The following is a 556,445-nucleotide window of genomic DNA, read 5'->3' as shown; positions in this document are numbered from 1 at the left end:
ACCAGTGGTCTTTTTACATTCTGTAGTTTAGCCTCTTCCAGAATGTCCTATAGTTGGACTCATGCAGTATATAACCTTTCGGACTGGCTTCTTTTACTTGGCAATATGCATTTAAGCTTCCTCAATGTTTTGGGGTGTGCGTGTCTGTGTGTGTATGTATGTGTGTATACTGAGAACTCGTTTCCTTTTATTGCTGAATAACATTCCATTGTATGGATGTACCACAGTTTGCTTATACATTCACCAGTTGAAGGACATCTTGGTTGCTTTTCTGTTTTTGGTAATTATGAATAAAGCAGCTGTAAACATCTGTGTGCAGATTTTTATGTGAACATAAGTTTTCAGGTCTGTTGGATAAACACCCAGAAGTGCAGTTGTGGGATTGTATGGTAAGACTGTGTTTAGCTATGTAAAAAATAGCCATGCTATTTTTAATGTTTCCTGTAGGTGAAGGTGCCAGATATTTCAGCTTCTGGTAGTTTTCTTGATTTTTTCCTCCTCTGTTGTCTTTGGGTTTCCCTAAGAATTCCTTCTTAAGTAGAGACTTGTCTTGCAGCTCTCTCAGTTATAAGTCACTGTTATTTTTATACTGAAGCCCTGTTGATTTGCTGGTAAGGCACTGGGGAGGGGAAACATTCTATAATCTCACTTTTTTAGTGGGTCCAAAGTCCATGGGCTATGACCTTCAGAATTTCTTAGCCTTTTTCCCCCTCTTTTTTTTTTTTTTTTTTTTCTTTGCCGGTACGCGGGCCTCTCACTGTTGTGGCCTCTCCCGTTGCGGAGCACAGGCTCCGGCCGCGCAGGCTCAGTGGCCATGGCTCACGGGCCCAGCCGCTCCACAGCATGTGGGATCTTCCTGGACCAGGGCGTGAACCCGTGTCCCCTGCATCGGCAGGCGGACTCTCAACCACTGCGCCACCAGGGAAGCCCTTTCCCCCTCTTCTTAATGTTAAGACAGGAAGGTGAGAGGGACTGGAGTTGACTAATTGCCTTTGCTCTGGCAAAGTAGTTGCCCTTAGAGAATAGGCCGTGGTTATGGAGAATGAGCTGAGCTATTTCAAAATGGTTATTCTCCCCTCCCCCTGCCCAAACTACTAGGGGATTTTTCTCTGATCTTCATGTGAGAACCTGGTGGGTGTCCCTGAATCTGGACCTCCAGGAGTTTTTTAACTCTCAAGCTAGTGCTTACTCAGAGTTTGGAAATTTGTCAAAATTACCATTTAAGCGTTCCTACCAGTTAACTGGCTCTTGTAGCTTTGCTTCAGGTCAGCTGATGTTGGCTGTGTGGCTTTCAGTATTTTCCGTCTCTCCAGATTTTCGAGGTGGTGTGATTTTAGTTCTCTGATGGATCTAGGAAAAGTAATTGATTTCAGTTTTTTAGCTTTTTTCTTGTCGTGAAGATGGGAGTAGTGATTTCCAAGCTCTTTTTATAAGAGTCAGGGCTGAAATTGGAAGTCTGTTGTCCACGGGTCTTTGCTTAAACAAATACCTCTAGGTGATTCTGATGAATGCTAATGGTTGAGAACCACTGATTTAGCCCAATTTCCTCATTTTACCGATGAGAACACTGAAGTCCAAAGAGGGGAAATGACTTTTCTAAGGTTATGCAGAGTCCAAAACCTAGACTAGAATCTGGGTCTGTTGGCCAGATCATCTTCATACTGTTTCTTTCTATTTACACATAGTTCCCTTCAAAGGGATTAATCATATTTCATATTGAAGGTTGTGGGAAATACCTTCATTTTGATGGTTCACTGATTTAAATCCTTGATATTTACCTCAGATTCATTCTGGGATCTGGTTTATAATTATACTCATTGTTGTAGCTATTGCGAAGCTCACTTGAAATGTTCCCTTTGATATCAGTCTCAGACCACCTCAGAAGTGAGCCCTTAATGCAGCCCGGCTATGAGTAAAATAGTGTCTAAAGGAAAACCCTGGAGTTCTTCATTCAGTCTTTCGGAAAGCCTAATGTGAACCATTTATGTGGCATGACTCAGCTGCATCTGTCACTTCTTCCTTACCATACATTCCCATAATTTTATTTCCTTAATTTTTGGTATGGAGTGGATAGCAGCTGTAAGCCTGTTTTCTCCAAACCAGCCCCTCTCCTGTGCTTGCTCATCTGACATGCTTCTTAATCTCTGTCTGGGGAAGCCTCGGAATATTTGTTCTAGAGCAGGACCTGGCAGACTTTTTCTGTAAAGGGCCAGATAGGTAATATTTTAGCCTTTGCAAGTCATGTGATCTTTGTTGCAGCTACTCAACTCTGTTCTTGTAGTGAGAAAGCAGCCAACCTCATGTAGTATATAAGCGAATGGACGTGTCTGTGTTCCAGTAAAACCCTATTTACAAAAACAAGCTGCTGGCCCATGTTCTAGAACTTCTAGAAATCCTATTTTTTTTTTTTTTTTTTTTTTGCGGTATGCGGGCCTCTCACTGTTGTGGCCTCTCCCGTTGCGGAGCACAGACTCCGGGCACTCAGGCTCAGAGGCCATGGCTCACGGGCCCAGCCACTCCGCGGCATGTGGGATCTTCCCGGACCGGGGCACGAAGCCGTGTCCCGTGCATTGGCAGGCGGACTCTCAACCACGGCGCCACCAGGGAAGCCCTTTTAAATTTTTATTTATTTATGTTTTTGGCTGCGTTGGGTTTTAAACAAGTTTTGAGCAGGGTTGAGACCTTATGGACTTGTGTGAATGTAGATTAAAACAAGGGGGAAAAAAACCCCACAAACCTGGTTATTTACTGTAACAGCGAAGACAGTCTATACTGCCAGTGGTGCGTGGTAAAACATGTCTTTTAATAAGTTCTTAAAGATAAAAAATAGGGGCTTCCCTGGTGGCGCATTGGTTGAGAGTCCGAATAATAGAAAATCTCAAGTTATGGTGTGTTATAGGTGCCTATGGAGTTATTAGCTTAGAGAGATGGTTTTAATTTACTTGGAGGCCTTGGTAGGTTGCTTCTCATATGCTTAGAAAATATGGGTATTGGTGTTTGTGCTCTGCAGCTCACACAGGTCTTGGTTGCCATGGCTTCTCATTAGCTCCTTAAGATCCCTTTAGGGCTCTGGTTGCCAGGCTAGTGAAAGGGCAGGAGTTGCTAGGAGCTGAAAGGACAGATGCAAGCTGAGAAGTAGCCCCAGGGAGCACCGGCTATTTGGGGCCAAGGTTTGTATGTTATGTCAAAGGTATGAACTTGAAGTTTTGTTAGAGAGAACTCATCGCTAACTGGGTTAATTTATATATGCTACAAGTCATCTTTGTTTCAGAGATCTCTGCAATTTGAATTAATTAAAAAAATTTAAAATGCAGATTATAAAATTCTGTTTTGGGTGATTTGCCGTCCTTTGGGAAGTACTTCTGACCTTTAATAATGGTGGGTAATTGAAATAAGCTTTAGTAATGACTGCTACCAATCCACTTAAAAAAGGTCAGTCTACGGTATTAGAATACTGGAAGCTTGCTTATTAATTAGAAGGATCTTATGATTAGAATTTAATTATTATGGGCTAAAAAGAATATCACAGGGAGACTCTAGAGGGCAGTGTAACTCAGCATGTTCGTGCTTCTGGTTTTAAGTTTAGCTTTGGAAAAATAACCTATGTGTTCTGAACTCTTTCCCCACTACACCGTGTTCCAATTTGGTAGAATGTGAGTTTTGGAAAGAAGTGCTCTGGTTTGGCTTGGAGAGGTTACTTAGATAATATATCATAATTATTGGCCCTAGAGAATATCTATGCTTGGTTTAAGACATATTGGCTTAGAAAACCCGGAATTCTCTTATTGATTCAACTAAATTGAATTGAGTTTGCTTTTCAGGCATTTGTGGAACATTAAGCAAAAGGAATGGTATATCTTGTGTTTTCAAATATTTTTTGAGTAGGAAGTAATGTACCCTCTATTAGAGTTCAGACAAGTGAGAAGAGTTTGACTTATTCTGACACATTTAAAACATCTCTTGAAAGTAGAAGGTTGCAGCCGGATGCTTGATTGGCAGATGTCTGAATCAGTGTTTAACTTTTCAAATGTATGCATTTAGCAAGATCCAAAGGCCAATCATTTTTTTCCTTTTAATTTTTTTTTTTTTTTTTTTTTTTTTGCGGTACGCGGGCCTCTCACCGCTGTGGCCTCTCCCATTGCGGAGCACAGGCTCTGGACGCGCAGGCCCAGCGGCCACGGCTCATGGGCCCAGCCGCTCCGCGGTGTGTGGGACCCTCCCGGACCGGGGCACGAACCTGCGTCCCCTGCATCGGCAGGCGGACTCCCAACCACTGCACCACCAGGGAAGCCCACCTTCTAATTTTTAAACTTCCATATATTTGGGGGAAATCTATTTTTTTGACTCATTTACGCATAAGTCATCAAATGTGGTTTCAAAAAAAACTGTTTTGAAGTCTAAGGAGCTTTTGGGTCATTAAAATTTTTTCTCCCTTAAAAGCAAAAACTGGGAATCACAAAGGACAAAGTAATGAATCTCCTAGAATTTTAGATTTGAGATTTAAACTATTAATTGTAAACGTAGGAAACTGATTTTGTGATTGCGTTTCCTGGTGTTATTATGCTGTGGAAATTAGTATGTCCAGTCGTTAAGTGCGACACATGTACATCTGGGATTTTGAGCTTTTCATTTAAATTTTGACCTATTAGAATGACCTTAAAAATCTACTTTTAAGGTTTTCATTATCTGATCTAGTATAAGTAAAGTTTTCCATTCATGGTTAAAATGAATGCGTTTGGTAGAGCACTTTGAAATTCTTGGATGAAAGGCCATATGTAAGTGCAAATACTGCAAATTTAAGAAACATATTATGGGGATTCTTTTCCTAGTATTTGTTCACATTGGTTTGTTCACATTGGTTTATAGGTATCAACCAAAGGATCTTCTTTTTGTTAATTGTCTTGTCTAGTTATTTATCTTTCCATTGCGTTCTACTTCAGGTTGGGTAAAATCGTTATTTTGACCTAGTTCTTTGGAAAGAAATAGATCAGAAATTATTTAAACGATAGTGTTCCTCACATTTTGAATAATGTTAAGACTGAAATACTTTTGGGAAACAGGTGTAAGTATTGTGTATTAGCTTTGATTACTGGCATTGGGTGTTAGCTTCACCTCTTGTATCACCTGAATACGCGTTTTTAAATTTTAATCACGTAAAATAATATATAATACTATTCATGTGTATAAAATGTATAACACCTCAGCTTTCACCTGAAATTGTGTATTTTAAAAAATTTATAAGAATTGGTATGGTATGTAGGTAAACAAAAGAGCTTTTTTTTTTTTTTTAAATGAAGTTAGTAACAGTGTTCTTTGGAGAAGGTTTGAGGTTATTAGTTTACACTGTATCTAGAAATAGAAGGTAACTTTTTCTTTTTAAATAAATTTATCTATTTATTTATTTTTGGCTGCATTGGGTCTTCTTTGCTGCGTGCGGGCTTTCTCTAGTTGTGGTGAGCGGGGGCTACTCTTCGTTGCGGTGTGCGGGCTTCTCATCGCGGTGGCTTCTCTTGTTGTGGAGCACAGACTCTAGGCACGCGGGCTTCAGTAGTTGTGGCACATGGGCTCAGTAGTTGTGTCTCACGGACTCTAGAGCGCAGGCTCAGTAGTTGCGGTGCACGGGCTTAGTTGCTCTGCGGCATGCGGGATCTTCCTGGACCAGGGCTCGAAGCCGTGTCCTCTGCATTGGTAGGCGGATTCTTAACCACTGTGGCAGCAGGGAAGTCCCTTTTTTTGGTTTGTTTTAGTCTAGCAAATTCACAGACCATTTACTTTGGTGTAGATAGTATTACTCAGTTTTTTTTTTTTTTTAATTTTAATTTGTTAAAGTCTCCTGGTAGTTTGAAATATGTATGAGAAATTTTCCTTAACCTAAGATTTAAATACTGTGTAAGTTTATTCTATTCAGTTTATGTATTCTATTCAATATATACACTCAATTTATTACTCACACTTTTGAAAACTTCCCTATGTACAGTACCTTATCCCCATCCTTTGGAATAAATTTTTAGTTACTGTTTTCCCCCAACTTCCCCCAACCCACTGTTTCGGTTTCCCCAATCTACCCGTTTCTCCAGTTTACCTGTTTCATTCTCCATTTTGTTGATTTTGTTTTTTTTCCCTTTGATGGCAGTGGCTCCTTTTGCTCAAGAGAAAAAATTTCTCAAGTCTGATTATAAAATGTCTTGAATTGTCTGTCTAAATGTTTTGTTTTATATGGATACACGTCTTTGGTTATTATGTAAGAGAATCACAAGTTACGGTTATATGGCAATTTCAGATCTGGGATATTTCATGAAATAGAGATGTCAGCTGGTCAGTGCCAGCAGGAATTTACTTTCCAGCTCCAGATCTGCCCGTCACAGCATATTTTCTTTGAGAAACCACACCCCTTCTGGCCATGTTGCTGTCCATTGCTCCTTAAAACATGTCTGTGAGTCTCTGGCAGGAGCTTGAACAGGGGTGGGCAAGCTTTTTATGAAGGGGGCCAGATTATAAATATTTTGTGCTTTGTGGGCCATATAGTCCTGTTGCAACTATTCAGCCTTGCCTTTGTAGCCTAAAAGCAGCGAAAGACAATATGTAACTGAATGGATGTGACTGTTTCCAATAAAACTTTATTTATGGACACTAAAATTGGATTTTAAATAACTTTCATGTGTTATGGAATATTATTATTCTTTTGATTTGTTTTCCCCCAAAGCCATTTATTAATATGGAAACCATTCTTTCATTTATGGGCCATAGAGAAGCAGGCATTGTGCTGTTTGACCCTTGGCCCATATTTTGCTGACTCCCTGAGAAGCAAAGAACCCAAAGAAGGAGGCACATAGAACTGGTTCCTTATTGACAACTTCAATTCATGCAAATATCCAGGGTTGCATTTGTTACTATCAAAAATAAAATAAATGTATTTCTTAATATGAGAGATGATATAAATGATGTCATTTTTAATGATAACTTCAAAGTTTGGGTTTAGTCGTATAGAAGATTAAAGTTGGTTTTCTCCTTCACGTGTTAAATGTGGAAAATTGTTAAGGCCTCTGGAACAAAATCTTTGATTTACACATTGTCAAAAGACTAGAATACATAGGAACTGTATAGATTTGTTTGATATGAAGGCTTCATTTAAGGCAAAGAACTGCCTTCAAGGCTGTTTTAGCTTGTGATTTCGATTTTGGTGTATTCTGTCCCTACCTGATGATTTGTGCAATCTAATGATGGTAATTCAGAGCTGGAAAGTAGGTTGTCTCTAATTTTTATCCTTTCTTAGCTTCACAGTTTTGTTTTGTTTTTTAAAATTAAATCTGAAGTAAGAGCCACACTGTCTTTACAGGTAGGGGTTGCCTTCCTCCTCCTGCTTCAACTTAAGGATGCAGCCTGTTGGTTAGCGTTCGTGGGCACTGAATAGTGCTTGGGCACTGCGTATTTCACAGCAGGCATTTCTGCTGCCTAACGTTGTGAGCAGTTGGTCAATGTGAAGAACTGGGACTGTTGATCCTTGCGCTGACAAAAATCAGTGTACACAGCACAGTCTGAATTAATAGGGCTCAAGCTCATTAGGCCATGAAAATGGTTTAATCAACAGTGAACCCTTTAAAGACCTTGTCAGATAGTATTCTAAAAGAGATTCAAGGGAAAAAATGGTTAGCACCTAAAAATACTCTTTGTTTCAAAGTTTATATTTTTCCTTTCTAAAACCCTCTTGAATAATTTCTGCGGTTGCCCCTATGTTCTATTTAGAGGAAAAAACCCTATATTTGTATTTTTTATATTGGACCATAGCCATTCAATCTAATTACTAATCTCTTTTTAGTAAAAGCCCTTTCAGACACTGAAAGACACTTTGTTTATTCATCCTTATATTCTGGATGAGTTACTTTGTTTATTCATCCTTATTTCTAACCTGAGGGTATATTCTGGATGAGTATGTAGATTTTCTCCTCTTCCTTTAGTTTGGTAATAGTTGGCTGATATGATGTTCGTGGGGTATTCAGGATTTGATAGCTGTGTAAGTGTGGATCAGCATTTCCTTCTAAGCATCCTTTTTCCTCTAATGAAAGTTCTAATTGGATTGTACTGTGGGTAGTTTGTGAGAGGTAGCTAAAGGTCAAAAGGGGAAACCTATATTGACTAATAAATTGAATTTCCCTGTCGGATAGCTTTTCATTTTGTGGTGCAGAGCCTGAGTTTAAATCCTGGTTCTGAAACGTACTAACCTCATGGCTTTATTGAACAGATGTCATTTAATACCTTTCTTGCTATGTTTGTTCATTTATAAAATAGAGAGAATAATAGTACCTATCCTTTAGGAATACTGTCATGTATGTAAAGTACTTAGAACAATACTGGGCACGTAGTTAGTACTCAGTAAATATTTATATTATCGTCATCATCATCATTATTCACAGTTCGGATGAAAACAGCTTTTTGGATGAAAAATGTGAGTTTTAAGCAGGAAAAGGACATTATCAGAATTGAATTTTGGAAAGATTCCTTTCATAGTTGAGGGGAAGTGGAGAGCCAGGTGAGCAAAGGTCGAGGCAGGAAGACCAATGTTATGGGTTGAGTTGTGTCCTTTCCAAATTCGTATGTTGGAGTCCTAACCCCGTTCCTCAGACTGTGATCTTATTTGGAAATAGGGTCATTGCAGTGTAATTAGTTGAGAAGAGGTCATTAGGGTGGGCCCTAATGCAACATGCCTGGCGCCCTTATTAAAAGGGGAAATTTAGACAGAGATAGACACACACAAGAAAAATGATGGGAAGAGACACAGGCCATCCACAAACTAGGGGACCGGGACAGATCCTTCCTTCACAGTTCTCAGAAGGAACCAACCCTGTGGACACCTTGGTGTCTGACTTAGAGTCTTCAGGACTATGAGACCGTAACTTTCTATTGTTTCAGCTCCTCAGCTTGTGGTACTTTGTTAGTGGAGCCCTAGGCAACTAATACAGCCAGCCAGGGAGATGGTGAGATTCTGAACTGAGGCAGTGGTGGTGGTGCTGGGGAGAAGGAGATGAGGCGTTTGAAGTGCAGAACCGATAATCCTGGTTAGTAATCCTGATAGGCTATGATGAGGCGGGAGAAGTAAGAGATTGTTTTACTTGAGTGGATGATGGTGCCATTAACTGACACTGAAAACACCTGAGGAAGAGAAGGTATGAAGAACAGGTTGAGTTAGAGGTGCACGTAGGACATTCAGGGAGGGGCCAAAGGTAGGCAGTTAGATGATTCTGTATCTGAAGCTCAGGAGGGAGGTTGGATCTAGAGATTTGGTAATTATCATTTATGTAAGCAGATGTTGAGAACATTGGGGGGCACATTGCTTAGGGTGTATAGTAAGTCTGTGAAGACAAGCCTGTAGAGAGGTCCTCTGAGGAACACTCAGATTTAAAAGTGGCAGGCAAAAGAGGGGCAGTTGTGGAACAGAAAAAGGAGCTGACCGGAGACATGCAACAGGATGGGGCTAAAACGGGAGGAAGTACGTCAGTAGCATTTCCAGTCTGCGGGTTTAGGTGGGTTTGTCACAGTGCTCAGTAGCCCACATATAGGAGCTAATATTTTTAGTCCTTATTAAGTGTTAATCCTTGCGCCAAGATTTTATATGCATTAGCTTATTTAACCCTCATTTTATCTCTAAGTCAGGTATTATTGTTCTTATAGATGTGGAAACCGAGACTTGGAAAAATTAAGTTGCTTGCCCCAGATTACACAGCGAGTAGGCGGTAGAGCCAGAATTTAAATCGAGGTGGGCTGACTCCTCCTGAGCCTGAATTCTTAATTACTGCCCAAGGGTGCCTCCTAACCAAATGCAGGGTTGCAGATTTTCTGGGTAGATATGAGGCAGGAACAAAGGAAGCTGAAGGATGAGGTTGCTAGAAAGAGCAGTGGGATAAGAATGGAATGTTCAGTTCTGTGTCAGAAGCAGTCATTCGGGACAGAAGGAACAGATCAGTGGACTGGAGTTCTCATGGAAAGCCAAGATGATGGCAGGAAAGATGGGCATGCGGGGAAAGTGCTGTCAAAAAGTTACGTGGACCTCTCTTACTGGGCATAACTAATGCTTGAAGCCAAAGGCTGAACCAAGAACTTAAAACCATTTTTTCAGTTTTCTACGCCAGCCCCCTCAACTTCCAAAAATGAACCAATGAAATAAAAATGTATTGGGATTTTGATGGAAGTAGTTTTAATTAATTTGAGGAGTAAGGCAGAAAACTTTTTCTTGTAGAAACATTGTATTTCTCTATTTATTCAAGCCCTCAATGAATTGTGTATGTGTGTATACACACACATAAAATTTTTATAAGGCAAATATAGTAGTTTCGTTTATAACATCCTATGTGTTTCCTGTTAAATTTATTCCCAGGAATACTGTTTGTATTGTGAACCCCTCTCCCCAATTTCTAATACATGTGCTGATTGTTATTTATTGCATAATAACATTACTAAACTCTTATTAGTTCTGATACTTTTCTAGTTTATTATCTTAGATTGTTGCCAGATAGGCAGTCATATTGTCTACAAATAATAATTGTCTCTTGTTTTTTTTTTTTTTAACCTCTTTATTTCTTTTTCTTAACTTCAGTTAACTGGAACTTCCAAAAATAATGTTAAATAAAGATGGTAATAGTATATACATCCTTGCTTTATTCAGAATTCCTCTAATATTTCACATTCATAATGATGTTGAATATTGGCTTGAAATGTAGTTTTTAAATCATGTTAAGGGAGTATTGTTTTAATGGAGAATTTGATCAGTTGCCTTTTTTGGCAAGGTCTCCTTTAACAGAAATACCTTCATCTCTGCCGTTGTGTGGCACTCTTGGCTGAATTAAGGATGGGCTTTGAAGATTTCCTGAGGGAAAAGTTTCCCAATTAGCCAGTTCTCTGACTGCTGCATCTGTGTCATTTAGCGAGGCAAGCTCATGCTAACATCTTGTCATGATCTGGATGTTAATGGAGTTTCCCAGGCAGGATAGGATGACTCTAGAAGTAGTTCATTTGGATGAAGTTGGCTAAATCCATTCAAATTTGATACATCAGTGCCTTTGTACCCAAAGCTAGCCAAATTCCCAGACCAGGGACTACGGCTGTGACCTGTAATCAGGAGTTCCCAGTACTAGACCAGTAGTAGCTGCTAGTCTCCTGGACCCACCGATTGATGGGCCAGAGCCTAGGTCTTCAGTGTCTTGCCTGATGGCAGTCTAGTCATTACCTAGAAGGCACAGAGAAGGTGGGGCGGGGGACTCTACTTGTCTTGGGGCTATGCTGAGCATAGTGGCTTCTTAGTCAAGGCAAAGACTGGCTCAGACTATCCCTTGCCCCAAGGTTTTATTTCATTCTGGAGTATCTAAGGGGGTGTTTAGGAAGTACGCAGTGGTTGAGGGACAAGCCAGGTGGTTAAGTTCTGTGGCCCACCTTTTTAAGAAGGAGGGAAAAAAGAGTAAATTTTAGTGTTTTCCGTTTGCTAAACTTTCTTATTTAGTAGAGTACTCCCTACATTTATAAATAGCTCAATTGTAAGAAAGACTACAGTGTACCAAATGATGGGCAAATGTATGCAGGTGCTTGCCATTTGCATTTTTGGCAGTACCAAGTCCCTGAAGATGGGAAGTATGAAATACCCCTTTTGAGAGAGTTGATGATTTCCATACTGAATTGTGGAATCCGTTTCCTTTCAGTCACTTTCAAGAAGAGTGGATGAGAAAGTAGAAATTTTTTGATTTGTATTTGAACTGTGAGATTGTCTATTATCATACAGTTCATTTAGTCAATTAAGTTAAAACACACAAAAGCGCTTTGGAACGGACTTATTTCGATATGAATGTCCAGAGGGCTGGATCTGCTGTGTATAATTCGAGTCCCTTTCTCACTTTAGAATTCTTCTCTTTTTCTGTAGGCATTTGCACCAAATATTATGATAGCCTTAAGATCATAACATGTAGGTGGATTTTAGTCAGGCAGAAACCTGACTAAAATACCACAGAAGGATAAGAAGGTGAGACAACCGAATGTGCTGGATATGGAATTATCTGAGGCCATTAGAGAGCATTTGACGGCAGTAGTTGAACGACGCCTATCAAGTTGGCTCTCCCTTAGATAAGTGGGAAATTGTGCTGAGGATGGGGTGGACCTCAGAAAATAAAGATCGTTGAGACTTAAGTAAGGGGCTTAGAATTTGTCGGCCCCTTCTTCTTTCCCTCTTAGATGCACACAGTTGAGTAGTGATGTCTTTCAGCGTGGTCCTTCTGTCATTTCTGTCCTCTAGCTGTGTCCCAGGGAGAGCTCTCTTCCCCTGCTCCTTTTCTTTGACCCGTACTGGGCTTGGCACACATTGTCTTACCAACTCCCTTTTCCTCAGTCTTTTCTTACCCATTTTATTCCACCTCAGGCGGTATTTAATGTCCATCCTTTCTGCTGTCTCTTTTAATTTTTCCTTGGTTATCCCAGGAAAATATTTCTTTCCAAAAACTGACCCTGATTATGGCAGGTTAAGTATAGAAAGTGGAACTAGTAATATCTCCGCTAAGGAAGAGAAAAGCTGTACATTTAAAAAGTAAAAGGCAGGGCTTCCCTCGTGGCGCAGTGGTTAAGAATCCGCCTGCCAGTGCAGGCGACGCGGGTTCCAGCCCTGGTCCGGGAAGATCCCACATGCCGCGGAGCAACTAAGCCCGTGAGCCATGACTACTGAGCCCACGTGCCTAGAGCCCGTGCTCCGCAGCAAGAGAAGCCACCGCAATGAGAAGCCCATGTACCGGAACGAAGAGTAACCCCGCTCGCCACAACTACAGAAAACCCGCGCGCAGCAACGAAGACCCAACCCAGCCTTAAATAAATAAGTAAGTAAGTAAAAGCCAATGTCAGAAAGAACTTCTTCACAACCCTTGAAAATACCCAGAAGACTCATTTAAACTCTCTGCAGGTATCTCCTCCTTTGGCAATTAAATATGTTTTTGCCTCAAATGCCAACATTCAAAATAAATAGAAAATGATTCTTAATTCACCTCAAGACTTTTATAGGTATTCAGAAGCATTGTTTTCTAAAACTTTTTATTGGAAAAATATATGTCAACTTCTTAAGGGATTTAGTAGTTTAGTGAGCTAGCCTAGAAATATAACTATAATTTATAAAATTGTTTTTTCAGAAACGTGAAATTTAATTTATGAACCCACAGGTGAACTCGTGGATCATACTGAGGCTATAAATTGGAAACAGCCTGTGTTTTATGCCACATATGAAACGTAGTCATGTTTTTACTTCTTTCTCTGATCCCCGCCTAATCCCCCCCCCATTTAATCATCATCTAGTCCTGTTGATCCTGAAATCTTACCATATCTGATAGTATCAAATCTAATTTTCACTCCCTTGCTTAAAGCCTTTTGATGGCTTTCACAGCACCCAGTGGGGATGGGGTAGAATGCAAGATGGCAACAACCTTAGCATGCCATGCCCTAGGAATCCTGCTTTATAAAAATAGTATGTGCCAAAGAGAATGAGCCCCTCTCAATATGTAATGATCATCCCACCCATTAGTAAATGCGGTGTCATCAGGGTCCCAGAATCTGACTGATCATATTAGCAGTTCTTTTTTCCCTGGTCAGAGTAGAATGGTGGGATGACCAGTTTGTCCCTGGGGCTTTTCTGGTTTTAAAATGGGAAATCTGGGCCTTCCCTGGTGGCACAGTGGTTAAGAATCCGCCTGCCAATGCAAGGGACACAGGTTCGAGCCCTGGTCCTGGAAATTCCCACATGCTGCAGAGCAACTAAGCCGTGTGCCACAACTACTGAGCCTGCGCTCTAGAGCCCGCGAGACACAACTACTGAGCCCATGTGCCACAACTACTGAGCCCGTGCTCCTAGAGCCTGTGCTCCGCAACAAGAGAAGTCACCGCAGTGAGAAGCCCGCGCACGGCAACAAAGAGTAGCCCCTGCTTTCCGCAACTAGAAAGCTAGAGAAAGCCCATGCACAGCAACGAAGACCCAGCCATAAATGAATGAATGAATGAATAAATAAATAAATAAATAAATAAATAAAATAAAATGGGAAGTCCTATGTCCTGAGACCCTCTCAGTCCTGGGACAGTCCTTGGACAGTTGGTCGCCCTAGGTGGGAGAGAAAGGAAGAATGTGAATTTTTAAAAAAGTGTATATACTATGTCATGTTAGTTTCTGCTGTACAGCAAAGTGATTCAGTTATACATACACATATATATTCTTTTTCATAAAGAATGTGAATTTTAAAGTTTGTCATGTATTTTCTTAATTCCGGGTCTTTGCACCTGCTACCCTCTGACTAGAATGTACACTTTGGCTAATTTCTTCTCATTCTTTCAAGTGTCAGTTAATTGTTCCAAGGGCTTTCAGAATAGGTTAAGTTGCCTGGCTCTAGGTACTGTACTTGCCCCAGAATAACACTGATCACTCGGGACTGTGATTGGTTGTTTAATTAAGAAGGCAGTGCTGTATGGGACAGTGGTATGGCACCCATTGGTGCACATTAGAATCACCTGAGGAGTTTTCTAAAATTTTAAAAACACTCCACAGCTCCTGGCAGCCAAGATTGAGACTGATTGGTAGTGAAAAGGGTAGGAAGTGAACTTGAGAGCCAGTGAGATACAGGTTCAAATTCTGGCTTCACCACTTTCGTTTATTCAGCAACTATTTACAGAGTACTGTGCCAGGCACCATGCTGGGAACGTAGACGGAGAATGAGGTGGGCACAGCTTTGGTCTCGTGATGCCCACACTTCAGTGCTTTGTGCCGCAGCGTTTCCCTCAGTGTCTGTCGTTCACTCTGTACCCTTAGTTCTTTACACACCACTGGCTCTGTCATTTAATATTTTAAAAGTTCTAACTTGTGCGCTTAAAACACATTTGCTTTATTTATTTTTCCGAATTTTGAATTTTATTTATTTTATACAGCAGGTTCTTATTAGTTATCTATTTTATACATATTAGTTTGCATATGTCAGTCCCAATCTCCCAATTCATCCCCCCGCCCTCCGCCGCTTTACCCCCTTGGTGTCCATACGTTTGTTCTCTATATCTGTGTCTCTTTTTCTGTCTTGCAAGCCAGTTCATCTGTACCATTTTTCTAGATTCCACATATATGCGTTAATATACGATACTTGTTTTTCTCTTTCTGACTTACTTCACTCTGTATGATGATCTCTACAAGTGACCCAATTTCTTTCCTTTTTATGGCTGAATAATATTCCATTGTGTATATGTACCACAGCCTTTTTATCGATTTGTCTGTCGATGGGCATTTAGGTTGCTTCCATGACCTGACTATTGTAAATAGTGCTGCAATGACAATTAGGGTGCATGTGTCTTTTTGAATTATGGTTTTCTCTGGGTATATGCCCAGTAGTGGGATTGCTGGGTCATATGGTAATTCTAATTTTAGTTTTTTAAGGAACCTCCATACTGTTCTCCATAGTGGCTGTATCAATTTACATTCCCACCAACAGTGCAAGAGGGTTCCCTTTTCTCCACACCCTCTCCAGCATTTGTTGTTTGTAGATTTTCTGATGATGCCCATTCTAACTGGTGTGAGGTGATACCTCATTGTAGTTTTGATTTGCATTTCTCTAATAATTAGTGATGTTGAGCAGCTTTTCATGTACCTCTCGGCCATCTGTATGTCTTTGGAGAAATGTCTATTTAGGTCTTCTGCCCATATTTGGATTTGGTTGTTTGTTTTTTTTAATATTGAGCTGCATGAGCTGTTTATATATTTTGGCGATTAATCCTTTGTCCATTGATTTGTTTGCAAATATTTTCTCCCATTTTGAGGGTTGTCTTTAAGTCTTGTTTATAGTTTCCTTTGCTGTGCGAAAGCATTTAAGTTTCATTAGGTCCCATTTATTTTTGTTTTTATTTCCATTCTAGGAGGTGGATCAAAAAAGATCTTGCTGTGATTTATGTCAAAGAGTGTTCTTCCTATGTTTTCCTCTAAGAGTTTTATAGTGTCTGGTCGTACATTTAGGTCTTTAATGCATTTTGAGTTTAGTTTTGAAAATGCATTTGCTTTAAAATGAAGTTTTATGTCACTACTAAAATTAAAAAGCCTAATTTGCTTGCCATAAGGAGAAGGTGACTATAAAAATAAATACAACATAAACAAAACAAACTTTAAAAATGCATTTATAAGAATGTATTTATAAAAGTAAACTCCTCAATGTGAGATACAGAGCTGTTTATGATCATTTAGTAGTAGGTGACTCTCCAGCTCCATGTCATGGCTATTGAGACAGAGAGGAGGATTTTGCATTAATAAGATGGTTTAGTTTTGAGTTTTGATATTAACTAGCACTGAGAGACCCATTTCACATGTTTAAATAACAGTCAGAAAGGACAGCATATTTGCCAGAATGTGATTAAAGTTTCTAATAGAGACCAGCAACTCTTCCAGCAGAAGGAAAGCAGGTGTTGGAGCAAGTTGCCAAATCTCACTGGCCCAGGTCCGTTGCCTCTTTCCTACCCAGGGAGAAGAGTTAAGCAACTCTTAGATAGGGAAACGAAAACAAAAAACTGCAAAACCGTTCCAGTTCAACCCTCTGACAACCTGGGATTTTCTGTAAGGCCTGCAGAGAAGTTGCAGACTGTGTTGAGGGGCTTAGGAAAGCACTGCTCCCAGTTATGAGAATATACTTTTAACTGTCTGAGCTGCGATAGCTTAGGGTAGTGGTCTTCAGAGTGGGGGGACTGCTTCTCCAAGGAGCAAGATATGCGGGATGGTCCACCGGGGTGAGGAGAAACGCCACAAGTCTTGTTTGAAAATTTTAGTGGTGCCTAGATACATTTCATGTACAAATATACATATTTTGGGATGTGCGAATAACACAGGGACTTCCCCGGCGGTCCAGTGGTTAGGACTCCGCGCTTGTACTGCAGGGGACACGGGTGTGATCCCTGGTCAACCCGACCCCACAGGCTCTGCAGTGCGGCCAAAACAAACAAACCCCCCCACTCCTATAATGGCCTATGAGGTCCTCTCTGACCTCGTTACTAGTCGTCCCCCCCACCTCCCCCAGGTAGGGCTGGTGCCCTACCCCTTGTACGCTGTCGATCCTCCTTGTCTTGCTCTGCTCTTTCTTTTTCCTTAGCACTTTGGATATACTGTATTATATCTGTTGGTTCTTGTGTTTCCCCCTGCAGAATGTGAGATCTATGAGGCCAGTACTCTCTTACTGCTTTGTTCACAGATGTGTTCCAGATGCTTATTAGAGCAGCACCAGTTCAATACATTTTTGAATGACTAAAGCATCTGACACATAGTAGGCTCAGTAGTTTTCTTTTAATGAATGAGTAAATTATTTAGGGAAATTGGAAATACAAAAGTGAATAAAACGTGCTATGCGCCTTGAAGTAGTTCCAGGTAGCAGTGGAGACCAATATATAAGAAAATAATTTTAAAACTGTGAGAACTGTAGCAGTAGCATTATGTGGTGGGTAGAGAGGTGGCATTAAGTTGTGATTAACTCTCTGGCGGTGGAGGCACTTCAAAATCAATGCCTCTGAAAGGGATGAGTCTAAATGTAAAAGCCTTAACATGTAGGAACTGTCATAAACCTGGAACTTGTTTATCAAACATGTATGTAGGATGGGCTTTGAAATGAGGAGGAACATTTATAAAATCAAGATTACTGTTTTATTTTTTATTTGTTTTTTTCTTAACTTCTCTTTTGGAGTATAATTGCTTTACAATAATGTGTTAGTTTCTGCTGTATAACAAAGTGAATCAGCTATACGTATACGTATATCCCCATATCCCCTCCCTCTTGCATCTCCCTCCCACCCTCCCTAACCCACCCCTCTAGGTGGTCACAAAGCACCGAGCTGATCTCCCTGTGCTATGTGGCTGCTTCCCACTAGCTATCTATTTTACATTTGGTAGTGTATATATGTCCATGCCACTCTCTCACTTCGTCCCAGCTTACCCTTCCCCTCCCAGTGCCCTCAAGTGCATTCTCTGTCTGCGTCTTTATTCCTGTCCTGCCCCTGGGTTCTTCAGAACCTTTTTTGTTTTTTAATCCCATATATATGTGTTAGCATACGGTATTTGTTTGTTTTTAAAGAATGAGATTAATAATAGGCTGCTCTTGGAGGAAGATCTGATAGAAAATTTTCAAATGCATTTTTTTTTCTTGGGCAGTCTACTAACCACAAAGGAAAGTGCATTTCAACACACATTCGCCAACCCTTAGTTCCTTTCCCCCTACCTCACCCTGTACTTTCCATGCCTTGGGCAAATCGTAGTCTGGGTTTACCTTCAAGCAACTGATCAGTCCGTAAGTATTTATTTGTTAAAAACTCACTGTGTACTTAGCACTGTAAATAGAAAAAGAGCAACATCTTTTTATGAGAATATATAGGGGTAGAAATTGCTTACTGGAAATACATTGATCTCATTTTTTAAAAAATGTTTTTTAAAATAAATTTATTTATTTTATTTTTGGCTGCATTGGGTCTTCGTTGCTGTGTTCGGGCTTTCTCTAGTTGTGGCGAGCAGGGGTTGCTCAGCAGTTGTGGCACATGGGCTTAGCTGCTCCGCAGCATGTGGAATCTTCCCGGGCCAGGGCTCGAACCCGCGTCCCCCACATTGGCAGGCGGATTCTTAACAACTGCGCCACCAGGGAAGTCCCATCTCATTTTTTTTTAAAAAACAAAACTTAGTCTATGGCTAGTTAAATGTGCCCCCCCAAAGGGTAAACATTTATTTTTGTCTTTTTTATTTATTTTCATTATTATATATTTTTAGGGTAAACATTTAAATAAGTTATTTTAAGTGTTTAAAAAAATCTTGAGTTTTTAATCCACTAATTGTAGACAGGCCTGCTTTTATTAGTCCAGAGGAAATACAGAATTATTTGAATACAGGGCTTGTGATTCTATAGAAACCCTTTCTTTGTTAGACACATGTCTTTTCTCTAGCTTAAAGCAAATGGCACATCTCCGTAGTTTGTTCCTCTGTGTTTATGTTATGTAAATTGCTGTTATTTTAATAATTTCATTAGTTCTGCTTTGGTAAATATGTAGAAGAGTGCCTATTGGAAATATATCTATCCTCCCCCCTTCCCCGCCTTTGTCTGTAATACACCTTGGGCTTCTTTGGATATTTAATAATACCTTAAGGACATAAATTGGGAACAAAAAGAGTCAGATCACTTAATTTCATCAAAACCTATGGCCAGATGCTTAGACAGTAGCATTTTGACATTGTACTGCCACTGCCCTTGGTCTGTGGGGACGAGTGGTGAAGGGAGGGAGGAGGCAGGGAATGGGCTTGCCCTGAGATAGGCCCTGCTTGTCGTCATAGATACTTTGCTTGCAGGACCCAGCTGAGCGCCTGTCCAGACACTCCTCCTCTGCTCAAATAAATAACGTAGCAGTAGCAGTGGCGGTAACAAGAATGAAAAGAAATGCTGATTTTCTTGCCTCCCACTCCTGGCTTTTACGGAGTAGTGTTCTTTGTAAACAAATAGTGAATTGCTGACCTCACTGATGGGGCGATTTAGGCCCAGGCTGATTGTTTTAATCGGTTTCTTAAGGTGAGTCCATGATCACAATGCTAATAGTACCTAGTGTTCATTAGACCATTTCTTGTGGGCCCAGCACTCTGCTCAGGGCTTTACTTGCTTGAATCATTTCATTCATTGTCGTGATAACCTTATGCAGTAGGTACTGTTACTAATCACATTTTATAAATGAGCATATGGATACTTGCCCAAGAATACCCTGTGAGTAAATTGTAGAGCCGGGATGCTGCTGGTCATCTGGCTCCAGAGCTGGCGCCTTTCACCATTAGACTAAATTTCCCAAAGACTGGGAAGCTCCGTCAAGAGCTGGGGATGAAACATTGTCGCCTGCTTTCAGAGGAGCAGATGAGAGCATCACTTACCACTAAAATCATCTGGAAAAATACACAGAATTACACCTCACCGTTGGTGAAATGAAACGGTTTTAGTCCCAGAACTGAAAAAATTTCAACTGACTTAGTGCCTTGCCGGAGGTCAGAGATCATTAGCTTCCACCATTGCTTTTTTCTCATGAACTATAATACATTTCTGCTTTTGCCTGTCTCGTTTGCTTGATTTTCGGAGTTTTGCCACTCTTCAGTGTGGAAACAGGCACACTGCCTCAGCTGGTGGGGACTAAAAAGCAGCAGAGGGAGAAACTGCATTCTCATCTGACTTTATTTCTTAAGAAAATCAGTCAAGTTGTAGAAATCTAATAGCTTTAGAATTTATTATTTTAGGAATTTATGTGAAAGGCCCAGTATTCCCTAAAGTAAACTCACTTCTTTTTCTTTCATGTGTCACACCTGCTCTTGTTCTTATTCTCACGTTCTCTTTCTCCGAGCAAAGAAATGGAGGATATAGCAAGGATAGTATTAGTAAAACAGATGTTTCATACTTGAAATTGGATGTGCTTATGGTCTCGTGTGTTAACTACTCTTAACAACTGTATTGAAACTGGAAATACAGATTTGATTATAGTTTAACCAGCTTTATTTTTGTACTGCTCTCCTGTAAATGGTTTATTTTTAGTTTAAGATTTTGCTGCAAGCCCTTTCCCACTACTTAATTGACTCTTCAATCACACACTTGCAGTGCACATGTCAGCATTACCAGGGACGCTAAACACACACAGTGTAGTCGGCACAGTGGCAGGTTCTCTGTGAATTACTGGCCTCCCTTGCTTTTAATGCTGAAAGTGGAATCCATTCTTGTTTCCCTCCAGTTCTCTAATGGAAATCTAGGGAGTGTATGTCAGTCTCCTTTTAAAGTTTATCCTAATAGCTCTTGGTGGTCATTGTAAAATTATTTGTCTGAAACTTAACAGATTGCAAATGAAATAGGTATCCTAGTATTTGTTTTGCTGCTGCCTAATGATACCTCTGTTTGGGTCATTGAATACTTCCAAAGCATAACTTTTTAAAAGAGTGTTCCCACATCTTAATTTGCCTCTTGGCACACTCAGTTCCAAGAAACCAGAAGCAAATTTTGTTTCATGAGAAACTGCTTGCCAAGCTTTAATTCAGGTCTTCTTAGAGGTTTATTAATGAACTTGTGAAGTGTATGTGAACACTTTTTATTGACAAAACAGTGGTATTAAAATTCAGCACTATCCTCAATAAAAGATAAAGCATGGCGTTTGGGAGATACTGATAAGCTTGCGATTTTACCGCTAACTAGTGTTTGAAAACATCCTCTGTTTTCCTTTATTTTATCAATCTTATTCTCTTCTTAAAAAACTTTTAACTGATTTTGGAACATATCTTTGAATAAACAAATGGGTAAAATGCTAAGACATTGTTTAGAAAATTATGTTAAATTTTTTGAGGCTAGATAATGTATTTGTACTTTGGCTTTTATAACATTTATCTTTTAAAAGCTGATACTATATAGTTAGTGATATGTTTCTCATTTATGTATACTAAAATTATAATGATTGAATTTGGTTGCTATATCATTTCTTTTTCCATTTCTTGGGATTGTTTGTGTTTTTTCTTTTTTTGAAAAAAAAAAAAAAGACAAAACTGTGAGTTGTTTTTTAAATGGAGTGGCTAAATTTCAAGAATCTTGCCAGCAGGTGGCAAAAATGTAGTACAGCTTTCTGTATGAAGAAAAATAAATTTCAGTTCTGGTCCCTGTGTCTTAAAACCTAGCTTTTAGCTTCTTTGGCTAGATTTCTTTCCCTCCCTCCCTCTGTTCACCAGGTGACCAGAGCACACTGTAAAATGCTAATGGTATGTGTCAGCGAATTTCTTAAACAAGTAGCTAAGGTCTTTTCAGCAACATCTTTGTTAATATTTACTTTAAATTTAGGTAACATATGTACGTGGACTTAATGAATCAAATGTGTTACAAGGTTGATTTATTTATTTTTTAATAGTTTCCTCTTCCATCCTTGGGTCTCACTCCCCAGAGAACCCATTTTAACTTTTCGAACCATTTCTTTTGTTACCTCAGTGTTGATAAAGAGCATGCTTATGTTTTTATTTTATATTGTAGACATTATTTGCCGACTTTTCCCAATGAGAGATGAGGATTTATCCTTTTTATATCACCTACTTTCTCCTCCTCCATCTTCCTAATGTAGTTATATCACAGTTTGTGATTAAATCAATATAGAATATTTCTGTTACTGTGACAACGTATATATTGTTATAGCTGAAGCACATATTGTATTATGATTTAATTTCCCTTCTTGTACAACTTCTTCATTTTCTTTCCTAGAGTTAATAATTCATTTCTAACCCAGCTCCCCGCCCCTCCCGCCCCTTTGTCTGTTCCTTTGCTTAGTTTTGTATATTCTTATCTTGAAATCAGCCTCATAGTTTCCAGCAGAACTGTATAAAACTCCTCTCAATATAGTGGAAAACATTAGGAAATCTATAAATCACTCTTGGTGGTATCCCTTCTGGAACGCCTCCTCTTGATTTAATGTCTAGACCTGCCACCTAGCTGGTGGAAGGGGTCTTCCCTTTTGTGTCGCTCTGGACATCGTCTTAGAGGTCAGTTTTTGCAGGGTTTTCTTTGGTTCCTTTTCATTTGTGGGATAACTTCCTAAGAAACAGCGCATGGGAAGTAAATGTTTTGAGGCTGTGTATGTCTGAAAATGTCTTTATTTTATACTCATACTTGATTCATAGTTTGGCTGGATGTAGAATTTTAGGTTGGATACTATTTTTCCTCAAAACTTTGAAGGCATTGCTTTATTGTCTTCTAATTTTCAGGAAAAAAGCCTAATCATTATACAGTGTACATTAAACTGAAAACCAGCAGGACTCTTTTAGGGTTAGTTGTTATTAAAGCAATGTCTTTGGAAAGATAAGTTGGTTGAAGGAATGTCATTTTAGTCCCATATGTTAAATGAAGGTAGTTCAATCCCCTGTAGGAATATTGTGGAGGTAAACATGAAAAATGTTAAGGTAGCTATAACTGTCAAGTAGAAAATCACTTTGGTTTATTTCCCTTCTTGACACACCTCAGGGTAAATGACAAACTTTTGTGTTAATAGCCCTTTATGTTCATATTTTAAAGCACTTTATCTTGATATTATGATTTTCCAAGCAGTGCCTTATAGAAGCCAAATGGATTTTAAATTGACAAGATACATATAATAATACTTGGATTTTTGCCTTAAAGTTTTCATAATATAACATTTAATTCCAGGGTGGGGGGAGAGAGATAAATTGGAAGGTTGGGATTGACGCATGCACATTACTATATATAAAACAGATAACTGATAAGGACTTACTGTATTTCACAGGGAACTCTTCTCAGTACTCTGTAATGACCTATATGGGAAAATAATTTAAAAAATACTGGATATATGTATATGTGTAACTGACTTACCTTACTGTACAGCAGAAACTGGCAACAGTTTGAATCAACTATAATCCAATAAAAAAAGCTTAATTCCATTATGAGAGTCCACAAATGATAAAGCCGTTCTTTTTTCTTCCAGTTTAATATGTGTAGCTTATCGTGTTTATAAAGCCGTTCTTTTTTATTGTCTGTATACACAAAGGCTAAATAAAGAACAGAATCGTGAAATTGGATTTTTTTGAAATAAAATATCTTTGGTGTTGGATATGTTAGGAATTTCTTTTGCAATCTAGTAGAATTAAAAAAAAAAACCAGTGTCTTTAAAAGCAGACACCAACCATTTTGTTGGGGGATAAAAAGTTTTTTTAGTTAATCTGCACTGATTTGGTTTTTTAGCAAGAATTTGCATTTAAGAAAGATTGTCGTTCTTATATTTGATTACAGTAGTTAATTTAGTATGTTAAAAAAATGAGGTAGTCAAGAGAAAACACCTATAAAATGGCAAGTATCAATTCTTAACCCAACTGCTAATTGTTGCTTGGTGGCTGTCTTAGCATTGGTTACTATGGTTTTCCTCTAGCCTTTATAAATACAAAGAAATGTCTCTGCTACTAAAGTTGCAGGAAATGTTGTTAACGGGAGGCTAGAAGCTTGTATGTTCAGTTTCAATCAGGTGTTATGGAGGACTAAGATTTTAGTTCTTTGCCAGCCAAGGATTAACATCCCTGGGGAAAAAGCCAAAAAGGCTTTTTCCCCAGGGATGTTAATCCTTGGCTGGAAAGAATAAACTCTAGTCCTCCATAACACCTGACTGCAAACTGCAACCATAAAGCCTTAGACTGTTAAAACAAACATTTCTCAACCTTATAGCAAGACTTCCTGTTTTTAAAGCTTTTCTGACCTTCCTGAGAAAAAGACCAATACTGCTATGGTTACATCCTGTGGTTATTACCATTAAAAAAAAAAATCTATTGAATTTTTCTAAAGCCCTAGAGTATAAAAGTGATTAATGCACCAAAAAAATGTAAATAGCACTGGACTCATGTCTGATCTTTGCTAGGCCTTCAATAAAAGATAATAGAACCAGGCCAGCTTTTAATGCGCCTCTGTTTGTTCAAGGTCTGCTACAATTGGAGTGTCAGGAAAACCTCACATTAAAGGGATCTGCCCTATTCTGGAGAGTTTGTAAAGGAAGCCTTTGGCAGTCGTTTCCTTTCACTGGTGAGAATGAACATGCTTTACATTATAATCGTTTAAACATACCAGAGTCTGCTGATAGGGCGCTCATATTTTTCACTGTAGAGTTAACTTGCTCTGAAGATTAGAGGGGATGATCATTGTTTAGGTTTTATTGTTAGAATTAATCAAATGAAGTAAATGTTAGAAGTTAGCCCATGTCTTCCTTTGTACTAAGTTGTGTTTCCTGCAGCCCAAATATTTGCTTTTTCTAGTCAGTTAAAATTAAACTCAAATGGATATTCCAAGTTTGTCTCCTTCCTCCAAAGAAAAGAAAAGAAATCATCCTGTATTGTTTCGGGCAAACATTCTTGAGACTCTGGCTTTTTATTTTTGTTTTAGTTGATGTATTGCACATTTGAGTGGATTTATTGAACTAGAGTCTTCTGACATTTTTTTAGAGAGAAGTGATTGGTTTTTAAGCAGAAAACTACTGGATCTTTGATGCTACCTGCAGTGTTGAATCTGGCAAATGGTACTTATTTAATGTTTTGAAACATTTATATTTTTCCTAAAATAGATGTTGGTGATTTTATTTTAAAAGAGTTTAGTCTATTGGAGGCATATTACAAGAGAAAACATATGGCAGAAATTTTTTTAGAAAAAGGGCAAAGTTATGTTTTGGATTTGTAAGCATTATCTGGTTGATATTTTAAATTCTTGGTAAAGTGATTCCAATTAGGGTTTTTAGATGTCTTAAGATTACTTCCAATAAACTTGGCTGGATCTCCACACTGATTTTATCACGTATTGTCAGGCCCCATTCTAAACATCCTGTCAGGGTCCTGAGATTCTGAACTGTTTCTTTCACAAAACTCTTTTTTTTATTGGTAACACTTTTCCAAACGAGAGATTTCTCTTCTTAACTGTATTTTTGCCTTCTCAAAGTATCACTCTAAGGGAACACTTGTAATTTCATCTGTACAATCTGAGATCTCTAGTGAGTTTTTAAAATAGAGGTGAAATGGGCTTTCCTGGTGGCGCAGTGTTTAAGAATCCGCCTGCCAATGCAGGGGACATGGGTTCGAGCCCTGGTCCGGGAAGATCCCACATGCCGCGGAGCAACCAAGCCCGTGCGCCACAACTACTGAGCCTGTGCTCTAAAGCTCGAGAGCCACAACTGCTAAGCCCGCGCGCCTAGAGCCTGTGCTCCGCAACAAGAGAAGCCCGCGCACCGCAATGAAGAGTAGCCCCCTCTTGCGGCAACTAGAGAAATCCCGTGCATGGCAAGGAAGGCCCAATGCAGCCAAAAGTAAAAAATAAAGTAAAAAAAAAAAAAAAAAAATAGGGATGAAAAGGTCCTTAAAAATGTTTAAAGCATATGCTCTCTTAGAGTTCCGTTTTCTCTCAGGTTGCTCGAAGGCTTGTTTCATATCCTACATCCATGAGAGGGCCACACACTTGCAAAAATTAGAATCTCCAGGTCTGACCTTTGACTGACTTACTGCGTCAAAGAGTTTGTGCTGAGTGCACACCGGAGCCAGCGCTTCTGCTCTTGGTTCTTAGAAAAGCGGGATTTGGTGTGCTGCAAGCTGGGTTGTCTTTTTTTTTTCCCTTTCTTTCTAGGAATATATTTTAATAATGTCAGTAATTTTGTACTTCATGAAATAACACCTTAAATACTTATTAGCAGTTTATCACTCAAATATATACTTGGGTCTGTGTTGGCAAGTATAAAACAAAAGTTGTAATTAATGTGTAATCTTAATGTCGTATCTCTGTATTTAATTTGGAGTATGTGCTGTTCATAGTTTTACTAAAGGTTAGCCTCCTTGATTTTTAGAATCTGATTTATTTCTGGTTATTTTGAAAGAGTATATTAAGTAGATTCCAACAGTATCTAGGTTGAAATTAACTCAATTTTTTCCTTAAATATAAAAGTAAATATTAAGATTCTGGCATTAGAGGACATAAAAACTCACTTATCCTCAGTAATTTGTAATATTTGCCTAATTATTGCATCATATATGTCAGTGGTTTTCTGTGTGAGTCTTTTTTTTTTTTTTTGCGGTACGTGGGCCTCTCACTGTTGTGGCCTCTCGCGTTGCGGAGCACAGGCTCCGGACGCGCAGGCTCAGCGGCCATGGCTCACAGGCCCAGCCGCCCCGCGGCATGTGGGATCCTCCCGGACTGGGGCACGAACCCGTGTCCCCTGCATCAGCAGGCAGACTCTCAACCACTGCGCCACCAGGGAAGCCCGTGAGTCTTTTTCTGTAGGTATAATTATCATCACTGTCCTGGTTGATTTAAGTTTTCATATTTCTGTTCTTCAGCACCTTTACCTACAAAGAAACTATGGCTGAATGGAAAGTGATGTGATAAATGAATGGATAGGTAATTAGGTAGGAAAGGTATTTTAAAAATTCATATTAGTAAACCTTGATTTGCACTTAAGACTTGCAGAGTATGGATTAGATGGTTGTTAGCCATTATTAAACAATATGTCATTCAGTAGTGCTAAAGGCTGAGAAGTATATTATGTTTAATGTGCTAATTCTGATTTCACATACATTTTAGGGTGTAAGTCACGATTCCTCTTCAAAAGGAAGGGCATGCTGTTAATTCTTATACCAGGGTAACAGGAGTTTCTGAGACTGGGTTGGGGAAGCCAGGACATGTGGGGGAGAATATTTTGATTTTGTTTAGGATGATTTGAGAGTGTCTGTGGAATACCATTGTGGCGGAACTCAGAGGGCATTTGAAAACATGAATCTGTCGCTAAGAAGCTAGCTGAGGGTTAGAAAAATAAAATCTTTAGATCGATCAGTAGTAACACAGAGGCAGCTTGAGAATTAAATCTTCTCACTCATGACAGATACCAGAGTGTGATAAGAAGAGGCCAGACGTTGACTACCTGTATGTTTCAGAGCAGTCACGGAAAGAAATAGAGGATGTGGCCGGGGCAGTAGGGGGTCCAGGAGAGGAGTGTGTGATGCAAAACTCAGACCGCCAGAATGCAAGTATGGGAACAGGGCCTACTGTTGGGAAGAGTGCTATACATTGGTCCACTTTTTTTGGAGAGCAGTTTGACTCAATCTTTTTGACTGAAAAGTGCATATTCATTGACCTAGAGATTCCAGTATAGAGATGCTCACAGGTATGCACAGTGATGCACAAAGAAGTGGGTTGTAGCAGTTGAGGACTTGTTAATTATGGTACTCCCGCACAATAGAATTTTGTTCAGCTCTAAAGAGGAATTGGATGTTAATGGTCTGCTGTAAAGTGAGGGAAGCAAGTTGCCATATAGCATGAATAGTAGAATTTTATTATCATGAAATAAAAATCAGTAGAATGAGCCCCTAGACGAATGAATATATATGTTCTTAAATATTTGTGTAAGTTTGTGTACATATGTTCTAGAAGACAGTCCGTAGAGATACACTTCAGCATGTTGAATGGGATTGTTTGGATTTTCTGTAGGAACATATAATAACTAAAAAAATCCAAAAGGGCTTCAGAAAGAACTATATATTTTTCTTTTTTTCTTTTGAAAACTATAGAAGTTTTGTTGTGTGGTGCCATTTTGTGAACTGGAAAAGGGAAAGAAGTAGATGGTTAGCTTAAAATTATGTATCCGTATTCCGCATATTCATACAAAACAAAACCTCCCTATCCTAGGACAGTGTGCAAACATTGCTAGCTAGTACTAACACAACCCTTGGTTTGGTCATTGCTTTGATTGACTTTGCTAATCTTTTGACACATTGACACTCAGGTGAGCTAAGTTTCTTGATTTGAGTGATTTTACTCGATAATGCGATAGGAAGGAATGTTGTTGTCTCAACTTGATAGTTACAGTTTTGGCAGACCTCACTAGTTATTGTTATATGAATGTTATTTTTAAACTTTCATTTAAATTGCAGTCTCCTTCCCCTTTGATGGTCTTGGAGAGTGGTCCAAAGCTGCTGTCTTTAGAAAATGTGGCCAAGAGTCTTATGGCTGTGATAGAAGCCGGGTGGCAGAGAGAGGAAACGCAGGGTAGTTGTTCAAGGTTAAGGTTCTGGAATAACCTGAGCCCTATTCAACTAGTGCTAAGTTTATACTTCACATTTCCCCTGTGTACTGTTCCCCGTCATAGCTTTAATGTTAGCTTAACCAGACTTTGTATTGAATTATAAATGTTAGGGTAAAGTCACATGTCAGCTCACTTAGCTGCATGCTGAGGCCTGTAGAATATGGAGTGCTTTGTCTCCCCTCATTATCTGTTAATGGTACTCAACTTGACAGGGTTGTTTTGATAAATGAAGAGTGTTATAAAACCTGGAGCTGGAATTTATGTGGAGTGGAACTTAGGACAAAAGGAGGCAGGACATATGACATAGACAAGGCCAGGGTGAACTCATGTGGGAACCAAGCAGTGCCATGTGAAAATGCTGAAAATAACAGTGAGGAATCATTTGGGAGTGAAGCTGGGGAATATCTAATATTTTTCCATTCATCTCACGCTTTCTCTTTCGCTTTTTCTTGTGCTCTTTTGCAGGGCATCTGAGAAATTGTTGTTCTTGTTGTAAGAACTCCCCTTTCTTATCTACAGATTCCTTAATTTACAGGCTCGCATTAATGGTGTTTAAAATGAATTCTTCACTTTGAGGAGTCAGGGAGGGCAGTTTTGGAATGTCTGTCACCAATGACTAGGAGTCCTCAGGTCAAAAGAATTCTTACAAAGGCTTCCGTGTCAGGGAAGTAGAAGTCTTTTAGAGAGGAAATAACTGAAAATAAAGAAAAAGTTCAGTGTAAAAGAGAGGTGAGGATTATACCCCTTCCCCCACTTACAGGAGAATTTGGTAGTATTTTCGCATTCAGAGAAATGTTGAAGACAAACTAGTGTATAATAATGTGCTTTCAAAATTTTGTATTCTGTTTATATTGCTCTCTGTGCGCATACAGGATTTAGTAGTCTGTCCAGTTTACCTGCTGCTGTTTGCTTCTTAAATGCCTCATCACTAGGAAGAACTTATCTTGATGTATTAATGATGGCATCTGTACTTCATTGGCTCTTAAAAAAAAAAAAAAAGTATAGCTTGCAGATAGGACCCTGGTTTGGGTCTCAGTGTTTTTGTAAGTTACCCCAGGCACAATTATTTACATCTCTATATAGTGGGGATAAAAATGTTCATTTTCCTAGACTTTTAATTTTTTAATTTATTTGTATAGGTGCTACTTTTTTGAGAGGGGCTTCTTTTGTGCCAACAACTGTGTGGAGAATATACAAATGAGTAGAACAGTATGAGTAGTATTATTAATGAATAATTCAGTTATTCATTTCAAAGATATGTGTGCTTGGTAACCGGGTATTTGATGATGAGCAGACATACAGAACTTTCTCTGATGGAACTTGCACGTTAATCAGAAAGCTGTGAACGTTAATCAGAAAGTCACACCAATGAATTACAAACTGAGATAAATGCTCCCAAGGAAAGGAACACAGTTCCCTGAGAACTTATTATAACAAAGGAACTTGACCTAGAGCGGGGCCGCAGGGGAAGCTTCTCTGACAAAGTGGTATTTTACCTGAGGTCTGAAGGAGTAGGCTTTAAACTGTGTGCTGGGGAGGTTGGGGGTTCGGGGTGGCAGGGAGAGAATTCTGTTCTAGTGGGAAGAAGCGGCCATGGCCTTTGGTAGGAATCCTGATACCTTGGAGAGATTGAAAGTGGGGGGCTGGGTGTGGATGGATTAGCAGAGGGTGCAAGATAAGGACAAAAGAATATAAGTGTCATAAAGTGCTGTCAAAGCATTTGGAATCCCAGGAGACTAGGTACAGTATGAATTTAGAATGAAGCAGTTTGGTTGTCCTCACCAGCCCTTTCCAACTTGTGATAAACCAGCACTTTTTAAAGTGCTGCAGACAACACCCCCCCCCCCCCCGTTGCTTCTTGCCCTGCCATGTATCTAGATAAGAGCTGGTGGGTAAGTGGAAGTGTGCCCCAGTACAGAAGTGACTTTTGTAGCTAGGCTTTAGGGTCAGTTTCATCTCCGACATGGATGGGAGTGATCTCAGAACCACTTGGTCCTGAGTAGACTTTCAAGGCTTCGGTCCCCTCAGGATGGTTTTATTGAGGAATGGTGGTACGGGGAGCTTATGGCAGAGCTGCACTTGCGTGGGGACCGCCTCTGATTTGTGTTGGTCACAGCCACCTTTCAGGGTGGCAAAGGCATTATGCTTCATCAGCTCTTGCTCTCAGTACAAGTGCTGTGTTAGTAGTTTTAGAGAGAGATTTCTGTCTCCTGTAGACTGTTTTCTTTGAAAGAACTCAGCAGAGTGATGTTTAAATAGCAAATGTGCATGTCAGTTAGGTTATCTGTGCCAGAGAGGCAGGATCCCTGGGTGCACTGTGCTTCTCCTTCATACCCAGCCCCCCACTCTGTTGTTGAGAAACTTTGGGCAAATCACTTAATCTAAATGTTTGCCTGTTGGTAAGGGTACCTAATAATTCAGCAAAGTTATTGAACCTTGGAAGGTCCAGTAACGTGTATAAAGCTATTTGAGCGTTCCATGAAACTTGCCTGGAGGCTAAAAAGTGTAATATTAAAGGTACCAAAAGTGATCATTTAAATTTTGAGCTTGTAACTTTCAAATTTGGGTTGATACTGAGTGAATTTAGTAATTTGAATTTGTATTCCATAGGAACGTGTTTTTTAAAATTTGCTATAGAGTGTCTTATTTAATAGGACACAATGATTGTGGCTGTTACTACTAGGGAGTACATGGTATAAATGTAGTTTAATTTTGGTAAATTTGAGCAAGTTGATAGATATTTACCAGTTTGGGGGTGGGGAAGAAACTAATTTGAAATTTACTTTTGGTAATTCTGTTTCCATGCACATAACAATGGAATTAATGACAGGTCTGGAATCTGGTAGCTGGTGGGTTTTATGTTTATTTAAGGCTGCATGGCAAGGAATGTGTATTTATTTTGCTTCCTTATTAGATGGATTTCAATCAAGCCCAATTTAAGCCATGCCTTGTCTAGCAGATGGATCTTTGTTTTCTTGGGGAAAAAAGATCAGAGAGAAGACTTTTTAAACAAATGACTTACAGAGAATTCTTAAACTGTAAGGAAAATTGGGGTCAGAAATGTTGTTTGACACCAAACAATGCTGCTTTCTCCTGTGCATCTTTGAAACAAACGTTCATCGTGTCTGTGATTGTTGGTTATTTCATCTGCATTTGTTAGACGTCAGAGGTGGTTGGCATTAATATTCCTGGCAGAAGCAGAGGCAGCTCTAGGATGTGTGAACTGCTGATCACTCACGGGGATGCGCTGCCTCTTTAATATCTTGCTTGCAGATGCATTTTCTAGCTGACCACGCTATTAAGAGCTGCCATCAATCACACAGCCTCCCAGTTCCGGCTGTCGGGAGGGGAGGAGGACTGGGGAAGAGGGGAGGCTGGCCGAGCTGGGCAGGAGGTACAGTTGCAGCGGCACAGGCTTTGTGTGCGCGCGTCCCCGCGGGCAGAGGTGCGCGCGGAGCGGGCCAGGCTCCAGACCGGGTTTTGTCGGCCGCCGCCGCCGCCGCCGCCGCCGCCGCCGCCGCAGCAGCGGGGAGGCTGCTCTTTCTCTCCCAGCGTCTGGGTCACTGGCATGTGGCAGTGTTGGCCCGGACGCCTGGGCTGAAGGAGAGTGAGCCGCGGCGGCCGCTTCCCCTAGCTGCGGGCGGGGCCCGGCGCGGCCACCACCTCCCGGAGCCGCTGAGCCGCGGGGACATGCGCCCGCGCCTTGCTGCCCTGCGGCCGCCCGGGCCTCCTTTTGTTTAGCAAGTGCATTTCACGCCCCGAGCCCCAGCCTGTCCCTCCGGTGCCCACGGGCCTGAGTTTGCAAGGGGGCCCTGCACCGGAGGACGAGGAGGAGGAGAGGAGGCCCCAGGGCTCACCTCCTGCTGCGACCGGCCGCAGGCAAGTGGCTGGCCCCTCATGCTGCGAGGGGGACGCGGGTCTCGGGCCAGGAAGTTGGATAACTGTGGGCGCAGGGGCTCTCGGAGGTGGGTGTACGGGAGTGAGAGGTCGATGACCCCAGAGAGATGAACAACTCGGGCATTAAGAATGATGGTGGCTTTCCAGGAATCAGGAATAGGTGTTTGCTGTGTCCCATTGCATTTCTGTTGGGCTTACTAGTTTTTGGGTTTTTGTTTGTTTGTTTTAAATTGTCAAAACTCTAGAGATCCCAATTAAATAAACTAAGTAAGAAACATGTTTAGGGCAGAGAAAACACTATTTTTTTTTAATGGTGTGTGTGTGTGTTCTTTAAAAGGAAAGCTGAAGATGAGGAATGTATAATCCAGAAGCCGCTGTTTGATCTGGAGCTTTATTGCTTACTGTGGAGTAGATTTAAGTTTTAAAATAAAGTGAATTGGATGGACTTGGTTATAAAGTAATTTGGGGCTGCTTAAGTGACAAATATAATTTGTTTCTTGGATCACAACACTGTTATTTTACCCGGTTAGCTGAAACGCAGGGATAGTTTTGAAGAAGATTGCTCTAAGTTTAAATTGTTATTTTTTATATTTTTATTTTTTGTTTGAGGTGATGGCTTCCCTGCCCCCTCCACCTGTTTACTCAAATCTTGTACTCTGGTTGAAGCTGTATGGAGACCTGCTTGACCACTTTCTGTTTGCTGAAAAAGAAACTCTTGTCATAGGTTACTTTGTTTTACTTCCCAGCCATTTGCCTTCCTGGCCCACATGTGCCACTGTTCTCCTTGGGGCATTGTTTGGCTGGAGGCCTCCTCTCAGCCATATGGAAATTCAAAAAAAATGGTATGTGAATGAACACTGAGGTCAGTAGAGAGATTAATTTTTCTCTTTGATATGTGTGTCTGTGTGCTTTACGATTGAGACACTGAGTGAAAGTTGAGAACAGAGTTGACAAAGTCCTTTAAATTACACGCCAAAATTACTATATTTTGGTCATTCTTACTTTCTTCTTTTTCTTCCTAGGAACTCCAAATTTAAAGTAGACATCATTTGAAACCCTACAGACGGGAACAATATCCCATGTAAGCCTGTTGATCTGTGGGCAATTATTTCCAGATGCACAACCAAACTCTACATTTTTATGTGTGTGTTAGATTTGGGCTCTGAGAGACAATTGCCTTTCTGAAAATCTACATTGCCTAGTTAATAACACAAGGCAGACATTTTAGAGGCTTAACATTTAACAGCAACTTCACAATAGTATGGGAGCAGCAGTTAGAAGCCTGTGTTTGTTTTTTTCAACTCTGTAATTTAGTAGTGTTTAAAGTATTTTATAAAGATCTCTGGGACCAGTGAAAGGTGGTTTTCAGTGCAAAGCACTTGAGTGCTCGTTGTACTCTGGCAGGCCCTGGTGCTTGGCAGGCTGTGCTTGAAATGTTATGTGATCTGGTTGCATGAGAGAATGGCCTAAGGTGACACTTCTTCCTTCCCCTTGGCTGTTGGAAGTGATGCATCAAGGAGTGCTGTTCAGTAACATATTTGAAGACTTAACCCACATTCATTCACTCTGAGAAGGTTTCCAGCAAAAGGCCATGTAGGTTTTTGTCTTGTTTTGTGGTTTTGCATTTATGAATTGAGGCGAGAGCTGACGTAATGTAGCTGTACCACTTCCTTTGTGTGTGAATGGGTTTTTATAGCCTGTAGGATATGTTCCAGTCTACATGGTTGTGATTACTTCTGAAATGCTTGAATGTGTATGTATCTTCAAATGTGGGTACCCTGAGCCATGTGCCGGTTTATTTTTTAGCTTGTAGGTCTGGTGGTGGGGTGGGGTGCGGGTGTGGAGTGTCATGGGGAACCCCGTCAACTCCTCAGGAAGGTTCAGCGAATGGCCTGTGTGTCATGCAGACTAGCTCTTCATTTTAATTAGTGCAACTGTGTACAGCTGTTAGGTCAGACTGCATTGGCTGCTCCTGCAGGGTCGTTTTATTTTACACTGGAGGTTTTATGGACTTGTCTGGCTCTGTTTCTTAATCCCTCTCCCACCGCCCTTGTGCTTGCTTTTAAGCAAATGATAGAACAAGACAAGCTTTTGTTTACTCATGTAATAGTTTACTCCTGGGAGATTTATTTTTGGTTTTGAGGAAAGTGATAAACCACGTAATTTAGCAGTAGGTATTAACATTTACCATGCTTTTCCAAGGTCAAAGGTTTTGCTTGCTATTATGTTAGTCTGAGTAGCCAATGGAACCATCCATTTTATAATGACATAGGAAGCCCCTTTTTTTTTTTTTAAACTGGGTCTTTGTTTGCTATTCTAGGATTTGTTTGTAAAACTCAAATAAATGTTAGCCCAATGGAGATAACATGGCTAAAATGTTTCCTTCTGTCTCTTCCCTCTTGTTACACTGTACCAAAGGGACTGAGAGAACCTTTGATTTAGAGCAGTCTGGCCACGGGCTAGATGATTAATAAAAGGATTTAGAAATGTCTCTGTTCAAGGGTATGTGTGGCTACCTTTAAATTTTAAAATGTGCTTTTGGCTCCAAGTTATTGGAAAGTATTTACTGTAAGATTGAGTAGCTTTGAGTCTTTGAATATAGGTCCACGACAAAGTCAGACTTTTCAGGCTGTAAAATAGATTGTGGTGTGAATGACACATTTTCTTAATGGTTTGGTCTCCTTACCGTATGCCTTTGTCTTGAGGAGCTGCCTACCACCATGGTTTCTAAGACTGTCCACTACATTTTTAAAAAAAGGAGCAAAAGTCAAAAGACAAAATTGACAAATCTGTTTATATATAAAGCTAATGTGAAGCCCGTTCACGGGCCCGGTTTACTGTTGGAAGAACGTGGGTGTGTGTTGTTGGAGGGACTTGTGGGGCTGGTGCTAGGGACGGGGTTGGGGGGTGTTTAGAGGGACAAGGGAAGCGGTCGCAGGTTGAGATACTTTTTAACTCACTGGAGAAATGGGTCCTTCTTAAGATAACCTGGAATGAGGAAAGAGAGTGCAACATCTTCTAGAAAATGTAATAATTTCAGTGTGACATATATAAAATGTTTTCTTTAATTAAAAGAAATCAGGACGTTTAGATTGGCAGCAGAGAATGCTGAATCTACAGAAAAATAGAAAGAAGTATATAGTAAGTATCCTAGATCCAAACAGGTTATTTCAAAAGTTCATTAGTATGTATTTCTTTTTTATTCATAGGACCATATTTTTTAATTCCATATATTGATGGTGATTAGGGTCGTAGCCTTGCCCTCCACAATCTTTTTAATTCTCGATTTAGTTGACATATCTGTTTGTAATGAAAAATAGTAAAACAAAATGTTAAAATTTAATTAGCGGGAAAATAAAGCATGTTCAATTTTTAATGCTATCACGTGGAGGCTCTGCTGGTATAAGTAATCAATTTATTCATTATAAGTTGGTGGTAAATAGCTAGACTGCGTTCTATCCTTAGTTCTACCACTCACACACTGTGAGACCTGGGGTAAGTTATTTATTAGCCTCTTTGTGGGAAAAATGATGAATCTACCTCAGAGGGTGTGCAAAATGCTTAGGAAAGTGCCTGGCAGATAATGGCAGCTAGTACTTAATATAGCGAGCAGTAGTTATGCTCTAGATACTGTTTTAGTTGCTGAAGGTACAAAAAAGATGAAGTCCCTGTCCTCACAGCACTTACATCCCAATAAAGGAACACCAAGCAAATTTAAAAGAACATGATGGTGCTTCCCTGGTGGCGCAGTGGTTGAGAGTCCGCCTGCCGATGCAGGGGACGCAGGTTCGTGCCCTGGTCCGGGAGGATCCCACATGCTGCGGAGCGGCTGGGCTCGTGAGCTATGGCTGCTGAGCCTGCGCGTCCGGAGCCTGTGCTCCGCAACGGGAGAGGCCACGCCACGGTGGTGAGAGGCCCGCGTACCGCAAAAAAAAAAAAAAAAAAAAAAAAAAAGAACATGATGATTCACAAAATTTCCAAAGATAACTTCAGGGCATGCCAGTGATTTTTAGTTTAATATGGGATGTTTGCTCTCTAAGTCATTATTTTCTTCTTCCTTGATGAAAATGTGTTTCTCACACTATTTAATGATTTATTAGCCATTGTTAACAATTTTTGGCTCACAGGTGGAAAAGAGAGGGAGGAAGAGAGTTTTTTCTGGGAAAGGAAAAAAAAAAATGGAACAAAAAAGAAATTAAACAGTGATTTGTCAGCTTAAGCACCCAGTAGTAGAAGGGAAATGTTAAATCATGATCCATCCATAAAAGGAAATTTTATGCAACCACTAAAAATCATCATGATATAAAAATATAATGTAAAGCTCAGTGGGAAAAAAAACTGTAGATGCCGAACTGTTTATGCAGTATGATTCCAATTATGTGCACACCCACATTTACTCACAGAGGCTAAGGAAAAAGATTAGAAAGAAATATACCAAACGTTAATAGTGCTGATCTCTGGATGATGGGATTATGGATGACTTCATTTCCTTAATATTGTTCTGTCTTTGCGTGAATTATTTAATCCTTGCAGGTCTAAATGCCTGTGAGGTACCAGTGAGGACTGGTACCAAGACTTAGAGGAGTTAAGCAACTTGACCAAGGCCCACGGGTGGTGAGTGGGGAGGCCCGGATTCCAAGCCAGAGCCTGACCTCTGTTGTTTCCTTGACCTCCCCCCCCCGCCCCCCCCATCCTATTAGAGGTGACCTTTGTGAAAGGGCTTCCCCTGGCCTTCCTCCACACACTGGTGGCCCAGCCAGCTTTGAGATTTGTTTATGCCACCAAAGGGCCCTCACTGAATCTCACATAGGAGGAGGAGCCAGTGCTGAGGTAATGCTGAGCATCAAGTCATTGGGAAAGAACAGCCAGTGTTATGGCAGGAGGAGGAAATGGAAGAATGATTTGAGAGAAAGCGGTCTGAAAGGTAAAGCAATATAAAGAGAGTACAGGGTAGAGGGTGCTTCAAAGTAGGGGGATGACAGTAGAATCACATGTTCTAGGTTTTGGACTAGAGGATGAGAACTGAGAAAACACAGTGCAAAAGTGCTATTGACTTAATCAGGAGTCAGTGGAACCCCTGAGAATTTGTTGAGCAGACCAGCCCAGGAGGTGGAGGATGGCCAGTGATGGTGGAAGCTGGATGGCAGTTGGTAAGGAAATGGTGAGGAGTTTGGTAGCGAGAGAAGGAATGCTAGAAGCCGGGAGAGGCTGCAGGTTAATGGCGCCAGCTGGTGGACACATTAAGAGGCTAATGGCAGTTGTGTTCTGTACGCAGGGTTTTATGATGATTCACGTGACAGCTGTACTCAGGTTTTTGTGATAAAATGAGGTGGTAATGGATGGGAATCACTTTAGAAAGAAGAAAACATTTTCATTTTAGAGGATTAATCAGAAGTTACTTGTGGAGTTTTAAGAATATGGTAGGTAAGTATGGGGGATCCTTTATAAAGCTAAAGTATTTTTGCAGGTAAAGAGTAGAAATAATCACTTGGTTCTAAAGATGAACAATTAGATCTGTTTCTCATGTCTTGTTTCTACAAAGTGAATGAGCTTTTGCAGTTGCAGTGTAAAAAAAGGGTCGGTTTGTATGTGACTGTTCAGCTTCAAAGGAACAATGTAGAGTTGAATATACTATTATGCATTTGAAAAATTGCTTATGTCAGATGCCTCCAGATGGTGCGTGCTGCTGAGTTCCCAGCTGTATTTACCTCAAGCTCACGAGATTATCTTCTAATAATTTAAAGATAGCTGGTTAGAAACAGTGGCATAGTCAGGTTTCTACTGGTTTTGCACGTCAGCTGCAGTAGTGACTTGACTTGTATGCATGTAGTAAAACGCCAGTTGATATTCCTTCCTTTTGCATTGTTTTCAGGATTTCTTATTGGGCCAATTTATGCTTTGCAGAAACAACTGTAGTGCTTATGTACAGGTGCAGATGACCAGGTTCTTTTTATGTGGTCTCAGGAGTGAGATTGGAGAATGGCTCTTGATTATCTTTATAAGAAGTTTTTGTTGTTTTACTGATCACCTTTTATTTTTTTAAACATTTTTAATATAGGCAGTTGATATTTTACACATATGGTGAGCTTTCTGTATTTTTTGATATTACCACCCAACAAAAAACAAGAGAAAGACTCTTTAATACTTGCATCTGCCTCCCAATATAAATGCCTTTTCTCTTACAAGGATTTAATAAAAGTCATTTTGGAAGAACTCAAGTTACTAAATCTTAATTTTTTTGGACACACATACTACTGTTTGTTTGCTTAGCAAAAGAAGGTTTTCATAAATTAGATAGGAAAATAGTTTGAAACATTACCTAGGAATTTTAAATACGTGAGGGGGGATGGTAAGAAAGACATGCACATTCTTTATTAATCGACCAAAATTATATACAAAAACATTATCAAGACCGAAGTGTTTGAACAGTTATTTTCTCCTTTTGGTTTTAGGTATTTAGCTCTTACTGTTGTCTTTTTTTTGTGTGTGGATATTTTATAATGAGAAAAATTATGTAGAAAACTTTTTACCTATTTGTATATTCTTTCACTACCTATCTAGGCAGTCTCTCTTTCATAGGCTCTGCTCTTTCCACAGGACGTAATTCTCACATTGAATAGGTAAGGGGAAATGTTCAGTAACGGAATGTTCACCTTTTTGAAAACATGTTAGATGTGAAGGGAAGGAAGTAGAACAATTAGTATTCATTCTGAAGTGTGCTGGCGGCAGATGTGGGGTACGTTTTGATCTGTGAATGGAAAGGAAGAACAAAACATGCTGGCAAAAAGTAATGTCTGAAGCAGTCTGGCTTTTGGGGGGAAAGTTTTCTTCAGTTTTGTGAACAGGCTTAAATTGATTGCATAAACATTTATTATTGGATAAGTAATATTTATGTGATACACAAAAACATTAAAAAATTAAACCACTATTTAATAAATTAATTAATAGGCTATTCTACGGAGCAGTTTTATTTTATTATTATTACTATTATTATTATTTTTAGCGGTACATGGGCCTCTCACTGTTGTGGCCTCTCCCATTGCGGAGCACAGGCTCCGCACGCGCAGGCTCAGCGGCCATGGCTCACGGGCCCAGCCGCTCCACGCATGTGGGATCTTCCTGGACCGGGGCACGAACCCGTGTCCCCTGCATCGGCAGGCGGACTCTCAACCACTGTGCCACCAGAGAAGCCCTATTTTATTATTTTTAAAAATATTTATTCATTTATTTATTTGGCTGCATCAGGTCTTAGTTGCAGCACATGAGATCTTAGTTGCGGCATGCGGGATCTTTTGTTGCGGCACGCAGGCTTCTCTCTCTCTAGTTGTGGTGCACAGGCTCCAGAGTGCATGGGCTCAGTAGTTGTGGCGCACGGGCTCTAGAGTGTGTGGGCTTAGTTGCCCTGCGGCATGTGGGATCTTAGTTCCCCCACCAGGGATTGAACCCGCGTCCGCTGCATTGGAAGGCGGATTCTTAACCATTGGACCACCAGGGAAGTTCCGGGAGCAGTTTTAGTTTTATAGAAAAATTGAGTGGAAAGTACAGAGGATCCCCACATGTCTCCTCCCACCCAGTTGTCCCTGTTATTAACATCTTGCGTTCGTGTGGTACACTGTTAGAGTTGATGAATCAGTATTGATACCTTGCTATTAACCAAAGTCTGTGGTTCAGTGTTTGTGTTGTACATTCTATGGGTTTTGACAAATGTTTAATAGCATGCATGCACCATTACAGTACACACTGAATAGGTTCACTGTTCTGAATAGGCCCAGTGCTCCACCTGTTCGTCCCTCCTTCCCTTAGCCCCTTGCAACCACTGATCTTTTTACTGTCTTCATAATTTTGCCTTTTCTAGATGTCATGGAGATGGAATCACAGAGTTTGGAGCCTTTTCAAATTGGTTTCTTTCACTTAGCAGTATGCATTTAAGCAGTCTGCATGTCGTTTTGTGGCTTGCTGGCTTCCTTTTTATCACTAATAATATCTCATTGTTTAGATGTACTACAGTTTATTTATCCAGTTACCTGTTGAAGTACATCTTCCTTCTTCCACGTTTTGGTTACAAATAAAGCCACTGTAAACATTTGTGTGCAAGTTTTGTGTGGAGATAAGTTTTCAACTCATGTGGATGAATACAAAGGAGCATGATTTCTAATCTATGGTAAGAGCATGTTGGGCTTTGTAAGAAACTGCTATACTGTCTTCCAAAGTTTCTGTACCATTTTGCATTCCCAACAGCAGTGAATGAGAGTTCCTTTTGTTCCACATCATTGCTAGCATTTGGTGTTGTCATTATTTTGGATTTTAGCCCTTTTTATTTATTTGAAAAAATTAAAAGTACTTATTTTCTGGTGTCAGCTATGTTGCAGTTTTGATTTTCTCTGCTATTTACCGTAGAGAGGGAGAAATGAGGACCATAAATGTATTGCATATGCCTCATTCTCCATCCTGTAGGGGAACGGCATAAAGGTATAAATTTGGGAATACAGTCTGTTACACTTTAAAAAGAATGGGCATGATGCTGATATAATGATGTTAGGTTATGGTTCATGTAAAATGCAGTAGTACTGATTTCTTAGTGGTTCCATGTAAGCTTTATTTCCTCTTGGTTACCTGTGTTCCTCATTTGGCAAAGGATTTCATTTTATGAAGGGAAAGGGATACTTTGAATTTTTTTGAAATAAGCTAATTCTGGCCAAAGGTCTTTATCTGCTAGATACTTATAAATGTAAATAAAGATTTATATTAATTTCTTTATTGTAAGACCATTTATCGCATGGTCAGGGCACTCAGAGATGAGGACCATTTGATCCTGCCCTTGGAGGTTATAAATTGCAGCAGTGAATGTTGGAGGGTTTACTGTAGGGTAGATACCATGCAGTTCTGAAACGAGGTTAGAATTACTTGCCAGCTATGCTTATTTAGAATGTTTTTGACTTTGCATTTATCCAGTTACTTATTGGAATTTAACATCAACCTAATTGTGTTCTACACCTACCCACAGCCTTGGTTGTGAAGATGATTTGGATGGGTTCTCCTGGGGGTTATGCAGTTCCTTAATTCCTTTGTCAAGGGTTCTTACCTTTTTTTTTTATCAGAGACTCCATTGAGTATTGGTGTAAGCTGTGGTATTTCCCCCAGAGAAGAGTTGTGAACATTTGCCTACATGTCCACAATACACAGTTGCAGGTAGTTTATGGAACTCTTGCAGCCCATCCATGGACGTCTCGTTTAAGAACTCCTGTTCTGGTGAGCCTTAAATCTCTGTTTGAATTACTAGGAATCCTTTGTATTTCTACTTTCGGCAGATTTGCTTACTCGAATAGTGTGGTGTGAGACCATTGACCGGTGTGGAGCCTGTGGAGCTTGCTGTTTGTGCTCCCTGAATGGCTTATCCAGGGGTACCTGAGGCTACTGGCCATGGCAGATTGCTGTCTCTGGGCGGACCCACAGGAGAGACTTTTCTCAGCTCTTAGTTCCAGAAGGGACTGACCTCCTGAGCATGTGATTTGCTTCTACCTTACGGATTTAGAATCCTGTGACTGATCAAATTTCTTCTGAGGTATTTGCATAAGATGTTGGCTGCATCTAACAAAAGGTATACAATGAACCTGAACACCTATTTCATGGTTCCATTTTCTCAATCCCCTCGCTTCCCCTACAATTTTCCTTTTTCCCAAGAAAAAGAGAAGCAGTATAGTAGTATATAGTTAGAGCACAGGCTCTGTAGCCTGTACAACCTGTGAGACCTGCCATGTGGCCTGAGGGAGCCTTTTCCACCCCTGTGCGCTCAAGGTCCTCTTCTATAAATCGTTCCTACTTTGTGTGGCTACTGTGCGGGGAAGATGGAGAGCTCTTAGAGCAGTGACTGGCACAGGCAGATGCTGAATGAGTCTTAGCTATTGTTGTCAGTCCAGTTCCCTCATCTGTTTAAAATTTTATTTTATATGGTATGAGTATCAGTAAGCTGCCTTAAGTAAGCTCTTTTAAAAGTAAGCCATTCTTTAAATCTCCCCTGCCCCCTGTTTATTTTTTTATGCAGAGGTTTAATCTCTGCCTGAAGACGGTCATTAAGTATGTTGAGCTGGCCAAAAAGTTGGTTCGGGTTTTGTTTCGGAAAAACCTGAATGAACTTTTGGCCAACCCAGTATTATGTAGGGGAGTGCTAAGGGGCTGAATTGTGTTCCCCCAAATTTCATATGCTCATCTTAACCCCGAGTATTTTGGTATTTGGAGGTGAGGTCTTTGGGAGGTAATTAGGTTTAGATGAGGTCGTGAGGGTGGAGCCCCATGATGAGAATGGTGTCCTTATATGAAGAGAAAGAGACCCGAGTGTGGCCTCTCGCTCTGCCGTTCTGCTGTGTGAGGACACAAGCAAAGAGCAGGCGGGGAACTGAATGAACCGGATTGGCCAGGACCTTGATTTTGGACTTCCCAGCCTCCGGAACTGTGGGAAATAGATTTCTTTTCTTTAAGCTGCCCAGTCTGTGGTATTCTGATATAGCCCCTGAGCAGACTAGTGCAGAGTACATCTCATGCATGCAGAGCAGAAGGCGATCAGTAGCTTATCACAGACAGCTTTTCAAGAGTGAAATGGGGATGATGCTTCTCTTTGCAGAAGGCTTCACCCCTACTGGATAGCCTTCCCTGACCTCTGCTTGGTCCTCACAGCTACCTTCTGAAGGAGGCAGCACAGATGCTGGCTGCTTGGGCTACGGAGTGAGAGAGCCAGCTCAGGAGAAGTCAGTGGAGTTGTCCACGTCCACAGTTCCCATTTTGGAACTGGCTGAGCCTCTTCAGTAGCTGTGTTTTCTGACTTCTGTATCGATTGATCCTTCCATGAACACCTTAATATAGTCAGTTCAGTCTTATAATTCTTTTGCTTAGAAGAATATAATCTTCACTTGTAGTCTCTATAGGAATATTATTTTCATGGTTGAAACATCAATGGTGAAATTGTTGAATTTATCTTTACTGTCTCAGGGAGAAAAATAGAATTTATGAGTTCTTTGGCCTGTTGGTTAGATTTGAAGTATAAAATTTCTGTGAAGTGACATAAGCCTGAGAAATGTGATACAACCTGAATTGGTACTTATGACATTTTTTTCTTTTATTTTGGTCCACATATTGGTTTGCCATTCAGTCTTGCTGATGAGTTTCTAAGATGTAGGAGTTTTTTGGAGCTATCCACGGTCAAAAGATTGCTATTCATTTTGGTCAAGGTGCTGCTGTGAGTATGTCTTGATCAAAGGGATGAAACAGGAGGGCTAGAACCTACAAATTAAAAAAACCCCAACTTCAAACCTGCAGCCAAACCCTGCCCTTCATTCTGAATGAGTTCTGGATCCCTACAAGGTTAATATTTATGAGCCATCAGAACATACTGTATTTGCTCCATTTCCCATTAAATTTTAACAAACTAAAAAAAAAAAAAAATCAAAATTTTACTTCCTGAAGATAAAATGATTCATTTGCGACCAAAAACTTGGAATAGATGTAAAAAAAAACTTTATTGAGGTAAAACTCCCTTAAGAGATAATTCATCTATTAAAGAAGTGTACAAATCGATGGCTTTTAGTATATTCACAGAGTTCTGCCATCATCACCACAATATAATTAGGAATAGATTTTACATGGCAGTTTCTGGTGATTAATTGAATGCTCCTAGATAATCTTTTATGTGTAAATTTGTACTTCTGTGAATAAGAATATAACTTATCTGTATGCTTTAGTGTTACAGTACATAATTGGTTGAAGGCATTCAAACCCATCTTTTGTTTACAGTGGTCTGACAGAAGGGAGTTAACTTCAGACCAAGGTTATTAAATCCTTCACTGACTGATGACTCCCTTCAAGGGATGATAAAGCAGTTATGAATATGGTATGACAAGGGTTGTAGTCTCTTTCAGGATATTATCTGGAGAAATTGCAACTTTCCCAGGGCATTGTTTGTATATTTGATGTGCTCAAACTACGTTTAGACATTGGCCATTTCCAGCAGTTTGTGTTAAAGAATGTTTCACTTGTTAGTAGAAAGGCTGAGAGCTGGGTATGTCTTATACTAGGGGAATTTCCTAGTGTTGGTTCCCAGTTAGTTCATAAGATTCGAGTGGGCCCTTAAGGCTGCTGAGCAATCATACCTTTTCCTCCTCCTGGTCCATTCACTTGCCCAGTTTCCTAGATGACTGTTTCATACTTCCTCCCTGTCTTCATGCTGGGTTTCCTGCTTCAGTGAGAAAAACCAAAGCAGTCCGCAGAGAACTTCCGCCCATACTCACCTCCCTGTGGGCCCAGCTTGCAGCACAGACTCCGCCTTCCCACTGCCTGGAGGTAGAGCAGCAGAGCTCTCACCCTGCAAGGCCGGTCCAGCCAGTCCTGCCCTCTCAGTAGTCATTTCCTGTCTCTCGTATCATTGTTTTGGGCTCTACTGGATCATTCTCAACAGCATACAGTTTTTCTGCTTTTCTTCCATCCTAAGACAAACACAAAAACAAAATCTCCCTCTTTTGACCCTGCTTCCCCTGTCCACTGTTGCTTATTTCTCTGCTCTGCTTTGCAGCAAAACATCTCAGCAAGAGTTTTCTGTACTTAAGGTCTCCAGCTGTCCTCTCCTCTCTTAAATCCATCACCCATCATTCCAGGGAAACCGCTGTGGTGAAGATTACCACGTCCTCTGCACTGCCGGTTCCCTCTCCTGGAATCTATCTCCCCATATACCTGTGTGTCCTCACTTTCAAGTCTCAGTGAGGCCGGCCTTGACCCTTGGTCTTTGCTCCTGGTTTCCCTTTCCCTGCTCTGTCTTTTTCCCTAGAGTATCCTCTTTTCACAAACTATATGTGTATTTATTTTCATTACTTATTGCCTTGCTCCTCCCACTAGAACGTAGAGTCCTGAAGGGCAGGGATTTTTAACTGTACAGTTCACTGGTATACCCAGCATGTGGGACAGTAACTGACACACAGAAGATGTCTGGTCAATTACACCGTGCCCTGGGACTCACGGCTGTAAAAGTTATCTAAATGAATATAACTAAAATTTTATGTCTCGTCCAGGTCTTAACTCAGCTACCTTCTTCACATGTCCAACTCGATGTCTGATAAGCATCTAAAACTTAACACACCCAAATGGAACTTCTGATGTTTCCCCTACACCACACATAGCTGTGGGGTCTTTATATTTTAACTTCTCCAGTTGGTGGGATTTCCTTGTCACCTCTTTTCTCTGGTGTATAAATCGTACCACCTGGAATGCCAGAGGTGGACTGCAGCAATCTTAGGTTGTTTAGTTTCATCAGGCACTTTTAAAGCAGTTACACTTTTTTGAACGTCGAAAAAAAATTTAAACAGTGATGTACAAATGAAAAGAAGTCAATGTCCATCATTTAATCTACTTTAATAACTTTTTTACTGTAGATTCCATAGAACCATTAGTTAGTTTTTTGATGTTTGACGCTTGGAAATATGGTTTTAGCTTTCAAAGTAGAGTAAGAATATTTTTTATCAAAACTTTGATTTATAATTGCCATCTACTTAGCAAATATAAAATACTTTTTAGAAAGCTTTCCTAAGTGTAGTGGGTAAACTATTGAATCAGGAAATATGTACTTAGAAGTTCCTCTCTGGGAGAATCAAATCAGTCCTCTTAAGATCCAAACTTGAAACGTGTTTTAGCGAGACATGGAGTTAATGGCATCTCTTCTTTAAATGCTGATCCCGTCTCACAGCATCAAATACTGAGGTAGCTTTCTTCCAGTTGGACTTAAGTTGGCAATTACACTTACTGTCTACCAGCAAATCATTAGATTTCTTGCCCATGAAACTCTTTCAAAGACTCTTATCCTTGTAGATTAATGTGTGTTGATAGCTTATAGGACAGTGCTCGGGCACTGTAAGCAGACTTGTTAGGTGGAAGAATTATTAGTGATTTATTTAATATATATACATATTTGCTTTAGTATTACATTTCCCTAGATGATAGAGATCAAAGGAACTTGCAACAGTGTTTTTTCTTTTTTTGGAACCAGTAAGCCAGCAGAACAATCCTGTTTAGCCTACTTCAGTGCAGTGGTGTCACAAAGAGAATCGCACTGTGATCAGACGATACCAAGACAGCCCAGCTGATCAGTGAAAAATTTGGTTGGTATTTGATAGATGGGAAAAGGGGGAGGAAATTGCCTGAAGTTTTTACTTTTAAACGAATGGAGTTTCCTTTCCGGGTGCAGTGCCTTGATGCGGGATCTGTTTTTAATAGTCATTTGCAAAAAGTTCAGTGTGTGGTAGGTCTGTGATGAGCTATAAAGATAGAGAAAGAATCCTTGGTTTACAAGTCAGATCATACTACCTTTCCTTTCTGTGTGACACTGAAATACTCTGAACTTAATCCTCAGTGTAATTCAGGTAGGACCATAATTCCCATTTAACAGAGGAGAAGATAGCTGAGAGGTCAAGTCACCTTACTCACTGCCCCTCAGTACTTGGTTTGATTTCCATGTCTGATGTTATTTCCACTACATCACAGCCTCCAGAGTTGCTGGAATAGATGAGCAAGACACAGCAAAGGTGGACCACTGGGAGGAAGATTTCTATAGACTGAATGTGCTTGAATGTGTAGAGGCGGAGAGGGAGAGAAAGGAAGCTTATACATACTTTGGATGTGGTTGATTTAGGTAGATGACTTGACCCTAGAGAGAATCCTTAAGAGACGGGTTTTGGTCATATATAAATATGTCTACTTCTACCTTGTGTATGGTCGTATTAGAGAATTGTCTAGAGAGGCAAGGTGATTTCACTGGACTTTTTCCAATAATTTATCTTTAGAATGAAAACATTAATCTGATTTCAGTTTTTCATTTTCCCAGGAGATCCCCAATATGGTTTACCAGGGATTGAGTCTTAAAATAAAGTGGCCAGGGATAGTGTTTGTGTTCAGTGTCTGCTTTTTAAAAGTCCGTTCTAGCATTTAACGCTAAAACACAGGAAGCAAAGCTTAGTCCAGTGACAATGCTAGGATTAATTTTACTTGTTGAAATTAATGTTTCCTTGATAAATACACCATTTTCAGGTTCTTGGTAGATGAATTTAACTGAGGACAGATTACAGATTATTACATTAATTCATAAGAATTGTGTGAAATCTGAAAACAGAGAAAAAGAAGCAAACTTGTTTTCACTGTTAGATGTCCTGGCTTGATCGTATAGGTCCCCCACCTTTATCTTCAATGCCTTCTCTTCTGAGATTAAAATCAAATCTTAATATGTTGACGTGGAGTATTCAGGTACTCTTTAATTAAGTTAAATTTCCTTTAACTTCTGTAATGCTCATTTGGAAAAAAATTGATGGAAAAGTTTTTCTGGTTTTCATAGCAATATAAACAGCAGGTAAAAACGTACTCAGAAGTTAAAAGCTGAATTTGTTAGATTTATCAGTTGGGATCTGAAGAGGATTAGTTAAAAAACGGGCTTTAATCAAAAACTGATAGCTTGAATTGAACACTGTGAATGCTGTACTGCAGCTCAGGAGGTTAGCTCTTAAATATCTGGACTAGGAAAGAGGTTTCTAATCCAACTTTGCTATTTATCCAGTTTGTCTTCTGTGTTCACTGGCGTTGCAGGAGGGAAAGTGGGATGCACAGACCTTGTCATAATGGTGGGGTGGGGGGGAGGTGGGGTGGGGGGCACAGATTGTGCTTGATCTTGATTGTCTTCTGTAGGAGCCACAGTGATTATTTAACCAAGTACTGTTGAACTCGATTATTGCTTAATTCATCATTCTTGGTTCTTTTAAATCCCTTGTGGAAATAGTGTTTTGTTGTTGTTATAAGTCTGACGCTTAGTGCTAATATAACAATTAAAAAATTTTTTTTCATTGGAGTATAGTTGATTTACAATGCTGTAAATGTATGTGTTTTTTTTTTTTGGCTGCATGGCATGCGGGATCTTAGTTCCCTGACCAGGGATCGAACCCTCGCCACCTGCGATGGCAGTGTGGAGTCTTAACCACTGGACCACCAGGGAGGTCCCTAATATAACAATTTGACGGAATGATTTCATAAGCTTGTGCGTTTCAGCATTAATTCTGCCATGTGAAAGGAAGGAAAGGTTTTTTGTTTATGTCCAGGACATTTAAAAAAAAAAGTTTATTTATTTATTTTGACCGCGCCGCGTCTTAGTTGTGGCACGCGGGATCTTTTAGTTGCAGCATGTGGGATCTTTTTAGTTATGGCATGTGGGCTTCTTAGTTGTGGCATGCATGTGGGATCTAGTTCCCCAACCAGGGATCGAATCCAGGCCCCCTGCATTGGGAGTGGAGTCTTACCCACTGGACCACCAGGGAAGTTCCTGCCTAGGACGTTTTAAAAGTGAGAAATGATTTCTTGTTTAATGACACTGCCTTGCTGCTACTGGCTTTTCTAGGAAACTTGTCTATAATTAAAGAGAATCAAGATTTAATATGCCTAATGTATTATTTGGTGGACTGATTCATTGAAAATGCACTTGGTCACTGACGTATGCTTTTAAATTTATTTATTTAATTATTGGCTGCGTTGGGTCTTTGTGGCTGCGCGTGGGCTTTTGTCTAGCTGCGGCGAGCGGGGGCTGCTCTTCGTTGTGGTGCGCGGGCTTCTCATTGCAGTGGCTTCTCTTGTGGTGGAGCACGGGCTGTAGGCACGCGGGCTTCAGTAGTTGTGGCTCGTGGGCTCCAGAGCACAGGCCCGGTAGTTGTGGCGCACGGGCTTAGTTGCTCCACGGCATGAGGGATCTTCCCAGACCAGGGCTCGAACTCATGTCCCCTGCATTGGCAGGCGGATTCTTAAGCACTGCACCACCGGGGAAGTCCCTGAAGCATGCTTTTAAAATAAAGGCTTTTGGCACACTTGAACCGTGAAAAAATTTAAGTTGCTCTTTAGCATGTCTCTAAATGGACATTTTAGTTAGTATCTGTCTTTTATTACTAAGATCCTCTAAGGACAATCGTAAAAAACTAAAAAACTAGTACTTTAAACCTGTTAAATAGTATTGTTAACCTGGCTTTGAAGGAGGGCCTATGGAGTAATCTTGTTTGTTTTTTGCTTAAGATTAAGTTGAATAACCCCATAGAGTTATAGTTGCGATGAAAAAAAATCAGATAGGTAGATATATTTTGTTTTTATTTTCTGCCATAAATGAATATTTTCTGTTTTATACCTTTTTTTTGTTTTGTTTGTTTTGTTTTATACCTTTATAAATACCTTTATTGGTATTCTGTCAAAAGCAGCTCCAGTAACTCCGGGGAACGGTTTTCCCTGAGGCAGTCAACAGCACACAATTTGTAGAGTTTCTGTGAGTTACTGAAGAGGTTTGTGGCAAGGTATTCCCACCCGCCCCTTTTCTTCTTTTCAGCAGGGTCCAGCAGATTAATTTCTCTAGCCCTTACGTAGACTCATTAGGTCTAAGTAGTGCCCTTTGGTGCCACTCTCAAGGAGAGAATTAGGGAAAAAGTGAAGAACAAGCCAGGCGAGAGACATGGGATAAAAAGGGGCAACAAGGGGGCAGAGGTGCATATGTGGGGTGTTGAGTTGTAAAATACCTGGGAAATGGGTGCGGTGGCGGATTGCCACTCGGCCTCATTGGGCCCCCATGTCTCCGTCTGTTCGAATGTTGAAGCTTAGACGTTCTTACTCCTACAGGTATTTGGTACCTAAAATATTAATAATTTGTAACAACTCTTACATTTGGTTTACCAGGTCATTCAGTTGAAGTTTGTTGAATCTTTCTAATAGAATTTTAGAGTCCTATTCATTTTTTGCTTTTTAAGATGAAGAATTTTAAGGTGAAAGGAATGAGGTACAGAGTTGGTACATAATACAGCCTAACTTCTGATCGGCGTCTTTGGACTTCACCAGTGCTCATTCTACCACATCATATTATTGGGTAGTTTTATTTCCCACTTTTGAATCTGTCATCTTCCCGAGACTCAGAGTCTTGATTGCTCTTTGGATTGAGTTAAGGCATGTGAAAGAATCCCTTGTCATTCTAATAAAGGTTTGGTGAACAAAACCTGACTGAGGCTGGTGTACCTGTGAAACATACATCACTACTTGCCTCTATAATTTTTATTCTAGGTTATATTATTAGAGCCAGCATTTTTCTTAAATGATTACTTGCATGCTTCACATTCCTGGATATAGAGACATTAGTGAGTTAGTATACTGTTTTCTTTGTTTTGTAGATAACATTAATTTTCATCATCTGTACATTGGAAGGCTTATTGTCAATAAATAGTCAACATTTTGACCTCAAAGAAACCAGGAATTATATTCATAAAATGAGACATGGCCACAATCATTTTGGGAGAGTTTATGACGGGCTGTACTCAGTTGGACAGATTATTAAAGTCAGTACCACGACAAAAATGTACATCCCCCCGCCCCCAAGAAACCACATAAAATTTTCTTTCTTTAAAAAAAATAATTATTATTTATTGGGCTGTGTCGGGTCTTAGTTGCGGCACGTGGGATCTTCTTTGTGGCATGAGGGATCTTCTGTTGCAGCATGCAGGCTCTTTAGTTGTGGCGTGCAGGCTCAGTAGTTGCAGTGCATGGGCTTAGTTGCCCTGCGGCATGTGGGATCTTAGTTCCCCAAACAGGGATCGAACCTGCGTCCCCTGCGTTGGAAGGCAGATTCTTAACCACTGGGCCACCAGGGAGGTCCCCACATAAAATTTTCATAGTGCCTCAACAGAAACTGGTTGTATAGCTTAAGGAGCGAGGTCAAAGGCTGTGCTTTTGATAGCAAAATTTGTATTGAAATGTGAAGAATTTATTGTATCATATTCCATAAATGATATAAAGGAAGTGAGATGTAATTTACTTGCGATTATTTGTTGTGAAATAACGAAGAATATAGAGCCTCACTCTTATAGACAGCCTGTAGTGTAAGGAAAGGAACAAGTCCCCATTTCACACATGAATAAACAGACTTAATCTCCTGATATGAACGAGCCACAGTACAGGGGACAGCCTGGGGGTGAGGAAGACAGAAGTCTTTGTCACTTAGCCGAAATAGGCCAGGATTCAGAGTAAATGAGATTTGTGATCAAAGTAGGCCTTAAGTCTCATTAGGGCTCTGCATGGTTGTGCTGAAATGAGAGTGTAGTATACAGAAATGTTTCTGGTGTGAAGTTTATTGTACTTAAGTGCCTACATTTCAAACCTAGGACCAAGTTGCGTACTGTATTTGCCCACATCTCTCAGTATGAATATCGGGATGTGAAATAATCAGTCTCAGTTTCTCCTTCCATTCCTGTCTTACTTCCTTAATGCTACCCTGAAAATTTCAACTGTGACTGTATGTCTTTATTTTTCCTGGGGTCTGTGAAGATCTATTTGAGGTAATTTCTGTCTGTGCTGGTCTTAGAGTATAGGTAAGTTCCATTTTATTTTCTTGATTTAATAGAAGGTCTGTGATACAGAACCTTAAGTGTTACCCAATCTCAAATTTTGTTTAGTAGCACATTTTAATCTGTGGCTGAATTTAGGTATTAATGATTTTAGGTTTCAGCTCACATTTTATATTTACAGGGGAAGTAGAATAATGTATAGAGAATGATTAAGCTATGTAAATATTTGTACTTTGCCACAGTGTTAGACGTCCAAAAGTCAAATATTTGCTATAGAAATTAAAGCTTAGCTAAAGAACCAGTGAGTTTACCTTTTAAGATAGATAAGATGTGGTTTCCAAAACTTCATTTTCAAAGCACCTGACAAAAATATTAAGAAAAAGACTCCCTGGTTACCATAAATAATTTAGTATATGAACAGCGAATCTGAGATTCTTGTGATTTATTCCTTGTATGTAAAATCCGTATCTGGTCTGGTTTGGAATTGCTCTCGCCGGCTGAGAGGGGCGTAGCTCTTGGCACCTAGCTCTCTCCCTCCTCCGCCTCCTCCCCCCTCTGGTTTTCTTCGCGCATGGTTTCTGTTTGCTCTTTTGTAGGTTAGAAATGACAGTTTTAAAAGCCCAGGAAATTTGTTTCTAGAGACCTCCCCTCCCCGTTTTTAGCATTTCTATCTCTCTGTACTTATAATTATTTTATGGTAAATTTTCAAATTTCCATTTTCTCTTTTGTTCTACGTGCTTTCCTATTTCCTTTCTCTGACCCTCCACTCAGGTGGTTGAGCTATTGGACATTTTGTCCTATATTTACCATTTGTAGAAAACACACGGTAATGTTTTCTTGACTGTATTCCTGCAAAGTTGACCCATATTAGTAGGAAGCAGTTTTGTTCTTTTATCTACCTGTGTCCTTTTCCTGTGTTAAAGTGTTTACAGTTCCTGAACAAGAAAGGGTATTCTCTCACTTCTAAATTGCTAAGGTTTTTCACACCCAAGTGGGGAACTGAGGGTGGTATAATTCTTTTCCTTTTATCCTGGCTGAGGGCTTTTTCTCCCAAGGATCCATTTAAGCATGGATGTTATATTTCACAGTCTTTCTTTGCTTTTTACCTTGAAGTCTACAATGCTGATTCTCACGTCTCAGGATCTAAGATTTCCAGGTTCGTCCCCCACCCTTCTTGCCCCCACTCCCCTCCTGTCCCTGTGACTTCAGGTCCTTCTTCCGGAGTTGCTCCTTCATGCTGTCAGCGTCCTTCTGGAAGCATTTCCTACGGGATCCTTTGCGTTCAAGCCAAAATTCCCTGGGGAGAAGTTGCTTCCACAACTCTGCTTTTGTTTGCTCTCTCAGATTCCGAAACTCTTTCAGCGGAAAGGAATAGTTGCTCGCAGTTTGGCCTCCTCTCAAGGCAGATAGCTGACCTTTCCCCTCAGAGATCATTGGTACCTGGGACTTGCAGGATGGAAGGAAGTGCCCTATAGAGAAATGCAGCTCATACATACACTCAAGGTTTCTTTTTTTCTTCTTTGTTTTTGTAATGAAGTGGTAACCAAAAGCTAGAATGGTCATCACTGAACAAGTTTATCTGGCTTTCCCTACTTCCCCCCCACCCCCACCCCCCAAGTCTCTAGGAAAAGGGTGTTTCCAACATTAAATCCATTGCCACACCCTTGTTATAACACCCCCGTCAACCTACCTCACTCAGCAAACAGGTCTCCCCTGATTATTGCTTTAAAGTTAGTACTGTAGTATTGCATTATGGAAAGACATTTATGCTTCTAATTTTAGAGAAGAACTTTATTAAAATATCCCTGCCCAAGGTCGTGAGTTTTTCTCCGCTTTGCCTCTTTTCCTATGTAAAAGCAGCCTGTGGTAATCCACGCAGGTGGCAGATAAAACTAGCGAAGCACTCAGCGAATGCTTTGAGATATTTCAGTCATTATTGAGAAATAAGTGGTTAAAAACATATGCTCCTAAGAGCTCTAGTTTTGTAGAAAAACAGAACTCTGCCTGTCATCTTGTGTTATAAATACAGAGGTAACTTACCAGCTTTGCAGAAATTGGGGCTTTGTTTTTATTATGGAGAAAAATGTGCAGCCTCCCACACACCCTCACAGCAGTTGCATAGCATTGGAAAAATCCTCCAAGAGCAGACAGACTGATCGTTTTATCCAGACTGTCATTATGTATGGCCTGTCTGCCAGAGACTCTAGGCCCTGAACTGGGAGTGAAGGCAGAATGTGTGGAGCAAATCAGAGGAGATCAGTTTGGAAAGGGAGTTTACAAAGGAGGAATGCTGACAGTGTAAGGTAATGGAACCTGTGGTTCTCAAACTTGGCAGATGTGACCGTGTTGGAGAATAGCTGCAACACAGTGAAGAAAAATGCTTTCTTGCTCTTTTTCCCCTCAGGTCAGGTTGTGTAAATTGCTGAAGGATGGAAGACCAAGGCCTTAGATTGTTATGAGGTTCTCGCCCTCTCTCTTTTCTAAGAATCATAATCTGTTGTTAAGGGTAAAAGCCACTGGGTTCATGTTTATGCATGTTCTTGTACTTAAATCAGTTAGAATTGATTAGAAGGGAGTGGTTTGTTGATGAAATGGGAGTCTTAATATTTTTATTTATGCACATTTAGATCTAGATCAGCGCTGATAGATTTCTCTATGAGGTTGGTAATGTTCTGTATCTGTGCTGTCCACCATGGTACCGTCGATACTAGCCACACACGACTGGTGAGCCCTTGAAATGCCACTAGTGTGACTGAGGAACTGAATTTTTAATTTTATTTAATTTTAATATATCAAAATAGCCACATGTGGCTAGTGGCTACCATATTGGACAGCACAGCCCCAGATGAAAGCTCTTAAGTGATTCACATGGCTGTCAGTGAATAACATTGAAGGGCATTCTCTCATGTACAGACATGTTATAGTTCTGAGGACGTATGCTTTTATTTATTTATTTTTTAGAGAAAGTTGGAATGAAAGGAGGAGCATAAAGGTACTATTGGTGTGTGACATGGAGAATTACAAGTTAATTTTTAAAACAAACCCCCCAAAGGTAGCCTGTTTTAATCTATTTAAGAAAAACATTAACGAGAACTATATTACTCTGCTTTAAGAATCTGTGCCCTTTGATTATAAGAGGAAAGCTTGTTAGTGGGTAACGAAAGATGAAGTCTGATTAATAAATGGATTTTGTTCATTCATCAAATGTTTGATTGCTTTCAAAGTTAACATGGCACAAATTCCTGCTCTCAGGAATCTGAGCAGAAACCAGGATAACGTGCTTGTATAGCCAGAGTAAGGTTGGAGTGGGGAAAAGTTCCCGGGGGGGCTGTGAGAGCCCTTTAGAGAGGCTCGAGGAGGATTCGGAGCAAGCTTCTTTGAGAACTGATAACTCTTTCTGTTGAACAATACAAACTAAAACAGTGTTCCTCGGACCAGCTGGATGTATTCTGACACAGCGTCTTCGGCAAAATGTTATTGAGTTCCTCTGTGTTGTGGGGTTCTTAGATGTGTAGGACGTGGGCTGTCTGTTAACTGATACCTTTGATCTGCTAGGTATTGTGCAGGTTAGTGCCTTACATGGGTTATCTTATTTATTCTGCACGACCCCTCTATGGGGTATGCTGTTATTATTTTCTTTATAGACGAAGAAACCAAAGTTTAGACAGAGAGATCAACTGCTCATGGTTATAAAGCTAGCAAGGACCAGGGTGTGTTTCTCTCAGCAGGGCCTTATAGAGAAGATGAGAGGAGACAATATATGAAACATATGAGCTGGTAAATAATAAGGTATTTTGCATTTGTAATATGTTCAAATGCTAAGTGTAAAATACAGACTATGCTTGCAGAAGGAATTAATTAAAGAGGGGCAAGAAAGGCATGGCACGGTTTGGAGGCATCATGGATTCCTTCTCAGACAGTGTAGGGCTTGGAGTGGACTTGAATAATACACAGTGATTCAACAAATGGTTATTGAGCTGGCAGTAAAGACAGTGTGAGCAAAGGTGAGAGAGTGAGAGGACCAAGTAGGGGTACATGTAGAAGGCTTTTTATTGGAGAGTCGTCGGGGAGCAGGGTTATGAACTGAGGACCAGAGAGGTGGTTTCCTGAAGGAGGAAATTGAACCTCATGTCTTTCCTGGAAAGTTTTTTTTTTTTTTTTAAATTAGTATACAGTTGACATAAAACATTATATTAGTTTCAGATGTACAACATTATGATTTGATATTTGTATATAATGCAAAATGATCACCACACTAAGTCTAATTAACAGTTCCCTCACTACATATAGTTACAAATGTTTTTTTTTTTCTTGTGATGAGCACTTTTAAGATCTACTCTATTAACAACTTTCAAATACAGTCAGCCGTCTGTGTCCGTGGGTTTTCCATCCACCGTTGATTGAATCTGAGGACGCAAAACCTGGGGATATGGTGGGCCAACTCTATTCATTGTTTTAGCCATTTTATGGAAAGGACTTGAACATCCGTAGAATTCGGTATTGGTGGGGGCTCCTGGAACCAGGCCCTCTTGGATACCAAGGGATGACTGTGTACCATACGGTATTGGTAATATAGTCACCATGCTGTACGTTACATCCCATAACTTATTTATTTTGTAACTGGAGGGTTGTACCTTTGTCCCACTTAGCACATTCTTGAATGAGGACATTAAAAATTGAGTTAAAAGGTAGGTGTCATTTGTGTTTATAGAGAGAGTTGAGGTCCAAGGTAAATGAGGGCACTGGGAATGGAGAAAAAGATTGACGGTATTTTCCCAGATGTTTTCCTCCAGATACATGTGATTCAAGGTAGTGGCCACTTTCTTGCCATTATCTCCAGCCTATTACGTGGTGCTCATCGGTTTGATTTGTGGGTCATCTCTGGTGACTACGGGGAGGTCCACCTTTCGCCTTAGCTTGGAGCCTGGGTTGTGGTTAGGGCACACCGAGGCCAGAGATACTGTCACTGCCTTGGCACCATAAAGTGGTTTTAGGCATCTAGTCTCTTTTTTTCTTGAGTTCTTGCGATCCCCCTTCTGTTTTAATTTAATGTTCCACTTACGGGAGTTGATTCCTTTCCCTTGCTGTTGAGTGGCAGATTCTTTTCTTTCCTCTTTTGGTAAAAAAATACCTGATTTGCTTTATTTAGTTCTTTTAGCTTGCCATCTAAGAAGGTTTTGTGGAGTGAATCATTCTTCATGTGGTTCTGTAGTCCGAGTTGATGTTGGTCTCTAACATGTGAATAGAACGACCAGTGAATAGTTTGGATTATTTTCTAAAACCTGATCAGTGGTTAAGGCTCATGCTGATGTGGCAGATATTTGGGGAGTCAGATTCCTATCAAGAACTCCTGATATTAAGTGCAGTTAAGTTGTCGAATTTCTATTACTCTTGTTCACAACTCATACTGTTCTAAGGAAGAAGGAGAGTTTGCATTGATCTTTATATGTTTTGTAACGTGGAGATGAATTACACTGGGCAGCGCGCTCTGGATATTTGATTCTGTTGGTAGGCAGCTTACTGAACAGTTCTCTTACGCACAGACTTCGTAGACTCTTTAGTATGACAAATACACTGTAAACTGTAAGAGGATTTGTAAGCGATGCATCCCACACTTCACACAGAAGGTTTTACTGTTGCGCCCGTTGCTTTGGGGCTGTCTGTCATAGGGTCTCCAGATTCTTTTTGGGGGGGATTTATTTTGGCAAATGCTTATGGTGTCTGTGTTTAGCCCTATACTCTCCATCTAATGCTCTTCCCAGGTCATCTCATTCAGTATTCACAGATACTATATGACTTTGTCTCCCAAGGCCTTGCCTTGGTGTCCTCTCTCCGGAGCATCAGGTTGTCTTTTTAGCTGCCTAGTAGATACCTTAGTCTGGATGGCTCTGTATTAGCGGCCGAAACCCAACACTTTGCAAAATTGAAATCTCTTCTCCATTTAGTCACATGCATTATTCCCCCCCGCCCCCGTCCCCATCCCCTTGTTGTCCAAACTAAGGATGGAAGCCCTTACGTCATCTTCACTTCTCTGTCTTTGATTGCCAACTGGTTGATTACCAAGCCTAAAATCCATTGGAATCACTAATAGTATCGTCCTCCTGTTTTGATCCTGGTGGAGAGTAAGAATGGTTTAATTGTGGATGTGGTGATGGGGCTCTCAGGATGCTTAAAAATCTCTTCTGGGCTACCCTGGTGGAGCAGTGGTTGAGAGTCCGCCTGCCGATGCAGGGGACACGGGTTCGTGCCCGGGTCCGGGAATATCCCACATGCCGCGGAGCGGCTGGGCCCGTGAGCCATGGCTGCTGAGCCTGCGTGTCCGGAGCCTGTGCTCCGCAACGGGAGAGGCCACAGCAGTGAGAGGCCCACGTACCACAAAAAAAAAAAAAAAAAAAAAAATCTTCTGTATTATTGGGAATCTCTGTGGATTTTTCATTGGTATGAAGAGCTGCCTTTTATATCACTGCTTTTTCTACATATTCTGAAATTCTGTAATATTCTAAAAAATGCTTCTTACCTATTCGTATCATATAATTTGTTTAAAAAATATCAAAAGTGACAGACCTTTAGGGAAGAAGCAACACATCATATCCAGCTGCTTAAAAAAAAGAAATCCAAAACAAAGTGGTAAATTACCAATTGCTGAAAATGGCACATATGTCTCTAGGTGGTTAGACATACTGTTAAGTCAATTTGCAAGTTGCAGGATAAAGCAGGCAGGAGAATAAAGAAAGGGACCTGTGCATTTCCCCAAGGTCCCATAGATTTGATAAAATTAACTTTAATCAGAAGTGTCAGTTTTTCCACTGAAAGCATTTGAGAATAAATTTCTCTGTTTTCTGATGTGAGAAAGAAGATTTCTTTTGAGAATGCTGTTGTGAGCCTGTGCTCCATTTACATTGCAGCCTTCCAGGTTGTGTTCGTCAGTTGCTTTTGAAATTTATGTTCTCTCATGTTGAATATTGCCTTGCTTGCATTTTCCGGGTGTTCTTAAAGGTCACTAGAGACTAGAGCTCTTCAGTATACGTTTACATTGGGCAGTAAACTGAGCTTCTGATGTTTTTGTGGTTGTGGAGTATGGAATGAATATTTTGCTTGTAGGTTTAATTTTTCCTTGACTACAAAATTGAGGAAATCTGTCAGGGGAACTTGACTTTGAGCAGTTAGGATACAGACCTTATTTAATCAGGCAATTCAGTTGCTCTACTGTCTTTATCTTACACTATATAAGATGAAAGCTTAGAAAAAAATACCTGTGTAGTATTGATTAATCCTGCCAACGCGTGGCCAATACAAGTCTTGTTAGCAGATGGACTTGCCTTGGGAAGAAATGCAGTTTCTGCCTCCTTCAGTCTTGCTCAGTGTTACCACAGTTATTGTCCTTAGGTATGACCTAGTCAGTTGCTTTCACACTTTTAAAAACTTAGTTTGAAGAGCTCTGAAGACATAGCTTTTCTTTTTTCCCCCCTCCCTGTATTACTCTCCTACTGATGATAATGCTCAGGCCTGTAAATCAAAAGGTTCTCTTTTAGTCTAGTGATGGTTATAGAGCAGTGTTAATAATTTATAAATGGCAAGATGAGCCCTCTCTTAGGCCATTGGTCTATAGGAAAAGCTGCAACTTTTGTACATATTATTTAATAACAGTTTGTGTTTTAAATGATAATGCAATAGATTTAATTTGGGTATGTTTTAATATGAACTGTAGCATTAAGCTCTTGTGCCCCATTCTTTAAAGAAACATGATTTTCAAATTTTCTTATTTTGACACTTATCTTTGGAGCCTTTTATTTGTTTCACAAATCAGTGGGTTTCTCAGTAATGACCTTCTTTCCAAGATCTTGGCAGACACTTGCTTTAGAGAGGTGTCTGTCTTTATTGGAAACCCGATGTAGACTTGATGGCATTCTCTTCTCATTCCCAGGAGGGCCTGGTCCTAGAGGTAAATGAGTTTTTATTAGAGAATCTGTTACATACTTAGCTGGACTGGGGTGTATTATCTGTGATGTAGGGCCATTATATCATCCTCTAAAGCTCGTTGTAGTAAACAAATTAAGCTATACATAATAATAGGGACTATTTTATTCTTGAGTGTATGGCTGTTCCTCTTATCAAGAGGGTGAAAATGAAAAAAACATACCCTCCATATGAATTTATTCGATTTATTGCTGATTATGTATATTCAAGGTTTTTTTTTTTTTTGGTAGATAAACTTGATATTTTTCCCAGGGCAACAGATAGAAGAATATGCTGGCATATTCTTACGAGTTATTTTTATTTTGTGAGGGTACTCTTTGGAAACTGTGAATTTACAATGGGGTTAACTTACTGGGGCCAGAAGCCAGGTGTATCTCAAGCTGAATATCCAGAGAGGTTATTGCTGATGCCTGCAGTGGGAACTTTAGGTGACATTCTATAGGTCTGTACTGTTCTATACTTCCTTTCATAGTTTCCTTCTTTCTACTTGTAGTTTCCTCACTTTCAAGTTCCAGAATGGAAAGTGTCCGTTCAGCTTATTAGCGCCCACAGATTTGACTGTTGTGCTTTTTGCTGTATGTGTCATATGTCACTTGACTGCTCTTGGCAGTCTTGGGTACCATTCCTGGTCATGGAGAGACATTAGTGCTGAGAAAAAGCTGGCAGTGCTGCCTTCATTGCTCATGAATGATAGAAGCTAGATAATTATATGTAAGAATCCTTATTTAGAAATCTAGACTCTCTAACTAGGCAATGACACCTCCCCTCCTTTTCTGGCTCTTCCTACTCTGAATGTTAGTGTTATCAGTCATTCGGTGCCCAAAAGTATGGGGAATCTAAAACGGTCAACTATAGAATAACATGCTTGCACTGTCAAGATTACCTGGAGTTCATGCTTCCTACTGTTCCACGTACATAAAAGATGATATTTGTAGAGAGTACTGGGTAAACTGGAGATATTTTGGGAGTGTCCGTACAGGACTTTGTGAAAAATTCATTACGTATTTTCCCCCATTCTTTCATTGACAAATATAGTCATAATTTTCTTGATAATGCACATGTATTTTGAGTCCAGTTAAACCTTTTCGTATCAAGTATTTAAAAACAATACGCAGGCTTCCCTGGTGGCGCAGTGGTTAAGAATTCGCCTGCCAGTGCAAGGGACACAGGTTCGAGCCCTGGTCTGCGAAGATCCTACATGCCGCGGAGCATCTAAGCCCGTGCGCCACAACTAGTGAGCCCTCATGCCACAACTACTGAAGCCAACACGCCTAGAGCCCGTGCTCCGCAGCAAGAGAAGCCACCACAATGAGAAGCCCGCGCACAGCAATGAAGAGTAGCCCCCGCTCGCGGCAACTAGAGAAAGCCCATGTGCAGCTACGAAGACCCAGTGCAGCCAAAAATAATAAATAAAATAAAATAAAATTTATATATATATATATAAAAAAACCCAATATGCTTTTTTCCTCCTACTTGACTCACCAGTTCTTTAGGATTCAAATTATGACACTAAGTAAGCATCACTAATGAGCCTATTAAATCTCATTTTTTTTCTGAAATTGAGCTTTTGTTTTGAATTCATATACTTAGTTACTACGTTTTCTTTTTTCTTTTTTTTTTCTTTGTGTGGACTGTACAGTATTCAATTTAGGGCCTCAAAAATGTTACTTAAGAAAACTTTTTAAAATCTAGTAACTCTCCTTTATTAATTTGCAAGGTAAAAACAGTCTCTCCTCCACACACACCCCCGCCACCCCCCCCCCACCCCCCCCCGCCACCCCCCCCCCCCGAGTCTTCATTTGAATAGCTGCTGTATTTCCCTTTGAAACAGGGGCGGGGAGTGGAGTGGATGTACCTATCCTGTGTGACTTCGTAAAGTAGAAGCCAACCAAGACTGTAGCAGCCTGGGTTTTATTAAACACAGCATTTGGTAACATCATTAATATGTAATTTGTCTTTAGGCAACTGTTACATATGTAGAGGGCTTCTTTGTGAATAAAACAGGGTATTGTTTTCACCTCAGCATTTTCAGAACATGGTCCGAGACAGTCTTTCCATCATCCCATCACTGAAACTTCACCTGCAGTTTTCAAATTTATTTGGCATGTGTCCGTAATACCTTTTATTTGCTTCAGAGTATTCTCTTGCTACTTTGAATGTTTCATCTCCTGTAGTTTGCTTCCACGCCACCCAGTCATCCAGTCTCATGGTTATTGGTGTAGGGTTTGTATGGTGAGGACTCCCAGATTTAAATCTCCAGCCCAGAACTTTCTGACCTCTCAACCTGCACCCATATTTCTGCTTAGATATTTACTAGGCGTCTCAAACTTAACATGTTCCAAAAGAATTCCAGTTTTCCATCTCTTCCCCATCAGTAAATGAAGCTCTGCTCTTCCAGTTGCTCAGGCCCAAACTGCGGCCCCTTCTTTGACTCTCCTCTTTGTCTCAGATCACATCCAGTCTGACAACAGATTCCGAGGGCTCTACTAGCAGAACCTGCCCGCAGTCTGACCTCTCTTTGCACCTGCACTACTGACACCTGGCCTGAATCTACAGTCTCGTAACCCTGCAGCAGCTGGAGGGAGTCTGTTAAAACGTAACTCAGATCATTACTTCTTTATGCCAAAACCCTACAAAAGCTTTTCTCTTATTTCAGTAGATGCAGCATGCACACCGCCCCCGCCTGCCCCCCTTCCCTCTTCACCTCTGACTTTCTTCTTTGCTGTCACTGCTTCAGCCACCTGGTGGCCTTTTGCTGCTGTTTGGATGTGCCCAAACTGCCCCTGTCTCAGGCCTCTGTACTTGCTTTTCTCTCTGCCTGGAATACTTTCCTCCAGATAACCGCACAACTTGCTGCCTTACTTCCTTTAGGTCAAACGACCCCTTATCAGCGATTACCTTAAATAAATTACCCCGCCCCGCCCCATTCCCTTTTGACCACCTTAATTTTTTCTCCATAGCACTTATCACCAGGTAATATACTAACATATTTTCTTGTTTGTTTGTTGTCTGCTCCCTCCCCTACTATACTGTAAGCTCTCTGAGGTTAGAGATTGTGTGTATTCTGATCGCGCATATATCTGTAGCTCCTAGGGCAGTGCTTGGCACCTAGTAGGTGCTAAATAAATATTTGCTGAATTAATGGAGGAATTGACAGCGACTTTGCTCAGGACATTGGTGTTTATTTGATGATCAGTGTCACAACTACAGCATTTCAGTGTTGTGGTCCAGGCTGCGGGACTCCCTGTACTCCCACCCTCCCTGGTCACTTGCTAGTTCTTGGCATCTTGAATTGAATAATTCTAGTGGCTCTTTTGCTTTTCTCTTTCAATGACGTCAGGTTAACAAAGATGGCAGTGTAATACATCTGGTCAACCTAGAGAGCGTCATACCCAGTTGGAACAGCTCAAAGAAAATGGCAAATTGAGTTCTGGCTTAGATTTATGCTTTTCGTCAGAGCTACTTTTCCTTTTCATCTAGGACTCAGATTCTGAGTGTTTTTAGAAGGACTGTTCCGGTGAGTTTTGCGGGTTTTTTCCCTTGATATCATTTGTGCGCATGGATTAGAAGTGTATTATGAATGCTTTTGGTTTTTCATATATGTGTGAAGTGTAACTGTGTTAAGTATAAAATCCACCCTGTCATTTCCTTTCATCAGCTGTTGAGACCTTACGTGCCATGGTTGCAAATTAACTTTGAATCTCGGATCTCTGCAGACTGAAAGAAACCCTGCCCAACTTATCTGCTTTGGAACATGTTGTGCAGAGGCAGTAAGCCTGACCAAGTATTCCTGCATATTAAAGATTACTGTGGTCCAAGGAAGGTTCTCTTTCATTCTTAATGTTACATGAAATACAACTTCTCCTATGTGTTTAATTAACCATGCTTTTACAACTTTAAGAAGTGGTTTTTCAGAATTGTGGAGGTAGAGCTTGTCCTTGTGAATTTTATAGCCAGATGCATTTTTTTTAAAAATTTTAACGAAGCTCGAGCTTTTTCTTATTAGTTTGTAATGTTGCTGTTTGTGTGTGTTTGTGCTGTAACAGCTTTATTGAAATATAATTTGCATATCACATAATTTACCCATTTAAAGTGTACAATTTAGTGACTTTTAATATTTTCACAGATAAATGCAAGCATCACCATAATCAATTCTAGAACATTTATATCATCCCCAAATGAAACGCATAACTATAGCACCCCAGCACCCCCCACCCCCAGGCAACCACCAATCTGCTTTCTGTCTCTATGGATTTGTCTTTTCTGGGCGTGTAATATAAATGGGATCATACCGTATGTGGTCTTTTGTGACTGGCATTTTTCACGTAAGATAATGCTTCCCAGGCTTATCCATGTTGTAACATGTATCAGTATTTCATTTCTTGTTATTGTTGAATAATGTTCTATTTTATGGGTATACCATATTTTACTTATCTGTCTGCTTGAGTTGTTTTCTTTTCACACACCCCCCCCCCCCCCCGCCCCTTTCCCCCCCTTGGTGTCCCTACGTGCTTGAGTTTTATATTTATCTTTTCTACATTTGGTTTTCTATCTGTGGCCATGCTCTGGGAGAGTGAGTTCAGGAATTCTTTCCCCTTTCACACCAGGGTTTTGGTCTTGTAGGCATTTGGTTTCCCTTGTTCTTGACATTGTGGACACCAGGTTTTCTCAGTTAGTCGTGTGATAACAGAAGCATCCACTTGTCTCCAGGTCCAGAGCAGGTCACCACTGAGTAACATTACCCCTGATCACCTTCAGAGCTTGCCAGGAAACATCAAGATTTTCAGAATATTTACTTCTGTTTTCCTAATTCAGCTTCACACATCTGTGTAATTACTATTTCAGGTAGTGTTTTGAGTTAATCCAATATATTTCAGAGAATGAAGAACATGCCACATTATACAGTTTTCGTAATGGTGTTAGCTTTATGGATTCCATACTGGTCAAGGATAATTTTGAATAAAGCAACACAGATGCTTAATCCTTTGAAATCTCTGTGATAGACAAGCAGTTTTATTCGTTTAAAGCAGTGGTTCTCAACTGTGAACAACTTTGCTCCCCAGGGGCTATGTGGCAGTATTTGGAGATTTTTTTTTTTAATGTTTTATTTATTTAATTTAATTTAATTATTTTTGGCTGTGTTGGGTCTTTGTTGCTGCGCGCTGCGGTGAGTACTCTTCGTTGTGGTGCGCAGGCTTCTCATTGCGGTGGCTTCTCTTGTTGCGGAGCACGGGCTCTAGGTGTGTGGGCTTCAGTAGTTGTGGCGCGAGGGCTCAGTAGTTGTGGCTTGTGGGCTCTAGAGCGCAGGCTCAGTAGTTGTGGCACACGGGCTTAGTTGCTCCGTGGCATGTGGGATCTTCCTGGATCAGGACTCAAACCTGTGTCCCCTGCATTGGCAGGCGGATTCTTAAGTTACCTTGCATCTCTGTCAGTGATTCTCCAGCCTGTTTTGAGGTGTTCTGTGCAGCAGGTTGCTGTTTACGAGTTCTTATCCGGGAGTAACAAGTGTTAGAGTGACATTTCCCTTTCCAGAGCACAAGTCAGTACATTTTCATTCCCAGGCTGTTGGTATGAAAGGGAACAGGAAAAGAACATTGATTTTACTGAGAAAGCAAGTCGCTCAGCTGTCACATGCTTCCTGGGTGTTCTGTTGCCTGCCTGGCTGCAGCTGCTTGTCTTGCAGGTGGGGCCCAGCGCAGTGGGTAGCTCACTTAGGTCTTCCACTCTTGGACCATCCCATTTTGTTCCGAAGGGAGAAAGCTAAAGCATTTATTGAGACATAATAAATGTAGAAATGGCAAAGGCAGAAGTTCTTGAGGACCTTGGTTCCTGATTTAGGCTTTCAGAGATAGTAGATTTGAGAGCAAGCTAGTTGGGAATGGCACTAACAACCGTTGTTGGAAAATACCTCGTGCCAGAAGGGATGAATGTTTCCCCGAATCCTACTTTCATCTTAAGAGCCTGCAGTAACACCGTTTGCTTAGCAAACTCTCTTAAGGCTGTGTGATTGAAGGCAGTATAGCCTTGTGGTTAAGAGTATAGGCTCTGAGTCTAACACAGAGCTGTGTGATTTGGGTCTACCGAAGTACAGTGTGTGAGTTTTGGTCTGCTTGCTCAGCCTCTCAGTGCTTGCTTTTGCAGGGAAACTGTACATAGCAACAGCATCTGCTGGACAGCGTCACAGTTACGATGGTCATGTGACCTGGTTTCATGTTTTTCCTGAACAATTCTTAATGTTTTTGCTCTCAGATGTGTCCTGGTTTGGACGATAAGTTATATTCTCTCTCATTATAGTGAAGTTTAAGTGAATTAACGTGTAAAATGCTTAGTGCATGTTAAGTGCTCCGTGAGGATTAGCTGCTTCATTATTTTAGGAGCTCCCATTATCCGTTCCCCCCTCTACTTAAGCTTAACTTCCTACTAGTTTTACTCTGTGCCTGCCATCCAGGACAAGGATTTCATCAATCGCTGTTTTACTGCACTTGCACCTGAATGCTCTCTCCTCCTTTTTGCTCCTCCCACCCTGTTCATGGTGTGCAGGCCAGCTCAAGCACCCCCTCAGTTATTTACGCATGAAATATTTTCTTTCCCAAATAAAAGTCTCATCATAATACCGTCTTGATGGATCCAGCTTATGTGTGAGAGGGAGGGCAGGGAAGAGTAATTTATTGCTCGTCTGTATGTGCCAGGCAGTGAGTTAGGATTTGAGAATACAACACAGAGCAAAGAGAGTCAGGGTCAGCCTTTCACGGAGCTTCTAGCTTAGAGGTGGAGACAGCTGTTAATCAAATCACACAAATAAATGTGAAGGTACGGTTGTAGAGAGCATTACAAAGGGATTTAACCTAGTCCTTTTGGACAAGAAAGGACATCTTGAGGAAGTTCCTGTTGAGCTGTGACCTGAAGGAAGAATAGGAGATACCTAGGCCAGGAGAGGAGATGAGCATCACGACGGAAGGGAGAACATGAGCTAAGTCTTACTCCAGGTAGGAGGGCGTGTGTTCAAGGGGCAGAGGGAAGGGCAGTGTGGTTGGGCACAGAGTGTGGGAGGGAGGCGGGGGATGAGGCCAGATAGAAAGATAAGGGCGTTGTAGATCATGGTTAGGATTTGGGTTTTTAGTTAACAGAAGTGACAAGTCACTGAGTATTTTAAGGTAAGGATTGACATAATCACATTAGCCTTTTGAAAGGAGAGCCCTGGCTGCAGTCTATAAAGAGAATTATGAGGATTCAGAGGAGTGGATTTGGAGAGAAGCCAATTGAAGTGGTCCAGGAAAGCCACACTAGTAGCTTTTAACTAAGGTTGTGGTGTTGGGCGTGTTCTCAAGTAGGTGTGTTTGAGCGAAATTTATCAGGTAACGGTGACATGGTTTGTTGATGATGGGATGAAAGAGAGGAGGCGCTAAACATGTGGCTTAGATGTCCAGCTTGCATGACAGGATGGGCAGCGGCACCAGTCACGAGAGAGGCCATTTGGGGCCAGAGTGTGCCCTTGTTCTGATATGTTGAGGTACCTTTGAGACATCCAAGAGGAGACTTCAGGTGGGGGCAGTTTTCAGAGGCATCTGGCTCTGCAGGAGAAGTTTGGTAAACACGTGCATTTGTGGATCACCTGTGTGGATGTGGTACCTGGGGCCTGACGGACACGTAGGAGATCGACAAGGATGAGGAAGGATGGCTCCGGATAGCTCCTGAAGAGCTCCCCCATTAGCTGGTCCAGTACTAGAGGTGGAGGAACAGTTAAATAGACCCAGGAGATGACAGTGCCAGGAAGGCCAGAGGAAAAGAGCCTTTCCAGAGGGAGGGTGTGTGGTCAGCCCTGTCAGAGGGTGCTGAATGGTCAAATGATAATGAGAACAAAACCTCTAGTGGATTTGATACAGAGAGGAAATTGCGTCAGTAGGAGTTGTTCTAGTGAATATTATATTATAGTCATGGTCCTTGTTGGTTAGTGGAGAAGTTACACAAGTTAACAACAGATACCAGTAGTGGGATCAATGAGGGCCACTTTACAGGCAGGATGGGGAACAGTGAGGGGCTGGACTTTGGGGGGGTCTGGGAGCCTTCCTGGAGTTGGGCAGCAGAAATACCTGAGGGCCCTAAGGGTGAGGAGAGGTTAGCCCGACAAAGGGGAGGGGACTGCTGGACACACAGGAGGGGTGGAGGTGGGGCTGGAGTGGTGAAGGGGCAGTCAGGACAGGAAGGTCTCTGTAATCTTTGAAAAGGAATGGTGCACAGTGAATTGTACTGTACGTGGTGAATTGTATGGTGTGTGAATTATATCTCACTGTAAAAAAAAAAAAAGTGGTGGAGGGTCAGATGCTTGGCTGGCTGTGTTGGAGGACGAATTGGAAGGAAAGCAAAACCAAAATTTTATAGTCACAGAGACCAGTTAGAAGGCAGTTGTGTTAATCTGTGTGAAAGATGATGATGGCTTGAAATAGGCACTCTCTGCTTGAGTTGGAGCAGTGGACAAATTATAGAGTTATTCAGGAGGTGACTGGTAGACCCTGAGAGCTGAGGAAAATGCCTGGTGTGTGATTGGTATTTGACAAACGTAAGCATTTCTTGCTGTGGTTGAATGAGGAAGAATTCATTGGACTTCACTGACTGCCTCTGGTGTGAGAGTCAAGCGTCCTCCAGAATCTGGCTTGAGCAACTGAAATGAACAGAACTCAGGGATCGGGAACTCGGGAGGAAGGAGCGAGTTTTCATTAATAAGTGGGTTTTACGCAATCCAAGAGGAGATATTTTAAAATTTTTACTTCATTTGTAGTCAGTTTTCCATGATTTATTTCTTACTCGTGTAATAGGATTCCCCCTCCTCCCTAGTAGGTAATAAATTCTTGAGGGTAAGGATGACGTTTGGCTACGTTTATATCTTGCATAGCACAGTACACTGTTGGGCATTATCTGCTGTAGTAGATAATGTAGTCATGACTGATCTAAGTATATACGATTGATAGTTTATATTTATAAAGCACTTTGCAATCTATAAGTGCATTTACCTGCATACGTATACTTAATTCTCACAGCAGCTCTGTGAAGTAGCTAGTTATTATCCCTGTTTTACAGCATTGAAACTGACTCAGAGGTAGAGTGATCTGCCTAAGGCACTAGCCCTGGCAGTGCCAAGAACTTGGATCTTGGCTTCTGAGCCCAGTCTTCTTGCAGTCCTATCAAGGGCCCAAACCTCCTGGGACTGCTTAAATAGTGACAAGAAGTGGTGTCCTTAAATGAGGTGTGGACCCTGAGCATGACCGAAATTTTAGTACTTTATCCAGATCAGTTCTGTTAAGTAGTGTAAGGTGTTTGTAGGTAGTTGTTGGCTTCACTTTGAAGAGGCAGACAGTGTTTGTGTAGAGGGTTAAGTAACCTGAAGTAATAAAGAACAGTTCTGTATCCTCGACTCTGTTAAATGCCTTTGACCCTGGTTAGATCACAACGAAACGAAGCTAGCCTACCAAATTTTATCAAGATAAAACAATGAAGGGCAATCTGATGACTCTGGAAACTAGTGTGAGGACTATACGTTCGTTTTTTAAAAAATCAGTCCTCTTCCTCACGTCACTCCAGCCCCTCTGGCCTCCCGTGTCTTGAATGTAACTGAATCACTGATGCCTCTGGACATTTGCACCTACTTTCCGCTCTGCTGGAATGGTCTCCGTGTGTCCTCTGTACTCACTCTTAACTTGGGACAAAGCCACCTCAGTGAGGCCTTACCTGACCATTTAAAATTGCAATCCTCTTATACTCCCTTGTCCCCATTGGACTCCCCATGTAAGATCTTTTAATATAGTGTATGTGTGTGTGTATGTGTGTGTGTGTGTGTGTGTGTGTGTGTGTGTGTGTATGTGTATGTATATATCTTTTTCCACTTCCTGGAACATCAGTTCCACAAGGGCAGGGATGTTTGTATGTGGTTCTCTGCTGTTTTCCCCATACCTAGGGCAGTAACTAGCACACCGCACATTGTGGGCATTCAGTAGACGTTTGTTCGTTGAATAGATGAAGATTGTTTTGAATCTGAAATGTTTTAGATTCGATTATTCCTTTAATTAATTATTAAAGTATCTTTTGCCGTGTTTCCTGTTTAACTGGGTTGAGTAGTGGATCGACAAGATATTTTCAATATTCTTGTCTGTCTTACTGGAGAAAAGTACCTCTTGTTTTTGGGGGGAGAGGTTAAAGTGAGTGTTTCCTAAAGCTGTGCAAATTATCAGCAAGAATACATGTAGGAAAGGTTGGCACCTGTGAAGATACAGATTATAACCTGAGCAGCAGGTTGGAATCAGGTCAGATGGGGTTCACCTTTGGGAGACCTGCTTTAGACTCACTCACGGGCAGATGATCTCTTCTTAGTTCTCCTCCTGTAGCCTGAAAAGTGGGAGTGGTGACTTCTGTCTGGTTCACATCCCTGAGTTGTAGACAGAGAGAATCTAATGAGATCATGGCAGGGACCTGCTTTGTAAACCCCTTGCTGTTTTAAAGATGCTGTTGTATTGTCTACTGTGCAGATCATTTCTAGCGTACTGAAGCGACAGCTACCTTTCTCGGTGCCACCTGGTTCCTCTCTGGATCCCTTTCCTCAAATGTTGTATTATTGTTGCATGTTGGTCATTTTATAATGAGGCTCAAAAAATTATGATTAGTGTGATAGGTACAGTGGAAAAGAATATATCCCCACTGAGCTATATTTTATAGCCAAATGTGAATGGTAGTTAGATTAACTTTTGCTTTGGATTATCAATATTCTTGGTTATCTGAAGGTTGGATACACGCACGCACGCACACACACACACACACACACGTAGAGGATTTTATTTTGTGGATGTTTTCTCTGTGGATTGTTGAATTTTTCTTGCTAACTCTTGGCAGAAACAACTCAAATTTTTTTGTAAATAGAAATATAGTATATGATTTTGTAGGGAGTAATGTTGAATGTACAATTTGGACTTACTGTTTTTTTTTTCCTTTTTTTAAGTGCTGAAATAATATTTTTACACAATTTTCTGGAGCAGTTATCTTGTTAACCCTAGGGAGAATGAGTTTTTTTCTTGAACTCATCGGAAGTATGTCTGTCCTGAACTGCGTCTTAGAGGCTTTCAGCCTAAGCTTCTTGTTCTTTTTAGATTCCCAGGAGGCCTTGGTATGTTTTCAGTGTCAAAGAGGAATGTTTTAACAACTGTATTAGCTGATGGTTTTCTTTCTTGTACGATTGGCTTGTTCAGGCTCTAAACTTAAGCCAGATGGAGAAAGTAATATGTCTCTTGGTGTATTTTCAATTGCTAACACTAGTGGCCTACAGGGACTTGGGAGTTTATTACTGTCTGTTTAGCAGATGATTCATCGAAGCAGAACTTTTGCAGGTACTAGAATAATTTTTCATTTTATGGAAATATGTTTAGAAAATTGAAATCCTATCTGAAAGTGCATTTCCTACGTAAAAGGAAGCAATTTAGGTTTGTGCTACATGCTTTCATCCTTCTGACTTTGCTTATAGATTGTTGGCATTATTGCTCCTTCATTGTTCTCTCACCCAAAAGTTGTTGTTAACATTTTGTAAATTTTCCTGAATGCCTAAGGATATTCGAAGTGCTTATGTGGAGGTCTTTTCTGGTATCAAGTTTGACCTAAGAGCTTTGGAGAGAGTATATGATAATTTTTATGGTTTTGGCATGACCAAAGAGAATTTTCTCTGTGTCTGAGGCATGTAACTAGAAACTGACTTGTTTGTTGTTGTCTGAGTAAAGAGGACCAATTTTTCGTTTCTTTGCATGTGTTGTTTCCTATCTGGCCCTCGTAGCATGAGCAAGGGATGGTTCTCCTATTGATCAGTTGTCTCCTCTCTTTGCATTAGAGCATTGCGGGCAAGGACCACGAGGTGTTCCCTCATGGTGTCTTTAGTTCTGAACCCCTGGCACGTAGATAACGTTTGGTACAGATTGCTGAAAAAATGAGATATTGGGAAGGATGATAAAAGACTGCAAAAGATAAATTACTGGTTATTATGACTGTTCCAAAACTGACATGTAAATAAAATTAAAATTTTTTTTATAAGAATTGTGTTGGGTTGGACCTTGGGGTTTACTCTTCACATTATACATTCTTAAAACCTTCAGACTTTCCTTTTGGGGTTTAGTTCTGGGGAGAAATTTATTAGGGAAACCATTAACAGTGGAAATTTGGAAGAATGTATAAACCACCTAATATTCCCTAAAGATGGAAGGTTGTTTTTGGAAGCTGTTATATTTTCTTAAGACAGAGATAATATATCTTTCGAGAAACCATTTTTCCTGGAAAATAACTAGAATAGTAAGTAGACCTAGAAGATGTAAAAAAATTGTAATTGAAGGCAAAGGAATCTTGCTTTGAGGTTGTCACTTTTATTTGAGTCAGCTCTTATGTTTATTCTTGAGAGGAGCTCTGGAAATTTGGAGAAGTGGCTGGAAAGAGTCTTCAGAAGATAATGCGCTGTGAGACATCCTGAGACATTTTCCAAGGCTACCCAAATTACTTTTTGCAGGTGGAAATAATTTAACTACAGGTTCTTACCCTTTTAAATTAATGTTATGGGTTATGAAGCCCCTTTTGTATACTTGTACCCATTATATGTTGTTTACTAGGGTACACTTTACCTTTTCCTTTAAAAGTTAGAGAAAACAATTTGCATACAGACAGCATAGTTTACCCTTACGCATTCAGACATCTTTCATTATTGGTGTGATCGAAAATCCCAAACCATATGCTAGTTGAGGCCCAAAACTTGTTTATATTTAAATTTGATATCACTTGTCCTACCTTTTTTCCTGTTGCCAGTGAGAAGTTTTAGTTGCTAAAGCATGAGTGAGTGAGTCATTTAACAAAACGTTCTTTTAGGAAGGAAATAGGAGAAAATGTTAAAGGAAAATCAATTTCGCTCTCTCTTTCCTCTCCTAGCATTTTTGAAACGTTGGGGTTGTTGGAGTGGTCGGATTTTCCCTGGAATTGAGTGAGAAATTCAGAAGACTGAAGCCCAGGCTTACTGTCTACCTTTCACGGAGGCCCAGCCGTGAGAGGACAGAAGAAGGCACGTGGCGAATCATGACAGCTGATAAAGACAAAGACAAAGACAAAGAGAAGGACCGGGACCGAGATCGGGACCGAGAGAGAGAGAAGAGAGACAAGGCGCGAGAGAGTGAGAATTCAAGGCCACGCAGGAGCTGTACCTTGGAAGGAGGAGCCAAAAATTACGCTGAGAGTGACCACAGCGAAGATGAGGACAATGACAATGGTGCCACCACGGAGGAGTCCACGAAGAAGACCAAGAAGAAGCCCCCGAAAAAAAAGTCTCGTTACGAAAGGACGGACACTGGGGAGATAACGTCTTACATCACGGAGGATGATGTCGTCTACAGACCAGGAGGTGAGGCGCCTTTGGGTCTTTACAGTGTTTGTGGTAGAGAAACGGTGTCAGCACGTGGATGCAGGCAGGCGTGGAACCCAGAAGAGTGGTTAGTGGTTTGGGGCAGGAAAGCTCCAGGTGGGAAACAGCTGCTGGCTTTGGTCATCTGGGTGCGCCCGCCTCCACTCGCCTCCTGCCCTGGCCGGTGTGCCTGTCGTTCTTTCCGTGTCTTCTGCTGCTATTCTTGCACTTCATCGCCTGCCCAGTAGTTTTCCTCTTTCCACTTCCTCCTTGCCTTTTGTCTTCAGCACCGATTAGGCTGTGTTGAGACCCTGCAGAATGGAGTACACAGTGGGACAAGTAAACCTTCAAATTCTTGGGAACAGGACATTTTACGTTGGCTACAGCAGTGACCAGAGACTAGAAGGTGTTTTTAATGGCCTTCAGACGAAGGTTTATTCCTCCTGATGACCTCCTTTTCCAAAGTATTGATCTTCAGGGTTTCTAGTCAGTGATAATAGATGAAGCCAAGTAACCTGCTCTGTTTTCCAGGAAAGGTACTGTGTTCACTCAGTATATTGAGGTTATTTATAGCAGTTGTTCAGAGAGAGAGAGACAGAGAGAGACAGACTCAGCTTTCAGATGAGATTCAGGGAAGCAAGTGATTGAGAACCTGTTGAACACCAGCAGAACCTTCCTTTTCCATATGACGTATTGTGTGTATTAAGGTACTTTTCTTACAGAAGTCAGTAAAACTAGCTAAAATCATTTTGTTTGAATTACTTACAGTGCTCAGGAATGATGTGAATTTCATGAGATGTAATTAACAGATTAAAAGCCTCTCAGTTTGATATTTTTCCAGGAGCGGGAGATTAAGGAGATTATGTCATTAACCTGGTACAGTTGTTTTGCTGAGGAGTACTGTAACTGTGCCCAGCTTCACATAAAGTATCAGATTTTTCCCCACAAAGGAATTAGTTTTGAATGTCAAAAAATAATCAGTGTTAGAAATTACACAGACAAGCTTGTATTCGCAACTATGTTTTGGTTGATGATGAACTGAGAAGATATTTATGTGATATAAAATTATCAAAGTTGAGGTTTGGGGGAAGTTGGAGCTCTGCTATAGAGATTTGGTAATGTGTAGGTTACAGTACTATCAGGATCTTTGATTCAGACTTAGATGTTGGATAGTCACATTTTCTTAGCCACTGAAGGCTTACCGCAGATTGCTTGCTATGAACCTGTGTAGTTCTAGATCATGAGAAAGGTACAGAATGGGTTAACTCCTTTAGCTATAGATTACAGGATGATAACTTAAAAATAAGGAAGGATCTTGTTAGCCTTTTCTCTTGATACATTACAATTCAGTGTGGTACTATACTATGATCTTTTGGATCACTGTCAAAAGTCTGGCTGCCTTGTGCAGTACTAAATGCCAGCCTTTCTCAGTGGAATGTTACTGCTGTGTCAGTGGGGATGCTTCCTCAAAATATTTATAGTCAGAACATGTGGGAAATGCTGCACGTACTGTCCCTCATGTGAGAGAGTCATAATTAATGACTCTGAGAAGTCCTGCAGTTAAGGAAACCTCTTCAGCGTTGAAAAAAAAAAATCTGCCGTTTTCCCCATTTATGGGCCTGTGGCATCCTGTTTCTGCTGAGTATCTCCCTAAGAAAAACCATTTTTGAGAAAACTAGTTTTGAGAACCGTTGCACATTCATATTGCATATTCTACAGGATGAAGGGAAATCCTTCCTGCTTGGTGCTTAGAAGACTCTGTGGAGGAAGGTTGCTAATGGCTTATTTTCAAAACAGCAGGTTCTTGTTTTGGGGAAGAACTGTGTACTCAGGGAGACAGACATTGTTTCAGTATATCTGAGGACCTTTGTGAAATGTGAAAAAGATACAGCCTCTCTGGAAGCTAAATATGTTATAAAGGATGTACGACAACCAAAAATGGCTATGAAAGTTTTCTTTGGCGCTCAGAGCATAACTACTTCCTGTGAGGTGCCCCTTGTGCTTGGGTGGCTGACAGCTGTGGCCTGGGGTTTGCATCCTGCCAGGTCCTGCCAGTCTGTAGGAGTAAGTAGGAGTAAGTAAGAGTCTTACTCTTTGGTAAGGAGACTGTTTCTGACCTTCTCAGTGGTTTCATTTCTTTTGCGGTTATGCATTCAAAGCTAAATGACTTCTCCAAATAGCTTCTTTCTCAATGGAGGATTTTAAAATAGTGCCTATTCTTTAGGTTTATCTAAACTGAAGAGTCAGAAGTAGGGTACTGTGGTTAGATTCCCAGGTGGGACTTGATTCTTTTCTTTCCTTCGTCTTTCTTTTTGGTCTTTCTCTTTCTTGGTGCAAAGTACTACAGTAACGTCTTCTGTTAGTGATGAAAAACCATTATCCTCACCCAATTGCAGAGATTCTCTGTGGTTTGTTGTGTCTTAAGTGTTTCAGTAGGGACTTTATGGGGCATCATAAGGGATTTCTTCAGTGTATTATTGTTATTCTCATTTGTTTCTTTAGGATGTAGATCACAAATTAATTTTTTTCTTTTTCCTTTTCTGAATTGGTTTTAATACTCAAATCAAGTATAAATTATAAATACCCCCCAAAATGTCATTAAGAATGAGCCTAGCAGTGAGTGATACCGTGAGGATAAAAATAGACTATTATATAACTATACTTCCTTGTCCTAGGGGGACAAGCCTATGTTCAGATTATTTGGTCTGAGAAGAATGAGGTTTTATTGAGAAATCGGGTATTTAGGAATTGTCACTAGCTAAGGTTTAACCTCATGCCTGGTTACAACCAGTTCTCTTTTGTTCCTGCTCATCATCTCTGGAGTTACCTTTATTTTGCCCTTAAAGGCTCAGCATAATGGACTTTTAGTTACAGTGCCCGTGTTACCTCCTGCCTTGGGGGTCTTTGCACGTGCTGTTGCCTCAGGTCAGTGACCGACCCTCCCGCCCTCCCCGTCCCCAACACACACACAGACATACTTACTTAACTGCTTTCCTTTCTTCATTTCTCCCATTCCAGTGTCATTGCCTTTCCCCTCCCACGTTTTCCAGATTTCCTTAATAGCTACTGTCCTGGCATTATGTATCTTTTCTTCTAGCACTTGTAACAGTAATACTTTTCTATTTATTTCTGTTACTATTTTAGGATTAGTAGCTAGCTCTCTCTCTCTTCCATAAAGGCAGCAACTCTGTTTTTGCTTATTCCTGGAATCTACAATAGTGTACACATAGTGTGTATTCCATAATATTTGTTTGCGTTTGTTTGTTTGTTTTGTTCTTGGCCTCGCCGCTTGGCTTGCGGGATCTTAGTTCCCCGACCAGGGATTGAACCTGGGCCCACGGCAGTGAAAGCGCCAAGTCCTAACCCCTGGACCACCAGGGAACTCCCAGTATTTGCTGAATAAATAAGTTTCTGAAATTTTTTTTCAAAAATATATTGACTGATAAATGATGTCAAAGTTAGAATAATGCTTCTGGAAGTCCGTCTTGAATCATTTATTTCCCAATGGATGATTTAACAGACTTGTTATAAAATAAAAACCAAAACAAAAACCTTGTGGAGCTCTGTTTATATTTTGCATCTGTGTCTAATCTGACTTCTTTGTTGTCTATCAGCCGTTACTCTACTTTTGAGATGACTGTCACGGTAACAAATTGATTCATTACACAGCTGTGTGCGGCCAGATTTCCCTTATGGGCCTCTTTAGCATAGAGTATTGATTTCTAAAGTTTGCTGTGGGTGGCATATAAATTTCTTTCTGCTTTTTTTTTCTTTTCCCTAGCTTTATTGAGATATAATTGACACATGACATTAAACTTAAGATGTATAACATAGTTATTTTATATATGTATATAATGCAAAATGATTATACCACAATGAGGTTAATTAATACATCCATTACGACCCAAAATTACAGTTTTGTGTGTGTGTGTGTGGGTGGGTGTGGGTGGTGTGAACTTTTAAAATCTATTCTCTTAGCAACTTTCAAATATACATGGCAGTATTCTTAACTATAATCACCGTGCTGTACGTTACATCCCCAGAACTTATTCATCTTATAACTGGAAGTTTGTACCCTTTGACTGCCTTCACCTATTTCCCCCTACCCCTATCCCCCACCTCCACACCTGTGGCAACCACTAATCTGTTCTCAGTTTCTGAGTTTGGTTTTCTTAGATTCCACATCTAAGTGAGATCATACAGTATTTCTCTGTCTGACTTTTTCACTTAGCATGATACCCTCAGGGTTCATCCGTGTTGTTGCAAACGGCAGGATTTCCTTCTTTTATTTTCAGTGGCGGAATAATGTTCTGTTGTATACCTATGCATTTTCTTTATTCCTTCAACCATCAGTGGACCCTAAGATTGCTTCCGGGTCTTGGCTATCGTAAGTAATGCTGCAGTGAACCTAGGGGTACAGATATCTCTTCCAGATAGCGATTTCATTTCCTTCAGATATATACGCAGAGGTGGAATTGCTGGATCAAATGGTAGTCATATTTTTGATTTGTGGAGAAACTCCCATGCTGCTTTCCAATTTACATTCCCACCAATAGGATATTCACTATTTTCAGTTAGATACTGTGATTCCTTTATTCTTGATCAGGTAAAAGAGTCAAAAAATTAAATTCAAATCATTGGGAGATATTTTTTCACTTGGGCAGGTCACTTTTGCTTGCTATTTCGATAAGGAAAGTGTTTTTAAAAATGTGGTTATTAAGCTGGTTCTCTGTTTTTTGTATTCTGTCATTTCAACTGATAATTTTTGATTCTCCCATTTACCCTAGACATATTCGTAGAATAAAAGAAATCTCCGTCACATACAAGAGAAGAGGAAAAAAATCTAAGACTCAGAATTTTCAAGTTTGTTATATCTCTGGTTCTTCTGCTTTCATAAACAGAGAGTGAAATTTTTCATGAAGATAAACTTTACTTATAAAAGACGAAGAACTTTTAAGTTTGTGGTTTATGAAATCTTAGGTGAAATAAAACATTTCCCCCTTTTATTTGCAAATTTTCCTTATTGTTTGGAACTGGGGACTTGAACTGATAAAGGACCTAGAAACTAGAATTGATTTTATATTGAACATTGAGATGTTAATTCCTTTTGATGCAAATGGAATCTAAGCTGGAAAAATCTAAACAAAATGAAACCTGGGGATCTAGTTTGAATTAAAATTACACATACACACACACGGACTATTGAGGTTAAAAGGAGACTATTAATCAAAGCATAATATTGAGTGGACTCAAAAGAGTCTAATACTGTATGATTCCTTTTATATAAAGTTAAAAAACAGGTGAAACTATTCTTTGGTGTTTTGAAGTCAGGATAGCAGTTACACTGATGGGGCGCTGGTGTCTGGAACAGAGCATGAAGGGGACTTTTGGGTCTGGTCATGTTCTGTTTTGTGGTGATAGTGCTGGTTACATGGATTTGTTCACTTTGTGAGAATTTATCATGCTTTGCACTTTGCTGTATGTCTGTTATACTTCAATGAGAAATTTACTTAAAAAGAAAAAGGAAAGTTAAAACGTGAAACTTTAAAAACCGTCTAGTGTCCCTTTGGTTCAGGTTTCTATTTAAGGAGGGAAGGGAGTTACCAGCATTTTAACAAATCGTCTGTCCTAACATTTAGCTGCTGATTCTTCACTGAGGGGTTGGTCTTTGACCAGTTAAGAGGCTGAATTTGGTTTCAGAGTCTTGATTTTCTGAATAATTGAAGCTTATCTACTGCAATCACACAGATAAACATTTCCTTTCTAAAATAAAGGTGAACAAAACTCTGGCATTCGGTGTTCCAGGACATACATTTTAGGAGAAAATAAAAGCTCATTTGATCTGCAGCTTTTTATCCATGGCTTTTATATGTAGAAGAATTTTAGGTAGAAGTGACATGAAAGTGAAGGTGTCTTTTTTTTTTTTTTTTTTTTTTTTTTTTTTTTGCAGTACGTGGGCCTCTCACTGCTGTGGCCTCTCCCGTTGCGGAGCGCAGGCTCAGCGGCCATGGCTCACGGGCCCAGCCGCTCCGCGGCATGTGGGATCTTCCCAGACCGGGGCATGAACCCGTGTCCCCTGCATCGGCAGGCGGACTCTCAACCACTGCGCCAACCAGGGAAGCCCGAAGGTGTCTTCTTGAGGCATTCTTATTTGGGAGGGGGCTTGAGTTTTTCTGATGATTGTGAAAATATTTTTTGTGTAACAAGAAACATGAATTCTGGCATAAAGGAACCTTTAGGGATGATAGTGGTTTGACTTGTTTACAAGTTCGTTTGCACTTAATAAATCTAATATTAACCTCCTTAGAGCCTTTCAGTGGGTCCCATTTGCTAGTAGGACAAAGTCCAAAATCTTCACGTGGCACACCAGACTGTGATATGATTGCCTATCTCCACAGTCATCTTTAGTTTTTTTTTAATCTGGGAGGAAGCACAGTGAGGCAGTGCGTGAGTTTGCAAGGGCTGTCATAATAAAGTACCACAAACTGAGTAGCTTAAACAACAGAAATCTATTGTCTCACAGTTTTTTAGGCTACAAGCTCGAGATCAAGGCCTCAGTAGGGTCATGCTGCTGCTGCAGGTGCAAGGGAAGAATCTGTCTATTCCAGGTCTCTCCTAGCTTCTGATAGTTCCTGGACTTGTGCTAGCATAACTGCAGACTTCACATGGCATTCTCTTTGTGTGCCTGTTTTTGTGTCTCACCAAATTTCTCATTTTTAGATGATTCTTTATTTATTTATTATTTACTTTTGCAGTACGGGGGCCTCTCACTGTTGTGGCCTCTCCCGTTGCGGAGCACAGGCTCTGGACGCGCAGGCTCAGTGGCCATGGCTCACGGGCCCAGCCGCTCCGCGGCACGCGGGATCCTCCCGGACCGGGACATGAACCCACGTCCCCTGCATCAGCAGGCGGACTCTCAACCACTTGGGCCACCAGGGAAGCCCTCTCCTTTTTATATAGACATCAGTCATTGGAGTAGGGCCCTACCTCATTCTAACTAGTTAGTGATTGGTTTTCCAAGGAAGGACACATTTTGAGGCACTGAGGGTTAGGACTTGAATGTATGAATTTTGGGGAGATGCAGTTCAACCCATAACAGGCAGGAAGAGCTTTGTGGCTACGTGGACTCAAGTTTGAGTGACCCAAGGTTTAATGACCACTTCAGCTCTCTTAGTTGTGTCCTTGGAATAGTTGTGAAAATGTATTTCTTATTTTTAATCACTATAATGTGTACTTTTAGTTGTGGGTTGTGTTTTTATTTTTTCTGTTTCTTTTGAAATTTTATTTCAACTTTTCCCAAGCCTCAAGAAATGATTGCCTTTTAAGTGTTTATTAGGAAATTATTAAAATTCTAAATATATGTAAAAGAAAATATTTTAGCACATAAAAAGTTACTACTTTATGAGGGTAGAAGAAGCAAGAGGAACTTCTAAAATTATTCTAACCAAAAGAATGAAAGGTGGTAGAGTTTTGAGACTAGTTAACCATATCTTTTTCTATTTCATAAGGAAGGGGTCCTTAAGTACAGTAAGACATGTCCTCCAGACGCTTGCTAGAGTGCCTGAGGTTGGCCACAGGTGGGCGTCCCATGAGAGTTGGTTAGAAACGCACAGTCTCAGGTTCCACCCCAGACTTACTGCGTCAGAATTTTTGTTTTCAAAAGGTGATTTAAATACACATTAAAATTTGAGAATCACTAATCTAGATCAGCGCTTCCCGGTCTTTCTCAGGTTAATGCACAAATATAAAATGAGCACATTGCCTTGAGGGTTGAGAGGACCAGCATCCCAGCATACCTGTCACTTATTTACAGCAGAATGGAATTTAGGCAGATCCAAAACAGGGAGAAAAGGAAGATACTCTTTCATGGCTAGAGTTGTTGTTGTGTGTGTGTGTGTGTGTGTGTGTGTGTGTGTGTGTGTGTTTTAAATTTAATTAATTTATGGCTGTGTTGGGTCTTTGTTGCTGCGCGCGGGCTTTCTCTAGTTGCGGTAAAGCGGGGGCTACTCTCGGTTGCGGTGCGCGGGCTTCTCATTGCAGTGGCTTCTTTTGTTGCAGAGCACAGGCTCTAGAGCACAGGCTCAGTCGTGGCGCACGGGCCTAGTTGCTCCGCAGCATGTGGGATCTTCCTGGACCAGGGCTCGAACCCATGTCCCCTGTGTTGGCAGGCGGATCCTCAACCCCTGCACCACCAGGGAATCCCCCATGGCTTGAGATTTTGATGTAAAATGCAGCATATGTGGTTCAGGAGGAATAGAGGTGGCTGTAGAATTACGTTGTGACCAGTCAACTGGGAAAGATTTGGATCTTCTCAAGTGCCTGATTGCAAAAGGAACTGTGAACCTGGTTGCAAATAAACAGATGTGAGGGAGAGAGGGAGCTGTAATCATGGATGATAACTAACCGTTTTTAAAACACCTGCTCGTTTCCAGTACTGGGCTTGCTTTACACGTGTTGTTTCTAGTCCCCAAAGTCTCTACACAAATCAGTCATTGTTTCCCTGTAGTACATATGGGGACAGAGAGGCCACACAGCTAGTTTGTAAGACCGCACGGGCCTGGGAGAATTGGTTAAAGCCAAGAATGGATGGACATTTGCAAAAACTACTGAAGATAATAAAAATAATAAACACACTTATGTTGAAAGATAAAGAAGGGATAGGCCCATTTCTTAGAAAATGCAAATGAAATAATTACTTGGCTCCTTTTCTTTCTCCTACTCCTAGTTACATCTTGCCTCCTTCTGAAAATTGTTTCTCTCTCATTTGCTAGACACATATAAAGAATTGTTAAAAAGGTAAATGCATAACAGTTACGGGAAGTATGCTGAGTGGGGCGAGGTCAGTTGTTGCAGAATATTTAGGCTACTGTTGAAACCTTACCCCAGCAGCTGAAAGGGAAGATACATGGTTTATGTGATCTAATAAATGCGAGCATATTGTATTCATTCAAGTTTTTTTAATGCAAGCTGGGGAACATTGGCCACATCACACACAAAAATAATCTGTTGGTAGAATAACACACAGAATGGGTGGAAACCTGCCTGATCGAGGGAAGTTCCGATTCTGGGTCAGCAGAAACTACTGACCATTCCATCTGGGTGCTACCACTGGAATAGGTGTCCTTCAGCATTTTCCTGTCTTGCTGTCACTCAGCTCCAGTCACAGTCTCAGAAGAGTAAATTTGGTTGGTGAAGCTTGAATTGCATGTCTGTGTCTTGGATCAGAAAAGACAGATCTTGATTTATTGCTCCCCCTAAAACTACACATGGTGGAGCTACAGTAATTCCCCTCAGTGGAATTCTGGAGCTGTTTGGTGGGGGAAGTAGATGAGAGATGGCCAGGAGAACGGCATGTGTTCCCTGTGTACCACTTTATCAGGAGACTCTCACTGTGTCACCAGATTCAAGGAGAACTTCTAACGATATATGGATATTTATAAACAGTTTGTTTTGCTATGCATGTGCTAGGTAAATAGAGGCACGATGTCAGTGGAACGTGCCACTTGTGCTGGTTCATATGCAGCTTTTCTAGGCAAGAGGTGTGTGAATAGAGGAAGTGGAATTATAGTGTGCAATTATATGGTATAATATAGGCTTATAGTTTAGCAGAAAAGGAAAAAGAAGATGAGAATTTAAACCTTCAGTTTGGCTGTTGCACCAATGAGAGCCCTTTCATCTCTCTTTAAAGTGAAATGAAAAAATGAGCACCTGTCCTGGGGCTCCTTCTCCAGAGAGGTGCACCCCGCCTTATGTGCCTGCTGTTGCTCGCCTTTACAGAAGCCCCATGTTAATCTGCACTGTTTCGGTACCTTCGAGTCAGCATCTGCTGTTTTTATGAATTTTTTTTTTTTTTTTGCGGTACGCGGGCCTCTCACTGTTGTGGCCTCTCCTGTTGCGGAGCACAGGCTCCGGACGCGCAAGGCTCAGCGGCCATGGCTCACGGTCCTAACCGCTCCGCGGCATGTGGGGTCTTCCCGGTCCGGGGCACAAACCCGTGTCCCCTGCATCGGTGGGCGGACTCTCAACCACTGCGCCACCCGGGAAGCCCCTTTTTATGTATTTTAAATATTCCCTAAGGCAGCCTTCAGCACCTCTGTGTGCCTGCTTGGGCTAGGCTGTGTTATTTCTTGAGGTTATACTTACTGATAAAAAAAAAGGGGGGGGGGGAACTTTCCTGGTGGCGCAGTGGTTAAGAATCTGCCTGCCAACGCAGGGGACACGGGTTTGAGCCCTGGTCCAGGAAGATCCCGCATGCCGCAGAGCAACTAAGCCCATGCGCCACAACTACTGAGCCTGCGCTCTAGAGCCCATGAGCCACAACTACTGAAGCCCATGTGCCTAGAGCCCGTGCTCCACAATAAGAGAAGCCACCGCAATGAGAAGCCCGTGCACTGCAACCGAGAGTAGCCCCTGCTCACTGCAACTAGAGAAGGCCCACACAGCCACGAAGACCCAACGCAGCCAAATAAATAGATAAATAAATTTATATTTAAAACAAAACGGTAATCTGATTTTAGAGTTGCAGTAGTTTTGGTTAAGCTGCCCCTTACCCTGTATTTTATTTTTAATAAACATTTTTTGCAGAACATGAGGTTTTCCCAACAATATATATATTGTGTTACAGCAGAAGTGTCTACATGAGAAACAGTGAACCACAATGTATTCTTAACCTATGTATTCCAAAAGAAACAGAAATGTTCTATATGCGGCCATTTGAAAATCACCCTTGTTAATGGCAGGTATATGTTATGGATAAATAGTAATCCTTTGAAGGCATTTTTATGAACAATTAATCCTCAAACTCAGAGATCTAGCTTGCTGGTAATCTATTCACCTGTTTCCTGGATCCCACTTTTAGCCTGCATCCAGAAATCCTCTGGACACCCCGCACCCCCCAAGGACCTCTGATCTGTGGCCTCACCCCTTCTCATAGTCCCTTTACCCCTTGACGTTTCACACCAGGTTTAAATGCCGCCATTCCCATTTCTTTTGTGTCTTTTCCTTGCTGTTCCACTCCAGAAGGACAGGGATCTTTTTCCTTTTAGCTCACTCACGTACCCCAGTTACCTAGAAAAGTGTCTAGGACATTCTAGGCACTTTGTTATTTTTTCCCCAGATGTTTATCAGCATAGGCAGGGGTGGTGACTCCACACTTGAGTGTTCACCCTGTGTTTCTTGGGCGGCCTCTCTTGAATAGCATTGTCTCAGCTGTGCTGCCTTTAGGAGTTGGGCAGTAAACACATGTACAGAGTGGCTGATGTAAGGACTTCCTTGAGAAGGGTCTTCAGGCTGAAATTTTATGTAGAAAAGACTATCCAGAAAGTTTACTTTGGTTTAAAAAATTGGTATTCAGTTTGTTAAAGTTATAAATTAGAATACATGGCACTACTTCTTAGAAGTTCAGCTTACAAGTCTTATATCCTTTATAAATTAATTTTAACAGTCACTTTTAAGGGATTTTTGAATTGTGATTGGTCTTGTTTTTAAAGTAATATCTTCAACAGTTAGGCTTGCTTATTACATAAGTAAAATAAATTTAATATGTGGTTTCTATTGTTAAGGGATCTTTTAACACAAACCTTCTCAGAGCACTTAATGCTTCTCATAAATGAAGTAAATCATACCTATGAATGAAGTGAACCTATGAATGAAGTGCCTTAAATGTTTCAGTGCTGTGTGTAAGCTCCCTTAGGTTTCAGTCTTGACCGCCCCTCTGAATCAGTGTCACACACGGTGAGGTGGGTGGTTGCGAGGGACAACCTCTGTGCCTTTGTTTCTTCACTGGTGAAATGGGCATCAGAGTATCCGCTCCAGGGGCTTTACACAGGTACACACACGTACACACAGGGCTTCTTCAGAGAGGCCAGGCATATAATATGGCTCTAGGTAGTGTTACTTAGAAAAATTGGAATTACAGGATATTGTTGTAAGCCACATTCTTTTAACTATAAAAAGAATAAAAATATCAAATCCTGATATCTTATTAACCCCAAAAATGTTAATATACTTTTGATTCTCTCAAGTCTTTCTTTAATTCTGAATGCTCTCAGGGATAGAAGATGTGTCAATTTAAGGAGGTAATTACCACCAAATTGGGGTTACTTAATTTTTAATCCTCCTAGATTGAAAAGCTATGTATCTGCTGATGGGAGATATTTATAGTCACTAAGCCTCCATCTTCAGAACTCTAAAGGGAGATGGCTTCTGACCTCACATTATCTAATTCTTTGACTATTCATAAAAGTCTGCAACTCTTTTATGGTTGGCTGCCTGTTTTTTTTTTTAAAATTAAAAGTTTCACTTTTGGCTGGAAAGGCTGTTGAACACAATGGAACCCTAAGATACACGTGCTTCCTCTCCAAAGATGAAGGGCTTTGACCCTCTTAGGATCTCGTGTTCTATTTTCTTAGGACTGTGTAATCCTTATGAGTATTTGAAATGTTCAGTGGAATGTTTGCCTGCCTAGTGATGACAGCAGCTCATGAACTTATCCTGTGACACAGGAGTGGGCTCAGGCAAAAACTTTTCCTAGGAAGCTGCTTTGCTTGTTCAGATGCTCAAAAAAATATCTCAGTGAAGCGTGGAAACCTCACGGAATTCCTGGCGAAGGTTATTTTGAGAGGGGACATTACTCTGCTCTCAACCACCTGTGCTCTGACGTTAATGTGGCTACTGCTGAACATGAGCTCTGGCCGTTCAGGACTCCGTTTGGGTGGGTCAGTCACGATGCGGTCCCAGTTCTGTATATTTGTGTGTCTGAGTCTGAATTGGACTTGCCTCTTGCTGTTGGTTGGTTTCAGTTTGCCATAGTTGATAGAGAGCTTTTCTTTTGGTGGAATTGGTTACCAAGTTTAGTTATTGCTCCTTAAGACCCTCTCTGAGTATCATGGTAAACACAACGTGCACCCTTCTTCCCCCGCCTGCCCCGTTTTTTTGGTCTCAGTAGAACCTGCATCTTTCTAGTTCATTAAAAGCATTATATGAAGTTGAAAAAGGGAGCAGGATTTGTCAAGAACCCCTTATCAGTATTTTGATAAAGAGACTTTTTTAAAAGCCTAGTTTTCTTTTTCTTTTAATTGATGGTATGTCACTTGGCCTGTTAATGCCCTGTTCACAGGTTGCAGAGTGCAAGCATACCTGTTCCACTTTGATTTCACTGTTGTCCTCTATGTCGAGTTCCCAGCATGGTTTTCACACAAGAAGAGGTACAAGAAAAATGATAAAAAATGAATGGTAAAGAAGTCCAAACTAGGTGAGAAGAGTAGAAGAGATCACCTCGACATTAGATGGCAGATGGATTTCATCTCCTCTTCCAGGTGAACGAGGCTGAATGTAGTCCGTTTGGAAGGAGTGCTCTGATCAGCTGACAGTGTTGTTCTTGGGTGCAGGTGTGGGAATATTTCCATCCTTGATCTAGATTCATAAGATGAGCTGAGTTTTCAGCCCAAATGGAGAATGTGACAAGGAACTTGGAGATGCAGTATTAGAGGCACTTCGTTATCCTCGTAGGCATTAGCTGAAAGGTATATTTTGTAATCCTCAGCTCAGTGTGCTTGATATTAACCACTGGAAAAATGCTTGAGCATTTTATAGCAGAAGGTTTCTGAGCATATGTGTCACTAATGAATACAAACCCTTTCACGAGGTAGTCTTCTGTGGTGTAATTTCACATTTTCAGCTGAGCTACTTGACTTAGCATTTCTAGAGCAGTGGTCAGCAAACTCTCTCTGTAAAGGGCCAGAGAGTAAATACTTTCAGCTTCGCTGTAGGCCATACAGTCTCTGTTGAAACTCACAGCTCTGCCCTTGTGGCATGAAAGCAGTGACAGATAAGATAGAAATGAGTGAGGTGGCTGTGTTCCAATAAAACTTTGTTTATGGGCAATGAAATTTGAATTTCATGTAATTTTCACATGTCAAAAAATATTCTTTTTTTCCCTCCAACCATTAAAAAAGTGTAAAAACCATTCTGTACTTTGTGGGCCTTACAAAAACAGGTCATGGGTCAGATTTGACCTATAGGCCATAGTGCCGATCTTTTTGCTCTGTGGGTTTCCTGCCTCAACTTCTAGTTCTGCCTGTTTCTATAATCCTTAAAATTCTTTCATCACCTACTATTTTATGCTGCATTAAAAATTTTTTTTTACTTTGATTTATCCAGTTAAATTAAAACATATTTTTTACTTGTCTATATTGTTGAAACCATTTAGGTATTAAATTTTAACTTTTTCTGCTTCCTATCAAGCTCTACGAGGCATAGAATGATACCTTATCAATAAGGTATTTGCTGGGATGGTGACACTTTGAAACTCTGTTTTCTTTTTGAAAGAGTGTATGTACATATCCTCTGTAAAGAATCTGAATAGAAACAATGAGAAAAGAATGTGAATTAGTTAAGATGTCATCATTATAAACTAGCACAAATCATGACTGTCTTCAGGGGTGTTATTACCTAACAGCTGTGTGATACGTCTTGGGGAGTCTTGGTCATTGGTCGGTTGTAAAGCAAGCTAACAGCCTTCCGGAGACTTCTGTTCCTATGGGACTAGAGCAACTGGATAACACAGCAGCGTGGGGAGAGATCAGGGGGAGGCAGGGGTTCTTTGGTTTGAGTCTCCAAGCTGGATACTAAAATCAGCCCAGTGGACTGAGATGAAGAGAGTCCCAATCACAGTGGAAGAAGATTTATGTTTACCTGGAGTCTAACTGGACTGATACTTCCTGCAGTTATGTTAAAATCCTCTGCCCTTTTGCTTAGTGAGCAAGTGTTTGAACTCTTAAGCTCTGGAGGTTTAGCTTTTGCTGGCTCCATTAATTGTTAAATGTTCCCTTTATTGTAATTATATATTGATGCCTTGCTTTGTAGTAGCTGAGGAAATTGCTGAAAGAGTTGTTTAATCTGTTATACTCTATCAGTTTTGTAAAACGCTCTTTTTAAAAGGAAACAATTTTGATTTGAAGTGGCATGGTGGTATTTGGGTTGGCTAACATCGTTTAAATTGAAATGCAGGAATTTGGCTCTGTTCTTGACAGAGATTGGCTTGTGTTTGACTTTGACCCATGTGTTTGTCATCTTTCCAGATATTGCCTTCTATTTATTCTGACAGCTTCACCAGCTGAGAAAACCAGACTTTCCACAATTAAAAATAATGTCTGTGGATTTAAAGATGGGGCAATATATTGTTTGGTGAATTACTTTAAAATGTATGTGCATAAGAGCGATTTCTTCTCCTTTTTCAAAGCGTTTAAATACCGCAGAATAGATAACTGTGTGCCTCAGTTTTGATTTGGGGATAACTGAATACCCTAAATACTAGAAAACGTAAAAAGACAGGCTTTTCTTTTCTACTCCTTCATACACTTGTGTTAGTATACACTTCATAATGGATTTTAAGTACCATAAAATAGATGGGGAAAGATCAGGAAGTTACCTGGTTCATTCATTCATTCATCCATTCATTTATTGGCTGCGTTGGGTCTTCGTTGCGGTGCGCAGGCTTCTCATCGCAGTGGCTTCTCTTCTTGCGGGCGGGCTCTGGGGCGCACGGGCTTCAGTAGTTGTGTCTCGCAGGCCCCAGAGCACAGGCTCAGTAGTTGTGGTGCACGGGCTTAGTTGCTCGGCGGCATGTGGGATCTTCCTGGACCAGGGATTGAACCCGTGTCCCCTGCGTTGGCAGGTGGGTTCTTAACCCCTGTGCCACCAGGGAAGTCCCACCTGGTTCTTTTAGGTTAATGCTTAAAATGCGTGGAAATGGATAAACTTTCACTTTACTGGTCTGTTAAGTTCATACACAGTGACTCTTTATCATTATGTTTGCATTAAATATCCAGTACCTTTAAATCTTTTTCATTATTTCACTATTAAATACATGCTCAAGCCAATTAGGCAGCATACTGTATGTTACATGTGAAAGATATTACACATTTGTACACTCATTTAACCTCTAAATTTATTTTCTCACATATCTCTAAATTTCCTTATTCATCTGCCTTTGCAAGGGATGCCTTTTCAATGATGTCCAGTGTGATAATCAGTGTAATGTGTAAAATGTGTAAACTGAACTGTAAAAGGCAAAGATAGGGTTGTTTTATGTTCTCTCTGTAGACATTGTTCTGGCTTTCTTTGTGTGCTGGGTAGATGTTGATGCTTGACAGATGGTGTGCTAGTCTCACTTTAGACTGATCGGTAGAGATGTAATAAAAATACAGTTTTGGAGGGCATTTGGTTGCGACTGTAAGTTCCTTTTAAAAAGGAGAAATGGATTGAGTTTATAATATATTTTTTAATATTATTTCAGTGTGTTGCTTTTCATTATTCTCATTGTTAACATCTTAATTTGTAAAGCTATGCATAACTGTTCGCTCTGAAGCCGGGCATTATTGTTATTAGCTGGTGTTTAGTTCTTAGACTTTACTTGTCCTGAACGTCCCATTGGTGCTGGTATTATAGAACATAGGTACTGTACAATTACCAAATTGATTGAGGGAATGTTAATTCTTTGTATAATTATAATTTTTTCTCTTTAGTAGAGGGAAAGAAAAGGTCACAAAAAAGTCTCACCTGATATCTTGTATTTTTATATTGTCAAGAATAGTTTAACTGAAAAGCAGTGTTTAATTACCACTATTCACACCTAAAGTTTTCAAGTTTGTGTTTGAGAATTAACTCTAGCAGCACTTAGACTTGGGGAAATTATGCTTCTTCCTTACAAGGGATTTTATACCTCACATTTCCGATTAGACAATGGAGACGTGGTTTCCAGTTTGCTCTCTGTACTGGCTAGAAGGCATTTTTTTTTTTTTTTTTTTCCTTCTGGTACGCGGGCCTCTCACTGCCGTGGCCTCTCCCGTTGCGGAGCACAGGCTCCGGACGCGCAGGCTCAGTGGCCATGGCTCACAGGCCCAGCCGCTCCGCGGCATGTGGGATCTTCCCGGACCGGGACACGAACCCGTGTCACCTGCATCGGCAGGCGGACTCTCAACCACTGCGCTACCAGGGAAGCCCTAGAAGGCATTTTGAGGGAGAAAAACCCTGGGCTGTCTTTCAGGCTCATAAATGAGAATGATTTCGAAGTCTGCAGCAACTATCCAAAAAATAGATATTTGGCATTATGGAGAGCAGTCTTTCTTTCTTCCTTCCTTCCTTCCTTCCTTCCTTCCTTCCTTCCTTCCTTCCTTCCTTCCTTCCTTCCTTCCTTCCTTCCTTCCTTCCTCCCTCCCTCCCTCCCTCCCTCCCTCCCTCCCTTCGCTGTTAACAATTTTTGCTTTAATATATGAATTACATTAATACCTCACGTTACATATATGAAGCCAAATTACACTAACTTAGTTGTTTACAACCTCAAACCTTACTCCCAGTATACATTCCAATAAATTTATTCTGTAAAAACAATACATTTTTTTGTTTTTGATTTTTTTTTTTTTTTTTTTTTTTTTTTTTTTTTTTGCAGTACGCGGGCCTCTCACTGTTGCGGCCTCTCCCGTTGCGGAGCACAGGCTCCGGACGCGCAGGCTCAGCGGCCATGGCTCACAGGCCCAGCCGCTCCGCGGCATGTGGGATCCTCCCGGACCGGGGCACGAACCCGCGTCCCCTGCATCGGCAGGCGGACTCTCAACCACTGCGCCACCAGGGAAGCCCCTGATTTTTTTTTTTACAGTAAACTTTTCAACTAGAAACCTCAGATACATGAAGGGTGTTCCAAGGACAAGGATAACAGGACTGATGAAACCCAAACTGACTAAATGTGTTCTCACAATATAAGCTGGCATACAAATAAATAAAATTTTCTGTGACCACAATTGCAACAATAATGTACACATAATAATGGTTTGTGGATGAGTATTAACTATTCTAATTCTACTTCCAAAAGAAAACAACAGATCATTTTAAGTGCCTATATTTAAAAGTCAGTGCTTTGTCTAACTTCCCATAGGGCTACTGCTGATTCCAGCTTTAAAACGTAAGGTATCCAGCTTGAGTGATTAGCTCAAATTGTATTGAGATTGGGAAAAAATAAATCATTGCCTTTATTTTGGAGTAACACAAAAGACTCACTAACTTCACATATAGAAACTGAGTTTGTGTATGTTAACAACCTGAGTTTTGAGAAGTATAAGCTGTTTCTAGCTATTTCTAATGCGGAATAGATATTTTACAGTATGATTAAACTTTACACATGGCCTCAAAACGGAAGAACCATTTTAAGTTCATCTTCAATATGCCAACATTATGTATCTAAGAATTGGTTCCTGGGTTCTGTCACAGAGAGGAAATCCCTTAAGCATTATGTTGAATGGTCATTTTAAAAACTGTTAATTTATATTTAACTGAGTGGTGATGGTGGAGTAAAGGCAGGAGAGTGATGAACATAACTGCCTCGATAAAGGATCCTAGACTTGTATAAGCTTGTGTAAAAATCTGGATAATCCTTAGTGGTTAAGGGCAGCTTCATGCTACCAAATAACATGAAATTAAATCAGTAACCTTAAAAAAGGCTAAAAAGTCTTTTCTTTCCCCCCAAACACAACAGAGGGGAATGTGAATAATGTAGATACAAACTGGGGTTCTGTCAATGACAGGAAGGACTATGTATGTGTTGGTTCATATCAAATCCAAGAATGTTAGACAACCAAACGTATAACCTTCTTGTGGTTTTCTTACTATGCAGCATTCATTATGGTAGTTAGGTCCCTTCACTGTTTGTTTTGCAAGTCTGAAGTTGTGTTTGAGAGCAGTCTTTTTTAAAAATTGCACCTGGCATTCAGATCGTGATTGGTGGAGGCTAGTTGTTGTAGAGACCATCAGTTTTGTCATATGTTTTACTTCTATTATCTCCCAGCTGCTAGGATTCTCAGTGCTGTGGCATCTTATACACAGACATATGGATTTCCAACTCCCTTTTCAGCATTATTTCTGTTACCCAACTTCTGTAATGATTAGAGGTGCTCCATTTTGTTCTCTCCCCAGAATTTACCTGCTGCTTTTTGCCTTTGTCCTATGAGCACATTTATAATATTTGGTTATAGGCCTTTCTTTTTATTTCTCCCCCATATTTTCCTTCCTGCATTTTTTTTCTTTTTGTTTTTGATGAACAAATAATACATTTTCAAGGAAGAAAATTGAAATATTCAGTTAAGCAAAAGTTAAAAATTAAAGTCACTAAATTACTGTTAATATTGTGTTGTATGGTCACTTGCCTTAGTAAACAGGTGTAGGATTCTGCTATTCGCTGTTTTGTGATAATGCTTTTTAACTTAACATGTCTTGAATTTATTGTCATGCCAGGAATTAATCAGAGTCATTACTGCTGCTTAGTATGCCATTAAAACTGGAATTCTTAACCTTGGGTCCATCGTCAACCTAGGTGACTGTGAATAGAATTCAGGAAACTGTGAACTTGGGTGGGTAAAAAATGGCATCTTTATTTTCACTAATTTGTTACATTTTAAGTGACATTTAGCATTCATTTCAATTCTGAAGGTAGGTAATAAACCATAGTAATATTGGCAGTACCTGTGACACCAAAATAAATCACAGGTATTCTTATATGACATCATGTAGAGAAAACCATCTGAAAATAATGTTTATCACATAGGAGGTTACTGGGGGAGTAGCCTAGTGGATCTTATTTAACGAATCTATAAAGAAGCACATATATTACATTGCAGTTTTTTCTCATACTATGACAAGTATTTCAATACATGTTTTTGTGAATTTAAAACCTTTTTTTTTTTTTTTTTTTTTTTTTTTTGGTGGAGATTGGGTGTAGAGATTACTAAAGGCATCCATGACACAAAAAATTAGACATGCCCACGTTAGTCAATAGACACCATAATGTAAGTAGCTATATATAGTTGGATTTTAGGTTCTTCCCAAATATTCTCCACTATAAACAACAGTGGTGAATAGTTATCTATTCAATTCTGCTCACTTTCCTTAGAAGTGGAATTGCTGAGTTAAAGGGTATGTCTGGACTGCTAAAGATTTTTAATGAATTGCCATTACAATTCTTTCTAGCTAACCCTGGTGTACTGTAGGACTTTGGCCTCTGCAAGTGACTCAGTTTGTGCGTTTGAAACTGGAGAAATGTTCTCTAGGCAGAGCAGGAGACTTTACGTCATCTTTAGGTAGTAAATCTTCACCTCAGAGAATGCGCTGTTTTTTATCCACAGTTAATGGTGTGGAAAGGAGGAGGTAAAGCTGTGACATTGTATCATCTTTCTGGTATGAAGTAAAATATGGAGTATGTTTTGAGAACTTAGTATAGTATGAATTCTGGTCAGCTTTAACTTTTATAAATTATATAGTGTTCCAGAAAATTTGATTATCAGTGGCCCCTGTATTTTTGTTGAGGAGCAGCCACATAGCCTTGCTAAAGAAGTCCTAAAATCAAACCCACGCAGAAGTGGAAAAGAAAGGGGGGAGCCTGAGTGGTGCCATTAGACACCATCAATCTGCCCTCCACACAAAATGCCAGTCAATTTGCAGAAGTTATGATCTTTTCTTTCTATTTGTGACACCTTGGGGTAGCGTCATGCTAGGAACTTGCCTTGGCTGTGAAGTCTCTTCAGAGCGGCAGCTGTGGACGTTGTTCTGACATACGTCATCTGCCTCTAGGACTTGATTCTTAATCCCACTGGAAGGTAATGGTTTATGCTGTCCAATCAAACTATTTTAGTCATTCTGCCAAGAGCTCTATGTGCTGATTTTATACACTTGCTAGGGTCATCTGTTCCTTCCTAGCGTTCCCTATTAAAAGAATTAGAATACTTTCCCTAAATCATTGTTTTGGGTGTCACTCTGCTCATGAATGTATTTTATTTATTTATTTGGACAGTCCTTTATTTTATTTATTTATTTTTTGTTTTGTTTTGGTTTTGGCCACGTCACGCGGCTTGTGGGCTCTTAGTTCCCCGACCAGGGATTGAGCCCAGGCCACCGCAGTGAAAGCGCGGAGTCCTAACCACTGGCCCGCCAGGGAATTTCCCATGAATGTATTTTAAATATTTTGCCCCATTTCAAACTAATTTAGAGATATTTGTGTACAATGGCTTTTGGTGCTGAATTGTGAACCAGTAAATTCTTGGTCTGGTTCTTTAGCCACAGTCAGAGATTTGGTTACTCCATTCTGTGTGGCCGCTGTTCCCATGTCATCTTGTGATCCATCTTATGCTCCGCCTTCAGACGATACATTTGTCTTCAGGCTAACAGGAAGGCTAAGGGGAGAAGGGGCTCCTCTTTTCAGGATTCAGTTTCCAGAAGTTGAAATACTGTATGCCATGACCAGAGCCTAGTCATGTGACCAAACCAGCTATGAGGGAGGCTGACAAATGTCTTTTTTCTGAGAGGCCAGACACCTTCTAAACTTCAGCTGTTCTTTTCTTAAGGAAGAAGGCAAGAATGAAATTATGCTCAGCTAGCAGTCTCTGTTACAGGGGGTAGAAAACAAGTTCAATTAAAATTATTGAAGACATATAGTTATTTGTTTTCATGTCTGTCTCTAATATTAGATGGTGAACATGTCAAGGGAAGGACAGTATTTTTATTCACTTCATTATTTCTAGTGCTTAGCTGGTGGTGCCCGTAAGTCTGTGTGTGAATGTTTTATGAGTTTATGATTCTGTTCCTTTAGAATATATTTATCTTCTTTCCTTAGCTCTAATGTAATCTTGACAAGATTTGCCTGTTACCGCTTTGGTTGAAATGGAGAGGTCTCATCCCCCCTCTTCCGGTCAATGTTCCGATTTATTTTGTCTCAGCAGATGTTCAGAACATGATTTTTTTCAAGGTACAAATTACAAAAAGTAAAACTCTCATTAAGTGTTACATTGGCCCAGAGCAGCTGCACTCACCTGTTGAAGTGTGTTGAGTAGTTTCATACAGAGCATCCAGAGCTTCTTACGGCCTGAACAATAAATGAAGTCTTCTCATCTCATTTCAGGATTCAAGAGGAATTTGGATATTTTAAATCCTGCTGCCTTGCTCAGATCTTTGCTAATTTTGATTATAAAAGTGACAGGTGGATGGCAGATTACCAGACAAGATCCTGCCACCGCCCTCCCCCCAATACTTTTTAGCCTGAGAATGATGTATATTGTTAGAAAGCAAAATTATTACATGTAGAATCCTAAGGAGATAGATAATTGCAAATTGTCGTATAGGTGGAACTATTTTTCCCCAGATACCTGTTGAATACTTGTAAAATGATATTTGTAATTCACAGTGGGCTAAAGATCTTTAATGAAAATCTGAGGTCTCAACATTTCAGTCACAGGAAAGTGATGTGATGTTTTAAATTATTCTTAAAATATCTTTAATCTTTGACTTTATTTTAAAAGAAACACATGACCAAACAATAGTAACTACAACAAAACCCCAAATGAAAACAATAATGATTTAAGGGAGAAAAGGAAGAGGTATGGGTAGAGTAAAGAGAGTTAGGGAACAGGCTTCATTTGCCCTTAGGAGTTTATATAAATTAAAGCAAATGATTAAATTTGAGGCCCACTGAAGCTGTAATAGGCTTTGGGTAAGCTAGTCGAATTTCCTGGGGTTTGTTAGATGTAGTATTAGGAGTGTTTTATTAATCAGCTGCTAACAGGAGAGCACACTCTTCTTTGTCTATAACTTTGTGCATGGTGTTGTGGAGGTGAGATAAGGCAAGACACAAAAGTAGACAGGATTCTAGTCTCTGATCCTTCATTTTATGGGGAGAAATTACACTCATTCAAGTAACGTTATTTGTCAGTAACAGGCAGTGGGTGGGCAATACCAACTGAATTGAACAGACTGTAAGTTGGTGGCGTTGGAGAAGACATGAAGGACCGTGGGAATCTTGATTTGGGTCCTAGAGGTTGGATAGAATTGCAGTAGGACCAAGTGGAGGTAGAGCATCTTTAATAGGGGCAACGGCATGAGAATGGGTCATTATTGGAATGTGGTTATAGGAGAATCAGTAACCAGCTGAGCAGATGTAAACCACCAAGCTGAAAGAAGGACTGGAAAGGATAGCTTGTGGTTTTCCTTTGCTTCTCTTGTTTTTGTGTGAATTGCAGTCTGACAGTCTGTGACCCTGGTGGTTATAGTTTTGGGGCAGCAAATTCTGGATGCTTGCTGTATCTGTGTGGGTATTGATTTGATAAGTTACTCTGAAGGTGCTTTTTTTTTTTTTTTTTTTTTTTTTTTTGCGGTACGCAGGCCTCTCACTGTTGTGGCCTCTCCCGTTGCGGAGCGCAGGCTCAGCGGCCATGGCCCACGGGCCCAGCCGTTCCGCGGCATGTGGGATCCTCCCGGACCGGGGCACGAACCCGCATCCCCTGCATCGACAGTCGGACTCTCAGCCACTGCGCCACCAGGGAAGCCTTGAAGGTGTTTTTTCTGCACACTTTTTTTCTCCTTTAAGCATCTCTTACACAGCTGTGTGGATGATTAGGTGAAAGACCAATCACTCAATAAGAAAAATCACTCATGGGATTGTTGTCTGGTAAATAAAACTCAGAAGTAAATTTCTATTAAACAGAGTATCAAACTCAAAAGTAATTCAGTACAGTATTTATTAATATGTGCTGTGTGCCCTGTTTGTATGTCTAAATCCATATGGTAAGTTTAGCCCACTTTTTTTTTTTTTAAAGATTTTTTGTGATGTGGACCATTTTTAAAGTCTTTATTGAATTTGTTACAATATTGCTTCTGTTTTATGTTTTTCGATTTTCTGGCCCCGAGGCATGTGGGATCTTAGCTCCCTGACCAGGGATGGAACCCGTACCCCCTGTATTGGAAGGCGAAGTCTTAACCACTGGACTGCCAGGGAAGTCCCTAGCCCACTTTTAATAAATTTCACTTAATGTTGACATTGTGACTGATTCGAAATGTATAAGAAAACCGTCCAATAGTATGCAGAGAAATATATAAGGTAGAAAATTTTAATCTTCAGTTTTGCTAGCTTAAAAAATCTGAAATAATTGAGCACCTCTCTGACAAACTTTCATTTTCCCAGCCTTTAGTTATAATTTAAGTCCTAACTCTTTCTGGAAAGTTGGTAGTAAATATTTGAGTGGGAAGAAATATTAAAAGAATACGTACATACATTAATCTTACAAGGAAGGCTTATACGATGTAGATGCCTATAAAGTACAAAAATATAATTGGTTTGGCAAATTTTGTAGCTTGATGCTTGAACTGTGGAACAGTTGCTTTTACAAAATTGAGAACTGCAGATTACAATTAACTGTCGTTAATTTCGTTGAGTAGAAATATGTTTCATTTACTGTATAATCAGGAGCCAGGCTTGAATGAGTTTAAATAGATGAAATCTAAATTATACTGACAGTCCATTAAACATTAGCAGAAAACCCGTAGAGAAAATGGATTCACTATGATACCAGTTTATAATAAAATCATTTGCCAAATAAGAATTATAGCCAGGCATTGTGAATTCTCCTGTGTATTTCCAGTGAGCACTGCAAATTGGTTGAACCATTTATTATAAAGCCGAGGCCCCTAGTGTATTGTTTTCTGAAAAGGAGCAGGCAGTGTTGCTTGAAATCTGCTCTGCAGGATGTGACACCAGAAGATCAGACTAGCATTTTGTTTGTCGGCCATGTGGGAAGAGAAGAATCTTCACTGCAGCCTACCTGTCACTGGTTATTTTTTCCTGTGAATACTGGGCATAGTATTCCTGGAAGTGTTTGAACTCTCTCTGGGTTGGTTTCCTGAATGTACATATTTCAGCTACATTTTAGTTGTAATCTTTGTGTTAAAGACATTTCCACTAGCAGTCATCCTCTACTTAATATGGATTTTATAGCCGAATTTATTTTTGATAGGATTCACAGATTGGAATGAATAGAGTTGTTACCTGCCTTCCCAGGCATTAGAAAGGTGGGTACAGTAGGGCAGCAAGAGTGAGAGTGATCTCGAAATTCCCTTCCCTCGCGTCTCTAATGCCCTGAGACACTTTGCTTCACAGGGCAGATGACCATCACTGATTTTGAAAATAGACACCCCCCTTCCTCCCTGCCCCCACCCCAGGCGCCCTTTCCCTTCTCCTAGATTCCTTGTGTCCTCATATGGCACATAGCTACTGCATCTACAGACGCAGTAGAGAGATTGACATCACTTTACTGGAGTTTTGATGTTAAGCTGGCTAGAATCTTTTTCATAGTAGGGATTCAATATGAGTCACAAGGAGGGCTTTTTAAGGAACATTTTCAGAATAAAATGTGGTGATGAGAGTGCTCAGAATGTTCTCTGCTTGAGTAATACAAGTGTCAAACCATAGCTAATATTTAGCGTATCAGTGTAACTAGTAAGATTGCTGCTGCTGGCAGGATGATCTTTCTTTTTTCTTGTTTTACAGAGTTTTCAAGTCCATGTAGCATAGTATTGATTTGGGAATGGGGGGAGGTCTTGCAGCAGTAGTTATTCCAAAACAGTCAGCACCACTTCTTAATGTTAGCAAGATAATTGTCTTGAATCTGTCTTCAGGCTTTTGATGCATTAGAAAATTTTCTAACTCCTAGAGGAGAAGAGAGAAAAATGGGAAATTTAAACAGATTTTCTTTTAGTTTGTTATGACCTGCTTCTCTACCCCCTCCCACCAGCCAACTTGATTTTTCTCATAATTTAATTCCCTGTTGGCATAATAATTCCCTGTTAGCAATGAGGTTGAAGAAAGGTAAATGTTTGCTAAATGTATATAGTGTTGTTTTTAAACAAAAACCCGTGTAAAATTTGTAGTACTACTTGGGAATCTGTAGACATGAATACATGGAGTTTAATTTTCATGAAGGTCGAAAAGGAAGGAACCAAGGATATATGTCACCTGAGATATTAGAATCTTTAAGAAGATGTTATCAAGCCAATTTTGGTGACAGTTTTCAGGGTCACAACACAGGAAAAGGGTAAGGACTAACAAGATTTCACTTACAGAGGTGCTGTTTTCCCAATTTTTGTTTGCTTTTCCCTTTTAAGTTCTCCCACTATTCCCAGACAATGCAAATATCCCTTCCCCACAAAAGAATCTGGCAGAAAACTAAAAGTAGGTCATCCTGCAATTGAGTTCTTTCTTTCTTTCTTTCTTTCTTTCTTTTTTTTTTTTTTTTGGCTGCACTGCATGGCACACAGAACTTCCCTGACCAGGGATCGAACCCGTGCCCCCTGCAGTGGAAGCGCAGAGTCTTAACCACTGGATGGACCACCAGGGGAGTCATATTTCTTAAAGAAGTATTTATTAGAAAACCGCATCTTTTATGTTGATATTGCTAGAGCATAGCCTTCTTGCTAGGATCTTGTGTAACTTCTTTTCTGTTTTAATATTTTCATTCAATTCATTTGTTCCTCGTGTAGTTTTTGAGTGTCTACCGTGCGGAAGGTAGTAGTACATCGTTTAGAGAGGTGAGGCGTGGTGACAGGTGTGGCTCTTGTAGAGAGCAGGAAGCAAGATGAGAGGCTCTGATAGAGGCCAGGTGGCGCACGGGGGATTGGGATTCGGGTTTCGGGATTCCAGAGTAGTTGCTAGCGTGGGCATGCGTGCTCATGCACACACACCCTTTTGTGTGTTGGAAATTTGGAAGCATCCATGTTTTAACTAGCAAGATGCTTGTGGACTTTATTCTGCAGTGTTAGACCAGCTGCTGTTAGCTGATGGAGTAGTCAGAGTGTCGACGGTGCAGGAATCCTGTGTAAGAGGAAGGGAAAGCCAGATAGCAGGGCAGTCCCGAGGGCCAACCTCCATGGCCACTGCTGTGCCACCCAGCTGGGTCTCTGGGGAATTTGTTTGTGAGAAAGGCTTTGTTCACGTGTGCTCTTCACACAGAAAGGTTTTCTGTTGGAAATTATGTTAGAGTGGCACTGTCATGCTTTGCAGAGGGGCAAGAGGGTATTGGGTTGGCCAAAAAGTGCAAGTAAGATGTTATGAAAAATGCGAACAAACTTTCTGGCCAACCCAATATTTCTAAGATTAATAGGCAGAAATACGTTCACGGAGAAATTCTTTCCCGGGACAGAGCCCGTGGCTGAGCATCGTCCGCCGCTTGCTTGGTGAGTGGGCAGAGTCAGTGTCCACGGTGCTTGTGCAGAGGCTGTCAGGAAGGATGCTCACAGGCTCTTGGTATTTCAGGATGACAAACTGCCTGATGCTTCAGGCTGTGGTTTTTACCCTTGAGAAGACCCTGCTCTTGTTCTATTTACATAAGGCTGCTGATTTGCTGAGGGTTGAAAAAGCAGAGGGGGCTTTCTTTGCCTGCAGAATCTGCCTTTGCGTTTTGGCTGACTTCCTTCTCTAGCATAGCAAATGCTCTGTTGTTTGCAGATGGCACAAGAGATTCTTGGACACAAAGCTATGTTGAGGTTGTGAGAGACAGCCAGAATCGCCCTGTTCAATATCATTGCCCACATCGTGCACACAGGATTTGAGGCCACTTAATCGTGTGATCCGTTTCCAGGCAGAGGCTACATGTTAGGAAATAAATCTTAACCTAGACCCATGGTTTCATTTGCCGACACCCCTGATAAAGAAAAAAATTTGTTACCCTGTGTTGTTTGGAATAATTGATATTGATGGTAGTAGCCTCACTCATTTTTTCTGGCCCATTTCGGGCTTGCTGATTTTAAGATTAAAAATATATACGTTTGCCCTGCAGCAGCCGTTAGCTCAATCTGGTAAATATGCATTTTCATATGGGTAATTTTGAAAACGCGCATTACGCACTTAATGGGTCGCATCAGAACTGCTAGCTTGCTTTCTTTTTTAAAGGCTCTTTTTCTTTTTCTCAGAAAAAGGTATCTGCAGTACTTGTGTTGGCCATGGGGAATTTTCAGGTTGAGGATCAATATCCAACGGACTGAAACCAATTTTATAGCCGACTTCAGACAATCCATGCTCCCATAGATTGCATGAGAAACTGTTGGCAAATCATTTTGGCTTTAAAAGATTGCTGGGCATACCCCAAGTGAGTTTTTTTTTAATGATTTTTTTAAAAATTGGGGTATAGTTGCTTTATAGTGTTGTATTTGTTTCTGCTGTACAACAAAGTGAATCAGCTGTATATATACATATGTCCTCTCCCTCTTGGACCTCCCTCCCCTCCCCCCCCCCCCCCCCCCCGCCCCCGTCTCCCCCAGCTAGGTCACCACAGAGCACCGAGCTGAGCTCCCAGGTTCGGACCAGCTCTCTGTTTGACACATGGTAGCGTAGGTATGTTAACCCTAATCTCCCATTCGCCCCTGCGTCCTGACCACACGTCCGTCCTCTACGTCTGTGTCTCTATTCCTGCCCTGCAGATAGGTTCACCTGTACCATTTTTCTGGATTCCACACATATGCATTAATATACGTTATTTGTTTTTTTGCTTCTGACTTACTCTGTATGACAGACTCTAGGTCCATCCACTTCTCCACAAATGACCCAGTTTTGTTCCTTTTTATATTGACTTATGTTTTCATCATTCCCTTTCCAGATAAAACACTGTATTTTTGTGCTAACTGTAAACATCTATGTAAAGTTATTTTCTTAAATAGCTGCTTAATTAATAAGACAAGAGGGAAATATTTCTGAGTTATATGGCCTTATTTAACCTTGTGTTGAAAATCATTAAGAGCAATAATAAGTAGACTTTTGTGTGTGTTTGAGACTTAAATTCCAAATTGTTTTTAGGATGTATTCTCTTTTAGTTAGATCCTCCTATTCTTTATGGGAGGGTTAAAAAGAAAAGTTTGACTCTACAATAAGTTTTCATGCTTTCATTTTTAAAAATGATTTAGAAAAATCAAATCAAAACAATGTATTTTTCCCTATTCCTATGGCAAGTTTGACATGTGAAAAAATTTAATTCATGTCAAGAATTTTAATAACTTCTGATCTTGGTCATTGTGTGTTTTATGACCATTTATGTAAAATAAACTCTAAGTGTTGTCACTTAATTTTGAAGATAAGTTCAGTCAGACCTTTTCACATAAAAGTTTCAAAATACTGGTAGAGATCACTTGATGCAGTGACCTGCTTTACATATTACTAGCCTTGTGCATTGGAATCTCATATCTGGGTTTATAGCTGTGGATCAGTTTGGGTTGCCACGATAACGTTTTAAACAGAAAGAGGTGACTTTTTATCTAGTAATAAGGCATTGATAAGTAAACGTGGTAATTCCATATGTTAGGTTTGTGGATCTACTCTCTTCCACTACCTTATCCCTCATGTCAGCGTTCCTCAGGCCCGGGCTGCAGGGCAGCCTCCAGTAAGACCACGGAGAAGTGTTTAGGCAAAGGGATATCAGTAGTTGTCCTTGACATCCCAGCATATTCCTTTCCTTTCTTCTCTAACAGATATATGTTCAGAGATAATCATTTAGATAATCATTAGAGAGAATCATTTTCCTGAATGTAAATTTGTTGTTGAGAAATGAAAGAATATAGATTCTCTCTCCTATTCTGGAAAGCTTTTTAATATACAAGTTAATACCTACTTTATATAAGAGGGTTTATAGTAATAATGATTCTGTTGATTATGAAAAAAGAATATTAAGCTTTTCATTGTGTAAAAAGAATAAAGTTATTCATAATCCTCACTATCTAACCATCTGTCATTGATTTCAGTTCTGTCTACTGTTACCAACACCAGTGTCAGACATTAGTCCCTGGGGCGGGGGGTGAATGCAGAAATTAATAAGTTTGGTTTCTTTGAGCTCAAAATTGATAGTGAAGTAGACAGTGCAGACCATCTGACTGCCAAATAACTGACCACACAGGGGGATGTAAGTTGTCAACTTTGTATAAAGGAAAGGAAATCTTACATCAAGGAGAGGAGATGTTGTTTCTTTACAGAGGAGTCATGAGAGTTTACTGCCCCTGGAGGTAACTCATTGTGAGGTTGCAGGTGCTTGTAAGAATAAAGGAATAAAGAAGGTTTGGTATGGATGGGGTACGGGAGTTGGTGTTTCTTTAAGGCAGTGCAGCCTAGGGGAGGGCGAGATGTGATGTGGGATCAGACCATCGAATACAGCAAGCTTTTTTTTGTCACATGAGCTTTAAGAAAGTGGAGATCATTAGTTAGGAAGGGACCTGTTAGTTTTGAAGTCAGTGAACAGTAGCTAGGTATGACAGTGTTACGTTATGAGATACAGAAAATACTTCTGTAGGAGGTGATAGGAAGAAGAGGGCATATGGGCTGTGATTTGTGTTCAGGTGAGATGAGTAAACAGTGGATGTCTAGAGATGTGAAGTGCTGGTAGTGGGTACAACAAGGATTGGAACACAGAAATTAAGAACCTTGAGTTGTCCCCACACTGTGCAAGTCGGAGCTACAGTTTTTATTTAGGGAATGGGTTTCTTCAGTTTTTCCTTGAACAGCAAGTTAGGGCTTAGGTAGAGAACTCTCTGCCACAATGGGAAGAGATCTCTTCTTTGTCCCTTAAGGTGATCAGCGTGTTAAGTGCATGTTGCCTGAATGTTGAACAGTTTTTTCCCAGCATCCTGGACTTTGGAACAAGATAGAAAGCTCAGTCAGCAGTTCATTCCTGAGCTGCTGTTTTATATGGATTCAGAGATCTGATTGCTGTTGTTGAGCCTACATCTGAGTAGAGAAATCTATTGGGAAATTCTGGATGCCTAAATGATTGACTTTCAGAAGTCTTCTTTTTCTGTAATGACTTCGGGCTACAAGAATCCTGATATCTTTCAGAAAGTTTCTTGGAAGGCAGTGGCCTTTAGTCTTCTTTGTGTCTTTCTTCCTGTTCTGCCTCTTAGTGGGTCTGCTAGCGCCTGTGGTGGGACTAGAATTTCCACTGGATCGAGGGCTCCAAACCTCTGCTCCTTTGCTTTTTGCTGGGGAGGGTGTTGTTAGCATGCATGAAATGAAGAAGTAGAGGAACCTGCCCCTGTTCTCAAGCATCTAGAGTTATTCTAAGACACATTTGTTGTGAAGGGTCATGAGGAAGGATGAAACATATGGCATTTTAAACGTGGGCATTACGGTCACTCTCCCTAGAAAATTAGATTGACTGCAGGTGCCTTTACTTCTGAGTCTTCGCTTGTAGTGTGGAGAGTTTTTACATTCCTTTATAGTCACTGCTTCCCTTAAAATCATTGCTTCTTAAAAAAAAATGTGTCTTAACTGATCATTTTAAAAAATAACCTTTAGACTCCAGCTGTTGAGAGCATCAAAAATAATTACCCAGCCACTGCCATGTCAGATGTAATTTACGAAAGTGCCCTTCTTCCCTGAGGAAAATCTAATTTGGTTTACTTCATTCCATCTCTGATTGGCTGCCTTGGTTTTCTTTACTATTAGAAAATATGTTCAGGTTAAAATTTAATAGAAAGTTATCCATAAGATACTAGATTGGTTTTCTTTTTCTTCATGTGTGTGAAAAGGTCGTTGTAATAGCATGTTCAAGCTAGTCTTTACGTATTTCACTTATTTCCTCACAAAATATTTATTAAAAATAAAGCAGCACTTGGCAAAGCTGTTTCTCTTTGTGAAGACAGGGAGCATCTATCTGAGTAATATATTCAAGATTTTGTCTTGGTGTGTAACCTTGAGCAAGTAATTCCCTTTATTGAAGTTTCTCCATCTGACTATGGATAATCTCATGGGATTCCCACTCCCCCTTCTTCAGGGATGCTGGAAACAATAATTGAGGCTTTATCAAGTTATTTAAATTATCAGAAAGTGGTCAAAAAGAACCCAAGAGCTGTTTTCCTTTAGCTTAAAATTATTTGTCATTTAATATCACCTTTAAAAATTTATTTTCTGTAAAAGGCATGTGCTTTGTCATTTATTTATTTATGCAGTGGCTTTATGGGCCCTGTCTTTGATCCATTAAAGGTAAATGCCATTGTTTTAAATTTTCTTTTTCTTTTAAAGACTGTGTGTATATCGAGAGTCGGAGGCCAAACACACCGTATTTCATCTGTAGCATCCAAGACTTCAAACTGGTAAGCATCTTTTCATGTGCTGTTGATCCTACTCTGTACCTTCTCTTTTCCCAGTTCCACTGGCTGTCTCTTTTGATTGCTTCTCTATCATATTGACTTGGTAACCAGTTCACCTCTGAGTGCTGACTGCCTGGTGACTGCAGCACTCAAATAAGGCAGTAATCAGCTTTATAACACTAAGTGTAAACAAATGTTTCTGAAGTTTTTATTCATTTAGTAGCTGTTCTGACAACAATTTCAGAGATTCCCTTGAGCTCCTATACTGGCTCATTTTTTCTCAGCCATTGTGAAGAACCTGATGTAAAATAGACTTTGGATTTAATGATGAATTGGGGGAACAAAGAGAATATAAATGGGCCAGAGATGATTATTTTCTGTGGCAATTGTAATTTACGTAGGTATTTTAAGCAAATATGGAGTGTATCTTGAACCTTTTCTGGGTGTCTCCCGTGGTGGAGGTCGGGGAAGGAAGTTTGGCTTGGGAATGATATAGCTACAGTACTTTCTCATTAAAAAGTACTTAGGTACTTTTACTTTCACAGGTACCTAAGTGCCAATATTGCCCAGTATGAAATCTCTTGTTTTTAGACTACTGGTTCTCACACTTGGGGCTTTGGATCCCCTGATACCCGTAGAGATTTTGCAGAGGTCTGTAAATAAGCATTCTCAGTCTCAAATAAATTAAATAAATATACTTCACACGTGTTTGTACAACTGCTTTTCAAATGTATTAATATGCTGCTGTGATTTTAAAAATTAACTTATTTAATGAAAGTACAGAGTTAAGAATCACTTTATTATGTATTTTCCTCAAGCAGTTGTTATGTGAAGTGCTATCGGAGTAGTGTCATTTGGGGAGTCTTTTGAAACATTTAGATGTTAAGAAAGGATCCTGTACAGTAAGTCGCCTACATACGAACGAGTTCCGTTCAGAGAGTGCGTTCCTAAGTCCAACAAAGTTAGCCTAGGTATACCCAACTAACACAATTGGCGATATACCACTGCTTTTACGCTTGCTTGCAGACATCCTGGGCTTGAAATAATGATACTGTACTACTGTATACTGTACTGTACAGTAAAGTACTCAAAAGCACAACCACTTGTAGAGGATGCACGCACATGACAATGTACGCCAGACACATGCACTAACTTACGTGATTGCACATGTGAACGCACGTTTGCATCTTTGAAAGGTCGCAACTTGAAGGTTCGTACGTAGGGGACTTACTGTACTTGAAGGTTGTGAACCACTGTGTACATTCTTAGGTCTGGAGAAATCCTAATTCTTCAGCTTTGTAGAGATATGTGTCAGTATCTGTGAAAGCCAGCCATTATTTCCAAAACGCTTTGTAACTTTTGATAATACTTGTGCTCTGACATACATTGTATGTGACATTTCAGCCTAAAGAAAAGTAGTGTAGTCTGAACTCTGCCTCTCCTTTTTTTTTTTTTTTTTTTTTGTGGTACGCGGGCCTGTCACTGTTGTGGCCTCTCCCGCTGCGGAGCACAGGCTCCGGATGCGCAGGCTCAGCGGCCATGGCCCACAGGCCCAGCCGCTCCGCGGCATGTGGGATCTTCCCGGACCGGGGCATGAACCCGTGTGCCCTGCATCGGCAGGCGGACTCTCAACCGCTGCGCCACCAGTGAAGCCCTCCTTAGTTTTTTTTTTTTTTTTTTTAATGCATTTTAAATGACTCCAAATGTCCAGTTAGTATATGCGATTGAGTTAGTTAAAAAGTTGCATGCCATTTATTTTTCTTTGTTCAAAAATTATCACGTAAGTAATAACATGCTTTTTGCTACTTTAAAAGAAAGTAAAATGGGCCATTTACTGCTAAGATTTCTTTATTCTTGGTAGGCTGCTTTTACCTTCTAGTTTTACAAGGTGGCCTTGCGGTTTAATCTTGTAAATCACATGCTTTCTGCTCAGATTTTATGTCAACATGAGGTTTTACCATTTTTTAGAGGTCTTTGCTATTTATTATATGTTGCCTTCCAAAGACTGTGTTTTACAGACGCTGCACTGACATCTGCAAATCTGGGCGGTGGCCTTGTTTCCGGAAGAGTTTTCTTTTGCTAGTGGTGCTGCTACTGCTCTTTCCCTGCTCGTTGTCTTTGTGTGTGATCTTTACCAGATGTAATACCACCACACCATGGAAAAGACAGCCGTGAAATAAAACGGCAGAGATTTTCCTTCTACCTATTAGAGTCTGAGCCCCTTTTGTACAATGTTTCCACGTCAGCAGGTGCCTTCGTGTTTGAATGGTGTCTCTTATGAAATGCTGATTACAATGTGATAGTTGCTGTTCAGGGCAGAGGTTCCTGCTGAGCTACAGTAATTGCTCAGGGTATTAACAGCAATAAAAGCAGAAACTTCTGTCATCAGGATTGGTCTAGTACAGCACATTAAAGCTGTCTGCAGAAACAGCGTGGGAAGTGGGGTGCTATAGGTTTAGATACCTTTTTCTAAGTCACTTACTGCTATGAGAGATGTTTTTGTTTGAGTTCTGTATTCAGCACGTATTCACAGTTTCTGTGTAAGAATAACAGGGATGTTGAAGACATATTTGCTCCTGGAAGGGATGTGTTTGTTGTCTGGATAGCCACTTCCTTTCCTTGTTTCTCAGTACTACTTCCAAAAAGATAACCTAATAGATAAGAATAATCATAGACGTCTTTTCCTTCTGCTTAACCTATAAGGGGAAAAGATGAACAGAAGGAAATGTTCTTTGTTTCTTTGCAAGATTTCAAGAAGAAGAAATTGGAGTTGGTTTTGCCCACAGCAGATACCATGCATGGCAAGTGGAACAGTGGAAAACAAAAACCCAGTAGCTTTGACACGTTGTTGATTAGTTATGTATTTTATCTTTTTATGGTTTGAGGTTTAACTGAGAGATGTATTTCTTTGTTTATACCATAAATTAGAATCAGTCCTTTTAGCATGGTGAGTTTTGAGAACAAGATGTGTTTTGGGACTGTCAGAGGCACTGGGTGAACAGGAAGGGCAGGAAGGGGAGAAGGGCAGGAAGCTGGGAGAAGCAGAGGATTTCGGAGCAGCTGTGCATAGAGAGAGAGAGAGAGAGAGAGAGAGAGAGAGAGAGAGAGAGCGCGAGAGCACGAGTGCTCTCCCTGAGTCCTGCTGTATTGGTGCTTCTTCCCGTTGGATTCTTAGATTATCCTATTGTCTCTCCTGAGTAGAGGGCTCTTGGGCCAGCTTGAGCAGATCTCTAGTAAGCATGCATAACTGAAAGAGCCTGCTATCACATCTGCATATGCTGTGCTCCCATAGCTTTTCTAGGTCACTGTGTTTGCTTTGAGGGTTTTGTTCCCGAATGAGTCACTGTCACCACGGAGCAGTATAACCCAGAGTGCAGTTAGGAGCGTTTTGGGTTATCACCAGTGCCTTCGACAGGCATTTGTCGAAAGCCTACTTTGTGTTCTTTGTTGAGCGCAGCACCATAAGGGGGACTGAAGAATCTAAGATATAGTTCCTTCCCTCAGTGATCTTAGCTTGTGATTGGACAGACAGTGGCTGTGGTGTTACTGGATGTCAGCCCTCTTTGGGGAACCCTGAACAGGACTGATGTGGAGGAAGCCATTCACGTAATGTCCTAAGAACAGGATTCCTAACTTATACTAAAAAACAGTAAGATTCCATTTTTATAGAAGTCCAGGCCTTAGCATAATAGAATTAATTTGCTATCTAGAAATAATCATGGATTCTGAGAATGCTTAACAAGGAGATTATTGAGATTAGTGGTTTCCATTCAGCATAACACCAAGGATCCTTGTTCCTTGTCTGGCTCTAATAGTGCTGCTTCGTACCTAATTCTTCATTCACAGTTAAGTAGTTGAAGCCATTCCTCTAATACTCTGCATGGGAATTCTGTGTGGATTCCTAATGAGTTTCTGTCGTTTGTTAAATAGAAAAAATATGATGTTTGTTTCCTTGAGTTATATAATTATCAGTTCTTTAGCTGTTACATGAGATGAATTTTCAGGTCGGATAGGTAATTATTACAAATACTATTTTGAGCAGATACCATTGATTCATTTTTGCTCCTATTTGGCCTAGTAAAATGTAATTGGCTTTAAAATTAAACCTGACATTCCTTAGAGTTGGGGATACGTCTTTTGTGATGTTAGGCTATTTCCAGTTGGCTTTTTAGGGCTCAGTGTGTTGTCACTGCCCTGCACGGGTGCATGTGCTCTTGTGTCGTTTCTGTCCCTAACAGCATACATTCTCAGTGCTGACTTTGAACATGGAGTAGTGGAGGGCGCCTGCCACTTGTTACCTTGGGGAAGGCACATCTCCATTGCTGCTGTGAGTGGGGGGCCGAGCTCGTTAAGGTGCAGCACCATGTACACCTCTTCGTTTCACAGTCAAATGTGAGCAGCTGGGGGAGGAACATTTGGAGTTTGCTTCCAGTTCCTGGTCTGTACCTGTAACCCTACGCAAAGGCTGGTCACCCCAGTGCAGCAATCAGGGTCTTCAGCTTAGGTTCCACTTACCGTTGAAATTGCCTTCTCTCCACCAAATTGAGTTTCTCAGAAGTGTATTAAAAGCAAGAAGCTGCTTTTCCTTCTTTAAAATGAAAACTTACTGAGAATAAGTAATCATATCTTCTCGTTTTTTTTGTTAGAGGCCTTTACATAGATAATGCTGGGAGATAAGGGAGGTTTCGTTAACATGCACTCTTGTGTACATACGTGTGTACACACAATGAGTTAATTATCATTTATGTATTATACACCACAGTTATTTAATCCCACCTTGGTTGATGTGACCACTCAGCACAGAATGTGTGGTGTATGGGCATTCAGGAAATGGGCATCATTTTAATATTAGGTCAGCCTTGTATTGAAAACTTTTTGGGGTGGGGGACAGGAAATCTGCATTAATTTGAACATGGCTAATTCAGAATTTTAGATGTGATTCTGGGACTGAGTTGGGGGATGGTAGAGTGCATGGGTTGGGAGCTGGACTTTGACATCAGCTGGTCTGTTTCATCAGTTGCTATCTTCCATGACCTTGGGCAAGACACTAACCTTGCTGTACTTACCTATGAAGTTGGGATATAAAGCACCTACCTTGCAGATGGGTTGATTTTAGATTAAAAGATCAAGCCTACAAAGTGGATAGTGCAGTGCCTGGGCCATGGGATGATCGTGACATTGACATTGAGTTGGTGCTCTAGGTTTAAGCTTTGTAAGGGCAGATACCACCACGTCTGTTTTACTCATTGATGTATATATACATTGCCCATATAAGATCCATACTAAATATTTACTGAATATTGAATGAAGTTACATTTCAGTGGAAAAAAATTGACTGGATAAAGTTTTCAAAAATCTTTAGTAGTTGTTTGATACAGTCCATGCATTAACTACAAATTAACCTTCCATTTATTAAACAGGCCAAAGAGATCTGCTTCGTTACCTTTAGTTAGCCTGCAATGTGTAGTATTTTATATATTTAAATAATAAAATTCTAAAAATATGTTAAACCTCAGTTTTAATTTTCTTCAGGAAGTTTATGTGAGTGTAGCCAAAGTCATAACATTTTTTAGGCATTCTGTTTCGAATTTTCTATGTCACTGACTTCTAGCAAAGATAAACGAGGACTTAGTCTATATGTAAACATCCCAGAGAAGGCCAGCAGATATGAAAAATGCCATAGGATGTGATGACTTGTTTCCGTGTGAAACAGTAGCTGTTTTCTCTTTTGGTTTTTTATAGTCCCTCAAGTTAGGCCTGCAGAATTGAGTCTATTTGTAGTTTCTTTTTCTCTTTACCCTCTTTGTTCATTCCCTGTAAAAAGGTCAGTACCACTTGGTTACAGCTTTGTGACTTGAGTGTAGTGTTGGATAATGAAGTGAAGACTTTGAAGTTTGTTATCAAGTGTTCTCAGTTTATGGAGTGAGGAGTTACATCTTAGTGGAAAGTACAGCAGAGACAGTTCTTTAGAAAGAGTTGTTCCTTTGTTAGTTTAATTGTTCTCACCTGTCAGGAGTGGGTGCATCGGTGGGACAGTGCTCTTATACAGTGATTTCTAGGTCAAGAAAAAGTTGGAAAAAAGAAGGAAATTTTGCCATTTGCAACAACATGAATGGACTTGGAGGGTACTTTGCTAAGTGAAGTAAGTCAGACAGAGAAAGACAAGCACTGTATGATATCACTTTAGTGTGGAATCTAAAAAATACAACAAGCTAGTGACTATAATTTAAAAAAAAACAGACTTACAGATATAGAGAACAAATTAGCGTATCAGTGCGGAGAGGGAAGAGGGGAGGGGCAAGATAGGGGTAGGGGATAAAGAGGTACAAACGATTATGTGTAAAATAAGGTACAAGGATATATTGTACAACGGGGAATATACCGAATATTCTATAATAACTGGAAATGGACTATAATCTTTAAAAACTGTGAATCACTATATTGTATACCCGTATCTTATATAATATTGTACGTTGTATATACTTCAATTAAAAAAATAAAAGTAAAAAAGGGAAAAGGTTTGAATTACTGATTTGGTGCTAGAGTATTCCTCTAAAGGCCACACCTTCCCCTACCCCCACCTTCTTTGTTTAAAATAAAGGTCATGGTTGCTTAGTTGCTATCGATAAGCATTGTGATAAACTATAATGGGGTATTGAGCTTCCTCCATGCTGTGTTTGGAGTAACCCACCAATAATACATATATGTGCAAGGATTAAATGTCCTTTTCATGTTGGAATTTGAAGTTTATAACTTTGAGAGTGGGATGCTATCGCTTAGCCCTGAGTTTGATGGGCATAGTCAGATGCTACGTTGTTGGGTATCTGCTGTGCCTGACCCCTACCTCCACCCCAGTTATAGGACAATCATGTTGAAAGTTATTCTGAATCACCACGGCCTCTTCGCATGATACGAGTGTCAATTAAGTGGAAGGAAGTGGTGACACAAGTGAAAATCAAAGCGAGGCTTTGGGAATAAGTAATCTCAGAACATCTCATTGGTTCCATTTACTTAGCTTCTCAGTGGTCTGTTTTCACTCATGGCTGACAGTCATCGTAGGCCACGTGGTATTTAAAGTTTTAATGGTTCACGATTACTGTGAAGTTGGGTAGTTCATTTTCTCCTAATGTATTTGGATTTTAGGACTCGAAGAAATCACTTAAAAAGTTTAATTATATTTACTTCATAAACGATCTAAAAATGTTATTTTAATGGTAAACCTGTTCTCTATATGTAAAATTTTTTCAGTGCAGAAAACTCTAGGTATTCTGATGTTTTAAAAAAGGAACTTAAGAACGTTTGAGACGATCTGATATTTGCAGAGCGCTGCTGTGCAAGAATACTGGTAAAATCTTGTCATTCCAACTCTTATTTCTTAGAACTGGAAATTTGTAATTTGTGTATATGTGGTTGTTTGTGTTAAGGACCAACTCAAAATTATAGAAGAAAAAATCCATTAGAAGAAACGAAAGAAAATTAGGGCAACTGAGATCCTGTCAGCGTTTTCTGATTCATAAGTAAGAATAATGAAATGCTTTGAAATGATGCCTTTTTTCATGTTTAAAATGTTTTAATAATTACTTGAACTTTTGCACATTAAGTAATGCCAACATGCTTAGAAATGCTTCGCCAAGTGTCTTTCTGTTTGAAACCCTTGATTTGAATGAATAAGGATTTGAGTGGTCTGATTAACTCCTAGTGCAAGAGATTAACCACAGGTTCATTTTTATTTGATGCTTATATTAAAAGATCTTGAGTATACTGTACATTCTAGTGCACAGTTGAATCTTTGATTAGAAATTCGCAGTGCTGGTATGGGGAGGTGGGAGGTGTGTGGTGGAGAAGGCGATGGCTGCTAACGCTTGCTGTCCGTGCAGGTCATGTATATTTACTGTCCGTGGGGGCAGTGGGAGTCAGAGACTGGCCGCACAGGAAGCATATATGGTGTGGGAGCCCGGGATGCTCTAGAGGGTCGTCTGTAGAGAAAGAAAAGAACAGAAAAGAAAAGCATGATGATAAAGACATGCCCAAGATTAGCTCTTTTTCTTGGGATTTATCTATTTTGTTTGTTTTCAGAGAGACATGAAAAGAAAATAAGTAGTTGATGGAGCATATTAAAATCTTGGACCACAGGAAGCTGTTAGAGAGTGACTCTTAGCTTTTTGAAATGAATTCTATGTATCAGGACTCCCTAAAAATGATTTAATATGAAAAGTTTGCTTACCTGTAATTTAAAAACCATCTTAAGAACAGAAATTCACATAAGTATTTGGATTTTATGGGGTTTTTAGTTCATTAAAAACAACATGAAATTGGATTGGTTAGGTTTTGGGAAAATGTTACGTACTCCCTAGAGTTTTTGAAAAGGGACATACTCAGACTGTCATCTGAACTATCTTTTTTTGGTACTTATCAGGACTGTGCTGGCTTTCAGAAGTTGCTCTTTAATATTTTGCTGGTTTTAAATGTTTTAAAAGTTTCTTTAAAAAAAAAAAAAAGACATATGGTACATACCAAACTGGTTTTGCCCCTAAAAGAAATAATATCTTTCTTGAACTTTATGCTCCAGTCTTGTTCATTACATTTACCTTGTGAGTAAATTAAAGCTTGTTTGAATGGTGTCTTCTTTTTCCACTGGTGTTAAGCCTTTGTATGTTACCTTATCTTTAGCTTTACAAAATTAAACTAGGACTTTGAGAAAATGGTAGGATCTTTCTTTGAAGCCCCTGCCCCCAGTACCTTGAGCATTTCCTTCTGAAGTACCTGTCCTATGCCTCTGGCATCTCTCCTTAGAAACTCTTCTGAAAGCTCAGTTTGTCCACTGGTGGTTTATTTTATAGTCATGTTTATCTGACACCATTGCATTTTTGTTTTTGTTATAAGCAAAGCATGCCACTGTCACGGTGCTTTGACACTGTGTCACATCTTAACTTGGTTATTTTGAGGGGCACACACCATACCGCTTTATGACAGGCCCATACTGAGAGTGTGGAGCCAGAGGGTCGTATGTTCACGCTGGAGAAAGGAAGCAGCTCTGACTGATGTGTGGAGTTTAACTTTAGTGGCAGAACAGGCTCGCTGAGACTTCAGAGGCCACCTGCTAAAGGATTTGTTCAGCTGCCTGCTTGTGTGCTGAGTGCCCCTAGTAACCAGGGTATGAGAGGACATTGGGCCTGTTAACTTAAAACTTTTTTCTCTTTTAGGTCCACAACTCCCAGGCCTGTTGCAGATCTCCACCTCCTGCTTTGTGCGACCCCCCAGCATGCTCTCTGCCGGTGGCAGCACAGCCGCCACAGCATCTTTCTGAAGCCGGGAGAGGGCCTGTAGGGGTAAGGAGAATCCCGTTTTTAAAAGCTCTCAATATTTTATATCCCACAGGGTATAAAATAGGAATATCACCTCCCTCCCCAGAGCCCCTTTAAAAGTGTGCTGTATCGTATGTGTTCTTAAAGGAGTAACAAGTACACGCACAGAGGAAGCAAAATACGGGACTTGCCTTACCCCTCTAGGACAGTTCCAGAAGTCGGGGGGCTTGGTGGTGGAGGGGTGTTGGCACCAGCAGAGAGCATGCTGGGCCGCTGCAAGGAGCAGGAGCTGGCAATCAGCAGCGAGTATGGACGTTGGCGACTGAAATAGGGGAAAAGGGGGTAAGTCTGAGTCCGCGTACGGACTGCACCTTTCCCCAGGATCACCGGGGCTTGTGGCCCATGAGTCTAAACTGTTCGGGCTGCTGCCCTCTCCGGTGACCTTCGGTAGAGTATTGCTCAGAGGTAGCTGGGCTTTTCTGCAGGGCCGGATACAGAATAAACGTTTGAAAGGCTTGGGCTGGGGAGTAGATGGAGTGCTCTCAGCTGTACCCCGGCAAATCCTCTGTTACCTGGTGATGATGTGGGGCGTTACGTGAGGTGAAGCAGGATGCAGTGTCTTCAGCTCTTTGTCCCCTGGAGCACAGGGCCTGGTGTTAGTGATCCATGAGGGTTACTTTTGTGCCGTGTGCCTCACCTTTTCTGGAAGCTCGGTGTACACACCTGTCTTCATTTTCCTTCCTTCATGAGGATTTAATGCTCAAGTTCTCTGAAGGACAGGTGTTTATTGTTCTGATTGACCGCTGCTAGTCACTAAAGAAGGTTAAGACTGTCTTTCCCTTGTTTTACCTAATCTGACCCTGGGGCTCAAACTCATGCTTGATTAGGAAATAACACAAGAGAATAGCCCTCGTACATGCATGCACAGATCCAGATACTGGCAATATGCAACGACTTGTTCACTTGCCGTGTAGCATATTAGTATCTTGAGACTAGGAAAAGAGAGCGCTCCCGATGGCCTGTAGCAGCGCTTGGGAAAGTTTTGGGAAGGTAGCTAGGTACTGAGGAGCCGGGTGTGTTTTTGGTACACCAGTAACACGTGGGCAGGCAGAGTGGAGGAGCTCGCCAGGTGTACGTGTCAGCCTGTCCTTATAAGCAACGTAGGCAGTGAGCCTGGTGAAGCTGGGAGTTGTGAGAAGATGCCGCAGGACGTCAAAGAAGAGCACAGGTTAGTGGGTCCTGGGAGGCAGAGGTGGGGATCCCAATGGGGCCGGATCATTGAGGGTCTGAAAGGTTAGACAAGGTGACATTTTATGTTCTAGGCCGAAGAGAGCCTTTGCAGGCTTTTGTATTGCGGGCAGGCCGATCTGCAGATCACTGCTTAAGAAGATTCATTGGGTAGAGTGTGGAGTGGGGAAAGACTGTAAAAGTTCCAATTAGGTGGCTAGGACTGTCATCCATGCATAAAATGAAGAGGACCAAGACAACGGAGATGGGACATTAATAATTGTAATAAAATCAGGAATAATTGTCACAACATTTTCATGTTTAGATAGTTGCCACTGTAATTTATCAAGAATTAGACCAGAGAAAAAGGTTCACATTATGGAAGCCTTGGAAGTCTTGATATAATAGCCATTCACAATGGAAGATAAAACCCAACGTAGTGGATAAAAATCTAATTTTAATCCCTGGAGAGATACAGCTTAAGGGACAAATTAGCAGAGTCCCAACTTGACTGCATACTTCAAAAGCTTCAGCCTTTACCAGTTACCATCGTGTGTGTGTGTGTGTGTGTGTGTGTGTGTGTGTGTGTGTGTGTGTGTGTGTGAGAGAGAGAGAGAGAGAGAGAGAGAGAGAGAAATGGTTATCTTTCAGGCCAATATTATCTTTATTCTCTAATCAGTGTCAGTGTCATTGTTATTGTTTCATTTACTGCAATACCCACTAACCAGGATTTGCTGAATGGTTTTAAAGTTTTGCCCATAATTGATATGTAGTAAACTTTTTATATTAGCATTAGTGATGACGAGTATTTATTTTTTTAGCGGTAAAAATATTGTGTCCACTAGGGATTTAAATAAGTTCATGGTGGGTGGTATTCTCAGATACCGTCATATGTAGGTTGGAGAAGATTCTGTAGTATGATGATAAATCTTCTTTCAGTCAGGATGATGCTGCATAAAGCTCACGTATTGATTGTTCTTTAACAACGCTTCGTGCTGCCAAAGTCATTTGAGCTGGATCTGAATTGGATCCAGTTGGCCAAGCTCCCCTCCATGTGTGGAGTTCTCATAAATCCTGCAGGCACACACATCTAATACAGTGTAATGAGAGAGCTACTGGGAGAAAAAATTGATTACAGGGTTGCAGACAATATCATTAACGTTTCCTGCCGTGATACACCAGATGTCTTCCCTAATAGACTGTTTTTGTTAATTTAGTTTTTATAGGATAGCATTGATTGCATCATAATTTAACTTCCTTTGCATATTCAGATATAGGTGATCTCTGTATACAAATGATGGCATCAACTCATAAGATTTAATTTTATTAATTTTTTATCTGTTCATTTAAAAAGTATTTGTGCTAGAAGGGCAACATTTTTACTTGTTCCCGAGAATCTGTTAGCTTCGATGTCTTCTAGCAAGAATTACTGATTTACTGGTAGTTGGTGGGAGGGAGGTGAGAAGGCAAAGAAAACATTGCCCAGATCCTCCCCAGACAGGACAGAGATCATCCCGCACCCCCAGCTGTTCCCAGTATCAGGGGGTTTAATTGGCGTGACAGAGGCTCTGTCCAAAGCAGAGAAGGTGCAGCCATTTAAAGGGGATTTAAAATGCACATTCATTTCCACTGTCATGAATGTGGCTCTGCGGGCTGGAATGCTCGTTGGGTGCACCCATCCTCTCCTCACTAAAAAATCAGTACTCCTCACTTTGGTATTTAGTTCTTTAGCATTTTTATTTTTCAGTCGTATCTTTTTGTGTGTTTAAGACCTCCGTGGAGTGGCTAACATATATAAATAAGACAACATTGCAGTAGTGGGTCGAGCTATTTTATTTAAGTTATTTAAAAAAATGTTCATAGCTGCTTTATTCACAATAGAAAAATACTGGAAAGAGTCCAGATGTTCTTTGGTGAGTGATTGAACCAAGTCATTATTTTTTTAACGACTGGTTTTGTTTTGGGGGCATTATCCTTTAGAGAACAATTTTTTCTCTTGATGAGTTCCTGTGTAACATGGGGTGCGTCCATCAGCCTTCCTAAGCCTTGGTCTTCTCACCTCTAAGATGGGCGCACCGCGGCTGTTTACCTCAAGGGTTGTTACAGAGGTGCTGAGGTAGTCCATGAGGCTGCTTAGCGTCGCGCAGGCGGGTAATAAGCATTACCTCTTCCCACAGTGGGTTTTGTTGTACAGACTCAGGGCTAAATAATTTACTAGTTTTCTGGACATTCTTAATCTGAAGCCCATAGGCCCCTAGGTGGTCTCCTTGAGTTTAAGAGCGTCTGTGAACTTTCTGGAATCGCTTGCAAAGTCTTATACGTACGTGCATTTCCCTGGAGAGAATATATACTTTTCAACCATGGAGGATAATCAGTAGATTCCTAAAATGTTGAAAAAAATTTAAAAATTAAGTTTAAAAACTGCTATTCTCTAAAGCCTCTTGAGGTGGGTCACTCAAAACCTCAAATCGGGAAAGTAACCGTTAAAATTATATAAATATTTTAAAAATTTCTTTAATTGAGGCTCTCTTCCAAGTAAAGGCTATAATTAAAACCCTGAAAAAACAAACACACACCCCTGAAATCAGCTAGCTGTTACGGAAGTCAGCTGACGTGGAACATTTGCTTTGTGCCCAGGCACACTGCTACTCTTTTCACGTAGCTTAACCCGTTTGATCTCCACAGCAATCTGTGATATTTATTTCATTTTGTACGTGAGAAAACTTGAGGTTTGCGCTCATATAAAATCTTGCCTTTGTATAAAAATCTGGCAGGACTGAGGTTTAACTCAGGAACTCACCTGGCCATGGGTAATCTCGGTTGTGCCCCTGGCTGACTTTGTACTGCATGGGTGACCCCTGCCTCGATGCCCCTTTGCCTTCACTTTATTAGTGAGTTTCTCAGCTGACGTGCTTGCTGCTCATTCACTTTGGAGAGTAGAAGGCTTCTGCCACTGAGAGTTTTACAGGCTGGCCTTTCCCCTGAATAGATGGACGGTGGTGTTAACAGCATGGTGTGGGAACCCTGTTTAGTATTGGTGAGTTTTCTTTTCCTGTTAGCACTTGTGGTGGTCCTATCTTACTGTCCTTTTGTTAAAAAAAAATGCCTGACCGGCAGACCCCAACGATGAGCTCCCTTCTCACTTAACAGCATCTGTGTACATTTGAAAAATGACCCTTGCAGTCTGCGTGTGTGTTAGTCTGCATTTGTTTCAGATAAAACTTTGTGCGTGTGAGAAATTGGGCTTTGCATGTCCCTTGGAATAAATCCAGTACCCTGATCTAGACAGACCTACTTCACGAACACAGAGCAGGAAGCCGGGGTCCAGTGGCTCACCCCAAACCCCTGCTTCATGCGGCACTGCTTAGGCCCAAGTCTCTTGGGTCTCTGGTTGGTGTTCTTCCCATTGCTCCTTGCTACCGTCCTTGACCATTGGGTGTTCTTAGAGCCAGCCCATGTGATAACACCATTTATTTCTTCAGAAGCTAAGAATACTTTGCCTAATAATCTAGTTTAGACTTTTTGACTGAGTCTCAAGCCACTGTTAAAACAGTATTATCTTTTGCTTACGTAAGGCATTTATCATTTTAAAGTATCATTTCTAACACTGGTACTTCTCATACTTGGGACTTTTGGTACCATTTAATAATTAAAAGTGAACATTTATTATAAAATGCTGTCTTAAAAGTAAAGTTAATTATATTTCTTACCTGCTTGGTGCTTATAAAGAACTGTCATCTTGTTGCTTCTTTAGCTGTACAGGAGGTTTTAAGGATATCCTGCTTTTTTCAGAGTTTACTGTAGCTTCCCCAACTGCCACTAAGTATGCCAAAAATAACCATTGTCTTTTATATTTGATTGTAGTGAAAGGTTTAGTTAAAACCACTGATTTTCAGAAAAATTGCCAAGACAGGTGCTATATATTAATTTAGAGATTAATCCATCTACCCTAAATGAAAGATAATTTATAGCTGTTGAATTTTTTTTTTTTTTTTGCGGTACGCGGGCCTCTCGCTGTTGTGGCCTCTCCCGTTGCGGAGCACAGGCTCCGGACGCGCAGGCTCAGCGGCCATGGCTCACGGGCCTAACTGCTCCGCGGCACGTGGGATCCTCCCGGACAGGGACACGAACCCATGTCCCCTGCGTCGGCAGGCGGACTCTCAACCACTGCGCTACCAGGGAAGCCCTAGCTGTTGAATTTTAATGTAGCAAGTTTAAAAAATTCTTAAAACACCCAATTGACCAGTATTAGTATTAGCAAGCGTATAACCTGCTTCCGGGTGAATTCCTTTCCTTTGGAGAAGTTGTTTTCACAGTCTGCTCTCCCTTAGAAGCTGGACGTCAGCTAATTTGTTCTTAAGGCTATCTTCCATTATATTCCTCTGCTCTTTTTTCTTACAGAAGGGACATCATGATAGCCGCATTTTTCAGAACACAGATTTGAAGAACCTTATGATTTTAAAAAACTGCCTGCTGTTTTAAGCAGTCTTTTTGTTGCCATAGATCTGTATGAAACATAGTGATCACGTTTAGGTTTTATTGAGCTTTCCCTTCTTTCAGGGATAATGCATCACCCTTCATTACCTAAAGGCACTGTTAGGCCCTTCAACTTTGCCTTTTTAGGGCTGTTTCATACTGTTTGAAAAATACCTAAGCAAATATATGGGGTTCCCAGGCTTTACAAGTTCTCCAGAATCAGTTTTATTAATATAAATTGCCAAAGAAATTTCAGCACATGGAGGTGTAGAGCTTGCAGTTTTGTTTAGCTTAAACTTTGTGTGTTACGCCTCCTTTTAGGACCTCATAGTATTTTTAGTGACAATATCTCTTACAACTATCAAGGCCTTCAGTTTTTCTAAGGGCCTGGGGTCAAGGTTAAGTAATATACCTAAGGTTAATTGATCCTTTCCAGAGTCTAGACATTGTTACGCCTAATGCCTGGAAGTTGGCATTTTCTGGTTTTATCTTTGATCTCCTGTTGTACAGTTAGATCGAATGTCAGGTACTTGTCATTTTTTTCCTTTCTTTTCTTTGTAAATAGACTTTATTTTTTAGAGCAGTTTTAGGATCACAGCAAAAATTGAGTGGAAGGCACAGAGATTTCCCATATACCTCCTACCCTATACATGAGTGGCCTCTCCCATTAGCAAAACCAGAGTGATACATATATTACAGTTGATGAATCCACAGGTCATTATCACATCCTTATCATCCAAAGTGCATAGTTTACATTAGGGTTCACTTTCAGTGTGTTGTACATTCTTTGGGTTTGGACAAGTTTCTAATGCCATGTATCCACCATTAGAGCTCCATACCGAGTAGTTTCACTGCCCTAAACATCCTCTGTGCTTTGCCTATTCATCCCTCCTTTCCTTCTGACCCCTGGCAACCACTGATCTCTTTGCTCTCTCCATAGTTTTGACTTTTGCAGAATGTCATATAGTTTGAATCATACAATATGTAACCTTCTCAGATTGGCTTCTCTCACTTAGTAGTATGCACTTAAGATTCCTCCGTGTCTTTTCATGGTGTAACAGTTGAATAGTATTTCACGCTGAATAATATTCCACAGTTTGTTTATCCTTTCGCCCACTGAAAGCTACCTTTGTTCCTCCAGGGTTTAGCAATTATGAATAAAGCTGCTGTAACGTCCATTATAGCAGGTTATTGCGTGGATGTAAGTTTTTAACTCCTTCGGGAGCCTCGTTGCAGGATTTTCCGGTAAGAGTGTGTTTAATTTTCTAAGAAACAACCGAAGTGTTTCCCAAAGTTAGCCGTAGCAGTCTGCGTTCCCAGCAGCAGTGAATGAAAAGTTCCTGTTGCTCCACATCCTCACCAACATTTGGTGTTGTCGGTGTTCTGGATTTTGGCTGTCCTGTTAGGCCTGTTAGTGGTGTTTCACTGTTGTCTGAATTTGCATTTTCCTGATGACATACGATGTGGAGTATCTTTTGTTAGGGGCTCTGGCCCATTTTCAAATCAGGCTGTTTATTTTTTTAACGTTGAGCGTTAAGAGCTCTTTGTGTATTTTGCATGACAGTTCTTTATCAGACGTGTCTTTTGCAAATATTTTCTCCTAGTCTGTGGTTTGTCCTTTGCTTTTCTTGACAGTGTCTTTTACAGAGCAGAGGTTTTTCATTTTAACGAATCCAGCTTATCAGTTCGTTCCTTTGTGGATTGTGCCTTTAGTATTGAATCTGAAAAGTGATCTCCATACCCAAGGCCATTCAGATTTCATTCTGTGTTATCTTCTTACAGGGTTTTATAGTTTTGCATTTTACATTTAGGTCTGTGATCCATTTTGAGTTGATTTTTGTGTCTAGGTTCTTTTATTTTGTGGGCGGGTGGGGGAGGGCATGTAGGTATCCAGTTGTTCAGCACCATTTGTTGTAAAGATTATCTTTTCTCTATTGCATTGCCTTTCCTCCTTTGTCAGTTGACTCTATTTATGTGAGTCTGTTTCTGGGCTCGCTAATCTATTCCATTGCTCTGAACTGAGTGTAAAATGCAGACATCTTGACTGACTGTTTACTCCTAAATACTTAGGTGTGTATTTTGTAAGAACAAGGACATTCGTTTATATAGCCACTATACAGTTATCAAAATCAGGAGGTCTAACAGCGCCACAATACTAATCGAATCTACAGACATCCACATTTTGTCACAGATCCCAGTAATGCCCTCTGTAGCAATTTGTTTTTCTGGCCTAGTATCCAAACCAGCATCACACATCTGTCTACCATGTCCCTTTGGTCTCCTTTAACCTGGAACAGTTCCTTGGCCTTTCTTTGTCTTTCACGACATTGACGTGTTTTGGAAGAGTGCGGTTCAGTTTTCTGTAGTTTGCTGCTTCCTAGTTATGAGCTGAAGGTTATGCATTCTAGGCAGGGCTGTTACGTTAGTGGTGTTGTGTCCTAGGTGCCTTACATTAGAGGACACGGGATACCAGTTTGTCACATTGTTGGTGACAGCACCTTGGATCACTTGGATAAGTTACTAACTTTCCCTTCGTAATTAATAGGTAATTGGTAGGGGGAAACTTTGAGAACATGTGAATGTCCTGTTTGTCATCAGATTTTCACCCACCAATATTAGCACCTATTTTATTTTTTGCCTGAATCACTGTGGTGATTGTGGAATGCACTTCTTTTTCTTTCTCCCCTCAAACTCTGTCTTTGAGAAATAGATCAGAATTCACCTACCATTAACTCAAAGGTGGGATTTTTGAGTCAAGTGGAAGAAAGAAAGGGGGAGAGGGAGGGAGGGAGGAAGAGAAGGAAGGGAAGGGGGAGGGAGGGAGGGGAGAGGGAGAGAGAGAGAGAGAGAGAGAGAGAGAGAGAGAGAGAGAGAGAGAGAGAGGGAGAGGGAGGCAGGCGGGTGAGGAGGAAGCCCTCAGAACATTTGAGCCCTCAGGGTGTTTTTCATTTTTAGCAACACAAGGACTTAATGAAATTTCATTATTTTTGTAGAAAGAGGAAAAACCTGTAATGGTGTTTTTTTCCATTTTTACGCTCCAGAGGAGAGAAGAGCTGCTTAGAAGTAATAGATCATGGAAGTGGTTTAAAAAAAATACACATTTTTACTGCTGAAATAATGGTGTTGGTTTGATTCATGTTGGCAACATTTACTAGTGATCAAGTTACTTCATCTCGTTGCACCTCAGTTTCCTCACTTTTAAAGCCAGAGTATTACTTCAGTAGTTCTGGAGTGAAGCCCAGGAATCCACAGTTTTTCCAAGCACTCCCCGGGATATCTTATGGGCAGCCAGCTTTAGCACATGGAAGTCTGCCACCAGTGACTGTTATAGTTGCAGATCCGATCCTGTCCTTTGCAGGATGTAGATAGAGTTCTTTTAGTGCAGTTCCAGGACCTCTTATGTTTCTTAAACCTCAGTATTTTATGCCCTTAAAAAATTTGTTTTTGTGGTTCTCCCATTTTAACTTAATTTCCTACCTTCCCCAGCACACAAATTAGGTATAATCTGCATGTTTAAATCCCTAATATAGCGTTCAGAGACAATTTATAGATAAATTCAAACCAAACTACAAAACCAATAAAACTCTAACTACTAGTATTAATTTGATAGAATGGGTGATGATGTTTTGATGAAATGACATAGTCACTTGTGACATAAATTTGTTAGTGATTGCTTATGGCCCAGATTATTGGGGGCCGGGGGCTGGTGTATAATGTGTTTAGATTACTGGGTTCCTTGTGGTGACTCATTTCTTCTCTTGATTTCATTTTTGTTATTATCACTGAGAAACCTCTCTAAGTGTAGCTACCATGTTGTGACTTTGCCCTTACCTGGCACCACCGTGGCATATTGGGTTTATCTTGTTTACATACTAGCTTGTGATAATTATCGTAGTGCTGCTTAGTTTTTGATTGTATGTAAACATTCAGAGTCAAAATCATGTAGCTTGAAACTCTTAATGAAATTATAAAATAGGTAATCCAGAAAATGAGTCTGTTAAAAAATTTAAGATATACATTGAAATGAAAATAAAAGCTAGCCCTCTCCTGCTTCCACCTCCCCATCTCTTGCTCCTCTCTGAGGGAGACAGTTAGCCAGCATCCCTGACATCATGCATGGCTACTTTGTACATACATTGCCCCTTGGTGTCTGCGGGGGACTGGTTCCAGGACCTGCCTCAGACGCCAACATCCATGGATGCTCACGTCCCATAGCCAGCCCTCCGTATCCACGGATTCCACATCTTCGGACACAGAGGGCTGACTGTGTATCTAGTGAAAAAGCCCCACATATAAGTGGATCCACACAGTTCAATGCAGTTCACACCCGTGTTGTTGCATAATCTGTCGTTTTGGCAATGTTAAATCGAGGGGCTGTTGGGACTTCCCTGGCGGTCCAGTTGGTAGAACTCAGCGCTTTCACTGCCGAGAGCACGGTTCATTCCCTGGTCGGGGAACTAAGATCCCACAAGTCAAGCGGTGCGGCACCCCCCTGCCGCCCCCCCCGCCCCCACACACACACGAAAAAGAAAATCAAGGGCTGTGTTTCACTCACCTTTTTGTTTGCAGTGCTCAGAGCAGTTCTTGGCTCCAAGAAGTTGCTTCTTAACCACTGAATTAATAGTTTGCTTCATTTACAAAATAGGAAAAAAGCACATTATTATTGTTTTTTAATCAGATAAAGAGGGACGTTTTAAAAAGGAATACAATAAATGTGACTGAATGGACCATTAACACGGTATTGGGTCTTCGTTGCTGCACGTGGGCTTTCTCTAGTTGCGGCGAGCGGGGGCTACTCTTCGTTGCGGTGGCTTCTCTTGTTGTGGAGCACAGGCTCTAGGCATGTTGGCTTCAGTAGTTGCGGCACACGGGCTCAGTAGTTGTGGCTCGTGGGCTCTAGAGCGCAGGGTCAGTAGTTGTGGCGCACGGGCTTAGTTGCTCCGCGGCACATGGGATCTTCCCGGACCAGGGCTGGAACCCGTGTCCCCTGCATCGGCAGGTGGATTCTTAACCACTGCGCCACCAGAGAGGGTCCCTGTATTTTTGTTTTAATTTGATGGTTTTTGGCTCTTTAAGTCTTCGTTAGAGGGGAACTTGCTGTGATCTTACAACAGGAGAGTGGCTCATTGGCCACAGAGAGGGAGGTGTTGTCATTGGTGAGGCCGCTGCCCTTGGCTGCAGCCTCCTGACAGCGCTGACGCTCCTTGAGGCCTGAATGGAATGGAGCCGCTGCTGCACTGCCCCAGGGCCTTGTAACAATTTACAGTCTGGGTGGAAAAGCAGAAGGACCTAGAAAGGCAGCTGTACAATCCCTTTGGTGTCCTATAATAGAAGATGTGTGTGGTGACCTTGGAGTGCTGAAGTCCTCAGGATTACAGCACCTTGATCTACAGGATCATGGAGGGACGCTTTGGAATCACATCCAAAGACAAATGAGCAGCAGAAAGGGCTGCCTCCACCTCCCAGTCTCAACACACTCAGTGGAAGGTGGTGCTAGTTGTCCACGACAACAGAATAGAAGTTGAGTGACGTTAGTGGAGCAGTAGGATAGTGTAACTGGAGTGCAGAACGTTCTGTCAGGGATGAGAGCAGTTTGATTTATACTTGAATCAGAAATCGCTGGCTTGTTTACAGTCTAAAAAATTTTTTTTGGTTTTGAATATTTTTCCAATATATAAAGATGCAGGAATACCCTTAAATTTAGTATTACCACTAAATTTATTGTTTTGGTTAATTTTTCCTCAAGTTTAGGGACTTTATATCCTTCCATGTTGGAATGGGGAAAGAGTGGTTGATACCTATACTGCTTCCGCCTGGTTTTTCCTTCTCTTAGTAGCGTCTTCTTGGTTGTATTAAAATGTTTGCACACGTCCATAGATCGATCGGCACACTTACCATTATGATGGAATATCAATCTGATCTTAAGATATTTAGTAGGTTTGTTAACAAACAAGATGGAAGTTCACAAAGATATCTGATGCATTGTTAAAATTATTGAGAAGAAGAACAGTTGGCGAATGATAATAGACAGACAGGCTTAATATGTAAAACTTGAAATGCTGCTACGGCTTCTGTGGCTTAAGTAGGGAAGACACATCTTGGATACCAGGGGTTCTCTAGAAATGGATGAAGAATGATAAAGAATGCACAGTGACAGCTGAAGGATTGCATGGCAGGAAAGGGACTGTGATTTAATCCCCTGAGGCTGTCCCTGAGCTGTAAGCTGAAGATAACACTCTCCTTCTGCTGAAAACAAGAATCAATACTCATTCCTTGATGGGCTGAATTATTAAAAAGGGCCCTTCTTACAATGTTTCATTATCTGGATTTGCCTCTGCTGGTGATCTGCTGGCGGCATACAGGGAGATTTGCTGGGCATCCTGGATTAAAATTATTCAGTGAGCGGTGCAGCCCTTTGGATAATCCCCGTGCATTTTACAATGCTCTTGAATGGGTTTGTGGCTTACTTTTGCCTAAGTGGTTTTGTATCTTTTGGAGTTACTAAACAAAGTGTTGGGCATATATACACATTTTTGAAAAAACCTTGTTTGTTTTGTTCTGTTTTTCTCTTTTGTAGCTGTAGGTGGTGGCTAACAGATTGTTTTAGTGATACCCTTAGCAAACATCAAATGCATCTGGCTTATTACGTCAGCCTGACACATTGATTAATGTACGCTGAGTTTTGTCTTCTTTCCTTATGAATAAAATTATATAAGAGATCGACTTGCTTTTTAGGGGTAGCTTTTAACGAGAAGGGGGGTATTAATTAGGTGGCTGACACCCACCAACCAGCTGAAAAAGAAAGCAACCCCATCTTGTGAGCTTCAGGGAGGGAAAAAAGAAACTAGCACTTGTTCTCTTTTTAGTGCTGGTGGTGTCACTGGTCCCAGTATAATACAAAGGATGGGGAATGAAGAGAAGGAAGAGCTTTTGTGAGTAGTCCTTTGCCGCTGTCCGGCAGGCTGGGCGGACTTCCGCAGGGGCATCGTTGTGTGGAAGCACAAGGGGACTTGTCCATGGGACTCGTAGAGTTGGAATCTTCTGGATGAAGCTTGAAGCCTTCTGCCCTTCTACATTCTGTCTGAAGGGGGATAAGACTCTGCTTCAGTATTCCAGAATTGGTGGTGTGATGTATTTGTATTATTTTGGTGGAAGCACAAGGGGACTTGTCCATGGGACTCATAGAGTTGGAATCTTCTGGATGAAGCTTGAAGCCTTCTGCCCTTCTACATTCTGTCTGAAGGGGGATAAGACTCTGCTTCAGTATTCCAGAATTGGTGGTGTGATGTATTTGTATTATTTTGGTGGAGACAGAACTGTTTCTAAAGTTTTTTTTATTCAGCTGCAGAAAGAGCCTGGTCAGCTGGACAAAGCCATGTTGAGAGATGTTAGTCCCTGTTGCGGAATCGTGAGGTGAGGCTAAAGAACCGTGTACAGTCACATTTCTGCTTCCCTGGAAAACTGATCCGATTAAAAAAATCCCTTTATCTTGTGTGGAGGGGAGAGGGTTGGGAGGGAAGGGGGAAGCTAATGAAGAAAGGCGGGAAAGAGAGAGAGGTCTTTGAAAGCATGGCTGACCTCAGTGACAGGGCGTGGGAAGTGGCTTCTGTGCGTGGCACCCCGCCCCAGTGGGCGCACAGCTGCCCTGGAGAGGCTCTGCCTTGGGAAAGCTCCCCAGGGCCCAGCAGACTCTGGCCGGCTCCTGGGTGCAAGACTCCCTGGGGAGAGAGATGCTGCTTCTGAACAATTGCAGCCCACCCCCTCCCAGCTCCACAGTGCATGTGCTGCAGGGCTGGGGTGCCCTCCAGGTGTCACCTGCCACTCGCTGTAGGCAGCCACTCTCCTACAGATAGTTAATTATTTTCTCTTCTGTTCCATCTTTCCTCCTGGCCTCATCTTTTGTTGTGCTGCTTTTTTGAATTGTTTGTTTCCTGTTTCCCGACCAGATTCGCAGCTCCTGCTTCTGTCCAGTTCATTCTGGTTGAATGAGTAAGTTCAGGACATGGGTGGTAGCCTGTCCAAGAGCGCAAGAGAGGTGACGTAGCTGATTCACCATACACTGTATGACCCCAGTGAGGAAGCCTTCAGAATACACCCTTGTGTCCTGTCACGGTGATCTTGAGAACACAGTCTTAACTTTTTTTTTGTTTTTTGTTTTTTGTTTTTTGCGTTGCGCGGGCCTCTCACTGTTGTGGCCTCTCCCGTTGCGGAGCACAGGCTCTGGACGCGCAGGCTCAGCGGCCATGGCTCACGGGCCCAGCCGCTCTGCGGCATGTGGGATCTTCCTGGGCCGGGGCACGAACCCACGTCCCCTGCATCGGCGGGCGGACTCTCAACCACTGCGCCACCAGGGAAGCCCTCAGCTTGTTTTATTAAGCTATCTTGAGTGCAGTTGGAATTGTTCTGAGCATATCGCTTTCTCTGGAAGAAAGAGACACATTGCCCTTTTATATTTTGGGGAGAAAGGCAGAAGGGCTGAGACCTAGACAGCCTCTGGTCTTATTTCTTGCTTGTATGAAATGATGCCTTTCTGCTGTTTCTTGAGGAAATGTAATTATCCTAACAGTGATGGCTGAATATCAGGCAGTGAGTTGAGCCAGAGGAATGGGTTCTTTCAGAAGATGGACTAGAAAACTGTCAACAGGATTGATCATTAAAAACAAAACAAAACAGGATTGATCATTAAAAAAAAAAAATCCACTGAAGTGTTTATTTACAAAATTACAGTGAAACTCCCTTGCTTTACAGACCTGATTTTTGTCCTGATCAGGTCTCCTGACTGTGTACTTTGATATATAGCTCTGCTGTGAATCTGACTGAGAAACTCTGTGCTGCAGGCCTTACTCCTTTCCTCTGACAGTAACCTTGTAACAGTGAGATTGCAGGGAAGAATGCCTTTGTATCTAAATCTTTTAGTCATGGAATTCAACACACTGGTTATTATTCTACCCAGTTTTCTAGTTCTGTGTATTTTTTCCTGCTCATTGGCTTATTGTTTGGGTTATCATTTTAGAGATCTGGTTTAACAAGAAGCAACATGAACTTCTTTGAAAATTCATGAACTTGCTTTGAAAAATTAGCGTCAGTACAAATTAAATGATTAGCGCTTGCTATTTAGACTTGCCATGGAAGCAGTGAGAGGTGAAACTTGGTTAACTTTCTCTTTCTGCTGGTGCATGCCCTGGGCATCTGTGGAGTTTAATAATGCTTTTGACCTCTGGGGGTACTGAACTTGAAATTTCTCCAGGTCTTTGGTGGGGGAGGTACTTAAGCACTGTCACATACTCTGTGTCATCATCGTTTCCAAAGATACATCACACCAAATCATAAGTCTCGGAAGGTTAATTCCTTAGAGAAATTTGTTTTCTTGTCCGTATTGGGTTTTCTCTATAAGGGAGATGAAATACAGTGCAGTTCACTAGATTTCTAAGTTACAGGCTATTTTGTGTCTGGGATACTGGTTGGAGACATTCTGTGCTTGGGTCAGCTCTTTTGTAGGCAAATTTTACGTCTCATGAACTAAAGCTACGTATATATACACAAAGGTGTTTATGAAAAAGAGGCTCGTTCCTATCAGTTCCCAGAGAAGCGCATCTTATTTTGTGTTATCGCTCAGGTAGCTGATAGGGTGCAAGCTTTTTCTGTAAAACGCTAGATAGGAAATGTTTTCAGTTTTGTCTTCTCTGTGGCTGCTACCCATGTTGGTCACAGACAGTATGTGACAGCGTTGCTGTGTTCTGGTAAAACTTTGTTTACAGAAATAGGTGGGCTGGGAAATAGCCTGTGGGCCGGGAGTTTGCTGACCCCTGAGCTAGTAGAAACTCTTGAGGATTATTCCCCTGAAGGAGTCACTCCAACGCTTTCTCTCCTACTTCACTGTGGCTTCGTGATTCTGCAAGGGGCGTGTGGTTTGCAGAGTTAGTGGGCAGTTCCTGTTTCCTTTCCTGTGTTATTTTGAGGGGGTGAATATTTTATTAATCTCTCTCCATAACTCCCTCCCCCGCCCCCATCCTGACCTTAATAGTTTTTGTATAGTGCACTGATAGATAGGTATTCCTTGAAAGAACTCATTCTCGCTAATGATCCTGGAGGATTTTTATAATATGTTTACATACCAAGAGCAATTAAATGTGTTTTTCTCAGCTTGTTTTTTTCTTTGGTAATTAGCTTATATCTGTAGAGAAATTTTGAAAGGGTAAATGTGCATAATAAAATACATTGAAATTCATGTCCTAATTTTTCTTGTGGGTCTTCTTTTTTAAATTAAAAATATTGCAACAAAATATTTAAGACAGCAGAAGAACCTTTTTATCTCTGTGTACTGAAAAGTATAGCTTCTGTTTGATTTAGTATTTAACAGATAAATATTGATATGGGCAAATACTTTAGTGTTTGTTGCTGATGAAATAAAACGTTTGATAGCCACGTAGGCAAAGAAAACTTACCCAGATAAAAGTTAGTCCACAGTCACAGATGGCATGTCTGATCCTAACCATCAGCTTTTATTTATTTTTTTATTTAGAATTTTTTAAAAAAGTTAATTAAATTAATTATTTTTGGCTGCGTTGGGTCTTCATTGTGGTGCACGGGCTTCTCACTGTGGTGGCCTCTCCCGTCGCGGAGCACGGGCTCTAGGCGTGTGGTCCTCAGCAATTGTGGCTCATGTGCTCTAGAGCGCAGGCTCAGTAGTTGTGGCTCACGGGCCGATCTGCTCCGCAGTACATGGGATCCTCGTGGACCAGGGCCCAAACCCGTGTCCCCTGCGTTGGCAGTTGGATTCTTAACCACTGTGTCACCAGGGAAGCCCTTCAGGTTTTAAATATGCTTTTTAATACGCCTTTGCTCACAAGGCATCCTGGGAAGTGAGGGGGATGGCTCTGTGCCAGCCTTTCTTCACCTTGGAAGGAAGAGTACGGAAACTCATTTGATTGACAGTGGATCTCAGAAGTCTGGTTTATATTAAAGTTCAGTATTGTTATTACTGTCCTTCAATAATTATGCAAACTGTTTTTAAGAAACATTATTACTTATTGACAGATTCTGTTCATATCCAGATAGAATATTAGGGTTTCAAATTTTATTTGAGACCAAGGTTTGAAGGTTTATGTCATAACCTAAACTAGTGTGCTATGTATTATTTGCTCTTAGTTCAGTTGCTACATTTCTGGCTAAATTATTATAAAATTGTGATTTCTGCCCCTCCAGCTCCTTTTCACACATGCTTTGTTACAAATGAAGTAGGACACCACAGCCGTTAAATCTGGTTTTTGTCTTCACTAGTTGACCATGGTGGTTTTTGTTGTATCTTACTACCCAGCGGCATACACACTTTATGTAATTTGTTGCAGGTACACACCCCTGCTCATTTATTTTATTTTGCTTGTGATCATGATTAAGTAATTTCACTTCACTGAGAGGTAGATTGCTCTTATGGAAAGAGCAGGCAGCTGGCTTCTGTTTTCAGTTCGGCTATCAGTGCTTCCTAGGTGTTACTTCAGGCAAGCTATTTAATGATTTAGAATGTTAGTTTCCATCTGTCTGTCAAATCCAGATAATACTTTGTCTTGCTTACTTCACAGTGGGGTTATTCTCATGTGAGAATAAAAAGAGGTAATATAGCGCTTTGGAAATTTTGCAGTGGTCTGCACATGTAGGAGTGTCTGTTATGTCGATTGACTGTATATAATAAAAACCCAAATCACAGTAGTAAAAAGTCTGTATTCTCTTATAAAACAAGGTGTTTTCCAAGGTGTGCCATCCAGAGTTGAGAGAGTGACCATGATCGTCAGGTATCTAGTTTCCTACAGTCTGCACCATTGTCGTTAGTGCATGGTTTCCATTCTCAGGGGTTCCTCATGGTCACAGATGGCCATTGCAGCTACAGTGGTCAGATTCAGTGGCCAGTGTTATCTGAATCGTAGTCCATGGACTGAACTGTCTGTTACTAGGCCACCACATATTGAGTACAGAAAGTAACCGTTTAGAAACTTTTATAACCGTTTGACATTGCCACACCATTTTATTTGTGTTTTTTATAAAAGTATTACTCTGCAGTGGATTGGGGGAAACTGGTTCTCCACTCTAGCCAGGCAGCTGAAAGAGGAGGGCCCATTCCAGAGCTTTCCTAGTACCCCTGCCTAACAACTTCAGTTTATGTAGATCTTCAGGGGAGGTGGGAGTTGGTTTTGGCTGTCCAGTAATATAGGCGTTCTATTATTGAGGAAAGTGGGGAGAGTGGAGGTTGAGTTAGGCAGCCAGCAATCTCGGCCACAGTTGGACGTGTCTGAAACTGCAGTACAGTCCAGCACAGAATCAGATCCACAAATGCACCCAGTTCCTGAGTAGTAATGACCCAAGGCATTGCAGCCATTTCTGGCATTAGGAGACTTACTGCATATCTCAGATGGAAAAACATATTGAGAATGCTAAAAGCAGAGTATAATGATGTAAGAGATTATATGGTTGTCATTTGTAGAAAAGAACATTTTCAACAGATTTTAAATTTCCTTATATTTTCATAACTTAGAACTAAATTTGTGAATTCAGTTATGTTTAGTTACAGTTCGTCTTAAACCAACATGAATTATCTTCTTGCAAATATCATTGTTTGATTCTCGTAGGTAAGATGTAGAAGTAGGACTCTTTACAAAGACGACTTTTTTTTTTTGTGGTACGCGGGCCTCTCATTGCTGTGGCCTCCCCTGCTGCGGAGCACAGGCTCCGGATGCGCAGGCTCAGCGGTCATGGCTCACGGGTCTAGCCGCTGTGCGGCATGTGGGATCTTCCCGGACCGGGGCATAAACCCGTGTCCCCTGCATCGGCAGGTGGACTCTCAACCACTGCGCCACCAGGGAAGCCCTACAAAGATGACTTTTAAAAGGTACCTTTTTATTGGTTTGGAATTGGCATGATCCCCTTTTGTATGTTATAGTGTATACCAGTATGTGTGTTTGTAAATGCAAATGCATACAGGGTGGAAGCTGTAGGGAGGGTTTTAAAAGACAAGTTTATTAGAATGAAGTGGCTTGTTTTTTAGCTGAATTTTGTTTGTTTTCCAGTTTTAATTTCATTGTCCTCTTTCATTGAGAAGAGGAAGTATGGTAAAATGTCTTCACTATGAGTGTAATACTTTACATTGGCATTGCAGTATTTTTTCCTATTATAAAAGTCTGTGTTTCCTTCCAGTGAATTAAGCCCTTGTGTATTAAACCCTCTTATTTTGTAGCATTTGATACTAAGCATGAGGAAGAGATTTTAAAAAGAATGATAGCTGCATCTTTAAGAGAAAATCAGAGTTCTTACCTGCAAATGTGAGAGGTACAGGGCATAAGTAAATGTCTTTAAAGTAGCTAAAAAGCAGTGTATCTGCCATGGTATGTGTGCATTGCTGAGAAGGCTCAAAATGATGGAACCTGTCCATCGGTAAGGTTAAAGAGGAGGTGTCCTAACGAACTGATGAATTTGGGGTTGGCTTTTACAGATAGGTGTGGTGGAAGGGAGAAGAAAGTGGGTTCTAGGTGGGGAAACTCTTACCACTAATTGTTGGTTTAGAGTAGTTCTCATCATATGGATACTTTTTAGTTACAGTGGCTGGATTTGGATGTGGGATGATGATAGGCAAGGTCCGTTAATTGACTTGTATAGACAGTTTTGCATTGAAAATAGATGATTGTGCTTGGCTTTTCATCCAAAGGTACTAGTTGGCATTTTTGTTTTTCCTTTAATCAGTGAAGATAGTGCTGATGGTGGTTTGCTGTTCATTGTCAGTGGGAAAACTTACTTGGTCGCAGATGGTCAGTGGCTGCCGGGAGGGTCGGGGCTTTTCTTGCTTTTAAGACCATCTGTTTTTTTTGCGGGGACCATTCCGTTTGAAGCATATGTACCTTTTCCTCTTGTTTTATCCCAGAAAAGCCTCTTCACACCACCAAGCTATTCACAGAGAAAAACTTGCCTTAACTGCCTGCTGGCGCAGGTGGCTTGATCTTTACTTCCTTGTGGCCTGTGGAAGTTGGGACAAGACGTAGTGGATCTGATGGCAGCACCACGGGACTCTTGCAGCCCTCTCTTCAGAGTGTCGGTTGGAAGAGGCCCAACTGGTTTTCTCCTTTATAGTGAACAAACATTTGGGAAACTCTGCTCAGTTCCTGACATCTGAAATAGCTGCGTAACTTTCAGTTGCTCCGGACACTGACAGAACAATACGGTCGAGTCGGGATGGTTTGGAGAGTAATTGGTTGGCAACTCTTTCTACTCAGCAGTTCTTCAACTGTTCCAGAAAAAGAAACTGCTGGAGGATTCTGGGTGAGCATGTGGTCAGTGGGAGGGAAGCAGCAACTGTGAATTAGCATGGCTGAGGAGACTGCAGGTGCGGGAAGTCAAGGAACCTTAGTTAAGTGGGGGAAGTGCGATTTGAGGACTAGGTTTTCCAGACTAGCAAATTAACCGTATGTTTACCCTGCTGCCTGGAAGCATTGCCTTCATATTTCCTTCTGAGTGTGAACTAATTAAGATGAGAAAGTTTTCAGCTTTTACTTTGGAAAGCTTAAAGGCATGGCTTATGTACTTTTTGCATCAGCAGCGGAATCAGAATTCCAAATCCACTAGCTTGGCCTTACAGTGACTGACCTGCAGGCTTCAAAGCAGTTCACCTTTCCCGCTGTCTTCAGGGCTCCTCTGGCTTTTTGCTTCATTCTGTACAGTTTCATGAAACTTGTTTCGTGAGTTACTTTACCTCCCTGAATGGATATGAAACTTGAGCGAATGAACTGTGTTTTAAACATTCCTGATGTTCTCTGTGGTCCCTAGTACTGTTTGTGGTGGATCGTAGGCTGTTTATTGATTTGATGGATTTGTTCTCTGTCTTTGAGTTACTGGCTCTTCATCTTTCAGGTCTCAGCTCAAGTGTTGCCTACTCCAGACGATTTTTCTGACTACCTTATCCATGGCTTCAACCTCTTTCCTACTTAGTCATTCTCTAAGATGTTGCCCAGTCTTAATATCTTTCTTGTTTTTATGACACTGATCATCACGCTAGATTACCTTGTTGGTTTACAGGCAGACCTTGGTGATGCTGTGGGTTTGTTTCCAGATCACTGCAATAAAGCAATATCACAATAGAGTCACACCAATTATTTGGTTTCCCAGTGCATATAAAAGTTATGTTTACAATATACTGTAGTCTAATGAGTGTGCAATAGCATTATGTCCAAAAATTACATACTTTAATTAAAAAATACTTTATTGTTAAAAAATGCTAACCATCATTCGAGCCTTCAGGGAGTCATAATCTTTTTGCAGTAGTAATAGAAAAGATCACAGATCACCATAACAAATATAATAATAATGAAAAGGTCTGAAATATTGCAAGAATTACCAAAATGTGACGCTGAGACATGAAGTGAGCAGATGCTGTTGGAAAAATGACACGATAGACCTGCTTGATGCGGGATTATCACAGCCTTAACTGGTAAAAACAAAATGCAATTATCTGCGAAGTACAGCAGAGAGAAGTGCAGGGAAACAAGGTATGACTGTATTTTTTTTCCTTTCCCCAGTAGAACGCTAGAATTTCCTCAATAGTTGGCTTGTTTTCCCTTCCCCAGTGGAACAAAAGCTCTTTGAGGACAAAAACCTCACTTGTCTTATTCTGTGACTGTTACAGGATCTAGCACTCAGGCATTCAGTACATAGTCACTGAATGAATGAGTGAACGAATGAAAATGTTAATAAATATTTTGCAATTTAGCCAACTCGATTTGGTTTTTACCTGGGCTGTGGTTTCTTAAGCTGTGTTCTGAGGTGGTGCGTTTGGTGGTTACCAGGGAAGATGGTCAAAGGGAGGCTCCATGAGAGAAGCTCTGGGCCCCTGTTTCTTCTTGAAGGATGATTTGGATTTCAATGTATAGAGGTTTTGTTTGGAAAAGAGAAATAAATGGTCCATCTCTACCTTACAGCATCTGTGCATCTTGAGCTCTACTTTAACTGATGTTGCTTAGTTGCCATTTCATGTTGCTGAGGGAACCTGGCACAGATTATCTTTTTACCCTGGACCACATGTGCTGGTTGCTCAGGGATGGGAATTTTTCTGGGTCAGGTGTCACACCTCATGCAGTCAGTTGTAGGCTCTAGGCCAGAGTCACGTAAAACAAAGCATGGCCACCTAAAGGGACTGGAAAGGGCAGCTGCCCTTAGAGGAGGGCATAGGAAGGATGGGTCTGGGGACTTCTCTAGCTCAGGTACCTTACAAGGACTTCTGGTGAAATTTTAAAGAGGCAGACGTTTCTGAAAAGGAGAAGTACTGGAATATGTCAGATTTGGAGGTTGGATGATCTTCTTTTTCCTCAAGTGAAATGAGGATTTTTAATGACTTACTTTAAATTACCCCAGTATGTTACTTTCTTCTCTTAAATGTTTCTGTACAGTTCAGCCAACATTCATTAAATGATTACTGTGTATATAATAGGAAGTCTGTTGTGTAGGAGGAAAAAGATATGAGTTAGTCTCCCCCTCAAGAATGGTCAGCTCCAAGTGGTTGGGGGAGGGAGGGAGAAGCTTGCCTATTTGTTTATTGCTATAGACCCAGGGCCATACAGTTTCTGGCACATAGTAGGAGCTTAATAAATATTTGTTGAATGTAAAAATATGAATAAAGTATGGCCTCTGCGCTCAAGTGGTTCAAGAGAAATAGAGAGGGATCACCACACACTTGCAGAGAGTGGGGCTCGGAGAAGTGCGAGAGTGCTTTCCATGGGTAGGACTTGGCAAGGGTACCCCAGCTTTTGAGCTGAGCTTCGAAGGGTTGGAAGGATTTTTTTTTTTCTTTTTTATAAATTTATGCATTTATTTTTGGCTGCATTGGTTCTTCGTTGCTGTGCGCAGGCTTTCTCTAGTTGCAGCGAGCAGGGGCTACTCTTTGTTGTGGTGCATGGGCTTCTCATCGTGGTGGCTTCTCTTGTTGCGGAGCACGGGCTCTAGGCGCGCGGTCTTCAGTAGTTGTGGCACGCAGGCTCGGTACTTGTGGCTCTCGGGCTCTAGAGCGCAGGCTCAGTAGTTGTGGCACGCGGGCTTAGTTGCTCCGTGGCATGTGAGATCTTCCCGGACCAGGGCTCGAGCCCATGTCCCCTGCATTGGCAGGCGGGTTCTTAACCACTGCGCCACCAGGGTTGGAAGGATTTTGACTGGAAAACAGAAAAGCTTTTTAAGGACACAAGATAGAGGCAAAATATTTTTGTTGAATGTCGGGGTCTAGCTTGGTTTGGTCAAGAGAGCGGTCAGAGATAGAGCAGTTATAGATATGCCTGGCTTTGAAAGTCACGCTGAGAAACTGGATTAGTTGTTGGGGAACCATGGATGTTTTTTTACCAGTTGAGTACGCGATCAGAATTACGCTTTAAGAAAATTAGGGTTAGAGATAGAAGAACTTGTTAGGAAGACACGGGTGACAGGATGGCCAGGATTTCCTGCTCATTAACTAGCTGTTGGGTGTCTGAGAGAAGGTGGTAAGGAATCCTTAGGTTTATGAGACCCAAACACTGGAAAAGGGATTTGTTCCATCAGAAGCTGTGGCATTTGTTATGAGTATGAGAAAGTAATTTAATGCTGAGTTTTGTTTTACTCGTTTATATTTCAAAATTGTTCTTAAATTTTAGTTTCCCGGCCTGTATTCTTACTCCAGGGATGTGATTCTGATCAAGCTGTTGTCTGTTAACGCGCTCAGCAGCTTCATTCCTTTGGTAGATTCTTGTGACAAGTCCAGCTGCTTTCTTATATCTTGTCTCTGTTTCCTTACATACATTTTCTAATTTAGTTCTTTTGGTTTGGTTGCTATTTTGTATTTTAACTAGAAACCACATAATTAAGAAATGTATAAATTTGTGAACACTGGTAGAATACATCTTTTATCTGTTGCCCATAGTGCATCTGCAGCATCTGGTCTCCAGCTGAAATCTGCCTGAGAAGTGAAGTTCATTTACTTTATCACGATGAGGCTTGTCCTTTCAGGTGTGCTCCCCTTTTCCTGAGTTTCCTCATTTGGTTACCAGAGCTTTTAGCTGATGCCTTTTCTTAGGCAGAAGGCAGGTGAGGTCTGTTAGTGGTTTCTTTAAAAAAAAAAAAAAAAATCTCCTTACTGTAAATCACAAATACAAACAACCACACAAAGCATATGTACAGTTTAATGAATTGTAATGTGTAACTACCTCCCAGGTGAAGAAATAGGACTTTGCCAGCCATCTCCCAGTTCCTCTGCAATGACAGTCCCCTCCTTCCTTACAAAATTAACCACTGCCCTGACTTTTAAAGTAGTGATTTCTTCATGTTCCTTTATAGTTTTATCTCCCAAGCGTGGATCTCTGGACACTACAGTTTAGTTTTGCCTAGATCTTATAATCTGTAGTTCTCCCTCGCCGCGCCCTTCATTCATCCCTTTATTTATTTTGAAAAAGCCAAGCCATTTGACCTGAAGTATCTCCCACAATCTAGATGTTGTTGATTGCTAGTGCAGTAAACATGTGCCTCTGTCTACTGCATTTCCTGCACATTAATAGCTGGATCCAGAGGCTTGTTCAGACTTGAGTCTGACCCATTTGGGCAAGATTACAAATGGTGTAGTAAATTTTTACCGGAGGCATGTCATGTCTGGTTTTTTTTGCTGTTGTTTGCTTTTTCTCCTTTCTCTTTCGGATTTTACTACCTGTATCCATTAATTCCTTGAGTGTTGCAAAATTATGAGATTCTAATTCTACCATTTCATTTTCATTTATTAGCTAGAATAATTTCATATGGCAGTGCTTCCTGTCATCTATGATTTGCCTATCCAGTTGTACCGTTTATTTAGGAAAGACAGGATAAAAGCTTGATTCTTTCTTTTTACCCACTTTTCAAATAATGCGTTGGGTACCCTTAAAGATATTGATGGGTTTCAAATAATTGCAATTCTTAATCCTTATTAAGCCCAGATTATTCCATCGTTGGCTACTGGGAGCCTCTCCAAGTTGGCTTCTAAGTCGTTGATATGACCCTAGTGGTCTAATGTCCTTGCTATCTGTATGTCTAGCTGCTCCATCCGTATCTTGTGCATTTCCACACCAGACCTGGAATCACCATCTGGAATCACCATTTCTTCTAGACTCCATGGTTTCTTTTAGTGAGAAATGATATTTCAAGAGCACATTCTGGGCTGTTTGGGACTCATTTCTACTGGGTTGGTCATTATGTCTAGATCTTTGGATTTTTATAAATTACATGAAAATTTCTAAAATTTCAGTGGACAGAGCTGGGAAACATTATCTATTATAGTGACACTTTATCAATCATACTGATATTTCTCTTTTTTTAAATGCATAGACTTTAAATTTTTTATTTATTTAATTTTGGCTGCATTGGGTCTTCATTGCTGCATACTGATATTTCTAATTCAAATTCAGAATTGCAGAGTTTTTACCTCATCTGTATTCCATCTGTATCTTCCACACAGAGATTCCTGATTCTCAGGCACACAGGAGTGACAAAATTAGAATATCCTGTCATTATTTTCTTTGTCTCACCTTACCCAAACAGCTGTCTCAGAGTAACGATATTAATCCCACGCTCACCAGTTATGATTACTGAAGAGTATTTAAAAAAAGTTTAGTTTGTGCTCTCCCTGTGCTTCCCCCATGTTTTAAATGATAGTATTGATACTATGTCTACATTTTCAGATGTCATAACTAGTACATACTATAGTCTCTTCTCTTTAACCCTTATTTAGTCTTAGTTCTCCAAGTAATTCTATATTTTATCTTTATCGCTAGTGCTTATATAGATGTCTCTCTAGTCATCTTAGTTGTCTGGAGGAACTATAGTCCCCGACTTCTTGAATGCTTATAACAGGTTGTTTGTGCCCTTACACTTGGCAGGTCAGATTTGCTGGCTAATGTTTTCTTTTCTTTCTTTCTTACTTGTAAAAATTGAGGTATAATTGACATACAACATATTACTCTCGGCATAATGATTCGGTATTTGAATATATCGTGAAGGGATCGCCACGGCAAGTCTTGTTAACAGCTATCACCGCACAGAGCTACAAATTCTTTTTCCTTTGTGATGAGAACTTCTAAGGTCTCTCTCAGCAGCTTTCAAATGCGCAGTACAGTATTACTAACTGTGGTCACCATAACATGTCTTCTTTCCTTGAGTGCCTTAAGTATGCAACAGCATTTTCTTCAGGCATAAAGCACTGCTGTCAAAGTCTGTTGAAACTCTAATTATCTTTGTTTTATAATTCACATATTGTTTTTTCCTAGATGCCTGAAGAAATTTTTTTTCCTTTAAAGTCTAGTAATTGTAGTAGAAAGAGTGTGTCTTCATCAGGATCTTCTGGATTAGTGTGCTGAAGTGTATGGTGTGCTCTTGAAGTGTGAAGTCTCAAAGCTTTTCATTTCAGGAAAATATTCTTGAAGTACAGTGTTTGTTCTTACCCTTAGATTTTAGTGTTTGTTCTTATCCTTAGATTTGGTTTTCTTTTCCAGGAGCTTCTGCTGTCTGTATGTTAGTTGTTCCTTGTCTGTCTTTAATATTTGTCACTTTCTCCTGAATCCTTTTTGTTTTTTATTTCTTTTTTGACTTTAAAATTTTCTTCTTTTCACCTTCTCTTTCTCATAAGGCATCGCTAGCTGTGTTTATTCACTCTTGTATTCCTTCTGGTTTAGTCTTCATTTCTAAAATAATTTTTGTCTGACATTTCACGTCTGAGTTTTCCTGTGTCTGATATGTATTGCTTTCTAACGTCTTGTATCATTTATTTAATAATATCTTTTAGCTTGTTTTGAAACAGTGCATTACAGTTTTGGTTTGTGTGTGTGTGTGCACACAGGTGTTTGTTTTTTTTTTTTTGCTGTGCTTTCCTTGTAGAGGTACTATCCTGCTCCTTTTTCCTTTCCCCCCCCCATTAGTAGCATTGTATGAGGTTTAACCTCAGTACTTTTGCTTATTTTTATGCACATTTGATTTTCTTGAACCTTTAGAAGGAGGTGTGTGTGGTTCAGAGTAGTTTCTTGTAACTTCACGGAGCCCCCTCTTCCGTTGTTATGTGATGTTAAAAATATGGTGCTTGCATTTTGTGAGTTCCTGACTCTGTTTCCCTTCGTTCACTTTCATTTGAACCTTCTTTTTCCTTTACTCTCTTGTTCCTGTTCTGCTCGGTCTGTGCTCCATTCCCTGTAGTTTCTCCTTTGTTATGGGGCGTTCTCCTGGAAGGGAGCTGTGGTGAGTTTTTAGAGTTCACTGTGGATAGGCTACTTAGCCTTTTCTGGTCTCCCTGTACTAACTTGCATCCCCATGGACAAAACCCCCCACAGTGGCAAGCTGCTGTTAGCACATTGGCCCACCTCCATGCTCAGTAACGACTTTGAGATCCTCCTGATCTTCCGTGTGAGAGGTACAGCGTTCCTTCAGTTTTCTCCCCTACAAATGCTGACAAGCACAGGCCTTTCGGTTGCTGGTGGTCTGTGCCCCCCACCTGCTTACATTCGCGGATTTGTGAAGATACCTTGTTTCTGCATTCTGTTTTGTTGTCAGCGGGAGTTTGGTTTGACTCTCTAGTTGATCTGTTTTTATGGTGGTGAGTCAGGAAGATCTGTAAACCATGCTGCCATCCTCCTAGAATTCCTAGTATCTTAGTTTGTATTGAAATGGTTTTCTACTAAGCCTAGGATCACAAACACGTGAGTTTTTAGTGTGACCTGCTGTTTGTCGTGGCTGCCACCGTTTCTGTATAAGCCCTGAGGGGAGGGACAGGTACAGAAGACAAGAAAGAAGGAACAGTTTATCAATTACCAGCTGAGTTTGGTCCCCTAACCCCATGGAGTTTCCCCCTAGTGGTCTACGCCATGTCAGAGGCATAGATGCTCAGTTTTCTTTTAAAATTTTTTCTAGTCCAGGAGAAGCTTGAAGTCCTGTCTTCGTAAATAGATGCTCAGATCGACCTGTGAAATCTCACCAATGATGGTGAGAGGATGCTGTTCCCCTCCCGCTTCCATCCCCCCACCCCAAATGTATGTGTTAGAGCTTTGCGTTTTTCCTTACTGGTTTATCCCTTACAAGGTGACTTAAAACATATTAACTTTCCAGAAGAATTTTATTTTGAGCAAAAGGAGCAACTGGTTTAGTGACTGGAGTTGCAGATTTGAGGAGATGTTTTGTATGATTATTTCTGGATTATACATTTATCTGAGGTAATATATCAGCACACAATTATAGCTGAGATTTTTTACATTTCACAAACATAAACATTAGACATTACAAGCGTCACAACAATGCAGTCTGTATGCATACATATTAAATAAGTATACATTTATAAAATATAGTTGCATAATTCAAACAGGAAAACCTCAAAAAGTATAACCATCAGTCAACATTACTATTGATTTTATGTAAATATAAAGTATGTTAATAAGAGGAAATGATGCTTTCCAATATTGGTGATAGCATACAAAGTGAGATTAAGATGCCAGTGATCTCAAGGGCTAAGGTGTAACTTTTATTTCTTGAATGCAGATTTAAATTAATCTACACATATACTATCAAGCTATTTTCAATGGGAAGAGGAAAGTCTTTTCAACAAATAGGCTGGGACAGTTGAATATCCATAGGGCAAAAATAAAAGACAAAACCCTAACTCATACCATACGTAAGAGTTAATTTGAGATGGATCATTGACTTAAATATAAGGTAAAAATTATGTATCTTGACAGCCTTGATGGAGGCAAAGATTTCTTAAAGAGGAGATGCAAGGTATTAACCATAAAAGAAAAAAAAAAAAAGGGAATTCATCAAGAGACGTTGTTAATATTCATAGGGGAAGCCTCAGACACTGAGAAAATGTTTACAACACAAATCTGAGAAAGGAATTGAATCCAGAATACATGAAAAATGTCAAACAAAACTGCTACAACTTAATAATAAGGCAACTCAGTTTTTAAAAATGACTTGAATATAGAGACACTTTAAGAAAGAGGATATATGACTGGAGGATAAGCCCATGAAAAAGTGCTCAATATCATTAGTCATCAGGAAAATGTAAGTTAAAACTACAGTAAATACCACTATACAGCCACTAGAATGGCTAAATGGAAAAGGCTGATAACTGATTATCAAGGTTGCCTCTCTGGCAAGGAACTCTCCAACTTTGTTGGTGGGAATGAAAACAGTACAACCACTTAAACAGCTTTGACAGTTTCTTAAAATTTAAATATACAGATCTATCCTGGTCTCTATAATAGAAATCAGATTAGTGGTTGCTTCTACAGGTAGGGTAGAGATTGAGTGGGAATGTGCTTGAGAGAACCTTCTGGAAGAGTAGAACTATTTTGGACTCGGGTTATAAGGGGACCTATGTACATCTTCATAAAAACTAATTGAGGGACTTCCTTGGTGGCACAGTGGTTAATATGCCTGTCAGTGCCGGGGACATGGGTTCGATCCCTACTCGGGGAAGATCCCACATGCCTCGGAGCAACTAAGCCCGTGTGCCACCACTACTGAGCCTGCACTCTAGGGCCTGTGAGCCACAACTACTGAGCCTGCGAGCCACAACTACTGAAGCCCGTGCGCTCTGGGGGCCCGCATGCTGCAACTGCTGAGTCCGCGTGCTGCAACTACTGAAGCCTGTGTGCCTAGAGCCCGTGCTTCACAACAAGAGAAGCCACTGCAATGAGAAGCCCGTGCACTGCAATGAAGACCCAATGCAGCCCCCCCAAAAGAAAAAATTTATTTAAAAAAAAACTAATTGAACAGTGTACCTAAGGTCTCTGCATTTTGCTGTATGGAAATTATATTTCACTTTTTAAAATTGAGTGCAGATTATAAAACATTTTATACAGTTTGGTAAGTGTAAAATGTTACAAATGCTGTTTCATAAAACTGCAGTTTTTGGATTTAATCCAAATTTTATTGGCATTGCATTTTAATTTTATTATGCAATACATGAGAGTAAAACTTAAATCAGAGGTTTCACATTTGGCTTTGTTCACCAGTATCAAGCTGGTTTCACTGTATTGCATGAGGTGAATTCCAAAGCAAATGGCCCAAGTTACGTGGTCAATATAACTAAAGGCTGTCTGGTTATGCTGTGAACTTTTTGTCACCTTGGTTATTATTCATGAATTTTTTTTCTAGATGTTTAAGATACCGAACACCTGCTCCTAGTAGTTTGCCTACCGTTATCCTCTGTAAGGGGCTGTTTATAGAGCATCCCGTGCTAGGATGATGAATTTCAAAGAGAAGATCTTGCCGAATTACTTCACATCATCTTGTTAATTTTTGAAGTGTCCTTCCATTTTGCTATTTATATTTGGTTAGTTTTTAGCCTCTTCTATCTTGTTTTGTTACAGTCAGCCTCTGGAAGATGCTGGCTCCTGCAGGTACCACCTAGTTTGAATTCCTCTATGCCTTATTTTTCATATACTAGCTACTTTATTGATTTTTTTATATAAAAATTCAGTTGTGCATGAAGAGCAGTTTATTCTTAAATTTTTATGTGTTTATCACGTAGCCCACTTTATGAATATGTCCTTTTTCTAAGAAGGGGAATACTATACCTAGATAATATTATGTTTTTCCCAGAGTTAATTGGGAAGACTTTATTTTTATGGCAAGCTCTGAGTTCATGCTTTATGTAGCATACATTTTTGTGGACTGCTTTGTGGAAAAAATCACGGAAAGATTTTTCTTAAGAGTTCATTCAGATATATTTACAAGAAAATGTCACGGCAGTGTTTATTTTTTTCGAAATGCTGTGAGTTAGGAACTGTTCTGTATCTTGCCTTCCTCAGGAAAAATGCAGGATAAATGTGGCCAGATTTTTAAGAGACAGTGGATTTCTGCTATGTAAGAAGCTTCAGTTTTGATGAGCTTTGAATGTAATTTTTATGAACATTCATAAAGATATGATTCTTTGGTACATTCTTCTTCTTTAAATGTGTTTCACCTTTCTTACCTAATTCTAGCTATTTCATATCTGTGTGATATAAAGAGATGTCGAAGTATAAACTACATGTTGTAATATCATGGCTTTATCAACTAAAAATATACTAGACTCCGTTTATGACACTTTAGGGAGAGGGGACAAGGAAGACATTCATGGTGTTTTCTGCTTTAATACAAGACAGTAATCCTTATTTCTCTGCCTCTGTTACATAATAGCTAAATCTCAGTTTGTGATATCATAGACTGAGAAATTTACACATAATGCACAAAATTGGAAAACCTAACAGCACTGCTGTTTAGAAACTATCATTTATTTTTAGTTACTGTTTTATTTAAAACTAGCTTTGTTAGAGCCAGCGTTTGTTAGTGGACTACCTAGGGGTAATCTACCCTTAGGATGATTTGCTTAGAGGGTTAGGACCTCATGTTGATAGGATAACATCAGAAGGCTTTTCCTCCCTATTCAGGTATTATAACAAATGGGTGGAAGGGTGAGGAGCTGGCTTTAGTTGGTACATAGGAGTGTCCTGTTATTCACTGCGTGAGGGCCAGGTGAAGGTTTTCACGTTTTGTATTGTAAGTTATCTCTTTAGGGCAACTTGATGTGTTGTTGCTTGGGGTAGTCACGTCATATATATGTATTTGCAGGGTGGGGATACAGACAGTACAAAAACAAATGTTACAGCGTGGTGCTAAGTGTAGTGGTTCTTAAACTGGGAGCCTGTGAACGTTCAGATATTTTCTGCAGTTGTTTGCACGGCATGCGCATCTTCTTGAGAGACAAAAGGCCTAGCAAAGGTTAAGATCCATCGTTCTAGAGCCTGATTTGAGGTGTGGTTACCAGGTACTGATTTCTCCATAAATGCAAAGGGGCAGTAGCCTCTGTAAATTCCCCAGGCAGTTGATTCCACTGTCTCCTCTTTTGTATGATCATGTTAAATTTTCTTGGGCATTGTTTCATTTTATGTCTCAGTAATTACTTACTGCCAATTAGAACTCTGACACTTTCTCTTGTTAGCCTTACCTGACATAACATTGGTAGAGCTGGAAAATGATTTCCTGCATTTCCCTCTATAGCGATTGCCTCCCTCAAATTATAGAATACGGTAATATTGTTAATAGGTAAAGTGGTGACTGTATTATGTGGTAATTGCTAAGAGTCAGCTATTAATGTTTTCTTTTGACAATAAAAGCTTTTCTGGACTTAACAGAATTAGGGGAGTAATCGTGATCCTTGTTTTAAAGGTCATCATTGGTGATCGGTGGAGAGCTCTGATGTGTCTTTCTGTGAATCTGTGAAATTTGGTTTGCACTAATCCTGGTGACTGTGCACGAATAACGGACAGCAGCACAGATGAGCACAGCCTTGAGCTTGGTAACTGCTTTAGATTTGGGCTCCAAGTAAGGACTTCAGGGAAGGCTTCTCTGTTCTGAAAAGCTAGGAGATTAATAGATCTTCCGTCCGGGACGGCTCCCTAATTTCAGTTGGACACTGCCAAAAACGAGGACTCCGTAGGTATTAATATGACTCTGCTTCTTTGTTAGTAGCCTTGACAAAAGCTTCCTTCTTATGTGTATTTACTTTTCCAATAAAGGATCTTTTACTATTTTGTATTTTAATACAAGGGGCAGATGTCTCCAGCTCTGAGCTGGGCTTTGCAACATGTCCTGCCTTTTGAATGTTTCTTTCAACTTGGGTAGCTCTCTTTGTTAAAAGGCCAAACCCCTTAGTGAGATGTTCTGGGAAAGAGGACCCCTTGATATTTGAAAGGTGAGAAATCCATTTAAGCCACGTGATGGCTACCGACAACCCTACTGCCTGGTTCTGCTTGTTTTAATGTTAAGTGATAGATGCTCTGGCTGGTTGTGTTCAGTAATTGGATGTGAACTATATAAGTGACATTTCATGGCAAATGTGAGGGCGTTGTGGATGGCACTCGATTTCTGTGTTGCTGCCTTAGGCTTAAAGGTAAAAACCGTAATGGAATTTAATTATTAGAGCACGTATTCAAATATTAGTTCAGTGCGTTTGTAATACCCTTAGTTGTTAGGTAACTGTTCGATTATTGTGCATGACAGTGAGTGTGTGTGATTTATAACGCCCGTGTGTGCAGTGCAGCAGTAGAAACGCTAATAAGGCTGTGTGTGGGGGGGCTGCCACCAGTACGTTGTCAGCAGCTTGCTGCCAAGTAGTCTAGGAAACACGTAATCTGCAATCAAAGAGGAGTTTGTGGAAATAGCAAACATAGACAAAAAGTGTTACAGAAAATGGTGTTCATTGCTTTCTTTCAGGAGAGGTTTCAGTTATATCTTATTAATAACACCTTCTTCCCTTTTTAAGTGTGTATACAGCCTTGATGGTCTATCGCCAGGTGAAGAGGAGTCGATCGTACTCTTTGTTCATTTCAGGGCTGGTTTTACAAGGTAGCATTGAGTGGAACATCTTGTATTCAATTAGAGACTCTCTAGATTTCATATTTAAAGTCTCTATTCCTTTTCATATCAGTAACACTATGAGCATTTTTGAGGTGAGGTGGTCTCTGAATAAGGATGGTATGGCGTGTATGGAGGGCAAGGGAGTAGATGGCTTTCTTCTACAAGCAGTTGAGGACGTGTATGACTGTTTATACAGTGGTCCCTCAGTGTCCTCAGGGGATTGGTCCAGGACCCCTCCGTGGATACCCAAATCCTCAGATGCTCAAGTCCCTGTGTGCTGGGAAACAGAAAATTCATGTGACTTGCTTGATTGCCGCTAGGCACTTCATTGCGGTGGTCTGGAAGTGAGCCCATAATATCATTGAGGTATACATACTATGTATGTAGTATACCACTATACGTAGTAATAGGTATGTGTAATATATGTGTAAGTTCTATGTAACGTTTACTCATATCATGCAGTAAAATGCTGTAAGCACTCCAGAAGCCACCCTCATGCCCTCTCCTAGCCGCTAGCCCCATGATAACTAACTACTTAGTTAGCCCCACGATAACTTAAGCTGTGACATCATAGATCAGTTCTGCTGCCTTTGAACTTTGTATGTAAAGGGTATCCTGTGGTATATATTTATCTGTGTCTGGTTTCTTTGGCTTACCATATTGTTTGTGAGATGCATCCATGTTTTTGTGTGTTACAGTAATTCATTTTAATTGCTATGTAATAATGCATTGTATGGATATACTGCAATTGATCCTAAACTGTCAGTGACTATTTGGAAAATCAGAAGGATTTTAAAACATCCCCTTCAGTAATTGAGCAAACAAGTAGATTATAAATCAGTAAGAAGACTGAACAGCACAGTTTAAAAATTGGAGTTAAATGTCATACATACAGAATACTATGCCCGGCAACCAAAGAATATATATTCTTTTCAGGTACATATGGAACATTTACCAGAAATGGCAATGTTGGATCTTAACTCAGGTCTTAACATATTTTAGAGGATTGAAATCATACAGAACATCTTCTCTGACCAGAGTGGAATTAAGCTAGAAGTAAAAAAGCAAAATGATTACCTGGAATATCCAGAAATGTTTGGAGTAAAGCGATGCACTTCTAAATAGTCTGTGAGCCAAATAAGGAATCACATTGGAAATTAGAAAATATTTTGCAGTGAATGATTAATGAAACTATGACATATCAGAATTATTGGATATAGCTAAACATATGCTCAGAGGTAGATTTTTAGCCTTATATATGAAAATAAGAAAGGCAGAGTAAAATCAATGGTTTTAGTGTCTGTACTGAGAAATTGAAAAATAACTTAAACCAAGGAAAGGAAGGGAATAATGAACATGAGAGCTCAAATTAATAAGGAAGTGTATATTAAAGATAATTAATAATATCAGAAGTTGCTCATTTGAAATGACCCATGAAACTTGAATTCCTGTACAGATGATGAAGAAGAGAAAGAAAAAAAGGCAGCAAGTTACTCATACGGAGACTAAGACAGGGACAGCACTACAGATCCTACAGGCTTTGATATCAGAGGACATTATGAACGATGTTACCTATTAATTTTGAATATTAGCTATGGCACCAAACATTCAAAGACAAACCTAAGACAGATTTGCACATACATAAATAAGAATGCTTATAGTAGCAGCCTTGGTTGTAGTAGTGAAAAACTGGAAATGACCCAAGTATCGATCAGCAGGAAATGTTTGAACAAATTGTGGCATATTGTACATAGATGTAATATGTATCATTTAAAATGAATGGACTAGGGCATGGATGAATCATGCAAGCATAATGCTGAATAAACAAAGCAGATTGCAGAGGCAGAGTACGGTATCATGTATGTAAAGGGTAAAAACTGCAAAACGATACCTTATATAGTTTTAGCTGTATGTACGTATGAAGTAAAAGTATAAAGCACTGCGTGGGAATGAGCAACAGTAAATTCAAGATAGTGTTTACCTCGGGGGGGAAGTAAGAGAGACCTGTCTAGAAGGAGTGTATAGGCAGTTTCTTCAGGTTGGGTTATGTTTTATTTCTTAAAATATGTTTGGCCCCTAGTTATGTTATTTTTATACCTTTATGCCTGTGAAATTTTTCATAATACATTTTATAAAAGAAAAGTAAAGGAGGTCCAAAAAACCACAAAACCTTCTGGAGTTTTCATGAACAAAACTCAGCCTTAGTGAGAGACAGAGGCTTGGATTTCTGTGTTGTCCCTGTGGATGGGGAAATTGGTGTATAGATTTTATTACGGTGATCTAACCCCCCTTCTCTGTCTGTATGAAGCGCAGTACACTTTTCCCTGCCAAATTCAGGTGCTTTTGAAAAGACAGCTAGTTTTAAGGAAGACAGTACCTGAAGAGATTAAACACAGTATACAAAATGTTACTTGCCTGGGATTGTGTGGTTACTAAGTGGCGGGTTTCATTGCCAGTGGCTTTATTAAAGCACTTAACCATTCTCTGACCGTTTTTGGGAAGGGTGGAGAGATTGCTAAAGGGTCTGTCCCTCTGTTGGAATGTTAGCTCTGTCAAGACTGGGACTATCTGTGTTTTTTCTCTCCAGAGTCCTCAGTATGTAGCTCCAGAACAATGGTCTGATACCTGGTAGAAGATCATTAAATATGGATTACATGATTTGAGGAAATTATACTGTAAAACTAATTTGAAAACATTTTTTTCACTCTCATAACTATTGTCTCTGTAACTGTTATCATATTCTGGGGTTTTTAGGAGATCATTGAAGTCTCAGCTCAGAAGTTTTATCTAGCAAATTATTTGATTTTGAAGAACGTGGGGGTTGTTGTCTGTAGTGGTCTTCTCCAGCATCAGCTGGTAGAAAGAAGCATCACAGCTGACTCAAGAGTTGTTTCTCTCATAGTAACGTCTCTTTGTGTTAAAATGGGGGAAGGAATTTAGATTAGAATGTTTTTCTAGCATTCTCTGGCACAAAAGCTTTTTCAGCAGAGCAGATTCATCAATTCTAAAGGAAGTTAGTCTTTTTGTGGTAATGGAAATATTTCCTATCTTGATTGTGGTGGTGGTTATAAAACACATTTATCAAACACAATTTTATTGTGTATAAAATATACCTCAGTAAAGCTGATTTAGGAAAAAAATAGATGAACCAAAACCAAAACAGTAAAACAAAACCCCCAAATTGAAACATTTCTGAAAAAGGATAGAGGATGAAGGATTTTAAAGAAAATGGTCCTCCTTCAGAATTTACTAACATTTATGTAAGTTGTATTAGTGCTTGAACATGATGGGGAATCTTCTTGGCAAAAATTAACCTATTTTAAAATGAACCGTGGCTCTGGTCATATGCTCTTTGATTTTCTTCCTTTTTTGTAAGCAGCATTTCCTCAGCTTGGCTCATACTTGACTGAACACCCTGATCGATTATCTGGGATTAACTCAGCCTTCTCATTTCCTGCTTTCCGTTTCTTCTCCAGCAGGCCAGCGGGCCTTTGTTGTCTGGCATGTGGACTGAGATAAGCTGTCAGGGCATATGTTTGTATTAGAAAAATGGTTGTAGATAGAGCAGGTATAAATAGACTAGCAGGTATTAGAGGTTACAGTCTTCATTTTGGTGTAAGTCAAAAGGAGAGAAGAATAAATAAGATACTTAAAACTGACTATATAAAGTGAAATAGGAAAACCTGAATTTTTAGGGTTCCTACTGACTTTTCCCCTTTTCAACCAAACTACTTGAATTTATTTATTGGCAAGTTCAAAATGTTTGTTAGCTGTAATTGGATTCTTACTATGTAGGCTGACTTTATTTAAATTTAAATAATTTCTGAACCTATATTAGTGTTCCTTAAATGTACAGAAACTCAATTCTAAAAATCTTTGTGCTTCTAAAAGGTATTTTATGGTGTTACTCTAGCTGTATGTTTTGCAGTTTAATTCAGAAAACTGATACAAAAAGGTTATCACCTACAAAGAGAGGAAATGCTGGATTCACATAAAATAGGTATGTTCATCTTTATAAAAGATGATAATTCAGTATAGTATGGTAAGCTAAAAGTTTGGTTTTTTTTGTTGGGTTTTTTTGGTTTGTTTGTTTTATTCTTAAAAGTTGATGTTTCATGTTGTCAAGTTTTCTTAGGTAGGAGGCAGCACCATTGTTGAAATGGCCACAAAGTTGCCTGGAATTGCAAATTGCTTGAATAAAAGTTACCCAGGTTACTACCTGTTTTCTCCTTGCATGCTTTCGGCTTAATAGGTTCACCATTGTTTTAAACTGTACCTTTTTAGTATAGCCCTATTTATATTCTTGTTTGAATCAAGATATTTCTCAATATCACGAGCTCAAATTTTAGAAAGAAAAATATCTTAAGTTGAAACAAGAGGCTCCTTACCTAGATTTTCTTTAGGAGTTTAACTTGCTGCTCACCATTACAATGTCCAATTGTATAAATAAAAACTTCTATTTTTTAATAGTTTCTGACTTCTAACTACACGTGTGCTCTAACATTCTAGCCATGGTTCCATTTGGGGAGCCTGCTAAAATTGTTTCAACTACCAGAGTCTGAGAGGGAGGCGTCCGGGACTGTTGTGCAGTTTGTTCACTTCATCGCATAGAGCAGCTCTTCTCACCTATGGTCCGTGGGTCTGCAGGGCCAGACTGCTTTCATGATTATACCAAGACATCATTTGCCTTTTGCACTCTTCATTCTCTCATGAGTGTACCGTGGGGCTTTACAAAGGCCAAATGGTGTGATACATCTTAACGGATTGAAGCAGAATCAGATATGAGAATCTGTTTCCTTAAGCCAAGTATCAGAGAGATTTGTAAAAACATAATTATTACTGGTTTCCTAAATTTAGTTTGTTTTAAAAGGATAGTTGCTTGTTGTAATTATTTACATTAGCATGTAATGGGGTTATTAAGTGAGTTACTAAAAATGTCTAAAATTTTTCTTTATTTTCATTTTCTAATATAGTAAACATTGATAAGATATGACCCACATAAACAAAAGCTCTTGGAATTCCTCAGTAATTTTGATGAGAGTCTGAGTCTAAGAAGTCTGAGAACCACTTCTGTAAAGCACACGTTGACTCAGTGAAATCTTTTCAAGATATTTCAGCATCAATTTTTAATAGTAAAATCTGTGTTATGTATCTTCAATCATAAGTTAGTAATTTTTATTTCTAAAATAATGTCATAGTTAATTTGTGAAATTTCTAGAGAATTTTGGAAGACTACAGCCCAGGTTCTGCCCACCCCTTTCTTTAACTTGCTTTTCACTCCTGCCCCATCATTAATTTGTGATAGAGTTCTGTAACTTCTCTGACTATGTCATGTACAAGAAGTAATTAACTCCCCCAGAATGAGTAAAGTCGCTGCTGCCATCACCACGATCACCAAACAACAACCAGCGTATTGCAAACATGTTAAACTTTGTAGTATTTGGGCTTGATTTTTTAAGACAGAAATTCAGTGGAGTGTTTAATGACATTTAGTAGGGATTACGAGGAATGTGGCAATTTCTTATGGTGATGCCTATAAACAGCTATTTTCTGTTACGGGGGAAATCTTTTGGGCCAAATAGAAAATTTGTGGTTATAGATTTATCCGGTGTAATCATGATTGCTGGAAAGAATACTGTCTTTTAGGAAGGGGTTTATTTTGGGTTTGGGCTGCAGATTTTTGGGATCCAAGTATAGGGACTTAATCTGTCTGTGAAATTCCATCTTTCTAGCTTACCCTTCAACCTGAATTTTGGGACCCTTTAAATCCTGAATCTGACATTTAGTATTTTTGTCAGGTGTACATCAACACGATTCATGTGGGAAATCACAGGAATGTGTTTTAGTTTGCTATATATGTCCCCATATGCTGAGTCTCCCTTTAACTGTGGCTTATCTATGTGTGTGTGACATAAACTTGTTATTCAGTTTAAGAAGACAAGGACAGCAGAGGTTACCTAGTGACCCTGTCTCCCTATCTTACGAGGCCAAGAAGTAAGAATTTTCCCAGGGCTACCCCTGTACTCAGTTTTGGCCTCGCCACTGCAAATACAGGAATCCATTGTCTGAAAATTTCATTGTTCATCCATAATGTAATCCCCGATAGAAATTGCCTTATTGAGTTTTGACTCCCTGGTTAGCAGTTGAGAGAGAATTTTGTTTTCATGCACCTTTTTGGTCCTACCATTAATAGACAAGACATCATTAAGAAACAGTGATTTTGAAAATTATTTCTGATCGTTGGAGCCTGTGTGTCAGCACGTTTTTAGTAGCATCATCTTTCTGGGGATTTGGATATAACCAGTTATTTGCACATCTTGGTTGTAAACATTGTAAAAAGTCATCTGCCCTCCCAGAGTTCCACCTTTTTGCTTCACCATCGGATTCCAGATGATTTAAATCCTCTTGCACAGACCCAGATGCTGATGCAATCTCTTGAAAACAGTCTTTTGGATTGAGTGCCACCGGTTTGGAAAATGAGCTTGTAACAACCTTGATTCTAGGGCCTAACAGCAGTAAGCACCTTAATCAAATGGATATGGTTTGCTTGTTTCTTTTATCTATTTAATTCATTATGCTAGTTCTGAGTAGACCCCTGTGTAGTTCCAGGTGATGTCCATTGGTGAAGGCCAATCAGTACATGATAAGTAGCCACTTGTATTAGTCAGAGTTCTCCAGAGAAACAGACCCAATAGGAGAGATAGATATATGTATATATACTATAGGAGTTGTCTCATGAGGTTTTGGAGGTCGAAAGTCCCTTAGTATATGTATAACTTGCTGTCTGCAAGCTGGAGAAGCAGGAAGCATGTGGTATAATTAAATTCAAGTTGAAGGCCTGAGAACCAGGGGGGCTGCTGGTGTTAAGTCCCAGAGTCTGAAGGCACAAGAAGAGGAGCTCTGATGGCTGATGGCAGGGAAAAATGGATGTCGAGCTCCAGAAGAGAGAAGGAATTTGCTCTTCCTTCTTCATTTTGTTCCTTTTGGGCCCCCAAGAGATTGGGTCATGCTCGCCCACATTGGGGAGGGCAGATCTCTTTACTCAGTCTACTGAGTCAAAGTGTGACCTCTCCCAGAAACACCCACGTGGGCACACACAGAAATAACGTTTTACCAGCTAGCCGTCTGGGCATCCCTTAGCACAGTCAAGTTGACACATAAAGTTAACCATCGCACCACTAAACAAGTTTCTGTACTGGAAGCTCAAGTGTTGTGGCTCCCATAAGGGAGATGTGCTACAGTCATAGTTCTTTTCACAGATCAGTTCAGTCACCATTGGGCAGTGCACATACCTGAGAAAGGTGGAAGAAAAGGGCATTTTAGGACAAAACAAATGTGGATACTTTGTTTAGTCGATGTCAGTAAGAAGTATACTTGCCCTTACTATACCCTCTCAAATAAAAGGAAATAAAATGTTTGGTTAATGTCTCAGTATATTAGGGAGATTTGTACATGATAGTGGGATTATTTGTAGGAGATACTCGGAGCCCTTTCTTCTTGGAGAACGAGACTCTGCAGTCAGTGTTGCGGCCTTTCGCCTAACCTCCCGGTACCCGTGTGAGAGCAGAACTCTGAGATGGGTGGACCTTGATGGCCTGAGCCCTGATGGCACTTATGTATTCCTATAACTCTTTGATGGCCTTTTGAGCTGTAATGACTACAAAGCTATTTAGATATAAATATATAGATACAGAAAATGTTACACGGTTAGTGTCTTATGTTAGGAGTAGCGTAGTGGTTTGAAATAATATTACAAGATATTTCCTGCCTGATTTCATCTTAGTCCTCATGTTCATCCACATAGTTGAGTAATGACGATCTTCTGACGGGTGCAGAAAGCTTATCTTTATTTTTATTTTTTAAATTTATCTATGTATCTGTCTATCTATGTATTTATGTCTGCGTTGGGTCTTCATTGCTGCGCGCGGGCTTTCTTTAGTTGCGGTGAGCAGGGTCTACTCTTCGTTGTGGTGTGCGAGCTTCTTACTGCAGTGGCTTCTCTTGTTGTGGAGCACGGACTCTAGGCACGCGGGATCAGTAGTTGTGGCTCGCGGGCTTAGTTGCTCGGTGGCATGTGGGATCTTCCCAGACCAGGGCTTGAGCCCGTGTCCCCTGCATTGGCGGGCGGATTCTTAACCACTGTGCCACCAGGGAAGTGCCGAAAGCTTATCTTTAGATTGATTCCCCTGTGCATATGCCTGGAGTTATACTTGGCCTCTGAAGACTGGTAATCTTAGACCCTACTGTCTGTCCCTAATCCCCTCCCCCAGAGTCAGGAATGGTTGAAGCCACTAAGACTGTGTCCCCAAGGTCTTTTTGAGGGTGATCTTCCCAACAGGCATCACCCTGTTGGTGGAGGTAGACTCAGCAGGGTTGAAATACAACTTCAAAACAGCCGTGCAGCACCCTGGAAGGGTAACTCTTCACCTTATTTTCACCATTTTGTTTCTCCAAAGGGAATCTTCTTAAGCCATACAGTATACAAATGTTAGCTATTTCTATTTCCCAAATTTCTGGAAAAACCTGACTGGCCATTTTGGCTTTATACAACAAGAATTTTGGTCTGATTTCACCTGACTCTGTATCTAGATCTTCCATTATTTGAAATGTGTGCTCCCAAGAACTAAGCAGTTACGAATTTGAAGGAAGTTCTGTGTTATCTCTAGCAGATTATTTTGACTTTGCAGAATTGTTCATGTGATGATATCCACCTTCATATCCTAGTTGGGTTGTCTTTGGCCCCGATCCTTCTGTCACGTTTGATAACAGTGGGGGGACTGTTTGGAGGGCTTTGGGAGCCCTGGTAGCCTGGCAAGGCCTGGTGGATGATTGGTAGAGCAGAGAAGGTCCTTCTTCTGTGATGCAGGTTGAGTATACAATTACTGTTGTCCCCATTCTGGTTGGGAATAAAGACCATTGAAAAGGTGATCTCCGCACTTGTCTGCTTGGCCATTAATGAACTCCTGTCCTCACCACCACCACCTCCGCACCCCTGCACTTCTTCTATTTTTTTTATATTGTGTAAAAATGTTTCCCCAGAGGAAGATAATTAAGACTGGTCCTAGGAAGGACACAGATTGGCTATTTAAAATCAATGAAAGTACCATATTAATAATCATGAAAGATCTCTGGGAAGGGAAGTTGACTTCTCAGCCTTGGATCTTGTGTATTTGTACTTGGGGTAGTTGGGGTGTGCGCTCTTGGCGGAGTGAACCGGTGTCCCTCAGCAGCAGCCTCCTGTTTTCCTTTCTGGTCTCTGTTGCCTCCCTTTCCCTCTAGTCTGCCTTTCTCAGTTATCTTATTCTCGATGTTTAATTTCAGTTTCGACTTTTTAATTCATTATTTCTCAACCTATTGCCTGACGTGCAAATATCTGGAGACCCCCCTGTCCTGCTGCTGAGTACCTACCACTAAGCTGTCTTCTCTCAACCCAGGTGGTGATGGGATTCGTCCTCTGTTAGACTCTTCCCTTCCCTAAATTTACGTTCATCCCTTATGTCAAGACATCTGGGCCAGGGGTACGGACAAATCCATAATTCAACCCAGAATCAGCGCCTCTCCTTTTTTGCACAGGGCCTGTGAAACCTTACTGTAAGCAGATTGGTTTGGTGGTTTTCTCTTAATGCTGGTGCGTCTTACCACCTGGACGCAGTCAAATCAATCTCTCTCTCCTTAAAGAAAAAATGGTGGGAAATATTTACTTCCCACTGGGCTGTTCTCTGTGTTCAGAAATATACCCCAGGATGCCTTCACATGGGAAGCTTTTTCACCGCTTCCTTCTTCATTCAACATTGTGTTTAAAATGTGTCATGTATAACCACTTTGACCATTATGCAGTTGTCCAATTATATCACTAGTCAATAATGAGGCATATTTGTTAGAAATACTTGACACGCTTCTTGAATTGTTGCGAAAGTGAAGAAACTTTCCCTCTAATTTGCTACTGGATTTACTTTTGTATTGCTTTTATGAGCATAATTTTGGATCTGAGAAAATCAGGATTTATAACCAGCCTCTTGATATAGCTTAACTCCTCTCTTCATCTGTAAAACAGCGATAGTACTATCCAGCATTTATTGAGAGCCAGTCCACTCTACTTAATATTCATTTATTTAATCCTCATGACCTAACGAAGTATATATAGACTATTATTTTTCCTCATTTTATACATGAGAAAATTGAGGCTTGGAGAGGTAATTGGCCCCAAACCCAGATGGTTTGGGTTGAATGAGATGATCTCTAAGTTCATGTCTGCCTTTAATTTTCTGTGATTTTGAGCAGAATTCTTAGCCTAGTGAAAAGTGTAAAGAAGATGAAGATTTCCCATGATTGATGGCTGAGGGAGCGAGTACCGGGAGAGGGGGTGCCCTCTGCTCCCTTTTGCTGTTCCTTAGCGCGTAGTAGGCGGCTTCCATGGAAGATGACGTTTTAGTTCCTGAAACTCCTTAGGATGGTAATGTGAGCTAATGCCATTGTGTGATACAGAGAAAACATAAGGGTGCTCTCCCAATCCTATTTTATCTACTTGGTTAAGTCTGGGGAAGAAATCTAAACATAGGCATGTAAGATGGAACCAAACCATAGAAATCATCTTGTTCTGTCCCTCACTTTGTCAGACGGCTGGGTGACTTCACTAAGGTCACCACCCCCAGCTAACTAGTGATTGTGGACAGCACCAAAATCCTAGATTACCTGATTTTAGGCTAGTGCCTCTGAAACAACACGGTGCCTCCCTTTATAGACGTTTAATCTTTAACTAAATTCCTGGCCTATTTGGGAAGATTGTGTCCATTAGAGCTACTTACATTCGTTCAGAACTTTTGTTTACATTGAGCCTGCCTGCCTTTGCCATGTGTGGGATTCAGAATCTGGAGGCTTTTTTTTTTTTTTTTTTTTTTAAGCACAATGCCGCCACCCCCTGGTTGTTGGGTAGTATTGCATTAGGAAATCCAGTAGGCTTTCAACTCCCTTTGTAAAGGCTTAGGAGTGGTAAATCTAGGTACAAACAAACTAGAGTGGTAATTTTGTGTGGGTGGAATCATTAAATGTGCCTGGGTCAGAAGATAACATAGGTATTATACCTCAAACTGTCACCTGAATCACTGGCTTGGTTCTGAAAAATAGACATTGTGTGATTATAGTACCTTTAAAGGTTATTTCTGTTGCCCTTCACATTTTCATACATCTTACGCTTTTTCTGCATCTGTTGAGATGATCACGTGGTTTTGCTCTTTTCTTTTGTTAATGTGGTGTATCACATTGATTGATTTGCGTATGTTGAGCCATCTTTGTGAACTTGGGATGAATCCAGCTCGGTCCTGGTGTATGATCTTTTTTATGTGTTGTTGGATTTGGTTGGCTAATATTTTGTTGAGAATTTCTGCATCTCTATGAATCAAAGATATTGGCCTGTAATTTTCTTTTTTCATAGTATCTTTGGTCATTTGGTATTCATACATCTTAGATGTGTTACAGAAGTACATAAAAGTATAAATTTTAGAACACTGTTGCTAGGACTGCTAGTAGATCTGAATTCCTTTGTGCTGTGAGTGTTGAAGCATCCATTAATAGCTCAGTGACTAGACATCACTATCATCTCCTGAAAGAAACCATATTCTGGAGAAGATAGCACTCCTACAATTCTTAGCAAAGTTCTTGAAGTTTTCTGTGAAACACTGGTTAGAGTCACCTACTAACAGAAAGCAATAGTCTTTTGAGTTCCTGCTCAGTTACAGATGCTTTTCCATCTTTTCAGTTTTTTCATGAGTCCTTTTAGGTAGGCTTTGATAATCCTGTTTTACAGAAAAGGGTAGACTCAGAGAATCTTAGTAATGTGCTCGGAGTCATGTAACAGGGAGGTGATGGAGTTGGGATTTGGACCATGACCGACTTTCCTGTACTTACCAGCCCAGCCCAGTAGTGCTTGAATTAGAGTTTAGTCTTACCATTCTGGTTTAGCTTTCCTTAAAAAGGAAACTGTTAGACCATTGGGCTTCACCTGGGAGCGTTTCGCACCCGAAGGGGACATTTGGCAGTATTCAAAGACGTTTCTGGTTGTCACAATGAGGGAGGAGTGTTGCTGGCATTAGTGGTTGAAGGCCAGGGATGGTGCTGTGCATCTAACAGTGCGCTGGGTAGGCCCCCGCAACAGACTCATCTGGACCAAATGTCAGTAGTTTTTAGGTTGAGAAGCCCTGTATTGGACAGTGTATTTACTTAACCGGGTTTATCCCTGAGTACTGCCAAACAGGCCCTGCCCCTCCCCTGGGGTGTCGCCTTCTTTCCCTGATGAGTGCGCTCAACCTGGTCTGCTCTTTATCATCCTGCCTCAGGAAGATACTGTAGCCCTTTAGCTGCTCTCCCTCGGCCTGGGGTTTTGCACCTCAGTGCCTGTGGCTTTGGTCAGCAGTGCAGATAGAAGACCCCATTTGTCCCAGAGAGTTAAAAAGCCACTAAAGGCCAAACTCCAGCTAGGATTCAGGTTCCCCTCACCATCACGCAGAATGTTTTCCTGCGCTGCATGCAGATGGACCACTTGCATGTGTCTTATATATGTCTTGAACTTTCTCTATCTTTGTGTATTTCTCAGGTCTCCTCCTTTGCCTAGAAAAAATTTCATTGTAATATTTCCCATTTTTTCCCAGGTCAGATGTTCCTTCCTCTATAATCCCTTGCCGGAAGTAATTGCTCTGTCTGTAAACTCCTACACTATATATAAAGTGTATTCTTTTTATGCAGCGTACTGATTTGTCCTCTTTTTCCCACCCTCAGCATAAGCAGTGTAGAATATAAAAGTGAAAAATTGATAAAAACTAAAGAGTACCTATTTTGTAGGATTATTCTTTGTATGCAGTCTCTTTTATTCAAACCAGTAATGATGCCCTATATTTGACAGTTAATTGCAAAAGTAAGAATCTCAGTGTGTATGGAATTCACTTTGGAATAGCGCTTCTTCACGTTTGAGTTCAGTCAAGACCTTTGGCAGTTGCTTTCTTTCTGGTTCTTTGAATGGCTTACATATTTTAGCAAAAATATTTTTGAGCCTTCCTGGTCTTTTAGTGAAGGCTTTGTGCAGCCTCTCATGTAAGCATCAAGCATCTTACTTCATTAGAGAAGGCTCCTTTGACATACTTTAGGATTTGGCCATCTCCCGTATGAACATGAGGTGTTTCTGGAATTTTAGCTCTCGTGCATTTCTGACCCACTGACTTGTGATGAGAAGGTAGAAGCTGCTGCTAAGAGGAGTGGTATTTCACTCACCTTGGGGGAAGTCCCTTACGGCCCTCAGCTGGGTCGGAAAGTATTTTCTGAGGCCCCGGGAAGCCTTAGTGCACTGCCACATTGAGATGCTTCATGACCAGGTACACAGAGATGGTCCCCTCAAGCCCTAGCCCCACAGCCTTCAAATGGAAAGGCAGTATTTGATTCTTTATTCTTTGAATGAACTAGGAACAAAATTAACTTTTAGGGATAAGATGGTTAAGTGTCTCACAAACATTTATGGGACCCTGACCATCATAGAACACTATTATTCATATCCATGTCCAAGGTGTTCCCTTCTTGGGAAATTCAGAGATAAATGAGACAGGATCCCTGCTCCATGGACTCATAGTACCTTCCTCACCACCCATAGTTTGCCGTGTTAGTTTGCCATAGAGCATAAGTGGCAGTAAAGTAGCAGGAAAAACTCATTGCCCTTAATGGCCTTGACAGTGTGCTGAAACAGTTTCTAAACATCTGCCAACACCACTGAAGCTTCAGATGGAAGGATGTATTCATGTAGTGTACTGAGTAATTAATGCTAAATAAAAAATATATCGAATGAATTAGTTAATCAAACTGGGGAGATTTATAGATTCAGGTTTGGTTTCCTTTGTTTCCTGAAATAAGCAAGTTTGAGGGATAGAGTCAGAGAGGTGTTGTGGCTGGGATTTTTCAAAAAATGAAAATTGACCTCATAATTGACTAATGTATTTTTGTGGTCCTGGTAGTAATTGTGTGTCTCCTTCTCTGCCTGTCCACCTGTTTCCGGGGCTTTTGATCATGGGTATGGTATGCACCTGTGGGCACCCGAAATCCTGTTCCTAATGCTGTTAGATTTTCCTTTTCAGAGTAAGAGGGACCACCTACTCATGAACGTCAAATGGTACTACCGTCAGTCTGAAGTTCCAGATTCTGTGTATCAGCATTTGGTTCAGGATCGACATAATGAAAATGGTAAATATGTCCTTCTGGTTTGATTCTTACACTTTCTTAGCTTTGGGCAAAGTTCTTTGTAAAAACATTCATTAAATGGAGATAACCACTATGAAAAGTTTTCACTGAAAAAGATTTTTATCAATAGACATTACTGGAATGTTCTTTTTTTTTTTGCTGAGTTCTTTCATTATTTCTGCCTTAAAAGAGAAACAACCTGATCATGTGCTAGTAGCATCTTTCCCTTAAACCAGGAGTAGTGATCTTCTTCGGAAATAAAAGTAGCTTCATCTTTTTACTCCTTTTTCTCACCTAATGCTGAACTAATGACACTGAAAGCCCTATAGAATTGTATTTTGTTTCTTTTTAATGATCTGTATTGTTGAACTTCAGGGTTGTGAACTTCAGTTTTCAAAGCAAAGCTTTCCTGAATATTTTGAAATTTAGCTTGAGTATTGACTTTTAGAACAATAGGAAGGTAGTTCAGAGCATCTTTTAATTTTTTCTTCCTCTGGCATTGTAGTTTCTACCCAATAACTTTATTGACACGTGAGATATGTACATAAAGTGTATATTACGTTTGTTCAGATGTCTAATAGCTTCTTTTTATTGATTTTTTTTTTTTTTGAGGTGCTAGGCCTCATTCTAGCTGATTCACATTTGTTACCCATTAATTATATGAGTTCGGGGTTGTCACTCCCCACTTCCAGAACAGGAAATCGAGGCTTAGAGATGCTAAAGGAGTTGCCAAGGCTATTTGTCTTCTGAGTGGAGACCCCGGGGCAGTGATCCAGCTCTCTCTGGCCCGGATGACTGTGCTTGTCTCACTCCTTCACACTGCCTTTGGTGACAGGTTTTGAGTCAACAAACCAGTAGTCATAAACAGTTTTCTTTCTTTCTTTCTTTTTCTTTTAATTAATAAAGTTCACAGTAGAAGTCAGGCCTATGAATGCAGTAATGTGAAAACAGTTTTGAAGAATAATGTTTTTTTATATTTTACCAGTATTTTCTTTTTTTGAAACTATTAAATTTCTGTTAAAACAGGTAAATGATGGTTCTTTATTAAAAATAACTTGGTTATTCTTTTCAACTTGAAACAGTGTGATTTCACTCCATCCTGGAATATTTAGCAATAAAATACCAGATGCACAGGATCACTGAAAATTTTAGTAGTTTACAAGTTGCTAAAATGTGATACTTGTTTTCTTTTTCCTTCTTTTTTCATTTTCTGCTTAATACATTTCAGCAAACTGTGGGGACTTAATAAAGGGCAGAAACACATCCCACAGGACACTTGCTCCTGTTATTCCTGCTGTATGTTATTCCTCTTCTCTGTTTTGCTGACAGGCCTGGTTATTTATTGTGCCTTTTATAGTGGGAAGTGATCCTGAAAGAAAAATTTTGTGAAATTTTCCTAATCCTTTCTGGAAACTCAATTATAATATCCTCCTAATTAACTTTTTTTTTGTGTGTGTGTGTGACAGACTCTGGAAGAGAACTTGTCATAACAGACCCAGTTATCAAGAACCGAGAGCTCTTCATTTCTGATTACGTTGACACTTACCACGCTGCTGCCCTTAGGTAAGCGCCAGAGATGTGTGGTCCTTCTGTGAAGGAGAAGTCATAGGCCACTGTAGGTAGAGAGTCTAAGCTGCCTAGATCTCATCTGATAATCGTAATATCAATCACACTACCCCTGTGGTCTCAGCAAACTGACACTCTGGTGTTAATTTTGTGGATTGTTGGGGTGTCAGAGGTTGCCTCTGTCTTCACTAACCTGTGTGAGAGGGAAAAACCACTTTTTTCTTTTTCTTTCTTCTTTCTTTTAAAACCTCTCTAGAGTTTTGTATTTTAATTTTAATTTTCCTTGAAAATTCTTTGCTACAGTATTTAGGGTGGGGTGTTATACAGATTATTTCCTGAAGATTCAGTCACTGCCAGGATAGATTTTAAAAAATGGATGAAACAAATATGGCAGCATGTAATTGTAGGAGAATCTAGGCAAAGTTTATAGGAATTTTCATTGCCCTCTATACTTTTAAATTTCTGTGTGTATGAAGAGTTTACTACTAAAAAGCCTGGGAGTAGGGAAAACATACAGAAGATTTTATTCTTAGGTAACATTGCTGCTAGCCTTAATGTCTTAGGTAATAATGCCAAAAAGTGACCGTGAGCCTCTGCTTCACACCCTCTGGTAGTTTCTGTCCCTTTCAAGAAAAAGATACCTATTTACTGTGGTATATTGTGTTCATGAGGGGAAGAATTGGGGCTTCTTAGGTGGTAAAGGAAGTAAGGACAAGTGATTTTATTATACCTTTTTCCCCACTGAAGATAACAAAATGGTGAAAGAACCACTTTCTCTGTTAAAGAACATGGTTTAAAAAAAAGTCATAGGGGGACTTCCCTGGTGGCGCAGTGGTTAAGAATCCGCCTGCCAATGCAGGGGACACTGGTTCGATACCTGGTCCCGGAGGATCCCACATGCCATGCAGCAACTGAGCCCGTGCACGCACCACAACTACTGAGCCTGCTCTCTAGAACCCGCGAGCCACAGCTACTGAGCCCCTGTGCCACAACTTCTGAAGCCTGCATGCCTTAGAACCCTGCTTCGCAACAAGAGAAGCCACCACAGTGAGAAGCCCGTGCACTGCAAGGAAGAGTAGCCCCCGCTCGCCGCAACTAGAGGAAGTCTATGTGCAGCAACGTAGACCCAACGCAGCGGGGGTGGGGGGGGGAGTCATAGGGATTTACTGGCTTTTAGCTTAACTACAATGAGATACAATAATTTCTCTATTACACTGCTCAGATGGTATTCAGTAAAACCATCTGGAGTCTCTTGTGCAAAGCTACATTGCTAAAGCCAGTTATTTGAAGGCAAATTAGTGGCAACTTTTAATATAGGGCAGGTTTTGGCAAACTTTTTAGGCCAGATAATTTTTCATGGTCTCTGTTGCAACTATTCAGCTCAGCCATTGTAGTACAAAAGCCACGAGCAACATGTAAATAAATGAGGTGGCAGTGTGCCAATGGAACTTTACTTGAGGACACTGAAATTTGAATTTCATGTAATTTCCACACGTCAGGAGATATGACTCTTCTTTTGATTTATTTTTTAGCCATTTAAAAATGGAAAGACCATTCTTAGTTGTCAGGCTGTGCAAGAGCAGGTGGCGGGCCAGATTTGGCTTGTTGCAGACTGCAGTCCGCCAGGCCCCGCTGTGAGGGAGGGCGCGTATGTGGTTAGATTTGGCTTCCTACCGGACTTCAGATACATTTAGAGAATTCCTGTAGTGTTCTATAAACTTCTAACAAAATTCCCCCAAGCTTTTCATGTCTTCTTGGCGGTGGCTTTCCAGTCTTAAACTTGCATGCTCAACAAAGCAAGTTAATGGCAGGTTGGATAGATTGATGGAACCATTAAGTTGTTAGCTAAGACAATTGACTTGGTCCTGGGATTATTTCTTATCCGCTTTGCGTGCTCCCCCGCCCCCCATCTTATTTGATTGATTGAGGCGAATGATTTTTAAGCAACTTAGAGTTGAAGTTAAGTAAATATGTGAGACACGTAACTCTGGTCATCAACAGATTTTGATATATTTGCTTAGAGTGAAGGTATTTGAATATTGATCAGAGACTGTTTCATCAGTTTGTAGAGTCATTTTATACTATAGCATTTTTAGAATGGGTTGTCCCAGGTAATTCTAGCTGGACCCGGATGAATTTACTTTCGCTAGGTTTACAGTCAGGTGTCTTCTGTAACTGTACAGGTCACTGTCTCTTCACTGACCACCAAAGCGCTGGAGTGCTAAAGTGGTGATCTTCCTTTCCTGTGTATGTGACCAGAACCCTTATTGATTAGTTTTTTTCTCCTGTGGTATTTTCTTTAAAGTGGTCATACAGTGATTTTATAAAGCTGTCTTCTTAAATTTGACTTTGTCAGCTTCAAATAGAGCATCTCTTGTCTGACTTGACAGTTGGGTTTTTTTCAAAGACACCAGATGAATGTGACCACATGGTTACTGGTGGTCTGGCCTAGTAGCTGCTCAGTAATCCTTATGGGTGTGTTGACGTTTGCTTGCATCTGGGGCTCATCTGGGGGGTTCTTGCTGTTGCTTAGTAATCTCGCCTGGTTCTCAGAGTGCTCACTGTAAGATCATCTCTGATAAAAGCAGAATTGAGTAGCCGTGCCCCCCGGAATCTCTATTTATTCCTTTCCTCTTCACTAAAGCAAGATTACTGTAATTTTAAAGTATGGGGGTGGGGGTTAGGCTTTCATTTTTCTTCCCACTTTTTCCTTCACCATTTATCCAAGAAAGGATTTTTTTCTTTCTCCACAGATATAAAGTCGTACTGCCAAAAATAAGTTCAGGTTTGAAAGAGGACAAATAAAATAGGCCGTAGGCACATGAAAGAGGATCAAATGAATGTACTGAAAAAAACATGGAGGACAAAAAAGAAAGAAGAAGACAGTGTTAGTGCTTAGCACCATTCTTCTCAGAGATCAAAGTGCGCAGTGGTGTGGATTCTTTCGGCTCACAGCACTCCGAGGGGCTCTTGCCATTCCATTCACTCAGGAGGAGACCCGTGTATAACTTTCTCTTTCAAGCCGGTTGGGCTAGGGTTGGGCTATAAAGGAAGAGAGAGCTTTGTCCTTTAGCCATCATGAATCAAAAGGAAAACAGAACTCCTCGGCAGCCTCTCTGTGTAAATTGAGATTGTAGCATTTCCCTACCCAAACCAAAGTTATTCCGAGAAGAGGTGGTGGGATCTTCACGGTTGTGGATGTCTGTGTTGAGGGTCCAGCATTACTGCTCTGCTGCTGTTTTTGAATTCTTGCTTTGGCTGCCCCTCATTCCTGCCTTTCAAGCTAAGCTTCTACAACTGTTTATTTTCTTTTCTTCGTTACGTTTATCAGTAACCATATAGTAATACTGTGTTAGTATCTTGAGTGGAGTATTTTTGAGTTGTCCTTGTTCCCAGGTTAAGTATTTTTGGCTGATGCTGGTATAAAAGAAAAGGCTCCAGATTGAAATTGGAAGACTTCAGTTTGAATCCTGGCTTTGCCACATAGTTTTGTGACCAAGGTCAAGTTTGTTAACCTTTGTGCCACCTTTTTAACAAATTTATTTAAAGTCACATGATTAAGTGACAGAACCCAGAACTGGTTTTATATCCAGTAAGGTACAGAGCATGAAAAAGCCTCTTGCAGAGAGAGTATCGCACACCCAGTAGTATGAGTAGTGCTCATGAGTCTGAATTGGTTTCTTAAAAGCATAAAAGGAAAAAAAGGAAAAGTGAAATTAAATATAATTCTGTATTAAGTTATTGGTGGTACAGTGACTTAGCATCCATTTATTTTACTTCTCTGTGGCCTCTAGGATGGATTGTCTGGATACTCAGAGCACTTTAGGCATGGGGAGGGGGTGTTCAGCTCAGGGAGCCATTTGTAGATGCTCTGAGAATGGGCACATTAGTTTGTAGCTTGCCGTTTGTTTGCTGTGATAGTACTTTTACCCTAGGGATAATACTTCATTGATGATCGAAGGGTCAAGAGCGATTGCTTTGTGATTGGACTCTGAACATGTGGCCTGGACAACACTTTTGGGCTTATGGTGCAGCTGTAACAGTGAGTTCTCAAGCATTGACTGTGCAGGGCAGACAGGAGATCCTAACGCTTCCGTCGGCCTGAGGGCTACTTTCCAGCCTTCTGATTATCTGCTTCCTATTGGGAAAAAAAATATGCAAGGTAGGTTACAAGGTATCATTTCACCTAGGAATTCATATTAATAGGAGTACGTTCTAGAGTGAATTTACCAGAAGCCCAGGGCCAAGAAATCCTAAACTAGGTCTTTAGGGCTTCTAATTGCCCTTTTCCCATCCCAAATCAATTTATCTCCTTCCTTTGCTACGGGCAGCTAGCGTCACATATGTGTAGTGATTGAAACAGGTTAATTACGTCTTGGTACAATTCCCCAACCATTCCTCAGAACTTAACAAAGTTCCTTTAGTTTCTGCAAGTTCCCTAAGGGGTTTCGTGAAGTCTCAGAGCTCTTAGTTTTGCAACTTAAGATTCATTTCCTGGCTTTAGTCTACAGTTCTTTTTATATGTGAAATAACTCTGGCCTACGGCATTTTTATTGTTTTGTCTATACATGCTTAGTACTTCATTAGACACCATAACTTGTCAGTCCCTTATTTCTTCATTCATTCATCATTTAACACATTATTGAGCTGCTCATCCTAGGGGAAGGGCCGTGTAGGTGCTGGGAACACCTAACTGAGGAACACGCTCTCTCTGCCCTTGAATACGTCATAGTCTTTTAAAAATTCTTTTGTTCGGAGCTACTTTTGGGCACATAGAAAAGTTGTAGGTACTGAGTTTCCATGTATCCATCTCCCAGTCTTCGTTTGTGTGAGCATCTTATGTAACTTCGGTACAGTTGTCAGGAACAAGAAATAGCATTAGAACAGTACCATTGAACTGAAGACCCTATTTGACTTTCATGGATACCTTACTTGGTTACCGCTGCTGGAAGCAAAAGACCATAGCCTGGGTGACTTATAAACAACAGAAGTTTCTTTCTCAGAGTTCTGGAGGCTAGAAGTCCGAGATCAGGGTGCCAGAGTTCTGGTGAGGGCCCCCTTCTGGTGTGCAGACCAGTGGCTTCTCCCTGTGTCCTCACGTGGCCCAGAGCAGAACCACGAGATTCATTGTACCCCTCCCCTTTTCTTTACTGGTAACTTCTTTCTTCAACAGTGAAAAACTCAGTTCTTATTGTTTAAAATATATATATATATATATATATATATATATTTTTTTTTTTTTTTTTTTTTTTTTTTTTTTTGCGGTACGCGGGCCTCTCGCTGTTGTGGCCTCTCCCGTTGCAGAGCGCAGGCTCAGTGGCCGTGGCTCGCGGGCCCAGCCGCTCTGCGGCATGTGGGATCCTCCCGGACCGGGGCACGAACCCGTGTCCCCTGCATCGGCAGGCGGACTCTCAACCACTGCGCTACCAGGGACACCCTAAAATATATTTTCATTTGCTTATTTTTATCCAATTCTACGGTACACATGACTTAGTTTCAGAATTTGTAACCCATGTGCCTGTGAGAAGCACGTTTACTGACTACATTTTTGGCTTATGTATAGTATATAGGCAAGAGCCTGTTTCCTAAAGTTGCTCAGGTCAGTTCTGTTTTTCGTAGCTCCTTAGGTGTGGTTGTGTTATTCATTTGTAATATAGCTGGGTTCATTTTTTAGACTTTGCATTCTATTTTTGGTTCCTCTTGGTTGATTTGGACTGTGTTTATTTTCTGGGTAAGGAAGGGTTTGTGAACTATTGCTGTGGTTCACAGGGTCAGAGCTATAAGAAGATACAGTCTTCAGCCCCCCTACCTGCTATAGATGACTGATGCTTTCACTTCTTAATTTATCCTTCTTGCATTTTCTTTTCACAAATGCGCAAATACATGTCTATTTTCTTATAACTTCTTCTTTCTTATGTGAGGGGTAGCATACTATAGATAGTCTTTTGTGCTTTGCTTTTTTTCACTTAGCGGTATGTTCTGGAAATTGCTCCTCAGAGCTCATTCTCCTTCATAGCTGTGTAGTACTCTGTTTTGTGGGTGTACTGTGGTTTCTTCATCTGCTGTCTTGTGTATATGCATGTAGGTTGTCAGTGAGTTAGAGCATATTTTTGTCTATATTTTTGTGAATTGTCTGTTCATGTCTTTTCTGTTGGGTTGTTGTCTTTTTGTCTCTCACTTTTTAAAAGTTCTTAATATGCCTGTTGCAAGTATTCCCTCAGGACTTTGAGTCATAGTTAGAAAGCCTTGCCCAACACCACTTTATAAAGATAAATTCTACCCAGCTGCCCCAGTACCATTTACTGTCTTTACCTCAGTGGTTTGAGATGCCACCTTTGTCATGTATTATTTTCCATATGTATTCTGGACTTGATATTCTATTTCCTATTGTCTAGATATGTGCTAGCACTACACTCTTAATTATAGAGGCTTTATAGTATGTTTTAATGTCTGATAGGGCTAGCTCCCCCCCTTTTGAGTTGCTTGATTTTTTCACATGAATATTAGTAGAACTTGTTTTATTCCATAAAATAGCTAGCTGGTGTTTGTATTAGGATTGCCTTGAATTTATAGATCAAGTTTGGAGAAATGCTATGTTGAGTTTTCCTATCCAAGAATAGGGGGTGTTTTCCCATTTCTTTGTATGTACTTTTATGTCTTTGAGGAGTGTTTAAGAATTTTCCTCAAACATTTAAGAAAATTAAATTTAAAAAGTGGAGAGGCAGAGAGGCTTCAGTGGAAGTAATGTTGTATATTGTTATACTTAGAGCAGTCGCTAGAAAACTATGGAGTGATAACACTCGGAACACTATAAATAAATCAAGATGAAATCCTAAAAAAATGTTCAGATAACCCACAGGAGGGCGAGAGAAACAAGAACTAGAAATAGAAAAGAAACTTAAAAAAGAAAAGATACTATGCCTGTCATTAATCAAATGGCTTACAATAGACACGATGCTGACCTGTCTCAAAATCTTTTTTCCCCTTATTTCCGGGTAAAAGTGACAGTAATAGCTGTAAACAAACAAGCTACTGTAAGCAGTCTTTGTGAGCTTGTGTTCCTCTTCACGAGTTTCTTTGAGGTTCGCATATGTCTCGGGGTGTATGAAGACTCGCTCAATTATGGGTACAATTTAAGGGAATGAATTTCTGGGCCACAGTTTTCCATTTGTATTTCTCTGCTTGCCTGAGGAGGTTCTCTCCTCTTTTTCATCCCCTTCAGATGGCCTTCTCGCACCAGGCACAGGACTCTCTAGATGGTGCGGTGTCCAGGGCGTAACTGGGGGCGTCACAACAAAGCACTACTTGAACAAGTCTTTTCCAGGAAGCCCTTGTTACTGCTGAATAAAAGGACCCTAAGACATGGTGCTTCCCTGTCTTTAGTCTTATTTCTGGTAACAGTGAAGATATGGGGAATGCAGAACCGGAGGAAGCTGGGAAAGCAGCTTGTTTCAGCAAGGTGGACATGATGGCAGTTTTCTCTTAACAGTCTCTCTGCCTCCATTTCACAAACACTGTCAAATAATATACTGTTTTGAGCAAGAGCATGGTGAAAAGAGAGCCTTGGAGAAAGACGCTGAGTGCTTAAAATGGTACACATGTACACACTTCTACTTCAGCAAGAGGTGATATGAAAAATATTTCAGAACAGATGGCAGCCAGTCAGAACCAGCCACGGTCAGCCTCCCGGCCCCTGTCAACCCCTGTCTTCCACTCTGCTTTGCTACTGCGGGCTCCTTACCCGGCAGGGACAGACACTTCCAAGAACCACAGCTACATGCTAGTGACTGGTGTTTTATTTTCTCCCAATGCTTTTTTTTTTTTTTTTTTTTTAATATACAGAAAAATTCAGATTTTAAGTTTACATTTCCATAAATTTTGGCAAATTTGTTTGACACTAAACAAGGCATGGGATATTCTCATCATCCCAGAAAGTTCCCTTCAGCTCCTGTTCTCTCTAAACTTCCCACCCAGAAACAACCACTATTCTGATTTCTCCTACCATAAATTCCTTTTTGCTGTTCTAGAACTTCATGTAAATGGAATCATACAGTATGTAGTTTTTTTGTGTCTGGCTTCTTTTACTCAACATTTAATTTTTGAGATTTTTCTTGATGGGTTATGTATCAGTAGCTCTTTTCTATATGTTGTTGTGTAGTAATCTCATTGTAAATTATACAATACTTTGTTTACCCGTTTCTTTGTTGATGGACATTTGGTTTGTATTTAGGCTAGTATGAATAAAGCAGTCATGAACAACAATAGAAGCACAGTGAAGGAAATAATAATGATAAAAGCAGAAATTAATGAGGAAAAACATTAGATCTAATTAATCAAATGCTTTAAGAAATTCTAGTATTTTATTCAAAAATACCTTATGGCCAACTGGGATTTATTCCAGGCATGCAAGGTAGGTTTACTATTCAAGACTCTGTTAACATCTAATAGCATGTTAATAAGTCTAAGGAAGAAACCTGTCTCCAAAGCGATGATTATGATACGGTTATTCTAAAGCCATTTAATGGGAACACCTGGGAGGCTTTTCCACTAAGGTCAGGAACAAGGTGAGGATGTCCTTTATTTCCACTACTTTCCACATTTTCATTGTATTAGAGGTGCAACTTAGAGGCTTAAGAAAGGGTAAAGAAAAAGTGAAACTAGGTGTATTTGCAAATAAAGTTAGCATATTGGGAAGACCTCGGAGAATCAGTGATTAAGCTCTATCAAATGCTAAAAAATTTTGTTGAGTAGCAGGATATAAAATTAACATACAAAGATCAATACCCTTCATATAATCAAGTAGAGGACACAGTGGTAGATAAAACCCCGTTTATTACAGCTTCATAGTAGTTTATCATATGGTAGCCTTCTCTTCCTACTGTTTGGATTTTCCCTAAGCCAGTTGTGTTGCCCTTCCCTGGGAACATTTTGGCAGTGCTTTTGATGGTCACAATGATGTGTGTGGGTGCTATGCGGTAGAGGCCAGGGATGCTGCTAACTACAGGATAGCTGCCAACAGCAAAGGATTGATGTCTAAAATGCCAGTAGTGCTGCGACTGGGAAACCTTGTCTTAAACATAACTGATTTCCAATGCTTGTGTTTAGAATTGTGGGTTAGAGGAGTTTCTATATGTTTAATTAATTAATTATTCAAGTTTAAGGATAAACTTAAATTTGAGTAATAACCAAGAATAATAAAGGAAGAATTGCTTTCCTTTAGTAATGGACAATGATGAAGTAATTGATTTTGCACAGCGTGGAGCAGTATACAACGTTTCATAGACTTTTCATTTGATCTTCGTAATATTTTTATGAGATAGGTATAAGAGATGTACTTATCTCTGGTTAACTGATAAAGGGACTTACTTATTTCTTCTAGGCTTCAGGGATGAATCATTTCTGATAGATGGGTGATTAGTTGCAGAGCGAGTGCATTGTTCATCTAAAAAGTTGTCTTACCTGCCTATCCTTTTCCAGGAGCTCATTTTAGTTCCAGTTAAATACTAGAAGGATAGGTCCTGGGCCTAGAGAGTTGATACCTAGTCCATTTTTTCCTTTAATTGTATCGTGTCACCTACAAATCAGTGCTTCCGATAGAACTTGCCACGATGATGGAACTGTTATATAAATCTGTGCTGTTTGAGATGGTAGCCACTGGCTACATGTGGCTATTTAAATATACATTAATTGAGATTAAATAAAATTTAAAATTCATTTCACTTATACCAGCCATATTTTAAGTGCTCAATAACCCTACATTATCTTCTAATCAGTAGTATCCAAAGGAACTTTAAGAAATCAGTAGTATTTTTGTTTAATTTTTAAAATGGAGATTGTCTCGGCTCATCTTATCTTCTGCCCAGTACTGAGGCTTTGGTCACAGATTACTTAAGCCCTGTGGGAAAGGAGGATTTTTAATTGCTTTTTAATTTGTTAGGAAGTGAATGAATGTCCATCCCCATGTTGATATCCCTCAGTTTCTTTCACTAACACCTTGGCGATTAGCACATGTGTGTGTTGTTGACGTGCCAACTCATGGAGTCCTTCTGGGAATGGAATGCCTGCTCACGCAGTGGGAGGTCACATCCCTGGAAGCATCTTGCAGGTTCTGTTGATGTGCCTTCGATCCTCCAATTCCATCTACTCTAATCATAGCCTTTGGCTTCCAGTTGATGTTAAAGTTGCTTCCTGTAACTGCTGAGGGAGTTGAAATTCTGAAAACCTCCCTGCCTCCTTTGGAACCCTGGAATTTCTCTCAGCACTCCTGTATGTATGTAGGTGTGTGTAGTGGGATGGTGGGTCCTACTGCATGGTATAATGTAAATGACATTTATATTTGGTGCGTGGAAATGCTGCTTAAGGAGCTGTGTAGTATTGTAGAGTTTTCAGCTATATTGTGGTTTAACTTTTGTTAGTAGATGAACCTGGAAACCTTAACTGCTCTAGTATTTCCATGGGAAAGCGTTTTCCAACTTAGTCAGTTAATGTTACCTGAAAATTTGGGAAGTGTGTGTTAGAACCCATCTATATATTTAAAATTAAAATTTCTCGGGCTTCCCTGGTGGCGCAGTGGTTGAGAGTCCGCCTGCCAATGTAGGGGACACGGGTTCGTGTCCCGGTCTGGGAAGATCCCACATGCCGCGGAGCGGCTGGGCCCGTGATCCATGGCCGCTGAGCCCGCGCGTCCGGAGCCTGTGCCTGTGCTCCGCAACGGGAGAGGCCACAACAGTGAGAGGCCCGCATACCGCAAAAAAAAAAAAAATAAAAAAAAATAAAATTTCTCTAGGTTTTAATTTCCAAGACAGTTTATTTCTTCCACACTCAGAAGAAAAATATTTAACAGTTACACATTCTCCTTTTCGTAAGGTAGCAGGAAGAAAAGGCCCATTTTGCTTTGATGATTTACAGAGACTTTAGATGTATTTTTTTTTTTGTAAAGTAATGTAACTGTGGTTTAAATTTTTGCCCATCATTTCTAGTTTAATATCCTTTCATCACAATCCTGCCCTCAATTTGTCTTTGTGGTTTAGTTAATTTTATTCTAAGACTAAAAGGCTGAGACAAAAGCAGTTAAGTTGTAGGTTAAAGCAGTCATGAAACAAAAAAAATATAATATTGGACATTTTCTTATTTTGGCGGGGGGGAACTCCTGTTTTTCTGAACAGATAATTAAACAGTTTGTAGCCATATTCTACATGTTCTTAGAATACCATGGATTTAGTTACATCTTCCCCCACCTCTGCTTTTCTAGTAGTATTATGGTTTGCAAAGCTGTTGAGGACATTACTAACATTTTTTGTTCATTTATTTTCAGAGGGAAGTGCAACATCTCCCATTTTTCTGACATATTTGCTGCTAGAGAGTTTAAAGCCCGAGTGGATTCATTTTTCTACATATTAGGCTACAACCCTGAGACGAGGTAAGTGAGTCACTGGGTCCCACTCCGTGAGAACTTTGGCTTTTTTCACGTGCGTGGGTATGTCTGTGTATATTTCTGGGCATATACTGATAAGATGAAAAAAAAGACACAAAGTCCTGTAAGTAAACCTCTTTGGGAGGAGTTGTACTTAATGTCTTTGGTGTCTTTAGCAGCTTATTGTTTGCTTTTTTGTTGTTGTTGTTAAGAAAAGGAGAAGTAAGACAATTTGGGTTTGGAGAGGGCAAGATAAAGACAGATGTTTAGTTGGTGTGTGTTTTGAACTTATTATGAATTGTACCCTCATGCCCATTCAGTCAAGCCTTCCATACCTTATTGAAAACACCTAGGACATTATGGAAAGTTTGTTGATTAGTAATTTGTTCACTTAATAAAACCCCAGGAACACTCACTGAAATATCTCTAGTAAGACTGCTGGTATGAGATGGACACATCCAGTTCTCAACTGTCTTGGTAAGATCTATATCACAGGTAGAATTATTTTGTAAATGAAAAGCAATAGAGTCAAAATAATTTAACAGAAAGAATTCTTTGTTTATGTCTCTGATAGGCTGTAGTTTTAACTCAGCCCATGGAAGAACTTCTGTAAGAGTATATGTGTTCATATTTATCTTGTATCAATCATGTGACTGTGTTTTATTAAGGATTTGAAAAAACAGAGAAGGTTATTAGGCGATCAGGTAGTCTGTGCACAGGACACTCAGGACATAATCTAAAACTATAAGGACTGAGAAAGAAATAAAAGATGCTTGGCTCAGGGAGGTTAGTAGAAAGAAGTACATTAAGTATAATTGCCAGATGGGTACCGCTTGAGTGAAAACCTCTACATGGAGGATGCTGAGAAATTATTTCTAAAATTTAGAATGTTGCTGTTCAGACCGTCAAACTAGGGTCAATAAAAGGCAACGTATTCTTTGTTGTGGTTGTAAGAGGCTGCATAAAGCTCTATTGGGACATATACATGTGTCTCTCTCCATATATATACTAGACAACAACTATGCTCACCTTTTTTGCTTACCTTTCTTTTCTTTAAAGAACAGTGACTTTGAGTTTTTGTTTTCATTTTCAAAAGTATGCCCTATTCCAATGGCAAAGAAGCTGATCAATGGTAATATTTCAAAAGCATCTTATATTGTGAAATGTTTATATTACATATGCATTTATTAACTGCCTGGACATGTCTTCCTGTTGCCCAAGTGAAGTGTTGGACACTCAGAGTTGGATTTCTGTCTGGATACACAGTAGTCTGTTATTTCAGTGATGCCATATTTATTTAACTATTTGATAGATGGCTGTCATATTGCACAAGTTAGATTGTTTCAGGGAATTGACCAAATAGCTTTTGAGTTTTAAGTGTTTAGCTCTTGGGTTCATAATAGCCAAGCAGGTTTACTTTTCACTAGTTTTGGTTATACACCTGTTTTTGCTGAATGTTCATTTAAAGTGATATGTAGCTTACCTGTGTAAGCTGGAGACTCACACAGGTTCTTGTCTCATTTTTTATTGTATGTTACTGGTAGTCATTCAGAGTGATACTTCCCATCAGTTTTGTTTTAAACTGTTGGTTAGGCATGCGATAGAGGAATATATTATTATTTATCTCACCCGAAAAAGCAACACAGAGACATGCCTGTAGCAGCGTGTTTACAGGGTCTGCATCCTGAAGCACTTCTTTAGTGCTTTGACCTTAGTCCCGTTGTTCATTTCTGTGACTCTGTTCCCCGTGTCCAGCTTGTGCTTGGGGGTTGTTGGATGAATTGAAGTGAACAGATATTTGAATGTCTACTTATTAGTGGTAAGTTTGTGGCAGGTCTCAAACTTCTCACAGAGTGAGTGTGAAAATTTGCAGTGATAAAGCCAGTGTGGCCCAAGCTCACTGGCTTCACCATGAGCACTACTTTCTACCTCTGAAGGTTGGGGTTTGGTGCACACTTCCCATAGCTGCCCAAATTATCAAAACTGTGTGCGTGATTTAACAGAGTATAGAAAACTGTGTTTTCTCCACCTGGCTTATGCACAGCCCAGCCCTTCGAATGCTTGGGTGCATGCCCTTGCAGAACTTACCTCTGTGTCTGTCTTTGTTTCAGGTCTGTGAGGGATGGGGCAGTGTGATGAGCTGGTCTCCCTCATTTTAGATGCGTGAGACTAGCATGTAACTGTGGCTGTGTGGTGCTGTGTGCTGACTCTTTTTGCCCTGAGTCACCTGGGGAGGAATGTCAGACCGTTCTAATAGTCCCGTGAGATGGTGCGTTGATCAGTAAGACCACTGGAAGTTAAAGAATGGTGATTCTGTGACTCCAGACTTTGATGACTGTTCCCTTCCCCTTAAATAACGTGTGAACTCTAACTGAGCAATTAAAACTGAAGTTTAAGGTGGAGTTATTTCTCATCGCAAATTTTCTGATAGTAGTTAAAAGTTGACTTATGTAATTTTCCATAATTTTTTTAGCATCTTAGCTGGCACTGAATGATTGGGTTTTTTTGTCCTCTCACATTTATCACAGATCCTTTTAAAACCCCAATATCTGGCTACCTACCCCCCCCCCCCGCCACCACCTACTTATTTATTATATTTCTGAATATCGTGCCTTATCAGGGACCTGGTTGTCCAGAACTTTTTGGTTTTGATGGTGTTACCTTGCGTGCTAGTGGGGAACAGACTTTTATGAATTCTTTGGTCCATTGCCTTTAAAATTTGGAGAGGGTGGATTTCTTATAGTTGGCATAGAATACTTCGGTGTTATTAGGTATAAATTTGTATTTCATTAATTATTTTTTTCTACTCAGAGCACTGATCATTACTATAAGTAAAGCATCCACAATAATACAGGTTCATAATCTCTTATTTTCAATTCTGAAATCTGAAAGCTCTGAGGATCAAAACATTTTTATGCTAAGTTGGGTGCTGAAATTCATTTGACCCTGAGGTCAAACTTGACCTGAACTGATGTAAGACTTTTTATATTCTTTATTCAGTTCACTTTGTGTGGATTTGCACAGCTTTTACTACAAAGGTACCGATGTGATAGAATAGGGATTATTGCTCAGACACTGCTGTGGCATTACCCTGGTATATTCCCTGTAGTACCTTCTAAATCCAAAAATTTCTCAATTCTGAAAATCTTCTGGTCCTAAGGATCTTAGCTTAGGGGTTGTAACGCTGTGTTCCTGCCACCCACGACATTTAAGGAACAAAACTTGGGCAAAAAATGTGGGGGCAGATGTTTCTAGCTTCAGGTAGAATTCAGGCTACAGGGACTGGCAGGTGAGAGAGGGCTTGAACCTTTGGTAATTGGGCTTTGCTTTTGGAATTTGTTTTGACGTTTCTGCGCTCAGGGAGTGTTCGCTGTTGCTCAATAAATAAGATTCACTCCAAATTTACTTCTGCAGTCAGCATACTCTGAACATAATGTCATCATGTTCTCATTTTCTTTGAAGGGTATGATCCAAAATCTAGTGAGAAGCTTTAAATAAAGTCAGCAAATTTCAGCTCAGAAGTCTTAGTACATAAAGCCAGTAATCCTTATACATGAACTTATACATGAACAAAACACCAGCATCCTTGGTTGAACTAAAGTAGGTTGGTTCAAAACAATAAATAGGGCTTCCCTGGTGGCGCAGTGGTTGAGAGTCCGCCTGCCGATGCAGGGGACGCGGGTTCGTGCCCCGGTCTGGGAGGATCCCACATGCCGCGGAGCGGCTGGGCCCGTGAGCCATGGCCGCTGAGCCTGCGCGTACGGAGCCTGTGCTCCGCAGGGGGAGAGGCCACAACATTGAGAGGCCCGCGTACCACAAAAATAAATAAATAAATAAATAAATAAATAAAGTAGGTTGGTTCTAGCTTATAAAAAGAGCAGGGCATAGAGACCGGTTACATCTATCCTTTTATTCTCCTTGTTGCTTTTTTGTTTGTCTAGTATCTCATGGCCGTTTAATCTGACTGCTTGATCCTTTTGTTAAGACCAACAGCGTGGAAAGATCTCCCCTTTTGGACTCAGGCAGCCTGGGTTCTGATTCTTTGCTCCCACTTCATTTTTGTGTCCATGGGTAAAGGTTGTACTTCCTGGACTGTGTTTTCCTCTTTAATAAAAATGGGGAAAACAAAAACAGGGTAGCTTTTGTAAACTGTCATGTTTTTTTGTTCCTTTTTGGGAATTGCAAAAATAATTATAAATTTTCTTTTGAAGAAGAGATTGAGAAGTATCTTTTTTTTTTTTAAAACTCCGTAAAATGTTAAATCTAAAAGCAAAGTATGAACTACTTCCCAAGATGTCTTGATTCTACCAGGTAGATCATTAACCATCTGGTTGTTTCTGCTGACATGTGGAAGTCTGAGCACTGGGGATTCTTGCCTCTGCTTGGAATATTAATTATAAAGTTCCTTGAATATATACGGTTGCTAAAAATGTAGGGTAAATTTCTTCATTGACCATGATGAAACTGACTCAACAATTAAAATAAATACGTGAGTAGTGTTGATGGGAAATAATACATTTCTACAGTCAGGATATTTTATTGAAAATTTCAGAACCAAAATTGAAAAAAAAATTTTATTGAGAAAGAGGTTTGGGCTTTTTATAGCAAACGAGCCTGTCCTCTTTGTAGCGTGGAGGGTTTACTGAGTTTTTGGTTGTCCTTTCCCCCATCTTCCCATCCCTCCACCTCTGCAGGTTCGGCCTATTAGCCAGTGCCTTTTTTATTGTGCTTTGACCTTTTCTGAGTCTATACCTTTCATTTCTTAGAAAAGTTCTCCTTACCTTTCTGCCTCAGGCCAGCGAGTTAGGAGGAGAAGGAAGTAATAGTGAATGGAGTCCCAGTAAGAACAAGTTTGCAGAGTGGCTACTTGAGAGGAGGTGCCTTTATTTTTAAATTAATTAAGAGTGAATTTTACCAGGAACCAGTCCCTTTGTTTCCCTTTGCTAAATAAGAGTTCCTTGGGTCCCTAATGGGCGCAGTGGTTAAGAATCTGCCTGCCAAGGCAGGGGGACATGGGCTCGAGCCCTGGTCCAGGAAGATCCCACATGCTGCAGATGCATGCGGATCCCACATGCCACAACTACTGAGCCCACGAGCCACAACTACTGAAGCCCGCGTGCCTAGAGCCCATGCTCCACAACAAGAGAAGCCACTGCAATGAGAAGCCCACACACCGCAATGAAGAGTAGCTTCCGCTCGCCGCAACTAGAGAAAGCCCGCGCGCAGCAGCGAAGACCTGATGGTCTTCGGAGCAATCCCGCACTCTAATACTAGTTTTATATAAGCGTCAGTGGCCTCATCAGAGGCTTGGTCTGCAGCATGAAAAATCTGATTATATTCTTGGTTCTTTGCTTCTTGAACATGAGCCTTCTCTTGTTTAATCAGGTGGAAAACAAGTTGAGGGCTCAGATCTCATCTTCTGTCTTACCCAGGAGAGAATGTCCCTGGTCACCTGTGATCACCTGAATTCACCTGTGCGCTCTCCGCTTTTCTTCTTCCAGGAAGCAGGTTTTTTTTTTTTTTTAAAGCGATATTGAGGCTTATGTATTATTATCCTTATATTTAGAAGTAATCATGAACCGAGGCACTTGCAAGAATTTATATATATAATCTCCCCCATGACAGTGGCAATAATGTTACTAATGATAGCTATAGTTAGTGAGCACTGTGCACCTGGCACTGCGCTGAGTGTTTTACTTGTATGATTCATCTTTCCTTACTTTGTTTTGAAACAGTCTTGACCATACAGAACGGTTGCCAGTACACTAGAAGATCTTTGCTTAACTGAACCATTTGAAAATAAGTTGTCACCATGAGGCTATATCACACTCTAATACTTCATGTATTTCCTGTGAACAGGGGCATTTTTCTTTTATAACCACAATATAGCCTTCAAAATCAGGAAATTACCAAGTAAGTATTATTGCCCTGGAATTCTCAGACCCCACTCAAGTTTTATCGCAAAAGGAATCCAGTTCAGCATTATGTATTTGGCTGTCATATGTGTGTTTAGTCTCCTTCAATCTGTAAAAGTTTCTCAGTCTTTCCTTCACTTCATGACATTGGTACTTTGGAAGATTATATAGGCTAATTATTTTGTAGACTGTCCCTCAGTTTGCATTTATGATGTTTTCTTATCATTGCATTTATATCGTCTATCTTCGACAGGGACAGTACAAAAGTCATGTGTTCTTTTTCCTGCATCCGTTAGGTGCTACACAATTCTAGTTTGTTCCACTGCTGGTAATGTTCTCGGTGATGCATTGAATAGGGTGGTGTCTGCCAGGCTTTGCGATTGTACAATTTCTCTTTTTCCTTTTATAATTTTTTTTTAAAATCGGGTTATAGTTGCTTTACAATGCTGTGTTAGTCTCTGCTGTACAACAGAGTGAATCAGCTATATATATATACATGTAGGTATATATACCCCATCTAGGTCACCACAGAGCACCGAGCTGAGCTCCCTGTGCTGTACGGCAGGTTCCCACCAGCTGTCCGTTTTACACCTGGTCGTGCACATATGCCACTCCCAGTCTCCCAGTGCACCGCCCCACCCCCACCCGTGTCCACACGTCCCTTAATGACCATTCTGTAGGTGGTTGTTTTGAGACCCTGTAGATGCTTTCTTCCTCATCAAACTTCGAATTATTCATGTATCTATGGCAGGGTGGACTAATGGCTGCTAATTTTATCCAGTTGTTTATAATCTGTTACTACCATTTTGAGGTCAGATTGTGCCAAATTTTGGAGAATGATACTTAGGAACCCAGATCTGGTGCTCGGTATGCTCATTACTTTGTATCACTGTTCTCAGGCCTTCTGCATGAACAGAGCTTGGGGGCTGAGGGGAAGGGAGGTAATGCACACTTTTACATCTACTTCCATATCTGTGTGTATGTGTATCCATGAGTTCACACCAAATTTTCCAACTCTAATCCAATAATACAAGGTTCCTGCAAGTATTTTTCCCTTTTTCCTTATTTGTAATTCTCACCTTTAACAGTAGAAAACCTCATCTCATTGTCCTTAATATCTTTACTTCCAATTTCCTATCCCAGACTCTGCTCTCTCCCACACATGGATGGGTTTTGACATCTTAAGCTGTATTTTTAGTAGGTTTATCTGTTGATATTTCTTAGTGCCACCTCAAGGAATCAAATTTATAACATCATCTGTTCAAGACGTATGCGATAACAACTACTACTACCATGAAGTGAATGCTTACTCTGTCCTGGATTGTTTAGTTTTTTTAATTCCCGTTAAAGCTCATTGAAGCTCTTTATTTTATAAATGAGGAAAAGGAAAATCGATATTATATTAAATAGCTGCCTAAGGTTAGTAAACAGGAAATCCCAACCCTGTTTGACTCAAAACCTTGTGCTCTTAACTTCTATGATTTCATCGTAGATCGATTCATATACAACATATTTTCTTCTGGCTGTGTTAGAAAATAACTTTTAGTCTTTCTAATGAAGAGAAAAACACGTGCTTACCAGAAAATAACTTGACAAATTCAAAAATTAAAGAAGCAAACTGTTATAATAATATTCTATAACCTATATTTGTGTTTTTCCTTGAATATACATCTTTGTGCACCTGTATAGGTATATGTGTATGTGTTAAGATTATAATTAAAATATTGTTTATACATAATGTACAAATAATCACGCATTCCTCTATTCGTTCATCTTCTTCTGTTTTGAACATAGTACCGTGTCATTAAACGTTTTACAAACATTTGTAATGAGCACCCTGTATACACCATTATATGGATGTCTCATAATTTATCTGTCCTCATATTATTGAACATCTGTGGGTTTTCCATTATTTAAATAACATGGTCAAATAACATTGTGACCATCTTTTTTCAACATAGATATTTATACTTCGGCTGTAAAGTGACAATCTAGATCTCCCTTATCTCAGTTAATTTGGATTTGAGACATTTCAAAATTCACTTCTGTTTTAGTGAAGTCAACTTTTCTACTCATCACAACTCATTGTCTTTGTATATATAGCTTTTGGGGGTGAGAAGCTAGAGCTGGATACGAACATTTTCTTGTTCACTTTTCCTCTGTCATCACATTTGCACTCTCAGAACATTTACCTGTGATGGCAAGTACTGGAGACAGTTGAGAGTACGTGTATATTTGGAAACACAGCTGACTGAAGATGAAAGAACTTTAGTAAGATAGGACCAAAACCCAGATTTGATAATTCCAAAAACCGTTTGCCAGTAAACATGTACAAATACTGAATAAAATACAACAAATCTTTGAAATGCAGAGCTGAGCTCGCAAGAATTAAGAGAAACTGAAAAGTTCAGCAGCCTGCGGTGAGAGGGGTCAGGCCATTTGCTCATCTTCTTCACATGGTGTCTTTGGTTTTAACACGCACCAGGTACAGGAGATGGGGTCCTGATCTCAAGGATTTAGGGAGCTGGAGTTGAGAGCCTGTATAAAGTTAGGATCATCGAAGGCCTATTCTTTTGGTGGAAGGGTGAACTAGGTAACATATCTGGAACTAGAAGAAAATGACAGGGAGACCTGTCTGTGTTTGGTACTCCAGACCAAAAAAGGAAGAGGAGGAATAGAAGGAGAACTCCCCTTATAACTCATAACTTTGGGCCTTGCCCCCAAGACAATTGGGGATTGAATTGGCACTCTTGAAAAATACGAGAGGGACTTCCCTGGTGGCGCAGTGGTTAAGAATCCGCCCGCCAATGCAGGGGACACGGGTTCAAGCCCTGGTCCGGGAAGATCCCACATGCCGCGGAGCAACTAAGCGCATGCGCCACAACTACTGAGCCTGCGACCCACAAGTACTGAGCCTGCGCGCCACAACTACTGAAGCCCGTGTGCCTAGAGCCCGTGCTCCGCAACAGGAGAAACCACCGCAGTGAGAAGCCCGAACACCGCAATGAAGAGTAGCCCCCGCTCGCCGCAACTAGAGAAAGCCCGCGCGCAGCAGCGAAGACCTGATGCTGTCAAAAACAAGCAAACAAACAAATAAATAAATTTATTATACATAAAAGAAGAAAAATACAAGAACTCCAGGACGAGACTATAATATAAAAAGTGGTTTCGGGCTTCCCTGGTGGCGCAGCGGTTGAGAGTCCGCCTGCTGATGCAGGGGACACGGGTTCGTGCCCCGGTCCAGGAAGATCCCACATGCCGCGGAGCGGCTGGGCCCATTGAGCCATGGCCACTGAGCCTGCACGTCCGGAGCCTGTGCTCCGCAACGGGAGAGGCCACAACAGTGAGAGGCCCGCGTACCGCAGAAAAGGAAAAAAAAAAAAAGAATGTCTTGTGCCAGTGAGCTGCCCTGGATACCTGACAGAAACATGTACAATCTTGGAGGAAGGACACACCCTCATTCAAGAACCTGTAGGGTATATACAGGTAAAATATCTTTGAATGCTGAGCTCACTGTCAAAAATTACAAAATGTTGGAGGAAACTATGTGTCTTCAACTTGAATCAGGTAAAATAAATGGTAAGATACACATTTAAGAACTTCAGGGCTAGAACTGTCAGGAAGAGACGATATAATAGGCTTGAACGAAATAGAACTTTCATTTCTCTCTCATATAAGCAAAGTTTCAAAGGAAGCAGTCCTAGGCTGGTATTGGGCTCTGCAGATACCAGGGGCCACCTCTGTACCCTTAACTTCAGCCGTGACCTTGTGCTCAAGCAGGTGATGGAATGGTAGCCGTAACATCCATATTGAAGGCTGGAAGAAAGAGGAGGTGGGTAAAAAGAGCATGCCTTCTCCCTTTAAAGGCAGTTTTCGTAATTTGTACAGGACATTTCCTTTTCTTCTCATTAGGACAAAAAGAAAAAAACCAGACTCACGCTTTACAGGTGAATTCTACCACCGTTCTAGAAAACAGAGAAAGAAGGTATAGGTTCCCCAAGTTATTTTATGAGGCAAGTAAAACCTTTATTCCAAAACCAGATTGAAAAGTAAGATTTATAGGTCAGTTTTACTTAGGAACATGCATTTAAAATGTTTAAATAAAACATTGGGAAATGGAATCTGGCAAAGCATTAAAAATATACTTGTTCAAGTTGGGTTTATAGAATACATGAATGGTTTAATAGTAATTTATCTGTTAACATTTTACCATTTTTTAACATTGAAGAAGAAAGTATATACAGTCATCTTGATGTAGAAAAAGCACTTGATAAAATTCAACACCCATTCAGTACTTGCAGGGTGGGGGGTTCTTAGCAAGTTAACTGTAGAGTGCAGCTTCCTTATTCTGACGAATACTTACTGAAAACCTGCAGCAAACACCGTATTTAAAGGCAGAGTGTTGGAAATACTCTCTGTAAAATCAGAGACAGTAGAAAGGTTCCCATGACCATTAAGACATGAAAATATATGAGGATCGGGAATGAAGAAATGAACCTTTATTAAAGGTGGTGCAATAATTTTTACCATAGAAAATCTGAGAAAATATGTGAACAAATGGTTAGAACTGGTAAGATAAATCAGCATGCTTACTGGATGTAAGATCATTATAAATATAAAGCTCAGTTCCATTTGCACACACCAGGGACAATTTCGAAGTAACATTTAAACAAGCTGTTTCTGAAACCTTTTCTCTCGAAGGGAAGTTAGTACTAATTAAAAGTCAAATAGAATATCTTTTTTCCAGTGAGTGTTTTTCTCTAGAGTTTCCTGAATGTTAACATTTCATTGCTAATTTTGTTTTATAACTTCTTTTTTAAAAAATTATTTTATTTATTTATTTTTGGCTGCGTTGGGTCTTCATTGCTGCGCGCGGGCTTCCTCTAGTTGCAGCGAGCAGGGGCTACTCTTCATCGCGGTGCGCGGGCTTCTTATCGCAGTGGCTTCTCTTGTTGTGGAGCATGGGCTCTAGGCATGCATGCTTCAGTAGTTGTGGCTCATGGGCTCTAGAGCGCAGGCTCAGTAGTTGTGGTGCATGAGCTTAGTTGCTCCACGGCATGTGGGATCTTCCCGGACCAGGGCTCGAACCTGTGTCCCCTGCATCGGCAGACGGATTCTTAACCACTGCGCCACCAGGGAAGCCCCGTTATAACTTCTTGTTAGTAAATAAAACATTTTTCTATTTCTGGAGAGTAGGAAACACTTCAAAATTAAATCCAGGAAATTTCCATGTTGCAGCTCTTACTTTACCTTTGATAAACATAAATTTTCTGCTCACTAAACATTAAGTATTATAGTGGCAGAGTGATTATTCAGTTGGCTTTTATGTAATAAACCTTTATAATTTTAGAAAGAATCTATTAGTATAATATATGCATTTCACCTGCTCAGCTCCCCTTTAATGTATTTGGAAGTTTTAATCCTTCACTTGTTGTTCACTAAGGAGTAATTGGAGGAGAGAGGGAGGTCTAGGATCCAGAGGCAATGTAGATGTACCAGGATCACCGGCCTTCTGGGGAGACCTAGCAGTAGGCCTCAGAAGGAAGCACTAGGGCAACCCACGTGCAAGTTGCATGCAAATCCCTGCCGGCAGCCAAATGACAAGTTAGGGCAACATGGTGGCAGGAATGAGGTCCAGGCAGGTTGTTCAGTAAGGAAGCATCTAGTGTTCAAGACAACCAGTGGAAAAAATAAGTCCTGGGTCTTGGAGGCCTGTAAGTACTGAGTAAAGTTCCAAGGTGTCCTCAGCTCAAGACAAGGACTGGTCTGGGGAAACAGAGCCCGTTTCTAGAATTGAAATGTATGGTTAAAAGTGGCACACTGGCTCACTTAATTTTCAGGTTTTAGAGCTCCTTGATTTTCTCTGATGAGGAGGAGGGCTGATCGCATACTCTGAGGTTGGGTTGAATTTAGAGCTAGCTGGGTCTTAAGTGGATTCAGTTTGGGGATTTGAGCCCTATGGAAGCAGGTGGGCAGGCAGGTCACTCATTGCCACTGGTGTGTCTGGTCTCCAGATTCCATGAAGATTGATGATTGAAGGCTAGTATAAATATTTTTTGTTTCATATATTGAAAATTTTTTAGTTTGGAATTTCATGTACATAACTTAAAAAAGAGTTACAAGGTTAGTGCATAGAACTCTCGTGTATCTTCCATCCATTTCACCAGTTGTTCACATTTTGCCATATTTGCTTTATTATTTTATTTGCATTGATTTTAGTTTATGTAGTATTATTTAATTATCTTTTAAACCTTATTACAGATTTGCTTTTTTATCTGTGTTTTTGCCCCTTATTTTCTGTGTTTGCCATCTTTGCTTAAATTCTCTATAGTATTTTCCTTTCCTGAACCATTTAGGAATGGATTGCAGATATCAAGCTTCTTTTCTCCTAAATATTTAAATGTCCAAGAACAAGGACATTCTCTTACATAACCATAGCATGGTTATCAAAATCAGGAGAGTTAACATCGAGGTAATACCATGTAGTCTAACACAGTCCACACTCAGGTTTTGCCAGTTTTTCTAATACTGACCTTCATAGTAATTCCCCCCCTATGATCATGCATTGGTGTTTAGTTGTTGTATTGCTTTAATATCCTTTGCCTCTCTTTGTTTTCATAATATGTTTCCTAACCTTTTATTTGTTTTTTTCCCCCATGATATTGACATTTTTGAAGAGTATATTTTCAAATATTATTCAATTTGGTTTGTTTGATGTTTCCTCATGATTAGATTTAGCTTATGTAATTCTTTTACGTATAAATTATGTGTAAGTGACATTAGCTCTTGGTGCATCAGATTTTTTTTTGGAAGTACAAAACAGGAGAGTTGGGGGGGTTCCAATAAAGGTGATTTTGATACTCTCCTTGACCCTAAGGAGCTTAACATCTCTTAAGAGAGTTGCGGCACCCCAGAGAAGGGTGCGGCGAGCCGAGGTGCAGCAGGAGGACAGCAGGGCTGTCTGAGGTTTCCAAGCTGCTCCTAGGAAAGAGGCGTCTCCAGAGAGGGGCTGGCTGGAGCTGTGCTAGAGAGGATGCGTTCTCCACGTGGAAGAGAAGAGGCCTTGGGAGTGAGCTCCGGGGTGTGCTGCCACTGAGGGGTCACGGGAGAAGGGGTGTCTGTCCAAGTGGTATGTAAAGGACAGCTGTGAGGAGACAGTGTCAGCAAAGACAATGAAGAGAGTGTTGCAGTAGGCCGGGGTCACAACTGGGATCCAGTATCACAGAGAACAGGCCATAGGCTGTTGGTAACTTGCCCTTAGTGTCACTCAGGGCATTTTGTGGGACTGAGATTATAGTCCCCATTTGTTGACTTGCTATCCCAATAACCAGTTTTATGCTGTACTCCATGGAACAGTTACTGTGGTTTTTCAGAGTAAAGATGAATTTATTAAATTATTATTTTATGCTGAGTACGCCAAGTAAGCTATTTACGTGTGAAAGGGCTTGGTGGTTTTGGTTTGTTTTGTTTTGTTTTTTTAAACCAGAACATTTTTTGCGTGACTAATTGTTGAAATCCTTAAGAGGAGCTGGATGTTGCAACAGCTGCCCTCTTGGGTTTAGGTGTTGTTCCTTCACGGAATGCATGCCTGAATCTGCGGTATACAGTTTTTAGGTGCCTCATTCGACCAGTCCCGGTGGTGTTTCGTCTTTCAGCTTTAGCACTCCCGCTACGCTTTCTCTTTCACGTGGCAGGGGAGCCACATTTGCCACAGGTGGACTTCTTAAGGTGGCAGGCCTTAGAGCCACAGCGGCGGCACACATGTGCGTCTCATTCCAGCTCTTTCCAAACGATGACCCTCCCTTCGTCATCTCGCTTCTGGTGGTTTGTTTTGTTTTTTTTTTTTTTTTTTTAATGCACTTTTGAAGGAAACGGTTTGGTGGTCATATTCGTGCTATTTGCTGCTATGTTCTAGTTCAGTTGCTCTTGTTTTTAGAAAGTCTTTTTCTCTGGGCTGTTTCTAGTCACACACGTCTGGGGACGTGTTGTCTTACGTACCAGCCGGGAAGATGGTATTCCAACCACACGATGCTTGCTTCATGTGCTGGGTCAAAGGTGAAACCTGTTTAAGTGCATTTGGCGTTTCTTGTGTAAATTACATTTTTTAGCATGATGAGAGTTTTTTATTTAATCATAGTCTCAATTTAGTTGATCTGAAAGCATAACCGGGCTCCAAGGAAGTGGAATAGGTCCTGCGTTTACTTTAGGAATCTTGAGGACGCTGAGTATCCTTCTAAGCAGGTTTTAATTTCTTCTCATTCCGTTACACTTGTGGGAAACAGAATTGGCACTGCTCTTTCCTACCCTCTCTTGTCCTTTGTAAATTTGGGGGAGTTTCATGGTCTTCCTTTTCTTTTTGAATTATAACTATACAGAATCATTTCTTGGTTTGCAAATGGAAACTAAGCCCACATACACATCCAGAACTAGGATTTCTTATATGGCTGACAGACCAGCTTGCCTTTTGTTGGAGGTGGAGGTTGGGGGAGAGAGCATAAAATGTGTTTTTAAGGATTTTGACAGAAGATGTGTTGGCTGGTGCTTGGCCAGTATGAACAGTTTGTAGTGCTCAGTATGACTAGGATGGTGTGGTCTTGCTCATGTGGCTTTAGAAACTGCTTCCGATCAAATCTTTAAATGAATTGAGCTTCATGGACAGTGTTACAGAGAATTGCCTCGAGTTCTAAACCGAGATTTTTTTTTAGGTGCTTGGGTATTTGTTGGCAGGGTGCTTGCTCTTTGGCCTCTTGATTTGAACTTTCATGCCCTTTTTATTGTTAGGAGGACATTCCTTATGCTATACACCTCTGATTGGCTTAGTATCTCTTTAGGAGATGTTTTTATTTATTATTTAAGTGATTTTAGAGCTTCTTATCGAAGGGAGATTAAGCTCTTTGCCTAAAATCCAGTATTCTTTAGACACTCCGCTTGCTACATCGTCCACACTGTGTTTGTGGCTGCAGTGATACCCAGTACTCCATAACTTTGCCAGGATTGTTCGTGTGACCTTTTTCCAAACGTTTAAAGTTTTCAAAAAGAAATTTGCGGGCTTGCTTCCCTTAGGTAGCTACTGCTGTGTTTTTAAATAGACTGCAGTATTCCTGTTCGCTAATCCTATGTATAGTCATTCATATCTGTGTTTTTTCATTCTGTTCCTTCTTGATGATCTCTCTGTTTAAAACATTATTTATTTATTTTTTAAAAAGACAAAACAGAACTTGCTGTTGTCTTGACAGAGCAGGGCATCTGTCTGCAGCCTCTCAGTGGCTCGGCCTGCGAGTTCCCTGCTGTTGGCCGTCTGGGATCCCCTTTCTGCAGCCCCACTTCCCTGCACACTAGCTTGGTATGCGGGGAGAAGCTGCCTCGTCTGTTGGCTGGGCTTTATTTACGGAAACAGCAGGGTTGAGATTGATTGCGTTGAGAGACAGTGTATGGATGAGGGAGGGTCACAGCACATGCTCAGTCCTGTCAGTGTGAGGGGGAGTTTCTGCGTCCTGCGTGAAGGCTTAGGTCACAGCACAAGCTCAGTGCGAGCTCTGCGAGGTCTCTCAGACGGCATGTGCCTCCATTTTGAGTTGCTAGAGTAGAAAGGGCAGAGTTTGCACAGTAAGCGGAGGCGCAGGGCGCAGCTACACTCACCAGGGCCTCTGTTAGGCATGGACCATGCATTCAGCCCCTGCAGGTAGGCTGTCTTCCTCCGGCCTCACTGAAAGAGTGTGGTGGTTTTGCTGTGCTCTCTCACTTCTGAGGATGTTCATGAACCATTTCATCATTCATAGTGCATGTTCCTGCGAGCCTTGAATTCAGCCCTGGCTGGCCGTGTAGGTGGTGGTGCAAAGCGTGAGATCAGAGCTGAGAATGGAACGGGGTATACTCAGAGATGCATTAAGCAAACGCAGAGCGTCGTGGTCCCTCTGGTCCCTGTCCTCTTCCCCTTTCCCTCACCTCTTCCTCTCCGGGTGCAGTTTCAACCCGAGTCTTTCTGGGTGCCGGTGCCGAGCCTGTTTGCCTTCAGACACCTGCAGAGCAAACCTGTAGGCTGCCGGGCTGCGTGGGGCTGGTCGGGATGCCTGGGCCCCCGAGCGGCTCTGTTTGGACGATTTAGGAAGGGTGGTAGGTGGGCAGCTATTGGTTGCTTTGAAGGTGGGTGGAACTTGTTTTGATTGAGAGCCTGTTTGCCAGAGCAAATTATAATTCTTGTGATCTTTCTCTGAAGCCTGAAATAGTGCATACGTCTTGACCTATGCAGGGAACAGTTATGGATTATGGTTGCAACAATATCACCTTAAAATGGATTTTTTAAGAAATGAAAGGTTATGTCACATCATTTTCTATTGCTTCCAAGTCCATCCTGTCTTTTGGAGCTTATGGAAAATTTCTTGGCAATTAAAAACGAAAAATTGTTTGCCGTGACATTTGTGTTAGAAGTTGAGGTTTCAGGTTTTTTCCTTCGTTCTGTTTGTTTTAGCAAAAGGTGCCATTTGTTGTGTACGTGTATTTTGTTGTGTGACTTGCGAGTTCTGCAGGAGAGGAGTGACAGGAGGAGTTGATGCCTGAGAGGGTGGAGGCGTCTGCAAGGCCAGGTTTTGTGCCCACTGCTTGATGGGACCGGACACCAGTCTTTTCTGTGAGGGGCAGTTATGCTTTTTGTGTGTCCTGTTTGCAGACTGGGCTCAGACAGATGGCTCTCAACATAGTTAACTTAGGGAGCCAATCATAATATGCAGATTTAGGACAAGTTGAATTCTTCCCCAAGTAGATATTAAGAGAAGTTTTTGAATTATATTGATTGCCCCTTTTTGTTTCCTCTCCCCTTTTTCCTTCTGATAGAAGTTGGAAAAAATTTTGAAGTGACGCTTAAGTTTTGTGTCTTTGTGAGGATGAAAGGAAGCATACAATATGGAAGAATGTGCAAGTGAGAAACTCTCAGAGGATAGGGAAGAAATTTACTGTACGCTGATGATAGAGGGAGAAGTTCTTCACGTGAGCCCTTCGTTGTATATGACTACGGAGCTGGGCATGGTTAACTCCTGTTCGAGGAGGCCCCTGATTCTGGCGCAAAGTTTAGGAAGGCTAACGATGAATTATAGCCACCGAAAATGTTACTGAAGTATAATCTGGCTTCTGGAAGGTTCGATTTGGGGATTGTGATTAAGGAGGTGAATTATATGGGGATAATTTAGGGTTATTGCACTTATTACCTACGATTTTTAATTCTCTTTTCCATTTCTGTGAGGGCTGTCCTCCCCTTTTGGTCACATTTATTTGAACATTGCCTTTGGGAGTTGGGGGCAGATAACCACTTTTACTTTTCCCCACGCCACGTAACACTGCTGCTGGAACTTGCCATCTTTCACCTCACTTAGAAGCACCTTTACTCTTCCTTCTGGCTCGTCTCCTGTGAGTGTGAGGTCACCCTTTCTCTAGACTGCAGGAGCTGGACGCCGCAGCCCTTGATGGGAGCCCTGCAGGACTCAAGTTTCTGCCTCGTTTCAGAAGCCCACCGTTTGAGTCGGGAATACTTGTTAGGAAAACAGTTGTGGAACTGCCTTTCTGTTGTAGAATCTTTAATTCTTCTTAAACTTTTTTTACATTTGGCAAATCAGATGTGAACAGGAGGCAGTACCGGTGGCTGAATCAACAACTCTGGCCGAGTCCTCTCGCTTGGCTGGCTGGTGGTCTGTGGAGCTCGCCTGCAGCCACCTGATTGGACGGCGAGGACTTGTAGCTGCCACCGGGATCTGTGGGGACCCTTTGTTGTTAAGAGCCGAGTTCCTATGTTTCAGATCCACTAAAGTGAGTCACTAGAGCTTTATCTTACGTGCCATGCATTTGTACTACATTTTCCCGTTTTAGGAAAATATTTTTGGAAGGTTATTTGCTGACCAGCCGCCTTCCGCTCTGGGGCTTCCAGGCTTGTCTGGCGGTGGTAGAGGTAAAGGTGCCACACACAGGAAGTCGTTCCCTTGTTTGGGGATGTTGTCTAGGGCCCGGGTGGCGTGGACGTCGGAAAGAGGATGATTAGCTTCATTGTGGCTTCTTGTTCCCCTCCTGCTGGGCTTCAAGAGTGTCAGGAAATGCTGGTGAAGAGAGACAGTGTGTGTTTCCAAAAGAATGTAAAAGTAAAAGCTCCCCCAAATATTATCCTGTTATTAGCTTTTCTTGTCGTTACACCAGCATCTTGAGTCAGAATCTGAGGTTGACCCTTACATTTAAAGTGTTCCTCTGTCAACGTAAATTTTGCAGAGTCTGGGAATCCACTCATAACGTACCCCTGCCGTTGACCACTTCCTAGACTCTTGTCTGGTGTGTTAGCTTAAGAATTAACTGAAACACACTGATACACCTACAACCTGATATTCACCATGTCTGTGATTCTTCGGTTGTTCATTGGTCCTGATCCTTCTTCCTTCTGAATTCGTTTTCCGCTTTTGTTTTAATTTTTGGTCGTTACTGGACTAAGTCGTCCTTCCACCAGAAAGACGTTCATTCTAAAGCTGTGAAACAACAATCTGACAAAACGAGAGAGAAAATAGAAAATACGGGGTAAGGGGAGATTTGAAATTATTTGTGCATTTGTGCACCTCCTCCCAAGCTGACGGCCATCTGTATTGAGCAGTTTCTGACAGGGTGGGCGACAGGTCGTTGAACATTTCTTTAAAGCAAATCTGAAAGAAAACGAATCTAGTCTCTTACATGTATGGTCTGTGATACTTTGGATCTAAGCTGAAACAGTTCGTTTTAATTTAGTTGGGATAATTAGACCTTCTATCAGAGTTCTTTGAGCAGTGCATTTATTTGTGACGATTTGATTGATTGTCCTCCTTATTGGACTTTAAGCCTCTGGAGCACAGACCATGCGCTCAGTTCCCAGGAGAGTGTCTGACCAATGGGCCTCTGGCATAAATAGGTTGAATTAAATGAGTGGCATCTGTGGTAAGAGAGAAAACTAGATTTGGAGCTAGATGATATGGTTCAAATTCTACTTAATAAGTGACATTGGACAAGCTGTGATGTTGGATAAGTTCCTTCCTTTCTCTGAACCTCTGTTTTCTCATGGGTCATATGGGGGTGAATATTTCTCACAGTTGTTAGAAAGATTGGAAGAGAATGATATGAAAGTGCCTGGCACATAGTTTATCAGTGTATTACTGTTATGAATTCAAAGTCCAAGTCTACAGTCTTTTTTTTTTTTTTTTTTTTATGCGTTACGCGGGCCTCTCACTGTCGTGGCCTCTCCCGTTGCGGAGGACAGGCTCCGGACGCGCAGGCTCAGCGGCCATGGCTCACGGGCCCAGCCGCTCCGCGGCATGTGGGATCTTCCCAGACCGGGGCACGAACCCGTGTCCCCTGCATCGGCAGGCGGACTCTCAACCACTGCGCCACCAGGGAAGCCCCAAGTCTACAGTCTTATGTAGGTGTAGTTATCTTAACAACATCTCTATTTTTTGGTCAACCTGTTCATCTAAGACAGTCTTAGGAATTATGGTAATTAAATTAGTGGCCAATATGTTTGGCCAGCATTCTTCTTATGCTTTTTGGGTGTTTATATTTTTCTTTACAGTTCTTAAAGTTTTTTAAAAAGCTTTACTTCCATGTCGTGTAACATTTGGTGTATGCATTAAATGTTGTTCTTTTCTTGCCAGTCTCTCTAATACAGTGGGATGAGTATGTGTCTGATACAGTGGGATGAGTATGTGTACGTTAATGCTTGTGTTGCTACCACAGCTGCCACCACCTTTGCTGCCTCCTCCCCCTCCCGCTCCTGACCGCTCCCCATAGTCACACCACCACTGTGAATAGGAATAAGGTGATGGCCCTTTTTTAAAAAAATTTAATTTTATTTACTTATTTATACAGCAGGTTCTTATTAGTTATCCGTTTTATACATATTAGTGTATACATGTCAATCCCAATCTCCCAATTCATCACACCCCCGCCACTTTCCTCCCTTGGTGTCTATACGTTTGTTCTCTACATCTGTGTCTCAATTTCTGCCCTGCAAACCGGTTCATCTGTACCATTTTTCTAGGTTCCACATATATGTGTTAATATACGATATTTGTTTTTCTCTTTCTGACTTACTTCACTCTGTATGACAGTCTCTAGATCCATCCACGGCTCTACAAATGACCCAATTTTGTTCCTTTTTATGGCTGAGTAATAATCCATTGTATATATGTGCCACATCTTCTTTATCCCTTCGTCTGTCGATGGGCATTTAGGTTGCTTCCATGACCTGGCTATTGTAAATAGTGCTGCAATGAACATTGGGGTGCATGTGTCTTTTTGAATTATGGTTTTCTCTGGGTATATGCCCAGTAGTGGCATTGCTGGGTCATATGGTAATTCTATTTTTAGTTTTTAAAGGAACCTCCATACTGTTCTCCATAGTGGCTGTATCAGTTTACATTCCCACCAACAGTGCAAGAGGGTTCCCTTTTCTCCACACCCTCTCCAGCATTTATTGTTTGTAGACTTTTTGATGCTGGCCATTATGACCGGTGTGAGGTGACACCGCATTGTAGTTTTGATGTGCATTTCTCTAATGATTAGTGATGTTGAGCATCCTTTCACGGGTTTGTTGGCAATCTGTATGTCTTCTTTGGAGAAATGTCTGTTTAGGTCTTCTGCCCATTTTTGGATTGGGTTTGTTTGTTTTTTTGATATTGAGCTGCAAGAGCTGCTTGTATATTTTGGAGATTAATCCTTTGTCTGTTGATTCGTTTGCAAATATTTTCTCCCACTCTGAGGGTTGTGTTTTTGTCTTGTTTATAGTCTCCTTTGCTGTGCAAAAGCCTTTAAGTTTCATTAGGTCCCATTTGTTTATTTTTGTTTTTATTTCCATTACTCTAGGAGGTGGGTCAAAAAAGATCTTGCATTTTTGTCATAGAGTGTTCTTCCTATGTTTTCCTCTAAGAGTTTTATAGTGTCGGGTCTTACATTTAGGTCTCTAATCCACTTTGAGTTTATTTTTGTGTATGGTGGTAGGGAGTGTTCTAATTTCATTCTTTTACATGTAGCTGTCCAGCTTTCCCAGCACCACTTATTGAAGAGACTGTCTTTTCTCCGTTGTATATCCTTGCCTCCTTTGTCCTAGATTAGTTGACCATAGGTGCTAATGGTCCTATAGGTGCTAATAAACCCATAGGTAGGTTTATCTCTGGGCTTTCTATCCTGTTGTGATGGTCCTTTTTTTAAAAAAAGCATTTCCCAGAGACTTCCCACTGGGAACAAAGAGACGTTTAGATGTGCATCATAGACATACTTGCTTGGTCCAAAGCCCCTGTTTTTCTGGGGACACTCCATTCCTGTGTATTATGAAGTTTGATATCCATGTATGGAAAGCCAGCAACATTTTTGGTCGGGAAATTGGCTTAACCTGTGAATACTGCTGCTTTATAAACTGAGGTGGGATTTTAAAAATAAATTTGTTTCCTAAACTGTCGTGTGTGTGTGTGTGTGTGTGTGTGTGTGTGTGTGTTGGGTATGGTCCTTACAACTGTTTTCTTCTTTGCAGCAGGTGATGACAGTAAAACCCATGAGGAGCCTGAGGTGGGATGGAGTTATGTGCCCTGGGCAGATGTGCTGCATGTTACTACATGATGGGGGTGGGGGAGATCAGGCAAAGAAGAACTTCAGGCAGTGGAACGAGGTCATCGTAGTGCTTTGAAACTAGATCCTTTCCCATGTATTATTTTAAAAAATTTTTTTACCAGTTATTTTCTGATGCTGCATATTATTTTATAGAGGCCATATTTACTGACTCCTAGTGTCAGCCTGGAAATTTTTCTTATTCCTTAGCTAGTGCCTAAATTCTTGGTTCTGGACTCTGCATTATATTCAGGGGGACTCTACTGAAAGGAGAGAGGCTTGAGATCCTTTATAATTAACTCACTGTGACCCCTTGAAAGAGCACCTTTATCTCCTCGGCCTTGGTTTCTTCTATTAAGCTAGAAGGCTGGGATCAGATGGCCTCTGAGGAACCTTCCGTCAGAGAAAATTTAGAATATTATGATTCTGGAATTTAATGAATTCCTGTCCTGACCTTTGCATTTGTGTATGAATTTGGAACGTTAACTCTTCCACATGTTGACTGATTAACTTTTTCTTTTACTTTGAATGAATCCTGAGTTTTGTTCCTTCTGGGCAGTTTATCAAGCTTGTTTCAGATGAATTTGCTTTGCGGGGGTGGGGGGTGGGGGCGGGTAGCCTTCTGTCACAGGTGACTTGACTTTTCAATAAAGCACTTAGTTGTTATTTATGGCAAAATGGTAGATGAGTTAAAATCTTGGAGTCGTTTATTCATTTAAAATATCTTTAGTGAGTGCCAGGGGGCTCTGGGAAGTAGTGGTGAGCTAATATCAGACTTGGTTCCTGCCCACAGGGTGCTTTTGGTCAGGATAGCCATGGACAGAAATAATTACACAAATTAAATATAAAATCATGCCTGTGACAAGAGGCTGAAGGAGAGGTAGGTGGTGTTTTGGGAACTCATAACAGAGGACTTACTTCCTGTTCTCGCTCCTGGCAGTGCTTGGAGCTATTAATAGTGATGACTACTGTGTGACAGGCACTGTGCCTTGCTTTCCATAGATCATCTTTTATTTTTATAGCTGTCTTGCAGAGTAGCCATTATGAACTTGATTTCATAGATGGGCTCAGAGAGGTTGAATTGAGTCCTCAAGATCACACTTAGAGCTGACAGAACCTTGGTACTGACATTTTAATCCAGGTTCCTTTGACTCTGAAGTCTGTGCTCTCCCCCAGGCAACTGAGCATCTAGACTCAGGTGTGTATATCAAGTTCTCGCTCCTGGCCGCGGCGGGGTGCCCAAATCATGGGGCATCCCGAGGATAGGCAGAGCACAGTGGTTTTACTCAGATCTAGGGAAATTTTTTTCTACCTTAAAATGAATGGGAATATGTTATGGAGTAGAATACAAAATTTACTTGGATTTTTAAGAAGCTATGTCAGACTTCAAGGAAATTTCACACTTACTGAAAAGACTGTTTTAGAAATACCTGTCCATGCTGGAGAAATCTGAGAAACCCAGCCTGCCATTCTGGGTTTCCTTGTTATCAGTCTGACTTTCACTCCTGCCCACCACCCTTGTAAAAAGAAGTGATTCTGGTATATTGCCTTTTGATTTTCCTAAAATTTGGTGTATCTCATTCTGGACCCCCAGTCTGTTATTTCTGTGGTCACTTCTGAATGAGCTAGTAAACAGAGTTTCTAGAATCTTCTTTCTGTTGATCTCTGTCCACCTTCCTGCTTAACTTGCCACCCTATGGAAAAGATAAGAACGATCTGCCATCGAGCCTTGCGATCTGAAGGACAGGTAAAGGGAGATTGCATGTGATTTCATTCACCCATGGCAGCAGCCACAGGGGCAGGGTCTGACTCGAGAGTTACTGGTCCCAGCCTTTGGGGAATGGGCCAGAGGCCACCCTGCCATTACGTTCTGGGTGTGGATTGTGATGGGAAGTAGCCACGCCGGCTCCCTGTACAAGACCTCTGTTCTACCCCCTTGTGTCTTCTCCCCAGGACCGCATGTCCTTGTCCCTTTTCTTTCTCTGTAGATGCAGGTTCTTGTCATAAGCAGTCACCGTGATCACATAAAGATACTTGGGGGGTCTTAAGCGAACATTCACAGACCCGTGCCTTCCTCACACCGTCCCCTCTCTTGGGGGGAAGGAGTGGTTCTGCCGGGCGGCCCCTGTCTCCAGCTGACTCGCTCTTCTCCAGAAGCTTCCTCGTCTGGCCAGCTGCCGCCTCATCGTCTTTGCATAGATGCTGCTCCCTTTCTGATATTCACTTGCAGGCTCCCTGCTCCTTTCTGTCCATTCCCTGTTTACTTCTTAGACTAAAACGTTTCCATGGTAACGGGTTACTTTTCAAAGGGAACATCTTGTCATTTTATTTAATCCACTGCAGCTGAAGAGGACTGAAATATTAAGTTGTAGTTGCCATGGATACTGCTTTGTTACATTGGTTTCTTTTGTATTAGATTTCATATACAATGAATTTCTTTCTATTTTTTTTTAACTCAAGGAATAAACACAGTGGCTTACCATCATTGTTGTAATTTGGCTTCTGGGACTATTTTTTCATATTCCAAAGCAAAGATTTGTAGAATAATGGGGATTAAACTCAGCTGTTTCGAAATATGTATATTATTTACGTTAGGGGCACAGAGAAATTCTTCCTTCTTGGTTGTGAGGATGGTGAGGATGGTGAGTTTTTCGTTTGTTTGTTTTTGGTAGTATGCATCACAGCTAAGGATGTCTCGAAAAGGATGATCCCACTCCAGAGATCCCTAGTAAATACAGAGAAAAAAAGGAATGTGTGACTTGAGTTAATTCATTGAATCTCGTGGCATTTTTTCTTCAGCTACTTATTCACCTGTCTACAGTGTATTTTGAGGAAATCTGTTATTTATTCAACTTTTCTCGTGTCTGGTTTTCTTTCTTACCCCTAGTCTATCTGTAATACACCACTCAGTTAACCTCTTCTTTTGACTTTAAACAACTTATAATTTTTTAGATTCATAGGAATTTGCAAGATCCTACAGAGTGTTCCCATGTACCTTTCACTCACTCACCTACTCCTAGGAGGTATGGTATAGAACTCCAGTGTAACATCAGAATCCAGACTTGGGGGACATTAGTATAGTGTGTGAATAGCTCTGTGACGTTCTATTGCATATGTAGCTTTGCAGATCTATTCCATCATCGCAAAGATTCTACTCCCTCCCTTCTCCCCCCACCATTCCTAATACCTGGCAACCATCTTTATAATTTTGCCATTTTGACAATGTTATATAAGTTGACCTTTAACTTTGATGGGTTTTCTCTTTTAACATGATTTTCAAACTTTAAAAAAAACACTTTGATTATTTTGTCTTACTTTTGATGCTTGAAACAAACAAAGAAGTGAATTAAGGAAAAGGATATGGCTTCTCATAGTGGTTCTGTTTATAATTAGTTGTGTAATTTTGGTTCAGTAAAATCACTCTGCCATATGGAGTGTGGCTGGGAGCTCTGACTTTGGAGTTAACTAAACTTGAGTTTGAATCCTGCTTTTTCCAACCTGTTAGCTGTGTAATCTTGGGTAATTTCATAAACTCTCTTAGCTTCAGTTTCCTTATCTGTACAGGTAATAATAGCACCTACTTTCCAGGGTCATCCTTAAGGTTAGGTAAGACAGTGTATGGAGTTGGATTCGCTCGAAATGCCTGCTACATAGTTAATGTTCAGCGTACATGTGAGCTTCTTTATTGATGTTGCAGTTACTCCTGTTATTATTATCTGTTAAGTGGAGCCGTTGCCTCATAGAGTTGTCATGGAAGAATGAAATAATGTATAGAGAGCGCTTCATAAGTGATAACTAGTATTATTTTGCTTCTGTTTGTCATACAAATATGTGATACCTAAATTTAAGGTAATATAGGTAAAAACCCTGAGGCAAGGACAGAGGTGTGCATAGATGTGTCTTGCATTATCCTGGGATATGACTTCCGTCTTTGGTTTCTTATTGCATATGTAGTATCCTTTATCTGACCTTGCTGGGATTTACACTGTCCTTGGTCTTGATTTTCCTTCTTTAATTGAAGGCTACCCTGGTTTTGCCCAGACCTGCTGTGTTAATTAGGCAATGCTATACATCAGGCAGAAACCTTCTTAGTAACTATGTTTTAAACACAAGAGAGAATAAGATCTGAATTTCTGTGGATAACACTACTAGTGCTCTGATAAATATCAAAATATGAATTAAATGAATTAATACATAGAAATGAGATAATACTGTAAGAGCACCCAGAACAGATAGAAAGTACTTAACATGTTAGCTCTTGTTACTAACTGATGGATTAACCTGGCGTTTTCTAGATTAGGGACCTTTTGAATTTGAGCCTCCAGTATATTTTTTAGAATTTATTCCAGTGACTGTTTATTGGACAGTGACCCCCAAGTTAATCCCAGTCTCCGTGACTTCAGAAAGTGGCTCCAGACTTTACTTTGTTTTCCATTAATATGGATGCAATCAGCGTCCATTCTCTTCTTGTGAACTTCTCTGTGTAACAGCGTCGTAGTTCTTAAGCAGGTTACATGCGTAAATGTCTCGTTTCTTCAACACAAATATAATATTTCACATTGATGGGCTGGAGTGAGGAAGAAGTGTATGTAAACGAACAGGGGAGCAAGTATTACAAAACAGGAAACAAGTCAATCTTCCTAGTTAGTTAGCCTCCAGTATTTTCTGAAGTTCATAATGTATAATAATCAGTGCTTCTCACAGCTGGTTTGTGGGCCCCATTATTAATTTCATCAGATCCCGACCCTTGAGTTCCTGTCTTTGCAGTGTTCGTTATGATGAAACGGGAAGCATCATGAAAGACTTCTGGTGCACACCAAAGGACACACATTGTTTGTTGAAGTTAGAAGCTTAACTAGCTGCTTCTTTCATGGAACACCATTTTTATTTGGGAGAATAACTGATAAACTGTGTTCACTCACTTGGGTAATCGGTGGACATTTTCTTGAAAATGAACAAATGCAGTGAGCCTGCCATTTCAAGGCAAACCAGCTGATAGTATTTTGCCAATGCAAGATTGGAGCTTTCAAGTAAATAATTAGAATTTTGAAAAACTTGTACCCACCACTCTGAGTTTGACAGCTTCTGTACGTACACAGGCTCTTGTTGTGAGATGTGTGGTGATATTAATGAATGTGATTATTTTTTTTAATTGTATAGTTAACTGTGTTAATATTTGGAAGATCTGCAAAACTTAGTGAGTGAATATTTTCCATCTAACCAATGCATGACAAAATCATGGGTGGAAGATCCATTCAAAGGCCAAGACAGACCAACAGATTTTAATGTACAAGAGTCCAAAAGATCATTGATAAGATTTTAGGTTAACATTGTGCAAACGACCTTTAAGAAACAGTCACATGTTGGGTTTTGGTGTAGGATCAAAAAGCATATCCACAGTTATCAGAAAGACTATTCACATAATCTTTCCTTTCCCAGTTATATATCTGTGTGAGGTTCAATTTTTTTTCATATACTGTAACCAAAAGAATGTACTGTAACATATTGAGTGTAGAGAAGCAGATGTGAGAATCCAGCTGTCTTCTACGGAGTCTCATCCTAAGGAGATTTGCAAAAATGTAAAACGTTGCCTCTGTTTTCACTGCTTTTTGTGGAAATACAATCATTTTTCGTAAGAGTATATTTAATTGTTAAATATTGTTATTTAAGCCTATTGTTATTTTAAAATAAATAAATAAGTAAACATTTTGAAATCTCTCAAAAATACAGTTTCCTCGAGATACTCAATAGAGTGTAAAGGTGTTAGACCAAAAAGTTTGAGATTTGCTGTGTTAAGTAAAAGGAAAAATGTAGTAGTCAGCGTATCATCATTAAGAGTGTTTTCTATAAGCTGTTGATACTGCATTTAAAGAATAATTCTTGGTGATTTTTATCAAGTTTTGCATCCTAGCAGTCTAGAAATATTCATGTAACCAAGGAATTTTCAATTTGTCCTGAATGAGTAATAATGCCAGACAGGTACTGTATTAGATTCTGGGGGATATAAAAAGTGAATTAAGTCTCTCTTTCTGTACTCTCCAGTCCCAGAGTGGGTGGAGGTAGATGTCCAAATTAGTCATAGCACAGTGCCACCCGCTAACATGAGGTGGGAACCACGGAAGGGGCACTCGGGCTGGGAAGCAGCAGGTGAGGACCCTTGAATGTAGAGTTTGGCTGCTGTCAGAAGAAGGGAGGACTGAGATTGTTCCTTGGATTCCAGATATAGCTGGATACTGGCACTTTCCCAGGAGGAAGGCTACTTCTTCTTTTCATCTTTAGTTCATATACTGACAGCTTTTCTGTCAGATGCATCCAGTTTTCTCTAATAGGGTGTATATTGCTATCTACCTCTTTTCTCTTAGACCTAAAAAATATTTCTGCCATTTATTCTATATTTGGGAGTACCTGGATATGGTCGGCTAATGCCATTGTCTGCTTACCTTGCATCTTAATCCTGCTCAAGACTAACTTCGTTGTATCTCTTGCTAGGAGACCCTAATATTTAAAAACTGCGTACGATGAATACTTTCGTTGTAAAAATTGATTTTTAATTTTAAAAGGTTCTTTGTTTTATTTTGTGCTTTTCAGTCTACTCATTAATAAGTACCCTTCATTGACATAAAAGAGAGAAACAGATTTCTAATTTTGGCTGTTAAGATACTCCAGCACGTTTTTTAGTCTCACTTGTATCATTATTAGCAGTATTAATAATTACTAGTATCCTGTTTTTATACAAATAAGTGGTATATAAGCAGTTCTATTCAATAAGGTGTTTGGGGGGGTTATTGTGGTACGGTTTTGACCTAAATATGATAATACTGGTTTATTAAAATATTAAAAGAAAAAAAACCAAAAACGCATGCAAAAAATAAAATAAAATAAAAATGAACCAGGAATGTTTGTCCTGGAATCAGCAAGGACTTTGCAGTGTGTGTAGCAGTGATGGGGAGATGCTTCCATAACCAACCGCTTGAAGAACCTGAAAGGTGAGCTGTGGGCACACGTTGCTGGACGGGCTGTGGCTGAAGCTTTCTGAGATGATGCATTTTGGCCAGACCTCCTTGTAGGCAGGCAAGCATTTGGAGAGTGTTTAGAAATGAAGGAGAGAGCTAGGCTTGGCAGCTATGTTTTGCTCATAGCTGGTTACGAAACAGAAAGGCATGAGCTGGAAGGGAAATAGTGGGTAACACTGACTGCTTGTTTTTTTTTAAAGAAGTGCTCAGATTAAAATAGCCTCCTGGCCTGTGTGACTCCTCTGCATACCTCCTAAAACAGCTTCTCCTAATCCCTGCATAAACTCACGGGAATGTCAGCTCTGCCTTTCAACACCCATTTCCCTACGCACGAGACCAGGGTGGCTTGTGAGTTAAAGGTCGCTCGTCACAGGAGCTTTTCTCCCACCACAGCCCCTCTTTTTCAGTTTCCCGCCTTGGTGGGGTTCTGGTCCCACTTGGGAAGCCCTCTCTTGCCTGCTGTTGGGCCCCTCACGTCCTTCAGGGGTCTCTCTGGGACTTAACCTCTTCATGGACTGTCTCCTCTTGAAGCCCGCCTAATTTTGATCACTTCCCTTAGCATTTTTACTCTGTTTCTCCTGAAATGTATTGGGCTTATGAGTGGAGCGATTGGACCAGATCTGGTGTTTGGGACATGGCTGCTACCTTCCCAGGTAGATGGACTGTAAGCTCCTTAAGGCTTAGACCGTTTTCTTTTTGTTAGTCTTCTCTCTTCCTTTGTCATATCTGCTGCCCACTTTGCCAAAATAAGACTTTTCGCGAGAAAAACTGTCAGATTAAAAGAAGAAAGTGCTGGACCTGAAGGAAATAATAGTTTTCCAGAATTCATTTTAACAGCTTCAAAGCTAATGGTGGGGGTGTCAGATCCATGGGAGAAAAATAAGTCTGTGCTTCCTCTTTGGTCTTGGCTGCCTTATTATGCTCTTCAGCTCGGTCCGGGTCGACAGATAATCATAGAGCAGCTCTCACCATGGAAAAGCCTACTCTTCAGCGCTAGTGAAAATTCACAGGTGACTGTACAGCGCAGTAAGGCCTTGTCACTGGGCACGGAAAGCGTTTTCCTAAGAGGGTCAACAGATGGTCATGATGGTCATCGAGGGTAACAGGGAGCTCTGGGAGGCCGAGGTCTGCGTTTCTTTGTCCACAACTGTGTACCCGCTGCATGCCCTGTGCAAGGCCTAGGATGCAAAGACGTTCAATGAATGTTTCCTGAAGGAGTGAAAGGGAGAAGATACTCCACACTCTTGGGGGTGTGTGAGGTGACATGGGGAGGAAATCAAGAAAGGTTTCAGTGAAATGGTGGTTTTTAGAAGGACCCTGGATGGTTTGGATTTGGAGCGAGGGAGAGTGAGCATAGCAAGTGCAGTAAGAATGACACAGAAATGAGATGGGTCTTTCACCTCCTAGACCTGCTGGGCTCATGCCCCCACACGCTTTACATCTCTGCTCAATTTCACTTTATTAATAAGGCCTTTTCTGACTATCCTGTATAAAGAACTGTAAAAGTTCATCATTTACCACCCCTTTAATTCCTTGACCCTTTTCATCATCTGACCTATTGTTTCTTTTTTTTTTTTTTTTTTTACACAAATTAGAATAAAAGTTCCAGTAAGGCAGGAATATTGGTTTTTTTTTTTTTTTTTTTTTTCATTGCTTTATCCCCAACACGTAGGGCAGTTCCTGGCTTGCAGTTGGTACTTAATAAATATTTGTTGAATGAATGAATGCATGACCCAGTGTGTGTGCTAGGAATCATAAGCTATCTTGTCTATATTTTAATAAGGTTTATCGTAGGGCACCCTGAAATATTCTGAAAAGAAGAAACATGTATTGGGATTGTACTGTAGGAATGTTCATCTCTCTGCAGGGTGAAAGAATGATGGTATAGGTACTCAAGACAGGGAGTTACAGTAGAGGGGTTTCTAGAAGACACGGTTTTAGAGATGCGTGTGGGGTTAGGGGAGCGCACATGTACAGGGCGGCATTAGAAACGGTGGGGAAGCTAATTCTTCCTGAGTTATCCGTCACTTACTTCAAGTGAGTTGTTTTCCTTGAAGAACGTGTGCATGTTCATGTCAGAACTATATTATGCTAACCTGATCTGCTCTTTTCATGACAGGAGGCTGAACAGTACCCAGGGAGAAATTCGTGTTGGTCCTAGCCATCAGGTAAAGCAAACTTTAGTAGCTTCTTTAATAGGTTTTTATTTCTTATTATTCAACTGGCCCTTTATGCTGTTGAGCAGCAGCTTAGAACTGTTATGCTGTTTGGAATTTTATATAAATGCAGAGATTTATTTTTTTAAGATCACCACATACATTTAAAAAATTGTGGTAAAATATATGTAATATAGGGGCTTCCCTGGTGGCGCAGTGGTTGAGAGTCCGCCTGCCGATGCAGGGGACACGGGTTCGTGCCCCGGTCCGGGAAGATCCCACATGCCACGGAGCGGCTGGGCCCGTGAGCCATGGCCACTGAGCCTGCGCGTCCGGAGCCTGTGCTCCGCAACGGGAGAAGCCACAGCAGTGAGAGGCCCGCGTACCGCAAAAAAAAAAAAAAAAAAAAGTGTATATATATATATATATATGTAATATAAAATGACCCATTCTGACCACTTTTAAGTGAATAGTTCAGCCCTTAAGTGCATTCATATTGTTGTGCAACCATCACTAGCATCCACCTGCAGAGCCTTTTCATCTTCCCAGTCTGAAACGCGGTGTCCATTAAACAGTCACTACTCACTATCCTCTCCCCTCATTCCCTGGCAGCCTCCCTTCTACTTTCTGTATCCATGAATTTGACAACTCAGTGGAATGACCCAGTATTTGCCCTTTTGTGTATGGCTTATTTTCTTACCATAATGTCTTCAAGGTGCTCCCATATTGTAGCATGTATCAGAATTTAATTTCCTTTCAAGGCTGAATTATTCATTGTATATATGTCTGTTCATCTCTCGATGAACTGGTCACTGCCTACTTTCATTGTAACTTTTTTTTTTTTTGCGGTACGTGGGCCTCTCACTGTTGTGGCCTCTCCCGTTGCGGAGCACAGGCTCCGGACGCACAGGCTCACCGGCCATGGTTCACGGGCCCAGCCGCTCCGCGGCATGTGGGATCTTCCTGGACCGGGGCACGAACCCGCGTCCCCTGCATCGGCAGGCAGACTCTCAACCACTGCGCCACCAGGGAAGCCCAGCAGTTTCTTAATATTCAGGCGTCTGCTATATCCAGATTTCCCTAAGTGTCTCCCTCCCTCCCTCCCTCCCTCCATCCGTCCCCCCAACCCAGGATTAAGTCTAGAGATTTAATCACATTCTAGTTCGGTACCCTGCCCCTGGCAAGAATACTTCTGGGTGGTGCTATATAGTCTATCAGGGACATGTGTGTCTCTTAATGATGGTTTGCAGCCATTGCTTGTTACTTAGATTCACTGTCTAATTGGACCTGTTACTTAGATCTACCCTTTAAAATGCTGATACTCTAATCCTATCATTCCTTCTTTTATCAGCTGACCAACTGTCCCCGTGTCAACTTTTGTTTCCCTGAAACGCATAGGAAAGGCAGGATAAATGCTTGACTCTTTCCCTATTTTTACTGGTTGGTTCCCCAACATCTTCCAGTAGTCATCAGTGGATTTAAAATTATTTATCTGGGCTTCCCTGGTGGCACGGTGGTTAAGAATCTGCCTGCCAGTGCAGGGGACATGGGTTTGAACCCTGGTCTGGGAAGATCCCACATGCCGCAGAGCAAGTAAGCCAGTGCGCCACAACTGTTGAGCCTGCGCTCTAGAGCCCACGAGCCACAACTACTGAGCCTGCGTGCCACAACTACTGAAGCCCGTGCGCCTAGAGCCCGTGCTCCACAACAAGAGAAACGATGAGAAGCCTGCACACCGCAATGAAGAGTAGCCCCCACTCGCCGCAACTAGAGAAAAGCCTGCACGCAGCAACAAAGACCCAGCGCAGCCATAAATAAATTTATTAAATAAAAAACTCCCTTTAAAAAAAAAATACTTATCTGCTAACCAATTGCTGTTACTCTTACTGATGATTAAATTATCCATTCGTGGGCTAGTAGGCGCCTCTTCCTGCTGTCTTTTGTGTCCTTTTAACTCGACCCCTGTGGTCTTTGGTAGAGTATTTTATCTAGTATAACATGAATTTTTTTGTTTTGTTTTGTTTGTTTTTTTACTGGAGTATAATTGCTTTACAATGGTGTGTTAGTTTCTGCTTTATAACAAAGTGAATCAGTTATACATATACATATGTTCCCATATCTCTTCCCTCTTGCGTCTCCCTCCCTTCCACCCTCCCTATCCCACCCCTCCAGGCAGTCACAAAGCACCGAGCTGATCTCCCTGTGCTATGCGGCTGCTTCCCACTAGCTATCTACCTTATGTTTGGTAGTGTATATATGTAATATGACATGATTTTAATGTCTCATTATGTACGTTCCCTGCCCTAGGTCTAGAACTAAACTTTTCTAATGAGTCCTCATTGTTTTAGAGGAAAGTGACATTTTTTGAGTGGCTGCTGCCCAGTCATTATTACTGGGTTAGTTACTGTTTCCAGGCCTCTTCAGGGAACAGATTAGGAAATAACGCTTTTTTCCCCCCTTTTCTTTTTTTAATGATAAAACATATCGTGGTTTCTTTCTGATGCTTCTAATTCAAATTCAGAACAGGCCTTATAGTTAATCCTATAGATGAAATTTTCTTTCATCCGTATCTGTATCTTTTCCCCATGTCTCAAAACCAATTTTTAAATGACACCAAAATAATTATTCATTTGCTTCAATCCCATAATACATATATAGCAGCTCAGAATAACAGTACTTGCACTGCTACAAACAATATGATTATTGGAAACAGCTTTATAGATTTTTTTTTTTTTTGGCCTTAGAATATATCCCACTAAGTCTATATAGGCAAATTAGTATGTTTTAAAGTTACCTGAAATGATTCCCAGAGAAGAACAAACACAAAACATGGCTAGGTGGATTTATTTGATTTTGCTTTAGAGTTTTTAAGGGATTGTTGTTCTTTCAACTTAATTTTGTTTTTATAATTATGTGAAATACAAGGCTCCAAATCAAACATGCAAATGAAGTATGTTCAGAAAGTTCACCTTCTTGCCCTGTCCCCTCCACGTGTTCCCTCCCTCCCTGATGGATAATTGTTTAGTGTTTTTAATTGAAGGTTTTGATCTATCATTCTTATTTTTATTCCCCCAGCCCCATGTTCTTAGATAGTGGTAGCATAATAAAAACACCTTCACCACCTTTCTTTGACCTTCTGACGATATCTCCTGTGTTCCCTCCATAGCAATAGGTAGAGCTCCTTCTCGTTTTCTTCTGCCACTTCCTGGGACCCCACTGCATAGGTGGAGCAGTTTATTCTTCCAGCCCCCATTGTTGGGCGTTTGCACTGTTTCCAGTCATTTGCTGTTACAAGTAATAATGCGATGAATAGCTTATGCATAAAGATTTTTATTTTGCCAACTTATCTTTGGGATATTATATTATCCCCAGAAGGGCGATGACTGGCTTAGAGGGCACATGTAATTCTTAGGATATTACAGAGTTCCCCTCCGTAGAGATTGTACCATTTTGCTTTCTTGTACTAGCGACTTATATGAGTGCAAACATTCAGCCTTGTGTATTGTCACACTTTGGCATTTATGTCAATCTGATAGATCGGAAATGGTCTCTCGCTGTCATTAATTGGCATGTCTCTTATCAGCAAAGTCGACCATCTTTTCCTATGAGTAAGAGCCATTCTCATTTCCTTTTCTGTAAGCTAATTGTATTTCTAGTCCATTTTTTCTCTAGGGGATTGGTCCTTCCCCACAGCAATAGTATTTTAAATAAATAAATAAATAAACAAACAATTTATTTATTTATTGCTGGCTGGCTGGCAGGCTGGTTGGCTGTGTTGGGTTTTTGTTGCTGCGTGCGGGCTTTCTCTAGTTGCGGCGAGCGGGGGCTATTCTTCGTTGCAGTGCGCAGGCTTCCTATTGCGGTGGCTTCTCGTTGTGGAGCATGGGCTCTAGGCGCGCAGGCTTCAGTAGTTGTGGAGCATGGGCTCAGTAGTTGTGGCTCGCGGGCTCTAGAGCGCAGACTCAGAAGTTGTGGTGCATGGGATTAGTTGCTCTGCGGCATGTGGGATCTTCCCTGACCAGGTCTCGAACCCCTCTCCCCTGCATTGGCAGGCAGATTCTTAACCCCACTGCACCACCAGGGAAGACCCAGCAATAGTATTTTTTAATTAACTTAACAAACAACTATTGGAGAGCTGCTACACCACCTACTGTACTTGGTGCAGGGGAAACAGCTCAGTACAAATGTCAAAGACCTTTTGATATGAGTAGCTATTGTGTTTTAATTTTATTCCCATGCCATCACTGTTTATTAAGCAGAACTAATTGTGACCCCCACTTAAATGTTAAACATGTCAGTACTGAATTAGGGAAGAGCATCGTTATTTGGGGGAGGTCAGCACTTGATACACAGCAAGAGGCCTCAGAGGTAGCCTGTGAAGCAGAAATTGCGAAGCCGTAGCCTGCCAGCCGCGTGGCCTACTAATACTGTGTTTTGCCACACAGTTGGATTTAAAACTTGAATAGCCAACATTTAAAACCATGAGCTTTCACATTGAAGTCAAGATTTCTGGACTTCGGAAAAAAATTGGAGGATGGGGCTTCCCTGGTGGCGCAGTGGTTGAGAGTCCGCCTGCCGATTCAGGGGACACGGGTTCGTGCCCCGGTCCAGGAAGATCCCACATGCATGGCTGCTGAGCCTGCGCGTCTGGAGCCTGTGCTCCGCAAGGGGAGAGGCCACAACAGTGAGAGGCCTGCGTACCGTTAAAAAAAAAAAAAAAAAAAAAAAAAATTGGAGGATGTACAAACAGAGGTTCTCATTCCTGCACAGCAGCATTCCCCAGATGGGGACGCTCTCTCTTCTTTTCACCCTGATTCCCTTCACTTCTTGGTACCTAATGCCTGCATGCCCAGTTCGGGAGCCGCTGTCACATGTGGCTTTGAGCACTTGAAATGTGGCTAGTCGGAATTGGGATGTAGTGTTCTGTTTACTGTGGACAGTAGAACATTTAAAGTGGAACATGAGGCCCTCGTTTTATTTCCATTGCCTGCACACTCTGCCTGCTTCATTCATTTACAGTTTCTGCCTAGGTTCTGTGGACGCTGGAGCTTTTAATTTAAACTATTAGACTAAAGCGACCTTGTTCGTAATTTGAGAAAATAAGAACATGTGTGTTTTGCAGATGGTTGACTTTTCTTAGGCCTCTGAGTAGTCACAGCACCCATTTACACTTGCTCTGCCCCAGCAGTGGAGGATGAGAAAATGCTGGAGGTGTTTGAATCTCTAGCAGAATTGACTTAGAATCTTGGTTGTTGAGCACTGTTGTTCAAATCTTTCAAAAAAATTGTTAATTGAGGTGTACCTTATGTACAGTGACCTGTTGATATCCTGTGTATACTCTTCAGTCTGCTGTGACAGTTCATAGCAAGGCACAGAACATGTGTCGTCCCAGAAAGTTCCTTCCTGCCCTTCTCAAGAAGTCCTCTCCTCCTGAAAGCACTGCTCATCTAATTTCCATCACCATCATTTTAGTTCAGCTATGTTTTTTAATAAATTAATTAATAATTTATGGCTGTGTTGGGTCTTCATTGCTGTGCGCGGGCTTTCTCTAGTTGTGGGGACTGCACGAGTGGGGACTACTCTTCATAGCGGTGTGCAGGCCTCTCATGTTGCAGAGCACGGGCTCTAGGGCACGTGGGCTCAGTAGTTGTGGCACATGGGCTTAGTTGCTCCGCGGCATGTGGGATCTTCCCGGACCAGGGCTCGAACCCATGTCCCCTGCACTGGCAGGCAGATTGTTAACCACTGCGCCACCAGGGAAGTCCCTTCAGCTGTGTTTTTAATGTTACCATGATGGCTCTTTTGGATGTTCACCCTGACTCATCGATACTGACTCTCTGGAAAGCAGCATTAGTTTAGTAGGGTAGTTCAGTTCTTTTTTAGCACCTGTCCTTAGGTGAGGTTCCACTATTTGTATATATCTCTTTGTAAACATATTATCATATTGGAAATGCGTGTGGCTCTGCCTTCTTTATCAAGCAGCTCTTATTTCCCGAAACATTTTTTTGTTTTATCATTTCTTTTATTCACACGTGCCCATTTCTTTCTCCCTCTGAGGACCATACTGGCACTGGTTTAATTTGACACTGCTTCTCCTTAGGTAGAGATCGAGCCGTCCATTGTGAAATCTTCTGTGGCGAAATGATCCTGAAATGTGTGATAGGCCAGCTTCAGTGACTCATGATTTTCCTGTTATTTCAGTGCTGCCAAAAGAAAGAGGCTTAGTAAGCTACTGCATCTGTCCCCAAGGCCTGCCTGCACAGGCAGCTCTCAAGTGTGCCTTGATTGTGACTTGTTCGTCCCTGTCTTACAGGCCAAACTTCCCGATTTGCAACCATTCCCTTCTCCCGATGGTGACACTGTGACCCAACATGAGGAACTGGTCTGGATGCCTGGAGTTAATGACTGTGACCTCCTTATGTACTTGAGGGCAGCAAGGTAAAAGGAATCCACACCATTCTGCTTTGGGAATTGATTAGTGGGCAACAAACGTTCTCCTTTCCCCTGAAATTCTATTTATATCTTGGGCATTCTGACTTCATGTTTTGTTATACTGTCTGTAATCAGAGCCCTGATCCTTGTTACCAGAGAAACATAGCTTACCATGGTAAAATCACTTTTTTCTCCTCGGTGTTTGCCCCACATTAGATTTTAGAAGTCTTCAGAAGGAAAACGTCTTAAGCCATGCATGCAATTATCAACACCTCTTAATACAGCTGAGTAATTGGCTCATTCAGCTTATCTTAAAATCACTTTACAGGTTTCTTTACTCTGTGGCTGTTCATTGGTACCTAACCTAAACTTTATGTTTTAGGGGCTTACCTATATGAGTCCTTGCTAGCCTAAAAATGCCGAGACTGCAAAATGAGAAGTTGAAGTGTGTCCCAGACACATCCTAGTGCAGGCAGAGCCTTCCTTTGTCTGCAGGGGTTTCTGGGACTCACTCACTGTAGTATCAACAACATGCAACAGAAATGCTGAAACAGGGTGGTGATGGGATATTAGCTCTGGCTGTTCTGTGGTCAGCAGTGCAGCTTGGAGGCTGCCGTGGGGATGGAGGCTTCAGGGGAGGGGTGACTACTAAGAGTTCTTTTCACCTCTTTTCCACTTTCACTTTGCTTAGAAGTAGTTGATGTAGAGTATGAAAGGAATGAAGTAAAGTTGCAGCGGATTTAATTTTAGATATTTTCTGGAGAATACATCTGGGTGAACTGCAGTGGAACTTCAAGTTTTTTTTTTTTAAACAAGAGCAGAAGCAAGGCTGAGGACTCATGCATGTAGTAGTGGAATTTGGTGTGGGCTGAAGATGTGCTCTGGAAACTGAGGGTTGAAGTGTCTGTACTGCCGTTTTCCCTTCCCGTCTTCCCAGGAGCATGGCGGCCTTTGCAGGGATGTGTGACGGAGGCTCCACGGAAGATGGCTGCGTTGCAGCCTCGCGGGATGACACCACCCTCAACGCACTGAACACGGTGAGTCCTTTGAAGTTGCCCTGGGTGGGAAGAAAGTTCGTTTTTCTCCTGTGCTGGCATAGGGAATATGTGATGATCATGGAACATGAAGGGGCCTGGCATCTGAGGAGTAAGTACTGTGGTCTGCTGCTGGGATTGAAAGATTGGAGTCGTGGTCCTGGTGGTAGGGCTCCATGACCTTGGCCAGCGATCCGGCACCTCCAGATTCACCTCCTGATCTGCGTCTTTGCTTCAGGATTGTGGCGAGCCTCTGCTGAGAGCCTCATGCTAGTGGTTAATCTTCACTGAGACCTCACCAAAGCCGAGGACTAGGCAGAGTGGTCTTAGTGAATCCTCCCAGCACTGCTCTGAAGGAGGCTCCATTATTACCACCATGTGGACACAGGAAAGAACCTGAGAGCAGTTAAGTCACGATCCAAGGTCGTACACTCAAGATGTGAATCCAGAGGTCACGCTTTTCCCCTCAGTGTATTCGGAAGGGCTGGAGGGAATAGAGAGAAAGCTTGACTTCTTTGAACATATTTGGTTTTTATACATTTGGCTTTGGAACCATGTAAGTATTTCACATGATTATAAAACAAAATTAAGTTTAAAAAAAAAGCAATCCTTAAAAAAATCTAAAGTAAAACAAAGCACACGAGCGTAATGGTGCTGAGTTGGTTGCGTGACGTCCTGCACGGGCACTCATCTGCTTTAATCCTGTGACCCCATAGCAGCTTCAGAATAACAAAACTCGAACGGCTACAAACAGTAGGATTCCTGAAACCTGGTCACTTTTTTTTGGGGGGGGGGGGCACTCCTTATTGACCTTGGAGTATATCCTACAGGGCTGTATAGGAAAATTAATGTATCTTAAAGTTCCTTGAAATAATTCCTCTTCTGGGTGCTTACTAATGTGAAATCATCAGATCTGAAGTAATAATGAATTTGTATGGATTTCTGATCTGTTAATAGTCTGCAGGGTTATGTACACTTACATAGGATGTTGAGCATGAGGCCGAGCAACTCTTCTGACGATTCACTAAGTATAATGTGAGTGCCCTTTTTGTCTGTCTTTTTCTTGAGAGGTCACTGTAGTCGGAAGGGACTTTCAAAATCATCTGTTCCCATCTCTAAATAGATAAGAATCCGAGGCGTAGAAAGACCACATGACTTGTTTGAATGCCAGCAATGCAAAAAATTGATAACAGATCCCAATTTAGGGATCTTTCATGCTTTCGGGGAAACACGTAGATATCTGAACAGCATAGTTGACTTTTATCCCTGGTCTAGTTGTGTTTCTTGAGTATCACGTAACGTTATAATAGTCTCATGTTGGAGGCTGATTCATCTTGCTGCCATGTTCTAAATAAGTGAATGATTTTGCATATTCCCATTTACTTTCTCACCTATTTGATGCTTTGAATTGTTGTTGTTATAAGGAATCCTTATTCTGAACATATAGTGATAGAGCCAGAAGGGGCCTTTGGATTATTTTTACAGATGAGAAAACTGAGACCCAGAGATTGATGATACTGCAAACAGTGGCTATGGCAGATGTATGTCTGTGAATTCAGAATACCCTAAAAAATGTGTGTATATTTAAAGTAACTCTTTGGTGTGAGTTTGTTTTCTGTTGGGTTTTTGTATAAAATCTTTATGAAAAAAATTCTCCTTTCATGACTCTGCTGATCAGTTGAATTTTGAATAACAAAGATGTTGCCATATTTAATTAAATGTCTGTTTTTGGCACTTTCCTGAATTTATCTAATTTATTCTTATTCCAGCCCCTCTAAGGATTCTGTACAACATACTTCTGTACAGAAATAATTCGGGTTATTTTTGCCTGTGATCCTTTGTAGCAAGTTCCTTCTGAAGTTTTCTTCAGCATTGCCAGAGGGTTTTGGCTTTATGGGTTTTTGTTTCTGAGAAGGTACCTTCTCATCACTTGAAAATCTTCCTGCCTAGGTGAGCCCAAGATGGCTCAGGTGTCGGGTTATGCAGTACAAGCGCATTTAGCCATCAAAAGACTGCGTTGTGTGCTCATTTTGTGATGAAAAGAAACTTCTAGTGGCTGTTTTAATTTTTAAACTTCATTGTTGTACTGGCTCACAGAAACTGTAGGCACTTTCTTTAATGAGAAGTGGAGTGATTGGAAAAATCTTGAGAGAAGTTAATGTTTATTTTGACTTCCTTGGAGTAAGGGGGTTTTGAATTACGTTAAGGAATAAAAAGAAATGCATTGTCACGTGAGAAGTATTTGTTGTTTCTTAGAGTGTAGCATAGAGTCAAAACAAGGTTAGGCATTTATCAGCTTAGGAAATAGACACAGGTTTATTCTATTTCCCAGTACAATGTAGACATTTAAAGTATACGGAATCTGCAGTACGGCTACATTAGAGTATGTTTAATATCCCAGTAGGACTATTCGAATTAAAATGCATTTAAGTAAATAGTTTAATGTTTAAAACTGTAGTCATTAATAAAACATTTTTAAACTGTTAGTTCTTTTAGACAACTATATGTACCTGTTTTAAAATACAGGGTCTTCAGGATTACTTGTTTTGACTTTTTTCTTCATTATTCGCAAATGAGAGTTTTAGTGTGTATTTAAAAAAACTTATTGGGGTGTAATTTCTGTATAATAAATTGCTCTGGTTTAAAGTACACAATTTGATGAGCTTTTGTAGATGTGTGTGCCAATGAAACTACTACAGTGTTCAAGATAGAAATCATTTCCAGCATCTGCAGAAGTTGCCTCATGCCCTTTGCTGCTTCCAGTCTCAGATAACCACTGATATGTTTTCTCTCTTTATAGATTAGTTGCATTTTCTAGAATGTCGCATGAATAGAATACTTTTGTATGTAATACTTGGGGTCTGGGTTCTTTCAGCATAGTAATATTACAGTAGATTTATACTGTTGCATTATCAATAGCGCATTCCTTTTTATTGCTGAGTGGTATTCCAGTGTATGGATATTCATAACATTTTATCCATTCACCTGGTGATGGACATTTTTTTTTTCCCCAAGCTTTTGGCCATTATGAACCTTGTTATGCAAGCCTTTCTGTGGAACATATACTTTCATTTCTCTTGAGTGAATACCTGGCAGTGAAGTTGCAGGAATGTATATATGCAGGTAGCTTTTTAAGAAACTGTCGAACAGGTTTCCACAGTGGCTGTAGCATTTTACATTCCCATCAGTAGTGTGTTAGAATTTCAGTTCTTCAGCATGCTCCATGAGACTTGATGTTTTCAGTCTTTAAAATTTTTAGCCATTCTAATGGATGTGGAGTGATATGTCATTGAGGTTTTCATTTAAATTTCCTGACTGTTGGTAATGTTGAGCATCTTTTCATATCTTAAAGCCCATTTGTATATCTTCTTTTGTGAAGTAACTTTCGCCTAATTTAAAAAATTGAATTATTTGGCCTTTAGTATGATTTATTTGTAAGAATTTATATTGCAAATACAAGTGCCTTGATACATGTATTTTGTAAATATTTTCTCCCATACTATGACTTTTTTTTTTGTTTATAATGGTGTGTTTCTAAGAGTAAAATAACTTAATTTTGCTGAAGTCTGATGTATCTTTTTCCTTTTATGAAAGTTTCTTTGATCATCCCATGATTACAAAGATTGTTTCTATGCTTTCTTCTTGAAGTTTTAGTTCTTACATTTAGACCTGTTGTTCATTTCAAATTAATTTTGCATGTGATTGCAAGGTAGAGGTGAAAGTTCATTCTCTCCTACACAGATGCCAGTTGTTGGAGCCGCATTTGTTGAAAATAGTCTTTTCTCATTGAATTGCCTTGATGCCTTTATTGAACAAGCACTGATTGTATATGTTTGGGTTTTTTTTTTAATATTCTATTATGTTTAACTGATCTAATATTATATCAATTTTTTCTTTTTACCAGTACTTCAGTATTTTGAATACTATAGCTTTATAGGAACTCAGGTGGTATAAGTCTTTCTATTTTGTACTTGTTTTCAAGGTTGCTTTGGCTCTTTTAGGTCATTTGCATTTCCATATAAATTTCAAAATCAGCTTGTCAGTTTCTATTTTTAAAAAGGCTTTGATGGAATTTTGGTTGAGATTGCATTGAATCTGTGGATCTATTTAGGAAGACTTGACATCTTAACAATTTGAATCTTCGAATCCATGAACATGATATAGTATCTCTCCCTTTTTAAAAAAGATTTCTTTAATTTTTTTGAGTAAGACTTTGCAGTTTTCACTGTACAAGTTTTGTACATATTTTTTCAAATTTATCCCTTAAGTAATTATTGTTTGAAGATTCTATTGTTAATAAAATTGTATTTTAAAATTTCATTGTCTACGTGTTCATTGTTAGGATAGACGTACAATCAGTTTTTATGACTTTACCTTGTATTATTTTATACAAAGAATACACGGTCAACACTAGTAGCTTTCTGGTTGGTTCCTTAGGATTTTCTGTGTGCACGGTCATGTCATCTGCAAATAAAGATAGCTTTACCTCTTTCTGATTTATGTGTTTTATTACTCTTCTGTGCTTTCTTGCACTTGCTTGAACCTCCAGTACAGTACTGAATAGAAATGATGAGAATGGACATCTTTGCTTTCTTTCTCATTTTAAGGAAAAAACATTCAGTCGTTTAGTGTTAAGTACAATGTAGGATTTTTGTTGTTGTTTAGTCAAGCCGAGGATGTTCCCTTTTATTTCTAAGTTTGTTGAGGTTTTTACCATGAATGGCCATTGAATTTTGTCAGATGCTGGTTTTTTTTCTTTTGTATCTAATGAAATGATCATATGGTTGTTATATACTTTATTTGTTAGTATGGTGAATTATATTTATTCATTTCAGATGTTAAACCAACTGTGCATTCCTAGATTAAATCCTGCTTGGGCATTCTGTACTATTGGATTCAGTTTGCTATTATTTTGTTAAAAACTTTTACATTTGTGTTCATGAGGGATAGTGAGCTGTAGTCTTCTTTCCTTGTAATTTCTTTTTCTGGTTTTGATATCAGAGTAATACTGACTTCAGAAATTAGTTGGGAAATATTTCCTCCTACTCTGTTTTTCTCTTATAAAGGATTGATCTTTTTTCTTTGTTAAATGTTTGATAGAATTGACAGTGAAGCCGTCTGGGACTAAATTTTTTTTAAATGGAAACTTAACGAGTGTTACTGAAACCAGGTTCGTACTGCTCACCACACAACAGGCCAATAAATCGAGAGAGGAATAGTGACTTTATTCCGGAAGCTGGCAGACCAAGAAGATGTGGACTGTGTCCCAGAGAACCGCCTCACCTGAGTTAGAATTCAGGCTTCTTTTATACCAAAAGGGAGGGGAGTGCCAGCATGACTCAGCGCAGGTAACAGAGCCCAAGTGTTAAGAGCTAAAGGTATAGGTCTGATATGGAGTCAGGTTTGTTCTTCTCTGTTACAAAAGTACAGATAGACATAGGCCTATTCAGATTTTATATTTTGTTATGTGTCACTAGTAATCTGTTGATCTCTAAATGTTTTATTTCATCTGGGATATCAAATTTGTTGGTATAAATTACGAATTATTTCTGTAGTATCTTTTTTTTTTTTTTTTCTTGCGGTACATGGACCTCTCACTGCTGTGGCCTCTCCCGTTGCGGAGCACAGGCTCCGGACGCGCAGGCTCAGCGGCCATGGCTCACGGGCCCAGACGCTCCGCGGCATGTGGGATCTTCCCGGACCGGGGCACGAACCTGTGTCCCCTGCATTGGCAGGCGGACTCTCAACCACTGCACCACCAGGGAAGCCCTGTAGTATCTTTTTAATGTCTATAGGAATCTGTAATTTTGACTTTGAATTCTTAATATTGCTAATTTGTTTCCTCTTAATCATGCTAAAATAGAAGGTTATCAATATTATTGATCTTTTCAGATAGGTAGCGTTTGGTTTCATTGATTTTTCTCTGTCTGATCTCCCAATCTTATTTTTTATTATTTCTTTTCTACTTATTTTGGGTTGATTTGATTACTCTTCCCCCTAGCTTCCTAAAATGGGATCTTAGATAACTGATTTTATCACAAATTCTAATTTGTAATTAGAATGGAACATTCTGTTACCATTTTGTTAAAAATTTTATGTGTGATTTCTTCTTTTACCCATGGATTGTTTGGAATTAAATTGTTTAATCACCAGGGCCTTGGGATTTCTCTCTCCCTGCCCTCCCTCTCTCCCCGCCCTCCCTCTCTCCCCATCCTCTCTCTCCCCGCCACCTCCTCCCCCCCCCCTTTTGGAATGTTATTGATTTCTAATTTAGTTCTGCTGTGGTCAGAGTACCCAGTAAGATTTCAGTCTTTTGAAATCTGAGACTTGTTTCTTGGCTCAGCATGTGATTTACCTTGGTGAATGTTCCGTGTACACTTGTAATGAACTTATGTTCTGCAGTTGTTAGGTGTACTGTTTTATTATTGTCAGTTTCTTTGAGGTGGTTTGTATTATCCTTCAGATCTTCTGTGTCCTATCTAGTTGTATTGTCAGTTACTCAGAAAGGTGTGTTAAAGTCTTGTGAATTTGGTTATTTCTCCTTTTAATTCTGTTAGTTTTTGCCTCATATGTATGGAAATTGTGTCTTTATCTTTCTCCCTGTAGTGACCCTTTAACATTTTTGGTGTAACCCTTTTGTCATGAACTCAGTTTTGTCTAAAATTAGTACAGCTACTCTGGCTTTCTTATGCCTGTTGTCTGCATGTGGTATATCTTCTTCCAGCTTCTTACTTTGAATCCTGATTTTTACTTTTATTTAAAGCACCTCTCTTGTGTACTTTCAGCTTTTCAGTTGTTTCTTGCTTTTTTATCCAGTCTGGCTCTACCTTTTGTTTGGAGTGTTTAGTCCATTTTAATGTAGTGCATGTGATTCTCAGGTTGTATAAAACTTGAGCCACATACAGTTTTAATAGCAGAGCTGTCATTGGAGAATCACAGAAGTAGTTAATATATAAATATCTTACTTTCATGGCCACATGATGAGACTTTTGATTCAGCAGTGGACTTGCAGACTAGTTAGGTCAACAGTTCTTTGTGTACTCATTCATGTTAAATGTATTTCTTATCTTTTTACTTCTTACATAAAAAACAGTTTTATACTGATAGAGAGGAAGAAGATGTAATAAATGTGTTGGCCTCTCTTATTGCAAGAGGAGGGTATGCACAGGCTCCAGACACGCAGGCTCAGCGGCCATGGCTCACGGGCCCAGCCGCTCCGCGGCATGTGGGATCTTCCCGGACTGGGGCACGAACCCGTGTCCCCTGCATTGGCAGGTGGATTCTCGACCACTGTGCCACCAGGGAAGCCCCAAGAGGGGGGGGTGTTCTTAGTAACCACAGGCCTACTCCTTAATGTGCGTCAGCAAACGTAGTTTTATTATATTTTACTATTTTAAACTGTGAATACCTGTGAACGCAAAATTGTTTTATTCATACATTTATGGTATACATATATTAAATAACATATTAAAACATGACAAAGCAATGGTGCCACCTCTGGACTATCTTACATAGAAACATTTCTGTGTGCTGTACCACGCATATGTTTCTCCAAATGAAATTTTAATTAGGCTTATTGTACACGTTTAGCATATATGTAAATTTTAAGCATAATTGCTATAGGTAACATAGAAATGGCCCGTATTATTCTAATGGAATTTACTCAGCCATCTTTAAAGGCGTACATTTATTTGGCCTTTTATAAAATAGACCTTTATATTTATGCTTGGAAACTGCCCCAGAGCCCTTTAGTTTGAGACTAGGGTTTTCTGGAAAATATCATGCTGACTTATTTTTCCTAAATTGGTCTGGATTTTATTATTTGAGCTCAGGTCTCTTTCCCATTTTCTAAATACAGTTCAAATTCTTTGACTTCTCTTTCTCGGAAACGTATTTGCGTTCTTACGTTTACCTGCTCTCGCTAACACTGAACATATACATTTTCACTGTGTGTAAAGTAAAATTTATAATCATGCAGCAAAGATTTCACCTTTGCCTGGACAGTTTTAGTCCCTGAAATATGGATGGCTGTTAGACATTCGGATTAAGCTTTGTACATATTCAAGAGAGTGTATATGTGTTTGCTTACTTATTTATGCACACCCACATCTCCTTCAACAAAGGATGAAAGGCCTCCAGTAGCTTAATCGTTAGTTTTTATCTCTGATCTATAAATATCACTATTTGTTAACCACTGAGTATTAATCATCTTTGTTTTCTGCGCTCTAGCCGATGCCTGGTACAGGGTAGAGAGGACTAAATATTTGTCGAATTGATGGAATACATAAATCGGGTCCAAGTCCCCGTCACATTTGATCACGCAGAACCTGTTGTTGTAGAGTTGGCATAGCAGAGTATGCAGATAAGCCTGCTCTAAGGATCATTTTCATCTTCCTCTCTTTCATTCTAAAAAATTAAGTCTATAGAATTTCTGTCAGAGATCTTCTATTTGTTCCTTGTAAATGGACCTCACTAAAGCATCTGGCCCTGGATTAGCTTTGCAGTGCTTCGGACTTTAATGAATGTTGAGTCTGTCCCAGCTCCCAGATAAGACATTGCCAGGAGGCCCTTTTTTTTTACTTTGCCTAAGGTATATGATCAGGATTCTTCTGAAATTCATTCCACACTCACACCCTTCGCTTAAATTCTTCTCTTTTTACTATTTCTCCATTGGATTAGTCCCCATTAATTGGTTGTAGGGTGGTGGTTTTTTTGTCTCAGGATTTTGGTTGGAAAGAGTAATAGTTGATAGTGCTATATGATTTCTTTTGATGGAAATCCAGTAATTACAAGAACACCTTATTTAAATCAGTCTTGACAAGCACCTTTGCTAGGGTTTTATTTATGTTGTAACAGGATATTGGACTCTACCTCATATTGCATTCTTAATGATAGTAGAAGTGAAATTGCTGAAAGAGACCACGTAGTGAAGTTTTCTGGTGTAACCATGACCTTTTCAACTGATTATCAGCATAATAATAGACAAATTTGAGTTTTTATTTATTGTGCTTTGACCAATTAGAAATATTTTGAACTTTTGTTCTGAAAATTTTTTGTGTTAGAAATTTACCCATGTGGTTCCCTTTGGGCTGAGAACTTCAGACATTCACTTTTGTTCAAAAGTTACACGAAACAGCACTTCTCACACAAATTATATGACTTAATTCATTTTATCTTGTTTGAAGATGACTTTTTTTTTTTTTTTTTTGCGGTACGCAGGCCTCTCACTGTTGTGGCCTCTCCCGTTGCGGAGCACAGGCTCCGGACGCGCAGGCTCAGCGGCCATGGCTCACGGGCCCAGCCGCTCCGCGGCATGTGGGATCTTCCCAGACCGGGGCACGAACCCATGTCCCCTGCATCGGCAGGCGGACTCTCAACCACTGCGCCACCAGGGAAGCCCTGAAGATGACTTTTTAAATTTAACACTTTCATATTTTATTCCTTTTTAGAGAATCTGTAGCTTTTACTTCAAGTTGACTTTATGCCTCTGTTCTTTCCCCTAAATATAACAGAGAGCATTATCAAAGGTTCTCAGGGGTGGGTGAGGAGATAAAGGCCACTTACATTATCAACCTCTGGGAATGGCATCTTCATTACTTATTGTAGTAGTGATTTTATTTTTGATAATTTTTTTAACACAGAAGTCTGGCTGTAAGTTCTTCTGGTCTGTTGTGTTCCCGATTCAGCTCATCACAGTTGTGGCCCCACTTTGCTTTTCAGTGTGAACCACTCACAAGTTTCTTTAGCCATTTCTTTCTTTTATCTCTTTTTAATATAGTTTTATTGAAATATAATTCATGTACTATATAGTTCACATATTTAACGTGTACAATTTAATGGCTTTCAGTATATTCAGATTTGTGTTAACTACCACCACGATCAGTTTTTGAACATTTCACCCCCCAAGGAAACCTGTGCTCATTAGTCACTCCCCATCTCCCATCTCTCCTCACCCCACCCAGGCAGCCATTATTATATTATTATTATATTCTGCCTTCCATGTCTTATGGATTCCCCTGTTGTGAACATTTCATTTAAGTGGAATTGTGCAATATGTGGTCTTTTGTAACTGGTTTCTTTCACTGAGGGTAATGTTTCCAGTTTTCATCCATGGTGTAGTTTTTATGTGTGTGTGTGTGTGTGTAACCATTTTTATGTATAACCATTTTATTTCTCTTCCTGGTCAGCTTTGTCTATCTGACTGTCTTAAAATGCGACCCCTGCACTAAAGCAACGCTTGTCAGATTTGGTCAGCATATGGTGTCAAGGAGTTAACTTCAGCTGTCCCAAAAGCTCCCCTCAGTGCAGTCCAAGCCTTCATGAATGTGCACGTCACATTCATTTTTTTCTTGTGTTTTGTCTTTGTCCTGTTTTGTTTCATTTTTCTTCGCATTTTTGCCTTTCCTAAGCCATTTATCTCCCGCTCTCAGCTTTTTGACTGAATTTTCAGCCAGGCAGGGGACTTTAAATTTATCACTGTTATTTTCATTTTATTAGGTATCAACTATTGGTCGGTTGCCTGATGTCATTAATAACAGCAACAATATTAATAATCGTAACAAAATTTGAATGTATTTGTTGGTTGAGTGCTTCTATGTTAGGCAAAAGTTTAAGTGCTTTTTATGAATGAATTTATTTCATCTTTATAACAATTCTGTGAGAAAAGTAGTACGGTTATCACCTGCAGATTAATAGCCGCACTCTGTCATATTTATATACACATAATAATTTAAACTTGAGGGGAGTCTAGAATTGAGGCCAGTGCCTTACAACCGTCCCCTTGAAATGTCCATTGAATCTGCAGTTTGGGGGATTTGCCATTCAGCAAGTTAAAAACCCTTCCTGCTGCAGCCTGGCTGTGTGTCTCCATCCTTCCTCCTAGGCTCTCAGCAGGTTCGGATCAGTGTGATTCAGCTTTTACTTTTGTTTGGCAAAAGTTAGAAAGTTCCTTTGCTAATTTAAGAAATTTCTTTCTCATAAGATTTTTTTCCAAGCTAAATACTGGTAAAATATTTTGAGGTTTACATTGTGTTTTGAAAACTGTCTACTTAACATCAGTCAGTTGGAATTGTAACATCTGTGAATCTATATTAAGCATTAATGCTAACATAATAAGTATTTAGCAAGTCAGGATAAAAGCCCTTAGCCTCTTTACATCGAAGAAGAGGCTTCAGTAAAATCATTCATTCATTTATTTGTTCAGTAATAAACGTGATGGAGTCCCTGCTCTTTGCAAAACCCTAATGGGAGAGCATTTGCTGAAAGTGTTGAAATCTAAGTAAGTGTTTAAATCTTAGAACAACGTGGGCCCATGAGTTTTGAAAAGGCTCACATGTGAACAAAACTTCTTAAATGTACTGTAGAATATTAAAATTTATATTTGTCCTAGTATGTGTGTTTCTTATACTAGTTTGAAGTATACTTCAGAATACTTTTTTTTTTTTATAGCTCTCCTAGATAAATTTTTTTACCCCCAAAGTTTGAAGGTTGGTGTATTAGTTTCCTGTGGCTGCTGTAACAAATTACCACAAACTTGGCGACTTAAAACAACAGGTTTTATTCTTTCCTAGTTCTGGAGGCCAGACGTTAGAAACCAACGTGTCAGTGGGGCCATGTTCTCTCCATCTCCACAGGGGGAGAATCATTCTTTGCCTCTTTCAGCACTGAGTAGCTCTCCTAGCTCTCCTCCTTTATGGCCACATCTTTCTCTGCTTGTCTTCCCATTGCCATCTTCTCTTTGTGTCTGTGTCTTCTCTGTTCCGTGTTTCCCACTGCCTCTCTTTCATAAGGATGCTGGTCACTGGGTATAGGTCCCGCCTGGGTCATCTAGAATTGTCTCCTCATCTTAAAATCCTTAACTTAATCACCATCACGTCTGTAAAGACCCTTTTTTCAAATACGGTCACAATCACATGTTCCAGGGATTTGATGTGGATATCTTCTGGTGGTCATTTTTTAGCCTGCCACAGTTGGATTTTACTGTTACACAAAATGTTACTAAAATAAATTATAGTACTTATTTTTAATTTTTTGTAATAGTTTACTTTTACTTCCTTTCCTTTTCTATCACAGTTTGTTTAGATTGTGGACTTTATAATATTGAGAGTATAAAAAATATTCTAGTAGTGACTGTGATATTTCTGTAACATTTGAGGACATTTGATTTATAAAATACTGTCATATTTGTATTGGCATAAAGTATAGTGTATTTGGCTTTCTTGGTACAAAGAACATTTATTTAAATAACAGAATTGTCATGTATAACCACCATATTGACTGATTTATTCTGACCTGTCAGGTTGCTGAGTATTTCTTCCTTGGCTCCACCCCTAGATGGACCCAGCCTGCCCCAGTCGAGTCAGAGGGCACCTGCCCCTCAGGGCCCCTCGGGGGCAAGGTCTCCTGCTGCTTGTAGGTCCGATCTCTGAGGTGGCCTGGGGTCAGCCCTGGCTACCTTTGAAGCTATTGCTCTTTTAAGTCTCTGCCGTCTGTTCCATTTCCTGTCCTGCAGTGCTGCCCCGACCAGCTCTCTTCTCCAGGAGACGGATTATTCCCCCAGAGCCGGTCACTCTCTGGGCTTCTCATTAAATCACTACACCGACTGCCCACCCTTGCCCTTCTTGCTGCCCTGTCTGTTGCTTGGCCTGCCTTCTCCCTGCCCATAGTATTGGTTGGGTGGTGTATTCCAGCTTACTCAAGTACTTTGAAGTACTGCTTATTCAGGGATTTTGGGGAAAGTTGGCTCTTAACTATCCTCCATTCTGCACCCCACCCCCCATGTCACGAATGAGGTGTAAGTTTTCATGTGTCTCAAATCAAGTCTGCCTTTACTTGATGCCTCCGAGTCATCATTACTGGTGGCCATCACACAGAATCGTGTGCGACTGTGGGGAGTTTCAGATCTTTGGTTTGCATAATGTTGGGTTGGCCAAAAGGTTCATTTGTTTTTTTCCATAAGATGACTCTAGTAGCACTTAGTTGTCTTTAACTTCATTCAAAACAATTTTGCTAGATCGTATGTGATAGCTGTCATATTAGTGTGCATTTAAAGAAAGACATCAAAATTGGTGAATTTTTGTGTAGCCATTTTAATATTGAAGATGGAAGAAAAAACATTTTTGGCATATTATTCTTTATTATTTCAAGAAAGGTAAAAAACGCAAACCAAACGCGAAAAATGATTTGTGCAGTGTACGGAGAAGGTGCTGTGACTGATCGAACACGTCAAAAGTAGTTTGCAAAGTTTCGTGCTGGAGATTTCTTGCTGGACGATACCCAGTGGTCAGGTAGACCAGTTGAAGTTGATAGCGATCAAATCAAGACGTTAATTGAGAGTAATCAATGTTATACAACGTGGGAGGTAGCCGACATACTCAAAATCAAGCGTTGAACGTCCTTTGCACCAGCTTGATTATGTTAATCACTTTGATGTTTGGGTTCCACGTAAGTTAAGCGAGAAAAACCTTCTTGACCGTATTTCCGCATGCCATTCTCTACCTAAATGTAATGAAAATGTTCCGTTTTTAAAACAAATTGTGATGGGCAATGAAAAGTGGATACTGTGCAGTACTGTGGCATGGAAGAGATTGTGGGGCAAGCGAAATGAACCACCACCACCAACCACACCAAAGGCTGGTCTTCATGCAAAGAAGGTGATGTGTATATGGTGGGATTGGAAGGGAGTCCTCTATTATGAGCTCCTTCCAGAAAACCAAACGATTAATTCCAACAAGTCTTACTCCCAGTTAGACCAACTGAAAGCACTTGACGAAAGCTTCCAGAATTAGTCAATGGAAAACGCATACGCTTCCATCAGGATAGCACAAGACCTTGTGTTTCTTTGATGACCAGGCAAAAACTATTACATCTTGGCTGGGAAGTTCTGATTCATCCGCCGTATTCACCGGACATTGCACCTTCGGATTTCCACTTATTCTGGTCTTTACAAAAAATTTCAGTTCCCTGGAAGAGTGTAAAAGGCACCCGGAACAGTTCTTTGCTCAAAAAGATAAAACGTCTTGGGAAGATGGAATTATGACGTTGCCTGAAAAATGGCAGAAGGTAGTGGATCAGAAGGGTGAAGACGTTGTTCAATAAAGTTCTTGGTGAAAATGAAAAATGTGTCTTTTATGTGTACTTAAAAACCGAAGGCACTTTTTGGCCAACCCAATAGTTTGCCAAGTTTTGGAGTCTTCTACAGTGAGGCTCTCTTGCGCCACTGCTCTGTGTTAAAATCACTCAGTCTCTCTCATTTTGTTCTTTCAGACCTGTTTGACTGGGAAATCCAGAACTGTGAGGAAGCCAGACAGCTAAGGTTCAGGGTGAGGGCTTCGAGGTTCTCCAGGGACATTGCTGGAGGGGCACTACTGTGGTTGCCCAGAGCCTTTTTGCTTATGTTTTAGTCACTAGCTTTGTTCTTTTTTTTTTTTTTTGCGATACGCAGGCCTCTCACTGTTGTGGCCTCTCCCGCTGCGGAGCACAGGCTCCGGACACGCAGGCTTAGCAGCCATGGCTCACGGGCCCAGCCGCTCTGCGGCATGTGGGATCCTCCCAGACCGGGGCACGAACCCGTGTCCCCCGCATCGGCAGGCGGACTCTCAACCACTGCGCCACCAGGGAAGCCCTAGCTTTGTTCTTTGAGGTTTCTACATAAAAGAGCAGTCACTCAGAAATTTTCCCAACTCAGTAATCTCACATGCTTTGGTGTATGCCTCTTTGATTTTCTTTGTTCCATTACTTTATCGTTGCAACCAAAAAAAGCATATGTGTACTATTGTTTACACAGCCTTAAAATTACTCTTCAAAAATCACCAAGGTTAAGGTTATTGAGCCCCATGGATTGGAAGCAGTCATTTCTGCACCTAAATTCTACTGAGTAGGTATTAAAGCACTTTCTGTAAATGTTTTTCCCTTAATACTGATGCAACTGATCTTGAGGTTGTTTTTGTTTATTTATTTTTTTAAAAAATGAACTGTTTGTAGGAATCTGGTTAAAATTGACCCATAGCTGACCTTTCACATGTACTTTCTAGTTCAGTTTAGCATTTATGAATGGGTTCGCTAATACCTACGTGAGAGGGATAGAACAGTGTTTTTTCTGTCACCCTCTAGGTTAGAGCCTTACTTATTGTTTTTTTTTTTTCAAGGCTGTGAAGATTCTAGAAGTAAGTGAAAAAAAGTTTTAATTTCCACTGTGGCCCTGAACAGTTTCTACTTGTGAGCTGAAACAGGTCTTTCTAAACTGACAAATAATTATGATTCCTGAATCTGCCAGTAGTTTTCTCGTTGTGGCCAGAGTTACACTCATTCTGTATCATTGAGCTGAATCTTGTCATCAGTGGATTTGTCTGCTGAGTCCTAAGGAGTCAACCTCCCTTTAGATACACTGGACTGGCAGCTTAGACCCACGGCAGCCTAGGGTTCTTTATGTACGGTGCCTGGACTCACACACAAAAAGCAGGAGGAAAGATTTTGTTTCTGAGAAGCGAGGTTATATACATGTTAACTGTGTAGATGATTAACTATGCATAATGTCATTTAAAGACCTGTGGCATAAACTATTGCAGCTTTCACGGAGGCCTGAAAATTAACACTAACCTTAATCCCTAAGGTGTAAGTGAAGCCTCTGTAGCAGCTAGTCAGTGTTTGGCCTGGGCAGTTTGGCTATATTGTTCAGTGGCTATATTGTTTGTTTATTTTTCTAAAGGACTGTATAATATTCTTTCCATTTATTTGTTTTTTAAGACTATTTAGAATCTCACCTTTAAGAAACGTCTGTAAAGAGAAAGAATGTTAAAAACTGGGAAGTTCCAAAAAAGACCTTCTTCAGCCCCTCTGTTACAGATGAAGAATCCAGGGGCCACAGTGCTACACAGAGCAGGGGCCTCCAGGTCCTTTGCCCAGGCTGCTGCTCCTCCAGTGCAGCCTGGTAACTTGCTCCTGAGATTCTCAACAGTCACCAGGTTCTCTGTTATTTCCCTTCTGAATCCTGTCTGTCATCCTGTGTTGTAAGTACTGTAGAGCAAAGTTCATTCCTGTGGCGCTCTAAAGCTGATTCACTTTCCTTACCACCAGTGCTATTTCCCGTGACGGTCATCCCGTCCCATCTCTTTTTACTTTATTTTATTTTATTTATTTATTTTTTGCGGTACGCGGGCCTCTCACTGCTGTGGCCTCTCCCGTCGCGGAGCACAGGCTCCGGACGCGCAGGCTCGGCGGCCATGGCTCACGGGCCCAGCCGCTCCGCGGCATGTGGGATCTTCCCGGACCGGGGCACGAACCCGTGTCCCCTGCATCGGTAGGCAGACTCTCAACCACTGCACCACCAGGGAAACCCCCACCCCTTTTTAGTCGGCTCTCCTTAATGGAATATTTCCTTCTCCAGGAGTCATGCTCAGTGATTGCCACGTACCTTATTTCATCCTAAACAATCCTTCAAAATAGGTTCTGTATTCTTCCTTTCTGCAGCCAAGAATACTGAGATTTAGAAAAATATTTAACTTGTTTTCTGTCACACAGCTGGTGGCAGAACAAGTGTTTGAATCAAAGCCAGGAACCCTGTCCTGTTGAGATTTCACCTCTGCGAAACTCCCAAACTTGTGTCTTTGGCCCAGGAACTCTTCAGCTTCTCCTTTCCAGGTGTTTGTGTTCGTAAAGACAGTAGGCAGATGGTCAGAAATGGCCAAGACGTTGAGTTTGGTTTGTTCTGTATTTTAAAAACATACTGCCCTCAGCTGAAGTGCCAGCATTTGGTGTTTACTTTCTAATCACCTTGTGGTTGAGGCTCCTGTTCTGTGTGTTTAAAATACCTTCAAAAACACTGTAGCCAGGAGATGGTGACCTGTTAATTTCTGGTTACAATATTGTGCGAGAATTAGCTGTGAATGAGAAGTGATACAATGCTGTATCAGCCATGGGAAACTTGGTTAAAAGTGCAGTGTTACCTAGACATAGTACTGCCTACTTTTACTTGCTCCTAGAGTGGTGTTTTTAATTTGGTTGCTGCCCTTCCTTAAGTGTAGGCACGGTTAATCATATTACTCTGTTGATTTTTCACGTCGGCTCTGTGGAGTCATCTTGGTTTTTCAGCAGAGCGGATGTCACCGCAGTCACTGACACTTTTGTGTTTTTATCATACATTTATTTCATTATTTTGTTTATGTGTGTGTGTGTTTCCTCTTCTCTGAGCTGCTCGTTTCCTCCTCCTGCCTACCCACCCCGCCCCAGGTTAAGAAAAGACCTTGAGCTTGCTGTCTCCCTGTGGCTGGAGGAGCCCCCGAGCCCATTGCTCCCACCAGATCGCCGGTTCTCAGCTGCTCCAGTGTAGATGTTTGGGGCAGGGGCCGAGTCTCAGACTTCCTAGAAATTGGGCTTATGTTAGAATCCTCGCTATGCTGCTTTCTAGAGAAGTGGCCCCGAGCAAGACACTGAACCTCTCAGTTTTGTTTCCTCATTTTTAGTACTCTTGCCACTAAAGAGTGGTGTGAGGGATGATGAAATCATAATGACCTAGTGAGTTCCTAGTACATGCAATACTCAAGAAATGTTGGTTCCCTCCTCCCTTCTCCTTTGTGACCCCAGGGTCTGGCATAATTCCTGGAACATTGTACTTATTCAGAGAGTGTTGGAGGGGGAGGGTTGGTCCAGCGACAGTTTATTTCCTTCTGAAAATTAACTGAATCTTTCCCTCAGCCCTTACTCTCAGCGGTTAAATTCTGTCTTAACCATGATCTCTAAAATGTATGCCCATAGGAGTATTTAGAGAAATTTATCCTCTCCAGTGCTTAAATAGCATTATTTGGAGTGACAGTAGCCAAACAAAAATAAACATTGTGCTTTTAGTCTTAACTCTGGTTTTTAAATGAATACATGTATCATATTTTGAGCTTGGTACTAGGTCATTGGTGATGGAGGAATGATTGAAAATATATAGGCATTTGTGAATTACAGATTATGATAAAAAACTTTTTAAGTTGTATCTTAGATTTCAGCAAGATTTCTCTCATGTTAGTGAGAAATAATTGAAGTAATTAAAACTACATGAAGGATTTTAAGAACTTTTCCAAAGTCCGCTTTTTTTCCCCTAAGTTATTTTGGCAGTTTATTGTAAATAATGTATTTTGCAGAGCAAAAGACTTTGAAATCTAATATTATCTTTAATGGACTGCAATTATTTAATATTTAGCATGAATGCAATCTAACTCAGGTAGGCTTTTTCTCCAGTTATTGTAAGGGCTGTAATTGCAAAAGGATGCTTTAGTGTAGTAGAAGCTGCCAGATGCAATGCCATTTGATCTAAAAAGGTCACAGTAAAAGGGACATTTAAATTAAGTTATAAATTACAATTGAAGAACAATATTTTGATGTGTGAGACCAGGGATGACAGAGCAGGAGATGTAATTCATGGGTCCATTATAGAACAGAGGTGCCTGACAGCTGAGCCGTGCCAAGAGGAAAATTGATTTGCAACATCACGCAGCCAGAAAATGGCAGCTCAGATGAAAAGCCTGAGTAGAAACCTGAAACCTTGCGGTAATACGCGGAGTTTATGCTAATAAGACTGCCCCAGATCCAGCGACGTTTAATGATTGCCGTAATATAAACGAGGTGTTCGGACATGTGCACATTTTCAATCTTATTTAAATTAAGACCTCGTCCTTGCTCTGTAAAATAACACACTTTATAACCAGGCATTAAGGTTGATTCTCTCACCTCCCTGTCCAATATACAGATTTGCTGAAATTTCAGAATTGTTTAGGCAGGAGAGTTAAAGCTTGAAACAAGAATTCCATCCATGGCAGCTTTGAGGAAGGATATAATTTAATGTTTATAGCAGTCCATGAGAAGTTCAATCATGAGTTAATTAAACTGTAGGCAGTCATTAAGTATTATTTATTCTTTCGAGAAGCTTGCCAATAAAGCACTTACATATATTAAATTACAGAAAGTAATAAGCAGGGGATGATTTTTCAGGCTGAGTAAGAGTAGCAGGTTTAACTTGGGCAGTTTTGCAGAAATGTGTTTTTCTTCTTGTGGCCTGACCCTTTCTTCCTGCTAATCACAGAGAGGTGAGGGGCTGTCACAGGACACTTGAGGCTACGTAGTCCCCAGCACAGTGGGCACCTTGAACGTCCGGGTGTTTGAAGAGTCTCGGGTAAGAGCCGTGTCCCTAAAACATTACTCCCCGTGATGATACCGCTGGGCAGTCTGTGGTTGTTTGGCATTTCGGGGTATCTTGTCACAGTGTCTCATTTCTGGCTTTTCATGGTCCTTTGACACAGCTGAGGGCTGGTGTTGTCAGGCCCATTTGACAGACGAAAACCTCAGCTCGGCTGGTTTGTGACGAAGCTGCTTAATAGGAGTCTGTCCCCCGGCGCAGGCTCTGAGCTGTGCTCTCGAGGCTCCAGAAGGCCTTGACTGTGGAGCGGCTTGTGCAGAGCGGGCTGCTGAGAACCTGGAATCTCTGGGTCATTGAGATTTTTATGCAACAGCCAGCTGTGTCCAGTTACAGAGGGCGCTGGCATCCTTGGCTCTGTGTGATTCAGTGTTGCAGTTCCTTTGTCGAGCAGAACCAAACTAGGAGTTTGTTACACAGAAGCTGCCATTGTTTTCAGAACCATCCCCCTCGGCCCCCCCCCCCCCCCCCCAACCAGGTCCACCCTGCTGGTATACTTGGGCCATCTTAGGCGGAACCGTGTGTAGCATTCGGAGTTGCTCAGGAACTCTTTGTGGAATGAATGGAAGGAAGGCAGAGAATATGATGGGAGCTGCCTGCCTCCAGGGCTGGGACGTCCCACTGGGTCTCAGGGCACCAGAAGACGTGGCTGAGGAGGGTGGACACCTAAGGGGGATGAGCCACCCTGGACTCCTTCACAATGAACAAACCAAAATCGAAGGGAAGAGCGCAACCTGAGGATTCTGTGGAGTAAGTGTGGGGAACCAGATGCCGGGCTGCTGGAAGACAGCAAAGCAGGGGTAGTTCCACGATGGAGTCACTTTTAAAGGGCTAGTGGATTGGTGAAAAATCGCCATTTTGTTATCAGATCCCCCAGATACTGACCCGTGGTTTAGGGGAAGGTGGCTTTTACTTGTGCGTAAGTGCAGACTTGCAGTTCGGTAATGTGGAAGCGGCAGATTTACAAGTGCATGCTTCCCTGATCATCGGATTAAACACACACACGTGCACGCACGCATGTACATGCACACACAGGCCCCGTGATGATGAATTTGAAAACGGTGGTTTCTGCGGAATGACTTCCTGCTTTAAGTGGTGATAGTGTAAGATCTAAGTTCTCTTACCAGTAGCTTGTGAAGATTGGAAGCTGATTGAGTAAAGATGCTATATCTTGGTCCCTGCTTTTTGCAGTGATCTTTACCCAGTAGCTCCAAAATGGTTCATTCCTCTATACATTAAAATTGCATTTAATCCCAGATTTTCCCAGCCGGGCTTGGCTGCAAAATGGACAGAAAGGTTTACTTATCTTGTTTTTTTTTTTTTTTTTTTTTTACTTACTTATCTTGTTTTAATTGCTCTCCTAAGACTACAAAGTGAAGCTGTAAGACATTTGGGGGTCTCCATTGCAATTCCTTTGAAAAATCTTCTCTAGGGTAATGGTAGAAAAGCTTATTCACAATGAAGAACCTTTTACCGTAGCAATATTGGGAAGCCTGCACTGAATTTCCTATATTGATGTATCTGTGTGATTGTAATCAGGTGTTTAAAATTTGAAACGCACATGTTTTTCGCTGGTTGAGATCATCCCAATTCTTCAGAGCTTGACATGGTATTAGAGGGGAATATTTTCAGTGACAATTTTTAGAGATTTGAGATAGCCAGTATTTTGGTAAACTTACCAACTCTAATTTACATGAGGAATACAGTTGAAACAATCAGTTAAGCTCTAGCTCAAAACATTATTTTGGCCCCAGTCTGAAGAAAGAAAATCTTCATAATCATCTAGAAAACAAACCCTTTCTAAGAAGTGCTTTCTTGTGCATGATACGGTATGTTAAGGAAGGAGGTGGAACCCAACAACTCAACCCGTTAGGACCCTAGAGTTTGGATGCGACATTTAGATGGATGTGTCACACTAGAACAGTACTTTAAACTGATTCTCAGGCCAGCATTTCTGAGGTACGTCACTTGTGTTACTCCCAGCTCTGTTCATCCCTAGCACCCCGAGTAGTGTCTGGCACAGTTTAGCTCTCAATAAATATTTGTGGAAGGAATGAAGGATATCCTGAACTCCCAGGAGTTTTCCCAAACTGCTCGAATGATAATCAACAAAAGAAGCAATATGGGCTGTAACAACTATTAATATGTTAGAAATATATCTTCAGTAAATATAATTGAAGTATTTCTTTAAAGATGTAAAGCTCTCAGAATTTCTCAGACAAGATTCCTGGAAAGTGGGAGTAAGTGTTTGTACCATTAAGAAGGCACCTGTTTAGAAAGGTTCCTTTGGGTTTCCTGGGAAGGGGGTGTGCCAGAGCAGAACTTTGTACTGGCGTTTATGAATTATCGATAACAGCACAGTAACACCCTAACTTCGTTTGTTCAGTCAGTATTTGTCACTGTTGGCAAATAATCCCACACCTTTTACTTTTCAACTGTGTTTTTGTATAGGGGTGAGAGAGGTAGGCACTCTGGGTATTTATGGAGTTCGGAGCACGGAAAGGTCAGGAAGAGGAATATTTTAAGAGGACAGGCTGACAGTGGAGCAAATGAGAGGAGGGGATTACCCCTTATTTAGGTTGCCCCATACATCGCAACAGCTTTTTCAGGGGAAAGTATGATCTGAAATAAAGGTTTGTAAAGGAAGTGTGAATGCTGGGATATGTTTTGGGGAAACGTCTTTCTCTACTAAGCACCTCACTAGAAATTTGACTGGGGGCATCGTGCAAGCAGGAGCTGGCCCTCTCCAGTAAACCAAACGACCACAAGTTCAGCAAGTCACTCAAAACATTTCTTCCAGCGCATTTAAAGCTCTCCTTCGTTCACCAAAAGGCAGGAATGTCATAGGGATTAATGACTTAACTTCATTCACTTGTTCACTTTTGGAATGAGCCTTATGTTCTTGTGAGTAATTTCCTGTTATCAGCCATATAAGATTTACATTTTTTTTCTGTGTCCTGTACCAGAGTTTTAATCAAATTTCATTAATTATTAACGTGAGTAATTATGTGAAACATAAGTGGTTTTGTTTATAGTTTCACAATTTTTTTTCTGTCTCTGAAAAGGCTACTCTCTAATCTAGAAAATTAATGAAAATTGAGTAGAGACTGCTTCCTTCATTTTTTTTCTCTTTCCTTTTAAAAATAAAGAGCTAACACTCATTTAGCATACTATGTGCCAGGTACCGTTCTAAGCAATTTTACATGTATTTTCTAATGTTGTCCTCACAATAGCCCTAAGAGGTAGATGTTGTTATTATACTCATTTTAAAAGATGACAAAATTGAGGACCAAAGAGGATAAGTAATTTGCCCAAGGTCACACACCTAGTAAGTAGTAGAGCTAGAATTCAAATCCAGATGATCTGGCTCCAAGGTCCATAGTTTTTCATCGCTCTCCTTATAATTACCCCATTTACTATAATGACCTCTTATAAAATGTCGTTAATTTGCCATGAGCTTTTTATTAAGAATTTATGATTTGATCAACTTGAATTGATTTCAAAGTGTCACTAACGTGTGCTTTTTTAAAAAATTAAATAGCCGTATAATTTTTCCTTTTATTCAGTTCTGACCCATGCTGTTAAGCTCTCATTACAGATCCTCATTATATTATAGAACTTGGCAAATACCTGCTTGTTCTGGGTATCACACGAAGTATGAAATGCTGGCTTTATTTTTATTTTATATACTTCTGTAAGGAGGCCAAACTGGACGGTTTTCAAACATTTGCACATTCTAGTATAGTATTTTGTTTATTTAGTGTAATATATGTATAAAATAGTCTAATGATGAATGTCATAAAAATACGTAAGTTCGTATCTAGCATTCATATGCATTACATACACCCCACACAAATAACACTCGCCCACACCCACACTCTACCACCCCCAAAAGCAGGATTCAGCATTGATCATTGTTACAGGTGTTTCGTTTTGTTTTAAGGTAGTTGACTTAATAATTAACTTGTAGCCTGTACTTCCTTGGATAGTCTGGACTTAAACTGGGGTCCTGTAAAGTGGGAGACTAACTCGGGAAGTTTTAATTTTTAATAACTTATTTTTTGCTGAACGAGCAGTGAAAATGGGTATTTGTGATAATCCCTTCCAATAGCAGTTAAATGGTTAGAAGAGAGACTCGATGTGTATGTCTCAGACTTTTATTTATTTGTTTATTCATCCATCCATCCACACAAACAAACAAATATTTATCACAGGCTTACTATAGGCCCAGCCCTGGGGCTACAGCAGTTGCCAGGAGGGCAATCTGTAGGTTCTCCTTGAAAGTCTTCTGTTAAGGAGGGGAACACAGGGCTCTCTCCTTCAGTTGAGTCTGTAGCTCCTGGCCTGCACCTAGGTGATAGTAATTGCTATAACCTGCTAGAACTTTTTACCTTGTATGTGTTGTATCCCCACAGCACATCCCCCCTAGTTTGTGAGTTTCTGGAAATAAAAACTGTGACTTACCAGTTAATAAGGTTTGTACTGTATTTGTACTGGGGATTAAGCAAAAGCTGGTGAATTGTTCAAATAAGGGATTGAAGCACTGGTGAAAAGATCAGAATGTCCATTGCATGAGGGCATTTTTGTTCACTGCTGTATATCCCCAGGGTCTGCTGTGTGGCCTGGAACATAATAGGTACTCAGCCAACATCAGGCTTAATGAATTTGAAGACACTGAGATTTAGATTTGGGCTGAGACTACCTAAGGACAATAGTTGAAGGCCTTTATTAACTTAAGAAGTATTTCTGTGTATCACCTTATGCTACAGACTGTGTTAGGTACTGGAGATACAGGTCTTAGCCAAAACAGATGCTTGTGTCAGAGAAATAGATATGTGAAGGAACGGCAGATTTCCAGTGAGAAATTTGGAGGGACAGCCATAGTTTGGGGAGGTCGACTGAGCAAGTGGATTTTTCTGCCTGCTATTTCTCTTCATTGTCTGCTGGTTGAGACTTAGGAACCAGAAGTGGAGAGGCTCACAGGAGCCAAGGCAGGCATATCTTTGCAAGATAGAGAGGGTTCAGGGGTGCCAGGCACTGCCCAGGGTTGAAAAGGATATAGAGTGAAAAAAAAGTTCAATAGCTTTGACCAGAGAGAAGTCTGTTCCTAAAAGGACCATGTAGATAAACCAGCATCTTCATGTATATGTACTGAAAAGTTAGTATACTGTTACATAATTAGGTACTTGAAATTTTTCTTAGTGAAATTACTACAGTTGAAAGACAAGAAATGCTAATGAACATGATCTAGCTTGTCTTTAGGTCTCTTTGGGGAAAATGGGACAAGAGTAGAGGTCATGCTGGCTGGGTTTGAGTCTTGCCCCACCACCTACTGGCACCTTTACTTGACCTTTCCATGCCTCAGTCTCCTCATACGTAAAATGGGTGACGATAGTTCCTACCCTGTAAGATTGAGAGAAGACCTTCTTCATAGGGTTAAGAATGGTAATGAGTTAATGGAATGTACTTAGCAATAGCCCAGGCCAGATGTTCAATAAATGTCATTGTCACTCTTAATCCTGTTTCTGTTACTGCCAGAATGTTCTCTGCCTTACCTGTTTCCCTTTCGCAGAACAGCTGAATTTGGTGGGGGGCGGGCGGTTGGATAAGAATGAATTATCGTGCTGGCTAAAATGGCTCTGAGTCTTGTATGCTCGTCTCGTGACTCTTCTGTTAGAGTAAATGCAGGGTCCCCGCCTTTATTGATTTGCTCTCAGTTCTGTTATTTGGTGCAGGTAGCAAACTAAAGTTGTTGTTATTGTTTTAGCTCCATGAAAGCGGTTATGATGCTGGCAAAGCCCTGCAGCGCCTGGTGAAGAAGCCTGTGCCCAAGCTGATTGAGAAGAGCTGGACCGAGGACGAAGTGGTGAGCTTGCGGGGGTGGTGGGTGAGGGATGCTTTGCCTCGGGTCTTGGCGGGGCCGTGGGTGGGGGGCAAGGGGCGGGGTCTGCCTCGGGTCCGGGGCGTCGGGGGCTTGCCTCTCGCTGTTCTCCCAAGGTCCAGTCGTGGCTGCAGGCTGTCCATGGCATCTGTCAGTCAAGGGAGGGAGCCTTGAAGCCTCATAACTGTATGGAAAGACTTGATTTTAGTAAGCACTGGTTCTGTAGATAATGGGAAAGATTTTCCCAGGTGTCATGGAAAGAGGGAAAAAAGTTAATGGTTGCTCTTTAAAAAAACTAATTTGGGTTGGTTGGTTTGTTTTGGGTGCAAGCTAGCTTTTGATACCTCCCGGTATTAAGACACAATCATTTGAAAACCAGTTGGTACCCAACCTAGAGTAGGGCTGCTACCCCGTTTTTATTGTGTAGGCTGGCAGGGCCCCTAACCTGCTGAAGGACAGTAGTCAAGAGCAGGAAGCGGGGACTCGATTAGATAAATACAGTGGATCTTTCATGTTCATTCTGTTAGTGTGGCCCATTAAAGAAGGTGGGGAGATAGAAATGTATCCACAAATACAGATTTTTCAAACCCATGGATTTTATCCCAGCAGAAAGAGTTCTCATGAAGCTACATCCCCCATCTTGTAACTTTGGAAAGGAATTGCTGTAAAAGACTGAGAGATTTCTGGTGCTTTTGCAATAAGAGTCTTCAATAGGAATGTCACCGCTTGACATTTGCCATTTAGGTTGAACGAGATTAAGATGAGCGCTGGCACTGATACACGTATCGATTGATTGTAAATTCCTTGCCTGTATTTAAAACTACGCTAAGGAAGACTGTTTAGAAACTGTATGGCTTTCCTGATCCTGCTCTTTCATTTTTCAGCAGTATCTGTCAAAGGCTTATTATGTGCCAGGTGCTGTGTTAGGAGCCATCAAGGGGAACACAAAGCCCCACCTCACGAGGGGAGACCGTCTGTAAATCAGTGTATGTCAAGGGGTGAGACATGGGCTGGGGAAAACAGTAGGGCAGCGAGGATGAGGATGAACTGGGTAGGGGGCTGTCTTTCGTGAGGAGGCTCGAGGAAATGCCTGGTGAGCACCATTTAGCACCGTTGGAGCAGAGACCTTAGAGAAGGGAGGAGGCGAGCCTTTTGGAGGTCGGGGGGCCCTAAAGTGAAAGCACGCCTGGAATGGCATGTTCGAGAAATAGGCAGGAATGTGTCTGAGGGGAGGGCGGTAGGAGAGGTGCGGGGCCGGTCAGGGTGGCCTGTGGACCTGTGTTCAGGGCCTTGCTGTTTGCTCTGCACGGGCAGCTTGAGCAGCTTCCGAGCAGATGGGCCCTCTGGCTGCTGAGTCAAGCGTGGGCTTTGGGGGCTGTTGTGAGAGTCCAGGCCCGAGACTGGGGATGGAGCAGCACAGCAGCAGTGGTGGTGAGAAGCGCTGAGATCCTGGGTGTCTGCTGAGTGGAGAGCCAAGGGGGCGGGTTCATGGAATGGCTAAGGTTGCCGAGGCTGGGGGTTGAGAGGAATGGAATGGGGAGAGGACTGGGAGGCGGCAGGGGGGCTGAGGTGGCCCTTGAAGGCTCAGTAGCAGAGCGCCTTTTCAGCAGTCCCTTTGCCCACCTCGGCATGAGACTGATGACGAAGCGGCTGTTGCCGTTTTGAAATTTAAAATGTTAAAACTTTACATGATTAGCAGAGAGACAGAAACACCTTAAATATTTGTTATTCAGATAGTGGCCGAAGTGAAAATGTTAAACTCAGTTGTTTTGAAAAGTCATATATTAAAAAACTAAAAATAGAGTTGCCATATGATCCAGCAGTCCCACTCCTGGACATGTATCTAGAGAAAACTCTAATTTGAAAAGATACGTGCACCCCAATGTTCATAGCTGCACTGTTTATGATAGCCAAGGCATGGAAGCAACCTAAATGTCCATTGACAGATGAACGGATAAAGAAGATGTGGTGTGTGTGTGTGTGTGTATAACATGAAATATTACTCAGCTATAAAAAAAGAATGAAATAATGCCATTTGCAGGAACGTGGATGGGCCTAGTGATTATCGTTCTAAGTGAAGTAAGTCAGAAAGAGAAAGACATACCATATGATATTGCTTATATGTGGAATCTAAAATATGACACAAATGAACTTATTTACAGAACAGAAACAGACGTAGAAAACCAACTTATGGTTACCAAAGGGGAAAGGGGGTGGGGGAGGGATTAATTAGGATTTGGGGATTAATAGATATAAATTACTATATATAAAATAGATAAACAACAAGGCCCTGCTGTGTAGCACAGGGAACTATGTTCAGTATCCTGTAATAAATCATAATGAAAAAGAATATGAAAAAAATATTTATATATGTATGACCAAATCATTTTGCTGTATAGCAGAAATTAACACAACATTGTAAATCAACTCTACTTCAACTTTTTAAAAAAGTCATATGGATGTTGTTTTCCACTGTAGACCTGTTTATGTGAGAAGGAGATAAGAGATTTGATGGATAAAAAATTTAAATTCTACAAAAAGCCTTTGTGGAGGACAGACATAAGGGGATGGGACGAATGTGGCCCGTGTGACCCATCCTAGGTCGTGGTCAGCACTGATGAGCTGTGGTGGCTGCTTCAGACTCACGCTCCTTCACTTGGTCTGCGGTTCCTTTTGGTCTCTCCTCTTCTTCCGCCCCCGTCATCCCTCCCCTTTCACTGTTGCCTCTCCAGCTCCTCACTAGCCATGACTCTCTCCCTCCATTCATTCCTCCCTTGACCTTTCATTCCCTCTGGAATTTTCAGATTCCAGCTTAAAAGAAAGCTCTTCCTGCTTGAAAGAAATCTGGCTTCCTTTTCCAGCAGCCCTTGCTTATATCAGGCACAGTGTGGGCCATGTCCCCACGGCTGCCTCTTTGGGACTTTTCACAGACAGTAGGATGAAGCGGGGCGGGATCTGACACATGGGGAAAAGCCCAGCTTAATTCTGAAGAATGAACCACGACTCCAGGGCGCTGCCCACTCAGAGTCCCGGATAATGGTATTTAACTGCATAAATCCTTGTCAGTCTGGGCTCATTTTTATCGTGTTTGCTTCTTGTTTTAGTGTAAGTTTTGAGAAATGTTTTGGCAGTCATCCAGCCCTTGCAGAGCCTAAGGATCAAACAGTTGCCTTATTCATAGGAAGTTAAGCTTCACTTTCTGAAACCTCAAAAGTGAATGAGAGAGAGTGATTGAATAATTGATAGGCTGAGGGAAGCTCCAGATGAATGTGTCCACATCACTTCTTTGAATCTTTTTTTTTTTTTTTTTTTTGCCATACGCGGGCCTCTCCCTGCTGTGGCCTCTCTCGTTGCGGAGCACAGGCTCCGGACGCGGAGGCTCAGCGGCCATGGCTCACGGGCCCAGCCGCTCCGCGGCATGTGGGACCTTCCCGGAGCGGGGCACGAACCCGTGTCCCCTGCATCGGCAGGCGGACTCTCAGCCACTGCGCCACCATCATTTTATGTGGCAACAGGGCACATAAACCAACACTACTCTTAACCTTAGCCTGGTTTTGGCTGTGAGTAAATACCTGCTCTGTGCGTGTGATCCCTTCTGCTGATTTTCCCACCCCAGGAATCACAAGAATAAGCAAAATAAATGGGCCCCAACTCAAATAAATATGTGAGCCTGCCTCTTTTTTTTTCCCTCTCAATGTTCTATATACTTGGACATTCTAGTTATTTTTAAACTTCATCGCCTCCAGTATATGAATCTGACCCAACTACCCAACATCTGACCTGATGCCAGTGTCGATGAACTTGCTTTCCTTTGCACTGGCGTGAATCAGACTCTCTGTGTGAGAGGGTTGGTGCAATGAGCGCCTACCGGTGGGAACCCCTGGCTGTGCTGGGAGCGGACATCCTGGGCACCTCCTGGGTCCTCTGCTCTGGGAACAGACTCCTCCCTTGCCCACCCAGACCCGGACCCTAACCGCCTTTGAGGCCTAGCGTGTTCTCCGGCCCGGCGCGTGGCGAGCGCTCCCTCTGCTGAACCGCGTCTCCTGTCTGCATCCTTTACTGGTGGCTCATCCTTTGCCGTCTCGTGTGGCCTTTGTGCCGCTGTCACCAGTTTTGGTCCTCACGGTCCTTATTTCTGAGTTGACTGTCCTTCTAGTCTGTAGACATAGTAAGAGTGAGGACTTTCTAACAGTGAGAATGGTGTGTCTGCCTTTGAGGCGCTTGAGAAGTACTGACAACTCTGTATTCAAGATGGTTGTTTTTCAAGATTCTTCGCTATAAGTGACACTGTCCTCAAGCCAGCATTTTAAAACTTGTAATTGTTAATAATGACGCATCAGCATCAAGGAGAAAAACTTTTATATGCATCCAGTACTAACCTTAAAAGCTTTACTTTCGGAAAAAGTTCCCAAATTATGATTAATAATATCACCCGACCTCTTCTTCCCAGGTCTTTCAGATAATCATTAATCCTCGACATCTTAGGCCTCAGAATTATACAGTAGGAGGCCTTTCATTTCACACTTTTCTCTCAGTAATTCCTTGGACACTTTGTGTGTTTACAGATATGGTATTTCTTATTGAAGTTGCCTTGGGGCTGAGATACTTTAAATTCTGTTGAACTGAAGCCAGATTTGTGCCAATTTCTGTCAAATTCTCTGCCAGATAGTGACAAATGAACTCTGTTTTAGAGGAGAGACTGTGAGAAACACCTTGGTAGCTAGCTCGTGACGGCGTTTCGGGCTAAATAAACCAGGTCAGATCAGAGAAGCATTTTTGCTTTAATTCATGACGCTCATTGAACACCACGGTATGGGCAAAGATGGAGCCAAAGCCAGTGGCTTGCTGCTCGCTGCACTGGAGAGTGACACAGGTGCTTAACCAGTTTCACTTACATTATGCTAAGAATATTGTTCCCTTTCAGGAAGCCATCCAGATCAGTAGAACTTGAGAAGAGAAAGAGAAGGAAAGTACAGATCAGAACTTTAAAAAAAAAAACAAACAAACCCCAAACCCTAGATTATTCGGTTTTTAATTAAACATGATGAGCACATTTAAATGTAACACAAAGGCCCCAGGCTGCACTGCACCTAATCGGAACGCATTAAGTCACCCTTCCCTGCTTGGGTAGTTATTAGTTCTGTTTATTTATGCATGCAAGCCGAAGGTGGCATTTGCGCTGTTGTGTTGTTGCTTATTGCGCTGGGATTCCATTGCTGCTTGGTGCTGTGCTCTTAATTAGCATTCAGCTGTTGATTATGGAAATGCTGGGGATGCTAATTGAATTCTTTTTAAAATTCAGGGCCTGCATTTTCCTTGTGGAGTTTGGCCTGACTTGCAAGGTTGTAAGATTGGGTGCTTCACTGAGCTGTGCATTTCACCCTTTGCTTCCCATCCACTTGGCCGTGTTTTTGAAATTATTTTCGTGTTGAATTAGCTTTCTGCAAAATTCCAGGTGTTACATACGGGAGAGGTTTTGTTGCTTGGGATGTCCCTACAGAGTGTTTCCATTTCATCTTGGGTAACTAACTTTTATCTTGAAATAATGCTTCTTTTTAACTGTTTCATACCAATCTTGACATAGTACATTGAGGTGAACAGCCTAGATACAAATAGCCTCTGAAATTTTTATCCAAAGATAGTTAATCTGTGGTGGCGATAAACCTTAATTGGCCATGTACATGGATTTGCAAATTCGTAAATTTTAAAACATCTGAACCATCCTTCAATTTAAAGCTCAGTTTATCATAAATATAAATGAAAATCCTTCTTTCAAAATTGACATGACACGGCAAACTAATTTTCTGAATATCTGTAATCCAATGAACCCGTGTGGCTGGTCAAGGAATTACACAGAATACACACAGCTATTTCCATGGTGTCTTTCCCCAGCAGCATCTTCAGACGCCTTTGTTATGCCCTTTTTGGAATGTTTGCTCGAGAAAACATTGTTTTCATTGTTCACTCTTTTCAAGCCAGACATCTGGATGTGCCAGAAGACAGAGCTGCTTAGTGGGGCAAATATACAATGAATTTTATTTACTGTTTGTGTAGCAGCTGTAGAAAATAGCATTCACAGGAAACCCAGAGTGAAGGTCCTATAGCAGCAGGAGGTAGTGGAGGTGAAAGCAGAGAGAGGGGGACAGTGACAAGGGGGAGAGAACTTCCCACAGCCTACAGTAAACGATCTGCACATGAGCTTTAAGATGTCCATAATCTTGGTGTTTAGTTTTAAATGTTATATATTCAATATAGAGGAAGGCTTAATTGTATTATATTTATTTGGGGAATTGTCCACTTTCCAGAGGTGTTGAACATTTTATAAAGTCATTCAAAAAATGTTGATGGGGCTTCCCTGGTGGCGCAGTGGTTGAGAGTCCGCCTGCCGATGCAGGGGACGTGGGTTCGTGCCCCGGTCCGGGAAGATCCCACGTACCGTGGAGCAGCTGGGCCCGTGAGCCATGGCCGCTGAGCCTGCGCGTCTGGAGCCTGTGCTCCGCAGTGGGAGAGGCCACAACAGTGAGAGGCCCGTGTACCGCAAAAAAAAAAAAAAAAAAAAAAGTTGATGACAGGAGGTCATTTAGTATGAATCCATTCATTTTCTTCTTCTTTTGTAAATTTTATGTGAATGTTCCCTCTGGTTAGAACGTTATTATAAAAACATTAAAGGGAAGTTGAAACCTCACCACCATCTCACAGTCTCCTGGTTTCGTACTCTTTTCAAAGCACTGTTTCACGTACATACGTCATTTTATGTAATTGTAAGCTTACATAAATTGAATCATAATATGAAAGTTTTCACTTTCTAAAGTCATCTTAATCTGAAAATTTCTACAGTTTGCTTAGAACCCAAAATATAGACATGTTGTATTTGGTGCAGTGCATAATAGGTACTTAGTAATTTTTAAATTGGATCAAAGCTTTTTCTCTCTACTGATTACGCTTCCTCTAATTTTAAACTAAATTGGTTACTGTTTCTTATGAACAGCTTAATTCTTAGATATGAGAGTAGAAAAAATAAGAAAAATTATAAATATTGACATATTTCTTACACGTAATGTATCTATTTTACTCACTCATGTTATGTATTCTTATTATGGTCCGTGGTAAAAATCAGTCCCTTAATATTAAAGAAGAAAAATGTTGGGCTTCCCTGGTGGCGCAGTGGTTGAGAGTCCGCCTGCCGATGCAGGGGACACAGGTTTGTGCCCTGGTCCGGGAAGGTCCCACATGCCGTGGAGCGGCTGGGCCCGTGAGCCATGGCCGCTGAGCCTGCGCGTCCGGAGCCTGTGCTCCGCAACGGGAGAGGCCACAACAGTGAGAGGCCCGCATACCACAAAAAAAAAAAAAAGAAAGAAAAATGTAGATTCAGGTGAAGTTTGCCTAATGTTTCAGGTATTAATGAAACAACTATTTTTTCTGTAGTTGACCCCATCAGTCTTTGAATCAAACTCTTGTTTAAAGAAGTCGATAGTGTGGATAGAGTGGAGTTTATTGTCAAGCCCTTTTAGAAATCAGACATCAAATTGAAAATCAAGGGGCTTCCCTGGTGGCACAGCGGTTAAGAATCTACCTGCCGATGCAGGGGACATGGGTTCGAGCCCTGGTCTGGGAAGATCCCACATGCCGCAGAGCACCTAAGCCTGTGCGCCACAACTACTGAGCCTGTGCTCAGGAGCCCGCGAGCCACAGCTACTGAGCCCACGTGCCACAACTACTGAAGCCCACGTGCCTAGAGCCCGTGCTCCGCAACAGGAGAAGCCACCGCAATGAGAAGCCCGCGCACCACAATGAAGAGAAGCCCCTGCTCGCTGCAACTTGAGAAAACCTGCGCGCAGCAACGAAGACCAAATACAGCCAAAAATAAAAACAAACAAATAAATAAATAAATTTATAAAAAAGGAATCCGCCTCCTAATGCAGGGGACACGGGTTCGAGCCCTGGTCCAGGAAGATCCCACATGCCCCAGAGCAACTAAGCCCTTGCTGAGCCTGTGCGCCTGGAGCCCGCTCACCACAACTAGAGAAAGCCCGCAGGCAGCAACAAAGACACAATGCCGCCAAAAATAAATAAATAAATTTATTTTTAAAAATCAGTTATATGTGCAGAAAAGTTGGCATAAGGCAGTCAATTTTGTCACTTAGTTTGCAGAAAGATTCTACTGTGTAACAAGCTGTAAAGAGAAATGCACTTTAGAATCCTTTAGTAAATGAAATAGGCCAAGCGTTAGAAGGGGAGTGATATTTCAAAAATTTATTTCAGCATTTCTTATCAGTAGAAGTTGCCTCTGGGTTCAATCTACAAATTCAGCCGTGGCCTTGCCTTTCACATATTTGGCTTTATTGCTTTCTAGGCTTCCTCTTTATACTATGCTCAAAGTTAGTATGTCTGTTTTTCTTTTTAGACAAGGTCATTGTTTTTTCATTTTCTTTAACCAATACGTTTTTAAGTTCCTTATCCCAAGCCCTAATTTTAGTTTTTTGCTTCTGTTTTTAAAGAAAGCTAACAATAAATTGTGCCATGCTTTTGGGTTCCCTGTGTGTGTGTGTATCTGTTTGTATGTTCGTGCAAGTGTATGTGTTCAGGCCTTGGGGTGATGCAGAGGGAACAGAGACCTGGGAAGTAACCTCACGTTGAATATAAGCGTAGCCTAAATTATTTCTCACCGCTCAGGATAATCTTTTAAAGTCAAAGAGTAATTTTTATGGGACAGTTTTCATTTTTGCTCGAAGCGGGGGAGTGCCGGGAGAAGCTTCAGCTTGGAAGCTTAGTAAATCCTAGAGCGGCGGGTTACTGAAGCCGTGATTTCCATCTCCTTTTCAGGGACATGTAAAAGAAATGGAGATGGCATACACTTTCAGCCACTCTCCATCATCTTTCTCTGTTCATTTTAAAAATGAGAACAGGGCACAAGGGGACTTGAGAGATTGCATTTGTTCTCCCATAGACAAAGTGGGTATTTTATAAATGAAGAGGTTGGAAAACCTTTCCTTCTGTGGTTCCTTAGCAACAGAAGTAGAGTCAGTTTTCATGTGCATGCATGGAATGCTCTGAGGATAGTGACGTTGGAGCCTTATGTTCTCACAGGTGAAACACACCGTATTAGCCTGGTAACTAGAATTCAGGGTTGGGGGAAGGAAACAGGAGGTTAAAAAAGAAAAGGGAACCCTACATTGAGAGGAGGTAACTCATTTATCGCTGTCTCCTCTCTCCTGGCCCACTTATGTCTTAAATCTAAAGTCTCTCTTAGGTAGAAGTAGTAATGGCCTCGGTAGCCCCCAGTTGCTTGGTTCACTAGAGTGCCAGCCCGTTTTTTTATATTTCCTGGTAGCGTTTCATTCTTCTTCTCCTAATACGCTGCATGCTGCTAAGTGATACTATGTTTCAGCACTTGCTTTAGGACATTTTTCCAAAGTATGTTTATATGGGTAAATTCCAGTGCATTTTCCACGCCTATACAGCATAGTACTGAGGTGCTAGGAAGCAGAATATGTTTGGTGGTCACAAAGGAGAAAGACAGTCTCTGCAGTTTGCTCACCACTTAGTGTTCAGGCCCAGGTCTGTGTCTCCAGCTTTGCATTTGTTGAGTTTGGTGTTGGGGCTTGGCAGATGGCAAGTGAGCGTGAAGATGGGATGACCCCTTCATGTTGTTTACCAGGATACTTAGTTCTGATTTTAGATTACTGGTTGAAAGGCATTCATTTATTTCATAAACGTCTGTGTAGCACCAGCACTCTGCCAGGCACCATTTTATGTGCTGGTGATACAGCAGTGAGCAGAACAAACAGAAATCCTTATCCTCGTGGAGCTGACATTCTAGTGAGGAAGACAGATTAAAACAAGATCTCTAAGTGACATACCTAGTGTGTTAGCTAAGTGCTAGGGTCCTGTATCCCCAGAGCATAGCCCAGGGCCTGGGGCAAAGCTGATCATCAGAAAATACTGTTTGACTGGGTTGAATAGAAGGGAAACCTAGCAGAGGCTGTTCTCCCTGCCCCACCTCTACTCTCAACCCCCTAGATCCTCAGATCACTTCAGTGGAGTTGGCCCATGTGGCTGAGCCCCGGCACTGATACAATCAAGGAGAGCTTCTGCTTCAACCTGCACGGGGCCAGTGCACGCCCTAACTCCGGCAGAATTAACTGGACATTTCCCTGTTCTTTTCTTCTTGGTAGCTTCCCTTGGAAGGAGCAACCAACCCCTTCCAGTTGTCTGTGGTTTTCTTTTCTAGACTCCAACTATAAAAGGCCCATTCCTTGCCAGCATCACTTGATACTTACTGATGCGTGTGGTTGCAGTGTTCCGCCGTGAGGGTGAGAAGGAAGAAGCCTCAGCAGATGGCCCAGTGTGAGACTGCCTACTCTGACTAACCCACCTTCCCTTGAAACCCATCACTCTTTCAAAAGAGAATGACCTGTTTGCTCATCTCTTTCTTACGGTTGGCCGGTTGTCTTGGGCAGTCTTTTTTGTGACTGTGAGATGTGCGTAATATACTTTTCCTGTCAGGTTTCCTCTAAACCTCTAGTGTGCTCCCACTATTTGGTCACTTTTGGAGTGTTTTCTTCCCTTGCAAAGGGCTAGATTCCATGTACTTAATCCGAGCAGGACGAAACAGAAGACCTATCAAATAAACATACCAAAGAACTAAAAAGGAGGAGGCAGGGAAAGCTACAAGTAAAAAGGAATCAGAATTGAGCAGACTGACTGAAATTATATCACGTGGCCTGAGGGCTAAAGAGTCTAATGTGTCTAGAGCCTGTTTTATTTTTTTTTTTTTAAGTGTATACTGTGTCATTCTGGATCATTTTATTAAATGATCAGAAATCACGACCCCTGACAGCACCAGGAAGGCCTCTATTCTGGAAGTAGGAGAATGTCCGGGACACGGTAGAGTCACTGTTGCTTTGTTGCCGTTGCCCCGCGTTCTCCGAGGGCACCGAGGGCACGACTGAAGTGCAGACCTGGAACTCTGGGGGAAGGCAAGGTCAGGGTGTTACGCTCCGCTCTGCTCTCTGGAAACTGGGTCCCCTCCTTGGGTCTTAGTTTTCTTGTCTGAGGAATAAGAAAAGGAGGAGGAGGGGGAAAGGACGAGCTTTGCGATGCCTGACAGGTGTGTGTCGAATCTGGACCTGATGCATCTTGGCCTGCTGCCCCCCGCCCTTTTACTTCCCAGGTAAAACATTGGCAGATGTTTTGCCTAAAGCTAATGGAATCATCTCTGGTTAAGAAATTTGAAAACATGGACACGTGCACACTCACGAGTCCTTTTAGTACGGAGGGCTGTTGGTTTTCTCTTGCAGTCAGTTTGTAAGTTTTGATGATAAGTTTATTTTTTGCCTCATCTTTCCCGTCAGCAGTAATAAAACAGAATCTTCTAGACTACAGAGATGCACGTTAACGAGTATTATGTACTATGGCAGAGTGGGAGGAAAGGATGACCCATCATCAGGGGCTCTGCTTTATGTTACTTCAATCTCTTTCCTCCTAACAGCCCTGAATCTTCTCTGGGAGCCTCTGTTGTTGAAGTCTGTGGAGGTGTCACATTTGCTAATAAGCTGCTTTTCCAAACAGGCACTGTCAGCCTAAATTAGTCATTTTCTTTTCCATCTAGGGTTTTTTTAGGGTAACAGTACGAAACAGGCTTGGTGATCCATTTTTGAAAGGAAAGTGTTAGAAAAGGAATTTAACAAGATCTTAGTAAGGGAACTAGTTGACCTGGACCCAAAACCCAGGTAACATTAATCTAAATCTAAAATAGCTTTGCTTGTGGAAAACACTGGGCTCCGGGTATCTGTGGTTCCCATTCCTGTGTCCCCAGCAGAACACAGCTTGGGACTCATGTTTCCATCAGACAAAGCTGTTCCAAGCTCCTGAAGGAGCTTAAAGAGTGGGATGGACCCTGAATACTTGGAATCTTCCCTCTCAGTCAAGTCCACAGAAATGACATTCTCCAATCTTTTAGCAATAACTAAAGTTAGAAAATTATTTTCAGATTGTCCTTTGGGATAGCCCAGCTTCTTTGTCAACTTCCCAAGTTTTTCACCCCAGAAGGGTCTGACCTTGGTAGTTTGTTTTCCTCATTAGAACTCTCTGACTTTATAATCACCTCACATTTTTCCTTCCTCCCTCCTCCTGTCCCCTCCCCACCCCCTTTCTTTAAAACCCCTGTCAAACATTCCAAGGATCCATTTAGATTATCTTGCAAACATTCCAAGGATCCGTTTAGATTAACTTGCTTTTAGGCAAACTTTCAGAGGGATCCTTCAGTTGCCCACACATTTAGAGTCAGTAAGCATCACACCATATTGTCCTCTGCTGCTTTGAAATAATTTTAGGGTGTGGAGAATTCCACTGTTTGGAGGATATGCATGTGCAGGAGAGGCCCTCTCCTTCAGATGAATATCTGGACAAAAGGGATTCTTAGAGCGCAAAACCAAATGTCATTGTCAGTTTCTGGGTAACCAACTTTAGATGTGCCTTAGATAATATTATACAGGGAATAAGAGAGAGGAGGGGCTTCTCTTTCGCCTTACGTCAAATTGAATTCCACTGAATTTTCATACCCACTCTGTGTGAGGCTCTGCTGGGTGTTGTGAGACCCCTTTATCCACTGTTCACTGTCGTCATTCTTCCTCTGGTTGAATCTTCCATTCCCATTGTTGCTCATTCTTCTGTTATTCAAGTGGTATGTTTTGTATTTAGCTTAGATTTTTAGAAACAATTTAAAGACAATATTGTATTCGAAAGGAACTTCTTGGTGACTTTAGACAAATAAACGTCATCTGTTCTTTAGCTGCTAAGATCTCTGCAGGAGCCACCATAACCTTGATAATTGCCTGGCAGTGTGGCACCCTTGACTGATTTTGCCTGTGGGTGTGAATGAGTGCTTGAGTTGGATGCTGTTGCCACAGGCCGCCTAGAGAGCAGATAGAAGCCGCACAATTGCAGACCCGCTTCGAGTGCCTCTTCTACGCCTGGCAGTGTGCTGGGGTCCACGGGAGACACAGGGGTGAACCTGTTGCTTTGTGTTCTCCAATAGGGAGATCGGGAAGGGCGCTGAGGAGGAGGTGTTATTTGAGAGGAACCTTGAAGGATAGATAGGATTTTAACCGGCAGAGTTGATAGAGGTTAACGGAAGAACAAAGGCATGAAAGAATGTGGGTAGCTGCTTAGTAGCCGAGTACCCAGTTTGAAGGAAGCTATGGGTGGAAGAGTGTTTAAGACAGCTTATTTAAAGCCAACCACTCTTTATGGGAAGACGAGTTTATCTTTAATTTAATAGGGAATAAGGACTAATTACATATGTTTGAATGTGGGGAATGATAGGACTTGGGACCGTCATCGAAGATTAGTCTGGCAGTGACAGGATGATGGATGGAAGTGGGTGGAGAAGGGGGTCACGGTCACGGTTCTGAAACTCGGCTACACATTAGAATCACCTGGAGAACTTTAAAACGTCCTAGTGCCCAGACTGCGCTCTGAATCAGAATCTCTTAGGTGGGACTCGGGCATCCATGTTCCAGGCTCTGAGAACCACAGGATGGGATAAGGACTCTGGTTCTAGTGAGAGATGTGGAGAGCCCCGAGTTTATAGCAGTGGTTCTCAACCTTGGTTGTACACTGGAACCACACAAGAAACGTTAACTAACACACACACAATGGAAGCTTGGGTCCCACCCCAGAGACTCTGAGTTAATTCACCTGGGTTATAGCCAGGGTGCTGGGGTTCTACGTACAGGCAAGGCTGAGAAGAGCTGAGGCAGAGGCTGTGAGAATCGAGAGGAGGGATTAAAATCAAGAGGCCTGTGGAGTTACAGTACGACCATTGTTACGTGCCAAGGTGCTGTGCTGAGTACTTGATGTGAGCTGACTCATTTATTGACATTCTACAGAAGAAGAAGCTGGGTCACAAACGGGAGGGAGAACTTTCCCGAGGTCACAGAGCGATTGGTAGAGGCTGCTTTCCAGCCCGGCCTCATGGTTCCAGAGCCCTGCTCTTAACCTGCTACACTGCATGGCCTCTCTGGAGAAGCCTGGCTGATTGGAGGTGGGAAACAGGGAAAAAGTGGAGAGATGCCATTCAGATTTTGTGTTTTGGTACAAGGGAGGAGGCTGTTGGTACTATTAATAAAATTGTGAAATCAGGAGTACTTGCTTTAGGGGAGGAGAGGAGAGCTTATGTTGAATTTGAGATGATTGTAGAAGATACAGGTGGGTGTAGCAGTTAGACAGGAAGGTCTAAAGATAGGAGAGCTTTCTCGTTTGCAGAGAGGGTTCACAGTTGAGGAAACTGGACTTGAAGAGGTTAATTAGCTCACTGAGGACCACAGAACTAGTCAGTGGCAGGGCAAGGATCGGATGAGGTTGCCAGGGGTAACAGTGCAGTGGTGGGAGGAGAGACTCGTAGGGAATCTTTACGTTGAGGGGCAGAAGGATGGACAAAGTGATGAAGCCACTTGGCACGAAGTCAGAAAAGGAATAGCTCAAAAGGCAGGAGAAGGATTTGTGTAATTTGTTAAATATTATGTTTAACTTAATAGGAAATGAGGGATAAGTACATATCTTTTAATGTGGGCAATGATAGGACTGGGGTTGTCCTTTATATAACTTAATTGAAAGATTGGTCCAAGGCCGGGGTGCTGAGGCATGTCTACCAGTGTTGATTGCACTGCCGAAATAACCGATAGTCCAGGCCGCATCTGCAACTTGGGGAAACAGGACGGAGATGGCAGAGGAGCTGAGAGGCTAGAGATCACAGTCAAGAAGAAGAGATTGGGGCTTCCCTGGTGGCGCAGTGGTTGAGAGTCCGCCTGCCGATGCAGGGGACGCGGGTTTGTGCCCCGGTCCGGGAGGATCCCACATGCCGCGGAGTGGCTGGGCCCGTGAGCCATGGATGCTGAACCTGCGCGACCGGAGCCTGTGCTCCGCAATGGGAGAGGCCACAGCAGTGAGAGGCCTGCGTACCGCAAAAAGAAGAAGAAGAAGAAGAGATTGTATGGGATTCATAGTGACTGTGCAGCAGTAAGTAAAAGAAAGTTTCTAGTTTTATATCTTAGATGTTTTCACCGAGTTCCAGCCATAAGTGGATGGCTAGGTTGGGATAAAGCGAGGGCACCAGGAATTGTGGTTGCAAACACAACATCAGAGGGGCTCTGGGCAAGATTTTTCCTGTTCCTGAGAGTGCTATCAGAAAGTAGGGTAGAGAAAAGGCCTTTTAGTGCGGTGTCCGATCACTGAGGCAGCGGGGAGGCTGGCTTGGCTGGTTGATGTTACGACGAGGAAAGTGTCTAGAGGTGGTAGGTGATGTGGTCAGACAGGAAGGAATGCGCCCAGAATGAGGCTGCTGGCCCTGTCATTGGAGGGCTTGAGAGGAGAGGGATGTCGTGTGGGTCTTCTGTGAGGATGCTGGCGAAGGGGGGCCTCGGCTATGAGGGCGTTTGGAGGAAAGGGGGCGGAGAGAAGACAGTAGGTCTCTAGGGTGTAAGGATCCAGTTGGGGTTGCGAGGGTGAGACGTCCCGAGTCAGAAGTAGGGATTGGGAGGAGAATAATGGGGAAGGGGCGCGAAGGAAGTTTGTGCTGTGGCTGATCGTTCCAGGGAAGCTGAGGATTGGCCCCTGGGTGCTGCCCTGCCTTATGATGTGCTTCTTGAGGGCCAGTGCATGTCTCAGAGCGCCTTCCTTCCCAGCGGGGCTCGGTCAGTGGTAAACTGAGTTGAGGTGATATGTAGCGGTTGAAGATGGAGGCAAGTGGCGACGAGGGAGGATTTTGTGAATAGAACAATGTTTAGAATTTGAGATCACAGGTTGGAGTGTTGGCTCCAGAATATGTTGTGCTATTTGTTTCCTCAGTCACTCAACAAGTACTAGGCATTTACCTGTGTAACTAGGCACCGTCTAAGCTCTAGAGATAGAAATAACGGTGGACACACAGTTCTAATGGCGCCTGCATCCTGCTGGGGAACAAAGACAAATAAATGAACACAAATAAGGTAATTCGGGTAGATTCCATGAAGAGGATGCATGAGCTGCACCCGGGCTCTAGCAGGGCGGGGCTGCCTTCTTAGGGGAGCAGCACTCCTCGTTCCAAAGCACCTTCTGCTGAGCAAGTCCGGGCAGCCCACACCTCTGCTAGTTCAAGTCATTTTAGGAGGAGCGATAGACGTCTTTCTAATAATCCAAGTTACTTGACCCCCATCTGGTGATCTATGGGGTCATGTCTTAATTGCCTGTAAGCTGTTCGTTGTCAGACCAGATAAATGCCTTCAGGACCCAGGAGCTTTTGGTGAGCTTAGGCTGAATTTGGCTGAAAGGTGAAGTGGGAACTTTGTTATGGAAGTAAAATCATGTTGCTGTCTTTCACGTGAAATCCACGCATTTGTCACGCATAGACGTGCGTTTTCCAGTATGGGGGACGCAAAACGTAATATTTTTAAATGCCGAAAAGATTCTGTGAGCCGTTTTCGTGACTTTTTGGATTGGGGGAAAGACCAGAAGATGAGGGTCTGGTTCTTGTTAAAACTTTTGCTGATAATCTTCTGGTCGCTTTGGATGAGTGTTCTCTATGGCCAGGAAGGGAGAATGGGGAGAAGTTGTGAAGTTGTGGCTGAACTCCAAAGGCGGCTCTGTCCAGCCCTGGAGTTCCCTTTAGATGTCACTGTGCTTTCATTTTCTTTGATGGCTGCTCAGTGTGATGTGTTTTATCAAACAGGCCTTAAAAAAAAAAAAAGAGGCATGAAGGAGCTTGATAAGTAAAAAATTCATTTCCTCATTATGGAGAACATTTCTTTCATCCTTTATTAGGCCACAAGAATTTTGTCCCACTGTTCACCATCCTAGACAGTGTTGAGAAGGTCCCACCAATCCTGTCTGCCTGCCTGTGGTCAGAGCAGCCGGGTCTTCTGGAGCCCGGGAGAGGTCTCAGAGCTCTCCTCAAATTAACTGGGGGACAGAAACGCACTGCTGGTGGGCGAGATTTCCTCTGCATGTTTTCGCTGCCATTGTGTCCCGTTCTTCTTTTGGTTCACGATTTGATCAAAATCAAGAAAGTCTAGTTTCTCCTCCTTATTTTTTTTCTACCCCCTCCCTTCACTTTTACTATTCTCAGATAACTCCCCATCTGTCTGTAGAAAACCACCCACTTGTAACGTCATTAAAGTTTGGTGGTAAAAAACAAAAGTGTGGGTAAACCTGTTTCTGGTTGAGACCAGTTTTCATAGCTTGGCCATTCATTGATCTTCTTTTAAAAAATCGAGTATTAACTAAGTAATTAGGCTCCTTCTGGCCCTGAAAGGCCCAGGTTCTGATAATAGGATTTGTCATTGAAGAACATTCCTTAGATGCCTGTCTTGTATGTGCAAAGGACTCTGCCAGATGGCCCCAGACAGGACCTCCCTCACTCATGGAGAGAAGTGGCAGTGATGGACTTGGGTGCCCAGAGCCTGGTACCAGGCAGATTGTGGGAAGTTCCGTGGTGGGGTCGCAGAACAATGCAGGGACAGAGGAGGGTGACGGAACATGGATACGAGATAGTGAACATACTTGTTCAGGGTCACACCAGTGGTAAGTGAGGACACCCAGGAATCCAAGCGACATAGTCCAGCCCAAGAGCGGCTCCGTGGCGATGTTGCACAGGATCCCCAGACAGGACGTCATGGCAGCGGACTTCCCCGCTGGTCCAGTGGTGAAGAATCCGCCTTCCAGCACAGGGGACGTGGGTTCGATCCCTGGTCAGGGAAATAAGATCCCCCATGCACCTCAACTAGAGAGAAGACCCAGCACTGCATCGAAGAGAACGTGTTCCTCAACGAAGATCCCTTGTGTGCCACAACTAAGACCCGACAAAGGCAAAAAAATAAAGAAAACAATAAATTAATTAAGTAGAATAAAAAAAAAAAACAAAAAACCCAGAAACATCAGGGCAGGAGATGCAGAGGTGGGAGAGTGCGGGGCATGTTCAGGCAATAGCAGGGGGCTGGCTTCCGTTGAATCTAGGGCAGTTGGGACAGACGTGCAGGCCAGGTGCTACCCCCTTCCTCCTTCTTGCATTTCTCATAGACGTTGTTTAACACGGCACCGTCTCCCGCTGAGCTGAGATGAAGCCTCAATTCATTTGAACACAACTTCTAATCCAGATGCTTGTGTCTGGTGGGAGCTGAGGCTGGAGTGATAGAACGGAGATCACTGAGCACTTTAACTGCACACTGTGGAGTCTGAACTCTTTATTCTTCTTGAGCAGAGACGTGCCATAATCAGTTTGGGAATTCAAAGAATGGCTTTTACCTCAGTGGAACAGCAGTTAACACAGTGTAGGGTCTTCAGTGGTGCCATCTGTCTGGGTTCTAGAAAGTGTTTTTAATAACCCTCGTTTGGTTCTGTTAGGTAAAACCAGAGTCTAATAAACCTAGCCGGGATGTGGAGCATGCTCGGCACCCCCAGGAGTTCCTGTCTTCCTTTTAGGTACAAAGTTAAAAGTGTTCCTCATAGAGCCCCTAAAAAAGCTTTGCTTAAAAAGCCATATACTCCCTCCCAAGTTTACATTGGCATACACTTTTTTCATCATAAGGATGTAATTTCTCATGTGTCATAAATATTGACATTTGGAAATAAAACTGTCCCATCGCTTTTTAATTTTTATTTATTTATTTTTTCCATCACTTCTTTAAATACATCCACTGCATTTTGGCTGCCATCGTCATTTATACCCATTATTGTCCATTATAAAATACATGAATGGGCAGTAATATTTTACAATTTATCTTTTCCCCCCTGCTAACGTGTAACTAGTAATTTTCCAGTCTACTTCCTCGTAGACTTTATTCCTTATATAAAGCATTTTTTGCTTGAGAGTCTATTGTCAGATCACGCTTTCATACTCCCTACGACAGACGTGTGCGTTTCAAATATGTGTGCGTGTTGTCATTTCCTTTAGCAATAAAGGTCTAAGTGTTAAAAGAAGATCTTCTCTGATTATGTTATCAGAATAATTTTAATACTTTTTTTTTTTTTTGGCTGCGTTGGGTCTTCGCTGCTGCGCAGACTTTCTCTAGTTGTGGCGAGCGGGGGCTACTCTTAGTTGCGGTGTGCGGGCTTCTCATTGTGGTGGCTTCTCGTTGCGGAGCACGGACTTTAGGTGCACGGGCTTCAGTAGTTGTGGCATGTGGGCTCAGTAGTTGTGGCTTACGGGCTCTAGAGCGCAGGCTCAGTAGTTGTGGCGCACAGGCTTAGTTGCTCCGTGGGATGTGGGATCTTCCCGGACCAGGGCTTGAGCCCGTGTACCCTGCATTGGCAGGCGGATTCTTAACCACTGTGCCACCACGGAAGCCCCTGTTATCATAATAATTATTAGTGCACAGTTGATCAAAACAACAAGATATTATAAAAGTTGATAAAATTTTACTTTTTGTTTAATATTTTTTGGAAATTAGATGATTCCGTTTTTAAACACATTAGTTCTTGGATGAATATTACTTATTTGTAAGAGTGAGGCCATATTCTGCATCAATTTTATTCTTACTCGTCACTTATCTGTAGATGTAAGTGCTCAGAAATCTTGTTTACATAAATAGATAGAAATGATAGCTTTGTCACTCAGTTATTGAATTCCTTCCATAATCAAGAAATATAATTTATCATCAGACTTGATTTTCAGTAATCTATCAGATGACACCTCCACAAGATCCTCCTTCAATTTCGTTGAAAGTAAAGAACTGGAAAGTGCCCGAGACTTGCATGAGGCTTCCGACTGTGACCTTGGAGTTGGTCCCTGCGTCAACAGGAACATTGGTGTCTTGAATTGACCCTTTGTTTGGTGGCTGGAGTTTCTGCATAGGGCAGTGCTAGTAGCATTCCAGATGGGAGAGAGGGATGCCTTTGTGTGCGAAGTGAGGGGAGGAAGATTGCTAAAGGGGAGGTGGAAGAGGAGGACTGCACCTGCCTCACAAGAGTGTGTTCTCAGACAGATGAATTTTAGGAAAGAAAATATATGAAAGTTGAAGGTTTGGAAATGAATTCCCTTAAAATTACTTGAGTCCGTGAACCCTTAAGAAAGTCTTTGGTGTCTGCACACCCTGCTTTGCAGACTGTGGACCTGCCTACAAACCTTGTTTGTCCGGCCCACTTCCGGGCGCTGGGAAAGCGCAGGGAAAGGCCCCCGTAGAATCTGGACCGGCCTTGTGGAGAGGGCTAGCCTGGGAGCCTTCAGTTGGTCAGCCTTGGGCAGGGAACGAGGCCACGCATTGCTTTGGTGATTTAGTGACGAATAAATTACTGTCCTTGCCCTCCAGGGGTTTATAATCTGAGCTCATATCATAAAACAAAACAATACCCCGCCCCCCCCCCCAAATCTGACAAAAATCAAAATCTTCTACGAGAGCTTGTTTAATGTTATTAAATAAGGTACGTTTATTTGCATTTTTTAATGTTTTGATGACTGGATTTCAGTATGACTGGTTTCCTTTGTAATCTCACTTTATTTTCGGCATTTAAAAATCATTTTTAGAAGAGGTTAGGCTTTACCAGACTGCCAAAAATTTCCATGGCATAAAAAAGATGAAGAACTGTGTTCTGAGTGCTGGCCTCTTCCAAATACCACAGTCAGTCAGTTTCCAAAGAGTCCTAGATGACAATTTCAATAAAACGGTTTCATGGAAGGACCATAGAGCTTTTGGTGGGACTGTGGTGTGATGTTATTGGCTTGGGCATGCCCCATAGATGTTTCCCATGTTACATTAGACTGTCAGACTTGGACCTGCTACAGTCAGCTTTCCACATCTTCAGGTTCTGCAACAGTGGATTCAACCAACTGTAGATAAAAAATATTGAGGGGAAGAGTTCCAAAAAGTTGCAAAAAGCGAAACTTGAATTTGCTGCACACCGGCAGCTGTTTACATAGCAGTTATTGATACATTGTGTTAGGTATTGTACATAACCTGGAGGTGCTTTAGAACACAGGGGAGGACACGCGGAGGTGATGTGCAAGTGCTGCACCACTTCACGTAAGGCACTTGAGCATCTGTGGACTTTGGTATCCTGGAGGGTCTGGGAACCAGTCCTCTTTGGAATCAGGCACTGTCTGAAGGAGCTTACAGTCGCCCATCAGGGAAACACCCCCCCCCCAAAACACACACACACACACACACACACACGGTTCTCGAGGGTCATAGGCCTTCCTTGCCCCTATTCCGCTGTAAGAAATCCATGCCGGGGAGAAAACTTTCATTATCTCCAGATTGTGTTTCACAACAATTGAGAATGTTCTTGGTTTTATTATTAAGTAATGTGAACCCGTGACTTCTTAGTTATTGTTTGCTTTGTCTCTTCAACATCTCAACATGCGTTATTTTCTTCCCTGTGCTTTCTCCAGCAGCTTATTTGCTCCACGCACCAGGTCCCCTGACTTGAAGCTACAGAGCTGCATTTAGATCAGGTTTCTCGCATGCTGCTGACTTTATCTCATTTACAGTATCACATTTCTGTTGCCATACACTGTGTGATCTGGGCCTCCCCACAGCTTTTTAACAATTAGTAATTGAGCAGGAAGTGTGTTTTTATTACAGTGGCCTTTTGATTTTGATTTTACAATCGTGTAGTGTTTAGCAGAGAGCAGAGGTGGGGAAGTGGCCCTCTGAAACACATTTTTGACAGAGAGAAGTCTGTTGTTTCAGCCACTTGGCTATCTGTCAGCAGTTCTCAGACTTCCCCCTTGTGTTGGTTGCCTGGCAACCTGGGGCTGGAGCAATCAAACCGTGGCCAGTGCTTTTCCAGGCCCAGATTGGGAGATGATTTATTGGTGGAACTGTAAGCATGGTAAACCCAAGCCTCCGAAATGGACCTTTTTTTTTTCTTTCTTTCTTTCTTCCTTTCCTTTCCTTTCCCTTTCCCTTTCCCTTTCCCTTTCCCTTTCCCTTTCCCTTTCCCTTTCCCTTTCCCTTTCCCTTTCCCTTTCCCTTTCCCTTTCCTTTCCTTTCCTTCCTTCCTTTCTTTCTTCCTTTCTTCCTTTCTTTCTTTCTTTTTCTTTCTTTCTTCCTTCCTTCCTTCCTTCCTTCCTTCCTTTCTTTTTCTTTCTTCCTTCCTTCCTTCCTTTCTTTCTTCCTTTCTTTCTTCCTTCCTTCCTTTCTTCCTTCCTTCCTTCCTTCCTTCCTTCCTTCCTTCCTTCCTTCCTTTCTTTCTTTCTCTAGGAGTTTATAGAAACCACATCAAGAAAAAATAAAAGAAAGGGTATCAGTTGGAGGGTTTTGTTGTAAAACTTTTAAAGAATAAAATTAAGGCCTAGCGTGAGCTTGTTATTCTGTGTCTATCAACATGTGTATAGAATATATTTAGTTGCGTTATTACCCTTTTCTTTTATTTTACTGCAACACTCAACATTTAAAAGTTAGTGCTTTTTTGGGTAAATTAGGATACTTGGGATGTCACCTTACCATGAGAAACTCAGCCCAGGGAATGCTCATAGCTTGCCCCAGGGATCATCTGTGAAGCTTTGATAGAATCAGGCGTAGAACCAGAGCCCAGCTTTCCTAATGCCTGTGTATATTCTGGATTTAATGCAGTAAGCATAAAATGCTGATTGCTCTTCTCCTTATTTTTCAAAATCAGCTGAAAACTCCAAAGACCCTGCACTACGGTCTGCTCTGTTAATAGATGCTTAAGTAGGTCTTCTTCTTCATATGTGTGTGGAATTGGTGTGGGCAAGGGAATCCTGTCATTGTAGGACAAGTCAATTCTGAATTTTCAGATTCTTCCCACTTCCTGCTTCTGCCTTCTTTTTTTTTTTTTTTCTTCTGCCTTCTTTTTATTTTTTTAAAAAAATATTTATTTGGTTGTGCGGGGTCTCAGTTGCAGCAGGTGTGCTCCTTAGTTGTGGCTTGCAGGCTCCTTAGCTGTGGCACGCGAGGCATGCATGTGGGATCTAGTTCCCTGTCCAGGGATGGAACCCGGGCCCCCTGCATTGGGAGTGCGGAGTCTTAACCACTGTGCCACCAGGGAAGTCCATATGCTTCTGCCTTCTTTGCCTCCGCCCCCTCATTTATAATTATAACTTTTTAACTGTGAAAATTATCTCATTAATTTTTGCTATAGATGTGAGTTTTAAAACTCTTTTTGAGGGTTCTCTTTCATAGAGTCTCAAATACTTTCTCCAGTATTGCAAATGAGGACTATTTGGGGGCGGGGGTTGGGGGGGGAGGCGGTGTCGTGTGGTGAGGGCAGTCTGCATGAGGGGAAGGCACAGAAGAGCCTCAGCCTGACTCAGCAGGTTAAGCATCCCCTAAGCATTTCTTTTTGTAAGATTTTAAGTAAATACTTTGGAACTCAAACTCCACTCTGCTTGCAGCCCAATGTATCCAACTGTGTATGTAAATGCACTATTAGTATGTTTGTATTCCATATAAATATACAGATCGAATCGGTCTGTGTGTGTAATTTACACACAGCTGTGTTCACGCTCCCTTAACACCAGTATTTTCAGCAAGAGTGAGGTATCATGGGAGCACTGTTGTTCCAAACAAAAGCCAGCAGAGCAGCCTCGAGGTGGGGCCCATTACCAGCCCCTGACGTGGGACCCTCCCTTGACAGAGTCTCTTGTGATAGACATCCTGCTTGGAGGTAGTATGCGACCAGAAGGGTGCCTGTCATAGAAAGAAAATAGTGACCGCCAGTTAGACCAGGATCTGCCTTGTGACCCAGTTTTGCCTTTTGTAGTTGAAATACACTCACTCCTCTTCCCCCTCCAGCCCCCTGCGTTTCCTAAAGGGATACTTGATTTTCCTCTCATTTCGGAGAGCATTCAAAGTGACCAAAGTTAGTAAGGAGCCCTAGCCCTTGTCATGTTGTCATGAAAGGGAAACAGTCCAGGAGCCGCTTCTATGACCCTGGAGCTGGACAGGGCCTCAGTTTCCCCTGTTTAGGAAGTGGGGCAGGAGTGGATGGTAACAATTTCTAGACTGAGTTCTTCTGGAAGACACGTTTCACTTAATTTGAAATAACAGGCCTATGTGATTTTATTTCATTTAGGACTGCATGATATCATTGTCCAGTATTCTAACAATGTATTTATTTTACTTCCCTACTAGAAAACTTGTATTGCTTTAGACGTTTTAATGTTTTATCAAAAAGGAGCAGGGCTCATCTTAAACCTGTGCTATCCACTGTGTAACCACTGGCCACACGTGGCCGCTGAGCACCTGAAATGTGCTATAGCCCGAGTTGAGATGTACTGTTGGTGGAAAACAGACACTGAATTCCCCAGGCTGAGGAGGAGAAAGGCAATGTAAAATATTTCATTAATGATTTGTATATTGATTACACATCGAAATGATAATATTTTGGATATATTAATGTGTTACTGATGTTCATTTTACCTCTTTTTAAAATATGGCTACTGGAGAATGAAAGTTACCTACTTGGCTCACATTTGTGGCTCACATTCAGCTTTTATTGGGCGGCCATTGACCTAAACACCTTGCATTATAATTTTTGCGAAAGACCTCCCACTAAAGAGTTCTACTTCTTTGTTGTCTTGTAACTTATAGACAAGCCACATTTCTTTTTCAGTTTATTCCCTGTTCCTTCTGTGCCAACACCTGCTTCGTTAAAGAAGGTGAACTTTTTAGTGACTTAATTATGAGCCACTTGACCAAGAACATTTACGTGGGGACTACAGTGCTATCACAGGGAGAGAAGGTGCCTCTTATGTCCGTTTGGGTTCGTTATTAGTGTTGGGTTATTTTTAATTTGGGTGTAGCTGGGCAGCCATAATTGGCAAGAGGTATTTAGCTGGCGGTATTTCTACATCTGTTAATGCTTGCTGCTTAACTAGCCAGTTCTCATTTGACTTGAAAGTGCATTGAAGCGTGCTGCTCCGATATTCACCCCGTGGCAGTGCTGTGTTAGGCCTGCAGTGATGAAAGGGCTTCAGCTCCTCAGCATAATCACCTAGACTCAGAGGGTCACATAGACAGAGATGTATAGGATGGCTCAGTGGCCTTTGCCAGTGGGCAAGGTTGCTGTGTAAACCATCCAACATAAGGTCATTTTCCTGTTGGGCATGTGGTCTTTGAAAAATGGAGTGACTTTTTTTTTATGTTTGCGACCACCTGGGAAGGGTTTTGCGCACAGGTGTGTTGAAAAAGGAAATTGTGGGCTTCACTCTGGGTGGTGAGCCGGCATCAGGGAGTGGACTAGCGTGGTGTCTCTAGTGAGACTTGTATGTTTGAACGGACAGGAAAGGTGGTGTTGAATCATTCTGTAGGTAGTAATTAGAGAGTCAGAAACTTAGCACTGAGCGTAGGTCAGGAGACCTTGAGTCAAGCTGCAGGGCCAATGGCTGGGAAATAAACAGCACTGTAAGAAGGCCACGCCGGTTCGCCCCCCAGATACATTCATTTCTTCATTCAGCCGGTGCTAGTGGTCACCTGCTCTGCGTGTCAGGGGCTGTTCTAGGTGCTGGGGATTCCCTCATGTACTCAGTATCATACATAGCATGTCATGTCATGTCAGGGCAACAAGAGCTCAGTGTTAACATAGAGCAGAGGAAGGTTATAGAGAGTGAGAGGGCCTGCGGATTGTCTGAGGAAGTCTAATCGGAAGATGGTTTACTGGTTGATTTAATTAATAGTTGACTAACATTGAGATTAAAGGTTTTAGTAATGAATCTTGTATTGGTTTCCTATTGCCGCATAACAAATTACTCTCAACGATAAAAATCACCTCAACTTAAAACAAGAACGATCATTTATTATCCTGTTTCTGCAGGACAAGAATTTAGGAATGGCTCAGCTGTGCCTTCTGACTTGGGGTGCTTTCGTGAGGCTGCAGTCAGATGGTAGATGGGGTTGGAGTCATCTTGAAGGCTCCTTCACTTGCGAGTCCAGGCTAGGAAAACTCAGATGGCGGGGGGGGGGGGGGGGGGGCGCTGCACAGCTGGAGCTTCTGAGGCATCTCTCTCTCTCTCTCTCTCTCTCCGCCTCCCTAGGTGGTCTCCCCAGCATGGTGACTTCTGGATAACCGTACCTCTTAATGTGGTGGCTCAGGGCTCCAAAGACACATGTCCAGAGAAGGAGAGCCAAGCAGAAGCTCTGTTACCTTTTATGCATGCCCCAGCCTCAAGCTACCAGTGCCACTTGTGCCCTGTTGGTCAGGATAGTTACAAAGATCCACCCAGGCTCCAGGGCAGGGAACAGAGACCCACATCTCAGTGGAGTGTCTTCATCACACTGTAGGAGCAGCATGTAGGATCGGACGGAAATAAGAGTCTGTCACAAATACAAAGCTTTTGTGGGCATGTGTGTTTGTTTGTTTTGTTTTAAATAATGTATGATCCTTGCCTGTAAAGTGAGAGCCTTGACCAGCTTAGATGTTCTAAAGCTTCCTTCCAGACTCTAATATTCTCGGATTCTACTATTATCACAGACATGGCAGGGAGTGAGAGTTGAGCTGACGACTGCCTAGCTTTTGTAGACATTTCTGGAGCACGTCAGCAGAGCCAGCTGGGGGTAGGATGACTGCTGGACTCTTCTTGCTGGCCTCAAACACCTTAGGACCTAGCACTTGAGTCACCCTTTGTGTTTCTGTAGCTAATCTTCGGTGGCGGGTGGGGCAGAGGCAGGGGGGATAAAACGGTGATGAGGCCAGGAGCTGTCTGTTGTCACAATGCTTGTGAATTGAGGAAGGTAGAAGAATCAGGGCAGGATCATATTAGACCTACCTCCCCCAATTCTCATTCTCATATTCTTTGGCCTTTGGAAGATTGGAAAGTGAAGGAACCAGGAAAAAGAGCTCTTTGGTATTATTCCTACATGACAGCTGAATATTTGGAATCTGCTGTATTTGACCCTAGAGAGGACTTCTCTTAGAAACGGACGGGCTTGTATTTGGGCTTCTGTTCTGAGGACCATCAAATCTTTTGGGATGAGGGGGAGAAACGGGTCTTTTTTGCAAAACCTAGGATTTATTTAATGTTAAAGGTATCTTAGACCGATCTTCTGCATTTCCACGTAAGACAGTTGATAAAACATATCATGCATTAACAGGGTCTCTTTTTGGAAAGAGTTTAGCCATCCTCCTGTCTCTGTGTAGGAGAGAGGCCACCTGCCTGACTGCAGCTCCCAGTGGTGGAGAACTAGGCATCCACTGTTGAGGCTTTACGGATAGATGAGAGAAAGCCCGCCACTCCTCCTCTTACACACGCGCATACGGAAGCCCGGAGGAGGCCTAGTGACCTATGCAAGGGTGTCGTTATTTGGTGGCAGAGCCATGCACTCCAAGCCAAGTGTTTCTGTGGGAAAAATTTTAACATGGACATACAGCATACAATCTCTGGCACTTCTGCTTCAAAGAGCAAGTGTGTATATGTTTATACCTAAAATTTCCTTTAGAGGTTTTCTGTTTTTTTTTTTTTTAAGACAGATAATACCGTTTAATTCCTCTGATACGTATAGATACAAGAGAAAGTTTTCTGCACCTGGATTCCAAGCAATTAATCCTATTTCGAAATCTCATCTCTCTACTTCTCCACCCTTCCTGATTAGCTATGGATTGGGGCAGGATATTTAATTTACCTAAACTTCCAGATTCTCCACCTGTAGCACGGACCCAGTGACACCTGTGTTGGAGAGTGTATTGAGGAGCCTTGAGGAGGATGTGGTCTGGGACCCACCAGTATCCATGTTGCGACTGTGATGTCCTGAGACAATGGAAGATGTTACTCTGGATAGAAAGCGTAGGACAAGTCTGAGCTAGGGAAAATGTCAGGTCTCAGACTTGAGAACCATCAGTAAAAATGTGGTTATTATTTTATTTTTTTAATTAATTAATTAATTTATTTTTGGCTGCGTTGGGTCTTCGTTTCTGTGCGAGGGCTTTCTCTAGTCGCGGCGAGCGGGGGCCACTCCTCACCGCGGTACGCGGGCCTCTCACTGCCGCGGCCTCTCCTGTTGCGGAGCACAGGCTCCAGACGCGCAGGCTCAGTAGTTGTGGCTCACGGGCCTAGTTGCTCCGTGACATGTGGGACCCTCCCAGACCAGGGCTCGAACCCATGTCCCCTGCATTGGCAGGCAGACCCTCAACCACTGCGCCACCAGGGAAGCCCTGTGGTTATTATTTTAAATTGTGATCCTATTTGCTATTTTTAAACTATAACTAGTTGAATGGAACTTAACTATTAACTAGTTATTCTGGAATACTGCTAGTAAATTCAGCGTGTACTTACAAAGTAGAGTCAACAAGAAATTAGGAGCAACATACCAGAAATCTCGGAGATGCCCACCACAGCTTGCTGGCCGGTCTCCTCTCAGACGCACTGCTTCTGCTGCTGTTTATTGAAAACGTCATGCTTTACTAGGGTCGCCCTTTCGTTGATGTGTTAAATATTTTAAATCGAAACCCAAATTATACTTTTCAAAGCAGTATCAATAGTGTACCTCTAGCCGGAATCGTGTTTTCGATATGGGGTGATGGGAATCTGTAACAAACAGGATTATATGGATGAAATGCAATAGGTTCTCATCTGGTGGTTGCTCAGTGAGAGCCACTGTTGAGTGAACAGGTAGGAGTCCTGGAATACAGATGTCTGGAAAGGCTTTTATTTCTTCTGCTTGGCATCCGTCTTCTCTTTTTTCTCCCTACCCCTCATTAACATAGGCCCACATTTAGGAAGCGTCTTCAGTTTTCTGCTGCTGCTCCTTCTCTGCACCTTCAGAAGACCAGTGGACAACTCCTCTTACTCTCTGCCTGGCTTGTGGGCTTACACTTTTGTCTCTCCACTGGGGGCAACTGTGGTTTGCTTGCTTGCAGATCTGCCTGCTCTTCAGTCCCCTGAGAAGCAGCAAGTCATTAACATAAAATTTTGTGCGGAAAACAGCGTAGAGCAGGAGCCATTTTCACAGTGGGACTCACTTTAATACCTGCAGTGTTTTCCAAACAGTTATGTAAGAGGCCTGAGTAAGAGTCGCTTTTCAGAAGTCCTGGTGAGTTTCTGACTGTGATACACTAGTTAAAATTCACCAGAGGGAGTTAATTTTGAAAGCTCTCAGCCAGGGGTTAATGCAGAGTTATCTTTTAGCCATTTTTGCAGCATTGCCCCTCTCCCCTGGCTCCTCTCCTCTGCTGTCATATCCAGCACTTGAGATGAGCCGCGTTGGGAGTTTCACGTGCACACGAGGGAGATAAGTGCACCTTAGTCTTTGGCCTCATCTACCCAGTACTCCTCTGGGTGCAATCCAATTTGATATTAAGAGTAATCTTTTTTGAGATAGGTAGGGCAGGTATTTTATGGCCAGTTTAAAAGATGAACAAACCGAGACAAGAATAAGTTAAGTTTCGAGAATATAACCTTTATTTGTCCATTCGTAGACCTTTGGGAAACACTTAAAATCTTGAAATGCAAACGCAGGCAGCAGGTGCCCATCATAGCCCTGATCCACACACTCTCCTCAACTCCATTCTTAGCCTTCACCCCATCCCTGAAGTTCCCTGACTGTTTACATTTGTCAGTCTTGACCCTCCCACCCTGGTTCAAGGATTTGGTGACACGTGGTTAGTTTTCCCATCTGTAAAATGGAGCTATTAGTAGCCCCTGCCTTGTAAGGTTATTGCGGTGCTTCAATGAGTCAGTTGGTGTGGAGCCCTTAGGAGAGTGCCCGCCATTGGAGCAGTACTCAGTGCTGGCTGCTTTTATTGTTGAATAGGAGGTGTCTCCCTACCTTTCTCTCATCCCGACACATGACAGTGAAGCTGCTTGCCCCAGGCCAACCCTGGTCCACCCCTTCCCCCCACCCCCAGCGGGAGACAGTCAGTGTCTGGGCAGCCGGTGAGGCCGTCATCCGTCATCGCCCGTGGGCACAGGGCTTGGGAGGCTCTGAGCTGGGGCAGGCTCAGCAATAATGAGCAGAACTTTTGAACTTGTTACTTTATCGTAAGAGAGAATGTTATCGCATTTTCACCCAATTATGTTTATCCCCGTTACGTATCTCCCATTTCAAAAGTGGCTGTGTCTAAACAGCCATGTCAGAATTACTCTGTGGAACAGAGAAGCAGACCAGATCCTAGGACTTCTGAGTTTGAATCTCACATTCTTTCCATTCTACCGAAATGAGAAATAGAGCTCTCCAGATTCTACTCAGACCCAAATTTAACAGCAAGTACTGTGTTCAGGTAACTCACTTTTTTTTAAAGCCAAGAGTTAAATGTTCTCTACCAGGAACTTATAGGTAGGTAACTTCTGATGGTGACATGAAGTTTCAGCTCAATAATAGCAAACTATAGCAGTGTGTCTAAGACCTGGGGCATGATTACGTAACGTGGCCATCACTACAATGGCAATCATATTACAGTGTATAAATGTATCAGATGAACATGTTGCGTACCTCGTAACAGTGTCGTATGTCAAAATATTTCAGTAGGTAAAATCAAAATTGGAGCGCAATCACAAACGAAGTTGTTAAACAAAGCAAAAGAACAGTCTCCTTGCCATTAATAAATCTGTATGTATATTTGGGTCTCATCTGGCTATGACGATTGAGAAATAGAAGAGGACTTGTCTTGTGCTCCCAAAAAACACACAGGTTGATTGAAAACAAAGAGCACCAGAGAAAACAGTGCCAGCACCCAGGGAACCTCAGCTCACGGCTCTGAGAGTGGCCGGACTGTAAGCCTGCAGGGCTGCCCGGCGGCACTCGGAGCAGCGGCCCAGCCACAGCTCCCGCCTCGGGAAGGAGCAGCCTTCTTTCTCTTGCACCCTTGGCATCTTAGCAGTCTAACGTCTATACGCCGTCAGGGACAGAACAGCTAAGGGACAGAGACATAATTCATGAGGCCTTGAATCTCAGCACTGGAAATGCTGAATTTCAGCTCAACTGCTAGAATGCTATTAAGAAACAGACCGCGTCTGTGAACTTTCATTTAGAAGCTTCCAGTACCTGTCTGTCTGTGAGTCGATAGTGTTAATTATGAAATTAAAGTCTTAAAAAAAGTCAGGGTCTTCATTTGCAGAGAGATGACTGAATCGAGGGAACGGAGACTACAGCCTCAGTAACCTGTTTAACATACTGACCTATTCTAATCATTGACCACTCTGAGTGGGTTGGCTTTGTTTCGATTTTAAAGGCTACTCTACATTTCTGGTAAACCACAAGGTAAAGGCTGGTCTCTGAGAAGCAGATGTTTTGCCAGTTTTGAGGCCTTGTGGCTTTCCATAGAGAAGTAACAGTACAGGCCACATGAAGCTTTTACTTCCTTTTTTTAAAAAAGTGGGGCCAGTGGTGCTTTGCACTTGATAGCATAGTCATTGATATACACTGACAGCAGTGGTTCGTGTTCACCATCAGATGTCAAATCCGTATTTCTGGAAGTAGTTAGTTTGAAATGTCTGTGAGACAAGTGTTCCCAAATGGGCTTGGATCATAGATTTAGCCTTAGAAATAGTAGTGAGAATCTTGGATGGTATTTAGAGCCATGGGAGCAGTGGAAATCATATTGGGAGGGAGTTTGTGGGGAGCAGAAAACCTAGAACAAAGCCTTGGGGAGACTCAGAGGTTGAGGGAGGAGAGAATTAAGCCACCAGGTGATATGAGAAAAATCAGCAGAGTTTGGTGTCATGGAGCCAATAAGATCAACTTTGTTATCGAAGTTCAAAATGGACCCTTTGGCATTTAACAGTCTATTTCCACTGTGACCACCCTAGCCCAGGCTCTTGTCATCTCATGGTTTGTTTCATCTGTGTATCTGTGTATCACAGACTTGGGAGCTCCAGCTGCCTAATGCTATAGGGAGGCAAGGTGGTATAAGATACAATTCCTGTCTTTTCAGAGCTCATAGACACTATGAGTACATAAGACCTTTTACAAATAAATAAATGCGAAGTGAATGGGGACGGGGACGGTCAGGGAAGTCTCATTTTGGGGTGGGAGGGATTTGAGCTTGAGTTTGAGGTGAACTGGAGGGTAGGCTGTGGAGAGAAGTATTAAAGGTACCCCAGAGTTGGAAGTTCAGACAGAGGTGGTAGCATGGACCAGTTGGCATTACTGGACATCTGTTTGGAAAGGTAGGCCAGGACAGGATCCTGGTGTGCCTTGAATGCAGGGCTAAGGGTTAAACACCACCTGAAGAGGTCAAAGAGCTATTCTTAGGTAGGGCCTGGGGGCAAGATGGTGTAGGACTCATGATGAAATCCGTGGTTTTGAAAAATTCCTCAGCAGAGGCTTGTAAATGGCTGGATGAGAGAGATGGGTTAGTAAGCTAGCTAGTAGGAAAGAAAGGTAAGGGTTTGGCCTGGGACTACTGCTGGAATGAGCGGGAAAGGAAGGCACTGAAAGACCTTTCTTAGGAAGAATACTGAAGAGTTGATTTGATTTGGTGGGGCAGATGGAAAGGGCAGAGTCGCAGATCATGGGACCATGACTGAAATTGCTGACCTTCGTAGACTCTTGGCCCACTTCACCGAGACTGTGGCAGTAGTGCTGCAGGGCATGGATTTTGGAGCCCGGGTTTGAATTCTGCCTTGACCGCTGAGGAGTTGGGTGACCTTGGTCTGGTTACTTAACCCACGGTGCCTCAGCTTCCTTGTCGGTAAAATGGAGATAACAGCAGTACTTCCTTCTAGATTGTGAGGACTTTGAGGCTTCTGACATACAGTAGGTACTTCATAACTGTTGAATGGATGCTGTTCAGAGGATTATAACAAGTGGAGGAATCAGGGTCTGAACTCAGGTTTGCAGAACTCTCCCACATTACCCTGCTCTTCCAGGTTCAGCCTTTCTCAGGTGCTCCTTCACTGGGCCGGCCTCTCCCAGTGAACCTGTTGCGTGTCCTCACACAGGCATGGCCCTGCCATTCCACCATCTGACTCACGCCAGAGCCCACCTCAGCTTTGTGTAGACTCTCCCTGTCTGATTGCCACTTCCTGTTCTCTGCCTCTGTCTTTCCTGGGGGGCCTTCCCACCCCTCCACACCTGCAGATGCTGTCTGCTCTTCTTGATCTGCTTCCGTAAAGGCATTCTGAACAACAGTCCATCCCTCTTCTTGGCTCCCTTGCAGCACTGGTGAGCTGCCCTTCACTACTTCATGCTTGGCCGACCTAAGTCTCAGATTGTTCTGTAATCACCTCACACACATTTATCTTACCTGCAAAAAATGAATCCATTTTAATAAAGGTCCATGGCTACCTCTTTTGTTGTTGTTATTTTAAAAATTCCTCCCAGTGTTAGGTGCTCACTAAATACTTAACTTCTTAACGAGTAGATTAAGAAGCATTAATTCTGAAGGCTGAGGTTGAGCTCCGGTCATCCTCATCCCACACCTGGGCTCCCTCTCTAGCCTTTTTAACTGCATTGCAGCCAGTCTGTCCCTAATGCACGCCGAGGGCCACACTGCCACCAGAGCAGTCTCTGTGCCGTCTTTTCATGGAACGCTCTTGCTTACACTTCTCCGCTGGCCTACAGCTAGGAGCAGAACTCTTCAGCCTGGCCTGGAAGGTTCTTTGCAACCTGACCCTCTCCCCACCTCTTCAGTCTTACCTGCTGGGACTCCACTTCGTACACCCTGCCCTCCTCGCAGTTCCCAGGGTGATCTGTGTGCCCTTCCTGGCTGACCCCTCTGCCTGGAGCCCTCCTGAGCCCACCTGACAGGCTCATGCTCCCCCTTGTCTCGCCCCTACGACGACGGCAGCAGAGTAAGTTGCTTCCTCCTCCTGACCCCACCTCCTGCCCTTTGTTCCTCTGCTGCTTTTTGTTGGGGCCCAGAGATTGATCTTTTTACCCTGTTTGCCAGGCCTGCTCCTTGAGGGCAGGGCAGTCTCGTTCCTCTCCACATCCCGGTGGAGATGTGAAGATGTGGAGGTGCTCTGCACGCAGCCCGGGATGCGTGCTGAGCATGTAAATGATACTTTTTTCAGGTAACGAGGGTCACTCTGCTTCAGACTAGAGCAGAGCTTGCTTCTTTCTTGTGCCTTGCCAGATTTTTCCTTTTGAACTATACGAATTATGTTGAAAACTGACAGTGATGAGTCATATCTGAGAAAGGGGTGAAATCTGAAAATGCAGAGCCTCCAGGAATGGAGTAGGAGGTTGCAGATCGGTCTTCCCGGCCAAGTCTGGCTCTTCACTGAATTCGCCCGGCTGGTCTCAACCGCGGGGAGTGGGAGGGACTCCCCTCCCGGTGGGCAGGTGATTTATTGGCTGGGAAGCTTCCGCGGTGATTTAGTTGTGAAACGGCGCCCTGCGAGGTGCCGGCTGAGGCCTGGGCCGGGCGGGAGCGGCCGCCCACAATCCCGGGCCGGAGGGACCTCGGGGGTCGTCGGGGCCAGCCCCCCCATTTCGCAGCCCGGGTGCGGCGGGCGTGCGCTGCTGACTCTGCCCGCCCGGGGGGAGGTCCGGAGACGCAGCAGCCCGGGGAGGGCCCCAGCCCGGAGCCAGCACCGCGGGCGCCCTCCGCTCGCGCCCGCCGCGGCGGGGAGGAAGTTTCCGTGCTCCGCCGCCCGGGTCGACTCCCGCTGTTCGGAAGGAGGAAACCGAGGTACCGGGCCGGGGTCCCGCGCGGAGCCTCGGGGCGGAGGCCAGAGCCGGGCCGGCGGGCGGCGCGGCGATCCAGGCCGCCTTTTGCAGCCGCCCGCGGCCGCGCTGGGCTCTGCGCGCCGCTCCGGCCTCCTCTCCGGCCTCCTCCCCCGGCGGCGGCGGCGGCGGCGGCGGCGGCGGCCGCCCCAGCCCCGCGCCCCGCGCCGCGCGGCCCCGCCGCGGTCACACGCCGAGCCGCCCGGCCGCCTCCGCCCTGCGCTTTGTGGAGCCGGAGCCCGAGCCCGAACCCGAGCGCGAGCCGAGTGACAGGCGCGGCCTCCCGCCACCCGGACCCTGAGTGCGGCCCGCGGCGGCCCCGCGTACCTGTGGCTGACGGCGGTCGGCCGCGCGGGACCCGACTTCGCGGGCCGAGGTGGGGTCCGGGGATCCGGCAGTGGCCCCGCTGTGGCGGGGAGGGGCTGCCCAGGAGGAATGGGACAAAGTGAAAGTCCCCGGGCTGCCGAGGAAACGGGGGCGGGGAGGGGCCGGGAAGGAGGAGGGGTGCTGGTGTTTGGGTGCCTGGTGCCCCGGGGTGGCTCTTGGGGCCGGCGTGGCGGGGCACGCAGGCCGGCCGGGGTTCGGGCCCGGTGGGCTGCCGCGGTGTTGCTGCCGTCCTGGTGAATTCCCCGGACGAACGAAAGGCCTTTGAAGCCTCCAGGGTGCCCTTCTGGAGAAAAGTCTCCAGCTTTGCTCCCGTTCCCCGCTTCTGCTCGGCACTTTGGGAAGCTTCGTTCTCAGGTGGGGACCAGTTGTGCTGTTTTATTGATGGAAGCACGGAGCGTATGTGTTGTTTATACCTTCGTGGACCGACGCAGAGACCGGAGGCAGCGAAGGCACAGACGGCTGCTTGCCTCGGACACGGGACGTCCTCCTCAGCCTGTCCGAGTGCGGGACTGGGGATCTGACGGAGGCTGTCTGGGCGCGGGTCCCGGCTGTGCTGCTGAAATATTCCCGCAGCCGTGTCGACGTTCCCTAGCTCGGACTTCTTTGGGGTTGTTATTCTGCTGATTGCAGAGATCTTTGCTGACATCCTGTGTTGTTTTTGGCTTTTACATCCCATTTGTTGTTTCTTTTTATCACAGAAACGCTTCGTTAAGGGGCTTAGGCAGTACGGCAAGAACTTCTTCCGAATTCGAAAGGAGCTGCTTCCCAATAAGGAAACAGTGAGTACAATTGGACTTTATGTAACTTGATTTTTTCCTCTTCGCTCCTGCTGCTTCTCCGCACTTGATCTTGTGAAATGGTTTCCTTTAACCCTGTGTTGTGCCGGCCTCTAGGATTCTATTAATTTTACTTCCTTCACCTTTAGTTTTAGCTCAGGATTCTAGATGGTAAAGTGACTGATTATGCTTATCCCCAAGAAAGTGGATTTCAGAACAGAAGAGTCTTTGGCAAGAGAGGTTGGGGGAGGGGGGCGGGGAGTCTGGGGTGTTGGGGAGTTAACATCTAATTTTAAATACAGTGGGTGAAATAGAAAATATCATTTATCGCTAGTTTGGATTTGGTTATTGACAAAAGTCATCAACAAACAATAGAGCTAAGAGGTTTGTAGCTCAATATACTTTAAATTCACTGGGGACTTTTATTTTTTTTAATGTTGCTATGTTTTGAAGAGTAGTTGTACCTAATTTTCCAGCCCTAAAAGTTTGCACTTTTCATTGGACAGATACACAAGGATCTCTCTGTAAGTTGCTTGAAATGAGGCTTTTAAAAATTCCTTTGATATTTCACAAAGCTGAGAATCAGGTCTGATGAACGCTCTTGTTAAACTTGGGGTAGGTGGGTTTGCTAAGGAGGCTTGGGAGTGAAGTTATGTAAAGAGAATGCTAGCAGGAGATTCTTTCAGTCTTACCTGAATGTGCCTGTGGTTTCCTACAGGTGGTACTGGAGGAGGGTGGGGAAAGTCCTCCCTGCGGCTAGGCCAAGGAATAGGGGAGACGGGGGTGGGGGGGGTGGGGGGGGAGGGGTGGAGTAGGCCAGCCACTTACCGGTGCCTGTGGCCCAAGTACTACAGAAGTGCACTTCAGGACTTGGGGATGGGAGGTGAATATTTAGACATGGAGTGCTGCTTCCCCCACCCCAGGTTTTGGGAGTGGATGGAGGAGAATATCCATGAAGAATACCCATGACAAAAGCTGATGGGTTGGTTTGGGTTTTGGTTTTCTAATTGGGTATTGTTTATTGATTTCCTCTTATTCAATTTTGGTTCTTTTATTCAGATTTTTTCTTTTTTTTAAACCAACTGTTTCTGGACACGTTTTCTGTACAGCACCTTATAAACAGACCTCATAATAGGGGAGAAGCGTTCTGAGATTTCAAGTATAGCCTCATATAAATTGGTGGTTTGCATTAATCAATCATAATTAGATTAAGTTTTCAGTATTTATTATACATGTAAATATGCTGAGATGGGTCATTTTGAGGATAGCTGAAAAAAAAGCTTGTTTATGGACATTAAACTAAAATATATTATCACTCTATATAATCAAGTGACTTTTTGCTCTTTCCAGAACAGAGTGGTAAGAGGTATTTAATGTGGAGCAATGAAAGAAATACTTTTTACGTTTTCTGAGGATTTCAGTTATTTGAAGTAAAAACTAAAAAGGCTTTACCCTGCAAAGTATAGGAATTTTGGTTTGGCCCAGTTGGAGTGAAAATGAGAGAGATCATTGAGTAGATTTGAGCTGATGTGAGGGGCCAGATTATAACCTCTCAACTCAATTTTCTCTCTCCCTGTGCTCTGCTAAAAGTTGCAAAACATGAAGAATTTGATACAGGATATCCCTCTACAATTATTTTATCTTTCTCTTTTAAAAAGTAAACTTAATAGCAAGATTAAGCGTTGAATCTAAAATCTGGTGTCTAACTTTTGGAAATGCCAGACACTTTGCATGTTATCTCCCCTGTGAAAAGGGATCTGAATAAACTTTAACCTAGGGAATGGTCTTCTAATCTGTTTTTCCTCTTGCTCTTGGTTGTCGATTATTCTTACTGATGATGTCTGACTCAGTAGTAGCCTCTTTTTTTGCCACACAGAAGTTCTCAGTACAGCAACCTTTTGAGCAGGTTCTCTGGTCTTTTCCAGGCGCCTCGTTCCTGAGACGCTTCCCCATCGCTTCTCTGCAGTCCCTGTTTCCCAGCCATGTGGCTCCAATCCTCCCATCTCCTCTGGCACCCAGCGGTCTTCCTGTTTCCAGCCTCTTCCTCAGGGCACAGTCATTGGAGCTGATGGGAGAGTTGTTTGCAGCACTGGAGAATTTATTAGGGCTGAACATTGGCTAACTATTCCTAGTGTCCTGCTGTCTTTTGCATGGAATTGGAGGAGGTTGGTAGTAGGATAAATCTTAAGCATTCTCGTCAGCTGGGAGCAGCACTCATATTTTCCTTAGTTATCAACATGGCCAGGCTAATCATTCACAGGTCATACAGAGGGGAGGGCAAAGGTTATTTTTCATTTTTGCCGCAGAAGATGAGAAAATTTGTAGGTACCAGTGTTCTTGGTTCAAAACTCCCTAGAAATCTTCATATGGTCATGCCTTATAAAAATACACACATATATATGTGTGTGTGTGTGTGTATGTACACACACACACACACACACACACACACAGCAAATCCCGCTAACTTAGATACTTTCCACATTGTCTTCTATTTACCGGAATTATTAACTCATTTCTTTGCTATTCTCAACCAACTTGAAACTTCAGAAGGGTGTCAGCATCCAGAAGAACACGCCTGATTGGCCATGGGCGTGGGGTCAGCAGACTGTGTTCTATTCTTGGCCTTACCAGTAACTATAGTACTTGATGATCTCTTTTAACTGGGCAGTCTTCTTTGAGCTGTTCATTGGCAAGTTCAGGTCATATCCTGGCAGGGTCTAGGAAATTTTTTTCTCTAAAATGGTGTGTGTTTGCATGAGAATTTTATTGGTGTTAGAATCTTTATAAAATGTTTGTACGTCTTTGGCTGTCGCTGTGCCTGAGACCAAAGAGATGGTTCTTCTCTCCTCTGCCACTTACCTGCCATAGGGCCTTAAGCGGATTATTCAGTCTCCTGTCCTTTAATGTCTGGGTCTGTACAATGGGGTGATCCTTCTACCCCTTAGAATTTTTTTTTAATTTTTAAATTAAATTTAATTTTTTTTATTGGAGTATAATTCTTTACAATGTGTGTTAGTTTCTGTTGTAGGACAGAGTGAATCAGCTACGTGTATACACATATCCCCTCCCGCTTGGGTCTCCCTCCGCCCCCCTCCAGAATTGTTTTGAGAATTTAAATGAGATACCGTCTATATAAAGAGTGCATAAAAACACTGGAGAATGATTGTTCTTCTTATCTACCCTGAATACTATGTAAAGTAGCTAAATGCTATGAAAAGTACAGAATTATATTCTGCTTGTAAACATATTGAACCTATATAAAAAGAAATTACCTGTTTTTCATTAATCTGTCTTGCAGAAAACCCATTTAATTGAAAAACAGAGTGGGTGGAGGGCACTGCCTAGTCTAAAAGATGGAATTCCTCTGTCTTGAAGCTTTGTTGAGGAGACTTCCACGCTTACCAGGCCACTGGGTGCCGATGTACGTTCAGAGCTTCCTGGTAGGCACGGATACGGAGAGCTCTCCCAGCTCTTTTGGTTTCTGGTGTTTATTACTCAGGAGCTAAATCTGGCTTTTCTCTGAACACTGCTGCCCACTGAAGTGGGAATAGTGGCTGTGATTGTGGAAAACCGGCTGTTTATAGAGGTTTAGTTGAGTGGGTATTACATGTTAACCTCATGTTACCCGAGAGAATAACTGCAAGTCAGAGAGTTTAGTATCACAGTCGTGCAGATATCCTATAGTTGATCGTCTTTCTCCCCGTTCTCCTTTCCTCTAGAACTGTTTGCCTCCCCCAAGTGCTTATAAGATGTATAATTAGTAGTAAAATACGGTAAAGCATTTTTGCTAAGCATCTCCGGTTCCCCTTGGCTGTGTGCTTCTTCTCTCTCAAGACACGCTTTGGCCTAAACCACATCAGAATCTTGGGTATTAGTACATTTGTATAAATCACAGTGAGTGCCCCGTAGCTGAGCTTCTGAGAAAATGATGGGGAACAAGGCTTCTTGGGTTCTGCTTTAAGCACCGCCGCGTAATCTTTGGCTTGATGAATCACATGACCTTTGATGCTAAGGTAATGCCTGAAAAAACAGGAGACCTAGGAGTGTTGAATCTTAATTACCAGGAGGGGAATCCATGTTACAAATAACACAGAATCATAGGTGTTCCAAAAATAATTTTTCGTTTGATTTTTACACATTGTAGTTTTCTTCAAAAACATGAGATGATTACTCAGGTGACAGTGACATATAGTATCTTCTTTCATGCTGAGAGCATCTCTTTGTTGTTTGAACCAAAGACTTTTCCGTGTCTGACACTGGGGTGGTTGTCCCTTGAATCCTGGCTGGCCTTTGTGTAAAGCTCTGTCTGCTGGCGCTTGGACAGATCCAGCCAGCATTGCATCGTAGACAGGGAGCACGCACTTAGTGACCTGTCTCAGCGGCAACTAACCTTAGTGAGAAGACAATTTGATCCACCCCGACTTGATAGGGAGAAGAGGTGCCCCTAGAGGATTATTAGCCCCTGGATGAGGTTTAGTTGGGGGACAGGCACACACTCTTGACTCTCTTTCTCATCTCTTAGTTTTATTTTTGAATACCTAGCCCAACAGAGATGAAGCTCATGTTATTTGTAAACCCAGTTACTGGTGCCTTAATACTTACTATGCCAGAAATCCATTTTCGCCCACTTCCCATTTTCAGAGCTAGTTAAACATGCCATATGGTTCAATTTTAGAAAATTTTGTATACCACTGAGCGCTGTAATGGTGGGATGTCTATAGAGAGAGCAAGGTTCCACCCGTGCCCTGCAGGGAGCTGGCATTGCAGCAGGGAAGATGAGCCATTTGCAGGCCTGCCATGTTTGCCAGTTTGTGCTTAGGGCCCTGGTAGAGGTCCGGGTCCCACAGAGCCTGGGGGTTTCTGGAAGGCTAATTGGAGGATGTGGTGTTTGAACTGAGCTTCGAAGGAAGGAAGGATATAGGCCATGGTTGGGAGGGTGGAAGAAAAGCGACTTTCCAGCTGTTGGAAATATCACGAGCAAAGGCACGGAGAGAGGAAATTGCAAAACGTGCCCGGCAAGTCCATGAGTGCGGTCGGAGAGAAGGCTGCACGAGCTGATGCAGTGGGATTTAGGCCAAGCTTATGGCTTGGAGGTAGACTTGGGGGGACCTTGCTCTCTCTCCAAAGAGTGCGTTTGGGGACCCATTGAAGTCTTTTGAGAAGAGAGGTGAGAGCATGGGAGGTGAGCATTCTTGAGCAGCACCAACGAGATGGAGACCGGAGAGGAGGTTCTTAATAATTCAGTCTAGTAGTAGGACAGAAAGTGGGGAATCGTCAGTGACTTGTGGAAATGGAAGTCTTTTATCTTGACTTTCTGTGTTGAAAACGTGTCACTTTTTTTGTTTGTTTTTGTTTTTTTGAATGGGGCCAAGGGGCAGCTGTTTTTGATGTTTTGAGCTTTTTTAACCTTGGGTGATAGGATGAAAAGTATTGGAGGTTTAAATTTTTGAGAAATAACATGAAAATCAACCACCTTTCTCAGCCACATTTCTGGGAATGAATTCTATTAAGTATATGCATAACTACTGAATGTTAGTTGTTCGTTTTCTTCAGGCAAAATATCTTTTGCAGAGAGCATGTTCTCCCATCAGAGAATTACCACTATTGAGAAAGGGCTTTAAGACCAAGTAATCGGGGACTTCCCTGGTGGTGCAGCGGTTAAGAATCCGATTGCCTGCCAATGCAGGGGACACGGGTTCGAGCTCTGGGCCGGGAAGATCCCACACGCCGTGGAGCAACTAAGCCCGTGCGCCTCAACTACTGAGGCTGCGCTCTGGAGCCCACGAGCCACAACTACCGAAGCCTGTGCACCTAGAGCCCGTGCTTCGCAACAGGAGAAGCCACCACAACGAGAAGCCCGCGCACCGCAACGAAGAGTAGCCCCCACTCGCCGCAACCAGAGAAAGCCCGTGCGCGACAACGAAGACCCAATGAATAATAAAATAAATATTCCCATTTTCAGAGCTAGTTAAACATGCCATATGGTTCAGTTTTAGAAAATTTTGTATACCACTGAGCACTGTAATGGTGGGATGTCTATAAAGAGAAGCAAGGTGCCACCTGTGCCCCACAGGGAGCTGGCACTGCAGCAGGGAAGATGAGCCATTTGCAGGCCTGCCATGTTTGCCAGTCAAAAATAAAAATAAATAAATTTAAAAAAGATACTTAAAAAAAAGAGACCGAGTAATTGGGATTCTGTTAATATGAAGAGGTTAAAAATGACTCTAGCATTTAATACTAGCGTTCAGCATGAAGCTTTATTTAACTTCAGGTTATAACCTTAGATAAACAAACTTTCTAGCCTCATTAATGCTTAATCTAATGTTACATAACAAAGTGTGAACTTCCTGAATCGGTTGATACTATAGAGGATACAAATGTGTTATAGCCACATAACACACTTGATTTGAAGCCAGAGACCTGGACTGCAAATGCTGTGTGTTCTCACCGCTCTCAGTGTGGTCCTCAGACCAGCATTATTGTCATCACCTGGAGCTTGTTAGAATTGCAGCCTCTCAGCCTCCTGTCCCGTTCCTATTGAGGCAGAATCTGCATTTCAATAAGCTCCCCAGGTGATTAGAATGCAGAGTAAAGTTCAGGAAGCCCTGCTGTTTACAGCCATGGAGACTTGCAGATTCTTAATCCTGTGTGTCACATTCATTCTTAAAATAATGTGGTTTTCATTCTGTTAAAGCTGTAAATTGTTTCACTATTAAATAGGGCTTGATTTTGCTTTTCGAAGGGTTACGGAGTATTTCAAACATATAGAAAAGTATCTGGGATTATTTTCATGATCAATAATAGAATTTCCCAATATGGCTTCCCTCTTCCTGTCTTCCATTTTGTCCTAGAAACACAATTGTAACTCATGTCATATTTCCTTTTATTTTTTTTGGCCGCACCATGCAGCTTGTGGGATCTTAGTTCCCTGACAAGGGATCGAACCGGGACCAATGACAGTGAAAGCGTGGAAGCCTAACCACTGGACTGCCAGGGAATTCCCGATGTCTCACTTCGTATAAAAACTGTTTTCATCTTTTTTTTTTTTTTTTTTTTTTTTTTTTGCGTTACACGGGCCTCTCACTGTTGTGGCCTCTCCCGTTGCGGAGCACAGGCTCCGGATGCGCAGGCTCAGCGGCCATGGCTCACAGGCCCAGCCGCTCCGCGGCATGTGGGATCTTCCCAGACCGGGGCACGAACCCGTGTCCCCTGCATCGGCAGGCGGACTCTCAACCACTGCGCCACCAGGGAAGCCCTGTTTTCATCTTTTGACATGCAACCAAAATATGTGAGTTAGGCTAGCCTAGACCCTACTGAAGTTTCTAATAGAAACCTTTTTATTTAAAGGATGAACTTCGCTTATTGATATGAAGTTTGCATATTTAATACTACAGTGTTTCTTTCACTGGAACCCCTATACATGGAGAAGAAATGTAAATATTTTGAGAGGTTGGCAAGAAGTGGGTACAAGGACTGACATGTGCCATACCTCTTCCCTTAATAATTTGTCCTGGGGTAGGTGCAGGTAGAGTTGGGATTTTCCACTCAAAGCAGAAGTGATTACTCACAGAAACAGGCCCTGCATTTTGGCAGCCAGTGCTGTGATCCTATAGTTCTTCCCATTAAAATGGAGCAGAGCCTTGAATCTATTCATTCTGAGAGTCTAAACTATGGTTATTTGACTGGACAGTGGTCCAGTTTTGACTAGGGTAATCTGAGAGAGAGTGGCTGATTCCCTTGTGTAAGTGAAGCAGTTAAGAAATTTGCATGTAAGAAACTTTTTTGCTGCTGATGTTGGGGGAAAAGGGAGGACTTTAAAAATTAGATGACTTTAAAATTTTTATTTATCTATTTTTAAAGAGTAATTATTTTTAACTTTTTTGGAATCAGTTTTATGTGGCATCAGGTTAAACAAATTGTATTGAAACTTCCAGAGAGTTAGATGACTTTTTAAACCAAGGGCCTTGGATATTTGCTTGTTCTCAGTGTAAACATCTTAGGCCTGTCCTTGGTCTTATCCTACGTATTAGGACTGGTAGGAATGGCATGAGCGTGCTTTGATTACATGCGCTGTATTACTTGTAGAAACTGTACTCAAATGAAAAACCCCTTGGACTTCAGTGTTATTGAGCACGGTGCTGCTTGTAAGGATGGGTTATTTATTTGCTGTTGGCCTTTGCTAACGTATATTTCTTATGATTTGGCTGGATCTTTGTTACCTGGTGACTTTAAAGAGGGAGACATTTATGACTTTTAAGCCTGAATAGACTCACTCATTTTATTAGCTAGTAAAAGCAAATGGAAGGTTTGCAATGGTCTTTAAGAAGACTTACAAGTTGTGATGATAGTCAGTGTGTTTATCTACTTGGAGCTCGTATTTTATATCATAAGTAGATTTTTGTTTTTTAGCCTTAACGAGATCCGTGAACCCATCCTAACTTTGAAAGTCCAGTTTGCTGATGCTTTAAAAAAATAAATCTAGTCTGTTAAAAACTGACGTGAAAAATAAGTTTTAAAATGTATCTGAAGTCATAATTCTTGAATAATTGGTTCATTTTAATCTTACTTGAACTTATGCCCTTGAGTAATAGTTAGGAAAAATTAAGGATAAAAATTAATCGTATTGTTTTGAAACATGAAGCAAAGCATTCACCTCGGTCTCATTCACAGCTGCTCACCCGTTGGTGGGAAGGACACCCCGCCCCATGAAAAATGTTTTCTGTTGTGTGTAATTTGAAAGCCATTCATTGTATTATGGAAATAGGAAAGGCAAGCCAGAGAAACCTGTCTTGGGACACCAGAATTCCATTAAGCTCAGTTTTCTTTTTGAGATGTTTAATTTTTAAATTAACTTTCAATGGTAAGGGCCTTTGTTATTTTTCCCGCTTTGGAGATATAATTCTTCTGTTCAGATCCTTCTTCTGAATCCTCTAAATTGTGGCATCATAATTCTCAGGAATTGGCCTTTGAGGTGACCAAACCATCCTCGCAGTGGGCAAAATTGGGAGTGTTTGGGAAGAACTCTTCTGGGGAACGTTTGGTACCCAAGGCCAGTGCTCAGCGGGGCGCCTGGGGTGCGTGAAAGGGGGCTTGCCCTCCTGCCGCTCACAGCCTGTCGAAGGGGCGGTGGCTTTGTGCTCTTCCCTGGAAGGTGCCTGAGTTGCAGTCACTGAGGCTATCCTGAGCTCAGGTGTAGGGGTCCTGCTTCAGGTGTGCGTCTGTGAAAGCCATGCAAGCCTCTTTCTCTGTGGACTGGTGGCCATTACACAAAGAGCCCAACTTCTCTCAGCGGAACTGTGTTTTGTTCTGCCCTTTAAAAATTAATATTTTGTTTTAGTCTTGGACTGTAGACTCTGCTTCCCTTTTTCTTTGATGCATTTCTGTTCTGCACATTTACATGCATCTGTGTATGTATGTGGAATACATATATGAGGTTCTGGGCAGGAACCTTATTTTAATACCTCTTTATATCACCTTTAGTGCCCTGTAATAGGCCCTGACTTAATATTTGTTAAAAATGAAGTGTGTGTGTTCACACGTGTGTGAATGATGGGATAGAAATACATTGTGTGTGTGTATATGTCTTAAAAGATTAAAACTCAACGTTTTAAAGGACCAGTTGAAGCCTGGCCATCCCAGGCCTTACACCATGTAGTGGACAGGAATCCTTGTTAACTCGTGTCCCCAGATAGTAAGACTGTGACTCTGGGTTCACTGTGCACATTGGACTTTCCGGTTCTGTTCATCATGGGCAGTAAATCAGCTCTACTGTTTGCACAGCAATTCCGTTTTCTAGATTATTTATAAGATTGAAACCCATTGTTTATTTTTCTCAGCAGGTTTATTGAGTGAGTCAAGAATAAAATATTGTCTTAAGCAGTAGAGCAAGCCATTAGCCAATTGCAGCCTCAAAATGGTCACTGGAGTGTGCGTGTGTGTGTGTGCGTGTATGTGTGTGTCTGCTGGAGGTGAGAGCCAAGTGAGGTGGGGGAGGTTCAGTGTTGCCAGCTTTGCAAGGTTCCTGTGACTCTTTATGGATTTTTTTTCCTTTTAGTCAGTTAGTGAGTCACCATCATATGCTATTTTATTATCTTGAAAACAGTCTGGAATTTTTATTCTGTGTCTTTGCTGTGTGAGTGAAACACCACTGGGGATGTTCTGAACAATATTAAGCTGAAGTTTTTCCTGTAATGTTTGGTTATGTGTTTTCAGCTGAGCTGTTGTCTTTTTGTTCCCATGTGCAGGAGTTGGATTTTTCTTGAGTTTGGCAAGAAATGGTGACTTTCATGTATTTGATTATTTTAGAGGGCTGGAACCAGCATAGGTCCAGTGCCTCTGGGATTTGGTGATTATTGATGTAGGCATACGCCTCCTAAGATCAGAACCTGGTTCATTTTCCCACACATGCTCTGCTTGGGAAATGTGTTAATGAGGTACATTGAATGAGTCAGCTTTGCGGCTTAAGTTGTCAAGGGAGGTGTTTAAGTTTTGGAGGGAAAATCTGGATTTGTGGAGTAACTGAGTTCAGAAGGAAATCGGCCCGGTGAACCTGTATACATGGCCAGCAGGGAGTAAAGCAAGGAGCAAGTGAACTGGGTAAGCTGTACACATTCTGCAGAGAGTGGGATAAAAAGCAAGGCAAAGCTTCTTTTGGGGTGGGGGCGGGTGGCGCACAGTGTGGCTTGTGGGGTCTTAGTTCCCTATCGTGACTCAGGAGAGAAGTCCATGTGTTTCTCTGTACCATATTCCGTCCACCAGATAGATGTCTAGGCACAATAATACAGCGAAAGGACAGAATGCTTCTTATGTAGTCATTTTGTATTCATATTAAAATGTGCAAGTTTAAAATTAAGAATATGCACCCATTTGTCCTGTATATTTGTCTTAGTCTCAGACTAAAGCACACTGTTTTCTTTTGTACCATATTCCGCTCTAATCACTAATTTCCCAAATGCTAAATTGTCTATGAATACTCAACGTTGTTATACAATTTTTTTGGAAATCAGTGACTTCTGATATCTAGATAGCAAGACTGTTAACAGTTTGTGGTTTATTCTTCATACCAGTTGATCAGCCAGCGCTGCCAGTTCACTGAGTATCCGGAGAAGATGAGGGTTGGGTGGGCCTCTGCTCCCTCGGGGGTTGCTCCCGCTGTTTCGTCGCCGCAGTGTGGGTTGGCGTGAACCCAAGTGCTAACCTGTGCGGTGTGGGCCATGAGTGGGGCCTCCTGGAAGATGTGCTGATGATCAGGGCTGGAAGCTGTTTGAAGGATAGGTTTTTTAAATGTTAAAACTTGTTTGAAATGTCTTGCCAGAGAAAGTTCTTGAAGTATCCTTGTCTATTGAGGAATTTTCAAAATACCTGAGTTCCTCTGCAGCATCCGTACAGAATGTGCTCTGCTGCTTCTGAGAACCTGGTAACAGTGAACCCATTAAATGTGACCTGGTGGTTTTGGACAGTTGTAGTGTTTGAAAAGCCCTCCTTTTACTGAGCCGGCATTGGAATCACTTCTCCTTCTGTAGGTCGTCCTGGTAGAGAGAATTGTTGCTGCGACCCTCCCTCTCAGAGGGCTCTCAGATAAGTCAGGGTAGGTGGCACGTTCCCTGCCTGGGCTTCTGGCTTCAGGCTGCGCAAGCACACGTCGGCCCCACACCTTGGCTGGGTCCGCTTCTGGAGCAGAGGGGCTGCCCCCCTCCTCCCCCAGCCCCTCCCCCAGCCCCACCCCCTCTTCACCCGTCCCCTCCCCCTCCTCCCCTGGGCCACTCCCTCTCCTCGCTGGGCCCCTCCTTCTCACCCGCAGGCAGGCGCAGGAGCTCATTGCTTGGCATGCTTCCTAGAGTAACAAAGTCACACTGCAGGCTTTGTTTGTTCTGTCGAGTTTAGCACGTCTTGAGGTTAGCATCTTTACCCCAGGTCTCGTTTCCCACAATGAGAAGGTGTTAACGTTAGGATTTAGTAAAGGACGTTACCCGGTACAGCAGTGCATACTCAGATATACATCAGTGGGGCCATTTGAACACCCAGAGTGGACTTAAGCACTTAAATCTTACTGAGCAGAGATTTCCAGTAACAAACCACAGCATAATCATGCATGAAACAGTAGGCTTCTCTCCTGTGGGAAAGACCATTAGCTTTAGTCACAGCCCCAGACCCTCCCCAGGAACCTGTTGGCGCTGATCATCTTGGCACCAAACCTGCCCCTCAAACCCATTCCTACATGTTTTGGTAAACTACGGCTGGAGATCAGATAGCAGTCCTTTAGCAGACAAATGCCTTTATCTGTCTGCTGCTTTTGTTCCAGCCTGCGGTTGCATGTAAAGCTGGAGTTCTCCTCCCCTCCCTCCAGGGAAAAAAGCCTGGAAAGGGGCTGTTGACGCATTAAACTGCCGGCCCTGGATTTCAAGGTGAACCATTGCTCTGGTGCCTGCTGTCCGTTCTCCAGGTTGGACTTGCTGCCTTTCACTGGGCCTTTCTCGTCCCCAGACCCCTTCCTCCTCCTTCCAGGTTGGTAGGGAGAGCATCCCAGCAGCGTGGTTCGTGGTGAGTGCACCCTGACCAAAAAAGGGTGGCAGCCTCACCTGTTGAAGTAAACTAATCCAGTCTGAGTAGGAAGTCTAGCATTTCGTTCTGTTTACCGGTGCTGCGTAACAAGAGGGCAAGGTCGCAAGGTCTGTCACTCAGCTTCACAACCGCTGTCTTAGATAAACACAGATCCTTAGGTGTCCGGTTGACCATTTCCTGTTCTCAGATGCTGTACTCCCTCTGCTGGTTTGGTGATGCTTCTTTAAGAAATTTATGCGGCTCGTTGCTGAAGATGACACGGTCTCTTTCCCCGGGCCTTCAGCTGTGTATGTTGCACAGGGAAAACTAGAGAACTCCCTCTGGCTGTGGGAAAATTATTTCAGTTCTTAGACAGGGATGGCCAGGAATAGATGTGATAGAAATTCATCTGCCTCACATCCCACCCCTAAAATATTACCAGACTGTGTAACTTGTTTGGGGTGCCCCCAAACCGAGCATTTCTCAGTTCGACTTTCTGTTCACTCTTGTTTTCTTTCACTGCCCCACCCCTGCCCTCAGCCCAGCCCCCCACACTCGCAGCGGGAGTCATCTTATAGCACACATAACCTTTAAGCCAGAAAGAAAGTGCATTGCTTATAACAGAACACATCTCTTCTCTGCTTTTATTTTGAAGTCCTCCGTGTTGTTTAATGTGGAGGATATTCGCGCTGAAGGCCTGTTCCAAGTAGGCATTCGTACATCCCAGAGGAACTTTTGATTTATTTCCTTAACTCTGCCCTCCTTTCTCTGTGGTTCAGAAACCTTTAATGATCTGTGAAGCTCTGAGACTTCAGTGCAGAACAGTAGTTGGTTTAAGAACCCCTCCCACTATATAAAAGGACTGCCAGTTTCCACATGCTGGGTTTTTGACTCCCTGAAAGGCTGACCTCTCACAAATTTTGGTTCTACAGCCTGGTATCCTGGGTTGGGGCCTTGATAATGCTTTTGTGAAATATTTTTTCCTCCTTCTCTCCCTCTTTGAAAGGTTGTAATGAAAATTCTGGGCTCTTGGCCAGCCTGTGGGATGCGATACAGTAGAAATGTTTCTGGAGCCCTTGGTTACGGCTCAGCTTTGATTAGGGTTACTTCCCGTAAGCTTAATTTTGTCCCTCCCCCCCCCCCCACCTACCTTTTTTTATGGCTAGGAAGGTTAACTTTAGCCAAGGTTAAACATTTTATTGTGCAAGCTGCTGCAGCCTTGGTGTCACCATGCCAGGCTTTTGTGGCAGAAAGAGACAAGGGGGAAACAACTTTTTCCCTCCATGTTTGCGTTTCTTCCTCCCAAGACTGCCTTCTCCTTTTATGCCTGCTTTCACGTGAGCAAGGTCTGTTTCTTCTACTCGCGGTGTTCCAGGAAACCGTCGTTCAACTTGTCTTGGGATTTTGTTAAGCTGAAAATCATGGTAGACCTCCCTCTTCGGGTTTCTGCCAGGTGGAGGGAGGAGCCTCCCAGAGCAGCAGTCGACAGTGACACTCCTTTGATCCTCCTGTGTTTCTCCATTTCAAAAGAGAGAAGTGGTTGCAGCTTTAGTACTCCTGTGACTTTGGATTTATAGCTCTTTTCATCCTTACAAACGAGAACACTTTACAGACATTGTTTCATGGTTCCCCCACGCCCTGCGGGGACGCCAGCGATGTTGCACAGGGAGGAAACTGAGGGGCACCAACCCCGGGGAGCCTTGCAGGCAGGGAGCGGGCTCGAGCCACGGGCAGAGCCTCTGTGGTGTGGGTGCTTGCCTTTGGGGCCACGTTTGCTTTTTATAGGAGGAAAGGGAGATTTTATTATCATCAAGATGCTGTATTCACAGTAGGACTCCTTGGCCAACCAGTAGTGATGAAGCATGGGGACGTGTAATCCCTTTGTGTCTGGCCTCTCGGGGGGTGCGCTGGCGCGGGGCGCCGCGATAGAAATGCTCTTTGATCGCTGCCCCAGAATCTGCCCAGTCTCCTTCTCTTGGGGGAAAAGTGGCCCTGCTTCCTTCTGGGTTAGGTCCTGGGAGCCTGTCATGAGTTTTGTCACAGCCAGCCCAGCTTCGTCTTTTCTAGCTTCTGCGCTGAGCGTGTACAAGTCACTGGACAGAGCTGGCTGCAGTGCGAACCTGTGCCGAGCTCACTCTGGTCTCCCCCGGACTGCAGACAGCACTGTCCACACTTGAACCCTCAGGATCATGAACCATTGACTTAACAGTTCTGACCAGTGTTGCTCTTGCCCCATTTTGATGAAGTCAGTTTTTGAGGCTTTGGTTTTTGTGTTTAAATCTCTCTGGAGATAATAGAGGGCTGTGTCGGGCATTTGTGGTTCTTTTCATTCCTCCTCCCACACACTCCTGTGAGCTCATTCTTGCTAGAGCTGAAAATCTGGCCTAATGTTACAAATGTAAACAATACCTCTTAGATTTTTAAAGAATCTATTTGGACTGAGTGGAATAAAAGTCTCAAACTGTTCTAATTACTCCCAGCTCTTCCTTTTCTCTCTCTCACACACACATACAGACACACAAACATATTTATATATGTGATACTGCAGTTTTTAAAAGTTTCGGTTATTCTGTGCACAGTTCTTTTAAAACCTGTTAGTTTGAATTGATTCCAAACTTAAAAAGAAAAGTTGCAAGGATAATATAAAAAATTCCCACATATCCTTTACCCAGATTCCCCAAATGTTAACATTTTATTACATTGCTTTCAACTCTCCCTTTTAAAACCTATGTAGGTGTTTTTTTTTCCCCCCTGAACTGTTTGAGGGTAAGTTGCAGACCTGTTGCCCCTTTCTCCCTGAAAAATGCCCTATAGCACCCTCAGGATTTGGTGAAAGCTATATTATTGCCTGCTTCTCTTTAAAAAATACTTAACCTGGTTGGCTCAGCCAGAACCCTCCTGCTGCAGTAAAAATCTTAATACGTGTAAGTTTATGCTTCGTAAGTGTGTTTTTAGTAATTTTTCCCCCTGAAAACACAGGAGAAAATTAGAATCACTGATAATTCATCACCAAAAGATGACTGCTAGTTAACATTTTAGTCCATATTTCTAGGCATAACATATCAGTAAATATTTTAAGTAGAGTAGCCTCATTCTGTTCTGTAACCTTTTTAAACTTAGCTGTGATCTTTTACATTAGATGTATATCTGTATCATCATTTTGACGGTTGTATTTTTATTTTATTTTATTATTATTATTTTTTTTGGCCACACCGTGCGGCTCACGGATCTTAGTTCCCCAACCAGGGATCAAACTCGTGCCCCCTGCAGTGGAAGCGCAGAGTCCTAACCACTGGACCACGAGGGAATTCCCTGATGGTTGTATTTTTTAAAGATACCATAATTTTATTAACCAATTTCTAATTTTGTACATTTATTTCCAGTTTCTAGCTTTTTTGTTTTTCTTTATTTTTCCCCTCTGTTAACAGTTTTTTTCCTTGATGCTTTATTTTGGGGTCTGGTCCATTTAATCTCCTTAAAATACATTCCTAGTGTATCTTAAGTGTAAAGGCTGTTTATTCAAAGACTATTTATATTTTTAAGGTCTTTAACACATAGTGCCAAATTGTCTTCCAGGGAGATTGAATTCGTTTATTATGCTTCTGCCAGGGTCCCACAAGCTCTTGGCCCTCGGCTGTTGTCCTTTTCAGTGTTTTATCCTACAAGTCTTCTTGTTCTGGGAAAGCTTTATGCTACTTGGAGCAAGCCTTCCCCGAAACAAAACAAAAATAAAAACAAAACCGAAAGTCTGACATGTGCTCAGTGGCAGATTTATCCAGAAACAGATGAACGGTACAGGGACCTGGGGCCTCTCCTCTCCCCAGCACTGGCAGTATTTTGGTAGCTGATTAGAGCTGATTGGCATCCTTGAGGAGAGTGAGGTGAGTGAGGGTCATGCCTTAGGGACACCTGCCGTGTGGCCTCCGCTAGAGCAGCCCTTCCTCCCAACCTCACAGCACCAGCCTGTTGCCGTCCAACTTGCCCTGAGTAAATTGTTCACCCTGGTTTTTTTGTTTTGGTTTGGTTTGGCTTTTTTTGGCTGCCTTGGATCTGCACTGCTGCGAGTGGGGACTGTTGCGGTGCACGGGCTTCTCATTGCGGTGGCTTCTCTTCTCACGGAGCACGGGCTCTAGGGCGTGTGGGCTTCAGTAGTGACGTGCGGGCTCAGTAGTTGTGGCGCATGGACTTAGTTTCTCTGTGGCATGTGGGTTCTTCCTGGACCAGGGCTTGAACCCATGTCCCCTGCGTTGACAGGCGGATTCTTAACCAGTGTGCCACCAGGGAAGTCGTCGTCCCGCCCCCCACCCCCCCGCCCCCCACCCAGTTTGTTTTAACTGTGATGTTGGGTTACCTGTGGACTCTTCCTCCTTTCTTCTCACTCCCACTCCTGTTAATCAAGGGTTGCTTGTTTTCATGATTAGTGAACTGTAGCCTAATCCACAGTTCCTGTAGAGAGAGGGAGCTCAGTACTAGTCATCTCAGGCCAGAATCACTGGGACTTTCTGCATAATGGGTCAGGCTTTGATTTTTCTCATCTCCTTAAATCTGAGTTTAAAGGCCTGCCTTGTTCATGGAAATACGATTATGTAAAGATTAAGACTGGTAAATGGATTTAAAGTGTTAAATACATGTATTTAAAGTAATTTTACTAGAATACTTACTATACCCTAGTAACAACCTAGAAAGATTAGAAATAGAGAGGCTGAGTATTTTATTAAAGAAAGTGGATAACGAACAACCACCAAAGAAAGTGATATTTTTTAAAGGGAAATAACAAAGGTAACAGCAGATATCAGTGAAATATGAGAAAAAAATGGGATGATCTTTGAAAATAACAATAAAATAGACAAAGCAAGACTGTTAATGAAAAAAAGAGAGAAGGCACAAGTAAACAATACTAGATAAAGGAGCCAGTGCAGATAGCCAGATAGAATTTTTAAACCACAACAGCAAAAAACAGGACTACTGTAAAAATCTTATGATAGGAAATTTTAGAAGGGAGACCAAAAGAGAATTATCAAAACTAACTCAAGATAGAAACTTTGAACGGATTACTAATCATTAAAGAAATGGAATCAGTGGCTTAAGCACCCCTGTCCCAGCACCAGCCCTAGACAGTTTTACAGATGAATTGTACCAAGTATTTAATTAACAAATAAATCTTGTATAAACTTTTTCATAGACTAGGAAAAGAAAGAAAGCTCTCCAGCTAATTTTAAAAGGTCAGTTTACCCTTGATATCAAAACCGTATAAGGATAATCTAAAAACGGAAATTGTGGTCCTTGCCCGCCTGCCCCCACACCCCTAGAGGTGCCCAGGAGGACAGGCGATGGAGCCAGGCCCCTCACCTCCGCTCTTTCCTGATGACACACTGGTCCTGCTGGAGACCTGGATGCCCCCCTCGTGCTGGACTGGCCACCAGCCTGAGTAGTTGAAGTGATGACAGACAACTGGCGCCCTGTCTGTGAGCACTGATGCCTCTTTGGCCTCTGAGCCTTCGAAGCAGTCCTTCTCCAGATTCCCTTTCCTGGAAGAGGGCACTGGTGATACTGGCATGAGCATTGCTGAAAGTGAGAGCCTGTGCTCGCCCTGACGGCCTTCCCCTCCCTCCCCCTCCTGTGATGGAAGGACCCATAGGGTAGACACTTTGAGGCAGGCAGGAGGCTCTGCTTAAAATGTATTTATTTATTTGTGAGTAAACGTTGGTGTCAAAAAACAAAAAATAAATAATAAAAAAGGAAAGAGAAATTGTAGGCGAGTTTCTTACTTCACGAACAGAAACAGAAAGTGTTCTAAGTGAAATATTACCAGTCGGAACAGAGCAGTGTAAAAAAGTACTACATGGTGACTAAGCAGGTCTCATCCCAGGAATGCAAGGGTAGTTTCACATCAGTGTTCCAGTCATCATCTACTGCTGTGTGACATACCACCCCAAATTTGGTGGTGTAAAACAGCCACTTTACTATGTTCGTGGAGCCCATGGTTCAGCAGTTCTGGATGGGGCACCACGAGGGTGATGTGTCTTTGCTCTACGGTTTCTGAGCCTTCAGCTGGGAAGACACAAATGGCTGGGGGTGACACCAACAGCTGTGATCTTCTTTACTCACACATCTGGCTCCAGGCTGTGATGACAGAGTCGTGTCTGAGGCTGGGCTGGGCGGGCACTGTCAGCGGGAGTACCTGTGCCACTACGTTTGGCTTGGGCGTCTCACAGCGTGCTGGCTGGCTCTTCAGGAAAGCTAGGCAGAAGCTACATGGCTCTCTCTGACATAGCTTTAGACGTCGTGTCATCATTTCTACCACGTCGTATTGGTTACAAACAAATTACTGAGTCCGGCTCAGACTCAAAGGAAGGGAAATCAGACTATCTTTTGATGGAGGAGTGACAAAGTCACATTAAAAAAGAGTAGGTGGAAGGATCATACACCATGATCAAGTGGGGTTTATCCGAGGAATGCAAGGATTCTTCAGTGTACACAAATCAATCACCCTATTAACAAATTGAAGGATAAAAACCATATGATCATCTCAATACATGTAGAAAAAGCTTTTGACAGAATCCAGCACCCATTTATGGTAAAAACTCTCCAGAAAGTAGGCATAGAGGGAACCTACCTCAACACAATGAAGGCCATATATGACAAACCCACAGCCAGTATCGTTCTCAATGGTGAAAAACCGAAACCATTTCCTCTAAGATCAGGAACAAGACAGGGTTGCCCATTCTCACCACTATTATTCCAACGTAGTTTTGGAAGTTTTAGCCACAGCAGTCAGGGAAGAAAAAGAGATAAAAGGAATCCAAATCGGAAAAGAAGAAGCAAAACTGTCACTGTTTGCAGATCACGTGATACTATACATAGAGAATCCTAAAGATGCTACCAGAAAACTACAAGAGCTAATCAGTGAATTTGGTAGAGTAGCAGGATACAAAATTAATGCATAGAAATCTCTTGCATTCCTATACACTAACGATGAAAAATCTGAAAGAGAAATTAAGGAAACACTCCCATTTACCACTGCAACAAAAAGAATAAGATACCTAGGAATAAACCTACCTATGGAGACAAAAGTCCTGTATGCAGAAAACTATAAGGCACTGATGAAAGAAATTAAAGATGATACCAACAGATGGAGAGATATACCATGTTCTTGGATTAGAAGAATCAACATTGTGAAAGTGACTATACTACCCAAAACAATCTACAGATTCAGTGCAATCCCTATCAAACTACCAATGGCGTTTTTCACAGAACTAGAACAAAAAAATTGCACAATTTGTATGGAAACACACAAGACCCCGAATAGCCAAAACAATCTTAAGAAAGAAAAACGGAGCTGGAGGAATCAGGCTCCTGGACTTCAGACTATACTACAAAGCTACAGTAATCAAGACAGTATGGTACTGGCACAAAAACAAATACAGATCAGTGGAGCAGGATAGAAAGCCCAGAGATAAACCCACGCACCTGTGGTCGCCTTATCTTTGGTTAAGGAGGCAAGAGTATACAATGGAGAAAAAGACAGCCTCTTCTAATAAGTGGTGCTGGGAAAACTGGACAGCTACATGTAAAAGAATGAAAGTAGAACACTCCCTAACACCATACACAAAAATAAACTCAAAATGGATAAAAGACTTAAATGTAGGGCCAGACACTATAAAACTCTTAGAGGAAAACATAGGCAGAACACTCTGTGACATAAATCACAGCAAGGTCCTTTCTGACCCACCTCCTAGAGGAATGGAAGTAAAAACCAAAATAAACAAATGGGACCTAATGAAACATAAAAGCTTTTGCACAGCAAAGGAAACCATAAAAAAGATGAAAAGACAACCCTCAGAATGGGAGAAAATATTTGCAAATGAAGCAACTGACAGAGGATTAATCTCTAAAATATACAAGCATCTCATGCAGCTCAATATCAAAAAAAAAAAACCAAACAACCCAATCCAAAAATGAGCTGAAGACCTAAATAGACATTTCTCCCAAGAAGATACACAGACTGCCAACAAACACATGAAAAGATGCTCAACATCACTAATCATTAGAGAAATGCAAATCAAAACTACAGTGAGGTATCACCTCACACTGGTCAGAATGGCCATCATCAAAAAATCTACAAACAGTAAAGGCTGGAGAGGGTGTGGAGAAAAGGGAACTCTCTTACACTGCTGGTGGGAATGTAACTTGGTACAGCCACTATGGAGAACAGTATGGAGGTCCCTTAAAAAACTAAAACTAGAACTACCGTATGACCCAGCAATCCCACTACTGGGCATTATACCCTGAGAAAACCATAATTCAAAAAGAGTCATGTACCACAATGTTCATTGCAGCTCTGTTTACAATAGCTAGGACATGGAAGCAACCTAAGTGTCCATCGACAGATGGACACAGAATTCACATATATACAGTGGAATATTACTCAGCCATAAAAAGAAACGAAATTGAGTTATTTGTAGTGAGGTGGATGGACCTAGAGTCATACCGAGTGAAGTAAGTCAGAAAGAGAAAACAAATACCATATGCTAGCACATATATATGGAATCTAAAAAAAAAAAAATGGTTCTGATGAACCTAGAGGCAGGACAGGAGTAAAGACACAGACGTAAAGAATGGACTTGAGGACACAGGGTATAAGGAAGGGTAAGCTGGGGTGAAGTGAGAGAGTGGCACTGACATACATACACTACCAAACGTAAAATAGATAGCTAGTGGGAAGCAGCTGCATAGCACAGGGAGATCAGTTCCGTGCTTTGGGACCACCTAGAGGGGGGAGATAAGGAGGGTGGGAGGGAGATGCAAGAGGGAAGAGATATGGGGACATATGTATGCATATAGCTCATTCACTTTGTTATACAGCAGAAACTAACACAACACTGTAAAGCAATTATACTCCAGTAAAGATGTTAAAAAAAAAAAAAAGAGTATGTGGGATGGGAGGTATAACTAAATAGTTGCATGAGAAGCTAAAAAGCACATAGTAAAATGCACTGTTCGGCATAGTAACAAACAACTCGTAGCAAACTAGGAATACAGGTGACCCTCGAACAACATGGGGGTTAGGGGCAATAACCCTCCGCACAGTTGAATATTTGAATATAACTTACAGTCGGCCCAGCGTGTGCATGGTTCCTCCACATCTGCGGATTGAGCCAGTCTCAGGTGGTGTCATACTGTAATATTTGCCATGAAAAAATCCTCATATAAGTGGATCCATGCATTTCAAATCCATGTTCAAGGATCCAACTGTACAGGAAATCTTAATCTGAAAAGGAGTACCTATCAGAAACCTACATTAAACATTATATTTAAAGTGAAACTTTAAGAAGTACTTAATTTAAAATAAAGATGGTCACTGTCATCACTGAGATGAAACTGTGTACTCAAATTTCTGTATAATGGTAATCAGACAAAACGTACAAGAAACAAGGAATGAAATGGAAGAGACAAAGTTGTGATTTGCAGAAAAACTAGACTTAGTTATAGAACAAATGAAAATAGAGGAAAACTGCTATAGTTGAAAGATCAAAAATCATCAGTGTTCCTGTGGACCAACAATAGCCAAGTAGAAAACGTAATAGATTAAAAATACCAATATCAGTATCAAAATACCAAGCTCAATATGAAAAACAACAGCAACAAAAACAGCCCAGTCAAAAAATGGGCAGAAGACCTCAACAGACACTTCTCCCAAGAAGGCCTACAGATAGCCAGCAGGCACGTGAAAAGATGCTCAACATCGCTAATCATTAGAGAAATGCAAATCAGAACTACAGTGAGGTATCCCCTCACACTGGTCAGAATGGCCAGCATCAAGAAGTCTACAAACAGTAAAAGCTGGTGAGGGTGTGGAGAAAAGGGAACTCTCGTACACTGTTGGTGGGAATGTATATTGGTGCAGCCACTATGGAAAACAGTATGGCGGTTCCCTAAAAAACTAAAAATAGAGTTACTATATGATCCAGCAATCCCACTCCTGGGCATATTTCTGGAAAAGTCAAAAACTGTAACTCGAAAAGATACAGGCACCCCAGTGCTCATAGCAGCACTATTTATAATAGCCAAGACATGGAAGCAACCTAAATGTCCATCAACGGATGAATGGGTAAAGAAGATGGTGGTGTGTGTGTATATATATATATATATATATATATATATATATATATATATATATATATATATATATATACAGTGGAATATTACTCAGCCATAAAAAAGAATGAAGTAATGCCATTTACAGCAACATGGATGGACCTAGAGATGATCATACTAACTGAAGTAAGAGAAAAAGAAATATCATATGATATCACTTATATGTGGAATTTAAAAAAATGATACAGATGAACTTATTTACAAAACAGAAACAGCCTCACAGACAAAAGAGAACAAATCTGTGGTTACCTAAGGGGAAGGTGGGGCGGATAGATTAGGAATTTAGGATTAAAAGATACACACTACCATATATAAAACAGATAACCAACAAGGACCTACCGTATAGCACAGGGAACTATATTCAGTATCTTGTAATAACCTCTAATGGAAAAGAATCTGGAAAAGAATAGATACACACATATATATGTATAACTGAATCACTGTGCTGTACACCTGAAACATTGTAAATCAAGTATACTCCAATTAAAATAAATAAATAATCTTTAAAAAGAGGGGAAAGAAAAAATACTGTTCCCAGTGGCAACAGAAATTGTGACTCTTTGCAATAAATATAACAGTTGATGTGTGAGGCCTTTATTAAAAAGAAGAAGAAAAAAAGACATGTTAAAACACACGAATAAAAAGACCTGAATAAATGGAGCGATGAAGTGGCAGTGTTGATCAGTAAAAACACTCAATATTATAAAGATATCTTTACTCTCATTACTTTATAAATTCAATATGATTTCAATAAAAATGTCAACAGAGTTTCTTATGGAACTAGCAAACTGATTTATAAGGGAGAATAAGGGTTCAAAAATAGCAAGAAAATTCTGAATAAATGAGATAGGCTTTGCCTCATGAGACTTGTAAGGCTATACTAAGACCGTATAGTATTGATGTAAATAAGACAGTGTTGCCGATAGAACAAAGGCAGGCCTGTGTGGAATCCATGGTCAGTGGAGGTCAGGTTGTAGCTGCCCTTGGGGAGGTGTGGAGATTCATCTGCCGAATTCAGCACTAACTCTTGGGCTAGGTATTCAAGGCCCGTTATATTGTGGCCCAAATCGGCTTTCTCAGCCTCCTTTCTTGGTGTTTCCGCTTATGGCATCTCAAGCCCTAACCAAATACCAGGCTTCCCATCCTTAAGTTTCTTCCTGGGCTTTCCTGTGTAGAATGCCTGCCCCTCCCCGTATCCATGTAGAAAACCCCATATGTCTACCAACTTAATTTCCTTCATCAATCTTTCTCCTGATCTAAAGGGGATGTAATTCCTATGTTCTCTCCCTCCTTTGAACCCCCATAGAATTTTGTGCCTCTCTTAAGGGCATTTGTCTGGCTCTGTTTGGTCTTACAGAATTACATCTTAAGCCTCCTTTTTTGGACTGAACTCCTGAAGGCAGGAACTGTCTGGCTCATGTGTATTTGTCTCTGTCATAGTACCTTGCACATAGTTGCTCAGAGAAATATTTGTAACACTGCCTTAAAGTTGAAGGTTGAGTCAGTGTTTTTGAAGATCAGTGTGAACTGGAGAACAAAGAGCCTGAAATCAGAAAGGACAAATTACAGAAGGTTGTGGGCGCTGGAGACGTGAGTGTTGAAGCCAGTGGGTAGCGCTCCAGGAAGATGGAAATAGACCAGAAGACCCAGGAACTGACCACGTTGGGGAGAGAGGCAATAAACATCGAAGGACCACGAATCCCCATGGCTTAGAGAACTGAGGAGCTAGCAGTAAACAGAAGAAGGGCGAGGTTAGTTTTGCTACCTTTTGCTTACAGAGTTTCAGATGTGTTGATTTTTTTTACGTTTTCATTCTCACACATGCTTTTGCTTAGTTTGGTAAATGTGACAGGGAGCGTGTTGTTCTGTGGTAGAAAGCCTAGTCCTTAAGCTCCAGTTCATAGCCCAGCTCTGCCACTCATCCCCTGCGGGCTTTTGGTAAGTAAGTCTTTGAGACACTGGAAAATTTAGGTTCCCCCCTAGTAAAGTGAGGGCACAATTAGAACCTCCCTCAAGGATTGTAGTAGAAAGAAGGCAGCAGGGATTACAGGTAACACGAGTTGAGCTCTCATTCTGCGCGGGCACTGTTCTCAGCACTCACACCCGTGAATCTCCAGAGCGACTCCTGAGGTGTACGTACTCTTGAAGTTAGTACTGTCGTCATGTTACTTGTGAGGAAGTCGAGGCAGATTGCCACACAGCTCACACTGAGTCAGCACTTGAACTTGGACATTGTGGCTGCAGAGTGCCAGTCTTACCACTGTGTCAGGCTGTTCCTACTGCACTGTCTGTTCAGTGAGTGTCAGGCCGCTGCTTTCTGCTCCCAGGGAGGACACGCCATAGCTGTCTTGCCAGGCATGTGTAGAGTCACAAGACGTGTTAGAAAGCGTGGTTCGAGGTGTTAGCCCTTACCACCTTTTGGATTTCTCCATGCCTTTAAAATGAGAAGATGCTGTTGAAAATGAATAACCTGACACTTTGCGGAGAAAGGAATGCCGTAATCACAATGGATGTCATTAGGGTTTTCCTTCTTCTTCTTCAGCTTGATTTGGACTACTTCATGAGAGATGCGGGGTCTCCTTTGGGGGTGATAAGAGTGTTTTGGAACTTGGTAGAGGTGATGCCTGCACACATTGTGAATGTACTAAATACCTCGGAATTGTGTACTTTAAAGTAGTTAATTTTATGTTAAGCAAATCTCAGCTTAAAATTTTTTTTAAGTGAGTTTGATTTTACCTTTGGAAATATATAATTACAAAGAGGAGTAACGGACAGTACTCTATACTGTTAGAATTAAGGTAGATTTATTAGACTGCTGGCTGCTTTCATTGTTATCCACAGCTGATGAAAAGGACAGGAAAATCCTGCTTGTAGCTGAACAGTCTTTAGAATTCTATTGCATTCCTTCCAGATTCCATCACTCTAGCCAAGAGTATGAGGTATTTGATAATAGGGGACTGATTCCAAGAGGGCAGACGTTCTTTAATGTGAGTTTTCATATGCCTCAAGTCACGTTCATGTCACACTCCTCAACTTGATCGGCTTTTAAATGTGGGCGTGGGCAGCAAACCTCACGGTGGATTCAGGTCTAGAAGCTGTGCTTCAAGTTCATGCCACACAGAGAGAGCATCAGGACAGAATGGACCCCAAGTGATCCCACAGCAGCCCTGTCCCCTGGGCCTCCCTACAGGCGCTGTGATGGGAGTTAACTGTGTCCCTGAGGACAGGAATAAGAAGTTATGTGCCGCCAGGAGGTTTTCTTCTGCCCAGTTGTTTTGCGCCTTCTCGGGAATCATCAAGGCTCTTAGCACTGGCTTGAAGGCTTTTGATAACGTCCCTGGAAGGGAGATCTTTCTCTGGAATCCACTCTAGGTGGGTAGCTAATGGAATGGTCATCCTTTAAGCATAGAGAGAGGGATAGTTTCCCCGGAGCAGAATAGTAAGCACTAAAATGCTAGTTTGAGTCTTCCTTCTCCAATTTTGTGTTCCTGTTCTCCTTTGGCTTTCACTGTCTAATTCTATCCAAACATCTCATTCACTCAGCCGGTTGAACCTCTAATCCTTCCTGCTGCACTCGCATTGCAAGCATTCATTTGAAGGTTGGGTTTGTTTTTTTGTTTGTTTGTTTTTTTCTTCCCCCCTGTTTAGAAACACAGATGTCTTACATCCCCACAAAAGAATTTCGGAAATTAACCTATTTCCAGAAAGATCCAGGCAAGTTTGACATTGTTTTCTCAAAGCACCTTGTTCAAGGTCTTCAGCAAATACGCTGCTCTTCTAAATCAGGCACCCCCCTCCACCTTTTCTTCCTCAGCCCCAAGTGTGTCCTCAGATGCCTGCACAGCTGAGCAGGAAATGAGGCTCCTTTTTTTCCCCTAAACTAGTAATGCAAACAAGGCCAGAGAGGAAATTGCTCATTCTTTGGTATTATTAAGTTTATTTTTAGTTTCCTAGTACTTGATTTATTTTGGAGGGAGGAGGGGGTAAAACACAGTATCTTACTAAGGGAAATACTGGACACCTTATCTAAAGGTTTATTTTACTAAGTTAACAGACTTCCCACGTTGAACGCTTTCTGACTGGTTCTTAAAATGTATTTTCTTCTTTTAAATTGTATTTACATTTATTTATTCAGTCAGCTCGTCACTCAAAAGACATTTGAGTTCCCGTCTGGAAGTCTTTTTTAGGGAGATGCTGAGGGTATAAAAATGGGTAACATATTTTCTTCTGCTCTTAAAATGTTCATAGCCTGCTAAGAAAAACAAGTGTAGCTCCACGTGATAACTGCTACATGGAGATATAATAAATACCCTTGTTTTTATGGTTTTTTGGTTTACAGGGCAGTTTCACATATTTTATCTTATTTCATCTTGATGACAATCTCCTGAAGCAGTTAGGTACCTGGCCGAGTTGGGACTGAGACCTGTGACTTGTCATCACTTTTTACTTGCTTGTTTCACCTCTCAAGTGGTAGTAAACATTTCTCTTCCTGGTGTGAGATTGCTTGACTGTTGAGTTTGTCATCTTTGCTGTAACCTCTTCTTCCTTCTTTCGTAAAATTTCTGGCAAATGTGTGTAGATTCTTTTTCCACTCTCTCCGATCTTGGACAAGTTACTTGATCACTTTGTGTTTTAGTTTTCTCATCTGTAAAATGGAGATAATACGACCTACATCCTAGCACAGTTGTGAGGATTAATTGCATATTTGATGGTCAAAATGATCTTACCTGTACTAGTTGTCAAACCTAAAATTTGTGAGACTGAAAAGTAAAAAATGTTACTCAAATCGTACAATTCAAAATTGTATACAGTATGTTTGGCTGACTTTTTTTTGCCGGGGCTGGTGGGGGGGCTCACTTTTAATCAAGATTTCTGTTCTACTCCTCAACTTGTAATGGGGAAAGCTCTGTATATAGCTGTGTTGTGTGCCCAAGATGAATTGTGTGAATTTGTGTTGAATCTGGGCTCTGTCCTGTCTGTGCAGTTAGAGTACTGTGCTCGAATTAGAAATTGAAATGTGGAATTTTTGGAATGAGGAATCAAGGGTTTCCCTTGGGCTGTGCTGTAGAGGATCACTGCTGCGAAAGTCACAGGTGAGCACGTGGGGGCATCAGTCTTCAGGTTGGAGGACTGGGCCTTGGGTTTGGGTTTCTGTTGACTGAAGCTTCCAGTAGCCCTTCAAACTACAAACAAAAATGAAGGGAGTTAAAGAAGATAGTCTTATATCTTCATACGTTTTCTTGAGATATTTTAAACTTCAGTTTATATGGTTTCCATTTTTACCAGGACACTAGTAAATCTATAATTAATTTGATGCCATTAAACTCTTATTGATTAAGTCATCTCTGGTTTATTTGGTTGCTCGGATCTGGGTGCACCAGAGTTGAGCGTTACTGTTTTATCTTACCTGTGCTGTTCAGCTGACGTTAATAACAGAAATGAAGTCTTTGTGCTTGGGTCTCTTTGTTGGGAGGGGCCCAATATGCCAATGATATAGAATATTTTGTATTACGGTTGAAGTATCTTGACCTGTTAGGGCCAGAAATCAGCCCCATTTCATAGGTAGAATTAAATAAGACATGAAGAAGGAGTGTTCAACCAGAGCAATGTAGCAGGTATGGAGGCTGAGTCAGCAAGAGAAAGGCCGCTAGGCCACTGCTTGCTGTCATGCTGTGGCTCTGATTGGAAAAGCCCAAAAGATGCAGATGCTGTGACTCAGGCCCCCCCAAAGAGGACGCCGCATCTTCCTTGGCTTTTTTTTTTTTTTTTTTTTTTTTTTTTGCGGTATGCAGGCCTCTCACTGCTGTGGCCGCGCAGGCTCAGCGGCCATGGCTCATGGGCCCAGCCGCTCCGCGGCATGTGGGATCTTCCCGGACCGGGGCACGAACCCGTGTCCCCTGCATCGGCAGGCGGACTCTCAACCGCTGCACCACCAGGGAAGCCCTTGTGCAAGAATCTATTGATGATCTACAGAATGGTGAACGTTGTGTTAGGTGCTAGGAGTATAGCAATCAACAAAACGATATGTTCCCTGATAGATGGAATTTTAAATCTGTAAGAAGACATATTAAGTGAGCAGTCTTTGAAGTATCGATATATAATTATAACTCCTGATGTGTACTATGAAGGAAAAGTACTAGAAGTGTAATATAACAGAGGGACGTAACTTCAGTGAAAATATGTGTAAAGATGTTTCATTTAAATTAGGACCCCAGGGATGAAGGGGGAAGGATGGAATCAGAAGAGCCCCCTCAGGCCAAGGGACCAAGTTGTACAGAAGCCCTGGAATAGGATGAGCTTGGAACTCAGGTGGAGCTAAAGGAAAATAAATGTAGTGGTAGTACGGAGAATGGTGAAGGGGGCAGTAGAAACGACGGGGAGGGGTCAGATCACGGTGACCTTGCAGGCTCTGGCAGTAGTAATAGCGTGTCCTGAGGCCCTCTGATGTGCCGGGCACTCTCCTTGGTCCTTTACATGCATTGATTCATGAACCTTATGGACAAGAGACCGTGTAACTTGCCCATGTTTATATAGTGGTGTAGCCAAGATTTGATCTCAAGCAGTCTGGCTTCAGAATCCATGCTCTTGAACACTTAATTATGTTTTTATACTAAGAAACATGATAAGCCATTAAAGAATTTCAAACAGGGAAGGGACATTAGATTTGGGGTTTTTTTTTTTCCCCCTATTTATTTATTTATTTACTTACTTACTTATTTACTTATTTGCTTACTTACTTACTTACAAGATGCAGGATGGAAAATGTGTTGTAGCAGATCAAGAGTGTGGACAGAGAGAAACCGGGCAGCAGCCTAGCCTCTTGCGTGCTTGTCTGCCCCACTGGGCTTCACTGAAGTAGGTGTATCCACTGAGCCAGAGAACAACACCACTTTAAATAGATGAGTGGGATGGCGAGGAGGTTTCTCAAAGGGCTGGGAGTGAAGAGCAAGACAGTGATATGCCACACCCAGCAGGCATTGTGGGTGCGGGTTTAGAACCTCGTCTCTCCATGTACATATTGTATTTTCCAGGTTTTGCACAAACAAAAGAGTAGGTTGACTTGACTTCACAGACATATTCTTCACACCACTTGAGCCTGCTTGTCCTGTAGATTAATTTTGGAAACTGTTGACATCTATAGAGTAGTCATTTGGGGCCTTATCTAGAAGCACAGCTCTGCTTATTTTAAGGTGATTTGGATCATTTTAAAGACTAACCTGGGGGAGAGGGGCTTCACGTCATCCTTCCCAGCATACACGTGGTTTCTAAGGAGTGTCACTTTATAAAAGCACTGCACTTTCCGTAAAATATTACAGCACTCAGGGAAACAGTGACCTGACGCTGGGGGGTGGATAAGAGAAGGAGAGGTCTCAGACCTGAGGCCCACTTCTGGTTTTGAAGGGCTCGCACACAGGCGGATGCAGGAAATCAATGTGTGAGCAGCCCCGCAGTGGGTATGCTGCGGGGGCGCAGACGGACACTCGGGGGTGGGAAGGTGGGAGCAGGTGGAGGCACAGCTCTGAGCAGGAGCGGTTGAGCAGGGGCAGAGTAAGCCCTCACGCTGCGCTGCTGTCTCACGAGCAGGAGGTACCTGCCTGTGACTTCCACACTCCCTGGAGAGTTGAGAAACCTTTCTAATATGGCGGAGTTGGAATGTGTGACAGTCTTCTGGGTAGCTTTTGTTCTGGTTAATATTGAGGAGTTAGAAAAGAATCTTTATGAAGTATGTGTTTGGTATAAAAATAAGAACGTATGAATTCCCGTGTACCACCACAGAGCTGCCGGTTGCGGGAGTGTTCCCTCCCCGGTCCAGTTCCCCTCCTCGCCACTCAGAGGTGACCACTATCCTGAACAGTCTGTTTTTACTCCCCTTCCTTTTCTTTATGGTTTTGCCTCAAATATTTGTATCCGTACACAATATATCGTTTCGTTTTGCGTGTTTTTGAACTGTGTGTAAATGGGATTGTGGAGGAAGAATATGCTTCTGCACCTTGCTTCTTTCACTCACCTTTATCCTGGGATTCCACTATGTCATCTGTAGTTCTGCAGCGTTTCACAGCATTGTATGAATATAACACATTCTACTTTTCTTCTGTTGACGGACTTTTCAGTTTGTTCCACATGCTTTTGCTCTTGCATACAGTTCTGCCGTCCGTGTCTCCTGGTATGTTTGTAAGAGGAATTCTAGAACGTCTGGGTTTTGGTATGCCGATCTTCTCATTTACTAAAGCCAGTTATTTCCAGCTGCATATGAGTTCCAGTAATTTCACTTCCTTGCCAACACTTCGATAGAGTCAGGCATTAAAGTGTTTGCTACTATGGTGAGTTTGAAACATCTCAGAGTAGTTTTAACTTGTATTTTCCTGATAACTGCTGATATGGGGCATCTTGTCATGCGTTTATTAGTCATTTGTTTCCTCTTCCATGAAGGACCTGTGTGTAAATCTTTTGCTCGTTTTTCAATTGAATTTCTTTTTCTTTTTGATTTGTAAGAGTTCTAGATGATCCTTATTTAAAAAAACAAAAAATCTGTGTTGCAAATGCACTTCCAGTTTGTGGCTTATCTTTTCATGTTCTTTGCGGGAGAACTAGTATGTTTTTAATTTTTATGGAATTAAATGTATCAGTCTTTATGATTTGAATTTGTAGTATTTAAGGAATCTTTCTTCATGGTTGTAAAGGCAGTCTCCTATATTTATTGTCTTTTAAAGAGTTTTATAATTTTACATTTATATATGTCTTTAATCCCCTGGAATTGGTATTGGTTATTGTAGGAGGTAGGGGACAACATTTATTTATTTTTTGGCTGCATTGGGTCTTCGTTGCTGCGCGCGGGCTTTCTCTAGTTGTGGTGAATGGGGTCTACTCTTCATTGCGGTGCCTGGGCTTCTCATTGTGGCGGCTTCTCTTGTTGCAGAGCACGGGCTCTAGGCGCATGGGCTCTGTAGTTGTGGCTCGCAGGCTCTAGAGTGCAGGCTCAGTAGTTGTGGCGCATGGTCTTAGTTGCTCTGTGGCACGTGGGATCTTCCTGGACCAGGGATTGAACCTGTGTCCTCTGCATTGGCAGGTGGATTCTTAAGCACTTCGCCTCCAGGGAAGTCCCTTATTTTTTTTTAATGTGTATAACCAGGTGTCCCAGTACCACCTGTTGAGAAGTCCAGCCTTTCTCCACTAATTTATATCACCTGCTATGTCAGAAACGAAATTTCTAGAAGTGCGTGAATCCATTTCTGGGCTCTGTTTTGCTCCATTGGTCTGTTTACTTCTGTGCCAGCGCCTCACTGTCTGGCTTTAGAAGAATTGTTGACATTTGATGTGGCAGGTCCCTCACCTTGCTCTTCTTTTTCAGGAATATCTTGGTTATTGGCCCTTTGCTCTTTAAAGTTTTTGGAATCAGCTCGTTTTGCTCCACAACCTAAACAGTTGGCCTTTTGAATGAAATTGCATCGAATTGGGTCTCTAGATCCGTTTGCGTTTTGGGCTTTCCTTACTCCCCTTCCTACTTTCCTGACGGTCCCTTCTGGTCACATTATGAAATATTTCTTCACACTTCCCTGCATCCGAAATTGCAGGCTGCCCTTGAGAGGATAGAGAATAGATTTCAAAACCTTTGTCCTTTACGTTAAGCCTTTGAGGTAAACTTGGCTAGAAAATTTAGCCCTAAGAATTTGGGGCCACTGCTCGATTCGCTGCCTCCAGAAAGGAAACTGGCTCTTTGGAATTCTGCCTTGGCTGCGTTTCAGAGTCCAGTGTTGTGGAGCGGGTAGGACTTGCTTGTGCGGCTTTAATGTCTTTTATGGGACAGTGCTGCGCGAGCTAAGGGGAGCTCAGGAACGCTCGTACTAGTAGTGATCCCAAATGTGGGAAGTAGATCTTGGCTTGTAATTAGAAAGGTTCCTGGGAAGTTTTCTTGGCTCCGTTTTCTCCTTGAGATTTATACAGGGCACAACAGCAATTTTTTTTTCTTTTTTTACTTTTTTTTATTGTCTTTCTAACTCAAGAACAATTTTTAAGGAGAGAGTAGCTAACTATAGTATCACACGTTTTCTTGAATATGCTGGTATTTTGACCGATTGGGACAGAAGTGCACCTTAAATTCATGAAAATTCCTTTGCTTCCCTGCTTAGAAGCTTGGAAACTGCTGCGACTTTGCATTTCTTTTGACTCCTCTGAACCAGGATTTATTGGGGGTAGAAATCTTCCCTTCTGGAGATAAAAGTTCACCAAGTAGCTGATCCGGCCTCCTCAGTCCATGGGTTTGTGTTGTCTTGTGTCCTGTTGTGTTGTTTTGCCACCAGGAGCTAGAAGTACAACATTATCTGATATTCTTTTTTTTTTTTTTTTTTTTTTTTTTGCAATCTGATATTCTTAAGGGTCCTTTTGGCACCCATGGAATTCCTGTATCTCCTTTGTGAATTAGCATGAAGCAGGGTTTAACGTTTCTCAGTAACCTGTCCCGCTACCATTCGATTTTTAGGAGTTTGTCTAGGCCTTCCTTGTATCGTTTTTTGACTTCACGGGGGCTGTGCTTTTCCTGGGGCTTCCTGAGGAGACCTGACCCTCTGTCTGGGCAGAGGGCAAGCAGGCAGCCAGAGACTCTGAAAGGAGGGGCCATGGGACATCATCAAAGTCATTTAATGACGAGTCAGCTCAGTTATTATACTGTGGCAGGTATTGGTATTATTCATTCAACTATTTATGTGTGTAATTGCTTTTGATTTGATTTCAGACAATGAATGTGTTGAATCCTAAAACACAGTTAGAACATTTGGGAGCTACATTTTCCCCCTCTGCTTCTTCTGAAGTGCAGCAAGGCCACACTTGACCTAGTCTGGCTGGGAATTCCGGGAATGGAAGGTGGTGGACCCGATCCTGAGGCCCGGCAGGAATAGCTCTGAGGAGCTACTGTCGGGCAGGCAGGCCCTGGGGGAGCATGTGGGCAACCGAGACTTGGCGGAGGCTGCTTTGGGGTCATTTTTAGAGTGTTGTTGTGGTCATTTCATCAGTTGAGAAGTGACATGGCATGTTGATGGCCAGTTGTTAACTCTGTTGGCCAGTTGTTAACCTCTGTTACCTGGGAGCAATAGCCGCATTCCATTATCTCTCCTGCCCAGGGGAGTGAGACATAAAGTTTAGTTGGGACTTACTAGAAATTAAGTCATAGAACTAAAAAACATACAGCTTGACCACTTTATTAGCAGCCTTTTTGGAACAGGCGAGTAGAAGTGTACAGAACTGTGCTGCTTCCTGTCACTAGAGGGAGCAAAAGAAAATGTCTTCAAAGCATCTGGTTGTGACATCAGAGCTTTTCTGATCATACGTGACGAGAATTTTTAAGTGGTGCAAATCAGGCCAGTTTCCCTCTTATCTGGGGTCAGTATATAGCCTTGTGTCTCTGCTGTTGTCTTAAGTAGCTAACACTTGCTTCTTTGTTTGCTGCCATATGTGAGTCACTGTTGAAATGATTGCTTGAGTTCCCAGGAGAGGATCCCTACTTTTAATTATTAACACAGTGTTAGGATGTAGGTGCTTTAGTACCCCCAGAGCATCTAGACCAGCACATTAATTTTCTGGACATATCAGCACAGTCCCTTTAGTGGGAGAGCATTGTAGAATTGACCTGGTGTCCTGAGGGGAAATAGTTGGACAGTGGGAAGAGGACATACGTAACTCAGGAGTAGGCTGAACTTCACAGACATCCCAGCTCACACATTCCCTGATTACACAGCACGGAGTGGCAGAGAGACAGCCACAACGTGGAATAGATTGTAGAGCCCGGACCCCCCGAGTCAGTGGGCCCAGGGATGCTGTGGGGTGATACAGCGAGTTGTACAACATTTTTTCCATCCTCAGCTCGGCATCAGAAACATAGATTCTTGGGGGCGGAGGGGGGGGGTGGGAAAAAAAGAAACACAGATTCTTTCTAGCTTTAACTCTTGGAGAGTCTTTTCAACTTTCTTTCTGCTTAGAGAGTTTGTGATCTAAGCCAGCAGTTTTCATTCTGGGGTTTGGGACATTATTATATTCCACATTTTCATAAGAGAGTATTTTTAAAGTTCACTAACAAAGTTCACTGTAATTAATGTTCTTTGGCACTTTTAAGAGTGGAGTGACGGTGTCATGAAGTTAAATAATGGGGTGTTGCAAGTCCCCCGAGCTGGACCTTTCCAACTTGTCTATTAAAGCTAATTCTGCGTTGAAGTGTAGGGACAACTGGTAAACCCCAGAGTAGTCGCTGCAGATTAGCAGGTCCATTCTCTTAGTTCATTCCTGCTGAAATGTGTCGTGACACCACATGTTCTCATTCTCGTGATGATTATCTAAGAACGGAAGCTGCTGCTGGGCAGATACAGGACTTTTTCAGTTGCCTCAGTGAGGCTTTTAGGTAGGTATATGTTCTGGTGGTTCTACTTGGGAGCTTTGGGGAGAATGCTGACCTTTGACCTGTGCTGTCTTTCGTACCATGAACTTGCCCAGAACACCATTATCATTCGCTACGCCTAACATTCCCTTATTCTTTGACTATATAAAGTGTCTAGTTTGGGGGGGGGAACATACTAGAAGAAGGAAGTCAGTTACAGAAACCATTCTAAGGAAGATTTGTTTTTTTTAATTCAGTTAATTAAACTAGTCCCTTAAGTTGAACTTAGTTTTAAGTTTCTAGTCCTCTTCCCAAATGGAAAGAGAATAAGCATCATGGCTGTCATTTATTAAGCATATGTGTCAGGCCCCTCTTAGGCATTTCAGTCCTAACCACAGCCTTGTAAAGGAGGGAGCTACCTACCATTGAACCATCCCTAGCTTGCAGATGAAGAAATAGAGTTTCAGAGGGGTTAACTAGCCTTCCCATGGACACGTCGCTAGTCATGGAGGGCTGGGAAGAACTCAGTACAGCACTAGGGGTGCTGGCCCCGAAAGCCTGTGTGTTGGCGCTACTGGTTTCGAGGTTCGATTCTGGCTCGTGGTACTGTTGTGGTCTGTGCTACACATAGGTGAATGGGCGCAGGCGAGAAGCGGTCCTTTGTGGCAGAAGGGGGTGGCCTGGGATATGTGGTTCTCGTTTGGCCACACTGGTGAGGTTTCTGGCATTACTGGGGCTCGACTGTGTGCCTGTGGCTCCCAGGGATGGGCAGGCCAGCCCACAGGTACAGCGAGTTCGTCTCCTAGGCCAGTGGAAGCGTTGGAACCGTTCAGATCCCTGTTGCTTCTTGAATACAGTTACGCTCTTCACCCATTTCAGCTCAGTTCTGCTTTTTTTTTTTTAATTTTTTTATCCTGAGTCAGAATTTTTAAAAATATTTAATGCTTTTGCTGTTTCTAGAAATGCTGAGTTTGCTCGCTCTCTCTTAGGACTTCGTGTTTCGTTTGTGACTGTGATACAGTTATTTTCCAGTCAGGCAAAAGAACGGGCATTGTAGCTGCTACCACCTCTGGGCCTTTTTGGTTTGTTTCAGTGTAGTGACCAACAGTTACGTACCTTTTACAGTAGGCCAAGCACTGTCCGAAGTGTTTTGTACGCATCAGCTCTTCTTAATGTCACAGTTCAATGAGTGAGGTGCTATTCTCCGTTTTTAAAATGGGGACCAGCGCCTGAGGGATGTCTCTTAGGCAGTCCTGCTCTCTGCCCCAACTCCGGCTGCTCTCTCAGCAGAGTAGGGCCCTGTGGCCATGGGCTCAAGCCCGAAGTCGCCTCACAGAGAAATGTCTACCTTTCTGTTCTCCTTCACTGCAAAGGGTTTTGACTTCTTTGGGGAAGTGAAGCAGAACTGGATAAAGGCCGTTTCTGAGGCTTTCTGCAGCTGGAAACTCTTGAAGATTTTAAAGCTCTTGAATTAATGAAAAGTTTCTTGACTTTTTAGCGTCGTTTCTGGGACTCAGGTTTAGGTAATAAGAATGCAGAGCTCATCTGTCAGTGTCTTCCCTTTGTATCACTTTTTGTTACAAAAGGCCAGTGCCCAAGAGTGACCTTTTAACAACACGTGGGGCATGAGGGAAAATTTCCCAAGAGTGGGCCAAGAACACCTTCACGTCTTGGGCCGGTCTCAACATAAAGTCGGGAGTAGTTTGGGGGACTTCCCTGGCGGTCCAGTGGATAAGACTCCACGCTTCCAATGCAGGGGACGCAGGTCTGATCCCTGGTTGGGGAACTAAGATCCCACACGCCGCGAGGCGCGGCTAAAATAAAAGGGAGTGGTCCAGGTATCCCCCGGGAGCACCCCTCCCTCTTCCTACCACACCCCATATCAATCCAGGGGAGAGGGGGTAGCTAGAGTGGGGTGACTGCAGCCACCCAGGATGGCAACATCGGTGATTTGTCTCCAGAATGAGATTGCGGGATTTTGATCACACAAGGCGTGCTGATTATAAGTTTGCACCATGTCACCCAAGAGGGCAGAGATCCCAGTCAGCCCTAGAGAGTCGTCCCTACCATACAGTTTGTTTCAGAGATCTAGCTCCATCCAGTGTTTTAAAGACGTGGGTTAGATGGCCAAGGAAGCTTCCAGCTCCCCTCTGGGCAGTCAGCCCCACGGTGGCAGTACGATCTTCCGGAGCCCCTTTGGGCTGGGGATGCTGCCAAGGGAGCCTAAGGGGCCCCTGAGAGGAGCGACCCACCCGTGCGTCCTCACAGGCTCCACACCTGCAGCGGCCTCCCGCAGGGGCCAGCCCCCCAGCCCCTAACGGGGAGCCCTGAGGAGGCCTAGACAGGAACCTGGGCTGGGCCTGGGGCGCGGGGAGCCCTCCGAGCCCACACCACGAGCTGTGGCGAGGGATCCGCAAGTCGTTTTCATAAACTGCAGCCCAGGGCCCTGGTGGGTCGCACTGCGCGTGTGTTCTGAGCTACAGCGAGCGCGTTCGTGTGAATCACCTGCACGATGCTTGGAGACCCCCTGGAACCCGGAGCAGCTGTGGTCACGGTGCCCAGCACACCTGCTCGTCCTGGGAGCGCAGACTGAGTGACCTTTCCTTCCTCCGATGGCAGCCTCATGGGGGGTGGCATAGGCTGTTTCCTGGGGGGCCTCGGGGCGGCGGGTGCTCCCCTCGTGTTCTGCCGGCAGCTGTCTGTCCATCCTATGGTCCCCTTTCTTCCCACCTCGTCCGCCCAGGTGAGCTAAGTGTCCTGCACCCCAGGCATCTGTGAGGTGTTCTAGACTTGGGCTGCTTCTCCTGGGTCGTAGTGAAGCGGTGGTGAGGAAACCCGTGTGGAAATCTGCCACCCAGAGCTGCTAGGATCAGCTGGGAGACGTGGCCCCCACTGGTAGGGGCCTGCGTGGCCGGTTTCCTTACCGCTTTCCCACACTGCTGCTCCTCGTTGGTACTCTCTTTACCCCCCAGCAAACTCTGGTGTCCTCCGCCTCCCCTGCTGGCAATCTTCTCACAGCTGGAGGAGTTTGAGGTCCCCTCACCTCCTCTGCTAGGAGCTAACCATGAAGGAACAGGCACAGGAATTGGGGGGCGGGACACCTCAGCCGGAACAGCTTGTGTGTAGAGAGCTGCTGACCCCTCGGCCTCCTCCCTGGAGTTCTTTTGTGCTAAAAGCTGCCATGAAGCAACTGCTGGCCGCGTGTGAGAGACGGGAGCACAGAGAAGCACAGGTTTGGTTTGCAAGCTTGTCTGGATTTTTCGGCGATCTTTGCCTCGGGTTAAATCCAAAATTCAAGTGAAAGACGTGGCACGTTTCGCATCTGGGATGCTGTACTGTAACTGTGTTTTTGTGCTTTGAAGAGCAGTCTTTGCTTCTGTTCCTTTTATTAAACAAATGTGATAGAATGACAAAATTAAATACCCCTTTCCCTCCTTTCTTTGTCTATCCTTTATTTCAAAATTCAACTTGCAGAAATTGATTGTACTTGATAATTTGCTGTGCGTCCCTAAAAAGCATAAAATAGAAGAAGCAGTGTTGCTACAGTAGCTGCTCTGGTTCTCTGGCAGTCATTACAGGTTTTCCAGTACAAACACGTTGTCTCCTGACTGTCCTTTCTGAGCTCAAAAATGGCTTTCCCTCCAGCCCCGTTATTCAGTTATCACCTCGGGAAATGCACAGATATAACTGATGATCCCTTTAAAACGTCCTGTAGCATGCCACCCTCTCCCATCCTTCATCCTTTGTCCCATTCCTGTCATTAAATGTTGCATTGCCAATGTATATTTTATAGGGTGACCCTGGCGGATGTCACTTTGATAACTGTGCAGGGATAATAAGATTGCACAGACAATGAAAGGCCGATAAATAGAAAAATGTTTACGAGACAGAGAATGGCGGTTTTAACAGTTTTATGGCTTTCCTTTTCCCCTCTCTCTTTTCCCCCTTTGCTGGTAGAATTGTGGTTTTGTTACAGGAACTAGAAAACATTAAGAAGGGTGATGTGGTGATAGACCCAATGGCGGTGAAATCCCACTTGCCCTGTTGCTGAGCTCCAATAAAGTGAATTCAGGAAATAATGAAGTATTCAGCTTGTGGGAGAGAAAACCTATTTCAGTGAATGAATTCTTGAGGTTTGGGAGGCCCTACAGAGAAAACGAGACTCCTGGTGTTGACGTTATTACATTGAAAATGTTAACAGTCTGTATTTAAACAAACACCCCAGTAAAACCAAAAATAAAGGCCCCCCCTGTGGGCGCTTCTGCGGGGATCCGTGTGAAGCAAAGGCGGTTGGTCACGTGCTGTGCCAGAGGCTGATGTGGGCCCCGCACGTGGCTGGGAGCCCTTCAGTTCAGGCTGGGCTTTAGACCAATTCGTGATGGTGTTGATCTGTGTCTTCAAATGAGCCATTTCCAGACCTGTTACTTAGGTTTGGTTACTGTTGTTGTTTTTGGTGAAGTGGCAGAACCTTCTGCGGGGGCTCAGTTGGTGGTTTAATGGAGCCGCTTGGGGAGGAGGCAGCAAGAGTGGAGGCTCTTGGGCTCCCCTGAGTGGCCCATGAGTCACAGTTGGAAGTCGCCGCTTTAATTAGATGCCTCTAGCTGGAAGTAGTTTGGAAGGCTGCCCTGTAGCATGTGCAGAAGTCTTTTCTTGAGGGACTCTGCAGGATCTAAACTCTCAAGCTTCCTTGGGGAATGAAGAGTCACTACTTTGGGGTGAAGAGGTGTGTGAAGGCCCTTTGCTCGGCACAGGTCTGTGACATTTGTAGCCTAGAGCGAGAAGTGGACAGAGGGCTTCTGGAACAGGGGCCCCTGGACGGCCCAAGGCGTGGCGAGCTGGTCAGGAGGGTGCCCGTGGCAGTGGGCCCCCAGAGCCCGTCCAGTCTTGTCCCTGCTGTCTGTTCTCAGTATGGGAAGTAGGACGTGTTTCTCTGGGCTTGTGCATAATTCTGATTGTGCACTCGTGCCTACCAAATGTGTGTCTGACCTTGGTCCCCCCAAGAGTTGCTTTAGGCGGGTGCGGTTCTGTAATTCATGGGTGGGGTGGTGGAGGGGGGAAGGCCGGCTGCCTGTTGTGATCAGGGATGCACAGTGCTCCTCTGTGCTCTTCAGCCACCACTATCCAGGCTCCAGTTAGTGGGTTTAAGATGCTATAGAAATGAACTCTGTAGATCAAAGATAACCCAAATTTGAGCCTCTGACTTTAAAAAAAAAAATTGCTGTTTCCCCTTACTTCATAGCAGAGTGGTTAAGAACATAAGACTCTGGAGCCAGACCCCCAGGGCTGCCAACTGAAGCTATGACCTCTTCTCCCTGTGGCTTGGTTGTTTCATTCGTAAAGCAGGGGTAATGAAGATGTGAGGGTACTATGAAGATTAAATATGTTAAAGTATGGAAAGTGCATATTTATAGTGCTCAGCTATTGTTATTATAGATTTTATAGCCCAGTAAAAGGTGGTTTGTTGGTTTGTAAGTAAAGCTACTGGTGAGGAAGTGGTGGCATTGGATTCCTAAGCCCACCCTCCCGCCAGCCCTGACGCCCACCTTTAGAGCAGCTGCTTCCAAGTGACCACGCACGCGCAAGGATTCGGTTTTCACGGGCCTGTGGGAAGTGAAAAATAAGAACAATGTAGTCATTTTGCATAACAGTAAATATCAAATTCAGGAACCCTTATTTGGAGATTGTCTTTTTCTGCTTTTTAGAGATAAAATGTCATTTCTTTTGTGAAATAACGGTGAGATGAGGCAGCTGTTTTCAGTGACCTTACTTGGCAAAATAAGAAGTTGGCAATCTTGTTTCCATTTCTCAAAAGTTTTACCCTTTTAGTGTTTGTTTCCAGTGAATTTCAGTTCTCAAGAAATACTCATTCCGTCAGACGTTTATTGAATACTCATTATATTCAAGACGATGCCCTAGACCTCTGGGGTGGGTCCCACAGATGAGGTGGACATAGACCCGGGGAGCTGGACAAGCTCATTCATGGTTGCAGTCCGAGGGGGAGCCTGTGTGTACAGCACGGAGGAGTGAGACGACGTTGCGACGGCCTCGTGGTTGGCGACACGGGTGAAGGAGGGCTTCGAGGAGAAGACGACATCTGGGATGGCCGGAGCCCTGCATGGTGAGGAGGGCTTGGACCGGACATCAAGGAGACAGAGTAGTGAGCGGTTCACGGGGCTGCGTCCCGCCAGCAGCAGGAAAGCACCGAGGAACAGGGACTGGCCGTCGTGTTTGGCATAAGCCAGAGACCATGAGAGGTGGGGAATGCAGTCAAAAGGTCTTCTGGGGACAGAGGGAAAGACCTGGAGGAAGCAGTGAAGCAGCTGGGCATTTGTTCTGTAGGCCTCGAGGAGCCTTCAGTGATTCAGAGAGGAAAGTTGACGAGGTCAGAGCTGTGCTTTGGGAGAACTGACCTAGTCTGTGTGTGGGAGGGGACAAGCCAGCCCAGGACCGCAGGTCTGGACATCCGATGCGTGAAAGGTGTGGGACCAGAGGTAGAATCTGCAGGTGGCTGAGGTCAGCAGCTAAAGAAGTGTGGAGCTTAGGAGATCTCCACAATTTTGAGTTGAAGAAACCCAGATCTTTTCCCATTCCTTCACAATGTTCACATGTAGTGGTGGTAATTGTTTAAAGAAAAAAGAAAAGAATTTTTTCTTTCCTTTACCCTGCGCAACTGAGATTTTAAACAGGGGCAGCAGAGTGCCTGGTTCAGGCATATCTCTGAGTGTCTTCACGTGGCCTTGTCGTTTTAACCAGTTACACCCAGGAGGCCTTCCCAGACTTCCAAAGTCTTGCCTTTCCTCCCTTCCCTTCGTCTCTCCAGGAAAGGAGCCGGATGTGGGTAAAGAGGGTAAGGAGCGTCGGGAGCCTGCCCCGAAGCAGGATACCCCCTCGCGTGGGGCTTCCTCCCGCATGGCCTGCTAGGTCAGGAGGCTGTGGTTTTCTGCTGTGAGCCTTCAAGCATGTCATCGTCCTCCCAGATGCACTCCGAGACCACAGAGGTGGTGTTTAACGATTAGCAGCAGAGCCAGCTGGCTGGGGGCTCCTTTAGCGATTAGGGGATTCGGTTGGTTAACAAAAGAAGGAGCCCAGGACAGCATTGCTTTAATTACCAGAGCTGTTGCTGGAAGACAACCAGTTGCCTGCTGGAAAAAGATTTGTAAAGGTGGCTGCCCCTAAAGACAGTGGAGGCAGTGGACGGTTCTACCCAGTGCCCGGCTACTCACCTCAGATGTTCTAAACAGTTGTCAGATTCAGCCCTTGAATCCTCAGGGAGTGAAGGGAAAGAATGACTTGCGTGGGAGTCTGTGACAGGAAATTTAACTGACTTGCTTCACTACCCTTGAATTAGTAGTTTCTGCCAAGAAACAATGCAGCTGTAATTCCCAGGCAGAGGTGGCCATGGAAATCAGAGGGCCTGAGCTCGGCTCCGGTTAGAGCAGCTCTTCCCAGGAGACACGTCCCAGGCAGGCTTCCTAGCACCAGCTCCAGTGGCCACGGTGTCATTTCCTGGGGCCCTGGGTTGGGGAATGAAGCAGCTTGAAGCGACTCTGTGCCATGTTTCCTTCTCCCTCCTGCCCCACTCGGTTTGGGGCCTTGTTTCATAACTACTCATTGCTTCCTGGACCTTCTCCCTGGAAAAACACACTTTTTTTTTTTTTTTTTTTTAAAGTTTTAGATCTCTCCATAGTGGTGGGTTTCTTCACCCTTTTTACCGGGACCACCAAAGAAGCAGCCAGATGGCGACTGAAGGGCATTCTTCAAACAAGTTTTAGCAGGGGAACACCAGTCTGATGCTAATTGGCCATCGGCCTGCTGACTTAAGGCGTTGTGTGGAGATCACTTAGCGGTGCTTGCTCCACATACTCAAGTTAAAATACTCATTTAGCGTCTGAACAGTTAATAATATGTCTTAGAGAAATAAGATAATTTCTTCTGAACGCTTACTTTCTAACCCCTGCAGTGGGGTGTGTCAGTTGCGTGTGAAGGTCAACTGCTACTTCGTGGGGCCTGTCCACCACGTTGTCTGCTGACTGGTAGGTGGCCTTGAAGTGCCTGTAAAATCGCTTCAGAAGACACTGTGTTTATAATGCCGTCATCAGGAGCAGCTCCAGGCCTGCCACTCCATCCCGTCTCTTCTGTTGTCCCCCCAGCCCTCCCCCACTTAGTAGGCAGTGTTTGGCTAGGAGAGGAGGGTGCCTGTTGAAACTTTGGTAAAGGAGAAGTCCCTTTCCCCTCACCAGCAGAAGGGGCACTTGTGGGCGCCCCCCACTGGGTATACCTCCTGAGGCTAGTGCGGGGCACTGACTACAGTGCGGGGACCGGGTTCAGTTACCCACCTGCCTCCCTGCGTGTTCCGGAAGCAGGAGACTGGTTTCCAGGGCCTTGCTTAATACAGCTTAACGGAAGACCAGTGGGCATCGTTGTTTTCTGCCAGTTCACAGAACCGTGTTGTCCGAATGGAAGAGAAGGGAACACTGTTGTGTACCCTGAATGGAGAGTGAGGTGCGCGTGTACAGGGTTATTTACAAAAGACTGAGGCCTCCCTTGGCTTGGAAAGAGAGGACCTGATCGTAGATGGCAACCCTGGACTCGGTGTGCGGGCGGGGATCCCTGGACCTCATCTTCCACCACCTTGGAGGGTTGAGGCTTCTGTGGATGGTTGTAGCAGTAATGATTATGTGACAGTTGCAGCAAATGGGACTCAGTCTTGGGTGGACCCTTAGGCTTCAGCAATGGGATGAAAATAATTGACTGCCTGTTCTGCCTCCGCACTAGCCTCCCAGAGGGCCCGTGTCTGGGGAGTTCGTGCTGGGCTGCGGGGAGAGAACCTGGGGCGTGGGGAGCTTTGCCCTGTGATGGTCCTGGGGACAGACGTGCTCGCTGACAACGAACCTTTGATACTTGAAGTGCCTGCAGTGCCTTCCTCTTCAACAGTCTCTTCTATGCTTTCATTTCCCCAAGGTCCCTTAGAGAGAAGACATGTAGCTCATCTTACTTCAGAAAAAGAAATTATCTTGTTTTTTAATTGAAGTTTAGTTGATTTACAGTGTTGTGCCCATCTCTGCTGTACAGCAAAGTGACCCAGTTACACACGTGCAGACATTCTTTTTTTCATATTCTTTTCCGTTATGCTTCATCACAGGGTAGTGAATATAGCCCCTGTGCTCTACAGTAGGACCTTGTTGTTTATCCATTCTCTCTTTTAATATATATATTTTATTTATTTGTTAATTTATTTATTTTTGGCCGCGTTGGGTCTTCGTTGCTGCGCACCGGCTTTTCCCTGAGAGATGACTTCAGCCCCTTCCTTTGCTTCTTTGCCCAGGCACTAAACCAGTTTAGTTCCTTGAGCCTGTGCAGTTCTGTCCCGAGACGTGAGGCGTGTTGACTGTGAGTGAGGCCTTGTTGCGGGATGAGGTTCGAGCACTGGGGACAAAATGATCATTACAGGCCATTCGTGTCGACAGCATTTATGCCTCTCTGTGCGCTTGCAACGCAAGCAGGAGCTCATTTGCAAGGCTGCCTTTGTGGAGCTGCCTTGTGATCAGTGATTGCCTGTGTTAATGTTTCAGTAAGCTATTGATTTCTGCAACAGCTTTTCTTCCCTGAATTTATGTGCAGTGGGTCTCCACAGCACACGCTATGCATGTTTGATTAAAGTTCAATTGACTTCATTCCTGGTGAGGCCTCGAGCTGCTTCACTCCCTATTTGTAGAACGAAAGCTCTCCCCCACATATTCTTTTGTTTGTGCTCATGACCTAGCCACCCATGCAGTCACCAATATACTGTTTCTAATCCTCCCAGATCTGCTCCATTCCAATGTTTAATCCCTTCCTAGACATTACAGTGGTTGAGAGGCAGCTGATAAAACCTGGTCTGGATTTTTTTCTTTTTCTTTCATAGTCAACTCATTGATGTATGGTGTGCATACCATGTAGATCATAAAAATGCACCCACTTGAAGTGCACAAGTTCAGTGAGTTTTGACAACTGTATACATCCATGTAATATACATCCATGAAATATACATCCATGTAACACCACCACCATCGATGTATAGAACCAGTCCCATCACCCCAAAAGATCTCCATTGCCTACCCCTCATGCTCCAGACTCCAGGCAACCACTCATTTGCTTTTTGTGATTACAGATTTGTCTTTTCTAGAACGGAATCGTACAGTCTGTATGTTCCCTTTGGTGTTTGGCTGCTTTCATTCAACATGATGTCTTTGAGATTCATCCACTGGTTGTATCCATCAGTAGTTTGTTCCTTTTTACTGCCAAGTGGTATTCTTGTGAGTGGGTGTACCATAATACGTTTATCCGTTTTCCCGTTGAGGGGCTGTTTGACTTGTTCCCAGTTTTTGGTTCCCAGTTTATGGAGAGTAAAGTTTTAATGAACACTTGTATAAAAGTCTTCGTGTGCACATATGTTTCTATTCCTTTGGGGTAAACACCTAGGAGTCGAATCATTTGCTAGGTCGTATGGTACATATTTGGCTTTCTAAGAAATGCCACACAGTTTTACAAAGTGGTTTGACCCTTTTACATTTCACCAGCAGTGTATGAGATTTCTCGTCACTCCCCTATCTTCCTGAATTTTGAAATTTATATTCTTTCATTTTAATTTTAACAGTCCTTCAGACTTGGTCATTTTGATCCTTGGAACTCAGATGGTGGAATCTGTTCCGGCTCCTTGTTTAAAAGCTGTTTCTATTTTATTTTACTTTATTTTATATTTGGCTGCGTTGGGTCTTCGTTGCCGTGCGCGGGCTTTCTGTAGTTGTGGCGAGCGGAGGCTACTCTTCTTTGCGGTGCGCAGGCTTCTCGTTGCGCTGGCTTTTCTTGTTGCAGAGCGCGGGCTTCAGTAGTTGTGGCGCATGGGCTTAGTTGCTCTGCAGCATGTGGGATCTTCCCGGACCAGGGCTCGAACCCGTGTCCCCTGTGTTGGCAGGCTGATTCTTAACCACTGCGCCACCAGGGAAGTCCCCATACCATCTTTTGATACTATTTGAAACTCTTTAAGAACATTCATGTGTGAGAAATAGAAAGGATCCCTCATAACCATGTGAGTCAGTAGCGCACACGGACCAGGGCTGTGCAGAAACGTCAGGGCGGCTCTTGTTCACAGCCTTCAGGTCAGACCGAGGTGTGACAGAGACACTGGTGGTCGTGCCTCCCCTCCAGGTTTCTCACCCATTTTTTTTTTTTTTTTTTTTTTTGTGGTACGCGGGCCTCTCCTGTTGCGGAGCACAGGCTCCGGGTGCGCAGGCTCAGTGGCCATGGCTCACAGGCCTAGCCGCTCCGTGGCATGTGGGATCTTCCCAGACCGGGGCACGAACCCGTGTCCCCTGCATCGGCAGGGGAAGCCTGTCTCGCCCATTTTTGTTTCCTTCCACCATCCGAGGCCTCTGTCACCCTTGACCCCTAAAACAACCTCAGCTATAGGCGGAGGTGGGAGGAACAGGAACCACTTTGGATTTCCTCATTCTTTTTTCCAGCCCTGGGATTGGGCCATGATTTACTGCACCAGCTGCCCTTTTGAACTGATGAAGTACGCCGCTCTGACACAGTGTTTGAAGGGTGACACTGACCTGCCTTGGCTTCTGTTCTGTGTTTTCTCATAGGAAAACCAGAGCCAGGTCACTTTTATGTCAGCACAGGTCTCTTAATCCCCTAGTGGATTTATGAGTTTGAGCCCGCCAACAGCAAAAGATCAGTACAGATAAATGACTTTCCAAGTCAGGAGGGTAGGAAGTAAAGAAGCAGGAGCCGGGAGGTTTCTTAGATCGTGACCTAAGGGGCTCAGGATACTCCACTCACCGTGGGGCCCATCATATAGCCTGCATTTGTGCTCTAACATGGAATAGACAGGGTAGAAATCCGAGGGCAAGTCCTACATTTGCCCTTGTTCAGTCACCAACTCATGGAACCGAAAAGGGGGTGGGAAGCGTCCTTGGTGGCTGGTTCCTGGCCTCCTTGGCCTGGGGTCGTGCTTCATCTCTTAAAACACTGGCAGTCCCTAGCGTTTCGTTCAGTGGTGCTTGGAAAGACTAAAGCACAGCCACAGCTCCAAGAGATACAGGCTGTATCTCTTAACCACTGCACCACCAGGGAAGTCTGTTTTAACTGTTTTTTAAACATTCCAAGTAGAGGCACTTTATCTTGGGGTGTTTTAAGAAAACGGTCTTTTGTCAGCCAGGGTTAGTGGAACACAGCATACGACCGTCCCCCACCCCCACCCATGTGTGTACACATACGGTGTGCCTGATGAGCCCCTTGGGGCTGGGAGTGCCAAAAACGCTCTTGTTTTTTTTTTTTTTCAAGTTGCACTTGGACTCATGTCCACTTGCTGTATTTTTTAGAAAGATGTCTTGCCTCCCTTTCTTTTGGGCCATGCGTGAAACGAGGAGCTCCTTTGGCCTGAAACACTGACCTCGTGACATGTGGCCTTTCATCTCCACCCAGCGCCACTGTGTGCTGTGTCCACTCTTAATCTTTTTCGCCAGGCCCCGGTCTCGCCTTCAGCACCCAGTGCCGGCTTGTCCGGGGTGGGCGTTCAGCTGTAGAGCAGTTTGCCTGGGTTTGGGGTCTGTTCTACCTGACCTTCCTCCTGGCCCCAGTTCCTGCCACCTCAGTTGTTTGCTTTGGTTTCTGGAATGGTCTAACTGGCCGGGTATTTCCATGTCGCCCCTTTGTGGATTCACTGAAACGCTGTGAAGAGATCATCCTCTGTGTGTGCGCCCATTCACACACACACACACACACACGCACACGCACAGCTGGAGGATAGGGGTCTTCCTTTCTGTCAGTGAGTTATTGATGCACCTCCAGTGCTTAGAGCAGTGGCGGCATCTGCACATAGTAGGCACCCAGCAGATACCTGTTGAGCAAATGAATGTTCCTGATGTCTAGAAGTTAACGCTCCAAGGGGCTGGCCCCAGTGGCCTGGCAGCTCTGCAGGTGTGTCTTGAGGGAGTGCAGGCCTCCGGACAGCTGTCGTAAAGCGAACCTCTGCTCACGGCGCAAGAGGCAGTGCTGGGGCGAGGGCGCTTCCCTCACAGCCGTCCCTTCTTTCATGCAGGGAGAACTGATCACCTTCTATTACTACTGGAAGAAAACCCCAGAAGCAGCCAGCTCCCGGGCTCACCGCAGGCACCGCAGGCAGGCCGTCTTCAGGAGGATTAAGACCCGCACTGCATCCACGCCCGTCAACACACCCTCCAGACCCCCGTCCAGTGAATTCTGTAAGTGGGGGCTGTGCACACGCAGGCACATGTCCCAGCTGTGGGTGGGCCTGCTTTCATCCCTGGCATAGCTCGTGTGTGTGTGGTGGCGGGGAGTACAAAGCCTGACCTAAGTGTCTCACTGACTCGGGGGATTTGGTAGGGAGAGTTTTGCAAACTATTCGTACATTTAGATTTTCCTTAAACTCAACATCATCTTTTACAAAAATATAAGTCTTGGCCTTGGCCTGAGGCGTTACTGGTGACTTAGAGGACGTTTCCCCTTAGCCGAGGGTGTACTGCACTTGTGTTGTGGCTGCAGTGCGGTCCGATGAACGTTCTCTTCTTCTTCCTGCTACTTTATTGGGATTCTCCTCTTGGTCCCCTGTGACTTGCAATCTGATATGACGGTGAAGCCCACACCTTCTTAACCTCTGAAAACTAGAGTAGTGCCTTGTGGTTCTGCCCTGGCCCAGGGCACTCAGCCTGAGGGTCGCTTATGTTGCTCACGCAAACAAGAAGTAATCCAGTAGGGCCGGAGGGGCTAGGGCTTGCTGGAGAGGGAGTTCCTCAGGGTGTCAGGGAGGGCGTCGCAGGTGCACTTGGCCCTGTTCACGTCCACCAGCTGTGGGCATCGGTGCCAGCCACCCCGGGATTGAGGCGTGACAGCAGCCCCCCCGCGGAGTGGCAGGGCAGACCCTCGGGTACCACCCCTCGTACACGAGTTCTTCGTTCAGAGTGGTCCTTTGTGGCCTGCTGGGCCACCCTGACTGTTGGCTCAGAGCCTGGGGCAGGCCAGAGGTGACAGGTGGTCCCAGTCTTGGCCCAGCTGACGGTGTCTCCCGCCACCCCCTTGCGTGCCCATCGTGCCCAGTGGACCTGAGTTCAGCCAGTGAGGATGACTTCGACAGTGAGGACAGCGAGCAGGAGCTGAAGGGCTACGCCTGCCGCCACTGCTTCAGCACCAGTAAGTGTGGCTTGGTGGGCAGGGTGCCCTGCGCTGGAACGGCCGGGCTCGGCCACTTCCGGCTCTGCGCGTTCGGGGAGTCGAATTGGAGGCCTGTCTGGGCGGTCATTGACTTGACATTTGCATTGTCTTCAGGGTTACTTAGAAAGTTGCAGATCTTTGTTTTACTTGACTCTCCTGTTAGCGTTCGGGACGGAGTGCCGACCAGTGGGTAGGACAGGCTTGTTCAGGGTCGGGGCCTGTGTCCCCTGGGAACCTGCCGCCAGCTCTTCCTGGGTCTCCTGAGATGAGGCGCGGGTGGTGGGCAGTCCTGAAGTCCCCTCCCTTCCAGGGGAGAGCAGGGCGACACTAGTACCTCTGTGGTCTGGGTGACAGGTGTTTGTCCAAGCTCAGCGCTACATGGTTCTCGTGACGCCGGGGTCAGCTGAGCCCATGGAAGGGCCTCCCTGCTCCGATGTCTGTCCCCAGGGGCGCTGGTTGTCGAGGTTGGCACCCCCGCCCCTCTTCCCTTGCACAGCTTCCAAAGACTGGCACCACGGGGGCCGGGAGAACATCCTGCTCTGTACAGACTGCCGCATTCACTTCAAGAAATACGGCGAGCTCCCCCCCATAGAGAAGCCCGTGGACCCCCCACCATTTATGTTCAAACCTGTGAAAGAGGAAGACGATGGGCCCAGTGGGAAACATAGCATGAGGACACGGCGGAGTCGTGGCTCGGTGAGTCCCCGTGGCCAGGCAGCCAGACTGCTTCTCCAGGTTCCTGCTGGGGGCTTGCGCCCATCAGGAGGATGGTAGGTGTGTTTCATTTTGGGTAGAGAAACAGACCCCCCGAAGGTGAAATGATTTGCCCGAAGGCATTAATTAGCTTTTTGCCTGTGGGGCTGGGAAGAGCTCTCTGTTCTCTCCCTCCCTTGCATCTTCCTTGGGGAGCTGGTAGACCGGTGTGACTTGCTGTACCCCTGTCTCTTCCGAGCCCCCATGGCTTTGCAGAAACATGCTGAAGGCCTGGTGGTTTTAGGAGCTGAGCTGCGTTATTTGACAGCTCATCTCCTCGGGTCACTTCCATCCTGTCAGGTGAAATCAGCAAGTGTGTGTGTTTGGATCTGGTGGGAGGAGCGGGCAGTTAACGTGGAGCAAACAGAAAGGGTGAGGTGACTTAAAACTGACTTTAGGTGTAACTGTCCCTCGGGGTAGCTCGCGTAGTAGGGCTGCCCTCCCGACTTCTGCCCTCAGGCAGGCTTGCCTCATTCAGGACAGTCCCTGGAGATGAGCGCTTCCGGTATAAGCTGAGAATCGCCCTCTTTTCCATGTAAACCCGCCCGTTCACCCCCTCCTTGCTTCACTCCGTGGTGACCCCCCTGCAGCCAGGGACAGCCAGGGGTCCCCGTGGTTGGCCAGGGTCTGGGATTTGCCGCGAGGCTGTTGGTGGACCTGCTCTGGAGGCTCCTGCCTGGGACCGGGGCTCAGGTGGCCGGTGTGGGAACCGGGGCCCCGTCTCACCAGCCTCCGGTTGGGGTGGGCAGATGTCTACACTGCGCAGTGGTCGGAAGAAGCAGCCAGCCAGCCCTGATGGTCGCGCCTCGCCCATCAATGAAGACATCCGCTCCAGCGGCCGGAACTCCCCCAGCGCTGCCAGCACCTCCAGCAACGACAGTAAAGCAGAGACGGTGAAGAAGTCGGCCAAGGTGAGGTGCTGGGGCCCACCCTGCCCTTGAAACCCGGGCTGCTGGAGTCGGTGCTCAGCTTCCCCGTGTCCCTTAGTCATTCGTGGAGCCTCCTGGGCACCAGCAGTGCCTTGGCCTGGGGCCTGGAGAATGGGGGTCCACGCGGTTCCCAGCACGGACCTCTGGGGGCCACCTCTGCCTTGAGTTTCCCATCCCCAGATACTTGTTCCTTCCTGGGCCCACTGGCCCCTTCCAGAGCTTTCTTGTCTTCGGGGATGGAGCGTGGCGTGCGGGGGGGCCAGGCGTCAGCAAGCAGCTGTCACCCGCACCCCCCGAGGCTGCCGGCCCATCCTCCCTCAGCCTGAGTCTCCCTGTGGGCTTTCCCGCCTCAGAAGGTGAAGGAGGAAGCCTCGTCCCCTCTCAAGAGCACCAAGCGTCAGCGGGAGAAGGTGGCCTCTGATACGGATGAGGCCGATAGGACCAGCTCCAAGAAGACAAAGACCCAGGTGAGATCTGTGGCTGAGCCGCGCTCATCACCGCTAATGGAAGCTAATGTCCCTTGAGAAGCCCCAGCCCAGATTCTCCCTGGGCACAGGTCATGTCCCTTCTCCCAGGGAGGGGCCTAGAGAGCGGCCCCCGAGACTGGCCGGGTCAGGGCAGGACCCGTGGTCCCCGGAGCCACACCTCGCTGTGTGGCAGGGCAGAGGGCGCCCCAGCTCCCCACTAGAGCGTCCGCCCTCCGCTCTCTGGCCCCAGGAGATCAGCCGGCCCAACTCGCCGTCCGAAGGCGAGGGAGAGAGCTCAGACAGCCGCAGCGTCAACGATGAGGGCAGCAGTGACCCCAAAGACATCGACCAGGACAATCGTAGCACGTCCCCCAGCATCCCCAGCCCCCAGGACAACGAAAGCGACTCCGACTCCTCGGCCCAGCAGCAGATGCTGCAGGCCCAGCCCCCGGCCTTGCAGGCTCCCAGTGGGGCCGCTCCAGCTCCCTCGTCGGCCGCGCCGGGGACCGCCCAGCCGCCCACGCCAGGGCCCACGCCCGCCACCACCGCCCCATCACAGGGCTCCCCGTCGACCTCCCAGCCCCCCACCCAGCCGCAGGCGCCCTCAGCTCCTGCTCCCCACGCCCACGTCCAGCAGGCACCTGCCCTACACCCACAACGGCTGCCCTCACCGCACCCCCCGCTGCAGCCGCTGACTGGGCCGGCTGGCGCCACCCCGGGCCCGCCCCACCCCCAGACCCCCCTGCATGGTCAGGGCCCGCCCGGCCCTCACGGCCTCCAGGCCGGGCCGCTGCTGCAGCACCCAGGCCCCCCGCAGCCCTTCGGCCTCCCTCCGCAGGCCTCCCAGGCGGCGGCCCACCCTCACGCCTCCCTGCAGCCGCCCGCCTCTCAGTCGGCGTTGCAGCCCCCGCAGCCCCCTCGGGAGCAGCCCCTGCCACCTGCGCCCTTGGCCATGCCCCACATCAAGCCCCCGCCCACCACACCCATCCCCCAGCTGCCGGCGCCCCAGGCCCACAAGCACCCGCCTCACCTCTCGGGGCCCTCGCCCTTCTCCATGAACGCCAACCTCCCGCCCCCTCCGGCCCTGAAGCCCCTGAGCTCCCTGTCCACGCACCACCCACCCTCGGCCCACCCGCCTCCCCTGCAGCTCATGCCCCAGAGCCAGCCTCTGCCCTCCTCCCCCGCCCAGCCCCCTGTGCTGACCCAGAGCCAGAGCCTGGCCCCTGCCTCCCACCCCCCCACGGGCCTCCACCAGGTGCCCCCTCAGACCCCGTTTGCCCAGCACCCCTTTGCCGCCGCGGCCCCTCCTCCCATCACCCCTCCGAGTTGCCCCTCCACCTCCACCCCCCCGGCGGGTCCTGGCCCCTCGGCCCAGCCGCCCTGCTCTGCCCCCGTCGCTGCGGGAGGCAGCGTAGCTGGGGGGGCAGCCTGCCCGCTCCCCACCGTCCAGGTCAAGGAAGAGGCCCTGGACGAAGCTGAGGAGCCCGAGAGCCCCCCTCCGCCGCCTCGGAGCCCGTCCCCTGAGCCCACTGTGGTGGACACCCCCAGCCACGCCAGCCAGTCTGCCAGGTATTGGTTCCCGGGAACCGAGCACGTCCGGGGCAGGGACAGCTGGGCACCTGGGGCCTCGACAGGGACCCCAGCGAGACCCGGGCCTTTTTCAGGTTCTACAAACACCTGGACCGGGGTTACAACTCATGTGCGCGGACAGACCTGTATTTCATGCCTCTGGCGGGGTCCAAGCTGGCCAAGAAGAGGGAGGAGGCCATCGAGAAGGCCAAACGGGAGGCCGAGCAGAAGGCGCGAGAGGAGCGGGAGCGGGAGAAGGAGAAAGAGAAGGAGCGCGAGCGGGAGCGCGAGGCGGAGCGGGCGGCTGTGAGTCGGGCGGGCGGCCTGCTCTGCTCGGGGGCTCCAGAGGGCTGGTCCCCACGCTCGCCTCGGGGGTGGGCCGCCACCGCCTGGCGTCCTCTCGGCAGCCACCCACGTTACCTCTGTGTCCCAGATACGCGGACCCATCCGGGCCCTGGGTGCCCTGCCAGTGCAGGGCCTGGACCTCTGCTGGGCCGGGTCCGGGTCTGGGTCTGGGGCACGGAGGGACCCAGTTGGCTGGGCCGGCGGCCGGACACGCCCAGCCCTCACGGCCTCTTTTCCTTTAGCAGAAGGCGTCCAGCTCTGCGCACGAAGGCCGCCTCGGCGACCCCCAGCTCGGTGGTCCCGGCCACATGCGGCCCTCCTTCGAGCCCCCGCCCACCACCATCGCGGCCGTTCCTCCGTATATCGGGCCCGACACACCGGCCCTCCGGACTCTGAGCGAGTACGCCCGGCCCCACGTCATGTCGCCCACCAACCGTAACCACCCCTTCTACGTGCCCCTCAACCCCACCGACCCGCTGCTGGCCTACCACATGCCCGGCCTCTACAACGTCGACCCCACCATCCGCGAGCGGGAGCTCCGGGAGCGCGAGATCCGGGAGCGTGAGATCCGGGAGCGCGAGCTGCGGGAGCGGATGAAGCCGGGCTTCGAGGTGAAGCCCCCGGAGCTGGACCCCCTGCACCCGGCCGCCAACCCCATGGAGCACTTCGCCCGGCACGGCGCCCTCACCATCCCCCCTGCCGCCGGCCCCCACCCTTTCGCGTCTTTCCACCCTGGCCTGAACCCCTTGGAGAGAGAGAGACTGGCCCTGGCGGGCCCCCAGCTGCGGCCCGAAATGAGCTACCCGGACAGACTGGCGGCCGAGCGCATTCACGCCGAGCGCATGGCCTCACTGACCAGCGACCCCCTGGCGCGGCTGCAGATGTTCAACGTGACCCCGCACCACCACCAGCACTCCCACATCCACTCGCACCTCCACCTCCACCAGCAGGACCCTCTCCACCAAGGTGGGGACACCAGGGAGCCAAGGGCAGAGGACGTTGTCGGGGGGCGCGGCTGAGAGGTCTGCGGAGAGCGGGGCTTAGTGAGCCCCTGTCCAGCAGCGCCTGCTCTGCTGGCCGCCTCTGGGTCCTGTGGGTGAAGGGCCCAGGAGGCAGCCCTGGGGAGGGTGCCAGTCCAGCTGAGCTGGGAGGAGGGATGCTGGCTGGGGCAGGGCTGGAATGGCCCTGGGGTTCCTGTGGACCTGAAGGCCACGGGAGGGCCTTGGGCAGCTGGCCAGGCGGGCTCTGCTGATCCAGGGTCCTGGACAAAGCGAGGCTGGGGAGGCTCTGCCTGTGGGCGCGCTGAGGGGGTGGGGGAGGGAGAGGAAAGGAAAGCCATGGCCAGCTCTTCACTTTGTGGCTCTCCAGAGCTCCGCTGTAGGGGCAGGGAGGCCACGGAGGGTGACAGCTACCTTGGGTTGGGGTTGCTGGTGGCCCTGGTGACCAGAAGCCAGCCGTGGAGAGGAGCAGGTCCCTGGGAGTTGCCGCCAACGAGGGCAAATGGCGAGAGGCCCCCCGTAGCCCTGCACCGCCTGCATGTGCACCTCTGCCCCTTGTCCTAGGTTCAGCAGGCCCAGTTCACCCGCTGGTTGACCCCCTGACTGCTGGCCCGCACCTGGCTCGCTTCCCCTATCCCCCTGGCACCCTCCCCAGCCCTCTGCTTGGACAGCCCCCCCATGAGCACGAGATGCTTCGCCATCCAGTTTTTGGTAAGAGCGCGCCTGGGGAAGGGCTGGGGTGGGGTCCAGGGCAGAGCTGGGGTGGTGGTCTGCCGCCACATCCCCGTTCGTTCTTGTATTCAGCACATACCTCCTGAGTGTTGGGAGGCTACTTGGGAACAAGGCAGGCAGACCCCTGTTCCCAGGGAGCTGGGGGTTAGGGGTATAAACGTGTATCGGGAGCCGGGACGATGGTGGGCAGGGAAGAGATAGCGGAGTGCCGAATTCAAAGGAGGGCTGAGGGCAGGCCTCTGTGAGGACCAGTCAGTAGGCTGAGGAGGACGGGGCCCAGGGGCAGGGGGTCCGGGAGCCGCACTTCTCTCTTGCGGGCGGGCGGGGGCTCTGCTCCGGTGCTCCCTGCCGGTGAGGTGGCTTCTTGCCCGTCCCCTTGGGAAGCTCCCTCCAGATCCGAGCTCCTGGCCGGCCTCATCCTGGCCTTTCTGTCTCAGAGGCTGTTCTGTGTTTGGCAGGCACCCCCTACCCCCGAGACCTGCCTGGGGCCATCCCACCCCCCATGTCGGCGGCCCACCAGCTGCAGGCCATGCACGCCCAGTCGGCGGAGCTGCAGAGACTGGCCATGGAGCAGCAGTGGCTGCACGGACACCCGCACATGCATGGTGGTCACCTTCCGAGTCAGGAAGATTATTACAGGTGAGGAGGGGCTGGGAGGGAGGCCAGGCTCCCACCTCCCCGACCTGTGGGTCCCCCACCCCCTCCTGCCCCTCCTGGCTGCACCCCCACTCCCCCCCCACCCCGTGTCGACAAGCGCCGGACTCCTCCCCCTCCCCCTCGGTTCACCCCCACCCCCTCCCCTCTGCTTCTTGTGCCTCCTGTGGAGCTGTCTTGAGGAGGGGAGACAGGGCGGGGGTCAGCGGTGTGGAGGCTGCCCCGGGCATCCGGGCCCTCCAGCTGCAGGCCTACCCAGGCTTGACGCTGATTACTTCTTCCTTTTTTTTTTTTTTTTTTTTTTTCCACCCCCTCTTTCCAGTCGACTGAAGAAGGAAGGTGACAAGCAGTTATAAGTTATTTATTTGTTAACGCTGGCTGTGGAAACCCCAGTTCTTGGGGGAGAAACAGGACTTTTTACATACAATAGGAGCTGCAAAAGCAAAAAGAATATCTTCTAAAGATTTCTTTATATATTTAAAAACCCCACAACTAAAAACGTATCAGCATACTAGTGTTCGTTTGTAGAGAGGATTCCTTGAGACTGGTTTGGGTCTCCCTGCATGACAGTCCCCCAGAAACTTAGTGAGGCCTGGACTGGACTGAACATTCAGAAAACTCCCCTGCAATCTTGGGGTTTGGCTTTAGTTTTCTTTTCCTTCCTTGATTTCTTCAGTAGGTGCTAGAATCCAGTTCACACCCTTCACTGTGCGTGCAGACACACTCAGTTGCGTGTGTTCCAAAACCCACAAGGTTGCCAGATAGGCAGCGTATGAGTTTGGAATCCAAGAGCTGTAATTTTTAAAAAATCTTTTATTTTAATACATTGTAGGAAATCTTCATAATTTGAGGAAGTTCTGCGCATGGCTTTTTACGTCTGTAAATAAATAATTTTAGAACAGCCTTTTTTTCTTCCATAAACTACTATTCTGATCTATTTTTTCCAGCCATGTCACTAATTGTGAATTCCTACCAGCTGTTGACAGAATACAGAGTTGATTTTTTAATAAAAAGTTATATATAATTATCCCTTTAATTAAAGGGAACAGATGGGCGTTACTAGTTACAAACGGGCAAACGCTTGGGACTAGGTTTGGGCGCAGCAGGGAGCAGCCAGGGGTTTGCAGGGACAGTGTTACAAACCGTTTCTTTGTTGTGCTGCTTTGGTTTTCACTTCTGTCTGTTCCCAGCCTGTGCTTTGCCAGCGGTGCAGACATCTGTTAGCTTGAACCTCTCATCTTGCACCAGGAGCGCAGGAGTTAAATGTCCCCCATTCTGTCTCTGAGGGATCGAAAGCACATGTTTCTGTGTGTCAGATTGTAGATTTCCTTATAGATTTCTCTGCACACGCATTTGATTGTCCTGAATGAACTGCCTTTTTTAACATTAACTTGGACAATTTCATAAACAAACATTCTAGAAAATCCAAGAAAACGATTCCCTGCGAGCCACTCAGCACATATGCTGCCAAAGGGATCTGTTAGAAATCTGCTTTGTCGTGCGTGTCGTCGTTTGGATCTTCTTGTGGTGAGGCCAGGCCATCCTTGTCACGGCCCGAGGCTGCTTTGGAGTGAGGGAGATCCCGGAGTTGGTCCGGCTGCGGGTGGCGGCCTGTGTGTTACCCCAGGAACAGGGACCCACGTCGGACAGGGAGACACTTGGCGTCCCGCTCTTCCTCCCGGAAGCAGGACGGGGGTCACAGCCGTGGACGTGGAGTGAGAGGCAGCTCCACCTGGGGGCAGGTGGCCCAGAGAGCCCGCCTCGGCTTTCTGAGTTGCCCGCGAGCTGCATTTTCTCCAGAGCAGAGGGTGGGGAAGTTGGAAGGACATTCTGCACCTGTTGATCACGCTTTCTGCCAGGACGTGACCTTTTCTGTTCCTCTTCTCTCAGCCCTTCGGGGGCTCTTTCTGCCGTGGTGCGCGGAGTTCCCGCCTGGGGGTCAGTGGACGTGGAGCGCGTCTAGGACCGGAGCCACAGAGGGGGCGGGACGAGAGGCTGGCGCTTTGACCCAGAAACCAGCAGGCAATAGCTCAGATTCAGGTTCCGGATTCACACTTGCCTCAAGGGCATTTCCAGTGTCCACTAAAGCCACGTTCGGTTTCCGTTGGGACAGATAGAGGATGGTTTTGTCTGTTGAAAATGTTCGTAGGTTTTTTCTTTCGTTTTCTCTCATTCCATTTCTGCCTTAACTTTAGCTCCTTGGGGGGAGGCAAGCTCAGATGAACACTTTGTCATCGCTTGAGTGGCCGCGTTGGCCAGGGGCATTTGTGTCCCCGGGGCTAGTGACGTGCCATCAGGGCGGGCTCCGCTATGTGGCCTCCACGCCTCTGAGCCGGGCCCCCTCCTGCTGGACTCGGGCGCTCCTGCTGCCCCGGCTCCTGCACGGAAGCCCCCGCCTGCTTTGCTCCCTTTGGGTGGAACGCGACGCCTCCTGCCCAGTTATCCTTTCTCTCCTCTCTCGTCCATTTCCAAAGAAGAGAGAGAGTTGAAGTACTTGGAAGTCTGTACTTGAAAACTGTCTGAAGGCGTTTTCTCCTTAGGTTTTGGTTTTCTCCCCACGTCCCCAGGTGAAGCACTGAGATTCTTCCATTTAAAAACCCACAACCCGAAATCCTCACCTGGTCAACTGCAGCGTGTGTCGGAGGCCCCAGACCTTCACGGTGTCTTTGAAGCCCGACCCCTTGGTCTCCTTTTGGGTTTCCTCCCTTTGTTTGGAGTTGTTTTGCTTTTCCGTGTTTTATGTGTATCTTGTTCACTGTCGTCGGGTTGAGCTTCACTTCGCTGTGGCAGCAGCAGAGCGGAGTGTGCATTCTGATTTGCTACGTTTATATATATCTTGAAGCTAAATGTATATATGAGTAGTTTGCCATGAGATAACACAGTGTAAACAGAGTAGACACCCAGAAATTGTGACTTCTGTGTTCTCTCCATCTGAGTATTTTGTAATTTTTTTGAAATATTTGTGGACATAAATAAAAACAAGCTACACTACAGCGGCTGCGTGTTCTCCGGTGGACTGCGTCTCATCCCTGCGGTGGGCGGGGGAGGCGTATTGGCCGTTGTTCTGACCTGGGTCTCCCCGGGTGCGGAGGCGCAGGGGGATGGTTTGGTTCTCTGCGTTGCCAGCACACTGCTTACCCTCCGAAACAGCTTCCAGAGAGCCCCGTCTGCATCGTCTGGGGGGAAGGGGCTCTCTGGCGGGTACACCGCCCTCGCGGGGAGGCTTTAGCTTGCTGACTCGGGACAGTCAGGACGTGCAGTGGCTCCCCAGGCAGTGGGCATTCAGTGCCCATCCGTGGGCATTGATGAATGGGCATTCATCAACCGGGGTGATGGCGTTGGGACCAGAACGCCCCCTCCTCACTCCTCCCCGTGCCGTTCAACCCGCACCTCTAATTTGTGGACACCCTCCAAGGCGCGTGGGCCTGTGGCTCCTTCTCTGCCGAGGAGAGGTCTGAGCCACCAGCCAGGACAGTGGCCTCCTGCCCCTGGCCGCGCCTCCTGCCTGTCCCCTCTCTGCCTCTCTCCGAGGCCTGCCGGTACCCCCAGCCCGCCTTCAGCAGCTGAGGTGCCCTCCAGGTTGAGGATGCCTCCAAGCCCCATGGGGGAATCTTACCCAGTGACAGCGCACCGGGTCACCTGCAGGGTGTGCGTGTGGCCACGAGGGGGCAGCAGTCACCAGGTTGGGTTCGCGGCATTTCCTGAAGCTTCGAGACTGCCGTTGGAAATTGATATGTGCGACTCTGTATCTGGGGTCTGGCCGTGATGATGGAGCGTGAGCAGCCCCGAGTGCTCATTGTTAGTAAACGGCCTCAAACCAGCCAGGCTCCGTGCGCCTTGTGGTGAAGGCCTGGGGGGGGCGGCACATGTTAGGCACCACCTAATTTAGGGCATGAGAAAGCTTTGCCAACCGGAAGGGCGCAGGTGGCATACCCATCAATGGCCCTAGAGGCACTTCCGTGCCCTCCAACAGCAGGAGCCCTGCTGGGCAGTTTGGGTAGTTGGGGGAACAAAGTGAGGGCCGTGCAGGCGCCATGGGAGGCACATGTGACTGTCGTCATGAGTCACGGATGAGAAGGTAGGATGGGGCAGTGGGGTGAGTGGGTGGAATCCAGGAGCCACCTCTGCTGGGCTCTTTTTTTTCTTTTTTTAAAATTTTTATTGGAATATAGTTGCTTCACGATGTTGTGTTTCTGCCGTACAGCAAAGTGAATCTGCTGTGCATATACATATCTCCCCTCCTAGTTGGATTTCTTTCCCATTTAGGTCACCACAGAGCACTGAATAGAGTTCCCTGAGCTGTACAGTAGGTCCTTATTAGTTATCTGTGTTACACATGGTATCAGTAGTGTATAGGGCTGTCTCTCATGTAGACTGTGCCCTTTATGAAGCTGAAGTTTTCAGTAGGTAGGTGGACGGACCCTCGGCCTGGGCACGGTGGCTCAGCCCCTCTGGTTCCCTGCAGCGTGGACTCAGAAAGTGGCACTTGGCAGGGCTGGGTTCAGGGCTGCCGCGTGGGTCCTTGTCCGTGGTAAGTTCAGGTGAACGGGGCACGTCACTTAGGCAGCACCGGCGTAAGTCAAGGCCACTTATCTGCAGGGCAAGGATACACAGCAGAGAGATCAGCAATGACCTTCCGAGAAGACATCAGATTCCAGGGCTGCGTGCACAGCTGTGCAATCGTGGACACAAAACAGCTGTTGAGGGAGGGCCAGGGTTGCGTGCTTCTGCCTGGACACACTCGGGGACCCTGCATCTGAGCCGCGAACACTTTGCCAACCTCAGGCGAGACCCAGCGAGGTGGGAGGGCACCAACACAGACCCCAGATACCACCCTCGGCCTCTCCCGGCTAACCCGGTCGGTGCAGGCGAGTTCCTGAACTCAGAGCTATGGAACCAAAACAGGACCAGTTAGCCAGACACCTGGGGTCAAGCGAAGGGGCCCCAAGACCAGTGCGTGGGTCTGTCCTGCACTGGAGCTCCGAGCAGGTCCTTCCCAGGGGCCTGTGGGGACACTGAAGGATGGGGGCCCTCGGCCTCCCTGCCCCCTCCCAGGGAGGGTCAGCCAGATGAGCCTGCAGGGTAGGCAGCCGCTGCAAGTGGCTGTCCAGCTGGGCCCGTTGCGGCTACAGGCTCGAGTGGGCCGTCACTGGAGTCCTGGCGCTCGGGGTTGGGCCTGGTGGGGCTACAGTTACCGTTGTCGTGGACGGAGCAGCCCGGCCTTCCCCCTGGGACTCGCCTGCCCTCACTGGGTGTTCTGTCCTGCATTGTGGGCCCTCGGGGGGCTCAGTATCTGAGGGGTCCTTTCCCCGGGTCCTCGCAGGGCTCTCAGCTGCTTCAGCGAGATTCCCCGCCGTGTGTAATTGTTTCTTCTTGGTCTCTCGGGGCCCCCAGGCTGAAGAAGATGCCCGTGCATCGCCCCGACCCAGCTCTGTGCTTCCACGGGCACCCCGCTGCCCCCCTACCCGGGCACCTCGTTCCTGGACCATGTTCCAGCATGGAGGGATGCGTGTGCTCCTTTCCTGTTTGCTGGATGAATGAACAGGCCCCGCAGAGGAAGTTGCCTTGGTGCACTGTCCAAGTGTGCTACTGAGTTACAGGCGCGGATGAGCAGCTAGAAGTGACTTCAGCCCCATCCGGGGATCTGGCCCCTCTGCTGTGGTTCCTGGAGTGACCCCTCCCTCCCCTTCAATTTTCTTAGTCCCGCACCCCACCCCACCCCCAGTCCCCAACTATGCCTGCTACAGGATCTCACAGCCCTTCTGGCTCCAGTCCTGGGCAAAGAGTTTTGGGTGAGATGGGGACAGCTGCTTTACGACTGTGACCTCCGTGAACCCCTCGGGTGTGGACAGCCAGTGCTGCGAATGAGATTAAAAATAGCACTTTAGGGCACGTCCCTGGTGGTGCAGTGGTTAAGAATCCGCCTGGCAATGCATGGGACACATGCCGCGGAGCAACTAAGCCCGCGCATCACAACTACTGAGCCCGCGTGCTGCAACTGCTGAAGCCTGCGCGCCTAGAGCCCGGTGCTCCGCAACGAAAAGTAGCCCCCGCTCGACGCAACTAGAGAAAAGCCCGCGCGCAGCAACGAAGACCCACCGCAGCCAAGAAAAAAAAAATCACTTTAATAAAGGCACTTCTTAGTAGCCCCTTTTGGCCCAGGGAGAATCCCTGAGGCCGGCAGACTGTCTTAGGGCCAGTTTCTTCTGTCTACCTGACCACTGCTTGTCACTCCCAGGTCCCCTCCACTCCCCTTATTCGTTGCACGGGCTCTGCTGCAGGTCCTGCCCCAGAGATGTGAAACTCGGTCCTCACTGACATACCCAGTCCTGGACACCAGGTGGCAGTGTCTCCAAAGCCCAGGCGCCATCCCTCTGTGTCCACCAGCCCGCCTGCCCCCCCTGCCCCCCGTGACATCTGCAGCTCAGGCTGCAGAGAACAGTCAGGGTTCCCCCAACCCCTGACCCCACCCCTCGGCTGAGACGATCAGGGGAGAGGCGTGTGGGTACCACGAGTATTTTGCAAAAGAACTGATGTTTCCTGGAGGCAGGGAGCCGGGGGGCGGGGGGGTGGTGTTTGGAGATGAAGGCGGGGTGTTCTGGGCAAAGGGCAACTGGAACAGGTCATGGCTGGAGCAGGGGCGAGTGATGGCCGAGAAGGGGGCTGGGGGCTGCAGGTGGGGTGGGGTGGGCACAGCCCAGGCGTGGATGTTACAGTGAGGGACAGACGCTCTCGCCCCCGTGCTAGCTTGTACACAGAAGGCCCTCGGTAAATCTTCGATGGGACCCACGACGTACCCTCAGCCCGGATGATTTCCAAGCATCGTGGCCCCAGGATCCCCCAGCCCTGAAAAGTCCCCCTGAGCTACTGCTGCCCTGGGTGCCCCGAGTGTCCAGCCCCCAACGCAGGACACCTGCTCCTCTCCTCCAAGTCTTCCAGCAGGAGGCTTCTCAGTGCCCTCGACCTCACAGCCAGGAAGAGGGCACAGCACACAAACACACCTGAGAGCAGGGAGAAGCCGGGGCGCTTCTGTCTGTTGTGGCAGATCCCAGGGAAGCCAGCTCCGTTCCCTAGAAACCTGTGGCCCTGTGTGATGGGTGTGGGGACACCTTCTCACCCAGGCCCCGTATCCCAGCCCATGGTCCGGGGCTCGTCCACAGCCTCGGAAGCCAGAAATCAACCCGATGATGGCTGTGGTTTCACCCTGGGTTCGCAGTGCCATGCATAGCATGGCCCAGGGGCCAGCGTGCTCCCTCCAGAGGAGCCTCAAGGAACAGGGTTGACCTTCAGGTTCACGGAAGGGAAGGTCAGGTGTGGATTCACGATGCGTGGCATGGTCCTTGTCTTGTTTTCAGTGGTCTTTGTTTTAGTCTCATCCCGGGACCACAGAGCAAAGGTCTCCCTCCCTGTCCTCTGTCCACAGATGGAACCCCGCGCTCCCTCGGGGCGGACTTCGGGGGAGCAAGACCCAGGAGGCCACGGCCAGGCAGGAGGGTGGGCAGCCAAGGCCACGGGAAGGGCCCGGGGGGCTCAGAGGCAGGTCGGGGGTCAGACTTGTGGGGCAGGCGCATGACCCTGTGGGAGCTGGGCCAGCACTTAGTGCTCGTCTCAGGGCCCAGGTCCTCCTTCCCAGCAGAGGGAGGAGCTGTACTTAGCCCCCCACGGGCGAGCGGCCGTCCCTCTCATCACCATCCTCACAGCTTGAGTTTTAAGTCAAGAGAGTGGTTCTCTGAGATGTGGAAATCAAGCGGCTATGGCTCTTGGTGAGTCCCGGGCCTCCTGGCTTGGATCCTGGGTTGTGTCCATGGCCACCTGCTGCGGACAGACCGGAAGGTCAGGGCAGCTTTTTGGAGCCAGGCTGATGCTCTGCTCAGACCACTGGTCCCGAAGAGTGCCTGACTCAGAATGGATTCTTACGAAAGAGAGGCTGACGACAACCCTTCCCTCGTGAGAAAGGGTTCTTCGTTTACTGACAAAGTTCTATGAAGCGTGCCCAGGGTTCGGCAAGCCAAGAGTGAGAAGGGAGCCTCCCATTGGTCATCTTTCTTGCAGATTTGACAATTCCAGGCAAAAACAACCCAGGCCAAGGACAGCCATGCAACACCACGTTTTCTAGAAAATCCAAAGGTCTTCTAAAGCAATATAAATGTGGGGAGGATGAGTCCGGGGTCCCAGAGAAAGCATGGGACTTAAGGAAGCCCAAAGGGGCTGTGTGACTTTAAAAAGTCACCGAACCTCTCTGTGCTTCACCTACACATAGAGCGGGGTATGATGAGACCTGCCTCACTTACCTCGTGACCACGAACGGTAAAATGACATGATGTTTACCGAGTGAGTCCATGGGGAAAGGCCTTACTGATCTCAAGCAGGGCGGGCTGCTCAGAGGAGGTAGAGTTTTAGAGGGATCTTAGTCGATGAATCGGAAATCGATGGGCAGGAAGGAGGTAGAAGGACTTCACCCACGGGAAGAGCACGAGCTCAGGCAGAGTCTGTCTGGCTGAAGAGGGCTGGGTGGCTGCCGCTGCACAGAAGGTGGTGGCCTCAGGGAGATGGGTGGGGCCCAGGTTGGGCGTGAGTAGCTTAGACCAGGTTTCTTAGGCCCTGGGGAGCTATGGAAGGTGCTAAGAGGGAGGAGAGGGGCTCAGACCTGTTTGCAGCTCCCCCAGCACAGGGTGGAAGATGGACGGTGAGGGCAGACTGGAGACGAGCTCGTGGACCAGGGAGCGGGCGGGGAGGAAGGGCCTGGACCCCAGGGGCCCCACGGGAGCCCCCTCCTCTCCAGGAGGGCAGGAGACAGTGGCTGAAGTGGGTCTGGGGGAAGCGTGGATGAGGTGAGAAAGCTGTGGCCCATGTGGGGAGGTGGCCAAAGTCCCCTGCAGGGGGCTGTGGTTTTTGCACCCAACTCTCCCTAACTGGTCAGGACAAGATGGTGGGACACGTTAGCTGCCCATAAACCAGACTCTCCTCAGGAGCTGGCAAGGGGCCGGGACGCCTGTTGCTTGTTTGGGCCTTCTGGTCAGTGTGTCCTGTGTGTCCCCCAAACATCAGGACCGTGCAGTGAGGGTATGAGTGACCAGGGCCCAGTGCAGCGGGTACGACGGTGACTGGGCGCACCCCCCTCCCCGCTCGGCGTGCACGGTACGGGGAAAGGACCCGCCCGGGTGCACCAGGAAGGGGCCCAGCCAGCTCGCGGTGTCCACTGATGGAAGATGACGAGAAGCCCCGTGGCGAAGGATCTCGACACCCACAAGAAGTCAGAGGCTCATCCAGGTCCATAAACAAGCACTGGAAGATGGTGGGCACGGGTGGGCGGGTAAAGTCCAAGGGCAGGATGGGCGTTCACCAGGGACATCGGCTCCACCTTCTGCAGTTCCCACCTTACAGGGCATTTCACAATCTGAGCTTTTGGTCCCTTGAACACACCCAGCCCCATTCTCCCTGGAATAGCTCTCTCCCGACCCCATCACGCATCCTCCTACCCTTCTTGTGTTCTTCCCAGCACTTGGCATCATTCTCAGGCCTAGAAGTCAGTGTATTGTCTGTCTCTCCTCCTGTCACATCAGCTCCATGAGGCAGAGCCTTGATGCTCACAGTTGGGTCCCCAGCACCTACCACTGCCTGCCACTCCCAGGGCCCTTGATGAGTATCTGCAGGGTGGATGGATGGATGGATGGACGGATGGATGGATGTGTGAATGGATGGATGGATGGATGGATGGATAGATGGATGGCTGGGTGGATGAATGGATGGGTGGGAGAATGAATGAATGAATAAGTGAGTGACTGAATGGGTGTGAAGTCTTCTGACCCAAAAGCATCATCTGCTCTAACTCTGTTCTGGGAAGCAGTGTACCGTTAGACAGGCTCTCTGCACGCCAGCACTGTGGACATTCGGGGCCGGATCATTCTTTGCTGTGTGTGTGGTCACCCTGCGCACTGTAGGGTGTTTACAGCCTCCCAGGCAGCAGCAAAGTTGTGACAACCCAAAATATCTTCAGACGTTGCCAGGTGTCTTCGGGGCAGGGGGTAGGGGTGGGAGTTGGGGTGCAAAGCTGCAGCTGGTAATATAGATAGATAGATATATCCATAAATGATACAGCCCCCTCCCCAAGTCCCCGTGGCGAGTGGCTCAATCCCCAGGTGACCTCTCACCCCTCGGGGAGCCACACTGGAAACCGTAGGCTTTGCTGCTGCCGTTTATTGATTTACCACATATTTACATCCCGTCAGGAAACCCGTCACGCCTCCATCCACCAGGGCCCTGTGGGTTTCCGCCGGCTGGCCTGCTCCCGACCCAGGCCCAGGCTCGAGGCCGAAGCCATGGCTCTGGACGTCAGACATTCAGCAGGAGGGGCCGGTGCTCCTCGGCGGTGGCAGCGTCACTGGGAGGGATTTCGTAGACGACAAACAGGGAGGAGTACAAGCAGCCCAGGAAGGACACCAGGCTGGAGAAGTACATCACCCCGTTGGCGCTGCCCACAGCCGAGGTCAGAGGCCCTAGCACCAGGGACACCAGGATCTGGGCCAGGAAGTACTGGCAGCTCAGCAGGGAGATGTCCACGCCCATGCCCCGCCGGGTGCCGTCGGCGCTGGACCCTGCAAACTGACCAGAGATGTGCGTCAGCCGGACCAGGCCCCCTGCAGCCCTGGGACCCAGCACCCATGCCCAGCAGCTTACGTCCTCCGGGCCCCACGTGATAATATTTGTGTTCTGAGATGACGACAAGAAAAGGAACCCGCGGCCAGCAGGGGCTGGCACGGCCTCTTCCCGGTCTCCCACCTCTAAAGGAGATGCAGGGCCTGCCGGCCCGGCCCCCTCCGCTCCAGCTCCGCCCTCTCTGAACCCTTGTCCCTACGACGCCTGTCGTGCTCAGAGATCCCAGGGTCTACAGCGCTGCTCCTCTGGCCTGTGGCCTCCACCTTGGACGTCAGGCTCCCTCCGCCCCCAGCCAGCACCACACTGGGGACAGAGGTGACACGTGGTCTCTGAGCAGAGCTGCCAAGTGGCAGCGGGAGTGACTCTGCCCCCAGCACAGGCCACCTGCACCCCGCAGACCGCGGCTGGGTGCCACCCGGGGTCCCGCCCGGCCCGGCCCCCCTCCCAGATGCAGCTGTGCTCCCCTCTGGGATGCCGGACAACTCCCGCCCCGCCGAGGCTGTGTTCCCGCGAATTGGTGTCACGTGAGTCCTGGGGACACCCGCCCAGCCCGTGGGGGCCACCGCCATGGGAGGTCGCAGGGGAGCCCTGGACCCGCAGCCCAGCGGAGACCGCGTGTCCAGAAGACTTGACGGGCCGCAGAAGCCCGAGCCTTCCAGCGGGGTCGAGTGGCCCAAGGCCCCACGTCCCCTCCCGCGGGGCAGGGCCGCCCTCCGCCGAGAACCAGCACGTCCGCGTACCCCGGTGAAGGGGGCTCCCGGGAGGTGACAAGGGGGACAGTGCGCTCAGGTCACAGCCTGAGCACCGCCCAGGGGGAGAGTCAGCCCCCGGGGCCAGGCCTGGGGGAGGCGCCAGGGGCCCGGAGTTAAAGGGGCTGTGGGAAAGGCAGCCGTCAAGGTGGTCTTTTAGTGCCGTATTGTAAAGCCTCAAAGTCACTGCCAAAAATCTATGATGGGAGCGTTATTCGGCCACAAGAAGGAAGGCAGTAGGGACCCACTCATACACAGGGTGGATGAGCCTCGAAAACGTGAGGCTGGGAGAAGCCAGACACACAAGGCCACCTATCACGTGATCCCATTGACGGGAAGCGTCCAGGGGAGCGGAGGGCTGGAGGGGTGATGGCCAATGGGGAGGGGGCTCCTCTTGGGGGTGACGAAAATGTTCTAGAATTGATGGTGTGAATACACTAAAAGCCACTGAATCGTACACTGGAAATGGGCGAACTGTGTGGCCTTGTGGTGACTTCTGCCTCAATAAAGCTGTTAAGGGAAAATCCAGCCTGAACAAAATACCAAAATTTGACCTAAAGACGGGATCTGTTTTCCTTTAGCCTCAGACGCCACCAGGACTCGGCTCAGCCCTGTCCCTTACCCTGTCTTTAAGTCCCCGATCTCTCGCTCAGTGTGGATTTTTGGCATTGATGCTCATTTTCACAAAAACCACATTCACGAATTATTGACCTCGACCGCTGAGCTTTTGGTGCCCACATGCCCCCAGCTGACCCCAAAGCCCCGCAGAGCCCTCTCCTTGCGGCTCTCCCAGCGCCCCCAGTTCCCTGCGCGAGCAGCTTCCTGCCGGGGTTTATGCTCTGCCGGTGCGTCCTGATCGTCTTCCCGTTTGAACGGGGCCCCGAGCTGTGCAGCGGGTCCCGGGGACCCTGCTCAGGTGGAGAGTCACCTGGACGTGGGGCCCGAAGCAAGAAGGCCGGCACTCACCTGCTTGCTTTGGTAGTAATCGCACAGCAACGAGTAGGGCAGGGTGCACAGGGTGGAAAACAAAATCCCGTAGGTGATGCAGAGGGACAGAACCACGTAGAGGTTCCTGGAAAGGGTGGCAAGCCCAGTCCCCAGGCCGAAGGCCAGGTAGGCGATGAAGTACAGCGTGCGGACACTGAGGTGCTCCTCCAGCTTCTCCAGAATAGCTGCGACCCAGAGAGGAAGGTGAGCGGCGCCCCACCTGGGGCCCCAGGCCGCCCGCCAGGCTGGCAGGCAGCTTGCCCCTGACCGGGAGACCCGATCAGGGGCCCCAGGGAGCTAAGGGACCACTGATGGGGTCGTCTGGATGGGTGGCAGGGCCTGGGGTGGCCCCCTGCACACCCAGGGGAGGCCCCCAAGTGCTGCAGCAGGTGAAGGGGTCTTTGGGTGGAAAGATCAAAGAGGCTCTAGAGTTTAGGGTTTGCGGCTGAACCCTGAGTTCTTGTACAAATCGTAGTGCTTCTGTCGCTTTCCTAACACAAGGACACTGACAGCCCCACCCTGGCCGGCCAGTGTCTAAGGGCCCTGAGGGGCCTGGCAGCTCGGGTTCCGCATGACATCCCTTTCCGGAGTCAAATACCCCGGGGCCACTTCCCCACGTCCTGGTGCCAGCAAACACCCAGGCCCGCCGGGGTCCGCCAGCGAGAGCCAAGAAATTCTTTCTTAATAATGTGGTCCCTCGACCTCCTACAAAAGTCATGGTCCTGACTGTGGGGCTGGAGCTTGCTAACGGGGTCCACAGTCTGCAGCCGTCAGCTTGAGTCTGGGCTGCAGCCTGTTTTTGTACCACCCGGAGCTAAGAACAGTTTTCACATTTTTAAATGTTTAAAACAAGTCCAAAGAAGACAGATCTTTTGTGGCGCATGGAAATCATACAAATCCGAATCCCGGGCACATCAGCGAAGTTCTACTGGAGCTCGCCCCGTGTGCTCATCACGCCTCGTCTGCCTCGAGGGCAGCGCCAGGTCGCCCCACCGGAGCCTCTGGCCGGAAAAGCCAAGAGGCCAGACTCTCTGGCCTTTTACTGAAAACGTGGGCGGACCCCTGAGATGAAGCCTGGGGGCTGTGCGCCGCCAGCTAGGCCACCACTGGGATGCCCCAGAACCCACAGGCACTCAGCACAGCGTGCTAGGTCCGTGGGGCACGCAGAGTCAAACCTCAGGGTCGTCTCGGCCTCCTCGCACCCATCCCACGTGTTCCACAGCCTCACTCTAGCTGCACCCCCGGTCAAACCTGCACCCTCCCTCCCTCTGGACCAGCCACCATGAGAATCGACATGGGAAGGATGGGGTAGGGGTGGCAGGTGGACGGCACACCCCCCGGGAGTGACCTCGTGGTTTGTCCCTGGGCCCCCACGTGTCCCTCGCTTACGGGCCTGACACCCCGCCCCATCCCAGCCAGCTGCTTACTCAGGGCCGTACACACGCCCGTCCCCACCAGGCCCTGCCCCGCCGCGCAGCACCAGGCAGCGTCCCCAGCTGACCCCTGACGACGGGTCACTGGATAACGGAGAAAAAAACAGCGCTGTCTCCCCCCAAATTGGGATGCTGTATCTGCAGCTGGAAAGATACAACCTTCCTTCATTGAATGGGTACCAGCCACCCAGCCCAGGGGCCATTATCACTCCCACGGAGGCCCCGCCCCGCTGAGCCCAGCCCACCGGTACCTGAGTAGAAGGCAGCGCTGAAGGCGTAGATGCACATCCCCCAGCAGCCCACGGTGACCCCGCTGTTGTATTTCTGATACGCTTCCGACGTGTGCGGGGCCTTGGGGTCCCCCTGAAATACCACCTCGCCCATGAAGTCCGTGTAGAAGAGAAGCATCCCCTCGAAGGAGAGCCACCCTGGGAGGGGGGAAGGGCTGGTGACGCTGGGCAGGCGCTGGCCCGTGGCCCCTCCTCCGCCCGCAGGTGGTTTTGACCGACGGTTGTCAATTCAAAACTTAAAGAAGGAATTACCTATAGCTTCACCACGCAGACATGACTTTACCGCTGTTAAAATTTTGTAGGTTTCCTACCCGTCTTTTTAAAATATATATTCTTATAACATAGGCTCTGCCACGTGAAGGTTTTGTATTCTATTCTTTCTCTGAACGTTATTGCCAGGAGGAAAGCTAACCCTCAGCTCCTCCTGTTTCCCCCTCCTCTGCAGGGGAGGCGAGAAAATGCCAGTGGGGCTCCAGCCACAGTGCAGGGGGCAGGGGTCACCCGTTTACCTGGGAGAAATACGTTAGGAAGGGCAAGTGTTGATAGAGATCTAATTTGCTCTGTTACCGAGAAAACCACAGCACTCCTTCCTCTGATTTCCACGTGCATTTCCTCTTTTATAGAGGAAGGAGGTGATATTTATGGGGTCTCTTGAACCCCAGTAATTATCATGCATGCTCCCTATGCCATTAAATATTCATAAACAGCCCCATCTTAATGGCAGCAAAATACTTCACAGTGTGGGTCCATCTTCCCATTGTTGGACATTTACCCTTTCCCCCATCCCAGTCTTTGGCTATCATGAGTCGTGCTGTGACAAATACCTCGCACACGTATTCGTGATAAAACCTCGGACTACATCCTTGCAAAGAACACCAAATAGGTAGGATCTCTGGGATAAAGGTGATGGGCATTTTTAAGATTCTTGCCTGTTGCCAAATTGCCTCCTAGAGGGTCATTCTGATTTACATCCCACAATGTTTGAGAGCCTAGATTATCTCAGATTCCTCATCATCCTCAGACGGTCAACAACCCAACAGCAAAGAGACACCGAAGGGCATGGAACGCAAGTTGGGGCTTCTCGGTAGTCATTCGAAAGCCGAGCCCGTGAACGTGAGACCAGCACCAGACGTGTGTGTCTGTGTGTGTTTACGTCTCAGCTCTAAGCGTGAGGGGTCCAAACTGGCTTAAGACACAAGTCCCACTAGTGGGAAAGTGATGCCCCCCTTAATTGTGAGTTGCCCGAAGAGCTTTTGGTCCTGAGGATCTGGGCTCCGTGGAGACCCGGCTCTTCCTGGAGAAAAGCCCTCCCCGCGGCCCCCCCGCCCCGCCCGTCCCCACCACGTCCTGCCCCTGGTGATGCCTGGGGAGGCCGAGTGGAGGGGAGAGGCCTCCAGGCATCCGGAGCCTTGCCCCTACCCGCAGGGCCACCCGAGGGGGGCAGGACACGCGGGAGGCTTCGCCGCGAGCTCACCCAGGAAGTGGTTGAGGCAGAGGTGCCGCAGGGCCTTGGGCATGTTGCAGATGGTGAAGCAGAGGTGCCTCATGGACGGCGGCTGCCCCGACGGCTCCCTGGGGCCCGTCAGCTCACTCTCGTATTTCATGCCATTCAGTAAAATATTGGCCACCTGAAAGGGAAGCCCCCAAAAGTTCCTCCTCAGTGCATCAAACCCCAGGCACCCCTCGGAAGCGTGTGTTTTGCTTCGATGAGAAAGTGAATCAGAAACACAAACCCAGAGGCTGGGAGGGTTTGTCTTCCTGGGCGGTGAGAACTGGACACCAAACACCACCCGAAAGAGAGAAATGACTTTAAGGCGTCTCTTCAGAGACGGAAGCGGCTGAGAATCGCATCTCCCTTCGCGGTGCCTGCCTTTGGGCCACAGAGAGTAAGCTAAGACCTTGCCAAACGTGGAATACGTTTGAAAGAAAAGAAATACGGGTCAGTTGAAATTCAGACATTACGAAGTCTCATCTTTTCTGTAAGAGAGGATGTAAAAGACTGATTCCAAGGTGACTGGGCATCTGGACAGGTGGACTCCTACCTATACAGGGGTTAGGGTGGCCAACAGAGCCCGTGCAGGGAGGGAGCCGGGCACCCAGGCAGCTCCACGTCACCAGCATCTGTCAGGGCAACGCCATCGCCAAATACGCTCACTGGCTCAGTTTGCCGCCTGTTCCCGGGGTGACAAGGCCTTGCCCCACCGTGGCCCCGCCTGGGCTGGGGGTGCAGACAGCAGCCAGGTGAACGGATGCCTTTGGGAGCTGGACGTCTCAAGAGAGGAGAAGGTGCCTCACTCTGGGTCCACGCGGGAGCTTGTGCTGGGTCGGCACCTGGACGTTCCGGGTGGGTGAATGAAAAGGAAGGGAACAGCCCACGATGCCGGTTCCAAGGGCAGCTGTGTCAACAGAGCTTGTCACCCACAGCTGCCGGAGGAAGACTTCGACCGACACCTATGTCCCCACTGAGCCCAGATGTGTTCATATTTAGCTCATGAACTTTACTTTCCTCCAAAACTGATTCGAAAACGGAAAGTTTTGAAAGGATTAAGAAGAGATTTTTCAACCAGAATTTAAGGACTGTATCTAGAAGCCAGGTGGAATTTCGGGACACAGGACAGGATGACCCAGCATTGACAAAAGACTTGATGAACTGCTCTGCTGTCCTTAGGAATGAGGATGACATGCCCTTGACCCGAGCAATTAGAGAAGTGGCTTTCCTCTGCCAAGGTTGGGATTCCTTCCGGTGATTTTCAGTTCTTCAGACGCTTTCCAGATCTGAGCTTGTGGATGCTGCCCACGGGGACCCGGCTGCTTCCCTGCAGGACTGGCGCCCACCTGTGCAGAGCGCTTCCTCGAGATGGGATGACATTGAGTTCAAGACACGACAGAAGTGGCCCTAAGACCGGCTCGCGGTAACACAAAGGAGGCGTGGTTAAACTTCAAGAATTTAACAACGAAGCGAACATGCGTGGCCACCTCCCAGTGTCAGCCTCCCACGAAATCAGGGGGTCTTCCCAGGCACGGGAGTGCGGGTGGGGCTGTCTGACGGAGGGTCGGGCCGGCAGAGCGGGGCCTGCTTCACGGGAGACGCGGCCACGTGGCAGCCGTGTCCAAGGGGCGTGTCCAGGTCACCCGCCTTCAGAACTGCGCCTCTGGGGGCCTGTGAGGGCTGAACAAGGGTCATAGGCTTCCTGCTCAGGAAACTCCATCCCCTGGGTGACCCTGAGGGCAGGGAGGCCCTCACGTCTACTTTAAATGAGCGTAACTCTCTTTAATATGAAGTAGTCTCTTCCAAGATCACGGACTCTGAAAGCAGCTAAAATCCCACATGTCAGTTTGTGGCCTTCCAGCCAATCCTACATGCAACACAGACAGCCTTCCGGAAGGTTCTTTTCTTCCCAGAACATGCCTGCGCCCTTTGGGATCCGGAGTATCGACAGCCTCTGGGCTGGTTGGTTAAGGTTGCCCACCTGGGAAGGGAAGGAGGCCCCAGAAACAGCCGCCAGGTTTATGTTTTGTTTCTGTCCTTCAGGAAGACTTAACTCCGTTGGCACTGGGCGCACACGGCCAAAGTGGGCTGGACGTGGCAGGGAAAAGACTAGGAGTGACCGCAGTACACGTGATGCTGTGACAAACCCACCGGATCAGCCCTGGGCAAACGTAAGGGTGCTTAAAAGAGCCAGGCCTTTGCTGTGGCCAGTGTCTTAAAGTGCGACCCCGAGCAGAGACCCTGAAGGCATCTGTGGGCTCACGTCGGGCCCAGAATCTCGACACTGACAGGATGTAAGGATGGGGATGTCCCTGGGGCCCACCTATTAGACCCAGGTCCCTTCTGACTGATATGCCCAGATGGGCCGGGAATTCCCTTCCAGATCATCTGACGAGGGGGGACCACGCACAGCGCCCTCTGACCCCTGGCTCCCCCCTCCCCCGGCCCCCGGACGTTTGCTTTTACCTGTTGACTGAAGGTCACGTTCCTTCTCCTGCTGGTGTCGGGGCCACCTCCTCCGGCTGTGTCCGGGATGGCCAGGGTCTGGGGTCTCTTTAGGATGCCAGCCGACCGTGGCTTGGAGGTGTCCAAGGAGCCCACCCTCAGCACGTCCCCGTCGGGGCCGGTGGCCAGGGCGACGTCCCTCCGGTCCCCGAGGCCGCGGTCCCGGTGGTAGAAGCCATCGGGGGCCCGGGGGAAGCTGACACTGATTCCCTGCCTTGGGGTGCTGCCGGGGATGGTCAGGTGGCCGTCGTGGCCACCCGTGAAGCAGTCGATGAGCACGCTGTCTATGTTGGACGTGGCGAAGGACGAGGCGAACTCGTTGATGCCCGTCAGGGAACTGTCCCTGCTGACGAAGCTGCCGTACTTGGGCGTGAGGGGGCTCAGCGGGGAGATGGGGCTGGAGAAGTTGGTGTGGAGGCTGCTGGCCGGCGGGCAGGGGACCGTCTGGCCGGCGCCCTCCTCACCCAGGACAGGAGGGGAGGGAGGCAGCGGGAGGCTGGGGCTCTTCATGGCCGGCCTCTTCTCGGCCGGGGGCCGCAGGGGTCTCTCGGGGATGCTGACCAGGGTCAGGACGGTGGAGATGCTCAGGACGGCGGCCGTGAAGATGTAGATGACCCGCAGCTGCCCGCCCAGGGCTCTCCCGAAGCCAGTTTTATCCCAGTGGATACCCCCGACCACATATCCGAACCCTCCTCCGAGACCTGGGGAGAGAAGCGGGGCAGGGAGCGGGGAAGAAAGCCCCCGAGGAAGGTGTTCGCTTCCTTACTTGATTTGTAAAATCCACCCCAAGGACCCGGATTTATCACCTGTCCCACCTACGCCCCAAAGAAAAGGAGAAGAGAATGGGATTTCCGGGGGGACCCTGGGGGACCCGGTCCCCTGCCCTTGAGGGCCGCCTGCCAGGGCATGATGACCGCCTGCCCACACTCTGGTCCCCTCTGCACACAGCGTCTTAGGAGGAGGGAAAGTGAGTGTCGACACTGCGTCACCTGTCCCCTTGGAGTCCCGCCCCTCCCCCAGCTTCAGCGCTGTGTAAACACGGGAGACCTGGTCCCCAGCACACAGACCACTGCACGTGTGTGTGTGGGAATTCACGTGGCCACCCCTGTCTTCCTCACCTGGCAACATCGTCCTTGGGCCTGACCACCATTAAGAAAGTCACCCCTGGGCTTCCCTGGTGGCGCAGTGGTTAAGAATCCGCCTGCCGATGCAGGGGACACGGGTTCGAGCCCTGGTCCGGGAAGATCCCACATGCCGCGGAGCAGCTAGGCCCATGCGTCACAACTACTGAGCCCGCGAGCCACAACTACTGAGCCCGTGAGCCACAACTACTGAAGTCCGCGTGCCTAGAGCCCGTGTTCCCAACAAGAGAAGCTGCCGCAATGAGAAGCCTGTGCACCACAACGAAGAGTAGCCCCCGCTCGCCGCAACTAGAGAAAAGCCCACGTGCAGCAACGAAGACCCAATGCGACCAAAAATAAAATAAAATAAATAAATTTATAAAAAAAAAAAAAAGAAAGAAAGAAAGTCACCCCTCATGGGTCACCCCTGGTGGCAGCTCTTCGGGCCCCGGAGCCACCAGGGAACAGGGGGGCTGCAGGAATCTGGTCCTTTCCTCTGATCCCACTCACTGATCCCACGGCCTCAGGGACCCAACAGACAGCCAATGGTTCACACAGCACAACATGAAAATGTAGGTGATGCCACACGGTGCCCGGCCAGTGGCAAAATACATTCTCACCTCCAGAAAGTGCTGTTTCCTCCCGCCCAGCGCTGGGCTCCCAATGGCAGAGCAAGGCCAGGCGCCAGGGCTCCATCCGCCCAGCCCCTTTGCAGACACATCACGCATCTTAGGTGCTTTTCTATTTTGAGTCCAGCTATACTCTGACCAGGCTACTGGTTGGGATGAGTAAAACTCTTGGTTTACTCTTGGCGATGCAGGGGAACCTGCATCCGACCAGCAGGGGCCCTCCCTCCCCTCCACTTGGGGAGATCCAGCCATGTCAGGAGTTGACCTTTTCAACAGAATCTCCTGTGGAAAGGCCTGGACTCAGACACATTCAGCCCAACCTTCCACATGTCCCTATGGTGGGACCTGACCCTGAATCTAGTTATTTAATGGCTTTCTGTAGAACTTCATTTGTTCCAGACTCTTCTTACGGGCCTCTTAATCTCATATCCAGCCCCCCCACCACCAGCTTTATTATTCTTAACTTTCCACATTCATGGTCCTAATTAGCTTCCCCCACTCCTTCTGAAGACACAGTGGCAGTTTGGTGACCCTTAATCGAGGTCAGATTTGCGAGAACTTTATGAACTATTTTTTTTTTTTAATGATCGAAGTGATACATTTGCACAGTTGAGGAATTATACTCAACAACAAAGAAACAAACAACCGGATTCAAACAATGGGCAAAGGACTTGAATAAACATTTCTCCAACGATAGACGCATGGCCAGCAAGCACATGGAATAATGCTCAACGTCACCGATCATTAGGGAAATGCAAATCAGAGCCGCAGTGAGATACAACCTCACATCCATTAGGATGGCTACTATCAAGCAATTTTTAAAAACCCAGAAAACAGCAAGTTGACGAGGAAGTGGAGGAATCGGAACCCTTGTGCAGTGTTGGTGGGGATATAAAATAGCGCAGCTGCTGTGGGAAACAATAAGGAGGCTCCCCCCAAAACGAAAAATAAAATTACCCAGCAATTCCACTTCTGGGTAGAGGCCCCAAAAGAACTGAAAGCAGGGTCTTGAAGAGATGTTTGTACACCCATGCTCACAGCAGCATTATTCACTATAGCTAAGACGTGGAAGCAACCCACGTGTCCATCACCAAAGGATGAGTGGGTAAGCACAGTGTGGTCTATAAATGCAATGATACATTATTCAGTCTCAAAAGAGTAAGGAATTCTAACATACGCTACGACAGGGATGAACCTTGAGGACATTACACTCAGTGAAACAAGCCTGCCACAAAGACAAATACTGTTTGATTCCGCTCACGTCGGTTCCTTAGAGCAGTCAAATTTGTAGAGGCAGAAAGTAGAATGGTGGTTGCCAGGGGCTGGGGGAGGGGAGATTGGGGAGTTGTTATTTAATGGTTATAGAGTTTCAGTGTTACAAGATGAAAAGCGTTTCAGGGGTGGATGGCGGTGATGGCTCCACAACAGTGTGAGAGTATCACAGAACTGTACCCGTAAAAATGGCTAAGATGGTAAATTTTATGTTACGTGTATTTTAACACAATTTTAAAAGAGGAAAGAAAAACTAATTCAGACAAGTACAGATCTTCCTGTACTTACTGCAGAATTACATCCTGATAAAGCCATTGTAAGTTGAAAATATCATAAGATGAAAATGCATTTAATACACATTCCTATACGTAAAATAGATAACCAACAAGGACCTACTGCATAGCACAGGGAGCTACACTCAGTATCTTGTAAAAATCTATAAGGGAAAAAATCGGAAAAAGATTTTATATATGTATATATAAATATATGTATAACTGATTCACTTTGCTGTACACCAGAAACTAACACAACATTGTAAATCAACTATACGTCAATTTTTTAAAAAGGGGGAAAAAAAGAAAATGCACTGAATACACCTAACCTACTGAACATCATCGCTTAGCCCCGCCTACCTTACACATGCTCAGATCTCTTCCATTAACCTACAGCTGGGCCAAAGCATCTAACACAAAGCCTATTTTATAATAAGGTGCTGACTGTCTCATGTAATTGACTGATGACTGTCCTGAAAGTGAAAAACAGAACGGTTGTCCGTGTAGGGTTGTTGACCCTCGAGATCACGGGGGTGAACGGGAGCTGCCGCCCAGCATCACAAGAGAGGATCGGACTACATATCGCTAGCCCAGGAAAGGGCAAACTTCAGATTCAAAGTACAGTTTCCACTGAATGTGTATAGCTTTTGTCAAGGCAAAAAAAATCGTAAGTCAAACCATCATAAGTTGGGGACTGTCTACATAAGATAAAAAACGAATTCCTTCTTCCGACCCTCCAAACTCCTGCCTGCCTGGACCCACGCAGAAGCTCCCTGGACCCATGTGCGTACGGGATTGTAAAGAGAGATGAACAACGACGTTTTCTGGAAGAAGCGACTGAGGCTCGGAGAGGCCAAGCAGTTGCCTAAAGTCCCACCATGAACAGGAGGAAAAGCACAAAACCGATTCAGGATTTCAGCTCCTGGGCCACCCCGGCCTCTTCGTACAGGTCCTACACATATGACATCTTTCCCTGGATTTTTAGAAATCTTTTCCATTGCTATTATAAATGGGATTGTTTCTTTTGGAACAAGATAAGTGTTTTATGTACAAACGCTAGAGGTATTGATTTTTATATGATACTTTGATAAGCAAACATCATACTGAATTCTCTTACTGTTTTGCAGTTGATTCCCTTGAAGGTTTTGTTTGTTTTATTTTTAAACAATTTATTTAGTTATTTACTTATTTATATTTTTGGCTGCCTTGGGTCTTCGTTACTGTGCGCGGGCTTTCCCTAGTTGCAGCGAGCGGGCGCTACTCTTCATTGTGGTGTGCGGGCTTCTCATTGTGGTGGCTTCTCTTGTTGTGGAGCACGGGCTCTAGGCACATGGACTTCAGTAGTTGTGGCTCGCGGGCTCTAGAGCACAGACTCAGTAGTTGTGGCGCACAGGCTTAGTTGCTCCGCGGCGTGTGGGATCCTCCTGGACCAGGGCTCAAACCCGTGTCCCCTGCATTGGCAGGCGGGTTCTTAACCGCTGTGCCACCAGGGAAGTCCAAGCACAGACTCTTTGTTTTTTCTTCCTTTCAATTTTATTGAAGTAGAGTTGATTTACAGTGTTGTGTTAATTTCTGCTGTACAGCAAGGTGATTCAGTTATGCATATATATTCTTTTTCATCTTCTTTTCCATCATGGTTCATCACAGGATATAGGATATTAGTTCCCTGTGCTGTACAGTAGGGCCTTGTTGTCGATCCATGTTATATATAATAGTTCGCATCCGCTAACCCCACACTCGCAGTCCAGCCCCCCCCAGCACCCCTCCCCTTGGTGGTCATTCCCGCCTCCTTCCCGACTTCAGTGGGAATGTTTCTCGTGTCTGGCATCAAGCACAGCACAGGTGTGTGTGTGTGTGTGTGTGTGTGTGTGTGTGTGTGTACACACAGTCAATTGTCATTATTCACGGATTCCATATTTCAAATCTACCTACTCAGTTAAATTGATTTGTAACCCCAATAAATACATATGTAATGCTCAATCACTCTCTGATACGGGCAGAGCAGTGAAAAAAAAGGTTTTTTTGCCCGGCTTGTGGGATCTTAGTTCCCCGACCAGGGATTGAACCCGGGCCACAGCAGTGAAAGCGCCAAGTCCTAACCATTGGTCCACCAGGGAATTCCCAGAGCAGTGAAAGAGTCGCCCGACACACATGGTCCTGGCTAAGACTTTCCACGGTGACGTTCTGCCTTGTTGTTTCAACTCTCACACTGTCAACAACCATCCTTTTCATAGTCTATGTGGGTGCCACATATTTGCAGTTTTGTGCTTTTTTCGGGTGACACGCTGTTTAGTTGACAGCCCCCAAGTGTAGCGCTACCGCTGTCTAGGGTTCCCAAGTGCCCGGTGCCCGCGACGTGTCTTATGGGGAAAATATGTGAGTTAGACGAGCTTCGTTCAGGCACGAGTCATAGTGCTGCTGGCCGTGAGTTCAATGTTAATGAATCCGTGATATATACTAAATAAGATGTCTTTAAACAGAAACACAAAGAACAAGGCTATGTATCGATCCGTTGACAAAAATGATGTGGCCAGAGGTTCGCAGGAACCTAACCCTGTATGTCTCCACGGGCCATGATTCGAGGTTGGCTAATTCAGAGCTCGTGACGCCTTTGAATGACACAACTACCTGAATAACGAGAATCAACGACGTATAACACTATTTACACACGGTTATATACACACATACAGAGCTATATACGCACATATATGCATATATATCAACGATCTCTTACATAAAAAAGAATGAAATAATGCCATTTGCAGCAACATGGATGGACCTAGAGATGATCACACAAAGTGAAGTAAGCCAGACAGAGAAAGACAAATATCATATGATATCGCTTATATGTGGAATCTAAAAAAAAAATGATACAAACGAACTTATTTACAAAACAGAAGTAAACCCACAGACATAGAAAACAAACTTATGGCTACTGAAGGGGAAGGAGCGGGGTGGCTTAAATTAGGAGTTTGGGATTAACATACACACACTCCTATATATAAAGTAGATAAACAACAAGGACCTACTGCCTAGCACAGGGAACTCTACTCAATATCTTGTAGTAACCTCTAAGGGAAAAGAATCTGAAGGAGATTCAGGTTATATATATATAACTGAATCCCTTTGCTGTACACCTGAAACTAACACAGCATTGTAAATCCGCTGTACTTCAATAAAAAAAGAAATATAGATTAAAATATAGATATTATAGTATATAACATGTGTACTGTTGACATATGTGGTTTGAGAGGCGCACCTTCAAGCACGTCCGTGCTCGCCCACGTCTTTGCATTTTGTCCCAGTCGCACAGCACCTTACCTGCCAGGAGGGCGTGGATGTTCAGGCCGCGGTCCTGATCGGCGGGGCTGCACACGTCCATCATGTACGCGTGGGTGGGGCTGTCGGCCGAGTCCGCGCTGAAGTCCATCAGCGCCACGCCGCCCACCGTGAGGAGGATGCCCCACTTGTGGTCGTGGGCCGTGTCAGCCAGCGCCGTCCCGATGTCCCTGCCGTTCAGCAAGAGTGAGAGGCCCAGCAACGTGCCTGGGGATGGAGAACAGAGTCACCAGGGAAGCGCGGCCCTGCCGGCCCGGCGGCCACCACTTCAGGCCGAAATCTTTTTTTTTGCGGTACGCGGGCCTCTCACTGCTGTGGCCTCTCCCGTTGCGGAGCCCAGGCTCCGGACGCGCAGGCTCAGCGGCCATGGCTCACGGGCCCAGCCGCTCCGCGGCATGTGGGATCTTCCCGCACCGGGGAGTGAACCCGCGTCCCCTGCATCGGCAGGCGGACTCCCAACCGCTGCGCCACCAGGGAAGCCCCAGGCTGAAATCTTTAGGGCCCCAAGAACTCCTTTTTAATCAAACCTTAAGCACTTGGATCAGGGTTTTTATTTCATCAAGCGTAGCAGGAATGATATAGACTTTATTAACTCTTTTTCTTTTGGCCGTGCTATGCAGCTTGCGGGATCTCAGCTCCCCCACCAGGGGTTGAGCCAGGCCCATGGCAGTGAAAGCCCGGAATCCTAACCGCTAGGCCACCAGGGAACTCCCCTATTAACTCATTTTTAAAAAGTGATCAAAATGAGATATTTTCACAGTTAACCCAGACTGGATTACAGGGTGCTCCCCGCTACCACACCAGTGACACGACCTGGATAACTGTTTTGGTCAACACTCTTTTAGATTTTCCTAAGAGGAAGCAGTTGGGGCCTTTTTTCTTTTTTCCATTTTATTTCAATTCCAAAACAACAGACCTATAGCCAGGACAAGAATGAAAGGGCGTCTCCTTCCAAACCTTGAGGTACATCGGTCACTCCAAGCGCCCAACAGTGGTTGCAGTAGGAATCCTGAAACAGAGCAGGTCAGTGGTCACTGCTGAGGTCCCCATTGTACATGAGGACCAACACCGAAGAGCTTCATCAGATTCCTGAAACACCTGCACTCAAACGTCCCCAGGGCATCAAAAGAATAAGATGATGAAACTCTGAGTCAGCAACAGAACCCTGAGCTAGAAAACAAAAGATAACCAGACTCTTGGAATCACTCAGCTTCTCCTTAAATTTTCTACTTAGGTCCCTACAAGGCACGAAGGAGCCATGACCTTCTTGGGAATCCAAGAAAGACCAGGACCTCCCAGACCCAAACCACCCCCAGCTGTACTGCTTGTCTCCTCTGATGACACCGCCTGGCACGGGATGGTGGAATCCTTGGGGTCTGCTGAAGTCTGGTCCTTTATCTGGTTTAGATAAAGTCACTTAGGATATGGGGTCTGACCGGCCATACCTGTGTTCTGCTACAGCCCCACACAACTGGGGGACTTACTCTGGCCCCTCCCTTGTCCCCCTGGGGACCCTCAAGCTGCCTCCACTGAGGTTTCTGGAAGCTTCTGGGGAGGTTTCGGAGGCCATCACGGGCGGGCCGAGTGGGGGCTCACCGAGGATGGGGCTGACGAACCACACGAGGCTGTAGAGCTGGTCGGGAAGGCCCATCTGCAGGAGCACCGGGGTCACGTACGCCGTCTCCATGGCGTAGCTGAACTCGATGCCGAAGAGGACGCAGCCGTTGAAGAGCAGCTCCCGGAAGGACCTCTGGGGGTGCAGGTCCCCGAAGCCCACCAGCTCGACTGGACACGGGGTGTTAGGGGGCGGGGGCGGCGATGGCCGGATGCACTTCCTCCTCTTGGGGTGTCGTTTGAAGTTGTTGGCCCGGTGGCTGATGTGCCGGGTCATGGACCCTGAGTAGCTGGCGATCGGGGGCCTCCAGAGGTCCTGAGGGGTCAAGGAGGGGAAGAGGGCCTCTCCCGGAGGGGCGCTGCTCACCGGGGAGGTCATCGTAGGGGGAGCCGGTGGGTGCTCCTGTGGGGAAAGCCCGTTTGGGGGCAGCCGTCACCCACGGGGCCTCCACCACGCGAGCTCATTTGTCCCGGTGGCTCTGTCCCTCCAGCCCCCGTGGCACCGCTCACCCGTCCACGTGGGAAAGGTGAGTTCACTCGGGGGTCCCGTAGAGCCGACACCGAGCCCCCGGAGTGGAGCCTGCTGTATGGACGGTGTCCCTGGGCCTCACTTTCGCATTGGGGCAGCCCGCCTGCCCGGGGAGACCAGAGCCAGAGAGAGGATCAGATCCTTCAGGTCCCCGCACTAAAACTCAAAGGGACGGTTCCCCAGACAGGCTGTACCGGGAGGGCCCAGCAAAGAACCACGAAGAGTGGTTGCCACCAAGAGCCCCGTGGCTGCCCTCAGGCCGCAAAGGTTGCCGAGCTATGTTAGGACCTGTGTCCCATTTCCAGGGCTAATTTTGCCCTTCCCTGCAGGCCCCAGGGGAGCAGAGGGGGAGACCAGGCACAATGCGGGGAGACAGGACTCACAGGCACCCTGAGCGCTTCCAAGTGGTGAGGGGACAGCCCTTCCTTCTCGGGATGGAGAGTCACACCCTCCCTAATACCTGGGTTTCCTCTCCACCCTAAGCCGGGGGACCCAAGCCTAAAAGCCGCCGAATGAGTTCAACTCAAGTCTTTTCCTTTTACAACAGCTGCACAAATGAATCTTCAGTCGAGTCAGGAGAACTGAGACTTTCATAGTGTTTGAAATGCTCTCTTTAAAGAAATAAACCGACTCCCTGAATCCTGCTTGTTATAGGCAACACACTGAATACGGCTACAGTTTACAAAAAGAAAAAAAAAAAAGTGAGGGACAGAAAGAATCCGGGAGGGTGAGAAATAGATTTTCCTCCATCCTCAAATTATTTTTTTGAGGAATTTTTGCAACGCCCTCGCCCTGGGTAGGGAATTAGCAGGCGTGTAGGCTAATTCACAGACACTCCTGCCTCCTCTGTCCCCCACCTCCCTGGGGTTTACAATGTGTGCCACTTGGAGACCTGCCCTTGGGCATCCAACTGTTTTCACTGCTTAGAAATTAATCTAGATTGTAAATATTAAAGGAATAGGTTCTAGCATGTTGACCTGTGCGTTTTAGCCAATGTCAATTTTACTAAGCACAGGGAGAGGAAAGCTACTAAGATCAGAGGGAAAGAGACAGATAAAAACATGAGAGGGGGAAGCTCTGCATTGGGTTTGACCTCCGTGACACAGCTCACCTCATCTGTATCACAAAAAAGCAATCGCCTAAATTTCCTTTGGAGTCCTTCCTGGGAAGTAGGCCCTAAACCCGAGACGACATTCCCAACATTGATAGGTTTCCTTACAAGAACACTTGTTATTTACCGAGATAAATAGTAGAGGCTTTCTTTCAAAATTAGTTAGTTTTTTTTTTTTTTTTTTGCGGTACGCGGGCCTCTCACTGTTGTGGCCTCTCCCATTGCGGAGCACAGGCTCCAGACGTGCGGGCTCAGCGGCCATGGCTCACGGGCCCAGCTGCTCCGCGGCGTGTGGGATCTTCCCAGACCGGGGCACGCACCCGTGTCCCCTGCATCGGCAGGCGGACTCTCAACCACTGTGCCACCAGGGAAGCCCCATCAAAATTAGTTTTTAAGCTTTAGAAATGAGGCCCTTATTTCTGACTTTAACTTACTGTACACCCTCCATCACACTCTTGCTAGTCGATAACTTCTTTATGAATCACTCTGAAATTCCTTATCACTCCAGATGTGCATCCCAAACTCCCCCACTACCCCACCCACTCGGGGATTGTCTTCCTTCTCTTCAGAAGACACCAGTGGTAGAAATGATTTATTCTGGAGACGTCCCAGCAGGATTCAGAACGCAACATGTTAACGCAATAAACCATCCAGCAATCCATCCATCCATCCATCCATCCATCTACCCATCTTCCCACCCATCCACCCATCCATCCACATCCACATATCCACCCATCCATATACATATCCACCACCCGTCCTCTAATCTACCCAACCTACCCGTCTACCCATCCACTCTTTCAAATATCCATCCATCCATCCATCCATCCATCCATCCTTCCACTTGCCCACCTCCCCACCCATCCTCCCATTTGGCTGAGTACTGAATACCAAAACACTGAATTTATAGAGACAAAAGAAAGACATAGTTCTTGGCCTCAAGTCAGGTGAAACAGTGGAGGAAAGACATGCTAAGCAGTGGGAACCAACCATGCAAAGGAGCTCTGTGCACCAGCTGGGCACAGTGGCGATGTGGTGATGAGAGATGAACCCATCAAGAAGGGATTAGTTGACCCGGAAGACTTGGTACGAGGTAGATTTCACACCAAGATGACAGGGAATGACATAACCAGCGAATCAGTCTGCTCTCGCTTCTAGAAAAGGTATATCTTATGACCTTAAAAAAATCTCACGCTCTCCTCTACAACAAGAGCAGAGGGTACCTAAGAACTATGCACACAAGTAATACTTCACTAAAAACATAATCCACTTATGAAGATTAAGTCAAGTTTTTAAAAAATTAAACTTTTAAGCTAAAAGCATCTTGTTTATGTTCCTCACGGGTCTCACTCAGGCCCTTGTACATAGTAAATACTCGAGAAAAAATGGCTGGTCTTGCCTTCAAAAACCCAGGTGGTTGTTAGCTGACCCTGGAGCTTCATTCATTAAGATCATAGAAATAGAGGACCCGCTGGAACACCGCATAATAAGACTGTCTCCTTAGAAGTCAGAAGGAAGACCTTAGCCCAGGTGTGTCAGAGAGCTTAACCTGACTTCACCTGTCTGGTCACAGCCCCGCACCTGCCTCGGTGGCTAACTCCCTCTGTGCCTCTCTACCTGCCCCTTCAGGCACAGGACGCCTCTCTTTCCTGTTGGCATTTTACCCCCATAAAGTGAACTTAAGTGAACACGCGTTAGAAACCTTCCCTTTCATTTTAGAATGAAGAACCATGGGCCCCGTCTGGAAGAATTTTAGCCTCACACAGCATAAGGCGGAAGTATATTTTTGAAAAGGGAGGATATCTGCCCCACTTAAAATGGACTATGTAAATAGTCCATGTCTCTACCTGTGATGTGACAATTTCACCATCACCTGCCCACCACCTCCAGCTTTAAAACACAGCCTGCAGCCCGTCCTAGCAAAAGTGAGACCCTCACCGCCCCCATCCTACACCCCGCCCCCCGACACACATCTGAACCGGAATTAAACCTGAGCTTGAACAGAGTCTTCACTAAGGCTTCCCCTTCAAGTTTGGGCGATCAGGGTTACCACTTTTATTTAAAAATACATATATTAAAAGCTGTCCCCGGAAGTTTATTCTAAGAACTACTGAAAATTCACTTTTGAATGTTATAAAAAAGAAAGTAAAATGTAAACTAGTAAAATAGAATTTTAATACAAATATTCATCAGACCATCTTGATCACACTGTATTACCGTTTACTCTGCCCCCCCAAAATGTGCACATATTCCTGGACCCCCCAGGTTATATGCTGGGTCCACTGTGCTTCTAGAATACAGAGGGTGTTTCAAGGAATGAATCCCTCAAATTGTGTTACGGGATGACTAGGCGGCAAATGACTCATAAAAATAAACAACGTCCATGTAATTCGAACGCTTAAAATTACCCCACTCTGACCTCAAATCGTTTCCTCATTTCTCTACGTGAAACCAGGCTTCCAACTGTGGGGTGACATGGGGCCACAGCCCTTCCCTGTCCTTCCTTCTACCAATTCTCAAAGTTTATACTTCAGGGAAATCTTCCCAGACCAGTAAAGGGCTCTATGGACTTCAGGGGATGTATTTAATCAGCTAGTTGCTCAATTGTGTGTCGCCCACTTCTCACTTTTGATCTGTGGCAATCTAGCCCCTGCCTGACAGCCAACTGATCCCCAAACCCCCGGTGAGGCACACATTGAACTTTCATCAGCACCTGGTTCTACTTCCCTATAAAAACTGAAAAACAAAAGCATTATGATAACCCCACAAACGACTTGTCGAGGACAGAATGAACCGAACCGCTGTAACCCCTCCCGTCTCAGCCTTAGCATGTTACCCTTGACGAGAGAGCAGAAATCCTTGGTGCTCATCATAAACTTAATCCTGGGATGCTGAGACAGATTATCCCAGGGCCCCAGCCATCCAGAGCATTCATTAAGCCTCTGGCGGGAGGCGAACCGGAAGCTGATGACACCTGCCCAGGTGACCCGGGAACAGGCCTCCGGCACCCATAAGCAGAGCTTAAGCCTGGGGCAAATTCCAGTGTTCGATCTCTTTCCTTGCAAATGTGAAATAAATCTGTCACCCAACTGCTACCCTTCCCAGGGCGGGAGAGTTCTGCACTCAGGGGGCGAGACGTGGGCTCCACTGACAGTTCAATTAATTAGACATCCAAGGGGAACAAAGGTCTCGGTGCCAACCTCCAGTCCCAATCCTGGCACTCTGATTACCCTGGGGCCTAAGCCGCGACTCTCCCAGCACAGAGCCGGGAAGCTGTGCGGAGGGCACAGGAGGAAATGGAGGTACCTGTGGGTCCAGCCAGGAGGCATCCCTTTCCGAGGCCGGGGTCCTGCCTGCCCCGGTCGCAGCTCGGGTCCCGGCCCGGCCGCCCCCGGCCCGCCACTGCTCCTGCAGCATCACCCCGCGGGGCGGGGCCGTGACGTCACGGCTGCATCCTAGCCAGGCTTCATCCTCGCCGCCTACCGCCGGTACCCGCAGAGCATCCTTAAAGCGGCACCGCCCTGCAGTCCGCCGCGGAGGCGCTGGACCCCGCGCAGGGCCCCCACCCCTCGCCTGTCGCTCATCCTCCTGAAGTTTAAAGGCCGGCAGAGTCTGCAAGAAAAGCTCCAGAAACAGGCCCGCTATGACTTCCGCGGGCTGAGGCGTTCTGGCCTTGGTGGGCCCCTTTCTCCATAAAAAAAAAAAATATATATATATAATTATATATATATATATAATATACATTATAATTGTATATTATAATTATATATAATATACAATAATTTTATATTATTATATATATAATTTTATTTTACAGCTGTGTTGGTTTAAAGATTAATATATTAATGCTGTATATTAAAACATTTCCCTTGGCCTAAGAGTTCTTTTTTTTCCCCCCTTCTGATTTTAAAAGAAATGAACCCATATTTGAGGATCCCTAAAAGCACTGTGTGCTCTGGACACTGCCCACTGTACAGAATAAGTTGATCTTGCCTAGAAATATTATACTGCATTCACTTATTCCCTTAACCGATGTATCAGGTGCTACTCTGTCCCAGCTCTACCCTAGGGACTGGGGATACAACAGTGAACAAACAGGCAAAAGTTCCTGGCCCTGTGGCATGACATTGTAGAGAAGGAGAGACACATTGAACAAGACAAATAACATAAATAAATGGTAAGTCAGAAGACAGTCATCCCCAGAGAAGGGGCTTAGGGAGTGTGGGGCTGGGGGTTGGGGGGGGGCACTGCAGTTTAAATAGGGTTGTTGATGAGTCCCCACCCAGAAGGTGACATTTGAAGAAAGACTTGGACGAGGTGAGGGCGTTAGCTGTGCTGATGTCTGGGGGAAGGTCATGCCAGGCGGAGGGACGAGCAAGTGCAAAGGTCCTGGGGTAGGAGCTGGATTGAATCAATGACAGAGCAAGTAAGTATACTGTTACAGTCTGTAGTGAAATTACAAAGCACAAAGTGCTCCTGGGGGAAGACGTGTGGCTCTAGGAAAGTTTATAATAAGGGGATGTGACTTTGATGGGAGGGCCGGGGGTCCTTGAGGAAATGACCCTGGACAGGTGTGCTAAATGCTCAGTAGAGGGGGCAGCACGTGCAGAGCTCCTGTGACAGGAGGGGGCAGGGTGAGCACAGAGCCAGTGGGGCTGGGATGCCTAGGCGAGTTGGGGGTGGGCTGGAGAGGCAGCTTGGGGCTCAGGCTGTGGGCCTCGTGGACTGTGTCATTTTCTAAGAATAAGGAGAAGCTTAGATGGGTCCAGTACAGTGGAGTGGGTGTCATAAATCATATTCATATTTTGCAAAGATCATGTAGCTCAGAGTGGAAAAGTGGGTTGGAATGGATCAGGGGACCCAGGTGGGCGCACCAGGGAGGATCTTAGAGAACTGCCCAGGCAGGAGAGGCTGTGAGTGATGGTGGAGAGACAGAGGTGGTGGATTGCCTAGGCATTTGCGGGTGAAACCAACAGGGCTTGGTGACAGGTTGAAGGTGGGGGGCATGGGGAGGAGGGAGGGAGGTGTCCAGCCTGAGCACCCAGGCAAAGGAGAGCAGAGCATTTGGGCTGGTGGGGCGAGTCACTGGGTAGCTTTGATACAGAATGAGTTCGAGGGACCTTTGAGGCACGGAGGCCCCTAGAGACAGGTCTGGAGATCAGAGACGGTCTTTCGAGAATCACGTGCACGCAGGAAGCCAAACTGTGGACAGTGACATCAGCAGGGAGAGACGTAGCACGGAGGAATGACGCCCCATCGGTCACTGGTCGGGTGGGGGAGGATGAGCCATCAGGGGACTGGTTCCATCTTATCATATCTCTAAAGAGGAGTAACAGTTTGGAAAAAATACCAATGTGTTTTTCTATTTTGTCTTTACGCACAATGACCTGCTATTTTGTTAGCGCAGAGCTCACAGCTGTAACTTATAAACCTCAACATCCCAAGAGCTTAACACAATGGGCACTTATTTTTGGCTCGTGTGAAGTCCAAAGGGGTGTTTCTGATGCACAGGGGACCTCCAAAGCGTCATTCAGGGACCCAGGCTCCTTCCGTCTGGGCTCTGCCTGAGCCAGGCTAGCAAGAGGCCCACATCCCACTCATTCCATTGGCCGGGACTCAGTGACACAGTCACACCCAGCCTCACGGGAGGCTGAAGGACCTGGAGGAAGTGGGTGTGAGAGGTACTGTGCCAGCTGCTTGTTTAGCTTTTATCAGCTTGGAGGAGGGGAGGGAGGGGACCGCTGGGGATGCTAAGAAAACAAAAGTTAATACCTCCTTTCTGATATTCAAAATAGGATTCTGCAGCCCGAGAAAAGGCTTGAAATCTAGGTGTTGTTGAGAAAGAAAGGACTTAAGAAATTCCTTTGACCTCTTACAAGGTCAGAAGCTTCCTTTCTTAACCCTCCAAGGTCAGACTGGACCTCGGTGTTTCTCCCCCTCTGTGGACGAGATTCCCTGTCTTATCCGTGGGTCTAGACAGGAGTCCAGAGTGGAAAGAGGGAGACAGGGCATGCAGGGAACAAGCGAAGCCCACCCGCCATCTCTGGGCACCGTGGAAGGAAGGCAGAGGCAGCAGGCTGGGAGGGGGCCAAGCCGACGGGGGGCTGGGTGGAGAGGACCCCTGGGGGTAAAGGCTCAGCCCTCCGCCAACCCTGGCAGGAGTCTGTTGGGGGAGGGCAGGAGTGGGTCCTGCTCAGGACTGAAAGCTGCGATGGCCCGTTGTGGGGGGATGACCTGAAGGGGGGGATATTCCGCCTCAGTGGGGGAGGGCAGTGAGAACACGGGGCGGCTGGGGGCCAGCAGAGAGATGCAGAGGGCTCTACAGGGCCAGGCAGGGTCCCACCCACTTCACAGCAGAACCTGGAAATCAGGGGTCCGCCAAATCCCCTTGGCCCCCGCAGTGCACACGGTGACCAGCCTGTGGCCAGGGGGTCACACGAGCCCCGCCCTGCCCCCAGCCGCACCCTAGAGGGACAGGAGGACCAAGGCCCCAGAGGCCGTTACCTTAAAGAGACAAAGTCAGACCCAAAGGGACGGTTCAAAGGATCCGACTGAACTCAACTTTATATCAGGTTTGATCAAAGTTTGTGCCTACCCGTCATGCCCTCCACGCCAGCAGTTGGTGATGGTTCATGACAAAGCCCAGATCAGCCACCGATAAATAACTGGACGCCGGTTCCTTTGCACCCCTGAGTGTGGTGGGAACGGCTCAGCCAACGGCTGGGACTCCAATGCTAGAGAGGGAAGGGGAGGGGGAGGGTGGGAGGTGACCCCAGGTGGGTCCCCGCAGCAGCAGCGGTCACCTGCCATTCCGGGGCGTCCACAAGGTGGTGGGAGAGCCCCACCTTCTCCGTCCGCGCCTGGGAGGGCCGGCGGGGGAGCCAGAGGCATGTCTAGTATTTCTCTGGCACAAAGGGAAGGAGAGATTGTGCTTTTAAAGCATTTTCCGCCCTCGCAAGGATTCATGGTTCTACGGCTGAATTCTTTTTTTTTTTTAACTTTGTAAACATACTTTTTCTGCAAAGCACACAGCTACATTTTTTTTTTTTTTATGAATTACATTTTTAACAACAGATCTTGTGCCAGGCCTTGTGTTAAGGCTTTTATGTACTTTAAACCTCATTTAATCATCCTACCTTTAGGAAGTGGGCAAAACCCCCTACCATGTTTTTTGGATCCGGAAGCCTGAAGCTTGGCGAGCGTCACTTGGCACTCACGGTTGGAGCTGGACTTGAACCGGGACCCGAACCCAGGACTGAGTGACCCTGGGGCCCAAGCCTCCGGCAGCACCTGAGGACTGCAGTGTTCGCAGTCAGGCTTGGGGTCACTCATAGGTCCATCCAGCGAGTGTTTGTGGAGTGCCTGCTTTCCACAGGTCAGGCTAGGAGAGAGAGGGGGGCGACATCATCAGACCAGCACAGACCTCACAGCCTGGGCTCCACCCTCCTTTCTCAGCCTCTCTGTCTCCTCCAGCCGCCCCTGCCCATCCATCGACCGTTTGTCCGTAAGGCTGCCTTTTGGCTCCCAGTTCAGGAGGACTGGGCAGTACCAGAGCTGCAGGAGTGTGTGTGTGTGCGTGTGTGTGTGCGTGCGTGCTGGTGAAAGCGCGTGCTTCCACAAGTGTTGTAGAGAAAGGTGCCTTCCCTTCATTTATGCAGAGTTAACAGATTCCGGGTGTCCTTCATTCAGCACTGCTTTTCACTCTTCAGGGAAGCTTCCGTGCCCTACACACACTCACACACACACACACACACACACTCACACACACATGCACAGAGTCTGCATTGCAAATTCCAGGAGGGCAGGATAATCCAACTCCTTTTGCACCCTCCTCCAGAACCTGGCGCGCAGAGGGCCAAACACATGGTAGACGCTCAAACACGTTTATTTGATCTACACAGGATGGCATCAGCAGAAGCTGTGTGGTTACTCTTGTGTCTGCACAGGTATGTTATGGGTTAAAACGAAATGCTATGAACGGGCCTGGGAACTCTCAGACTATTTCCGAACATATGCCCTCCTTGTAGGGAGCCTATGGCACCAAACCCTGGACTCTGGGCCATCCAAAGGCTGGGACAAAGGGGTTGTGGCTAGAATCTGAGCTGAGCCAGAGCAAGAACCCAGTGTCTGGATGTCAGGCTGTGCTAGAGCTGAAGGATGTTGGACTCAGGTTCTAGAATCAAGGCGGTGGCACCCAGGATGGCTGTGGACTCCTCGTCCGTGGGCTGGGATACAGCCGCACGGGGACACAGGGTCACCTGAGAGAACGCAGGACGCCCAATTAAATTCAAATTTCAGTTAAACATCAAATAATTCTTACGTCTCAGCACGTTCCAGGCAATATTTGGCATCCTGTATTTTTGTTTTTGTTTTTTTTTTGCAGTGCACGGGCCTCTCACTGCTGTGGCCTCTCCCCCTGCGGAGCACAGGCTCCGGACGCGCAGGCTCAGCGGCCATGGCTCGCGGGCCCAGCCTCTCCGCGGCATGTGGGATCTTCCCGGACCGAGGCACGAACCCGCGTCCCCTGCATCGGCAGGCGGACTCTCAACCACTGCGCCACCAGGGAAGCCCTGGCATCCTGTATTTTGATGTGCTCCATCTGGCAGCCCTGTTGAGACAGCTCCCAGACCCTGGCGAAAGAAGCCTCCCCGGGGGCGCCTGAGAACCTCTTTCTCGAAGCGGCCAGGTGATCAGGAACCCCAGGCTTGGGCTGCTGGCCAGTGCCTGCCGAGCTCAACTTTGATTTGTGTCCCCCTGAGAGAGCAGTGAACACCCAGCATTCATGAGAAGTGCAAGCCAACATTTGGGCAGGTCTTGAGAGCGGAAGCTCCTGGGTTATGCTCACTGGGATCTTGAAAGTTTCCGGTGGCTTTTGTGCTTTACCTATGTGTTCAATATGTCAAAATTCTGAACCTACTAAACGGGACTTTCTAACACTTAACCATTATTTATATAACTAATACATTTAAGAGCTATTAAGTTTTCAAATGATTTTAATCTTTTATCTTCATGCCCATGAATTATTAAACTTTTGTATTACGAAATATAACCGAAAAGTGCAAAAAACAAAACGAACAGCTCCATGATTTATCACACACGTGGAACCACAGTCAGGTCTAGACAGAATATTTGCCAATCCCCTAGAAATCCATCTCGTGCTGTCTCTATCACCCAGCTCTTCTGCTCTCAGTCTCTGCCAAGAGGTAATCACTTTTCTGACTTTTATGTTCATTGCTTTCAGGCTTTTAAAAAAATAGGTGTAACAGGCATGCCCCCGTCTTAGTTTGCTCTCCCCTCTCCTGCCCAAGCTGGTAGGAGGTGATTCCAGGAAGCAGGAGTAAGGAGAATAAGATGGGGAAGGGAGAAAACCTAATATAACAAACACATGAATGACCAGGTCACTAGTGTGGGCAACTGGGGCTCAGTCCTATTGGGGCGCCCTGAGAAGACAAATGGAACAAGCTTTATCATTGTCCTGCTGTAGGATGGATCGCTGAGGCATTTATTTACCATCTTCCAGTCCCTTCTGGTGGAGGGGTGCCCCTGAGGGCCTTAGCTACCCAGCACTGTAGCTACACCTTTTGGAGGAGGTGCAGACTCTCAAGGTGCTGGAGAAACCTCAGCAGCTTGAGGTGGGAAACTGTCAGCATGGTGGGAACCGTCCACTGCAGCTACAAGCGAACCCAGGTGAACCTAGGACATACACAGCTGTGCTATTCAGAGTGACGGTATGCAGCAAGATGCAGGGCTTGTACCAGGATTTAAATCAATGCACTGCTTCCTTCACCTGGAAAGTCTTACTACAAAAGAAAGGAAAAAGGCACCTGAACTAAGTAGTGGGTTTAGTGACACTCTGGTGCAAAGCCCTTCTTTCCTGCTGGGCAGGACACTGTTTACAGACTGGCAAGCCCGAGTCTTTCTGTACAGCAGCATGCATCCTTAAATTCTAGGTTTAGTTCAGCCTTTTCTTCTTTCTTTTCTTCAGTATTTGGCTGAGATGCTTGGCTTGCAAGATCTTAGTTCTCAGAAGCAGGATCGAACCTGGGGCTGCGGCAATGAGAGCACCGAGTCCTAACCACTAGACCGCCAGGGAATTCCCTAGGTCAGCCTTTTAAAAAATTTTTTGTGTAAATAAGATCAGAAGTATGTGTTCTTTTGTGTCTGGGTTTTTGTTGTTGTTGATCGTTTTGATTTTGAAAGTCATCCACGTGGCTCTGGTTCATTTTCAGCGTTGTAATGTGTGGATATATCCTAAGGTATTAATCCATCCTTCTGTTGACAGACATGTGGGCTGTTTCTGTTTTAGGGTTATTATAATAATGCTACTTGGACACGGTAATACATGTTTTTGGTATATATATGCACGCATTTCTTTTGGGTATATATTCAGAAATGGCACTTCAGGGTAAATATATGTTGACCTTTAGTAGATAATCTCAACAGTTTTCCAAAAGGTGTACAAATGTGCACTCCTAACGGCAGTGTGTATTGCTTACATACTTAGCACAATTTGGTATTGTTTGTCTTTTACTTTTAGCCGTCGGGTGTACAATGGTGGTTTTAATTTACATTTCCCTGTGATTAATAAGGCTGAGCATCTCTTCACATGTTCATTAGTCATCTCAGTATCTCCTCTGTAAAGTACCTGATCAAACATTTTCCCCATATTTCTATTGGATTATAAGCTGATTTATAAGAATTTGTTTTGTATTTAAACCTTTTGCATATTCTTTTTTTTTTTTTTTTTTTTTTTTTGCGGTACGCGAGCCTCTCACTGTTGTGGCCTCTCCCGTTGCGGAGCACGGGCTCCGGACACGCAGGCTCAGCGGCCATGGCTCGCGGGCCCAGCCGCTCCGCGGCATGTGGGATCTTCCCGGACCGGGGCACGAACCCGTGTCCCCTGCATCGGCAGGCGACTCCCAACCACTGTGCCACCAGGGAAGCCCCATATTCTTAATTTTAATATATCGGGTTGGCCAAAAAGTTCGTTTGGGTTTTTCCTGTAAGATGTTCAAATCATCAATTTCTTTCTTTTTTTCTTTTTTTTGGTGTCCTATGAAAGAAATCTTTCCTTACCTAAGGTTATGAACATATTCTCCTATGTTATCTTCTAGAAATTTTATTTTTTAATTAATTTTTATTGGAGTATAGTTGCTTTACTATGTTGTGTTAGTTTCTACTGTACATCAAAGTGAATCAGCTCTACGTATACATAGGTCCCCTCTTTTTGGATTTCCTTCCAATTTAGGTCACCACAGAGCACTGAGTAGAGTTCCCTGTGCTATACTGTAGGTTCTCATTAGTTATCTATTTTATACATAGTAGTGTGTATATGTCAATCTCAATCTCCCAGTTCATCCCACTCCCCTTTCCCCCTTGTTATCCATGTTTTTTGTTCTCTAAGTCTGTGTCTCTATTTCTGTTTTGCAAATAAGATCATCTATACCATTTTTCTAGATTCCACATATATGCGTTAATATACAATATTTGTTTTTCTCTTTCTGACTTACTTCACTCTGTATGACAGTCTCTAGGTCCATCCACGTCTCTACAAATGTCCCAGTTTCGTTCCTTTTAATGGCTGAATAATATTCCATTGTATATATGTACCACTTCTTTTTTATCCATTCCTCTGTTGATGGACACTTAGGTTGCTTCCATGTCCTGGCTGTTGTAAATAGGGCTGCAGTGAACATTGGGGTGCATGTGTCTTTTTAAATTATGGTTTTCTTTGGGTATATGACCAGTAGTGGGATTGCTGGTCATATATGGTAGTTCTATTTTTAGTTTATTAAGGAACCTCCATACTGTTCTCCATAGTGGCTGTATCAATTTACATTCCCACCCGCAGTGCAAGAGGGTTCCCTTTTCTCTGCACCCTCTCCAGCATTTATTGTGTGAAGATTTTTTGATGATGGCCATTCTGACCAGTGTGAGGTGATACCTCATTGTATTGTTTTGATTCACAATTCTCTAATAATTAGTGATGTAGAGTGTCTTTTCATGTGCCTCTTGCCCATCTGTATGTCTTCTTTGGAGAAATGTCTATTTAGGTCTTCTGCCCATTTTCTGATTGGGTTGTTTGAGCTGCATGAGCTGTTTGTATATTTTGGAGATTAATCCTTTGTCAGTTGTTTCGTTTGCAAATATGTTCTCCCATTCTGAGGGTTGTCTTTTCATCTTGTTTATGGTTTCTTTTGCTGTGCAAAAGCTTTTAAGTTTCATTAGGTACCATTTGTTTATTTTTGTTTTCATTACTCTAGGATGTTAGTCAAAAAAGATCTTGCTGCGATTTATGTCAAAGAGTGTTTGTTCTGCCTACGTTTTCCTCTAAGAGTTTTATAGTGTCTGGCCTTACATTTAGGTCTTTAATCCATTTTGAGTTTATTTTTGTGTATGGCGATTTATGTTAAAGAGTGTTCTAATTTCATTCTTTTACATGTAGCTCTCCAGTTTTCCCAGCACCACTTATTGAAGAGACTCTCTTTTCTCCATTGTATATTCTTGCCTCCTTTGTCATAGATTAGGTGACCATAGGTGTGTGGGCTTATCTCTGGGCTTTCTATCCTGTTCCATTGATCTATATTTCTGTTTTTGTGCCAGTACCATACTGTCTTGATTACTGTAGCTTTGTCATATAGTCTGAACTCAGGGAGCTGGATTCCTCCAGCTCCGTTTTTCTTTCTCAAGATTGTTTTGGCTATTCGGGGTCTTTTGTGTTTCCATACAAATTGTACAATTTTTTGTTCTAGTTCTGTGAAAAATGCCATTGGTAATTTGATAGGGATTGCATTGAATCTATGGATTGTTTTGGGTAGTATAGTCATTTTCACAATATTGATTCTTCCAATCCAAGAACATGGTATATCTCTCTATCTGTTTGTGTCATCTTTGATTTCTTTCATCAGTATCTTATAGTTTTCTGCATACAGCTCTTTTGCCTCAGTAGGTAGGTTTATTCTGAGGTATTTTATTCTTTGTTGCAATGGTAAATGGGATTGTTTCCTTAATTTCTCTTTCCAATCCTTTGTTGTTAGTGTATAGGAATGCAAGGGATTTCTGTGTATGAATTTCTACCCTGCAACTTTACTAAATTCATTGATTAGCTCTAGTAGTTTTCTGGTGGTATCTTTAGGATTTTCTATGTATAGTATCATGTCATCTGAAAACAGTGACAGTTTTACTTCTTTTCCAATTTGGATTCCTTTTATTCCCTTTTCTTCTCTGATTGCCGTGGCTAGGACTTCCAAAACTTAAGAAATCTTTCCTTACCTAAGGTTATGAATATATTCTCCTATGTTATCTTCTAGAAATTTTATTTTTGACCTTCTGTGTATAGGCCTACAACTTATCAAGAATTGACTTCACTTTTAGTATAAGGTAAATGCCAAGCTTAATTTTTTTCATATGAATATCTGCTTGACTGAGCACCATTTATTGAAGAATGTCCTTTCCTTACTATTCTACAGTGCCATCTTTGGCACAAATAAAATACCATATGTGGGGTCTGTTTCTGGACTGTATTCTGTTCAATCGGTCCATTAGCCTATATGTGCACATAGCTTTATGGTAAGTCTACATCTGGTAGAGTAAGTTCTCCAACTTTGTGCTTCCTTAAAATTTTTCTGACTGTTCATGGACATTTATTGTGCATGTTTAAGAATCAGTCTTTCAATATCCATAATATATATTTATTTTAAAAACTCTGGGATTTTTAAACTTTGAGATTTTAAAATGATAGACTGATCCAGAAGGACTGAAATATTTGCAATATCCAATCTATGAACATTTTATATACATATATATATATATATATATATATACACACACATACACATATATATATATATCCATTTATTTAGGTCTTTTAAAATTTCTCTCATTAATGTTTCATGATATACAGGACTTACAGATCTTTTAAAAAATATGTATTTATTTATTATTTTTGTCTGCATCAGGTCTTAGTTGCAGCATGCGGGCTCTTTGTTGTGGTACGTGGGCTCCAGAGCGTGTAGGCTCTGTAGTTGTGGCACACGGGCTCTAGCTGTGGCATGTGGGCTTAGTTGCCCCACGGCAGGTGGGATCTTAGTTCCCCTACCAGGGATCGAACCCATGTACCCTGCATTGGAAGGTGGATTCTTTACCCCTAGACCACCAGGGAAGTCCCTGCCTTGCTAATATTTTGCTTAAGAGAGATTAATCTGTAAGTTTCCCTTTAAAAATGTCTTATCAGGTTTTGCTTTCAATGTCATGCTGACCTCATAAAACGGATTAAAGGGTGCTTCTCTCTCCTCTTTTTTTTTTTCTATTTCCAGGAAGAATTTGGGTAATATTGGCATTATATTCTTGTTAACTGTTTAGATGAACTCACCAGTGAGCCAGCTGGGCCTGGAATTTTCTTTGTGGAAAAATTTAAAATTGTGAATTCAATTTCTTAATAATTGTAGGCTATTCGGATTTTCCATTTCTTTTTGTGATTGTTTGGGAATATGTGTTTTCCAAGGAAATTGTCCACTTCATCTTAATTAAAAAAATTTTTTTGGCACAAATTTGTTTATAATATCCTATTATGACCTTTTTGATGTCTATAAGATCTGTAGTAATGTCCCTGTTATGGGCTGAATTGTGTCTCCTCCTCCCTCCCCAAGTTCATATATTGAAGTCCTAACCCCTAATACCTCAGAATGTGACTGTCTCGAGAGATAGGGCCTTTAAAAGAGGTAATTAAGGTAAAATGAGGTCATATGGGTGGTCCTTAATCCAATATGACTGGTGTCCTTATAAGAAGAAAAGATTAGAACAGAGACACCCACAGAAGGAAGACCATGTGAAGACACAGGGAGAATATGGCCATCTACATGCCAAGGGGAGGGGCCTGGAATAGATCTTGCCCTGGAACCAACCCTGCTGACACCTTGATCTTGGACTTCTAGCCTCCATGACTGAGAAAATAAATTTCTGTTGTTTAAGCCACCTTGTCAGTGGTACTACATTGTGACAGCCCCAGCAGACTAATACAGTCCCATTTTTCGTTCCTGATATAAATGATTCAGTCTTTCTTTTTTCTTGATCAGTCTTGCCAGGGGTTTATCAATTAGTCTCTTCAAATAACCCATTTTGTTGATCCTCTCTATGCTTACTTTCTTTTTTTGTTTTAATATTTATTTATTTGGCTGCACTGGGTCTTAGTTGTGGGAGGCAGGCTCCTTAGTTGTGGCTCGTGGGCTCCTTAGTTGCAGCAGGCAGGTTGCAGTAGGCAGGCTCCTTAGTTGCAGTTCAAGGGCTCCTTAGTTGCAGCACGAGGGCTCCTTAGTTGTGGCATGCAAACTCTTAGTTGCGGCATGCACGTGGGCTCTAGTTCCCTGAGGAGGGATTGAATCCGGGCCCCCTGCATTGGGAGCGCAGAGTCTTATCCACTGCACCACAAGGGAACTCCCTATGCTTACTTTCTAATTCATTAATTTTTGCATTTATCTGTATTATTTCCTTCCTTCAACTTTCTTTGGGTTTAATTTGCTATTTGTTTATTAACTTCTTGAGATTATTAGGTTGTTGATGTTTTGGCTGTTCCTCTCCTAATATAAGCATTTCTCTAAGCATGACTTCAGATGCATCCCACGAATTTTGACACACAGTATTTTCATTATCGTTGAGTTAAACATTTTGGCAAGACAACTAAGTAAAAAAATATGGCTGAGAGTTAGTGACAGGGACCTGGGGCTTGGCCATGTTCAGAGATTTGGATTTTGGAACTTGGAGATGGTTTGGACAAGGGAACAGATACACTTTCAGGTAGCATTCTGCTGCTAACCAGTGGAAGTGAAGCAGGGCAAACTGAGACGGTCCCTTGATGCACTAGTCACCAGCTAAATACTATCTCTACCCTATCTTCTCCCCTTTTGATATCTCCCCATTCTTTAGACATTTATATCCAACTGCCCGCTTGAATTCTCCACTTAGATACCTAATAGGCACCTCAAACTTATCAAGTCCAAAACCAAAATCCTTGATTTTTTCTCCAGCTCTGCTCCTTCCTTGGTGAATCACCAAGGAAAACTTAGATCACACTTAGGAACCCACAGAGATTTGGGAGGTAAGTATTAGCTGCTTCTACAGGAGTGTCCATCGGTGCAAGATGATGTGTCCTTGCAGCGCAGATGGACTAATGCTTCCTAAATATCTAATGAAAGTATCTATGGCCATTTCTCACATCATGAAACCTAAACTTTCTGCCTAATTTTCTGGGTCTTCCATCATCTTCCCTCTGTCCACACCAATTCATTGCCCTCTTCAACTGGTGTGATCTGATCCCATAACCCCGGAACCACACTTGTCTGTGAATATAAGCTGCTCTTTCCTGGTTCACTGCCTTTCCCAGTGATGTTTTCAAATCCTACCAATTCTTGAAGGTTTGCCTTACTTCTCTAACCTTCATCTGTCTCTTCTGAACTTGCTTGTCCAGGTCACATTATTTAGCTCCTAATTGTACAGTGGCTTACACTGTTCAATATTGTGTCACTTATGTTTGTCTTTTGTCCCTAAATAAGTCTCTTGGCCCCCCCATGATACTTAGCACATTTTCGCTTCTCAATACTCCCCACTTTGATTTAGAACATCAAAAAGTACTTATTCTAGCTTTGGAAATCCTCAACTCCTCTGCATTGGAGGCCTCACCCTTGCATTTGATTTCAGCCTGCACGTTGGCTGGCCAAGGCCATGAGACCCCTTGGGTCCTCGTTCTCATCTTTGGGCCTTGATGTTTTCTTTGCCACTGGGTGGCCTGAAATAAGCCCCGGGGAACAGAGGCAGGGCTTTTTTCTTCTTCTTTCCTCTGTTCTCCTGGACAACAGTTTTCACCCTTTGGTGTGACTCGGGTCCAATTGGCGTGCTTTTTAAAAATGCTTGTTACTATTCCCCCAGAGATTCTGATTCAGTACGTCTGGGTTGGCAAGTTTAACAAGCATCCTGGTGCTTCTGGGCAGATAGAACTGTGACCATACGTTGAGGAGCCAAGCTCCCGTGAGCTTTGGATGGTTAGGGTTAGGGTTAGGGTTCATCCCTTTTGTCCTTCTAATTTTTTTTCTTTTTTTTTTTGTGGTATGCGGGCCTCTCACTGTTGTGGCCTCTCCCATTGCGGAGCACAGGCTCCGGACGCGCAGGCCCAGCGGCCATGGCTCACGGGCCCAGCCGCTCCGCGGCATGTGGGATCTTCCTGGACTGGGGCACGAACCTGTGTCCCCTGTATTGGCAGGCGGACTCTCAACCACTGCGCCACCAGCGAAGCCCCGTCCTTCTAGTTTTAAGTGATATTGCTCCTCCATATTTCCTTTTCAACTTCCCCCAAAAGGTAAAAATATGTGGCTCTGACTCTAACACCTGGCATTTAGCAGGATGACTTCCTGAGAGAAAGCCTTCTGGTTTAGATCATCGTTCAAACTATCACTTAGCCGTCAAAAACAGCTCAAGAGAAAGGAATGCTTAAATGTTGCTCTTAATTTTCTACCCAGAAACTTAGAGGAAAAAGAGGTACATGTTCACGTAGCTTGTATATGCAAAGAAAGGGTCTGGAATGATCTACACTGAACTACAATACTGTCTGTCTACCCTTGGGCAGTGGTATTGGGCGGGACACGCAACATTAACCTTGTAATTCAGCCACTTCAGTACTCTTTGTGGGGTTGTTTTACACTGAGCATGTGCTCCTTTTGTAATAAAAATAAGTTTCCAGAGCAAAAAACCCAGCACAGTCCTTTAAAACAAAACAGCCAGCGCACGTACTCAGTGTTCTTTCTGTGTGAGGAGGAGGAGTGAAGCACAGCGTCTTCTCCCCTGGATCACCGTGTCCACGCATCACTGGGACGTTTTAACGTCGAGCTGTGATTTAGAACCAAGTCCCAAGACGTTTTGTGGCTAAAGAAAGATCTTTGAAGTAATTACGAGCTTGGAAGGGTCCTATTAAATAGTTCTTGTTATCCAGGAAGGAACTCCCTCAATAATTTACAGGGCAGTAGAACTGAAAGATTTCTGGATAACTTGGGGCTCTTCATTGTTTGTTTGTTTTTCACAATTTCAAGTATTGTCTCCCGACTTCTCATTTTCCCAGCAACGTCAGTCAGGTGCTCTCGAACCTCAGCAGAGCAGAAGTTACAACTCTCCGGGCATCACTCGCTGTAGCATTGTGTCCGCAATCAGGGTTTGGAGGCAAAGGGCTTTGTCTTCATTTAAACTTGACCAACCGGGGTGCACTGGGACCCTCCCACCTCCACCAATCTCCACTCCGCCCTTCCACCACGATGTTCCCCCTGTTTGTGAGTCGCTTGGCCTCAATTAAAATGCTTTGCTTCCCCTTCAATGAATCCGCCTCTTACAGCGCATTCATCCCGCCCATATTTACAGCTACACTTGGGCCCAACATTTCAGTTGCCAACAGACAGACACCTCATTATTTATCCAACTTGAATTGGGACTCTTTTTCTGTTTCTTGGAAACCTCCCTCAAGAGCCCCATAATCCTTTCTCCGGCGAAAACGTTTGCTCCCGCTGAGCGAAATTCCGCTTGTGGCCTCAACACAGCCCACGTTGTTCTTGTCCTTAAAGGATTGTTTTTACTCCATTAAACTTGTTTTTTTCACGAGGCTCAGAGGATCCGCCTTACCCATTCAGGAGGCACCTGATCAGCAAAAGTTGTCTCGTTCAAATAAAATTAGATTCTTTGCTCGAGGGCCAACATTTTGGAAACAGCCAATTCAATAACCTTGAGGTCTGCCTCTGGGCAGCTAGAGAACGGTGATGACCCCGCTCAACTTGGGGCAGCTCGAGCCCCAAACTAGCCAAGACTGTATCTGCTGCCTGTCTTGATCTCGATTCGCCTTGAAGCAGCATTTCAGTTCCCTGGCCAGAGATTGAAGTCGGGCCACGGCAGTGAGAGCGCTGAATCCTAGCCACTAGACCGCCAGGGCCAGTGGCCAGTGATAAGACCCCTGGCCTGTCAGCTTTGTAGAAATGAATTCCAACAAAGAGACGGCAAGTAATGAAACAAGTAAAGTGTTTATTAGGAGGAAAAAGGGTACGTGTGGTTAGACACAGCGGTGGGCTTAGAAAGAGAGTCGAGCCCTCGTGGTAGTTTGAATCACTTACTTATGTGGGGCATTTCTTCCTTTGACAGATCATCTTGCTTTGCCTGGTTCTGAGTCGGTATTTGGTTTATCTCAGGGTCCTCCCCTGTGTGTGCACGCATCTCTTAGCCAAGATGGACTCTAGCAAAGAGGCCTATGGGTAGGTTGACATCACCTACTGCGGTCTGGTTCCCCCTCCCTTTTGACCTCCAAGGAGCCTTTCTGGGCATGTGTAGTCGGGAAGGGCTCCCTGACTTCGAGAATGAGGAATATGTGGTCTCCTTCTCTCTTATCTGGGCAGGGCTCAGCTTCTCCTCTCTCCTGCTATTGTCTTTATCTTGGTGTATCTGTCCACAAGGGACAAACTCCAGCTGCTCAGCCTGGGGCCCATCTATCTCCTGCTTCAGTCTCACCAGTGAAACTGGGCCACGTCCTGGTGCTTCCTCTAAGAAGCATCACTGGAGAAGTTCATAAAGCAAGTTGCTGACTCCTTTCCACACAGAAAATTCCAGAGGCTGCTGAGAGGGGCTTCTGGAGGCCGTAAGGACTTTTGCTAACCACTCTGAGGAACTGGGGTGAAGTCATCTTTCAGGGCAGGAGAGCAGAGAGGATTCTTCGTTTTGGAAACAACTGGAATTGGCATCTCCAGGGAATCCTAGAGATGTAATCAGTCTTCAGACACTCTGCTTACTTGTTATAAGAATTCTCTTGGAAAACAGCATTCAAGGTGTTTGTTGAAAAACTGAGAATGTAAAGTTTTCAGTCATATGTTTCAAGAGGTCTTGTATATCATACTTAACATTTTAAATTGCTTTTAAAAGTTACTTCCAGATCTTTTTTTTTTTTTTGCGGTACGTGGGCCTCTCACTGTTGTGGCCTCTCCCGTTGCAGAGCACAGGCTCCGGACGCGCAGGCTCAGTGGCCATGGCTCACGGACCCAGCCACTCCGCGGCATGTGGGATCTTCCTGGACCGGGGCACGAACCCACGTCCCCTGCATCGGCAGGTGGACTCGCAACCACCGCACCACCAGGGGAGCCCCAGATCTATTTTTAATTGTATTTCAATCACAGCCAGTGGCTTTGGGGCTTGCAGGCAGCTCCACATGTGTATCACAAAGTCCCAAATGGGAAATTTCTACAAGATGATGTGGTACAGCCTCAGCACGTCAAAAACGAGGAACCCAGGTCTGGAGAGAAGAAGTAACTTGCCCAAGATGACTAGGTTTTTAGATAGCAAACCCAGCGAAAGAGCTCCTAATTATCTTCTCCCTCTAGAGCTCCTTGTTTGTTCCTTGACATCAGTGATTCTCAAATTCTCAGCCCAAACAGACCCCATGCCCCTTCATTCTCCTGATGACATCCACAGGTAAAGTAGCTAATTTCAGCATAATGACCTAATTATAATATAGAGAAGGAATAAAACAGGTCTTCCCCCCACCCCCCCACACCGTGTGTCTTGTAAGACCTTAGTTCCCCGACCAGAGATTGAACCCTGGGCCATGGCACTTTAAGCACCGGGTCCTAACCACTGGACTGCCAGGGAATTCCCTACAAGGCCATTTCTTCAACCAGAAAGGTCCATTGTCACAAAATCTCCTAGACATTTCCCTGCCCCATTCCCTGTGAATATCTGGGTGTCAATGCGACAGCGTCCCTGTCTTGGAGCCCCTTCCATGAGGCTCCCAGTCCTATTATACTTGCCCTAAGCTCACCTCTCCAGGGCATAGCCAGAGCTCAGAGGGTTCTGTGTGCTTTGCTGCTTCTCTGCTTAAAAGTTTTCTCCCAATTAACCGTGCAAATTTATACCACTTGGTGCCTGCAATGCCTACCTCCTCTGTGTACCATTGTCCTGAAGATTTCTCATGAGGGGCCAGGGCATCCCCTGAGAGTGCCGCAGGGTACCACACCTGCTGGGTTCCTCTCCTGAAACTGGATGGGTCTCTATCTGCATAATCTCAAGAACCAGACTTACCATCCCAACGGAGCTCAAGATGACATCCACCCATTTTGGCGTGGCCAGGTCACACCTCCAACCTCATTTTCTCCTGCGTGGACACCTGCAGCTCCTGGCTCTTTATATGTTAGGAAAAATATTTTGCTACAAAATCTTTCTACTGGTTTTCACAAATCTCTTGCTCCATTTGCCAGTGGCTATTTCCTTCTGTGAACGGTGCTTGGAGATAAAATGATAGCTTCCTGATCTCATAACTGTGATTACCCTTAGCATGAGTCACGGGGTTCTGCAGACCAGTGAAATCTCACCATTGCTCACATTGAACAGTTTTAAAAGAATATACACGTCTTACGCTCAGGCGTCTCTTAAAGGCCTGCATGGGCTCTGTTTACTATGTCAACCCGGTTTTCATCATTGGTCTTCGTCAGCTTCAACTCCAGGCAGCACCAGGGCTCAGGGAAGCAAACCACTCTCTGGGGCTGAGTTTATGACTGTTATCAGCATAATCCCGCCAAGGAACAAATGCTTCTCCCGCAGAGGTGTGTTTTTATTAAGCATGGGGTTTCTTAATTGCTGGGTACTTGTTTAGACATTTAAAATAAGTATTAAAATTTAAAGAACTTTAATTTTTTTGCTTTATACAGCTTTCAACTTTTATAAGGCAGTTAATTACTGCAAACATTCTGCTTCTTTCAGGTGCTGGAGAACTCCTTGGAAACGTGTGTTCCCCATCCTTTAGCCACCAAGACGTTCACACATGCAAATGTACAAATCATAGTGGCCCCATTTGTCGCTTGTGGTCATCTAAAAACAGCCTAGAGTCATTGGCTTCTACCTGCGCAGGATCAAACCTCTTGCTTTGGGTCAGACTTAGAAATAAGCAATTGTAAAAGTAGAGAACTGGCTAGAGGAAAACTTTCATCCACAGAAGACCCGGGTTTCATCTTGAGCAAAGTTATTTGTCTTAGTCAAAAGTGAGTTGTTTTTATGGAGTTTTGTATGTCTCCTGATAGGTCTTAATACAATTAAATACAATGAAGACAATTGTTTTCAATGTACACAGGACCTAGAGAATGTTAGAAAACATTCACCACGCCATTTCTTCTTACTGGGGACCCAGAAAGACTATATTTCCCAGCATCCCTTGTGGTAGGGTGGGCTCATGTGACTTGAGTCCTGGCCAATGGGAATGTCAGTGGAAGCTATTGGTTACTATCAGTTCAAAGCATTTAAGAGCAGGTGTGAGCTCCCTGCACCCTTTCTCTCTCATTCTCGGGGGCTATTAACAAAGAACTTCTAGATGGCAGAGATGGGAGATGGGAACAGACAAGATCCCTGAGTTACCAGTGGAGGATTGAGGAGAGCCACCTTCACTGGATTTTTTCATAGTCGTGTTTGACCCCTGAGCCTTGGGGTTATTTGTGACCTATCGACTATCAAACCTAACATAACACACATTTTTTAAACTTTTTTTTTTTTTTCTGCGGTATGCGGGTCTCTCACTGCTGTAGCCTCTCCCGTTGCGGAGCGCAGGCTCCGGACGCGCAGGCTCAGCGGCCATGGCTCACGGGCCCAGCCGCTCCGCGCCACGTGGGATCTTCCAGGACCGGGGCACGAACCCGCGTCCCCTGCGTCGGCAGGTGACTCTCAACCACTGCGCCACCAGGGAAGCCCTAACATAACACACTTTTAAGAGAATACATTTTTGGAGGGGTTAAAGGGACCTTAGATGTCTGAGTCCTGCGTTATGTCACTAGAGACCTCCTTCTGGGCTGTCATCAATAACCAATGAGAACAACTATTCCTGGAACCATCTCATTAATCTGGATGGTTAGGATACATTTCTTGGAAGGTTCAGAGATCTCCTTGTGACTCAGTCAGTAAGTAGGTACTGCGTCCCCACCGTTAGCCAGCTCACAGTGTTCATTTCAAATCTGAAAGGGCATTAGGGTAAGAGAGAGTCAGAGCTCTACCACACTTCAGGTCATGAAGACATTTAGGAGAACTTGCTTTCCACCATGTTGATAGTTTTTGATCACTATGTGAGTAGTCAACTGTTACACATCACTCCAGAGAAAGCGGGGCTCAGCTGTGCGTGTCTGTTCCTTCTCCTAGTGTACTCATCAGAGAACTCGCTCCTTGGCCCGCAGGGCTGTCCTAAGACACCACTCCCCGCACCCGAATGCCATTCTTTGCTCTTGTTGGGGGGCCTCAGGACTGCTACAGAGTCCTAAGATCTATTCCAGTCAATTTGGCCTCCGCAGACGCTGAAATGGGTAAAAAGAGTATTGAAGCTAATGCCAAGGGCACTTTGAATCCTTGGCTGAGAAAACACATCTTCTCCTGTCTCTCCATCTTAATTATTTCCAGCAATGTCTTCAATATGGCCGATCGGAGGCCCTGCATGAGATTAAATGGCAACATAAAGGTCCAAGCCAGCAAAACAGAGAGGCTCCACGTGTGAATACCAACCCCTTTCCCACTGTCATTTCTGGGGAGTCATTGAAGTGCAAGGGTTAATTTCCCTTGCAAGCTAAAGTCCAAAGGACTTGAAAAATCACATCGTCTTGCCCTATGAGGTAAAAAATGTGAAGGAAATGAAGTCCGAGTGCGTCCTGCCCTTTGTCTCCTGCTGGCCCTGCTGAGCCCTGGGCTGCCTCTGCTGGAGAGATTGTACCACGACTCCACCCCACCCCATTCAGAAAACAAACCCCACCAGCTGTTGTTATGAAGAAAGTTCCAGAACCCAGACCACGCAGGGTGGGTGCCCAGGGTATGTGAGTGAAGGAGGCTAGGAGGAGACCATTCCTGCTTCCAGCCTGGCCAGAATGCCCATCAGTCTCAGCTCCCTGAGAGCATCATGGCCTGTGACCACCAGAGACTATGCCTGACCATACTTGGGAGGACACCTCACCTCTGAACTCTGTCACGCATTCAGAAAGTGGCATCATAGGGACTTCCCTGGTGGCGCAGTGGTTAAGAATCCGCCTGCCAGTGCAGGGGAGAGGGGTTCGATCCCTGGCCCGAGAAGATCCCACATGCCACGGAGCAACTAAGCCCGTGCGCCACAACTACTGAGCCTGTGCTCTAGAGCCCGCAAGTTGCAACTACTGAGCCCACGTGCTGCAACTACTGAAGCCCACGTGCCACAACTACTGAGCCTGTGTGCTGCAACTACTGAAGCCCGCACGCCTAGAGCCCGTGCTCCGCAGCAAGAGAAGCCGCCGCAGTGAGAAGCCCACGCACCGCAACGAACAGTAGCCCCTGCTCGCTGCAGCTAAAGAAAGACCGCGCACAGCAACGAAGACCCAACTCAGCCAAAAAATAAAAATAAAAACAAATTTTTAAAGTGGCATTATAGATATTCTTGCCTCTTTGTAAAGTATAGACATTTAAAATCGTGGCATCACTTGACACAGTTTGAGAACTGCCCCCCCCCCCCCGCCATGGTCACTACTGATGTTTGTAGGTCTTTGTAGGTGCCCTCTCTCCCCTCCCTGGAGCCCATCCCCTGCTCAGCTCAGCCTTCACCCTTAGAACCTCTCTTCGGTCCCACCCTCCTCCCAGTTATTCAGCCCCACAGAGCTGGTCTCCCATGCCCTGTCCGTCTTCCTGGGCCAGGAGCCCCTTGAACTTAAGGAGGGGACCACAAGCACCTCTATGTCCCCAGATCCAGAATGTGCCTGACATAGACTGAGCAAATGAGCCGGGCTTGAACTCATGTAATGCCCTTACTCTTTTGCCCTGGCTCCAAGAAACCAGCTCTAAGTAAGGAAAGGGTTTTCCCTCCATCCTTGCTGCACTCTGGCCAACTTTTACGGTCCCTGTCTCTCCAGCTTCACCGTGTGGGACTTAGATGAGTCAAATCCATCCTACCTACTCTGTCAGCTGTCCCCAAACTCCCTAGAAATATTGTGATGTTCCAACACTGGATCTTTCTGGAAACGGACCATTCGGGGGAACATTTGCTTTGGAGGTAAAGTGTTATGAGGAAAGGAAGGTAACCAGATCATGATGGGATTCTATTCCCTTGCCCCCGGAATGCTGGCTTGTCTCATGGGGCTTTACACCTTCCCATCTGAGTGCTGTTCTGTGCAGGAAAACCAGTGAGAATGGTCTGTGATGAGATTTTATCTGATCAAAGGGTCAGAATTCCAATGCAAAGTCAAGTAAACGCAGCCCTGGCCCTGACATTTTCTATAAACAAACTCGTAAACGTCCCTCATCTTCCAAAGGGTCACATGGCCAGCCTGACAGACTTTCCGACTCACTCCTAAGCCACATTTGCTGCCAATTTTCCAGTTTTGAAAAAGGGAAACTTCATAAAAGGCTTCATTTCCATGTGTCCTGTGGAGGAGGATGGAATGCATGGTGAGTCGGAAGCTATGAACAAAACAAGTTTATAAAAATTCCAAATAAAACGACACTTCTGATGAAATTCGCCAGATGTAAGGTGGCTAAGATGCCCGGCCTGCGTGGATAGGTGTAGCAGAGCCACATGGGGACAGGCTCCCCTGGGACAGCAGGAGACACGTGGGGAGACACGTGGACACAGGAGAGGACAGCTCTGGGGCACCATGAAGTAACAGATCCTCCAAACAAATGAGCAGCGTAAGAGAAAATGAAGGTTCTTCAGCACATCTCTCCCGTCTCCTGCCTTCCAGAAACTCAGAATACGAAACTAGACGCAAAATAATAATTTCTGTTAAATTCCATCTTGTACATCGTTTAGTTAAGGAGTCCAGGACACGCCACCCCCAAATATGCCACTTCGGTTTCTTGATTATTTTGAGCTGAAAACATTTAAAAAACAGTAAATAACAGGGAGAGGTCTTCTCTGAACCCCCTTTATCTGTCTAAAGACAGACGTCTGAAAGGAACTCAATTGTCTTTCTTTAAAAAACAATATTTATTTATTTACTTATTTATTTGGCTGCACTGGGTCTTAGTTGCGGCATACTGGATCTTCGTTGGGTGCAGGATCTTCAGTTGTGGCAGGCGTGCGGGATCTAATTCCCTGACCAGGGATTGAACCTAGGCCCCCTGCACTGGGAGCGCAGAATCTTAACCACTGGACAACCAGGAAGTCCCTACTCTACTCTTTATTTTAATTAATTAATTAATTAACTTATTTTTGGCTGCGTTGGGTCTTCGTTACTGCGCGCGGGCTTTCTCTAGTTGCGGCGAGCAGGGGGCTACTCTTCGTTGTGGTGTGCGGGCTTCTCATTGCGGTGGCTTCTCCTGTTGCGGAGCACGGGCTCTAGGTGCGTGGGCTTCAGTAGTTGTGGCACACGGGCTTACTTGTTCTGCGGCGTGTGAGATCTTCCCAGACCAGGGCTCGAACCTGTGTCTCCTGCACTGGCAGGTGGATTCTTAACCACTGAGCCACCAGGGAAGTCCCAGGAACTCAATTGCCTTAAACCCCCTTTCCCTCCCTGGGAGTTTCATGAACCAGGAAGATGGACTCTTATCACAGGAGAGGAAGTTAGAAATTGACCCCACACCCAGACAAAGTTTGTCACCAACTATCCTTCCTCCCATCTGTTCTTCTAAGGGCCCCTTCATCTTTCCTGAAAAACAGTCATTCTCCCCTGAGAGGCCTACCTCCCCCCTCCCTTTCCCCTATTAAGATGGTATGTAAGCTCTCAAATCTCACCTCAGTTTGGGTATGACATGAATTTACTGTATTGAGTTAATATAAACTTAATTGTTAATTAAAATTAGTATATGTGTATACCTAATCATATTAGGTAATATTAAAAATCAATAAATGTATATACCTTTTCTCCTGTTGTCATTTAATTTCATAGACTCAGTTATCAAACCCAGGAGGGTAAGGCGGACAGTCTTTCCCCTTGCAGTATCTGAGAAGAGATAAAGCTACAATTTATACTAGATTTTAATAAATCAAGGTCACAGGATGTAATCACTAGGGTAACCAACAAAAGAACAGTAAAAGAATGTATAACCACCCCCATTGGGGAAGGAAATGAAATAATAAAAAATATCTAATCCAAAAGAAGGAAACAAAAGGGGGGAAAATTAAGCCCAACTATATTAGTAACCAAGTCAAATGTAAAGACGCTAGATATACCAATTAAGAGAATATCTTTAATTGAAAGATTATCAAACTGGATGAAAAAACTCAACTATATGCTGTTAACAAGAGACACACCTTACATATAATGTTATAGAAAAGTTGAAAGTAAAATGGATGGAAAAACATATACCATGAAAAAAATGCACCAAAGAAAGCTGATATCCCAATCTCAATAATAGGCAGGGTAGACTTTATGTCAAGGAGAATTGTTACAGATAGAGGAACATCTCATAATGAAAAAAGGTCATTCTGTCAGGAAGATAAAATAACGCTGTATCTAAAATGCGTGATACCACAGTCTCAAAATAGGGCAAAAATGGACAGAATTACAATTATAAGTAAATTCACTCTTACAGTGGGAGATTTTAACATATCTGTCTCAATAACTAATAGACAAGAAGATAAAACAATCATTAAGGATATAGAAGGTTTCATTAACATAATTAACAAATTTGATTTAATTGGTATTTTTAGGACTGTCTCCCACTGCAGAATCCACGTCTCTTTTAAGTGCACACGGAGCACTGACAAAAATGGACCAAATGCTGGACCTTAAGCCAAGTCAACCCATTTCAGAGAATTCAATTGTACAGAGGATGCTCTCTGCAAATAGTGGAATTAAGCTAGAAATTAATAGCAAAAGATAAATAGAAAATTCCTCCCAAAAGTTGGAAATTAAATAATGTGCTTCTAAATAAAGTCAAAGAAGAAAACTTTTTAGAAGCAAAACAGAAAATATTTTGAACTGAATGAAAATGGAAATTCCATCTATCCAAACTTATGCCAAAGAGGTCCTCCACTCATGAAACATAAAGAAGACAGGCTGGAGATCAATGAGCTGAATATTCAACTAAAAAAATTAGAAAAAGAATGGAAAACTGAGCCCAAAGAAAGTAAAAGGACAGAAATAATAAGTACAAGGGCAAACATAAAGGAACTAGAAAACGAAAGTATCTGCAAAGCTGAACCTGATTCTTTGAAAAGATGAACCTGGGAAGAGTTATGGGGAAAAAAGAGAGAAAGTAACCAACGTCAGAAAGGCAGCACAAAACATCACTGCAGTTCCTACAGAAGTTAAAAAGATGAATCAAATATATAACTTTAGGCCAATAAACTTGAAAATTAAGATAAAAATTCCTAGAAAAATGCAACTAAATATACCTTAAATATATTTAGTCCTATGGCTATTAAAGAAATAGGATCCATAATCTTAAATCTTTCCACAAAATACTCCAGGCCCAGATGGCTTTATCAGTGAATTCTTTCGAATATTTAGGGAAGATAAAACACTAACAGAAACAGAAGGAACATTTCCCAACTCACTGTGAGGTCAACATAAACTCAGTGCTGAAACTTGACAAGGGTGTTAAAAGAAAGAAAAATCTCTCTTGTGACTATGTTTTATAAGATGCCAAGTGACGATCCTAAACTGAAACCAATTTCAGTGATTACATATAAAGATTAGTATATCGTGATCAGATTGGGCTTATTTCAGAACTGTAGGGTTAGCTTGCCATTCAGGTTTACTACCTTATCAGAATAAGAAAACTTATACGATCGTCTCAATATATGCAGAAAAATCATTTGATAAAATTTAATACCCATTCATAATGAACAGTTTCAGCAAATTAATAATAAGAGGAAACATCTTTAATATTATAAATTATATGTAAAAAAGCTTATAGCGAATATTGTAGGTCCTAGCCAGTTCAGTAAATCGAAAAAAAAAAAGATACGAAGAGTCAAAAGCAGGAAATAGAATATCATATTCACAGACCTCATGATTGGTTGGGTAGAAAAGAATTTTAAATATACTGATAATTGTTTCCAAGAACATCAAAAGCACAGGAATAAATCTAACAAAAGGGGTTCGTGTTCTCTACACAGAAAACTATAAAACACTATTGAGATTAATTTAAAAAGATCTAACTAAATGTTCATGGATTAAGTATGCAATAAAGATGTCAATTCTGCCAACCTGACCTGCAGATTCAATGTAATCCCAGCACAGGTCTCAGCAGGGCTTGTGTGTGTGTGTGTGTGTGTGTGTGTGTGTGTGTGTGTGTATTGAAAAACAGATTCAAAAATGTATATAGAGGGCTTCCCTGGTGGCGCAGTGGTTGAGGGTCCACCTGCTGATGCAGGGGACACGGGTTCGTGCCCCGGTCCGGGAAGATCCCACATGCCGTGGAGCGGCTGGGCCCGTGAGCCATGGCCGCTGAGCCTGCGCCTCCGGAGCCTGTGCTCCGCAATGGGAGAGGCCACAACAGTGAGAGGCCTGCGTACCGCAAAAAAAAAAAAAAAAAAGTATATATAAATGCAAAGATCCAAAAATATCCAAGATAATCCCGGAAAATAAAAGTTGGAGAACTTATTCTTTCAATATCAAGAGATCTGGGTTGTTTCCAGTCTTCTGCTATCACACATGGTGCTGAACTAAATTGCCTTTGCACGTATCTTTTGGGCATTTTTGAGCGTATCTTTGGGATAGATTCTTTGATGTGCTTTAGCACCTTCTCATATGCCTAAAAGTCATTTGCATTTTTTTATTTATCAAATTGTGCGTTCATATCTCTGGTTTATTATTCTATGGAGGTACTGCCCATTTTAATTTTTTTTAGAAATTCTTTATATATTAGTTACTAAATTGAATCATATGAAATTGCTATTTTGTTAGGTCAAAAATGGTCTAATACCAGCAATTTCAGATGGTTTAACCTAATATATTAATGCTCTTTTATGCAGTACAAATTGTAAATGTTTTCCCCACTTTGTTGTTTGTGTTTTTACTTACTTTGTGGTGTGCTGGGCTATGCAAATTTTATATTTTTATGTAAACACATTAGTCAGTCCTTTTCCTTACTGCTTCTGGGATTTCTGTCATAGTAAGGAAAGTTTCTTGGTTATACCTCCAAGCTTATGAAAGAATTTCCCCATGTTTTCTTCTTCTTTTTTTTTTTTTTTTTTTTTGCGGTACGCGGGCCTCTCACTGCTGTGGCCTCTCCCGCCGCGGAGCACAGGCTCCGGACGCGCAGGCTCAGCGGCCATGTCTCACGGACCCAGCCGCTCCGCGGCATGTGGGATCTTCCCGGACCGGGGCACGAACCTGCGTCCCCTGCATCGGCAGGCGGACTCTCAACCACTGCGCCACCAGGGAAGCCCGTTTTCTTCATTTTGCATCTAAATCTGTGATCCGTTCAGAATATATTCTGGCATATGGTATAAGAATGGGCTCAATTTAATATTTTTTCATATGCCTTCTGGATATCTCAAATCACATGTTTAAATTTTTCTACTGACTTGTGATGTCACCTTAATCTATATAAAATTTCTATACTCAGTTGTGTTTATTTCTGCATTTTTCTATTGGTTTGCCTGTCTATATATGCAGTGATACCACAATGTTTTAATTATAGAAGGTTTAGAATGTGTTTTCACATCTGTTGTGCTAGCCAACCCTTCATCATTGTACTTCTTTTGGGGGACGGGAGGCAGATTTTCCTGGCTATTTTGATTGTTTATTCTTCCACATGACCTTTATAATTAACATGTCCAGTCCTAGGAAAAAACATGATAATATTCTCATAGGGAGTGTGCTATAAACTAATTTAGGGAAGATTGGGTTTTCTATTTCTTCTTCAATCAGTTTTTGACAAGTTATATTTTTTTCTGGGAATTTGCAAGCTTTCCAGAGGGTTGTCAATTTTCTTTGAATTTTCAAAAGATAAACATTTGTCCTCTCTTGTATGTCTGTCTTCTATTTTGTGTTCGGTGTTTAACTCGTTCATTTTCATCTCTTTATTTTTACTGATACAGGTTTTACATGTTACAATTTTAGCTCTCTATCATGGACACTTTGATGTGTTTTCACCATTGTTATTTCAAGGCATTCTGCAATTTCATTTTACATTTCTTTGTCGACTTGAGATATCAGAAGTTTTAAAATTTCTAGGTGAAAGGTCTTTTCATTTTTTATTTGTCATTAATTTCTAGTTGTATGGTAATGTCATTTCACAAATGAGGCTCAGAGAGGTTAAGTGATTTGCCCAAGGACACACATTTAGCAAGAGGTGGGGCTTGACTGGAAACTCAAAGTCCATTTCCCTTCCACTGTCCTACCCTGCCCCTAAGGTTCATAGGTAGACACACCATTTAATCATCACCAACACAATTCCAGCAGGTGTCATTATGAGACAGTAAAGCTTCATTGATAAAACTGTCATGAAATATTAACATTTAATTTCTGTGTGTAGGAAATTTGAATGTTGATAGAAGTAATGATTAAATGGGGGATTTTTCTTGAAATAAACTCAAGTCGCTCTTAAGCTGGGTTCTGAGAAAGGCTTGTGTGAAGGTAGTTTACCTGGGACTGTAAGCCCTGGAAGCAGAAGTGAGGGTCAGAGAGGCAGACACAAAAGGGAGGAAGGCCAGTTCAAGGATGCGTTATTGAGTTGCCCAGGTGTTTCCATTTGGTGGGACCCTCTCAGGAGCCTTATGAAACCACTCTCAGGACTGTCCTCCCGAGGGAAGATGGGGGAAGGAATATACTCACCAGCTCCTGTCCACCATTGGTTAAGAGTAGACCCCAGGCTCTATCTCCCTACACCTCTGGGCTGGGCAGGAGTCAATGGTGACTGGTCCCCCTGCAACACCTGTTACCGGAGGGGCCCCACCTGGGCTTGAGACAAGTGTGGTCCTCCCCCTGCCCTGGGCAAAGTGGATAGAAGTCTGCTCAGAACTAACTAGAGTAAGAGGGGAGGAAGAGAGGATTTAAAGTGAGGACCAGAAGTGTCTGATGCAAGTAGATATTTTAAAAAATGTATTTTGGTGCAAATCTTCAAAATAGTGGATCTAGTGAGATTATGGATCCTTATTTTGATAGGAATGGCCTATTATCATAATGGGTGAGGATCTGAGAATTTCATTATGACCAGGGAATAAGGCATGTTTAACTCAGTTTTCTTTGTTCTTGTAGGTATTCGCTTCTGTGTGTGTGTCTATCAAGGGTGAGACATTCAGGTTACCAGCAAAGACCTGATTATAAATGAAGGAAGGATAAAATGAAAGGATGAAAATCTATCTTGACAGAGAACTTCTCTTGAAACATGGGATCTATGTTTTTATTAGCATACTATTTTCCTCCTAAACGAGCTTATCCTTTTAACAATACTCAGAGACCCACCTAAACAGAGGACTCAGTGACATTTATACACATTTAAAATAGAACCTCTTAGTGGCATGCACATATATACACTACCAAATGTAAAACTGATAGCTAGTGGGAAGCAGCCGCATAGCACAGGGAGATCAGCTCGGTGCTTTGTGACCGCCTGAAGGGGTGGGATAGGGAGGGTGGGAGGGAGGGAGACACAAGAGGGAAGAGATGGGCATATATATATATGTATAACTGATTCACTTTGTTATGAAGCAGAAACTAACACACCATTGGAAAGCAATTATACTCCAATGAGATCATGTTCCAAATCTGCCAGAAACCAATGTTCAATTTCCTCCTTGCTGCTTCCTGGAATCCAGGGGTGGTGAGCAACCGTCAACTGGCCACCTTGGCTTACTTCACTTACCCTTTAATTTGTTTCACATAGTATTATCTCTTGAATATGTAAACATATGTAATTAACTTTTTTTAAAAATAAATTTTATTTATTTATTTATTTTTGGCTGTGTTGGGTCTTCGTTGCTGTGCACGGACTTCCTCTCGTTGCGGCGATCGGGGGCCCCTCTATGTTGCGGCGCACGGGCTTCTCATTGCGGTGACTTCTCTTATTGCGGTGGCCTCTCTTGTTGCAGAGCATGGCCTCTAGGCTAGCGGGCTTCAGTAGCTGTGGCTCAAAGGCTCTAGAGCGCAGGCTCAGTAGTTGTGGCCCACGGGTTTAGTTGCCCCGCAGCATATGGGATCCTCCCAGACCAGGGCTCGAACCCGTGTCCCCTGAATTGATAGGCAGATTCTTAACCACTGCGCCACCAGGGAAGTCCTGTAATTAACTTTTAAAAGTATTTTTCAGCTAATAAAATTTTCATTTTTTATGTAAAAATAAAAATAAAATAGAACCTCTTACCCTATAAGTTTATCCTAAACTCCTGGTTATTCTTACTTTCAGATTCTAGGTTAATGTTTAAAAACCTACACATATCTCGATAGTATTTATGACTCATTTGTACCATTAATGCAGGCGGTGAAATAAATAATGTCCATCAAACAGCTTACACCACATTATATTAACACACGTTTTCTGTTCTCTACTCAGAGACTTGGTGCAATCTGCCTAATTCTCCCCAGGAAATAAACGGCTGGGAGTCATTTCATCCACAGTAAAATGGCAAAAGTTATTTTCTTCCCCTGACACAAATATCCCACGGTGTGGTGGCCCTGTGTTGAAATGTGAAGTTACTCTATAAATGCAAGGTGCTCTTAGTATCAGCAAAGACACTGCCTGTGTAAGTCTCTTAGGGATGCCCAGCAGCATCTGTTGCCCCTGGGACCAAGAGAGAATCATTCGCCCATGAGGTTCAACCTTGAACAATTTATGTTCTACCATGTTATCACAAGATAACGTTTTTTGCAGCTCTGAGCCTTTCAGGGAAAAGGCTACAAAATACATGCTTAAATTCATGAACATATGTGGACTCCAGAATCCATTTAAAAGCAAGAAAAGGTCTTCCCTGGTGGCGCAGTGGTTGAGAGTCCGCCTGCCGATGCAGGGGACACGGGTTCGTGCCCCGGTCCAGGAAGATCCCACATGCCGCGGAGCGGCTGGGCCCGTGAGCAATGGCCGCTGAGCCTGCGCATCCGGAGCCTGTGCTCCGCAACAGGAGAGGCCACGGCAGTGAGAGGCCCGCGTACTGCAAAAAAAAAATAAAGGCAGGAGAAAGGTTTTCTTCTCCCTTACTAGTCACCTTGTGGAAAATTGCAGAAGACCTAACTGGGGGCGTCACTTAGAGGAAAAATATCATCATCGTCGTTGTTATTATTGTAACGATCACTTCTCAGGAACCTGGTTCCTCATGGAAACCCAACGAGTAAACAAGATGTTCATAAAGCCTTCTGGCTGTACTTGACATGTAGCCGATAAACGTGGTTAAATCTGGGAGGAGAGAAGCCTATGGAAGCCCCCCACCCTCCCCTGTCCTACCACCAGTGACCCTAAAAGCTTCATCCAGAAATGGCCAACACAGAGCACGACTAACCTCAACACAGCCCTGGGGGCAGCTGTCTCAGGACTGAAAGGATAATGGAGCCTCGTTAAGTCTCTGGGTGCCACTTAGCCCTTGACTCATATGTGTCGTAGTTCATGTGAATAAGACTTTCCTGGATTAACTCAGATGTACCTAAATTGCCCAGTGAGGAGGGGCACTTCTCATTTACAGAAAGCTATTAGGGACCATAAAACTCTTTACCCATGACGCTCCCCAATTACTGATGACCCGGGACAGCGGCACATCCTTCCTGTGCTACTCCCCACAGCGGGGCAGCCAGCCTTCCCCATCTCCCCCAGGCAGGGGGTCATTGCTCATGCCCCAACATCCTTCTCAAGGTAACAGAGAGCTTCTTCCTGTCACTCATTAATGAATGATGCCTGTTATTCAGGGAAATGCATACGTTTGTTTAAAAGGTCTAAATACATAGAGAAGAGACTTGTGGTTGCCAAGGGGGAGGAGGGTGGGAGAGGAAGGATTGGGCGTGTGGGATTAGCAGATGCAAACTCGCATCTATAGGATGGGTCAACGGCAAGGCCCTACTGTACAGCACAGGGAACTGTACTCAATAACCTGTGATAAACCGTAATGGAAAAGAAGATGAAAGAGAATACATATACGTATAACAGAGTCACTTTGCCGTACAGCAGAAATTAACATAACATTGTAACTCAACTATACTTCAATAAAAAAATAAATAAAAGGAATAAAAAAGAAATAAGTAATAAAAAAATAGAAGTTTGACTTTGTGGAAGCAATGATTCTCACCAGTACTCTTCCCCAGACCTATGTTAGAAAAAACAAAGCAGATAAACCTTTTTTTTCAAATATAAGACAGTGTGATATATCGTAAGTGTCCAGCTTGATGGACTTTTCACAAAATCAACACACCCTCATAACCAGTACCCAGACCAAGAAACAGAACGTTACCAACACTTCAGAGCCCCCTTTAGCACCACGGGTGACACGGGTGACACTGTTCTGACCTCTAACAGTATAAATTAGTTATGTCTGCTTGTGTGCCTTGTAGGAATGACATGTTTATTGGTCACTTGAATATATTCTTTTGTGGAATGCCTGCTTAAGACTCTGAAGGCTGGCTCTCTCTTGATCAGAGGCTTGCACACATTTTCCCTCTGTTAGGAAATCCCTTCCTCTCTCCTCTGCCTGACAAACTCCAGTTTGACATAGAAAGTAAAGCTTAGGGACTTCCCTCATGGCGCAGTGGTTAAGAATCCGCCTGCCAATGCAGGGGACAGGGGTTCGAGCCCTGGTCTGGGAAGATCCCATGTGCTGTGGAGCAACTAAGCCCGTGAGCCACGACTACTGAGCCTGTGCTCTAGAGCCCACAGCCACAACTACTGAGCCCATGTGCCACAACTACTGAGCTCGTGCGCCTAGAGCCCGTGCTCTGCAACAAGAGAAGCCACCGCAATGAGAAGCCCGTGCACCGCAACAAGGAATGGCCCCTGCTCACTGCAACTAGAGAGAGCCCGCGCGCAGCAACGAAGACCCAACACAGCCAAAAATAAATAAATAAATAAATTTATTTAAAAAAAGAAAATAAAGCTTAAAATTTTTTTTTTTCTGTACCTTGTTCTGGGAGACACACTGAAGTGGTTGTGTCATCATTCAAGAAAGTCATCCCCATTTCTTTCCTCATATGGACTTTGACCGGAGGAACCCAACTACCTGCTTTCTCAGAAAATGTGCCCAGTTGCTTTGCACCCTTGGTGAAATCTCCCAGTCACCAAGGCTAGGGTTATGGTGGGTCGTCAACCTCACCCACGTTCTGAGTCCTGCTGCTGATCTCGTTGTGCTCACCTAATCAGCCCGCCCACAAGGACCATTTCTGTCTCCCCTCTGTCAAACACCAAGCCACTCTCCTTCCCTCTAGATTTTGAGCAGGAGACTTGCGTTCCTATTTTATGCAGAAAATGACAGCCAACAGATGCCCTGGGCTGCCAGCCACCAAGCCCACAAACCTCCTCGTATTCCTCCACTCTTTCCTCCGTCCCTTATCCTCTCCAAGGCCAAGTTCTCCATCTGTGCACTGATCTACAGCCCCTTCCTCTCCAAGATCTCCCTCTATTGCCATCTCTACTTGTGTCTTCAACATCTCCTGGCCCTGGGACCCAGCACTCCTCCAGCTACTTTCCCATCTCCTTCCCTCACAGCTCAACCGCGTGGCACACTTGGCTGGGGCAGTGACTGCTATTGGCTCCCTGTCATCCAGTCCCCCTTTTTCTTTTGGAAATAATCCCCCTTGGCTTTGGCTGACCACACGCTGCTGTCGACGTGGCCAGCCTCTCTCGCCAGCAGGGGTGTCCACGCTGCTGAGTTCCAGCCTGGGGTCTGCACGTGGTGGAATGGGCGGCTCTGCTGTGCGTCTCAGGAATGGCTCGCTCTTTCCTCCTCATTCCCCTCCCTGAGGACTGGGCTGTGGGTCTGAGGGTGTGAGCTGCCTTTGATCAGACGGACCCAGACGACAGCCAGTGTGGTGGGGGGACAGAGCCAGCTGTAGGAGGAACCACTGCATGACTTTGTGGAACGGAGCCTCCCACCGGATGGGTCCTGGGCTTTGACATGAGAAATAAACCTCCCGTCCTGTCTGAGTGGCTGTCATCTTTGTGAAAGCAGCCCAACCTCTGTCTTAGCTAAGATATTGTCATCAAGACATGGAAGCCACCTAAGTGTCCACCGACAGATGAATGGATGAAGAAGATGTGGTACACACACACACACACACACACACACACACACACACACACACACACACAGGAATATTACATAGCCATAAAAAAGAATGAAATAATGCCATTTGCAGTAACATGGATGGACCTAGAGATTATCATACTAAGTGAAATAAGTCAGACAAAGACAGATACTACATGATGTCACTTAGATGTGGAATCTAAAAAAAATGATACAAATGAACTTATATATAATACAGAAATAGACCCACAGACATAGAAGACAATCTCATGGTTACCAACGGGGAAAGCGGGGGGACGGTTAAATTAGGGGTTTGGAATTAACATACATACACACTCCTACGTATAAAATAGATAACGAAGAAGGACCTATAGCATAGCGAACCATACTCGATATTTTGTAATAACCTATAAAAGAAATGAATCTGAAAAAGAATATACATATTCATATATATATGTATAACTGAATCACCCTGCTTTTGCTGTACACCTGAAACTAATGCAGCATTGTAAATCAACTGTACTTCAAAAAATAAATAAAGGAGGAACCTAATTCTTAAAACTTAATTCTCAAAAAAAAAAAAAAGATATTGTCTATGCTCACTGTCTACCCTCCCCTTCACTTCTGCTCACTCCTCCACCCACTGCAACCAAGCTTCCCCACCACGAGGCTGAAAGAGCTCTCATCAAGGTCACAGTGAAGCCATCAGCACACCCAGTGGGCACTTATCCATCCCTGGCCTTCCTTCAGGTTCTGACTATCCCCCCAGAGTCTCCCGCTGGTCGTCATCTCTCCCTTGGCCTCCGTCCCACGGACTCTCCGCCTTCCTCCAGTCCTCTTTTCCCTTCTCACCATGCACCCTCCCAGGGTGACTCTGTAGGCTGTCCTGTGTTCAACCAGCAAAGACTACAGCTCTGGCAAGTTTAAGCGAGAACGGAATTGATGAGAAGGAGATGGAGTAGCTCAAAGGATCAAAGTAAAAGTGAAGATCCAGGCTTAGAAAGAACAAGAGCAGGGGTTAGGGGAACAGGAACAAAGTAACAATTTCATCAGGCTGCCCCCTCTGGGATAACCCAGCTCTGGCCGTTTGGAACATTTGTGTAATTCTGATAAGGACTCTCATTTCAGAGAGAGAGAATATTTGATCAACCTAACTGGTGTCACCAACTCAGCCCTTGGCAGGGGAGGGAAGAGCATTTTCGTGGGCAGTTTTCTCAAGATCGCATCCAACAGGAGAGGGACAGGTTCCCAACCGATACTGACACACTGTATCGGGGGCCTGACAAGGATGAGTGTCAGGCAACCGAAAGTAACAAGACAGTCATCCCGATCTACCCCTCTCTGCCCAACAACAGTGCGTGATGCTTTACCTGCAAATAATTCCACAGCAGCCTGAAATAACACACAGCTATTATATATGCAAATGAAAACGAGCCTCTTTATGATCCAATAACTTGTACACAGATGCATCCGGCTTCAAGTTCAGGATCTGGAGGAAGCCTGTTCTTCCTCTGGTGAATTCCATGGGCATATGATGCAGACTATAGGTTCAAAAGCAAATTCAGCCACCACAAACATATGCTATATGTAACTGTGAAGTAAAGAGAGAAATAGAGGGGTTGAATCACTCTCACCTCCACCCCTGGGTCCCCAGACATATGTATTTCTGCCACAGGGAGAAGGGCACCAAGCCTGGACCTTTGGGTGGAGGCCTGACGTCCTACCTCCTGGACAGCTCTCACCTTCACAAGCCCTTGACTCCCACCCGACACCATAATGGAGCTTTCAGAGGGTCATTTCAGGATCTGTATTAGTCAGTATTCTGCAGAGAAACAGAACCAGTAGAATGTATATATTTATACATAGAGATTTATTATAAGGGATTGAGTCACGTGATTATGGAGGCTGATAAGTCCCTAGATCTACAGTCAGGATGCTGGAGACCACGAGAGAGTTGATGGCATAGTTTCAGTTTGAATGCTAGCAGGCTTGAGACCCAGAAAGAGCCAATGTTTCAGTTTGACTCCAAAGGCAGGAGGAAGACTGATGTCCCAGATCAAGGCAGTCAGGCAGGAGGAGTCCCCCCTTTACTCATAAGAGGGTCAGCCTTTTTGTTCTATTCAGGCCTTCACCTGATTGGATGGGCCCACCACATGGGGGAGAGCAATCTGCTTTATTCAGTCTATAGATTCCAATGTTAATCTCATCCAGAAACACCCCCATGGCCACATCCAGACTAGTGTTTGAGCAAACATCTGGGCATCTTGTGGCCCAGTTAAAGTTGACACAATATTAACCATCACAGCATCCTATAAAGCCAGTGCTTTGGGGGCTGGCGTGCATGGTAAGACCGGCAACTCCCAATGGTGTGAGGCTGGGCCATAGGCGCTGAGGGTCAGAGCCACCACACTGTAGCCTGCCCCAACTGAAGTGCCTTCTCTGGTTCTTTGGCCCTCTCCAAACTGATGGCTTTTTGGATCATGCAGTAAACTGGCAAGAACGGGCTGTCTAAATGTGCCATACATGGCCTGTAAAACCCAGAGATCTTCAAAACATGTGTCTCTTTCTCACTTGATGTCCCTTTGTAATAAGGAAGAACAAATCTGACTCCATATTGGATCTGTTTCTTTTACTTTAACCTTTTCCTTCTATTGCTTTTGCTACAAGTTAATCACTAAATGGATGTTGCTTATAAGCTGAAATTATACATAACGGTGCATCTCCGAGAACCCTGCCTCCTATGTAATGGGCATTAAGCTAAAATACATTTGTTTAGCTCACAGGAATATCCTGACCAGGTCAACCTGTGAATGGCTCCAGGAAGGAAGAAATTAACGCATCGCCTGCAGAGTCTGATGGGAACCAGGAAATGTTTGACTTTCCCCCCTCCCCTTTTAGTGTAAAAGAAGCCTGAATTCTAACTCAGGGAAGATGGTTCTTTGGGACACGAGTCCACTGTCTTCTCAGTCTGATGGCTTTCCAAATAAAGTCACCATTCCTTGCCCCAACACCTTGTCTCTTGATTTACTGGCCTGCCGTGCAACAAGCAGTACTAGCTTGGACTAGGTAACACCTTCACTTTGGAGGGCAAGTCCTGGCACACTCCAGACCACCGGACCCCCAGAAATTTCACAGACCCTGGCACCTTCACAGGATTTCATCTTCCACCATCAGACACTCATGTTTCTCACCAAGTTATCTGTGATCCCTGCTACCTCCTACAGTTACTGTCTAAACTGGGGAATTGGGGGTTACGGCCGTTCATCCATCCCCCCACACCAGAATGAGCTCAAGATAAAGAGTACTTGGTAACACAGGATACAAAGATTCGATGACAAGGCAAACTGATCAGAAGAGAAAAACTGAAGTGCGTTGTGAGCAGGAAGAAAAATCAGCTTCATTACTTTATAGTCACAGATTTGAAATACATTTGCCTCCTGTTTATGGGGCTTTTGAGAAGCTTTTTGTTCTGTCCCACTGAGTTGGGTTAACAAGGGTAATAACCTTGGAAACTGAAAAGAATTACTGCCTGGGCGGCTCTTGCAGGTTCCCGACAATTCTTTTCATTGGCCTATTTCCTGGTGGCAATAACATTTGTTTACCTTGAAAATGAGAGAAGACACTTTTATGGCAGGCTGTCCCCATGGTGCATTGATCCGAGCTTATGAAGCTCAGCCCATCCCCTTCTGTGAGGAGCTGGGGAACGCGGTGAAAGCAGGCTGACTCCACCAGAAGCAAGATTCAATGAGAGAAAAGGGAAAGGGACAGATTTATTCCCGTTCCAGTTGTCTTCCAGAAAACTAATTTCATCAGAATGCAAAGAATAATAGCCCCAGAAGAGAAGAGTTTCTACTGCATTGAGCATTTCGTCTGGGTTTTGCAGTTAGGAGTTTGGGAACATTCACTCCTATTATGTGATTCTGGCAGTCAATACGCTTTGCAGTTTTCAATTTCTACTGTTTAATCTATGAGTTTATAAATATTTCCCCCCTCTTGAAATAATCAAAGTTTTCATGACTGATCATATGTTAAACATTTCCTAATCTCCACAATGAGACTATTCATAAACTGTGAAACAAACAAAAAATGTTCTCAAGGGAGAATGGGGAACACAATTTCACATCCATGTTGAAGCCATTATCGTCACGTCACACGGTTCCCCATCCCCAGAGAAACATAGATGTCATCCACAAGATCCTTACCCACATTCGTCTGAGGCAAGTGGCGACTGTCATGTTTGGTTCCTGATTTTACAACAGTTGTCATGGAAGTGTTTTAAGACGTTAATTTTTGTGATGAATATCTTTTTTTTTTTTTTTTTTTGCTGCGGAGCACAGGCTCCGGACGCGCAGACTCAGTGCTCACGGCTCACGGGCTCAGCCAGTCCGCGGCATGCGAGATCTTCCCGGACCGGGGCACGAACCCACGTCCCCTGCATCGGCAGGCGGACCCTCAACCACTGCGCCACCAGGGAAGCCCGTGATGAGTATCTTTTTAGAGATTTAAATAAAGCCAATAGCTCTAAGTTTTCTACTTAAATCTTTAAAAAAGGTTTTTGCTAGAAGGATCCATGGTTCTTTAGAGGTCCAGTGGACTCTGATTTCTAATCTTGTTTATATCTGAGATAATAGGTAGTTTCTAGGGGAAACAGCAGAGTGCCTGCAATGGGTGTAAATAGTAAGCAGTACCCAGCAGCAGATAATATTTGTTAGAAGACAGACATGCTGTTTCCTTTTTAAGAATAGAGGAGAAAAATCCCTCCCTTCTGAATAGAAAAGCCAGCACACAGACCTTCCTTATTTTGTGTGGTGACACATTATAATTCTTCCCATTTTTGGCTTCTTTCTCATGTTGGAAAAAGAGTGAAGAAAGGCCAGAAAGGAAAATCGCTGTCTTTTCTCTGATTAGTTAGGGGCAATTTGAGAAGACTATTCTTACCGAAGAAGAAAAGCTACTGGCAGGTTAACAGCTGCATGCAAAGGCGGATCATAGCAACGGAAACCATCCTCGGAAGGGCGAACGTGGAAGGGAAACACTCTGACCAAGCTCAGCGAGAGAAACTGATAGAAATTAAGCGCGAACATGGGGAAACTGCATTGTAAATTTGTTTTAAAATCTGTTGACATGTTTTAAAATTTTTTATTACGAGAAACGACAAACGCATATAAAAATAAGAGCGTCATGAACCCATACACCCATCTTGCAGCTTCGACAATACTCCCCCATCCCCCATAATTACTGTGAAGCAAATTGCAGATAGGATTTCATCAGTAAAATTTTCAGTATGTATCTCTAAAAGATAAAGATTCTTAAAAAGAAAAAAGATACTCATTATCAACCTCCCCCCCCCCCCCCCGAAACTAACAAGAATTCCCTGTATTATCAGAGCTCATCTTTGGCCATTGGTTCAATGGAGGCAGGATATTCCAATGAGGTGCATACATGGCAATTGGCCTCTTAAAAATGAGTCGGTTTTTGGAGGGGCATGGATTGGGGAGTAGGGGTTGCTTGTATAAAAACCCTCTACACAGAGTGAACAGGAGCCCGCTTCTCTGCTTGGATTCCTGGGTGAGTGGGGGAGAGGTGACATGGCTCTTGGGCTCGGAGGTGGCAGAGGGTGGCTTTAGCTGAGTTGCTCAGGGCCCCAGGTCTCTCCCGATCAAAGGGGAGTAGAGGTCAATACTGACTACTGGCCGCCACTTCTTGGGCAAGGGCAGAGATGATGCCTCCTCTTGCCAGGAACGGGGATCAGATATACCAGCATAGACCCAGTGCCCTGTGCTCTGTCACCTTTCAGGGAGCTACGTGGCACCTGCCTGTCTTGTTCCCCAGTGGCACCAGCTCACAGCGATGATGCAGAGCTTGGCTGGAACAGGGCACCGTACACAGCAGTGGCTACTTCCAGTGTCTTGCACCTGCTTAGCTGGCCAGAGCCCTGTTCTCCTTCTTCACAGGTGTGACATTCAGAACCTCATCCTGGAGTGATGGCCCTGGAAGCAGTAAATGACCTCCTGATGGGCGGGAGAAGAGGCCAGGTATTTTCTTGGAAACAAGCTGAATACCCTTGTCCAAGTTCTATTAGATTATGGTTTGGACTTGTAAATTCCCAGTCCAGAGAACTTCACCGTAACTTGTGGTGTTATGTGCTGGGTGAAGAGTGTAGGCTCCAGCCCAGATGGTGGAAACTCACTGGATCCACTGCATGGGGCCCTGGAGAAGCTACTTAGCCTCAGTTTCCTCATTCCCTCAAGGGATGAGTTAGTGCATGTAAAGTACCCAGTACTAACCAGTCGAAGTGTGAGGCGCTCTGAGGGGTTGGGCCTGCCTGCCTGGGTGTGGCCAGGCATCTATCTCACTCCTTACCTTTTCCTGCAGGTGCATTTACTTTCTTTTTTTGTTTGTTTTGTTGGGTTTTAAAAAATTTATTTATTTGGCTGCGTCTTGCGGCTTGTGGAATCTTAGTTCCCCGACCAGGCAGGGATCGAACCCGCGCCCTCGACAGTGAAAGCATGGGGTCCTAACCACTGGACCACCAGGGAATTCTGCATTTACTTTCTGTAAGACTTTCCAAGTCCGTGCCTTTCTTCCTGACCTGGTTCCTCTGGCTTTCTCAGCTGCCAACACTGGAAATTCATCTTCCATTCGTCTCTCCCTTCTTCCTTGCTCTGTCCATTACAGTAGCCTCCTAACTGATGTCTCTGCTTCCATCTTTTCTCAGCAAGCCCGTTCCCCATTGTCCTCCCCTCCTTTCAGACCACCCACTTCTATCAACATCCTCAGCCCCATCCACACCAGACACCTTTGTCGTAGTTCTCGCCATCTTGATCTGAAAGTACTTCGTTTGTCTTTTCCCTTGAAGATTATCTCATATATATATATGTGTTGTCTGTTTCCCCACTCCACAAGCCCTTTCCCAGGGGGCCAGGGGGCCAGCCCTGCACAACACAGAGAAGGTCACTGCGCTCAAGGAATTTATGCTCTAGTGGGGAGTTGGTGCAGTAGATTGGCAGGAAACAAATACATAAATGAACAAGATCTTTGTAAAGAGTGACAAGTGCTGCAAAGACCGCCCCGCCCCCCTCAAAAAAAAAAAAAAAAAAGCCCAACCAGGACCATGTGACAGAGAATGACATGAGTGAGGTTGGGAGACCATTTCCATAGATGTCCTGCATTTCTGCATGTCTTGGGAACAGGGGCCGCCTTTGCCCTGGATTCTCCTTGCAAGGATGTTTGTTTAGTCAACACCCTTGGAAGACAGAGATAGTGTGTCCCTTTGGGGCAAAGGGCAGGGTTGTTTACTGTCTAACATGATAAAGATAATGTCACCCCCCCCTTCCCCCCCCCCCCCCCCCCCCCCCGGGGCAGAGATAGAGCAGGTGTGTTTGTGCCCATTATAACAGATCTGGGTTCCCTAAAGTCAGGGTGCTAGATCAGGCGATGTCCACCTGGACAGCTCCGAGTCGTCCGCCCGGGACTTCAGGCGCAACAGAGACCAAGGCAAACATGAAACCCTGCTGCCTGCTGTGCTGTGAACGACAAAGTCCTTTGTCTCTGACCTGCATGTCTCGTGTCCTCTGCCAGCATCCGTGAAACTGTGGCAGGCTTAACACCTCAAACCCTTCACAGTTCTGGTGAGTGAGGGGACTTCATTCATTCATTCGCTCACACATATCTATTGTTCTCCAACCATGTGCCAGGCTTTGTCTTGGGACACACAGCATTGAATAAAATGGTCAAAGATCCCTGACCTCATGAAACTTAATGGCAGAGGAAGTCAAATAGGGGAATTCCTTGGCGGTCCAGTGGTTAGGACTCCTCACCTTCACTGCCCCGGGCCCGGGTTCAATCCCTGGTCGGGGAACTAACATTCTGCAAGCTGCGTGGTACAGCCAAAAAATAAAGACAAGTAATTAGCTACTTAAATAATAGAGAGATCAAATCTTATATTATGTAGCATAATATAGTATATAATGCGATACATGAGACGGAAAGAATAAAGTGCGGGTAGTGTGGAGTGCAGGGGCAGGGGAGAAGGTTTATAATTTTAAGTGGATGTAAAATCAGAGGCAACCTACTGTTTGTACAGTTTTATTGGCTAAGGGAGGGCGTTTAGACTCTATCCTAGGTGTAAAGGGAACCACTGAATGATATACGCAGGGGAACCATGACATCTGATTTGCTTTGTTAAAGATCACCCTGGCTGCAGTGCAGGGAATGGACTGTAGTGGAGAAAGCAAGGAAGGCTGCCCGGGAGAGAAACGCTGCATGTGGGTAGTGAGCAGAGATGGAGAGAAGGGAAGGGAGATGAACATGCTTTGAAAATAGAACGGATGGGTTTTTTTTCTGATGGATGGGTTCCTTATCCCTGGAGGATTTCATCAGCACTTCTCTGTACTGTATTCAGTTCTCACATGTGTGAATGTGCGTATCCGTGCGTGTGTAGGCAGGAGTAATATTTAAAATATTTGATAATGTCATAGTCACAGAAATAAATAGAATTATAATATAAAACAAATATGACATTTTATAAAATATGTAAATATACATACTATATAAGAATTTTAAATATGCATTCAAAATTTCTAAATAAATGAAATTACATATTTTTATAAAATTGATTATAAAGTGATAAGCTGTAGCATGTCATTCATCAAATGGATCTAGTAATGTCTAAATTATTTGTTGATCTTTAGACACTGTGGGTATAATTTTGGTTGTTTTTTGGGTACGGGTGTCACTAGCTATATATCACTACCAGCACGTCTGAACTGTGGGAGTGACATGAGGGAATGACATTGTCAAGAAAAATTGTGAGAAATTTTGAAATGGGCAAAAAAAAAAAAAAAAAAAATGCTGGATGTTCCCACTCCTGGCTTAGATGCACCTTTGTTTTTGAGCTAGTTCACAGCTGTGTAAGTTATAGAGACCAATAGCAACACAATTGTTCTTTCTCCATAGAAATGCAAACAACTATTGCTCAATGGAGATACAATAAACTGTCGCCCTGGGGACATTGACCTGCTTTGCAGTCAACCAGCACATCTGTTTATTTCAGCATGCCCGATTGTCTAGACATCCGACTGGCTCCTTCGTCAATTAATGAGTTAAGTAAAAATTTTGACATGTGTTTATCTATTATCTGTTCATACAGATGATTTAGTATTTAAGATGATTTTTAGTATTTTTAAACAACAGCAAATTCTTCCAAGGCCCTCTCCATTATATGGATACCTGTTAGGTTATCTATCATCTCTATAATTGGAGATTTTTCTCTTAACATCAGTGATATTGGTCAAGATGCTGAATCTTCTCTCAGTTTCTACTGAACTAAACAGCAATTACATTAATTTTGTTTCTAGTTGTTTTTATACTGCCTGAGGTTTTTTAAAAAATTCAGCATCTTTATTATCAAGTAAGTCATAAACATTGTTTATTGACATCTTATATTTAATTAACTGGCTTAATTAATTAATTTTTCTTTCGTTATCTTCAGTCCACAAACTCTGGAAACCTCATTTGGCCAATTTTCAGGATTCGATAACTTGGAATAACTTAAAAGTTTTAAAATGTTTTCACATTTTGTCCTCAAATAACAAACACATTTTCATACAATTTATTTAAAGGGCTAATAAATAAATTGGTAAATAAATCGGTGGTTCAGTGGTTAAGACTTCGCCTTCCAATGCAGGGGGTGCGGGTTCAATCCCTGGTCGGGGAGTAGCAATATTGTAACAAATTCAATAAAGACTTTAAAAAAAATGGTCCACAAAAAAACCCCCCAAAAAATAAAAATAAAAAATAAAGGGCTAATAGTCCTAATCTTGAAATTGTTAAGCTTTTTTCAAATGGTTATATATCACTTTCTTGTTCCTGTAATATCTCTCTCTTCTCTTTCATAGATTGTTTATTTTCGTTTTATGAGTTCAATGACTTCATCATCCATGGCATCAATGTCAGCTCTACTAACTGAAGCATTTCTTTCTTATAAAGCTAAGAAAGAATTGAGGTCTCTTTCATGGTATCATTCACTAAAGTCAAACATCTAAATAATCTTTCATTTTCCAAATTGTTTTACTTCCATTTCTCAGTTGATAAAGATTAACATTCAAGGTTTGCTACCATATCCAAATTGCTTTTGCAGCTCTAGTAGATCCAAGGGTCCTTCCCATTTTCATTATTCCTATCCCTAGCTTTTCAGATATAGCATTTGATTCTTTTTGAAAGTCACTACATACGTAGTAGAAGAGATTTAAAGTGATGACTTGGTGGGCATCTTTCATTGTATTGACCCCAAATAACTGAAAAACTTCTGACTGTTAAACAAGTTTCTTGATATATTTTTTTTATAGTGGATTGTTAACTGTATCTAATCAATCCACTTAGATTCCGTTAGATATATTCAAACGAAGAGGTGTGTTTTACTGTCATTAGTCTCCTTACTTTTTTTTTTTTTTTGGCCACGCAGCGCAGCATGTGGGATCTTTGTTCCCAGACCAGGGATCAAACCCGGGCCCCCTGCAGTGGAAGTGCAGAGTCTTAACCACCGAACTGCAGGGAAGTCCCGAGATGTGCTTTAAAGTGTATTTATAGGGGCTTCCCTGGTGGTGCAGTGGTTAAGAATCCGCCTGCCAATGCAGGGGACACGGGTTAGACCCCTGGTCTGGGAAGATCCCACATGTTACAGAGCAACTAAGTCAGGGTGCCACAACTACTGAGTCCTCGCGCCTAGAGCCGTTGCTCCCAACAAGAGAAGCCACCACAATGAGAAGCCCGCGCACCGCAACGAAGAGTAGCCCCCGCTGGCCGCAACTAGAGAAAGCCCGCGCACAGCAACGAAGACCCAACGCAGCCAAAAACAAATAAATAATTTTAAAGTGTATTTATAGCACCCTAAAGAATGAAATAGGCTTCCCTGGTGGCACAGTGGTTGAGAGTCCGCCTGCCGATGCAGGGGACACGGGTTCGTGCCTCGGTCCTGGAAGATCCCACATGCCGCGGAGCGGCTGGGCCCGTGAGCCATGGCCACTGAGCCTGCGCGTCCGGAGCCTGTGCTCCGCAACGGGAGAGGCCACAACAGTGAGAGGCCCGCGTACCGCAAAAAAAAAAAAAAAAAAAAAAAAAAAGAATGAAATAAAGCCATTTGCAGCAACATGGATGGACCTAGAGATGATCATGCTAAGTAAAGTTAAGTCAGACAAAGACGAATATCGTATGATACCACTTACATGTGGAATCTAAAGAAATGATACAAATGAACTTATACACAAAACAGAAATCGACTCACAGACATAGAAAACAAATTTATGGTTACTGAAGGGGAAAGGAAGTGGGGAGGTATAGATCAGGAGTTTGGGATTAGCAGATACAAACTATTATATATAAAATAGATAAACAACAAGGACCCACTGTATAGCACAGAGAACTCTACTCCATATTTTGTAATAACCCATAATGGAAGAGAATGTAAAAATAAAATATATGTTCATATACATAGGTATGACTGAACTACTTTGCTGTACACCTGAAACTAATACAGCATTATAAATCAAATACATTTCAATAAAAATTTTTAAAAATCTTATAGCAAAATAAATTAAATAAAATATATTTATAGCATCCTTTTTAAACTTGAGATATTTTAGATGTCAAATTAAAAATATATGAGGAGAACAGAGTTTAACGAAATCCCATTAAGGGATTATATGAGCAGACATGGAAGCCCACAGCTGTATTCTACTCTACATAAGGCTATTTTATGATTTATTTACCTTTTTACCTGTTGAAGGACTCGTGGGTTATTTCCAGCTTTCTGCTCTCAAGAACGATGATACCAGGAACATCTGTGTGTGCACATCTCACGCGCAAGAGTTTCTCTAGGTTTCACTGCACGTACGTGGAATTGACTGGTGAACAGAATAAGCAGTTTTGTTTTTTGTTTAAAAATTTTTTGTTTGTAGTAGAGTCATTTGCAATGTTATGTTAGTTTCAGGTGTACAGCACAGTGATTCAGTTTTACATATATATGTATATATATCTATTCTTTTTCAGATTCTTTTCCTTTGTAGGTTATTACAAGATATTGAGTTGAGTTCCCTGTGCTATACAGTGGGTCCTTGTTGTTTATCTATTTTATATATAGTAGTTTGTATCTGCCAATCCCAAACTCCTAATTTAGCCCTCTCCACCTCCTTTCCCCTTTGGTAACCATAAGTTTGTTTTCTATGTCTGTGGGTCTATTTCTGTTTTGTATATAAGTTCATTTGTATCAGTTTTTAGATTCGACATGTAAGTGCTATCATATTTGTATTTCTCTGTCTGACTTACTTCACTTAGTATGATCATCTCTAAGTCCATCTGTGTTGCTGCAAATGGCATTATTTCATTCTTTTTTATGGCCGAGTAGTATTCCACTGTATATCTGTACCACATCTTCTTTATCCATTCACCTGTCAATGGACACTTAGGTTGCTTCCATGTCTTGGCCATTGTAAATAGTGCTGTTATGAACATTGGGGTGCGTGTATCCTTTCCAGTTAGAGTTTTCATCTTTTCTGGTTATATGCCCAGGAGTGGGATTGCTGGATCATATGGCAGCTCTATTTTTAGTTTTTTTAAGAAACCTCCATACTATTTTCCATAGTGGCTGCACCAATTTACATTCCCAACAACAGTGTAGGAGGGTTCCTTTTTCTCCACATCCTCTCCAGCATTTGTTATTTGTAGACTTCTTGATGATGGCTGGAATGGGCTTTTTAACTTTACTAGATGTTTCTGATCTGTTCCCCGAAGCGGTTGCCCCATTTACAAACCCGCTGCAGTGTCTCAGCACTCCTGATTCTCCGTGTCCTCGCTTACACTTGGCCCCATCAGAATTCTTGATTTTTGCACATCTGGTAGGTATGGATTGACACTTTATCCCTGGATTTCCTCTGATTACCAGGCACTGGGCGAGGCAATTCAACAAGAGGGACACGGCCCATCTTAGAGCCACTGCTGAGCGAAGAGATGGGGTCCAGGATGATCACTGGGTACCGATTTGTGTTGGGTTCACTGTATTCTCCCCTCTCCCTTCCCAAGAGTCCTCCCGGGGTGGGGGGCGGGACAGGTGAGTACAAGTTATCTGGAAGCCACCCCCTCCTTGTGCTCTGGAAAAACCTAAACTCCTTGGGGAGACACAGCTGGCTGCCCCTGGTTGGGAAGAGCCGCTGAGACTGGTAAGTGGATGGAGATCAACTCCATGAGGAATGTGGCCCTGTGCCCTACTCCTGGGGGCGGCTTGGGCACCAGGGCACCTGTCTGGAAAGCGATGCCCATGTCCAGGAATGGCCAGGAGCAGAGTGGGCTGGGCGAGGGTGTCCTGAGTTACCAAGTGTGGCCCTTGGATGGGAGGGACTGCTGCCAGTGTTTCATCTGGCTAGGGCACTAGGCTGGGACAGAGAGAGGGGCAGGAGCTCCAAGAATGAACAACATGGACATTCCCGCTCGCCTGGCAGGACAGAGGCTTGGAGTTGACTTTGATCGAAAAGGAACAGGGAAATGGACGTTTCTGTGCACCTGTGTGTGTGGGTAAGCTTCACGTCGTAAATCAGCAATCTCCATGCATTATAAAACATGTGCTCCTACAGAAGAGTCACCTGGCACCACATCCACTCAACTCAGCTCCAAGGTCAGGGAGGACTGGAGGAGGAAGTATCCCTGAAGGGCGAGGAGGGCCCTTCACTTAGACCAGAGTGTCAATTTAAGGGCTTCAGCTTTGGAGTAATAAATGGGGAGACATCAAAGGTCTGTTTTCTTTCTTTTAAGCGATGTGATATAAATAGATCTGCATTCTTGAAAGATGATCCTGGCTGTGGTGTGGACAATGGACTGGAAGTCAGGAGACTTGGCAACGAGGCAGGTGACAGATGATGGTAGCCTGGGCGATGGAGACGAGGATAGGGATGGCGATGGGAACGGGGACGGGGCGTGTGTCTGCAGGACCAGAGCCACTGCGGCTTGATGCTGTCCTGGTTGGGAGGTGGTGCCACTTCTGCTCAGGAGGAACTCGGGAAAAGCAGGTGTGCATGGGAAGCTGAGAGTTCTGTGGGGGCATGTCTGATTCTGGAGCCTTGACTGCAGGGAACTAACAGGAAGTGGGGGGACCCAGCCTGAAGCTCGTGAGCGGGACCAAGCTCTGACCACACAGCTGAGGGGTCATCAGCCTATGTGGATAATAAGTAAAGCCCCAGGGCTGATGACGTCACCCCAGGAAAGCCAGAAGAAAAGGGCACCTGGGACAGACATGATGGTTTGTATGGTTTTAAAATATATTGGGAGTTCCCTGGTGGCCTAGTGGTTAGGATTCCAGGCTTTCACTGCTGTGGCCTGTGTTCAATCCCTGGTCAGCGAACTGAGATCCCAGAAGCTGCACAGCATGGACAAAAAGAAAAAGAAAAGTTCTATGTTTGAACTGGCTGCCTCTACCTACTTTTTAAAAAAATTGTTTTTAATGAAAGTATAGTTGATATACAATGTTGTGTTAGTTTCAGGTGTACAGCAAAGTGATTCAGTTATATATATATACACATGTATACGTCTATAGATATTCTTTTTCAGATTCTTTTCCCTTATAGATTATTACAAAATATTGAGTATAGTTCTCTGTGCTATGCAGTACGTCCTTGTTGTCTATTTTATCTTAATATTTTATTGAAGTATAGTTGATTTACAATGTTGTGTTTCCTCTACCTTTTTATTGCCATCCCAAACACTGTATTTGTAATCATTTCCCGCAGCCTTATCTTACAAAGCATTTCTTATAAAAATAGCTACCACATAAGCTAGTCCCTCTTTCTATGATCACAAACATTACTCCTAGCCTGAGAAAAACTGAGTCACGTGCTGAAACAGCCATCTGCACCTCGGTTATGAATTTTCAGCTGCAGGTTGTTTCAATCATGAGACTCTTAGCTCATGGTTAGCTTATAAATTTCCTCATTAAATGGGAATGGGAAAATACATTTCTTATTTATTTATAAGCAAACAGCCTCTGATAATGAAGTGAGGCATCTTTACGACATGCGCTGACACTATCTTTTCTAAATCTGGGCTCACAAGGTCTAGCTACGAAGACATGAGATTGACTGTTTTTACAAACACACCGGAACTTACATATTCCAAGGGTATTTTCCTCTAAGCAGTAGGATTAGTCAAATGATCACACCCTTTGAAAGGACATCATTGAAACTCCTTTTAGGGATGAGAGGCTCTCCTGATTATCTACCGCAGGGGTTCCTACAACTCGTTAATTAATTAATTAATTAATTTTGGCTGCATTGGGTCTTCGTTGCTGCGCGCGGGCTTTTCTCTAGTTGTGGCGAGCGGGGGCTACTCTTCGTTGCGGGCTTATTGCGGTGGCCTCTCTTGTTGCGGAGCATGGGCTCCAGGTGCGCGGGCTTCAGTAGTTGTGGCTTGCGGGCTCAGTAGTTGTGGTGCATGGGCTCTAGGGCACAGGCTCAGTAGTTGTGGCCCACGGGCTTAGTTGCTCCGCGGCATGTGGGATCTTCCTGGACCAGGGCTCGAGCTCGTGTCTCCTGAATTGGCAAGTGGATTCTTAACCACTGCGCCACCAGGGAAGCCCCTTACAAATCTTTTGAGGAGGACGAGGGGGCTTGAATTTTGGAATTGGCCAAGTCATTTGAAGCCAAGTTTGATGAGTAAGAGGAAAGACTGAGGCAGGTCACCAGCTCAGCAAGCCTGCTGTGTCCCCACCGCACCCAAACCTTTTCCTCCCCAGGGTTGACCTTCTCATGAAGAGCATCACTGCCCCCCAGCCCAAAGCCTAACTTCATTAAAGCATTTATCTAGAATGTAAACATATTTGGGCTTCCTCTCCTTTCAGCACACCCACACCTGATGCACTCCCAGTCTACTCGGCTCTTTCTCTGACATTTACTCCAGAACCTCGCATTGCCATCCTCTCACTGCCCCCGTCCCCAGGCAGGGCCACCACCTCCTGACGCGGTCCCAGGCTTCCGCCCCCTCCATCCCTTTTGACCAGTTCTGCCACTCTGCAGCTGAGCATCTGCCGCCAGTTCCCATCACCATCACAAACACTCAGACAAGTTCCCCGGTAGAACTTGCTCCTGGTGGGGCTGGGCCTCGTAAGCTTTGTCTTGGTTCCTTGCGTTTGCCAAGGGTTTTGCCTCGTTAGAGCCATTGCAGATGCTGTTTGCTCAGCCCTGGGACCCTCTGCCCTCATTCTCTGTGTGCCTGGCTCCTTTGCATTGGCGCTTGTTTCCTAGGGCTGCCGTAACAAATGCCTGAAAACTGAGTGACTTCAAACAGCAATTTCTTCTCTTGGAGTTCTGGAAGCGAGAAGTCCAAAATCAAGATGTTGATAGAGTTGCATTCCTTTAGAAACCTGAAGAGGAGGTTCCTTCCTTGTCTGTTGCAGCTTCTGGAGTTGCCAGCATTCCTTGGCTGTTAGCTGCATCACTCCGGCCTCTGCCTCCGTCTCCACATGGCATTTTTCTTTGCATTCGTCTCTTTTTCTAAGGACACCGGTCATACCGTGTGAGGGCCCACCCTACTCCAGTATGACCTCATCTTAACTAACTGTTTCTGCCACAACACTATTTCCAAATAAGGTCACATTCACAGGTACTAGGGATTAGGCCTTTGACGTATCTTGCGGGGAGTTACGATTCTACCTCTGGTAGCAGCTTTCAGATCTCAGATTAGACAGCCCTTCCTCCAATGGATCAAGCTCTCCAGGGTGAGCTTTTCCTCTTCGGCTCAGCCTTTAGCTGGCTTCCTTGGCAGTGCTTCTCTCGTCTTAGATGAACGTGTGTGTTCCGCTGTCTCGTCTTTGTGTCCACCTCTCACTTGAATGTAAGTTAATCTCCTTGAGCGCTGGATCCATGTGCCTGCTCCTTTTCCAGAGCCTGGAACAGTGTAGGCCCAGCGTTGATGCTCCGTACATTTTTATTCATTGAACTTCAAAGTGAGATTCAGGCTAGAGAAAGTAGCAGTGGCCTGAGAATTGGAGGACATATAGTCACTAGACTATAACCTACACCCAGTTCGTGCTTTATCATTTTCAATGACTTCACAACTTTTATCTCATGTCATCTGCCCAACGACCCAGCAAGATAGGCCAAGGAAGTCTACATCTCCCCATTTTACAGAGAAGAGCACAGAAGTCAAGCTTATAACAAAAGGAGATGCTGTGGTTGAGGTAGGACCACAGATAGTTAGAGCTGGAAGGTCTGATCTCCTCGTTTTACTAATGAGAAAACAGGGACTGGAGAATTGAAGTGATTCAATTATAATAGCTGCTTACTATTAGAGCTGGAATTAGATTCTGAGTACCTCAATTTCTTTCTTTCTTTCTTTCTTTCTTTCTTTTTTTTTTTTTTGGCCTCACTACACAGCATGCAGGATCTTTGTTCCCCAACCAGGGATTGAACCTGAGCCCCCTGCACTGGAAGCACAGAGTCTTAACCACCGGATGGCCAGGGAAGTCCCCTGAGTCCTTCAATTTCTCATCAGATTCCAAGAGGTTAATTCCAAGCATGTTTGGGGAATGACAGGATCGTTGCTGTTCATGTATATTCTCCCCAAATGATGACGTGGTTGGGTGACACTTCTGGAATACGTGGAGCCAGACTGCCTGGGTGGGGATCTCAACTCCACCCCTTCCGGGCTCGGTGAACTTGAGGGATCTCATAAATCAATTCACACCAAGGCATCCATGCTTAATATGATGTCTATCCCAGTCAAACCTACTTTTAAAAGAGAATGACCAGAAATCGTTAGCCCCAGGCACAGATCTCTGCTGCCGGTGCCTCACATAATATCTGACACAGAGTCAGCGCCCAATAAATAGGAAATGGATGAACACGGGTGGAACTCGGGGACGGTTGAACCCGGATGTGGGAGAGGTTCTGGAGCAAGAGGCATCCTCCCGGAATTCCTCAGTTCATTCCACAGTTGTGATGCATTGCCTATGCCTTAGGGTTTGCGTAGCCCTGAAAACTCATTTCAGGGAGGACAAGTACAAGTTAATGAATCAGGGAAACTTGGCATCATAAAACAAATGATGATTATAGGATATCAGTTTATATATATATATATATATATATATATATATATATATATATATATATATATATATCAGTTATATATATCAGTTTTCAGGGAATTACAGTGGAGTATTCCATTGAAGACATTGGCCAATAGATTGCTGTGGCCAAAAGCCCATAAAATACATTAGACAGGATTTTAGAGCAAAGCTGAAAATATGTCCATACTTTTGTGTACCACCTAGGATGCCATATGCATTTTAACTCTTGTATGTCAAGAAAATATCTTGGAGAAGAACCATTAAAATAATCACAAGAAGGAGAGGATGATGTTGAAGGTAGAATAAAAAGGTTAGTTTTTTTATTTTGTTTTGTTTTGTTTTGCCTAGTAAGAGGATGGTTCGAGGAAAACTAATTTCTCCATGGGTTTTCTATCCATTAGGCAAATATTTATCAAATGCCTACTTGGTCCAGGCACATCTAGGTGCTAGAATTCAAAATGTACAAGATAGATCAATCCCTGTCCTCATGCGGTCATTAAATATTAACAGAGTTTATTTACCAAATTTGAGGAAATTAGTTGGAAGGATTAGCTCATGAAGCTGGGAAGGGATACATTTAGAACAAATAGAAGAATCCACGCACAGCGCCCAGGACCAGAGAAGTGCCCAATGGACAGTCAGTAATTTTATATAACAAAGAAGTGTTGATATGCTTAATATCCTTCATGTAGGTAATATTAAAAACTCCAACAGAAAAAGGCAAAGGACCACAGGCAATTCAGAAAGGAGAGAGACAAGTGGCCAGTTGAATTAAATGCAAATTAATATATATGCAAAATTAAATGCAAATTAAAATATAACAATGCAGATTTGCTAGAAAACCTTCAGAGTTAGTAGCTCAGCAGGTAGAAGAGACTAATAGACTTGAAATAGATTCTGATAAATCCACACCAGGTGTCTAATGATTGACTAGTGAGAACCAGAGTATTGGAGGCTGTGAAAATCAACACTTGAAAAATAGCTTGTTGTCAAAGGTTCCCTGCATATGAGTTTTTTTAGTCTAAGTCCGAAGGTTCACAAAACCATTCTTCGGGACCACCAAGAGGATGTGGAAAAATGCTGAGTTGACTTGTTGGCACCCGGCCCAGCTGGGCTTTCTTAAGTAACAATGGCCTGGGCTAGTTAGTATGAGAACTTGTGAAATGAAAGCTCAGAGTGGCCAAAACAAATATGTGGCCAGATTCAAGCCAACTTGGCCAAAGTTTCTCTAACATTCTCATCTTATAAACATAGAAAACAGTCATAAAATAGAAGGCTGTGCTTTTGCCACAGATCAGGTCCGTGGCTGTTGCTTGCCCGTATCTCTGTTACATCATCTTCACTATGAAAAGCTTGAACATTTCATAAAGTCCATGGAAAGCACTGGAAACACTAATCAGAACAAGCAAGTCAGGGATGGGGAAATGCATGCTTTCTGTTCTCTGCTGGATGTAACCACGGTTTTCTCTTTCATAACTGTTGTTGGATCTTTCTAACAAACACCTAGAACCCTCTCCTCTCCGGAAGTCAGGTATTGGTGGACCAGGAGATGTATTTGTTTAGCATCCTGTGATTTTATTCCCAGAAGAAAGGGAATGGGAGAGAACACTCTGTCAAATAAACAATTGCCCAAGGTCTTGGGCAAAAGAAAGTGGGACAGGAAGCAGACAGACGATTCGTTGCCCCAGGTAACTGCCTGATAAGGTCAACACGCGTGTACAACGAGTTCCTGTCCTCCTGTGATAAATATTTATGCGCTGAGCCCTGTGTTTGAAAGCACTAAACCATTTCTCAGTCTGAACATTGACCTTTGGATGCAAAACACAGGACTAATTTTGCAGGTGATGTAATTAATTTTTGTGGCTCCAAGCTGTACTGGGAACAAGAAAAACTGTTGTTTTTGTGAGCATTTAAAAAGTGATTCAGCAGGTGTGTGCGGCTTTCAGGTAACAGTGTCAGTTTACAGTCTGAGACTTTTCTTAATCACTCCTGGAATTCAGCGATTTTGGTCTGGGAGTTTATCATAAGCAAACTCACATTCTCCTGGTATAAGAGGAACCAACTTAGGTTAATGCATGGATTTGTATTATTTCTCGGAGGTACTGAGGACTTTATTTTTAGGATATCAGTTTAGCGAGGCCCCAAATTTCTATGACCTACATGCATTTCACTTTAACGATCATAAAATGTACAGGCAAACCACTCTCCTAGGGTGAGCTAAATTAACCCCACCCTCAAAAAAGTAAAAAGCCAAAGGTAAACAAGGAAAGATTTTTGCCACAAATGCCACCACCATCTTTCCAGGTGGTAAAGCTGGAGACCCCGGTCCACCCTTGTCACTTCTGCCTCTCTGACTCCCAGTGTTCAATGGATCTAAAGACCTTATTGTTTTCCCTGTTGGAAATATCTCCCATCCACATACTGCCCCTTCTCCACCTTCTCCACCTTGCTATATGCACAGGAACCTCCAAGCACTAACTCACCAAGACCAAACTCAAGATCCTCCCTGCCAGCGGGGACATTCTGGGGTTCCATTTCTCATTAAGTAGCATCCTCTCCAGATCTACCCTCCAGGACCTGGGACTACACCCTGGGCTACCCCCCACCCCCGACCTTATCCCCTGACCCACCGTTCACCAGGTCTTGTGGATCGACCTTCCTGAACACCTTGGAGCCATCCATCCACGTCACTCCGTGTTCACTGCCGCCACTCTTTCTCAGGACACGCTCATCTACCCTCTGGACCCCAGAAATGACCTCTCAGCACCTCTGGGGTCCACTCTGCTACCCTGGCTCCATTGTCTCCAGCCAAGCCAGGGAACTTTCCCAACCATAAACCTGATGGAACCACTTCCTGGTTGAAAGTCATCTGTGACTTCCCTTTGCCCTGGAAAATGAAGAAAAAGTTCCCATCTTCACCTTGGGGGCTCTGCAGCACCTCCCCTCATTCCAGCCCCGTGGTGCCTGCTCAGAGCTCCAGCCACACCGGCTGCACCACAGGGGCTGCCCACTTTCTTCCCTCTTAATTCACCTCTAAGAATTTATCGGTATCTGAGATTGGCTTATTTATTTGTCTGCACATCACAGGTCCTCAGTGAATATTTGTGGAATAAATGAATGGATGAACGGATGAACCAATCAAGGAAAGCACCAGGGCGATGGAAGGTGAATTCATCCAAGAAAATGGCAGAACTTAGGAGAAGAAAACCATAAGCTGAGAGCCTACGCCTCAGATGGCTGTCGTTCATAGCCATAAACCCAGAGTCTAGAAAGGGGAAATTGTTTCTGACTAACTGTCACGATGCCTCGCCTTAACCTGGATTTGTCTAGTCTTCAGGCCAGACTCCCATTTCCCTTTATGTCTCATCCTTCACATTTCAGCTCAAACTACCTTCTCTCATGTCCTTGTACACACCAGCTCCTTTGGCTTCAGGGCCTTTGCACATGCTAATATCTTTGCCAGGAACGCTCTCCAACTCCACACACCATCGTTAGCTATTTCCTACTCATCTTTTGAATTGCAGTTACAATGTCACTTCCTGAGAAAAGACTTCCCTGAACCCTAGATTAGATCAGATCCCCTTCGTAGCACTCTGGTCCTTATCCCAATTTGTAACTATGTTTTTGGGTAATTCTTTCACTACTATCTATTTACCTTCCTGCCCCACGGGTGCAGGGATTGTGGCCTTTTTTCCCACCTCATCACGTAGGCCAACATCCAACACAGGGCCTCATCTAAAGGGGTGCCCAGTGAGTATTCGATGATTTTATGTAACAAAAGAAGTGTTGATATTCTTAATACCTTCTATATACATGATAGTAAAACTCTAATAGAAAAAGTGGGCAAAGGATAGCTGGCAGTTCAGTAAGGAGAGATACAAATGACCAGTTTTATTTGCAATAAAAGAAATGCATATTAAAATATAGCAAAATACCATTTCAATATGCCTATTTGGCAAACTTTTAAAAAAATAATAGTAACATCTACAGATTCAATGCAAGCTCTATCAAAATCCTAACAATGTTTTTTGCAGTAATAGAAAATTCATCTTAAAATTCATATGGAACCTCAATGGACTCAGAATAGCCAAAACAATCTCAAAAAAGAAGAACAAAGTTGGAGGCCTGACTCTTCCTCATTTCAAAACTTCCTACAAAGCTACAGGAATCAAAATAGTATGGTACTGTCATAAAGACAAGACATATAGACCAATGGAATAGAACAGATGGTTCAGAAATAAACCCTCACATATACAGTCCAATGATTTTCAACAGGGTGCCAAGGCCAGACCGCGAACGAAAAGACAGTCTTTCCAACGAATGGTCCTAGGAAAACTGGGTGTCCACACGGTGGTGATGGCAGCACGACAATGTGAATGTACTTAAGGCTACTATAGTGCACACTTAAAAATGGTTAAAGTGGTAACTTTTGTTATGTCTATTTTACCGCAATTTTCTAAAATAAATAACATATTTGTAAAGGTAATAGTAGTTCACAGGACCTAGTGCTTACTCGTCAGGTGTTGTATTTGCTTCAATGACTAGTCCTCAGAACAGCCTATAAGATCAGTGATATTCTTCCCACTTTTTCTGTGAGGGAAACCAAAGCACCAGCTCAGGATTGATAACTACGGCTTGCAGGCCAAAGCCGGCCTGCAGACTGCATTTGTAGATACAGTTTTATTGGAGCATAGTTGCTCCCTGTCATTATTTACTGTCTACAGCTGCAGACCTGAGTAGTTGCAGCAGAGAACATATGGCCCCAGAAGCATCAGGTGGTGTGGAGTACAGCCCAAGGCGGGCTGTACAGAGAGCTGGGCCAGGGCCAGAGGCTCCATTTGTATCTCCTGGCCCCGCAAAAGTCCAGGGTAGGTCTACGTGCTTTACTTCCTTTACTGTAGTTCATTGATTTACAGCATTTAAATATTTAGACATGAGTAGCAAGGGCCTCTGTTGATCTGGGGCCCCACAGGTCCTCTGCAGCCTGACAGTCAGGGAGGGAGGCTTGGGGGCTTCGAATGGATTTGCCGAGGGCAGTATTTTTCTAGCTGTCAGTTGTGTCCCAATAGTGGGCCATTATACCAATTTAGTGGGCTGCTACCTGCATTTTAAAAACCAAGAGGAGAATTCCCTGGTGGTCCAATGGTTAGGACTCCCTCCCTTTCACTACTGAGGGTGTGGGTTCAATCCCTGGTTGGGGAACTAAGATCCCACATGTCGTGGAGTTAGGCACCCCCCAAAATAAATAAATAAATAAAACAAGATAGAACAGAATAGAAAATACTGGAATCTAGCACTTCTATAAGACTATTTTAGTAATATACTTGTTTCTGTCCTGTTGTCCGGTCCTGATGTCAAATATATCTCCTCCTTTGCTGCTCAGAGAAGTCTGACAGAGAACGAGGAGGCCTGAATCGGGGCTCTGCTCTCCATCCACACCGTGACCACCCACACCTGGACCACTGTTGACTCACCTGGATGCCTGCAGAAACCTCCTGATCTCCTGGTCTGCTCCCCTCCTCTCCCTTCCCTCTGCTTTCCATTCTGCTCCTCTGTCCCTCTCTCCCTTTCTTAGAACCCGCATGGCATCTTCTTTAATCCGTGGTCTTGCTTTGCCCATTGCCCATCTTCCTTACCCTTCCCACAACAGGTCAGCTCTAGGAGGGCAGCTGTTGTTAGAGCTGGGATCATGTTACAGGCCCCTGTCTGGCACATAGTAGGTGCTCAGTAAGTGCTTGTTGGAGGAATACACATGTATCAGAGTGATCTTCTAACTACGAGAGTGCACAGTCTGAAATGCATGAAGGCATCCGTCAGCCTTGATGTATTAAACTCTCCAGGGTCCTGAAGCCGATGACTTGGCCAAGTCATCTGACCTTTCTGCACTTCTGTTTCCTCCTCTATGAAATAAAAGTTAAACTAGAGAATTCCGGAGTGCCTTCCTAATTCTAAAATTCTACAATTATATCAGAATATAACTACTTACCACCAACTTTCTGTTTCATTCCCCTCCCACTGGGGAAGGAATAAAAAAGGATGCATTCATAGTGTTTAGAGAAAGAGATGAAAGCTTCCAACCCTGCAAAGGCAAAAAGAGTTCTTTTCTCAGTTTAAGGTGTTTTGCCTTTGGCGTTTATGTTTTAATACTATAGCTTTTTAATGTTTTGAAACACAATTTACAGCCTAGACCTATTCTGAGAGTCCTAACAGAGCTTTCCTAAACGGGGCTGTTTGGATGACAAAAGAAAATATGTATATACTAGAGTAGCCTTAGGCTGTTACTGAAGCTAATTCAAACTCCTACTCCCATGGAATTCACAAGAGTGAACATACAAAGATTTCTTTTAGTGTTTTTAGTCTAGACTCTTTGGAAACGTCTGAAGGTATGCGCATAATCATTAACTTTTATTATGGATGTATCAGGCTTTATTGCAGAAATAATGTAGTTATTTGCTAGCTCTCTACCAGCTCTCACCCCTGGAGACAGGAAGGTGTGTGGGGAGTACTTCTATTTCAGACAGAGATTTTCCTCAGGCATTTTCCAGTTTTTACACCCAGGGAAAGGCCATAAAATTGATATCCGGCACCAAATCATTTTTACAGTTGGAAACAAACTCACTCACTTTGGTTATGAAACAACCAAAGCTACTGTATCCTCGTGCGAGGACTAGATTGAAACCGGGAGAAATCTCAACACCCCATTTGCTCCCGGGGTTTTCATTTTATTTATTTTTGGGGTGGCGATGTCAGCAGGCAGAGTCAGAGTTTTATTTCCTCTACCTTCGGTGGTCAAGGGCTGCTGACATGCACTTGGACTCGACTCGTAGGACCCTCCACTTCCTCGTTCCCCTAATCACATTGCCCCAGGGATATTGGAATCCCACTTCTCTCCCCAATATCCAAATCTGTGCAACTGAAAAGGTTGCCTCAGCTGTAGCAGAAGTTTACCAGCAACACCCAAGTTTATTAATAGGCTGCCCCTAACTTTTCTAAAAAGGTAACTCGGCTTGGAAATTAGTGTCGGCTATTACATTGGTTAGAGGTTCACTGCAGTTGCAAAGTGGATATTCAGAGGATGGAGTTTTGGAAAATGGAACCTTTTATTTTTACAGATTTATTGAGATGTAACTCACATACCATACACTTCACCTATTTAAAGTGTACAATTCTATGGCTTTTAGTGTATTCAGAGCTGTGCAACTGTCACCACAATCATTTGTAGAAGGTTTTCATCACCCTGAAGAGAAACCTGAATGTTTTAGCCATCACCTTCCGATCCTGCCCCTCCCCCCGCCCTTGGCAACCATTCATCTATATTCTGTCTTTATGGATTTGCCTATTCTGGACATTTCAAGTAAATTGAATCATACAGTATGTTGTCCTTTGTTTCTGGCCTCTCTCACTTAGCAAAATGTTTTCAAGGTTCATCCACATTGTAACACGTGTCAGTACTTCATTCCTTTTATTGCCAAATAATATTCCACGGTGTGGGTATACCACACTTGGTTTATCTGTTCATCAGCTGATGAGTTATGAATTTTTTTTTTTTTTTTTTGCGGTACGCGGGCCTCTCACTGCTGTGGCCTCTCCCGTTGTGGAGCACAGGCTCCGGACGCACAGGCTCAGCGGCCATGGCTCACGGGCCCAGCCGCTCCGTGGCATGTGGGATCCTCGGCAGGTGGACTCTCAACCACTGTGCCACCAGGGAAGCCCTATGAGTCATTGAATTTTAGAACTGGAAGGCACTTGGAAGACCCTCTAAGGCACCCCTCAATTTTAAAAAGGAGAAAAGAGACCTAGAAAGAGGAGGTGACTTGTTCAAGGTGGCATAGCCAGATGGGAGACCTGGCATTAGAGCTTTGGTTCTTTCCATCATGAAATAGTTCCAGCCTACTGAAAAGCATAGGAAAAATTATACGAACATGCATCTACTTACCACCCAGCTTTGAAACCATCTTACCATATTTGCGTGTTGTATCACTTAAAGAATAAAAGATTACAGAGACTACTGAAGCTCCATGTGCACCCTGTCCCTGACCCCTGATCCCGGTCCCTCTTTCCTGAGAACTAGTTTACTGAATTTAGTGTCTCCACGAGCATTTAAATTCTATTACTGCAAGCACACATACCCACGAACAGGTGTATTTTGTACATGTATGCAAATTTTATACACAGAGCATCATACTGTACATGCCATTTTGTAGTTTGCTTTTTATAATTTTTTTTGAGATTTAGTCATGTTGACACATGTAGCTATGGTTTACTATTTTCACTGCTTTATAGTATCTATTTTTAAATTATACCTACCTTTATTAATCTATCTTCCCTTGATGTGTGTTTAGATCAGGGGTCAGCAAACTTTTTCTGTAGAGAGTCAGATTATAAATATTTTAGGTTTTGGGGGCCAAATTCTCTGTCATAACTACTCGCCTCTGCTATTGTAGCCAGAAAGCAGCCTTGGACAATGTGAAAGCAAATGACCATGGCTGTGTTCTAATAAATTTTTATTTACAAACACAGGCAACAGACCAGATTTGGTCCATGGTCTGATTTGCCGCAGATTTAGATTATTTCAAGCTTGGTAATACAAATGCAGCTGGATTGAATATTGTTGTGCTATCTTCCTTATGCACATGCAGGAGAGGCTCTCCAGAACATAGAACTGCTCTTTTAAAAGGAATCCACATCTTCCACTTGACTGTGTATTGCCAACTGTTTCTCCGAAGTAGTTGTTTATGGAGTTCACACTTAGGAAGTCCAGATTGTTTGTATCCTTCCCGTATCAATTATTGTCAGACCTTTTCATTTCTCCCATCTGATGGGTATAAAATGATACCCCAGTATGGCTTTAATCTGTATTTCTCTATTATTTTGAAGTTGAGCACTTTTTCTTATTTATTTAATTAATTAATTAATTTTTTTTGCGGTACGCGGGCCTCTCACTGCTGTGGCCTCTCCCGTTGCGGAGCACAGGCTCTGGACACACAGGCTCAGCGGCCATGGCTCACGGGCCCAGCCATTCTGCGGCATGTGGGATCTTCCCGGACCGGGACACTAACCCGTGTCCCCTGCATCGGCAGGTGGACTCTCAACCACTGTGCCACCAGGGAAGCCCACTTTTCCTTATTTATTGGCCATTTAGGTTTCCACTTTGTGAATGCCCTGCTCATAGCCTTTACCCATGTCTCTTCTGGGTTCTATTTTACCTCGTTACTTGTAGGAGTTCTTTGTAAATCCCAAAGGGTAATCATATGTTGATTACAGACTACATTTATCTTGTCCCGGCCTGGGGTTTGTATTGACCATTTCTTTCTGTTGTTGTTTGATGGAAAGGAGTTTCTAATTTTAATGAACTATCAATCTTTTAATTTATAGTTTGTACTTTCTGAGTCTTGGTTAAGAAATCCTTTCTTTTTTAAAAAAATAATTTATTTATTTTTGGCTGCGCTGGGTCTTAGCTGCTGTGCATGGGCTTTCTCTAGTTGCGGTGAGCGGGGGATACTCTTCGTTGTGGTGTGCCAGCTTCTTATCGTGGTGGCTTCTCTTGTTGCAGAGCACGGGCTCTAGGCGCACAGGCTTCAGTAATCATGGCTCGCAGGCTCTAGAGTGCCAGCTCAGCAGTTGTGGTGCATGGGCTTAGTTGCTCTGCAGCATGTGGGATCTTCCTGGACCAAGGCTCAAACCCGTGTCCCCTGCATTGGCAGACGGATTCTTAACCACTGCGCCACCGGGAAGCCCAAGAAATCCTTTCTTAATGTAATTATTTTCCTAATGTTCTGTTTCAAATTTTGCTTTTTAAAAGTTATTTATTTATTTGGTCATGCCGGGTCTTAGTCATGGCAAGCGGGCTCCTTAGTTGCAGCTTGCCGGCTCCCTAGTTGTGGCACATGTGCTCCTTAGTTGTGGCCAGCAGTCTCCTTTGCTGAGGCTCACCAGCTCCTTAGTTGCAGCTCACTGGTTCCTTAGTTGTGGCATGCAAACTCTTAGTTGCAGCATGCGTGTTCCCTGACTAGGGATAGAACCTGCCCCCCCGGAATTGGGAGCTTGGAGTCTTAACCACTGCACCACCAGGGAAGTCCCAAATTTTGCTTTTTATATTTAATTCATATGGAATTTACTTTTGTGTTTGGTATGAACTGGGGGTCTAACTTACTTTTTCCATATGCACAATCAGTTGTTCAGCTCCAATAACTGACAATTGAAAAAATCAAATATATTTTTAAATTTTTTTATGCAGAAGGTTCTTATTAGTTATCTATTTTATACATATTAGTGTATATATGTCAATCCCAATCTCTTAATTCATCCCACCCCCCACTCCCGCTGCTTTCACCCCTTGATGTCCAGACATTTGTTCTGTACATCAGTGTCTCTATTTCTGCCTTGCAAACTGGTTCATCTGTACCATTTTTCTAGATTCCACATATATGCGTTAATATACAATATTTATTTTTCTCTTTCTGACTTACTTCACTCTGTATGACAGTCTATAGGTCCATCCACATCTCTACAAATCACCCAGTTTCATTTCTTTTTATGGCTGAGTAATATTCCATTGTATATATGCACCACATCTTCTTTATCCATTCATCTGTTGATGTGCATTTAGGTTGCTTCCATGACCTGGCTATTATAAATAGTGCTGTAATGAACATTGGGGTGTATGTGTCTTTTTTTTTTTTTTGACTGCATTGGGTCTTCATTGATGCACATGGGCTTTCTCTAGTTGTGGCGAGTGGGGGTTACTCTTTGTTGTGGTGCACGGGCTTCTCACCCCGGTGGCTTGTCTTGTTACGGAGCACAGGCTCTAGGCACACAGGCTTCAGTGGTTGTGGCACATGGGCTCAGTAGTTGTGGCTCATTGGGTCTAGAGCATAGGCTCAGTAGTTGTGGCGCACGGGCTTAGTTGCTCCACGGCATGTGGGATCTTCCTGGACCAGGGCTCGAACCCATGTCCCCTGCATTGGCAGGCAAATTCTTAACCACTGAGCCACCAGGGAAGCCGCATGTGTCTTTTTGAATTATGGTTTTCTCTGGGTATATGCCCAGTAGTGGGATTGCTGGGTCATATGGTAATTCTAATGTTAGTTTTTTAAGGAACATTCATGCTGTTCTCCATAGTGGCTGTATCAATTTACATTCCCACCAACAGTGCAAGAGGGTTCCCTTTTCTCCACACCCTCTCCAGCATTTGTCATTTGTAGATTTTCTGATGATGCCCATTCTAACCAGGTGAAGTGATACCTCATTGTAGTTTTGACTTACATTTCTCTAATAATTAGTGATGTTGAGCATCCTTTCATGTGCCTCTTGGCCATCTGTATGTCTTCTTTGGAGAAATGTCTATTTAGGTCTTCTGCCAATTTTCTGATTGGGTTGTTTGCTTTTTTAATATTGAGCTGCATAAGCTGTTTATATATTTTGGAGAATAATCCTTTGTCTGTTGATTCGTTTGCAAATATTTTCTCCCATTCTGAGGGTTGTCTTTTTGTCTTGTTTATAGTTTCCTTTGCTGTTCAAAAGCTTTTAAGTTTCATGAGGTCCCATTTGTTTATTTTTGTTTTTATTTCCATTACTCTAGGAGGTGGGTCAAAAAAGATCTTGCTGTAATTTATGTCAAACAGTGTTCTTCCTATGTTTTCCTCTAAGAGTTTTATAGTGTCTGGTCTTACATTTAGGTCTCTAATCCATTTTGAGTATATTTTTGTGTATGGTGTTAGGGGTATACCATGTTCTTGGATTGGAAGAATCAATATTGTGAAAATGACTATAGTACCCACAGCAATCTACAGATTCAATTCAATCCCTGTCAAATTACCAATGGCATTTTTTACAGAACTAGAACAAAAAAATCTTAAAATTTGTATATTTTGTGTTAGGTGTTCTAATTTCATTCTTTTACATGTAGCTGTCCAGTTTTCCCAACACCACTTATTGAAAAGACTGTCTTTTCTCCATTGTATATCCTTGCCTCCTTTGTCATAGACTAGTTGACCATAGGTACACGGGTTTACCTCTGGGCTTTCTCCCCTGTTCCATTGATCTATATTTCCGTTTTTGTACCAGTACCATATTGTCTTGATTACTTTAGCTTTGTAGTATAGTCTGAAGTCAGGGAGTCTGATTCCTCCAGCTCCGTTTTTCTTTCTCAAGATTGCTTTGGCTATTCAGGGTCTTTTGTGTCTCTATACAAATTTTAAGATTTTTTTGTTCTAGTTCTGTAAAAAATGCCATTGGTAATTTGACAGGGATTGAATTGAATCTGTAGATTGCTGTGGGTACTCTAGTCATTTTCACAATATTGATTCTTCCAATCCAAGAACATGGTATACCTCTCCATCTGTCTGTGTCATCTTTGATTTCTTTCATCAGTGTCTTATAGTTTTCTGGGTACAGGTCTTTTACCTCCTTAGGTAGCTTTATTCCTAGGTATTTTATTCTTTTTTTGCAATGGTGAATGGGATTGTTTCCTTAATTTCTCTTTCTGATATTTCATTGTTAGTGTATAGGAATGCAAGAGATTTCTGTGCATTAATTTTGTATCCTGCAACTTTACCAAATTCATTGATTAGCTCTAGTAGTTTTCTGGTGGCATTTTAGGATTATCTATGTATAGTATCATGTAGTCTGCAAACAGTAACAGTTTTACTTCTTCTTTTCCATTTTTTATTCCTTTTATTTCTTTTTCTTCTCTGATTGCTGTGGCTAGGACTTCCAAAACTATGTTGAAAAATAGTAATGAGTGGACATCCTTGTCCTGTTCCTGATCGTAGTGGAAATGTTCAGTTTTTCACCATTGAGAACTATGTTGGCTGTGGGTTTGTCATATATGGCCTTTATTATGTTAAGGTAAGTTCCCTCTATGCCCACTTTCTGGAGGGTTTTTATCATAAATGCATGTTGAATTTTGTCAAAAGCTTTTTCTGCACCTATTGATATGATCATATGTTTTTTATTCTTCCATTTGTTAATATGGTGTATCACATTGATTGATTTCCGTATATTGAAGAATCCTTGCATCTCCGGGATAAATCCCACTTGATCATGGCGTATGATCCTTTTAATGTGTTGTTGGATTCTGTTTGCTAGTATTTTGTTGAGGATTTTTACATCTATATTCATCAGTGATATTGGTCTGTAATTTTCTTTTTTTGTAGTATCTTTGTCTGGTTTTGGTATCAGGGTGATGGTGGCCTCATAGAATGAGTTTGGGAGTGTTCCTTCCTCTGCAATTTTTTGGAAGAGTTTGAGAAGGATGGGTGCTAGCTCTTCTCTAAATGTTTGATAGAATTCACCTGTGAAGCCATCTGGTCCTCGACTTTTGTTTGTTGGAAGATTTTTTTAAAAATAAATTCATTTACTTATTTATTTTTGGCTGCATTGGATCTTTTTTGCTACACGCGGGCTTTCTCTAGTTGTAGTGAGTCGGGGCTACTCTTTATTGTGGTGGGCGGGCTTCTCATTTCAGTGGCTTCTCTTGTTGCAGAGCATGGGTTCTAGGCATGCGGGCTTCAGTAGTTGTGGCACATGGGCTTAGTTGCTCCACGGCTTGTGGGATCCTCCTGGACCAGGGCTCGAATATGTGTCCCTGCATTGGCAGGTGGATTCTTAACCACTGCACCACCAGAGAAGTCCTTGTTGGGAGATTTTTAAGCACAGTTTCAATTTCATTACTTGTGATTGGTCTGTTCATTTTTTCATTTCTTCCTGGTTCAGTCTTGGAAGGTTATACCTTTCTAAGAATTTTTCCATTTCTTCCAGGTTGTCCACTTTATTGGCATAGAGTTGCTTTTAGTAGTCTCTTAGGATGCTTTGTATTTCTGCAGTGTCTGTTGTAACTTCTCCTTTTTCATTTCTAATTTTATTGATTTGAGTCCTCTCCCTCTTTTTCTTGATGAGTCTGGCTAATGATTTATCAATTTTGTTTATCTCCTCAAAGAACCAGCTTTTAGTTTTGTTGATCTTTGCTTTTGTTTTCTTTGTTTCTATTTCATTTATTTCTTCTCTGATCTTTACGATTTCTTTCCTTCTGCTAACTTTGGGTTTTGTTTGTTCTTCTTTCTCTAGTTCCTTTAGGTGTAAGGTTAGATTGTTTATTTGAGATTTTTCTTGTTTCTTGAGGTAGGCTTGTACAGCTATAAACTTCCCTCTTAGAACTGCTTTTGCTGCATCCCTTAGGCTTTGGATCATTGTGTTTTCATTGTCATTTGTCTCTAGGTGTTTTTTGATTTCCTCAGTGGTCTCTTGGTTATTTAGTAATGTATTATTTAGCCTCCATGTGTTTCTTTTTTTTACGTTTTTTCCCCTGTAATTTATTTCTAATCTCATAGCTTTGTGGTCGGAAAAAATGCTGATATGATTTCAACTTTCTTAAATTTACTGAGGCTTGATTTGTGACCCAAGATGTGATCTATCCTGGAGAATGTTTTGTGTGCACTTGAGAAGAAAGTGTAATCTGCTGTTTTTGGATGGAATGTCCTATAAATATCAGCTAAATCTATCTAGTCTATAGTGTCATTTAAAACTTTTGTTTCCTTATTAATTTTCTCTCTGGATGACCTGTCCTTTGGTGTAAGTGAGGTGTTAAAGTCCCCCACTATTATTGTGCTACTGTTGATTTCCTCTTTTATACCTGTTAGCAGTTGCCTTATGTATTGAGGTGCTCCTATGTTGGGTGCATATATATTTATAATTGTTATATCTTCTTCTTGGATTGATCCCTTAATCATTATGTATTGTCCTCCTTGTCTCTTGTAACATTCTTTATTTTAAAGTCTATTTTATCTGATATGAGTATTGCTACTCCAGCTTTCTTTTGATGTCCATTTGCATGGATTTTTTCCATCCCCTCACTTTCAGTCTGTATGTGTCCCTATGTCTGAAGTGGATCTCTTGTACATGGCATATATATGGGTCTTGTTTTTGTATCCATTCAGCCAGCCTATGCCTTTTGGTTGGAGCATTTAATCCATTCACATCTAAGGTAATTATTGATATGTACATTCCTATTACCATTTTCTTAATTGTTTTGGGTTTGTTTTTGTAGGTCCTCTTGTGTTTCCCACTTAGAAAGTTCCTTTAGCATTTGTTGTAGAGCTGGTTTGGTGGTGCTGAATTTTCTTAACTTTTGCTTGTCTGTACAGCCTTTGATTTCTCCATTGAATCTGAATGAGATCCTTGCTGGGTAGAGTAATCTTGGTTGTAGGTTCTTCCCTTTCATTGCTTTAAATATATCGTTCCACTCCCTTCTGGCTTGTAGAGTTTCTGCTGAGAAATCAGCTGTTAACCTTATGGGAGTTCCCTTGTGTATTATTTGTCGTTTTTCCCTTGTTGATTTTAATAATTTTTCTTTGTCTTTAATTTTTGTCAATTTGATTACTATGTGTCTCAGCATGTTTCTCCTGGGGTTTATCTTGACTGGGATTATTTGTGCTTCCTGGACTTGGGTGGCTATTTCCTTTCTCATGTTAGTGAAGTTTTCAACTATAATCTCTTCAAATATTTTCTCTGGTCCTTTCTCTCTCTCTTCTCCTTCTGGGACCCCTATAATGTGAATGTTGGTGTGTTTAATGTTGTCCCAGAGGTCTCTTAGGCTGCCTTCATTTCTTTTCATTTTTTTTTTCTTTAGTCTGTTCTGCAGCAGTGAATTCCACCATTCTGTCTTCCAGGTCACTTATCCGTTCTTCTGTCTCAGTTATTCTGCTATTGATTCCTTCTAGTGTATTTTTCATTTCAGTTATTGTATCATTCATCTCTGTTTGTTCGTTCTTTAATTCTTCTAGGTCTTTGTTAAACATTTCTTGCATCTTCTCAATCTTTGCCTCCATTCTTTTTCCAAGGTCCTGAATCATCTTCAGTATCATTGCTCTGAATTCTTTTTCTGGAAGGTTGCCTATCTCCACTTCATTTAGTTATTTTTCTGGGGTTTTATCTTGTTCCTTCATCCTAAGACCTAGTCCTCTGTCTTTTCATTTTGTCTATCTGTGAATGTTGTTTTCATTCACAATCAAATATCTTATTGCTAATCTACTGTACGGGAGGAAGAGTATCTTTTTCCTTCTATCCTTCTGTGTTCTCAACTGGGGCTCTGTAACAAAAACTTAACAGGAGAAAAGCATACAAAATTTATTCAGTACAAGTTTCATGAGACACAGGAGACTTCGTAAGGAAAGGAAGACCTGAAGAAACAGTTAAACCTCAGTGTTTTTATACTAGGTTTGGTGAACAGTGGAAAGTTGTGGGAAGATATGATAGGGCAACGGGGTATGAGCTCAGGGTAGTGAACTGAAGGGAACTTAGCAAAGCCTATTCTTTCAGATTCCTCTCAGCATCCCTCCACCTTTGAATAAGATGCTCCTTTCCTCCAGGCATGGGAGGGCACCTCTCACATGAGGGTCTTATGACCTGCTTCAGGAGAAGGTCAGAGTCCTTCGTGTACCTGTCATTTCTCAAATCCCTTCATTTAAAAATATTTGGTATGTCAAGGTGCTGTATCTTGGAGTAGCATGTCCTGGACCCTGTCACGACAATGCTATCTCTATAACATGAAAAATACCCATATGCCTGTGGGTTTATTTTTGAGCTCTGTCCCTTTAGTCTGCTTGTTTCTTTCTGGGCCAATTCCTGTAAATTTATAATAAGTCCTGACATTTAGAAGTCCCACAAAATTCCCACCTTGCCCTGTTTCTTCAAAATGATCTTAAATAATTTTGGCTGTTAGTTCTTCCATCTGAACTCCAGGATAAGCTTGTCAATTTCTCAAAAATCCTTTTGGTGCTTCACTGGTATTGTTTTGGATTTATATATTAATATGGTATACTAACATCTTTATGAGGTATTGAATATTTCTATCCATGAAGATGGCATATAGCTTTCCTTTTATATCTTTCAATACATATATTTTAAACAATTTTATAAATTGCATAATTTATAAATTTCACATTTTATAATTTTACATTTTATAATTTTCTTTATAAGATTGTTACACATTTTTTGTTATATTTATTCCTTGATCATATAATTTTCTTGCTCCTGTAAATGGTAGTTTTAAAATTATATTGTTGATGGTGAATAGGAATACACTTGGGTTTTATATATTAATCTGACATCCAGCAATCAAGATAAACTCTCTTCATTCCAAACAATGTATTAGCTCCAAAATTCTCTTGGATTTCTATACAGATGATCAGATTATCTCTGAATTTTGACAATTTTGTTTTTTTCTTTCCACCTTCCACCTTGCACTTCTTTTTCTGTTCTTAGTGCACAGGTTAGGACCTGGATCCACCATATGGTTGAATGAAGGTGGTAACAGTGAACATTGCTGACTCATGCCTGACATTGTTTCTCATTTCATCTGTGTAAAAATTGCTATAGGTTCTCAACAAATGCTCCCCACTCCCAATCCAATTATGGAAGATTCCTTGTATTTCCAATGAACTGTGAGTCTTTACCTCAGTTTTTTAAAAATAGTGTTTATTAATTACTATTTTTATTATAGAAGTAAGATATACCCATAGAAACAGAAATTAAATAGGTGAAAAGTAGAAATGCCTATTCCCAGCCCTAGCCCTTTTCTTCAGACACAACCATTGTTAAGATTTTGTCTTTCCTTCCAAAAATATTCCTGTGCCTCTGTGTTTTCACACAAATAGATTACATTGTACATACTGTTCTACAGTTTGCTTTTTTCAAATAAAATACCTTGGACATTATTCTATATCAGTACACATAGACTGCCTTCATTCTTTGTAATGGCTGCCCAGTATTCAGTTGTATGGATACCCATGATTTATTTAACCAATTTCCTATTGATATACATTTAGGCTGTTTCCTTATTCGCTTATTTGTCTGTTTGCTATTACAAATAATGCCTTAATGAACATCCTTGGACATACATCTTTGTGTCTTTGTGCAGGTACACCTGTAGGATAAACAGGAAAAGTTCTAGTTGTGAACTCCATTGTCTAATCCCCAAAACCTTTTCCCTGAATCACCCTGCCCTTCACTGAAGGAGACCTAGGAAGACTGTATTTGCTTCAATCAAGACTCTCCAGGACACATGGCTCTTTGCATCTACTTCCCTCCTGGGCAAGAAGACAAGCCAGGGGCACAGAGGGCAGCCAGCCAGCCTTCTGGAACTTTTCCCATGGACCCATTGGTTCCTCTTGGTCTGTTTTAGCCTCTGCAGACTTTGGACCTGATTGTTTATCTAGATTCACAGTGCCTTCTGACCCTTCCTCCTCCATGGCCTGCCTACTTGGGTGCATGGTACCTGTGGGGTCCTCCCCACCTTCAAGGACACCCTGGGTCTTGGACTTAGCTCCATGGTACCTGCTTGCTCTCCCTTTCGCCAAAGGACTCTTAGACTCCTGCTCTGTTCCTCCTGAATCTGTAATATTTGTTTCCTCCTTCCTATAATAACTGATCTCATCCTACCCCTCAGCCTTTTTGATCGTAGCCCCATACCTTTAAAGGGGATCAAAATATGCCACCCCAAAACAGATACCCTGGCATAAGGTTTATTTTGGGCTTAAGCCAACTGAGAAAAAGCAGCCACAGGAAGGGCTCTCTGTGCCCCCACTATCTGCCTAAAAGAGGGCATAAACTCCCCCTTGCCAAGGTGTCTCCCACGCTTCTCCCATGCTAGGCCAACACTTATCACCAGAAATGAGGACAGTATACTGAAGTGAGTCTGCACAAAAAAACCTTCCTAAATAACCTTTATCTACCACTAGTTCCCCCCATAGACTTACCTCCCCACAATTTTCTGCCCCTAGAAAGAACAGAGGTTCCTTTGTCTTGGCACTTCTCCACAATATAATGTCCTTTGTTAAAATGGTACATAAGCCCCCAAGTTTAGCCACTTCTTTGGGTTTTCAATTTTTTCCCTATGAATCTGTCTTTTGTCAGTTTAATTCACATACTCTAGTCGTAGAACCTAAGAGGGTAGAGGACAAGTTTTCCCTTCCCTACGTGTTCCATGCCCCACTCTCATCCACAACTCAGTGATGATTGAACACCTACAAAGTACGCCTAATGCTCCAATATATTCTCTACCCTCCAGCCAGGGCACTCTTTTCAAGTGAAAATCAGATCATGCTACTTTCTTTTTAAAGATTCTTTTATGATTTCTCAATGCACTGAAATAAAAAGAAGCTCAACCACCATCTCCCTCAGGTCTGCCCTGTCTCAGTTCATGGCTTTGAATTTGCTGCCTTCTCTGCTGGACATACCCTCCTCCATCTCTCTGCAAGCTCAGCTTCGTCCCCAACATCTCACCTCCCCATTAAAAGCAGGCGTTATTCTTTATCATGGCTCCTCTCTTCTTTCTTTACCGTGAATGCATCACATCTCCCCCACTAGAATGTAACTTTGGAGTGATTTTCTTTGGAGTGATTACCTGTCCTCCATAGTGTGGTGTCTACCAACCTGCCCCACCTTCCCAGAGAGTGTGGCAAAAGCTCAGCCAATCAGACTCCCCCCACCTCTGGAATTTGACCCTTGACCCTTGTGGCATTAAAATTTACAACAACAAACCAATCGGAGCAGATCTATTTCAAAGGTGGGGCCCTGAAGAGAATATCCTTTAGGGGCTTCTCTTTTGGCAGCCTATATCCCTGCCTGCCCACCCCCCTCCATTCTCTACCACCCCCGCCTGTTCAGCTCTTCCTTCCAATTTATGATTTTCCCTCATCATTCCCCCAACCTCCCTCTCTCATCAATTTAGCTGGCTGGTTTTCTGTTCCTGCCTGACCCTTTCCACCCTCTGAGGTCCCCCTCCTCCAGCCCCTCTCCCACTTCCCATTCATCCAGAGCCCTCTGTAAATATTTGAAGGAATAACAAAGGCTGAGAACTAACGTGTGGCACTTTCTAAGGGGGAAAAGTCATAAAGAGGGAATAGGAGTGAGGCCTTTCGAGAAAGGTACAAGCAACGTGAACTATTACTTGCATCATATACCTTTGGTTTTGTTTATGCTGCTTCCTTTGGCACAGATGTGGCTTCCAAGAGGCGCCTGGGAGGAAAGAATGAAGCATCTGTACAGTAAACGACTCAGTACTGAAAGGTCCGATCTAACCACCTTCGCCATTGTGGGTTACATCAGCGGCAAATCTATGGAATGTTTTTTCCTTTGATGAAAGGGGAAGTTTTACTGATGAGGGCCTGGAACAGTTACACATCAACTCAACTTTCTAATAATTTTCTAATTGCTGGAGACCCTATGTTTCACCTCTTGACTTAATGTGTCAAGAGTTGTTAAATCAGTTATAAAATGGATTCATTCCTCTTTTCAACGATGATCTTTTGCTACACTCCAATGACCAACAGGAAAATGTGGACATGATCACTGACTTGCACTTTACATATACAAGGAACTAAGGGTGTCCATCCTCAAACTCGCCGAGGGTGGGGCAGTTCTGCCTGGGGCATTGACCACAGGGTCCCAGTGCCCAGCACACTGCAGGAGCTCACCAAATATGTGTCAAATGACTGATTTAGTGACTTAACGCTTTGATAAAAAGACTAACTTTGAAAAACAGCAAATTGTTCTCTTTCCCCTTGTTTCCGATGTAAGCTAGAACTAGAATAATAAAATTCAGATTGGAAGATCATCTCCAATTGCCCATCTGAAGATGATCCCCTCTAGATCATTTTGGCCATCTCTGCACAGCTTCGGATTTGGGCAATTTTCCCTTATGTTAAGCCAAAGACCATACTGCAAGTGTAGACAAAATGCGTCTACACCCTTACACGTGGTCGCTCCTCAAACATTTAGGAGCATCCTACCCTTTTCTCCAGGACAGTCACCACCACCACAGCTGTACCCAGCCCTCACCCTCAGACTCTCATTGTTTCAACTACCCCTGCTGCCCTTGACCCAAGACCCCTCCACCTACTCTCTAAAACAGTGGCGTCCCCAGGGCTGGGCCCTGGGCTTTCTCCTCTAATTACCCTAAAAGTTCTCTTGCTTTCCTCATCCCCGCAACCTTAACTATGGTCAGTAAGTTAATGTTTGCCAGACTTATACCGATGGTCCTGACATCTGGTCCACCCACATCTCCAATCAGCCCTTTGACCTCTCCCCTCGATGTCCTACCACCTCCCAAACTCCATCGCTCCCACCTGCCCCTCTCTCAGTGAGTAGCACCCCTGCCCAAGCGGCTCAGACAGAAACCTGGGGGTCCTGCTGCTTCCTTCCTTCTCCCTTGCCCCCCACCCCCGATCCAACTCAGCACCAAGGCTCATCGATTCGATCTCCAAAAGATTTCTCAGATGCCTCTCATCTCTGTCTCCACTGCCATCATTCCAGTACAAGACACCAGGCTTTCTCACCTGAGCTATTTCAGGAACCTCCTTTCCTTGCCTAAAACTTTCTGATGACTTCCCATGGGACGCAGGATAAAATCCAAATGTGATCTGCCTTCCCTGCCTCTTCAACACCCTCTGCTGTATCTCTCCTCTGTGATCACAACTGTCTGCCACTCTGTTCTCATTGTGGCTCCCTGGGCAGACCAACTTCTCTCTGCCACAGGACCTTTGCATATGCTGTCTGAGCCTCTCCTCCGCCTGGAGTGTTCTTCCCCTCCTCTCAGCACGGTTTTCTCCTGCTTCTGCACTAGACACTGCCCGGAGTCCCCAGTTGCTGCCTCATAGCACCTAGAATAATCTGTCATCACATACTTACTTACACACATTTCTGTTATATGTCTGTGTCCTCCCTCCTCCCCTATCCCAACCCATTCTAAACTCCATGAGGGAGGAATCTGGTTATTCTTCTCCCATGACATTCCCAGCACCTAGGAAAGCTTGTGGCACATGTTAGGTGCTTGATAAACATTGGCTGAATGAACACGCTGATGCTTCAAATGCGCATTTCCAGCCAGTGTCTCTCCCCCGGTGGCTGACGGGACCAGACATCTCTAATTATTCAAAACTGATCTCATGACCTCTCTCCCCAGTCTGTGTCTCCTTGTATCACCTGGATCTCAGTGAAACAACCTCATGACCCCAGGGACCACCATTGCCCCCACATCTCAGGAGCCAAACCAAGTCTTATCCATTTGGCTTCTTTAACAACTGGCATTTCTGTCCCCAACTCTCCACCTTAACTGCTCTGAAGGTTTTCTTTGACCCTCAGGCCTGTTGTCTTTGTAGCTCCTGACCCTGGGACACCCTCCTTCCAGCAACATGTTTGTGCCGTGTTGGCAAGTGGTTGGGGAGGCATCTCTGAGTGAGGATCCTGGACCTCTCTCTGCCCCATTTGCCCCTCCTCAAGAGAGGGACGGCTTCCCTGACTCGTGCGTTTGGGAGAAGGGATGAGGCCCCTCGCCATGCCAGCCGAGCTCTGCTCCTTGGTACTGGTGACTTTCTAACTCAGGGGAGAATTGGCAAGTTCACTAGGCCAGGAAACCCAGCAAGGCCTAGCCGTGTTCTGATATCCCCTTTTTCAGTAATAAAATGACCCTGTGGTCCCCATCTCCTGACTCCCCTATTTCTCAATCACACTGAAAAATGGGAGCCATTCCAGTGCCTGCTTCCTAGAATAGGGAACATCATTAAGCTAAAAGGTGTGAAGCACTTGTAAGAGTGTCTGGCACAGGAGAAGCTCTGCAGAAATGTTAGCTCTCACCACCGCCATTACGGCAAACTCAGCTGAAGGGAAAGGAGGTGATTATCAGCCCTGGGAACCTCCAACAGTCCCGCCAAACCCCGGGCCCCAGGGACACACACACACACAGCCGGTGGAGGTGCTCATCCGAAGCAAAGCTTTACAGTCACACGGGAGGGAAAACTATCTTTCATCAGCAAGCCACCATGTCACGCGGCAAGCCACACCAGGACCCCTCCAGACCCTCTGGCTGCTGAGCCAGAACCAGAGCCGGGAGCCAGAAGTCTCTGAGGGAGCTGCTCTCCCCGTCCTTGAAGCTGTGCGATTCACTTCATCTGCAGTGAAGGCAAAAGCTTCAGGCTGTGACTCAAAGCTTTGTCATCTTCTGATTGGTTTCTCCCTCCTCCACCCTCCTTTTCCTTCTCCTCCCAACCAAATCCCAGACCTGCCAGATCCACTTCCGAATGGTTCTGAAACTCTCCTCCTCCCACTGCCCCGCCCCCTCGACTTCTCTGGACCACGTGTTATCAGTTCACGATTCCACTCCTTCCAAGCCCTCCCCTCCCCCACTCTGCAGCCTGCGGTCCCTTTGATCTCGTCATCCCCCATCTCGGAAACCTCTGACAGCTCCCACTACTCACAGAAAAGTCCAGACGTGCTCCACACCAGCTCCTTTTCCAGCTCCTTGTCTGGCTTAGCCTCCCCGACGCCCCATCAAGCATCCCGGGTCTAGACACACAGCCTCCTTTCCATTCTTCAATGGGCTCTGAGGTTTCCAGATTACCACTCTTGTGTTAACCTTTCAGAGGTAGTGGACCAGTCAGATTCTTAGCTACAGATGGCAAAACTGACTGGTTAATTTAACTGACAGAAAGACAACATATTGAAAGGATACAGGATGGAGCAGCAACCAGTAGGAAGGCTTAGAACCAGACTTTAAAACAGCCAGGGGGCTTCCCTGGTGGCGTAGTGGTTGAGAGTCCACCTGCCGATGCAGGGGACGCGGGTTCCTGCCCCGGTCTGGGAAGATCCCACATGCCACAGAGAGGCTGGGCCCGTGAGCCATGGCCGCTGAGACTGTGCGTCCGGAGCCTGTGCTCCGCAATGAGAGAGGCCACAACTGTGAGAGGCCTGCGTACCGCAAAAAAAAACAAAAACAAAGAATCAGCCAGGGCTATGCACACTCCATACCAGGTCAGTTTCGGGGTCCCGGCGTCCTGCTGTCATGATGGGAGGTGTAACCACAGCTGGAGAAGCAGACCCAGGACCTTTCTAAAATCATGTAACTTGCTGTGGATCTATACTTACCTCAAAGCAAAAAGTCTGAAAGAAAGACAAACCAGGCAGGGATAGGGTAGGGGCTCTGGCCGCAGGGAAGAGAGCCCACGCCACGCCCGCCCATAGGTACTGTGTGCAAACAATGCCGCGGCCTACAGAACCTCCGCTGGCCACATCTCTCAACAGTCCCTGCTTCCACGAGAGCGTGAGATCGGCCAAGCGCGGAGCTCAGATACGTGCCCCAGCACCAGAGAGGGGGTCTCATCCCCTCACCTGCCTATACAGCAGCCTCCACCAATGCAGGGGTAGTCAAAGAAAGGGGCAAAGTCCTCTTCGGGGACAGTCTGTGAGCCCCAGCCTGGATAGTTTGCATATGTCTTGACCACTGCAGCACCGCAACACCTGCATTGTCATTCACGCCTGCCTGCCTGCCTGCATTTATTCACTCAACAAATAAGAACGGTGCCTACCTGCAGCCAGCTCTGCAGGGGATACCGCAGACGGCAAAGCAAGCAGGAAGCCCTGCCCTCCCAGAGTTCCATCCTGGCTGTCCTCGCCATCTGGCAAATTTCCTCTTTCTTGGGTTGAAGATATCCCCTTGACATAGATGCAGAAACAAGATAGGAGGTGAGGAATTCCACTTCCCTGTGGCTCCCAGACATGTTGCACCTTTGTTAGCTGTATCCCCCAGGAGTCTTGCCCTCATCGTTTTAATTAATTAATTAATTTTTTAAATTGTAGTTGATTTGCAATGTTGTGTTAATTTCTGCTGTACAGCAAAGTGATTCAGTTATACATCTACATACATTTTTAAATATTCTTTTCCCTTATGGTTTATCACAGGATATTGAACATAGCTCCCTGTGCTATACACTAGGACCTTGCTGTTTATCCATTCTATATGTAATAGTTTGCATCTGCTAACCCCAAACTCTCACTCCATCCCTCTCCCACCTCTTCTCCCCTTGGCAACCACGAGTCTGTTCTCTATGTCTGTGTGTCTGTTTCTGTTTTGTAGACAGGTTCATTTGGGTCATATTTTAGATTCCACATCTAAGTGATATCATATGGTATTTGTCTTTCTCTTTCTGATTCACTTCACTTCGTATGATCATCTCTAGGTCCATCCATGTTGCTGCAGATGGCTGTCCTCATTGTTTTTAAGTTTCCCTTTCTATTGTGCTTGGATTCCTGAGATTTTTCTTAGAGGTCCATGTCAGTCTCTTGTATTTGTCCATCATTAGGTAACCTTCCATTTTTAGGTACCTGTCCCTTAAAAATCTCAGCTCTGCTATGGAGTGATGTCTACACTCACGCCGATTTCTCCCTCATTAGTAAGAAAGTCATTTGTAATTACACAGCTGGAGTTTCCAGCTTTTCTGATCTCCCCTGTTGAGATGCACGTCACGTGTTAGAATCATACGGTTCTTCAAAGCCTTTTGAAATCTCCCATGCTAAAGATCAGCACACACACCTGACTACATTGTCCTTCTTGAATATCACAAGTTGCTTACTTCCAGATTTCTATCATTTCTGCTTGTCTAACATCCCCTCCATATGGTAGCCATTCCTGGGGGTGGTTGCTTTGAGACATGAAATTGTTAATAAGGCAAGTCAAGAGTTTGTCAGAAGGCCCCACAATCCATTTTTACTGCAATCCCCATAGCCCCCTTTCCCTTCTCACCAAGGTCATCCAATACTACTCCTACCCTGTTCTTTCCAGCCTTTGAATATATCCAACTCTTTCCTGCCCCAGGACCTTTGCACCTGCTATTTCATCTCCTCTTTGCTTAGCTAGCTTCTTCTCTTCCTATAGGTCTCAGGTTGAATTTCACATCCTCCAGGAGGCTTCCTCTGATTACCCTTCCCTCTGTAGGTCCCCCTTAGTTACTCTCCATCTTAGCTCTTGTTTCTTCAGAGTTGCAATTACTGTATTTACTAATCTGTTTATTTGTTGGTTTTGGTTTTGGTTTTAGCTTGCTTCCTGCCATTGAGAGGTCAGGTCCAGGAGGGCAGGGACTCTGGTATCTGTCTTGTTCACCACTGTGTGAACAAGTGACCGTCCAGTACCTGGCTAATGGCTGATACTCAACAAACTTTGGTTTGTGAAAGAATCTGATCTACGACTCACAGACTTCAAAAACAAACTTATGGTTACCAAAGGGGAAACATGGGGTAGGGGAAGGGATAAATTAGGAGTTTGGGATTAACATATACACACTACTATATATAAAATAGATGACCAACAAGGACCTACTGTATAGCACAGAGAATCTGCTCAATATTCTGTAATAACCTATATGGGAAAAGAATCTGGAAAAGAATGGATATATGTATAACTGAATCACTTTGCTGTACACCTGAAACTAACACAACATTTTAAATCAACTATACTCCAATATAAAATAAAAATTAAAATAAAAAAAGGAAACCGGGGGCTTCCCTGGGGGCACAGTGGTTGAGAGTCCACCTGCCGATGCAGGGGACACGAGTTCGTGACCCGGTCCGGGAAGATCCCACATGCCGCGGAGCGGCTGGGCCCGTGAGCCATGGCCGCTGAGCCTGCGCGTCCGGAGCCTGTGCTCCGCAACGGGAGAGGCCACAACAGTGAGAGGCCCGCGTACCGGGGGGAAAAAAAAAATGGAAACCGATTTACACAAAGAGGCTTTCTTCAGATGTCACTCCTAGATGCTGCTCTCTGCCCACGGGGAGTTCTGTCTGAACCAGGATGGGATTTCACCTGGGTCCAGGTGGCCCACAACATGCTATGACAACAGCTACCTTCCTAGGTAGCCTTCTCTTACCTTCCCTCTCTCTTCACCCTGCATCCCTCAGACTTACGGCCAGGTCTCACCCTTTAGGATGGGGCGCACTCTTGCACAGCCTACTTCTGTGAGATCCTACTTCTGGGCCACGAGTATTATTTCTGCCTGTCCTAACTGTTCCCCAGGTGAATCACTGGGCACTTCCTGCCCTCCAGTTACTATTTTTTTTTCTCACATCTTTATTGGAGTATAATTGCTCTACAATAGTGTGTTAGTTTCTGCTTTATAACAAAGTGAATCAGCCATATATATACATATATCCCCATATCCCCTCCCTCTTGCGTCTCCCTCCCACCCTCCCTATCCCGCACCTCTAGGTGAACACAAAGCACCGAGCTGATCTCCCTGTGCTATGTGGCTGCTTCCCACTATTTTACCTTTGGTAGTGTATATATGTCCATGCCATCCACTTCGTCCCAGCTTACCCTTCCCCCTCCCCGTGTCCTCAAGTCCATTCTCTATGTCTGCGTCTTCATTCCTGTCCTACCCCTGGGTTCTTCAGAACCTTTTTTTTTTTTAGATTCCATATATATGTGTTAGCACACGGTATTTGTTTTTCTCTTTCTGACTTACTTCACTCTGTATGACAGACTCTAGGCCCATCCACCTCACTACGAACAACTCAATTTCGTTTCTTTTTATGGCCGAGTAATATTCCATTGTATATATGTGCCTCCAGTTCTTTCTACATCACCCCACTGACCTCCACAGCAACCCAAGTCATTGATGCCTTGGAGTTTTTCTCCCTCCTCCGAAATATTCAGCTCCGAGCTTGCTCGGGATGCAGCCAGTACTCAGGCGAACACATCCTTGACCCTGTCCCATGTGCTCGCTTCTAGCTAAGAGCCTCTTCTTCCTGGTATCTTATGATGAGCAAGATCCAGGAAGTCAAAACCCGAATAACCACTCACCTCCCTCATCTTCTCTTTCAACTGTTCTCATGTCAGCAGGAGGAAACTGGGGAAACCCTCCTCTGCTTCCTCCAGCGTCGGGCCCAGGACCCCACGGTCTCCTGAAGGTGCCGCCCGGACCAGTGGCCCCTGGGTGGACACTGCAGCAGGTGGGCACGTGGACGAGTGTTCGCTCCGGGGAGACAGAACATCTCCAGGTCCAGTCGGCCTGGCCGCTCCCACTGGCTGGGAGTACCCCACCCCCATGACTCATCTCTCTCCCAGAGACCTTCCTGGGCCCTGCTTCTCCAGAAGATGTGGTTTCTCCTGTCTCAGGGAGCAGTTAGGCTTTCTTCTCTCTTCGACGTCACAGTCTGTGCTCTCTTTGATCTTGTCCTGGGTTTGAGAGGATCAGAATCTTTGACTTGGGCTTCCCTGGTGGCGCAGTGGTTGAGAGTCTGCCTGCCGATGCAGGGGACACGGATTCGTGCCCTGGTCCGGGAAGATCCCACGTGCCGCGGAGCGGCTGGGCCCGTGAGCCATGGCCGCTGAGCCTGCGCATCCGGAGCATGTGCTCCACAACAGGAGAGGCCACAGCAGTGAGAGGCCCGCGCACCGCAAAAAAAAGGAAGAAAAAAAAAAAAAAGAATCTTTGACTGCCTGCTTCTTCTGTTCCTACTGGTTCTGTTTAGAAATGGAAGACTGAGGTCAGGACCATCTCTGCCTGGTTCATCCCTGTAACCCAGCACCTAGCACAGTCCCTGCTCGTTACAGGCACTCCAGACCTTTGTGAAACAAATGATTCAGTTATTCCTGGGAGCTCTTCTTTCGCTCTAAGAAGCTAAACCTGGTCCTGAACTGGTTTGTCTTCTCTTTGGACCCAGTAACCAGCTTGCATTTGCTGCTCTGCTCAAGACAGGAAGACGCACACTGCTCGCTGTGTGTCCCTGGAACTGTCATCGTGATGTTTTGGATAGGAATGGAATCCCAAGAAAGATTCAGATCCTCCGTGACTGTGAGATGATGCTCGTGAAGCGCTTGCTTTGGTGCTGGGCGCTGTGTACGGGGGCAGGTATGATGACTGCACAACGATGATGGGAAGAAGGAGGGTGACAGAGGTGATGGTGATGACGAAGGTGGCAGTGAGGACTCTCCCTGGCTTACTGCTAAGCTGAACCGCATTTATTTCTCAGGCTCTGGGTCATCTCCAGCACGCCCACACTCATTCCAAGGAAGCCATTAGCCACTTCCTTCTCATGACCAATTAGCACGGCCAGTGAGAGCAGCCAGGTGGTGAATTGCCTGGCAAATGGAAGAAGAGTGTATGCACATTTGTGTTGTTTTAAATTTCAAATCTCTGCAGCCAGGATCTCTTATCTGCTCTGTCTCTGGACTCAGGAAATGGATATTCCTGGGGTGTCTGGGGAGGACACCAATAAATCTGGAAAGAATTTTCAAATGGTTCCATGTTATGGTGATAAATTGGATGTTTCTTCCTCAAAACTAATTATCCAAAAAAAAAAAAAAAACTAATTATCCATATCATAAAATCATACAGATCAGACTGAATTATAGGACCACCTATTTTAATTAGTCTAATTAGAGAATACTGTTGGGGAAGAAAAAACTCTTTCCTCTTTCCTCTTCCCTCTTAGGTTCTGTAGCTGGCATCTGCAAATTAGAAGGACAAAAGCCAGATTAACAGGAGAAAAGGCATACAAATTTTATTTGATGTTAATATTTTTAATTTTTACGTGCATGGGTTAATATTTTAATTTTAACACACATGGAGGACTTCATAGAAAAGAAATGAAGCGGTTAAACTCAGGGGGCTTATATACCATTTTAACAAAGGGAGAACATTTTTTGAGAAGTGAAAAGACAGAGGACAAGGGTTTTGGTTTCTAGGAGCGGTAAATCATGGGAAGGTAAATATATCGGAGAAACTAATGTAAGATAAAGCAGAGTTTCACTTATGCAGACTCATCCTGGTGACATCTCCGTCTGCAGTGATAAAGGTTGCTCTTCCCTTCCTGGTATGAGAGAGGGGAGAACATCTTCACGAGAGAAATTTATGACCTACTTTTAGGCAGATAAGGGGATGGCAGATTGCCTTTCCTGTGTCTGCTTTTTCTCAATTGCCTTCAGCTCAAAATAATCCTTATGCCAAAGTGGTGTGTTTTGGGATGGCATATTTTGATCCCCTTCCATATTTTAAAAGAAATTTCATTATGTTACCCTCAAAACTATAGAAACCCAAAGTGAGAGAAAATAGAATCTTGCCCCCTGAAGACACTGGCAGATTGATTTAGGGAACAGAGAAGGATCATTTAAATCAACATTAAATTAATAATATACAAATGAAGGTTTCTAAAACCAAGACAAACACGTCGTTCTGTTACATAAATTAGATGTTTTCCCTCTGATCTTTCTTGCTCAGCAAAACTTCCTTTACAACAGGTATGTAAATTAGTACAAACTTCCAAGTAGTGAGGTTGAAATAAATTATGGTTGATGTGACTGCCATTATTAAAGATCATTTAGGAGGGAAAAATATCTTATTTCTAGGTTTCCCGAGAAGCTCGGTTTTAGAACCCCCGTGAATAGAGGGGACATTCCAGGTGCCTTCACCCCATGACGCCTCTGCACAGCCAGTCACAGTCTTGTCTGTTCTGGACAGAAAGCATCAACTCCAGATCCGGCCACCTTCTGCGGTCCCGTTGTTGATGAATTTTAATGGCTGTCGAGACTGGCATTCGTTCACGTCTAGGAACACGATGAGCAATGCTTACTTAGAATGTTTCCTTCAAAAAGCCCAATGTTTTTGAAATCACTTTTAACATAATGTGAAGCATATGCCTTTATGCTCCTGAAGCGTAAAAATAGGAAAATGGAATTAATTTCATTACAGGCATATCTCAGAGACATTGTGGGTTTCATTCTAGACCACTGCCTTAAAGTGAAATCCCAGTAAAGCAAGTCACACAAATGTTTTGGCTTCCCAGCACCTTTACAGTTATCTTTACTGTCATCTATTAACTGTGCAACAGCAGGAGGTCTAAAAAAACAATGCATATACCTTGATTACTTTCTTGTTAAAAAAATGCTAACCATCATCTGAGACTTCAGGGAGTTATAATCTTTTTGCGTAAGTAACATCAAAGATCACTGATCACAGACCATCACGATAAATATAATAATAATGAAAAAGTTTGAAGTACTGAGAGAACTACCAAAATGTGACACAGAGACATGAAGTGAGCAAATGCTGTTAGAAAAATGGTGCTGACAGACGTGCTTGACACAGGGCTGCCACAACCTTCAATTTGTAAAAACTGCAGTACCTGTTAATCACGGTAACGTGCAAGACAATAAGATGTAGGCCTGTACATATGTAAGCAAATGAGGCCGAAATCACAGAAAACTGGCTAGCTAAAGTAGACAGTTATACCTACTGCAACATTCAAAATACTTTTTGTCTTTTTGCTCTTAGAAGCTTCATAATTTTCATAACTTTTCAATAAACAACTCTTTAAACTAATGAAGCATAAAGGAATAAAGTCAAGAGGAGAAAGCACTGTTTTCAATAACCCAAAGTTCAAATCAGATTTTAGAACGGGTGTTTGTCTACCTGCTTTAGGATGGGTCAGCACCTTAGGTCAGGACCAAGTGCCCAGACAGGGTGGATGCTTTTGGTCAGCATCCAGCTGACTGAAGTAGGCATTCCCCTCCTACCGGGTAGAAATTAAAAGATGAAACACCTAATACTAACGACATGCCAGCGGCGGCTACGAAGCTTCAGAACCATGAGAGTTTAAACGCATCCAGGCTGAGGGTGGTCTTAGCGGGAGCTCTCCCACCAGGAGGCCAGTTTAGGCATAAAGTCTTCTGCTTCAACCCTCTCTTTTAATGGTTCTCCTGCCCTCTGCACATCCATCCATCTACCTGCAAACAAAACACAGGCAGGCAGCCCCCAGGCTGCTGGTCCGGAAGCAGGGGCCCCCAGCAGTCACTGGGAGCTGCAGAATCTGAGCCTCAGACCAGGGGTCTGTTATCCCTGGGATTCCACCCACAGACCCATTTTTCTGGGAAGAGTAAAAGCAAAATCAAACAAAAGAGCACTATACTCTGTTCCTTTCTTTTACATTGAACTGCTAGACTAATGGCGTTTTACAGTCTGGAGCTGAATGAGGATGACCTCAGCCAACTCCGGGCTGTATTAAAATAAATGTAAAATAAATTCAACAAGCCCTGACTCATGAGAGATAATGGAAAGTCTAACTGCTCCAGACAAATGTAAAAGAACCAAGATGCGGTCTATTCCGCGCTGAATTATGAGCCCCAAAGATTACCCTAAAGGGCGGGCGCCATCAGGCTCGAGCAAGCCAGTTACATAGGGAATCCAAACGTTCAAGGCCAAATCCGGAGTTTTTGTCAAAATTGCCTTCCAGGACTGTAAACCCACACCCTCTCTGGACAACCTCTGGGAAATTTCACTGTGTTAATACATGCGAGGGGGCCCGCGTGTGGCGGCTTTGAAACCCATTCTTTACGTCACACCTCGACTTGTTTCCATTCCTAAAGTGGCTCTTTCCTTGTCTGAGAGCAGGCCCAGCAAATAAGAGGGTGGAGAGGAAACAGCTCCTCAAGGACCCCACCCCACCCTGCTAGGGGTAACTCCCTACCACTTAGGAAACTTTCCTGTTTCTGTGAAGGGCTCCACGTCACCGCATGGAGCCCCCAAGACACTAAGAGGATGTGTAAGTCTGAACTTCAGGGTCAAGCCCTAAGTCATCACTTTCTTCAAAAGTCTGATGCCACACTGATCGATCTCAGAAGGGAACAACCAGTAAGGGCGGACGAGGGCGGTCTGATTTTGCACCTGGAGTGGGGGGTTGAGATTAAAGCGCACTGCGGGAGGGGCTGGATGGCCAAGATCGCTTTTTGCCTGCACGGGGTCTCCGGCAGCGCCCCTAGCCCAGCACTGAACTTGGGTCTGTCCCTCTTCTCGGCCCCGCGGGGGCTCCCCCAGGTCACAGAACAAACCCAGTTACTGGATCCGTGGTCGCAAAGCCAGGATTCCCTCCCGATCTGCCGCCGCTCAGACTACTTCTAGAGGCTCAAGTTCAGGACTTGAGTAAAAATAAACACGGGCTATAAATAAGCCGGGGAATTTCTTCAAGGCCCAAGCTCGACAAGGAGAAGGTGCCACCGCACAAGTGCTCACTTGTAAATTTCTCAACACGTAAAAATAACTTTGATAAAGGCGCGAAGACGCCTGGCTCAGGGGAAAGGAATGAAACGGCGCCGAGAGCCCACTTCCTGCGCCGCGACCCCCGGGGCCCCTTTGGCGTGGGGGCGGGGCGGGGGGCGGAGGGAGCGGGGCCGGGGCGGGGCGCGCGGTCGGCGGGGGCGGGGCGGGCGGCGCACGCCCACGGGGGCGGGCCCGGGTGACTCACCGCCGGCTGCCCGCGCCTTAAAAGGGCAATCGCTTCCGGTGGCCGACTTGAGGGGGCCCCACCTCACTCCGACGGGGGTAGATGGCCCCAATTTCCAAAGGGCCCCCACTTCCACTCCAAGGCTGACCCTGGCTCGATCCTACATTTTTCAACCCGGTTCAGCCCCGCCCCCTCATTCCTGTGTCCCCCGCCCCCTCCTTCCCCTCTCCCACCTCTGAGACTGTAGTTTCAGCCCTAAAATATTCTCGAGCACCTATTCCTCCTCCCAGATCCCCGTCATTTAAAAATGCCACCCTTCAAATGATCAGCGCCCTCCTTTTCTTTTTCTTCAGCCTCAAACTTCTCCAAAGCTTAGTCTGCGCGGGCTGACCCACCTCTGTCCGGCTAGCGTCTCACACTCTCCGCAAAGTATTCTTTTTAAAACAAGGGGATTTTATTTCAAACAAAGTTGCAAGAACATCACAAAAAAACTCCCCAAAACCTTCGCCCAGCTTTTCCACTTGGGTACATTTTGCCACTTTCGCTTTCTCTTTCTATGTGTATGTATGTTTTTTCTAAGTCATTTGTAGGTAAATTGAAGACAGCATGTCTCCTTATCTCCGAATACTGCCCCGTGAACTCTGAGCTGCCCAATCCAATGGCCTGGCAGGGCTCATTCGCTTGACCCTTCTGCCCCTGTTCTGTCTCTTGTCTCTCGCTCCTCTGATTCTCCCCTTTCCTGGGCTCCTGTCCTCCCTGCCCTCATGGGTGAGTCTCTCCAGGGTCTTGCCTCCTGTCTCATTTTACAGCCTCTCCCTGGAGGATGCCATGGACTCTCACAGCATCAGCTGTCACCCATCCTCAGCGAGCACTGAATCTTAGCCTGGGCCCCCTTCTAAACTTCTACCAGAATGTCCACTGCTTTCCAGAAAACATTACCTGATCCCTCGAAGTCCTTCCATTTGTTGTAAAACTGGACGTGCCAAAGAACTGGGTCATGGTCCCCGCACACACACACCCCCGCCATGCCCCTCTCTGCAGGACTCTCCAAGGGGAAACCTCCCTCTGAATTCTGCCCCCTCCAGCCTCTTGCCCAGTTCTTGGTCACACGCCCTGGCCTCCTCATTCTGACTTTCTCTCATCCACCTCCTCTGTTCCTGTGACCTGCACCTGGGTCAGACCTCCATCCTCGCTTGCCTGCTGCCTGGGCTTCCCACCTGGGGCCCCTCGCCCACCCTTCATCTCTACGCAGCTATGGGAGCTGCCTTGATGCAATCCAAGGTCTCTCTTGATTGAAATCACTGCCCCCAAGGTTTTCCATGGGGTTCCAAAAAGCAGACTCTTGGGTCCCTGAAAAGGTATTCAAATGTTGGGGTGGGGGGGAGCATTTTCTGGGAAAAGACTTATACGTTTCATCACATTTTTAAAAGAATTTGTGACCTCTCCCCCAAAAGAAAAGAAGCAATGGGCTTTGTGTTAAGGTTCAAATTCCTCAGGGGGTCCAGGATCCCAGAAGCCAGTTATGTGCCTCGGGCCAGCTTTCCCAGAATTGCTGGTCACGAGAGTGGACCCAAGGCACCAGGTAGAAAGTCAGACTCCCTGGCCCCATCCCCTGTGGATTCTGATTCAAAAGGTCTGATGGTGGAGTCGGGATGGGGTGGAGGGAGTCCCAGTAATCTGTATTCAACCAGCAGGCGCGTCTAACGGAGAAACACGGGGCTAGAATCAGCCAACGACTTTCTTGCCTCCGAACCTCTGCATTCAGTGTGGCTCCCTCTTTCTGGAATTTACACTTTACCCTACTCCTCCATTGATAAATTCCTATTTATCCTCCGATGTCCAATTCAATGTTAGTGCCTTGGGTGAAGTCTTCCCCATCATTCTTGTGTTAGGGAGGTGAAGGCAAAGCTGCTGTAGCAAAGATGACCCCGAATGCAAAGGCTTAACTGGGAGAGATTCTCCTCTTCCCTCTCCCTTGAGAGCCCGGTCCTTGTGGGCTGGCGAGGAGGCCCTTCTCCCGGGGCTCACCCTTCTCATTCCTGTCACATTGCGGGCCTTGTACGAACTACTGTGGTGGAAGCTACGTCCTCACCAAGCCTGTCAGGCCAGAAACGGGGAAGGGAAATGGGGGATCAAACCTGGTGGCATTTTTTTGTTTTTTTTTTAAGAAGATGTTGGGGGTAGGAGCTGATTAATTAATTAATTTATTTTGGCTGCGTTGGGTCTTCGTTTCTGTGCGAGGGCTTTCTCTAGTTGCGGCGAGCGGGGGCCACTCTTCATCGCAGTGCGCGGTCCTCTCACTATCGCGGCCTCTCTTGTTGTGGAGCACAGGCTCCAGACGCACAGGATCAGTAGTTGTGGCTCACGGACCTAGTTGCTCCGTGGCATGTGGGATCCTCCCAGACCAGGGATTGAACCCGTGTCCCCGGCATTAGCAGGCAGATTCTCAACCATTGCGCCAACAGGGAAGCCCTCATTGGCTATTTTTGTTTATCCCCCTTTGTCCCCTGAGTGAGAATTAGCTCTTGGTCCCTGCAGGAGGTCAGGCAGAGCCTGGATGCCTACCTCAGGGATGCTCTCCAGGACCCTTCCCCATCCTAGCATGCTGTGTTCCCCCTCCACCTTAACTATGACTTTTTCGTTAGTGATAATTCAGAGCGTGTCATTCTCCCACTCTATGCTGAGTGCCTCCTGGTCCCAGATCCTCTCCGGATACTGGGGAGGCTAGGAGGAAAAGACACATCAACAAGAAAATAAACAACAGTAACTCAGACAGAGATAAGAGCTGGGAAGAAAATAAAATAGGACAGGATGAGAATTGTGTGCCTGAGGGCAGGGAAGACCTCTCCGAGGAGACGACAATTAAACGGAGACCTGGAAGAGAGAGGGGCAGCCATGGGGGGCTTCCCCAGCAGAGAGAACAAGCTCTGGGTGGAGTATCTGAGGTTCCCCAAAGCAGCTAGAGTGGCCAGAGCAGAGCGGGTGAGGGGAGAGAGACAGGAGAACCAGGTCAGCGCCAGCGCCAGGTGGCACAGAGATGCACAGACCGGGGGTTGGGACCTGTTCTAATGGGACTACAAGTCATGTCCAGCTATGAGCAGGCCAGTGATATAATTCTATCTAGATTGTTGGACAGTTATCCCAGCTGCTGTGTGGAACGTGGATTTTGTAGAGCCGGGGTGGAGACGGGTCACACGGGGGGAAGGTGTTTGAGTGGTCCCCCAAGCACATGATGGAGGCTTTGGCCAGGGTGACAGCATCGGAAGCAAGAAGTGATGGACCTGCTTTGTAGGTAGCCCATGGGTCTTGCTGAAAATGCTTCTCCCTAGAGAGCTTCCCTGTCCTCACCTCCTATGGTGTTAATACTCATTCATTACCTCCTCTGGAATGAAGGACCCACGGCACAGGGTCTTTATGGCAATCAGTATGATGTCGCCCCTCCCGGGAGCTCTGAGGCTGCATCTCCTCTTTGACTTGGCGGATCACACTCGTGCCTGGGCTAGTCAACTTGGCCTTTTCACTCTTTGGGAGATGATCATGGACATTGGCCCTGTCTCCCTCAGGCTCAAGCCCATTAGAAAGACAGACAATGAACAAGTAAGGGTACAAAGACACCAAAAATGCCACCTATGAGGAGAGGTGTAACACAGTGCCAGAAGGACATACGAGAGGGGCTTTGACTCACCAAGAGCAGTCAAGGGAGGCTTTGAGGAAGCACTGCAGGAGCTGACACCGGAAGGAAGGGGTGGGCTGAGGGTGGAGAACATGTGGGCAGAGGCAACAGCTTGTGCAAAGGCCCTGGGGCAGGAACCTTTATCCAGCAGAGAGCAAGGAAGGTAGGATGGGTCCAGGCGTGGGTAGGTTTGTTTGCCACAGAAGAGAGGCATTCCTTTGTGATGTCTGGGTTGTCTGTGAGGGTGAGAAAGCAGGTCAGTGGCTTGGAGAGCAGAGACGGTTTGATAAAGGTATTTAGTTTTTAATTGAACTATAGTTGATTTGCAATATTATGTTAGTTTCAGGTGTACAGCAAAGTGATTCAGATATACCTACATCTATACATAGATAGGTATGAATTCTTTTTCAGATTCCTTTCCATTACAGGTTATTGCAAGATAGTGAATATAGTTCCCTGTGCTATACAGTGGGTCCTTGTTGTTTATCAGTTTTATATATAGTGGTGTGTATCTGTTAATCCTATACTCCTAATTTATACCCCTTCCTTTCCCCCTTGGTAACCGTGTCTGTGAGTCTGTTTCTGTGATAAAGACATTTTTAAAACAGCATTTCACAGACTATTCCTGTTTTGAAGAAAAGCTATGTCACCAAAAATGTATATTTGACCTAGACATGGTGAGTTTTATTTGATAGTTTATATTGATGACCCAAGTTCTGAAATCTGTCCGCTAGCCCCAAAGCAAGCATTTAAATCAGTCCAGCATGTATAAGCACCCATGGCCCTGACATCCTTCCTTAGGATTCCTGGATAGTTCCACAGAGGGAGAGGAAGAATGCCCCAGTCACTCATTCAATTGTCATTTTATCCTGGTGACAATCCCAAGCAGTTTAAAGTTTGCCAGAAAAGGCTACAGTCAAATCAAAGGAGATCTTTCATGTCTCCTGATCCAGGGACCACACCTACTACATTTTTCTTTATCAAAAAGAGAAAACAGCCCACTAACCTAGTGAGAATCAGTTACCCACTAGAATACAGATAACCCCACCCCCAATTTTTTTTTAAACTATTAACTTGGTACACCTTGAAGAAAGTAAGCCCAGCCTCCCCTCCACCTCTGCCCTACTTTTTTTTTTTTTTTTTTTTTTTTTGCGGTACGCGGGCCTCTCACTGCTGTGGCCTCTCCCGCTGCGGAGCACAAGCCCCGGACGCGCAGACCCAGCGGCCATGGCTCACGGGCCCAGCCGCTCCGCGGCATGCGGGATCCTCCCGGACCGGGGCACGAACCCGTGTCCCCTGCATCGGCAGGCGTACTCTCAACCACTGCGCCACCAGGGAAGCCCTGCCCTACTTTTTAAAAAGAGTTCACTGGGGAGAAATTGCCACATTGCAAAACTTGTGAAATGCCTGCCAGTTAGAGAAAGCTTTCTATAACCTGAAGCAATAGGGGTGTAAAAGCAAAAGCAAAATCAACAGAAAAACTGGAGAGAGGAAGGTGCTTACATACATCATGCTTTAAAATGCAAATAATTTTTTCTCGATTAAAAGATAATACCTGACTGGGCTTCCCTGGTGACGCAGTGGTTGAGAGTCCACCTGTCGATGCAGGGGACACGGGTTCGTGCCCCTGTCCAGGAAGATCCCACATGCCGCGGAGCGGCTGGGCCCGTGAGCCATGGCCACTGAGCCTGCGCGTCCGAGAAAAAAAAAAAAAAAAAAAGATAACACATGACTTAACAGAGGAAAAAAAAAAATACAGGCAGAGTCAGGGCACAAAAATTAAGATTTTTTTCTACAAACCCTAAAATCATTTTTGTTGGAGAAAAATGCCAGGGCTGGGGAGCATTAGCGCTCAGTTTCAGAAGGGTAGTTGTATTGATACATAATGACCCTGGGGGTTTATCCCAAGGAAATAATTTGAATGAAAAAAACCGAGTTGTATGCATACAGATGGTTATTGCTTCATTATCTGCAATGTTTTAAAGAAGTTAGATTTATTCTGGCAAGAATGGGAGTGGGGTGTCATGTATGAGTCAGATGGTCTGATGGCGTTTAGAATTGATGAAGGTGAGGAGGCTGGATTAAGGGGTAGATGAATCAGTGTAGATGAGAGAGGAGGAAGGTTTGACTAAGGCTGCACCCTCAAGGTTAGAGAGGAGAGCTTAGTCAAAGAGATATTTAAAGGATCATTTAAATGTGCAGGGAGAGGGAGGGAGGAATCTAGAATGACAGTTTGGGTGGATGGTGGTGAGCCCAAGAAGGAGAGCGCAAGTGAGTGAGTCTGGGGTCTGCCTGTCTGACTGTCTGGGGGCTGGAGTGAAGGGGTGGAAGGAGTAGGCAGTTCTGATGCTAAGTTTGAACCACCCATGGAATAAGGAGGCAATGGAAAATGTAGGTCTGGGCTGAGAGAGGAAGGTGGCTGGAGATAAATAACAGTAGACATACGTTTTCCGTAAGATGGGGGAGGTCATGCGTGGCTCCCTCCTTTCCTCCTCTTGGTCTTCATCCCCTTGGACCTTTCACAGGCAGCTGCTAATGCCGACCACCTTCTGGAAGGTGTCTCTTCCATCAGTCCCTGAAGCCACACATCCTTCATCTCTTCTTCTACCTCTGTTTCTTTCCTTCCCATTTTAAAAATTATTTAAAAGTAAATATTTCTCCCCAAGTAATCAATTTTTCTACTGTAGGGAAGAAAAACTAGAAAATACAGATAATTAAAAAGAAAAATTAACTGAATATTCTGAAATAGCCCATATGGGAAAAGAATCTGAAAAAGAATAGCTATATGTAGATGTATAACTGGATCACTTTGCTGTACACCTGAAACTAGCACAACATTGTAACTCAACTCCACTCCAGTCTAAAATAAAAATTTAAATAAAAAGAAAAATTAAAGTCACAAAGCATTTTGATGTATATCCTTACAACTCTTACTCACCCTTCACGGGCTACCTGCTAACCTGGCTGTGTTTCCTCCCCATCACACGCACTCTTCTGATGAACGTTTATCAAAGGTGGAACTAAATAATTATTTGCGCACTACTTTTCTAAAAAACTGAATTGTTTAATGAATGTATTCATATAATGTTATTTTTTACCAAAATAAAACCAATTGGTAGATAATGTTTTTTAGTGTATTTTCTTCGTGTGTTAATATATCATGGATAATCTTTACACACCCATTTCAATCTATGTGATCCTTTCTGATGCTACCTGGTATTGAATTCAGCTGTATGGCTGAGCCAAAATTTCTCAACCCTTTATTAGGATATTTAATGTAGGGACTTCCCTGGTGGCACAGTGGTTAAGAATCCTCCTGCCAAAGCAGGGGACAGGGGTTCGAGCCCTGGTCCGGGAATATCCCACATGCCACAGAGCTACTGAGCCCACGTGCCACAACTACTGAAACCCACGTGCCACAACTACTGAAGCCCGCGTGCCTAGAGCTTATGCTCCGCAACAAGAGAAGCCACCGCAACGAGAAGCCTGTGTACCGCAAGGAAGAGTAGCTCCCGCTCGCCGCAACCAGAGAAAGCCCGCACGCAGCAACAAAGACCTAACGCAGCCAGAAGTAAATATTGAAAATAAAATAAATTTTAAAAAAGGGATATTTAAGGTATTTCCAAGTTGTTTCTAATCTACAGCTTTATACATACATCATCTCTACTTGCTTGTTTGGTTATCTCCTAAGAATAGAATTGTTAGGTCAATGAATATGCCAAATTTTCAGCTTTTGGTGGAGGTTGGAAAACTGTCTTCCAAAAAGTCTATCCAATTACACATCCACCTTTTTGCTTTTACAAAACTCTTTTTTTCCTGTTACAAAAATAGTGCCTATTAACTATAGACAGAAGGCAGATAAGCAAACACAGGAAACGTGGGGAGCCTATGATTCCAGCTGCTTGATAACCCCTGTTAGGTGACTTTGTCCCATGTTTGTCTAGGTGGATGCCCTTGGGAGTCAGGCTTTGGCTTGAGAGCCAGGTTTACCATTACTGACAGGGTGGCCGCAGGTGATTGCTTAATATCTCCAAGCTTCTGTTTTCTCACCTGTAACTGAAGGTGACAGTAACAGGATGGCACAGGTTGTCGAGATGCATGGCGACGTGTAGCTCAGTGCCTGGCACATTACAAGCTCTCAAGCCGTGCTTCTTTCATTCTGCTTGCACTTTGCTTTCCTATCCCGGTGATAAAAACAAACATCTTCCCTTGTATCAAGTGGACACCTCTGGTCTCATCTTCTACCTGAGCCCCGGGCCTATAGCCCTGATCCCAGACTGTTAATAGCACCCGTGGTATTTTGCTGCTATCAAGTTTCCTTTGGGTCCCAGTCAGACTAGTTACGAGTTCCTCCTCCCCATCTGCCTGCCCCATCTTACCCACTGTCATCTGTCCTCAGAGGCACCCAGGCAGGAGTCACCGGAGCACCTCCCTCCCCCTCCCACAGTTAACTGGTTCCAAGCAATTGTGTCATTCCACAACACGGGGCATGGCTGGAGTCAGACCGACCTCAGTGGAAATGCTGGCCCTGCTGTTTACAGGCTGCGTGCCCAGGAGTAGTTGCCTCTCTTCTCTGAGCCTCTGTTTCTTCATCTGTGAGATGGGGGGAATAGCACACCTAACACTTAGGGCGGTTGTTCTGATGGTAAAGGGAGACACTAAGTATTGAGCGTCTCCAAGGGGCGAGCTTCGATGCGCCCTGTTAACGGTTATTGTCGTGTCTCACGCTCTCTGGCCTTTGCTTATCCGTCAAGCGCAGTCCCAGTCCATCTATGGCACAAACACGGCCTCCCACCTTCAGCCTTTCCCAGGCCAGATTTCACTGTGCTGTCCACATGGCCTTCCCACGGCGTGCCTGGAGCTCGTCATCCACTCAAGTCTCTGGACGGCTCACGACCGCCTGCGAGCTAAAACCCAAATTGTCCTTGCACAGTGATCATGGCCCGTATCTGTTTCCAGCTTGGTCAATCCTGCACCCACCCCCCCACCCACCCACCCCCCGCTGGTTCCTCCCTCTCCATCTCTGCATTGACCTCCTGTCTGTCTCCCCTGCGCTTTCCCATCCTTGTTTGTGATGGTAGCACCACCTGGATGGACACCAGTAACCCAGCAGTCTCCCAGCCTGGCTCAAACATCCCTCCTGCAGCTGGTTCTCTTAGCCCTCCCCCAGGACATTCAAGGCCTCCTCCCTTGAGCCCCACCCTTGGCGCACCTCCCACTGTCCTCCACTGCATGACCTGGAGTGTCCATTACCCACCAGGACTCTGTGCCCTTCAGAAAGCAGATACCCTTCTTGTCATCTGTGTGTCCACCACCTCCGCCCCAGCTCCCCTCCAGCTCCCCTCCACAAACCCCCAATGTTTGTTTGTTAACCGCATTGTTAATAAATAACATTCTCCTGGGATTTCAATGTACAGAAGTTTACCCACAGGCCAAAGGTTCACAGAGATCATGTACCTTTCGCGTGACTTATTCTGAGATGACAAGTGCATAGAGTTTTTAAAAACTGCGATACCCGTCACCCGAGCTGACGTGTCATGGATGCCGTGTACCTGTGCCTTGACTGTCACGGTACTGTGTTTCCATGATGATGAGATGAGCACAGAATGTACAACACGTATGCCTTTCTTATCTCCGCAGAGGCAAGAGAACAGTTGCTCATGACACTTGCCCACTCTCCCTCTAGGGCAGGATAACCGGGCTGTACTATAAAGAGAAGGGTGGGGCTGGATGTGGACTCCTGCCCTTCTTTCCTAAAGGCATGTAAGTTTCAAGTAAGTTTCAAGTACATCTGTTCCGTCCTGCTGGGAAAGATGATGCAAGGATGAGAAAGGAAGCTGGGAGTTGCCTTCCTACTGTGAGCTAAGGAATGCCATGTCGCTGAGCGCCCTTCACATTCCCAGAAATATGCCGTGCTTGAGGAGGTGGATGACTCAAGAGTTCCCTCGGCCACTGAGCCCGAGCAGAGCTAAAGAGTACAGGCTGGCGGAGAGCGCGGCCCCTGTTTGGTGCCAAGCCGGCGTGTCCCCCACGTCTGGGGGCTGCCCTGGCACCGGGCGTGCGGAGAACAACCACACGAACACAATGCCGTTTTCTCAGAGCTGGAGCGAGGGGTCCACAGGGTGCACGTGTCAGTGCTCAGCTGTCCAGACGTGCCAGACCAAACTCCGTGGATTCAGCTGGGGTTCTGATTACTCCTTTTGCGGAAATGGGGGCCTCTGTCCTTAGAACAGGCCCCTGTGACAAAGTTCCTCTCTGATTTTCAGAGACCTTGGAGCTTTATTCTAACTTGGCGATTCCTTCCTGGTCTTCTTGTTTCCTCCCTCCCTCAATCTCCAAATTAGAACTTTTTCTAGTAGAAAGACCTGGAAAATTATTTCAAGGGCAGGAGTTTGGCAATTGTCCCTGAACACGAAGCACATGGTTTGCAGGGGTTTTTGATGTTCCACAGAGGAGCCACCTGTTCCTCCCCCCCACCTCTGGGCGCCTGGCCACAGGGCTTATGAGTCACGAGATGAGATCAGCCTGCCTCACTGGGCAGAGGTTTCCAGAAGGTTCCTCTAACCCCCAGCCCCCCTGCTCCAACCTTAGGCAGGATCCCCTCTGCCAGCCTACGGCAGTCGCCGTTCCAAGGCCCATAGCCCAAAGCGACAGCTGAGCGGTGGACGCCCCCCAGGTGTCATTTACAAAGTCATAGTTACTCACCGGGAAGAGAGAAACTCAGATTCCTCAAGGTCACCAATAAGAACCTCACATCCACCAAAGGCAAGGGGGTGCAACACAGGCTCTGAAGGATCCCTGAGATGCTCACCAAACAGACATCAGTTTGCCACGAGAAGCCCAGAAGGCGGCGGGTGGGCACCGTAGCCCTCCACCTCCTGCAGCTGGTGTACCTCAGCATCCCCTAAACTCATCATCACTGCAACCGGCTCTGCTCCGTGACCCGCGGCCTGTTGTCCGTGTGGCAACTAAGGCAATAAGAGACAGCCCTGCCTGCACCACCTGCTTCCGTGGTGGGGGTCTGGAGCCCCCCGGACGTGAATACCAGGCAGTGGAGTGGAGGCCAGAGGCTGAGGGTCTGGAGTTGGACAGCATGGGACTGGCTCCCGGCTCCCCAGTAACTGAGCTCTCTGTTTAACATCTCTGGGTATCACTGAACCTCTCTCTCTGGGTCCAAAGACCAGGAATTATAACAGGGTTGTAATCAGGGCAAAATAACTCCCTATTTTTGTAAAGTACCTACAACAGTGCCTGGCACTCCACAATGCTTAATAAATGAATAAACACAAGATTCCTTCCTGGGGAGCGTTTAGTGGCAGGCATGGCCTTTAGACGTGGGGCTCCCCATCCTAGGGCCTGAGTCTTGCCCCTCGGGGTCTCTGAGGGTTAAATCCCACGGCTCCATAAAACGAGTGTTAACACCAACTGAGCCCAGCAAAGAGCAGGGAGGTCAGAATCAAGTAAGACTCAGAAGGGAAGCTCTGTGCCATCAGAAGATGCCACCTTAATTGGCAAAACTCGTCTTTCTCAAATGAAGGATTCAGATGAATAGGGAAGGGGTCCTCGGCAGCCCCATTTCCGTACCTCGCAGAAGAATGCTTCTTCTAAGGGCGAAATGGGCTTTGAAAAACTGTATTATTCTCTCGCTAACCTGAGAATTCTTTCCGACACCAGCTGAGATAGAGTCCACCCCCAAACCTTCCACCTCCGGTGTCATGCTGGTGGGGAGCTGGAGCCCCACCCCCTGCCCTCCCAGGAAAGGTTGTAGGTAAAGGCCACAGATAAGAAAGGCTCAAGCTTGCACCCTTGCGTGACCTGGGCCTCTGTCACCCCAGGGCCACTGCAGAGGTCCCAGCCTGCTCACCTCTGGCCAGACTCTGCTTCCTGGGTACGTGACGGTGCAGACACACAGGATCCTATGCTCAAAGGAGACCCATGCTTGGGATTTCATGCTCTGCAATCTCAGTCTTGAACTTAGTAATTTTATCTGACCTTGTGGTTCATAAGTGAAATTCAGTGGGATGACAGAGCGTGTGTTTGGGGCTTGGAGCCGTACGCACGAACATACGGTCCACTTGCCGTGGTTCCTTGGCTACCTGCGGCCCTATTCTCTGGTGTCCTGGGGGACACAGGTCCCCTTCTCTGCCCCTGTCCGGTGACCACTGATGTTACCCTCTGCCCCCAGAGGGGCCTGGCCCCAGGCAAGAGAAGAGTCAGGGTTGGGGGCATGCACACCCGCTCGGAGTCACAGGGTTCCCAGGCACCTGGTGGGTGGGTGGTCTGTATGCCCAGAGAGGTCTGTGCTGACCCCCGACCCGAGGAGGCACCCCATCAAATAGCAGATGAAAAACACCACGAGAGGTCAAGAGAGACTCCATGGGAAAAAGGACAAAGCTTTTCTCTGGCTTTTTGAGCAAGGAGTCCTGCATTGTCACTCTGCCCCAGGACCCCACAAAGGATGCAGCGGCCCCGCCTCAGGCTGTAAATCCCTGCCACCAGTGTCATCTCACCTCGGCTAGAAGGGTTGGCCTGGCCGATGCATTCAGGTTCCCGTATTTTAGAGTTTTGTGTGTTTTGTGTGTTATAAGGCGGAGGGCGCCCTCTCACCCAGAGCCGCGTGGGGTGCTGGGGTCAGCTGACTCACTTGTCCCACTTGCCAGGGTCTATGTAGGCCTGTGGGCTCAGCCACCACAGCCAGAGGCCCAGTGTCCCCTGCCCCAAGCCTGACTTCCCACCTGTGAAAAGGGATTAGGCAACGCCATCTTCAAGATCTTTTCTAGATCTAAAGGCATCTCATGGTTCCAAGCACACAACAAGGCCCATTTTCTGCTCTGAAAACCCGGAGTGGGAGGCACAGAATCCTCTGGATTCCTGGCAACAAAATTTTTTTTACAATGATTGGCAACAGAAAACCACGTTTTCCGTTGGGATGCGTGAACAGGATCCATGTTTGAAGTGCTGTTCTAAGATCCAGACGTACAGCACGAGACACTGCACAGCATCTCGGATCCTGGGCTTGGTGGACGGTGAAAGGAGAGGTTAGTAAACATCCCTTCTGCTGTTGGGCAGGGGAGAATAAGGAAGGCCATGTACAAAATTACTGAAATCCTCTCTGTGACAATGTGCCATAATTTTTGCTCTTTAAAAATTTTGTATTATTGAGACAGAAAGAGACCCACAGACGTAGAAAACAAACTTGTGGTTACTAAAGGGGAAAGGGCAGGGAGGGATAAATTAGGAGTTTGGGATTAACAGGTACACACTCCTGTATATAAAATAGATAACCAACAAAGACCTGCTGTAGAGCACAGGGAACTATATTCACTATCTTGTAATAACTTATAAGGGAAAATAATCAGAAAAAATTATATATATATATATATATACACACACATACATACAACTGATTCACTTTGCTGTATACCTGAAGCTAACACAGCACTGTAAATCAACTAGACTTTAATAAAAAAATAAAATTAAAAAATGTTTTGTATTATTGGGAAATGGATTAAAAACATGAGGCTTCATTTAGCATCATATCCTAAATTAGCCAACATGGTGCGGCCCCCAGGGCCCACCACGGGCTACTGATAGAGAGTTGTGTGAGGTTTTTGCACACGGGAGCCTGCATGGTTAACATTCACCAAAAGACCACGGAAATATGCTTAGAAAAGATGTAAGAAAGTTCCAGATTGGTGGCTGAAGTCTCCCCTTCCAGATCATCACGTAAGTCCAAAGTAACCCAGAAAATACCCACCATACTGCATGTCCTAGATACTGTCAAATTTCCCAGCAAGGAGATCTTCAGAACACTGCAATCCTACTGCATCCAGGTAGTGGATTTCCTGGGCTGCTTTAGTTCATCCAAACAGATGTGCAGAACCCACATCTGACAGCCAAGTCCCTTTTTTCTGCCCAAATCTGTGACAGTTTTCCACCCCAAAGGGACTCAAATTTGAAATTCCCTAAAATTACTTTTACTTTTCCCTCGAGTGGGACATAGATTCTAAGAAACAGTATTATCACCTCATTAAATGTGTTGGTAAGTTTTAAAATTGGGGAAAGTTAGCAAACACAGGGGGACCTGCAAGGTTTGCTTGTGAGATTTCTCTCTCATAGCAAGTATTTCCTACACTCAAGGCTGCATTGATTTGTACTGTTGGGAAAAGGTTTGGGTGAAACCGCGGTGCCACCCTTTCTATCTGGTGTCCTTCCTTGATGAATTGTCCTTCATGGTAAGTGTGCGGCAGCTCTTTGCCGGTTTCCACGCCAGAGCCCAGTGTTCTAAAACTCATTGCCTTTTGGGGTAGTGAATGGTTGGATTTCAAAAATCCTGTTATTTTGGACTGTCGGGCTGGCCCAGGAAAAGGGCCAGACACATGGGAAAGAATGTCAGGGGGAGATAGTTATCAGAAAAATTAACAAAGGCTTTAAAGATTGTGTCATAACAACAGATGCTTAAAATGGTTAAAAACACTCATACTGTTATTCCTTCGGCCGAACTGTTTCCTAAGATAGTGAAATCAGCAGTGAAGGAAATTCCTCCTTTATTCTGCCTGAAGGTTTGGCTGCAGGTCCGAGACGTCTTGAAAGGCAGAGAGAAGACAGAGCTTTTCACTTCAGATCTCGGAAATCTTTTCCAGTTGTACAGCAGGTGCAGCAGTTTGGGGAAAATATTCGAGGCAAAGCAAGAAGAAACTCTATTCTCTTCAAATATGCGATTGGTAAAGATCCCAAAGCTTGCAAGCTGGCAAGGATCTAGCCAATTCCAGGACCAGACTTTCTCTCCCTATCGACACATTCTGGAAAAATGACTAAACCTTCCTGTACCTCGTTGTCCCAAGTGCAAAATCAGAAGAATTATCTTAACCCCCTTTACAACACTGCATGGATAATGCTTGAGAAGTATTCACTTGTAGTTAATTGTCTCATAAATGCTTAAGATTGCCAGGCCCCCGGGAAGCCTGCACGGTGTAACGTAACAGCCAATTCACCTGATCAGAATCTGTTGTCAGGGCGTTAGGAAATGTCCCACTGCGGGGACCGTAGTGAAATCAGAGCAGAAGGAAACCAGGGGGTGCATGGCGCAGGAGCCTGAATTTTCAATAGCGTGGGGCTGAATTGGGAGGCTAGATACTTCTGTCCTCTTTCTTGGCCCACTGCAGAAAGCATTTTTACTTTATCGCATACACATTTTCCTCCTTCCCTTGGTCATGAATCAGAATATTTTACAGCTAGAAGGACTTTTAGGGATATTCTAGTTATTTCTCATTTTACAAGCCGCAGGCCCTGGAGCTAAGAGGCACCGAGTTTTCTGACTCTAAGTATCGTCCAAAGGAACCATTCAGCCCAACCCAGCTACAGCTCGTTCAGCAGCCTGGCTCCCTACACCCCCTACAGGGCACACTCATACCTAAGAATCTTCTTCCTCAGACTTTACGGACCTGCGTCCTTTTGGAGAAGCCACCCTTAGGGGCCGAGTGCCAAGGGCTGCGCTCAGGAAGGGACCCTCAGTCAGTAGAGGGAAAAGGTGAAGATGACCTTCGTCCACAGAGGCTGCCACATTCTTGGCCACTTCCTGAATGAGCACATTTTGATCTCCACCACAGATCCTATGAAACAGGCATCTTATTCCCACCCGAGGAAGACGCGGGTTAGAAATGTAAGCAACTACCCCCGGTGGTGGGAATCGGGCTTCATGCCCAGATTCCAAGGCTGGCCTTCTTGCCACTCCCCCTGAGGCTTTATCAGAGAAATCATGTCCTGGGCAGATGACCAAGGCAAGGACTCGGCCTGGGGGTGGGGAACGTCTGGGATGGATTCCTGAAACCAGAGGATAAACTCGAAGCAACGGGGCAAGAAGCTAGCTCACAGACTTGGGGGTCCAGGAGGGCATTGCTAACTGGACGGCCAGACTGGGAGGCCTAGGCCCTGGAGTCCACCTGTCACTTACCCACTGTCCTGAGCAAACCCAGCCCCTGCAACTTGTGGAGTCTGAAATGCGGCAGCCCTTTGGACTTCTAATCGGATGTTGCAGGCTGAGTCGACTGCCGTCTCAGCTCCTTTTAGCAGACAACAGCTGGTCACCCAGCTGGGGCCTGGGACCCTCACCCCCAGGACACCTGAGGAACAGATCCAGGTCACGGTTCACAGAGTTACAAGCGGGAGTGGTGGTGGGGTCAGACCACCCGGCTCTTGATCCCGCCTCCCTCACTTAGCAGCTGCGCCAGCTTGGGCAGGTCGCTAAGCCTCTGTGTGCCTCAGTTTCCCCAATCCTGTACAATGGGGAGACTCGTAGGGCCATTTGCTGGTGACACGAGGAAGTGCACACAAACGTGCTGAGAGCAGCGCCGGGCACGTTGTAGGTGCTCAGAAAGGGGTGGTTGCCCTTGATTTCTGCACACGACTGTCACAGCAGAGGGAGCACTCTCCTGAAGGGACTCCTCCGGGACCTCATCCAGGCTGAGGGCATGCTGCCTTCTGAGTCAGGCCGCTCTGTTTTTGGACGGCTCTAAGAAAACTCTTCCTTGCTTTCAGCCAAGTCCACCTCCCCGCAACTCCCACGCACGAGTCCCAGCTTTGCCAGAAGGCAAATGTCAAAAAAATATTCTTGAAAGAGGGACCTAGAATGTAAATAAGCATATGATAGAATTGGGTTGAGGAATTACAGTCTGCCTCGCTGCAGCCGTTCCCACCGCTAAGCCCGGATGAGGTTGGGGGGTGGGAGTCAAAGACCCTTCAGTTCAGTGGGATAACGGCGAAAGCTCTGAGCTCTCCTCTGCTTCCTTTAGAAACGCATTAATCAACTGCTGCTGACTGCCGTGAGACCAAGTCACAAGTCACTCCCCCCAGGAGCAAAGGTGACGGTCACCAGGCTGCAGAGTCTTGACCTCATCTGACTTCATACGTGCCGTCCACCCCGTAATCATTGTGCATCCAGGGAGCATGCCCGCCAGGGCAGCGCACGTGCCTGGCCTCCCGTTTACAGAGCCTTACTGGTGTCAGGTACATAAAATCACGACCCGTGAGTCCCTTCCCTGCCTTCCTTGGCAGGTACTGTGACATAAGAAGAATGCACACATGCTTTTTCCAGACAGATTAGACAGCTTGGCTCTCCCATGACGCTTGTTAAAAAGGATTTGAAATAGAGTTTCAGCGTTGCAAGGTGAAAAAGTTCTCTGAGCTCTGTTGCGCGTGGTACAAATATGCTTCACACGACTGAACTGTCAACTTAAAAATGATTATGATGGTAAATCTCAGGGTAGAGCTTTTTCCCACAATAAGAAGTCTTTAAGGATGAAATAGGTAGATGAAATAATACGACGAAGTGGCTTGAAAATGATGCGAGAGGATGCAAAAGTTCATCGAGCTGTAGACATATGATTTGTGCAATTTTCTTTAACATTAGACTTCGTTAAAAAGTTTATATATAAAAAATAATCATATGGGACTTCCCTGGTGGCGCAGTGGTTGGGAATCTGCCTGCCAATGCAGGGGACACGGGTTTAATCCCTGGTCCGGGAAGATCCCACATGCCGTGGAGCAACTAAGCCCGTGCGCCACAACTACTGAGCCTGCGCTCTAGAGCCCGTGAGCCACAACTACTGAGCCCGCGTGCCACAACTACTGAGCCTGCGTGCCACAACTACTGAGCCCACGTGCCACAACTACTGAAGCCTGTGCGCCTAGAGCCCGTGCTCCACAATAAGAGAAGCCACTGCAATGAGCAGCCCGCGCACTGCAACAAAGAGTAGCCCCCGCTCACTGCAACTAGAGAAAGCCCGCACGCAGCAACAAAGACCCAACGCAGCCAAAAATAAAATAAAATAAATAAATTTATTAAAAAGAAAAATCACGGAGGAGGAGGAAGTAAAGGGGGCTACAGCTGAAACAACATTATCCTTGAGTTGGGTGAGTACTAGTCTATTCTTGTGTACGTTTGCAATTTTTCATAATAAAAGAATTCTTTTATACATTACAAGTATAAATCAGTTAAAACTTGGGGCGCCCTTGTTGACTCCTCTCAGGGGCTCTGGGGCAGGGCAGGATGAATTTGGTACAAGAGCTGCCACATTCTGCGCTACAGGGCAAGGTAGGCAGTGACCCCAGTCACTCTCGGGCACTTTTATTCCTCCCACTGTTCATCCAAGAATCCGAGACAAAACGAAGGGGCCCCGTCTCCCCGCCTTCTCTGGCTTAACATCGCTGTCATCTCCCAGGCCCTGTGGACCCCAGCTCTTGCAAGCTCTCCAAGGACTTGGCCCCAGAGGTCCTCCAGTCCCCCTCAAGGTCAAGTGCAGCCCCACCCTTCCTAACAGAGGTGCTGTATGCAGTTAGGGCCCCCTCTGTCCTCCCAGTTCCTTCCGGGGCACACAGAAGCTTTCTGTCAAATTGCCCTCTGTCACCTCGGGTGAGCCCTGCTCCCCCATCAGGGGACAATCCAATTAATCTCCTTCCAAGGGCCTGAATTTTAAAAGCCTTTTAGGGCTTCCCTGGGCGCAGTGGTTGGGAGTCTGCCTGCCAATACAGGGGACACAGGTTCGAGCCCTGGTCCGGGAAGATCCCACATGGTGTGGAGCAACTGGGCCCGTGTGCCACAACTACTGAGCCTGCGCTCTGGAGCCCGTGCTCCGCAGCGAGAGAGGCCACCAAGGCGAGGGGCCCGCACGCCGCAGCAAGGAGTGGCCCCCACTCATTGCAACTAGAGAAAGCCCGCACACAGCAACAAAGACCCAATGCAGCCAAAAATAAATAAATAAATAAACTTTAAATAAAAATAAAAAGCTCTTTAGCTCCCCATCTCCAGTGGGCGCTGAAAGGAGCTATGACATCTCAAAATCAAAAAGGGATGCTAGAAGGAAATAGGCTGCATTTCCCCGTGTCTCCGCCAGGGCGGGATCCAAACAAACACCCGCCAAAGGAAGAAGACTTGGGTGTGGGCTTTTCCTCACCCTCACCCACATCAGATCAGCTAAAACTGTCAAGTCTCAGAAGTCCACGTGATGATTCCATCTCCGGGGCCCCAGTGACATTCACGATTACCCAGAGTGTAACTTCTAGGCGGGACGGTCTGCGGAATCCAGCAACACCCCGGTGAAGTCAGGCCTGGGGTGGGAGAAGCCTCATCCGGGAGCCCCCTCCTCTGCCATCAGGTGAGAGGTGAGGGCCGGTGACTGGCAGGCCAGGGCTCGAGAGAAAAATCTGTATCGCTCAGCTACATAAAGAAACGAAACTGAGGTATTGGTAGTGAGGTGGATGGACCTAGGGACTGTCATACAGAGTGAAGTCAGTCAGAAGGAGAAAGACAAATACCGTACGCTAACACATATATATGGAATCTAAAAGAAAAAAATGTCACGAAGAACCTAGGGGTAAGACGGGAATAAAGACACAGACCTAGTAGAGAATGGACTTGAGGACACGGGGAGGCGGAAGGGTAACTGGGATGAAGTGAGAGAGAGGCATGGACATATATACACTACCAAGCGTAAAATAGATAGCTAGTGGGAAGCAGCCGCATAGCACAGGGAGAACAGCTGGGTGCTCTGTGACCACCTAGAGGGGTGGGATAGGGAGGGTGGGAGGGAGACGCAGAGGGAGGAGAGATGGGAACATATGTATATGTATAACTGATTCACTTTGTTATAAAGCAGAAACTAACACACCATTGTAAAGCAATTGTACTCCAATAAAGATGTAAAAAAAAAAAAAAAGAGAGAAAAATCTGGGTGTGATTCAGACACAACTTGCCTTTCCTTTGTTTTACATGTTAATTAGTGCCGACCACCTTCTCCCTCCAGGTCAGGTCTTCATCCCTTGACAACAGATGGGTAAACAAAACACCTGGAGTCCCCAAGGGCCCCCTGACCTCCCCTCCCACCACCACCCGGGATCACCCCCTGGAGATGACCCCCTCCTCTCGGGGGCTCTGAGCACAGCAGCCTCTGGTTCACCTACTGCTTCTCGGGCCCATCTTCCCTGGGCTTTCACTCGGCTGCTTTTCTCCTCCCTCCCTCCCGCACGTGGATACGTCTAAAGGTTCTGGCCTTGGACCTCCCTCCCCCCTCCCTCCTAGGTCATGACCACTCCTAGTTTACCGAGGGCATGAACTCCTTCCTGAATCAACAAGGGGCACTGACTCAGCGCGTGGGAGGCCGTCCTGGGCACCCGGACCCTCTCTCCACCCCGACGCCCGGGCTCCAGCACCTCCCTGTGCACCTGGCCCCTCAGCACCAGGGACCCCTGCTATTCACCGAGCTCCTCCCCACGCCCCCTCCGCCTGCTCCCAAGTCACAGAAAGCCCTTGGGAGACACAGAGCCTAACGTCCCACCAGGTCAATCCTTCAAGTCACCTCTAATTTTCTTTCTAGCAAAATCCTCCCAGCTCCTACGATGGGGTGGGGTGGGGCTTTTTATTCAGCCCCAGTACCCCTCCCCATCATCTCAGAAAACTCAAATAGGACAGGGCAGTTGAACCCACACAGTGGGGTCTCCCAGTCATGCTCCAGTAATCCCAGTGAATCGCTGCTTCTCCCTGTCTTTTGGCTCCCAGTTTGAGGGGAAGATGTTTCTCACTTCCCCTCCCTACAGACTCTGCCCTCACCTTCCCAGACCCTTGGCTGAATCGTAGGTCTCCCATCTCTGCTTACCTGCAGATTGGGGATACTCCTACCTTCCCATTAGCTAGTTAGTACTCAATTCACGAAGCTGCGATGACGATGATGAGGGCGGATCTGTCCCTAATAATCTGCGGTTCTATCCAGAAGGTGCTCCCTTGGACACACAGCCCTGCTCCACCAGTCCCGCTACGGGGCCTGCACCCTAACACCTTTACACACACAAAGCCACTTAAAGTGCATGCCACCTCCTCGTGTTTAATTGATTCTTCCGCCGTTGACGCCCACACACCTCCCAGTGGTGAGATTTGCAGAACTTAGGGGCTTGATGAAATGATGGTCCAGCTCCACGGGCTCTCTTGGCACCCTCCTCTCTTCTGCACCCTGCCCTCCCACCACCTCTGCCTAAACCCAGTCGTCCAACAAATATGTTATCGGGTACCTGCTTTGTGCCGGGCGCTCTCCTAAACAGTGACAAGGATGGTGATGATGAAGGCGGCGGAGGAGAACGGCTCCTATTTCCTGAGCACTTAGTGTGCGCCAGACACCGTCACATATTTGGACTCACTTAATTCTCATAATGGACCCGTCCGTTCCCCAGAAACCCCAGTGAAATGGGTGCAGTCATCATCCTTGTTTCCCAAATGGACGAGCTGGGGCTGAGCTGCCTGAGGTCACGCAGTCCCAGGAGGCCACCCAAGGAGACCAGCCTGCCTGTCCCCTAGGCTGCGTCCCTCAGTAGCGGAGGGGAGAGAGAATAAAGGAGGATGTGGACCAAGAGATAACCTGATGAAGCCAGGGAGTGCAGTGCCGTGGGAAGGGCTCAGGACCTGCTTCAGGAGAAGCATCCGAGGGTGACTCTTCACCAAGACCTGGGAGATAAGAGCCCCAGGTGCACAAGGTGTGGGCGGAAGAGAAGGGATGACTAACGCTCCCCAGACCCAGGAGAGGAGCTACAGGGAAAATACTGGGACAGCCGATGGAATTCAAATATGGAGTGTGGATTGCATCCTGGCTCTCTCTTTATGTTAAATGCCCTGATTTTGGTCACTGTGGTGTGGTGCTGTACGAGGACGTCTTCGTGGGTGGGAAACACACCGAAATGTGTAGAGGCAGTGCCTCCTCCTTACTCTCAAATGGTTCAGAAAAAATATGCATCTAGGGGTGCGTGTGTGTTTGTGTGCGTGTGTGCGTGTGTGTGTGTGTGGAGGGAGAGAGAGAATGACACAGCCTACAGAGCAAAGTGTAAACAATGAGTGAACCTGGGCAAAGGGTATACAGGATTTCCTTGTACTATTCCTGCAGATTTTCAGGAAATTTTAAATTCTTCCAAAATAAAAAGTTACTGGAAATACATGCCCTGAAATAGCAGTACACAAATAGCAAGATCTTAGAAAAACCAAATAACACCCATGAAGTATGTAAGAGGGGGAGGGAGAGAGATGCAAGTGGGAAAGGGAGAGGTAAAAGAATTTTAAAAATTGGGAAGGGGACAGACAAGAAAGAAAGAAAGAGGAGAACAGAGAAGAGGGGGAGGGGAGGAAATCTGGGGGTTCCTTTACACTCTCGGTCCTTGACGGCGCCCCTCTGTTCTCCGGACTTCAACTTTGCATCTCCGGGACGATGACTCCTAAATTCTTATCTCCAGCTTGGTCAACCGGCCAATCCTGTATTTGCAATTGCTTGGCCCAGGACACCTCGTGGATACCCCCAACTGCAAAGCTCTCCTCCCCACAGCCAACCCTCTTTCGCCCAAGGCCATTGGCTCGGGGCTCCAGCTCCTCTCTCACCTTCCTCCTTGGGTCCAAGTTGTCACCACGTCTTATTCTTTCTTCCTTTCCTGTTCCTCTTCTCCTTCCGTGGCTCTAGCTCCCATAACCTCTCTGAGGATTACCGCAGGGGCCTCCTGTCTGGGCTCACTGCCCCCAGGCTGTGGGCCTTCCATTCAGCGAGGCTTGCAGCCCCGCTTTCCTGTAACTCAAGAATGCTCTCTTGCATCTGATTTCCTTTTTTTTTAAACACCTTTATTGGAGTATAATTGCTTTACAATGGTGTGTTCGTTTCTGCTTTATAACAAAGTGAAAGGTCTGATGTTTTTCAGGGATATTTGTTTTAGCTTCCAGCTTTATCACATTTCCTTGAGGGCAAGCGCTGACCCTGTCTCATGGCTGGACGCACAGCCACAGAAGCATAGTAATAGATTCCTAATCAGTTAATCGGTTTTTCCTCATTTCTAGGTTGTTCGGTTATAACAAAAGAACTCGTGCTCATCTCACGTGTTTGGAGCGACAACAGGTGAGATTAAAAGGACAAGATCAGGACCCTAGGGCTGTTTGGGGTCCCTCGTTGGGTGCACCCTGATGTCAGCCCTTATGATCACTTACGAGGCTCAGCTGAAAGGCCCATTCTGGGTGGCTTTGTAGTTTCAAGTTTCTCATAGAAAGGATTCTTAAAAGGATGACATTGTTTTTAGAATATATGTTTATTTCTGTAAATGTTCCAAAGCTCAACATAGATTAAAACGTACTCCCTGGGCTTCCCTGGTGGCGCAGTGGTTGAGAGTCCGCCTGCCGATGCAGGGGACACAGGTTCGTGTCCCGGTCTGGGAAGATCCCATATGGCGCGGAGCGGCTGGGCCCATGAGCCATGGCCGCTGAGCCTGTGCGTCTGGAGCCTGTGCTCCTCAACGGGAGAGGCCACAGCAGTGAGAGGCCCACGTACCGCAAAAAAAAAAAAAAAAACGTACTCCCTAATCATCTGCTACTTCCTCGTTCTCACTTTTCCCAGCCCGAGACATATGTTTTTGATATCACAGCAAACAGAAGTGGACTCTATTTCTAGCTGCTTCAAAAACAACTCTCATGGCCTAGTCACTGTCCAAACCAGGCAAGGGCTGAGTGGCTCAGCCTCCTTATGTCATTGTCGTAAGGAAGGTCCTCGTAGCTAAAAGTCTCCCAGCCCCCAGTCCCGTATTTTTATTTCCTTCTCTTGATATTTCATCATTTCAGCTCATAAAAGAGAAAGTGATGTCATGTGTAATAAATACCAAAGTAGCCTTTTCAAGAAGCGACACCAAACATGGGCAGAACGCCGAAGCCCTATTTGCTCAGGCAGACGTTCAGACATCTGTCATCATTTAAGTTTTCATCTGAGATGCTAGTTTATACACAGGTTTCAGCGAGGTTTTGATCTATCTAAATTTCAAAGCACTGGGATTTGAGCCCACACAAGATGTATGTGCGAGAATCTCTGTATCATTGTTCTGGTACTGCGAACGAGTACCGGAACACGTATATCCTCCTAGAGACACAATAATATTACCAAGGACCACTTACTGTGGGTGTATTTTTTTTTTTTTTTTACTATAATGTAAACTTCCTGTTGCATTTTGAACCAATTTCCTCTCGTCCAGTTCCCGGGGGAGATGGTAAACTGTTCATCATCAGTCTCTGAGCAATGTCTGAGCGTTTCTCTAGGAACATAGCATGACCGATCTTTGTTATATGGACCATCTGCTTTGAGTTGTTTGTCCAGGTGTGATGCCTTTTTCTCTTTAATTCCCAAGTTCTTCTCTGTTCCCTTTTGAAATGAAGACACATGCTGGCTATTCACGGATCCAGAGGAAAGAAAATTGTCTTGGCCACAGAAGGCTGGACTGAAGCTCATCAGACATTACGCTCAAAACTCCTGGCTTAGTGAGCCCTTCACAGACTCAACCATCACAGAGGAGGAAGAGCTCTCAGGAATTCTTTGATCCAGGCTTTTCCTGCAAGCGCTTCAGTGGAAACCAAAATCATCCACAGTTATGGTCTTTAAAGAACACGGGTGAGAGGCATGTCCAGAGTTATCCACACATTTGACTCTCTCCTCCTGATTTTTTGCTGAAACAACTCAGCAAATGTAACTGGGACCATTCCAGGCCACTGTGAACCCTCACTTAGCCACAGAAGCCTCTGGGATGGAAGCTGCGTGAGAAAGGCCGCTGCAGGGAGCCGGGCAGGGGCTCAGCCGGGTGGATGTCACCATGGCTGTGGGGAGCAGGGCGAGGTCCCAGGTGGCTTCAGGCTTCCTGGAGAGATTGTTTCCATCCGCACACCACCTCCCTCCCCATCTTCTCCCTGGACTACCAAAGAAAAATTTAAAGACAGCATTAAAATAAATGTAAAATACTCCCTCCCCCTGCTTTCTAAATAAATGTGACCACAAGAACGGCTTTCAAACTTTGTTAGTGATTCTGATCACCTGCAGGCCCCGTGGGAGCTGGATTCTGTTCTAGGTCTGGGACGCGATGCCTGCTCTTGTGATCCCCGTCCGGGAGGGGGAGGGCCGCCACATAAAAGGTTGCAAGGGGCATGCTTGTCCTAAAAAAATGACACGTAGTTTATCTGAGTTCACACTTAATTGGGTGTCCTGTATTTTTATTTGCAAAAGCTGGCAACACTGAGTGAGGAAGGTAGGCATGATTAGGGAGAGAAAAGGGATCTCACGCAGGAAGGGCCCCCTGCCCAACAAAAACTGGGAACTTTTAGTAAAATTGGGGGAGCGGAGGGTCCCTGGGAGTGGAATCTCCCTTACCATGATTAAGTCTTGTGTGTGTGTGTGTGTTTAACTTTCCCACCTCAACTTTGAGTACAAATGACCTGCCATGGCGAGGATGCTCTGCTGGTCTTCTTACCCTCGCCCCTTAGGGCTACTCTCCATCCTTCCCCATCCTGCCGTCAGATCCTCTGACCTCTGGCTTCGGCTGGGTTTGGTCAGTGGGGGGCTCCAGCAGCAGGCAGTGACCAAAGGCCACAGCTCCTGCCAGGTGACCTCCCCACATAGCCACCCTTTCTCAGGGTACTCCTGGTCTCTACATCTCACCCCTGTCTCAGTTCCTCGCCCCAGTAAATATGCCAGGACTTTGGAAGTACATTTCCTAAAACTACCCAATTTGAGTGAGCCACTTGTTTCCTGCAGAGACCTGGACTAGTACCGCGATCCGTTCTTCCCCAAGTTAAACTATAAATGTAACACAAGTCAACTCAACTAAATGATTATTAAATTTGTTTGGGACAGTTGCATGAAGAATAGTCAAAACTTTTTTTTTGTTTTTGGAAAAGTGGTATTGAAGGGCAATTTGCTCTAAAAATTTTTAAACCCATTATTAAGCTATAGGCACTAAAATAACAAGTGACAAGTAAATTTAGACAAGAGAAAAGTAAATTTAGAAACAGACCCAAGTCAATGTGGGATTGAGTCTATGACAAAAGATGGCATATTAAATCATCTTAAAAAGATTATTTAACAGTTTGGGGACAACTGACTTATGATTTGGGAAAAAGAAAAAAAAAAAAAGCTAGATCCCTACCTCACATCTTATACAAAAATAAATTTTTAAATGGGTTAAAATGTAAATGTTGAAAAAATATATAAAGTATTTGATGAAAGCATAAGTAAATATTGTTGTACTGTAGGGATGAGGGAGAACATTCTGTACCAGAGCAAGAAACCATAATTTTCAAAATCCTGAGATTTTAATACATAATATTTATATTTCTGAATGCAAAAATACCATAATCAAGGTTAAAAGACTGATGACAAACATATTTTCTGCAAAAAAAACAAAACAAAACACCACAGGTTGAATTATATAAAGAGGTCTTACAAATCAACACAAAAAGATAAATTCTCCAATAGAAAAATAGACTATGACTAGATAATTTTTTTTTATGACTGATGGACTACAAAAGATATTTGAATTAAAATGAGATTTTTTATACTATTATATTTTTAAAATTTTAATATAGGAACCACTATGGATAAAGACATGTGTGGGGGATATGTTGGTGGAATCTTTCTGGAAAGATATTTGCCAATACCTATCAAAGATCTTAGAACGGTCAGTGTTTTAACCTAAGGAGCCATAAAAGGGCAAATGTACAAAGACACACGCAGAAGTGTAAGATTAGCCACTGCAGGGCTGTGTATAATAGCAAAAAGTGAAAGCAAGTACAGTATCCAACAAGAGGGGCTAATTGATTCAGCGGTCTCCAACCTTTTTGGCACCAGGGACCGGTTTCTTGGAAGACAATTTTTCCACGCCCAGAGGCAGGGGTGGAGTTGGGGGGGCGGGGCGGGCATTCAGCCTCCTGTTGTGCCACCCGGTTCCTAACAGGCCTGGCCTGGGGCTTGGGGACCCCTGAATTAAGTTATTGGACTACCATTCAATGGCATACCATGCAGGTATTTAAAATTATTTTGTTTATTGACTTGGAGTGATATCTACCATTAAATGTTACTTTAAAAAGTAATAAAAATGCATACGATCTCGTCTCTTTTCTCTTCCTCCTCTTCCTTCTTACAAACCTACTTATGTACCACTTCTCACCCACTAGGATGGCTGTGATCAAAAATAATAAGTGTTGGTGAGGTGAGGACGTGCAGAAATTGGAATCCTCAGACTCTGCTGGTGGGAGTGTAAAATGGCACAGTTGCTTTGAAAAATGGGTTGGCATTTCCTCAAAAGATTAAACATGGAGTCACTATCTGACCCAGCAAATCCATTCCTAGGTATACACCCAAGAAAAATAAAAATGTATGTCCACACAAAAACGTGTATACACATTTCACAGAAGCATTATGCATAAGGTCCAAAGAGTGAAAATAACCCAAATGTCCATCAACTGATGAATGGATAAATAAAATATGGTCTATCCAGATGCAATGGAATATTATTTACCATAAAAAGAATGAAGTACTGATACATGCTACAATGTGGATGAAACTTGAAAGCATTGTGCTCATGAAAGAAGCCAGACACACGTTGTCTAATTCCATTTATATGAAATGTCCAGAACAGGCAAATCCATAGAAATAGAAAGTAGATTAGCTGTTGCCTAGGGCTAGGCTGGGAGTGGTTTGGAGTGAAATGTATGACTGTTAATGGGTACAGGGTTTCTTTGGGGGATGATAAAAATGGCCTAAAATCTATTGTGGTGATGGTTGCACCACTTGCTGAGTATACTAGAAACCACTGAATTGTATACTTTTAATGGGTGAATTAAATGGCATGTGAGTTATATCTCAATCAAGCTGTTTAAAAAGCTATTTATGTGTATTGAGGCATAGAAAAAATTGGAAGGTATTTTGAATCAAAATGTTATAAGGATTGTCTCCAAGTGGGGTATTATCTGAAATTTCCAATTGCGTACCTTCTAGGACCTTTTGAAGTATGCAAAGAGTGTGCACTTCTGTAACCAGAGAAACAAAACAAGTCTCTTGTCCGTTCCAAGACCTAGACCTAGGGACTCTTATAGGCGGGGACCCTACCCCACGTTGTCTCAGACATAGTAAAGAGCACCTGAGCCCTGTGTTAACTGGGTTTCTGTCCATGAAATATTTGAAACAATTTTGTAATTTTGCTTTTGAAATTATTATGCTCCAAACAACTAATTTATGATTAGCTGTGACTTCCCCAGCAATCATCATGCAAACTTGGACATTTGTGCAAGAGGGAAGATATGTAGTCTACAGATAGCTTTTTATTTTTTTTGCGGTACGCGGGCCTCTCACCGTTGCGGCCCCTCCCGCCGCGGAGCACAGGCTCCGGACGCGCAGGCTCAGCGGCCATGGCTCACGGGCCCGGCCGCTCCGCGGCATGTGGGATCTTCCCGGAACCGGGGCACGAACCCGTGTGCCCTGCATCGGCAGGTGGACTCTCAACCACTGTGCCACCAGGAAAGTCCCTACAGATAGCTTTTTAATGTGACAAGATGTTTACGAATTATAAACCAACAAGGTTGACATCGTGTTACATTTCAGAGACATTTAAACATTACTCTCTTTCAGGGTTTTTTCTCCTATATTTAGTAGTCAGTACAATTTTTCAGGCCCCCAATATTTCAGTATGATTGAGATAAGCACAGAGGCCTGAGCCCCAGGCCTGGGCAGGCTCCTCCCATCTTGTCGTCAGGGTTTACGTCCACTTGCCCATTTGCCCCCAGCACCTAATACAGTGCCTGACAAGTAATCTGACCTCACTAACTATCTTTGGATTGATACATTTATGGAGGCTTCACATCTTTCAAATCTTCCTTAAGAAGTGTGATTTTATTTAAAAGTTTTTCCTCTTTTTCAGATAGCCATAGACATGGAGAACATATATTTGCATCCTTCCATTAAAAACCCTTCACATTCTTGAAAAAATAATCAAGATGCCTCTTGATCAATTGTTTTATTGATGAAACAATTCCAGCATATTTAACTTATTAAAAAACTTATTTTTATGATTAATTCTACACCTTGTTTAGGGTCTATCCTGTATAGGGTCTGACATGTCATGTCAGCTCTTGCTGGGTATAACATTTCATAAATGTTTGACGGATGTAAAACACAGAGAAGGATTTACCCTCCAAATCATACCAGTGCAGTGGTTGTTGTTTTTGTTTTTAATTTGATTGAAGTATAGTTGATTTACAAGGTTCAGAGAGAACAAACTTGTTTTTAATGCCAACTGTCACTCAGCTTGAGGTCACCCCTGATCCCATGCTCTTTATCTTTCTTTCTTGGATCTAGTTAAGTTCTTCCCTATCCCATATTTGAATGACTGCTTTTTCTTCTATAACTACTGTCTTGTAATTCTCTGCTGGATTTTATCATTTTAAAGATAACAATTTCATTCCTATTTTATAGAACTTTGGCTACTAGAGGTTCAGTGAATGCAGAGTTGGGCCAAATATTGAATGTTCAACTATTAAGGCCAATGTTTGACCTAAGATAATTATAAAATAAACTTCTACGATATAATAGATATCTGAAATTTTATTTTAACTATTCAAGACTTAGAACTTTTAAAATTGGATTGTTAAATTTTAAAGGTTTAACATTCTACTATGGAAAAATGTTCTCAGCTCTGTGAGCTATATCTCTCCTTTAGGCACAGTTAAAATATTAAATAGGTGTGCATTTTCATCTAACAAACAATGGAAGAGTAAACTTTTCTCTAACATCTTCTCCACTTATTCGCACTTTTATATTCTGTACTATGTCCGGATAGATGATCAATTATCATTAATATATTATACATGAGTTTCGAGACTTTTCCTTTGTGAAACTTTGATGTTCTGCTTTTAATTTATCCTACAAAACATGAAAACTTTCCAAATGAGGCTTTTCTCAAAAGACCCATCACCTAAACGGATTAAACTATACATTAAATAGAGCCCTTGAATGTTTTGCTTAATGTTATGAATGCAAGTCACTAAGTAATTCTACAACCATTAGAATTATGATATAATCAAACCTCTCTTACTCTGCCTTATACAATTATTTACATTTCTATAAACCTTTGTTGGCACAATGGTCTTTTTAAAGTTATCCAGCAAACACACTCTCACTATTCTTATTAAATGTCAACCTATTTTGCTATTTATTAATCTTTTTGAATATTCTTTATTTATTTATTTTGCTGTACACGGGCCTCTCACTGCTGTGGCCTCTCCCGTTGCGGAGCACAGGCTCCGGACGCGCAGGCTCAGCGGCCATGGCTCACGGGCCCAGCCGCTCCGCGGCATGCGGGATCTTCCCGGACCGGGTCACGAACCCGTGTCCCCTACATCGGCAGGCGGACTGTCAACCACTGCGCCACCAGGGAAGCCCAAATTTTTATACAATTTTTAAAGTTACTTTCCATTTACAGTTATTACAAAATATTGGCTCTATTCCCCATGTTATACAGTACATCCTCAAGCCCATCTTACACCTAATAGTTTGTACCTCCCACTCTCCCACCTTTTTATTGCTCCTCCCCCGTCCCCACTGGTAACCACTAGTTTGTTCTCTATATCTGTGAGTTTGCTTCTTTTATGCTATAGTTACTACTTTGTTGATTTTTTAGATTCCACATATAAGTGATATCATACAGCATTTGTCTTTCTCTCTGATTTATTTCACTTAGCATAATACACTCCAGGTCCATCCATGTTGCTGCAAATGGCAAAATTCCATCTTTTTTATGGCTGAGTAGTATTCCATTGTATATATACACCACAACTTCTCTATCCATTCATCTGTTGATGGACACTTAGGTTGTTTCCATGTCTTGGTAATTGTAAATAATGCTGCTATGAACATTAGGGTGTAAGTATCTTTTCAAATTAGCGTTTTCACTTTTTTCGAATAGATACCCAGGAGTGGAATTACTGGGTTTAATATTCTTTTTTATTTAGCAAGTGTTTTTTTTTTACATCTGTCATTTGTACCATTTTAAAATTTTTTTAATTAAACAAATTTTTTAAAATTAATTAATTTATTTTTGGCTGTGTTGGGTCTTCATCGCTGCGTGTGGGCTTTCTCTAGTTGCGGCGAGCAGCGGCTACTTTTAATTGCAGTGCACGGGTCTCTCATTGCAATGACTTCTCCTGATGCAGAGCACAGGCTCTAGGCGTGCGGGCTTCAGTAGTTGTGGCACGTGGGCTCAGTAATGTGGCTTGCGGGCTCTAGAGCGCAGGTTCAGTAGTTGTGGCTCATGGGCTTAGTTGTCACGGCCTGTGGGATCTTCCCGGACGAGGGCTTGAACCCATGTCTCCTGTACTGGCAAGTGGATTCTTAACCACTGCGCCACCAGGGAAGTCCCGTGTTGAATATTCTTAATAATTGTTTTTACACATAAAATGAACATCTCTCAAAATCACCAATTACTGTAGCATTTTTTTGCGATAATAATTATGCATTTATTCTTCAGCTGACTCACAGAATTTTGAAATAAAGATCACATAGGACACATTTTCTCCAAGGAGCATCTAAAATACTTAACTATATTTTGAAAGGGAATTTATCAACATTAAGGCAATATCCTGATTATCTTCTTATTTATAATCCTGACATTAAGCTGATAGCTATGGTGGCAGTCCTTACAATGACACACACAAGGGCCAGGATGCCAGAAACAGTGTTGAGGTGGGCATTTGGCTCCCCTTCCAAAACCAAAGTCAAAGGAAGATTTTGGCCAAATACTGAGGCCAAAGCTAAATTTTGATGCAACCCTATATAGTCAAAGAGCATGAACTATGGGGCCAGATGACCTGGGTTTGAATCCTGGTTCTGCCACGTACAGGCTGGGTGACCCTGAGCAAGTTACTCTCTGTGCCTCAGTCTCCTCATCTATAAAATGGGGATAATAAAATACCTGCCTCGTTGGGTTATGGTGAGGACTCTATAATACATGCCAAGTGGTTAAAAGCATGCCCATCTTATCGTAAGTGTAAGTATATGTGTTCACTGATGCTGTTATTATTATTATTATCAATTATTAATTGGTACCAATGAACCTTAACTTATGATCTATTGCTTTTCATGAACTCTATTCTCAAAATGACAGAAAGGAGAGAAATCAGACAACAGGAAACAGAGACTTTCTGTTTGTTTAGAAAATTTCTTAAGACTATAAATAACACAGTTAATCATAATTCCATATCATTCTTTATGCTAGATAAAGGTCTTTTATTTATCTGAACAAATGTTTAAAACTTTTAATTATGGAAATTGTCAAACATACACAAAGGCAGCAAGATTAGTCTGAGGAAACATATGTGCCCAGACCCACCTTCCACAAGGAGCACCACCAGGCCGTCTTCTTGTTTAACTGAGTTCATCCAATCCAAAGCCCTACATCCCTAGCGCCACTGGTCACGTGACAGTCAGGGCAGCAGCGAGTCAGCTGTTCCACAAAATCACACTTCCTAAGGAGTGACAGCTTTTAATTTATCTGAGAAATGGAAGGAAGGGGTAGGAATCTAGCCTCTAGTACAAATGTTTATGCTCAAGAATCATTTTTCACATTTTCAATTCAAAACACATTCCAACTCTTGTAATAGAAGAGGCACAAATCACTCCAGTTGCTTTAGTTCTTGGCTGTGCTCCCAAGCATCAAATACTTTTGCTCCCAACAGATCAAATAAAAGTTCAAAAACCTCTGATGTCAATAGACCAAGTACAGACTGTTAATGGTGGCCTTGTACTTGCTGCACCAACGCATTCATCTGCCAGGACACCCACATCCCCAGGGGCAGAGAACCTGACCTAACAGTGCCCTCAGGCTTTGTTGTCTCATGGCCATCATAGAAAATGCAATGTTTTAGGCACACTGGGGAAACAGATGGGGAAGCTCATAGCCAGGTGCCTGGACCAATAGATCTCTCAACCATTTGAAGTCTGTATACTCTGCATACAGGTTGGGAAGCTCTGGACCACAGCAGGTGCTTTACAGATACTGACTTATTTAATCCTTACAAATACCCTGTAAAGAAGGCACCACCAATCACTATTCAGGGTTGAAGAAACTGAGGCACAGGGAAGTAAAGCAGCTTACCCAAGATCACAGAGTCAGAAAGTGGCCATCATCATCGGGACAAGATTCTATGCACCAGCATCCTCTCCAGTAAACCTTTTCTGATCATCCCATGTTTCCACCTTAGTCAAACCATGGCATGCATGGAAAACACAAATAAATGTGTAGTGTAGTTTCTGTGTGCATCCTCACGCTTGCTCTGTGTCATCTTCCCTGTGAGATTCCTACTAGATCCCAAACTGCTGGAGAGCATGAACAGCAACGACAACGAAAAGCTGAGTACAGAGTGATACTCAAATACCTTCTGGCCAAATGGCAATCACATCAAAACGATTTCACACCTACGGACACTAAAAATATTTGATGATGATAGAAAGGTGGGAAAAAAGGAGCAAGACAAAACTTGTGACAGATTATTAACACCCTGTTTCATTAGCATCTGATGGGTCAGAAGAGCCCAGGAAAGAGAGGCTTTCTAAGTTCCTTATTTATACAAGATGTCGACTTTGTTTTTACTTTCTTGGGCTTTTCTATGCTAACACATTGGGAACTTCTTATTCCTTCTGGCACCTTTTCAGACCTGTGTTTTGATCTCTGTGAATTCCTGAGAATACAATCATATTACCTAAGTCACACTTTAACTGCCCTCAGACAAATATGCAAACAAAAAGCTTCAGGAAACTCAGTAATTACCTAAAATTGATGCCAGTGTAGACTGACATCGTGACCAACACAGAACAGGCTGCTGAAACGAGGCAGTCATTGTTTTGTTCAAATCTTTCTTTTGGTTGAGATGAATCACCTAAGTCAGGAAGCAAGGTGATTTTAATAAGTAATAATCACAGTGACACATCTTATTTGTAATATTTACAAAATGCTCTTGACATCATCAAGGCCGTGCCCTTGGAAAGAGGAAGGAGAAACAGAGAGATTGAGAACATTCTCTGAGCACCCACACTCTATGCCAGGCGATCCCATCCACAGGGGCAGAATCTCAGGGAGGCAGATGTGATGGTTCCTTTTCTTTTGGCCACACCATGCGGTACACAGGATCTTAGTTCCCTGCCCAGGGATCGAACCCGTGCCCCCTGCAGTGGAATTGCAGAGTCTTAACCGCTGGACCTCCGGGGAAGTCCCAGCAGGTGTGATGATTCTTGATTTCCAGATGAAGAAAGAGACTCAGAGAGATTGAGGAATGTACCCTCAATCACACGGCTAGAAAGGGGCCGAGAAAAGATTAGCAGCCAGTTTTGCCCAGCACCGAAACCCATGCCTTCTCCTCAACACTCTGTTACCTCTCAGATTTCCCTGAGAAATACTTTGAGAAATTATGTGAATTCATTAATTTCTCAAAGATTTGGTTCCATCCCTATACCTAATCAGAAAGTAACATTTTCTCAAGATGCAAAACTTAATAAAAACCCTATGGAGGAAGAGTCAAAGGCAATCAACGTGTCTAAGTTGTCAGATCACTTGCTTTGATGACTGGCAAAGATATATGACTTTGGGATACTCCTTCTTCACTGCACCTGCATTAAGATGGTGGAAATTTATATGTCACAATAGTCATAATCCTACCAAATATAAAGGGATGAAACCCATAAGTTAAAAGTCAGACATTATCATACTGGGAGGAGTCCTGTTTGGGAGACAACTAAAGCAAAAGGACGTGGAAAGTTTGAAAGTAAAAGGATGGAAAAAGGTATACCAGGAAAATAGTAACTAAAGAAGAATTGGCATACCTTCGTCAATATCACAAAAAAATGAACTCTAAGACAAAAAGTGTTACTAAATCATGGAAAAATTTTCAACTTACCAGGAGGACATAAGAATTCTACATGAATATGCACCTAATAAAAATCACACCATATAAATAAGAAATGATAGAAGTACAGGGAGAAATTGACAAATCCACCCACATTTCTCTCTCAATTATTGATAAGTCAAGCAGCAAAAAATAATAAATATATTTGGACTATTTGATTAACCACCTTGATCTAATGAGCATATGTAAAATCCCGAATAGAACCATTAGAGAATACCCATTTTTCTGGGGCTTCCCTGGTGGCGCAGTGGTTGAGAGTCTGCCTGCCAATGCAGGGGACATGGGTTCAAGCCCTGGTCTGGGAAGATCCCACGTGCCACGGAGCAGCTGGGCCCGTGAGCTACAAATACTGAGCTCTGCGTGTATGGAGCCTGTGCTCTGCAGCAAGAGAGGCCGCGACAGTGAGAGGCCCGCGCACCGCGATGAAGAGTGGCCCCCGCTTGCCACAACTAGAGAAAGCCCTCGCACAGAAACGAAGACCCAACACAGCCAAAAATAAATAAATGAATAAATAGAGAATACCCATTTTTCTTAAGCACACATGAAACAGATACAAAAATTAATCAGATACTAGGTCATAAAGCACATCTCAACAAATTTCAAAAAATAAATATCATATCCATCACATTCTTTGAACACAATGTAATTAAGTAGAGTCAACAACAAAAAGATAAGGCGTTTTAAATTCTGGAATTTAAAAAGCAGAATTCTAAATAATTCATGACAAAAAAGAAATTAGAATGAAAATTTAGAAATACTTGGAAAAATAATAAAAAGAAAAACACATAGAACTTGTGTATTATAGTGAAAACTGCACTCACAGTGAATTGCATGGTCTTAAATACTTATATTTGCAAAGAATAAGGGCTGAAAATTAATGAGCTAACTCCAACTAAAAATGTTAGGTAAAAAAATCACAACATATATCTAAAGAAAGAGAAAGGAGAAGATAATAAAGAAAAGAGCAGGCATCAATGAATGGGGGGTGGTGAATATCATATAGTAGAAAGAATCAACAAAGCCTAAGGCTGGTCCTTTGGAAACACTAATAAAATAGGCCAGTCTCTGGTGATATTGATCAAGAAAAAAAGAAAAGGCAGAAATAGTTAATCACAAACACAGCCAAATATATTTAACTACAAATACAGCAGAGAGGAAAAACATAAACGAATTCAATGAACAGTTTTATGCTGATATATTTGATGATAAGATGAAATAGACAAATTTCTAGAAAAATGTTATTTATTAAATCATGACTAAAGAAGAAATAGAAAGTTTGAATAGTCCTATCATTATTTCTAAAAATTAAAATTCCTTCCACAGCAAAACACCAGGCTCAGAATTTTACAGGTGAGTTCTTCAAAATTTCAGAGGACCTGTCATTCCAACCTATCAAAAATTCTTTTAGCACACAGAAAGAAAGAGAACGTACTCTCCAGCTCATTCTATGAGCTCACTATAATCTTAATTTTAAAAATCAGGCAAGGTCAGTAAGAGAAAGGAAAAGTATGTTAATCTCATTCGTAAACATTGGTGCAAAATTCTTTTAAAAATTAGCAAAATGTATCCAGCAATGTTTAAAACAGATAGTGTTATATTATTCCAGGAATGCAAGGTTGGATTGACATGCGGAAATGTATGAATGTCATTGTGTAGTGAAGAATTAACTTTACCCAAAGACAGATCTGGCCTTTGTCCCAGATCCTGGGAGGTAACCTTTAAACTCATGAAATTTCCTGAGTAATAAGAGTGTCTTTGTTATGCATGGTGGGCCCCTCGGGCCACGCCTGAGAGTTTATGCTAATAAAATGACTCAGGGTGGAGACTGGCCATGCCAGAAAGACCAACTAGGTGATTAGAGACTTGGGGCTTTGGGCCACTTGAATCCAGCCTGACCTGGGAATGGGGGGAGACTGGCTGGAAATTGAAGTCAACCACGTGGACAATAATTTAATCAGCCAGACCTATATAACGAAGACTCAATGAAAAATATGGACAGCAAAGCTTAGGGGAGCTTCCTGGGTTCACAACACTCGGCATATTGCCATACACTGATGCTGGGAGGGCCGTGCATCCCTGAGGACACAGAAGCTTTGTGTCTGAAACCATCCTAGTTCCATATTCTGCCTTCTGTATCTCTTCCCTTAGCTGGTTCTGTTTTGTATCCTTTTGCTATAATAAAACTATATAGAGCCCGTGCTCCGCAACAAGAGAAGCCACCACAATGAGAAGCCCGCGCACCGCAATGAAGAGTAGCCCCCGCTCACCGCAACTAGAGAAAGCCCACGCACAGCAACGAAGACCCAACACAGCCAAAAATAAATACATATAAATAAATAAATTTATTTTTTTAAAAACCTGTAATAGTTACGTATAACACTTTCCTAAGTCCTGTGAGTTGTTCTAGTGATCCTAAGAGTCCAGACCCCTGAATCTGTAGCCAGCTGGTCTGAGCGGAGGTGGCCTTGGGGACCCCTGAACTTGAGACTGGTGTCAGAAGTCTTGAGAAGACTTGGTAGTCTGGAGGACCGTACCCTTCACCTTGAGTTTGGCTAACTCTGGGTAGTCAAATGAATGAGAAAAAAACATTGGGTAATCTATCTCAATGGATGCAGAAAAAGTATTGATAAAATTTTCTAATCATTTTGATTAAAAACGAAAAACTTTAGTAAACTAGGATTAGGATAAAACTTCCTTAGCCTGATAAAGAGAATATAAACAAACACTATAAACATCAAAATATTCAAAGTTTTTTTTTTTTAAATCAGAAACAAGTCACAAATGTCACTATCGCTGGTTTTCTCCAAATTTACTGACATTCTAGAGCATGCAATAACAAGAAAAATAAATTTAAGGCCTAAGGAGTAGAAAGGAAGAAACAGGACAGTTATTACTTGCAGATTATATGATTTTCTATGTATAAAACCCCAAAGATAGATAAATACCTACTTTAAAATAGTAAGATAATTTAACACGATGGCTGCCTGTAAGAGCTATGTTAAAAAATCCGTTGATGTCATAACATAGATTAACCCTGGAGACAAAATGCTAGGGGGAAAAAAAGGTCCCAGAAGACTTATTGTAACATGATCCCATTTCTAGAGAGCTCAAAACCCAGCAAAACTAAATAATAAACCAGCATACATACATTGGAGACAAATGTCTATATATGTATAAAAACAATGAGGTACACAAAAAAGAATATCCATCATAGTATTATTGGTAACAGCCTCCAACTGGAAGCAGCCTAAATATTCATCAACAAATAAATGGGTAACCACGGTGTCGTATATTCATGTGATAAATACTCCACAAGAAAAACAAATAACTGTGGATACTCTCAATAACATGGATGAAACTCAAAAACATTATGATGAACAATAATTTTTTAAAAACTGGGCACAAAAGGATAAATATTGTATGATTCCATTTATATGGAATTCTCAAACAGCTAAAACTAATTTATGGAGAGAGAAAAAAAGAATAGAGGCAGCCTCTGCCAGGGGAGAGAGGATTGGATGGAAGAGGATGCAAAAAACTTTCTGGGGAAACGGAAATATATTTTTTAAATGGGATAGTGTTTCCATGGGTGTAAAGATTTTCCAAACCTCATCAGACTATACACTTAAAATCTGTGCATTTTTCGAATGTAAAGTATACTTCAATTTAAAAAAGAATATATGGGGGAAAGTCATATAACCTAAAAAAAAAAAAAAAAAAGCAAAGGCTTGATAAGCGCGAAATTTCAGATTGTAATTACCTAGGATGGGTATAGGGAAATATCATGTAGGTAGATACAAGTCATTGGTGATACTCTAGTTCTTAGTTTGGGGGCTGGGTCCAAGTATTCATTATATTATTATACTTTAGTGAACACAATGTGTTACGTTAAATATTTTGCAAATATCAAATAATATATTTTTAAAGATATTGAAAGCAAATGATCACGCTGAGATGGGAAAAATTTTTTAAAGATTCATGTAAGAAGTAGTACTTGAAGGAGAAAGATGATTTTTGCAGACGGAGAGGGTCAGCGATAGAAACTGTAGATAGAATGCCAATTTCAGCAGACTCACAGAGGTAAGACTGAGCAGGGCTTCTTTGAACTGAAGCGCTTGATTTTGATATATTTTACATTGTTCTTGTTTCTAGTATGAATATCTTATGTCACCAACAAGATGAAGTTTGTTGATCATCTGGAAGAGGTAAAGTACTATATATATATATATATATATATATTTTTTTTTTTTTTTTTTGGCTGCGTCAGGTCTTCATTGTTGCACACATGCTTTCTCTAGTTGCTGTGAGCGGGGGTTACTCTTTGTTGTGGTGCGCGGGCTTCTCATTGTGGTGGCTTCTCTTGTTGCGGAGCATGAGCTCTAGGCGCGCGGGCTTCAGTAGTTGTGGCACGCAGGCTCAGTAGTTGTGGCTTGCAGGCTCTAGAGCGCAGGCTCAGTAGTTGTGGCGCACGGATTTAGTTGTTTTGCAGCATGTGGGATCTTCCTGGACCAGGACTCGAACCCGTGTCCCCTGCATTGACAGGAGGATTCTTAACCACTGAGCCACAAGGGAAGTCCCCTAAAATACTATTTTTAGCATCCCTCAAGGAACCAAACATTTATACAGTGGTTGGTTAATAAGTGTATGCTGTACCTGACTGGATTCCACGATTGGTTACACAGAACACAAAAATTATGTTCACTTTCTTTCTCTGGTTACTGTTGAATTAAATTTATATGGCAAGCTGAGATAAATTTTTCAGCGGCATGTACGCGCGTGCGCGCGCGCGTTTGTGTATGATGAGAAGTTTACATGGTTTGGCTCAAAGAATATCACCATTTTTGATAAGCACATGGAATTATTGAACGTTTCTGTGATTTGCTACAACGTATTTGAGAACCGGAGAAGTCCTGAGATCCAAAGCCATTAGAACCTGACATTGGTTGAATAATTGAACATTTGTGTTACAGCAAGCAATCCCAAAAGTAAAATATACAAACCCTAAACATTTTGCTTTGTTTTTTGAATTAGAGGTTCATTTGTATTGGGGTTTCATGACCAAGCTTAACTCATTCGTGCATGAAAGAATTATTTCCCGTTAGAAATGAATTCACCTCAGTAATAGATTAACAGAATTTAAAATAAGTGAAAGAGTATAAAACTGTTCCAACGTGCATAAAGGCATTTGATAAAAGTCCAATTTCTACCTTAAGGAGGAAGAGAACAGATCTGATTTGTTCTCCTTGAGATGCATTGTACTCTATCATATGAACCTATCACACTGAGTTGATCTTTTGAAGAGTATTAAGAAACAATGACTACTGTCGTGCGTGGGTTTTAGGATATATATTTTTTCAATCTTAAGATAACCACTAAATTGTTTTCCAAACTGGGATAGTTCTACAGTCCCGAAATTAAGCATAAAGTTTATTGTAGATAATAATGCCAAGGGAATTCTGTTCTAAACATTTCTTATTGTAACTTAGTGTGTGAGTGAGTGTAGATTCATCCAGCATTCTTGGGATGTAGGGCCAAACCAAGCTTTCTCTCTGCACATGGATCTGCTCACTGGAGCTCAGTTGGGTTTTGCATGGAGCCCTGGTGCTGTACGGTCTACGGGTCACAGTGGCCACACGTCTCTGATGGGCACACACCCTCCCTGGAAACATCCCTGTGTCTGTCTTCTCGGTCTTCAAGACATGCCCCCCACACTCTCCTTAATCGTGTACACCATTCCCTCTCTGAGTGGGAGCCCAGGACGGCAGCTCCACCATCACCTGGGAGCATGCTAGGAACACTAACGCTTAGGTGCCACATCAGACCTGCTGAATCAGGAACTTGGGGCGGGGGGGGGGTGCAGCTGTGTATTTTAACACAATCTCCCCCATGATTCTGACTCACGCCAACGTTTGAGAACCATGGTTCTCTGCTCTGAACCCTCCCTTCCTTTCAGCAGAACATCCCTCCTCAGCCTTCACTGAAAAAACAGAAGGGACTTCCCTGGTGACGCAGTGGTTAAGAATCCACCTGCCAATGCAGGGGACACGGGTTAGACCCCTGGTCTGGGAAGATCCCACATGTCACAGAGCAACTAAGCCTGTGCACCACAACTACTGAAGCCCATGCGCCTAGAGCCCGTGAGCCACAACAAGAGAAGCCACCGCAATGAGAAGCCCGCGCACTGCAATGAAGAGGGGCCCCTGCTCGCCGCAACTAGAGAAAGCCCATGCACAGCAACGAAGACCCAATGTAGCCAAAAGTAAAAAAAATATTTAAAAAACCAGAAAAGTAAATGAACTTCCTGAAACCGTGTGGGGCCCTGTGGGGCTCCAGGGCACGGAGACCTTTTATGGCTCCCATTTCTTGTAGGCAAGACTCCAGCCTCCATGACCTTCCCTGAGTTCCAAAGGGCGGATTTCAAAAAGCTGCTCTTTGAAATCGGGTTGCTAAAAAGTTGCTAATTGGGAGTAGCAGCCGTGAAACCACCTGAGGCGAGATTAGAGAGACCAGGGAAGCTCATCAAGCTGAGGAGATGACCACCTGAGATGAGGTTAAGGAAGTGCAAGCCCTGCTCACACCCTAATCTTGTCAGAGACACCACCCTTGGACTGTTGTTATAAAACCACTCATCAAATCCTCTGGGGTTGGGACATAGAGTTTTTCAGGGCAGGAGCCCGCTGTGTCTCCCTTTGCCTGGCAAAGTAATAAAGCTCTCTTTTTCTACTTCACCCAAAACTCTGTCTCTGAGATTTGACTTGGCACTGGTGCCCAGAGGCTGGGATTTGGGCATCATTCCCACCGCAGGGATCATGACCTTCCCATGCATCACACTCTCAATTCACACTCACATTGCGTTGACAGAAATGATCCTTTCTTTCATTTCCAACTTCCAATCCTTGATAGAGTCCTGTTAGTCCAAAGCATGTCCCAAGTCGCCCACGTCCGTGGACCTCCTTGCCTGCCCCCGCGCGGGAGCCAGGGTGCTGCAATAACCTCCTCCCTGCTCTCGTCACTCCCACCACCAGCACCCAGACCCCAGCCTCCACCAGCACCCAGACCCCAGCCTCCACCAGCACCCAGACCCCAGCCTCCACCAGCACCCAGACCCCAGCCTCCACCAGCACCCAGACCCCAGCCTCCACCAGCACCCAGACCGCAGCCTCCTCCAGCACCCAGACCGCAGCCTCCACCAGCACCCAGACCCCAGCCTCCACCAGGACCCAGATCGCAGCCTCCTCCAGTACCCAGACCCCAGCCTCCACCAGCACCCAGACCGCAGCCTCCACCAGCACCCAGACCCCAGCCTCCACCAGCACCCAGGATGCTCAAGGCACAAATGGGATCCCACCACTCCCTGCTCAAACCCCCTTCTGATGGGTATCCCACGCACCAGCAGAGTCAGAGCCTCTTTCTGGCTCTGAAGGCCCTCCGCGCCCAGTGCCGCCAATCCCCCCACGTCCTGCACCTCTGGGGCTGGTATTCCTGCTTCCCCACCTCCAGCTACATTGACTTTCTTTCCGAAAACACACCAGGCTCATTTCCACGTCAGGGCCTTTGCACAAGCTGTTCCCTAAAAGGCTCCCCATCAGCTCTTTGTGCGGCTGGATTCTTCTTGTCATTCGAATCACGGGGTTTTTTGGTTGATTGTTTATTTATATATTTATTCATTCATTTATTGGCTGGGTCAGGTCTTAGTTGTGGCACACGGGATCTTTTGTTGCAGCGTGCAGGCTCCAGAGCACGTGGGCTCAGTAGTTGCAACACGCAGGCCCTCTAGCTGTGGTGCACGCGGGCTCAGTAGTTGCGGCGCGGGGCCTCAGTTGCGTCGCGGCATGTGGGATCTTAGTTCCCTGACCAGGGATCAAGCACGCATCCCCTGCATTGGAGGGCGGATTCTTAACCACTGGACCACCAGGGAAGTCCCCAGATCACAGTTTAAATGACCCAGAGTCCTTCCCACCTGCCTAATGTCAAGTAACTAAACCTGACACAACCTAGCTATTTGTCTGTCTGCCTTTCCGCCACTAGACCCTCATGGGGCGGAGGCTCGCAGGGTCCTGTGCACCAGCAGAGCATCAAGAGCAGAGCACGTAACGGGTGCTCAGTAACAGTAAATGATGAACAAGTCTGAGGGGTGGGTTGCATTGTATGATGCTGTCTGCCAGCTGCTCGAAAAGAGCTTGAGTGTAACGGGTGTGTATTTCTCTTGAAAGCATTTTGATGCCAGATTTGTGCTTCTTTTAGATGTATCTCTGGGTGAAGATCAAGGTTTATCCATGTTACGCTTTATTGAGAATTTCTGAAATCTAGAAATCTACTGCTCTCCATAGATGCTGACCTACAGACAAGCCCTTCACGTTCTTAGGATCCGCACCTAGATTAATTGCAACACTTTCATTTGCATTCTCAGAAGCCCAAGATTATATACACTTCTAAAAACCTCTATATCCTTCCTCACAGATTCCTGCGCTGTTCCCAGCTCCCTTCAACCTCCCCATCTCTGCCTGGAGGTTTTCTTGCCTTTGTGCAGGCCTCAGGCCATTTCAGCTGCCATGGTCCGCCACCACCGGGCACTAGTTCCCCATGACTGCAAAGGAGCCTTTGAAAACATGCCTCGGTCAAATCAGTTCCCCTAAGAAGAGCTCCAGCAACACTTCTGCCTGTAGATAAAGTCCCGGAGCCACACATCTCTGGGCAAGCTGGCACCTTTGCAATCTGGCTAGGACTCCGCACTGTCCCACCACTGGCCTCAACTCCAGGGGACTCATTGCTTCTCTTTTCTCCCTCCCTGCCCCCGTCTGTCCCTTCCCTTTCTTTTCTGATGCCACCTGCAGTGCCCTATCCCCTCCCCTGCGAGGCCATTGCATGCTGGACCAGCTCAGCCCTGGTGGTTAAGGCAGCCTCTGTGCAAGGAGCTGGATTCAGGATGGCAACTGTCCTGGGCCTTTATCTGCTCTTCCCATGGATTCTCCCCAAGAGGAAAACCCTGCCATGATTGTACAGGTGAGAACACAGAGGCTCACTCGGTAAGGTGCCCACCACTGGGGGATGATGGAGCCCCAGGTACACAGCCCTGACCATTGCCATAGGCTGCTGACAACAGAGCGGGACATTGGGTAACAGCTCTTTGTTGAGCCCTCCTGGCTCACCTGGAGTCTGCTTCTCAGAACCAAGGTGACATCGGCCACCTGCCTGTTGCGTACTCAGGTACCGTGTGCGCCGTGTGCACGGCCTGGTCCTCCCTGCAGCTTGCCTTTCCTCCCCATGAGCAAGCGGGAGGGGACAGTCCCTGTCCTGGAGCTGACTCCCTCTGCTTTGTGTTGCTGAACCAAGGATTGGATGATGCTGGCGGGACACCGCAGATCTGTCATCCTTCACGGCAGGGCAGACATGTGGGCCTGCGTTTCCGGCAGCCCCTCCACATGGTTGATGAGGTTGAGTTTGAATAGTGGAAAACTTTGGTCTTTGTCACTTTTAATTTTTTTATGTTTTTAATTAAATTGCCTGGGTCACTGACACCCTGCAGAGATGGTGAAACTCAGCCTTGTATTTTGTTAATGATACACCATCTGTTTGTTCACACTGTGTGATCACATGATCTGTGCTCTGCAGAACATCCTGTCTCACCGGCCTAAACCAGTTTGTGGGTGAAATGCTTGGGACGAATGCCAATCTCTTTCTTTCTTTCTCTTTCTTCTTTCTTTTTTTTTGCAGTACGCGGGCCTCTCACTGTTGCGGCCTCTCCCGCTGCGGGTCACAGGCTCCGGACGCGCAGGCTCAGCGGCCATGGCTCACGGGCCCAGCTGCTCCACGGCACGTGGGATCTTCCCGGACCGGGGCACGAACCAGTGTCCCCTGCATCGGCAGGCGGACTCTCAACTCACTGCGCCACCAGGGAAGCCCTCTTTCTTTCTTTTTCTTTCTTTCTTTCTTTCTTTCTTTTTCTTTCTTTCCTTCTTTCTTTTTTTCTTTCTTTCTTTCTTTCTTCCTTTCTTTCTTCCTTTCTTTCTTCCTTTCTCTCTTCCTTCCTTCTTTCCTTCCTTCCTTCCTTCCCTTTTCTTTCTTCTTTCTCTCTTCCTCCCTCCATCCCTCCCTCCTCCATGCCCTCCTCTCTGTCTCTCTTTCTCTCCCCCGTTTTAAGATTGCTCACTGACCCCAAACTTGCTGGCAGCACTGATGTTAGTGCTCATGCCCCAACCACCCCGCTTCCATTGCAGTCTTTTAGCCTGACTTCTGCACGGTGCCAGCAGAGACCAGATAAGGTGGAGGTAGCTCAGATATGAGGGGGGAAGCCCACAGGGGGAATTCCGAGGCAGTACCACCTGCCTAAGCCTCAGAGGTTGCAGAGAAATCAGCTGGGACCCCCGGGGTAGTAGAGACTGAGGCTGGAGAGCCCCTCTCACCTCACCAGCGAGCGCTGCTTACTCACCTTTACCTGCAACGTTTGTGATGACTGACTCATCGCTCACGTTAATTAGATCAAGTCCCTGAAGAGCGTTGTATCCCGGGTATTTTAAAGAGCTTTAAATTCTATTCATTTCAGTGAAGACTGGGCCTCAAAAAGGAAAAGTAACGGAGGCACAGATTCTGACCATCTGGTGGAACTTCCATCAGAGAGACAGAGACACAGAGACAGGACACTCTGCATGTAGCTCACAGGTGGGGCAGGAAATCCAGCAAGGAGTGAGTCTCGGATGCTGACCTTGAAGAACCTGGTATTCCTGTAACAAGAAAAGGAAGGATTTTTTGAATTATAGTTTTCTCAGGGTATATGCCCAGGAGTGGGATTGCTGGGTCGTATGGTAGTTCTATTTTTAGTTTTTTAAGGAACCTCCATACTGTTATTCATAGTGGCTGTATCGATTTACATTCCCACCAACAGTGCAAGAGGGTTAAAAAGAGTCATGTACCACAATGTTCATTGCAGCTCTATTTACAATAGCCAGGACATGGAAGCAACCTAAGTGTTCATCGACAGATGAATGGATAAAGAAGATGTGGCACATATATACAATGGAATATTACTCAGCCATAAAAAGGAGTGAAACTGAGTTATTTGTAGTGAGGTGGATGGACCTAGAGACTGTCATACAGAGTGAAGTAAGTCAGAAAGAGAAAAATAAATACCGTATGCTAACAGATATATATGGAATCTAAAAAAAAACAGAAAAGGTTCTGAAGAACCTAGCGGCAGGACAGGAATAAAGATGCAGACGTAGAGAATGGACTTGAGGACATGGGGAGGGGGAAGGGTAAGCTGGGACAAAGTGAGAGATTGGCATGGACATATATACACTACCAAATGTAAAATAGATAGCTAGTGGGAAGCAGCCGCATAGCACAGGGAGATCAGCTGGGTGCTTTGTGACCATCTAGAGGGGTGGGATAAGGAGGGTGGGAGGGAGGGGATATGGGGATATATGTATGGCTGATTCACTTTGTTTTAAAGCAGAAACTAACACACCACTGTAGAGCAATTATACTCCAATAAAGATGCTAAAAAAATGTATGGCTATGAAATATTACTTATAAAACATTCAGAACTTCGGCAGCTCCAAAGTGTTGGAATGCCCATCCTCAGACACACACCTTTGTAGCCTAATTCTGAAAAGCCATGGCTTGGTCGCTGTGTGACACTGTGTGATCAGGTGACACGCCATCCAGGTAAGGGAGTTTGTCCTGGGAGTGCACCTCTAAAGGGACCAGGGGACTGGAGCACCGGGGAGGCTGTGGGTAGGGTACCCAGAGGTGGCTCACCCCACTGGCACTTAAAAGCCGCACACACACACACACACGGAGTCTCAGCAACGTATCTGCCAGCCATGGTTCCTATCACATCCTCGCTGTATCTTGGCTCCTTATGAGGAGAGCCTTGTGGCTGCCCTGCTCCCTCCCTTCTATCAGATTTCACTTTCTGGTTGTGACTTGGGGTGGGGAGGCATGGGAGGGGGCACACACTATCTGTCTGATTTCACCACTTCCTTGGGGGGGGGGCCTGATTACCAGGTTGAAGGTATGCATGTGTGTTTGTTTACACCAACAGATAGATTTTTTGTGTACAGAACATGGCCCATGGGAGTGAGTCATCCTCAGCTATTTCACACTTGGGGCTTAGGAAATCCGTCTCCAATCAGTGGAGAACCAATGGCCCAGAACTTCTCTTATCAACTTCTGATAGGAGTTTGCAGCCCATAAAACCCAGCTCTCACACTCCCTGCAGAGAAAACATCTGCACCTGGGCTTCTTGGCCCAGAAGGTTGTTATTTAGTCACTTGTGAGTAAAGGGCACCATTGTTCCTCACCTCCCTTTGTCACTAAAGGTAAACAATCAGGCTCCAGGAGCGGGCAGCCCACAGGGGACCCTTGCTGGATGTGTGTTTCTCTGATAGATCTTCCAGAACACGAGTAAAGCAGCAATGATGGCTTTCCTGGAAGAGCAAAGAGTGATGCCAATCAGTGTTGTCCTGAAATCCTGTCAACACCTCTGTGCTGACACTGTTTTGGTAAATTAACTCGTACCAGCCCTAAAACCATTCATGTTATTATTTCTGAATGTCACTAATGAAAGTGACAGAAAACAGTGACGTGTGACACGCAGAGAGAAAGGGACACGGAACTCTTTTCAAACTTCGGTTAAGAATTCCCAGCCCAGGGGCTTCCCTGGTGGCGCAGTGGTTGAGAGTCCCCCTGCCAATGCAGGGGACACGGGTTCGTGCCCCGGTCCAGGAAGATCCCACATGCCGCGGAGCACCTGGACACGTGAGCCATGGCCACTGAGCCTGCGCGTCCGGAGCCTGTGCTCCGCAACGGGAGAGGCCACAACAGTGAGAGGCCACAACAGTGAGAGTGAAAAGAAAAATCACGGCATAAATACGCGAGAGATCGCTGAGCAGAAACACATAGAGTTATAAGCGTTTTTCCCCCTGGGCAGAAGGCTGCAGGGACAGTCAAGGTTACAGGGCAGACAGTGAAAATTTAATTAAGGCTTTGTGGGTCACATACCATCTCTGTCACATTTTCTTCCTCTGTGTGTGTGTTATAACCCTTTAAAAATATAAAAACTATTCTTAGCTTATAGGCCATACAAAAACACAAACAGGCTAAGGCACACCCACAGGATGGCTATAATCAAAAAGACGGAATGACAAGGGCTGGTGCGGATGTGGAAAATTGGAGCCCTGTACGCTGCTGGTGGGAATGTAAATGGTGCAGCTGTGGTGGAAACCAGTCTGGCAGTTCCTCAAAAAGTTAAATATAGAGTTACCGTGTGAGCCAGTGGTTCCACTCTGAGATGAGCACAGAGGGAAATGAAAACATATGTCCACACAAAAACTGGCACATAAATGTTCATAGCAGCATTATTTATAATGGACAAAAAGCAGAAACAACCCAAATGTCCATCAACTGGTGAATGGATGAGTAATGTGTGCTATATCTGTACAATGAAATATTATCCAGCAGCAAGAAGGAACGAGATTTGGAGACAGGCTACAACATTGATGAACTTGGAAAACATCATGTGAAGTTAAAGAAGCAGACACAGGAAATCACCTACTGGATGATTTCATTTATTCAAAATGTCCAGAACAGGCAAATCCACAGAGACAGAAAGTAGATTAGTGGTTCCCTTGGGTTGGAGGGGTAAGGGGGGAATAGGGAATGACTGTTAATGGGGACAGGGTTTCTCTGCGGGGGGTGATGAAACTGTTCCCAGATTAACTAGTGATGATATTTGCACAGCTCTGTGACTACACTAAAAGCCACTGAAGGGGCTTCCCTGGTGGCGCAGTGGTTAAGAATCCGCCTGCCAATGCAGGGGACACGGTTTCGAGCCCTGGTCCGGGAAGATCTCACATGTCGCGGAACAACTAAGCCCGTGTGCCACAACTACTGAGCCTGTGTGCCACAACTACTGAAGCCCGCGCACCTAGAGCCCACGCTCTGCAACAGGAGACGCCACCGCAATGAGAAGCCCGTGCACCGCAATGAAATGTAGACCCTACTCACCACAACTAAAGCCTGCGCACAGCAGTGAAGACCCAATGCAGCCAAAAATAAATAAATAAAATAAATAAATTTATATAAAAAAATAAAAGACACTGAATTATATACTTTAAAAGTGTGAATTCTATGGTCTGTGAATTATCTCTCTTTCTCTCCCTTTTTAATGGTTTTGTTTTGGTTTTTCCTGACAGACTGTGGGCCATGGGTCCGTGACGTGACAGTGATCAGCAGGAAGAAAGGTGCCCAGAGATCTCCAGCCTTGGAGGCCATGGGCAGGGGTCTGGGCTCGGTCCTCCAGGAAATGGGGAGAAGCCATCCAAGACATCGGTGTGGAAGGAATGTGGTCAAAGACGTTTAGGAGAGGCTGGAGGCAGGAAGACCACCTGGCAGCTGTCATTATATGGCAAGAGGGCTGAGGAGAGAGTGGACTTGGGTACCAGGGGAGAGAGAGACATGGAAAGGCCCTAGATGTGTTCAGGTGGAAGAATCAGTAGACTAGAGACTGGTTAGTCACAAACGTAGGTAAAGAGACCAGGCAGGGGATGCCTGTGGTTTCTAGATTAGGAATCGGGTCCCGCACTGATGCCTGCGTCCTGGGACCCAGGAGGAGGACCAGGCTCACCGGTGGGACAGCAGGACCCTGAAAGTACATCTCCTCCCAGCCTGGCTCCCAGGACAGCCGGGTGGAGCATGTGGGTACCAGGCGGTGGTAAGTTTGTGTCTACAGCCTAGAAGGAAGAGAGACAGGCTAAAGATACAGATTTGATAGCAGTCCGTGTGGAGGTCAGATATCTCGAGAAGAGAGCACACGGCAGCAGGATTTCAGAGGGCTAAACATGGGAGCTTTGGGAGCATCCACGTGTAAGGGGCAAGGAAAGGGAAGGAAGAGATCTGGGCAGGAGAAAGTGGAAATGGCCAGGGAGCCAGGAGAGGGCAGAGAGATTCATAAAGGAGGGCTTTGAATATTACGGAACAGCTGTGGACGGTAGGGGCCCCACTGAGCTTTAAGAGAGGCACTTACACATCCCTGTGGGGATAAAGCCAGCCTTCAGGGGACTGAGAAAGGAGCCCAGGGGTGGGGGGAGAGGGGCGCAGGAACAGGAGGGTGGGGCGGTGGGGGGGGCGGTCGGGGGAGATACAGTGATGGGGGTGGGGGAAGGGCGGCTGGTTAGAGGGGAATGTGCTGCGTCCTGCTCCTAGGCAGAGGAGGAAACGCCCCTGAAGGTGTTTTTCAAAACAGAAAGACTCAAAGATGAGAGGGGAGGAGGGCAGGCGGGTCTGGCTGTTCTGAAGCTCCTGCCCCTTGTCCTGCCTGCCAAGAGACAACAGAGAAAATGGGGAGCCGGGGCCCCCCAAAAGAGGGAGGGGACAGAGCAGAGCTTCACCTCACACGGGAGTCCAGAGTTAGGTCAGAAAGTATGATTACACACTATATTTGTCTCGAGTGTGAATTTTAACCGAATCACAAACTTGAATGTGCAAAAAAAAGTCCCAGTGATTGTTAATTTAATGTGTCAGCTTGGCCAGGATGTCATGCCCAGGTGCCTAATCAGACACCAGTTAGGATACTGCCGTGAAAGTATTTTGTAGACATGGTCTACCTCTGCAATCGTTGGCTTCAAGGCAAGGAAGGGACTCCTGCTGATGGAGGTAGGGCTGACCCAATGAGTCAGAGCCTTGGGAGCAAACACTGAGGTTTCCTGGAGAAGGGATTCTGCCTCGAGATTGCGCCGTCCATCTGGTCCACCTGGGATGCACCCCACCCCACCCTATTCTTCCTTCCTTATCCTAGGTGGGACCTGGATTCAGGGGAGGTTTACACAGCATGTGGGAGTCACAGACAGAGATGAGCACAGCTGGTCCCTGGTGCTCTGTCCTGGCCACACCTGAGACGGACCTGTCCCACCAGGTCTCAGGCTTTCCCTCCATCCCTGTGGCCCTGTGATGATACCTAAGGGTCCATCGGGGCCTCTCGTTGTCAGATCTTATGCTCTTTGTTCTCAGTGACCAAATTTGTGGCTTCCTCTTGTCCACCTGTCCTCGAAGTCACTTCTGTGTCCCTCTCTGGGTATGCAGACTTCCCATCTGTTCCTCCCCAGTCACACGGGGTGTGCACGTCTCTGTAAGGCTGCCCTGGAGCCCGTCTACACAGATAACTTCCGTGGCCATTGCTCCGGAAACTTCTTGGCAAAGCTTCCACTCTCTAGGGCCGGGAGGATACAGGGTCAGGGGTAAGTGTTTTTAGGGTTGAAAATACCACACTCTGTGTATATAGCTCAGGTAATGATACAAGCATTGTCAGAAAATTCGAAGGGCCCGGGATGTGGCCAATGCAGGCTCAGAAACTCTTTCTACGGAATTCCCTGGCGGTCTAGTGGTTAGGACTCTGAGCTCTCACTGCCGGGGGTCGGCATACTAAGATCCCGCAAGCCATGCGGCATGGCCTAAAATAAATAAATAAAATTTAAAACTATAAAATAAAATTCTAAAAAAAACCCCTCTTTTTTCAGATTGATTTGTGTTAATATGACATATGGAAAATAAATTACAAATTAATAAACCAGAATAAATATAAATTTCTTATAAATAATAAATATAATATAGTTATATTAAATATATATATATATAAACCAGAATATAATTGCCAAGCGAAATGTTTGTATTCACACCACCTTTGACATCAAATGTGTGGGTTTTTTCTCACACCCAACACCAACAGGGTGTCCAAGAATTATTCAATTCAATTCTGACGTTACCTGTCAGACCCACAGTAAAGGGCTCAGTCCCACGTGACTGTCCTCACTTTGGTTGCCTATCTCATATCCCCAGGTCACTCGTCCTTCTGATGGATGAACAGATAAACCAGGGGTTCCCACCTGATTTATCCAAACCTCTTCAGGTGTGATAATTTGCTAGAATAGCTCAAAGAACTGAGGAAAGAGCTTTCCTTTATGTTATTGTTTTATTATAAAAGATACAGCTCAGGAACAGCCAAATGGAAGAGACACACAGAGCAAGATATATTGGAAAGGTGGGAGCTTCGTGCCCTTTCCGGGCTTGTCACCACTCCCAGAACCTGGACGTGTTCACCCACCCCGAGCCTCCCAAACCCTGACTTTGAGGGGTTTTATGGTGGTTTCATTACAGAGGCATGACTTGTGAAATCTTTGGCCATTGATGACTAACTCAATCTCCAGTCCCTCTTCCCTTTCTAGAAGTTGGTGTGTGTGTGTGTGTGTGTGTGTGTGTGTGTGTGTGTGTTTAACCCTCTAATCATGCCTAGAGCTTTCTGGAAACCAGCCCCCATCCTGAAGCTATCTGGGGGCCCACAGCCAAGAGTCATCTCATTAACATTCAAAAGAGTCATCATTCCAGAGATGCCAAGGATTTTAGAAGTTGTACACCAAGTATCTATTTCCCACTGCACCACACCGAGTATACTGAATATTTGTGTCAACCAGTCTGCACCTCCCTTCCTACCTGTGAAACCTAACCCAGTCATCCAAGCAGATACTGCTCAGTTCATATAAGGAAAGTCTGAGACTCACGGAGGGGCATCATTGACCTGGAAGTAGCAGAGGGAACCTCCCTCCACCAGAGATGAACCCAACCTCCAGATAAGAGTCCTCCATCATTAAACACCCAGAGCTTCTTTACAACGCAGTTGACTGCGTTTAAAACAAAATAAATCTACATCAACTGTAGAGGCTGGAGGCCCAGGCATAAAGGATTAGGGCCAGTCAGACCAGCCAAGGGGAAGAACAGGAGAGGCAGCTGCTCTGAAGGCCGTGGCTTGGTGGCAGGGTGACTGGGAAGAGAAGCATGGAGAGGCTCTCTGGCCCTTGGAGGATTAGCCCGCATTGCAGCGCTGCGCTCCAGAGACCTCCTCCCTCCTTCCCTTCTCCTCCACCAACCATACCCTCAGAGAAGCAGAGGCTGAAACCAGTTGTTTCGGTCGGGACTCGGGGACCATGGCCATTGCCTTCCTCTCCCGGTCCTTCAAAGTCTTCCAGGAACCAAAGGCCTGGCTGGGCCAACAGAACAGATGCAGAGCTGAACACAAAAGAAGCAACTCGTGAGTTAACTACGTGTAAATCTCACCACAAAAACCACATTGCTTTTAAAAAATGTTAAACCACCTAACATAGTAAATGTCATTGGGGAATGCCAGGGTGGGCTCTTTTAAAAGATGGAATGAGGAACTTCCCTGGTGGCACAGTGGTTAAGAATCCACCTGCCAACGCAGGGCACACGGGTTCAATCTCTGGTCTGGGAAGATCCCACATGCCGTGGAGCAGCTAAGCCTGTGCGCCACAACTACTGAGCCTGTGCTCCACACTACTGAGCCCGTGGACCGCAACTACTGAGCCCGTGCTACTAGAGCCCGTGCTCCTCAACAAGAGAAGCCACCATGGTGAGAAGCCCGCGCACCTCAACAAAGAGTAGCCCCCGCTCGCCCTAAAGAGAAAGCCTGCGCACAGCAACAAAGACCCAAAACAGCCAAAAATAAATAAATTAATAAATTAATTAAAATAAATAAATAAAAGATGGAATGAGGACCCATTGATCCTTATCAGTGCCTAGGATGCAAATGTCTCTAAACCTTGCCTTCCTAGGACAAGGGTCAGACAGATGAGCTGGTTCTTCCCTTTCTAATAATCAAGGATTATGTCATTTTGCTGCGTTTCCTCTTTTTACTCCATTTTCCTTTTTTTTTTTACTATTATTTCAAAAATATTTCTATTTTTAATAAATCTGTAATTTAAAAAATGTCTGACCTTGCACATAGCCTCCATCTTTCCTTTCAAGAAAACATATCCGGGCTTCCCTGGTGGCGCAGTGGTTGAGAGTCCGCCTGCCGATGCAGGGGACGCGGGTTCGTGCCCCGGTCCGGGAGGATCCCGCATGCCGCGGAGCGGCTGGGCCCGTGAGCCACGGCCGCTGAGCCTGCGCATCCGGAGCCTGTGCTCCGCAATGGGAGAGGTCGCAACAGTGAGAGGCCCACATACCGCAAAAAAAAAAAAAAAAAAAAAAAAAAAAAAACATATCCAAGATGTAGTCCAAAGAAATGTCTTCCTTCCCCATCTAAAGAAATGGGAGATCTCCAAGAACAAAAGCGTAATCACATCGATCTTTGTTTTCTAGATGAAAAATGCAGTTTATATTTCTCACTTCTGACCACGGAGTCATTTCACATGTACTGTGGATTTAGTCTTCACAAAATGACATTTGTATGTATGTATGGCGTGCTTTACCCTGGGCTGTCCGTCCTAAGATAGAGCCAGCTGCACCGATAATAATTCCTGCAGAGTCCATGGGGTCGGCGGGCAGAGAAATGCTTCTCATCCATCAACCCTGGCAACTCAGCCTGCCAGAGGCCAGAGATGCTCCTGAACAAGTTCTTTGTTCTCAAGGGATAAAAAAAGTCCAGGCTTCATTTACCCTAGAGCTACCATCCGCATCTGAGTCTGTCATCTTTGTATACAATAGCAGGAAACTTAGTGATGGAGAATTAACACTCTTTATCCCGCTTGAGTCATTAGCCTTAAGATTCACTTAAATAGCTTCATCTTTACCACCCCTTAGTTACCAAAAAAAAAAAAAAGTTTCAAACCACCATCACACCAGAAGTGCCTTGGGTGGGGTTTCTCCTCAACCAGGCAAAATAAATACACCCCCCAGGACCGTCAGCCATCTATGACTAAGACCCAAATCACAGCAGCTGGGGTTCTGCTGACGGAGCTGTGGCCTTCCCCATCCACACTCACAGCACTTAGGCCAGGAGGATGTGTGACAAGATTTTCCTTTCATGCTGAATGATAGAAAGCTGCTGTTTTGGCTTGGGGGTGAAAGGTGTTGAGAAGGTCAGCAGGTCAGAGTTTCCTAGCCCCGTTCATGACTGATCTGTAAGCTGGCGCCCATCTCTCCACCCCTAGGTCTGCGGCTGTTGCGTGAAATGGGGCTTTCTGTGTGGCTGCTCAGAGCCCTGCGGCCCAAACAGCTCTCGTCTTCGAGAGGGCAGTTGGCTGGAGTAGGACAGCGCGGGTCATGCAGGTGGCAATCAGGCAGGCTGCTTGAAGGCAGTCACATGCCCTCCTCCTTCTGGGTGGTGTCCCCACCCACATGAGGATGAATGCCCTAGAATTTGGCCTGACTCAGGGCAGTAATTTTCTGTGAGTGGAAGTGTCAGGCGTATCACTTAACTGATATCAACCTGGGTCCCGGAACCAGTTCTGCTGGTGACTAGCCATGTGCCAACGAGCAAACCGCTTACAACTGTCTGGGTCCCTTCATCTGTAAATGAGGGGAGGGGGTCCTTGATGGGTAAGGGGCCCATGATGGGTAAAGTCTCTTTTATTCTAACATCTGTGGTATCATGATTTCCTTTGCCAAAGCAAGGAAAGGACCAAGAGGATTTTGTCCTAAAACCCTAAACCTCTCATAACAAGAACACTGCTTGTGTGTTGATTTTTAAAGTATCCCTTTAAAAAACTTGAGCAGATAAGGAAATGTATAAGCATACAAAAGACATCTGGCCCAGTCTTGACGCAACTTAGAAGCTGAGGGCAAATCAATATTCATAAAATTGGATCTTGGTAAGCACTCATGCAGAAGAAGGATGTTTTCGTCTTCTACTCCACTCTGTCCCACAGATCTGCCTTTATTAACTACGATGTGACATCAGACACCTTGGGACTTTTTTAAAATAAGAGGGTTGATACAAAATGTCTAGTGAAAATCCAATCAAGGTCATCCCCCCATTATGTTGTCTGTCCCTTAGGAATAAAAATTGTGGGGCAAATTCACCTCCGAATCCGCCTGTCTCACCTGACAAACTGGTCTATTTCCTCTCTGCAGACAATACACTGTAACCCGTCCCTTGCTCGTTGGAGGATTCAGAATAAAGGTCAGTGTTCAGCCGAGTACTTTTTCTTACCCTGAGTTCTCCACTGTAACTGTCCCTGTCACTTGACTCTTATTTTAATGGCTTTTGGTTTCACAGAGGTACTGATTCTTTTTTAATGAGTTCATTCATTCATTTGAGCAGTTTTTTCAGTTTACAGACAAACTGAACAGAAAGTACAGAGAATTCCCATATATCCCCTTCCCCTCCTTGTATACAGTTTCCCCTATTATTAACATCTTGCATTAGTGGCACACTTACTACAGTTGATGAGAAGGTATTGATATATTGTTATTAACTAAAGCCTAGAGTTTACACTAGGGTTCACTCTCTGGGTTGTGTTCTAAGGGTTTTGATAAAGACATAATATCGTGTATCCACCATTGCAGTATCACGCTGCATAGTTTCACTGTCCTAAAAGTCCTCTGGCTGCACACCTATTCATCCCTCCCTTCCCTATAACCCCTGGCAACCCTGATCTTTCTGCTGTCTCCATAGTTTTGCCTGTTCCAGTAAGTCATATAGTTGGAATCATACAGGATATGTGTAGCCTTTTCAGACTGGCTTCTTTCACTTAGTAATACGTGTTTGAGGCTTCATCATGTCCTTTTGTGGCAAGAGAGCTCATTTCTTTTCTTTCTTTTTCTTTATAAATGTATGTATTTATTTGTTTATTTGGGGCTGCATCAGGTCTTTGTTGCTGTGCGCGAGCTTTCTCTAGTTGCAGCGAGTGGGGGCTACTCTTTGTTGCGGTGCACGGGCTTCTCACTGCGGTGGCCTCTCTTGCTGCGGAGCACAGGCTCTAGGCGAGTGGGCTTCAGTAGTTGTGGTGTGCGGGGGCTTTAGTAGTTGCAGCACACGGGCTCAGTAGTTGTGGCTCTCGGGCTCTAGAGCGCGGGCTCAGTAGTTGTGGCGCATGGGCTTAGCGCATGTAGGATCTTCCCGGACCAGGGCTCGAACCCGTGTCCCCTGCATTGGCAGGTGGATTCTTAACCACTGCGCCACCAGGGAAATTCCAGCTCATTTCTTTTCGTCACTGAATAATATTCCATTGTATAGATGTGCCACAATTTGTTTACCCATTCGCCAACCAAAGAACATCTTGATTGCTTCTAATTTTGGGCACTTATGAGCCAAGCTACAATTTCTACTGATTTTCATTATTATTATTATTTCTACTGATTACTATTATTTTATTGTAAGCTGCCTCCAAGCCCTTTTGGAAGTAGATGAGAATACAAGTTAGTGTTGAAATATGCTTAACAGATGGCGCACACTACAGAACATCACTTTTTAAAACCCTGCCAAAGAATATGACTATAATGGGGTAGTAAAAGGGAACGTCTTTGTCCTGATGGGATTTTCTGAATGTTGATTGTTATTGTAGTTATATGAATCTATACATTTGAAAAAATGCATAGAACTGCATACATACATACACACACGTACCACAAATCTATGTATGTAAAAATAGGTGAAATCTGAATAAACCGGTAGTGTCCTTAATTGCATGGTACCAATGTCAATTTTGTGGTTTTGATATTGTATTATAATCATGTAAGATGTTGTCATTGTGGGAAGCTGGAGGGAAGAAGGGTACACAGACCTCCGTATTATTCTTGCAGTTTCTTGTGTGTCTATAATTATTTCAAAATAAAAATTAAAAAATAAATTAAAAAAATAAAATAATAAAACCCTGCCAAGTAGAATCAGGTTTACCACGGATCTAGTTAACAGAACTGACGTGTGGGATGACTCTACTACCTATAGCTCTGGGAGCCCAGTGCATCCCCTGCATTTTCTAAATACGATGTGGAGCAAGCATTGCTGTGTTAGGTAAAGGACTCAGCAGGGGTTTGCCTCAACATGTACAAAAGTTACAGACAGCAAATTTTCCTGCTTCCTAGCTGGAATCAAACTCAAATTGATGTTCATCAAGACTCACAGATGGGCTTCCCTGGTGGCGCAGTGGTTGAGAGTCCGCCTGCCGATGCAGGGGACGCGGGTTCGTGTCCCGGTCCGGGAAGATCCCACATGCCGTGGAGCGGCTGGGCCCGTGAGCCATGGCCGCCGAGCCTGCGCGTCCGGAGCCTGTGCTCCGCAACGGGAGAGGCCACAACAGCGAGAGGCCCGCGTACCGCAAAAAAAAAAAAAAAAGACTCACAGACATAGAGGACAGATTGTGGTTGCTCTCGTGGAGGGACGGATTGAGAGTGTGAGATTAGCAGATGCAGAGTATTATATATAAAATGGAGAAACAACAAGGTTCTACGGTACAGCACAGGGAACTATATTCAATATCCTATAATAAACTCTAAGGAAAAGAAGATGAAAAAGAATGTATATATATATGTATAACTGAATCACTGCTGCACAGCAGAAATGAACACAACATTGAAAATCAACTATACTTCAATAAAATAAAACTTTTACAAAATTGCTTTTTATCAGAAGTTCTTCATGGGGCATAAATTGGGTTACACTTGCTTTCTGTGAGATCTGGGCAGGAGTTGAGAACCGAATAAAGACCCAAGCTGTTTTTTAATTTTTATTAAGGTGCAACATGGGTGTCTGGTTCCTTTGGGTATTTCTTGGCTTGTTTTGTCAAGTAGTGTTAAAAGGCTTATTACAAAACTGAAACAAAACAAAAGAGCGATCTCTTGCCCCACTCAATTTCACTGGATACTTCTAACTCTTGCAGGTCTTTTTTTCTCCTTTCTTCTTTTGTTCTCCTCTCTTGTGATTTGATGACTCTCTTTAATGTTATGTTTGGATTCCTTTGTCTTTTGTGTGTGTGTAGATTTTTGGTTTGCGGTTACCATGAGGTTTTAGATAGCAGTCTCTGTAGACACGTAATTGTTTTCAGTTGCTAATCTCTTAATTTCAAAGCATTTTCAAAAATCCTGCATTTGTACTCTCCTCCCCTCACGATTACTATTTTTGATATCATATCCACATCTAAGTGTTTTGTGTGGATACTGACATCTCTTAGCAGATTCTTCTGAGAGTTACTTCCATATTTTTGAGTACAGGTATAGTACAACTCTGTCTTTTTTTTTTAAATTGAAGTACACTTGATTTACAACTCTGTCTTAATTAATCTATTATAGATACCATCTACTATACTTCAATAAAATAAAACTTTTACAAAATCGCTTTTTATCAGACATAAGCAGACAGTATAGTACTTTCTGCTATTGACGACACTCCGGAATTCTCAATAAGCAGCTAATTGTTTTTATTCCTACCAATACGTTCTAATTGTGCACTTAGAGTGTGCACAGCTTGGTTATATGCCAGAGATAAAAAGGGGGCAGAAGTTCTTCATGGGGCATAAATTGGGTTACACTTGCTTTCTTCTACTGTCTTCCCATCAACGTAGCTGAGAATTTAGTGCTCTTGGCATCCAAATAGAGTTACTGTATTACTTCTGGTTAGATCAGTATTCAAAATCTATACTCGTAGGACCATGTGAGATTTTGTTCACGGCTGAGTCAAGTAATAAACTATGACTACAGTTCCTTTCTTTTGCAACTTTTTGTTTGTCTCAGAGTTAATAGTTGCCTTATATTTGGATTTCCTTCACTTTATTTGTGTCTGTGCTGTCTCCCTGCAGCCCTTAACATCTCCTCATTCCATCTGATAATCAGTTGATTTCATTTTTGTTTCCCGGAGACTCCTTCCTGGGCCCTGCTCCCTGGTTCTGGCTAAACTTGGTTCCCGTGGCAGGTGCCATAAATTTGCCCTTGGACTTCCCCTCACCGTCACCCTGGAAATTCCCTCTGCTCCTTGAAGCCCTCCTTCCTGGGATTTCCTCTTCCTTGCTCTTGGCTGTTTGGGTCACTCCCTCCCCCTGATGGACCACATCGTCCAGCAGCTTCCTGAGAAAGTGTACAGAGCTAACTGAGAGGCAGGTGCTGGAGTTAGAGAGATGGGATCCAAACAGCAGCTTTCTCACTGCTGAGGCTGTTTGGAGGAGGTGGCTCCTTGTCTGCCGGCCAAGGGCACATCCTCCCTCAGCATCCTAGGATTAAGTGCACCCACCCAGCTGTGCCGGAAAGTGGCAACCTCCCCAGATGGGTGAGAGTGACGGGACACCTGCTCTCTGCAGGCCAGCAGAACCCAAAGAGCGGAGGGGGAAGGGCGCAGGGTGGAGTCCAGGTCCTTCTCCCCAGCGTCCCCAGCCATGTAAGTCACAGCCCTGGAGAGGAGGCATGAGTGGAGGGGCATGGGCCGGCCTGAGCATCAGCATTTTTAGAGCCCCTTAGGTGATTGGATGCAGCCATGGCAAGAACCTCTGGCTTAAGCAGAAGTGAGCAGGTGCAGAAAAGAAAAACAAAAAAAAAGAGAGGTACTTCCCTGGTGGTCCAGTGGTTAATACTCCGCTGGGCTTCCACTGCAGCGGGCATGGGTTCGATCACTGGTCGGGGAAATAATATCCCGTGTGCCCTGCAGTGCAGCAAGAAAAAAAAAAAGGAAGTGAGCAGACGGCTTCTAAGGGCTCCTGTCTTCAGCCCCCTCCTCTGCCAGGCTCCCCTCTACTCCACAGGCTTGGGGCCCCACACCTCCATTTGTCCCCACTCCACCACCAGTGATGGTTCAGTTGTGTGAATTCTCTCCTGTTTCTCTCCTGTTTCACCTGAGCTTATGTCTCAGTTTCTTCTTCTTCTCATTTTGAGAGAGATTTCCAGGCGTGGATGGAGGGGAAGAAATGTATTCTCTGCCGTCTCAAAAACAGACTATGGAACCAAACTGAATGACTTCTTTTACCAAGCACTTTTCTGACACTTTTTAGAAATGACCCGGAGAGATAACAAATGGGTCTATTTCTCTGAAAATATTTCTTGGTTTCAAAAGGGAGTTACAGACAAAGGGTCATGAACGTCCAGAGCGAAGAACGGATGGCCTTCAGCTCACACACGCGTGAGGGAGGCAAGTGGGACCCAGACCTGCACACGTCGGCCAGATGCTCTCTCCTCATGGAGCCTCTATAAATTACATGATATAGTTCAGTTTATTATGGCAACTTCCCCCAATAGCCCCTTTACTCAGCACCACACAGCATAACCATTCATCTTCTCCACGTGAGCAGGGAGTCCAGATTCTGGACTTCACCGGCAGCTACACGATCTTGGCCAAGGCATTAACCTCTCTGAGACTTGCTTTTAGCACCTCTGAAATAGATATACTGTTATGTGCACTCCACGCCTCAAAGAGCTAATATGAGGCACTGACGCAGTCACGTGTGGTGAGCTGGAAGGCGTTAGTCAGACGTGTTACCATTACAGTCCACTGAATCCTTTTTCCTCCGAGGCAAGCAGGCAGAGCAAATCCCTCTGCATGGCCTAAATAAATTAATTAAAAGTTTCAATCTACTTTCACAATCAAATGCAATTATCAGCCAAAGGGAAAAATCACACGTAAGTCCAAACATGAAATACCCTATATTTTTAACCAAGTGGTACAGCTAAATTCTTATACAGTATCCTGGGAAGGAAGAATTTAGAGACGCATGCACTAGATTTAAATGTGAAATGAACTGGGGGTGAACTACACGGTAGCAGTCTGCTCAGGCTGCCATGACAAAATACCACAGACAGCAACAGAAATTTATTTTCTCACAGTTCTGGAAGCTGAAGGTCCACGATCAAGGTCCAACATGGTCAGAGAGCTCTCTTCCTGTCCTGCAGATAGCCGCCTTCTGGCTGTGTGCTCACATGATGGAGAGAGAGCTATGGTGTCTCTTCCTTTCCTTACAAGGACGCCAGTCCTGTTGGATTAGGGTCCCACCCTTATGACCTCATTTAACCTGACTTCCTTAAAGGCCCTGTCTCCAAATACAGTCTTATCGGAGTTTAGAGTTTCAACACATGAATTCAGGGGGACACAATTCAATTCCTCCTCTCACATGTAGGTTCTGTCTGCCTGAATGAGCAACGATAGAGAAGGTGAATTTCTGGGACTGCAGCAAGAGTCTAGTCTAGACCAGAAGTAGAAATAAACTGGAATTCACAGAATTAAAACTATGGATTGAGGCCAAGCTGGTCTCCTGGGCTTGGTAGAGCTTTCCAGACTCTGGGGTATCAATATGAACTGTCTCCTGAAAGCCCCAATATCTGCTCTCTGTGCGTTAACGCTTTTGGATATCGTCTGAACCCTTGTAAACACTCAACCACTATTCTGAAGCATAGCTGTCTTCACGCCAATGATTCTGGAAGCGTTTTCTTTTGATAACTCATTGGAGAAGGGCAGTGGAAATATTACATTTCTGAATCTGAAACCACAAGAAGATTTAAGTCTCTGCATGTTGGCGGTGAGGTCAGAGGATCTGCCACCACAGAATTCAAAGTTCTTTGTGGTTTGACATAATAGCTACCTATTAAGTTTGCCTTCTGCTTGACCTGTGCAACTGCCATTTAGAAAAGGGAACGCTATCATCCATCATGTGTCTTTATAAAGAACTTCTTTAAACTTTATCTTATGAAACTGCTTTCATAATTATTTAGCTTAGCTCAGCTTCCAGAAGGCTGTACAAGATGTACACAGAGAGAAAAATTGCAGTGTTCTAGGATCAGGCATCTTCCAAACTAACAAGAATAAAAGGCATTTGTAATTTTTTTTTCTTGAAAAAGGACATAAATCATCATGAAAGAAGCCCCAATTCAAGTCTACTTAAAAAAACAACAACAAAACTTCCAGATTATGTCCTGGTGTTAGTTGGGTGATTCATTCAGCAGGCATCATTCAATGTCCTTATGTTCACGCCACTCTACAGTGATAACTAATGCTCAGAATGCTGATTCCAAGGCCCAGCAAAATCCTGAATCGTGATTCATGATGAACAAATTTGCACCAGAAGACAGAAAAGAGCACCAAAATATCTGGTTTCTTGGATAATTTGCTGACTTTAAGTCATATAAAAACCACAGCTTTATGCATATTTTTTAAAGTTCATCATTCTGAAGTATACTGTCAAGGTAGGAGGATAGGACATATTTTAACAGTTTGTTCACTTGATTGATAATTTTAAAATTTGGACACGATATGTGGGTCTCGTTTGTACTCTTGCCCAGTCTCCATAAAGGTTAGGGCAAGCCAACTCCCCACCACACGCCATTCCAGACTCCTTTTATCTTGGTGCTCTACCACCCTTAGCATGTGACCTTTGGCTTCATGTTTTTTTACCTCATGGTCTCAAGATGGCTGCTTCAGCTCCAGCTTCATGGCCCCATTCCAAGCAGGAAGGTGAAGACAAAGAGAAAGAGGATAAGGTGAGGCTATATCACAAAAGCAAAATATTTCCAGAAATCCCTGGCAGACTACCCACACAAATCAGAACCACGTCACCTGGCCACCCTTAGTTGAAAAGAACTCAGGAAAGGTAGTTATTTTAACTCGGTACAGTGCCATCCTAAACAAGATTGGGCTCCTGGTAATTAGGGAGAAGGAGACAATGGTTATTAAGTAGCAGTGTCTGCCACACACAAGGGCCAAGAACAGTGACTCCTAGGGGCGCCTGGTCCCAGGATTCATGGTTCCCATGAAGCCTGCTAATCACACCTGGTTGACTGTCCACACCAGATGCTACAGGAAGGTCAAAGTTCTGACGGACTTAAACATGGAACCTGGGGTAGGGCTGAGACCACAGAAAAAGGGCCTTCAGGGAGCCCAGCTTGGAGCCGCTACAGAAGGAAGAGGCACATGGACCAAGGCACAAGGTTCCCAAAATTGTTCTAGAGGGCAACCCAGCAACTCATATCAAAAACTTTGAGGGGCTTCCCTGGTGGTCCAGTGGTAAAGAATCCGCCTTAAACTTCAGGGTATGTGGGTTCGATCCCTGGTCAGGGAATTAAGATCTCACATGCCACGGGGCAACTAAGCCCATGCGCCACAACTACTGAGTTCTCGTGCCTCAGCTAGAGAGAGAAAGCCCACGTGCCACAACTAGAGAGAAGCCCGCTCGCTGCAACAAAAGATCCCGCACGCCTCAACGAACATCCTGCGTGCCGCAGCTAAGACCCTACGCAGCCAAAAATAAATAAATAAATCTTTAAAAAAAAAAAACCTTTGAGAAAATGGGAACTTCCACTTCTGAAGGGGCTGCCCGTTCGTTAGGCTACCCAGGTCCCCGGAGCTATTCTGAGACCAGGGGACTCAGCTTCTTCTCCCTTTCTGGGGGCTTCCCTATGACCACCTCACCTGTTCTTTTGTGCCTCCTTCAGCCAGAGTTGGTTTGAGTGGCAGCCCCAGATCTTCCACATCAAGAGCCTGAGGGGCAGGGACTTCCCCGGTGGCACAGTGGTTAAGAACCCGCCTGCCAATGCAGAGCACACAGGGTTTGAGCCCTGGTCCCGGAAGATCCCACATGCCGTGGAGCAACTAAGCCCGTGAGCCACAACTACGGAAGCCCACGCAACTAGAGCCCGTGCTCTGCAACAAGAGAAGCCACTGCAATGAGAAGCCCGCGCTCACCGCAATTAGAGAAAGCCCGCACACAGCAACAAAGACCCAACGCAGCCAAAAATAATTAATTAATTAATTAATTTTTTTTTTTTTTTTTTTTTAAAAGAGCCTGAGGGGCAGCATTCCAGTGGTGAGTGAGGTGAAGAGACACAGGAAATGCTGCCAGGCAGGATTTGCACAGCAAGGCACCGGCATCTGCAGGTTACTTTTTATTTAGGGTGCTCAGAGAGTAGTGGGGGGATTAATGGTACATTTCTACCGCAACCCCCAAATCCCAACTTATATAACAATACTTATTTCAACTTTATCACTTTTAAGGAAAGACATATACTCTTTAATTTACTATAAATGAATTACATGGGAAAAAGTATGATTTATCAACAAATTTTGAAGTTATATATATATATATATATATATATATATATATATTATTTTTTTTTTTTTTGCCGTACGCGGGCCTCTCACTGTCATGGCTTCTCCCGTTGTGGAGCACAGGCTCCGGACGCGCAGGCTCAGCGGCCATGGCTCACGGGCCCAGCCGCTCCGCAGCATGTGGGATCTTCCCGGACCGGGGCACGAACCCACGTCCCCTGCATCGGCAGGTGGACTCTCAACCACTGCGCCACCAGGGAAGCCCGTGAAGTAATATATTTTATGGCAAATGTAGACTCAAATATAGATTCAAAGTTAAGTATGTATTATGGCACCAAAAAATGGATAAAAACTGGTTCTATGAATTGTTTGGAAATTTTTACATTTTTTAAACTGAGTTTTAATGACGGAGGTTTTTATAGATAAATCTCACTATTTTGCTTCTAAATGACAGATATAGAAGGTTCCAGACTGCCAGTTGTAAGCACCCCTCAGCAAAAGCACAAGGTGAGTGTGGGTAATCTTTATTCCTAGCAAATGACAAGCAAGTTGGATGTCATCGTCCTTCTATTTTTAGCTTTTAATTTTCGAAAATTTTAATTTGGATCTGATGAAAACACCTAAGAAATCCGGGAAACCGTATTATTATTATTGTCAATTTGTGGAAATTTTATCATTCCGTTTTAGCCTTTATTTTCACCATTAGTGTTCCTTAAGCTTTCTTTAATCTGAGATGTGTTATGTGTAGAAATTTAAAAATGGGGACTTCCCTGGAAGTCCAGCGTTTAGGACACTGCTATTCTACTGCAGGGGGCACAGTTTCGATCTCTGGTCGGGGAACTAGGATTCCGCATGCCATGTGGCACAGCGCCCCCCCCCCCCAAAAAAAAGGAAAAAAAAATTTAAAAGGAAAATGATTTCAGTGTGTATCAGCTGAAGATCCAGACTGACGGCCTGGGGTGTTGATACCACTAACGGCTCAGAGAAAACCAACCGTCCCACTTTGAAGGTTAGAAGAAGTTTAGTCATTGTTTTACTTTAAAAAGGCAGAAATGGAAGTATATACTTTTCTGTCTTTAAGGATATAAACCTTTGGGTCCACCATGACAAACTTCATTTCCTCCCAAATCTCAGATCCCCAAGCTGAGGGACCATCTTTGCAGCCGACTGACTGTTCCTTCGTCTAATTCTGGTCAGATGTCCTATAATTTCTGTGACCAGAGAGAACCATTCAGCCGTGCTGTCCCTCAGCCAAGATGAACTAAGCCTGCTGTCCCCAGAGAGCTGGTAAGACAGCAGCTGTAGAAACATACAGTTCTGTGTTTCAAAATGCAAATGACCACATTTCCCTGACCCCGGGTGTCCTTGGAAACATTCCCCACCAATGGTGATAAATCCTGCTCTTGGAATGCGGTAAATTGAGAAATTCAACACAAATACCCTAATCTGACAGTTTTCCTTCTGGCCTTTCATGGTGTTGTTTATGGAGCTAGATTTTAGAAAATGCATTCCTTTAGGTTCGAGGTTTTAGGGCTTTGTCCTTTTTTTCTTAAGCCCAGAAACTAAATTTTTTCATAATAGAAAGCTGGTTGTGGTCCTTTTGCTTTACGGGAAGGGAAAAGGGGCTGTTCTGGGTTTCAGTGCCCTGCAGCCGTCCTCCCATCCTGATGGCACCTGAATTTCCTCTTATGGAATTGCCTCTTCCCCTTTAGGGCAATCTGATGGGACTGGAAACCCCAGCATGTGCATCCCCCTGAGGATGTGGAAGGGACGTGTTTCCAGCTCTCCAGAACCGGAAATGGAACCGCATCATTTCCATTTCCCAACCCAGAGCCTCAACCGCACATCCCTTCTAAGAGTCCCTGGGGCCCTTCTGATGCATTCCCTTTTGCTTAAACTAGATAACCGGTGATCCCAGTGTGAACCACAGGAGCCCATCCATATCTGCTCTGATCAGCTCCCTGGGCAGAGCTTAGTTTTAGGTCAAATATATATTCTTCTTTCAAAAACACATGTGGGGCTTCCCTGGTGGCGCAGTGGTTAAGGAGAATCTGCCTGCTAATGCAGGGGACACGGGTTCGAGCCCTGGTCTAGGAGGGTCCCACACGCCGCGGAGCAACTAGGCCTGTGAGCCACAACTCCTGAGCCTGCGCGTCTGGAGCCTGTGCTCCGCAACAAGAGAGGCCACCATAGTGAGAGGCCCGCGCACTGCGGTGAAGAGTGGACCCTGCTTGCCACAACTAGAGAAAGCCCTTGCACAGAGACCAAGACCCAACACAGCAAAAATAAATAAATTAATTAATAAACTCCTACCCCCAACATCTTCTAAAAAAAAAAAAAAAAAGAATCCGCCTGCCAATGCAGGGGATATGGGTTCCAGCCCTGGTCCGGGAAGATCCCACAGGCTGCGGAGCGACTAAGCCCGTGTGCCGCAACTACTGAGCCCACGTGCCACAACTACTGAAACCTGCGTGCCTAGAGCCCATGCTCTACAACAAGAGAAGCCACTGCAATGAGAAGCTGGTGCACCGCAGTGAAGAGTAGACCCTGCTCACCACAACTAGAGAAAGCCCGCGTGCAGCAACGAAGACCCAACCCAGCCAAAATTTATTAATTAATTATTTAAAACAAACGAAAAAACACATGTGAACCTGTTAGATGCTGATGAGACTTTCTCAAACTTCCTGGAACTCTGGCCCAGAGATGCATCCTGACTGAGTCACAGTTCTTTACCAAAGTATGTGGCCTCTCCCGTTGCGGAGCACAGGCTCCGGACGCGCAGGCTCAGCGGCCATGACTCACGGAGCCAGCAGCTCCGCGGCATGTGGGATCTTCACGGACCGGGGCACGAACTCGCGTCCCCTGCATCGGCAGGCGGACTCTCAACCACTGCGCCACCAGGGAAGCCCCTACCAAAGTATTTTAATTGTTTTCTTTTCCGTGAAAATCTTCAAAGGATTAATACAATCTTCTTACTGTGGGATTATGGGCCTCACACCAAACTCTGTATCAAGCATTGATCTTAAGGAGCATTAATCCAGAGTCCTAAGGTCAACAACTGCTGGGAAGCAAACTTTCCAGAACGTCGGGAATCTGGAAGCGGAGCTGGAGTTCAGGGAAACCCAGGCACCAACTCCAATTTCTCTTCCCCAGAGAGGAAGTGACCTGAAACTGAGTTTGGTTCAAGAAACAGGAGAGTCCAGTATTGATAAGCACTGTCTTGAACACAAGCATGATTATGAGAATAATGAACCCAGAGTATAAAAGCTCAAGGGCACAGCAAAACCCACAGACAGCATTGATGGGCCCTTTTGAACCCATGGGGGTGTCCACTTTGGTCCCTGCAAAGCTACTCTGAGATGTATCTCAGAATACATCTGCTTCCACCCTGGTGCAGGAGGAGGCACCCTATTTCCTATAAGCTTCAGGAGCCTTGGTTCAAAAAATTGGGAATTTAACCTAATCTTACAGTGAAGGGGTATGTGTGGGCTCTTCCCGCTAGACGTTAATCCAACAGGCATAAAATAGTTGCTGTCAAAAATGAAATTGGGGGCTTCCCCGGTGGCGCAGTGGTTGAGAGTCCGCCTGCCGATGCAGGGGACACGGGTTCGTGCCCCGGTCCGGAAGGATCCCACGTGCCGCGGAGCGGCTGGGCCCGTGAGCCATGGCTGCTGAGCCTGCGCGTCCGGAGCCTGTGCTCCGCGACGGGAGAGGCCACAGCAGTGAGAGGCTCACGTACCACAAAAAAAAAAAAAAAAAAAAAAAAAAAAATGAAATTGGCATCATCAAGCTAACAATATTCAGCAAGTTGAAAGAGGAAACAATGAACTAACTATTGCCAAGATGAAGACAGACGAGCCCATGGTGTGAGGCCAGGGGTGACTGAAGGACTGACACCCGTGGAATTTATCCAGCTCCCTAAAGGAGGCCGTTCATGCTCAGTGATGACTCAGAGGAAGCGGACCTGGGGCAGGGTAGCCCACTGACTGCTTCCTGGCTTCTCCCAACCATATCAGCCTGAGATGTGGGACAGCTCTGGATCCCAAAGGGAGTCAAAAACCTAAGGATCCTTGGGTATTCTTGCCCCATCAGAACAACAACAAAAGACTGAATCTTATCAAGCTTCTAGAGCTCACTACCATTACACCAGGACAGAATTGGCCACATTCAAAATGTGGGGAATTTCTACAGGACTTGCAACCCAGGTTCTCCAACAAATAAAGGTCATGGAGAAAAAAGGAGGAGGGGACTATTCCAGATTAAAAGAGACATAAGACACCTAACAGTCAAATGCAATGCGTGGGTCTTGTTTGGACCCCAATTTGAACAAATCAACTGTCAAATCCTGTTATTGAGGCCCTGGGGGAAATCTGAACGTGGACTGGATATCAGATGATTGTGGTGGTTTGTACTGTGTCATCTCGGCTAAGCTGGAGCTAGATTACCCCAAATCCCTTTCTCGAAGTAGTTCTGGGTTAGAAGAGGCCAAGAGAGGAATTCTCACGAGACTTAGGAGGTGGAAGGAAGCAGGTGTTACTCTCCAAGGTTTCGATGAGGCAGGACAGACAGACACAGAGGGATCAGTGGATTCCAGCTTGTCCTCGTCCTCCTCTGTCCCCACCCAACACTTCTCCCCGACCATCAACTCTGCCAGCCAACAACGGCCCTGAGCCCAGCCCCAGATGCTTGGCTGTGGTCCACTTTGACCCAAGCAGTTACTATTAAGGGGTTTTGTTAATTGTGTTAGGTTGATAATGGTGTTGCACTTAGCTTAGCAAAAAGAAAAAGTTTTCATCTGTCCCAGGCACATGCTGAAGTATTGATGGGTAAAATTATGTCTTGTCTGGAGGATGATGAAACAGCATTGAGAAACGGTGATGATTATTAAAGCTGGATGGTGAGCGTTGCTCTATTCACTCTGTGTATCTTGTATGTTTGAAAAGCCTCATGACAAAAAGCAGGGGGGCTTGGGTAGTTAAGGAAATGGAAAAGACCCTGAAGACTCCCTGAAGATCCTCTCCTCAGATTACCGAAGTGTAAGATGGGGTGGTGGGCAGGGTGGGGGGAGAGCCGGAAAATTCTTTGATTCTTCTTGAGGATTAAAAAGGAGGAAAAAAACTAAGGGTGGCAGGAATCAGAAGAACATACTCACACCCGAGAAGAAGAAAGAAAGCCAATTAAGTCTTACTATTACTTTCAACCGTAATACATTTTAACACATGCGAGCTGGTCTTGCCATTCTTACAAACAAGGCTTAAGAGATCTGGGACCTTGGAATTCTGAGATGTGTGTAAGCTGTTGAATCTTTTTTAAATGATGTTTGGAGGACAGGGTTTCAGACGTAAGTATGTACTTTTTAAAAGGTACCTTCTAAATTGAATTTTTAGATATTTGAGACATAGAATTTTTTTTTTAGGAAAAATGTAAAACTCCGCACTATCTCAGGCATTGTTTTGGTTAGGAGGGAAGATGATGGCACAGGACTGGAGCCAACCAAAACAGACAGGCGGAGGATGGCAAGGGGCCCGTGGGTTTTGTTCACGAAAGTTCTTCTCCAAGGCTAAACTTCTTGGAAAGGGGTTTATTTTGTTTCACTCTGACCCAGCTCCACTTCTGGGTCATCTTGGGATCTCAGCTGGTGGCCACAGCTTTTGAGGTTTTTGAGCCAAGCCCCTTCTTTAAAAAAACCAGAGGGGTGGGTATTATTTAAGAGGATGCTGTATGAACAATATTAAACAGAAGAAAAGATGTTGTCTTGGAAAAATAAACGATCAGTGTGTAAAATCAGTGAATTCAGACACAACATGAATCCGATAGAAACAAAGTCAAGAGGAAAAATACTGCACGATGTTTTTAAAGCGATAAAAGCCATTCCTAGTACCTCAGCTCAGGATGCAAGAGCAGAGAGGGAGGAAGGGGGAAAGTTAGACGGGAGGGGGTGCCCAAGGCAAGAGGGAGGGAGCAGGAAGCGGACTCAGAGACAGAGACAGGGAGATATTCAAGATGCAAAACATCAACCCCAGAGGAGGCGTCGCTCAGTCCTTGAGACTGACATGAGGCTCCTGTACCTCCTTGTCCCACGGTCAAGTGACAGTAAAATGGTTGAGGACCAAGGCACCAAGTCTTCGAGAAGGTTCGGTTCCCGGTGGTTTTCCCTGGGAAGCGGATCAGAATTCACCACGCCAGAATATGCCTCATTGGCATAAGGATTATTTTGAGTTGAAAGCAATTGAGAATCAGCAAATGCAGGAAGAGCTCTCTGCCCTCCCCGTAACTGCCTAAGAGCAGGGCACAAATTTCCAGTCGTGAAGGGGTGCTTCGTCCCCACCCCCACTCCCCAGGTCCCACCCTCCCACCCCACCCTGTACCAGAAGAGGAGAGAACTCATGACTGAGGCGAACGATGACGCCAAGACAAGTTTGCATCAACGGACCTGACTGTACGAACCCTTATCTTCCATTACTTCCCCCATGTATTTTCTAGTTACGTCCCCATGATTTATCATCTCTTGAAGCCCACACCCCCTTTCCTTTGTTAAAATGATATCTAAGCCCCCAAATCTACTGCTTCTTTGAGTTCCATGTTTTTCCTGTGAACTCCCATGTACGTAAATGTTTTTAAAAATTGCGTATTTTTCTCCTCTTAAACTGTCTTTTTTCGTTTAATTTGAAGGCCCGCTGGACAGAACCTAAGAGGGTGGAGGAAACGGTTTTCTTCCCCCAACACCTGCAAGCAAGGACTAACTAAAATTAAAACACAAAATGGAGCCTTCTGGTTAATTACCAGCCTCCATGAAAACAACTCATTTAAGGTAGTTATGACCGTGAGGCCACCGTGACCTGACAAAATAATTTATTTCTAAAACAAATTACTGGCCCAGACCCTTCCCAGGTCCAAACAGAAAGCCCAGTATCAGGTTGACCTGTTCAGATTTTGACACAGCCAGCAATGGTAGTACTGGTTTTACCATTATTGTGTACCACATACATTTTTTTAAAAGAGCTTTATTAAGACATAAAATAGGGACTTCCCTGGTGGCGCAGTGGTTGAGAATCAGCCTGCTAATGCAGGGGACACGGGTTCGAGCCCTGGTGCAGGAAGATCCCACACACCGCGGAGCAATAAAGCCTGTGCGCCACAACTACTGAGCCTGCGCTCTAGAGCCCGTGAGCCACAACAACTGAGCCCTCGTGCCACAACTACTGAAGCCCGCGTGCCTAGAGCCCGTGCTCCGCAACGAGAAGCCACCGCAGTGAGAAGCCCGCGCACCGCAACGAAGACCCAACACGGCCAAAATTAAGTAAATAAATAAATAAATTTATTTTTAAAAAGACATAAACTGTACGTTAAAAAGTGTACCATTAGATAAGCTTTGACATATGCATACACCCATGAAAATATCATCCTAATTAAGATAGTGAACAGTGCCATTACTCTCCAAAAGTTTCCTCACTCCCTTTTGATACCTTAGTATCTTTATATTAATTAATTAATTAATTAATTTTTGGCTGTGTTGGGTGTCCGTTGCTGCGCACGGGCTTTCTCTAATTGTGGCAAGTGAGGGCTACTCTTCGTTGCGGTGCACGGGCTTCTCACTGCGGGGGCTTCTCTTGTTGTGGAGCACAGGCTCTAGGAGCTTGGGCTTCAGTAGCTGTGGCTCAAGGGCTCAGTAGTTGTGGTGCAGGGGCTTAGTTGCTCTGTGGCAGGTGGGATCTTCCTGCACCAGGGCTCGAACCTGTGTCCCCTGCATTGGCAGGCTGATTCTCAACCACTGTGCCACCAGGGAAGTCCGATGCCTTAGTATTTTTAGGCACCAAAATAGAAGTATGTTTGTGGGTGTAACAACATTATTTTAAACTTTTGTGGGTAATTTGCTTAGCTTTCTGGCTCTTCAATCCCTTTTTCCTCTGTACCCCTCCCAATGCTCACCCAATTCGGGCACCCACACTCCAAGCTCTCCCAACCCTCAGCACCACTTACCTCCTGCGACTCCCCACCAAATCCTCTTGCCCCCAGCCTGAAACAAAGCCCCCCACTCAGGGGCAGTGGATAGGGTCTGCAGGCTCACAGGGCTCCAAGGGCTCCTAGGGAAGGGTCTGGAAGTGAAGGAGGCAGCAAAGCCGGGACAAGCCAGACTCCAAGAGACGTAATATTTATGGAGGTTCAGTTTTATCTCCAGTTTCTCCATTTTATGAATTTGAAAACGTTTAAATAGAATTCTGATGCCATTAAAAATGGCATTTTGGGCTTTCCTGGTGGCTCAGTGATTAAGAATCCACCTGCCAATGCAGGGGACACGGGTTCTAGCCCTGGTCCGGGAAGATCCCATGTGCTGTGGAGCAACTAAGCCCGTACATCACAACTACTGAGCCTGTGCTCTAGAGCCCGCGAGCCACAACTACTGAGCCCGCGTGCCACAGCTACTGAAGCCCATGCACCTAGAGCCCGTGCTCTGCAACAAGAGAAGCCACTGCAATGAGAAGCCCGTGCACCGCAATGAAGAGTAGCCCCCGCTCGCCACAACTAGAGAAAACCCATGTGCAGCAACAAAGACCCAACACAGCCAAAAATAAATTTTTTTAAAAAATGGCGTTTTGATATTACTTGAAATAAACATTAAAATACCAGTATTGTCATTTTACTATGATACTGGCAAAAGCACATCGTACTGGGACTGAGCCACCAGATGACCCAAATGAGGTAACTTTGACCTTTGAGGTGTTTGAGTTCTGAGGTGCTCATATAATCCACTCAAAGAGCTGGGTGTTTATATTAGAACTTCCTATGGTTGTCCTGGTCTTACTTCTATCTTATTTATTTATTTATTTATTTATTTGGCTGCATTGGGTCTTGGTCACAGCACACGGGATCTTCATTACAGCATGAGGGATTTTTCGTTGCAGCGCACAGGCTCAGCAGCTGTGGCACGTAGGCTTCTCTCTAGTTGTGGCACCTGGGCTCTCTAGTTGTGATGAGAGAGCTTAGGAGTTGCGGCGTGGGGGCTTGGTTGCCCCGCGGCATGTGGGATCTTAGTTCCCTGACCAGGGATCAAACCCACGTCCCCTGCATTGCAAGGCGGATTCGTAACCACTGGACCATCAGGGAAGTCCCTTTCTTCTATTTTAAAAACCCTTAAGATGTACCACTTCCCAAGGTAAGTGCAAAGTCAAATTAAATTTTCATCTGAAGTATGTTATAGCTCCAATAGTTCTGAGGGTTTTTTGGTTTTGTTTGTTTACCAATTAATTTTAATGGAACCAGACAATACTGGTTCAAGCTTCCTTTTGAAATGCTACACTTAAAGTTACGTGGCACCTTTACACTTTCAAAGTATCTAATACTTCTTAGTGTTAACCCAGTTGTATTTTTCTGACATTCTTAATCAGCTTTAGGAAAGTTGAATTGAATAATACAGAGGTAATAAATATCTATACTTAGTTAAATGACAAAACTACCTGAATAAAAAACAGTGGTGCTAATTCACATTTAAAAAGTGGACAAAACCTTAAAAGGATATATTTATCTGTCTGTTCCCTTTCAGAGATACCTTCTCATAATTGCATGGAATTACACCTGAGATATCAGATGTCCCATACTTATATTCTGCCTGCTCCTCTGGAGAGAAGCTAAAATGCTTCATTCTTTTCAGACAACTGGTTCCTCAATGATGCTGACAAACCGGATGGTCCAGAACTGCACACTCTGGCGCTGATTCCAAGGTGGCTGAGACCAGGATGGATGGATACAGATAAGGAGGTAGAGAGAGGAGTCGAGAGGTGGCTGATCCAGGGACACCTGTGCAAAGTAGACATGAATTCTGATGCGATGATAGATAATACGGTACTTCAAAGGTGCAACCAAGAAAACGGAAGCTAAAAAACTGTAAATGGCCCTTCCTGTTCTCCTTCACATGCCTCTTCCCCACCCTTCCCTTTTTCTTTCTCTTTCTCCCTTTCTCCTTCCCTTAGTTTCCTGTCCCTTCCTCAACAATTAAGTCCCTAAGTCACGAAGAGTGACAGAGCAAGGGAGGTGTCTGTGAGGAGAGGTGACCCAGAGGGGGGACTCAGAGCCTAGGCCTCTGTGTATGTTATGAACACAGATGGGGGGTCAGAGCCAGTAGAGAAGGGAATCCTCATGGGGGAGGGGGTGGTGATGGAGATTGATTCTATACAGGGCATGGATCAAATAAGTAAGTATACTTAGAAAAGTGGGATCCAGGTTTCTCATGGTCAGAGAAAGGAGTTATGAATATGGAAATGGAGAAAACTAGAATGAGCCCTGTGCTGTTGGGCTGGAATTGAAGGTATTGATGTGAACTCAGGGGTTTCAATAAAAATACACATAGAAACAAACGTGCATGTATTTACACATGCATATATTTTCTAGCTCTGTCTACCAAAAGGCTCTCAGTGCAGCAATAGCTCCATAGCAATAAGCACACCTAGTGCCCAGATCTTGGTTTCTAAATACCATTCTCCACTAAAATATCCTTGGAGAAGTAGCTGATTCCAGGGCTAGGAGAAGGAATGTAGAAGTTGAACCTGGAACATCTATCTGGGTCAGAAAAAAATGTAAATGCTCAAAGGATGATTAGGAGGTGTCACAAGGACACAGAAGTCAGATTGAAGGGGAACCAAATATAGAACAATTTGAGCATTAAAAAAAGACTGTAGGGCTTCCCTGGTGGCGCAGTGGTTAAGAATCTGCCTGCCAATGCAGGGGACACGGGTTCGAACCCTGGTCCGGGAAGATCCTACGTGCTGCGGAGCAACTAAGCCCGTGCGCCACAACTACTGAGCCTGTGCTCTAGAGCCCGTGAGCCACAACTACTGAATCCATGTGCTACAACTACTGAAGCCCACGCACCTAGAGCCTGTGCTCCACAACAAGAGAAGCCACCGCAATGAGAAGCCCGCTCACCACAACGAAGAGTAACCCCTGCTCGCCGCAACTAGAGAAAGCCCGTGCGCAGCAACGAAGACCCAGCGCAGACAAAAATAAAGTTAAAATAAATAAATTTATTTAAAAAAAGATTACAATCTATTGACTAAAACAGAAAATCATGAACCCATACTGAATTAAGGGTTTGATGAGGAACGGAGTGGTTTTCAGTTCCTCCCTCAAAATACATATTAATCACAGAGAGCAAAAGAGTGGCTTCACAGTGAAGAAGCCTAGCAGATGCCACTTATCTAATGATGGGACAATTCAAAATCCTGCACCGCAAGTTATGATGCAGTGAAGAATGCAACACCACCTCTGAGACGTTTCCGCTAAAGATGCACAATTTAAATCCAACCACGAGGAAACATCAGACAAATGAAAATTGAGGGACATTCTAAAAATGTCCCATTCTCTTCAAAACTACACGGTCACAAAGGTCAAGGAAGGGTTGAGGAAGGGGATATGACAACCCAATCAGTGTGTGACCATGAACTGGATCCTTTCACCATAAAGGCCGTTCTTGGGACAACTGGCAAAACTTGAGTGGAGTCTCAGGGTACGGCGGTGACGAGTCACAGCTAATATCATGGTGCTGGTGGTCGCAGGGCAGTTACGGAGGAGAATGTCCTTGTTTGTAGAAATACACAGGGATGCGTTTGGGTTTGATGGGTCATCAGGTGTCAACTTACTCTTAAATGGCTCAGGAAAAACGTTTTTTTGTACTGTATTTGCAACTTCTCTGTAGGTTTGTGGTGGTTGGTAAAAATATAACAAAAATTTAAATAAATAAGGCATCATATTATTTTCTCTTCAATATATATCTTAAAGGAGTTCATTCACCACCTTAAAGAAGTCAGTCTAGAAGCAAACAGACAGTAAGAGGGAGCCCCTCCCTGGTCTGGATGAATCACTCCCACGTTTTGCCTTTCCCAAACAAAAGTCCAGGACAGAAGCTCTCCTTGGGAATTTTTTTTTTTTTTTTTTTTTTTTTTTTGCGGTACGCGGGCCTCTCACTGCTGTGGCCTCTCCCTTTGCGGAGCACAGGCTCCGGATGCGCAGGCTCAGCGGCCATGGCTCACGGGCCCAGCCGCTCCGCGGCATGTGGGATCTTCCCGGACCGGGGCGTGAACCCGTGTCCCCTGCATCGGCAGGCGGACTCTCACCACTGCACCACCAGGGAAGCCCCGCCTTGGGAATTTTTGCATGACCCTCGACTTTGCCCATCACAGCATTTTTTATACTCTAATTGTAACTGCCCATTTCCTTATAAATTCAATGAGATTGGGGACATTGTCTGACTTGGTCACTGCTATTGCCCAGAGATTAGGACAATTTCAAGTTGTTTAGGAAAAACACACTGTTTTCCTCTACCCCAATTCTTCACTTCTGACACCAGATGTGTATGGGTTTTCCCACACCAGACAATTCTCCAACCCTGCTGCAGACTCCAACTGCGTGTCGTACAATTCAACTCGATTCTGACACCATCTGTCCGGAGGTAGCGTCAGATCCCACAGGACAAGGGCCCAGTCCCATAAAAAGTCCCCCACTCCAGATACCAACTGTACATACAGGTTGTCATCTGTGCTTCTGACCAACTGGCTATAAATCAGGATTCCTCCAACACCCTCCATGGGTTCGAGCAGGTGCTAGAACAAACCACAGAACTCAGGAAAACACTTGTTTACCGGTTTATACAAAAAAGGATAACATATACAAATGAATATGTACACAGGGTCCCAAGGGTCCCAAGCCCAGTAGCCTTCGTCCCCATGGAACTGGGGTGTGTCACCGTCCTGGTCTGTGGATGTATTCACCAACAGCAAGCTCACTGAACCCTGTACTTTGGGGACTTTTTATGGAGACTTCATCATGTAGACACGACCGATGATTAACTTTCTCTAGAGAATGGGGAGTAAGGCTGAAAGTTCCAAGTTTCTAATCATGGCTTTGTTTTCTGGTGACCAGGCCCTACCCAGGAGCCGTCCAGGGGTCACCTCATAAGAACAAAAGGCACTCCTGTCACCCAGGAAAGTACAAGGCTTTTAGGAGCTCTGTGTCAGGAACCAGAGTCAAAGACCAAGTAGAGGAACCTGGGGCAGAAACATACACACACACACACACACACACACACACACGCGGTTCATAGTAGTTCCTGATTAAGCATTTGCTGAATGAACAAAAGAATAGTTCACACTGACCCCAAAGAAGTCTTTCCTTGCAGTTATGGAATTCTTTAAATCCAATAATTGAAGGGTAAAGAGCAAGAGACACAGCTGAATTAGGTCTGATGGAGCCCTTCACCCTCCATCATGGAACCATCCTGAGGTTTCACAAAGACTCTTGAGTCTTTGCCGAGGAGGCGTGGAAAGGCCTGGCGTGAGTCACTGCTGTAGGTCACCACGACCTTGTTCTGCGAAGGGCTCGAAGTGGGGAAACCTAAAAAGGAAGAAAATCAGAGAGCTGCCAAAGCTTCTGAGCAAGCGTTCTCGGATTACAGCCCAGTCACCAAGCTTCAGACTCTCAGTAAACGAGGTTATCAAGCGATGCATAATCCTCCATCCCTTCTCAAACTGTAGAATAATGCCCGGCCTTCTGAAGCACTCAGAAGAGCTTCCTTTTAAGACAACTATTCTGCGCGACCCAAGGACAGTTCAGCCTAACCTCCTAAAAGTCTACAAATTGCCCACGAAGCAAATCTCGCCGGATTTTCTCACTGCCAATCCAGGCAACCTCGAGGGCCCGTGGCAGAGCTGACTTCTGTTCGGCTTCTCCACTGGAAAGAGTTTGTGTAAAAAGAAAAAGAAACCAGTAGTCATTCCACAATAGGGGTAATTGTTCTGAGCTGCCGCATTCCCTTAAATGTTTACCGTTTTGTTTCACAATCTCACAGGAAATGAGGGGGTAGAGGGTTTTTGATTCCCCTCTTCCCCTCTATTCAAGACTTAAGGACATCACTGTTTTTGCAGTTGCTCAAAAAGGAAATGGTAACAGGTAAGGAAATGAACACTTAGCCAGAGACCCCGGATGACAACTTTGGGTTTCAACCCAATTCCCCAGCAACTACATGAAGTGTTTCACAGGAATGACAGAGGGATGAACCTTGGTTGACCCTTTCCTGCTTTCGATGCGCTTCTGGGACGTTAGCAAGCGGGGCTGAACATTTTAACCCTTTCTATTGATCTGCGTATGCCATCGCAGGATGAAATGCCGGCCGGAGAGATAGGTTCCTTACTCACCAAATGCACATAGGGTGGTGATACAAAGCGGTGAAGAATTGGAAAGGGGGCCCGGGGGCTTCACAATACTCTCTTCCTCCATTTCAGACTTATTCTTCAAGACCAGACCACTACTAGCTTTGGCTTCGAGGCGAAGTCAGTACTTGTGTGAAGGTCCATCGGTAGAATGGTCCAGCTGGGATGGAAACATGTGAATCCAGACATGTGAATCCAGCTCTACCACAGAAAAGCAGAGGAAAACCTCCATTGGCTAGAGTCTGTTAATACGTAAGTTCAAGTCACAGAGTGGAATACCTTTTAGGGCACTTGTAGCTTTTTAATTGCCTTGAAAAATAGCACAAAATCATTTCAAAACATTAGAAATTTTTAATTCAGTTTAAAACACGATTGTCATAACTGAACAAAATTAGGGGTTTTCAATACTTCTACATATTTCTGTATTCAGTACTCAGTCTCTGAACTTATAAAGCTTGTGTTCAAATCTTGTCTCAGCCCCTAACTAGCTGGGTAACCCCCCGGGAAAAGTGCTTAAAATTTCTGTGCCTCAGTTTCCACATCTATAAAATGGGGGAAATGACAATATGTATTTCATGGGTTTTTATGAGGATGAAAAGGGTTAAACATTAAAGGGTTGGAACAAATAACCTGGCACGCATCAAACACTCAATACACGCTCACACTCATTGTTGTGTTGCTACAGCACTTTAAGAAAGAATTTTGTGTTTGGGAAAGAACGTGAATGTTAACAAACAAAACAGAAAACGTAAAATGGGCAAATCTGCAGACAGACCAAAGATTTGTACTTTCAAATGATTTTTTATGAACACTGAAGTTCGACCTGCATTTTTGGATCACAAGGGGGAGTTCGCTATGGCTTTCCTAGTGGTACATACATCGTACTTTCAAGACCCTTTCCAATATAAATGATGCAAACTGAATTCATACTAGCTTAGGAAGACGAGGTCTAGGCGGGGCCAGGTAATTACACCGCAGAAGGCAGGGATAGAGTTTGCCTTAGGAGGTAGATGGGACACATGTCTCTCCGTGTCCCCTGAATGTCCCCTTACTCTCACCTACTGGAGCATCAGTCAGACTGCCTGGCTTGGAAGCCCCTTAAATCTTATCTGTCTGCAGACCCTCTCTCTCCAAGTAGCAGGAACCCTGGCTGCCAGCAGCTTCTGGTCCCACAACCTAATAATTCCAAGGGCACGGAGGAAAGTGGATTTTCTTTCTCAGATCCATCCAGCTTGAAAAGTCTTGAGGAAGAAGTATGATTGGTGGACTTTGGGTCACCTAAACCCTACGCCAAGACCTAGAACTGGCCTCTGGCAGAGAGGAGGGTGGCGAGAAGACGGAGACTGGTCAGAATAATGACAGAGAAGGAGGCGAACAAAAGCATCGGGTGTCCACCATGACCTCCGTGACTCTCGGAGGACACCAGGCCCACTTTTATAAGTGCTTTATGAGTCAGAGTGCCTATGAATTAAAAGGATTTTAAATATTAAGTCCATTTGTATCATTTTTTTAGATTCCACGAATAAGTGATATCCTGTGATATTTACCTTTCTCTGTCTGACTTACTTCACTTAGTATGATCATCTCTAGGTCCATTCATGCTGCTGCAAATGGCAATATTTCACTGTTTTTTATGGCTGAGTAGTATTCCACTGTATGTACCATACCTTCTTTATCTGTTCGTCTGTCGATGGACACTTAGGTGGCTTCCACAGACACAGAAAACGATCATGATTACCAAAGGAGAAAGAGGAAGAGGGATAAATTAGGGATGTGGGATTAACGGATACACACTACCATATATAAAATAGGCAAACAGCAAGCAGTGTACAGTAGTAGAGCACAGGGAACTATATTCAATATCTTGTAATAACCTATAATGGGAAAGAATCTGAAAAAAATAGAGACATGTATGTCTAACTGAATCACTTTGCTGTACACCTGTAACTAACACGATATTGTAAGTCAACCGTACTTCAATTAAAATTTTTTAGAAGAAGGATTTTAGAGCAGGAAACCATAGTCATCTCTATAGCATGTATTAGGCTGTCCTGGGAACAGACTTGTTCATGGCCGTCCATCGTTCATCATTCTCGAGGGGCCCACTGGTCATAAAGTTCTGTTTAGGCAACACCATGGGGTGCTGCCCGCCCACCGGACCCCAGGCAGGCACTGGGCATAAAGGATAAGACAAGTGGTGCACTCCCAGGGCACACAGAGAAGGGACAACTGTCCCGGTCCTCAGGGCGTGCCTTCATTACCGAGCTGGGAACTGATGAAAACAAGCGTTTCAGATCCACTTCAAACCCTTGGATTTCAGTGGACTTTACGTTTGTAAAATTTCCACTATGTAACGCAGTCGTAAATTTGGGTTAAATGTGTTTTTTTGGTCTAGCTCTGTCCTCTGATTTCCTCACACTTTCAAGTTCGTTTTTAGTCCCTCAGGTCTGTCTGGAAGTTCTAAGAAAGCCCTTTTTTATACATTTTGCTCAATGTTGCAAAGGAACGGTTTGTTTTGATTCGTCATGTACTGACAAAGGCCCGCCTCCAGGTCTCTGGGGAACTGTATGAGGCATTTTCCAGAATTATTTCCAGAATAAACAAGGCCGGAAAGGCCGGCCTCGCTTAACCACGGCCATGGCTTCACGTCTCCACTCCAGGCTGGAGGAGAGACTCTTTGACCCTCTGTAAATATTTCAACACAGCCAGTTCTCTGAGGAGTTAGAATTTGTATTTTTTTAATCCACTCTGAACCATCCATGAAAAAGGCCCCTTTTTTTATTGCTGTGGGCACTTTAGTGATGTTGAAAAGTTCCAGCATGATATTTTTCCAGCTATTAACACAGGAATTAAAAAGCCAAACCTCTCGGGCAGAAAGTGCACAAAAGAAGCGTGGACGTAATGAGGCTGGAGGGGCCACGGTACCCAGCGTGGCCATGGGGCATTCTATGTGATTAAGAAATATTTCTGGCCGCCGGTGCCACCTGCTAAATTGGAAACACCCAACGCCCTGAACATGGAACTTAAAAAATGAAAACACTATGTTGGTATGAGGACAGAATGTTACCTACATATTAAAAGTATTTAAACTACTCAATTTGTCATTGACGCATATACCAGGGGAGAGGTGGTGGCCTGTGCTCAAAAAGGGATTCCTAGGCTTTCCACTGGCCCCCCTCTCTGTCCACACACATGGGGGAAGAAGTCTATACATTCACTATTGTGGGAAAGGAACACCAAAGGTATTTTGAGACTACCAGTTAGTTTCATGTGTTGCAAAAGGTGGGAACTTGAACTCACCTTTGTCTTAGATGCTCCTAAGTTTTGGGAAACACTTGATGAACCTAGAGTCACTCAAACGGAAGAAGCATGTGTAGGTGGCGTTCGCCTCCTGGGGTCTGGGCTGTGGGACATGGAAGGGACCGTGGTGAGCAGGAGAGGACATGTCTGCCCCAAAAGACAGCCCTGTTCACCTCCAGACAACTGGTGCCAATGCACCATTATCGTGCCCTTCTTATGCTTTGAGAGAAACAAGAAATCTTCAAATTTTTAATATTTAAAACTAATTAAAATTCAAAAGGCTGCGAGCCAATGCTGAATGCCTGGAGAGATAATCAACAACTTTCTGATCTTCCCCTGATGACTTCTTAACTACTTTCTCTGAAATCTCAAATGTAACGTTTCTTCAAAGGATGCTGTAGTACCCAGCCAGTGTGTCATCTTTGTCATCCCACACGGGGCTGCCCGTGGAATAAGTGGAGGTACCAGAGGGCGCCTGTGGTAGCATATGAAATATATTTGGTCTTTGCCCCTTGTTTCTGGCACAGAGTCCCTGAAACCCTTGGAATTTCCTGAGTGATGGGAATGTCTTTTGTTATTCACTACGAGCCCCTTTTGACCACACCTGAGTTTATGCTAATGAGGTGACTCAGGGTGGGGCCCTAGATCGCCTCTGATTGGGGCTGGTCACCGGAGAGCCAAAGGATTAGAGGGCCGGAACTTTCAGCCCCACCCACCAACATCCAAAAAAGTGTGTGCGTGGTCGGGGAAGGGAGGGAGCTGAAGACTAAACTCTATAAAAACTTGAACGACAAGCTTTGATGAGCCTCCCAGTCGGTGAACGCAGGAAGGGGCTGGGAGAAGGGTGTGCCCAGAGAGGACAATGGCAGCTCCCAGCAGCCCCCCACCTCCCCATGCCTTGCCCCAGGCATGTCTTTCATTTAGCTGTTCCTGAGTCTCATCCTTACAATAAACTGAGAGCATAAATGGAGTGTCTTCCCTAGTTCTGTCAGCCGTTCTAGCAAGTGATCAAAATTTAGGAGGGGGTGGTAGTGAGAACAGGAAGCGGGCAGGGCACAACCTTTAAAAGAATGACACAGCTGTTGAGGACACAACATAAACAGGTTAGAACCAACCAGGTCCAAGATGGCAGATGAGTCCACTTCCAGCAGACCCTGAGCCTCAGTATACGCTCACTGTAACACATCAGCTAAATGACACACCCACAGGCGCCATGACAGGCCAACCATAAAAGGCCAACAAGTGGGCAGTGACCTAATTCCTGGAAATTCCCGTCTCTTCCCCAAAACAGTTGGAATACTCCTCCCACTCATTAGCCTATGAAATTACCCACCCCTATAAAAACCGACAACCCCGTAGCCTGGTGCCCCTCGCCTTCTGAGATGGCCCACGCTCTGTCTATGGAGTGTGTATCTCCCTGAATACCTAACCTTCTTTCACTTTACGATGGCTCACTCTTGAATTCTTTCCCGTGCAAAGCCAAGAACCCACATTCGGTGGCCGTCCTAGGGACTCGCCTGAGACTTGAACATGACCGTCCTCTCGTGCCCCACTTTCTTTCCTGCAGCAGTGGGACCCTTGATTTATAGCCAGTTGGTCAGAAGTACAGGTGGTCCAGGACTTGCACTGGCTTCTAACGTGGGGGCAGTCCTGTGGGACTGAGCCCCGAAGCTGTGGCGTCTGCATTAACTCCAAGCAGTAGAGCGTCTGAACTGAATCGAATTGCATGACTCCCAGCTGGTGCTGGAGTGGTAGAAAAAATGTGATTGACATTGACTCCAGAACACGCCAGAACACCCAAACCTCGAGGCTTGGGCCTCGGGTTTTACAAGTCAGTGTTATCTTGCACCCAGTTTTAAGCTTCCTAGTATCGCCTGTGACATCAAAGTTTTGGTAAAGTTTTATTGAAAGTAATAGCGCGGTCTTTGCTAACTTGCGGGAAGGGTGTGGAAAGTGATGGAGGTGCCCGGCAGGAATGTATCAAGTGAAGACTGGAATCATCGCCTGACCGCCGACTCAGATGGGCTTGTATACAAGTAAGTGAACTTGGGGAGAGGAACCTGGTGACAAACAGGTCAGACAGAACTTCCTGCAGGTAGGCAGGGAGTGTTACTGAACTCAGGTTCAGCTGTTTGTGGCTCAAAAGCCAATACTCGAGAGGCAAGTGTTGGTTGGTAAGGAACAGTTACTTCGTTCAGGAGGCTGGTAACCTGGGGAGATGGCAGACTTGTGTCCAAAAACCGACTCCAAGTATTCTGCTTGACCATGAACATTTTTAAAGGGAGAATCATTTGGGGAGGGGGTCAGAGTCCTCTTTAGCTTCACTGTGTGCAGACTTTCTTCTTATTGGTTGGTAGTGAGGTAACAGGGGTGTTCCAGAAATCATGCATGTGCTCAGCCTGAAGTTACCATCCTCCACCTGGGTGGGAACCTTAGTTCCTACAGAAGAACTCAAAGATGTTGCTATGTCTATTCCTTTAGGAGAAACCGGGACCCTGCCCTGTTTAAATTTTATTTAATAGTTAAAATATTTAAATAATGAAACACTCTGTTCCATGAACGTAAGGATGGTTTAACATCAGAAAACCTACCTATGTAATTCACTATATTGAGTTTTCTAAATTATTTAATTTATTTTTGGCTGTGTTGGGTCTTTGATGCTGTGCACGGGCTTTCTCTAGTTGTGGCGAGCGGGGGCTGCTCTTCACTGCAATGTCTTCTCTTGTTGCAGTTGCAGAGCATGGGCTATAGGTGCGCGGGCTTCAGTAGTTGTGGCATGTGGGCTCAGTAGTTGAGGCTCATGGGCTCTAGAGCACAGGTTTAGTCGTTGTGGCACATGGGCTTAGTTGCTCTGCGGCATGTGGGATCTTCCCAGACCAGGGCTCAAACCCACGTCCCCTGCTTTGGCAGGTGGATTCTTAACCACTGCGCCACCAGGGAAGCCCTACATTGATGGTTTAATGGAGAAAATAATACTATTATTTTAATAGAAATAGAGAAAGCATTTGATAATGTTCAACAATTTATGGTTTAAAAACAATTTATTTGGTAAGGCTGTATACCAAGAACATAAAAACAAATATTATGTGTAATAAAGAAATTTTAAATCCAAAAAAAGTAAACATTAGACAATTGTAAAATATATAAAAGTACACATACACACAAATTTGTAATCTCACTGTGGTTGGCAGAATTCTAAGATGCAACCCGCCCACCAAAATTCCAGGCTCCTGGTACATACACACACCTTCTTCTAGTTATACAATCAAACACTAGGTACTGCCAGGAAGAGGATTTACAGATGTAATTAAGGTACCAACCAGCTGACCTCAAAATAGGGAAAATATTCAGGTGGGCCTGACCTAATCACATGAGCTCTTTAAAAGCAGTGTTTTCTCTGTCTGGTCACAGAAAAGGAAGTCAGAGATTTGAAGCACAAGGAGGGTTCACTGCACCATTGCTGGCTTGAAGGAGTGGGTCCCGTGACAAGGAATGTGGGCAGCTTGTAGGTACAAAGAACGGCCCCCAGCTGATAGTCAGCAAGGAAACAGCACCTCAGTCCTACCTCCCCAAGGAGCTGAATGTTGCCAACAAGAAAGAGCTTGAAGCAGATGTTCCTGTGGAGCCTCCAAACAAGAACTAAACCCAGTCCATATCTTGATTTCAGCCTCGTGTTACCCTGAGCAGGAAACTCAACCACACCATGACAGGCTTCTGAACTACAGAACCGTGAGTCAGTAAATGTGTTGTTTTAGACCGCTAGATCTGTGCTAATTTGTTATATAGCAATAGAAAACGAATACTCCCTCCACCTGAAATTTTTTCCAGAGCATTTATGCGTGCAGTGAATGTGCATATTTTCCTTTTAAAAAACGAAATCTTATTGTATGTACTATTTTACAACCAGCAAAAGGTTCAGTTTGCCAAATTCCACCAAACCAAACAAAACACCGTTTTGAAATTTTCACTGGAATAACATTAAATCTATAAGTCAGGGGAGAATTGATATGTTTAAGAGGTTATGGAAATAAGTCAGACGGAGAATGACAAATACTATATGATATCACTTATATGTGGAATCTAAAAAGCCAAAATCATGGAAACAGAAAGTTGAATGGTGGTTACCAGGGGCTGGGGGGTGGGTGGGGAAAATGGGAAGATGTTGGTCAAACAGTACAAACTTTCAGTTAGAAAATGAATAAGGGGGCTTATCCACTGTGGCGCAGTGGATAAGAATCTGCCTGCCAATGCAGGGGACACTGGTTCGATCCCTGGTCCGGGAAGATCCCACATGCTGCGGAACAACTAAGCCTGTGCGCCACAACTACTGAGCCTGCGCTCTAGAGCGTGCGAGCCACAGCTACTGAAACCCGCACGCTTAGAGCCCGTGCTCCGCAACATGAGAAACCATTGCAGTGAGAAGTCAGCGCACTGCAACGAAGAGTAGCCCCCGAACGCCTCAACTAGAGAAAGCCTGCACGCAGCAATGAAGACCCAACACAGCCAGAAATATAATTCATTAATTATTTTAAAAATGAATAAGATCTGGGGATCTAATGTACAGCACTGTGATTACAGATAACAATACTGACTACATACTTGAAATTTGCTAAGAGACTAGATCTTGTATGTCCTCACCACAAAAGAGAAATGGTAATTATGTGACATGATGAAGGTGTTAGCTACCCCTTTAGTGGTAACCACATTGTAATATAAGCATGTATCAAATCAACCTGTTGTAGTCACTCAATGTTAGATGTCAGTTACATCTCAGTAAAGTTGGCAGAGAAAAAGAGGGAGGTTATGTCTTTGAAAGCATGCTATAACTCTCCATTTGTTTAAGTCTTTAGTATCTGTTGAGCAAATTTTATAACGTTCTCTACAAAAGCCTTGTTCATTTTTATGATACTTATTTCTAAGTATTACTGCAAATAGAATTGTTTTTATTACCTGTTTTTAACTATCGTTGGTGCAACAACGTTGTAGAAATGACCTTTGGATTTTGTTTATGTCACCACTTTTCTAAAACCCTTTACTAACGTATCTGTATATTCCTTAGGATTTTCTAAGAAGACAGTCAAATGCATCTTGAATGGTTTCTTTTTAAAAAAATGTTATTAAAGTTAGTTGACTTAAAATGCTGTGTTTAATTTCTGCTGTGTAGCAAAGCGACTCGGTTATAATATGTATATTCTTTTTCATATTCTTTTCCATTATGATTTATCACAGGGTATTGAATATACTTCCCTGTGCTATACCATAGGATCTTGTTGTTTATCCAGAATGGCTTCTGCTTTACTTCTTCCTTTCCAAATCTTTAAAGTTCTTTTCTTTATTGCCTTACTGCCCTGATTAGCATCTCCATCACCACGTGGATCGGAAGAGGTAGGACTTGGTGTCTTTGAATTGTTCCTAATTTTAAAGAGAATGCTTTTAATGTTTCACCACTAAGTTTGAGTTTTCCCATAGTTTGTTTTGTTTTGTGGTTTTTGGGGGGTGCGGGGCTGAGGTGGAGGGCATGAGGAATCTTAGTTCCCGGACCAGGGATAGAACCTGTACCCACTGCAGTGGAAGTGCAGAGTCAACCACCGGACTGCCACGGAAGTCCCAAGTTTTGCTGTAGTTTTGTTTGTTTGTTTGCTTGTTTTTTAATAAATGTCTTCATTAAGTTATGGATATTCTCTTCTACTCAAAGATTTTTTTAAATCATGGATGAATATTAAATTTTATAATTTGCTTTTCTACATTGATTGTGGGCAATCACATCATTTTTTCCCTTTAATCAACTGATGGGGTAAGTTACAACAGCTTTTTCCAGGATAAACTTTATCTTTCTCATATATTCCTTGATTCTGTTTGCTAATATTTTGCTTTTTACAGCTATATTCGTGAGTGAAATGGGTTACACATTCTCCTCTCGTACCATTTTTGTCTGGTTTTGGTAACATAGCTATACAAATTGATTCGAGTTTCAATAAATTAGTTAAGGCATGCTCCCTTCATCTCTATTAGTTGGAAGAGTTTGTGCAAAGTTGGAATTATTTCTTCCATGAATGCCTGGTAAAAGTTATATGCAGAATCATCTGGCCTTGGGGGCTTCCCTGGTGGCGCAGTGGTTGAGAGTCTGCCGGCCGATGCAGGGGACGCTGGTTTGTGCCCCGGTCTGGGAAGATCCCACATGCCGCGGAGTGGCTGGGCCCGTGAGCCATGGCCACTGAGCCTGCGCGTCCGGAGCCTGTGCTCCGCAACGGGAGACGCCACAGCAGTGAGAGGCCTGCGTACCGCAAAAAAAAAAAAAAGAATCATCTGGGCTTGACGTTTCCTCGAAGGAAGATTTTGCCTTGTGTTTCCATTTCTTTAATGGGTTTAGAACCAGTCAGGTTTACTTTTTCTTCCTGAGTCACTGTTGGTAAGTTATACTTTTCTAGGAATTTATCAATTTGTGGTCCTAAAGATGTTTGTAATATTCTCTTACCATTTTAAGTTCTGTCCACCTGTATTTATGTGCCCCAATTCAGTCTTAGTATTGTTTATTTGCACCTTCTCTCTTCCTGTCTTGATCAGTTTTATTGGGGTGCGTGTTTGGCACATGGCATGCACAGTACTTGGAATGAATAATAAATGATTCTTCTATTACAGCATGTCTGTAATTTTCATGTGTATATTATGGTTATATACATATGGTTAGCTATATATACACAATATGGCTAAAGTATTATTATATCTTGTACCAGTCACTAAATGTCTTATTTTAAGCTACACAGCTGTTTGAGTGGAAGGTGTGAGGTGAACACGATCTGTATGTCTCACCAGTTACAGTCAGAGTCAATACCCTAAGTTACAAAGGGCCATATCAGCGATGTAGAGCCTATAGACAAATTCTTGCTGTCACACAGCCCAAGATCTAATTTCTACATAAAAGGTTAGAAAAAATCTTTCGTTTTACTACATCCCAACTTTGCCCAGGTCTTTACAACACAGTTCCATTTTTCATAAGGACACCCGATGACTGAGTCAAGAAGATAATCTAAATTCTTGATATAGTCCATGGGTCTCAAATCTATTTTGACTTTAAATGGGGAAAAAAAATCTCACGCACACCCCCACTCAATTTTCCTTTTCCCTGACTTGACCTCGTGCAAAACAGTTTATCACCACTGGACTAGATAATTCATTTAGTAGTTAATTATGGCCTAGAAATGAAATTAAGAAGCTAGACTAAATGGTCTGAGAGTCTTGGTTCAGAGAAAAAGAAAAGGTATCGATTTTAAATGGAAAGGCCATTTTTTGTGTTTGTCCTGAGGACCAGAAAGACAAGTAATTCGCTAAATTTGCACCATGTATCCATGTAATATGAATAATGAATAATGCAAATATAATTTGTCGTGTCTCCAGCATCCCTCCAGGTGACCCACAGCACTCTGTTTGACTTGGTAACTATGATTTGTAGATCTTCTTCCCGTGTTATAATCAACACCTTGAGCTGCTTCTTCCTCCTAAAAATGGTTTAAATTATATTTCTTTAAATATATGTACCACATACCTACCCTCATGGTGCGCACCTACTATTGGCCCAAATCCCTCAGACTGCCCTTGCGGCTGGTTCCCATCACTGTGAACTTTCAAGTTACCATGGCTACATCACTTCCCCGTGGTGCTCATTTGGTAATCATAATACATGCTTAGCACATTAGGGTCCTCGATAAACATTGAAGTAACAACAGATTCTTTCCTTGATAACTACTGACTTCAAAAAATTAACGAGGCGTGTTGTCTTTGTACCTCAATACGGGCAATACAAACCATAATTACTTGCTGCTATGAAATCTACCTGTGGCACATGTGTCTTAGCTGCATGTCAAGCTGTGAATTCAGGCATATCAAGGTGTGTCAGAAAAGGCAGATCAACCGGACACAGGAAGTAGGGGTCACTGTGTCCTTGAGGGCCTCAGGCAATGTCCTAGTCTCATTCCTACTGACTTTCTCCTCCCCAGGTGGAGGGACTTCCTTCCCCCACCACACACACCATTCTGTTAAAAGGAATTTTCTTTACCTAAGATGTTTTTTCTTCCCAGCCCGTGGGTTTCTCAATTTTGCAGCCAGTTTTAAACCCTGGGCGAAGAAGAAATGTCCCCACTGCAAGAAGGCAATGGTAGAATAAGAGTTGTGTTGGTGGTACCAAGAAATGACAGGAGTGACAGCTGGTACCACAAACAGTATGGTCAATGCAGAAACCAGAACGTCTGCAGACAAATAGCCATGTGGCAAAGAGGAGGTTCCATGTGCTTTTAAGAAGTCACTCTAATACTGTAGGATTCCACTAATAAATAGGAGGTACCTTACAGAGACAGAAAGTAGAATGGTGGTTGCCAGGAGTAGGGGAGGGGAAATGAGGAGCTGTTGTTTAAGGGCATAGCGCTTCAGTTTTGCAAAATGAATACGGAGTCCTGGAGATTTAAATGCAACTTTACTGAAGAAGAATTTACATAAAATAAAATAGATACACTTTACGGCTTCCCTGGTGGCACAGTGGTTAAGAATCTACCTGCTAATGCAAGGGACACGGGTTCGAGCCCTGGCCCGGGAAGATCCCACATGCCGCGGAGCAACTAAGCCCGTGCGCCACAACTACTGAGCCTGAGCTCTAGAGCCCACAAGCCACAACTACTGAGCCCACGTGCCACAACTACTGAAGCCTGTGCGCCTAGAGCCCGTGCTCCGCAACAAGAGAAGCCATGACAATGAGAAGCCTGCGCACCGCAATGAAGAGTAGCCGCCGCTCACCGCAACTAGAGAAAGCCCGCGCGCAGAAATGAAGACAAAACACAGCCAAAAAAAAAAAAAAAAAAGATACACTGTAAAGGTACAATTTGATGAGTATTGACAAATGTATAATACAGCCATGTAACCACCATCACAATTAAGATACAGATCATTTCCATCACCCTAAAAGCTTCTCTTGTGCCCCTTCCCAGTAAATCTGGACCAAACACGCTTGACCCAAGGCAACCAGAGACCTGCTTTCTAGACTCAGTTTGTCCTTCCTAGAATGTCATATGAATAGAATCATACAGGAGATACTCTCGCATCTGGCTTCCTTCACCCAGCATGTTTATAGAAATTCGTCCATGTGAATCATTAATTTCTTCCTTTGTATTGCAAAATAACATTTCATTGCTTGGAGATGTCACAATTTATTTATCCATTCACCCATGGATGGACATTTTGGTTATTTCTAGTTCTTTGGCAATTATTATGAATAAAGATGCTACGATCATTTGTGTACACGTTTTTGTGTAGACCTATGTTTTCATTTATCTTGGATAAGTAACTGAGAGTGGAATTGAATCCTACACATAAATTTATAAGGAACTGCTAAGCTGTTTTCCAAAGTGGCTGGACCAGCAGTATATGAGCGCTCCAATTGCTCCACAGTCTCATCCGCACTGGTACTACCATGCTCTTAAATTTCAGCCATTGCAGTGGATGTGTGTGGTTTTACTTTGTGCTTCCCTGAGGCCTAATGACGTTGAGCATGTGTTCACGTGCTTATTGTATTGTAAATACTGTCTCCAGGTCAGTGATTACTTTTTTTTTAATACAAATTTATTTATTTATTTTATTTTTGGCTGCGTTGGGTCTTCGTTGCTGCACGCGGGCTTTCTCTAGTTGCGGCAAATGGGGGCTACTCTTTGTTGCAGTGCTTGGGCTTCTCATTGCGGTGGCTTCTCTTGTTGCAGAGCATGGGCTCTAGGCATGTGGGCTTCAGTAGTTGTGGCGCTCGGGCTCAACAGTTGTGGTGCACAGGCTTAGTTGCTCCGCGGCATGTGGGATCTTCCTGGACCAGGGCTCAAACCCGTGTCCCCTGCACTGGCAGGTGGATTCTTAACCACTGTGCCACCAGGGAAGTCCCAATAGAGCCCATTTTTTAGTTTTTTTTATAGTTCATGTTTTTGTGTCCCAGTTAAGAAATTTTTGCCTATCCCAAGGTTTCAAAGATTTTTCTCCTATATATTCATCTACAAGTTTTATATTAAGGGACGTGATCCATTTTGATCATATCCTTTAATTTTGTGTAGGACATAAGGTAAACATCAAGGTTCCTATTTTCCATGTGGATACCCAGTTTTTCCCACACAACTTGTTGAAAAGAACCTCTTTTCTCCCAACTGAATTATCCTTTGTCAAAAGTCAATTGACTAAATATGTGAGTCTATTTTTAGTACTCTATGCTGTTCCATTAATCTATGTGTCAATCTTTATACCGATACCACACTGATTATTGTAGCTGAATATTACATCCTGAGATCAAATAATGTGAGTCTCCCGTCTTTGCTCCTTACTTTCAAAATCTTTTTGGCTTTTCTAGGTTCTTTGCATTTCCATATAAATTTTAGGATCAGTTTGCCGATTTCTACAAAAACCTGCTGGAATTTTTTAGGATCGCAGTGAATCTATAAATCAATTTGGAGATAATTGACATTTTTTAAAATTGAGTCTTCCCGTCCATGCACATGGTCTACCTATATATTTATATCTTTAAAATTTTCTTATAGTAATATTTTGGAATTTTCTGTGTGCTGGTCTCATACACATTAATATTATCGCTGAGTACGTCATGATTTTAGAAGCTATTGTAAATGGCATTTTTCACTTGAATTTTCAATTGTACGTTGTAAGTATTGTATATAGAAATCCAATTAATTTTTGTATATAGACCTTGAATCCTATAACCTTACTAACCTCAATTATATCTAATGACACTTTTTTTTGTGGATTTCTTGGGATTTTCTATGTACAAGATTATGTTGTCCATGAATAAAAAGTTTTGCATCTTTGCAATGTGTATACTTTTAATTTCTTTTTCTTGCTTTATTGCATGGTACGGTGTTGAATAGGAAAGGTGAGAGTGGACATCCCCACCTTTTTCCCAGTCTCAGGGAAAAAGCATTCTGTGTCTCGTCATGAAAGATATTGTTAGCACTAGTTTTCTGTGGATGTCCTTTATTACATTGAGGTAGCTCTTTTATATTCTCAGTTTGCCACCAGTTATGAATAGGTACTAAATTTTGTCCAAAATTTTCTTTGGGGTGTGTGTGTGGGCTCCATCTGTAGAGATACATGTAACAAAAGGGTTAACATGGCAGGCTGAGACTGCTGTCCTTTGAAAGGCCCGTTTGCAAGGCTAGCCTTTGGCTGCAACCTGGGACATAGGTTTTGGGAGGTTTCCCACTGTTCCCCGAACTGGTGAGTGGTTCACTGTGCCTAAACTCTTTGTACAAGCAATGTGGTTTATTCTGAACACCTGCTTTTGTTCTGGAAGTCTGGAATTTTGGTATGTGCCGAGTAGACTGCCTATGTGACTAGCTCCCCAAGAAAAACACTGGGCAGAGTCTCTCCTGAGCTTCTCCAGTAAAGAGCATGCTGTGACAACACGTCGCTACAGGAATTAAGCACAGAGAGAGGACTTTTGGAAGCTTATACCTGGTCTCTTCCAGATTTCACCTCATTGCTGACTTTGGTTTATATCTTTTCACTGCAATAAATCTTAACCATGAGTATGACTATATGCCGAACTACAAGTCCTCAAGCATCATTGAATCTGAAGGTGGTTTGGGGACCACCAACATAGATATCACGTAGTTTTACTCCTTTATTCTATGAGTCATATTTGTTGATTTTGAAAATTAAACCAATCTTAAGTTTCTGGTACAAAGCCCATTTGGTATATATCCTCCCTGTATATTATCCTCTCTGTCTCTCTTCCTCTCGGTATATATTTATATATATTGAAAGAGAGATTTGTTAATGTATTGTTAAGGATTTCGCCTCTATGTTAATAAGGAATATTGGTTTATGGTTTTCTTTATTTATAATAATTTTGTCTAGTTTAAGTTTCAGGGTAATCTTAGTCTCATAAAATGAGTTGGAAAGTGTTACTTCTCCTTCTATTTTCCAAAAGTTTGTGTAGGAGGGGAATTATTTCTGTCAAATATTTGATAGAATTCTTTTTTTTTCAAGTGTTTCCTACCCAATTAACTCATCTGTTTTTTTTTAAATTATTATTTATTTTTGGCTGCATTGGATTTTCATTGTGGTGCACAGGCTTCTCACTGGGGTGGCTTCTCTTGTTGCAGAGCCCGGTCTCTAAACCCATGGGCTTCAGTAGTTGTGGCCCATGGGGTCTAGAGCACAGGCTCAGGAGTTGTGGTTCACAGGCTTAGTTGCCCCGCAGCATGTGGGATCTTCCCGGACCAGGGATCGAACCCATGTCCCCTGCATTGGCAGGCAGATTATTAACCACTGCACCACCAGGGAAGCCCTGATAGAATTCTTTAATGAAGTCTTCTGGGCCCAGTGTCTTCTTTGTCAGAAGTTTTAAAATTACAAATTTAATTTATTTAATCAATATAAGATTTTTCTGTTTCTTCTTGAGTCAGTTTCAGTAATTATATCTTTCAAAGAATGTCTGTTTCATAAGTTATCAAATTTCTTGTCCTTAAATTGTTCAAAATAGTCTCTTATAATCCTTTTATTATCTGTAGGATCCATGATGATGTCATTCCTGATATTGGTAATTTGTGCTTTCCCCTTTTTTTTTAATCTTGATCATTCTGGCTAGGGGTTTATCGACTTAATTAACCTTTTCAAAGAACCAGCTATTGGCTCCATTGATTTTTCTCTATTGTTTTACCATTTTCTATTTCATTTAGCTTCCACTCTTCTCTTTACTTATGCTTACGTTTGGTTTAATTTGCTTGTCTTTTTCTAGTCTCTTAAGGCGGAAGCTTAGATCATGAATTTTAGACACTTCTTTTCTAATATATGTATTTAATGCTATAAGCTTCCCTCTAAGCACTGCTTTGGCTGCATGACACAAATTTTTAAAATTTAATTAATTAATTTATTTATTTGGTTGCATTGCTGCACGCTGGATTTTGCTGCAGCATGCAGGCTCAGTAGTTGTGGCATGCGGGCTCTCCAGTTGTGGCACACATGCTCTAGAGCACGCAGATGTAGTTGCCCTGCGACATGTGGGATCCTAGTTCCCTAGCCAGGGATCGAACCTGCATCCCCTGCATTGGAAGGCAGATTCTTAACCACTGGACCATCAGCGAAGTCCCCATGACACAAATTTTGACATACAGTGTTTTCATTTTCATTTGGTTCAAAATATTTTCTAATTCCCACTATGATTTCTTCTTTGACTCCTGGCTTATTTAGAAATGTGTGTAATTAAGAAATACTAGAAATTTTGTTTCCCTAATACTTAGAGATTTTTCAGAAATTTTTCTGTCCTTTGTTATTATTGTTGGTTTACTTAATTTGAGCTAAGTTCCAGTGGCAGGGGATTGGTAATAGTTGGTGCTGTCCCTCGGCTGAAAGCTTCTCAGGCATTTAAACTATTTAACGTACTTAGCAGACATTTTTTTCATGGCTACTGCAAAGGTAAATTTCAGACACCTGTTCTGAATTAATGAAATCTTAATATGAATGTTGACATTTCACATTTAATATTATATGCTTTAAGTACAAATATTAATGATTTTTGACAACCATTACATTTAAGTTAAACACTTGGATTCTTGTGCTTTGTAAAATTTTTGGATTTTAATTCATATTTAGATCATTAAATTTAAAACTAAAGAAAAAAATGCTCTCAATGGGCAGAGCACAGAGGTTTTGAGGGCAGTAAAACCTCTCTATGTGCTACTGTAATGGTAGATACATATCTTTATATACATTTGTCCAATGCCAAGAGTGAACTCTAATATAAACTACGGACTTTGGGTGATTATGATGCGTCAGTGTGGGTGCATCGATTGTAACAAAGGTACCACTCCGGTGAGGGATGCTGATGGTGGAGGAGGCTGTGCATGTGAAGGGTCAGGGGGCACATGGCCTTCCTGTACTTTCTGCTCAGTTTTACTGTGCACCCAAAACTGCTGTAACCAATAGTCTATTTTTAAAAAGTAATAATAATGAGATCTGGTGACATTCCAAATGCTAAATTAATGTTTCATACTATTTTTGCATTTTTTGCTGCTACTAAATCATTTGTTTCTCCAATCCCATGTGGTTTCAAATGTGACTTTTTAAAAATCCCCCTTCAATAGAAAAAGTCATGTTAATAAATAAATCCAAGAATGAAATCTTAAAAAAAAAAAAAAAAATCCCCCTTAAACTTCCATAAGCTCTGCCGGGGTGACAGTAAAATTACATAGATTAAGCCCATGTTATTTTAGAAATGAAGCATTTGAGGAGTCAACCAAGTCCCTGGGATGTGAGTCAGCTATTAAATTAATATCTTAAGGAAAAAGTACCCCCTTTACTGGTCACTCACTACCTTCCCTACTGAGAGTATAAGATAAGCATTTCAAGTGCCATCCAGCTGCCTCTCCTAGGAGCTCAGTGGAGCTTCGTACATAGTATCAGAACTGAGTCATTTATGGTTGAATGACACAGAATGAAAAATAAATGCCTTTCATCCAGTTCCTGTTGCCTAATATGGACTAAGAAATAGACACTTTAACTAAAGTGCCCCACCTGTGACCAAGTGAACCTTTCCCTGCAAGGGTGTTGATCTGATTTCCTGATCAAAAACGGAATCCAAAGATACTGTAAATGACCTGTCTGGACCTGAAAGCAGGCCTATTTTCTTTTCTCCAGGGCTTTGCTTGTCAACGTGAGTCTATCGAGCTTATTCCTCCACTAGCTGAGGGTGTTTTGTTTTTTTTGAAGAATTTCGGTTAAATCTGCTTTTTCATCCTAGCAAAAGGTCGTATGGCCCAGCTGTCCTGCAGGTGGCTAGAGTTTATTGCATGCAGAGGCAGAAACAAGATAACTGAAAACAGAGAATTCATATTTAGAACTTGGGGGAAAAAACTAGGAGTGGTATTTTTACAGGGTTTTTTCAAAACAACTATCCATTCGACTGTGATTTATGAGCCCAGAACAGGGATGTTTCAGATAATTTACCTCACTAGTCTCTAGGCCTTCTTACCCACTAATAAAGGTGAAATTTCTTCAAGAAGTAGGACAAATGAGGTTAAGATGACAGCTTTCAGATAACTGAATTAAACTTTAAAAAGCCATAAAAAAAGGGAGCCCTTTCGCAAGGACGTGACGACAGATTCATAAACTAGATGACTCATAAACTGCTTTCGAATTGCAAAACTGATTATGAATCACTGAAGAAAAACTTAAAATCTCCCCAAATCTGAGTTCTCTTTTAAAAATCAACAAATGCAGCCTCTGCTGTTCACTAACCTATTCTTATTCACCGACCTGAAATAACCTTTGGGTGATCTTAAAATAGGTCAACTTTTACAAAACACTGCTTAGAAATATGTGTTTAAAAACTTGATCTGGCTCTAGGTTTCTTCTGAATGAATCACAAGAGACTGGATGATAAAAAGAATTATGTGTAGAAAAATGTATTAAAACAGGCATGAGATAAAAAATAACAGAAATATCTTTTGGTAGAAATATGTGTGTTTCTGAATCTTTCTTCAGAAGGTAGTTCCCTTGAACTAAGATGCTGGTTGAAGATGTAAACGTGGTAAAGGAGGAATTGGCCTTGACCATCGTGGCTACCAATTAAGAGGGGGAAGTGTTCAAAAGTAGAGACCAACAAGTTAGTTTATTAGGTAAAAAACCATTAAGAATAGATACATGGGGATCTCTCTGATGGTGTAGTGGTTAAGAATCCGCCTGCCAATGCAGGGGACACGGGTTTGAGCCCTGGTCCGGGAAGATCCCACATGCCGCGGAGCAGCTAAGCCCGTGCACCACAACTACTGAGCCTGCGCTCTAGAGCCCGCGAGCCACAGCTGCTGAAGCCGGCGCGCCTAGAGCCCGTGCTCCGCAGCAAGAGAAGCCACCGCAATGAGAAGCCCGCGCACCGCAACGAAGAGTAGCCCCCCCCCCCACCCCGCTCACAGCAACTAGAGAAAGCCCGCGCGTAGCAAGGAGGACCCAAAGCAGACAAAAATAAATAAATAAATAAATTTATTTTTCATTTACAGAAAAAGAATAGATACATGTATATGTATAACTGAATCACTTTGCTGTACACCTGAAACTAACACAACACTGTTAATCACCACAGGTGGGATTCTCCAGAGATCAGAATCTCTATCACGCTGTTTAAGAACCTACACTACCACAGGATTTTGAAGAATGTACACTAGGCTGTTTCAGAACTGGAAACTAATGGGAGCCATTTCCCAAGAAATGATGAATAACGTCCACGCAGAGAAGATTTTAATCATTAACTCCAGGGTAACCTTAGACTTTTGTCCGATTTCAGGGACACGTGAGAAAGGACAGTAGTAGCAAAGATGGCATAGTATTTAACTGCCGGAAAGGCTTGGAGACCGTGAAGGCAGATAAAAATAATATTGAGTGTTGGGAATTTTTTTTCATGATTATATAAGGGCAGTTTTACTACCAGTACTTAGGAAACTGAAATACAAATAAACAATAAAAATTTATCTAGACCGTGTAAACATTATGGGTTGTACAATTTGGCCTGAAAATCTCATAAGATTTGCTTACTGGATTTCCAAGCGATAACCTCTTTGGATCTTAACCCCCCAGAGGGGAAGGGTGGATGAGAAGGGATCCTGAAACCAAAGGGTCCTCAGCTCTGAAGTCTATTGGTCAAGAGGATTTTAAATTCCCTTCACTTCAGGGTAGAGGTAAATTTTTTTTCATCAGCCTAGAGATGAGTCTGTTCTTTTCTCATGGAACAGCTGCAGTATTGGAAGAGCAGAGCATTTACAGCCTGGAGACCTGGGTTTCAGTCCCTATTCTGCCATTTACTAGTAGGAGATTAGGGAAGTTATGCGACCTCCCTGAGCCTCAGTTTCCTTATGTCTAAAATGGGGGGTGATAGGGAATTCCCTGGTGGTCCAGTGGTTAGGACTCCACGCTTCCACTGCTGGGGGCCCGGGTTTGATCCCTTGAGGAAACTAAGATCCCTCAAACTCTGCAGCGAAGCCAAAAAAAAAAAAAAAAAAATAGTGGGGGCAATAAAAACATCTCACAAGACTGCTGTGGTCCCTCAATAAGGTAAGATATGTGAAAGCCCGGTGTGAGCACCCTGTGAATATCTGATGTGAAACTTAAAGCAAATGGGAATCCTTACTTTCTGTTTGTGGTATTTCATGGTTAAAATCTTTTGAAATTCATTATTATTCAGAGAAAAAAAATACTCTCAGTGTCATTACCAAAGATACTAGTTTCAAAGATTGTATCTGTGAAGACAGCCTTGCACATCCATTCTAAACACTCATCTGCTGTAATAACCTTAGCAACTTGTAATAACCTTAGCAACTGTGAGACGTAAATAGATAGACTCATTACATGGAAAGAGCTGAAACTGTGTCTGCTTTGTGCGGACAACAGTCTTCTAACCATAGTAAATACCCTACAGGTACGCATGGAGACGAGTGTTTACAAGGAATTTGGAGGGATTCCGATGTTTTCCTGCCTCCCCCACTTCAGTTCACTCCCCTGTGGAAAATGTCGCTTTTACTGACCACGGATGAGCTACCAGCCCCTTCTGATTTATAGCCTTTTCCTGTGAACCGCCTCTCTCAGAGCTAAAAAGCAGGATGTTACGTTCGTATTTGTTTTACCTCACCCCTCTCGCCAGGAGTTTAAATCTACTTAGATTAAGAAACCAAAATCTCCACTATCCTTTTTTTCTATAAATTTATTTATTCATGTTTGGCTGCGTTGGGTCTTCGTTGCTATGCGTGGACTTTCTCTAGCTGCAGCGAGCGGGGGCTACTCTTTGTTGCAGTGCGTGGGCTTCTCACTGCTGTGGCTTCTCTTGTGGAGCGTGGGCTCTAGGTGCATGGGCTTCAGTAGTTGTGGCACATGGGCTTCAGTAGTTGCGGCTCGCAGGCTCTAGAGCGCAGGCTCAGTGCTTGTGGTGCATGGGCTTGGTTGCTCCGTGGCATGTGGGATCTTCCTGGACCAGGGCTCGAACCCGTATCTCCTACATCGGCAGGCAGATTCTTAACCAATGTGCCACCAGGGAAGCCCTCCACTATGCTTTTTGATCTTTGGTTGAAGTTCTGTGTGTCAAACCTACTCACTATGTAAGGTCCTTTTGCCCTCTCCTCACCTCCGAGGATGATGTGGAAATCACTGGGTCTCAGAGAGAAATACAGAACAAGCTCATGTTTGGGGAGCGGATGTTTCTCCCTCTGGGGACTCTCATGAGAGTGTGGCATTCAAACTTTTAGATTCCCTTCGAAAAAAAGAGTTATCATCAAATCTCTGCCAAGATTTAAAAAGTGGATGGAGTGACTTCATATTTGAATGAAAGAGGCAGTTCATTGGGTGGAGTTAATAAGAGCAGAGGTGAGTCATGGAGTCCTGGGTTGTGAATATAATTACAGCCCATTTAGAAATGAGCACGTATATACATGACCTTTATCCTCCACCAAAGCTGTACAAACATTCACTTCCAAGCTGACACAGACAACCCGTGGAAATACATCCATACAGCAGGAGCCAGACATCTGATCACGTTCGTAAAGATTAGATGGCTCTGAGCTGATGAGGCGTTGAGAAACACCACAGTCCCATTAATCACACACCTAGAGGGCTCAAGGGACCCAACCTCGAGCAGGCTGGTCTCCACGACCCAGGTAGTTTGAGTTGATGATAACTCTCCAGGTTGAGACATCTCTCAACTGCCCTATTCTGGGACGTTCCCTATTCCAGCTTCACATTGATTCAACCCCTTGGAGAAATCGTTACTCCTTCCTTCCCTTCAATAATCCCTGATATCTGGATGGCTTTTCACAGTTCAAAGACCCAAGTCGTGTTCATTTTCTTCTTTGACATCTCATCCCTGCCCGTCTCTCCTGGTATGTTCACTCCCCACTGACCCTCTCTCCTCACCTCTAATACTCTTACAAGAGCCTCCACATTTCGTCTTTCCTTCACCCTCGAGTTTATCCCATACATTACTGCTGGCTTTGCGTCCCCAAAATGCCCTTTGCAAATGTCACGGCTCAACTCAGAAATCGTTAGTACCCTCCACTGTCTGCAAACTCCTCCGCCTGACTTTCAAAGACAAAATCCAGGGGCTTCCCTGGCAGTCCAGTGGTTAAGACTCCGCAGTTCCAGTGCAGGGGGCGGGGGTTCGATCCCTGGTCTGGGAACTAAGATCCCACAAAATCCCGCCCGAATCTACTTGGCCAGGTTTTTCTCCTGGAACTCCCTCGCTCCAGGATAACTGATGGCCACCCCTCTATAACACACCCATCAGGTTTCAGGCCTGGCTCTTGGCCTGTAATGTCCTCCTCTTGTCTTCTCTGTGCCCAGGAAGTCCCACCTGGCAGGTGCAACCCCTCTGAGAAGTGTCACCCAACCATCACTTGGCTTCTTTATTCCTTCAGCTTGAATGCACGGCCAGCCAGCTGCTTGGACATCAGCTCTTCCACAAAGCAGCCCTGATACTCCGAGCTGCAGGAACTGTCTCCACGCCCAACCGCTCATGAACGCTCATGAGATATATCACCAACTGCCCGATCTGAGAGTTATTTCCCTGTTAGATTATAAGTTCATTGGCATTAGGGACCGTGTGTTAGTCATCTTTTTTACGCCCTGCAGTACCCAACATAGTATATGATTGGAAAATATCTGTTGAAGGAATAAACAAAGCAGTTATGAGGGGCCCTGTCAGAGCAACAAACATCTTGACCCTAATTCATAGAAGTCCTCCTCAGAGCCGAGGTCACACCGGTTATCCTGTGTCTTTAAGAAAAAGCCACCATCTCACAGAAACAGTCCAGACAAAATCAGCTGGGAACAGTAGAGGTAATTTTCTAGACTCTTTGGACAGATAATCTTGCTTTAAAAGATAGCAAAACAGAATAAAGGCTTTCTGAATTACTTAAAAAAAAAAAGGAAAGGAAAGAAAGAAAGGAAGGAAGGAAGGAAGGAAGAAAGATACACCATGGTCCACCTCATTATTCATCCAAAGTTGCGGCCAATTATATGAGATTTCACAGTTTTGTTTGAGAAATTAATGTGTAATAAGGAAAATAAATATCACACATTTCAATATGCCTACAATTATCCATGGCATACGTGTTAGAGGTCAAACTTGCCAGTGTTTTGAACACGCTGCTCAAAAATACAAGTTATCTGAACAATATAGAGGTTCCTTAAAAAACTAAAAATCGAACTACCATATGATCCAGCAAACCCACTCCTGGGCATACATACCTGTAGAAGACCATAATTTGAAAAGATACGAGCACCCCAATGTTCATTGCAGCACTATTTACAATAGCCAGGACATGGAAGCAACTTAAATGTTTTCATCGACAGATGAATGGATGAAGAATATGTGGTACATATATACAATGGAATATTACTCAGCCATAAAAAAATAAAATAATGCCATTTGCAGCAACATGGATGGACCTAGAGATTGTCATACTGAGTAAGTCATACAGAGAAAGACAAATATCGTATGATGTCACTTATATGTGGAATCTAAAAAAATGATACAAATGAACTTATTTACAAAACAGAAACAGACTCACAGACATAGAAAACAACCTTGTGGTTACCAAAGAGGAAGGGCAGGGGAGGGATAAACTAGGAGCTTGGGATTAACATATACACACTGCTATATATAAAATAGGTGATCAACTAGGACCTACTGTACAGCACAGGGAACTCTACTCAATATTCTGTAATAACCTATATGAGAAAAGAATCTGAAAAAGAATGGATATGTGCATATGTATAAATGAATCACTTTGCTGTACACCTGAAACTAACACAACATTGTAAATCAACTATACTCCAATATAAAATTAAAATTTAATTAAAAATTTAAAAAATACAAGTTATCCTAGTCAGATATAAGAACAGAGTACTAATAAGGGAGAAGGTGTCACATGTACTGAGAACCATATTCTGGCACCAGGAGGTGGTGTACTAAAGTACACACACTCTCTCTTTTTCCTTCATTCTCCTAAAATGTCCGTCCCTTTCTAAGTAGCATTACAAAATCCCTGGTCGCATACATCGAAATGTCCTGAAATTAAATGCCATCCTTCTTACTACCCATCTCTTTCCAAATTCACACCAGTCTCCTCCCGACCACCCGTGGTTCTTCCTGTCCGTGAACATTCTTCATGCTAAAATGCCATGTGTTTCTTATAATAACGACACTAATGGGTCCCCACCACAGTTCTATGCCATGTGGATTTCAAAGACACTCAGAGTTACTTTATGACCATCAGATCATTAACGTGTTACTAACTGACATAGTAATTCCATAAAGTAATTAATAATGATGTCTCCGCTGAGGAAATTCAAGCTCAGAAAGGTTATGTCATCAGCCCTAGGATATTACAAGGTCAAAATAAGACCAAAAGTGGAAACAAGGTCTTCTAATTCAGTGCTGTACTTGGAAGGCGATGCTTTCTTATCTTTCCCCATGGTGCGCTCTGAAAGATACAATAAAAAACCAAGAGCAGGGCATTGTTTTTTTAAATGCTATCTTCTAAAAATAACATCACACATTTAATCCCCAAACGCTCAGTTATCTGAACAATTAGCGTGCATTATTTTTTCTTCTTTGGGGAGACCTGACCTGTCTCTAAACATTGGGAACAGTCTTTCCCTTCTCCAGGAGGATTTCTGTTCTTCTTTCTCTGGTTCAATAGAGCCTCTTAACTGCTCTCTCTGCTTCGGGTGCTAAGACACAATTCGGATCATGTCACTTCTCAGCTCAAAGACCTCCAGTGGCATCCTCCATCATTAAGAGTGAAAGCCAAAGTCTGTACCCGGAGGCTTTTTATGATGTGGCCCCCGTTCCATCTCTAGCCTCATCCCCAACTACTCTCCCCATTGGTCACTACATTCTAGCTGTGCCCTTGTGTTCCTCAGGCACACACCTGCCCCAGGGTCTTTGTACATACTCTTCCCTTTGCCTGAAATGTTCTTCCCCAAATGCCCGTATGACTCACATACTACCGAGGTCTTGACTCAAATGTCACCTCCTCCATGATGCCTTCCCTGACCACTCCATATATCATTTCAACTGCCTTCCTGCCTCCAGCCCAGCACGCTTAAGATCCTGTCCTTGCCTGTTTTTATTCCCCCCTAGCACTTCACACCATCCAACACATTGTACTGATTTATCTTGGGTGTTGTCACGACCCAGTACATCCGTCCAGTGATCACAGTGGAATAGAAACACACATCTTTTTTGTGGGGGTTACTATGTGCAAATGTGACTAATGCTGTTGTAAACTGTGCTCGATCCCTTTTTATACTACTGTTAAGCTCTATTACAAAGTCACTTGTGGTTGGAATGACTTTAAAACTCGGAATGCTATTAGTTTCCGGTGAATAATTCCAAGAAACATGGTACTTGGGGAAGAATTAAAATGTTTTCAGAGCAGCACAGAAAGCTGCCTGCTGTGGATCCAGGGGAAAAGACCATCCTGCTGAAGTCATTTTCCTGTTTAGGAAACCACAGCAGACAGCTAAGTGGATGTTTGGAGATTTACTGTACTCTGATTCATTCAAAATGAGATTCCACATTATAATGTGTTTCTTTAAAGTGTTTTGGAAGAAAGTCATTTCCATTTCGGTTTGTATTTTTTTATTAAAAAAATGTACCATTTCCAAGTTTAGAAGTTACTGTATTCTACTCCAAAAGATTTTTAAGAGAAAGAGAGAGAGGGAGAGAGGTTTAAATGGATACACGTAGCTGGGGAAACGGGACAGCTACATGTAAAAGAATGAAATTAGAACACTCCGTAACACCATACACAAAAATAAACTCAAAATGGATTAAAGACCTAAATGTAAGTCCGGACACTATAAAACTCTTAGAGGAAAACATAGGCAGAACACTCTGACATAAATCACAGCAAGATCTTTTTTGACCCACGTCCTAGAGTAATGAAAATAGAAACAAAAATAAATGGACACACCTATCCAACTAAATTCAGCATCCACTGGGTGCCTTCCATGGTGTGTCCCCAAGCAAATTATGTAGCCACCCTTTTACCTTGTTTTGTGCACATATAAGAGGTGAAGGAGCCTGTTGCCTTATACGGATACGGACTGTGTATACCCCCCTGCACCCCATGAAATCAAGGTGGGTACAGCACTGGTTTGCCGGTTCAGCCCTGACTCTGCTCCCATCGCATCTTGGCAGCTGCCTCCAGAGCTGAGAGTTGGTGCCAGGGGACTAAATGCTCGCCAGCGCCATCTCCCGCTTGGCCATGGCGCTCTGGGCCCTGTGTTGGGTTTCACTCTGGTCTCACTTGTTCCCTGTTCCTGCTGATCCAGTCCACAGCCCAGAGCTTGCACCACAGCTACAAAAACCAACGCACGGTGTTACCGTCAGAACGACTGTTTTTGACGATTACTGCACGTCTCATGAGATTTGGAGGAAACCAACCAGATGACGATTGAGAGTCTTCAAGGAAAGTTCTCTCTGATGGCATCCTCATGTATCTTCAGTGCCCTAAAATATCCACCAAGCAGCCCTCTGTCTGCTTCATGCCTGTATTCCCAAACGCCCAACACAGTAACTTGCTTATAATACATGTTCAAGAAAGAATTACTGAACCAGATTTTTGTTGCATGAATTTTTCAACGTTAAATACCATAAGGGATATTTATCTGCCTATACAGAGTCTAATCAACTTTTAACACTGAGCTTTTTGAAAGAAAAACACCATACATTTATGCAAAAGGCAGTATGTATAGAGCTAGATTATTTAAAATAATTTAAAATGCATGGAGCATGGCCCCTGTAACACCAGGAGAATCTGAAGAACCAGATGTAAAAAGGCTAACTGCACGTACACAGGAAACCTTCACTTTTCATGCCTGCATTTCAAAACTTGATTACCAATAAACTGTGGTATATTTAAACAATGGAACTCTACCAGCAGTAACAGCAATAAGTACTAGAACATGGATGTATTTCAAAAACATTGGGCTGCGTGAAAGAGGCTTTACACAAAAGAATACAATGATATGGTTGCATTTATATGAAGTTGCAGAACAGGCCAAACCAACCAACAGTGGAAAAAAGTGAGAATACCAGTTGTCTCAGAGGCTGGAGCAGGGGGTAATCGGGGTAGGCGTCTGAGAGAACATTATGATGTCATGGTAAATGTTAGGGGTTTGCATTAACAAGTACATACATCTGTCAAAACTTACCCAGTGGGGCTTCCCTGGTGGCGTAGTGGTTGAGAGTCCGCCTGCCGATGCAGGGGACACGGGTTCGTGCCCCGGTCCGGGAGGATCCCACATGCCGCGGAGCGGCTGGGCCCGTGAGCCATGGCCGCCGAGCCTGCGCGTCCGGAGCCTGTGCTCCGCAACGGGAGAGGCCACAACAGTGAGAGGCCCGCGTACCGCAAAAAAAAAAAAAAAAAAAAAAAAAAAATTCCCCAGTGGTACACTTAAAATTCGTGCATTTTATTGCAGGTGAATTTTACCTTAAAAGAGATAAAGAGAGAAATGTAATCATACATGAAAATTGAACTCTAGTTAGTGATGGACATGCTGAAGTGTTTAGGGGCGAAGTATACTGATGGCTGCAACTTACTACGAAGTACCTCAAAAAGTAAGATTCATGTGAGAAAGGAAAGGATATGTGGAAATGTTCATGGACTTGCTCATTTCTGTAAAATAAACATAGGAAGGATAAATCAGAAACAAATGAGACTGGTTACCTGCAAGGAGTAGACGGAGTTCAGTGGAAAGTGTGTGTATTTCTACACAGCCCTGACTTTAGAATCACAGCAAAGTTTCCCATATTGCCCCTGCCAAATAATAAATATAAATATTTAAAATCAATCAAGGTACTTCCCTGCTCAGGGAACTAGATCCTGCATGCCACAACTAAGACCCAGCACAGTCAAATAAACAAGTAAATATTTTAAAAAGTAAAAAATAAAATCAATCAAGATGTGGAGGAAACCCCAAATGGAATACAGACAGTAACAAATGAACCTAATCGTACTAGAAATGAATAACACAATCACACTGAAGAGGGTGGTGAAGAAAAGAGCTAAGCTAAGGAACTTTGGAAAACAGTATTTTGTCTCTAAGCTAGAATGCTAAAGACAAAAAGAGTTGTATCCAGATATTGTACGTGGGTTAGTAAACGTGTTTCTCATGGAGGTATGGATTAGCAATTCCAAAACTACTTTATGTGTATGCTAGGACTGAATGAGTAAGTAAATATATTGTGGATAAGGAGAACCAATTTTTTCACTGCTGGAGAGAGAAATTACTAATAAAGAGGAAGTCCAGAAAGAACCTATGGTGCTGAATTGGACTAAAGGCATCAGTATGAATTCATAATTTCATATAGATATAAATGAATATATGCACATATATACTCACAGAGATGGATAAATACAGAAATGTAGATGAACGCGTAGATATGTATAGGTGTTAATCTACCTAGGTGTCCTAGCTCCATCTGCTGAGATGGCCTGAAAGCAATGACACCCCCATAACAGTAAGCACACTTAGTGCCCAGAGCTTGTTTTCTAAACACCATTCTCCAATTAAAGAAGCCAAAGCTCCTTAGAAAAAAGAGGGAAAATACAAAGTGAGCTTGCAATATCTTGCAGTGCCAGAAAGTAAGAAAATGCCCCCCCAAAGGCCGGGCCATGTTAAAAGGACTCAGGAGCTAATCCAAAAGGAGCGGTCAGTGATCAAACTGGGACAACTTGAGCCACAAAATAAATAATTATCGTATTGGATTCGAACCCAAAGAACAAAATAAATATCCCTGACTCCATCCTGATATAAGTAAATAATTGAATAAATAAATAAATGGGAAAGAAGAGACATCTCTTCCTTACAGTTCAGTTCCAGCAAATGGGACTTCCCTGGTGGTCCAGTGGGTAAGACTCCACGCTCCCAATGCAGGGGGCCCGGGTTCAGTTGGGGAACTAGATCCTGCACGTATACCTCACCTAACAGCCTGCATGCCGCAACGAAGATCCCACATGCTGCAACTAAGACCTGGTGCCGCCAAATAAATAAATTTTTTTTTAATTCCAGCAAATAATGAAGGACGTAGAAAATTGCCACTTGAGAGCCACAGAATAACTGCTGCAGGCAAAATCCTGCGATGCAACGAGTAGGTGAACATTTAAGGAGAAGCAGGATATTTGCATGGTCTCAAACTATCTCCTCCAAAATACTTATTATTTACAAAGTGACAAATAGTAACTTTACAGTGGAGAGACCTGGCAGATAGCCCCTTACCAAATGATAAAAGATAGCATCCGTAATCAATCATTAGAGAGTGTGCCACGATGTACCCTCCCACCAAATACAGTGAACTGAGAAAGGTATCATCACCCTTGTATAATCACATTCTTGTAAAAAGTGCACAATCTCAGTCTAACCATGAGAAAACTTCAGACACGACCAAATCGAGGGATGTTTAACTAAATAAACGGCCCGTGCACTTCAAAAGAGTCAAGGTTATTAAAGACAAAAACTGAGGAACTCTCATAGTCGGGGGAGGCTAAGGAGATACAGCAGCTAAATGCAGTGTGGGCTGCTGGATGGATTTTGCACCAGAAAAAGGACATCAGTGGGAAAATTGAGGACATTCAAATAAGATCTGTAGATCCATGAATAAATAGTGTTATGTTAATTTTCATAATTTTCAAGGCTTTGATCCTTGTACTATGGTTTTGCAAGATTCTAACATTAGGGCGAGCTGGTGAAGGGTATTTGGGAACTCTGTATTCTTTTTCCAATGCCTATTAGGTCTAACATTATTTCAAAATAAAAAGTAAAAAAAAACAAGATGGCTTGATGGATGAATAGATGGCTATATGACAAATAAATATACTAAAATGCTGACTGTAGACTCTAAGTGATGGGTATGGAGGTGATCACCGTACAGTTTTCTCAACTTTTCTGTATATTTGAAACTTGTAAAAGTAAAATGTTGGAAACATCCGATTTTTTATTTTTATTTTTTAATTTATTTATTTTTTGCGATACGTGGGCCTCTCACTGTTGTGGCCTCTCCCGTTGCGGAGCACAAGCTCCGGACGCGCAGGCTCAGCGGCCACGGCTCACGGGCCCAGCCGCTCCGCGGCATGTGGGATCCTCCCGGACCGGGGCACGAACCCGTGTCCCCTGCATCGGCAGGCGGACTCTCAACCACTGAGCCACCAGGGAAGCCCGGAAACATCCGATTTTTAATAAACTAAATTTAACTTTGATTTCAGTTGAAACGTATCTGTTCCTAACTGAACATAAAGAGCTTTGTAGTCAGTAATTTGACCCGAGTAAAGTGAAATAAGATGACTTTTGCTGATCAGGATGACGCAGGGCAGGAGGCACACATTCTGCAGTTAGGAATCGAATAATGTAAAATCTCAACAACAAAAGATCAAGTAAACGAGAGCAAGAGAAGAACACCCGAAACCTTCAAAGTAGAAACGGACTTATTAACAAGAGAGCCTTGCCTATATGTTTAGGTTCATAGACTCCTCTTGTTCTAGATGTCCCTTAGTAGAGACACGGTCTCATTAAGAATCTCACGCTATCTCTCCTAGTCAAGGCCTATCCCTGTGAGTACAGATCAGCCGTATCAAGCTACTGATTAGAAGGAGGAGGTGGTAGAATCAGCTAAGCCAGGGCTGGTGTAAGCTGGTACAGTTGCCTTATTTAATATTATTTAATTGTTAAATAAACTGATTCAGTGAATCAGCCCTACAATAAAATGATGTAACAAGCAGTTAACCTGCACTGGTAACCTTTGGTGTTCTGTATGGATGTGTACACTGTAACCCACATATTATCACTGAATGCGGGAAACCGTGGAGTTGTAATGAAATACACACGTGTTCCTTGGAGACTGAGACTCAGGCGATGATGAAGGGAAAAATATGATCTTCATGCTCTAAAGATTCACAGATCAGGAAATGTCCTATGAGATAATTCAGAAAGCTTCTGGTTCCCCGTATAGAACAGGAAACGCCAAAGGTCCAATTCAGCCCTACGAGGATAATTCCAAAACCTCGTCCTCCTGGGAACTCAGAAAGGAATCAGACCCAGAAGGTGGAGACTTCATCGGCTGCTAAACGTATCTGGTTCTACAAGTTAATTGTGATTGCTTGAAAACTTTGTAATACACAAATCCGTTTCAAAGCTGGATGGAAGTAAAAGACACTGTCCCAGTGATGAATGGTTGTCTTTGAACGTGCATAGTATAAAACTTGGATGTCTCAGTCTAGAACCAGCAGACCACATGTGTAGAGAAGGAAATGTGGTCCGTGATGACAACCCTTTCAGGTCGAGTGTTGGTGACAATTACCCTAAACCCTCCTCCTCCTTTCCAGCACACATAAGAATCTTTCTTACACATGATTCATATGTGAAAGGAATGTTTAGTGTTTCCAATTGAATCCGAGGAAGTCAATAATTCTAACTAATAATTTTTTAATACAATAATACCAAATATTCATTAAATACAATGTACCAGGCCCTATGCTCAGGAGTTATTTGTATTAACTCATTTAATAATAATAATTTCTTCCCCGAGTGCTAACTGGACCTCAGCAGGACACAGAGCTGACCTGTCGTTTATTGGCAATTCTAGGAGATAGAGTAATGACCACTGAGCATAGCCTTTGAACCTCCTCCATAGCTTGCTTGCTTGCTTTTTTTTTTTTCTCGTACACACTGAAGGTTTGCCAAGGGTTGAATCGAAAATGATTCCAGCTGCATCTATTTCAAAATTGCCAAGTAGGGCCACTGCTCCAGGCAGTACTGTGCCTTTCATTTCTAAATCAAACATGGTGTGCTCAGACCACACGTCTCCCTCTGATCGTCAAAAAACATGCATTTATAGAGAAAAGTCATTTTGTGACAAAGCTTTACTCAAACCTGGGAAAGAATAGGAGACATCACAGATACGCATATTCACTCAGAGATTCTGCAATAAGAATCTGATGTGTTAAAAAAGCAATCAAAGCGTACTCCATGCTAATGGGTATTCCATAGGTATACTGTTTATTTTAAAAAAGGAGGGGAGATGAACATTAATCCCTTCAGATCT

General features: G+C 43.9%; 2 protein-coding genes and 1 pseudogene across 3 annotated transcripts; 1 reads left to right on the top strand and 2 right to left on the bottom strand.

The window, feature by feature from the left end:
- The first annotated feature begins 72,929 nt into the window (after window positions 1-72,929).
- RERE (arginine-glutamic acid dipeptide repeats) lies at window positions 72,930-330,880 on the top strand. Its single transcript, XM_065873056.1, has 22 exons — window positions 72,930-73,251; window positions 105,113-105,183; window positions 114,384-114,509; window positions 161,699-161,804; window positions 163,268-163,364; window positions 174,682-174,786; window positions 205,422-205,470; window positions 211,772-211,896; window positions 212,828-212,927; window positions 237,866-237,964; window positions 273,603-273,683; window positions 321,824-321,986; window positions 322,840-322,932; window positions 323,450-323,649; window positions 324,456-324,617; window positions 324,989-325,102; window positions 325,353-326,671; window positions 326,767-326,977; window positions 327,262-327,982; window positions 328,579-328,725; window positions 329,205-329,385; window positions 329,723-330,880. The coding sequence occupies exons 1-22, from the start codon at window positions 72,930-72,932 to the stop codon at window positions 329,754-329,756; spliced, it is 4,626 nt and encodes a 1,541-aa protein (XP_065729128.1). The 3' UTR covers window positions 329,757-330,880.
- On the bottom strand, window positions 188,214-188,506 carry LOC136139240 (large ribosomal subunit protein eL37 pseudogene; annotated as a pseudogene).
- An 8,702-nt stretch (window positions 330,881-339,582) lies between the features above and the next one.
- On the bottom strand, window positions 339,583-360,772 carry SLC45A1 (solute carrier family 45 member 1). 2 transcript variants are annotated; one of them, XM_065884211.1, is made up of 9 exons: window positions 360,703-360,772; window positions 355,739-356,159; window positions 355,059-355,151; window positions 354,125-354,349; window positions 347,471-348,210; window positions 344,990-345,143; window positions 343,477-343,653; window positions 341,772-341,977; window positions 339,583-340,002 (listed from the first exon to the last, which is right to left on the bottom strand). In XM_065884211.1, the coding sequence occupies exons 2-9, from the start codon at window positions 356,133-356,135 to the stop codon at window positions 339,733-339,735; spliced, it is 2,262 nt and encodes a 753-aa protein (XP_065740283.1). In that variant the 5' UTR covers window positions 356,136-356,159; window positions 360,703-360,772; the 3' UTR covers window positions 339,583-339,732. The 2 variants fall into 2 exon arrangements, with proteins under 2 accessions (XP_065740283.1, XP_065740291.1); XM_065884219.1 differs by lacking the exons at window positions 355,059-355,151; window positions 355,739-356,159; window positions 360,703-360,772 and having other exon boundaries at window positions 339,733-340,002; window positions 344,963-345,143; window positions 354,125-354,233.
- Window positions 360,773-556,445: the final 195,673 nt, after the last annotated feature.

Source organism: Phocoena phocoena, chromosome 1, assembly GCF_963924675.1.
Source record: "Phocoena phocoena chromosome 1, mPhoPho1.1, whole genome shotgun sequence".
Lineage (NCBI taxonomy): Eukaryota > Metazoa > Chordata > Mammalia > Artiodactyla > Phocoenidae > Phocoena > Phocoena phocoena.
Note: the sequence above shows the minus strand (reverse complement) of the source record. Positions and strands in the feature narration are given on the sequence as shown.

Bases quoted from the DNA above. Each gene is read 5' to 3' on its own strand.
- RERE (XM_065873056.1), top strand. From the start codon at position 72,930: ATGACAGCTGATAAAGACAAAGACAAAGACAAAGAGAAGGACCGGGAC. The intron at 211,897-212,827 runs GTAAAAGGAATC...CCGTCTTCCCAG, and splicing joins ATGTACTTGAGGGCAGCAAG to GAGCATGGCGGCCTTTGCAG. The intron at 237,965-273,602 runs GTGAGCTTGCGG...TTTTTATCACAG, and splicing joins GCTGGACCGAGGACGAAGTG to AAACGCTTCGTTAAGGGGCT.
- SLC45A1 (XM_065884211.1), bottom strand. From the start codon at position 356,135: ATGACCTCCCCGGTGAGCAGCGCCCCTCCGGGAGAGGCCCTCTTCCCC. The intron at 345,144-347,470 runs GTAAAAGCAAAC...CTTCCCTTTCAG, and splicing joins ACGTGACCTTCAGTCAACAG to GTGGCCAATATTTTACTGAA. The intron at 341,978-343,476 runs GTACCGGTGGGC...TCTGGGTCGCAG, and splicing joins CAGCGCTGCCTTCTACTCAG to CTATTCTGGAGAAGCTGGAG.